The 576,716-nt window shown below is 43.3% G+C and overlaps 2 protein-coding genes across 9 annotated transcripts; both read right to left on the bottom strand.

The window, feature by feature from the left end:
- Nucleotides 1-16,457: 16,457 nt before the first annotated feature.
- FKTN (fukutin) lies at nt 16,458-138,090 on the bottom strand. 2 transcript variants are annotated; one of them, XM_069239832.1, is made up of 10 exons: nt 137,591-138,090; nt 124,704-124,888; nt 107,814-107,873; nt 95,363-95,566; nt 88,827-89,104; nt 86,269-86,401; nt 63,220-63,349; nt 34,907-35,040; nt 23,227-23,354; nt 16,458-17,307 (listed from the first exon to the last, which is right to left on the bottom strand). In XM_069239832.1, exons 2-10 carry the CDS (start codon nt 124,806-124,808, stop codon nt 17,094-17,096), a joined length of 1,386 nt encoding a protein of 461 aa, XP_069095933.1. In that variant the 5' UTR covers nt 124,809-124,888; nt 137,591-138,090; the 3' UTR covers nt 16,458-17,093. The 2 variants fall into 2 exon arrangements, with proteins under 2 accessions (XP_069095933.1, XP_069095942.1); XM_069239841.1 differs by having other exon boundaries at nt 137,988-138,090.
- A 66,423-nt stretch (nt 138,091-204,513) lies between these two features.
- FSD1L (fibronectin type III and SPRY domain containing 1 like) lies at nt 204,514-459,212 on the bottom strand. Of its 7 annotated transcripts, none has more exons than XM_069239766.1 (14): nt 459,124-459,212; nt 376,113-376,208; nt 373,607-373,738; nt 352,285-352,386; nt 344,980-345,002; nt 336,182-336,303; nt 288,825-289,034; nt 287,731-287,829; nt 262,887-263,016; nt 261,478-261,510; nt 229,316-229,416; nt 215,677-215,928; nt 208,450-208,538; nt 204,514-205,318 (listed from the first exon to the last, which is right to left on the bottom strand). In XM_069239766.1, the coding sequence occupies exons 1-14, from the start codon at nt 459,160-459,162 to the stop codon at nt 205,199-205,201; spliced, it is 1,548 nt and encodes a 515-aa protein (XP_069095867.1). In that variant the 5' UTR covers nt 459,163-459,212; the 3' UTR covers nt 204,514-205,198. The 7 variants fall into 7 exon arrangements, with proteins under 7 accessions (XP_069095867.1, XP_069095875.1, XP_069095881.1 ...); XM_069239774.1 differs by having other exon boundaries at nt 229,316-229,413; XM_069239780.1 differs by lacking the exon at nt 459,124-459,212 and adding an exon at nt 458,658-458,815.
- Nucleotides 459,213-576,716: the final 117,504 nt, after the last annotated feature.

The raw sequence follows: 576,716 nt of genomic DNA, 5'->3' as shown, positions 1-576,716 counted from the left end.
TGCAGGGGGCATCTCTAAGGTGACCCCTGGATATATTTTATAATAAATCCACCACTGGTACCAGTGGGGATTTATCATTCTGAGTTGTTTGATACCAAACAACCCAAGGTTCAGTGTAGCCGTCATGTTGCTGTGAAACTCGTACTGACCAGTGTTCAGCAAATGCATTTTAAAAGGGCTGCTCTGTTCAGTCACTATGTCCCAGGTTTGGCAAAGACACAGTGGAGGCATATTGCTCATGCAGCTATGCCCTCACATACAATATAATGCACCCTGCATTAGGGCTGAAAGGCCTGCCAGAGGGGTGACTTACCTATAGTGCATGTAGTGTGGAGTGGACAGGGCACACAGGCAGTGTGCCATGTCGAGTTTTCACTTTAGGTTTGCATCAGGGCACTCAGCCTGCAATGGCAGTGCTGGGTGTACCTTGATGCAGGGCCATGGAGGGCAGCACAATTAGTGCTGCTGCCCTCAGGGTCCTACCCTTAGTACCTCCTGCTGTGGGCACTTAAGTACCATTTACTAGGGATTTATGGGGGCAGCCCAGGGAACCTGGTTAGCAGGAGTGCTAGGCACTATCAACTTCTAGGCTACATCATACATCAGGCAAAAAATAGGGGCTAAGCATGTCAGAAAAGCCTCTCCTCATGAGACGCCAGTAGTACCAGGAATATGCCCATTGTATATGCTATAATCTCCCGCCTTATCTCTTGGGTTAAAGGATGTCGGAGCAATAAATGTCGCAGTGAGGGTGTTAAGACTGGGAGGCAACTCAAGTTCTTTGACAGTATGCACACCCGCGCTAAGAGGCACATCCGGGAGGGTGTAATCAAGAAACATTAAAAAGCTATCGCTCTGGTAATCACTTTTTAAAGGACTACCATCTCCCCTGTATCCGCTTGGCACTACAGGATCTAGGTTTCCATAGCCCCGAGATAGGCACTGCGGTTCCAGGAAGGAGGGGGCATCAACTGCTTGCTTTTCTGGGATTGTCCTGGCACATCCTGATTGCTGCCAGTGGACTTTGTTGGCTTTTAGGCGTGGTATATAATCTTGGTCGGACTTGCTCTAAGTCTTGTACTAGGACTATATGTTCAAATGGAACAGCTGTAGTATCTTTGTTCGCTCCCATTTTGGCAGGCACCGCTGGACTCTCTTCAGCTATGCCCAAACTATGCTGGGCAAGGCCATTTTTTGGGAGATGCTGCGTTTCTACCTGGCCTCCAGGTGCTGGTCCGGTAGTAGATGGCATGGGGGCTCCTTGTCAATCTTCTGGTAGAAGTTACTAACCTTGGAGTGGATCTAGAGACTACCTTACTCTCAGCACCTTCATTTCTAGTGGTCAGTAGGGTGGCAGGAGGAGGGAGCAGGGGCCTTATGAGCCCATGTTCGGGCCAGGCATCCCCGCCATAACGATTTTGGTTTCCTTCAGCCCAGACCCCCTTGCCTTGGGATATGTCATGAACAGTTTGTTGAACACTCTCAATGAACGCCCGGGACCACCTGCTTCCCATTGCTGATACACCTTCTCTTCACAGTCATGATATTGTAGTGTAATGCACAGGACCACTGTTGGTGGACAACTGTTCGAATATCCTGATGCTGTAGATGGGCTGGTGCTCCTGGACTTTCAAGGCGCTAATGAACAGAGCACTTGCAGCTAAAAGAGGGGGGAAGTAGCACAAGCACACTGCAGCGGCGTCTAGCCTTGTTCTCAGTCCCAGTCACACTTGCACTCACAACATGCATTCCACATGCCAATAGCACACAATTACCTGTGGAGGAAAAGGTGGCGGGGGAGAGCTCATGGAGTGAAGCAAGCTGCACTGAAACCTAGCCCGCCAGCTTCCGCGCCACTCCGGCTCTACCCTCGAGTTGCGGTTCTAGCACCATGACCACGCTCGCCTTTAATCGCGCAGTACAATGGTTTGGCTGGCTTAAGCTAGAGTCTCTTTTATACCTCTCTTATGTCCTGGCTCACTATGGTGTCAAATGTAGACCGCTGGCCGAACAACCTACTGGTGGGAGCTCCAAGAGACAGGATTAGGCACAGATAATTAGGTGCAGAAACGTAGGTGCAGTGAGGTCACCCAGAGTTTCTGAAGACCTCCAGGCGAGGCTTCTCAAACTAGCGGGGTACAGGGAGTGTGGGCTTCTACTACTGCTTACCGGTGGTGTCAGTCCTGCTGGGCCTCGGGGCTGGGGTCTTGCACCCAACAACGATCTGATAGTCGCACACTGCATGATGCGGTTCAGCAGGATGGATCCCCTGGCCTGCACCCAAGTGACGCCTGTCTCTCCAGACTACTCCCCGCTGAATCAGAACTGGAAAACTGCAGCGTTCCACTGCTATGTCTGCTGCATCCTGAAACTTCCTCTGCGTCCTGACTTGGTAGCCCCTTTAAATAAGTATATTACACATTTAATTTTAGTAAAATCTAATGGTCTTGGCTAACACCAGAACAAAAAAAAAAATTTAATTGTATTCTACTTCTACATGGCTTCCATTACTTTGTTGTCCATGTATTTGTCATCGTAATATCCCGTAATAAATACATCAAAATATTTTCAGCATTGATGGATTACATTATCTATAAAAAAAATAAAGGCAGCTAGAAAAAACGATGCAACTGCATGCAAATACACAAATACATTTGTCTGCAACTCCATTTGCAGTGTTCCCGTAAAAAAAAAAAAATACTATATGAATTTGTTTCTACCAACCAAATTACCTTTGCCATGGATGCCACGAATGCTGACAAAATGCGTGTTTTGTTTACATCAAAAAATAATGTATTGTGGTTTTGTGGAAAAACGATCTCGAGAAATTCTTATAACTTGATGGCACATGAGTAAACCTTTGTCACTGTATAAGGTTGATTTTACGGCAGCTATGCCCTTGCTTCCATTGTAACTTAAAGCACTTGTCTTTGGCTCAACATACCTAACTGGTGAAAAGGATTCATTTATTGCGGAGTTGGCACCATTGACATTATAGTGCATAAGCTCATTAAAACCCGCAGACCCATCCTTCATGAGCTACCCACGTTCACGCTGAGGTTTAAATCCACTTTACTGCAGACTTGAATGTCTCTTAAGGAATTGAATGTTTATAGCCTATTGGTTTGGACAACATTCTTTCTCACCAGTGGCGGTCTCAGGAACAACACACAAAGGTGCAAGAGGGCTGTGCTGTATAAGATAGTGTGCGAGCTGCAAACAGCATGGTTGCTGCTAATTCTGAACTGCACTCTTAAGCTCATGTCCTCGGAGATTACTTGTGGGTTGGAGACAGCATGCTGACGGTCAGATTTGAGTAAAGCTTTGTTCTGGCACCACGCCGTACCCGTGTTGAAATTAATATCAGTGGCTCACTTTTGGTCAGACTACCCCCAGGGAACAGTTCCATGCTTCTCCTGAGAAGAGCCCTGTGCCACAGGCTGGAGACCGTCCCTAGGCCCAGGTTCGTACAGCATGAAATCTGTGATACCTTTCCCATGCCATGCCTGTGTCACCCACTCCCATCTCCCATCTCCCCTCCCTCAACCCTGAAGAAAGGCTCTGACAGACACTGACCTGAGACAGATATGTTTGCATGTTGAGAAACAATTCTTAGGCCATATTTATTACACCACAATATTGAATCAATCATCATTGAGAAAATTATAAAGTAAATGTTTTCATAAAACTAGGCTAAACTTAAGTCAACTAACAGCAGATTCTAGGTCAAGTTTGGCCACACCCTGGTCCTTAGAGCACTGAAAGACTAGTGAGCCTGAGTGCTAGCCACTGGTCGTTCTCATCAATTTATACAGACACTGACCAATGCAAACTCCCCCAACACCTCACAGAGAAAGGACCCAAAGGCCAGCAAGCCAGCTGAGCCCAAAATCAGCCATGTCAGACCAACCCCCTGGCACCTTTTGGGAGATGGGCCTGGGCAATCAGCCATGATACTGCTCCCCTGGCGCAAGGTCTCACTCCCCACTATGTCAGGGCAGAGTCCTAAAGTACCCGTAGAACCAAGGACAATCGCTGTAGCGGGCGTCCTGGGTGTTGCCTTAAAATCCGTAGTACTTCTGCCCGTAGTTGAAAACCAAATGCCTTAGGAATTTGCCTGCCTTCTTGTCCCCTGCTACCAAGGAGCCTACCAGATATGTGGCCAAAACCGACCCTTCACCACGAAAGCCTCGGTTGGTTAACTCTCCCCAACCGCTGGACTGACCTGGGATTTGGACAAAATGTGCACTGCAAAGGCCAACAAGGTTTCGATGAACAGTTTGTTGTCCTGAGCGGAAAGGTGAACTCCATCTTTGTGAAAAAAAGGCCTCCCCCTAAGGCAGCCATGGGGAATTGTCTTCAAATTGGCTGTGTTGAGGAGCCTCCTCAACCTACTATTGAGGCACCTTACTGACTCATTCAGACCCTTGGAAGGCAAACCTATAACCCACACCCAGGTGGGGTAATAGGAGACCAAGCAATGACAGTCTCTAGAAATCTCCTAGCTATCCATGAGATCTCCACCAATAACTTCTCGAAAACACTTTGCCTCCCGACCATTGCGAGGTCATAACCACCTATGTGAAGAATGATGAGTGCTGGTGGCTGTAGCCTCCTGCCATCCATCTCCTCCACTAGCTAGCGCAGTTCATCCAACCGAAGACCCCCCTTTGCCGACCCAAAGGAATCACCTTCCAGCCCCAGCTGCTTGGCGTAAAAAATGGCTCTGCCTAAATGCTGTGGAGGCCCACCGGACAAAGGAATGTCCAAGAATCCACACACTGGCTGTAGCCATGTGCCCTAAATACACAGAACAAGGGAAGGAAAGAAAAAAACGTTAGCAGGCTGTCTCTGGTTAACAGGCTTTAAAACAGATACAGGTGCACACAGCGTTTGTAGCAGTTAGACTGCCACCTCCCGATCCTCTTAACCGTTTCCGCATTAAGATCAGACCCAACCACCGACGTAGCTGTACCTATCCTAAATGAATGGGAGCCATAACTTGTGGGATCCACTCCAAACACCTACAATGCAGCATGCATGATGTAAGTGAACTGATATCTTGAGAGGCAGACCCAAGTCATGCACCAACAAGGAAGTGGACAATGTACATAGCCAAATACATAGGAAGCACTCAACCGTGGCTACCGGGCATCCCCTGGTGCCCTCGGCCCTTGTCAGGATCACCCGCTCCCCCTTCCCCAATAGTTTTTGAGTGAGGAAGTCCGATGAATAGGTCACCCCAAAGCCAGAACAAGTGATTTAGTAACAAACCCTCATGAATGGGTTGCTGGGCTGGAGAGATCCTTCTGCGCATGTGTGTTTGGCAGGCCCAAGACAGCCAGACAAACATACATGCGCAGTGAGGGGGAGTGAGGGAGCGTTGATGCTCCTCCACCCTTATGGTGGAGCCACCCCTGCTCCAATCTTTCCCAACCCAAGAGAGACTTCTTGACTAAGAAGGAGTGCGAATGGTCAGGTGCCCTATACGTTTGACAAGAAGGCCACCACAGAAATGTGCTGCCTGGAAGAGGCGGACGACCAGCACTGCGCGTGCATGTGCTCGATAAACTGCAACCAGTTGCCCAAGGAGAAACGCTGCGCCTGTGCATGCCCTGCAGTGCATGCCAGATAGGTCTGAAAGGCCCTCTCATAGGCCCTCCTTGTTTTAGGCACAAGACTGGCAGTGATTAGCTGTGGTAAGGCCAGCATCAAGACTCCATTGAGATGCTGGGAAAGGAGTGGCCACTGCTTCTGCCTCTGGATGAAGATGCAGAAAATCCTGCAACTTGAAATGAGACAATGCATCGGCGGTGTTATTCTGAATATCAGGGACATGTTTAGTTCTGAACAAAATCTGATTCTTCAAACAAATCAGTACAAATTTCTTAAGCAGCCCCCAGCACCTTCCAACATTTTGCGTGTTGAGAGTTAATGACTCCTCTACTGACATGCTATCTGACCAAAATGTTACTGACTGATTCCGAAACTGATCTTCACACAAATGCAAGGCTACCACTGTGGGGAACAACTCTAAGAAAGTGACATTTCTGACCAAACCTGAATCAAAGCACTGTTGCGGCCATGGCTGCGCACACCACTTGGCACCCAATATAGTACCAAAACCTACGCTCCCAGCTGCGTCAGCATAGAGGCCAAACTCTAAAAAAAACTCTGCTAAAAACCTGCCATGGACCCGACTCTCCAGGACCGACTTTGCAGAAACCTGGGCTAGAGGAACCCCAAATCCCTCTATCAGCCTGACAAAGGGACGCAAAGAGTGGGCACGTTTCAGACTTTTTTGGGCCCAGAAGCAAAAAATCGTCCAGATAATGAATTACCTCATCTGATCTGGTGACCTGGGAAAATACCCATTTTAAGAATGTGCTAAAGGTCTCAAAGTACGCACAAAAGACTGAACAACCCATAGGCATGCTTTTGTCATAGTAGAACCCTCCCTCAAATTGAAAACCAAGTAAATGGAAGTCATCTGGGTGGACAGGCAGGAGCCGGAAGGCTGACTCAATATCCGCTTTTGCCATAAGGTTCGCCAGGGCCCAACTGTCTCAATTTTTGAAGGGCCCCATCAAGAGATGCAGACCTTACTGAGCAAAGCAATGGGTCAATGGCATCATTCACAGACATACCTTTGGGGGCCGATAAATTATGTATGAGTCTAAATCCACCAGATTCGTTTTTGGGGACCAGCCTGTGAGGGGAGCACATGAAATCCTGAAATGGTGGATCTGAAAAAGAACCTGCCACCCTCCCCAGGTGGAATTCCTTTTCAATCTTCTTGTGCGCCACCCCAATACTCAGATTCAATGATTGCTGATTTTTAGAGTATCCAGGGCCCTGGACCCCTGGGGCTGGCTTTCGGAAACCAAAGCGAAAACCACAATAAAGCTGATGAGCTTTTTCATGTCTTGGGTAAACATTCAACCAGGGGTTCAAAGCCAATAAGGAAATCGGAGATGGAAGTTTACCAGCATGTGTGAACCCCACTTCACTTTTGACTACCTTTCTCTTTGCTCTTTGGACTTTGGACTTTTTAAAGCACTTAAACTCTGGGTGGCTTGAGATCCCACAAAAGGAAAAACAGTATTTGAAGTTGCAGGACCCACGAGGTCTGGTGTATACCTTTTTATTAAATGCCCAGCAAGCTCCTTTCTGGTCACCCCATTTCCCCCGCCCCCCCCCCCCCCCCCACCCCCACCGCCACCGCCAAAGGAAAGGGCAACTGGCTATTTCCATCACTTTTCTTGAGCATACACCATAATCACACATTCACATCAGTCTGATCCCAAAACATGTCTGGATTTTTGGCTTTCTTTAAACGAAAGGCTTTGTCATAATCTTTCCAACAAGTACCCCCAAATTCCTCAGAAGCTCCAACAATTTTGCTCAAGTAAAAGGGCATTTAAGAAACCAAATCTGGTGACTTCTCTAACATAACTGATTCATGGATAGCAAACCCTTTTATCAAATTTATAAGAGTTTCTTAAATCTTAGTTCTTTTGTCCTTGAATGAACACTCTCTACGAGATTTTGGCCCATCAGACTCTGAAATCACCACATTCCATTCAAACAGATCTACATATGCCCCCCTCTTGATCTTGTCTTTCACCTCCACTGACAAATGTGCAGCCAAATGATCCCGCTGGGATAGCACTAAACCATGTGTAGTTTTGGGTTGGGGAGCTGCTTCCTCACCTTTGCTTCCCCTGGGTTCCGCCATCGGTAGCTGGCCGGCAGGAGCTGCTATTCTGGAAGAAATGCTGGGCGTCTGTGCTTCCGGGACTGAGGGGGGCTGGGATAAATGACATGATGCTGCTGTGGCACTAAGGGGATTCACAACCGGCCTAGTAGATGCTAGCCCCTCTGCATTGGGCCCTTTCAATTAAGTGTCACCGACCATTACCTGAGGTGATGTTATGCCTCCCAGTCTTGATAACCAGGGCAAGACTTTTGCCAAGCTAGTGGTCAGGCTAGTGGTCCCCAGCCACCCCTGCATTGGAAGTGATGCCCCTTAAATCATCCCCACCTACAGTGACTTTGTCTACAGCTAAGGACTGCCCCATGGCCATCTCTGGGGCTTGCGCTAGGATAGTGCTGTTTTTGTTGGTTTTCCCCTCCCTCCATTAGCTGTACCCTTCCTGGCTCGTTTTGTGAGAGGGGGGGAAATGCCGGCATAGGTGGCACGCCGTACCTCTTGGGACGCTCCCCTTCTCTGCCTGTGTTACATTGCATTGAGACAAACGATTGAGCTACCTGTGGGTTGGAAACTGTTGGGTCGAGGGAGCAAGACTTGGGCGCAATAGGTTCATGAAATTCTCAATAGAGGCAAGGTGTCCCATTACCTCTGACATGTCTGTATCAGCCTTCTTTTTCAGTTGCCTAGGCATTTTTTTATATATCTATATATAAATCTCCCTGCAAAACTACGCTGGTGCTGAAAAATGAGCCAACAATAAAAACTTCCTACCCTGAAATGTAACTCACACCAATAGCTAAACTGTCGTCCAGGAATTCCTAGGAGTTAATCTTACAGGCCAATACAAACTTTCCCCACAAGGTGGCAACAGTGCATCAAATTCAAATGCTCCACACGATGCCAGAAAAAGAACCGGGAGAAAAAGCTGATCGTAAATGCTTTTCTTTACATTCCCAAAAATAGGTGTGGGAAAGTTGTGCCCGAGCCGCCAAAGTTAGTCAATGCAATTTAAAAAATAAAAGCAAAAACCAACTTCAAGCTCCACTCCAGTGCCCCTGTATACTGCCCTCAACTGGAAAAAAACACCTTTAATGGTGTTAAAAAACACGACGACAAAAACTGTCACTGTGCGCTAGTACCAAAGAACGCCCCCTGCCCTACAGCCTCACCACGAGCCCTCAATCCCACCCACTTTACCTCCAGGGACCGACTCCCCAACTCTCCTCCCCTGGACGATGGCACAAGAAAAAAAATGGGAAAAGTTATTTGCGACCTTCTTCACTGCTGGACAAGTGCGCCGCCGTCACCACTGGGTCGCAGGTCAGCAGCCCAGTTTCAAGGGAGCCAGCAGGAAGGGATCTCAGGTGCGGAAACACTCAACGAGAGATAAAGCGATACCACAACAAACAAGCATTTGCAATGCAACGGGTCTCGCATTTCTCTGAGTTAGAGCTATTAGCAGTTGTAAACCCCCAACCGGACTTTTCTTGCCACATTAAATGGGGGGAAAAAAAGAGCGCAATCGCGCTGCTACAGTTCACTCGTAGTGACACCTATCAGCAAAAGTGCAATTATCTACGTAACCGGCAAAAGTGCAATTAACTATGTAACAGAGTCGATGTCATGCAAAGTAGACGACTTCTGCCAAGCAAGATCGCGCTGCGAAAAAAGATAAAAAGCAGTCCCGAAACCGGATGGAAAACAGCGAGCCCGACATTTTTTCAGGACTTCGTCGCTGCGCTCGAGTAGGGCTAACCACCGGAAAAGGCATGACGTATGCATGCCTTCCACTAATGAAAGCAAGCAGATTTTAAAGGGCAAGCCCAAGAACCAATGAAAGACACTGACGTGACAAGGACGGGGCTCTGAGCCCTTTCCTAACCACTAAAGCGTCTCGCAAGCGATACGCATGCGACGCAGGCTCGACCCTAAAAATGGCTCCTCCAAAAAGGAGTAACATCGGCGGTTGGCAGGGGCACAGAACTCACCATGGCAAGGTGAGTTTACCAAACTCGAGGCCATGTTAAAAAGCTCCACCTGTGCCCCTGTCGACCACCCAAGCAACACCGCTGACCCCGACAAGCGAATAAACGCTAAGTGCAGTAGGCTCTAGCACGCAAAATTTAAACACAGGCGCCAATGGCAAAAGTGTGTTGGCAGTAACCCCCCCCCCCCAGCACCCGCCAGGCATTGCCCCCAACTGTAGCCGTAGCCCACCTTTGCAGCTTGCCCCTGTATTTCAGTCTCGTGCATCCTCAGGATACTGAAATCAGTCCTACCTGCTGTTATAGACCATAAAAGCTCACTTTGTTTTCCTATTCGACTTACTGTATTCCTTCTCAATTACTAAATTCACTGGAATATGCCCAAAGCCACCATAAGTGGGCACTCGGTACTGAGGACAACATTCGTACAATCAGTTAGCTAACAATAAATATCGAACATTAAATGTACAGGCTCATTTTCGTTTGTTCTTTTATTGTCCATCATGTTGATTATTCCTTCAGCTTCTGCAAGCCCTTTCTGCCTTCTAATTCCATTTGACAGATAAATCTCCGGTACTTTTGATATTGCTGGCCCTCAAACAGTATTAATCTAGTTCCTACATTCACAGGGAAGAGCTCCACGTAGGCACATTTCAGAATAAGACCAGTGATGTGGTTATTTTAATGAAGAAAAAAAAAATCCTCTACAAATTATGGGGCAGATGAACAAACCATTTTACCGGTCGCAAACAGCCCGACTGGTAAAATAAATTTTTCCATGTACAAACGGCAGAATGTGATTTGGTAACTTGTTACCGAATTGCATTTTGCTTTTGCGATTCGGTATTAGGAAGGGGTGTGTTTTGGGCATCCCTTCCTAAAACCAAAAAGCACTGGCATGCATGAATGTTTTGCGACCATGAATGCGGTCACAAAACATTTGCAGTTACCACCAACTTCAAGTTGGTGCTAACCATTCACAAACAGGCAGGGGTCCCCAAGAGACCTCTTCCTCTTTGTGAATAGGGGTGCAAAACTTTTTTCAGAGTAGGGGAGTAGTGGTCCCCTTCTCTGAAAAAACAAAAAGAAAACGTGTTATTTTCTTTTGTAATGCATCCTGATTTCCTTTAAGGAAAACAGGCTGCATTATTTAAAAAAAACTGTTTTATTTAAAAAGCAGTCACATGGTGGTCTGCAGTCCCCAGCCGGCCACCATCCCTGTGAGTGTGGCCATTCCCAATGGGGGTCGCAAATTGCGACCTACCTCATGAATATTGATGAGGTAGGTCATGTGCAACACCAGTGGTAATCGCGAACAGTGTGCTTTATACTGTTGTACATTTTGTTTTGGGATTCGCTATTTGCGATTCCATTGACAAAATGTCATACATCTTGTGAGAAAGTAGCCTCTTTCTAGCCTTGTTACCCCCACTTTGGGCCTGTTTGTGAGTGTATGTCAGGGTGTTTTCACTGTCTCACTGGTATCCTGCTTGCCAGGGACCAGTGCTCATAGTGAAAACCCTATGTTTTCAGTATGTTTGTTATGTGTCACTGGGACCCTGCTAGTCCGGACCCCAGTGCTCATAAGTTTGTGACCTATAGGTATGTGTTCCCTGTGTGATGCCTAACTGTCTCACTGAGGCTCTGCAAACCAGAACCTCAGTGGTTATGCTCTCTCTTTACAAATTGTCACTAACAGGCTAGTGACCAATTTTACCAATTTACATTGGCTTACTGGAACACCCTTATAATTCCCTAGTATATGGTACTGAGGTACCCAGGGTATTGGGGTTCCAGGAGATCCCTATGGGCTGCAGCATTTCTTTTGCCACCCATAGGGAGCTCTGACAATTCTTACACAGGCCTGCCACTGCAGCCTGAGTGAAATAACGTCCACGTTATTTCACAGCCATTTTACACTGCACTTAAGTAACTTATAAGTCACCTATATGTCTAACCTTTACCTGGTAAAGGTTGGGTGCTAAGTTACTTAGTGTGTGGGCACCCTGGCACTAGCCAAGGTGCCCCCACATTGTTCAGGGCCAATTCCCCGGACTTTGTGAGTGCGGGGACACCATTACACGGGTGCACTACATATAGGTCACTACCTATATGTAGCTTCACAATGGTAACTCCGAATATGGCCATGTAATATGTCTATGATCATGGAATTGCCCCCTCTATACCATCCTGGCATAGTTGGCACAATCCCATGATCCCAGTGGTCTGTAGCACAGACCCTGGTACTGCCAAACTGCCTTTCCCGGGGTTTCACTGCAGCTGCGGCTGCTGCCAACCCCTCAGACAGGCATCTGCCCTCCTGGGGTCCAGCCAGGCCTGGCCCAGGATGGCAGAACAAAGGACTTCCTCTGAGAGAGGGTGTTACACCCTCTCCCTTTGGAAAATGGTGTGAAGGCAGGGGAGGAGTAGCCTCCCCCAGCCTCTGGAAATGCTTTCTTGGGCATAGATGTGCCCAATTCTGCATAAGCCAGTCTACACCGGTTCAGGGGACCCCTTAGCCCTGCTCTGGCACGAAACTGGACAAAGGAAAGGGGAGTGACCACTCCCCTGACCTGCACCTCCCCTGGGAGGTGTCCAGAGCTCCTCCAGTGTGCTCCAGACCTCTGCCATCTTGGAAACAGAGGTGCTGCTGGCACACTGGACTGCTGTGAGTGGCCAGTGCCACCAGGTGACGTCAGAGACTCCTTGTGATAGGCTCCTTCAGGTGTTGCTAGCCTATCCTCTCTCCTAGGTAGCCAAACCCTCTTTTCTGGCTATTTAGGGTCTCTGTCTCTTGGGATTCCTTAGATAACGAATGCAAGAGCTCATCCGAGTTCCTCTGCATCTCTCTCTTCACCTTCTGCCAAGGAATCGACTGCTGACCGCGCTGGAAGCCTGCAAAACTGCAACATAGTAGCTAAGACGACTAGTGCAACTCTGTAACGCTGATCCTGCCGCCTTCTCGACTGTTTTCCTGGTGGTGCATGCTGTGGGGGTAGTCTGCCTCCTCTCTGCACTAGAAGCTCCGAAGAAATCTCCCGTGGGTCGACAGAATCTTCCCCCTGCAACCGCAGGCACCAAAAAGCTGCATTACCGGTCCCTTGGGTCTCCTCTCAGCACGACGAGCGAGGTCCCTCGAATCCAGCAACTCTGTCCAAGTGACTCCCACAGTCCAATGACTCTTCAGTCCAAGTTTGGTGGAGGTAAGTCCTTGCCTCACCTCGCTAGACTGCATTGCTGGTAACCGCGACTTTTGCAGCTACTCCGGCCCCTGTGCACTTCCGGCGGAAATCCTTCGTGCACAGCCAAGCCTGGGTCCACGGCACTCTAACCTGCATTGCACGACTTTCTAAGTTGGTCTCCGGCGACGTGGGACTCCTTTGTGTAACTTCGGGTGAGCACCGTTTCACGCATCCTTGTAGTGCCTGTTTCTGGCACTTCTCCGGGCGCTACCTGCTGCTACCTGCTGCTAAGAGGGCTCCTTGTCTTGCTCGACGTCCCCTCTACCTCCTGGTCCAATTTGCGACCTCCTGGTCCCTCCTGGGCCACAGCAGCGTCCAAAAACGCTAACCGCACGATTTGCAGCTAGCAAGGCTTGTTAGCGTTCTTTCGGCGGGAAAACACTTCTGCACGACTCTACAAGGCGAGAGGGATCCGTCCTCCAAAGGGGAAGTCTCTAGCCCTTTGCGTTCCTGCAGAAACCGCAGCTTCTTCTGTCCAGTAGAAGCTTCTTTGCACCCGCAGCTGGCATTTCCTGGGCATCTGCCCATCTCCGACTTGCTTGTGACTTTTGGACTTGGTCCCCTTGTTCCACAGGTACCCCAGATTGGAAATCCAGCGTTGTTGCATTGTTGGTTTGTGTCTTTCCTGCCTTATTCCCCTATCACGACTTCTTTGTCCTTTGGGGAACTTTAGTGCACTTTGCACTCACTTTTCAGGGTCTTGGGGACGGTTATTTTCCTAACTCTCACTATTTTCTAATAGTCCCAGCGACCCTCTACAAGGTCACATAGGTTTGGGGTCCATTCGTGGTTCGCATTCCACTTTTGGAGTATATGGTTTGTGTTGCCCCTATCCCTATGTGTCCCCATTGCATCCTATTGTAACTATACATTGTTTGCACTGTTTTCTAAGACTATACTGCATATTTTTGCTATTGTGTATATATATATCTTGTGTATATTTCCTATCCTCTCACTGAGGGTACACTCTAAGATACTTTGGCATATTGTCATAAAAAATAAAGTACCTTTATTTTTAGTATAACTGTGTATTGTGTTTTCTTATGATATTGTGCATATGACACTAAGTGGTACTGTAGTAGCTTCACACGTCTCCTAGTTCAGCCTAAGCTGCTCTGCTAAGCTACCATTATCTATCAGCCTAAGCTGCTAGACACCCTATACACTAATAAGGGATAACTGGGCCTGGTGCAAGTACCCCTTGGTACTCACTACAAGCCAGTCCAGCCTCCTACACATCTGGCCCCAAAATACTGGGAAAATAACACTGTAGGCAAAAATAGAAATACAGCTAAGCGCATGCAGAAAGTTGGTGGTTGGAGGTGCATTGGCCAGGGAAGACATTAGTTACAATTCTTCATTAAATACATATTCACCTTCCCGTCTTCAGGAAGTGGGGATCTAATTGCGATGCCAAAAAATAAACTTGCAAGTATCAGAATATATCTTTGATGAATGTGTACATCCGATGATGTTTTGGAAAATAATGTAAACATACACTATTCAACCCAAACATAATTCTTACAAAAACATACAGAAGGACGACCACCCACGTGAAATCACGCAAATACAATAAGTAAGTCTCTTGCTCAAAGTTAAAAACTAGACTTGTACATAATTGACAAACACTGAAAAAACAGCTCCGAAGTAAACGATTACAAACTAGACAAAGTTATTATTAGTAATAAAACATCATCGAGTGTTTGTGAATGTTTAACATTAACTCGAGGGGTCTCAATTCGCATAATGTTTAATCTCTTATTAAACCGTGTCCTTTACATGAATGTGTTTGTGGTTTGTTATTTTCCAGCTTGCTGCTGGTCGCAATTGTTTTATTCTTCTCTCCTGCAGTCTCCAAGTCCAAAGGTCAATACAGCTCTTTGGTCCCAGCAAGTCATCTCTCAAACGTGGTTGTTCAGACTTAACCCAGCACCAGTTGAGTTGGAAACAAATGCTACGGACCTCACAAGCTTGGCTCAGGACTGGCACCACTTTTTGAGAAGCCACCGTTCCTTTTCCTCGTGGATGGGCATGATTTTACATTCTGTTTCTCAATGTGCTCCTTCCCTTAACCTCACTGTTTTAATCACAGGCAGAATGAGGATATGATTTGAGGGGCAAATTCTTCTGCAATTAAAAAAAAAAATCACAAATGCTGTGTATATACACACATTTCTTTGGTGGCAAGGTTCCAGAAAATAAGTCTGTCTCCCAGTGGTAGCACACAATTCCAAGTCAGCAGGCTGGGGACATTTTAGGTACTTTGCTGGGGAACAACGAAATGTAAATCTAATCAATAACACATTAAAGGTACCTTCATAGCAGACGATGCAGTAATCTAAAGGGTGGTTACAAATCTTACAGAATTTGTGGCAGCAGAAATGAGGCACACTCTCTCCAGACGAACATTACCAAATGATATGGGATCAGATTCCAGATGTACACGATAAGTGTCGAATTTTGGACAACACTGACTGTCACAATTTAATAGATGGCAACAAAAAATAAGAACAAATTAAATATCATAACTTGAGACCGCTCAAGAAAGGGTCTGAACAAAGTCTCTCAATGAACAGCAGGAAATTGTCACTAGCTCACTTCTTTCTTCTAGGGAAAAAAGAAGCAAAAGACTAGAGACAAACAGGTTTCTCAAATATTGGTTGAGACGTGGAAAAAACAAGACCTAGAAGAAAAAATGTCTTTCAAAGTCTACTGACGATAATGAAAAATGATCCTTGACAACACTGAGAAGGAAGCGCTACTCTGCTGTGTCACGTCCACGACTGTAGTTTAAAAGCAATGACATGATCACATTTACACTAACATAATGATGCAGGTAGGATGCATCTAACACAAAGGTTTGCACGACAAGAACAATTAAGTTTCTGTATTTAGTTTGTGCATCTCATTTGCGTGATCACTAATACAATGATCATACAGCAAGGAATTTCCTTCTAAAGAAAATTTGGCTGAACATGGTGTTTAGAACAAACCAACATACAAGCTTTCTATGTAAAAAGTAAATGGTGAAAGAACAGTGCCTCTTACCTATATGTGTTTTGTAATCATGGTGCATGGACCAGAAAGCCATAGTTATTGTGTAAGATATGCCACTATCGTAGGCTGCCCAGAAAGTACAATTAAATACTAGGTTTTCTTAAAGAACTAGAAATATTAAGATCACTTCTTGTTCTATCATTAAACTGCTTTTCATAAAAATCTAAAATACATTTAATCACAGTGACATCCTTAGAAATCTATATCACTGTAGTCATGAACCCCTGCATGGAAAATATTTTCACTGATTTGCATCTAAAATTTGGGAGCATGGTGTTGCTGTCTTCTGCATTCAATTCTGCAAATTCATTCAAGCAAAATATACTATGGTCTCTCAGCCTTTGATTTAGGAGGCTGGGGTGGAACATTTCCTAATAGCGACAGCCGGTTATCATGATTATTATACACATAAAAAAGTATTCATTCAAACCTATGACATCAATCTACAGCAAGTACTGATACACTTAAACATTTATTAATGTAAGGCTTCAAGTCGTGTCATAAAATGTGAACTTTGCTGTTATGACTTTACTGTTGACAATCCCAAGTTTGATGAACCTTTTAACAGCCTAGAAAATGTTTGCTTCAGTTTATCGGCTGATGTTACAGAGGACAGAATGAAACAGAAACAAAAACAACCAAACTTTTTGCAACAAAGCACAAGGATTACTTTGCACCTCTCGGTCATCTAAATAAAGTGATAACTATTTTTTGCTGCCTCTAGTACTTCTATACTGATCGGGTCAGATTTCCCTTTGATCATTAGGCGTGTATTTTATTCTAACACTCGGACTCGTTGCTGTGACAGCAATGAACAAAGAAATGCATACTATTTACAATAATGCTCCGAATAATACTGCAATTTTCCAAAGACAAATTGGAATTCATAATTTCTCTTAGCTGCGGTATGAGAAACAAGATAATTTAAGTAGATTTAGTTCTATCATACACAGTATATTTTAAAGACACATGGAAAAATATGAGCACATTGGTTTATGTGCAGTAAATCAACTACAAACATGAAACCGAAGCTTGCTGAAATTCTGAGGAATATTTGTCCGTCTTTGAATCGAAATTAGCTTCATCTGGTTACTTTCAGTACAACTGAATGACATCATCCCATTCATCAACATGCCACATTCCATTGGGTATCACATTCGGAGGAGACCTTTTCCAGTCCCACTCCTTTACAGGTACGTCCCAATTTTTGCCATAGTTGGCTTCAATGTAACCAAGTGTTTCACAGGGTACCCGTACCTTCATTTCAAGGAATTCTGTCCAGCACAATGTAAATTTAGGAAACAGGTACCTAAAGAAAATAATAAAAAAGCGTTACTGAAAACTGAGAAAAATATGAAAAATGTGATTCCCAAAACTACTCAAGCTTTGGAAAAGCACAATGCAAATCATCATACAAATGTGAAATAAAGTCTTCCTCATGTCAACTTATGTGAAATAAAGTCTTCCTCATGTCAACTTAAAAGTCACACAACAGCACCAGTAGACAAAAGTCCACCTTAGCATCACACCCAACAAATTTCGACACTTTCAAGAAAAGAATGACTACTAAACAGGTAATTTTTAATCTTCTTCCTCCACACTCTTCGACTCAATCGCAGAACCTTAGAAACAATACTGCTTTGCAAAAACAATTCTATATGTAGGCACTTGATAGACATTTCAAAGTGATATAATCGAACTGAAATTGAAGCTCCAGACAATTCATCTTGGAATGTTTTTTCCATTATGAAAAAAGTCATTCCAAGTGGCCGCGGGTGCAACACCATGCACGCACAAACACAGAAGGGCCATCATTGAATATTTTTTCTGAAAGAACATAACATTTCAAGATGGCCACCCATGCGTGTGCATTTGTGGTGACACAATAGTGGCTATGTTGGAATTTTAATTTACCATTCTGTGACGGTCAACTGCAATTTTTGAACAGTAAATTAAAGACTATATTTAGGGTATGCAGTAAGCACTAAAAGAGGAAAATAAAGGGCCCGGTAGCAGTGTGCAGCTTCCGGGATCTCACAGAAATAAAAATAAAAACATTAAAGAATTGAAGTGAGTTTGGAAAGGTGCGGGAGCCAGCAATGCAGTATCATGCAACTGCAGGCCCTCACACAAACAACTGGAAAAAAATGTATTACAAAAATGTTCTAATCAAAGTAATGAAGCAGGGGTGGGGTGGGGAGCAGCAGGAGGAGTAACGTCAAGGGTAGGGGCGGCGAGCTGAAATTAACTGGATCCAAGAGAGACAAAAGACATGCATTCCTATAGGGCGATGACAGATAATTAAGAAGAAATTCCCTCAGGTCATCAGTGGAAGTCTACAAGTCATCCAACTAGAAGTGACGTAAAGAAGAAATGCTCCAGAGGCAGGGCAAACACAAGAATAGGGATGAAGGACACTGAATATGGAGGAGGGAACTGCGACAGAAATGAAACCCATCGCATTATGAGTAAAGGCCTAACCCAAAGCTATGTACATTGCTCAGAAGTTACTAGGTCTTCGACAACAAACAACTAAAGCTGTCTGCAGGCAAGACTTAAACAAGCACTGCAAAGCCAACAGCTCAGGCTCGGCAAGCGGATGTAATGGTTATTTCTTTTTATTGCAAGCACATGCCACAAAAAATAAAAATAAAGCTAACTAAACATGGTAGCATATGCTTCCCACAAAAATTTCAAACGGAAAAAAATAACCACCACATACATTTTTTAATAATGCAAAATATAAATGCTTCCTACCATGCAGGCTTACTTAAAAACAGCAATAGAAACCATCTTTCCTTTAATTCGCAAAGAAAAAGAATGGTCTCCATGTCACACAGGAAAGGTACTATTGCCTTTGAATTATTGGTACCTGAAGATATAGTCTAAAGACACAATTATGACCAAAAAAGGATAAATAAAGCAATGGAAAAATAAATTATGGGCTCACCAGCACTTGACAGTGAACTGCACTTCTTTTAAGGCAGAGGGTCACATGTGATCAGGTCAAATGCTGTCACTCAAAGTTTACAAGACTGATTGAATGTGGTGTTCCACTGCCTTGAGCTGAAGCTGGGGTGTGTTATGTGCCTTTCTTGCTTTAAGCCTCTCATGACATTAACTTATTAAGTTCCTCCTATAAATGTTAACATTTATAAATGCATGTTCTATTTAATATTTTCTCATGTATATCCTTTATATCATGTAATGCTCTAAGGTAGGCGGATAGCGCATCAACAGTGTTGGACCTGACCCTTTTCCAGGGTCATTCCCCAGACTTTTTGCATTTTGCCTCCTTATTTTTCTGACCTTTGTTGGCTGACGTTTTGACTCTGAGCACTTTTTCACTGCTAACCAGTGCTAAAGTGCATGTGCTCTCTCTTACAAATTTGGTATGATTGGATTATACCTGATTGGCATATTTAATTTACCTATAAGTCCCTTGTAAAGTGGTATCCCTATACCCAGGGCCTGTAAATTAAATGCTACTAGTGGGCCTGCAGCGCTGTGTGCGCCACCCACTGAAGTAGCCTGTCAAACCTATCTAAGGCCTGTTAGCGCAGGGCCTGTGTGTGCAGTTTCCTGCCACAGGGACCTGGCATCTAAATTTACTTGCCAGGCCAAGAACTCCCCTTTTACTACATGTAAGTCACCCCTAAGGTACGCCCTAGCTAGCCCTTTGGGCAGGGTGCCATGTATGTAGAAGGCAGGACATGTGCCATGTTGCGTGGCCTGTCCTGGTAGTGACAAACAGCCTAACTTGGTGTCTCACTGCTGTGAGTGCTGCCTCCTCATAGGATTTCCTTGGAAATGCCCTGCCTTATGTGTAAGGGGTATTGTCTGATTTACGAGGGGTAGCGTAGGCATGTTTGGTATGGTTGTGATAGTGGTGAGAAATGCTGCTTACTGGTGTAGGTGTATTTTTTATTACTATCACAGAAATGCCACTTCTAGAAAGTGCGCATTTATCTGTGCTTATAACTTTGGGGTTTTGCAGCTTGTCTCCAATCCACGTCTGGGCAGACTGACAGTTGGGGCTTTGTGCATACTTCTCAGACAGCCTGAACACAGGGAGGGTGGAGGTGTCACAGAGGTGCATCTACATATTGTAAAGCCTTCCTGGGCTGAGAGAAAGGAGAGGCGGGGCACACCTGCATTTGTAAAGACTGTGCCCTGGCCTCACACAATAGGGTTGTTAACCCCCACTGATGTTTGGAGCCTGTGGTGAAAGGAGAGAGGGGACACTCCCAGAACCAGTTGTAACTGGCTGGAACCTCCTCTCCCTGCCATTGTAAGACACACTGTAAACCCAGTATAAGTACAGGGTAATTTTCCCCACAATTTGAACACTCTTGGAACTTGAAACTGGACACAGAACGCTGATGCATGGACTCACCAGGAAACCACCTTGGACTGCTGCTGTTGTTGTGCTGACCTGTGCCCTGCCTGGTCACTAGGAGGAACTGCCACCATCTGCACCCCTTGTGCTAGCCTGTAGCTGGGCCCACCAGCCCTGTAATCCTGCTTGTTTTGTTGCCCCTGACCCCTGTAACACTCTCTACCGCGTTTTCTTTAGCGCTGCCAAAGCGCTGCTTTTGGCAAAAATCACCGCCGAAGCCCAGGCTGCAGGTTTGGTCTTAGCGCTGTGAAAAGCACTTTATTTGGAGCCCAAAAATCACCACCGCAGCCGGGCTTTGGGAAGTCTCTTTAGCGCGAGGTCCGCGCTCATCTTAGTGCCCCCGGGGCACACAAACAAAGGAATCGGAGCAAGCGTGCTCTTCTCGGCGCCCCCGAGGCACGTCCCGCTTCTGGGAGTGGCCCCGGCCCACCAGCTGCCTCCAGTTCTTCAAGGAGCCTCCCGGCGGCCTGGGAGCAGCTCCTCATACTTGTGCACCACATCGGGTGCGAGCGAATGTTTCCTCTGGCCCCCGGAGGGGTCCGAGTTTCTTCCCACGTTGAGGCAGGACTCGGGGAAGGCGCAGGGAGCGCCCCCCTTCCCCGGTCGCTGCACTAGGAGCGGGACGCTCCTGTTATTGGGCATTTTTCTTTCCTGTTGGAATCGGGAAGGGAGACCTCGACGGAGGTCCCTTCCCGACTTTGCCCCTATAATTGTTGCTGGGCCCCGCACGGCCCCCACCCCACGGACAGGGTGTGAGGAGGCCGAGGCAGGCCCCCACGAAGAACGCAGGCCCCCAGAGGGGCCCGTTCAAGAGGAGAGGGTGCCAACCGCCCCTCTGTCCTCCAAAAACATTGCGTGGCCCCCGTTTTGCGCACAGGAGCGCCGGGGGCCCCCTATGCTCATATTTAGGCACTAGGAATGCCTCTTCAACTGGAAACAGGTATTTTTTTAGGGAATCTAGGCTCTAGGAGCCTAGTACAGACTTTTGGTTGTTTTAGATTTCCTACCTGTTTACGGTTCCTACATATACGTGCTAATGTTCCTTTTTATGGGCATGTCTAGCTGATATGTATTTGTATGACTTGTGATATATTCTCTAATGTTCCTTTTATGGGTATTTAGGAATTGTTCATGACAAGTGCATATAACTTTTACCTTAATTCCTGACAACTGCTAAGGTAGCAGGGTATTACTTACGTGTAATGTTGGTCTAATTATGTTTTGTGCAATACAGATTATTTTTACATAGCTCAGTGTTGTGTTTATTTTGTGGTGTACATTTGGCGTCACGTGTGTTGTGCCTCGGGGATAGGCCTGACTGCTAGTGCCAAGCTACCAAGGGAGTGAGCAGGGGTTATCTTGGACGTGTAACTCCCTAGCCCTGACTAGAGTGGATAGGTTCTGCCTGGCTGAGGTGCATACCCTAGCCACCCAGAAACCCCATTTCTAACAAACAGCTCATGTTATCTATTCATATAATGTAATTTATAAAGCACAGTAGATTTAGGAAAATGTGTAGGAGAAATTAATATTTCTTTTTACATCACAAATCACGAGGCCTAGTTTTTTTTCATAATAAAATTGACAAAAATATGTAGGTCTGATAAATTGACTTTTTTAGGGAGAAAGGATCTTCAGATTTCCAAGATAGAAGTTGCAATGAAGGTCATGCACCGACGCTGTTGGTGTAATCTGTCTTATTACCAGAAACACGTGCAACAACAAAAAGACAGACACAGCCTAGCTTCCTACAGCAAGACTACAGACTGAAAAACATCAACTAGAAATGAGTGACAAACGTGTTAGAAAGTCATCTAGGAACCTTGTTCTAAGGTACTTCTTGTTGCGTAGTGCCTAGCGATGAAGGAATTCTATGATACCATCAAAAGCTTGATTCAATCATTGATCAAATATTAAGAAGCTCAAATGATATGCTGCCAATTTCAGTTGTATTTTTGTCTGTCGCATTATTCCTTTTCATCGTTATTTATATTTCTACAATAACGCTAATTCATTGAATATGCACTAGACCTGTGCTTTGGCATTTAATGAAGACTTTTAAAACAGTCAACGTTGATTTTTGTGTGACCATCTGTGGGTAAAAGAGGCTCTATAAATCACTCGGAAAGTAATCAGGATAATCGTTGTACAATACGCATTATCGTCAAACAAGGTGAGGGTAGTGCCTGGGTCACAGCCCGTCTTTCATGCTCGTTTCTTGGTGAGCTGGTTTATACCCGTGCTTGCTATTAAGTTATGAAAGCTACCTGGGCCGCATTTGCATACAAACTCGCAAAAAGTATCGTCTAGGCAGAAGAAAAATGTGAATGAAAATTGACGAGGTCAATGGATAAAGAGGGTTGATCAAAAGTCCTCGTACGAGTATACATATGTATTTATAATTTATGATTTTTTGGATGAGCTGAGACAGAGCTGTCTCTAGGCCAGAACTAAAAAGCAAGAGGCTCAGCCACTGGGACGTTCCGTAAGGCCTGCCATGACAGAGGGGTACGGTAGTCAGTGGCCTAATTGTTATAGAAGGCACAAACTGAAAAAGCAATGTCAGGAGACAACCTGAATGCCGAGAGGCCGATACGGTGGATATGAATACACTGGGCCCATCACACATAGGAAGGTGGACAAATTCAAAGTTCAGGTAGCTAAGGCACAGAAAATTGGATAAGCTGCAAAGAAATTAGTGGAAAAGAATACACATTAGCCGCCGACCTAAAACTAGTACAGGACACTACAACAAAACTGTATTGTGAAGGGTAACAGGCTATTAACATGATTATATCTCTTACAAAGTACAATAAAAGTTGCACTCACTTAAATTTTTTACCACTTTTGGCTTGGGTGCCTCCATTCCATATGTGGTCCACTTCTTCATAGAAGAAAAAAATATCCAGTTTCACATCTTCTGCTCCCTGAAACGAGAGTTCCAAGCTGTCCTCTACCTGTACGTGCGACCAATACATTGTTATAAAAATAATAAACATATTTTCTAAGAAAGGAAACTAAATCACAAAGGCACAGGCACTGTATTAATTTATAACAACCAATTATAACTGATAAAGCAACAGTGCGATTGCATTAAAAAACAAGAATTACACTGAAAACCAACTATGAAAATCTACCGTTTCTCACCACTACCAAAGTGAAAAACAGTAATTCAATATGGCACTAGAACACTCAAAGTGGTATGTAAGTGCTCTTCTTAGCAAAAACATATTGCTGACCATGGGACCTCTGTTTCAATGTCTACTTAAACAATACAAGGTGGTAAAATGTACTAATGCCATTTTCCATGGATATCCATATTCATACACCCGCGTGGCGTGAGGGGCTTCAATCAGACTACACACATTTCCAGCTCCGGACCTGCATGCTGAATGTGCCTACAGACCCTCCAACAACTGCAGGGCAGTCACTGAATCATGTCTTGCTACTTACCCCTTTCATCCCATCTGCTAAAGGCAGCTGGCCCAGGAAGAGTTTGGTGTATAACAGAGAAAACCTACTAGAAGAGAACATGCAAATTAAGGTAGGGTTTGGAGATTTTCACGTTAAGTATCTCCTGCCACCTCGAAAAGCATGGTGTCTCTGTGAAATTGTCTATACTGGGACAAGTGCTTTCTCAGACCATCTTTCTTTTTGTTCAATGGTTTGTCCCAAATAAAATAAAGCTTCAGAGAGAACACGGTTTTCTCAACATATGCAATGCAAGGTGCCAAATAAGACAAGCGCACATCCATAACTTCAGCAAGGGCAGCGAGCTAAACCACTGCTCAGTGTTTTAACCAGCTTCCTATACCACTCTAATAGGATCCTAGCTCAGTGCGGGAGAGTTCCTGCCCCCACACAAGCAACAGTAGCAAATATGATGGTCTTAGAAGAAGAACTGCACTGGAAGAGCTCCAGGACATTCGCAGTCTTTCAAAGGAGTAAGACGTTTTCAATAGCACTCTTTTCCCATATCGTCATCATTCAGCCGAATGCACTGCCTCATATTCAGCTTGACTCTATGGGAGGGCACAGATGCTCCGACTGTGCTTTAACCTCTTTATTCACTCACATAACAGTTGTGACAAAATTCCAAGTAGACTAAATTTTGACACAACATGAAAAATGTCTGAAGTTCAACCAATCAGTCTTCTTTATGTAATCCCTAAAGATCAAGCTCTTCCTCTTTCTTTGCTGCTCAGTCATCCAGACGAGCTCGTTTTTCTCACGACATATGATATGGTACGGGCCTAATTTCATATGCTTGACTTTGCAGATGCAAGTGATGTAGTGGCACCTCTTACGTAGGTGTGCATTTCATGCTCAATCTGCAGGTACTTGCCGGCGGACTCTTTAGTAATCTGAAGACACCCGGAGCGGGCCTGCCTCTGTTCGCAGGCTTTCTGCCCTCCGGCAACATGCTTGTGGGCATAGAATAGGGCACACAACTAAGACAGGTGCCGTGGCCTCTGTGCACTGACAGGAAGAATTGCAGTAAAAGCCGTATGCTGCAATGAATGTTGAGAGAGCATCTTTGGAAATAAGACATTTCTGTGCATGCTCCCGCCCATTCCCGGCGTGTTGATCTCTTCCACCAGCAGTGGAATGTTGTATTCTGAGGGCTGTTACTGTTGACCGGGAAGATGAAGGTGCTACGGCCCTAGGTAACACCTTCCAACGCGGATGTTTAGATTCTCTTTTTTTAAGTTCCTAGTGAAAGAGGTGTACACAGCGCGTGCATGGTTTTGGCTTTCATCAGTGTACTGATTCTCGGGTTTTATTTTCTTAGATATATGAGAAATCCATACAGTTCCATCGAGCATTTGCCCCATAAGTGCCAGAAGAGATGAGACCTTTAAATGTTTGCTCTGTTATGTTCACTAGAAATCTTCCTGATTTTAGGTTCCCTTGGCTATCCTATGGGCTTTTTGAGAATACTTACACACCTCCACACTATTAAGTAGTAATCACAGTAGATCTTTCTATACCAGCTTTTAAGAAATAAGTCTGTCCTTAATTACATTTTAAGGGTTGATTTCGTTTATTTTGTATGTTCAGAAATGTAGCATGGTCGCCTTTCGAAGTACCATTATTTAGCTGCCGTATTTGGCTGAGTTACGGACTTGTGCATTTTCAAGTGAAATTACCGACATATTAAACAGGTACTATATTTGAGATCAAGTTCCTATAAAACTTTAAAAAGGCACATTTCATCTATTTTAGGGATACTGAGTAGTCTTTATCTTGTATAGCACCTTCTTTCACAATAAGCACACACGTGGGACAAGTTCTCTCCATTTGGTGTTTTCAATCTTTTACATGAGTTCTGACCGAGGTCCACATTGCTCGTTTATCACTCATGTTAAGGTTTTAGTTAAAGTTAGTGTTCAAGATCATTTCTCACCACATAGGGGGTGCTATGTCTCATTTTGTTAATTCTGGCCATGCCTATTGTTAGTTTATACTGTATATTTTGGCAGCAATTTGTTTGCCCAGCAGTATGCTATGTATGTTTAGTTTAGCAAAGTACCCTACATATCAAACAGATCTACTATATATGATGGCTCTCCTGAAGAAGGCATGTGTTTGCCGAAACGCGCGTAGAGAGCAATATAGAGAGTAACACCAAGGAAAGAAGAGAGCAATGGATACAATAATATAAAGGAAGACAAGAGTAATAAAAAAGAAAGTAAAATGAAAGGTGTATCGACAGAAAAAGGTATAAATATGAAAAAATAACAAAGAGGGAAGAATACATATAAAACTTGTGGATAAATAGTATTCTTGTTGGTAAACCGGAAAAATAAATGTATGTATATCCTGATGTCAAAAGCTTCAGCTGTGAGCTCTCCTCTCCCATATATATTAAATCTTATGATCTGCAATCATATTTGGGATTGTGATATGTGTAACAAAATACTGGATTGAATAATAATTTTGGAGTGTATATTTCAGAAAGCGAAATATTGATTACTAAGTTGTGGTGCATGACAATTCATTTTAATGATGGGAGGATGTGTGATTAATGAGTGGGGAGTTAGCGTTGTGTAAATGGTTAGTATGCAGTAGAATGAGAGTGGATTGACTAACAATTATGTGATACATTTTTCAATGATTATGTTATACATTTTTCAAGGTAGAATTGTATTGTCACGTACTGAATGAACATATAAATGTTACAACACTGCTTGAGCATCAAAAAATAAAATTGCAACAAAATATTAACAAGGTTACAAGGGTGTGAAATTACTAAAACCCGACCTCTACGACATATTGTTTGGGGTCAAGGACAACACGTTTTTATGTTTATCTTTTCTTTGGGACAAGTAGGCCCAAACCCCTGCAGCACAAACCCGTTGGCTGCCAGTTTACAGGGAAGCGAACTGTCTGCAGTCGAGGTAATATTGTGTCCATATATTAATGCTGGGCAAACTTGTATTTATGGTTCATTAATGCAAAGCTTTTATTATTATTAGGGTGAGAGCTCTAAATAAATGTTGTAAGCTCACACTGCATAACTGACAGTGGTATATGTCTTTGCAATAGTGCAGAATTATGGCTTTCATGAATTCACAAGACTATAGAAGAAGACCAGGAAATCATACTCCTAGAAAGTATTTGTGAATTGTATTTTAGCAAGATCAAATATGCATATTGTACGAAAGTAGCCTCCTTCTAGCTTGGTTCCTCCCACTTTTGCTTGTTGTCAGTGGGTTTGATTGTGTCTATTGGGATCCTGCTAATCAGGACACCATTAGTTATGCTCTCTCCCTTAAATTATGGTTATTGTACACTGGTAACCCAGTATTTCACCCACAATTGGCATACTGGTGCCCCCTTATAAGTCCCTAGTATATGGTACCTGGTACCTAGGGCATTGGGGTTCCAGAGGATCCCTATGGGCTGCAGCATATCTTTTGCCACCCCTAGGGAGCCCATGCAAAGGCGTCTACAGGACTGCCATTCACCCTGTGTAAAAAAGGGGCATGAACCCTTTCACTGCACCAGGTCACTTATAAGTCACCCCTATAGCAGGCCCTCTAGCCCTGACTGAAGGATGCAGAGTACCTGTGTGAGAGGGCACCCCTACACTAGCAGAGGTGCCCCCACAACCTCCAGGACCATTTTCCCAGACATCGTGAGTGCGGGGACGCCATTTTACATTTGTACTGGACATAGGTCACTACCTATGTTCAGCTACATAATGGTAACTCCAAACATAGGCATGTTTGTTATCAAACATGTTGGAATCATACCCCAAGGCTTTTGCAAGCACTGATTGTATGATTCCATGCACTCTGAGGGCTCCTTAAGAGGACCCCTAGTATTGCCATTCCAGCCTTCTGAGATTTTCCAGGCAGCCCCAGCTGCTGCCACCTCTCAGACAGGTTTCTGTCCTCATAGCTCAGGAAGGCAGAACAAAGAATTTCCTTTGGGAGAGAGATGTTACACCCTCTGCCTTTGGAAATAGGTGTTACAGGCTTGGGAGGGGTAGCCTCCCCAAGCCACTGGAAATACTTTGAAGGGCACATTTGGTGCCCTCCTAGCATAATCCAGTCTACACCGGAACAGGGACCCCCAGTTGCTGCTCTGGCGCAAAACTGGACAAAGAAAAGGTGAGTGATCACTCCCCTGTTCATCACCACCACAGGGGTGGTGTTCAGAGCTCCTCCAGAGGGTTCCTGGCTTTTGCCATCTTGGATTCCAAGTTGGCAGGGAACTCTGGGAGCATCTGAGTGGCCAGTGCCAGCAGGTGACATCAGAGCCCTCCCCTGATAGGTGCTTACCTGTTTAGCTGACCAATCCCCCTTTTAGGACTATTTAGGGTCTCACTCTTGGGTGGTTCTTCAGATTCGGATTGCGATACTCCTACAGGAATCCTCTGCATCCTTTAACAACACCTACTCACCAAAGAAACTGTATCTGGACCCTCTAGGAACTCTACAAACTGCAACAAAGAAAAAAAGACAACTTCAGCAACATTGGAACTTCAGCTCCTGCCAGCAACTGCAACTGTTTTTCAGTCGTGCATCCTCAGAGGAGAGCCTGTCTTCAGCCTGCACCAGAAGAACGAAGGAATCTCCCTTGGAGTGAAGGAGTCACTCTCCTGCTTCAGCAGGCACTTCTCTGCAACGACGACGGGCTGCATGGGTCCCTTCTCCTGACGAGTTGGGTGGATCCTGCATCACAGGTGGTGGACTGAAGTGATCCAGATGGTCCTGACGTCCTACTGTCCAGCTGTGGTGGAGGTAAGAGCCTATCTTCCTACGCAAGACAGTACCCTGTGCACCCAGTGTTTTGCAGTTGCCAAGGCTTGTTGGCATGCTTCCACGAAGTTCTTCCTGCACTGTGCAGCTCTGGCCCCAGCAGCTTCCTGCGTGGTTCTCTGGCGGCGTGCGATCCTTTGTTGTAGTGCTGCATGGGCCTCCTTTTGCACCTTCTTTGTCCCGTGCTGTGGGACTCCTGTGCGCGCTGCCTGGTCCTCAGAGAGCTCTCTGAGTTGCTAAGAGCCCCCTCTAACTCCCCCTCCTGAGTAGAGTCCACCAGGTCCCTCCTATTTCCGGGGAGCGCTATTTTCTGCTAACCGTGAGCTTTGCGTGTACCAAGACTTGTTGGAGGAATCCAGCGACACAAACCAGACTGCAATCATCCATCTGGCGTGGGACATCATCTGCACCAACCAGGAACCCACACCCATCTTCTTGGGTGCAGTACTGACTGTTGTTCTTCAACCGTGGTTCTTCTTTTGCACCTTCATCTAGGTTAGCAGGGACTCCTGTTCTCCCTGGACTTCTCTGTGCTTCTTGGACTTGGTCCCATTTTTCAGGTCCAGGAATCCACTGTTGGTGTCTTGCAGTCTCTTCTAGTTCTTGTGTTATCTTCTTTCTCGTGTTCTTGTCTGTTCTAGGAAAGTTACTGTGATTTACTCCTGCCTTCCTGGGCTCTGGGGTGGGTTCTATTACTTACCTTTGGTGTTTTCTAATACTCCCAGCGCCCCTCTACACACTACACTTACCTTGGTGGGAAACCGACATTCGCATTTCACTTGCTTAGTATATGGTTTGTGTTCCCCCTAGGCCCTTTTCTAACTATTGTGATTTTCACTAGTTGCACTGTTTTCTAACTGTTTTTATTGCTATTTCTGCATACCAGTGTATATAATTTGTGTATTACTTACCTCCTAAGGGAGTATAGTCTCTATAGTATTTTTGGCATGTGTGTCACTAACATAAAGTACCTTTATTTTTTATAACTCTGAGTATTTTCCTTCATGTGTGTGAGTACTGAGTGACTACAGTGGCATTGCATGAGCTTTGCATGTCTTTTGAATAAGCCTTGGCTGCTCAGCTACAGCTACCCCTAGAGAGCCTGGCTTCTAGACACTGCCTACATTTCACTAATAAGGGATAACTGGACCTGGTATAAGGTGTAAGTACCAAAGGAAACCCACTACAAACCAGGCCAGTCTCCTACACATATGTAGATTTGCTCATGCAAAAATCTATTGAGCGTTTACAACTTCACTTAGCCCTCAACCACTTTTTTTTTCCCAACCCTGGAAGAACTTCCATTTCGGTAATTGCCAGTAGTAAATGTCCAACCTTTCCCAGTATGCTATAAGATTAGAGAAGAGCTGATGAAAATCCTTAAAATATGCAAGTTAGTAGGTTTGCACAGACTGAAAGGCATTCAAATCCTGGAACTATTGCCTACAGCTTCCTCCAACCCCAGTATGTAGATCTGCAGAAAGGTGGAAAAATAAGGAGATTGCCAGTATCCAAGCCCTGTTATGGTATTAGCTCTGGCATATTCAGGGAGTGCAGCCATAACCTGTCGCCACACTACATGAAACAAAGGGACAAGTAGATTTGTTTTTTACAGGACAGGTAGATTTATGAAGTAACCTGTCCCATGGACAAGTAGACATTTTAATACATTCAACACCTATGAAGTTTGCTGGATATTTTTTTAAATTTGCAATGTCTTCCTTGTCCCAGGAACCAATATAGGTGCCAGAGGGTCCCTTTCTGAGAAATTAGTGCATTCTAACCTTTCCTTGCATAAAGACATGACTGCACCCATCCTCCTTCTTAAATGCCTGTAAGGCCTCAATAAGGGGTATGAATTTGTCTAACTGTGCCTTTCCTTCAAGCTTGAGGCCTTCTCTTAGACCTGCACTAGAGAGAGCACAGGTTCTTCTCCAGGAACAGCCAATGCACCCTTTCAAGGGTCTGAACTCTACAGCGTGCATCTGGGCCTATCCCAGTGACCGAAAGGGCCTAGAGAAATGTTTGTCTTACTCTCAGAGAGTAGATGACTGGATGCAATGGGCAGGGGAGGGTTGATGAGGTGTACGGCGAGGACACCCCTTCTCTGGCATGGTCTATGTAATGGTGGACACCTCATTGCAGAAGGCAGTATCCCAAGCACCAAAGCCACTGAGCAAGTAATTACTACAATAAGTGCCCCCTGAAATGTCGCTTTTTACTTTGGTAGGAGCTCCGGATGTGGCAGGGTACTCTAAGAACAGCAGCAAGGGCAAGAAAAAGTAAGACCCTTCCCCCACGTAATGATACTTTCGAGAAGGCACGAGAAAACATTCTTGGGAAAAAAAGATCACATGCGTTGGGTCTAGTACAGTCCGGCGATAGGTGGACTATTCTGGCGGTTCCGGCATCGTACCTGGACGCAACACCACTATACTCACATTTTTTGATGCTGCCAACACAATGCACAAATAGGCCTGTGTGATCCTACTCAACACCGAAAAGGCATCTGATTGAGTCTATTTGGCTTTTTATGGGGTTGTCAAGACTGGAGAAGTTCTGTCTGTTGCGACCAGGACTGTGGAATAAGGGTCTGTCAGCCTCCCATGCTGGGTGAGAGGACATTACCCAGGAGAAGCAAGGACACTTGAATGCAGTATCAGCTTCAGCCTGACCCAAGACCGTGGGCCCTGTGAGGAGAAGGAGGCTACCTGGAGGAAGTGAGGTCCACTGGGGATAATACAGAGAGGATCCAGGAGGCAAAATGTGACATTTTGGTCAGTTGAGAATAGTGTGCTTAATGGGTTGTCTGCCTGTGTGCACTGTGCAAGACCCATATGCCAAGTGGAGGCCGCAGAGAGGACTGGAACACCACACTGATTGGTTCATCTGCTACTGTGCGAACCACCTGATGCCTGGAGGGTGCCGCTGTTGAGAGATAGTCACCACTCTTGTCCCATACTACCACAAAGGGAGGGACGTTGCCATTGGTAGTGCTGAGACTCAAAGAGGGCTGCTGCCTTATTAATGCTGCTAAATGATCCCGGTATGCCAGGAGGGGATCGCAAAGACAACTTCGGCCCATCGGCTTGTGTGTGCTGTGAAGATCCCCTGCACACCAGAAGGGGACTACAGTCCAGGAAGAGGGGCCATCGCTCTAGGACAGTGTGCAGTCAAAATCGCCTAGCAGGTTGTGACCTGCGTAGTTGAAACCACATTTTGCCTGCCTGATTCCAGGAGCACCCAAGACCCACCCCAGAGAAAGAAGAAGACTTATTGCTGGATAGCAGGAGCGCTGTGGTATTCTGTCACTCCAGCTGCAGATGCCAGAGTTCAGCTCACCAATGGGCCAGGAACACACCTGGGGACTCTGGTCCACCATACAAGTCTGTTGGGCTCTGGGGAAACTTGGTCGGACTGACGCATGCAGGAGCAGGAACACATGGAATTTCACTAAGAGCCATCAGGGAGCTTCCAAAACTTTAATTTGCTAGCGGGCTTAGCTTGGATGTTGCCTCACTTACATAGACGAGCAAGTAGGACAGAATTTGACCCGGGTAACACTAGCAGGCCTGCCTTAATATATATATATATTTTGCAGTGTGTTGTATCATACTTTGTGTTAGTAGATGAACATTCCTTTTTACATAAAAACAAGTATTTGACTGGACAACCATTTATTGGGGTCGCTGGAGGTATCTTCAATTGTGAGTCTGTGCTCGCCTTACACTAACTTCCTCCCAGAGAAGCCTTGGTCTACTAGGCCCACGCTACCACCAAATCAGGTGCTGAAGGGGTACTTGCCCAGGTGCTCAAAGTTCCTAGTAGGCCTGGCACTGGAATAACTGGAGTTAAAGGCCTCAGGCACCATGACTAAGCCCAGTAGCTCCAGCTTGCCCCGTGGCCCTCTCAGAGGGGTTCCGACAGGAGGAAAATCATCAAATCAGGAGAAAGGAAGTGAGAACGGCAACAAAGTCACCCAATCTTAAGCAAGGGGATGGCCCAAAAACCACTCGGTGTACATGTAATGTATTGGACAAAATAGGTCTCCAACAGATAGCTAATGTTACCTATAGCAGAGGCAAAAAAAAAGAGGTTGGGCCCTTCATATATTCAAAAGTTACTACTTTGCATTAAAGAGGGAGGTTATCCCAGACATAAGACAGGAGTTCTCTATAGTAATTGTCTCAAATATGGCAGAAGACTTCTCTATTTGGTTTTGCTCAGAAATGTAACAGTCTATCACAACAAAGAAGGGTTCCATTTAAATTCTTCAAGTATTGTGCCACAACTATGACCTGTTGCTCATGAAACTCTACTGTACTGTGGATCTTGGGTTTCCACCACCATGGAGCAACCAGAATTTTTTCAAAAAATCTTACGCACTCACCTTTGGAATGGGAAATTAATACAATAAAAGAAATACTGTATGCCAACTATGGGGGACATGGTAGGTTTAAAATCATTTACAGAAATGGAAGAATTTGGTCTCCTTTTTCGGAGTAATATTTAAAAGTATGGCCAACAGCGAGGCTTGGTGGCAGAAATCATTGAGGGGATGCACTAACCTGTATACATATGAAGTTGCATTTCACACACAAAAGAGATAAGCAAATACGAGCAGCTCAGTAGTGTCATAATATATGACCAATGAAAATAAGTTCTAAATGGACAAACTACCTTGGAGGTGGGTTTATTTAAGCAGAGTGTGAACAAATTAATAGAAAAACTCATTGCAATGAACCCAAATTCCCCAAATTTACCGAAAACCACGAGCTTTGGTAAGCTAGCAGGCTAGAAATACTTAAGGTTATGAGATCCTGGGGATTAGCATACATGAATTGTGTCTGTGGGGACTACCACATATTTCTCGTATGTTTCATTTTGAGATTTCAGCTGCTTTCAGTAGCTGGGATGCCTAGGTGAAACACCACAATTTATAATTCGGAAGGGATTTGGTAATTCCTGCAAACTTCCTCATTGGAATTAACAGCCCTCTCAGAATGAGGGCCCGAGAAAAGAAACCCCAAAGCAGGACCCTACACATTGGACTAAAATCTATTTGATCTACAAGTGTCAGAATCAAGGAATCCATTTGTAACGGTTCAACGTGCCCTGATCAAATACAGCATTAGACGAGTCTCATTCTATTCTGGACAATCACCTCTTTGCATGCAAAAAGTCTGTTCCCTTATTGACTTCCTCTTGCGATCAGTTAAGTGAAACCTTGCCATGAGTCTGAACATAAGTGATGACGGCATTTCTTTTCTTTAAAAGTGTGAAAATAGTTGCCTCTCTCCAGGACTTTCGGAGCTATCATATTGCTAAGGACATGTTGGACAGGGTGCACAGAAAGCAGGCTCATATGTTCTCATGACAAGTGCTCATTAATTAAATGATATAAAAAAATAAAGTATTAGTGAGGGATTATTGCCTTTGGTCGAGGGTACATTAGCGGGTTTACATGACACTTCATTCATTCACCATTCTTAGGCCATGCCTCAAGAGCAAATGCCTTAAGTTAGAATCTGTACTTCCATTTGGCCTTATTAAGCGCACAGATATTTGGATATTATAGCTAGCATCAACATCTGGGTGTCAACGTTTTTTAAGGTGGGGAGGGTTTTGTCAAGCTAACATTTAAATAATCAAAGCCAATACAATAGGTCAAATCTAATACAATATTTTCACCCACAGTCCCGTTTAAAGACATTTTAGCTTCTACAGTACAAGGCAAGTACGAATATGTGCATCCATATTAGAAACATGTAACTATGTTCCAACTGAGCCAATGCATAGTTACTGATCAGTAATTTTCTCTTTTGCAGCATTGCTTCATTATAGGCTCAGGTTCTGTGCAGACTCTAAAGCAGTACTGTTCTTCCTGAAGAGAGCGGACTATGATGAAAAGCAGGGGTAGCAGCAAACATATTTCTTTAATATTATCTGCCTGACCAGCAAATAGCTTAATTTTCCGCATAATGCCATCATGAGATGAGTTACACCAGTGGTTCTGTATTCCCTGGAGTGTGCCCTAATCTTAGTCTACTGGCTTTTTGCAGACCATTCTTATTCTCAACTTCAACTGCTACAGCGTCAATTTTGCTTTTATGATCCCAGATGACAGTGTACAGTAATTTGACTCTCTGTACAAGTATCTTCTCAATCATTTCAATTAGCACTATGGAAAGTATGGGAAACTCAGCTCAAACATACTCAGAAAGTGTTGCAGTACTAACCTTGCCAAACTTGTGTTTGAGAGGAAGGCCTGCCTTCTGGAATGCCGGAATAATATCAGATTTATAGTCCTGGATAAATATCCCCAAATCGACATCTTTACTGTACGGAATAATATTGCACTGCCTGTACCAACCTATAAAAATAGATAAGCAGACACATCAGTAACTTAATATTTTAAACTGTAACTTGTTCCTTTACCATTCCCTTTTAGAGTTCTTCATTTGCTGGACTGCAGGCAGAAATGCAGACACACTTTTCTAATATAATTGCAGGAAACGGTTCATTTTTACGATGCGTTATGCAGGAAAGCCAAATAAATTGCAACATTTTATACATTTCCAAGCCATAAAAGAGTAAAGATTCCAGCCCACAGTTGTTATAACATTCTCCTTTAGCCAACATTTTCAGAAAATAGGAACATCCGATCATGATCATTTGATTAGTTAGAACAACAGTATAATGTCCCACAGTAGGCTCTTGAGATTTCAAAAGAGGTGGTTGAGGCATGCTCGTGTCGCAAGAGGCACCTAAATACAAAAAGAGTATTTTCTTTGATGAGTCAACCTAATGCATAAATGGGACACGGTAGAAATAAATGACAGCTCATCATTAGAGAGCCACAAAATAAGGTAATGTTATTCTCGAAGTGTTTAAGACCAGCACTAGTCAATTTGCACAAACTATTGCTGCTATTCTCGCCTCCATCATTAATACTTCCTTTCCAATTGCAGCTGTTCCTTACTGCTCTAAACAAGCCTTGATATCCCCTCTGCTAAGGAAACCTACTGCAGAGCCCTCTGTCCCCATTAATTTCCGACCCATTTCCCTACTACCTTCCATGGAAAACGAAGACGAAACAACTGTCTGCTTTTACATACACACATTCTCTTCTTGCTGAGGCACATATAGCAGCCATGAATCAGCTGTGGATGGTTCAAGAAGGGGGAGGGGGGGAGAGGGGCGTCTCACTCAGTCTTGCTATATAAACTGGCACAAGCAACAAGGTCCTTAGTTGGATTGGCTCATTTTTATGAGGACGTGTCCAGGCAGTTCCTATCCCCCTTGCTCATCTGCATTTTGCAAGCAAGACACAGGTGTTCCCCAAGGTTCTTAAAATCCAGTGCTATTTAACACTTATGTTGCCCTGCCAGCAAAGTTTATTATATTTTTTTAATCTGGATTTCTTGATTATTCTTAGACTGAATGAGAACCCACCTTCAGCTCTGCTTATGTAAAAATCGAACGGCTAGAATACTTTTGCAAGAAAGCTCCTGTAGAATGGGATAATCACCTTGTGAAGGAGAACAAGGAGCAGAAGATAGCACAGCAATTACCTTCACCACTGTAGAAAATGAGCAGCTCCCACATGTGTATCATTTCCCTATTCAAGGTGCAGAAATAGAGAACTGAAAACATTTCTTTTAGGGCAAAATATCTAAAGGCAGTGAGGAGCCAAAATACCTGCCACAGAAATATCACATTTGTTACCTGTAAATAAAAGCACAACTTATCAGAAGAGCATCAGCCTGACTCCATCCAAATAGAAGCTGCAGGCCAGATATCTTGCAGCTACAGAATCTTTAATAGTACTGTGGCGGAAGTCAGGCAGAGCTCATAAGGCCACCATGACCTCTGCCGGATTTCAGCCCTGATTGTGGTGGAAGTCAGGCATTTCTCATAATATGGCAGATGGATGGTAGCTGTGGTGGCGGTATGTTGGCGGCCGTCACCGCGGCAGTAGGCAGTAAGTACCACCCAGGTCATAATTAGGGCCTTTATGTCCTATACATTATCCATAAACCAGTATAAAGGGTTAAAAATCGAAAATGCTCAAAGTAATGAACACACTACAAAAGCGTATGTATGCAAGGTTTTCAGAATGTCAGTCTTTAAAACCACTAAGCATTCATAGACTACATTGCACCACTTAAACCCTGTATTGAAATGCCTGAACTATGATGAAAAGTGCAACCTGACAGGATTGCATTGAGATTAAAATATGTATTGTTCCTTTAAAGCTCCGGGAGCTTCCACTACCCTTGATGCCTTGTACGGGCAGTTACTTCACAGAGTTTATTCATTTTGAAGGAACTTTGGACGAAATGAATCATGCATTGTTTTCTTGGCCAACATAATTGTCAGACTAGAGTAGCACGCAAAAAACTGATAAGACCAGCGGCTCTTTCGCATGAGAGAGAACTACTTGAAAATACTCTGAAATTCCATCATATTCTACATTTGTAATAGACTAAAAGCATTCTTTAAAGCAGCCGCAAACTACAGTCAGCTTTTGTAGCCCTATCAAGACAACAATGCTTTTTGAAGGCATGTACAGACTTACAGGTGGCTGCTTTGCAAATCTCTGCTAAAGGAATATTTCTCAGCCAAGCCACAGTGGCTGGTAGTGTTCTTTTTGTCTGCCTAGTGGTGGCTTATTTGCTAGCTGATAACACAAGTATAGCCATGCTGCAAGATGGATTGTTTAGACATAGCCATTTGCTGATGTATGTGGCCATTATTCACAGAGATGCTTGGACTTTCTTATTGTCTTGGTTTTGTCTAAATAAAAACAAAGAACTCTTCTAATATTTCAAGGATGTAGGATACAGTCTGTTGCTGAAGGTGGACTGGGAAATTATGTCAGAAGAGTCATGCTCTGATTGATATGAAATTCTGAGACAACTTTTGGGATAAAAGGGGTGAAGCCTCAAACCACCCTGTCAGCGTGGAATACAGAGTAAGGTTCTGCTGATGAAAATGGTTGTATCTCTCTAACTCTATGGGCTGGAGTTATCAGTATGACAAAGACCATCTTTCATGATAGATGTTGCAATGAAGTCTTATGAATAGGCTCAAAGAGAGGGCCCATCTATTTGGTTAATACCTACAACTCCCAAGGAGGAGTAAAAGACCTAAAATGAAAAATGTTATTCAAAACTTCAAGAAAGTCTTTGATGACAGTTCTCCTGAAGAAAGATAATCTGATAAATCACTTTTCTGTGTGCGGTAATAGCAACAAAATGAACCTTTAGCTAAGCAAACTGCAACTTTCATTGAGTCAGATGTAACAAATATTGAAGGATGGCTTCATGACAAGTGACAATGTTGATAAAATATACCAAATCTCTTCCATTTAAAGGAATAAAATGCCAGGTTGATACGGTATTTAGCTTCCCTTATTATGTCCATGCATAATTGAGGAAAATTGACATGCCCCTAATGTCTGCCTTGAGGAGCCATGCTGCCAAATTCAATGATGTCAGATTGAGGTTGAACAGTTGAGACTGAGATCTGGTCTGCAAACTCTGTTTACTTGGCAGTCTCTTATGTGGAAGAGTGACTTTTAAAGAAGACAGATACCAACATTGCCTGGGCCAGTGTGGAAGAATGAGCTTCATTGCTGCTTGACAATTCTAGAGTTTCAGGAGGACTACAGGAATCAACGAAATTTGAGGAAATGTGTAAGGCAATGTCCTTGACCAAGAACTTAAAACATCCATGCCCAAGGACTCTGGCACCAGTAGCCTTGAGGCAAAGTCTAGTCCTTCTTAGTTTTCTGATATGGCGAAGAGATCTACGTTTGGAATGCCCCACTTCACTCTACGAAGAGTGTCGCCCAGGGCCCACTTGTGATTCTTTTAGTAGAATTGACTGAGGTCATCTCCTTGATGGTTTAGATTTCCTGGCAAGTGAACTGCTCCAGAGACAGTCCTCTAGCCAAGGCATATTTTCAGATTTTCTGAGACTCTAGTGGGAGCGTTCTGGTATATAATGGACTGTTATTAGATTATTTATCCAGACGAGGACTATGATCGCTGTCAGTGCAGGCAGGACAGCACTGACAGCCAGGTGGACTGCTCGAAGTAACTGTCAACAGAACGCTTTCTCTGGTATGGGGGTGGGTAACAGAAACAGGCAATGCTCCTAGTGCCCTGGGGGTCTTCTTCTGCACAGAGGTGCGGCCTGTTGCCTGCCATGGAGCAGGAAAAGAGTTTCTCTGATCCCCAGAGTATGCAGAGAGGATGACAAGGATTTCTTCACCTCTAAGGGGAAATTTTATATGGAGCTCGGTGATGCACATTTCCCCTCAAGTGAACTTCAGCTTAAAGGAACATTTTGCAGGTAAGCAAGCACCCACGCTTAATGAAGTGGTCTTCTAGTGGCTTCTGATACTGCTGTTTCTCCTCCATAGCAGCAGCTTAGATGTTGGATGCTGGACTTGCCATCCTACCACCTCTGGTGATCTCCTGACCTAAGGGTCTTTGCAGCAGCTCCGTCCAAAATTCTCAACTGCAGAGCACTCTCCTTGCCTGCATTCCCCAGTCACCCAGGCTTTGTGTCACTTGTATGGTGATGTGGAACAACAAGAATCTTAAGTGCACAGTCCTAGGGAGCCACAGCACGGCCAGTCCAATGCAAGACCAGGAGACTCCACTTTCTGGGTCCCAAGTAAGTCAACCGAGGAGTCCGGAAGCTGATGTGACCAAACCTACAGAAAATCCACATAAGGCCAGAGTACAAGTCTGAAGTAGTTTAGAGTACCTAAGCTCCATAGAGGGGTTCTTCCTCCATGACAGTCATCCCAGACTGTTGGAAAATGGCCTCAACGAAGGGTAACCCAAAACGTTTTGCCTTCCTCCACTTCTTTTTCTGACCTCATTTTTGAGGCTTTAAGACTCTGGACACTTTACCACTGCTAACCAGTGCTTAGGTGGATGTGCTCTCTTCCCAAAAACATGGTAACATTGGCTCATACCCAATTGACATATTTAATTTACTTGTAAGTCCCTAGTAAAGTGCACTACATGTGCCCAGGGCCTGTAAATTAAATACTACTAGTGGGCCTGCAGCACTGATTGTGCCACCTACATAAGTAGCCCCTTAACCATGTCTCAGGCCTGCCATTGCAAGGCCTGTGTGTGCAGGTTCACTGCCACTTCGACTTGGCATTTAGAAGTACTTGCCAGGCCTTAAACTCCCTTTTTTCTACATATCAGACATCCCTAAGGTAGGCCCTAGGTAACCCAATAGGGCAGGGTGCTATGTAGGTAAAAGACAGGATATGTACATATGTATTTTATATGTCCAGGTAGTGAAAAACTCCCATATTCGTTTTCCACTTCTGTGAGGCCTGCTCTTTTCATAGACTAGAATTAGCACTGCCCTCATGTACTTTTTGAGTGGTAGGTTCGGATCCGAAAGGGGTAACCAGGTCATATTTAGTATGGCCAGAATGGTAATAGAAAATCCTGCTTATTGGTGAGGTTGGATTTAATTTTACTATTTTAGAAATTACACTTTTAGAAAGTGAGCATTTCACTGCACTTAAAACCATCTGTACCTTACAGCCTGTCTCCAATCAACGTCTGGTCTGTGCTGGTTGACCGCTCCCTTGTGAATTTCACCCAGACAACCACAAACACAGGACACTCAGCCACATCTGCATTCTTCTGCATACTGAATGGGTCTTCTTGGGCTGGAAGGATGGAGGGCCTGACACTTGCACTTCAAAGGCCAGTGGCCTGCCCTCACACAATGGATTTATAACCGCCCACTGGGACCCTGGCAGACATGACTGGGCTGAAAAGGGAACTTGTGCACTTCAAAACCACTCTTTGAAGTCTCCCCAACTTCAAATACATTTTTGGGTATATAAACTGGGGCTCTGACCCCACCAACTCAGACACTTCTTCTGGACCTACACCTGCACTCTGTCAGAGGAGCTGCCTGGCTGCCAAAGGACTCATCTGGACTGCTTTGTTGCGAAGGACTGCTGCCCTGCTGCTGCCCTGCTGGCCTCTGACTTTGCTGAGAAGGACTCTGCCTTCTCCGAAAGTGCACTCCAAGGGCTTGGATTGAGGTTGCCTCCTGCTTTCTGAAGTCTCAGGGCCAAAAAGACTTAATCTCTTTAGGAAACTCTGAGTGCGTTAAAAACCAGTGTGACACCTGCCAAAAACGATGTGAAGCCTGCCTTGCGACCGGGAAATCGCTGCACTGTCGACCGGAATGATGCTGCCCTACTTCCTGAGTGGAAATTAGAGGCAGCGCCTGCCTTGCAATGGAAAATTTGACGCATCGCCTACTGGATCATCGCAGCGCCCTTGCCTTCTTCCAGCGCATCAAAATACCCCTGCACTGCAGTGAGGAATCAAGACTGCGATCTAAAAAATGGTGCAAACTCCTTGCAGTGTGGAAAGAAATGACGCATTGGAAAATCCGAGGTACACCCCATTTTTCTACGTGTCTCCTCCTCCTCGGTCTCCGTGTGTCCTTTTTTGACGCATACCAGATCGTGTGTGTAACAAAGAGACAACTTTATTTCTAAGGATTAAGACTCTTTTAAACCTTTTAAAAGTGATATTTCAACTTTTTATTGCATCTTTGTCGTTTTGACCTTATGTTATTCAGAAAAATATTACCTATTTATCTAAACCTATTAGGTGTATTTCTGTGGTGTTTTCACTGTGCTACTGTGTGATTTATTGCACAAATACTTTACACATTACCTTCTAAGTTAAGCCTGACTGCTCAGTGCCAAGCTACCAGTGGGTGGGCAAAGGATAATTTGCATTGTGTGTGTGACTTACCCTGACTAAGCTTGTGGTCCCTACTTGGACAAGGGTGTATACCTCTGCCAACTAGAGACCACATTTCTAACACAGACCTATTCTCAATCTGGTGGGCCTTTGAAGGAAGTTAAAAAGGGAGATTAAGTTTTCCTTGATTGGCAGAGCACCCTCGCCCCACCACAGTGGTACCACATTATCTTTCCAACCCTTAGTGTCATTGACAATACCCTGACCATTGAATAGCCCGCTCTATGCTGTCTTCTGCGTAGGAATAAAGAAGGCAGTTCTATCCAAATTTCTTCAGAACCTCCACCTATCCTGGCCTGTCTGTTTCCTTCAATACTCTTCAGAGGGACCCACCACTTGGAGCAGAGACAGAAGTCTAGGTCCTCCTTCGCTCCAGTCCTGGGAACATCCCAGCCCTGGATAAGCAAGGAAGTGCAAGTTTTGGGTATGGAGAGTCACACCCCACCTTCTTCCTCCAGCAAAAAAGCTTAATCCCCCTATAATGCACCTGCTGTTTCTTAGAGCCCCTGATGTGCCAGATGGAGCAGCAGAATAATTAAGTCACCCAACCAGGCAGCTCAAAAGAATAATTTAGATATGGGTAGACCCAAATAATTATGCCAAATTATGAAGCATGTGAAGGAATCCAGGTATATCAAAATTGACTGCTCTTTGGATTCTGGGCCAAACAATCAGTATACAAGGCAGCAACCCTGACCCTTTTAACATAATCCTGACTGTTGCAGAGTACACCCTTTCAGGGTCATGATGTTTTGGGTGCGTTTATAGTACCATAATACAGGAAGCTCCGGGTACAAGTCATCTGAACCACTAGCTAGCAACAACTTTTGTCTGATGGTATAGGCTGGCATGTGCTGAGGTAAAAAGGAGGCTGAGGTAGATCAAAAATGCTGAGTGCAGGTGGGAATTTGTTTGGAAATTCATGACAGCAATAGTGTTAAGAGAATCCTGCAGTTCATAGATTTCTACCCTAGTACAACAGCTCAGTGAGCCCATGTATTTGTTACAGAAATTCTTGTGTAACCTGCAAGTCGCAATTTCCAATCCTGGTAAATTAGCTCAGTCGGTTATACACCAACTGCTCTCAAAACACATTCCCTGTTTAACAACCACTCATTTTACAGCTTATAGAACTCAAACTAACACTTCTGGCAGTACACCAAATGCACAGGACGTGGTTTCAGAATAGGGAAGCCTCACTAAAATAAGGAGTGCTGGAATGTGACCCCTTTTATGCTGGTCACCCCCAGGTTATTCATTTTTTTAGACTCACCTGCTGGTAATCTTGATCTCCAACACGGGGACTCTGTTATACAGTGCTGATATATGTAGGCTTTCAGGTAAAACATGTTGAAACTGGCTTAAAACCGGTTTGGTCCATTTACCTTTCCTATAGGGCCATTGTACAAGGCACAGAAATACACTATTTGCATGTAAAGTTCAATGCCACTTTTGGAGTATACACCTACTGTGTTATCCACTACAGTGGCAGTGAAAACATTGCTTTAGGCCTGTGTCCTGCTATTTGATGGAGTTTTGTTTTGACCAATGACTTTGTGTTTCACCACTGCGCATATTAGTTGCTCAATGTTCACCAGTAGCACATGGTATGTTTTGTTCAGTTTAGCCGCCTATGGGCTTTGACATTGCATTAGTCATTACATTCTGTATTGTGCCTTTTGGCTTTGACATGGCATTAGCCATTACTTTCTGTATTCAGTTGAGCCGTCTATGGGCTTTGACATTGCACTAGCCATTACATTCTGTATTCTGCCTATTGACTTTGACATGCTATTAGATATTCTGCCTATTGGCTTTGACATGATATCATATATTACACTTTGTATTCAGCTTAACTGCCTATTGGCTTACACTTTGTATTCAGCTCCGCTGCCTATTGGCTTTGACATGATATTATACATTGCATTTTATATTCAGCTCAGCTGCCTATGGGCTTTGACATGATATAAGACATTGTATTTTGTATTCAGCTTAGATGCCTATTGGCTTTGACATGACACTAGACATTGCATTTGATATTTAGGTTAGCTGCCTATTGCCTTTAACATGACATTGCATTTGATATTTAGGTTAGCTGCCCATTGCCTTTAACGTGGAGTTCTGTATTTTTCCAAGCTGTGTTTTTGCACCAGAGAACCAAGATGTTTTGCTCTCACTGTAGACTAGACCTGATAAGAGAGAGTACATGGGCGTTGTTTCTCTTCCCTTGAGCTTGGGAACAGGAGTAGTCTTGGAGACCTGGCCAGTCTCCAAAAGGCTTGCTCAGTTTCCCAGGTCTGAGAGGAGGGGGCACACCTTTGTAACGAATGTAACAGGCTGCAGAGAGTCAGATTCGAATCTGCCGGACCTCGTGCTGGAGCTTGGCGCAGGCTGCCAGCAATCCCGTGTGGGTAGATGAATCTCTCTTTCTCGCGGTTGACAGGGATCCTCAGCTTGCAGACCTTAGAAAGATGAAGCTGTGAATAGTTCCCACACGGTGAAGTATTTGTTTTGCTTTGCATTCAATATCTTATAAATATAACCTGCTGTGTATATTGCAAACTGATATATTTTGTTTGATTAACGCGGACTTGAAAGCTACTAATTCGTCATTCATTCATAAACATTGTGGTTGGGGAAGAATAAAATAACAATAAAAGTCTTCTTTGACCTCAGAAGTGCATTTCTGTTGTGTTATGTTAGTGCTTAGAAATTAAATAAGAGGAAAGCACTACAATTGGTACCAGGAGTGGGGTCGGTCATTAAGAGGTGATTAAAGGGGTTTGACGAGTTAGTAGATTTCTAAGTGCACACTTTAAAAGTGTAATTGTTTTTTGTTGTTTGGAGAATTACAGAAATTGTTTTCTGTTTGGAGAATCACAGTAGCACGGCAGACCATGTCTGAGAATACATGTGTTGATGAACTGCCTGATGGTGCTAAGAAAAACTGTGAATTGTTTTCTGTTTGGGGAATTACAGAAGAAAATGCATGTGTAGCTAAAATGCCTGATGTTGTTTTGAGAAATAATTCCTGTTGTATATATGTAGAAAAAGTGTGTTTTGGAAGTAATGATGACAGAAAGGTCTGGATACCTTTATCTGCTTACAGAGAAATGCAGGAGAAATGTAGGAAGTTGGAACATGAAAATAGGAATTTACGTGAGCAAATTAGCCCGACTGAAAGTTATAAAAGGGCTGTTTTTGAAGAATCGTTCTTGTCCCATTCCAGTAATGAGGGGGTTAAGACAGCTCCGAGCTGCACTGAGCTTTCGTGTGAGCCAGGGTTTTTGGCAGCCAAAATGCATTCCTTAACTGATAACACGGACGAGAGTCAGAATGTGATTTACGAGTTACCGTTGCAAAATGCACAAGTAAAACGAAGGATTTTAGAGCAAGACACCCCGAGTTTCATTAGCTTGTTTGATTTTTGGAAAAAGAATAGCCCTCATTTGAGTGAAATCCTAACACTTTTGTATATGGTCACTGTGAAAAATTATATGCAGTTGCGCGCTTGTGATTTGGCAAATGAAATAATGCAGACTTTAGGTTTCTGCGCAGTGCAAGAAGGAAATACTTATGTACATGTAATTCAAGAACAAGGGAAGAAAATACTGCCCCTAGCTAGAATCATACAATGGATCTGGTACTTGCAAGACAGGGCTAGAGTACCACAGATAAAAGAGTTACCAATGAAATTGTGTGCACCATTTGAATTCGTGTCTACTGAAGATAAAAAGCATGTTTGTTTTACTAATGATTCATTGACTGAAATGTTGTTTTCTGGCACCGTAGAAGGAACAGCGTTGTATAATGTGTGTCAGATTTTAAAGCAAGAGCTACGTGAGATGTGTCATTTTTATGCTGATTTTTGGTTCTTTGATAATGTTTTAGCACCTAACTGGTTCAATTACCTTGCAGATGTTAATGAGAAAAATGCAGAGAGAGAAGTGTTCACCCAGAATTCTGCCTTAGTGGGGATAGCTATGTGGGTGCCCCAGAAATGTAAAAAGGCCACTTACAGGTGGGCAGAGATGAGAGAGATGCACATTCCCCTAGATTTGATAAAAACTGTGCAGCACGCACAAAAGCAATCTGTCATGCAAGCAGTCACAGAGCAGTTGGGGAGAGGAAAGTTACCAGAACAGAAATGGCAAATTGATCAGGTTTTAGGGAGAGTGATTGCTGCAAATTACCAAGGAAAAATCGAAATTATGCTGATACCTAGAAAAGAATCTGATTCATTCATACGAATTGGAGACAGAATGGCCCAAATTGGCAAAAGTGCAGTGAATGGAGGTTTGGTAAAGAAGGAGTCTGCCCCAGCCCTTCTGACAGTGCAAGAAAAGGGAAGCTGTGGTGCAGCAGATAAAAACCTCAGTGCTGATGTGTGGGCTGAAGCCCCAAGTGACCCTCCAGAACCTGCAGAGAATATAACAAAGGGCCCCAAAAACGTCCTGCTGATTATAAAACAGGGAAAGAAAGAGGAAGGGTGCAGTTTAAATGAAAAATGTTATTTGCAAGAAAAGTCATACTTGTTTCTTTTGCAGATCCGACCACGTTTCGCCACTGTCCCTGAGTGTGCTGTGTGGTCCCCCTTCCGGTGTGTGCGTGTGGGGTCGGGGAAGGGACCGAATCCCCAACCTGAACCTGGCTGAGTAAAGTGCCAGCACCATGGATCCATTTTGCGCAAACTGCGCCTTCAGTTCAAGTTCAACTTGTTTGCTGTGTTTTTTTTTTTTTCCCTCTCGTATGGAACTCTGACTTTTGCTTACCTTCCAGAAAACCTTTCAGGTGGACCGTGCACCTTTACATGAGCAGAACTCATGCCACATCAAATTGCTAACACTGTTGAATTAGAGACTCATTCAGAAAAAAAAAAGAAAATAATAATTGCCCAGTCTTTTCTGTATAGATGTATCTGATGTGAAAGGTTATGAAATCAATGTGTTAATTCACTTCTATTGCTTTACAGGGATTGCTTTGATCATTGAAATTTGATTTGCTGATAATGTTTTTTTTTTTGTTTGTTTGAAATATGAGATATGTGAAACAAAAATTCATTGGTCAAAGGGCGGAATGTCCTGCTATTTGATGGAGTTTTGTTTTGACCAATGACTTTGTGTTTCACCACTGCGCATATTAGTTGCTCAATGTTCACCAGTAGCACATGGTATGTTTTGTTCAGTTTAGCCGCCTATGGGCTTTGACATTGCATTAGTCATTACATTCTGTATTGTGCCTTTTGGCTTTGACATGGCATTAGCCATTACTTTCTGTATTCAGTTGAGCCGTCTATGGGCTTTGACATTGCACTAGCCATTACATTCTGTATTCTGCCTATTGACTTTGACATGCTATTAGATATTCTGCCTATTGGCTTTGACATGATATCATATATTACACTTTGTATTCAGCTTAACTGCCTATTGGCTTACACTTTGTATTCAGCTCCGCTGCCTATTGGCTTTGACATGATATTATACATTGCATTTTATATTCAGCTCAGCTGCCTATGGGCTTTGACATGATATAAGACATTGTATTTTGTATTCAGCTTAGATGCCTATTGGCTTTGACATGACACTAGACATTGCATTTGATATTTAGGTTAGCTGCCTATTGCCTTTAACATGACATTGCATTTGATATTTAGGTTAGCTGCCCATTGCCTTTAACGTGGAGTTCTGTATTTTTCCAAGCTGTGTTTTTGCACCAGAGAACCAAGATGTTTTGCTCTCACTGTAGACTAGACCTGATAAGAGAGAGTACATGGGCGTTGTTTCTCTTCGCTTGAGCTTGGGAACAGGAGTAGTCTTGGAGACCTGGCCAGTCTCCAAAAGGCTTGCTCAGTTTCCCAGGTCTGAGAGGAGGGGGCACACCTTTGTAACAAATGTAACAGGCTGCAGAGAGTCAGATTCGAATCTGCCGGACCTCGTGCTGGAGCTTGGCGCAGGCTGCCAGCAATCCCGTGTGGGTAGATGAATCTCTCTTTCTCGCGGTTGACAGGGGTCCTCAGCTTGCAGACCTTAGAAAGATGAAGCTGTGAATAGTTCCCACACGGTGAAGTATTTGTTTTGCTTTGCATTCAATATCTTATAAATATAACCTGCTGTGTATATTGCAAACTGATATATTTTGTTTGATTAACGCGGACTTGAAAGCTACTAATTCGTCATTCATTCATAAACATTGTGGTTGGGGAAGAATAAAATAACAATAAAAGTCTTCTTTGACCTCAGAAGTGCATTTCTGTTGTGTTATGTTAGTGCTTAGAAATTAAATAAGAGGAAAGCACTACAGCCTGACACCAGGAGCTTGAATCCTGCTGCATATACCTGACAAAATCATCCTTTTGACAGGCAGAAAACCACCTGGTTTTTAAATATCAAATAAGTCATCCTCAAGTGCATATTGATGCCCACAAGATACAGTGCATAATGTTCAAGAGTGGAATCCCTGTGATTCTAGAAATGGCATGTTCCCCCAGTGACTTGCCCCACCTGAACAGTCACTGAGCAGGCCTTAACTGGTACTTAGGGAAAGTCGAAGTATAGATGATATACTTTAATCTATACCTTCTGACCTGTACCAGCTACAGAGCAATTCAAAGACTTATTTTAATATTTATCAAAAATCCAATTCAATGGTAAAGTATGATTTGTAATAAATGTATTGGAAAGGTAACATTTAAGAAGCTACTCTTGACAAGCCTGAGCTTTCAGAAGCCTAGTTAGCATTAGCCTCTGCCAACTCCCAGCCTGTCACCAGCCCTTAAAGAGGTGTAAAATTCCTCCCAGGAATTAAATAGGTCACTGTAATTGACAGGTCAATCGGAATGGGCACAGATGGCCCCTTTAAGCTCAGCAGTGGCAGCGGCCACCCTTGTGGCACAGTGTAAAACTATGCCTGACCGGTTTCTCCAAGTCAAATGTAAAACAATGGTGCGCTTGAAAAGGAGCATATAGTTGCCAGGAAATTTATAGTAGATCACCTGTCCAGGTGCTGCTGGACCCTGCTTTTGTCCTACCAGACCTGTGTCGCCTGGTTTGTTTGTACATGGCCTGCTTCAAACTGGATTTTAGTGTTAGACTTTGAGGATACTACTGTCCAAGATGTACTCCCCTACACTCCCCACATCCCTCTGAGCACAAGTTTAGTGTGGCTTAAGATAACTGTCATATTGAAACTGCCCTGGGGCAAGGGTTTTTGAGACTGTTCACAGTAAAGCATACAGGAAGTAATGCAAAAGTAGGCAGGTTTGGACCAGTGAAATTTTTCCACAATGGTTAAGCAGTTCCTGAGAATCTCTGCTACCCACTAGCTAGTGCGAAGCCTAAATGTGGAATCCCCAGGAACCCTGCCCAGAACATTTTCTGGACCATCAGAAGATGACTGGACCTGCTGTCAGTATTCTGGGAGCAGCCCTAAACTACTCAATCTCAAGTGTCAGTTGTTTGACATGTGTAGCTACAGGGACACAACAAGCGCATGGAGGCCTTTCCCTAGAAGTACACAGCCTCCAGTGTCAACTGGACCGGATAGTGCTGTGGGCCTCTGCCTGACACCCTGAGAGTGGTGACTGACACTCTAAGTACCTCCTCTTGAGGTCGTGGAGACCTTAGAAATGTACTCCCTGTGGCTGTTTTGGCACCAGAAGGCAAAATGGAATCTTTGAAAAACTTATTTTCCGGAGTGTCAAGGAGAACAGCAAGAGAAGGTATCTGAATGCTAGTTCCAGTGTTGGACTGTATTTCAGCTCTGTCCCAGCCAAGGATCCCAGCAGCAAGTATGAGAAAATGACTAAGGGCCTAATTTAGATGTTAGCAGTAACAGTCCTGCTGGCGGTATTCCGTCTGAAAACCCACCACCACCTTGGCGGTCCACCAGTCCGATTTAGATGCTGGTGGGACCATAGGCAAGAGACCGCCTGAGTCCCACCGACTACGCCAGGAATCTCCAGCTGCATCAACAGCATGATTGGAGATAAGGGCTGGCGGCGGGAATCCAGCCACCTTTTCTGCCAAGCAGATTACAATGTGCCTCCCATCCACCCTCAGCTGTGGCGGTGTTACCGCCACACCCGAGTTGGCAGATTGGAGGGCGAAGGGGCATTAAAAGAATTTAGCTTTTTCCACGCTTCCGCTTCCCGTTTGGACTGGACATCACTTGCCATCGCAGCTGCTACTGGACCATAGAGGACACACGACCCAGCCGGAGTCGAACGTAAGGATTTTGCATGAACTGTGTACGTTGTGTAGTCACAGCACGAGTTTGGGACCCCTGGAGGAATATACATGACTAGGTAAACACCTCTGACATGCATATGTTGGGAACACATTTGTGCCAGAGATTGATGGGGACATACTGGTACACAACATATATCGCACACACACAATTGTTATTGTAGTGTCAGTATTCACTGCTAAATTAAAGCTGACATCACAATAACTATGGCATCATACTTGTTACCATGTCTGTGTGCACATTGTAAGTGAACCTCTACCTGTGATAATGAGAGTCCATTTGTGATGTGAGTCCGTACATGTGTATGTGTGTGAGATTAAATTGGCTGGTGGAGGGAACTGGAGTGGGTGATGTGGTTGTGTCTGTATGTGTGCCACACGCATGTGGGCCTAATGTCTGTTGTGTATTTTGGGTTGTGTATTGTGTTGCTGTTTGCAACATCCAGGTGTGTGTCACTGTGTGGTGGTCGTTATGTTTGCAATTGTGCTTTTGTGTGCATATCTGTGTAGCTGGGTGTGTCACTGTGTTGGTTGCCATGGTTGTGTTGTATAGGTGTGTAGTGGCCATGGTGTGTCTATGTTGTGTCATGGATGTATGGCAATGTGTGTTTTCTGCATGTAGATGTTGTGCTGTGGTGGAATGGCAATGGATAATATTGTGTGTTGTGCAGGTGGACACATATGGCTAAGGAACAGTGTGTGTGTATCACTTACCTCTATACAATAGGCACTGCCACTGTACAATGCCCAGTTGCTCCAGCAAAATTAAAGCACTCCGTCGTAACGGTCTATGACTCAGCCGCAGTACATCTAAATACGGTGGGCGGAACACCATTGACTTAACGGTACTTTTGAGTCCACTGCTGCGGTGGATTAGCGGTAATACCGCCAAGATCTAAGTCAGGTCCTAAGTCCCATCCTGAGCTGGATTTAGAACAAATTCCACGAGAAGCCTTCAAATTTCCAGAGGGACCAACATGCTCAAAGTATCCAGCCTTGGGTTCCACTTCGGTTGCTACAATATCAGTGAAGTCCAGTTTAAGGAGATTTTCTTCCCAAAAAGTGACAAAGTCCCTTTCTGCTTTGGGGCTTAGGTATGTTTTACAACTTTTTGACTTCCAGGCTTCCATCACAATTGGCCACAAATAACGCCCAAGTCCCAGTCTACTGCTGCCACAGACTATCATTGGTGCATTATGGCACTTTTTTCACTTAAATCTTGACAAATCCACATCTCTGACTCCTCTTACAAAATTGTTGTCATTTTGGTCTTATTTTACTCATAACATGTTCATCTCTTTATTTTACAATTGGCTGTGGAGTTGTAATGTGTTGTGTGTGACTTTTTAATACTGTGCATGCACTGCTTAAATACTTTGTGCCTTTTAATACACCTTTTTCTTAAGCCTGACTGCTTTGTGTCACGCACCAAGGACTGAACAAAAGTTTACTTTATTTAATTTGTGTGATACCTAGCAGGTGGTGGTCTTATCCTTTGACATGGTTGTTGTAAAGGGCCCCTATTCGGATAGTCACCCCCCACTTTTTGTTGTTAGATGCTGTTGTTTTTGACCTGTCAGTTTAATGAGGCCTGCTAACCAGGCCCCAGTACCAATGCTCTTTCCCTTAAATTGTATGTCGAATTGCACAGGCCAAATGGCAAGTACCTTACCACCCGTGTAAGTCCCCAGTAACACAACACAATACCCAGTAGTGGACCTCGGATTCACTCTCAGCAAAACCTAGCTCAAACCTGGTAGTGTGCCACCCTGAGTATCCCAAGTAAATGAGAGACTGCAGAGCTGACAAGTCAGCCTGCACAAGCAGCCTGCTGCTCGAGTGAGACTTTGCCCACACCAGGTGAAGGCAGAACCCCCGTTACTGCCCATGGACCGGTCAGTCACCCTCTAGTCCAGGGGACAGGATGCATTATTCCATGAGTGAGGGCATATGTGAAAGAGCACATATGCCCTTGTGCTGGCATCTAAAATGCGATGCCGGCCCAATTTACCGGCGGGCCATTGGAAAACACGGGCTGGCATCTGACCATTGCTCAGATGTCCAGCTCTGCAATGACCCAGCAGAATCCCGTTGTGTTTGGTATCAAACATTGTGCTTTTCTAACCCTGAACATGATGCCCACACGTTTAGGATTGAAAAGCAGATACTGAGTGGCACCCTTAGAGGGTGCCCACCAAGTACCCAAGTCCTGTACTGTTTTGGCAGGCTCTCCTAAGCCGCTATTGCCACAGACAAGTCTGACCTCCTGTCGGTGGTGCTAACACCTTGGCAGGACGTAAGACAAAGGGCCAGGGCAGGAAGGAGGTCTCACCTCCTCCCTCCCAGGCTGGCTGTGAGATAAGCATCAAGGCGGTTTACCTAAAAAGCTTCCCCTGCCTTTGATGTGCCAAAAGCTGTCCCCCACCAGAGGAGGACAAAGACCTTCCCACCCTGGCCAGTCTGGCAGGTGAGAAATTAGCTATGTAGGAGGCGTGCCCCTGCCTCAAACTAGCCACACCTTTGAGGTGGGGTAAGAGGCCTGCACAAGCAAGGAAGGGTTCTGCCATCTTGGCAGACCCTAAGAATAGTGGGTTTGAGGTAGAAAGTGACATACTCTACTCCCCACAGGAAGTCATCATTGCAGGGGCAGACTCACCGCAGGGACAATAGCCCATTGGCTACTGTCCCTCATACCCTTAAATGCCGCGTAAATCAGGATTTAAGGGGCTCACCTGGCACATGAACTTAGAGCGTACCTGGGAAAGAAGAAAGAAGTACAAAGAGATGTTTGCACCAACAATACGACCTGGACCCCAGCACGAAGAAGAGGAAACAAAGTGACCTGGGGGACCAGTACTGTGCCTGAAGTGTGCTGGAGGTGAAAACATGTTGGTCCCAAAAGGAAGGACCCCCATGGACATCGAAACCTGGGTAAGTTGCAGGAGTAAAGAAGGGCTGATATCGAATACCTGCAACCCAACGGACTCTGAGCACCTGAGCCTAAAGAAACTTAGTGTCTAGCATCTAACGAGTGGGAGTGAGCCCTGTGCCAAGTTTCAAGCCTCAACTCCCCGCCAAACTATCTCAGCAGCCAGAAAGCCCGTGGACCATCCTTGCAGCCAGCAAGGATTTCTGTTAAGTCATATCTTACTTATCGTCCATGTTGGTAATGTGAAATGTTTTACACATATTCCTCTGCATAGCCTGACTGCTCTTTGCCACACAACTAGGTCTAAGCTAGGGTTTGCTGAGAGTGAATCCAAGATCCACTGCTGGGTATTGTGTTGGTATTCCATGGTAAGACTACCTAGTCATACCATATAATACCTTCACCTTGCTACAATGGTCACTCAACAACTCCAAACAATCTAGTTTCCTACGAGGAGGATGTTAGAAATAGGGTTTCTGTTTGGCTAGCGTATGCACCTAAGCCAGGTAGAACCCACCCACTGTAGTCAGGGCAAGGGTGTTACACATCCAAGATAACCCCTACTCACCCCCTTGGTAGCTTGGCAAGAGCAGTCAGGCCTATCCAGGAGGCAATGTGTAAAGCGTTTTTTTGCACAACACGCGTGACACACTATCCCCACCACAATGGAAACACAACACCAAGTTATATAAAAATAAACTGTATTGTACACAACAATATTAGACCAAACACAACATGTCAATAATACCCTGCTACTCAAGCAGTTGTCAGAACGTTACACAATACTGTTACTCTGCAGAAATCAGCAGTAGTCAAATATAACACATAAGTTATTTGTTATCCTGCAACATAAGCAGTAGTCAGGAGAACATTACTATAGAAATGCACTTGTCACACACAATGTCATAAATGCCCATACCGGGAACATTAGAAAACATATGGCAAGTCACAAAAATATATTAGCATAAAATACCCATAAAAGGAGAATTAGCAAATATATGGCACATCATAAAGAAAACAAGTTAACCTACCAGTCTACAATGCCCCTTCAAAGGAACATCAGAAAAGTGTGTGTCCCTTTAAAAGTACCTGTTTCCATTGATGAGGGCACCTCCAGTGCCATGAGGTGAATGTAGGGGCCCCCGGAGCTCCTCTGCACAAAATGGGGGTCGTGTGGTGATTTGGGGAGGGGACTGCATGCACCCCTCTGATTTTGATATTGGGGCCCGTCCTGCGATCTCTGGACACCCCCCGCCTCAGTCCAGACCACAACTTGGGTGCAAAACCAAAACCCGAACAAGGGGCAAAAGAAGGGACCTTAGAGAGCGGGGGGCCTTCGGTGAGGCTTCCACCCCGCCCGCAACCTCCCTAGACAAGATAGGGGCTCCAGTGGGGCGGGGAGCATCTGATGAGGCTTCCTACCCCAACCCTCCTCAGGAGCACATTGGGGGCCTAGCAGGACAGGGAGCCTCCGATGAAGCTTCCTCCCCACCCTGGCCCCAACAGGGACTGGCCCGCACATGATCTGGTGCGCGAGTCAAGCAGCCCAGGCCACAGCGGTGAACAGGCACCTAAGTGGATACCTGCCTGTGCCTCGGGGGTGGTCCTTCGAGCATGCTTTGTCCCGGGGGCACACTGGGAGCGCACTCACTCCTGAATTCACTTCTGTGGTGCCCTGGGGGTACCTGATCCAGTGTGCTTTCGACGTGGTCGGGTTTTTAGATGCCCAGGTCACGGCGGTGAACTTTTCAGCACAGCACCGTGCTTACGAAACGCTGGGGGCAAAATAAAGCACTCACAAGGCGCTAGGGACAAAAAAAAAAGCGCTTCACAAGGTACTATGGCCTGTAAAAACAACACCGGCAGCACTCCTCATGTGCTGCTTAACACAGTTGCAGGAGTGTCAGGGGCCATAGCACCCAGCCCCTGGGGGACACACAGATGGAGCATAGGGAGGCAGGGCCAGCAGCAGGCCAGCACAAAGGGTTGCAGTCAGTGGCAGTTCCTCCAGGACCAAGCAGGTCACAGGTGAGCACAGCAGCAACAGTCCAACGTGGTTCCTAACAAGTCCCTCCAGCAGCATTCTGTGTCCAGTTTCAAGTAAATTAAGTACAGAGTGTCTCCCCATTGTGGGAAAAAATCCCCTGTACTCATACTCAGTTTTGCAAAGGGTTTGACTAAGAAAGGGGAAGGAGGTTCCAACCAGTTACATCTGGTTCTGGGAGTGCCCCCTCTCTCCTCCAGCACAGGCTTGAAACATCAGTTGGGGGTAAACGACCCCTTTGTGTGAGGTCAGGGCACAGCCTTTACAGATGCACGTGTGTCCCGCCTCCCCCTTCTCTAAGCCAGGAAGACCTTTCAAAATGCAGACGCACCTCTGTGGCACCTCCACCCTCCATGTGTAAAGGCTGTCTGAAAAGTATGCACAAAGCCCAACTGTCACTCTTTCCAGACGTGGAGTCAAGCTGTAAAACACCAGAGTCGCACAAAGCCCAACTGTCACTCTGCCCAGACGTGGAGTCAAGCTGTGAAACACGAGTCATAAGCACAGAGAAATGCTCACTTTCTAGAAGTGATATTTCTGTAATGATAATAAACAAATCCACCTACACCAGTAAGTAGCATTTGTCAGTACCATAACAACCATACCAAACATGCCCATGCTACCCCCTCATAAATCAGACAATATCTCCTAGACATAAGGCAGGGCATTTCTAATGCAATCCTATAAGAAGGCAGCATTCACAGCAATGAGAAACCAAATAGGCTGTTTGTCAATACCAGGACAGGCCACGCTATTAGGCATATGTCTTGCCTGTTACATACATAGCACCCGGCCCATAGAGCTAGCTAGGGCCTACCTTAAGGATGACTTGCATGTAGTAAAAGGGGAGTTCTGGACCTGGCAAGTAAATTTAGATGCCAAGTCCCTGTGGCAGCAAATTGTGCATGCAGGTCCTGCGCTAGCAGGTCTGAGACAGGTTTGAAAGGCTACTTCAGTGGGTGGCACAAGAAGCACTGCAGGCCCACCAGTAGCATTTAAATACAGGCCCTGGATATAGGGATACCACTGTAAAAGGGACTTACAGGTAAATTAAATGTGCCAATCAGGTAGAAGCCAGTCATATCAAGTTTACAAGGGAGAGCACATGCACTTTAGCACTGTTTAGCAGTATAAAGTGACCAGTCATAACGTCATCCAAAAAGGGTCAGAAAAATTAGGAGGCAAAGGCAAAAAGTTTGGGGAATGACCCTGTAGAAAGGACCAGGTCCAAAAGAGGATAAATGTGCTTCCACTACACTGAATATTGGTTTTCACCATCCATGCACCGCAGGGGAAGCAAATCTTTTCTTTGGTAATGTATGTGATACAACGTAAAGAATTTACCAGCTACTCCCAGCTAAGGAGACAATTTTTCAGAGATACACTACAGTGTTTTTCCTAGCACGCTGAGGTAATACTATGACAAAACATAATGGGTCCCAAAAGTAATTCATTAAACTGGAGAAGGACGATGACTACTTTGGTGCTGTAGCTTACAATGAGCTCACTGTGGTGGTGGGCTGCCCTTTGTACTAGCAAATAGGCGTTTAATTATTTTTTTTTAAAGGTGAGGTGTGTTTCTGAATCTTAAAAAGTAATACACCTCAAGAATAAGAGCATGGCTGCCTGTGGTACGAGAAGAAATGCTCTGCAAGCTGGGACCAGGTGAGTAAATAATTCTGAGGTCATTTTCTTTGGCATCCGTGAAAACGCACTGTTTGTTGTTCATTAAAACGTGCGTAGCTGCAGTACCAGATGGAGACACGAGGTGGCAGTTTTATGCTACTCAAAACAAAACTTTGAATTTTGTGCTCTGGGTTTTTAAGAAAGTAAAGCAGCTGTGATTTCTCAGAAACTGCAAACTTCCAGGCAGCAAAACCTAGGACGGCAAAGCAGAATGCTCAGAACCGATCCCTCTAGGTCTCTCCGGAAAGAATTTACCTGTTAAGCATGTTTGAATGGATATTTTCTCCGTAACTTAGAAAAACAAATATTTTGTGTGTTTGTTGTTTCTGATCTGCCCTGCATCTTCCAGAGAACTCAACGATCTGCGAGTACATCAGAAGTCAGGTGCTTCATGTCTCTGCTGCACTGTTTGGGCTACACCAAGGTGTATGCCAAACCTTATAGATGCTTTCCTTATCCCAAGCTGTAAGCCGACAGGTGGTAGTTATCTGAGTTTAGTACAGGACACAAAGCCTTGTGTTTCCTGTGCTCCCTTAGGGAGTTCCTCCATGGTACTTAGTCCTAGTTAAAACTGGAAAAAAGTAATTAGCAAACTATCACTGACATACCGTGAACCAATAACAATAGGCGACAAGTTAATTATTTTCAATGATATTTCATAAATCCATTTGTCGGGTGTGTCGGGATTATCTTGTTAACACACACGTTCCATACAAATTAGTTTAACTTTATGCGAAAATGAGGGAAACAATCTCTTTAGAGTGTGTAACAGCACAGAAAGCTAACATTCTGAATGGTAAAAACAATGTGCGCAAGATCGCCATTTTATTTTCATATATATTTTTTTTAGAGTTGTAAGTTTACATTATTCATGCTAATAAAAGTACAGAAATGAAAAGTGGCAGGACTATGTGCAATGATTGAAGTTGCAAGGCCACCCGGTTTCACACAAATCAGGCTTGGAAGCATATATAAAAAAACAAAACTATAATAATATATATTGTTTTTAAAAAGCCAATATTTGCCTACTTTCCATGAGCTTCTGTTTCAAAAATAATATAAGCATGTGTTTTCTGTCCCCTCTCCATAGGAAATTATTGAAGAAAATATAAAAAAATATATATATACTGAAGATCTGGAGGGGGGGGGGGGAGGGGAGGGGGGGCGAATGGTGAAGCACTGAAGCACTATCTGACTGCAGACCGGATGGTTTTCTAATGCATGCGAAGATACTTACATGGTTTGGCATATAAATAGCTAGGGTATTCTAATAACCATACAGCCAGTTCGATAAAAACAAGGCTGATAACACGAGTCATCAACTAACGAAAAAAATATCTCATCCACCTCAGCTTCTTAAGGGTAAGTGCTTGGGTGATCCATCAGACGAGGGCAGAGAAAAAGAGGGGCCCAAAACACGTTTTCACAATGCAATTTTCCATAGGAACTTGAGACACTGCAACAGCCAAACCAGCTGAAGGGAATTACACTTCGGGCATGATTTAGATCTCGAATGGAATACTCTGTCACAAAAGTAGCGGATATCCCAACCGCTTATTATGATCTACATAGGATATAATGGGATCGTAACACGGCGGATGGAATACCCCTCACATTTGGGACAGACTATTTCCCTCCACCAAGATCTAAATGAGGCCCTAAGTTTGGTCGAAAGGTAGATCTTGAACCAGAAAAGATGTTTTCAGTGACTTGTAATTCCATTCAGTAGTTTTTGCGAAATGAATGCTCAAAATGCATGTATATTTCACACCGCTGTGGAGCTGCGAGCTCAACGACGTACTGCAACTGGCTGGCTGTAATTTGAATGAAAAGGTAAACCAAATAAGATGTACAAGGTCAAGATATGAGAACACTAACCCGCGTCGGCCTTGTGGGCAGGTCCCCAGAGGCCTCTTTGATCAAACCAGCTTTCTTACTGTTAAAGTGAAATCCACTGTGTATTTCATCATGTTTATCGGGCTAATGCCTACCAACTATGACCTTCTCCAAGATCTCTGTGGCCTCCATTAAAAAAATAATTGTGCTGCACCTCTGTTTTTGGGGCTCTCCATTAAGATGTTAACAAGCCCAGATTCCTTTCCTAAAGCCGCTAATCCTGTGGAAAAAGGAGATGGGCTGCGCTGCGCAGCGAAGAAAGTAGATTCCCACTTGTTGGAACATCATCATTACAAGTCCAGCTGAGAAAAGATCTACACAGCGAATGACTCAAAGCACAATATAGTCCAGGAATCATGCGATTAACGCAGCAGAGCTGGTATGGATTACTACACACAAGAAATGCCGGGGTTGTAATGAAGCAGAAATACTTTCCTGGATTATCAATAGTGAGCTCTGCACCGAATCATTAGGGTGTTTGTATGGCCCACAGCAGCTTCAGTGGGTTCTGGAGGTTCTATGCTTTAGCAACTCTGACATATGTTCCTATGGTCTGGAGCAAGCCATGTTTCTTGACCCATATGAATCATATAGCCCTTAGAGTTCAAGACATAGGACAGCTTGTAGATGTGATTTATCTGTGACCCAAAAATCCAGTTACCTGGGGAACTGGTGAAGCCCTGAAATCCAGTGGTGCCCCATGACAAGACCATTCTGACTACAATCAATATTTTTTTTAACATGTTTTATTATTTTAATAAATTACCACCAACACAATCACAGTAGTACACCAGCATATCGAAACTGAACACCCCATGTCTGGACGTGATGGGGCTGCAGATCTATCTACAAGTCCCAAGCAACAGCTCTATGTTGGGTTTCTCACCATGTCTCTGAAGTCTTTCCATGGACCCCACATCTGGTCAAAATTCAATGGGCAACCCTGCGCTTTGCACACTGTGTTTTAAGCCTGCATGCAAAGGTCTAGGCTGGTCTTACAAAGCGCAGATGTTGAGCCTCTCTGCATCCCCACAGACGTGCAATGTCTCTTGTGGCCACTGACAGTGCCACGTTACAACATAACCCAGCATAATTCGACCCCGCTTGTTCCCCCAAATGCCCAGTATAGTAACCCTTGCCCCCATCTCAACTTTTTCCTTTAGAACCTAGGCTGCACCCACCCATGGAGTGACAGTCGTGTATGCTGGGGCACTCCCTCAAAGTGTGTAATAGGGTGTCTTGCTGTCCACAGCCCCAAGGATGTCTACTGTTCTCAGTCTTCCCCATATGATACAATCTAGTTCATGTGTGGTACACGTGATGCAGTAATTTGAGTGTACCTGTCAAAAACCTGCCTTGATGTCTACCTCTCTCGGGTGGCAACAGGTCTCTCCCCAATCTTTGTCCTCTATGCTTCCCAGATCACATTCTCATTTTGTACTCAGTTTATTAAGTGGTCACTGGCTAGGACTCTGCAGTGTTCTGTAGCTCAGTGAAACTGCATGTTTATTGATGGGGACTGAAAGCACTCTATATCAAAGTGGCGTTTCCTCTGCAATTTCCTGGGATGGCGTGATATACTGGGCTAGAGCATGCTTCATCTGTGCATATCAAAAGTATTAACTATCTGTCAGTTCAAGTTCGGTCTGTAGCTCTTCAGATGATCAAAGGCCATGCGTGCTCCCACATACCTCCCAATGTTAGTTATTCCTATTAAGTTCCATTGCTTCCTACCTTCAAGGGTTTTAGTTCCGCTAGGGTATCTGAGTCCCACAAGGGGGTCTCAAGTGTCAGTCATCCTCCCCACCCCAGACATTTCATTGCTTTTTTCCAGAGGTGAATCATTGTCGCCATCGGAGAGTGGCGATGTAGGGCACAAGTTCCACCGTACAGCTTGCTAAGGTACCCCTCGACTCTATCACCCTTCTGTCAGCCATCAACGAAGGCTCCTGCAGTGACAATAAGACCCAAGCATTCCCTACCCAAGAAGCTGTGCCACCCAGCTGTAAAGTTGGAGGTCAGGTAGGGCCTGATCTCCTTTGTAAGGATTTCTTGTCAGTATTTGCAGAGCAACATGGGGGGTACCTCGCTTCACAGTAGTATTCATGTAACCATGTCCACCGCCCCAAAAAGCCCTTCCGGGACCCCACAGAGTGAGTTCTGGAGCATGTACAAGAATTTGGACAGCACTATCAATTTACATAGGGCTGCACTGCCTATCAGGGACAATGAGATCCTTCTCCAATGCCCCACGTCTCGTTTGCAGTCATCAAGGACCTGACCAAGGTTTTGACTATGGAAATTCTAGTGGTCTAGAGTACTATAAACCCCCCAGCCATTTTAAGTGATCTGTTGTCCACCTAAAGGGGTATTGCCACCACTCCTGTGGGTTCCAACAGCCCAGTGGGAACACCACTGATTTATGCCAGTTGATACATACCCCAAAATGCCTCCCAAATGTTTCCACCATCTCCAGTGCCCTTGGTATGGAATTATAAAATATAATCACAATGTCGTTCCATTCTTGATCCCATTGGAGGCCTCTGGTTTTTGCCTCTGCTGACACTCAGCATGCCAGCAGTTCAAGTGCCAGTGCAAACAACAGGGTGGAGAGTGGGCACCCACGTCTCGCTCTTCTGACTAGTCAGAATTCCTCAGATATCTTCCCATTGACCCTGAAGCGCTGCTGTTGCAGCCAGGTATAACAACCGTACCCAGGCCCAAAACCATTTTGTCCACGATCAGCTGGAAGGATTCCCAGTGGAGCAAGTCCAACACCTTCTTGGTATCCAATGCCAACAAGGCCACCGATTCTGGCATGGGTTGTCTCCGCGCAGGGCACCAAATAATCTTTGGAGGTTATGTCGAGTGGACAGCTGTGGTACAAAAGCCAGATTGGTCTAGTGCGATGAGCCATCATCCTGGCCAATACCTTAATCTCTATTTTGAACAGGGTAATCAGCATGTGGGAAGTGCAGTGCTAGGCAAGATTACCATCTTTATGAATGAGGGCTCTTGCAGCAGCCTTATGTCTCTGGAAAAACTTCTTTGCCGTTTGGCCTTCGAGAACATAAACCGCAGTAGTTCCCCCAATGTGCTGTCCCACACACTTAAAAAATTGTGGGGGCAGACATTTGGTTCGGGAGCATTCCTCCCATTTAAGCTGTTGTAACGCCTTCCCCAAAGACATGCCTCATGCTGCCCAATTGTTACTTTCAGCTCTTTCAAACCATCTGTGTTCTCCACCTTCGCTTGGTGCTGCTCTATCCGTTAGTCATACCTCATGCTGTCCAAATGTCACTTTCAGCTGCTCCAAACTGTCTTTTATAACTGAGACCTTATGGTTGACACGTCCAACTGTGGCAATTAATTCTTTTAACAACTCATAAGATAATTTTTCTCCCGGTGCCTTTTGGTTTAATCATTTCAGAGGCATAATGGCCGAGATTCACCATTTCAATTTGTCTTGGTGCATCATATAGGGACACCTCCTTAAACTCGTCATGGGTTGGCAAGGGTCTCCTGGATTCCATCCTCCCACACGGTGGCCCCCAACTTCACTCCAGAGGCTCACTGCTTTATCATCTCGGGTGAATCAAAACAGGTGCCCTGCCCTCAACACTGCTCTTTCAGGAGCTGTTGTGTGCCTTGTAGGCGATCATCCTTCTGCCAGTTGTCTTGTGCCAAAGAGTTTCCTGGTTACTTGCCACAGCACCAGGTGGCCCTTCGTTTCCTCTAAGAAGAGGGTTGAAGCCCACTCTTGTATCTCCTCTTTGCTGCGGATGGGGCAAAGACTGCCTCTTGTTTGCCTACGAGATAGAATAGGAGGTTGAGGCCAGTGACCGGAGCATTCTGTTCCTCTGCCTCTCTATATCATTACTGGGGACCTCAATTTTGCGTCAATTCTGCCTGAGGTCGTCCAACAGTGAGAGCCATGCAAGAGCTCCACAGAAAGCCATCTGATCAGGAGCCCATTAGTTCTGTCCACCACTTCCAAATGTGAAGATTCTTAATGTTAATGCATGAACACCACATTACTGTAACTTGCAGGCCATCTTCATTAAGTTTGCTGGCATGCATGGGGGAGGTCACAAACTACATCCTGCCTCATTAATATTAATATGACGGGGGCTGCAATCTCTTGCAGATGCACATTTTGTACTGTAACGGAGTCACATCGCAACATGAAGCCGACCTCGCAAACCAGTCTGTGATTGAACTATGTTTGCTGATTTGTGAGACAGCTTTGAAAAATCAGGCCCCTGCTGCTTAGAGTGATATGAGTGCACTTGTTATCTTTTCTACCCCAAGGCAAAAGTGGAAATACAACGTTTTCATTCACAGAAATAAAAAAAACAAATTCATTCTGCTCAGGAAACAGTTCTCCAGAGTATCAGCATATCCTCTTTCAATGACATGACAAATTACAAGCAAGTGAGGAGTGCTAGGTGAGAGAGAATAAGGGAGAAGCCGGAGAGTAATCCGAGCGTTCCAATCTTACAGGTCATCATCCCTGAAAAGGCCTCTGCTCGTATACTGCGCAATGGCTGGAGGAAGCATGCGCAGAAATTAAGCGCCTTTCTACGTTAGCAAGAGAAACATTAAATCCAAGGCAATGCTAAAAGCTAGTTTAATGCTCTAACAATACAATACAGCAAAAGAGCATACAGGCTTGGGAATGACGGCCATTTTCTTTAATGCGGAAACGGTGAAGTGCTTTGACTTACTGAACACATATTTGTATACAGTTATTAATGTTCTGTAAGGCTCACTACAAGGTGGAATTGTGTTCCATTTTTTTCTGAAAAGTAATATGGCTCTATAAAGCACACCACATTTAGGCCTGACTGCATTATCTGCAAGTCTTCCTTATTACCTAAGAAAGCATCAACTACTTGATGCAAGTAGCTGTACTCACCAAGGCACGTTCCGCTGCTCATCCAGAATTTCACTCCTAAACTGTTTAGTGTTACCACTGCAAGGTGCAGCAATGACTTTGCTTTCTTCCTGAACTCCACGCTGTCAAGGGAAATAGCATCAGGGTACAGCTGCAGGAAAATGGCAGATGAAGTTACCTTTAAGGTGTGTGTCAAAAACAAATTTTTAAACCAGCAGAATTGATCTATTTGACACATTTTAGATACTTTGAATTCAACAGTTACTAGGCACTTAGCATGGAAGCTATTACTGTCGCCACTTGTAGTCCAAGCATTAAGACACTATTGCACTCTAATTGGATAACCCAGTACATTCATCTATACGCTTGACTCTTTAAGGGTAGAGAGTTAAACTCCTCTTAGAGTGAGACTTGACTGCTTAATTATTTCATTGCCCATTCATAGCTATTACTTTGACACACAGGTTTTGTTTACAAGTAGAAAGTATTAGAGAAGTAGTTCCTTTGCACCTTCTAGCACGCACTTCTGTTGGAATGTTACAACAAACAATTTTGGGCAGTTTCGTGCTCCAATTCAAAACAACCTGCGGCTCTCTGCATAATGCTATCTCTGCTGATGAAATGCGCCTCCCTGCTATTAGTCTCATCCCAGTGTTGCGTATGATCTTGTTACTATTTGATTCCGACCCTCTTGGCATCCTATACCCTGTTTTTTTTTTTTTTTTAATTCTCTACTACTCTCTCTGCATTCTTCTACTACAACTGCTTGCCTTTATGTTCATCCTCCTATATATTCTTCTTTTCCAGCCACAGGCAGCTTTCTCTTGTCATTTCACAACAGGCCCCAGCGCCACTGCCCAGTCAACCATGAGCACTACTGTGTGGTATAAATGTCAATTTGTGTCCCTCTATACCTGCCAGGCTGAATTAGGATCGCTTGCACTCTTCTGTGATTTGCCTCTGCTGCATCTGCTCCACTCTAGCATGGCTGAACTGTTACCTTTCCTATTCCACTGGGAACATGTACGGGCATAGTCTACACAAACTTTATCTTTACTTTTTTCCACAGATATACTGCCTTGTTTGATGCAGCTGCCATTCACCAATATAAAAAACATACTGTTAATTTCCAGGTTAACTATAGTAGCTGGACAAAAGCAAAAATGATCCAGGTATTCCTCTTGCTGCACCTGGATGTTATTGTGAGCCTATGGTCCTATTGTTCCTTGGCTGCAGTTGGTGCTGCTCTAGCTGGATTTTCAATGAATAACTTCAATCATTTTAGTAGGGTGGTCAGAGATTTTTCTTTCATTTTCACATTCTGAACTCATGTAAAATCAAAATATCAGGGAATCACAGTGACAGAACAAAACCGCTGCTGAGTTCTTCATCACAAGATCCTTTCAAGTTGTCTGGACCTTGACACATTAAGAGATTAAAAAGGCTCTGACTGGACCGAGTACGGACTATGGCAGTGAACACCCTAACTGTCCTGGCGTGAATCAGTACAGAAGAGAATGCTGCTATGCAGTCCTGTGGTTGACTGAAAACTGTTAGTTTGTTCATGTGACTTAGCTGTGATGGCACACCAAATTAGTACTTTTGTTTGTAAACTGGATACAACTCCAGGTGGTAAGTGAACTAATTAACTGCCGTTTGATTTAGTGCTCATATAAACAACTCTAGAATGGTACTTTGTGATTACCCAAGTAACATGTCTAAAGTGTGTTTGCATGCGCAATTCGTGTGGTGGCTTCACACGGACAACTTTTGGACAGTTATAAAAATATTGCCCAAGAACTAGGAACTCTATTTATCTACTAAAGGTAAATGAATGTTGTCCAGGAAGAATTGTTAAGTCCTTTGAATTTGTATTACAGTCTACAGTAGTGCCCTTGTACTGTTTGATACCTGGAATGAGGCTTACGTGGCCAGAACAGACAGCATCAATGACAAACGAGTATTACATGGATTACATTCACTCCCAAAAACGTGTCGGAATCACGTCCCTCACAAATTTCCAGTTTAAAGTTTCTTTTATGACAATGTTTCTCTATAGGTTGGCACAGTAGAATTATATTTCATGAAAATCATAGTGAGATCCCGCCATTAATTAGGTGGTTGCCAGCTTTTAACTTGCATTTAACGTAGGTTAACATTGTGCAAATTCATAGGATCGGCTTCAAACTCATTTCAACTTCTTCAACACAGCAAAACTTGTGGAGAATGGCTGTGTTACAGTCATCTACCATTACAAAGAGGACACACTTTGCTAAAATGAGTTTGATAAACAGGACTCCCAACTGGGCTCAAATTAGTTATGATATACATCCATCATCTGTATCACAAAATGTGATGTTTTAGTGACTGTCAGTCATTGAATATTTCATGATTTGAATCATATGGTATGTTCCAACTCACTTCATCGGGACCCCAGCTACTGCAGATTGTTCCTGTGCAGTAGAGTATTATATAGCATTCATTGGTAATCTGAACACATGCATGGCATGCCTGCTTTTGGCCTCCAAGTGGCTCTAAATTTGGCAGAACACAACTTTAATCCATTTTGACATTAGCATTTCTTCTGGAAATTCATTCTGCTCATGGTGACTCATAAGTGGCTTCCTACTTCTACACTATTTAATGTCCTAATAATGACCCACTAACCTTGAAGAGGGAACTCCTCTGCCTTTGGGCCTCGCAAGTAAAATCAGGGAAAAGGTGGACCACATTGCCCTCCACAGTAGATGGGCCGTGGCGCAGGAATTCTGTAAAATCTGATCTCAGTCCCTAAACATCAACAGTCTGGAGACCATCCGTCGCAATGGGGCCCCCGGACCCCAAGTAAAAGGCGTATGCCACTTCAGTTGCGTGCTTCAGTCTCCATATGCCCACCAGTGCTCCCTTTCCACCGAGTGACCCTCAATTTTCTCTGGAAAGTCCATTATCCAAACGTTATAGCAACACAAATGGCCAGCTGCTCGTTCTTGGAGCCTTTGCCCCATATCGGCTAAGTCCTGAAGTCTGACCATAATGTGGAAAAATAGTTTCTCACCCTTCGTGCAACCACTGTTCATTTGACATCAGGACAACCATATTGAATATGGCATCCATTTTGTGAGTGTTCTAAACACCCTGTCGCAGAGAAAATAGGCAGAAAAAGATGCAGCTTGAAAGCAGCTACATCGTGTAATATGCCTAAGGCCGAATACCAGACCGGCCACATACCTGCGGTTAAGCCAATTTTGAGAAAAACTAATTTCCACGGAATAACTTGCAATTGGAACAAGGTCATACCTGCCATTTACTACACACTATTATACGCTTCAGCTGTTTGCACATTTTTGTTTGTAAGCAATCTTCCACTCCTCTCCCCTGAGGCATACAAATGTTTTTATACCTAACTTGTGGAAAATGATTGAACCTCTGCCATTTGTTTGCATGTAGTAGAAAAATGTATAAAAGCTCTATGCTGCGCGAAGTAAGACAGACTACTCCCTAACCCGCTTGGTGAAGGAGCTCTCCCTTAACTCGAGTTATTGAATAAATCCCGATTATTCTCTACATCTCGGACCCCGTCTCTTTCCTTTTTCATTATTATTTAACTTACAAGGCAAATTCAGAGGTATTTTAAATTATTTACCACAATAATACCCTTCATTTCCAGCATCAAGTGGTCCACAGTGTCTTCCATCTCAGTAACCCTGGCTACCAATTTCCTGTGGTCCACTCCTGGGAGGTAGAGGTCGAGCTCACTGCCGTAACTGGGCATGGCCGGCCATGCTACCCTCTGCCATTTTGGGAGGAGCCACACTCACAGTCCCCACCGCATTTCGGCCATGCCGCTGGGCTGTTATCTTACTGACACTCCTGAAGGCTTCCCCTAACAGATGGAATGCCAACCTGCGTTGGCCACGCCCCTCCCCATTATTTACAAACTTGTATTATCCTTTTCATCCTTTCACTGTATGATTACATGCATATCAAGCACTCTTTAAAGCAGTAAATGTTTGCACTTGCAAAGTTTGTCCATCTTATTTAAAGACATATAATAGATATATCATAACCTTTTACTGTTGTTTACATTGATTTCTCTGGCAAACTGAATCTCTGTCATTAAAACAGGCAACAGCGTGACCGCACAGCAGACGTACTGCTGGTGCGCCAAAGGCAAGTCCATTTGAGCCCATCCGTGCCTGGACCAAGCACAGCACCACAACCCCAGGCCCTCTCCCCACCCCCTGAAGATGCACCATCGCCAAGCTCTACACCCTCCATCCCGGGCACCGCAACAAACACTGCCACCGTGCTGAACCACGCTCCAAGTTAGGACCTTTCACCTGCACCGAATGCCACTTCACCTGCCACAGCACACACACCAGCACACTGCTCAGCCCCACCCAGAACACACCATAGACACCACCTGAACAAAAACACCAACTCTCATGCGCTCTGCTCAACTCACTATGCAAGCATTCCCCCGAATTATGGAACCTCATCGCCACCCTTGCACCCAACATCGTCTTCCTCACAGAGATCTGGCTCAACCACCACATACACCCAAAACATTGCCACAGCAATCCCCTATGGATATAAAATCATTCACCAAGGCTGAACCAACAAGCCGGGAGGACGAACAGCCATCATCCACAAAGAGACCATACAGTACACCACAGACAACACCACCACCCCCAAGCAACATCTCAACTTCAAGCTCCACACGGACGACAAGTCAACCATCAGAGACACTCTCACATAGAGACCTCCCAGGCCCGCACTCCAGCTTCTGTAACACCATTGCAGGCTTCATTGTGCCCCTGGCTTTAAACTCCAAAGACTACATCTTCCTCTGTGACCTAAGTTTCCACATCGACGATCCCAATGACAACACTGCTCACCTCCTAAACAGTATGAGAAGCCTCAGATTGACCCAAATCGTTCATGACCCTATACACATCACAGGACACATGCTGGACCCCATTTTCACCTCCATCAGCCGTGTCAAATACAGCCATGTCACAGAACTCACATGGACCAATCACTCCATCGTCCAATTCAGAATCTCCATCCCCGCACCTCCACCCCCTAGATGACCAGAGCCCCCTGCCAGATGTGGAACAAAATCTCAGAGACCAGATGGGTGGACGTCGACAATACCTCCAACCCTGCTATCCCCACCAACCTCTAACGGGGATTGAAAAACGTCAAAGTCTGGATCACCTATTGTACTAACAGCATGGTTCCCATCAAGAGCAACAGCCAGAGAAAATCCTCCAAAAAGGTCAACTAGTACACCCAAGGACTCAGAACAGTGAAATGAGAGAGCGAACAGCTGGAGAGGAGATGGATCGGCAGCAAGGACACCTCTGACAGAGCGGCCTTCAAGACCTACCTCAACCTCTACCACTGCCTACTGAGGGCAACAAAGAAGACTGCCTTTGCCGCACGCATAAAATATAGCGCCAACACCACCAAGGAACTTTTCAACATCATTATGAATTCTTGAACCGGACGTCCAGTGAAAACAACATCACACCCTCACAGGAGCTGTGCAACAACCTCACCAACTTCTTCCATGACAAAATCACAACCATATACAGAAACTTCAAACCCCAACCCACATCTACTGTACTTCCTCATCAGATACGCTACCACCGTACCCAACACGAACCACACACTGACCCCCTTGGAACACCTTCTCCACCCAGGACATCACCTCCACCATGAAATCCATCCACTCTGGAGCTTCCACAGACCCATGCCTGCACAACATCCTCAACCTTGAAAACCAAAGGATCGGCCAGGAACTCACAGCCATGCTCAAAACCTCTAACACCACCTCCACATTTCCACCAAAGAGTAGAAGCACAGCAAAGTCAGACCACTACTCAAAAATTCCTCCGGCAACCCTAGCGAACCCAAAAACTACCAGCCAATCTCCCTGCTCTTATTCCCAGCAAGGGTAATGGAAAAGATCATCAACAAGCAGCTCATGGCATACCTGGAGCAGAACCAACTACTTAACGCCTCCCAATCCGGCTTCCGCAGCCAGCACAGCACCAAAACTACCCTGACTGCAGCCACAGACAATATCCAAACCCTCCTCGAATGAGGAAAAACAGCAGCTTTGGTCCTCCTTGACTTCTTTTCAGCCTTCGACACTGTATTCCATCACATGCTGATCTTAAGACTCCACCACATTCACATCCAAAGGGAGGGGCTCTGATTTGTATATTGCTGGGTCCAAACTGGGATGGCACTGTCAGTTGGATTAAACCCATATCTGTGACTGGGGATGAGTGGTTGGAAAGTTTCGGCAATCTGTGATTTTGTCAGATGGATCAACTCCTTCCTCATCAGAAGATCCTAGAGGATCCACCTCCCACCTTTCATCTCTAGACCCAAGGAGGTCACCTGCGGTGTCCCCTAGGGCTTGACCAGCAGTGTCATATGCGTTGAAAAGCATGGGGTGATGGATAACATTGTCAGATACCATGTTCTCAACATAATTTCCTATGCAGACGACACCCAACTCATACTCTCACTCACTGACGACCCTCTTCATCACAAGAACCATCTTCCACAAATGCATGGTAAGCGTCACTGACTGGGTGAAGAACAACTGTCTGCAGCTGAACACAGACAAGACGGAAGAACTGATCTTTGGCAACAGCAGCAACACATGGAACAACTCCTGGTGGTCATCAGACCTAGGACCTGCACCCACTCCCTCTGACCATGCCAGAAACCTCAGAATCATCAACAAGTGCATCATGAAATCACAGATCAACGTCATCTCCTCCGCCTGCTTCCTCACTTTGTGCATGCTACATAAGATCTTCAAGTGGATACCCCTACACACAGGACGCACCGTGACACAGACACTCATCATCAGCCGACTGGACTACAGCAACGCCCTGTGTAGGAATCATCACACATCTCCTACAGCGACTTCAGACCAAACGGAACGCCGCAACAGACTCATCCTCGACCTTCCCCAATGAACCAACACCACAACCCACCTCATGCAACTCCACTGGCTCCCTGTACAGAAAAGATGCCAATTCAAGCTGCTGACCCATGCATACAAGTCTCTGCACAACCAAGGACCTGTGTACATTAACCATCGCCTGAACATTCACCAACCGTTGAGATGACTACACTCTGCCTGTTTCACTTGTCCATACTCCCCGCATCTACGGAAGCAGAAGTGGAGGACGCTCCTTCTTCCACATCGCAGCAAAAACCTGGAACAGCATCCCCACGCACCTCTGGACCGTCACCTCACTTCCAGAATTCCAAATGGCCCTCAAGACCTGGCTGCTTGAATAAGCCTCCGGGACATGCCTGCGCCCTGACACCCTAACAAGTGATTAGCAGCACTTTATAAATCCTGATAAGTTGATTGTTTTAGATGTGTTTATCTGCCCCATGGTTCTAGGTGGTCTGTATTAAGGGTAGCCCATTCTTTTTTTTAGTCCTGAATCAGATGAGGACATGAGATCAAGAAGAGCTGCTGCAATCTAAGACATCAGACAGGCCTTTTCTGATTACATTGCAGGGTTGGGAAAAGATGTGTAACCATTCAAAGTCTAGTTCAACATTCATGACTTGTTCAGACCAAATGTACACTAAACATTGCCACTTACTTAGTTAGAAGACCCAGGCCCAGATCATTCATATTCAGAAGCTAAATTGATAAAAAAAAAGTATCCAAGGCATGAGTAGGTTTGGATAACTGGGAGAATTTAATCATCAGTATGGTTAAGAGAAAACCAAGAGATTCATACCCCTGGATGAACCTTTATGTTAGATGCTCAGCAATATACGAGTTCAGTTTCTTTGCTCAGGTTAAGATTAGTGTTGGCTTGTGATAGTGGACAAGGGACAATTAGTAATGCTACCCACACATTATTTAATGCTGTTCTTCAAAAGAACTTCAGAAAGATTGCTGAAGATGAATAAGGAAAAAATATTTGCCTGTAACATTCAGGTGGAAGCTTGCTGTGCTGTCGATCACATGCTGGCATGATCACAAGCTGTGAATACTTCTATCTAGAACAAGGTTCAGTATAATACAACTCGTTTTTCTTCAAAGAAGTGCTTTTAAGGCAACTTACGATACATTCCCCAAACGCCACACTGTACCAGAACACAGATTGCACCTCAGATTTTATTTTCCTCCAAAATAGGCAAGTGACTGAAAAGAGATGTGAATCACTAGAATTCTGCAAACTTAGAACAGCAGTATTAAAGAGCAGAATGCAGGTGGACTAGCTTGTTCAGTCACATCCATGGAGGCAGGAGACAGCGTGTTACTACATAGCACACACAGTGAATAGATTGAAAAGCAGAGCTCCAACCTCAAAAGTGGTGGCCTGTAAGAACAGGAGGGAGGTGAATGCAACAATGTTGTGAGCACTTCCTGTCAGCCTTAAATATCCACACAATAATGTTTAATAACAGCATGAAGCAAGCATCATGTTGCAGCCTTACATGTCTGAGGTTACCAAAGAGAACCATTATGGTTCTATTTTCACAAGCAGAATCTATGTTAGCGGTAGCAATGCAATGTGCATATAGCTTTAGCACAACCTAAATGAATGCACCTCACAATCTATCTTACAATACTCGCTCTGGAGATTGGGTTACAAAGATGTAGTTAGAAGGTAAAGAGTTGCTTTGTTTTCTTGACTGCACAACGCAGTCTACATAAAGCATGATAGCCCTCTTCTAACACCTATGGAATGTAGACATTTTTCAGTAAGGGATTGGGGCTTCTGTAAAAATGAATGGAAGGGGGGCAAGGCCTGCGGTCACACAGGTAGATGTATCCCCAGCGAGCTCTGGACCTAGGCCTTCCAGCAATGCTGGAACTGACTGTGTTTTTGGGCTGGTTCCTAGGGATTTTTGGCATCAGACTCCCTGAGGTGAGGAAAGAGGGTCCAATAGGACCGCTAGGGAGACACCATATTGCAGAGAAATGACTGGAAATTAGCATCTTAACGCAGAGGAAAGTGATAACACCACGTCAGCCATCTTGGGGCCTGCAAAACCTCCAGCAGCTTGAAAACAAGGCTGACCTAAAGTAGATGCTCGCACACGATCAGAGATTAGCTCCTGGGGAGAGTTCCTCAGCATGAGTAGTCATGCTGGACTGCAGGAGGGCCTTCTTCAGGGATGGTGAGCAGGCTGTAAGTGCAACTCTCTGCCTCTAATGCTACAATGCACAGAGTCCCTTTCAAGCCATAACATTAACGCCAGTGGGTTATTTTTGGTTGGTCCTCGTCTTCTCTTCCTGCAAGCACCCTGGTGGTTTTCCAAAACGAGTACAAATGAATGATGTGCTTTGCAATGCAGCAGACAGTGGCACAGCAGGCATTACTCATGGGGTCTGATGTGGCTTGCCTAACTCCAAGCTGGATCCTGTGTCAGAGTAGAAGCTGGAGGGCAATCTTCGAACTCTTTGCATAGTTTCTACAGCCTTTCCACAAGACTTCGACATGGCCCAAGATCCACACCTTTCCCACGGACCACATGAGGCCTTGATGCAAGACTCTCTGCAAGATCAAGGCTCCTACAAACATAAGTGCCCATGCCCAAACACCTGAACGCGCAGGTAGGCCTCAACAAACTTTGGGGACACACAGACACCGGTAGACCCTGGACAACCCAATATGGTTGGAAAAAAGAAGACACTGGGACAACCATTAGGAAGAATGACCTTCACTCGTACCTGGAAGACCTACCCAAAGAAATAGTGAACATGGTCACAACGCAAATGTAAGCTCTAAAAAGCAGACCTGGATTCAGACCTTTCTGACGTAACTAAGGAAATCAAGGCACTGTGGGACAGAGTGTCAGCTAACTAGGAAGATGCTGCAGTGATAAGTTAAGACTGCGAAAACTTGCAAAACTCTTAAGCAAAAAAGGAGAAAGATATCAAAGCTTTTTTGGGAGAAATGTGCAGACCTGGAGGATAGACTGCACAGGGACAAAATTAGAATTCATAATGTTAGAGAAGGTGATGAGTTAGAGAATGTTATTTATTACTGTCTGGCTTTTTTCTGTTACGTTTTGAAAGAGGATCAAACATGTCATATATTCAAACAGTCATCACACATATGGCAGGAGCCCTGAAGGCAGGCCGGAGAGGCAATGTTCCAGGATAGGTCACCTGAACTCTATCAGGACTTGTCGCAAACAACAAGAACAGGAGACAAATGTTTGCATCAGTGTCAGCTGAGTTCCATAGAAGACAGATTGAGTACAGGTGGCCCTTCTCCTTTGCTCTCCAGTGCTAATTAGATTCTAAATCATATACAGCCCGAAAGATCGAAGCTGCTTAGAAAATCTTGGGGCCACCGATTGACAAATCTGTATCCTCAACTAAGAAGAAGCAATATTTGAATGGTAAACTGAAGGAGAAATGGGAAAAAGGAAGACAACCAAGATGACCGGTAAGCAAATGAGGTCTTCACTTAAGGACTTTGCCGGTAGCTGCATTTTCTTGTCAATCCCGGTGGAGACTTACCTAAAATATACTTCCTAGTTTCTAGATTTTGGTTGTCTCCTAAACTGGCTATGCCCTGTCTATGGCACACGTTACAAGACTGCTTCCTTTGAAGGGTATCCGATCTGCCCTGTTGTAGACCAATAATTACGTTTCTGGGCTATGTATTGTGATTATGAAAAGTCAAGCACATTTGCACTTTCAAGTGGGACTTCTATTTGTGTTCCATAGAACTGGAGGCAGACTGGGTACTGAGGAGGTACAGGTCACAGAGTGTCTCACCACTGTGTTGAGATGCATCCAATCCCACTCCCTCACTGGCATTTCTTTGGAGGGGGGTGGGGCTGGAGAGGAGGGATAGGGTAGCAGGAAGTAGGGAGGATTTGAATCCCTCTAGTGGATAGATGGGGGTGTTTATTACCTTTCACATATATGGCACAGTATGTCGAGAATTGTTTCCCTGGCAGATTCAGAGCTTCTAAAAGCAGACAATGATGGAATGTGAGTGGTATGAACTCAACAGTTAAGCATCATAAGATCTGGAGAGAATTTCGAGGAGAGCTCCTCCACATCTTTTCCCTCCAATAAATACATCCGAAAGCAAGAGATGTGCACCTAATGCACATCTATGTTTATGCCATGCAATATCACACTGCGACTGAACGCAAGAAATGCAGGGTCATGATAGGCGTACATAAAGATTTTGAATTTGAGGAGGCTGAAGCAAATAGAGACAATGTTAACAATAGATTTATATACTTTGTGGGGAATCATAAGGGAATCAAATTCACAATTCTGAATACATATGCACCCAACCAAGGACAGGAACATTTCTCAAATCAAATGTTGGTAAAAATAAGAGAATGGGGACCAGATACCCTTATACGGCTTGGAGACTTCAACCTGGTACCTCAGGTTACCACTGACAGACATCCTCACAATTGTTAGGGGGCAATGTCTAATTAATTACATTAAGAAAATAAGGGACCTGGGCTTACTAGGTCTCTTGCTGGATTAACAGCCCTTAGAGTGTGAGTACAAATTCTCCTTCTAAGTCCACAGGTTGTACTCTTGAATTGATCTGTTGTAGGGAATGCAGGACATATTGAAGGTAACATAGTAACACACAGCATCATAGCAATCACAGATCATCCGATGCTGCTACGGGAAGGTTGTGATTATACCGTACCACGCACAGGAAATAAGGCTGGAAATTCGATAAATCACTGTTCACGGCAGGAAGTCCCAACAGTTCTTGAGAGACTCCATCTCTCCTTATATGAAGAATTTTTTTATTATTTAGGTCTCCCAAAATACGCTGTAAGATACCTGGAAGGAAGCGTTTAGGGGTAGCTGCATAACAGAAAGACCCTTTCAAAAATGAAACGGCACTCTCTACCGAGAATCCCTTGAACAGGAGAAAAAAAGCTCTGTGAGAAGGAGTTCAGGACCATGGAGCCCCCAAGGGACTTGCAGAAAATGGCATCTATCAAAGGACAAATTGGTCTTCCGGTATCAGAGAGATCTAAAAACATACTCCTGTGTCTTTAGCAACACGTTTGTGAGCCTACAAATAAAACTAGGTCTCTCCTGAGCAGATGCTTATGATTGTAGACAGTGAAGAGATGTATCCCCAGTCTGATAGATTCAAATGGAGCCCCAACCCCTCAGTAAAGTATTAGAGAGGTAAATACACCTGAACTTACTAATGTTATTAGGGCAAGACCAGAACTCCCCATTTCTCTAAAGGAGGTCACCGGGGTCATTCTCGATCTACACCTTATCAAAACACCTGCACCCAACAACCTGTCCAACTTTTTTTTGGTTAAACATTATGCATCTGTTTTAGCTTCTCGACTCCTGAGTTCATTTCTAACCTCTACTTGCAAGTGGTCTTGCCTTCCATGGAAGAAGCCAATATTTCTCTAATCTACAAACCAGGAGAACCTGATATTAAGTGTGATTGTCATTGACCAACAGCTCTCTTGAATTCAGGCACCAAAATATTTACGAAAACTTGAGGTAACGGATTGAGGCCTCATTTATCCTTTCTAGTGGACCCGAACAAGTAGGGCTTTATCCCTCAGCGACCAGCAGCTGATAACATTAGGCAAGTGCTACACCTTATTGATAAAGCTAACAGGAGAATTTCCATGCTGATTCTATAGCATGATGCTGAGAAAGTGTCTGACAGGGTCAGCTGAATGTTTCTTTCAAAAGTGCTATAGGCAATAGGTCTGGATTCTAACAGAACAACCTGACTGGTGCAAGATATAAACATCCCAAGGCATCAGTGCTAGTTAATGAGAGAGGTCAGGAGAAATGTAACTGGCAAGAGGAACGTGGCATGACTGTTCCCTCTGTCCATTGCAGTTTGCTTTGGCTGTCAAGCCGTTGGCAGCGATGATGAAACGCCAAGATATAATTTGGGGAAAAACAACATAAAATAAAGTATTTGCTGATGACTTCTTATTAACATTAACCGTCCTCTAACCTTCCATAACGTAACGTCATGGAGACCCTAAATCGATTTGCTTGAGCTTCGGGGTTTTACGTCAACTTGGCCAAATCAGAAATGTTGAGTGTGGGCCTTCCACCAGCATTCATTCAAGTATTATCTGGCAATATGCCCTTTCGTTGAACTTCAAATAAAATCCAACACCTGGAAATATATATCATATTGAATCATAGGTTACCGTACTGCAGACAATTACCCTAGGCTGGCCCATGGCATTAGGGAAAGAACTGCATGATGGCATCCCGATATATATCTTGGCTGCGAACAATAGTAGCTATAAAGTTAACTATATTACACAGCCTACTTTACGTCTTTCAAAAACTCCCAGTGAAGGTCAGAGAAAAAGAATTGCCTGCTCATCAGAAAACAACAGATACTTTAATTTGGGCTGGGAAGTGACCACATGTCTCTAGAAGTAGATTAAAAGCCCAAAGGAAATCACAGGAAAACTGCAAGGCTACATAGATTCAGATTTTATTTGAATGGTATCTCTATGAGACAGAGAACATCTGGGTTTATTTGGATGCAGCAGTGAAGTGTCTGGCCCCATGAGCATTCCCCTAATTGCCAAGGTCAGCACGACCAACAGTGTGTTAGCTTTTTCACATACTACACCCTGACTCGAAGTTATGGGACTGCCATAGAAGGGCTCAATGGGCCTGCTTTAGAGAACTCGGATAAGAGAGGATGACAAATGTTATGGGACCTGTTCCAGGGAAATGAAACCAAGTCATTCTAAAAGTACAAAGAGGGGTTTTATCTGAAAGAAAAATAATTCAGGCACAACTTTCAACTGAGAACAGGGCAGCACCTAGACTGCCCACAACATGCGAAAAGCTTTTTCTAACTTAAACTTTCACATGGGGCTTCTAATCTATATAACACTAAGTGAAACAAACCCAAACATTACCCAGCTTTATATGAAGCAGCCACATGTAAGCGCCACCCAAGCATGCTGAGGACAACTGTTTTCTAGTCTGTCCATGCACCCAAACGCAGAACCCAATGCTGATTGGTTTGGTCAGTGTGCAGATGTCTAGATGTATGACCTGCTTAGATGGAAAAAGTCCAGTTTACAGAACAGGGAGGTGGGGGTGTCTGTTAACAACCTGAGGTTAGATAGAATATCCACCTCGAAAGAGGATCACCGAAGTAACTTGTTTTTCTGATGTGTACTTCTAAAAGCCGATTCCTCACCTTTTGAATACATACCAAAGGAGTACCTCCTAGATGTAGGGTTTGTGAAATGGTTCATACCCAACATCCTGTAGGACAGAGCAGGCAAAGTGCCCCTTTCTATGGACCGGGGCAAGTGAGCTTTGCTCTGGTGGATTGTACTTGCAAGCCTTCTGGGGTCTCCTTCGTAGCCAGTGTGTTGCAGACTTTGATGAATAGCAAGGTCCAATGAGAGATGGTCCTTTTCTGCTTCGCTTTCTCTTCTTTGTTCCTGTAAATCCAACAAAGAACTCATCGTTCACATGATGTTTTCTAGTAAGATCGATGTTAAAGCTCAGAGCTCTCTTGGGATCTAACAAATGGAGTCCCTCCTTCGACAGGTGAGGGGATGCGAAGAATGCCCTGAAGACTGATCATTTCCCGGACATGAAAAGTAGTGACCACTTTTGGTAGAAAAGAAGCACAAGTCTATATCACCAGTTTCTACTGAAATAATGTGTACAGCAAAGTCATAGACAGATCTTGCAGCTTGCTCACATGCTGTGCCGATGTTATGGCAACAAGGAAGACACTGTTCAATGTGGAGAGCCGTAAAAGGACAACTCTGTAGTGATTGAAAGGAGTACACATGGAGAATGTGAGGACTAGATTCAAGTCCCACTGGATCATAATGAAAGGCTTAGGTGGGAAGATATGCTGCAAACCTTTCAAAAAGAGCATGACAACAGGTGATTTAAATAAAGTAGGATGGTCCAGCAACCGTATAAAGCCCAAAGAGTCGAAAAGTAACATTTAATATTGCTGGGTGAGGGAAAACAAAAAGCAATACATCAGACAGTTTGCCCTGAAGAGGGTCAATCTGACGAGTGCCACACCAACCACTAATATGTCTAAACAGCAGGTGCACACTGATTTGGAAGAGGGATGACTGGCTGCCAAGATGACATGTAAGACTTCAGAAGGCAGGTCGAAAGTAGTCAACTGTCTCTGCTCAATTGGAGTGGAGATAAACATCTGTCTGGTCTTGGATGCAGGACCCTGTTCTCCTGCTGCAACAAAAGCTCCTCCTGCAGTGGCAGCCTAATTGGAGGATAGATGCTCAAGTCCAGGAGATGTGGGAACCACATTTTTCTTTGCCCAATCCAGTGATACTGGGTTGACATGGGCCCAGTCATACCTCATCTTTAGAAGTCATGGCAGGAGAGGTGGCGGCAGAAAGGTATACATGAGTCCCCTTGCTCTAGGCGCAATGAGTCACTGACAGAGGGCCGCCTTGGAAACTGTAACACTCACAACTGTTGAAACCGAGTGTTCTCGGCTGTGGCAAAAAGATCAAGCCAGGATTCTTCTCACTCGCGGAAGAGACCCTGAGCCACTTTCAGTTGCAACTGCCATTCATGGTCATCTAGGCGTCAGCACTTAAATTAGTCCACCCTGGAATTAAAGGTCCAGTCAGATGTGTGCTACCAAGAACACACTGTGGCTGTCCAGCCACTTGTAGAGGCTTAGAGCTTTCAGGTACACAGTACATTAACCCACCCCACCCTGCTTGTTGCAGTACCACATGGTGGTGTTGTCTGTGCGCACCTATACCAGCCTACCCATGGTGGGCAGGGAGGCCTTCAGCGTCAAGCAGATGGCCTGTAACTCCAACAGTCTGATGTGGCACAAGCCCTAAACTAGGGGACCAGACACCATTGATCCCCTCCTCTAACAGGTGGCTTTCCCAACCCAGAAGTGATGCATCTGTGACCACTGTGAGGTCTGGGTTGGGTAGTTGGGGGTTGCCGCTGACCCAATAGCATCAACCACCACTACAAATCTGCTCCAAAGTCTGGATGCAATCCTGACTTTGGAGGATCCCCTTGAGGTTGAGCCCACCAGGGCTTCAGATTTCACTGCAGAGCCTGGACATACCAAGCGGCGTGCTTCACTAGCAAGATGCAGGAGGTCATCAATCCCAGCAGCCTCAGAGTCAGCCTCACTGAAATTCACGCAGTTGGTTGAAATATCAGGACCATAACCGAAATGTCCTGGACTCTCGGATCAGGAACGGGGATGGGGGCTGGAGGGGCAGGGAGGGAGGGAAGAGGGTTATTGAACTGAACTATGTCCAAGATAACGGAGATGAACAGGACCATCTATGAAGGAGTCAGGGGCTACTTTGGAACGTTGATAGTGAAACCCACCAATGTGAGGATCATCACAGCCTGGACATCCGTCATGACATGCTGGGACGAGCCAACTTTCCAAAGGCAGTCGTCAAGGAAGGAGCAAGACTGACCTCAGAAAATGGGCTGCAACCACTGCCATCACTTTCATGAGCACCTGAGGGGCACTGGTGAGGCCAAAGGGGAGCACAGAAACCTAAAAATGATTGTGTCCCACCATGAACCGCAGATACAAGCTGTGGGCCTGTTAGACAGGGATATGGAAATAATCAACTGCATGTCCTATGTTACCATCCAGTCTCCAGGGTTGAATGCAGAGAAGACATGCACCAGAGTGAGTATCTTGAATTTGGCTTTTCGCGGGAAGGCATTGAGAACGTGAAGATGCAACCACTGAATCATTCAAACTCTGAGCCTGCTTTCTCACCAAAACAGGGAATCTATCAAAGGGCATGCCCATTAGGGAGGATTGGACATCCCGGGGTAAACCTGTAGACATATACCAGGCATGGTGTCTATGCCAACTGCCGAGCCTAGACAGTCGCTAATATCTAGACCACAATAGATAAATTTAGCCACAAAGAGGCCGTCATTAATGGCCTCAGAAAGAGGACAGCAAAGGTATTCAGACAAGGCAGGTAGGATTTGAGCCAATGTGCCCCAAACTGCGTAGGAGTAGTGACCCAAAAGACACTAAGCATTGACAGAGTGCCAGGCAAAACTAGTCAAAGAGGCCATGTGCTTGCCAACATTTTCCATGCACTTTGATTTGCTGTCTGGTGGAGTGGCTGGGAAGGCATTTAGATTCAACTTATTGGTTGACACATGTACCACTAAGCTTTTGGTGTAGGGTCACACAGGGATGGACAATGGCGGCTAGAAATGTGGCAGCTCATTGGTGGCCAGAACATGGCTTCCCTGCACTCCTAATCAGGTGCTTGTTCGGGGCTCACTGAAGGGTATAAGAGGCTCAGTATGCATTGGACCAGTATGGAGAAGCTCTGTCAAGACATTTATTTTGATTTCCATGGTTAGGAGTTGAAAGTCAAGCACCTCAGATGCTTGCTGCACTACTACAGCGAAGGAAGCACTGTCTTCAATTGCAGGACTAGGTGGTGTAATCAAACCAGTGTCTGGAAAAGTGTCAGAAATCCAGACCATTGGAACCCTAATTCCTCATACCAGTAGTCAAAATTATTGTTATCTTTGTCCAAATCGGTTGCAAATAGATTATGGATGACTTGTGTCCTATCATAAGGCAAGTGCAAAGTTTCAGAGTGAGATGGGTTGCTGGAAAGCAGTGGCCAGTTGGGATCAGGGTGCATCCTCAGTCGCAGTCAAGACAAGTTTGGCTCGGCGTCCAAAAGCACGATGGACTGTGCTTCATCCTCCTGCATTGGTGGCAGTGCATGAGGAACCGCCACAGTGGGCGGCACTGGAACCAAAAATTGCACCAATTCAGGTTCAGAGGATTCTACTGGCATTAAGGGAGGACCCACCAGAGGAAGCCAGGTGGGGGTCCTTGCAGTTCCTTGGCCTGGAGGCATGCACAAAGGGAGCTGGTAAAGTAGGAAAGAGGCACAGCAATGGCTTCTCAGAATGTCTCAATTTGCGGTACGGCAACATTGCAGATGGACCCATGAATTCGGTTTGGATTGAAATGAGATTAGGAATGGGCTTCAATGATGTACAAGATCAGTAGTGAGTCCAAGAAGCACATCGACACCCTTGTGCCTTTTCTGGAGTTCGAGAGTGGCAGGACAGGGCCAAGACCTGCTTAGACCTTCCATGCTTCTTTGTGGACTTCTGATGACAGTGCTGAAGATCTGCCATGGGAAAGACTTTGAGCAGGAAAGGAACCTTCCTTTTGATTTTATTTTCCCTTTTGGAGAAACAAAGTTTCTCCTCCTGGTCTTGTTTGGCCTTCCAATTCATCCAGGCGCAGTCACAACAGGTCTTGGAGTCATGACAAGAGCCCAGGCATCAATGACACACCTTGTGGGGATCTGTCAGTGACATCTGCTTCCAACAAGGTTTCAATCCTGTTTATTTTGGAGGTGACATTTTCGTTTTCACACTGGTAGTTTGTAGACTTTAGTGAAAAAAGCAGTCTCATCAAAGATGAAGGAATAGCTCCGGATCAACATCTGGTGGTGTGGAAAGAAAGGAACATGTGTCAGTGTGCTTATATGCAGCTCGGCACAACCCTACCAGAGCAGAACAATGTCAGCACAGAGCCACAACATGGCAACTACCGATGTGCTGCTCAAGAATTTCCAGATTCACTCTAACACCTGGGAAATATTCAGAAAGTGAGGAATCTGTGGCTAGAAGTATCCATCGAAATGTAATAATGTTTGGTTAAGATTTTACTATAGGATAGGTGGATTTCAAGTATCTCCTTCCTTCAGAGGCCTTTGCCAATTTTAATATGATAAGGCATGGGGAAATTGAAAGATGAAAGAGTGCTTAAAATTCAATGAATTCTTTATATAGCCGTAAAATGGGCTAAGATACTTGATACACTGAGTAAGACTGCAGGCTACACACTCACCCTAAATCCTAAACATGCAGTACTGGGCATTGAAGAATCTGGAGTAAAAGGGGTAGGCCCAGGCGCCTACTGGTGGTAAAATGAGACATTGGAAGATGTTGGATAGCACCATACCCCCCAACAGTCATGGAGTGGAGAAGGGGAATGGACATGTGAACAGCAGCTGGTAAATCTGTTTACATAGCCTGTGGCTGCCCACGAAAATGCCATCCAACCTGGGATGTGTGGTGGGATTAAGCAAACTGAATATACAAATGTTTGCATGTGGTCTCTTGTTTTTACTTATGAACTGCTGAGTATACACGGTAATGATGTGTTGCCTTCTAAATGTGGGTAACTCTTCTAGATCACTTATGTAAAAACATTGAATAAAAATAATTTAAAAAAAAACAAAAAAACAGAAGCCACATAATAAAGGGTTGACAGGTTTCCATTTAGTCACTAAAACAGTAGTAGCCTCTTCATCATTATAGCTGGAAATGGCCCTTTCTGCAGGGTTTTGTTTTGGCTTTAGGACACTAGGAATTTTACCACTGCTAAAGTGCATGTGTTCTCGCCCCAAAACTAGGTATAATTGGCTTACACCTGTTTGGCTTATTTAATTTACCTGTAGGTCCCTTGTAAAGTGGTATATCATATACTCAGGACCTGTAAATTAAATGCTTCTAATGAGCCTGCAGCATAGACTGCGCCACCCACAGACGTAGCCTTTCAAACTTGTCTCAGGCCTACCACTGCAGTGCCTGCGTGCATAGCTTACTGCCACATTGACTTGGTAAGTCAAACTACTTGCCAAAGGCTAAACTTCCTTTTTGCTACACCTAAGTCACCCCTAAGGTATGCCAAAAACAGCCCTATGGGCAAGGTGCTGTGTATTTAAAAGGAAGGACATATATTTTATGTGTTATATGTCCTAGTAGTGACAAACAGCCTATTTAGTTTTTTACTACTGCGAGTGCTGCTCCTCTCAAAGGTTTGCATTGGATATTCCCTTATATATGCCTATGTGGTTATTTCTGATCTGGGAGAAGAGAGTAGTGTGGGCATGTTTGGTATGTATGGAATGTTAGTGAGAAATCGTGCTTACTTGTTTAGGTGGATTTTACATTACTAATTTAGAAATGCCACTTTTAGAAAGTGGGCATTTCTCTGTACTTATAACTCTTTGTGCTTTACATCTCCAGAGCATAGTGACAGCTACACTTTGTGCATGCTTTCCAGACAGCCATCACACAGTAGTCTTCCTGGGCTGCGAGAGAGGGAGGCTGGGCAGACTTACATTTGTATGGGCTGTGTCCTGCCCTCAGACAAAGGGCATGTTTACCCGCCTACTGATGTCTGGATTCAGAGTGGGTGAGGAGGGAAACTCCTGGAACTTGACAGACCTTGCTGGAAGCTTCTCCCACCTTCTAGAAGCAGGGCACCAAAGTATAAGTACAGGGGTTCCTGAACCCAGGGAGGAGAGCACTTTTGGACCTGGGACTGAATCTCTGCCAGAAAGACTGCGGCACTGAGGGACTCATTTGGACTCTTCTTCTGTTGTTGCCCTGCTGTCTGAATTATCGGGTGGCCTAAAGGACTCACTGGAGTGCTTTTCTGTTTATTGCCCGAGCGCAAGCTGCACCCCAATTCTGGTCTAGTTCGACACTGCATGGAACTTGTACTCAAACGCTCCTGACTCTACATGCTGCAACAAAGGACTGCTGTGTTGCCAGAAAAGATCACTACTTGGACTAGCATTGCTTTGTTGTGCTGACTTGCTTGCCTGCTTAGCTGTTAGCGACTATGCCACTTTGCGAAACCCAGTGTGCTGGTCTGCTGCCTGCCTGCGCCTCGTGCTCCCCAGTGTTATTAAAGGACTGTGCGCAGCCCCAAACTGGCCGTGGGACGAGGAGTCTGAACGCCGACAACCTTTCTCTTCAGCGCCTGTTGAGTGCTGGATTGGGCTCTGAAGAGAGCAGTTGGCTGCCCTGTGCTTCGCCACTAGGTACTGCTGCTTTGGGCTGAAGCATAAAAGGTCGGCAGGTGCCAGTCACCCCGCTTTCATCACTATTTCGTGGGTGCAGAAGAAAATGGGAATCTCGTGACCTGAGCCCCGTGACGAGGCCCATCTACAGGTGTCCTTTCAATTTGCCTCCACTCCCCATGCCATGGGAAGACACCACCGGCTGTTTCCTTTGGGTGGCAGATGGAGAGCTGAAGAGAGCGGGTCCTCCAGGAAGGTATGCAAAGATACCGTATGGCTCCTCTGGCTGGGCAGCCCCGTGTGGGAAAGAGCAGCGGTCCGGGAGGCCCAGGAGTTCTCCAGATGTGCTCCCTTTCCAAGCGGCATTTTGGAAGGCTGCAGGGGTCAGTATCTACCTTTGGTTATTCCACATCTGGGGGACCTAGCGAAGTCTCCACACCAACGGGGGGGGAGAGAAGAGAGAGAGAAGAGAAAGAGAGAAGAGAAAGAGAGAAGAGAAAGAGAGAAGAGAAAGAGAGAAGAGAAAGAGAGAAGAGAAAGAGAGAAGAGAAAAGAAGAGAGAGAAGAGAAAAGAAGAGAGAGAAGAGAAAAGAAGAGAGAGAAGAGAAAAGAAGAGAGAGAGAAGAGAAAAGAAGAGAAGAGAAGAGAAAAGAAGAGAAAAGAAGAGAAAAGAAGAGAAAAGAAGAGAAAAGAAGAGAAAAGAAGAGAAAAGAAGAGAAAAGAAGAGAAAAGAAGAGAAAAGAAGAGAAGAAGAGAGAAGTGTGTGTGTGTCTGTGTGTCTGTGTGTCTGTGTGTCTGTGTGTCTGTGTGTCTGTGTGTCTGTGTGTGTCTGTGTGTGTCTGTGTGTGTCTGTGTGTGTCTGTGTGTCTGTGTGTCTGTGTGTCTGTGTGTCTGTGTGTCTGTGTGTCTGTGTGTCTGTGTGTCTCCCCACTCTTTTGTGACATACCTCAGCTGGTGGGACAGGAGGGAACAGTTGACGGAGGTCCCATTTCTCCTGAGCCCCTCAGTTACCGCATTCAGTGCTGTAGACAGGCTGTTGGCCTGGTCACCTACATTTGGGGAACAGCTTACCACATATCATGTAATGCGAGTGAAAGTCTAGCAATATTTACATGGTAACTACAGTTGTTGGCGTTATTGAGCGATTCCTGTGCCTGATTTATTACAGCTCTGAGATGGATATACGTCGTGCTTTCTACTGACAGGATCACAAATACTGTTTTAGAGGCTGCATAAGGTGCCCAGAAAAGTTTTCTTTCATGATGTTTTGCACATAACAGTTTTTTTTTTTTACATATTGTGATATTTTTTACGATTGCCCAGTTGGCAATGCGATTACTGATTTATGAGCTTTTGGTCTAGGATGTATATGTGATATATTTTATGTTTTTATACAACATTGTGTGGCATCTCTTTTGTGGTGTATTTATTGTGTCACTGGTGTGCGTGTGTTGCACAAAAGCTTCACACATCGCCTCTAGAGATAAGCCTGACTGCTCTGTACCAAGATACGAGGGAATGAACACAGATTTTCTTTGGTGAGTAACTGACTTGCCCTGTCTAGAGTGGTGGGTTCAGCCTGGCTGAGGTGCATACCCTAGCCAACCAGAAACCCCATTTCTAACATTTATTTTAACTCAAGGTTAGACTCCATAAAAATACACCTTAAAACACAATATATATCAACATGTACAACTCAAAAACAACAGAGCATTAATAGAAACAATGTTGTCAACAAAGAGAGTAAAGTCAAGTGATCATGCTAATAATGAATCACATTAAAGATACAGAGCTATACTTTTCCTTTTTATTCACATACAATAAACAAATTTACTCGAACAACACACTATAAAAGGCAAGGTGTCAGTTCATAATAGTCTTAAGACAGGTATAAAGTTTCTAATATAATAGGAGTGACATATTGAGTGTAGGTATTCTTCGGAATATAATTAGTTACATCTCGTATGTAAGTATACAAAGAAAGGAGGGCAACCCTATCAGAAGAAAAGCTGAGATGATAATTAAAAACAAGATTAAAATATTAAACTAACAGTTTATTTAAAAATACTGTATAGATTAAATAACGTTCACTTCAGGGCACACAGAATCTCAGACATGTTGCTACTGTCAATACCAGATTTTAGCAAAAAATATACTGTGAGTACCACTGACCTGGAAGAAAGACTTGGCTTCTCTGTACCTACATTCAAGCAACCTGGATTCAGACATTTCTTCTAGAAATCTTGACACATATTTTGGAATTTTAACTTTCAACCCATCGACAGAAATAAGCATTAACTCTAGGCTAGGAGGATGAGAAGAAAACACTTTCAATCTGCAATAATATCCATTCAAATAACAATTGCAAAGAAAGCATAGTTTTCATAAATTGCATTATGTTATTATATTAACTAGACAAGGTTCATGGCAAGGACTAGATAGCATTCTTCACACTTTTGTGATTTTTGTTCCTCAAAGACTGGGAGAAAACATGAGCTTGTGCCAGCATAAAATTGGAAAGTCAATAAACTGGGGTTTACCCTTTTTGTATAAAATATATTTCACTTTTTTGAAAGAACATGCAGACTTGTACTGAAACATAAATCATTAAAAGTTCAATTAAATCTGAGATGGCATACCAACATTATCTGAGAGATGTATTGAAGGGAAAGATGCTGATTTGCGCAACCACTATTATCTCTCTGGATTAAATATTGTTTTGTGTTTCACACGTGAGAGCAAGTATGGCTGCAAAATGACTGCACCCTTCACTTCATAATGCCTACATAGTCTCATCCCCTTCTCTCACTAACGGCGTCTCCAACAGACTCCCTGCAACGGTGAACGTCACCCTTCAGAGAGTTCTAACATGATCTCAGAACTATACATTCAAACAGGTATGCTATAAAAGATAAGAACAATTGCTCGCGAGTTTACAAGCCCTAACTTTGAACCTGTTTGGTTTTGCACCGTTTTGTTTGATTCCTAATTCCTTAGTGCAAAAAGTCTAATGTTATCCAAGAGCTTGCCAATCAGTAGCACAAAGTTAAATACCTGCTACCCTCTATTCATTTTTGTGCGCTGTAAATTGACTAAGCCGTTCATCCATACAAGGCAGATCTATTTCTATTTAGTACCATTACATTGGGCTTTGCAAAACTGGGTATTTATTGGGTTACAAAGTGGCAAAACTGTGGCAGCAGGCCCTATACAAAAAGAATAGTTTATTAGTAAAGATAAACTCTGGAGATAAATCCTACAGCAGGGTTTTTCTAAAGACAGGTTAACGTGTTAACTGCAGAGGGAAATATTTTCTGTATGTAGTTACTACTTTCTAAAACGTTAGTGTCCAATAGGAAACTTAAAAAGCATCCTTACAATAATGAATATGGCAGTTTAGCATATTTCGTAATACCAAGTAATTACATTCAAACAATACCACTGTTAATACTAATTAGAAAAATACTATATTTACAGTTCATTCATAGAGCAGATTATAATGATCATATTTCAATCAAAATCAAAACATCATCAGAGTAATGAACATTCAAAATAATAGATGGCTGTTGCTGAGCCATCTCAACTTCAACATCATAGACCAGATTTTTAAATTCATTGTTAACTCTTGTATCTTTTCATAGAAGGATTATTATAACCACAGCCAACACATGTTTTGTGGCGTGAGAGCCACTTCTACTGGGCATAAACTCTTAACAATGCAGCTCATAAATAGCCTCAACCAAACACAATGATGTTTTGAAGTAGTAAAGTAGTTATATCGGTATGTCTCAATGTTGGATCTTGCTAATTACACCTGCAGATAGACTGCCAGATCCATGTAACCGATCCTACTCTAAAGATCCCGACTTCTGTTGGAGTCTTCTTAATTTGAATCCCTGTTTTCTCATGTCTATGTATGTATTTTGTTTATGGAGTTCCTCAATTCACATCGTAACAGGCGTGTTACGGTGTGAATTAGGAACCCCATCCATAGGATACATATTTAGATACGGAAAAACTGAGATTCTTATTAATACGACTCCAACAGAAGTGAGGATCCTTAGAGTGGGATTGGTTACATGGATGTGGCAGTCTATCTGCAGGTGTAATTAACAAGATCCAACATTCTGACATAACAATATAACTACCAATATAACTGCTCTACAACATCAAAGCATCATGGACTGTAAATAATAACTTTTTTCTGATTAATAAAAATTGTATTTTTGAAAGAAATTACTTGGTATTAAAAAAATATGCTAATCTCTCATATTCCTTATTGTGAGAACACTTTTTGGGCTCCCCATTGGACACTAACTTTTTAAAAATTAGGAATGTATTTATTGGTTGGGTTATCAGCTGGTCAGAGCTTACGCAGGGCCTGATATATCTTTAACCTGAGATATCTGAATTAATTATTACTGCTATTTACAGCCACCAGCATAAATCACAAAAGCAAAAGTCTGCTGCAACGCAAGCAAATAAGCAATCTTTGCATACTTTGCTCAGATACTCAAAACTGGATATTTCTTTGTAGTGAAGAAGCTTGGATGCTGTGCTTCCACTCTTGATTTTAACGGGGAAGGCTGGTGTGAAGAGAGTGCTTAAGAAAACTGAATCCATAAATAAGAATGTAGGCATACACACAGAAAATATCAAACCGTTAATATTCCAATGCAAGACCTGATTACTAACACACGTCGTCACATATCTTTGTATTGAAAGCTCACTTGTCAAAGGCGCCAGGGTTTCTCCCATAGTGTAGCTTGCGAAAATGCACAAATTTTCTGTCCACGTGTTTCCTGAGCCGCAATGGGCCGTGCCAGAGGTAGTTACCACTCCTCTCATAGAAGACAACCAGGTGTATTGTGTGAGCTGCCAGCTTGAAGATGTAGTGCAGGGGGATTTCAGTCCCAGAGAGTTCGACCATTCCTTCCAGGCGTGGATCTTTCCCCTGGATCTCCAGCCACTGGAACCCCATTTTCTCAGCAGCCTGGAACAGGCTAAGCTAAGTAAAAAGAAATGTTGAGAATTACTTTACTAACAAATTAGAAACACATCTTAAAGCAAGACATGACAAGTTACTAGGACAGATAGTATGACTTGTAGAATGCTGGAGATTACAAGTGTGTGTTACACTGGTTTTACTGTTATGATACCAGAGGAAAATTATAACAACAAAACCACCCTGCAACCACAAGGAAATTTGCAAAAAATGGGTGCATAACAGGTTCAAAGCCATGAACAGTAAATGATTAACATACATGTATAAAGTTTATGGAGGAGTGTTGGAGCAGGAGGGTAGAAAGGAAGGACCAAAATACTGACACACAAAAAGACAATCAGATAAATGTGCCTGTCATTGTACTCCAACACAAACTCATTTGAAGATTTCTACCAGTCATCCTAGTATGACAATGCTCCATGCCTCCGTCAAATGATAATACAGACTTAAACTACAGTTCGCAAACAAAACATGAATCCCTGGAAGCAAAACACTGCTTCGAATTTAAGCAGCCGTCCACCACATGTTACTACATGGTTCATGTTTTTGCAACAAGAGAGGAGAAATATGACCATGTTTCTAGTCAGGTAATGCTATTATAATATTTTATAATACAAGTATCAGATTATTATATTTAAATCTTGCTAATTCAACATAGCTTTCTGCTCTCTGGATTTAATGGATAGAATTTTTCTCAGCTCTAGCAGAGAGGATATGATTTGTGACGATTCCGAAATGGTGCAGATTCAACAGTGTCTGTGCCTTGACACGGTTAAGATAAAATCATTTATATAGCGCTCATTTGCAAAGGCAAAATCAATAACTTCAATCAGATTGAGGACTTGCTCATTTTTCGAATGATGTCCCCTCACCTCTGCAAGACTGACTGTCAGACAAATACCAACCTAGTTCTTTAAGTAAAATGGAACAAAATGGGAATGGTTTGAGTCCCAACAGACTTCCAACCACCTTGCTCCTGCACCTGGACTCTGTCATCTGTGAGTCTACCCTGCCAATTGGTGCCACCCAAATCCTGGATCCTTGGAAGCAGGCCTAAGGTGCTCTGCCACCTTGTGGATCCAGCAGAACGGACATCTCCTTTTCTGCAAGGCGCAAACCCGAGCACAATCATTGCATTGCCTCTGTTGTGTGGATAGGACCTGTTGCAAAAACCTACATCACTGACGCAGCCTTCATTGGCTTTGGAACCGTCACTGCGTGACACATCCTTAGTGCAGGCCCTCGCATCTCTCGATGACAGCCTCAATGACAATGCTGGACTCCACATTGCAGCCCTTCAGAACCAATGCATCGCCCCGACTGCGCAACTCATCCCTGACTCTGGACTTCGCATTGCAAGCCCTCGATGAGGATCCTCGACGCAACAGGACCTCACATTGCAGAATTGCCACATGTCAAAGCAGACGCATCACTTCAGCTGTGTGACGCATCTTTGACACGGATCCACGCAATGCTACACAAACCAGGATTTAAGGTACTCTGTTTGACAGGCCTAACTGGGTCCCTGAAGCCGGCCCACACTCCGTGACAGTCAGCCTGAACTTGTGGATTTGTTCCAGTCCAGTGCGACAAGATATCCACAGTTGGGGCTTTACGCCTTTTAGCACTATTTTATGTAAAATCTTTAAAATTCAATATCTCTGGTTCAATCTACTAAATTGATTTTTTTTTTTTTTGCTTTGCTCGTTTTATTTATTAAATTCAGCTCTATTTTCCTAACCTGTGAGGAATCCTTTTTGTGTGGTGTTTTCACTATTTTGCTGTGTGAAGTGTTACACAATACTTTTCAGACTGCCTTTGCCAAGCTACCAGAGGACTGAGCACAGGTTAATTTAGGGTTTTGCCTGTGCCTTACTCTGACAAGGTTTGTGGTTGCTGCTTGACCAGAGCTCACACCCCAGTCGACCAACAATCCAATGTCTAATACATCTGTTTAGTAAAATCCTTTAAATCTATTTTGTGAAAATATTTGTCAATGGGTTAGATCAAATCTCCGACAGGATGGAGTTCCATGCTCTCAGGGCAGATTCTGAGATGGTGCAGATTTAGATTTTTTTTCGTGATTCTAGGCGATTCCAGCAAGAGGGAGTTGGTACTTCGTAGGGAGTGGAAGCCCCCAGAGACTGAGCTTCTTTGTAAGGTACCTAGGTGAATCATAGTGCATGGCCAACGTGCATCAAGGTGCAGGGCTTTAAGTGTCATACACGCTATCTTCAGCCGACTGAGCCAGCTGAGGGACCTTAAAGAGAGAGTGAGGTAGACAAAACACTGTTTCTGTTCTTAGGATTGCCTTGAATAGTGCTGTTCTTGATTTCAGTAAACCTGTTAAGGTCACACTCCAGTCTGGATACATCTAAGGACTGGACTGCAATCTTGAAGTCTGGTGATGAGATGGAGGGTTTCACCTTCTTCAAGAGGTTACGCTGGGAAAAGGCACTGCGTGTGGATGCGTTGACAAGTGCTTGCATGTTAACATTTTTATCCAAGGTTATCCCAAGGGATTTGATTGATTCTAGAATGACAGGTAGGTTTGCAATTAAGGACGTCTAGTTGTTTAATCCATTCTTGTATCAGGAGGAACCTATGAGGTCGGGAGAGTGGGAATTCAGTTTTCATGGCATTTAAATTGAGGTGTTTGTGACTGCTAGGTTTGGGTTTTCACTAGAGATTCTGGTGATACCTTCCATGGAGGAAATCTTCAAGTACAGCAGTGTCTTCTGCATACATGTTGTCGCAAGGTTCACTTGTTCGACGATCTCCATCTGCGGTTTTATATATAGGTTGAGTAGTGAGAAAGAGATGGTGGATCCTTGAGGGACTCCCCTTCTGACTGAGGACACTTAAGATAGTGATCCTCCCAGCTTGATTCGTTGTTGGAGTTTTTATAGAGAAGAGGTGAACCATATGAGTACGTTTCCAGAAAGGCACATTCTGCTTTGAAGTAACTCTAAGAGGGAGTTGTGACTGATACTATCGAACAGCGAAGACAAGGCAGGTAGGATGAGGAGGCAGAAGTTGTTCCAGTCATGGATATGAAGAGCATCACCCATGATGTGTAGGATGGCTAATTAAGTACTCTCTCCTGTTCGGAAACTAGATTGGAACTTAACCAGTAGGTTAAACTGTTCAGTGTGTTGACATAATTGGTTGCGTACACGTTTCCAACATTTTCGGGAGGAAGGGGGTGATCAACACCAGATGGAACTTATTCATATCTATTGTAATGGCTCCTGTATTTTTCAGGAGCAGTGCCACTTGCCTCATCTTCTAATAGTCTGGGATAGTTTCTTGGGTTAACTACTGCAATTTCCAGCCAGGGTGGTGAGACCAGCTGTCTGATATCCTTTAGGATTGTTGAGGGGATTGAATCATTGAAACACAAGGTTGGTTTCATAGATGCTATGATCTTAAGGATCTCATCTTCAGTGAGTTTTTTTTTTTTTTTACTCTCTCCATATGGTCTCATTTTCTGAGTCAGCAGACTGAATGTAGGTTTGGGTTTCGCTAGATTGTGGTTTCCCGATAAGTGTGGAGTACACGGACGGTTGGGTCCTGCATCATTTCATTTTCAGAAGCAATTGCTTTTTAAATTTTTGTTATTTTAAGCTCGAAGAAGGTTGTTAATGTCCTCTGCCCTGCATGGGTTCTGTTAGAGTAAGGGAACATTACTTCCCAGACACTCTTCTTGTTTTTAACATTGACCAAGATCCACCATTCACAATAAACTGATTGTAAGGTGGCTCCCGAGCAAATTTGAGTTTTTCTAGCTCCCCGTCTCATCGAGTGTGTCTGAATTTTTTCCTACTCTTTTTGATCTCCGGCATAGAGTCCCTTTCAGGGGCCCATTGGGCATTGCAGTGCTAGCCCAACGAGAAGCAAACCCAAGGATGAAGCATGACATCCAATGGATATGTGAGGGTTTAGCTTCTAAGGATAGAAGTGCCCTTAATCTTCTCTTTACCTGTTAATCAGGAACAGTGTGCTCACGTATTTGCATATCAATTGTTTAGGAAGATTGCACACTGGACCTGTCCTAACCCTCCCTGTCTCTCATATATTGATAAAGTACCCAATGGGATAGTTAGCATTGAGGGAGGGCTTGCAAATAAAAGTCCAGCTGAAGGCCAATGTGGATCCATGGGCATAGAAAGGTGCATCAGAGGAAACTGGTAGCAACTGGACAATCTGCAGCATGACTTTTGTGAAGCTGGCTGTTTGCTGCAGAAAAAATCAGGGTGCGTGACCAGCAGCTGAAATTGATCGGAGTCAGAACAGTTAGAATAGAAGGACATTTTCCGGTTCACCCCTGCACCTTCTCACCAGATTTTGAATGCTTGGATGGGGTCGAGTTTGGCACATTTTCCACTTTCACTTACCTGAAGACTTAGAGTGGGAACGGGACTTCACACTCGGCTGGCCTCCTCACCAGGAACGGCCTAGCAACTTGGAGTGGGAGCATTGTGTCCAACACAACCTCTTTTAATGCTCAGCGACACGGAGCTCACCTTCAGCTCCCTGAAGGCCATCGGGTACATGAGAGCACACTTTTCATGCGACTGACTCATGACCAAAGGTCAGGCATCGCAGGAACACATCATGCGTGTCTGTAACTGACAACTGCTTCCTGCAGTCATAGCACAGCTTAAATCCTGATGTTTTTAGGGGGAGACATTTTCCATAGCACACAGTCTGAATACTGTTTGAGTTATCAGAAGACTAGCAATGTTGAAGCAGAGCTCTGAAGCCATGTTTAAAGTCATGGAATGAAATGAACAGACCTAAGCACACAGGGGTGGAGCCTTTATGCATCTCCACTATTCACCTCCAGGGCAGTGCAAAGTTGCTGCAAAGACACAGCACTACTCATCACTGCGCAGGAGTCACTGCTGGGAGAAATTTCCAGATACACACTGGTGCTTGGGAAATTTTAAAGGTAAAGACTCTACAGCTAGAAGTATGCATCACGAGCACATTTGCGGCATACGAAACCTGCTCCTAAAGCACATTTGTTTAGTGAAACAAATTTCTATGTACGTTAATGAGATCGTCCTATTTCCTGAAGACTCAAATGTCAATAATCCAGTAATCTTTTAGACTTGCTTGCTTGTCCTAGCAGACATCTAGAGATAGTTTAGTCTGGCACTCTAAGTCCTCCCACTGCGTCTCCTTAAAGCAAGAAGAGATCAGAGAGGACTGAAAGGAATTTTGTAATAAACTACACACCATTAAGAGAATGCAAAGGAAATAAACGTTAAGTATTTTTAGCCCCAAAACCATAACACTGTTTGTAACAGCTCATCCTCTAGATATGTTGAGAGCGGTCAAGTCTGGTTTGGACAGTAATACTTAGCGTGTGCCTTTTAAAAGTCACTATAGTGCACTGGATGACTGGGTAAAATAGATGGGAAGAATAGGAGTAAAGCAGCGCAGTCGAGAGCAGGCAGGTTCTGACCACGGACATCAGGCCAACCAGGTACAGGTTGAAGAGGTGAGAGGGACTATTCAGAGCATTGCTTATGTGTAAATCTGTAGCTATTCACCATTTTAGGCAGTTACACAGGAGACATCTCTGGAAAAGGGCTAAGTCCAGAGAGATTATGTAGCAACATGCCATTATGATGCCTGCATCAACAAAGTTATTCTACTTTTCACAATTACCTCCATTGCTGCAAGATAATGCAATCTTAAAAAAGTGAGGGACAGCTTGCACTAAGACGGACCAAAATACAGAGAATGGTTCTAAGCAAAGGAGGCGGCAGTTGGCATGGAGGGCCAGGAGGTGTGGCTCAGTTGCCATGTGAAAAACACAGAAGAGTCGATTCAAAGAACATTTAGTTTTGAGCTATTACTGTGTCATTTGTAGCATTTTAGAAACCCAAAAAGAGTAAGTATGCTGCTTACCCTGAAAGAAAGCATGCAACTGAAGCAATAAAATGTTTACCCCCAAAGCGGCCTCAACACATTTTACACATCTTAACTGTCTTAATGATCAGACAACATAACAGCCAAACCAAATGGCTGTTTCAACCGATAACCTCATGAAAATAAATTAGAACAAATGTGTATATTGAATGAATTTCAATTAAATCTTGAAATCCATATATGAATATTCTGGACCAATTTGTAAACAAAGGAAATTGTGGCTTTGTGGATGATTTTCGTGCACTTCTAAGGCCATATAACACATTGCTTAAAAAAAAACAACCTTCAGACTTTCTAGCTTTAGACTAAGAGTCGTACCTCATGTTTCCACTGCTTGTCAAGCACTGCAAAGGTGGTGAATTCCCTCGGAGAGCAGAAGTACTTGCATCCATAGTTGATGCTTTCAGGGGAACTCCTGATCTGCTCCAAGTCCTTACTAATCAGGCCCAGTACAAGAGGGTCTATGAGATACACTGGTACATTGTGGTTTGAGACCAGAGCAATAAATTTCCGAACCACGCGCTGTTTGTAAAAGAGAAAAATAACAATGACCCCTGTTAGGCTTCTCTAACACGAGGCATCATGATAGCTTTATTTAGATTCTAGTCAGTTCTCTAATGTCAAAGTTAATGTGGTTAATGCTGCCGCAAAATAAATTGGTTGTAGACATAGGACAGTAGAGGGAAATACTCTACACATGAACATTTAACACAAATGTTATCACTAAACACAACAAAAAGATTATAGTCCAAGGACACAGCATATGGAATCCAGGATTTTGGACAGAAACACACAAGACTACATGTGCTTTTACACTTGTCTAACAGCAGGTCCACCTTGCTGCTGTTATTTCTGGAAGCAAGCAATACATAAACCGGATGGTGACCAGATTTGGAAAATCAAAAACCGGGACATGCCAGACATAAAAGTAGGACTAAAGCCTTTAATCTTACTTCCTTGTCTGGCCTGTCCCAGTTTATGCCTTGTAAATGTGTGCCTACATAAATATATAGTGAGAGTATGTGTGTGTATACACACACACACACTCTCTCGCTCTCTCTTACACACACACACACACACACACACACACACACAAAGCTATGTTGTTTACTATCTTTAGCAAGGGCAGGACCTCCACCCTGAGCCCCCATGCCCTCCTCCCCACTGTCTCCCGCATGCTGGGATCATGCTGCCGACCTGCGCTGCTGTAAAGAAACAGGTAAATTAGTTCAGACATTAGAGGGGGCCGATGGAAAGAGAGTATACGTTTCTTTTCTACTTTGCAGAATTACTTGACCTTTGTCCCAAAAAACGGGACACGTATCTAAAATTAAGAAAAGTGTTGGGACGCTGGGACAGTCCTCTGAAAACCGAGGGTGACAGGGGAATCCAGGATGTCTGGTCACCCTACTGAAACTGGAAAAGCACATTGAATACTACATTCAAGCAAGAATCTATATTGTAGGCTTGTCATAGAATTAAGATGGGATGCAAACACCTAATGTTTGAGACTTTGCTGCTTTTGGAATCGTAAACACAAAATCAAAAACTCGGACATGGGACAAACATATCCATATTAAACACTTCTTGCAGATATGAGAGCGTGTGTACCAGTGGGTAGTAGCCCAATTCAGTGTCTATTACCAAACAGATATGCGCACTATGGAAATGTTACGATTAGATGCACTACACAAGAAACTTTCATTTGGTATCTACAGCAGTTAATATGGATTGAGATCGTTAAGAATAAAATGTGGATAATTCTACATCAGATCCCTGTTTTTGGCACGCAATATTCTCTAATCAGTTACTTTATTTTTTTCATTCTACTTTCACAATTTATTTTCTTTTTTAATTGAATGGAACTAAAATAGCATTGTATATTACTTAGTAAAATCAGGTACATCCTATTATTTTGTTTAAAAGGCACGGACGGGCAGCAATTGTAATGAACTAAACTAATAAAGCGTAGAATTTGAGGAAATGAAAGTATGAAATAAAATATGCTTTTTATGAAGACAAAAGGCCTCACTTTAGTTAGGTAGATTCGGAACAGCAGTGATAAAATGGCAAATGTTCCATCCTCCAAACTGGTGGTTCCTCCAATCTATTTAGAGCCAGAAGAACCTCATTATTTCCTATGGCAGAGCACGTGTGGGCTCTGCTGGGCGAAACCACTGACCAGCGGCCCACCCACCTCTAGGCCATGACAATAGCTCCACACTTTTAGGAACAGTCGTTCTGTTGTACATTTTTTCCTGTTGGGGTTGCCAGGGAAAGCCTGTCTATCCAAAACAGGAAACCAAAGAAAGGAAACCCAAACACTGGTAGAAAATATCCAGGATAACAGGGACATTTCTTTGTTTTTCCCAATTTGGGAAATTGTTAAAAAAAAAAAAAAGAAAAGAAAAAAAACTCTTTGCTGAGTGAGCAATTAGAAATGGCACCTGCTCAGCAAAACTTCAGTATCTTCAGCAGAGCCACCGTGGCAGATTTGATTAAGGTAGAGAGTTCTTTGCTTGGATGGTGCAGAACTCCAAGTATGGTATGCAGTCTTCCACCTGTTCAGCAATCCCACAGCCCCTCAGTCACCCATGCTCTAACACCCTGATTACAAGATTACCCCACAAACCCTGAAATATTAGGTATTTTTCAGTGTGGTTTCCTCAATACCAGGGACAGAACCGGTGACATTTTCCACCTGCTTCGTCCTGCCATGGATACCCACCAGGAGAAACAGGGCCTGGAGAAACTAGGCTACCCTCAATGGCCCAAGGCAATATGCCACCCGGGATTTATTCTGGAAATGACCATGTTAATGGAGGCAACAATCATAGACTGTTGCAGCCAAGAGCCAATTCTCCCTGCTAACTGTGACTATTCATGATCCACCTCAAAGAGATAGCTTGGAGCACACGGGTCTTGCAGACACCTGTATGGAGGCTTGAAAGCGAAACGAGGAGGTCAATTCAACAAGGTCTTGCACCACCTCCATAGGGAAATCTTTTGAGGCCCAGCTTTTCCCATTAGATATCACAACAGCGACTAAAGCTACATCTGGAACACCACCAACTAAAAGAAAGGGTAAGGGGTTAAATTCTTCTCTGGTGGCAAAAGCAAATGAGAATTAAAAGCAGAACAAAACCCTAGATCAGCCACAGGTGGTCTGCACAAACAGCCATAAGGAGAAGCCTTATAATAACAGTTCCTGCGCCATAAATCCTTAGAATGGTTAGAAATGGAAGCTAGGTTGAAAGATCATGTCATATAATTTCACCAAGCGGGAAAATGTGTTTAAAGATTTAAGTGCCTTAGTGTTGGAGAGATTTAAAGATCTGGAGGCTAAAATGTATCTTATTCCCACACTAGCAACAAATGGAAACATTAATTTGCAAGTCAGCATTTACAATCTCAAGTGGGCCGAGCCCTGCATGAACCGCAACACGCAACAAGGTACAGGAACCCGGAATGCTCCTACTGTAGGGAGAAATCCTGATAATATTAATATTTTGGTGGCAGATCAGCAAAAGACAAGATCAATGTCAGCCAGGTCCAGTGCATATATACCCACAGCTACCTCCTGAATGCACACCTTATTTTATAGCCTTGTCAGACATGCCGCTGCTGTCATCTTCACAGAAGGAAGACCATTATGCCCTTAAAAATAAAACGGCATTCTGGCTAACAATAACTTGGGCTGGGACCGTGATCTAACTGTATCACTAAACATTTTAGAAGACCCTTTGTTATTAATGCTCTCCTTGAACGTTTGCAAACTAGGTATCTGTTACCTTGTTCCATTAACGTTCTGCCTTTTGGGTATTTTTGTTGACCACATCATTATGTCTCTGAGTCCCCTTTGGAGATAAACGATGGTCAGGCCAGTTCAGGACAACATGTGCAAGTCTTTGAGATTATGAATTGATTTTAAGTTTTTTTGTCACTCAAGCAATTGGACTCTCTTTCAAGGTTTCACAAGAGAAAATCAATCACAGCTCCAGGAGGTCAAGCTGGATGCTTCTACATCACATGGATGCTTCTATATCACCTATCTCCCCAGATAAGACCAGTCCCAGAGAGAGATTTAAGCTGCTCTCTTGGAACGTGGCAGGAATAGGTGTCTGGTCGAAGCTGATCAACTCAGACTGCAATTCCTGTGTTCATAACTATGATATTGCTTGTCTTCAAGAAGCATGGACCACTGCTTCTTTCTATGTAAACGGCTATTATTCTTTGCGTTTTCCAGCTATCCCTTTGAAGGCAGGCAGGGCATGAGGAGGGCTGACTATATTTCTATCTGTCAACTTAATCAAGTTGGTAGTCAAGGAAATACACTCCACTCCTCTTTATCAAATGTTATTATTCACCATGATATTTTTGACACTAGTGTGACTGTGATAGAAAATCTAGATGAAGAAATTGACAAGGCCTGGAACAATAACAAAAAAATGAGTTTTTACTCTTATGGTCTGGGGATTTTAATAGAGGTCTGTGTAATCATGATTTGTATAAGACATGTGGCCTTGTAGACTTTAAGGGGAGAACTTAAACACACTATAAGCATGTGCCTTATGGAGAGGCCTTAAACAACATCATAATGGCTAGGGATTTGGTTTTTGGCAGGGACTTTGGATCTTCTGTTTTGTAATTTCTTCCTACTTTTAAGGGTATTGGTAGATGCAATATTATAGACCATGTGATTTTGTCTTCTGATTTAGCTCCTCTTTTAGCAGGATTTCATGTTTTGGCTAGCTGTAATAGCAATTATAACCCACATAAAACTGCTTTTGACATTAATTTAAGAGGATTGAGTTTTCAGGGTGAAAGTCAAGAGACTAAGTATTCACTGAACAAAGGTGTTAAGGTTAATTGTTTACTTTCTCCCAACAAACATTTCTTACAAGAACTTACTTATCAGGGAGAATCAGAACCTTTCACTGCTCTGACCAAATATATGGAAGAACCAGCCACTATATTAACTGCCTTTAATCGGTTGTGGGTGCCCCCATCTCTTCAAAACTGAAAATAAAAAAAAAGAGGTCAAAGGTGACCTCCTTAGGGTCGCTTCACCATGCAGGAACGACTGCTCATCATTTTCTAAAAGCAGCACTGAGGAAAAGTCCTCATGATAAGGATGAGATTCTTGGGGCCAGGAAAGAATATAAGCAGACACTAAAGACAAGGAAGTTCTGAAATCAGAGCTAAGGCATGGGCAGATCGTAAAATGGCAGCGTTTCACAAAGACAGACAACTGTGCCTTCTGGAAGGTGGTTAATAATCTGTTATTTACTGACCATCATACTTCAAAGGTTGAGTGACTTATCCTTGTACAAATGTGGGTTGAGAATTTATTACAATTTATGACCCTGATATCCTGAGTTTCCCACCATAAATGTGAATTAAGCAACTAGTGTGTGTATATAAATATATATATATATATATATATATATATATATATTATTATATAGTGATGTTGCATTTGCAATCAGGAGAAGGCCAGGTGGGAAAGCCTCAGGCACAGATTGAGTTCCTATGGATCTATATAAGGAGAACTTACCACTCTGGGGGGCCGTAATTGCAAGTGTGAGAAGAGCAGCTATAGTCGCCCCCCTAGCTTTATGCTGGAGAAGGATAATGATGGTCCCTATTTATAACAATAATAAAAAAACAATTAAAAAGGTGATACAAACAAGCCATGATGCTATCGCCCTACATTTTTACTAGACAGCATCTTTGACATACTGGGAAGGATTTTAGTTTAAAAACTGGTAGACTGGGCAATTGAGAATCAGGCGCTGTCTAATGTACAGTTTGGCTTTCGGACAGGTGTAGGCACAGTCGAGCAGTGCCTTAACCTACATGTTATAATCGGAAAGTTTATCAACCTAAGGAGATGAGATATCAATGCTTCTGACACAGTACTTTGATTACAATTGTGGGAGATTATGGCAGGGATGGCAACTGACAAGACCTTGATGACTATCTTGTGCTGTATCTACTGGGATACTTCAGCTAAAATTCACTATGGCACACACACAAACTTTCCCTGAGTATTAGATTAACTCAGGGCATCCATCAGGTTTCCAAGATGGCCCCTTTTTGTTTTTACTCTATATAAATTGGTTAAACAAGTATTTATGTCAGGAGGGTAAGAATGCGCCCAAACTAGCGAATCCTGCTGTTCCAGCCAGAACCACAAAATAAGTTGCAAATTTTACTGGACACTTTTAGGTCTTTTATGAATGTTTTAGGATTAAAAACAAATCTAAATAAAAACTTTGTTATGAGCTGCGGACCCAAGAACACTAAAACTAAGACCATTTTAAATAAATGGAACAAAGGTGACCAAGGTTACGTAAGTATACCTACCTTGGTATCCTGTTCAATTCTGCTTTAAGTTGGGACCCCTTACTCAAATTTAGAGTACATTATATGCAAGGAGCAATTAAATCTGTTTTGCCTCTAGATTGGACTAACAACCGATAATGAAAATTCTGCATATTTATAAGAGCAAATGTGTGCCAATTGGCTGTTATGGGGCGGGGCTTTGAGGGACATCAAAGATAATAGGTTGCAAAAGGTGGAAAACACATTTTTGTGCATAGTTATGGTTGTGCCCCAATCAACCGCCTCCTCTATGGGTCATGAAGAGGGTGGGCTGGAGTATGTAGAAGATGTTATTAAGCTTAGCCTGCTGTTGATCTGGCTGAGGGTTTGGACAACACTAGAAGAAAAGTCTCAAGGGTGATTATCACTGAGTGTCTGTCTCTAAATAACACTGCTGCTATAACTTGGTTGCCTTTTGTTAAAGGTAGATTTCACTCGTTGGGGGCTTGCTGAGCTTTTTGCTAAGCTCTAGAGCATATCGAGTGAGTGTATATTTTTAGTCAAAAATGCTTGTTTAACCTCCAAAAAGAGACTTAATTGATAGTGTTGATTGCATGAGAGGCTAACGTACGACAGCATAAAGTTTTTTTTTTTAAACAAAAATTAGGATCAGACAGGATTTGCCTGGTTATAATGAATATTAGATATCGTTTGTCTGTGAGGAAGAGATATGTAGCCCATGTCAGTGTACAAACTGCCTTGGGTGTGTGCAAAACTGCTGGAGTGCACAACTGATTAATTTATTCACTATGATTTTTAAGTGTATGCTGTATTTTATTAAGTTTGTTTTTATTATTGTGTGCTTTTAATATTTTGTTTTTAAATCGAATAAAGCTGTTTTGACTGAATATGTACATGATACAAAGAGGGTTATTTAAATTTTGGAAGGACGAGTATCATGCCAGAACTGGCTATATTAACATGACAGGATTCCAGTTGTGTTAACCACTGCCGCATAAACAGCTGCCAGGGTGCACACACACACTCTTGGACATAGGGTCTAATTTGCGATCCTCTTCATCATGAGATACCATACAGGAGAAAGACATAGTAACAAGAATAAGACTGAGCAGTGATGAATACAACCAACTCACTCTCAACTTAATTTAAATAGCATGCAAGAGAGGTGTCAAAAGTTTATATTGCTTCTCGAGTCCTGCTACCTACTTCTCTAGTCCTGCTATAATCAAAGACGGTGAGGCTAGATTCTTCAGGAGACGTAGCCCCTCTTCCCATAGGTAATCAAAATTGAGATCGTCCGAAGGCCTTGCAAGGCTTTTCTTTACAGTGAAAAAAACTGGTATTTTCTAGGGAAGATGCTTGAAGGCTGATTTTGTCCAATGCCTTTCCAATAAGGTACTAAAAATGCACCTAGATGCACTAGTGGACTATTGGCTCGATCATCATCCTGGCTCGATCATCATCCTGACCACTGTTCCATTCATAAATTGGCCATCCTCATTCCCCCTGCATTCTGGTCTTCCAGCTCTTCCTCCTTCTCTGGGTGCAAATAGTGCAGAACTGGCAGCGGCTGCACCAGAGACGTGGTCTGCGTTTGAGGCTCAAAAGGAGGTTAAGCCTGCAGAAGGGCAAAAGGCGGCACTGACTGAAAAGTCAGATGTTGTGGCACTGGTTTAGGAAGAGGTAAGCTGTAATCCTGTCAACAGTGAACATGCATAAGAAGGGCTAAGTGCCAGGAACGCTCCTTCATGTCCTTCAAAGAATTGAGGAAGTTTGCGTAGGTGAAGAATATACTGGCATGTCTTCATACCAATGTTCACTCAAGGGCTTAAAAGGGTTAGCCATTTCAAAGTGGCTCATTCACGTGTCTATGGAATCTGGGATGCATTTTTTCTTACTTTTTTCCCTTACACTAGCACTGAAGCAAGGAGTGTCAGTGACTAAAGGCCCAATGGTATTTCGGGGTGTTCTTAGACCAAGAGGTCATTTGACCATCTTATGCACAGCTGTCAACGAGGCACTTTTGATGTGAAAGCATTCCCTCTGGAAACGTGTAGGAATGCTACTTTGGTGTAGCTGGAGAAATGGGCAGTAAAACAAGAGATCTCACATTAGGAGCAGGTGGCAAGGGTTTCTCCGCTAGTTTAGTCATTGCATGAAAGGCAGAGAGATTGTAAAGTCAGCAATAGGTTTCCACGTTATCGAGTGAGATTAGAAACTATAAACAGATAGGTCACTCAAGAATATCTACAAGACATACATCAAACTCCATTCATGGTCCACAGAGTCTTGTCAGAAAACATGCAAAATATGTCAAAGTTTTTCAGATTATAACCCAAACAGAAACTGTAAGTGTACTGCTTGTGTGGATCACCAGCAAAGATCTTATTCCTACACACGTCACAAGCCATGAACAGAGATCTCATGGAGGAAAAAGCAGTCTCAAGACATTCCAACAGAATCCAATGTAATTCTTGATTTCCAATCTTAAATCTTAAAAGACAGACAAGAAGTTCAGGCTCTCCCATCTGACAGTGAGCAAAAATTACAATCCACAAAGATAACTTGCTAAAACTAGGAACAGAGCTCAATAGGATTCACGGTAACTTGAGGTGCGGTAGAAAATCTTACTTCTGAAACTAAACATCTGAATGTGTAGTCAAAAAAAGTGGGCTAATTATCACAAAACTGTGCTACTCTGCTACCATAGTAACAGTAAGAAAATATTATAGGAACTACCGGTCTCCACCTTTGATAGCTTTCTGTACAAGAATCCACATCGGTCCACTCTGAACAGTAAACCTGGTTCACATCCACAATGTACTACGTTCTTACAATACTATTCACCCTTCGCAGCCAAGCATACATGCCAATCTAACATGACTCAGGTAACAACCCTCTTTTATTGTAGGTGACCTTGGGGGTTAGAACCTAATATTCCAAGATCCTAAAACAGCTCCCCAGGTCAAGACAAATTAACTCCAAGCAATAAGCAAAGAACTTATGTGCCTGGGTGTTACATTTCATTATTGATTCCAACTTTATGGAAAGTAACCTTTGGGGGCCAGTGCTACATTTTTTAACAAACTGAGGGGATGCAAAACTATCTAAGAAACCCTGAAAAGGACATAAAAGGTAAGGTGAACTTTGTGTGGGAGTTACACTGGTAATGTTGATTATTTTGACTAGTGATTCCGCTCCTCACCTTCTGGTATGTCCTCATAACTCAAGAGGTGACTGTTATAATTTATAATAGTTTTTTTTTTTTTTAGCTATTTCTGATCTCTTTCTGTTTCTACTTCCCCGTATCACCCTTCCCAATCCTTACCCTGTTTCACAAAAAAAAATTCCTATCCCTTTCATAATTCCCTTACGGCGATGTAGTACTTTTGCTCAGCTTTTGAGCTATAATAAATATCAAAAAACGGTTTGCAGTAATAGTTCAGCAACTGCCAGTACCAGCAATGAGCCAACTATGATCAAATGTGTTGCACACCATACTCCTCTGTTATGTAGCTTGATTCGGTTCTGGACCGGTTCTGTTTTATTATTAATTTAAAAAATATATATAACGCTGCAAATGTTTAGACTTTGGTAGTCTCTCCTAGGTACTGTCCATACCAATATTGGACAAGTCACTACCCATTGAAGATAAAGGCCTAAAATAACTGCTTGGTTGCTTCATGACCTTTATCAATAGAATCTTTAAATTTTCCTTCCTCATCCTTAGAAGAAAAGTAAGAACCTTCACTGCATGCCACATTTCCCTTAGCAGCTTGAAAGTACTGTCAATGATGTAAGATCTCACACCGCTAAGGAAGCAGAAATATTACTTTTCTTCCATACAGCATCCAGCTTCATTTAATCTTTAATTGAAGTGTTAGAAGAAATAAGAATTTTGGGGCTTCCTGTTTCTGCTTAATTTGGCCTGAATCCTGGGTGTGTATTTACCGTTTGATATATTTTCTGATGTTGCTATTAAAACGTGCTTCTACTTATGTTCCAGTCTAGGGAAATTTTATGTTTTTCTGTCATTCTTGCAGGAGAGCATACCAGACTGCTCACCCTCTTTTATGCACACTCTCCAGGCCCCTCTCCATCTATACTGTCCTGAGGAAAAAGGTACTTAAACTCTTAATCTTCTAGTTTCCGTGCCTTGCCAATCACATCACAATACAAGTCAAAAGTAGGAATCTTCAGAGCTCAAAGACACAATAGAAGCAGGGAGAGGAGTACATCTCAAGCATATTGGCTGGACAATAAAGAACGAAGAATATACCTTCTTGTGGACTTGAACCATCTTAAAGCACCCAAGAGTTTCTTGGTCATAAATTGAAGGCAGATTTCTTCTTAACTCCTATTCATATAGCCTAACCTCTGATATATATGAACATCTTCATCAAAAAAATTGTTAAGGACTGAGTGTGAATTAATCAATGTAGAAAGGTGATCTTTTACACGCTGCCCATCAACAGTCATCACTGAAAATGATCTTGTCAATTAGGTAATCGTAAACAAACAAGGTAAGTGTCATCATTAAAGGAGGGTTGAAGTACGCCAATGAGGTATCAGTCAATGAAGAAGCAAGGAAGACAGATCAATGCTGTTGTGTTCATCAATTAGAAGGTCAATGTTAATGCTTGGGTCAAGATCAAAGAAAACGTAGCTCCTCATGAGAGAGGAAATCAACAATGATGGTCTCTTCTGAGGAATGACAAGGGGGTGAAATCAAAAATGAAGTATCCCATTTAGTAGAAAAAGGCTGGCAGCCCCTGATTGAACCAGAGTTCAATTAAGCAGACAATAAAGACTTACTTTTCTGGGGTAGAAGGTAAGGTTGTTCTCATCAGAGACACAATAAGACCAAGCACTTGACCATTGTGCCTCATTAAAAAACTGAATCCTTTTGAAGAGACTGCTTTCTTTTAAATAATAAACCAAACAAAAAGGTAATGAGTGAAGTGCCTGGATTAATCTCAGCTACTGGTAATTACTAGGGGTCGCACTCTAGTCCATCATTGTTTTTCATATCATGCCATCTCAGTTTGTACCCAGCCAATTAGTCATCAACCTGCTCCAATACGAACATTTCAGCCTTAACTGACAAGCAGCTCAAGACCGGCCTTGCATCAAAGGTGTAGCTTGGTTACAGTGAGCAAGGGACCCACGTTTGGGCGTACCCACCACACTGAAGCTTTCCAAAAAGTGATGGGTGGAAAGTTTGAATTAATCTCAACCACTGGTAATTACCACATGTGAACGCATGACAGAGTGTCTTAATCTTGAAGATGGTGAAGACATGTCTTGTGCTTCATGACAAACAAAACAGTTCTTTCTCAGTAATCAAGGGTTTTGAAGCTCTTCATTTCTTTAATCTACCTGAAACGTTCTATCTAAAAATACCTTTCCAATCATGTGTTGCATGATGGAGAATATTTCAAATTGTGTTGGTCTATGGAAGAATCAGAGCCCAACAATGGCAATTAACACACCTGCCTACCATTGCTAGAGACCCTCCTATAGTTACCCCATCCATGCTCAAACGTCACTCCCACTTCAAGTGAGAGATCTAGATAAGAAATTACAAGACATTCTTGTGAACATAGTACCAACACTATAACAAAAGGTCCACCGCTAGAAGGAAACAAAGTGGAACATCCAACTGGACTGAAAACACATGAAGCCATACTGGCTTCTACGAGTGGACATTTAAATAGATCATAAACCAACCACTCTGGAAAAATGAAAACATGTCAGAACTGTATTAGGGCCATTCACATTTTAGATCCATGAGCCCTGCTACCTGGACAATGTCATATGTTAACTGTAAGACAGTCTGCTCTAAGTTCATGATTACATCCAGTAAGGGGCCAAAGAGAACCTGCCCAAACAAAGTATGTCATATTTTCACTTTGTTATTCCGAGTCACTGTAGATCAAAAAGTTATTCTTAAATAGATATGCATCTATTAATACCCAACAGACTCCCACTTTTTTTTACTGCCATAAGGTATTCCACAGCTGTTTTTGATTTAGACAATTAGTAAACTGGGGACTTCCCGGACATGAAAGGAACACAGTTTAATGGCTAATTTGAGGGGGGTAGATCATGGCTCTTTAGCTGGATCAAACTGAATGGGAAACCACAGAAAATGTTAACTAATTTGGACTCACTGACAGTCTTTTGTAATCTCAAGTAAAACAACTGATTGGAAGAAATGTGAGCTGCTGCTTTAAAATCACAATACCATACTAAACAACTAACTCAAGATCATAGACATTGTGGAAAGGCAGACACAGGGTTTTTCCACATATTGTCTACAATGTCTATTGTCCTTGGGTAGATTAAGGACATAGGCTAAAGAACACCAGTTAAGTATAGAGATGGCTAAATATAACAATGTACATCATGCCGATCTTACCCATTGTGGGCTCTCTTGTGCAGTTAGAGTTCCTTTCAACTTGGAAAACGCCGATCCATTCTGACAAAAGTCAAATGAAAGAACATGTTACAATGTGGAAAATGATTTGGAGCCATACACGTTGCAGTCAACTTGTTTCAATCACTGAGGAAGTGCTTCAAGCAACACATCTGCTTTGTACTCTACTCATACAGAACTGAGAGGTGATCAAAGCTTCACTGGTGTACGAGTGGCATTAACCAAATAGAGTGTTACACATTATTTTACAGAAGTGATGTTTCCTAATTTAACACTTACCTAATGTAATGTGTGTGCAAATCTAAAATTTAAAAAAAAAAAAAAAAACATTTTTTCAAAAACTTTGAACATTATTGGTAGGCGTGTTCTTTCTTTCTTGGGATAGAGCAAATAATTACTTAAAGGACTTCCAGCAAGTGGCGTTAGTTAGGCCATAACAACTGACAAGAGGACAAGTCATCTATTCAACTAGAAGCAAACAGTGTGATGACTGAATTAAACACAGCCACTAGCAACCGGTCTAGGCTGTGTTATGGTTGACTTTTTTTTTTTTTATCCACAGTGCAACAATAGATGGACAGCAGCAATTTGCAAATGTAAGCCAGTCACATTAACAAAAAAATTTAGTTAATTAGCATCCAAATCTTATTTAGAAAGACCACAACGAGTTTAATGTTAATGAGGGACTTATTTTTGAAAATAAATGAAGCTGTGTTAAAGCGCTCATAAATGGTGCCAACTCTGGTCTATTGCTAAATACAACTATCTCCTCCCCAGGAGCCAATTAGTGCTCAGTGCTGCTCAACTTTGATTCCTTGGGAAGAACAACGCCTGAGCATGGACAGAAATTACATCTGATGATAGAATATGTGTGTAGCGCAATTACATTAAGAAAGCTAATTGTAGGGATCAACGTTTATTGGCCACATTAATCTTCCCATGTTTTATTAGTTCCTCTCTGCTAATTTGTAAACATATATTGGATAAGTTAAATACTGAGGTGATGCTTCTAGATTTTTGTCAGCAATGCTTCATGGTTTAAATACAGAGTTTTGGTGTAGATTTAGATACTTTATTTTGCTCTTAGTCAGCTAAAATGTATATTAAAGGGAACTTGTTATAATTGGTGCTGGATTTAAACTTTAAAGAATACTCATGTAGCTGAGATAAGTGACTTTTAAAATTAATATATCAACTATATCTGTTTGATATCAAATTATGAATCAGAATATTCTAGCCTATGATTACATTGATACAGAGATGGAATGATTGCTGGGTTGCTAGTAGTTAACATTGCCAAAGAAAAATATGAATGTAAGAGGGATGCATAAGAGATAAAGAATGGTAAGAATGTGAAGCAAATCGCCAAGGGGTGAGGTGGTCAAAGAAGTCCCCTAATGTGTCTTTAAGTGTGTGTATGTATGTTATGTATAACTTAGGAGGTCAAAGATTCAGAAGACAGAAGATTTTAGATCTAATAATTGCATCTTGTAAGAAATTGGGTTACTATTTGAGAGGGTTGACTACCCAGCTCAACTAATAACCGCAATCCATGTCAGGGTAAACCACTGAAGTCACTAAGTAAACTTGAGCTCAAATCCCTGCTGTTAAGCAGACAGACCTAACTTAGAGGCAATGTATAAAGTATTTATGCAGTACTAACACAGTATTAAACCTGCAATGTAAAACAGTAAAAATCCCAAAACGAATAAGAAAAATAGAGTAACATTTAATAAACAAAAGGACACCAAAATGGAAACAATCCAATCCAATCAAGCTTTAAGAAAAATAACATCAAGAACCAAAGTGCCAATGATAGTCACTTGTCATGGTATAACAGGACCAAGGAACAATCTGACGCTGACTGCAATAGGGTGCAGGTTGAATACACTAACCAGGTTTATCCTGGTAAAAGATTTTAGTCCTTTAAGCACCAATCCACCACAGCAGTACACCCCTAAACAAAAAAAAACAAAAAACAGGGCATCAGGGGAGGCATTTAGAGGCTCTGTGTGACAGGCAGACTCCAGTCCAGGTCCAGGATAGTTGTTGAAAAGGCCTCTGGGAGCTTATTGTATTTCTGTAGCTTGAACAATAGGTCAGCCTTAAAATCCTTGGAGTTCACTTCTTTGTCATGAGTAGGAGAGGGAGAGCAAGTCCAGCCTTCAAGGCTCTTCTCAGGTCTCAGACAGTAGGTTCTGGCCTCTTCTGATCTTCCACAGTTCCACAGGTGATCTGAAGTGGTTGCCTAGAGATGCCACATTTATGTCTGGCACAGGTTAGTGGGTGAGAATGACCCCTGGGAGCCCTAACAAATGGGGTAAAGATTCCCAGGGCTACCCATACTAACTTCTAGGCATTTTTAATATAGTGGAAGACTTCAGTCACACTAAACTTGGTCTCTGAAGGCTGGGTGTATGTGGGTGGGCGGGTTGGGGGAGGGGAGCCAATTGTGCTATGGTAATCCTGGTGTCCTTGCACATCCAAAGCTAAAAATCAGTTTTAGGCAGTTTTTGTACCCTCAAGAAACTCAGAGGCAGATATCTGGTAGAACAAAGATGAGCAATCAGCAACCAGACAGTGGACATACACAATGTGTTTGGCATTCTGTTTCCTTCCTTTGAACTATGCTTCAAATTGTATAGGAAAAACCCCAACTCAGTGATACTCATAGTACGGCCCGGGGGCCGCATGCGGCCCTCCTGACCTTTACATGCGGCCCAGCGGCACTGGGCTGCTCTTAACTAGACAGCACCAACATTAAAAAAATGTAAATAAACAGGTTAGCATTTATTTAAGGTGAGTTGAAGGTAGAGAAAAGAGATAACAGTGGGGGTCTGTACAATGTACATCGGAAACACCTTTATTTTTAAAGACATATTTGAAGCAAAAATGTAAAAGCACAATCAAGTCTGCTCAGAATTCAAAAAGTGTATTTCATTAACACGTAGAAACGTCACCTTCGTACACCAGATTATATCAGTGCATTGAAGAAATATATTTTTTCAAAGTGATAATTTTCTAACCAGAATTTACAAACATTTACTCCCCCAAACCCCACACAACAACAGTGACTTTGGTGAGCTAAAAGGCAAGTCAGCTATGTGCACTCTTTGGGTGGCCTAGGTTTCAATTATACAAAAACATTATAGTTTATTAAATCAAACACAAAAAGGTTTTGTGTAGCACACATCCTGAAGTCATGCGAGGTCCTCATATGTGATCATGAATAAAAAGCAGGGAAAATTAAATAAAACATTTGCTTAGGATCACACAGTTTGGTTAAGTGGAGAAGCCGTGATTATTCCCACGTTTATGGTTTCACGTTGTGCTATTCAGACACTAGAAGTATATGCTTTGTGTCCCTTACACCCACTTTACTGCCAACCCCAGACTGCCACCCTGGTGCCATCAGTGCGGCCCTCGGTCACATCAAAGACCAAACTCTGCGGCCCCCGTGAAAATGTTTGCGAGTACCCGTGCCCCAACTGATCAGCCAAGCGGGTTTTGCCACTCCAGCAATATCTAACACTGTGATGTCATTAAAACATATCTCTTCTTCAATCTCTTTACGTGGCACAGCAGCTGTATATAACATCTATGTGTACCCATTAAATGATCTGCAGCACTCATGGGAGAAAACAAAATTGGATGGAATGCCTTGGTCTAAGACACTTTACTAATTACTCAGTCGCATTCCAGTCCATCATTCTTTTCCACTTTAGGCACATCCAAATCAAACCTTGTCCGCCACAATAACAATAGTCACTTTCAAACTCTCAGGCCAGTTACTGTCCAATTGGGAATAAAAGCAACTCCTGATGAATTCTACCCTTTCTGACTTCCTCACTGATGTGCAGCTTCAGTCCTATGATATAGTGAGTACAGGACACAATTATGAACCAATCTTTCACATTTAGGGTACCTAAACACGAAAAACACAAAAGTCATGTGTGAAATGCTTGAAGTGGTATCAGTCAAAGGTAATTATTTGGTGCTGCATTCCAGTTCACTTTTCAAATTCTCACTGAGTAACTCCAGGCGGATCAAACAAGTATAAACTAGCCTTGTCCTGCCCAATAGGAACAGTTCATCCCAAACTATCTGGCTATTCCTCCTCTGAATGGCAACACATGCAATACCAGAGTGTATGCAGACAATATACTCTCTGAAGGCAATACAAGCAATCTCAGTCCTATATAAGGATTGCTGGACCTAATCAGTAAGAAAGCAGCTGAAGCTGAATTCAAGTGAAAAGGAGAATATGTCAGCGAGTGCCACTCCCACCCAATGGTAAATAGAGATCTAAAACCTTAAGTAGAAAGAATCACTGTTATTACTGGGAAAGGTGAAGAATAGGAAATAAAATAAGGTGTTTATGAAGCAAACGGTCACGCAAACAAGAGCCACCGGACACTTTTCTAGATATCCGACTAGTTGCTAAACATACCGGGAAAAGGAATGTTAGGATTCAAAGCCCAAGATCAAAACCAACCATGAGGTAATTGGTCAGCCATTTGCAAACATCATCAGGTAAAGACAATAGCCAGGTTTTCAAACATTTCATAAACACTGATTTGTTCTGAATAAAATCTCAAAGATCTCAGAAGCTGGCTCCCGGCTTTAGACCCCAATACAGTGAAGGATTTGCCTCCTCGTGTTTTAAGTTTGTAAGAAAGAATAGTTAATAAATTAGAATTAAAGGATTTCAAGGTCTTTTGGGACCTGTAATGAGTTAATCTATCAGATAGGCACTTGGAACCTTTAAGAAAAAACACTCTAAAAACCAATGTGGAAGTTTAAAACAAATTTGCTTATGAACATGCAGCCTGTGCAATTTGTTGAGTCCCTGCAAAGCCAAACAGTTCTCAGGAAGCTTAAGAACAGGCCTGAGTGGAGCATTTTGGACCATTTAGAATTTATGAAGAAGATCTTTAGTAATCCAGAGACAGAGGCTGTTAAAATGATCAAGCACTGAAGTAATGAGAGCCAAAGCCATGGTTTTCCTTGCTGTCAAAGGGAGAAAATCAACAAACAATTTTATGACTAGAGAGGAACAAGCACCCAATGGAGATAAACCTTGAGAATAGAAAGAAAGAGAGCAATCAAATTTGAAACCAAGGATCCGAGTCATTTTAACAGGAGGAGGGATAAAATTGTCAGGCTACTTTGTATGAGGGGAAAACAAATGGTTGGGGACTAACATAAGTGTATCTGTCTTATCTCTGTTGCACTTTAGGGTATTATGCTACATCCAAATGATGATACTTGAAAGGCAGTTCTTAAAATTAAGTTCAGAGCCAAATTAATTATTGTTGAGAATATATGGGTTTGAACTATCTCACGACTTAAGATGATAAACAAGAGGTGAACAGGCATTTCTAACATACATGTCATGTAAATAAAATGTACAAATTTCCCTCAGAGAGCACAGACCATTGCGGCAACAGCCCTTTCTAGAATGAACTGTCTGTTATCTAAAAATACCTGGTAAAAAAAAAAATCTCATCCATCCAAAATGCTACAGCTTGCATCTTGATAACGTTAAAATGATGGGCCAGGTCTCCCTAGCTAGCCGGTCAAGGAATTATCATTTGTGTGCCAGTGGTGCCACCTTTTCAATTAAGGACACTGTGAATGTTCCAAAAAGCCATAGATCAAGTACCTAGTTTTCAAAGGTATCAATTACAAGGAGACGGAGGCCTCTCTGCCTTTGATGCTTGTTACATGACTTAAAATTACAAATGGAGTGTATGATCATTTGCAGCCTGCGATGCACAATCGTGGAATTCACAGACTGCACAAATATGAAGGACCATGTCACCTGAAGAAATAAATGTAAAACTTCCCTCATTTAGAAAGGGTAAATCACCACCAGCATCAGGGCATTGCTTTAGAGTTCCTTATGTTCTATTTTGCCAAGACCGTACTTGAGTGGCAGGCACAGTGTTTTGTAAGAAGCTCATAACTTAACATATGTATGCTTATGCTTCCTTGAAATTTTCCCCAATTTGTGTTTGTCCCTCCGTGAAATATCTGCAAACTGACAACAACACCGACACACACTAGGTGTAGGTATTTGCTCTGCTGTTATTCTGCCTCCCCAAAAGCATCTTAACCTGCACTTTTCTTTATGTGGAGAGCTCCTGCCCAACTACTTCTTTTTTCTACATTGGCGTGCCCAAGTTCCCCTGCTTTCCCTCGGCCTCCTAGTGGCATTTTGTGACCTGCATCTGCCATGCTGATAATTATGTAGTGCAGTGTAGTTGGCAAAATGTCCAGGAATGTGGTATAAAGGTGCATACCATCAATGCCTCAACGTTTAATGCGTGAGCATTTTTTTCTACTTAACTTAACATCTGAGGCAATACATATAACAAGTACATATTTTATGCTAAAAATATTGAAAATGCTAAACTAAAATATAATGCATAGGTCTCCATTCTGCTCCAAGATAATTCTTGGTGGAATCACCTTCAGTAATAATTAGAGAGCTAGGCGAATTCGAATTTTCAGTTTTTTTTTTTTTTTTTTACAAAAAAAATAATATATATATATATATATATATATATATATATATATATATATATATATATATATATATATATATAATGCAGTAAATTCTCAACTGATTAAAAATACAAGGAAAACATATGGAAGGAGGAAGAAAACCGAAATGATTGTGCAAGTCATTGTGCTGTTTTCTCTTTCCTGCGTCCTACATTATTTAACCACATTTAAGTCAAACAGAGGCCAGGTTCAGTAGACTATACGGTTTGTATCTTTATCATATGGGAATGACACAAAATTGATTATTCAGCTTTATCATGCACCTAGTACCACCAACAACTTAAGCAACTGTCTGATTACCATTGAATAACGGAAGGCTATGTATTTTATGAAAACATCAATCTGCTCTTTAGGAACCTAAGTTCCCTTAGATTGCGATATTTATCGCCAAATTTCCCTCCCCAACAAGGATGCTAAAATAATAGCTAAAATCCTAGCACCCTGTTTGGGAAGGGTGATTCCCCAGCTTATCCACAAGTCACAGGTGGGATTTGTCCCGGGAAGGAGCTCCTCGATTGGACTGGTGTGCAATAAGAAAACGCATACTGAAAACTGTTAAGCTTGTATATACGATCAAGTGTTGTTTGGTTCTATGTGTTTTTCACTATTGTATACAGTGCACAATCGCCATTTTGTTTAGAGTCTATAATGTTTATTTAATTATTTGTATTCAATTGATGCAGGCTACATGTAACTCACTTAGAGGGCAAAGAATGGTGTAAGATCGTTCTGCTTGAGCTTTTCTTTAGGGATGCCACTAAAATCTTGCTTCTTCTTCCTTATGTTTCTGCCAGTTTTGTGTGCTTGGATTAACGGTGCGGGGTTTAGAAACATGTTTTAGGTCTGATCAAAATATATATATGGTCAAGAATCTGGAAATATTAAAATCACATTTGATCTTTTGACAGTGTTTAATTCACTGAAGGGTGAAATGGTTGGCTCATAAGAATCTTGGCCAATACGCCGTATCACACTTACCCAAAGTCACAGAATGGATAAACATTTTTGATGCATCTGTCCCATTGTCTAATTAGTCAGTATTAAAGCCAGACACTTCAGGCTTTACATATTCAACGCAAAGTACAGTGACTGATACCTGTGAAAAAAGTGCTGTCACCATGACATGGGATAGTGGTGATAACATTGTTATGTGTGATACCTTCAGCTAATCTTGGCTTTTTATCCAATTACTCTTTACTGCTTACACTTCTAAGCTCATAGTTTAAATTTTAACAGCTGCAATTTGCTGCTGGTTGAAGTGTGGAGGCCCCTGTTCAAGCAACAGCCACAACCCCCATCAGGGTGAACCACAAAATTCACTAAATGAATGTGTGCTTAACCCTCTGGTAGCTTGGCACAAAAGCAATCAGACTTAACTTAGAGGCAGTGTGTAAAGTATTTATGCAGCATACGAACACTAATAAAATTAAAATACAAATCAAGAAAAATCCCACACCAATTAAGAAAAAGAGTACATATTAATAAACTATTTAATACCAAAGCAACACATATTGAACCACCAGAAGTGGAGTTATGAATTTTTAAAGTTTTATGTAAAATCTAGTGCCTAAAAAAAGCACCAACCATGGACTTCTGGTTGAGCAAAGACTGAATCAAGGTCAAGAAATATGGCTGAGCGCGAGTCAGATACAAGGAGTAGATTGGGCCGGGACCGCACTTATCTTTGGACTTAGAAGACATTGTAAGAAAAATGTTCAGAGTAGGTAAGGTTAAAAGAGGCAAGGCAGCACGCAGTGTCAGAGGAGAGAGCGGCATAGTCAGGAAGCCCATGGATGAAGTCCCAATGAAGATTTTTATGTTCCTACTTAGTCACTTTTCTGGAAGTCAAAAATCTCTAGCAGGACGAGGGAGGAGGCTGTAGTCGTCAAGAGGTACACAAGGCCAGATAATCCTTTTGAAAAGGACAGCTGAATAGTTTTTGCTGCTGCGGAGAAAAGGGTAGTGGGAGCTGCCGCAAAGTCAGGCCGACTGGCTATGCACCTTGGGCGGATAGACTAGCAGGTTGGTTCTAGTCTTCCCTCGGTTCTTAAAGCTGTTTTTAACCAAACATTTTCCAAGTCCCAAGTTTTGGATTATGGCTATCTGGGTACAGTTAACACCACCACCAAGGGTCTAGGATTGGAGAGGCCCTACTAATAGCACTCAGGCTGGGTCCAGGTGTGGGTTCAAGATGGTGGGAGCCTTTTCTGTCCCTGAGGCTCTGAAGAGGAGGCCAGCAAACTAGCCCTTGGAGTCACTCTAGTAGTCCTTGGTGGGGTGATAAAGCAGGGCTCGAGACAGGCTCCCGACAGCAAAGCAGTCCTTCCAGGTGCAGCAAAGCAATCTTGGGGAGTGCACAGCAGGCAGCCCTCCGAAGAGTCCTTCCGCAGGTCCAGAAAGTGAACTGAAGTGTCGGTCTGAGGGTCCCCTTTTTAGGTCAAGCCTAGGCAGAATGCAACCGTTGTCTCTGGGCATATTGTAATCTACATCTGTGGGCTTGCAACACAGCAATCTCACACCCATCACTTTCATTCGTTCCTTGGCCTGCCTTTCAAAATTTCCTTGATTTTGTAGGTAAATGCTTTACGTATTTCACGCCTTAAGGCTGCTTTGTTACTGCCTTGGAGACTGACCCTGTTACATGGATCATTGCACAATCGGCCACATTGCTTTTTGTGGCGCACTATTTTTTTTTTTTTTTTGCCTCATCGCTGCGGAAGGCTAGGCAATCCAAGCAATAAAGCTATGGCAATATTCTGTTAAACTAATAAATGCTGTTCTCACAAAGCAGTTCGAGTTTAGTCGCCTTTTTTTAAAAACAATTTAGAAGCTAGCAACCGAGCGTAACTAGTCTGACCCACCCCCATCGTCCTCATCAAAGGAGGCTAAAGGTGAAACTTGAATCTCACAAATTCAAAAAGGGCACCAGATACATAACAAGTGGACGTGCATGTGGGTGCAGGAGGCCTCACCCCGGCACAGGCCTTTGTAAGGCTTCCCCGACCTCTTTATCACAAGCGGGAGAGAAGGGATTGTTGCTCGGCCACAAAGTTTTGCTATCCCATCATGAGAGCTGCTGAGTCTCCTCCCCTGACTCCACCCTTCCTTCCTGCATATGTCAGCCTAGGTCCGCTCACCCATTCATCCCTGCAGGGCCCTCTGACGTGGGCAGAGGCGGGCCTGGCTGCTTGCCCACATTCCTTGGCTTCTCTGGGGCTTTGGTCTTTCTGCAGGTGGGTGGGAGGGGGCAGGTGCGCTGCCTCCAGTCGAGGAGGGATGGGGTACCCCATAAGAGGAGCTGCTGGAGGGCTCTTCTTCCTTTCCACAGATTCTGGATGTCACTCTGCAACATCACTGCCTGCTGGGTGTCTTGTAGACCCCGAGGTGACACTGCCCTGGATCTTCTGCTCTTTCTTGTTTCATCAGTAGGGTTTTTGTTTCTTTATTGGTGGTTGGAGCAGACACATCAACCGCCATGCCAGTCACAGAAAATCAGGAAGTGTGTTTGATTGGAAAAGCGTGCTCCCGTGTTTTGTTTTTATTGTGTGTTTTTTTTTCGATTTCAGGTGCTTTACATTGTGTTTTCATGATGCTCATGCTTGGTACCTAGAATTTTAAGCTTGCTCACTCTGGAGATGTTTGGTGCTTATCAGTGTGGCAGCAACTTGCATTCCTTCCCTACTCCCAAGTGTCCCAAGAATCCCCCTAGTAGTGTCATGAAACTGCCAATGTAGGTATTTTTAAATGACTGTCTGCATTAAAATGACCTACATTTATGTGTTAAACTATTTAGAGGGAATGTTCCCCTTTCTGATCTAAAACAGCTCTACAATTTTTTTCCACTGGAGTAGTGGTGGCATATCCTTCTTTGGTCAGCACTGTAGCAGAAAGGTGGGATTATTTCCTCTCATCCCTGTCAGCCCCAGTCACATTGCCCGGTTTTCGTCACCAGTTGAGCACCTTCTCAAGAAGCATCCATTCCAATAGTATCCTTACAGTGCTTTAGTCAATTGACTTTATCTCTTGCCCGTTCAGCCCACAAAGAGTAACTGATGCCAAGTGAACCCACAAGAGGCTGAAATGTTTCCCAAGAACGTGACAGCCATATAGTGCCAATACAATCGGAGGCGCAGACGCCAAGGTGATGAAAGTCTGAAGAGTCACTGTGGACAATAGTCGTCCACAGGGGAGAAGGGTTATCTTATCATACATCACAATGCACAGAAGGTGCATTCATGGTTCTTAAAATCAAAACTCCAGCCCACCCAAGTGAGGTTTCACGTTTTTTGGACCACAAACCCTCAGACATAAATGTTCCTTCCAAGATGTAAGACTGAATCAGTCAGCGGGGACAGTGAGGCTACCTAAAATCAAGAGGGCTCTGGGTCCGAGACTCACACCTTTTGAGATGTAAAGTGCAAGCGCTGGAGTACTGTACATTTTGTTTTTTTCTTATACACCGATGGGACATCACTTATTAAGTCAAGCCTAGGCAGCGTGCAAGCACGGACTCTCGACATATTGTATTCTTCTTCTGTGTGCTTGCAGCACGCCCATCTCACGCCCATCAATTTCATTAATTCCTTAGCCTGCCTTTCAAAATTACCTTGATTTTGCAGGAAAATGCTTTACGTTTGTCCCACCTTGAGGCTGCTTTGTTATCGCCTTGGAGACTGCCCTTGTTACAAGGATTATTGCACGATTGGCCACATGGCTTAGTGTTGTGCAATATTTTTCCGTTTTGCCTCACCGCTTCACGGTCCGTGGCCGTATTTTGTTTCTTCCTCTTCCTTGTTTTGGGCCTGCCGCTGTTTCTTCATGGTGTCTGCACACAAAAGCTGTAAGCGGGTTCTTTTTAGTTTATTTAATTTTTTTTTGTTTTTTTTTGTGAAAGGTTCACATAGTGCAAACTCGATCGGAGGAGCGCTTTACATACAAGATACAGAAATCCTCAAAGCTGCTCTCCTGGCACAGCGGGAGAGCAGGTACTACAATATTCACTGCACTCCGGAAACTCACCCCATAAAGCTTTGTGGGGCATTTCTTTTTTAAAACATTTTTGCCCTTAACTCAGCTTGTGGTCCTATGACAATAGGCTTATTCAATTGTAAGTGGGGCTCTGCCCAGCTCTTCCCCCACTCCAGGTTCCTGCCAGTTGATAGGCCATTCAGGCACACCTAATCATTCTATTGTGTGGCTGTCTGGAAGGACTAAACTAAGTCCAACTGCCAACTACAGCTAGTCATGTGATCCAGGATAGGCTGCGAGGACTACATAGTTTAGGACAGGAAAATGCCAACTTTCCAAAAAGTGGAAATGTCAACATTTTAACTTAAAATTCAACTTTAACATTAAAAAGGATGTTCAATTACAATTTCTCAGACACCAAACAAGAAATGTTCACTTGTTCCTAAGCAAAGTTTAGCACTTATTAAATGTAGTAAGACAACCTAATGTTATCCTATTTGAGAGGTAGGCCTCACACTAGTAAAAATAGATGTAAGGGTTTTTCCACTACTGGAACACCTAAAGTTTGAATGTACATGTGCAATCTTTTAATTACAATGCAACCTGCACTACTGGCTACCTAAGGCCTACATTGGGGGTGTCCTATAGACAATAAAAGGGATGTTTAAGGCTTGGCAAGGGAGTTATATTACTAAGTCAAATTGACAGTTTAAAACTGCAAACAGGCTGAAATGGCAGGACTAGGCCATCTTGTAAGGGCATACTTTAGTGGGTGGCACAATAGGTGCTGCAGGCCCATTACTAGCATTTCATTTAAAGGCCCTGGGCACATGGTATACCACTCCACGAGGGAAATAAAAGTAAATTAAGCATGTCAATCAGGTGTGTGCCAATTTACCATGTATAATGGAGAGCACACAAGCACTTTAACACTGGTTAGCAGTAGTTAAGTGCACGGAGCCCACAGCCCTAAGGCCAACAAAAAGTAATTCAACAAAATAAAATGATGAAGGCAAAATGTTTGGGGGTGACCCTGCAGAAAGGGCCAAGTCCAACAACAGCAAAATGTAGGTCATGGCTGACTTAAACTAAGACATGCTATGACTGTCCACGCAACAGCAGCACGACCTTAATGTTGTCAGGAAAACAGTGCTGGAAAGCAGCGGTGAGCATGCTTAAAGCATCACGTTTCAGGTGCCTTTGGATGCATGGCTATAAATTAATCTGGTGTAATTCAAAGTTTTAAAGGTTCCACAAGTTACAAGGATGTTGACAGGGTTAACCACTCCTACAATGTCACAATATTGAGTGAGGAGTAGGTAAATGTCCCCTGACTCTGTCCAGGAACTTGTTTATTAAAACATTTTAATATAGCACTACTAAAGTTTCAAATCCAATAATAGCCCTGTAAACCTGAGAAAGTCCTCACAGAATCAGTGTGAGAGAAAATTGAGACGGTGTGCGTGTGAGTGCAATACTGACTTTCTATGCTTGAAACAATCTAACACAAGTCCACTGCATGCACTGCCAATGGGAAGACACTACATATTTTGTATTATTTCTCATTTAAATTACATTTGTGCTTTATAATAGTCACTGGAAAAAAACATGTTTTGAGAACACTAGAATATTTTTTTTTGCTATTTTGGGGTTTAGGCAGCAGAATAAACACCAATAAGCATTATTTCAAAGGGTTTGGGAAAAACACCACTAGCATCCACAAAATATAAACACTGAAAACAGGACAGTTTTGTCGTGAATTAAAGGTGCTCAGCTTACTGATTTAGGAATACAACCTTATCAGTTTTTGGAATTGGAAGCAAGACACTTTTAATACCATGGTTCCAAATGGAAGCTATTTTATGGAATATTGTGAAGCTCTAGAAATACTTATGTGGAGCAGATGTGGCGTGGTGGCGTGAGCACCCCAACTGACCATTCTGTGTGATTCCTGGCAACGCATTTTATTCTGCTGTAACACAAAAATCTGGGCAAGGTTATAACTTGTGATGTGCCCCCAGTGCTGTTAATCTTAGCTAGTCAAGAGATATATAAAAACTTATGGAGAGAGCTAATGTAATAATAGCCCCCGAGGGCAATGTCCTGCTGGCCACTCTGGAAAAGCAATTTAAAAGCTACTGAAGGCATAACATAAGGTAGAAAACCATAAAAGGCATTATGAACCAAGTGGTTAACAAATCCCTCAAAGACCTGGTTACTATGTGCCTAAAGCAGGCTTAGCACAGGAAAAGCAACGGTTTACTGAAAAATTGTTTAATTTATAAATACAGCAGTACATGGATGTATATTTCAACCAACAAAGAAAATCAATCTTTAGAACATAATATCCAACCAACCAGAATGAAATAGGGTGAGGTATATTTATTAGCATATTTATATGCTGTGTGATCAGCAATTAGGTGTTCTGAAAAGTGATTGCACTGTGCTTCAAATGTCAGAGTGAGATGGGTCTATAGAGAGAAGAACAAATTACTCTCAACTCAAGAAAGCATTCAACACAGGTGGTCAATGAGTCTATGTGCTGTCTAGTTAATGGCGTTTTGTGAATAGAAGGTTATCACAAGACAGGGGAACAGTGAAGTGCACTAAGATCTGTAAGATTAATCAATGGAAGAATCAGTAAACAGCAAGGGTGGCCAGCCAGTTATTAATCAGAGAACTGAAGAAACTTACAAAGGCCCAGGTGGGCCCGGGCTGAATGGCTAAAGCTGTTGGGCTAGCGCTTAAAAATGGAAACAGCAAGGAAGAAACCGTAGGAGGTTGGTGGGGAGGTGGTACTGAATACCCCGAGGCATGGTGTTTTGTTGGTGCGGGGGCAGGAGTCTTAGAAGAGTCAAAGGTACTCTTTCCATGACAGATGACTCATTCATGTTGGCTAGGGCAATGATTATAAGTAATGAACATGTGGAAAAAGTATCATCAAAAACACGTGGAAGAATTCCATTAGTGAACACACATGGTAGCAGGTTTTTTCCATCTAGGCACCCAAGACCTGCAACAAAATCCCTGTATCCACCAAGACTGCAGCAGTACTGACTCAATTTAGGAAAGCGTTGCAAACGCACTTCTTTGAAGAACCCTAAATCACAATACATTTACAGTGCCCAAATAAGCTACTTCTCCAGTCACTCGTTAACTTTATGCTTGTCTTTAACCCTGTACAGCGCTCCTCTGCCTTTTGGGTAGGTTTGTACTATAGAAATACCACATGCATACAAACATGTATTGTACCTAGGTGGCTGGGATGTGTTAAATGATGTACTCTTGACAACTGTAGTCTTGCACCATAATGTAAATAGATACAATGTTGTATATATGCTGTCACTAAAGCTGTGCAGTGCTCCCATACCCACAAGTCCATAGGTCACGCTACACAAAACTATGTAAATATATTAAAATACATAAGAAAGCATTGCTTGGGCGTCTGCTGCGGATTTTCTATACAAGGGGAAACATGATCTACTTTATGTACGTGTTTATTCTGCGTATTAAAGAGAACCTCTTAGTGCTACTGTCTGTGCTGTTAGTGAGGGATGGTTACAATATTGTGGTCTGCTAAGATTGTTTTGTGGGAGGTAAGCTTGCAGGGTCACTGCCTGCATGGTATCTTGTCTCCTGGCAATGAGGTGAGCTTTGCATCCATTTTACTCAGGGTCAAGGAGCAGCCAAGGATAAATGTCTATATTGGCCGTGGATACTATTAACAGTAATAATGCACTCCAGTTGGATAACCAAATAGTCCCAGACTATCATCAAGTCTTGCCAGGAAGCTGGAGCTAGTATTCAAGGCTTACTTGAGGAGGAGACAGAAATGTTGTGAACTCAGGTACCATACGAAGTAGATTTCATAAACAACAAACTCAGTGCAGAGGCACTGCAAGTAGGGGCGGGGAGGTCTTGCAGCACCCTCAAAATGATTTTTCAGGAAGTCAAAAGGAGTATGAGCGATAAATAAGCCTTTAATTTTTTGTGTTTACCTTGTCACATTTGCTGCAAGTTTCAAGACAGAGGTCAAGTGTTATGCAATGTCTTATGGCAATCAGATGTTTATTTAACTAGGAGATTGACTTTTCCTGCTGTTGACTGTTCCTTTATTTGTATGCAAAGTTAGGAAATTGAGTAATTGGAAACAAATCACAATCGTGCTGGGGTACAATGTGAAAGGAAAGGATGTATTAAACGTTTTCTAACACACAACAAAATTGAAAAACTTTGATAAGAACTTTACAAGTATTTCCAAAAAATATCAGCAAAGAAAGTACAAGTGAGGGAATGTACTTTTTGTAATTCTAAAGTGTAACAGAAACAAATATGCTTTACTTGTGTCTTGAGCAAATGATAAATAAGCATATAAATCCAATTTCCACATAATAATGTTTCTGTGCCGTACAGGTTTACCAAGAAACATGTCTGATTCAAATTTAGTGGCCATTTTAAGAGGCCAATTAATTGGAAACTCTGCACTTTGGAACTGACTGTACCCTTCCTCACCATTCTTTAGTCATAAATTTGGTTCAGTGTGCTACAAAACGCACCACTAGGCACGCACTACTCCCCCACAAGTCTCCTGCTAAGTGTTGAATGATGTAACACTGATGGCAGCATCCCCAACACCCCATCTGCAACTGCAAAAGCAAAACTGGAGGTCGCTCATTCTCCTACATTCCACCCAAGACATGGACCTGCTTTAACACATCAGAGTCTCCTCTTCACTTGTCGAGTTCTGCAAGAAGCTGAAGACAAGGCTCTTCCAGTAAGGACCTTGGGCACCTCACACCTGCCCAAACACCTGAATACCTTCTTGGGTGATTAGAGCGCTATACAAATAAATATAGCATAACATGCTATGCTCACAGATAGGAGAGTAGAGCAGAGGTTATGGGTGAGAATATATGCAGAAAGGTTAGCATTAAATACAGCAACAGAAGGAATCATGTCAGAATTAGTAGAAGGTTCCTTCCCTCTGATGTGGGCATAATTGAGGGTGGAGAGGGGATTTCATGGAAGGGTCCCTGCGGTTAGAGTGTCAATAGTGTCCCATAAGGGGTGAAGGCAGAGGAGTGAAGTGAATTAAGATGTACCTAACCAGTGGCAGAAACATTGCCCCCTAGGGTGTAAATGAGGTAGAATAGATTGTTGAGTTAAAAGGTCTACAATGACTAAAACTCAAGGGTTTCTCCTAGTCCATCACAATGGCATCCAGGACATTAGCACTGCAAAGGCACCCAAGACAATGAGCGGATTCCACAACAAATTAACAAAATAAGTAATCAGAATATGAGGGTAGTCAAAAAGATTTTTAAAAAGCCTTACCTTTGGTGACAAATAAAGTTTGTAGTAGTACAACTGAAACAGTAGGAACAGTGAGCTTGCCAAGGACAGGAGAGCCAAAACCACGTTCTGGTTGATTCTAAGCATTAGCTCGTAGGGTTCATTGGTGTAAGAGTAAACAGTAGTGCCATCACATATTTTCAGGTTTCTGGACAATAGCGCAGATTCTACAAAGTAACAAATAAACATTTATTGATAAATCACAAGGGAGAAAAACAGCACAGGTTGTCTAAGTTCTTATCCCACATAGCATGGACCTCTGTAGAAAGAAATGAAAACATAAATCTTAGACTTCTCCATTAACTATGTAACTAAATGTCTTTCCTCAGAACACTGAAATCGATAATTACAGAAATAAGATTCTGCTTTGACATGAAAGTCTGTGTTTCCACCTAATCCAGGAGAAATAGAACTAGAAACTAACATTTCATAGACATTTCAAGATACCCAAAGGCTGCGGTTGATTTCAAATAAACAATTTACTAGGAACATGACACTCCAATGTCAAAGAGCCTATCAAGCACCCGACACTATATAATCTAGATACCAAGGACTCAGCACAAAGCTTTCCCCTCATCAAAGTTGTGAATTCACTCAAGCAGCCTTTTAGCTGAACCAACCCCGATCTAACGTTCACCTTCTGGCAACAGCATGCTGCATGATTTCTGTCAGTGTCACTTTTTCCATGTCTTACTTCACTTAACGGGTGACTAAAGAAACAACTTTTTTCTAGCCTACTCTAATGGACATCCAATAACTTAGGTAAGCTTTCATTTCCCAATCAACGTCCCTCAAACCTCAACCCTCCTTGCCTCTCTTATGTTTTCCCTTGCTTCTTCTCTTGTCACTTTCTGCTTCCCTTTTGAATCCGCAACCCACACTTTCTTATCTAACTACACACTATGTTCTGCATCTTTCTCCCTTTCCTATCTGGCACTTGCTTGCTCTACTTCCCATTCCTGCCCTGCTACATGATGTCATGTGTTATACTGTATTCCACTTCCTTGGCCTGTGCATGGGCATGAGAGAGAACACAATGACAGACTGCCTCACCAGAGGGTGCTCTAATAACTATGGGCCCAAAATTGTTACGTCTGGATGTCTAGCAGCTGTCAGAGTCAACAGATTGGCAGAGCTTGGCAAGCACTCCTCCAAAGCCAACACGTGCTCTACAAAGAGTGATAGATAAACCAGTGGTGAGGGTTGCTGTGCAAGTGCAGAGAAATGGTGAAAGAGGTTTCAAAACAGACTGGCACAAGGGTATGAGGGAGTAATGAAGGGAGAAGCAAAGGAACGGACAGCAATGGAAAATAACCAATGCCTGGCAAACAAAAAATGACGAAGAGAGTAAGCAAGAGAGTGAAGACACTGAAACCAGAAGGGAAAGGAGTAAGGATGACAAAACAGCACAGGAAATGGGATACTTGCAAGAGTAGTAATACTGAAAAGTAAAAAGGAATCTGGAGAGAAGGGAACAGCATGGAAAGGATGGTGGCTGGGAAAGGAAGAAAGGAGTTGGTCAATGTTGGAGAACAAAACAGGATTGGATAGTGTGGTCTCCCAAACAAAAGGGGTTTACAGGTGTCTCCTTGCAAAAAGGGTAGGCAACTTGCTTTGGACACAAATATGGATTTGATAATCACTGCTTTATTTGATGCAATTACATCTGGATTGATTTGTATTCGTTAAATGACATTTTAACCACATTTCTGCATTGTGTATTTAACACGTAAATGGGAAGCACAGTTAATTTCTTAGTTTGTGTACTGCTGTCTGTCTTGGGGTTTTATTGCTTCTGGTACCGGCTTACCTCGCATCATATGGATCTCTATGAGATGCAAAGAGCTGGATCAGATTACCATGGCTGGATCAGGTTATCAGGGCTCCCACGTCTTCCGGTGCACACAACCCAGTTCCCCGTGGTGTCCAGCTAAAGGCCAGCAGCTTAAGGCATCCCTTCTATTTGAGGCTTTTAGGGACTGGAAATAGCTTTGGGCCAGTAACCCTGCCTCCTCCACCAAACTGCCAAGTGAGCCTTCAGCCCTTCCGTAACTACGAACCTCCTAAAGCAAGAATATACAGATAACTCTACCAGAGGTATCCCCAAAAGGCTGTTTAGTGCCGCCCTAAAGACAGGATGGAGATAGCCAATCCTGAGTACACCCCTTCCTCTGCCGCTTAGCAAGGGCCAACCACTCCAGTGTTTCAGGGAAATCACTCTTACATATAAAGCTTGACTTACACGGAGTGGGAATAGCCCCTCTTCGAACTCAAGACAACATCCCCTCTGGTTGAGATGGGATAGCAACCCTGGGTCCAAAGGACAGTCACGGTTAGATATTACTCATCTCCACTTCTATAGGATGAGACTGCCACTCCTAGGTTTAAGGGGGAAGCTATGTACACCTGAGGATCATGCACTTAGATTTCCACAAGACAGAGATAACGAACTCACAGACATTTAATCTCCACCATGTCAGAATCCTAAGGTCCACTTAAGGATAAATTTAATATATCTGAACCTACCTATGCTGGGAACTTAATTCGCACAAAATTAAATTTCACCTTTACACAAGGACAACACATTTACAAGTTATCACAGTCCAAGCCACTAAACCACCTACAATGTGTCTGACCAGAAAGAAGCTAAGGACCAGGACACATGACCTTCCCACTGACCTGCTCAAATCCACCCAAACAGGAACGGACCCCTTCACTCAGCCCAGCCTTTTTAACATGCCTCATTCTCTGCCTTGAATGCTGGGCACCTCCCTACTCAAACCACCAGCTTAGCGTTGGAAGTCACGGTCAGCATTTTCCTTCCACCTCCCACTTCCATTTTCTCTTGCCCTCTCCTCTCTCTTAGCACCACGCCCCACAAACATAACAGGGAAATGTACATTGAGACACTGAACTGCCAGCCCTACAATGCATAGTTCATTAGCAAGAACTGCATGGACATCTTTGATCTCCTCTTGAAAACAGCACCAGCACTCTCTCAAGGAAACCTGGCTCAGTGACAACAACCCCACGTCTTGAAAATATTCCTGCCAAATCTGACCCCATCAACAGAAAACACACAGACAAGACAGGAGGCAGCTTAGCTGTCATCTTTAAGAAATATTTGAAAATCACATGCATGAAAAACATTTCTGATGACAAACTCCAAATCCATGCTACTCTACTACAACCATTGCCTACTCCTTCCTCCTAATCTACAGACTAATACAAAGCAACCACCAGTCTAGATGCAGTGACAAAACCACTGTTAATCCACTCTTTTCAACCTTGAGGCCTTCAGCACATTGCATCAGAATTTTCTCAGTCTGCCACACACATACGAGTGGGCCTAATTGGAAAAGTAAATGTACATGTTAAATGTAAACTTAATACTGCACCTAGTAGTAAATTTACACGTTTTGGTTATTCACTATTTCGAAGTGTAAATGCACTACTAGTTGCAGATTAATGTATCCACCTCTTCTGGGGGGTGATGCCTACTAGAACAATATTTTTTAATGTAGGGGTACTAGTAAGGAGACATTCTTGCTAAGATTACGGACCCACCCAGCAAAAGACCACTTCGAACAGGTATGGAGGTGTTTTTGAGCTGATGAGGGAATGACGCTACATGCTGAAAATGGGGTGGGATTGAGAAAAGGGACTGGCACAAAAACAAACTGCTTATGTACCTGTAATATACTGCATGTGGTTTGGGAAATGGCAGATCACGTGCCTCTAGTTAACCCATTTGGACATGTTCGAAAAAGTTAATACAAACAAGTTTCAAAAAACGTTACTAGAAACCTTTTACGCAGATGTCTCTGCCACCTGGCTGGGATTCTCATTATGGGAATACATAGGGAAAATAATAATGTTTAAAAATTAAAAAAAAAATATTAAAAACATTCTAATGTAAAGTAAAAAGTAAATTAATGTAAAAAAATGTTACGCTAAAAACATTTTACAGCACATTAACTCATAAAATTAAATGTTTAATAATAAAAGAAATTAAATACTTTAATATAATTGATCATAATTACTAAAAATATTTTATTAGACCACCCTAACTATAATTTTTATATTTAGTCAATATATTACAAAAATATTTAATTACAATTTGTATGTACTCTTCAAACAAAATATAAATGTACATAATTAAGAAAACTACATATGCATATGTGTAATTTAAAATTCAAAATAATGTATTTTATTTTGAATTATTTCATATGTGGTATTATGTTAAGTCCCTGCCTCCATTATTTTCAACAGGAGTGTGTTGCAAGACCTGCAACTGGCCTTGTGTGGTGCTTGACTTACTCCAAGGCTGGGCTTGAGCACATTTATGACTGTTCAGAGTCATTTTTAGCTGTAGTATCGGTAGAAATGCAGTTTGTGAATAGCAATCGGCTTACTCTTTGCAGATGGATGTTTGCATTTGCATGCCCCTCCCTAACCCTCTCCATACCCCTCTCTAAACTCTTTCTTAGCCCTCCCTCATCCCCTCCCATTTAGAAGAAGAATTCCACTTTTTACAGTCACGCCCCTAGGTTCCTCCCAAATGTACTACTAAAACATATGTATGCATACCGAAACCTACACAACTTGGTTAGAGACATCCTCAAAGATATGATTGGAAAAGTAGTACTCCACAGGTAGTTTTATGTATAGCATTTTGTAGTATGAGTAGTACTATTGCTGTACTACTAAATGTACTAGGCAGTGCAGTTTGTGAATAGGCTTCAGGGTGCCATTTTCTTCACTCCTGGAAATACCTTGGTAACTAGGAACTCCCCAGTAATTTAGATTGGCCATCATGACATTGCCATAAAGATCAACCTTCCAGCTGGCAAAATAAACATAAAGGCAATGCACATCAGCAAAGGAAAGAATGGAGAGGGGAAATCTTGCCCTTTCTACAATGAATGTCCACCACACAAAACTCCAGCCAACAAGCAACTTCTGGCTATATCTGCCTATTACAACCGGCTTTTAGCTAGTCCGATGAAGACCTCAAACAAGAAACTTCAAAGATGGGCAACACCATACAATGACTAGATAAAGAAAATGAGAACAGAACTCTGGATCCTACATCGTAAATGGAGGAAACAACAGGGATAAAAAGAACAGAAATCTGTTATGTTAGAATAAAAGAGACTAAAAGGCGACAATCAGAACTACAAGAAGAGAGCAACAATCTTCATACAAAATGGACGTGAAATGACCATCTAGGGTAATACATAAATTTGGACAGAATTCTACAACTCAGTGTGCTATAACTTGGAGACCTCAGAATGTCCAAAGAGTTAATCTCAAAGACTGAAAAGCTAGAGAAACACATTGAGAAAAGAAAAACTAACACTCCTCTTTAAAATAAGACCTCAACACAAATTCACACAGTTAATCAACCATCTCTTGTACATTCAATGCCCTTTCTGAGGAAGGATTCCTCCAACTTTGTCAAGGCAAGTAGGCCATTGTGCTCACCTTCAAAAGTACCCCGTTGCTTAAAAATACATTTTGAAGATATCTTCCTGTCAGGGAATCAGACAGAAGTGTGATAAATCCTTACAACAAGAATTATTTCTATCCAGGTTGAAGACCTCCTACATGAGACCATTTAAAAAAAAAAATGCTAACCCATTCACACAAGCAACCCAGAGGCCAGCCTCCAATGTACCATTCCTGAAAAAAATGGTTTGAAAGAGTGATCTTTACCCAACACTCCAACTTCACCAAAGCAAAAAACCTTTTGTCAGATCATTAATCTGGATTCAGACCAGAGGGAAACACAACAATTGGCTATCAAATTAATATAGGACGGCCGAAAACCAGATATTATCGAGAACGGTGTGGCTACAATACTACTGGACTTGTCATGAGCTTTCGATACAGTGTACCATCACATTCTGCTACTCAGACTACAATGCTGTGGTGTACATGACAACACTCAATGGAATGCTTCCTAGAGACAAAGCCTAGTTTTCTTACCATCTTTTACATCATCTTTTCACACCCTTTGCTGGCTCTTGGACTCAGATATGACCCTGATGACAAATGTCACCAGCGTATGTCCCTAGTCCTGGATACCAGCAGAAGCTACAAGCGAGCCTCATCATTGGGGCCTCTTGTATACAAGTTTCAATAACTTAGAACACCAAAGCAAGACTTCTCCACTCACACAACAGGGAACACATGACACCAGTCTTATAGGCCCTTGCTTGGCAACCTGTAGCTAAGCAATCAATGTTCAAGGCTCTCTACATCATTCAAAGAGTCTCTCTTAGAAAAGGATTATTGTACCTACAGCTTATGTTAAACCAAAATTCACAAAACAGGTCACTGCTATCGAAATTAGTACCACAGATCATCATACCCACTTACAGAAAGAAAACAATAGAAGGTTCTGTAATTTTGGTTCAAGGGGCAAAATTCTTAAATTTCTTGTTAAGCAAACAAGCCAAATATGATGTGTCCAGAAGCAAAGGAAAATAATATGAGGGGTGAAAATTTGTCAATACAACCCTAGCCAACAAAAACAACGTACTACCACCAGCATAAGCACAGCTGTGCAAACAACAATGTCCAACAATGTGATGACGGCTACAGGTAATACATATGGAAGAAATGCACCTTTTCATCCCTACAGCTCTGCAGCTACAACAATCCACCTCTTACAATTATGCAATTGTGATGTTACCCATTTGCATGAGATAGAGTACTAGCCACTCAACACATATTGAACAAACATATAATGTCTTTAAAGAACTATTACATATCCTGGCTACTGTGGGACTCTAACATAGTTCACACCTGCTGCTGTGCACTCCCCCTGAGAGCACATGTGTGTTTCGCTGGCCGTCTCGGGCCGGTCAAACACACATGTGCAGTAGGCTCTCTCCAGGCCAGCAACACAGATGCCAGGCTGGAGAGAGCATGTACAGGCTCCCAGTCTGTCTTGGAGTGCCCTGGCTGGGGGTCCCCAGCCAATCCTGACCTGCTCTGAGAAGCATCAGGATTGGCCGTAGGGCAGGCTGGGAGCCTATGCCTGCAGCCTGTGACAGAGAAGCGGAGTGGTGGGCTGCAAGTGAGGGGAAGTGTGTTTTTTTTTTAATTAAATTAATGTTCATTCCCCACACCCCCACCACACCACTGCGTGCTGCCCTGTCCCTACTACCCCGGCAAAAAATACTGAATACAATACAAACTGTTCTCTGTGTGTTCCTACAGTTAATCATATAGCACTGTTGAATCAAGAGTGTTTTACTCCTATATTCCTTGTGTTCGCTTGCTCCCTTGATTGTGTTTTCTCAAGACTATGTACTTTTTGTCCACCTATTAATCCCCACAGATATTTCCTTAAGATAAGGTCCAGCTACAGAAAACCTTGGAGAAAAATACTGAACGCCTGAAAAATGTGAAGAACAAGCAGAACCTACAGATTCAGGGGTGTTGGGTGAATCATAGAATCGATCAAGGCTGCAGTGAAATTGAAGACAAACTTGATTGAGAGGGCTCAGGACGTGCAGGGAGAGCAATAAAGTACTTCCTTGCAACATATTTATAATTAGCTAATGGTTAGCACGATGTATTTGCATTATTTCATAGACAAATCTGACTGGCATATTTCTTGTAAACGTGTTCTTTAACTGGTATTTTACATTCATAAAAGGCCGATGGCTACAAAGTGTTAAATATTCCGAACCAATCCAACGATCTACTCTCATTTACACATTCACTCTTCCACCTGATAAATAATTCTCTCATTAATAAACCCACAAACTCATGAAACATCCTATTCATGCATTCACTCTCAATATTTCACCCAAAAGCCCATCCAATTACTCCTACCTACTCATCGAATTAACGTTAACTACCTACTCACCTCTCCTACATGCCCTTCATTCATCCACAGGTCTATCAACTCACATATTTGACAACCTACTCACCCATCCACTGGATGATCCATACATCTATCATTTCAACTATCTAAGCCCATTTCTACATCTACACTCACCAAAACATAAACAAAAGCGTTTACATATAAAGTAAGCTGGGTCTACTGCTTTTGTTCAAGCCAATTTTAAATATGTGTCTGAATCCTCCCCATAAGATAGCTCAGTGTGTGTTTATTAGGATTATTTGGTTAAAACCCCATACAACTATTATACCAATCCAACACAGTTGCTAAGAATGATAAACGCTCATTTAAAATAAGCACAATAGTAAACAAGCATTGGCAAAGCCAACAGTTCTCACCTATGGTAGAGCTTTAAGATTTGTCAATGTTTTTAGCCAGCTGTACAGCAGCACGGCTAAAACTTAGGAAAAAAGCACTATGATACGGCAGACACAGGCCATTCAACAGTGCTTGTTTTCTAGCAGGAGGTGCAGAGCAAGCAACAAAGCAGGTAGAGAATGGGTTCAGGGTAAGCAACACAACGTGGAGGGATAGGGCAAGCAGCAACAACTGAGCAAGCAATAATGCACATCAGGAAGGTGGGAGGGAAAGAATCTGCAAACACATGCACTCTTATGGGGTGCTGTAAAATGAAAATAAAAGAAAAAAAAGGTACCTCAGAGTCCAAAAGTACAAGCAGTGGAAGGGCACACACTGGTCAAGGAAACAGTATTTGTGCCATGTGTGAGGGGAGGAACAAACACACTAAAAGTAAGTGAAGCCAGCATGCGCTGACCAAAGAGAAGCAAGGACATGTGTTACTATGAAGCCCACTAAGAATAAGCAATAGGTAGGCTGCAAGCCTTCTGTAAGTAACAAAATGTCATGCAAGTGACAGCACACGCGGGCTCACGTGGGACCTAATGACACTCCATATGATTCAGAGAATATCAGCCTTAGTAACAGTACTGAGTTAAACAAATAATGGCAGCTAGGGGACCGTTTACCTGCAGTATTTATCCAATTCAATGCAAATGCTGCCCACCTTTAAAGACCAGCTACCAAATGGTCAGACATTATAGACATTTCTTCATAATACAGAGGTAACAAAGAAAGAAAGGGCCGTATTTACAAGGCCCGTTGCACCGCCGGAATGTCACTTTTAGTGGTGGTCCAGCGCAGACACTGCAGGGCCATATTTACAAGGCCACGTAAAGCCATCCTGCATGGCTTTTCATGGCCATGCAAATATGGACTGAGGCAACACAGCACAAGTCACTGCATTATCTCACCCTGTGATAGGAAGGCGTGCCATGGGTGTTACGGTGGGTGTCCCATGTAACACCCATGGCATTTCAAAAGTTTCAAGATTTATAAGGTTTTGTAAATGTGGGAATGCATCAAAGCCCAAACCTTCCCAGGGAAGGCATAAGGGAGGTGTAATGAAGAGAAATAATGTTATGCAGCTCACACAGAAAGAGTAAAACGTCTCCATTGATTTTGTGCAGGAAGGTAACCCTTCCTGCACAAAAACAATCATCCCCGCAACGTAGACACCCTTGCACCATGTTGCAAGGGTGTCTGCGTTGGCACATGGCAGCCAATTGTGCGCCAGCACAGGGGAGAAGAACAGGAATGCTCCATATCTTATAGATACGGCCAATCCCTACCCTTTTGTTTTGACGCAGAGCAGCAAGAAGGCTTGTGGCCTGCCCTTCATCAAAACTTTGCAAATATAGTCCAAAGTACACAAAAAGAAGGGTCATCCAAGAAGCAATGCAAGAAGAGTAGGTCATTTATGTTTGTCTTTTTAATCATGTGCTTCAAAGTATGCAAGCACAGCCAATGTGTTTTGCCTTTTCACAGGCTTCCTCAGGGCTGCAATATGCAAAGAATACAAATATAAACCGTATGAAAATATTTCTTACAATAGTATACCAAATTGCAAAACAATTTACACATATCAAGTGAGCACAACTAATAATAATAAAAACACACCATTTTCCTGTCAATCAAGTCTAGACAAGTTGGTATAGAGAATTGTGGATGATAAATAAATAATATATATATATATACCCATTATAGGCATAAAACACAAGCAATAAAGTCCACATATATATGCAACCATACTGTCATGAACAATTACAGTTACCAATATATACAGAGAGATTTACTGTGGATACCTCAGTGACACAAACATGCTATTTTCTAGTCAAACAAGGGTGTCTGTTAAAAGACTCACAAAAATGCCTAAAATACCTATACAAATCAACTTATACCAATTAAACTAGAAATAACAAATGGAACATAAACTCATATCTAAATCTGGATAAATGTATACAGTTAAAAACAATGTATAAAAAAATACACTATGAATGTGTACATTAAGAGTTGAAAACAAGGGATATAGGGTAATTTGTTACATCAAAAAGAAAAAGAAAAGCATAAAAAGCAACAATAAAAGAATGAAAGAGCATTCAAACAAAATAGGAAAAGAAACAACATGTATGCATGATCCTTAAAACCCCTTAGGAAGCGGACCCAAATAAATTAAAGTGAAGAACATGGGAGCAATGGTTGCAAGCAAGCGCAGTATGTCCAAGGTCTGACCAAGATTCATTGAAGATGACGTAAAACACCAATCATGCCAATCAGTATCGGCAAGATTAGCACGGTAACCAGAGTACTCTATAAATGTGAGGTGAATGCCCATAAATAACTCAAAACATTCACATGCAAAGGAAAAAAGGAAAACTCAAAGGAAAATAATAAAAATAGAAAGGAAAGCAAAGTCCAGTTGTATAAGGTATGTACGATTCACCAAAATAAGAAAACAAAAAAGTCTCAAAGTCCACAAATTGTGCATGAAGTGAATACCAATAACCAAAAGAAAAAAAAAAAAAAAAAAAAAAAAGCGAAAACATTTTTAAACTAAAAACATTTTTGAGTGCTTACATAAACATGCCTAGTGAGCAAAGTTGCTCTTCAGCAAAAATAAAACAAGAAGTGAGGCAACACGGTTATCAGAGTGCTCATTAAATCCTAACATAAAACATGCAATGCTTCAAAATATGTAGTGACACTCATGTGGAATAGCACAAGGCTCAGACTAGAGTCAAAAAGACTATACCTCCAAAAGATGTAGATAACCTCAAGTTGTTATAAATGCCAGTAATCTGCCTTAGGTCAGCGCCAGGTTTTTAAAAAAAATCATTAATTCAATCTTCCATGCTAGATTAGGCAAAAAAAGAGCTATGCAACACCAAATCATAATACTAACCATCCTCCAGTAGTTTAGACAAAAACATCATGAAGACCAACATGACTCTTCATTAGTGTGACTAATTTACAAGCATGTTCATAAATGTAGATTGTGTTCTCAACTAAACAAACGCATATGTGCACTCCCGCTAGCCAATACACAAGCCTAGGCATTCCACACACAATGTAAACTATGCATGCGACTTGAGTACCATGCGTGTGGCCACAGGTGTGCAACATCATCATAAAGATAGAAAACCCAAGGATGCAGTACCATCCTAGGACAAAGGTGAGAGGGTAAAGAGTCTGCAAACATGCACTGTTACGGAGTTCCTTAAAACGGCAATAAAAGAAAAAAAGTACATCAAGGTCCAAAAGTGCAAGCAGTGGACAGAATCACACTGGTCAAGGAAACAGTATTTGTGCCATGTTTAAGGGGAGGAACAAACACACTAAAACGAAGTGAAGCCAACACACGCTGAACAAAAAGAAGCAAGGAAATTAGTTACTATGAAGCCCACTAAGAGTAAGCAATAGGCGGGCTCTAAGTCCCCTGTAAGTAAACAGAATGTCTTACAATCGTCAGCACAAGCACTGTACCAGGTGAGACCTAATGACATTCCAACGATACATAGAAGTCCAGCCTCAGTAGCATTACTGAGCACAGAGAATTTACTGCCTGCCAGAAAGTGGAAGAGTGGTGAAGACAAGAAGACTGGCAGCCACAAGGGGAAAAGCTGCCTCACGAAAAAATAGTGTGAGCCACAAGGGAGCAAGGGGTGGGTGAGAATATGAAGAGGACATCTGCCAGAAGAATGTATGTGATGCACGAATGTGAGCAAAAAGGTAGCTGAAGACTAAACACAAGTGAGGTCAACCTACGGATGGAACAGAGGCAAAGGAACCATCAATAGTGGAGGCACAAAGGGATGTGAGACAAAGGGGACCATACAAACTTATTGCAGACAGAGGGAGGCACAGAAGGTTACATGACCATGTTTCTTCCAAATACTATTTTAATGGGCGAGCACAAAGTGCTCCGTCCATTCTGTAATCTCTCTTTGGGCTTAAACCACACCCATGCCACGTCAGTCACTTACATTGGTTCGTGGGCTTGCCTTTTAAAATCCGCTTGCTTTAATTTGTGAAAGGCATGCATACGTCATGCCTTTTCCGGTGTTTAGCCCACCTACACAGCACCGGTAAAGTACCAAAAACATATGAGGCTCAATGTTTTCAGCTTGGAGTCCAGACTACTTTATCTGTTTATTTTCCACGCAGAGCGATCGCGCTGCATTTTACATAGCGCGATCGCGCTGCTTTTTTTTTTTTGCTTTACAACGCTAATGGCTCTAACACGAACAAATGCGAGACCCGTTGCATTGAAAATGCTTGTTATTGTGGTGTCCTTTAGGGCATGTTCTGACCATTACAGTCTAACGCCAAGTGTATGAAGGAATGCACAAACACACGTTATTTCTGATAAAGGTTTAGAGTGCTGCATGGTTAAATACTTATAAGGTCCCCATGTCAATGCTTGTTTCGGACTTGTGCCTTGAGGCTGTTAGTGATAGAGATGAATGAGCCTGCAAGGACGAGGGAGGAAAGGCGGGGAAGACACAAAGGGATGTCAGGTAAAAGGAACTTGATGCTATGTTAGAAACTACAAGTAGAGGTTGCAAGGTATTCGGACAGCGCCGAGTCTCACCAGCGGGGTTTGAGCCTGCTGTCCACCAATCTCTCCATCTCCTCTAGCCGCAAGGATCGAGCCGGTTCCGGAGACAGCTACGTTCCTGGCAGAGCAGTCTCCTGTATAGGGGCTGCTCTTCCTGGGAGGATGGCAAGGAACGGATGAACCCTGTACTGTGCCCCGCTGAGCTTGTGACACAGTACTTGGCTCTTCAACCCAAGCGGGTGGCGCTTCAAGCTACCTCTATCCCTTGCTCAGCTGACCCGGTACAACTTCCAGCACCCAGACGGAATTACGGTAGCCTGGAAGGGCCGGACCGCGCCAGAGTAAAAGACAGGATAAAACCCCGGAAAAAAGGGTCAGGGCATAAGAACAAGGCCATCTCGCTACAGAGTGGGGGGAACCCAAACTATACCTGTTACCGGTTAGGAGCAACACCCATTGTATTCGACAAAATCACAGTTTTAAAACCGCTGCGCCGCATGTTATGGCAGTCAGTAACAAGCAGCAATTAACATAAAAAAGGGACTTCAGCAGTAAGATCTGTCCCTAGCTCCTAACCGCGGCGGCCATAATAGACTAGTCATATTTCCCGAAGCTTGGTGGTACACTAGGATGGGGGCCGAACAACAGCAGGCTTTAAGTGGTCGGTTCCCTTCAGATGTAAAGCCTGGTAGTAATTTAAAACGGACATTGAAACAGGTCCTTTTTGGGCCCTGTATTTACGTCTTTAACTTTTCAAGCAAATGTTGACTAATTTCCTAACAATAAGTGAAAAAAGTTAAGGTAATCCACGTCGTTCCTGTTTATATTTCACATGGTTTACTTAATTTTGCATTCACTTATGAGTGTTTGCTTTTTCCCGGATGTTGTGTTACTTTTTATTTCAGGCAGTATATTACTCTTGTCTAGTGCATGACTGGAACTGAGTGGCATCTAAGTGTTTATAACAGAGGACAATTGAGTTCTGGCTGAAGGCAGTGCGAGTTTCTCTCAGTGCCAAAAAGGTGTTGAGAATACATGGTCATCCAATACATGGCCTCTCTAACGCTCACAGAGCAAGGTTCACGTATGCCAGTTGTAGTTGAGATTCTATGCAAATGTGTGGGTAGGGTAGTGTAATATTCAAATTCAATTCAAGGGGTGTTACACAGACCCTACCCGGGCCTAAGCTCACCCATTGGTTTCGCCCGCAGTCATGTGACCACAGGCATAAATAAACAGGCAGGGCTGAGCATAGGTAGTCCTGCACCAGAACATATTCATGCGCACTGTTTTAATTTCACACTAGGTGCAGCCCATGCAGAGGACCTGAGGCCCCCGCACTATCACAGGATCCTCGGACATAACAACTGGCGACGTGGGCGAGATCACGCCATCCTCACAGCGACTCTCAGCCCGCCTTGACTTGCAACATTTGCTGGCAGCAACTGTGGCGATCAGGCATCATCTTGTCCCTCTGACCCAGCTTTTTGCCTTCTGGCCACGACCCCACCGGTAAGCCACGCGGACAGCAGCCAATTCCTCACAGCCCACGCTGTGCTCCTTGACAAGGATATCATGCCACATACTCAGCGAGCAGGATACATCTACATTCCACCACAGCAGTATCTCACAGCACCCACTGTTTCGGGGGCATGGTTGAAGCATCACCCTCCTGGGAGCAAACTCCCACACCACCTTGCCAAGATCAGGATCGCCAAGAACAGAACCGCAAAGCCTCCAAACGCAGACATACCAAAACACCTTGGATCTCCACAAGGGACTGGGTGTTGGTGAAAGACCAACACCCAGAAGCAAGTTCCATCTTCCTTTTGAAAGAAGGCTGTGGAAAGTCATCAGTATCCGGGGGACTATAAAGAGACTGCATCAACAGGCAGAGAGACCTTCAAACGAAATGTTTCACATTTTAAATTGTTCCAGGGACCTTCTGATTACTCCTCAGAGCCTACAGATGGACTCCCGCCAGAGGTTTTAAGTGGGCAGAGGAAAGTTTCCCGCCACTGGCTACACAAGGAGAGGTGTCACTAGCCCCAACGCCCCAAATGATGCACCGAGACACCAAAGCATCTGACTCAGAGAGAGGGAAGAGGACGCGAGGAAACCCTGCACTGAGAAACCTAAACCTAACAGGGGTCACCCTAGCTACAACCTCCGGAGGAACCCGATGCAGTTCGAGGACTATGTGATGGACTAGAATGTTAAGGGCAGCAGTCCACTGCGCTCAGAAATTAATGTTTGGAATCACCTGGTTTTTATTCCAAGAACAAGGCTTCCCTGTGGAAGGGTATTTTTTAGCACAAATTGGTGATGATGACAGGTAATTATACGTGTTCTCTCTTTTTTCTTTTTCAATGTATCAGTTTGTTTTACCGCGTATCAAAGTTATAATAAAGGAGGAATGTAAAGTCATGGGCAAATTCGATGGGTGCAACACAGACCTCACCCTGGCCTAAGTTCACCCATTGGTTTTACCCACAGTCATGTGACCGCGGGCATAAATAAATGGGTAGGCCACTCTTTGGCAGTCCCGTGCCAAAACGTGCTGGATTTTCCTTCCACACTAGGTGGGGCCCATGTTCAGAACCCAAGGCCCTGCCCACCATCACAGGGGCCTCGGACAAAACAGTGGGCACTCTACACATATTTTAGTGTATATCATACATGCCAGAAGACCTGATTCAGGTGGGAGACTGAGTTTTTAAGCCAAAAATTGCTTCATTTTGTCTGTCTCCTGCCTGAAATTGCCTCTACTCCAATAGAAGGTAAGGGGGAAATACATTCTCCCAGTTATGGTTTATGCTTAGGCCACACCCTTAATTATATAGACCCTGCCCCTTTCCCAGACCACCCTCTCCCTCAGATTTTTCATCCCACTCAAATCCCTGTATACCAGCATGGCTCTTAGTCATGCCTACCTCTGAGCCATCTGCCTGCCTTACTCAGTGGGAGTTGTCTGTTCCCAGGGATTTAAGTGGGTCGGGCCTTTCCTGGTCTCAGACTTTAATGTCAGAAGCACTGATAGATTTCTGAACAAAAAATGTCATTAATTTATTTCCTGCTTATATTTCACTCTTTCCTTAAACTTTCATTCCCTAAGAGTGTTAACTGGTTCCAGGATGTTGTCTCTGTATTTTTTCATAGAGCATATTATTCTTGTAAAGTGAATAATTGGAGCTGAGTCTCCTCCAGGTGTTTATAATGGGCATGATTGAGCGCAAAGGGGTTGAGGCTGAAGGCAGTGAGCTTCTCACAGCAATCCCACCAAGTGCAACGCATCGGGTGTTCCATAGTCAAACAGGATGACTTTAGAAGCTATGCCAGAGTCATTGGATGATCATCCAACTACTGCAGAAGTCATTCTCACATCATCAAACTTTTAAGGTCTTCACCAGAGTTTAGAAACCTATGTCTGATGATTTCAGGAATATTTGAAAATGATTACTTCACAAGATGAGACTATTCAGGATGACTTGGGGATGAACTGAAAATAATTGCTCGAAGACCTCACAGGGTGAGATTGTTCCCAATGACTTAAGGATGCTTTAAGATAAATATTCAATTAGTTTACAAACGTCACCATTTTATATGCATTGAATTGGCTCACGATGATTTGAGAAGGCTTATTTCATGAGTATGTCCTCAATTTTAGTTTGGGTTTTGTTAGCCAAAATGCATGGGCTAGGTGATATAATCATATATAAGTCTATATGGCAGCTATATAAAATATGCCAACATTTGGAAACATTTTGGAAACAGGAAAGAGAAAAATTAGGGGGACCTATGTTCCTTGCAAATTTAGATGAAAGGAGGCTAAAATAAAAATCAGGACACTCCCACTAGAATAGGTCTTTTGGCATGTATGCTATTGGAATATATTTGGGTACTAATAGCAGTAAAGTAAATCAATACCAAGCAGGGATTCCCCTTCCGAATTAAGTAGAACAGAAGAGCCCGTTAAAGATGTGTTTAAAAAAACATCATTAGGTCGAAGGACCTGCTGCAGAGATGAGGGTGTACCCTGCTGGTTACATGTTTTCTGTACAATGGGAATGTCATATCACTCAATATTAGGAAGGTGCTTTGATTTATGAGATTTCTTTTCTCAAATCATGGTAACTTCATTTGCTTGAAGCAATCTAATATTAGCAGTCCTAGAACACTGTAATCACATAGACCTTGATATATGATGTATTTTTAATACCCAGAGATGACAGTTATGTGCTTAACATTATTTTAATTTGCTTTTATTGCAGCATGGGCAATAAATTGGGTACAAATAGCGATTAAAAAAAAAAGACAAGATTGTACTACCCTTTCCCTAACTTTAATTAGGTTTATTTTAAGATTAAGTAAATAGGAGAAATGAAAATCACTACATTTTAAGTAAAACTGGTTTATATGTGAATTTGTAACTTTAATTTGCTTACAATTTACTTTGGCACTTTTAGTTTTGCTTTCATAAACATAGTTGCTAGGTTTCCCAGGTCCAGGTGCGACAGGTTAGGTCAGTCCGGGTTGTTTCCTTAGGATTCAGGGACTTGTAGCTTGTATTTAACCTAGTAAAAAACCAGGACTACAAGTCCCAGAATTCTAAGAAAAAAAAAAAAACAGAGTTGGCCTAACTAGAGCTGCATGGACCCGGGTAACCTTTTTTGGGAGTTTTTATGTACGACAAACTCAACCCAAAGGTATTACATGAGCAGCGGCTATGTTACACAACACATTTATTTTTTAGGCACTGGGAGATTAACTTGGCAGCTCTGTACAAAATATGTGACTACATTTGTTTCCCATACATGTGAGTTGCAAATTAGTTAAGAGGCACATTAAAGCACTTCATCCTAGAGTGCTTTATGCTTTCCAAATCCTAGCACCTACACAAATGCACAAGGGCAAAGTTTTTGGTGCGATGAGCTTTTTGTCCACTGGGCGAAACCAATTGGGAATAGAGAAAATGGTTCCCATGTGTTGCCTTGTTCCTTCAAATACAAACTACAATTAGGGGTGTGTTACATGAGAGCATTTCTGTATTATTTAATCCAACACACTGGTTAGCAGTTTGCAGTTTTGCTTTTTAGGAGTTAACCATGAGCAGAAAACATTGCTAGCTCCCCCCCTTATACTGTGGATCATTTGGTGAGTCCCATAACAGTTCATTCACAAGTGCCGCCATTAATTAGAGAGGGTGTAGAGTTAGAGACACTCTCTTCTCCAAGTACATATTTTATTTATTCATGGACAATGTGACCCACGACTGAACAGCAGCTAGCTAGCCTTTGATTCTCCCGGCAACTGCCACTTGTAGAATCCCTGATCCCAACTGTTCCACAATCCAGAAATTAGAACTCAGTGAAGCTATGAATTACATCACAGAGTAGACTCTTCAATAGCTTGCTAACAAATCCTGTCAAACTACAAATACCACTATTAACAAAAACACCATACTGCATCTTCTACTCCTTTACCAATTTATTTTTATTCATTTTGTACAGATAATATCCTTGATATTTTTTAGGTAACTTGAAAACTTTTACAACAAAATCTCTACCATTATTTGCCACTAATTGTGCAGTGCTGGATATCCCATCAAACGCTGAGCTTGTTGAAGATTTACTTCCAACATTCAAACTCAATGAAGAACATGGAGACAGTTGTGGACTACTCTGCACCTGGAAAGAATAATTCGTGTCACACAAATTTGCTTCTTCTGGCAACAAAACTGTTCGCTGTGGAGATAACATATGCAAATTGCCATTCACCATTCTCTGACCACTAACATTTTTGCCTGAACTCTCCAACCACATTGACCAATCACATCCACCACTTGCACGTTTCTTTTTCTCTATAATGATTCTTGCTTGGTTCTCTGCCCAAAGAACAAGATCTGTTCTACTCATCACCCTTTGCCAGAAAGCAAAATAGAACCTCTACCAACATTTTACACCACAACCGGTGAAGAAACCTTTGACCTTTCATTGTTTTATAAGGATTCCTAATCAAAACCCAGTCTCCAACGTTATAGTCAACATTCTTACACTTGTTTTTTTTCCATCAAAGGAGCTCTTAAATCTGATCTGCTCAGCACAAACATTCTGACAAACATTTTTTCTTAGCTCCTTATTATTACTCAAATACATACATTTGTTTCTTCTTCTACCACTCTGGAAAAAGGTTTGTGCACATCCACTCTGTAAACAGGTTTGTGCAAAGTTCTCTTCCTCTTAATAACCTAAAAGGTGAACCACCTGTAGTTGCATGTGGTGAAATACAGTAACAGCAACCACACGCTCAGAATCTTCAAGTGACTCCACAACCCCTTTATCAGTAAGTGGCAGGTGTGACAAGCAGCCCGCTGTGTAATTACTACCACCTGGAAACTATTTTATCTGGAAATTATACTCTTGATGTTTCAAGAATAATCTCAAAAGTCTTGCTAATGCCTTATTGACTCCTAGCCCATTTCAAATATGCACTAACGATTCATGGTCCATATACAATTCAAAACTAGATCCCCACACATAAGTTTTGAAATTTTCAACTGCCCAAGTACATGCCAGACCTCCTCGCTCTATGCTGCTATAGTATGTTTCAGTGAACTTCAATGTTCCATATGCAAAATCTATTGTTTGCTCCCTACTTGACACCCACTGACTCAATACAGCCTCTAGTCCAACTAAACTTGCATCCACTGTGATCATATATTGACTTCCTGAGACAAAGAGTTTCAATGTTGTAACTGGTTCAATTAGAAGCTTAACATTGTTAAAAAAAACTTCATCTGTATCTGAAGACCATGGAAATTCTGTTTCATTTTTCAACAAAGATCTCAAAAGTTGTACAATTTGAGCATAACCCTGTACAAATTAAGTATAGTACTCACTGAAACCAAGAAATGAGTGCAATGAGTCATTATCTTTTTAGGTGGATTAGCAAGTTTAATAGCTTCAATTAAGCTAAACTTTGGCCTGATTCCCAAGAAGTGAAGTAGAAGTGATGGTGTGTCCCAAATAATCTAATTCTTGGAACGAAAAGTTATATTTTCTACGTTGGGCAGTTATTCCTCTCTGTGATAATATAGTTCGAACAAGTTCCAGAATGTCATTATTATTTTCAACTCTATCAGTAAAAATCAAGATGTCTTCCTGATAGGACTGCACCCCACGGAGGTCTCCAAACAAATTATCCAAGTCTTTTTGAAATACGCTTGCAGCAGAAGCAGGACTAAATGGTAGCAGCATATATTTAAAAGCACTAAATGGTGTTACAAAGGTGGTGAATTCTTGTGAATGAGGTGCTAATGTAATCTGATGATATGCAGTCCACAAATCATTGAGTGAGAAAAATTTGGAACCCCCTCAACTGGCTAAAAGATCACGTATTTTAAGGAGGGCATGCCAATCCACTTTAATGATCATATTTAAGGTTCGAAGATCTGCACAAAGCCTAATCTCACATGATTTCTTACACAAGATTACAACTGGAGACACCAACTGTGATAAGTCACTGGCTGTAATAATTTTTTCAGAACATAATTTATTAAGCAACTGTTTAGGTTCCTCCCTCACACTTAGAGTAATTGCCTGTACTTTATGTACCATTGGCTCAGCACAGGTGTCAGAAAAAGCCTCTTTTTGACACGGTTAACTCCTACTTTTTTCCTGGTATATGATGTAGCCTAGAAGTTGTTAGTGCCCCCAGCCCCTTCTAACCAGGTTCCCTGGGTCAGAGCTCTTTCCCTAACCTGTTGTAATGCACTGGCACAATTGGAGACACCCTTAGCTGCCCCCATAAGTCCCTAGTAAATGTTATTTAGATACACTGGGCAGGAAGCACTAAGGGTAGGCCCCGGAGGGCAGCAGCACTTATTGTGCCATCCTCTAGGACCACTCATCAAGATGCACCCATCACTGCCATTGTAGGCTTAGGATCCTGAGTGCCCTGTCCACTACACACTGCATACAATATAGATACCCCCCTGGCAGGCTTTCCAGCGCTAAGGCAGGGCACACTATACTGTATGTGAGGGCATAGCTGCATGAGCAATATGCCACCACTGTGTCTTTGCCAAACCTGGGGCACAGTCAGTGAACAGAGCAGCCATTTTAATACATGTGCTGGACACTGGTCAAAATGCGTTTCACAGCTACATGATGGCTACTCTGAACCCTGGGCTGTTTGTTATGTTATCAAACAACTCAGAATGATAAATCCAAACTGGTACCAGTGTTGGGTTTACTATAAAATGTACCCAGGGATCAGCTTAGAGGTGCCCCCTGCAAAAGCTAACTATACTGGCATGGCTGCTGGCCAGTCACATCCAGCCGGCCACTACCAGACACAAATTTTCACCCCTTGGCTGAGGGCCTCTGACCTCTGGGATGCAGAACAAAGCCCTTCATGGGTTGGAGGTGCTAACATCCCCTCCCTCAGGAATGTACACTGCCCTGTCGGCAAGCTTCAAAGGGCTTACTGCCTTTAAAACTCGACCTCCAGGCCTGCTACTATCAGCAGATGGCCGCCCCTGTTGCAAAACCCTCACTTTTGGCAGGAGGAGGAATGGCCCTCCCTGGCATGCACCACCCCTAAGGTGTTGCATGCGAGGTGGACTCTCCATTTCATTTTCCTCCATCTTGGATGGAAGGAAACTAGCCAATCAGGTGTAGAAAAGTGACCCCTGACCACAGGAAGTGGTCACTTAGTGGGTGTAGCCACCCTAAACTAGATGATCCATTGGTTACCCCTAAAACACCCACTAAATACAGTATTTAGTGGGCATCCCTATACCAAGAAATCAGATTCGATGAACAGAAGAAGACCAGCACCAAGAAGATCCAAGGCTAGAGAACTGGGGACCTGCTACACCAAAGAAAATGTGCCAAACCCTGCCTGCTGCACCCAGGACCCAACAATTGCTGCTGAGGAGCTGCTGGATAGCTGGGAAAACTCTAAAGAACCCCAGAGTTCCTCCAGGCTTCACAAATTGGCAACAAACTCCATCCACAGTGGAGGTACCACTCTAAATCCACAAGGAACCAACAAGCCAGTGAGATCCACTTCGCTGACCGGACCCTAACTCTGGAACCGGATGTTGCAGCTGTACCAAACTTCAAACTGATAACCACGAGGTCAAACTCTGCCAGTGTGCCAAGTTTGATGCCACTGCACCCTATAGCGACTAAATCATACCAATACCCTGGGTATTGGTCACCTAACTTTGGACACCAAGAAAAACAGTCCACCCAAGACTGAAAAAGGACCAGGAGGACGCCCCAGTCGAGGGACTTCAGAAACAACGCAGACCTCCCAGCAGAATGCCCCCGTTGTCCGGCAAACGACCCTTGAACCAACCTACCGCCTGCTTCCAAGGGCATCCTTGAGCACAGCTCCTGGCTCACCGATTCGCTCTGCACCCGGCAGCCCTGTGACCTGCACTGCACTGAAGAACAGGCTGTGCTCTAAGGGTCCCACTGCTCTTGCACCCTCGACATTCCAAGGGGAACCCGGTTCACCTTTAAACTTACCTGTGCACTGCTTTTCCCAAGAGGTTCCTCGCAGAGGCCCTGCACCATCTCCAGAGAAGTTTTCCTGCTGTACTTCTCCACCTGACACAGTGTGCCCATCAGTGACCTCGACCAACCTGCAAAAGAAAAACTTGGTAAACCTACTCTGTGATTTTATATGTATTTTAAAGGTTATCCTCCACTGATTCCTATGGTGTGTAGTTACGCTTAAAAAGATTATTTTTATTAAACTTCAAAAATCCATATCTCAGAAACTACTTGAGCAATTCTGATGATCTTGGTCTTAACATTTATATAAAAATCTGAAGTATTTTTATAAATTGACCTCAAGTTATTCTTTTGAGTGTGAGTTGCAGGATTGAGGCTGTGAGCACAACAAATGCTTTGCACTTTTCCAAAATTGGCCTAACTGCTCTACGAAGCTACCAGAAAAATTAGAGCACTAGGTGGTCTAGTTTTTACCTCTGTAAACCAACGTGTGGTTGCTTGGACTCCCTGCACAGTGTGCCTAGTTTTGCACACTACATAGAGAGCGAGCATCCAACAATAGGGTTTTAGCCTAATAAATGCTCAAATCCCTTGACTGACCCACCATGATCGTTGAAGACATCTTGACATTTTGTTTTTAGAACTTCATCCACACTACTGTCTAAATTTACATAATTTATGCAACAAATCAGCTAGTCACCCAACACCACAGGATTATCAAGTCCTGGTTTCAAGTACAGACCCATTTTCGCCAAATCCTGCCATCCAATTATGTTTTTAACTTTAACATCAGCATATATCTCAGTGGTTGCACTCCTACCAAGACATTCCACAACACCAACAAAATAACCCAACATATCAATCGCCTTTTCTTCAAAAACATTTGGATTAACATCACTTTCAGACAGAACAACTCCTGCCCAATTCTCATTAAATGTAAGACCCGACAAAATATTAATAAGGGATCCACAAACTGCCATCATCTGCAAAACTATGTTATTCACATGTGCTTCACATAAAGGTCCTTTGGCTAACTTCGCATCACCTGTAATATTACTCAGTATGGTCAACACTATATTTTTAATTGCTTCAAAGCACTCATTCACATAAACATCAGCACTACTTGTACTGGCCCCACATTGCAAATGGTCCTTGAGGAGGATCTTCCTCAGGAAGATTGTCAAAGACATTTTGGGGAGCATGCTGGATATCCCATCAAATGGATTGCAAATAATAATTTTTCTTGAAGGATCATACTTTATAGCATCTATTGCCAGAAGATAAATCTCAATAATCCTTAACCAGTGCCTCCATTTGATCTGAGACGTGCCTGGATGTTGTGAAAATGGAGGTGGCTGTGCAAAATGTTGTGTAGAAGAAGCCATTACCAGGAGCAAGTCTTTGAACAAAGCATCACACTTTAAACTTCTACAGAATACTATGAATATGGTGTTAACAATATGTCAAGAAATAAAACAAAAGTCACATGTTAGTGCATATAGTTATTATGCTTGTAATGTTGCAGCACTTCCAGAAATGCTGTGACAATTTCTCTGTATAGAGGCTCCTATAAAGTAATAAATATGGCCACCAGAGTGTGACATTAAACACACCTCTACAATGAATTCTGGGGCGTACATGCATGCCAAGACTTCCTGTTTAGCCATTCAGGGCCAGGCACTCAGCCAAGTTCTAGGATCAGACTATAAACCCAGGCATGCAGGCCTAGTCACAGTTCTTAATTCTCAGCAGTGGCACAACAAAGGCCCCGGCAGCCCCAGTGGTGTGATTCTGCCTCCCCCCACTCCTAGCTTCAGAGGGCCTCCTCAGCTCAGTACCCTGGCAGCAGAGCTCCTGATTGAGTTTGGAGGCTTCTCCCCCCGAGTTATGTTACGCCACTGTTTCTCAGTTTGCGAACTATGCCAGTAAATGAAGCAGAAAGGGTTCAGCCAATAAAACCAATACTGGCAACCCTTTCTGCCAAAATTATGTCTGGGACTGATGAATTGGCTATCACCAGGCAGGTGTTTCTATTGGTAATTGACCAATCTTTCGCTGCCAACAAACCAATGACAGACATCTTGAGAACACATAGAATATGTACAGTGTTGGTGGATAGCTGACAGTATTACAGCTCCATCTTCCAGTAATACAAGGCATGGGTGTCCATTTATGGCAAATATTTATCACCCATATGCCGTGGGTGACCCTTATCTCAAAATTACTTTTAACTTGTCAGAGAAAGCATTTTCTTATGGCTGTTCTCTCTTATAGCAAGGATTACCTCTAATGTGTCAGTGGCCGCATTGTGCCATGAATGTCTGATATGGCAAAAATGTATTTCAGTTTGTCAGCACCACCATTTTTCCATAGGTGCCTGTTATATCTCGAATTATCCATAGTTTGCCACAGTTAGGTTTTTGCCATAGGTGTACCATACTTCATGTATTACCTCTAATATGCAGGAACCAGGATCAGATCACAAGTGCACCTTATGCTAAGAACTGGAACCGTTATGCCACTATCAGCATTTTGCTATGGGTGCCTTTAGGCCAACATCTGAACTGAAATTATAACACCCCATTTTTGTTCTCACATACATTCACTCATGTTCAATTTAGTCTCACTTTTTTCTCACTTCTTCATTCACAACCACTCACACTTGAGCCCACTTCTCGGCCTGATCATTCAAAATGCACTTGAAACTATATGGGTTTTTTACTTACCTCAGTTGGCTGTATCTTTCCTGTTTCTGCTTCTGGTGTTCCATTGACCCATGGGGCAGACATACAGTAGAAACAGAAAGCTGAAACCTCAAATCTGTGCATTCGCAGGTTTCAGCCTCTTGCATTTTCACCCCATACTTTCCTAACTTTGATGAGTTGGGAAGGGCATTATGACAGGCTGACTGGTGTGTAACCCCGAGTACTGCAGAGTTTTAGCTGAAAGCCCCAGTGCTACCGTTGAACCTGCAACACTTCATAAATGGGATGGCCCTGAGCTAGGCAGGACCTTGAGTCCAGGGCTTAGACTCCACCAGCCTTGGTAAATCGGTTTGATGGCTTGCACAGGTAGCTGTATGTGCCTGCACCAGCCATCAGACAGATGTTGCCAAGGATGTTGCTGCCTGCCTTAGGCTGATGGACCCTCGCTAAGAGTGAGGGTCTACATTATTTCTTATACTAATACTGCAGGAGCAGAGATTTTACTGATAAAATTCAGAATTGAATATGTTCTGATCTTGATGAACTAATGTGTGATTTTCTAATAAATATTAACAAAACGGGTGACTTTTGTAAATGGCCACCATAATCCATTTTGTTTTCTACTTAGGCCAACTTTAGCTTATAATGGAATTGTTTTTCATTATTCAATGCTTACTCCAAAAGAGTGTGTTTAATAGTTTATAGAAGTGTAAATAGCTACCCCTAGTGGAATTGTATGTTATACCTAACAAGGTAAGATTTATTAGGTCGTTGCTAGAGTTTGAATGTCTTATTGTTTAAAAAAATGTTACAAACGTGTTTTTCCCTCGAGAATGGAAGTAGATGCCACATTGTAAGAAGTCTCTTCCTGAGCATGAAGTTTTGTCGTGATGGAACAATGGATCCACAGACGAGACGGAAGAGAAGAAGAAATTGATATAAATTGTGTTTAGTTAATAATTTCGTCAATGAGATGTTAGCAAATCAAAACAGTGTACTCTGAATGTGTAACTTTTAGTTTACAAACAGTAGTTTTATTGGTGGAGCATATAACTCCTCATGTCCTGACCATTCATGGGCTTTGGGAGAATTAATTTAATGCTCTGTCACTTATTCTTTGGCCAGATTTAGATTTTCCTCGGCACTCTCGTGATGCATTCTTAATGCGATCTTTTCTGAGACAATCCTTGATATATGTTATTGAGTTTATGCACTTTCTATGCAAATGGTTTAGTGTATCTTCTAGTCTGAAGCCTAAACCATTACCCTTACTTTGTATCCTGTTACCAGTGGCTGATGGTGTCCCCCTGCTGAAGTGTTTCCTGTTGTTATTCATTGATCTTATGGGTAATGTATAGAATGTAAATTGTTATGTGTCCTTTGTTTTACAGGTACCAGCTGCAACTTGTTAACTAATTGCTGCATAATATTATTTTTGATATAACCCGAGTTAGTATGTTTTCTAAATTTGTGTTTCTAAAACATTTACATGAAGCCCAACATGTTAATGCTAATTAGTGGTTAGAGAGGGAGTCTGTCTTCACATGCTCATGATTCGTGTTGATGCTCTTTGATCCATTGCTTCAATGTATACTATCTCACTGGCGCAGATATTGGTGCTAGTAAGATGTGTCATAACTCTGGAGTTAATTTGTTTACTTGCTTTGATTAAACTCGACATACAAGGTGTTCTAACCAGCCATTGATGACTCTTTATATGTATCATTTGTGTTTGAGAATTATTTTTGTGACTTTAGCATTGTTAATAAAGGGAAATAAATTTACAAATCTTCTTAATAAAACTGGTGTAGACATTGCAGTGTAATCACATTGCCAATTTCTTGTTTATTATTGTTTATTGTGATGATTATGACATATGCTATTTGTCATCCCTTCAAAACAATGTCGGATCGGCCCAAGTTGTGAATTCCACTATTTGGTGTGAGATAATAGCTAGGATTTCTCCGCGCTACAGCAATACCAGATAACAAGCTATGCTATTAAACTGCTAGTGAAAAAAAGTTATTTTTAGACCTGGCCCTTTTTGCAGGTCATCCCCAAACTTTTTGCCTTCCTCCTCCTATTTGTCTGAACTCTCTTTGTTGGCTCTAGGACTCAGGGCACTTTATCACTGCTGACCAGTGCTAAAGTGCATGTGCTCTCCCTTCTAAACTTGGTATGATTGCTTACACCTGATTGGCACATTTAATTTATCAGTAAGTCCCTTGTCCAGTTGTATCCCCTAAAACCAGGGCCTGTAAATTAAATGCAACTAGTGGGTCTGTAGCGCAGCTTGCACCACCCACAGAAGTAGCCGATGAAAACTGTCTCAGGCCTGCCACTGCAGAGCCTGCGTGCATAGTTTACTGCCACCTTGACTTGGCAAGTCAAACTACTTGGCAAGGCCTAAACTCCCTTTTGCTACACCTAAGTCACCCCTAAGGTAAGCCGTATATAGCCCTATGGCCAGGGTGCTGTGTATGTAGAAGGTGAAGGACATGCATCAGTGGTTGAGGGAATATGAGAAGACTCTGGTAGCGTGCAGGATCCCGGAGAAGGATTTGGGGGCTGGCCGGGGGTGCTATATTTCTGAGGAGGGCAGGGGTGCCCTACTGGCCCTGGAAGGGAGTGGTAGGCAGGAGTATCCCTTTATAAAGGAGGCACTGATAAGGAAGTATGGCTTCACCTCTGAGGAATACAGGTTGCGGTTCAGGGGCAGAAGGAAACTGTCCCACCGGTCTTGGGAGAGTTTGTGGAGGATTGCTGCATGTCACTGGATGGATGGGTGAAGGGTAGCACATCAAACAATTTTGAAGGGTTGTTCAATATGATTGTCAGAGAGCACATGTTCCGTTGTTGTTGTCCAGGGCTACACCAACATCTGTTGGAGTGTAAGTTCTCTGACCCCAGGGAGCTTGCAAAGGAGGCAGACCTCTGGGTGAGTACAAGACAGTCTGGTAAGGCACTTGGGTGTGACTCAGGTTACCCCAAACCAAGGGCGGGGAGGTTCAGAGTAGCCTAGACGGGTCCCCTTGTAGTTGGGGGGGGGGGGGGGTGCAGGTCCTAGATTGCCCTATGCTCAGCCCCAGAGCCTGGAGAGTACCCCGAGAGGGCCCAGGAAGGGAACTTAGTCTGTCCCGGAAGACCATCCACTGAGGGGGACCCCCATAGAATCAGGAGAACTTGGGGGGTGACTGAAACAAGTGTCCAACAAGATCTGGTGTCTGTCAGTACTACTACACAGAGAGGTGTGCAGAAGCCTAGATTGATTGGTTTGAGGGAGAGAGAGAACTCTACCCTAACTCCTGTCCAGCCTAAGGGTACAGACTCTAGCTTGGGAAACCAGGTCCAGAGCAACCCCCTTGACCTGGGGGGTGAAGACAGCTGTCACCAGCGTCCCTACCATTTTGTCTTCAAGGTGTACCACTCCTGGTGGGAGGGTGCGGAAACCTTGAAGGAAGGGCAGGGGGAGGAAGGACTCTTCCCCTGACCCCAGTTCAGCCCATGAGTGCAGATCCTGGATTGGGGACCAGTTGCAGAGTAGCTCCCCTGAGCTGGTAGGAGAGCTGAGCAGGACGACTGACACCAGTGCCCTGACAGTTCTGGATTCTGGGAGGGTACCACCCCCAAAAGGAGGGTGTGGAACCCTAGCAGAAGGGGCAGGGGGCAAAAGGACCCCCCCCCCCGGGCCAGTCTATGGGTGCAGACCCTAGACTGGTGGAGCAGTGGCAGAGTAGAACCTCTGAACTGGTGGGAAGTGGAGTGGAGAGAGGATGCTATGTACCAGGGGCTACTGCCTCCCACTCTTAGAGATTTCAGAGACCAGAGGCCCCTGGATGGCCTGCGGCCTGGCTCTGGCCACAAACAGTTAGGGAACCCCCATGGGTTAGCTTAGATTGTCTGAGAAGCATAGACAAAGTGATCCAACTGGGTTCAGATTCACATAGAAATGGAATGTGCCTCTGCAGCTGCGGGCCAGGGTCCATGTTCTATTGCCCCAAACAGGGAAGCCCATCGAGTTATTGATTGGTCTCCCCTGCCTTTAGGCTGGTAGGGGTTGTGTTGGACCCTGCCCTTTTGCAGGGTCATCCCCAAATTGTATGCCTTCCTCCTCCTATTTTTCTGACCTCTTTTTGTTGGCTCTAGGACTCAGGGCACTTTATCACTGCTGATCAGTGCTAAAGTGCATGTCCTCTTCCTTCTAAACTTGGTATGATTGGTTTACACCTGATTGGCACATTTAATTTACCAGTAAGTCCCTTGTCCAGTGGTATTCCCTATACCCAGGGCCTGTAAATGAAATGCTACAAGTGGGCCTGCAACAGAAATAGATGGTCAAACCTGTCTCAGGCCTGGCACTGCAGAGCTTGTGTGGGCAGTTTACTGCCACCCTGACTTGGCAAGTCAAACTACTTGCCAATGCCTAAACTCCCTTTTTGCTACACCTAAGTCCCCCCTACGGTAGGCTCTGGATAGCCTTACAGGCAGGGTGCTGTGGATGTAAAATTTAGGACATGTGTCTTAATGTGTTACATGCCCTAATAGTGACAAACAGCCTATTTAGTTTCTCACTACTGTGAGTGCTGCTCCTCACATAGGACTGCATTGGGAATGCCCTGACATCTATGTAGTGGGTATCTTCTGATCTATGAGGAATAGCGTGTGCATGTTTAGTATGTTTGGAATGGCAGTGAGAAATCCTGCTTATTGGTATAGGTGGATTTTTTTTTATTACCATTGTAGAAAGGCCACTTTTAGAAAGTGGGCATTTCTCTGTGCCTATATAAAATCTACTGATTTTGCAGCCTGGCTCCAATCCACATCTGGGGCAGAGTGACAGCTCCACTTGGTGAATACTTTCCAGAGAGCCATCACACAAGAGGTGCTGGGCACGGCAGAAGAGGCATCTGCATACTCATGGTCTTCTTGGGCTAGGGAGAGGGAGGGCTGTTCACACCTTACATGTGAATAGGGTGTGTCCAGCCCTCGCAGAATGGGCTGATTACCTCCTACTGATGTCTGGAGACAGGGTTGGGTGTGAAAGGGTGTTGTGCTTCACTTAAAGAACTCCTTTGAAGTAACCACCTTGAACAAAGGCATTTTTGAGTATAAGTAGAGGACGTTTGCTCCTGCGAGAGCACTTTTGATATCAGGACTAACCCTCTGCCAGAGGGACTGCTGACCTATACAGGGACACATCTGGACTGCTTCTCTTGTTTGCCCTACTGCCTGGTGTCTGCTGGGTGGCACTAAGGACTTCTCTGGATTGCTTTTCTGTATGCTATCCTGCTACCAGCCTGTTCTCTGACTCTGGACTGCCAAGGTTCTGTTGGGCTGCTAGGAGGAACCGCCACTAGAACCTCATGTTGTGTGCTGGCCTGCCTTCTCTTTTTGTGTCCCCTCCCTTTAGTGCTCCTAGGAAGCCAGCGTGAAGAGGACACTGTTTTTCTGCTTCCTGGCCACTATTGGTTGGGAAGTGCTTTATATTGTCCCTAAGCACATGAGGAGCACCCCCCTTTGTAAACTTCTTGCACACAAGGAACACTGTACACTCCCCTGAAGTCAGCGCATGCTGGAGTGCTTTGTATTGTCGGAGTGCCAGCTGACCTTAGCTTCATCTTCCAACGTGTGTGGGGTGAGCAGCCCCTGGAGAAGTCAGCTCAGCCAAAGGGCCCCTTTGTTTTTCTCAACTGAGTGTGTGTTGAGAGCTGCCCGCCGCCCCCAGACTCCTAAAGCAATGCGGAGGTGCTTCCTCCCATTCCCGGCACAGCTACATGGGGGTTTCACCGATAAGCCCTGGATCAGCATGTGCATCTGTTGCTGTGGAGTCTCACTCCAACTGACACCTTGGGGGCCATGGCAGTGGTCACAGGTGGCCCGGCCTCGATGGAGACCACCATGTGCTAAAGCTCTGGTCTGCTCAGGGTCTGACAGCCTATGCGGCCCTCCCGACTCCAGGAATACCACGCAAGGTAGGGAGGGTGAGTCTCTCTCCTAAAGTTGGTGCCCCGCCTAGTACGGAGTGCCTGCAGTTGTCGCAGCCGCCCATATCTTCGGAAGAAAACAAACACAAATGATGGACAGAATGTGGAACCAATCAAACATTCACCCCCAGTCACAGATCAGGATTTAATCTATCAATTCTTTTGCTCACCATGCCACCCCAGTTTAGACCCAGCCATATGCAAATCAGTCTTGACCCTGTTCCCCATGGGAACCGTCCAGCCCGAACTGCCAGGCCAGGTCGTCCCTGGACCGGAAACAAGCATCCTTGGACCGGTATCAGGGTATCACACTTCATCAACCAGGCAAGCTTGAATCCAGTGGCATAGGGAGCCCGGGACCCACGTCTGGGCATACCTGGTGCAATTATGGCGCCAAAACCAAACACACAAATTTTTGATGGAATGCAGAACCAATCAAACATTCACCCCAGTCAAGAGATCTGGGTTTAAATCATCAATTCTTTTTCTCACCATGCCACCCCAGTTTAGACCCAGCCATATGCAAACCAGTCTTGGCCCTGTTCCCCATGGGAACAGTCCAGCCCGAACTGCCAGACGAGGTCCTCCCTGAATTAGAAACGAACATCCTGGGACCGGTTTCAGGGTATCACCTTTCATCAGCCAGGCTAGCTTGAATCCAGTGGCATAGTGAGCCCAGGACCCACATCTGGGCATACCCGGCGCACTTATGGCGACAAAACCAAACAAACACAAATGATGGACAGAATGCGGAACCAATCAAACATTCACCCCCAGTCACAGATCTGGGTTTAATCCATCAATTCTTTTGCTCACCATGCCACCCCAGTTTAGACCCAGCCATACGCAAATCAGTCTTGGCCCTGTTCCCCTTGGGAACAGTCCAGCCCGAACTGCCATGCCAGGTCCTCCCTGGACTGGAAAAAAGAATCCTGGGACTGGTTTCAGGGTATCACCTTTCATCAGCCAGGCTAGCTTGAATCCAGTGGCATAGTGAACTCGGGACCCACCCCATGCACTTTCATCTGCCCCACTGAAAGCTAGCCATGCAACCAGTGAAGTACCAGGCTCTCGGGCCCCTGTAGAAGCAATCCTGTGCACAGGAGAGAACCAGTGGATGCCTCCCCGCTATATTCTTACTGTGAAGGGACCCCTGCCTACCCCTGTCTTTTGTTGATTCACCTTGGGGCACTTGCTCAGTTCTCGGCTCTGCGGTGTAGCCCATGGAAGGGCCCCCACGAGGGTTGAGGGATTGCCACTCGGATCAATGGTAAAGCGCCACATTTCGCCCAATAGGAGCGCCAGTGTTCGGGCGTTCCATGCAGCTGGTTCATTGCTAAAGTAACCAACCAACAATTACCGTATATGGCCTAATAGAAGTGGAAGCGCACTACACCCTAGGTTTTAGGTGGAGATGTTGGGTGATTTACATGCTGTTTTTCATGACCTATGGATTTTATTGATACTGGGGACAGGGGAAGCTTCCTCTAATGTGATTCATACCTAAGGAGTGTATTCATGTCGGGTGGTGTTTCATGATGATCCTTACCTTGTCAGGGTAGCGAGTACTCTGGCAGGGATTGTGTGGGATGTACAGTATTGCTGACTCGCTATTTGTGCTTTACATAGGTCACGGTACCCTGCATATTCAGGATAATGAGTATTATCTCCAGAATTGCATTTCCAGTCCATGTCAGTTGGTCTATGTTTTTTATGACAGCACAATAGTTGTTATTTAATTGTGATGTGTTGGGACCATTGCCTAGTTGGCAAAGTGATCACTGATTTATGTTGTTTTGGTCTATGATTTATGTATAATACACTGCCTATTTTTATATGGTATTGTGTAGAGTCTCTTTTGTGGTGTATTTATTGTGTCACTGGTGTCAGTGTGTTGTGCAAATGCTTTACACATGACCTCTGGGATAAGCCTGACTGCTCGTGCCAAACTACCAAGGGGGTGACAGGGGTTATCTTGGGTGTGTAACTCCCTTGCCCTGACTAGAGTGGTGGGTTCTGCCTCACGGAGGTGCATAACCTAATCAACCAGAAACTCAATTTCTAACAGTTATATTATTATTAAGAATGATAGTGAATATTAAGCTATTAGTGTAATAAAAATGGGCCAGGAAACATGGAGGGCGGAACCCCAATCTATTAATGGGATGGTGTCTCAGATTCAGGTCCTCACCCTTGCCCCAAACACAAGCGCCTACACTGCAACCCAGGGCTAATCTAGACTTAAGGTGAAACTGATGTCCTATTGTCCAGATTTGACACCATTACCCTACATAAATCAAGTCTAGGCCTCCAGAGTCACCTAGGCAGACTACTCAGCTCATCTACCAATGGGAGAAATTAGGTTGCTGGTTGAGGTGGGGGTGAAACCTCTACTCGAGCAACAGCTACAATCCTTGTCAAGGGTGAACCACAAAAAGTCACTAATTTAACCTGTGCTTAACCCTGTGACAGCTTGGCACAAAAGCAGTCAGGCTTAACTTAGAGGCAATATGTAAAGGATTTATTCAGCCAAAACAACAAAAATAGCTCCTAAAAGATAAAAAAGCCAACCGCAGACAGTTATTCGTGTGAGACTGAGGCAAAGTTAAAATTTATGTAAGACTGTGATAGAATGCGGTTGAATACAAGAAGTGGATTGGACCTGGTCTTCACTTACCCTCAGACTTACAATAAAAATATCTGAGAAGGTAAAGTGCAAGGTAGCCAGCGATGTCTGAGGAGGAGCATCATCGTCAGGGAATTGCTGGATGAAGTAGAGGTGAAGATTGCTACGTTCACACTTAATCTCTTTTAAGGAAGCTGAAAATCTCCAGGCGGATGAAGCTGTAGGATGTAGCTAAGAAGGGCTCCATGAAGCTAAATACCCCATCTGCAGGAGCCGTTTAACCAGTTTTGCTACTGTGGAGAACATAGCAGGAGCTACCATGAAGTCAGGCCGACAGGTGATGCACCTTGGGTGGATCGGTGAGCAGGTAGGTCCTTGTCTTCTCTCGGTTCTCAGAGCACTTGGGTCTGAAAATTTCATAAGTCCCAAGTTTTGTATTTTAGCTATCTGGGCACCCTTAGCACCACTTCCAAGGACCCAGGACTATACATACATCACTCAGAGGGTCAAGACACGCTCAAGATGGATCCAGGTGCATGTTCAAAATGGTTGAAGCCTTTTCTGTTCCTCGTGCTCTCATCAGGAGGCCAGCCAACTAGTATGTAAAGTCACTCTGGAAGTCCTGGGTTCAAGAAGAAAAGCAGGTCTTAAGCAGCAAGGCAGTCTTCTGAGGGCACAAGGCAGGGTTCTGGCAGCAAGGCAGTCCTCTGGCATCCTTGTAATATGTCCAGAAGTAAACTGAAGAGTGGATCTGCAGGTTCTAATTTTAGACCTGGTGGAAAAACTTCTGCAGCTTCCCCCCCACAGAGGTGTCTGGAATTTTCTGTTTCCTTGTCTGAGGCTGTCTGCAGTCATCAGAGGGTGGTGTGAAGTTCTTTGTGTGTGAGTTGAGGCAGTTCCTTTGAAGTACAAGTGGGGCTGTGTATATCTTTGCCCCCTCCTGCCCAACCTGCCAACAGTCAGTCTCCTTATTTGGTGGCTGTCTGGGAGGAATACACAAAAGCCAACTGCCATCTACACCTAGTCATGGGACCCAGGAACAGGCACCATATGTTTAGGACAAGAAATTAACAATTTCCTAAAAGTGGCATTTTCAAAACTGTGACTAAAAATCTAACTTTAACATTAAAGAGGATACTAAACTATAATACAGAGAACACATGACATTTCTACCTACTCCCAAACAAACGTTATTACTTATTAAATGTAATAGTATAACCCAATGCTATCCTATGGGAGGGGTAGGCCTCACATGAATGAAAAACTAATTTGTGAGTTTTTAACTACCAGGACATGTCCGACATATTAAATTCACTGCACCCTGCTGTTTAAGGGCTAGCCTAGGGGTGATGTACATGTATTATAGAGGGAATTTTAGGCCTAGTAAAGTGTTAATTTGGCCAGGTCAAATTGGCAGTTTCAAACTGCACACAGGCTGCAACGGCAAGCCTGGGTCATGTTTTAAGGGGCTACTTAAGTGGGTGGTACAATACGTGCTGCAGTCCCACTAGTAGCATTTAATTTAACAGCCCTGGGTATATGGTATACCACTTGATTAGGGACTTATTAGTAAATTATATATGCCAATCAGGTATAAGCCAATTTTATTATGTTTTAGGGAGTGAGCACAAGCGCTTAGCTGCTTAGCAGCGGTAGAGTGCACAAAGTCCTACGGCTAACAAAACCAAATTTTGCAAAACAGGAGGGGGGAAGGCAAAACGTTTTAAAGAAGACCACCCTTAGGCTGACAGATCTAGCATGTGTCTACCCCAGCTGAAAGTGGGAGAACTAGCCAATCTCCTGGGAGTTCTCATCACTAAGGCAGACAAAGTGAGACAAACCATTATCATAGGAGTGATCTGACCCAGGGCGGTATTCCACCATAAGGTCCATTCCCTTTAAGGAGATGGACCACCTCAACAGTTTGGGATTCTCACCCCTTATCTGCATGAGCCATCTGAGGGACCTGTGGTCCGTCAGAACTCTGAAGTGAGCCCAATCAGGTATGATCTCAGCTTCTTCAGTGCCCAGACCACAGCAATGGCTTCTGTCTTCCTAGCACCCAACCTCTGTTCCCTGGGAAGTACCCTCCTACTGATGAAGCCTACAGGTTGGTCTAGTCCCTCCTCATTCAGCTGTGCCAGTACAGCCACTGTGCCATTCTCTGAAGCATCAGTCTGCACTATACATTCTTTAGAGAATACATGGCCTCCTTGAGGGTGTCAAAGATTTTCTGGCAGGTCTCTGTCCAGATCACCTTCTTGGGCTGCTTCTTAGAAGTCAGCTAATTTAACAGGGCTACAACAAGTGCCATAGCCCTTAACAAACCTCCTATATTAACAAGTGTGGCCCAGGAAGGCCCTCATCTCAGTTTGGGTTTTGGGTGGTTCCCTGGCCAGGAAAGTCTCTATCTTAGCTTGGAAGAGCTGTACCTTGTCTCCACCCACGAGGTATCTCATGTGAACCATCTGGCACTTGCTGGCCTTGATAGTCAGTCCTGCCTCTTGCAGTGCCTGAAGTACCTCCTGGAGGTGATACAGGCAGTCCTCCAAGCTACCACTGCGGACAGCTATGTCATCCAAGCAAGGAGCACCAAAGGCCCCCATCCCAGCTGGGACCTTGTTTACCGACCTGTGGAAGGTGACAGGGACTTTCGTTAACCCAAAGACATCCAGCTGGAATTGGAGTTGGCCCTCTGGGGTCAAGAATACTGTCCTTCTTGCCCCCCCGTCAGGGCAAAGTGCTAGTATCCTTACGTGAGGTCAAAAATGCTCAAGAATTGGCAGCCCCAAGCCTGTCAATGAGTTAATCAGCTCAGAGAATGGGTTGTGCATTAGTTTTGTTTACTGGGTTGAGCGGCCTGTAATTCACACAGAACCTGAGTTATGGGGTGTGGCTGGTGGACCAGCTTTGGGAACCAACACTACTGGGCAGGACTGGACTGGACCAGGGACTACTGAAGTGTTCAATCACTTCCACCTCAAGCACTTAGATGTTATCTTCACAGGAATACTATCCCCAGTATCAATGTCATGAGTACACAATTGTGTAAGTCCGGGAGTGAGGGAGAACACGAAAGCAAACTGTCCCAGCAACTGGTGACAGTACTTCTATTGCTCTGGGGTCAGGGCAGGGGAGAGGTTCCCATATCCTGACACACTCCACCTACCCATCTTGCTCCTTGGAAGATGGGAGGTCAGGGAGAAATTCACTCCCCTCTTCCACCCCATCATCTGTCACCAGGAGCATGGTGACATCAGACCTCTCAAAGTGTGGTTTGAGGTGATTTACATGCAAGACCCTTAGGTGGCTCCAGGGGGTCTTAAGGTCCGCCAGGTAGGTAACCTCACCTTCGACTCATAAAGCCCTAACCAATGATCTTGAATGGCCATTGGCCCAACTAGCTCTATTATCTACAGCTTCTGGACAAGCTGAAACTATACCAGAGTGGCCTTCTGGTCATACCACAGTTTCATGAATTCCTGTCTGGGTTCTCAGTTTTCAAAAGACTATTTCTAGAACTTCTGCATCTGGTTTGTAAGGGCCAGTATTGTAGTTAACTACACCTAGGGAGGACTTCTTGTGAGCTTGCTCCCACCCTCCTCCGGACTGAGGTTCCCTAACAGACTGACCATGGAGGAGCTCAAAAGAGCTAAACACCACTCCTTTCTGTGGTACCTCCCTGTAGGCAAAAAGCAGACATGGTAAGAGGACATCCCACTTCTGCCTCATTGGCTCAGAATGGCCCATAACCATGCATTTCAGGGTCCTGTTGAATATTTCAACAAGCCTATTTGTCTGAGGGTGATAGGGTGTAAAACAACTTGTAGGTTACCCCCACACTCATCCACATAGACTTCATATATACAGACATGACGTTGGTGCCCCTGTCAGACACCACTTCCTTGGTGAACCTCACTCGGCTAAAATTCCCCACCATGGCCCTAGCCACTACAGATGCAGTTGCAGATGTCAAAGGGATTGCCTCCAGGATAACAACACCAGGATAAAGCTGTTGCCTAAGGCGGTTTTGGGGTACAAAGGTCCAGCAATGTTGGCCACCCATTCAAAGTGGGCAGGGGAGGGGCAAAACAGAAAGGAGAACGAGGGTAGCATTGAGCATCTGTCAGTCACCAGATCCTCGGGGTCTGTGCATGTTCCCAACACTTCCTCCACAAGACAGCTCCAATACTCTGATTAGAATTGTCACAGTGTCTAAGAGAGTCCAAGTGGGGAAAAGGGGATTAGGAAGGGAACAGCTGGAAAGGAGACCTGTAGGAAGCAAAAAGGTTAAAACACACAATATCAAATTATATTATATTAATCAGTACTAGGCTATGACTCTAAGCATTGTCATTCTGAAAAAAACATGGACAAACTAAGCATAGACTTAAATAAGCAGACTTCAAGATGACTGGATACCTGTGAGGGAATCAAGAAAGGTTAAATGCAACTTTCAAATTCAAGTATTATCTTTTGCATGAGGATCAGGAAATAATCTAAATGATTTCTAAAACCATCATATGAATCGTGTCTGAGAAACTAATTATGTACATACAACATTACATCTAGAAACTCTAGCATTTTTTGCTTTCACTAAATTGCCGGAACATGAATTGTGCACATTGCAGATGTTCACAAAGGTTGTAAATACCATGGAATGATTGTGCACCATGAATAACATAAAATAGACTCAAGAAATAAATCCCGCGTCTTGCCAACTCGAGAGCCACCAAGTAAATGCCATGAAGTGGTAGCGCATAATAAACACCGTGATTTTAAACACAAGAAATGAATCGCGCGTTCTGCCGATTCGATTGTCAGCCAGTAAATGTCATGAAATGGTAACACGCAATGAATATCATGAATTAGACACAAGAAAAAGAATTGCGCGTCTTGCCGATTCAAATGCCACCATGTAACTGCCAAGAAATGGTAGCGCACAATGAATATCAAGGGTTAAAGCACGAGAAACGAATCGCGCGTCTTGCCGATTTGAATGCCACCGTGAAACTGCCAAGAAATGGTAGCGCACAATGAATATCAAGGGTTAAATCACGAGAAACGAATCACGCATCTTGACGATTCGAATGCCACCATGAAACTGCCAAGAAATGGTAGCGCACAATGAATAGCAAGGTTAAAGCAGGAGAAACGAATTGCGCGTTTTTTGCCGATTCGAATGCCACCATGAAACTGCCAAGAAATGGTAGCGCACAATGAAAATCAAGAGTAAAATCACAAGAAACGAATCGTGCCTCTTGCCGATTCGAATGCCACCATGAAACTGCCAAGAAATGGTAGCGCACAATGAATATCAAGGGTTAAATCACGAGAAAGAAATTGCGCGTCTGCCGATTCGAATGCCACCATGAAACTGCCAAGAAATGGTAGCGCACAATGAATATCAAAGGTTGAATCACGAGAAACGAATCACGCGTCTTGCCGATTCGAATGTTAACATGTAAATGCCAGAAAAACCCAGAGCACATTCACACACACAAGGTAAAATCTCTCAAAAGGAAAATTAGGCCCAAGAACTCGGATGTCTTTGAAAACGGGATCGGGGGTCCAGCCCGACCTCCGTCTTACCGCCCTGATCAAGGATCACCAATGTAAATGAAGGGCAGAGGCCTGGAAGATCAAAGTAGGCCACCGGAACAGGAGCTCAGGAAGTTGCTGCTGCTTTGCACCGGGACCTCTGAATAGTGAGCACGTGGAGCTGAGCTGGCTCCCTTTTATAGAGTCTTAGCCCCGCCCACCAACCACACCCAGGCATGCTGCAGGTAAAGCTTCTAGAAGGCCCTGGAAAGGGACCACACCCTGACACAGTCTGAAAGCCTGCAGCAGTACATTACATGTGAACAGTATTTATATGCATGTTGAACATAAGTCTTCAAGATTAAACTCTGCAATGCAAAAGGTTAAACAACATCATATCAGCACAATGCATAAATTATGTTAGCTTGAAATTGTTAGGTTTTTGCATTCTAGTCGCCTGTAGAGCGCGCACTGCCCTGATGTTGACAGCATCTTCCATGTCCCACTTGCCTGGCAGGTGGGGCATGACGTGCAGAATGTATCTGAGGCTGTCGTTACCCAGAGACAAAAGAAGTGGGTCACAGGCGTGGCAAAGGTCTTGTCTTACACCAGATGTCTTGCTAGGGGTATGTCATGAGCAAGTCCCAATGCAAGGGCCTCTAACACTGGGGAACCACCAACACATGTTGCCCCAGGCTCAGCAACCTTAGGCTCACAGTCTAGGAGGTCATTCTTCCAATAGAACAGGTAATTTCATGAGGTGTCACCAGTTGCATAGGACTCAGTTTTCTGCATCAAGCCCTCCAGGGTTGGGCACTCCGAGTGTGCTTAACATAACTCCTCCTGGTGGGCCCACCCTCAACTTACCATGCAGCAAACTCAGGCAGGTCTCCCAGGGCATCAATGTCCTCCATGGTAGGCTCCAGGATGGCCTCCTCAGGATTTAGGGGCCGGTTCCCATGCACCTTGCCCTTCCTCTTCCTCTTCTTGGCAACTGCCTAGGAATTTTTTCAGGCTCCAGGCCTCCTTGTCTTCCCTCTTGGGCGGCCATGGACCTTGTGGTCATGCACACCCAGTCAGGCAACCCTATCATCTTCAGGTATGACTTCGCCATTGCCTAACAGACAATTCACAGGCTTGGCAGGGCTCACAGCTGCCTTAAGAGAACTTGAGAGCCCCCACTACTCATATGGAAGGAAAGCAACTGGGTAGTGACTCTCCTAGTTGTCTGCTCCTATAACCTGGTCGAATGTATGGGGGTCGCCTTCTCTGAAGACAACAGATGATAGCTTACAGCAGTCATGCTGGCTCATGTGTCCCTCAGACCTTTCACCTTCTACCCACTGATGATGATCCACTACCTCTACATAGAAGTATTGAAAGGTATGTGAACTTTGGGCACGATCTTGTTGTCGGCCAGGCACACTAGTATAACCACTACTGACCCCACATGCTAACTGGGGCAAACTTCTCCCAAAACACTGCACTGGCCAACCCTTGGGTCTGACCATCAGTGGGGGCCTGTGCCTCCTATTGGAATTCCTATTGGAGTGCCTATATTTGAAACACTCATACCACTTGGGAACAAACTTTCCAGTTTTCTTGTCATCAAACCCATTTTTCTTCTGCTCAGATTGGGGATGGGTCTTCTTACCATGTGTGCAATTTTGGGTCTTAAGAGAACTCCTTCTTGTTTTTACTTCCCCATCTTCTTCTGGTGAGAAGCCTGACCACCCTTTAGGAGTCTTCTTGGAAACTTGTGCTGACCCAGAGATCTGCCTCTTTAGCAAGCTTCCTGATGTCAATAAGCTTACTGTCAATCATGTGTTGGCACAGCTCTATAAAACAGATCCCGAGCATGTGCTCCCTCAGAATTAGATTACACAGCCCAGTAAAAACATTCACATGGGTGCTCCTCATCCAACCACTCTGTGCCTTGCTAGAATAGTCCAGTAAATCTATCCATGACTGGTTTGGATGTTTCTGGCTGTCCATTAACATGATGCAATACTGTGCAGGGGTCAGCTCAAATGTGAGCAAAATGACTTTCACGGGGGTATACTTCATCTGATTCCCCACCCCTAAAGAAGGGTATCTCTCCCCACTGGGGGCATGGTTTTCCACAGGTCCGCTCCCCCATCCTCCTCTGGGACCTTATATATCCGCAGAGATATCTCATGTGAGGAAAACCCTTTATCTGTATCATGCCGCACCATCTTGGGGAATGCAGACCCTCACCTCTCTATAGGGCACTGGATTGCTGCTACCACTCCTGCTGGATCCTGTTGCCTGCTTGTCTTTCAGTTCCAACTCCTTCAGGCTCCTCTCATTAGCCAGCTTAGTTTCCTCCAGAGCCAGCTTCCTCTGCTCCATTTTAAGAATGGCCATTGACAGCCTGAATGCTCTTTCAGTCTTCCTTTCCACCATCTCCTTAGAGGACAGACTGTGGGAGGACACATTTCTCCCTGGTTTTGCAGGGGACTGTATTTCTGTGATCAAATGGTCCTCCTCCTCCTCCACAGGCCGCTGCAGCTGAGGGTCTATGGCCCTCCTCCTCCTCTATGTCCTTTTTCTCCTCATCAGGGTTATCATCCTCTTGACCTCATAAGCATGGAGAGCTATCTGGAGATCCACCTTTGTGGCTTTCTTTCATTCATTCATTCAGCCCCCCTCCTTGCAGAGCTTCTGTTGCTCAGCCTTGCGGAGGTCATCACTTTTACACAGCTCCATCTTAATTGTAGCAAAGAGGAGGTGGGGCACACCTAGATTTGGAAAAGGGAGAAAAACAGGCAAACAAAAAACAAAGAGAATTTTAAAAAGACGTCAATTCTGGTGACAAATTATTTATCTGGGATTTTAGTGTTACACTATTTGCTGTATGGTACTGCACACACACAAGTACTGGATCCCACCACTCAGCCGGCAATGTGGGAAACTGGGTTGTTGGTTGGGGAGAGTGGAACCCTACCTAAGCATCAGCCACAGTCCTGGTCAAAGTGAACCAAAAAAAGTACTAAATTAACCTGTGCTTAACCCTGTGGTAGCTCGGCACAAAAGCAGGAAGGCTTAACTTGAACACAATGTGTAAAGTACTTATGCAGCACTTAAACAGTGATAAAGTGAAAACACAGCACAGGAAAAATCCCAGACCAATACAGAAAAACAGACTAAATTGTAATAAATCATTTGATACCAAAACAAGAAAAATGCAATGCACAAAAACAATCTTGGGAGGCTTTTTCCTCTTTCTGTTTGTGCTGCAGAACATATTTCTCCTCGTTGTGCCTCCCCTGGTGAGGTGTAATGTTTTGATGCATACCTAGGTTTACAAGCCCTTGTTACTCCAGTAATGAGTCAAAATCCATGGGTGTTTTGTGGGAACACCCACCACAACGCCCATGAAATGCCTCCCTTGTGCAGAGTAAGGCAACGTAGCAATTTGAGCTGCCTTGCCTTACTCCATATCTATGAGGCCATTAAAAACCAGACAAAGTGACTTTGCGTGGCCTCTTAGATAGGAGTTCAAGGCTTGTGACACTGTTGCGCCACAAAAAGTGTTGCAAGGGGCTTACAAATATGCCCCTTAGTTTATTTTATGGAAATAGAAAATCTCCACCTGGATGAAGCTATAGCCAACAAGGCTTATGAGAGGAGCCGCTGAACAGGATTTGCTGCTAAGGAGAATAACATAGAGGAAGCTACCGTCAAGTCAGGCCGCCCCACAATGCACCTTCGGTGAATCAGCAAGCAGGGAGGTCTAAGTCGCCTCTCGGTTCTCAGAGCACTTTTTGGCAGAAAATTTCTTAAGTCCCAAGTTTGGGATTGTGGTTGTCTGGGCACCTCTAGTACCACTTTCAAAGGTCCAAGACTGGAGGGGCACCACTTGGAGAGTAAGGACTCACTCATGCTGTGTTCATGTGCAGGATCAAGAAGTTTTGTCTTAGGGTCTGATGAGGCCAACCAACTACTCCTTGGAGTCGCTCTAAAAGTCTGGTGTTCATGTAGAAAAGCAGGTCTCATGTAGCAAAACAGTCCACAAGACAGGCATCTGGTAGCAGGGAAGTATTATTAGTACAGTAGGTAAGCCCTCTCAAGTGCACTGCAGGCCACAGGCAGCAAGGCAGCCCTCGGAATCCTTCCACAGGTCCAGAAGTGAACTGAAGAGAGGGTCTGTGGGTCGTAATGTATTTTATACCTGGTTACTAGAGAAAAACATTTTCTATTCTTTGAAAATAACAAGTTGTTACTCCTTTCTATAACCTTTCAAATAACTTAGATTAACCTCAGAGAAATCTTTCTTCCAAGTGTTCTAGTTTTCATATCTTTCAATTCAGAGTTGTACCATTTTCTAGATTTCGTTGGGGCCCTGATTGTCCCTTTTTTATCTGGATACAGATATCCAGATGTCCCTTTTTTATCTGGATACAATTTGTTTACAAATGATGGTAAATATAATCATCTGGAAACAACATCAACACCAGATGCATCTATCAGTATTTTGAAATGTACTGTCTTATGACCCGCCCAGCCCAGAGACTGAGTATAACTGCTATTCTAATGTGAAAGAATAGAAGACAGTTCAATATGTTTCCCTATTGATGTGCTGAAGAGGATAATAATTGGTGGAAGTTAATTCCTGCAGTGTGTTCCACATCATGGTTATTATATGCTCCCCTTTTAAATCCGAAAAATAAATTTGGCCGACACTATCTTCTGAGCATGTGCCACCATAAATGGCACACCTGTTTTCAAGTAACACACTGTTAAACAGGCCCCATAACATATCAGAGCTGCAACCATCCCTCTTTCAGTACGTTTCATGTTTATGTGAATTATAATGCTACCACACGATCACCAAAGCTTTTAATCCTTTCTGCTTTTATGAGTCCACAGTTTTGAAGTGGAAAATAGTGCTGGAGCTGAGCACACGCCACACCCATCCACCCAGAGGTGACCTGAATTTTATGCTTCCTTGTCCTAGTCGTAGGCTGTCTGTAGTCACAATAGACTAGTGTGAAGTTATTTGTGTATGAGCTGAGTCAGTATCTTTGAAGTGTGAGTACAGCTCTGCACATCTTCTCCTCCCCTTATACTACAAGGATGGCCCATCCCACCAGCACCTTGTCCCCATAATGTGTGGCTCTCTGGGAGGAATAAACAAAGGCCAGTTATACCTAGTCATGTGACTCAGTAGCAGGCTGCAGGCACCAAATGGTTAGGACAAGAAAGTTGCAACTTTCCAAAAGTGGCATTTTGGGAATTGTGACTTAAAATCCAATTTTACCATTAAAGAGGATTTTAAATTACAATTCCTTAGAGACCAAACATGATATTTCCACCTACTCCCAAACAAAAGTTATCACTTATTAAACATAATAACGTAACCCATGTTATCCTATGGGAAGAGACAGGCCTCACAGAGGTGAGAAACAAATTCATAGGTTTTCCACTACCAAGATATGGTAAACTTAAAGGTACCTGTCTGACCTTTTACATATATTGTATCCCTCTCTATAGCCTGTGTAATGCCTACTCTAAGGGTAACCTATATGTATTCAAAAGGGAGTTTTAGTCCGTGCAAAGATGTTTATATTGCCAGGCCTGAGACATGTATTAAGGGGCTACTGAAGTTGGTGGCAGAAGAAGTGCTGAAGGCCCACCAGTAAAAATGTACTTACTGGCCATAGACATATAGTATACCAGTGGACTAGGGACGCATAAGTAAATTAAATATGCCGATCAGATGCAAAACCAATTTTACCATGCTTTGGAGAGTGAGCCCAAGCAATCTAGCACTTGTTAGCAGTGGTAAAGTGCAGACAGCCCAAAGGCAAACTAAAATAGTTCAGCAAAACAGTGAGAAGGCAAACAGAGTTTGGAGAAAGACCACCCTAAGGCTGAGAGGTCTAACAACCTAGTACATACATTGAGACATATATAGCTTCCCCTCTTCTCGGAAGCAAAGCTTAGATATCTCATATGAGGTGCAAGTAGCTCATTTAGACCATATTTCTTTTCCATTGTTTTTGCAGCCATGAATTTTATGATGGATAGAACTATAGTAGCTAGAACCCACATGAAAAAACATTTTTTTTAGCACCTAACCACAGGAAGTTTCTCTTAACTTGCACCTCACAAGGGGTGCTTGGTGATTCACTAAGACTTTTCCTAATCTTCTGTCACACAAACTTAGCTGCAAGCACATAACGTATTGTGCCCTTAATCATTCACCTGGACCCTGACACCTAAAACTTTCCTTATTTACAAATGTTAACTTGCTTCACTGCCTCAGTTTTCCAGCCACCTATGGCTTCTCCTACCATAGAGACTGCCACTTATACAATTCCTTTTGTAAGCCTGTTGACTTATAAACACTCATCTTACCATACCAGTTTGCCAACAGACTGTGACTCGCATCTTCCAATGCCCTCTTTCACGATCTTACCAATACTGAAGAATACACTCAGGGATTTTCTTTTAAATAATCACCTTTAAAAGTTTATCCTTTATCTCTACACTTGCTCAACTTTAAAGTTTGGATTACTGTCACTCAAACACACACTGTGTCTCTTCTTCAATCATTCATTGACATGATCACAGCCACACTCTGTTTCTATGGCGTCCTTAAGTCGACCATCTACATAGACCCAGCACCTCACAGTACTCCTTGGCCTCAATCATTTAACTCTAGCCACTTGCTACAGTATCCCTTAATCTTAGTGTCTCATATTTTACTTCTTAGCCCACCTTATTCTTGTATCGCCTCACAAAAAACACCAACCAAAACTCACCAACTGGGCTTCTCCTTATCCATGCCCCTCAACATTTAAATTTATTGCCACTTGCTCTTCTCACCACGGACTAACATTCACACTATACTGTGTGATGAAGAGGTAATGCCCAAATGATAACACTACTTGTTAGGACACAAATCAGAGACTTCACATGGGTAAGATAACAGGGAGGATGGCAGCCCATGGTAGTGGTTCGCCTTCAAGGCCTAACATAGAGGTGATGCAGTGATCATCATTGATGGAGTAGTTTAACTCTGTACTGAAGTTGTATGTAATAGGATCATCTACTTATCAGCGTTTCTGAAGTTGTTGCAAAATCAGCCTGGAGTAATTTGCATGCCTTCGGAAGTTGATACTGAATCATGCTACAGTTCATATGGAAGTTGTCAGAGATTTATCCACAAATAATCCACACTAATACTGAAGTTCTCAATCAGCATTCCTTGATTAATAAAAGATCATCACACGTTTTCAATTCAAGTCATCAGAATCCCATTGTTGAGTGGATTTTATATTGATTCTAGAGTGATCTCATTTAAGCATTGTGCCCGATACACACACTTCAGGATGGGTTGGGATGGCCTCACTAGATAATTACAGGAATAGCCCAGCTAGATTAATCTGATGAATTCAGAATGAATCCTGGATGATCTTGCTTTTTTAACTTGGGTTAAACTAACGTTACAGTGTTTGACCCTGCATCACTGCACTGAAATGCATCAGTCACAAAAATGAGCTGCACTCTATACACTCTGCTACATTTTTACTTTGAATGATGCTCCAGGTACTCTCCACACAAGCTCTCTTCTGAGGCTGTTAGTCTGCTGTGTGGCCTAGTTAGTCAGAGACAGATTGGAGAGCGGTGAGGTTGACATGGGACAGAACATCTTGGGCCTCATTCTGAGGCTGGAGGGCAGCCGTAGCCGCCCGCCTGGTGGGAACCGCCAAATGGCCGCTCCGCAGTCGAAAGACCGTGGAGGCCATTGTGGTATTCCCGCTGGGCTGGCGGGCGACCGCCAGAATGCCGCCCGCCAGCCCAGCGGGAAACCCCTTCCCACGAGGAAGGCGGCTCCGAATGCAACGGAAGGTGCGACGGGTGCAGTTGCACCCGTCGCGGATTTCAGTGTCTGCACAGCAGACACTGAAATCCTTTGTGGGGCCCTCTTACGGGGGCCCCTGCAGTGCCCATGCCAGTATTGGTAAGATCGTGGGGGGGCCCCACGACACCCCTCACCGCCATCCTGTTCCTGGCGGTCGGAACCGCCAGGAACAGGATGGCGGTGAGGGGGTCGGAATCCCCCATGGCGGCGCAGCAAGCTGCGCCACCATGGGGGATTCCCAGGGCAGCGGAAAACCGGCGGGAGACCGCCGGTTTTCCTGGTCTGACCGCGGCCAAACCGCCGCGGTCAGAATGCCCTGCGGGGCACCGCCAGCCTGTTGGTGGTGCTCCCGCATCCCCGGCCCCGGCGGTCCTTGACCGCCGGGGTCGGAATGACCCCCCTTGTCTCTTGTTGCTGCATCTTCCTGGGCAAGCCCTCTCAGCTGTGATTGGGTTGCAAGTCATTTTAATAACTGGGCCCTGGATCACAGTGCAATCACAAGGCTCAGTCTGCATTTTCAAAGCAAAGGAAATTGAAATTTGCCCAATCGTTACTCTGAAAGTTTGAGAGCTAGAAGCTCGGACACTGTCTATTGTTGATCCAGGTGTCTTGAGCTCACTCTAGGAGCTTCTCAGCCCAGCCCAGAAGGTGAAGAAGAATAGAAGGACCACTGTAGGTGCGGTGCCACTGACTAAATTTGAGAAGGCAAGCCAGTCAAATGAGCGGAATATTTGTAATATAGAAATCTCCATTTTTAAATGCTCGCATAATTGTAACTTGCTGCTGGCAAACTGCCATAAGAGTGTTGAATGACTCGCAGTACACAAAGAGTGAAGTACAGCTTTTGGTTGGTGTAGATTTTGTATCAGCAGTGCAGCTGTTCTGAAGCTTTTTATAGTCTACTCATTTCAACAGAAGGGGGTACTTTTCAGAAACCTGTCTCACTACCTGAAATAACTGTTTTGTTCAACTCACAGGAGTCACTCAGCAACTCACACATAGTGAAAAAATGTCACACATAAGCAAAATGACAACATAGGGTCCTCACCATGGGGTTTTCTTTTTGAAAATAAAATAAAGAACAGTTTTGTGCAAGGTTCCATCAAGTTGACTCAGCCCTGGAACAAAGTGTAAAAAGCAATGACAGAAACTGCCATTACACCAGTTCCTGGCGGTGCTTTAGAAATGACTGCCGGCTTCGGGGGCATTTCCTAAACCTGGCTGGAGGCATCTCTGTCAGGGCGACAGAGTCATTTACTCCAACGCCTGGTGGAGAAACAGGCTTCCCGCCAGTATATTATATATATCTGGCCCACAGAAATGTCATGCATGGGGGAGACTGAAAACTTGGCATATAAGTCACAGCTTCTGTCAGTGGGTAAAAAAGGTATTCAGAATACATAGTCATGCAATCCTTGGCATTGCTGCAAAAGGCGTCAGTCATATTTAATTCAATCTCACAATTACTGAATTTAAACATTTTCAATATTAACAACAAAATCATTGTTGTTACTCATTACTCTTAAACAGCTAACCATTGACAAAGCCAATAGCCCTGGCTGGTTTTATTTGTATGTCAGTTATTGTGTTTATTATTGCATCCAAATATGTGAGAGCTCAGAGGCACCAAAATAACAGTCTGGTGGCACACTACAAAAATTGCAGACATTTTGTTTGCTTGTTTAATCCACCCTCTTAATCACATGGAACAGACCCTACCAGTGTATCTCAATTTTTGGGTCCAGAGAAGGAATCTGGCACTCAACCTTGAGACCCAGACAACACGCATCCCTCCCACTGTGGGCTCATTGGAGCACCCTGTGGGTATCCAGCATGTTTCCAACTCAGGTCAACAACTCTCATACTACTCCACATTCACTCCTTCACTAATATTACCCATTTCGAGGGTTACAAGCAGCTCCTTTTCCCATTTCTTTTTATTTAGGCCATTCCTGCCCACCCTGTTCATGAGGCTTGTCACCAGGTACCCCCTCCTTTAGCAACTGCATTACCTTTCATAATGTATGTACGGTCTCATGAGTGGACCTTGTACTGGCTCACTTTTCTTTTTCCTAACCTCACTCTGATCACCCTTTCTCTATTATTGTTTCAGCTCTCTTTCAGGCTTGTTGTATTCCTGCCCCCCACCAAAGTCCTGATGATTAACCTGACATTTTTATTGGTATCACAACACTGTTGACTTTAAAAACATGGACCTTAAATGATTGTTGAGAGCTTGCTGTATGTGGCTGTGCTGTTCATGTGTTTGTTGATATACTTGATCACAATTTATTACTTGAGAGTATCAGCTGAACATGTTTATTTTGCACCACTGGTCACTGCGTTGCTATGTCTTGCAATTGGTTTTCATCACCTCCTTTGAATACAGTTTATTCGCCATTTGGTACTTTGAATCTAAAGTATTGTTACTAGGGAGCAGTATGTTTATTGTTGTTGGCTCATTTTAGGTTGTATTCCCCGTCCTGGTAGAGTTCATTATGGTGCAGATTTGCAGCCACTCTTTTTTAAATGGGCTGCCGGGCATGCAGAGCAATCTCCCTTTGTGAAGTAGCTGGATTTTGCTTAAAGTCATATACATGTTAAAAGGTAGCGGAGAGAAAGCCCTAAGGCCAGCGCCTTCAGGCTTTGCTCAAGTCCGTCATGGGGATGCGGAAAATGATCTTGTTTAGCTGAGAGGTATTGTTTTGTTGAATGAAATGAAAAGGGACAATAGATGCTTAAAGGGATTGTGGACTTGTTCAAAGGTTGTCTGGATGTAGTTGATTACACATGTGTAGCATGAGATAATCCAGCCAGCTGCTATTTGGATAGGTCAAAGTGTATAGAGTTCTGATTGTTAGTAAAGATGAAGTGCATCTGTTTCTGATAGGGACAAAGTTGTGGATGCAGACATCCAGGGAGAGACTAGCTTTGAGTTTAGGGGAATAGGATAGGTGTTGGACAGTCAGGTTCTTCTTAGATAGTGGGGCAGAAAACCTTCTTGTCTGAGGACTTTTCACAGTAGGGTTTTTTTGGCGATCACTAGAGTGAATTGGTTGGTCTTGCTGAGGACGTTATAAACCAGCTCAAATGGGGTGGGATGTGGGAAGCAAGAAACCTGAGGAACTTGAGATGCAAAGAATAAGAATTGGTATGAATGAAATGTAGTAAACAAGGTAGAGACTGGGTGCTGGGATAGTACCTCTTACTGAGGGGGCAGTTTGGAGATAATAGGGTTCAAGTTAAGAGTTGTCAAAATAAAAGGCTCACGGGACGTTTAAGGACAAGAGTTGTATTCTCTGTTTACTGTGGTGTTGTGTAGTCTGTAAATCTTTTGCCAAAGTTTTGTGCTTTCTTAAGCATGTGTCTAATTAAAGCAGACTTTTCCACATGCCAGGTGTTCATTGGGTTTGCCCACACTTGCCCAATGAAGGCTGAGGGAAAGTTTGATTGGGTGCTCTTTCCACATGCTGGTTGTGCAAGTAGTGTGGACCGGGAAATAGCAGGTGGGGATTGCAAGAGCTAGAATGCAGCGGGCCAAAGGGGTTTTGTGTGACCTGCTTACATGCCAGAGTGCTCTTTCTAGCAAGCATGTGGGTCAATTTAGTGAGGGGGATTTATTAACACTCCTATCATTCCTTGGTTTCTGTTAATTGGGTGACATTTTCTTGTTTTCAGGGGTTTGATGTTTGTAGGTATACGCCTTTGCTGGTTTTGTTTGCACTGAGAAGTACAGCATGTTAGGGTGTTGGTTTAGTGCAACAGGGTTGGGGGTGCTGTATTACTTTGTCAATAATGAGCAGGTGTTCTGTTATTCCTGTTTTCTATTGGCGCTCACTAAGCTGGAGTGACAGCTAATTGCTACTGATCGGGCAGATCACTTGGAAGAGGGGTGGAAGATTGAGGAATTTGAGGTAGCAAGATTGGTTAAAAATGGAGGTTGATAAAAGAGCAGCAATTTGGAAAGGAGGCACAAGATAGAAAAAGAAAAAAACTGGAACTGTCATATCTGAGATATGTAATAGAGATGTGCATCCAGTAACTATTTCCTTTCCATCCTCCCAACCTTTTCTGAAGGCCCCTCCCTTCTGAAAGCACTGTCCATGATGAATTACTGCAGCATCAGTCAGCCTCCCTCAAATGCAAAGGGTCCTGTGAGGGATGTCGTTATTTGGCCTAAGGAGACTGAGCTAGGGTAAAGGAAAGGGGAGACCCAGCAACTTATGGCCATGGCGATCTGCCTCACAGTTCTATAAATGTGCAGGCTGACACATGCCCTTAGGCACAGATGCTATTGCATAGCACCCATCACCAACCCAAAACGTCTGTATGCGATTGCATCCTCACATGCAAGGCAAGTGAGGCTCAAATCACGTTCTCTATCAGATCTGAAGACTTGCTTATGGCAAGGAGGTCCTGGCCATACTGAATCCAGGTTGATTTACAGTGATGTTTGCATTGATGTCAGTGGGGTCTGAAGGCATGACTGAGAAGTGGTCACCTAATCAAACCAAAGTATAAGTCTATATTTGTATATTTGGGTTACTTGTCTTCAGTCTCATCTCGCTTGTGGTATTGAGGAAAGTATATTTCAGAGAAAGACCAGGATTTATACTGTAACCATTAGAGGAACCTACTAGACTCTTTATGTAGTGAATTAATGAAAAAACAAGAACTGAGAAACCACATTAAAGGAAACCAAATTATGGAAAATCAATTTGAAGGAAAGGCACTTTTAAGGAAATTCAAATACACTGACAATGGATTAAAGGAAACATTTTAAAGGAAAGATAAGTCTAAGGAAAAATATTAAATTAATTTAACCTTGTGTGTAATTTAAGACTTTTGAGGGTTTTTTGTGTTAAGGGATCAGTAATGTTTAGAGGTGATGAGAGGTTTTTAGGGGTCAGGAATGAGTGAATTCTGCTATAAAAAGGGGTTCTTAGGGGTCAGGGATGGGTCGAGTTTAGGTGTAGTGAGGGATTTTTTTAGGTATCAGCAACAGGTGGAGTTTAGGGGTGGTAGGGGTTTTTACACTTCATGGACGAGTTCAGTTTCGGGGGTGGTGAGGTGTTTTTTAGGGATCAGAGAAGGGTAGATTGTAGGGATGTTGAGGGTTTTTATGGTTTATGAATAGGCAGTGTTTAGGGCTGGTGAATGTTCTTAAGATTTAATGACGAGTAAAGGTGGTGAATAGTTTTTAGGGTTCAGGATAGGGTGAAGGTTAGGGTGATGAACTTTGTTTTTTTAAGGATTCCGGGATTGGTTGAGTTTATCAATATAAAGCTGTTTTAAGGGTTTGGGGATATGAGAGATTAGGGGTGGTGAGACGTTTTTAGGGGTCACAGATGTGTGGTGTTTAAGGGTGGTGAGTTTGTTTAGGGTTTATGAATGAGTGGAGTTTGAGAGTCGTGAGGGGCCTTAAGGGGGTCAGGAATGAGTGATGTTTAGGGGTTAAAGGGGGTTTTTAGGATTCAGAAGTTGGTGAAGTTTAGAGGTAGTGAGGGGTTTTGGGGCTCAGGGATGGGTAAATTGTAGGAGTAGAAAGGGCTTTAAGGGTTCAGGAATGAGTACTTGAGGTGTAGTGAGGGTTTTTTTAGATTTCTAGGATGGCTGGAGTTTAGGGGTAGATAGAGCTTTTAGGGTTCAAGGGTAGATGCAGTTTAGGCATGGTGAGGAGCGTTTAAGGGGCGAGAGATTAATGGTGTTCAGGGGCACTGTGCTTTGCTCTGATGCTGACTTGGAGGTTCCCTCAGTTACCTATGTAGGAAATTTTGTTAACTTTTTAAAACGTCCAGTCGGATTTAGGAAGAACTAAAATATGAAGAATAACAGGTAGTTTAATCGAACAAATTAATAAATATGTATAGTGCAAAGAATCCACTGTAAAGGAGTTTTGTAATAATAGGAAGAGCGTCCCTCTTGATAACATGGCAAGAGTTAAGGGGTTTCGGCATGGCTGAAGGAAGTGCCAAAAAACAGGGTTCTCAAAAGTAGAACATTTCAGGTTTTGCTGTCCCCATGCTTGAAATACAAGTGAATGCCTCTCCTACTACTTCTGCAACACCATCAGCTACATCTCAAATGCTAGACAGCTAATGTCCTAATTTTACATAAATAAGGGGATCATGCGTGGGAGATAACTGAAGATGTGTTTAAGTTTCTATTTGCAAGATCATAAACATTTCAGACAGATTTGTAAACAACGAAAGGAAACAATATGACAAGATTGCTTTTCATGATTTGCAGGGGGAACACCACTGGTGGATCTATTTTTTCTAAAACCCTTTAATCTCATTTAAAACAATTTCCACATCTTCCTTTTTTTCTTTCAAAGTCAAGAGTACAGGCCTGCCTGATTCTAATAGCCTCAATATGGGATAGGCAAATATAGCTCTCTGCCATAATCAGCATGCCCGCTAAGCAGCTCATCAAGTTTTAAAGAAAGGAAGGTCAAAGCAGGGCTCTCACAGCCCAACATCTTTGAATTTGCTAGCATTAATCCTATAGCTTTAAATTGAGCATTTAGGTTTATCAGATATTATACAGAGGTGGCAGCTACGACCAATCTCTTTTTTTATTGGCCTGTTCATTTGAACCGGTGATGGTTGCACGTGCAAGTCTCAGAAAGCTAGCGCTATAGACGATGGGGCTGTTTTGACCACATGACATCGTAGGCATAATATTATTCCCAAAAAAAGATGAGGGGCAAAATAGTTTGCTAAGTGAAAACTAGGACGCTTCTATAAGTCTGCCATTGTCTCAATGTCAATCAGAAAAATTGTGGTGGACACTAGATGCACGGTGCCTGATGCAATACTACTTCACTTGAGTTTAGGATTTAACCTTCCTCATGAGAAAGTTCAACAGAACTACTTGAGGAGGTGATTGGGGTGTTGACGATGCAGATATTGTAGGATGTTGGCTCTTTATATAGTGGAACAAAAAGAGGTACACTGTGCAAAGGGTCCAAGCAAACTCCAGAGGAATTACAGAGGCTCTTTTGTGCAAGTGTGCTAAGCATGTTTTGCGCACACAAAGGCAGTAAGCGAGACTCACTCAATATAGAAATCCAACAACAATTTATAAAAACAACACATACTCTTATATAGGTTTTGAAACCAAGATCATCAGAATCAGGTAAGTACTTACAGTTTTCAAAAGCTGGCAGTGCAATATTTGGAGCGGTAATATTATCCTATGGAGGTAAAACAAATACTGAGTACAGCTATAGTACAGCAACTTACGGGACCAATCTCCTGGACTTAATGTAAGTATGGGGCGAGGTCCAAGGCAGCACCAACATGTCACCTCGGATGGCACTGCGGCAGCTGGGTTGCAGAGGTGCTTTTCATCGTCAGGTGCCAATGTTAACCTATGGGGGAAAAACATGTACTGCATTCGGAAACTTCACAACGATATATGGCACCAGTCTCCTGGACATAAGGTAAGTATGGGATGAGGTCCCAGGCAGCACCTACAGGTCACCCTGAGCGACACTGGGGAAGCTGGGTGCAGAAGGTCTTTTCAGCGTCAGGTGTCATGTTAGTCAATGGGTATCTAGCAGGTTAAAAAGAGGCTGCAGGTCTGGACAGGGAGGCCACTCAGACTGAACCAGCAAGTGGGCTCAGCTCTCATGATGCTGGGGGACACCTTAGGTCCTCTCCATGGGCCAGGGGTGACGGATTTTCTTTGTGAGGAGCTCTCACATTCGAGGGAGCCCTGCAAACAGAGGCTGCAGGTGGTGTCAGTGAGTCCACATGGGCAAGTTCAAGGTGGGCTTTGTCTCTGGAGGGCCAGGGGACCACACTGGCACCATTGGCCCATTGCAGCTTGGGCTAGATGGCACAGTGCAGTGGTGCTTTCTGGTGTCTGGTTTTGCCGGTCCCAAGACCTCTCAGGTCTCTTGGGGTGCCTAGAGGATACAGGAAAGCAGCTGCACTGCTCCACAGGCGTTCCTGGGTTTTTGTTGAAAGCAGGCAGTCCTCCCAGGCGTGTGGAGGCATGGCAGCTTTCAGGATAAGACAACTTTAGTGCAATTTGGCTAGAACAGCAGACAGGCCAACAGGGCTCGTGTCAAGTCAGTTGCTTCTTCCTCAGTCTTTGCATTCCTGGCTCTTGAGTGTCCTTCTTCATGGGTCAGCAGGAATCTTAATTCCTGGTGCCGGAGCATCCCTAGATATTGAATTTAATGGTGTTAGTGGAGTGTAGGGTAGGAGCCAATGGACTACTGATTCCTGGGGTCACTACAGCCCCTACAACTACATCCTGAGGGATGTGGGCATAACCCTGTCTCAAACTTCCTAGTTCTGCCACCACTAATATGGCAAACTTTGAAATGTTTAAATCTACATCAGGCAGCTCACCTTAAGGGTGGAACTGACCTTACAGTGGACATGTCTTCGTGACTACTAAATTCCCCACCTCTCCAGGTGCCAAATGGGCCCTGGGGCAGGAAAGGGATCTGCATCTCCCTTCTGAGGAAAGCCAGATCTGCATCCCAAGTGAGGGGGGCCTCTTTTAAGCCCCCTGCCTTGGAATGCAGATTTGCAGGTCATCCTGTCGGGAGGGATGTGTTAACACATCTGTCAGAGCAGGCTTGGTTCCTGACTGCCCGAGAACATAGGCTCTCACCATTGGGGATCAGAAACATGTCGGTCAGTGGCAGGCTAGTTAAAACTACTCAGTAAGCCAACCACCAGTTGGTAGGTTTTCAGAGGGCACCTCTGAGGTGCCCTCTGGGAGCATGTATTAATAAATCCATCACTAGAATCAGTAAGGGTTTATTAACACAAGATGTTTGATATCAAAAATCCCTATTTTCAGTGAAGGCATCATGTAGCTAGAGAACTCGTATTGACCAGTGTCCAGCACATGCATTTAAAATGGCTTCCCTGTACACTTACTACATCTAAGAATCAACAATGACACAGTAGGGGCATATTTGCTCATGCAGGTATGCCCTCACCTGTAATATAATGCCCTGTGTCCTGGGGCTGTATGGCCTACTGTAGGGGTGACTTACAAGTATTACAGGCATCGTTAGGGGACATGGCACACACGTGTGTGCCATGTAATGTTTTCACTTTTTGGAGCACCTTGTCACTCAGCCTGCCGTGGCAGTCTGTATGAGTTTGGTGATGGGTCCCTTAGAGTGGCACAAGCTGTGATGCAGCTCTTGGGGGATCGATTCTCTATAGTACCCCTGCCCTTGTTACTACAGACACTATTTACCTACGACTAACAGAGATGCTAAAGGGCCTGGCCACTTGGGGACTAAGGGCCAGATGTAGCAAAGTTTTTTACCCATTCTGTGTCTATGGGAAAAAGTGTTCGTACATATGGCCCTAAGTGATTAGGTGTCTTGTTTTGGGGAACAAACACTGGCACTGGGGACCTGCTTAGCAGGAACCCAGTGCACTTCAGTCAAAGTTGCATAAAAACAGGCAAAACATGGGGGTCTTCTGCAACTAGAACTGTTTTCTACAGATCTGATGCATAAAGAGGACACCTGTTACAGTTCATGGTTACTGCCCATAAGCTCAAACTTTACAGCGTAGAATGAGGGATGCTGGTAGTAGTCATAGTTGCCATGTGTGACTTTCAAAGGCTGCATTTGAGGGACCTGGAATTGTACTGATCTGGATATTTGCTTCTGGGCTATCTCTAAATTAGGTATTTTTCCATGAAGCAGCACCAGCTCGATCTCTCAGATGAGGATGAACCCAGGTGGTTGTTCGATCACCACAAAACTGCCACTCAGAAATTCTCTGGGCAAGTGGAGCATGGTTACAGTATGATGAACAACTGCCTCAGCAAACCAGTGAGGCAAATGGGTAGATTATTGATGGCGTGGCTGTTGCTTTGCAGTGCAACTATGCCAGGGCTGTACCTGGAACAAGTGTGGTGTTGATGCTCTATTTGAGTCCAAATGTAGTAGTAGCAATGCACTTCTGGGATGTCTGGATCTGTAGTTGGATGTCAGCAGGGCAGTTCGTTGTGAGACATTCAGCAGGGCTAACCTGAAGGTGAGCTGTAATGGCTGTAACTTTTCTAGTGGTTGTATATCTTTCAGCTTTTGTAATGGCTAGCGGCTTGTACACAGACTTTGGTGTTCTTTCTGTGGTGCACCAGATCTTCTGAGTCGGAAGAATTTACTGCCACTTTTGGATGACTTTACTGGCTGGCTGGTAATTACCAGAGGATAAAAATATGGACTTATTGTCCTGGTGGGAATGTGAGTAGCAGGACAGTGTTGAATCGACCAAAGAATCTATATCTGGCACAGACAAGGCATCAGTGGTTATTCTGAGCTTAATTGCCAAGGCATCCATCAATGAGTCTCAGACCAGTTCTGGGAGGCTAGGATTACAGACTTAAGAGCAGAGCAGCCTTAATTTTCCCACTAGACCTTTATCAAATGGCTAAATCCATTGTTCTCCCTCTCGAGTACTGGGGTACTTGGCGAGCAGTGCCCTCAATACAAGAAGCATGTCTTCAACTCTGTTGACTTGTTTTCAATGACAATTATGGTGGACATATGTGTAAATATATTTTTGTCTAAATGTCACACCACTGAGGGGAAAAATAAAAATGACTATAAATAGCATTTTAAACCTAACAATTAAAGGGTTAGTTGCAATCAGCTATTTCAAGGTCTCATCTATGCCTAATGGAGGTAGTAGTTTGTAATATGGAAAGAATAAGCATCTTTACATGACCGATATTGCAGCCATGTTGTTGATAAGTCACACGTTTTTTTGAAAGGTAACTTATGGTTTCCAGATTCTTTTTTTGAAGGTGGAAGAAAAGATGAACAAGAAGAAGGTACACAGAACAAAGTACTCCTCACTAGATTCAGATACCTCTGCATAGCAGTAAAAATACTGGGAAAATGCCAAATAACTACAAGTCATAACAACTTGAGGCCGTATTGAAGTCAGAAGTGCAATGTCTGCACATGGCCTGTGAAGGGTAGGCGTGCTGCTATTAATCATCCACAATGATACCTGCATGCAATGGTGCTCATAGTCCCTAAACCTCTTGGTCCTCACGGACTATGCCTGCCTCAGCTTGCTGATGTGAACGTTCTCTTCTGTGTTTTTTTTGACTGGCCCCTTACCACCCTAATCTCCATTTCAGCTGTAGCTTTTTAAACTGTTTAACCTGATTTGCATTTCAAGTTGACTCTGTTTAGCCTGAATCTCCTTGTCAGCTCTGATGAATATATTCTATCATCAGAGCAAATTGTTTGCATCATTTTCTTGCCACAATTTCATGCTTCCTTCTCTTCATGGTATTAAAAAAAGTACAAAATACTTCTCCCACACACCTGGAACCATCAACTGTCTCTTGTTCTTTCCTCATTCTACCTTCCAGGTTGCCTCCTTCATTAATCCTGTAAATAAGGTTAATGCTGTCCCAAGCCCAGCTCAACCTGTGCTGCTGCATCAGTCTTGCTCCTATCTTCTCCTTACTTTTACCCCTGTTTTGTGAGTGCCTTCTCCTTGCTTTTCCATCTTTGTCACTGTTTTCGCCTTGCTTTTTACCCTGTTTTTTGTGTGTCTTCTCCATGCTTTTCCTTCAGTTTTACTGGTTTCTCCTTGCTTTGTCCCTCATTTGTGTGGTTTGTCCTTGCTTTTGCCTCGTTTTCACTGCTTTCTCCTTGCTTTTTCCCCCGTGTTGTGTGCCTTCTCTTTGTTTTTCCCTCATTTTCACTTTCTCCTTGCTTTTCCCGTTTTTTGTGTCTTCTCCTTGCTTTTCCCTCATTTTCACTTTCTCCTTGCTTTTCCCGTTTTTTTGTGCCTTCTCCTTGCTTTTCCTTCATTTTCACTGATTTCTCCTTGCTTTCCCCCCATTTTTTGCGTGTCTTCTGTTTCCTTTTCCCTTGTTTTCACTTAGTCTTTGCTTTTTCCCACATTTCCACTCCTCCATGCCACCCATTTTTTGCCACCTAGCCCCTCCCTCCTCCCAGGTCCTACTTAATGGAGGCACAATCCCATTTAGCAGGTCCCTGCCCCAGCTCTCCACATAATGCTGCATTGCCCTTGTTTCTGTCTTCTTCTTGCTTCCCTCCCCTTTTTGTGAGTGCCTTCTTGCTTTTCCCTCGTTGTCACTGCCTTCTCCTTGCTTTTTCCTATTTTTCCTGCCTTCTCTTTGTTTTTCTCGTTTTCACTGCTTTATGCTTACTTTTTCCTCGTTTACTGTGAGCCTTCTCCTTGCTTTTCCCTCATTTTCAGTTTTCTTCTTGCTTTTTCCCGTTTTTTGTGTGCTAGCGCTTGAGACCTTCACAAGTAAATTGCCGTGTTTTATAAATCCTTAATTGATTGATTGAAAGTTGTGCCAATACAGTTCTATTTTTTTTCGTGATATTCCTAACAGTAACCTGTCTTTTCTTCTGCAGTCTCTGATTGGGCTCTATTCTGTTCCCACTCTCTTTTCTACTAAGGTGTTTCCTAGCTCCACCCTGACAACTTTTACTTTGCTACAAGCCTAGTGTCTTAGAGCCTACATTTTATAGTCATCAAGATAGGATTTGCGGACTTGGTGAGCGTGTTAAACAAAACCACACAGATCTCCAAACAAGAGGATGTGTAATCATTTATTGATTTAGTAGGAAAGATCTAACAGCTAAGGGCTCAACTTAATATTTTACCCCTGGAATAACATTTGAGATTTGTTAGTCTCATTACCTCTCCTACCATCTGCTAGTCCCTTGGTATCTTTCTACTGTTTTATGTGTCTCGTTCTCTCTGGTTCCTTGCAAAGGTTTTATCTGTTGTATCCAGATGCTCCTTTGTAAGCCAGCTTTCTCTTTTCTTATTTAATGTAGGATGTATTGTCAAATCTGGAAACTCATTCTTGTAAAACATTAGTCCTTTAGTATATACTTCTGAGACTGTGTCTGCAGAATTAACCCAGATCTTTGCTACCCATCACAGTAGTCAGGCAGCTGTTGTGAAATTCTCTACATCATGGCATTAAAGATCTGTTAACTTATCTTGCCGTTTTCAGTCACCTGGTAGCTGAAAGTGATTGTACTTGGATGAAGAAATCTTGTTTTTATCATAGGCTAAAATATAAACATAACTTTCATCATCTGAGAATCTAATTTACAGCATCTACCAACAAGTGGGCATTCAAGTATATTGTCAACGCCCAGCCTACTGAATCAGAATGGTTTAAAAGTGGATCATCACTATTTGTAACCTGAAGACTAGCGGACACCCAATCTGATAAAAAGGATAAGGAAGAGTATTCCATATGGCTTTTTCTGGTCGAGGCAAAAGAATGCCTTTTGCCATCACTCTACTAATCAACTGCTATTTAATTAGTTGTTTTCCTCCAGACTGGAGAGCAAGTGTAGGGTTATGTATCTGCATTGTGTGTCCTAGGTTGTTGTAAGGGTGATGGTAGGCACTTTTAATTTCACTCTAGCCAGAACATGAAGCTAGAGCATCTACTATATGATTGCCGAGGTATGCTTCCTGTTAGCAATTGACTACGGAGAGAATTGCTGAGGTTGACAGAGCCTTGGATGAAAAGAAACTCTTGCTAGCTCATGAAGTGAGCCTCAACGAGCTGGGCCTGAAAGCCAAAACACTCAGGGTCCAGGACTAATGGTGGCTGCAGCACAAGTGCCCAATGGAGAAAGGAAGGTCCACAGTCCCCAGGACTTTGTGCCTTGCCATGTGGTGGGGGATGACATTGATAAGTGGTTTCCAGCCTATGAAGTAGCTCTAAGAATGCACAAGGTCCCAGAAGAGGACTGGGGGCAAGCTTCTCGAAACACATGCCTATGGTGGGGAGAGATACTCTGCTGACATTAGAGGTAAAGGACCAGATGAGGTATGCCCCCATTAAAGCAATTCTTACAGGGTTTGGGCTCACCCCAGACAAATACCCCATCCGATTTAGGGATAGCCAGAAACTGACATAGCAGCATTGGGTGGAGTTCACTGATTACTCCTGTAAGGCGCCAAGTGGTTGGGTGAGGTGCAGTTAATGAGTGGCGTTAACGGGCTGAATAGCCCAATTTTGAGGGAGAACATGGACAGTACTCACTTTACAGAGTTGAACCAACACCTGACTGATAGCAAGCTCACTTCGTCAAGGGAGCTTGCCAAGGAAACAGACCTGTGGGTCAGCACTGAAGAGTTCAAAAAGGTGTTGGCGTGACCACAATGGTAGGCAGGGCCCCCACCAGAAAAATGGGTGGGGTAGGGGAGGAAAAAAAATAACAAGGAGCTCTCCAGATGCCCTCAAAACAGTTATCAGGGGAAAGAATCCCATTCCCAACCTGACCAAATGAGTATTTTTCCTGAAAAAGAATCCTCAGGCAATCTTCACCCAAATGCTAAGAGTGCTACATGTATGGGCACATCAAGGGAGGCACCAAATGACTTGAGAGTGCTGTCCCCCACGGATGGGGTGACACTGGTGATGGCTGGAGTAGTGCTTGGGGAGGAAGTTGTCTCAGCACGGGTGTAGTGCAGATTTTACGCTACTGTCCCTGGGTGACAAAGAGATGTGCTAAAGTCCCACATGCCTAACACTCACTATCAATGGGCAGCAAGCTCTGAGAGACACAGGAGCCAGCATGACTATAGTGAGGTGCCATCTGCTATGTTCAGAGCAGGTATTTTCTAATGTAGTCCACTAGGCTGAAGTAGCAAACATCAGTGAGAGAGGCACTATCCCGTGGCTCTTGTTTCCTTTTAATAAAGGTGTTGGGGGGTGACTCCTTCCTTAAGGTAGTTGTGAGTACAATCATGACTGTGGATTGTCTGCTCGGTAACAACACAGAGCACACCGTCTGGAAGGAGATGGAGCTCTGGTCCCACCTGGAGATGATAGGGTTGCCCGAGTAGGTGTGCCTGACAACACAGTCCATGGCAGCCCGAGAGGGAAGTCAAAAAGTCCTGGAGCCTAGAAGAATGGGCCAGGTATCTGCCAAAAAGAGGAAGGGCAAGGGGCATTGGAAACCCGCTCCTAAGTCTCCTCACGGTCCGGAAGTAGGTGGAGTCTGAGGGCAATGCCCTCGAACCTACAGGGGAGGATATCGCTGCTTTGGGTGACCTACCTGTGCTGGCCAGCTTAAGGGGGGCCATCTAGGGAGGAGTTGTGCAAAGCCCAGAAAGAGCAAACTACTTTTGCGGGCCTACGGCAGCAGCCGAGCCCTAGAAAGCTGGTGACACCTCTAGTAATCTGGCAGAATGAGCTCCCGTATAATGAACCTATGGTTCCTGTGCCTGGTGCAACACACGTGTTGGTGGACCTCTACAGGGCCTTCCCTACTGGGTCTTCCTCATGACTTATCCCTGCAGGACACCGGGGGCAAGGCAAAACCTTTGCCAGGCTTGTCCCCACTTTTACTGGCCCTGGATGAGAGTGACCTCAGATGCATTCTGCAAATCCTGTCCTACCTGGCAGGCCAGTGGGAGGTCAAGATGAAAGTGGAAGGCTCCCCTGATTCCCCTTCCTGTAATTGGCACCTCCTCTGAAAAGGGGGGGGCATTGACATTATAGGGTCCCTGGACCCCAAGACTGCCTTATGTAACATGCTCATCCTGGTCTTGAGGGGACCATGTCACTCGGTACCCAGAGACCAGACATCCGTGGACAGTGACGGCACCTGCAGTGGCTAGGGTCCTGATGGAAATCTGTACTCTGGTAGGGGTTCCCCAAAGAAGCAGTGTCCGACAGGGGCACCAATTTTATGACTGCATACATGAAAACGATAATGGGATGAGTGTAAGGCGACCTATAAGTTCTCAACATCCTATCATTCCAAGACCAATGGGTTTATTGAAATAATTAACTCATCCCTTAAATGCATGATCATGGGCATGTCTGAGCCCTTGAGGTGGAGGTGGGACATCCTCTTTCTCCTGACATGCCTGTTGTTTGCATACAGGAAAGAGCCACAGAAGTGAGTTTGTTCAGTCCCTCTGAGCTCCTATACAGCCACCCTGTCAGAGGACCTGTCAGCCTTGTAAAGGAGGGGTTGGGAGCAAGCTCCCTAGAAAACGCCCCCAGGATGTAGTCAGCTACATGTTGGCTCTCTGGACTCAGATGAATCGCTTCTGGAAGAAGGCTAGAGAATCTGAAATCCAGCCAGGCGGTTATGAAACTCTGGCATAACCAGAAGGCTACTTTGGTTGAGTTTCACCCTGGTCAGAAAGTGTGTGTCATGGATCCAGTGGAGACCTGGGCCTTGCAGGACCGATTGTCCAAGTGCTATGAGGTGAAGGAGTGCCAGGGGGAGGTCATCTACCTGGTAGACCTCAGGACCCCAGGAACCCTTTAAGGGTTCTGCATGTCAATAGCTCAAGCCCCATTTTGAGAGGTCCGAGGTCACCATGCTCCTGCTGGCAAATGATGGGATGGAAGACCCCCGACTGCCTATCTTCCAAGGAGTCAGTGGAAGGGGTTGCCCTCTACAATACCGTGACCCCAGAACAACAGAGGCATGGTCTCTACTTGCTGGGGTAGTTTGCCTCCCTGTTCGCACTGACCCCTGGACTCACCTATCTGTGTATCCAAGACACTGATACAGGGTTCAGTATGCCGCTGAAGAATAAGATCTAGCACCTATCTGACAAAGTGAGTGCTAGTATTAAGCAGGAAGTGTCCAAGATGCTGGAACTAAGGGTGATTGAGCACTCCAACAGATTTTGGTCCAGACCAGTGGGGATGGTACCCAAGTCCACCCAACAGAGTGCCACACCAGAACCCTGGTTCTATGTGTAATATAAGGGGACTGACTGATTGTCACCCCATCCCCAGAGTTGATGAGCTCATAGATTGGGTGGAGGCTACCAAGTTCCTGAGCACTTCTGACTTAATGTCTGGGTCCCAGCAGATTGCCTTGACTGAGGGGACTAAGGAGAGGTCTGCATTTTCCACCCCAGAGGGCTGCTTTCAGTTTAAGGTAATGACCTCTGGGTTAATGAATGCTCCTACCACTTTCCAGAGATGAGTCAACAGAGTCCTGTCTGGGGTGGAGGCTTTCAGTGTCGTCTATTTAGACCACACTGCAGTCTTCGACTTCAGCAGGGAGGACCATCTGCTCCACCTACAAGAAGTGCTTCATGGCTTTGTAGCAGGCAGGCCGGCCTGACTATCAAGGTCAGTAAGGGTCAGATGGGGCAGGGATCGGTGATCTACCTGGGACTCCAAGCTGGTGGGGGCAAGGTGCAATCCTTCCAGGCTGAAATTCAGACCACCCCCCCAACACACATCCAAAACTGAGGTGAGAGCCTTCTTAGGCCTCACTGGTTATTACAGGATTGTTAAGGACTACGGCATCCTTGTTGTCCTCTTGACTGGGCTGACCTCTAAAAAGCAGCCTAAGAAGGAGGTCTGGATATAGGCACACCAGAATGAATTTGACACCGTAAAGGAAACCATGTGTACAGCACCAGTACTCGAGGCCCCTGACTTCTCCAGGGAATTCATTGTCCAGAACGATGCCGCAGAGCGTGGCGTAGGAGCTGTGCTCTCAAAGCTAAATGAAGAGGGTCTAAACCAACCTGTAACCTTCATTCCCAGAGAACAGATGATGAGTGTGATTGATAGAGAAGCTTTTGCAGAAGTCTGGGCACTGAAAAAAAAAGTTGAGACCATACTTGTTTGGGACTCACTTTCAGGTTCAGACAGACCATAGACTCCTCAAATGGCTAATGCAGATGAGAGGTGAGAATCGCAAAGTGTTCAGGTGGTCACCTGCCTATGGGGAATGGACTTCACTGTGGAACATTGCCCTGGAGCTGACCACACCAGTGCTGATAGTTCTTCCACCTTAGCAATGAGAACTCTCATAAGGGTGGATAGTTCTCTCTGCTTTCAGCTGGGGCAGACGCCTTAGACCGGACATGCTTGGCATGGTGTTCCTGCAAACGTTTTGCCTTCACCCCTTCTGTTTTTCTTAATTAGTTTTTGTTGGCATTAGGACTTTATAACTGCTAACCAGTGCTAAAGTGCTTGTGCTCTCTCCCTAAAACATGGTAAAATTGGCCTACACCCAATTGGCACATTCAATTTACTCATATGTCCCTAGTATATGGTACTTCAAGGACCTGTAAGTTATATGTTACTAGTGGGCCTACAGCACTCGTGCAACACAGTAAAGCAGAACATTATAACATCTCAGGCCTGCCATTGCAGCTTAAAGTGTAGTTTTAAAATGCAATTTCGACCTAGCAAAATAAACCTTTTGCCATGCCTAGACTTTCATTTTTTTTTATTTCAGGAAGATTTTATTGAGTTTGAGTTTTCATGAAACAATAAAACAGAAAAAACAGTCTGGAGTAGTAGGGTAAATGGAAAGGTTAAGGTCTGAGTGAAAGAGTTACAGTATGAATGCAAAAAGAATTTTGGACATTCAGCTGTGTATGTCAAATGTAAGCCCCACGTAGATGGAATACTATCTAGAAGGAAGGGAGAGAGTTTGAGTTAAGGGACATAGACGAGAAAGAGTGGCAGGGGGAATAGGCAAGGGCTTCACAATTCAAGCAGACTCAGCAATCTGTGCTATAATTTCTACAATTAACAACTACACTAAGGTCTCTGGCTATACCCTTAATAAAGAAAAAACAGAAATCCTCCCACTCAACATTCATTGTGACAGCTCTATAATAGAGAACACGGGTCTCACGTGGGTACAAAAAAGCATAAAATACTTAGGACTATGGTTTAGTCGAGACTTAAATGAATCATTTGAACAAAAGAAGAAAGTTACCTTAGCAAAGATTAAAGATCTCCTAGAACAATGGACGATTAGAGTCATCACATGGTGGGGTCGTATTGAAACCATCAAAAGGATCATGTCGCCATCTATCAACTTTTCAATAAGCATGTTGCCGATCCCCTTAAAGGACTTATTCTTCACCAACATTGAGCACTTATGTAACAACTTTCGTTGGAAGTAAAAAAATTTTTTAAAAAGCACGAATCACTCTCAAGAAACTGAGGCTGAGGTCTTTAGAAGGATTATAAAAGATACCAAACAGCATACTTAGCTAGACAAGGACACCTCTAGCTTAACCTAATCCCCAATTTCTCCCCAACATGGCTCACAATAAGAGTCTTGTTTTACCATTCTCACTTACACCTCTACTTACAATTAATCAAATCAACAGCAAACTTACAAATAAAATGAAGTACTCTAATTTAGCTTCATTGTGGCACAGTGACAATATTGAACACGATGGGAAATCGCTATACTTGGAGAACTGGGCTCAGAAAGGATATCTTTACATCAAAAACATAGGGAACCCCTACTGTCCTCTACCCACATTAAACATGTTTTTCACATAGAACACAGACTTCTATAAATTTCTGAAAATTAAGGATATCCTATCTAGGCACAAACCTCCAGAAATCCCTGACCTTTCATCCATACTAAATAAAAAAGCTATTGGTGAAAATATAGCCTCCAAACTCTACGCCCTTTTATCACCTAAACCATTATCCTTAACAAAACCAATCCAAGAAAAATGGATGTCTCTACTAAATTCTACTCATACACCTCACTACCTGGTTTGGGTGAGTTTGTGGCTTTTTCATTTTCTGATTGAGAAATGGGTTAATCAAGGCTGCCCTTTACTTTCACATCTATTTTTGGTATGGGGAGGCTGTTAATGCATTGTAGGCACTCTTCATACAAAGTGTAATTATTTTTAGAATAGAGATTTTGTTGGAATTGTTCGAATGCGGCAGGCATATCCTTTTCTTTAGTAGAGGAAATGCCTTTTCTATTGGTGATCAAAGTTATTTTTAGACGTCATTTTGGCCAGCGAATGTGATACCTTTGTTTCTGTTGATAATGAGGTGTACTTTGTTACCAAGAGTTTTGTTTGTATTTTAGTTTTGTCAAGAGAGTTCATTGTGTTCTGTCAGGGTTTTGTTTTAGTCTCCCTTCAAGATTTTTGATCTTGGCTTCTAAAGAGTCTAAGTGTAGCTTATCCTGTTTATTTTTTCTGGCCATGAGATTAATCATGTGAACCCAGAGGGTCACTTCGAGGGTGTCCCAAATTAGGTAGGTAGTGTATTATCTCTTGTTTAATTGCTTACCTAAAGAGAAGGTTTTCTAGGTTGTTCATTTTTCTGGCCCTTGTTTTGGGGACCAATTGGGTAACGTTGTAGGGGACTGAAGTGCAAGAATGGTCAGAGATAAGTTTAGGATCAATTGCTGGATCAAAGGTGTTTGACACGTGATTCATCACTAAGATGTAATTGATGCAAAAGAAGGAGTTGTGACCATGGAAAAGAAAAGGTGAAGTGCTTTCTAGTGGTGTTAGTTAGCCTCCAGATGTCATTCAATCTATGGATGTTACACAGATTGAGCATTTGTTTGTGGAACTTATTAGGTCTAAAGGGGTTACAGGAAACTCTATCAAGGACGCCATACCAAGGGAGGCTAAAGTCACTGCCTACAATTAGCCTAGAGCCAAAAGGGCTGGAGGAGATTTTACTATTCAGTTGGCTCTAGACATCAGGGTGGTCATTTTTGGGGACATATATGTTTACAGTGTAAACTTCTGTACTATCTTTCTGCAATCTTGTTATGAGCCACCTGCCTTCTGGGTCCATATCCGAGGAGATAACATGTAGTGCAGAGTATTTCAAAACAACATTGATGGCTCAACGTTTCTTTTTTAAGGCTGGGGCACAAGTCACTCACCCAGTTTTTGCTTAATAGTATAGCTTCCCTTAAATTGATTTTGGTTTCCAGTAGCAGTAGAATGTCTCATTTCAATTTCTGGGGGTAGTATAGCGTTTTGTTTTGATGCTTAGTGGGGTGGTTTCGCCACTTCGCATTGAGAGAGAGGATCTCCAAGTTGGGTATTTATGGAGGGAATTAATGGTGTGTGTAACTAAACCTGTGGGTAAGGCTGTCAAGAGGGACAAATGAGTGACCATCCTGTGAGGGAGGGCAGTGATAGGAGGTAGCCACAGTGGGAACAATGGATGCAGGGGAGGTAGAAGAAGTGAGATGGATGAGGTAGAGAGGAAGGGACAAGGTGGGGGGGGGGGAGTAGAGTAAAGTAAAACTAAGAAATAAAAAAGGTATAAAGTATAGAGTAAAAAGTAGAACTAAAAGTAACACCTACCCTAACCCACCCCACCCACAAGAACACATACAGAAGTGGTGGAGGCCATGAGGAACCAAGCCTAAGAACAACAATGCAGTGGAACTACTCAATGATGTCTGATATTGATATATATTATTTGAGATTCACCCTCATATAGGTATATGATACAAGTTAGGTAATAACCTTAACTATCTTAGAACAACTGGTGGTGTGCTACAAAATTTATCTGGCCTAAAATGCACAACTAAGAGTATTAGTCCATGGGATTCAAAAGGATCATCTGAGAGGTGCATAGGACAAGTTACAAAATGTGTCTAGGATAAGTTACAAAATGTGTCTAGGATAACTGTGGTTACTGCAACCCGAATGGGTTGGTATAAGACTCACAGATTAGATGTGAGTCTGCTGGGTAAGACCCATGTAGGCTAGCAGAAGAGAGAGAAAACAAAGGGAGAGGAAAACTCCAAACAGTCGTAGGAAGCAACAATACATCTCAATATTACTGGTGGGACTGTCATCCTGTGAAAAGGTTGGGTTAGAGAGTTATGGGGAATGTGTATTGGTTGTGAAGACAGAGTCTAGGGAAAGGCATCAGAGGTTATCCGTTGTTGATTAATAATTAAACTTGTTGGTATCTTACCCGGTTAAAAGAGCATGCCATTATTCTAGTAGAAAAGAGTTAATGAACAATACAGGGCCCATCAGGTTATATTTGAGCCCTGGATCTTGGAGATGAAGGAGTCCAAGTCTTTGGGATCGTCAAATATTGGTTGTTTGCCATTGAAGGATGTCTTCAGTCTTCCAGGCCCAATGAAGTAAAATTGTAGAGCAAGATCTTTGAGTGTCTTTCTCTTGAATAAAAATGTTTTCCTAATTTGTTTTTTTTTACAGTGTCCTTGAGCGATGCCTATTGAAGTACCTTGACATTTTATTTTCTGTACTTTCTTCATGTGTGATATCATCTGCTCTGTATGAGATTAGTGGAGATGTCTGAAGATTAGTACCCTGGGATAGGAGGTAGTATTAGGCTTGTATGTAGGAACTCTATGGGCGCAAGTTATTTCATAGTCTTTATCAAAGTGAAGACCAAGAGCAAGAGGAATCAGTTTTTCCACAAAGACAGAAGAGGATGATGCAGCATCTTTGGTGCCTTCGGGGAGGCCAAAGATGGGGAGGTTTCCTCTCTCATGGCCATCTTGTAGGTCAGTGATGCACTTTTTCAGATGTGTAATCCTTTGTGAACTCATTTTAGTGAACTAGTCAAATTCAGTTTATGGTCTTTAAGAATGCTTCTGTGCGATTCAGATTCAGAAATCCTTCCTTCCAGATTCTGAATGTCCTGTTTGATGCAGGTGAGGTCGCTTTGCATCACGTCTCTGTGCTGGACTTTGTGGACTAAGTCAGGATGTGGAGGGTATTGAGTTTCTGCATAATGAGGTCTAACACAGGGTCCGGGATCTGTTTAGGTTTTATTGGTGAGTCTGGGGGAGAAGGGGGTCATGTTTTGATTTCTTCTGTTCAGGTTTCAAGCCTTTGTGGGTGTCTTTGAAGTCTTCAGGATCTTGTGTTGTAGTTCAAAGGTCAGAGGCTAATTTGATAAGGAAGAAACGTGGGGTAGCTTAACCCATTCTTGAGGTCAAGCCCTGTATGTTTGACCCGTGTTGATCTGGGTGAGTTGAACTGGTGCATTCGCTCAAAACAAAGAGCAAAGGGTGTGCAGAAATAGACTCTTCAGGTGCAAGGTGAGGATCTCTATAAAGGTGTGGAGGTCCAAACGGCAAAATCACCCTGAGGGTAGCACCACCTGCCCCAACCTCTAAATTTGCCTCCTGGGCTTAAGTACAGCGCATGGAGTCAGAGGGAAAAGCCATTAATGATGTCAGTGTAGTGGAGCTCGTCACCTAGGAGGCCATCTTCTCAGAAGGTAGCCAGGCCCACCACAAACTTTCCTTTAGAATACATATTAGTCACCCCTAAGACAGCCCCTAAAAGCCTGATGGGCAGGGTACATGGTGTTTAAAAAGGACATGTGGGATTAGGTTTTACATGCCGGGCAGTGAAAATCTTCTAAATTCATTTTTAGTGCTGTTACACCTAGCTCTCCCATTAGCTAACTCTGGGTTATCTTAATACATTTAATAAGTGCTAACTTTGGAATGGGAGCAGATAGAGAAAACATCTTTAGACTCAACTGAATTGTAATTTAAAATCCTTTTTAATGGGAAAGTCAAATTTTAAGTCACAATTCTGAAAATTGCACTTTTAGAAAGTTGTCATTTTCTTGCCCAAACAAGTTTGTGCCATCTGCCAGTGTCCTGGGTCACATTATTGTGAATGGCTCGGCTTCGTGTATTCTACCCAGTGAAACAAAAGGGATTAGGAACGGGCAGAATGGGTAATCCTGCTAGGGTGGCTGGGGAGGAGCGGTTTCCTGCCCCACCTACGCTTCAAAGGGCTTGCCTTTAGCACACACAAAGGAAGATAATACTAGTTTTGTCACCCCAGACTTCTTGGAGCCTTGGCAGGGGAAGGGAAGAACTTTACAGTACCAGATGTAGGGGGAGCCCATGGTGTTACCCACACACAAAAGCTGGCACCAGGTATACATACTGGATCCTCAGAACACTTTCAGTACACTCCTGGACCTGCGGAAGACTTCTGAAGGACTGCCCTGCCACCAGAGGACTGTCCTGCTTCTACCAGAGGACTGCCATGTTGCTTGAAGGACTGCCTGGCTGTCTAAAGTTGAACTGGGCCATCTTCTTGAACCCAGGACCACAAGAAGTGGATCCAAGCCTAGTTTGCTTTCCTCCTGTGTGAGCTACAGGGACATAAGCTCCTGAAGCCATGTACCCTGCTGTTCGTCTCTGCTGGAGTGAGTCTTAAGCTTCCCTAGGTGGAGCCCGCCAAGGTCCTGGACCCTTGGTAGTATTATTTGTGGTACTTCTCCAAAAGGTGTGACTCAGAAAATGTTTCAACAAAAACTTCCTAGAGAACCAACAGAAGACTGAGACATACCTGAGCAGCCAGTCCACCCGAAGTCCATCATCAATCGGACTGACTTTGCAGTAGCTCCTACTATGTTCTTCTCTGCAGCAGCAAATCCCTTTCCATGGGACCTCTCACTGAGGGTATCAGGTCCTATAAAGCCCCCTTCGTCTACAGCTTGCAGCTTTGCACCGCTGGAGACTTTTGACTTCCAGAATGTTATCTAAGTTTGAAGGTAAAGATCTCCACTTGGCTCGATGACAACCAGCTCCCTGTTGAAAAAAACAACCTCCTCGGCCTGGAGACCCAGCTTCTCCTGCTGGGAGCTTTTCGTGTTATTATCAACTGCATCATCAAGACTTTGTCCAGCAGCACCCCAGTGTCAACTTCTCCTAATTAGACACAGCCTTCTACCTCCCCCCGCTGATCTCTACCTTCTTAAGAACTTTTCTGCTGAATTTTACGGAGGTAAGTCGAGACCAAGCCCAGTCCACCCCTTGAGCCGATCCACACTCAATCTCAGTCTTCTTTAATTCGGACCCAGTCCGTATCGACCATATACCTGTGGTTGGTGCTTTGATCTCTTAAGTGCTCGATTTCACTAAAAGCTTTAAAAAAATCATGAATCCTGTTCTACTAATTAGATTTCATTCATTTTGTGTCATTTTATTTATTACAATTGTCTCTATTCTTCTAAATTGGTGTAGGCTTTTTGTGTGTTGTCTGTGCGCTGCATATATACTTTACACAGTGCCTCTAAGGTAAGACTGACTTCTTTTGTACCAGGCTACTAAAGGGTTACACAGGTTAATTTAGCGCATGTTGTGGTCTGCCCCAACAAGGACTGTGGTTGTTGGCTGGGTGGGGTTTTCACCCCCATCAACCAATAACACCAATTTCTTAAACTGCCTTTTTGAAAGCTCCACTTAATTCAAGTTAACTTTGCCACTTATCCTTATCGAGATCTGTTAGATCGAGTCTTTCCATAGAGAAAGGCGACTGGGGAAGAGAAATAAGATTTTTGATCCTACCTGCAATGAAGTTAGAGAAATCTTCCTGATCAACGCCCTTAATCCATGCAGATTAGAGGCATTACAGGTTGTATCTCTAAAGAACAAGAGAAAAGATGGCCTGCATCTCTATTGAGGAACACTTGGTCAATACACTGAAGATTGTGCCTGCTCTAGGGAAACAAGAACGCTTGATCTCAGGTGGGACTAATGTGTCGATCTTTATTATTTCCTGCCCTAAATTCTTAGCTGACACCACTTCAGGTATGACTGACAAAATGACATTGAATGCAGATTTAAAATCTCAGGGTTCCTTTATTAGTGGAGAAACTTAGAGGCTCTTTTATTCATTTAACCCTTTGGCAGACAACTAAAATTATACATGGGTAACAGTGAATAATACTGATGGTTTATGAGTGACATCAACTGTACAACAAAAGCAAAGCTTGAGTTATCTATAATGTAACTCAAAACCCTGAGGTGAAAGCATCCCCTGTATTCACAGTTACCCATCTTTCATTGTATATCATGTATGGCCGCTCTGTTTCTTCTCCCCCGCTCTCTTAAGATAAGCAGAGGAGTCATGATGGAGTCATACTTAATATGTGCTCACCTGCTTTAGCTCCTTGCCGTTTGCATCGGTTTTTCTGCCTTGCACCCCACCACCATCATGCCGTACCTTCTCTCTACATCAAATAAGAAACAGTTTCCTGGGATCATACCACCCTCCCAAACCACACTAAGTATCACTCTCAAATACTGGTGCCAAATGTTTCAAACACACATACCTGTTTTTTAAAACCCGCCCACCTCTGCTATCCTCTGCCAGCCTTCTCTCTCACCAATTAAAAACATGGTGTGCTGCCAGCGACCCACACTGGCCTACCCAAATCCTCCCTACCCACTAATAAAAAGAGAATAATTGGCTTCCTGCCTCCCACTGCCACAAGTCTTCACTTCTATTACTCGCATAGCCCAGACACCAATACTAAAATATATATACCTGGCATTTTACCACCCACCCGCTGTACATTCCCTACCCCAGGCCTCCACTTCCCCCACCTAAGCATTGCTCTATACCTTGCATGGAGGGAGTAAGCCATTGATGTGCTGACAGGCTCTCGGAGAGCCAGTTCAGTGCAGGATTGGAGAGATCAGTGGCTGACATGGACTGTGGACTTTGGTGGAGAAAGAGAAGCACTTGCATTCTCTCACCTCCATTAGGTCTGTAGTGATCAGAGGAAGGTGGGAGAAGGTGGGTGAGGGCGCCAACTCCAATTCAGCCACTATACTTGGTTCACTGGAGATCCAGACATGGTAAAACACAGGGAAGTGATCTCTTCCCTTAATGATGCAGCAACAGTAGGAAACTCCTTTTCTTTCTCAATACTGCAATGTCATGTCATTGAATAATCGGTTCCAGAATTCGGAATTCATGCCAATAGCTTGTAGAGTTACTCATAGCATGGTCATATTTCCTTAACTCTCTTTTTAGACATCAGTGCTTGTGCCAACCAATGAAAAAGCCAATTATTTGGAAAAACTAAGAACCTGATTAAATTGCAAAGTATAGGTGGTACTCCGCCAGAGTGATGGAGTAAAATACTTCCAGGTCTTGACAAAGTACCATGTTCTCCACATGTAGAGATGTCTGCTCCCACTGCAGACATCTCTAGTCACTGGCTAGAAGTTTGACGGGTGGCTCAGTCAAACTGTATGATTTTTTTAAAAGTAAAAACGATTGACCCCGTATACCATATCCGGTGGACAGTGTGTTTTATGTAAACCGCTGATGGCCAATACTCCGTTGAAAGAGTATGTCAGTGATAGAGCCTAAGTAGGGTCTGTATCCGACATACTTTAGGCCTCTAGTCATCAATAAATCCAGCACGTGGACTGAGACTTTGACAGAGAGGGTACTCTGCTGCAGCTGTGATGGAGTACCATCTCTGCCAAACTCTAAATTAGGCCCATAGATAGGGAAAGGAAGAAAGTAAATTATAATTTAATAATTGAGAAAGATAAAGCCCTTAAGAATGTAGGTGATGACGTATCAATAGAAACATTCATCTGACTAAGGGCAAATGTTATGGTATGAAACAGAGACACCTAAATGAAAGAGACTATGTTTCACCTTGTGTTGATTGGCAGTCCCATTTATGAGCTTCAATGGATAATAAAGACAAATTGATGGGTATGTTAAATAATTCACTGATCAACTATGAAGAAATCAATAATCTAAAGGTAGACTATCCCTAAGTCTCAATCATTTCTTTTATTTATTTCCCCCCCCCCCAAAACCAAGCCAGTCCCTGACCAACCTCCCTGAGGAGGCCAACAGTAAGCGAGCAATGCACTCTTGTGGAACACAGCTCAAAATATGTGGACTATTTTATTTCTCCAATTACACTTACATTGAAGTATAATATCCGGGACACTGTGTTACCTTATGGCACTCTCCGATGTTCCATCTCTTTATACTTTTACAGAAGCTGGAGTAGGTGTTCAAGGGAAGAGAGATTTTCTAAGAAAAGGGGGCATCCAATTTCTCAGTCAAACAGAGATACTTTTAGAGATTATTCCATGTCTTCAGTACCACATTAATTGCCTTTGAAAATATATTTTACCAAAAAAGAACGGGTGCAGAAATGGGGGCCATGTTTGGTCACTGCTGTGCTAGTCGATTTATGAGGTGGCAAAAGAGAGACAATGCCGGGTCCCACTATTGCACAAATGCATATATAACACTGTGCTCTGTATTAGATCTAGTGAAGATTTGTTTGTGACGTAGAAAGAATGTGTCCAGCAACCAACCTTTGAGATTGGCGAAGAGTACTCCTTACTGAGAAATTGTCAAAATTACAAGAAACCGCATGTCGGGCACTGAGTTCGAAAATATGTCCAGAATGCTTTTATCAGCTTCATACGGAGGGGATACCCTAAATATGTTTTGGACTCTACGCTCCACACAGCATGCATGGCACAAAGTTCGTCTGAACAAAGATGACCAGTGTTTCCCAAACTGTGGTCTGCGGACCCCCAGGGGTCTGACACATTCCCAGGGGGTCCGCAAGCCTGGACCGGCATGAAGGCACTTCTCCAGCCGGGCCCTCTACAGAAACATGTGCGTGCTCTTTTATCTGTTTATTAATTTGTGCGGCAGCTTTAAAAGCACTGCAAAGTTCAGTGTAAGCTTTCCAACAAAAATAAAAGTGTCAAGATAACTCTGGTGATTAATGTACCTGCTGGAGAGATGGGAGTTTGTCTAGTGGCAGTTTTGACTCAGAAGTAGTACAGGTGGTTAATATGCCAGATGGAAAGAACATGTATCATGCAAAGAACCACATTTTATGTGTATAGCACAGTGGGTTACCACTTTTGTCACAGAGATTCTTTTGTTATTGTGCAGTTCATAAGTTACAATCATAATCTTGCACAGTGAGTTATGAACTGCCAAAAAAGAACTACATGGAACAAATTAGAAAATTATATTTTTACCAATTCTTTCATTACTACTATAAAAAAGGTTTGCTTGCATAGGAGTGTGCTATTATTGAAGTCAAGGCTAGCCACTGTGTTATGTTCTGAATCCTGAGTTTGTGTTTCTCCACACCAAGTACTCTTAGAAAATGCCTAGCAGTATGGATGAGGTGAATCCTACACCCTGTAGTCCCCTGTAAAGTTTTGGCACCCTTCACTGGTATGAGAGGTGCTATAAATTAAATTAAAGACATGTGACAGAGAGGCTACGGAGAGATGAGAGGCTTTTATGGTTTTACTTCCTTTGCCCACCACACATTAAAATAAAAAGTTTATGTATCTAAAAAATAAAAACAAAGAAGCGCTTGGGAATGTAGAATGTGACTTAAGGATTCAGCTTTCCTAAATAAAACCAAACATTGAAAAGTTAGTCACCGAGATGCAGCACCAAATTTCCCATTAAAGTTTTCCAATTTTTGCAATTTTTTCCAGTATAAAATAATGATATCTTTACTAATTTGAGTATTTGTTTGCAATGCGAATTACTGTTTTAATGTTTGAAATTTAAATTGTACATATTTCTTGGGGGCCCCGGCTTCTGGGAGTGATTCAGTGGGGGTCCTCAGGAGTCAGAAGGCTGGGAAACACTGAAGATGACAAATGTCTTTAAGCCTGCGAACAAGGTCAGAAATTGTATCCTATCTGGAGTAGTTTATATCCCAAAAACATTTTGATAGTTGTAGGCTATGGTATGTAATGATGTGAATAGGCAACTTGTAGTGCAACTGAAAACCATTACTGAGGAATGGAAATGTATCAAAGTAGTTAAATATGAAGAGTATGGATCTCTAAAGGAAGACAACCGCACTTCATCTACAATTTATTTCTAGCTTAAAATGCATGCTAATAGACCACAAGGTACCCCAGCTGTTTCTTTAAATCAAAGCATTTTGGGAAAACACTCTACCGTTTTGAAATACATGATTCAATGGCTCACAGAGATCTATAAACAGTCATATAGTACTATCTTAAACAAAACTATGCTTTCCCAAACTCCAGGTAACTTAATTATGTATATTTCCATCAAGATGTCTGTCAAAGAAGAAGTCATTTGATGGACTTCCAAGCAGAGTCTGCAGTGTCTTTGCTGCTCGCCCTAGATGGCTAATGCCAATATCTTACTTTAAGAAGCATGCAGGCAGAGCCTGTTGTGGCTGACTGTGTAAAATGTATACATGACAGGATGAAAATGTTTCCTAAATAAAGAGCAGAAGCCTGTTGTCAAGGTGTTGACCGCACAATGATAGCTCAGATTACCCATCTTCAAATTCCTATGTGCATGAGAATACTGATTTTGGAAGCTATGGGAGCTTGATTTTCTTTTGACTACTCTGGACGTTGCCCTCTATGTACACCATATTCAAACACGAGGATGGTATCAATACATGTGACTGTTACTTATATATAAGATTATTTCATCTCAATCAACAGACTTGGAAGATTCTCTCAATACTCATTACCTTCTTGATTGAAAATCATTTAATTTGATTTTCACATAAGAAATCAGCAGGCGTTCAACGGACTTTTTGATCTGAAAATCTATATCATTGATAATAAACTGCAGATGAAACTATCTCGAAAGGCAAGAGAAGGCAACACGTTCTTCCTCTCAAGTGGAGTATTCCCATGTGGGAAATCATCACAGACAGAAGCAAATGCAGCACTGATAATTAATATCAGATGGTAAAGCAAGAAATTCTAAAATCGAAAAGGTGTTTAACAAAGCACTGGAATATTTTACTTTCTGATCATCATAATAAATATCGCTACGCACACACACATAACATATGGGAACTCAAGACCTTCGAGGGAACATTCGAAAACACAGTTGCAAGATAAAATCCAAACGCCTGACTACAGTTCAACATTAATTTTTAAAGAGTATGCATTGCAACAGATACCAGGGGTGCACGAATAGAGCAACATATGACATTTCTGATGGTAGAAGAACCAGAAGTACCAACATCTATTAAATGTATTTTGTTGTTTATATTATCATGTCTGTGTAAAACACAATCTGTGGGCAGCACAACTTTGTTTAAAGAAACATCTATTCAAACATGTTTTGCCATCAAAATGCTGGTGTCACCTAGCCAACATTATGACACTTCATTGAAGGACATTTAAAAGACTGTAGACTACTTACATTTCTTCAGTAATTGACAGAATTACTAAAATTATAAATGTTAAAGGACTTTTGCAATTCATGGCATCAGGATCGTGCTATAATACTGGAAAGTAAACATTTGAAAGGACTTAACCAAGATGAGTAATTATAAGTGCATTTATGGTCACCACTGACTGTTTCATCCTGGTTCGAATAACCTACTAATGTACTTAATGAATATGCTACACTTATTTTGCATAGTTATTTAACTTCTTTGAAATCAGAGGTCACTGATTTTAATGTGTTCGTTTATTTCAAGCTGACATGGCAACCTTGTTAACTGAGAGGTTTCTCATAAAGTAGCCTACTTGGGCAACAGCTGTTTTTAAAGCATATTTTATAAAAGCCATGTTCTATGTGTTTTTCAATGTGCGTATTATTCTGTGCATACTTAGAAGCAGTGTTAAATGTTACTATGGATTTTTAACCGTTTAAATTAAACTACAAGATAAAAAATGCAGAAAACATTGCCCCAACAAGACATTTATTTCTGATTACAGTTATTACTCGCTGCATGTATCCCAGATATGTGTGATTATGATTATTAATGAGCCTTTCTTTATGAAAAAATACAAAGATTGTGAACAGTATGCGAGCTGTGTCTGCGTGGTATTAGCTCTCACACATGGGTAGTATTTTTTATTTAAAAAAAAAAAAAAAAAAACACATCACCGAAGTCTGTTCAGAGATGGCTGCTTCATAGTTCTGCAGTTTCTCAGTCAAATATTACATAAGAGTGAAGGGGACACTCGAGCATTATATGCTGCCCCCGTAAAACCAAAAAACAGCAGAATGAGACTAGGCTCTGCTGCATCCAAAGCCTCGTGCAATCCATTCTAGCCAGAATTACCAGTCGAAAAAACTGTTCCGTTCTTCTACACCTGGTAAAACTGGGTCTGGTCAACCTAACCACTCATAATTAGGACATACGTTACTTTTACACTGCTTACATTTGTAATCAAGGCTTTTGATGGTAATATGTTTAACAAGCAATACTTTGTTAAACAAACAGAAGAGATATTTTACAGAGTTTTGATAGAACGGCTGTACTCCTCCAAAGTCATTAAAAAATTAACTAAAAAAGAGGGGAGACAAAGGTTTTCCCTACCACTATGCCCATAGAGCTTATTGGAAAAGGTGAAATTACTGAGCTTCACAATGACCAAGGGTTCATCAACTGAGGTGAATAAAAGGCAAAATAAAATGTGTTCGTTTTCATTCATTTTTATTAGAACATTGTAAAGAAAGCTGTGTTTTTGCACGCTTGAAATTATTTCTATTAGGTTTCAAGCGCTAACATTACTTCGGCTTCTAGAACAAAGAGGGGAGTCAGAGAAGCCGGAGGCTCAAAATACAGATTTATGAAGCTGGCCTTCCAAGACTGGTGCACTAAAGCATGTATTGGGACAATGTTAAAATGCAAAATGCATTGTTACCGCATCAAGCAGACCGGTGCACGGCAGAACGCTACACCTCTTGTGACCACAGTCGTCCAGTGCCTGGTGACCCAGTCAAATATAGTGAGTGCTCTTACAACAAACAGTATTCACATGACAATTCCGCCACGTTCGTTATAAAGTGCAGAAATGCTCCTGAAATACCACTCCCTGGGTTGAGTGTGGTTGCCAAGTATTACCACTGTCATAAAATCATGTAGTAACCCAGATGGAAGCTTGAATTCCAACACTGAAGGAAGTGTTGAGGAGGGAATGCTCAATATTGTGGGTTAGACTGATGGGTTGGTTGGTTTGTGCATGAGAAATTAATCGGACATAACACAGGACGTACAACAGTGTTCCGTGGCATATATTTAAAAGTGGACCCTTACAAAAGGCACATCGTGACAGTGGGAAATGCAACAGAATGACGACAAATAGACAATTTTTCCGTTTATTTAACTCCAAAGCAGACTGAAGGAGTCACGCTACAGCATACTGTTTGAGGTTAGTGCAAGTCTACTCCAGCTTTGGCTTGTTGTGTCTCATCTGTCTTCCTTTGCAGCAGACGGTTACAGACATCTGTGTCCTCACCATTGTCAAGCCAACATTGGGCATTTCCCCAAATACCATCACTTCAATGAATGAGTCTTTAAAAATACTCGATGTGAAATGTATTTGCATTTGAGAGCTTTTTTGTTAACAAATGTTTCAAAGAATGTTTTTTCGGACACAGACCCAGACTGCCAGCGCTGGGGATGTTGTGTCCTTAAACCGATAAGAAAAAAAATACCAGAATATCCAGGACAAAAAAAAATCCCAAAAACCAAGGCCAAAATGAAAGCACGCAGCCTAACTCTCATTCCTGTCACCTAGTCTTCACAACCGCAGCCTCTACAGGAGTTCTCTATCACGTGCGTGGAAACAGTTCAGCCAACACTCCAGATGTGGGCTCCCGGGCCAGGATCCCGTAGCAGCAGCAGAGACGCCGGTTAGGAAATCCTTTGGATCCATTTGCTCACAAACTCCTGTGTCAGGTGACCGTACAGAAGGTAAACAACAAACAAACCCACTCACGCTGGAGCAAAGCCCCGCCCACTTTTCTGAAAACTGCAGAACATGACACTAAGCAGCGTTGTTGAGGCTGTTTGCTGAACCGCTCATTCCGTTTTCGCTTTTCTGCAGAGTTTTCACCGCACTTGGTACCTGCAGTCCTGTGTGTAATGTTAGTCCACCACACCAAACCTAGGGACGAGAGACAAAATATTTACATATATTCATCCTCTGTACTCTGAACCCACTAATACAAAATTTCACGGTATGTAAAAATTGCATACTAAATAAACAACACAACCTAAGATTCCTAGATAGCAAAATGGCCACATTAAACGTCAAGCCTTGTTGAAATCTAATTTAAACGCACCAGTTGGTGTTCGATTTGTAATTAAAGGATAATGGATGGTCCAATGACAGTGCATTGGTCTATTGATCTAACAAGCACTGGCAAAGCCAACAGGTCTGGCCTTGTTGACCTATTGGCTTTGTCAATAATGTTTGCCGATGCTGTGCAGCATCTGCAAAAATAAACAAGGCAGTAATAAAACTGCCCTAAGAAGGGACAAACGTAAAGCATTTACTAATGGTAACAAAGGATTTTTGAAAGGCAAGCGCACAAATGAGTAATAGTGATGGGCGTGCGGTGGACATGGTTAAGTGCCCACAGATAGATCACAACACATTAGAGCACTTGTGCACCCGACCTAAAAAGCCTTTGGCCGAAAAAGAGAGAAACGGTAGAAGGACGTGGCCGCAGCTGCAGAACACTTCATTCTGTAGGCGTGTGCGTGCGTGATGACGAATTTGGTGCACATAAATAAATATATGACCACATGGGTTTGAGAACAGGAACGGGGTAGTGTGTAGGGGAAAGGGAGAAACTGAGGCACACAAAACCACTTCATAGAATGTGGAGCGTCCCAACAGAAAATGGAAGCTGTTGGACCTTCCCAATAATATTACAAGTACTGCAAGGGGTGGGCTTTTCGGTGAAGCGGGTTGGGGGAGGCGAAGTAATATGTATGGGCATATATTTGAGAGGAGGAAGAAGCACAAAACGACAGACAGCAAGAAAACACAAAATTATAGACAACTTAATGAAAAAAACAAAAGTAGTTCCCTAAATCTGAGCAGCTGAAGGGTACAACTTCATCTAGTAAAAAAAACAGCAAAGAGGATTTGCTCCAGGGAGGGACAAACACAACAGGAAGGTAAGCCAACAAATACAAATCTAGCAAGCGAGAGAAGTCGACCAGTAAGCAGTGGGCAGGCTCTAAGCCCACTCTAAGTTGTGATATGGTCCACAAGAAGCTTTTGGTTTTAAAATGAGACATAAAAACTGCACAGGGATTGCGTAGAGAGGCATTTTTAGATTAGTCTTCATGTATGGAATCCAAAAGGGATTCGGCCCAACAAACGTGATTATCTAATATTCTATCTCTTGGCATACCTATTTAAAACTAAGCAAAAGTTAGAGAGGGGCCCTTTTATTTACATGTTGGCCCCGGGTGATGGGGTCTCTCAGAGGCTCGGGGGGGTCCTCTCCCTAAAAATAAATAGCATTGCCATGGCCTCCCTACATGCCCCCCTCCAAGGTCCCCAGCTGGTCAGGGGACGTTTCTTCAAAAGATGCAGGGGAGCCTAAGCTTTTTTGCCATAGATTTGCAGATCCTCTCCTAATTTTGCAGGAAAAAAAACAGCTTTTGGCCAAGACGGAGTTTCTCTGCGACCATACCACTAGGCCAAGGGGTCCTATTTCTTTTGTTGCATTTTATTAATTTTTCTTGGACTCAGGGCTGAGCCCTAAGTCCGAAGTCCTGTTGGATCAGCAAAAGCTCTGTGTTGTGTCCCTAGATATACTATTTTGTTTGGCATTCATTTCTCAAAAAATACTAAATGGATTTACACCAAAACACACTCTTTCTAGATCAATATCTAGCTTTCTGCCTAATTTGGTGTAAATCTGCTCAGTGGTTTGGACTGTAGCTATGTCCAAAGTTCCTATGGAAAAATGGATGTGGAAAATGGGTTTTGGGACCTCCTATGTTTTCTCAGCCCCCACTTGACAGATCGCCACAACACTTTCCATGGGCAAACTAGTCAAGAAGTATCACTTTTGTGGAAAGTTTCATGGAGGTTCATCAAACTGCACCAAAGTTATTAGAAACACAAAAAATGCATTTCCTATACAACCATGATCCTAACTATGGTTACGAAGTGATGAATGCCACTGGGTTGGGGATGTATAACCAATAAGCACACGTTCAATGAAGAAAAAAAAGTTTAAGTGACGTTATAGTTAGGTGAACATGTCAGTTAAAACGTAATCTAAACATTTTTTAAAAACACACACACGGAAAACTCACCAGTTATAGTTTACTGAGTCAACTACAACTTGTGCCCACAATTCCGAGTGTTGTCATCAATGATGCCGTTTGAGATGTTATCAGTGATGTCATCAATGATGGCATTGAACATGTCATTTTTAATGCAATACGTGAGGTCATTAGTAGAGCATGCTGGTGGCACAAGTTCTAGTTAGATCAGTAAAATATAAGTGGTCAATTTCCTTGGTTTTTTTATTTTAAAAGGTTATGTTTTAACTGACATTTTCATCTAACTATAACGTCATATTAACCTTAGATTTTTCACTGAATTGCTGAGCTTTTTAAAAAATGTAAACTACGATAATACTACTATAGCTAACGAAAATGTTATTTTAATGTTTGTTTTGCGTAAATTTATACTTAAAAAAAAAAAAAGGTAAAGTAAAATCTTATTACCATCCCTAAACTACCCCCTCTCTAAATTCTCCCTCCCCCACTCTCACCCTCCCTCCCCAACCCATGGGCAGCCAAAAGATAAATATCTATCAAAATCTATCAACAGAATGTCCAGGTCTCCACAAACAATAACTATTGTTAATAATTAGTGCCTGTTCTTAACCTCCATATGTATGCTTGTGATTTCCATCTAAGCCCATTTTTGCATATCTGCCTCTCACTTTTCTGATGTGGGAACCAACAGATATCCATGACTTAGCTATTAAGTATTCATATGTATTAATGCTAGATGTATAAACCTGTTGGCACCTTGAACTTTTGGAGGTGTAAGAACAAACCCAGCAGACAGAACTCTGCTTTCTTCAGGTACAGATGCACGTGCAATGTGTTTTTTTTTTCCACAAAAAATTACTACAATCCTAACGAGTCACAGGACCTTTTTTATGGATTTCTTATCTGAAGCACGCCAACCTTTAAAGTCAAAACATTAGACAATGTGCACTGCTTCACAATTATAACTCATCCCCAAACACTAACCATGAAACTGGGTATTAACGGCTGGGTAAATTTTGCTTTGAAGGTATGCAGTAACTGTTTCGTGCTTGCATTGTAAAATGAGAGTTGACCTAAAAGAAAAAAGAAAACATTTATTTACTAAAAGCAAATCATTTCTAAACAAACTTCAAAAAGGTCAGCCATCAAGAATCAAGCTCTCCCTTTAGTGTATAGTACAAGGGTCTCCAACCTTTTCTGTAGTTAAAGCTACTGCTGATCAATGAAAACTATTGTGAGCTACTGAAAGCTAAACAACTCACGTATTGTTACCAGACACACTCACGCCCAGCTTCATTAATGTTAAGCCTAATGTCCATAGAGCCAGATATTATGGCTTAAACAAGATACTTTGACTAGGGGCACTATCATGGGGCTGTCATGTGTTTCATTGAGAACGTGGCCTTTGGGAATGTATGAAAATGTGTGCGTATTAATGTGATATGAGTGCATGGGTGACTGAGAGCCGATGTCATACGGACTTGAGGCACAGGATGCCTTTCGTCATATGTGGCACAGTTACATACATAACAGACATAAAACCATTTTTTTTTTTTTTTAATGGGAAAAATATTAAAGTGCAGAAAAATGTTCTGTTAAAACGTTCATAATATGGAACATTTTTCTTCACTTAAATTTGGATGTATTTTTCAGTTATACATATAGCACAGTGTTAACCGGCCACTGGGAGCAATAGGCCTGCCGGTTGTAAATGTGACACTTTGAAATGGGGAACAATTAAAATGAAGATTTAACTTAATCATTAGGGTAACTTTTCATTTTAATGTTCAACTGAAAAGCAATCAGAAACATAATTTTGTTCTCAGGCTCCAATATTGTGTTGACAAGGACTTTTATTTAAGAGTTAAATACCTCAGTGCTTCTGTTCTTCACCTCTGTGACCCAGTCCAAGACTCTGTCATAAATCTGACTGAGCACTGCTAATTTCCAGGCCCTGCTATCTGCAGCTTGATGATAATAATGTAAAATAAACAAAGCCTATGCTCAACTTTAAAAGGAAATTGTGACCTTGTGCTTACTTAAAAATGAACTCCAGACTGTGAGCTACTCTGAAGGCTGGGAGATACTAGTAGCTCGTAATCGACTAGTTGGAGACATCTGGTCTAATACAAGACTTAGTAGACCCATGTGCTCACTGCAGAGATCAATGCAACTTGAAGGTCAGAGTTTTGAAACCTAAAGGGGAGCATATTCAGCAGAAGACTCAATGACAGGAGTGCTTGTGTGGAACCAATTCAGTTTGCAGTATACACTATACCAACTGTTATTATAACATCTCACCCGAGTTGATACAATTTTACTATTTTCCTCCTGGATGAGGCATAGAGCGCAGCTCTTTACCCGTATTTCTGGCCTACAAAATTTCTTTTGCGAGAAAGAATTAGATTCTTTGCAACCTTTCATTTTCAAAAGACAACATATTTGGACGATGAAAGACCTTGTTCTGGTGGCAAAATAACTGATGTTTCCCATATCAGTTTTTCCCAATGATCTCAAAGTAAGAGTTTCTAGTGTCCACTGGCACCTTCGTCTCAGTAGTTCTAACAAATTTCCTCAACACTGAGTTCTCAGTTGACCCTGTTAAAGAATGTCTATCAGACCCTTCATAGGTTAGCTCCTTTCTACTAGTATTCCTAAAGGCAGTTTATTATCTATGTGCTATGCACCCCAATTAGCAAATCATTATATATATGAGTTACAGTGCTTTGGAATACCTGTAGCCCCTTTGCCAAACAACCCTATAAACACACTGGTTTCTGCATAGAACAAATGAAGCGTCCTAATGCTCGCATCTGTCTTTCAATACTTTGTTCCCAGATGGACAACTATATGTCTATTTTGCTAGGGCTGCCCACAGCATGTTTAGGACAAAATAAGAACAGATCGCAGTGAGCCAGAATAACAGTGTTGTGGCCTATCAAGCAAAAAACTGCTACTACTTTCCTAGGTTACCTTGGGTTCACGAAACTGAACGTCTAGCCTACTAAGATACTACATATAAATAAACCTCCATAACAGGCCAATTTACTCAATATCTTGCACAGACAAAAAGAGAACTAAAAAGCAGGAACTCCATCTGCTCCATTCAGATCTCTCCAGTCTCAAAACACATCTGTCTCCAGAGCAGTGACTGCTTTCAGAAACTCTCTTCTAGTTTATTCACAAACCAAAGTTTCTCTTGGTTCATCCAGAAGACATTTAAACTTCCACTTTCTGATTATATTTGAAACCAGAATGATTTTCTATTCTTATATAATCCTTCTCTAGTCTTGGATACCTGTGAGAGAGAATTATTTATGTGTTCTAATGTGAAGGCCCCTAATATTTGTAATATTGCGTAGGAGTGATGTGTAAAACGGTCACTTAATCTGGGTGAGATGACTCAAAAGAGGTCATGTCCCTCCCCTGGTAGATGGCGGCAACAAAACAGGACGTAATGTGTGGTCAAGCAAGAAAATATCTGAAGCAGTCCAAAATGAACCATCTGTAGGCACAGTATTATCTGTAGCAGAATCTTGATTTTTCTAGATACTCCCAATTCCTACCATGTAAGGGATATACTTGATATAAGCAATTTCCTTGATAAAAGTTACCGATTGCACCTCAGTCTCACACCGGTTAGACAAGCTCCTTTCTGTCCCAGAAAAGGGGCTGTTTATAAAGAAAAAGGCTCCTCTCACTGAATCGTCACTAGTTATCAAATACTTACTATTGCACAGCATTGTTAAGATTTTTTTTGATCCCAAGGCCTATCTGATAACACTAAATATACTTGTAAAAGGGCCGAGGACTGAGATAACAGTGTGTCCACAAACGTGAAGTTCACCAACCATGAAGGCAAAATGTTTTTTTTTTTTAATATAAAGCAGTTTAGTTTATTTTCATGATAATGGCATGTCACAACATCATCCATCTTATGATTGGTTTTAAAAATGTGTTTTATTAAGAATTACAACTCCGAATAAGAAGGGCGATAAACCAAACAATCAGAAAGCAGAATAACAAGAAGAAAATCATAAAAGTGAAGGGCAGCCAAAATGACAAAATAATAATTATAATGACTATTCTAATAATATTGTACATATCCTAGTGACCAATCTCGGATACTGTTGACTTGTAATGTATTTTGACCCACTCAAGCATTTACACAGTCACTTTCTGTATCCTTTACTACCGAGTCAATGCATGCTGGTAACAGTGTATGTAAATGGTCCCACAACCAGGTTCTAGGTATTCCATAGTTGAACGCTCCAAACAATCCTGCTCATTTGGGAATTTACTTTGGGATGGAAGGGTGGGTTTACTGACAGTCTGCTCTTGATTGTCATCAGTACTGCATCTACAGAAACGAGACATAACCCACGGGCTATGTAACCAGAATTAACTTTTGCCAAGACTGAAAGTGTTGAATATAGCCTAAACATATACATTTAATATCAGTGCTTCACATAATGTGGTGGACAATGTGCATATTGTGTTCCTGGATTATGATATCCGTCAATGTGGATTATCGTGGACGAGGGAGTCAGGATGCATGTGATTACTGGTTGGCGTCAGTAGGTGGCCACCAATATGTGAAGCATTACTTGTTGTGCAATTCTATAAGGTGTGAAGATGGCTTTTTGTAAATCATTTGCTATAATGCATAACATTTTAAGAGATTGCTACTACATTTAGGCAGCGTACAAAAAGGACAGCAGTATCTCATCCCATTTAATCTCAATGAGTTTTTAAATACAGAGCTGGTTTTCCTCTCTATGGGGCATCCGTCTTCATGTTATCATTATTAGGCGAGTCGTCACTTCTGGAACTTGTGTATTGGGACCATACCAATATTTTTATATGTTAGATTCTGGAGCCTCATATTTTATTTTTATAGATGTTGGATAGAAAGAAGTTATGTGGTCTGAAAACTAATGTACAAACCAAGTTTTTAGGCAAGTGAGTTTTACAGCAAACGGAACGTGTTGCTGGCTAAATTGATTATATCACAAAGAGCATTGGTAATTCAAAGATAAGGCAGCATTTAAGGGTGTAGTATGTATGTTTTCACATGCACAGAATCAAATATGCTGTTTATTACCACTGTTGAGTGTGAGGAAGGGACATAATTCATAAGAGGGGAAGTCCCCTATCTCTACACAAACATGATAGTAGCATATTATATTCTGTGCATATGCATAGATGGTTTATCTCAAGACATTTTTCATGTGTATGTGTTTAGTAAAACGTCTTTAACCAAAACCAGGATTCAAGATGTTAAATGTGTGCAGTAAACTAAAATCTCATTCAAGAAACCTCAAAACAATTAACAGAGTTCAGTCACTCCTATACCCTGATTATGCTGCCATGAGTGAGCATGAAATGTCAGTTTGTCATGACCACTGTATATAAGGCCTGGACTACAAATGTACGTGAAGCATATTTCAGTTAAACCAAATAAGAGTTTTTTTTTTGTTTTGTTTTTTAATAGCATGCATCCTGAACAAACCTAATTAGTGGCTCTTTCAAATTAGTTGTCCAAGGAAAATGAGTGTGTGAAGCGAAGCCCCTTGCCTCGTTTTTCCTCTGTCCTGTTAATAGCAGGAGATCCCAGAGAGGCAGTGCTCAGATTACAGCCCTTGACCTTGACAAATTGAGTGTTCAATACACGTTTTTCATTCAAATTCCGTTTTCCACTTAGCTGTCCTGTATTCAGTTTCTTTGTCTTTTAAGAACTACATTAGGGAGGAGTAGAAGCACTGCCGGGGGTGCTGGGTCCAACTCCAATTAAGGTCACTAGTTCCATGGGGCAATGGCAGGGCCACTGTGGATATTCGGCTGGAGCCAGTTTCCGGTCTTGCCTGGTTTGCCCATCTCTATTGGAAGGAAGTTCACACTGCTGGTTTCCTACAGCACTATCAGGTCACTAATGGAAGGAAGATAACACTGCAAGAGTTCTTCAGCAATGGCGGCAAGACAGGGGAGTCACAGTGCTATGGTAACAGCACTGAGAGGGTGCTGCTGGTACAAAGCTCATACTGCAGAGTCATGTATCAAAGACATGCTGCTCGAGGAAGCTAACATGCCTGGGATCCTATGGAGTGCACCACAGAGAGAGAGGCCACTGCTACAGTCCATGCTGGGTAAAGGTCATATTACTTGAAAGTGTTCTCTGCTCCAGGCATTCTACACCACAAGCAATAACTGCCCCTCCATTCAGAGCAGGATGTTAAGCACCGATCTGAAGTTCAGCCACACAAGGGGTTACTATTTGCCAAGAAAAACAAGCAATGGCTAGTCCAAACCTGTCAGCGGCATCAACCAAGACCAGTTCAGACCTCAACGTTCATACATCACCAAGTTGCTTGGATTCACCCTGGACACCTACCTCAGTCTCAAGTCTCTCAGTCTCAGCCTCAGTCCCAAAGATCACACCGCCAAGAAAAAAGGACAGCCTGGTACCATCAGAGTGAAGGCAGTAATGTGCAAAAATGAAAACTCTAAACCCAGGGAGCAACATTTCTGTATCTAGTAGGGCTTCAGAAATCCTGCTCCAGAATGAGCTAAGGGCGTACCTCTTTAAAGAGCACATCACAATGCAGTAACAGTCCCTCCAGTCAGTCGTTGACAATGCATGGGGTTCCACAGTGGATATGCTAACATTACATTGATGATTATAATACCTTCATCGGCTTCATCCCAATTATTTTCAGGGGGGAAAATTGAAGTATTCCCAAGGTCAGACTTATATCTCCATATCTCCCACCTACCAAAATAAAGTAAAAGAATGGGGAGCCGCGGCCAACAGGTCAAGGGAGATGTTGGTCGAAAAAAATGTGGGAACCACTGGCTTAGGTCATTAACAGTATGCTCATTTTGGGATACAAGGGAACTTGCATACTGGGGCTCTACCTGAGATCAGAGAGTACCTGCACTGAGGCACGTTTCGTGGACATGGCACTACTGGCAGCTAAGTGGCAGATAACAAGCTTTAAGAGGCCTTTTCTTGGAAGTACCTAGGTGACCAGTAGCAACTGGACCTGGTATGGACCCTGCTGTTGGCCTCTGCCTGACACCCTGTGAGTCTGTAAGTGCCTCCCTTAAGGGTCCTGGGGCCTTAGAAGTGCACTCCTGTGGTTGGCTGGGACTTAAAAGACTACGTGCCTGATTTAGAGTTTGGTGGACAGGTTACTCAGTCACAAAAGCGACTGAAATCCTGTTCGCCCTATTACAATTCCCATTGGCTATAATGGGATCGTAATACAGCGGATGGGACATCCGTCATACTCTAATTCAGGCCCTAAGTCATAAGGTAAAAACTTTGACCAGGACGAACATGGTTATTGTCTCCGACCTATGCTCCATTGTGGTCTACATCAAACTGCAGCTAGGTCCTGGTCTACCATGACCATTAACTATCAGTGGTGTTTTGTGCTTCTTGGTGCTCTTTTTATTTAAAACTTTAAAAAAATCATATGTCTGGTTCTCATAATTGGACTTTATCATTTGAGTTATTTGTTTTAATTTAATTTAGCTCTATTTTTCTAATTCAGTTTTGGATTTTTATTTTTTTGCACTTTGACTTCATAACTGTTTGGTACTGCATAAATAATTTATCCATTGTCCTAAGTTAAGCCTTTCTGTACTGTCCCATAGCTACAGAGTGCTGGGCTCAGGTTAATTTAGTGTAATTTAGTTACTGAGGGTTCAATTATTCATATAGGTTGGTAATTAACCACCCAAAATAATAATCTAGTTTCTTACATCTTCTAGTTCATATGGTCTGCTTATCTGAAGATTCCTCTTCCACGTTAAAAGTGCTGCTTTCAATGAAAGCCCCCAAGTTGTGGTGATGTCTCCTCCTATGGACATGGTTTCTGTCCAATGTCCTTTATTATTATCATTATTATTATTTTTTTTTTTTAAAGGAATCACGAATTACTTTTCTTAACAGATGAGCTGCCATTATAATTTCTACCTTCTGTTGTCCTTACACCTAAAGGTGTGTATGTGTAAGTAGTGTGAACGAGACAGAAATAATATAGTTTTATTTTTAAAGCAGGTTATAGCTTTAGAACAAGAAATCACTTAGCATCTTTCATATTTCAACAAATATTCCTAGGTCTGTGCTGCCCTTAACTTTAATGAAAATGCAAAGATGCACACAAAAAGTGCAAGAATAAATGGGTGAGAGAAGGAAATACATACCTCCATCTACGTCACAATACACCCCTATCCTTTCTGGAGCTGGCATCTCCAACCCTCTGGACTTGTTGTTGTGTTTTGCAGCAAAGCTAGCCTGCAGCCAGTTGTTGACATGAATGCACCAACTTGTATTCGTCCTTCCCAGCTGATCAAACTTTCCCAGGCTTTTGTATGCCACTCCGATGCTGTATGACTTGCAGTCCTTTTGGGCTCTCACTTCCCAGTAGTGCTGTCCACTTTCTATTATTGTGTCTCCTTAAATACACGAGAAACAAAACAACTTCAGTGCTCCAACAGCCATGGCCTCAAACAAGAACTATCATTCATGCCAATCATGATTAGCCATAGGAGTGACTAGATGTTACTTATGAAATAAATAAAAGCAAATACGTTACTTAAATATGTTCCACTTCAATAACATGAACAAATGGTCCCCTATTCACAAAGTTGAATTGACACGCAAGCCTACACAAAATTTCTTCTTACTCTTTGTAGCAAATTAACTACTTTTGGCTATTCATCATTTCAAAGTGAAACTTTATTTACAGTTCTCTATCAACTAAAACAGGAGTGGAGCCCAATCTGCAAATGTAAATTTGCTAATGGTAGCTTTTTACACATAGACGGAAGGCTCGATTGGAGGCGGGGATCTCCCGATGGCAAAGTATAGGGAATTTTTTAAACGTTTGTTGAACTTTAAAGAAAAATAGTCAAATGTTTTTATGCTAAACATTAATGTAAATTAATTTAAGATATTTAATTTAAATGTAGAACAACATTAAAATATTCTACAGCATTAACTTAATATTAATTACATGTTTATGTAAGCATATTAAATACAATTGAAACTATTTTTATAGGTAAAATTTGTATTTATGTATTGAATTATTAAACGTTATTTATGCAATAGTGTTTTTAAATAATGATACATTTATTTATGAAATGTTTAAATAATTTAAAATAAATCAATAATGATTTTTAATTTATTGATAATTTCTTAAGCATTTTGTTAAATGTATATAAATATTTTTAAGATGTCTAAATAACGTATTTATTTTTAACACTAGTTCTTATGGTGTTCTATCTTAAGTTGCATTCTCCATTACTGGAGTTTGAGGTCAAGTGGTTAGCCACGTATTGTGCTTGGCTTATTTACAGGTCTTAGCTCAAGTACATTTACTAGGGTTTTGGGTCTATTTTGGCTGTAGTAACTTTAGAAGTGCCATTTGTGATTAGGAACAGGCTTGGTCTTTTGGGAGGGGTGCATGTTCTTCCCTGAATCCCTTCCTAGCCCTCCTTCACCCCTTTATTACTCCTCTCAATCCCCCTTCCATTTAGTAGTAAGCATTCTTCATTTTCCAGTCACTCCCCCTGTCCTTCCCACCTTTACTACTAAAATGTATTTGAGCATGTGTAGACATCTCTGCAGTCAGGTCAGAGGTATTTAGACAGAAAAGACAGGAAGAGCTGAGACCTCCACATATGTATTTGTTAACACCATTTCGTAGTATGTAAGTAGTACTACTGTAGTACTCTAAACGTTCTACAAAATGCAGTTTGTGAATAGTGCTTAAATAACGTACATACCTGAGCATCTGAAAGGAAGTTCTTTATCAGGCCTCAAAAAAAAATCACAAAAATGTTACTAGACCTGCAGGTCAAGTAGCTTGAATAATCTACTTGACCTAACTGCAATGTACTTGGACCCAGAAACGGGTTTCAAATTGTGTGATCATAGGCAAATATTGTATTTTACAGTCGCCTTTTTCTTCATTCTCACATGAGTGCACCTGCAAATAGGAGTTCAGCATTTCTGCTGCTGCTGCAAAAAAATATATATCTTTTGCTTGATTAAATACACGGAACGTTCGCCCCATGTATAATAAATCTAGTCCACGTATAGGGTATGATCCATGCATGACTTGCCTCTTAGTTTACTAATAGCTTTGCCATCAGGGAAGGAGTGTTTCTCAGTTTATGTTTAAACACTCACTATTAATAAATATATTACTAAAGCATGATGTGGTAGCGCACTGTCATTTACAGACAGTGAATTTCCAGGAAATGTCCAAAAATCTTCCCACTATCTTGCAGCTTTACTTATAAAACTATATAGTATATTAACAATAATCTCTGCAAATTAGGTTTCAGAAAACATTTATCATAAGCACATCACCAAGTAAAGTGCTCTGACTTTTTTGCATTCTATTAAAATATTTTTTTCATCACACAGAAGTAGAAAAAATGGTCTTTCACAGCTACTGAAATATATTTTGAAATGTGTGTAAAGTTGACTTAGTTATATAAATGTAGTGTGTTAGGAAACACCTGATACCAAAAGCCTTTCATTTCACATAAGTGAGACAGTTCACCTTACCAAATCCTGTAACTCTGCAGTCACAAAGGAAAGTATTTGCATTGCAAGAAGACAAACTGACGTTTGGCCTCTGTCTCTAAACACAGAGCAAATGTGACGAGAATAAGATTTAAACGCATCTTAATTGTTAATTGTTTCTGACTGAACAGAACACCTGTTCTTTGTCCACTCACCAGAAGGGTAGAGTGGAAACTAAAAATAGCTCGACCTCATTAAATAAAACTCGCCATAGCGAGTGGTCGAGTACATTTTTCTAGCCCTGTTTATTGCCTGCTTCAAGGTAATGCCACACAATAGTTATGCCCCCACCTCTTTCCACTACAAAGGACTTCCCAGTGGCACCACAACATAGTTACAGAAGGAAGACCATCTATTTGCCGGACAAATTATTCTGCTGCCAATGTGCACATGACGAAATTCAGCCCCGTATTAGTGTCACATAAACAAAATGATGTGTTATGGAACTCTAGATGCAAATCCTTTCATTTCCACAAAAGACGTGGGTTCTCATGTTCTCAAAAATATTTCTGTAGCAGCATTGAGGTGAACTATATGCGTTCTTGTACATTCAACATGGGAAACTAGATACAACCAGACTAACGTTTAAAGACCAAAATTAATCAACCAATGGATTTTGTAACAATGGGAATATTTGTGTCTCCATCCTAACCATCAAAGTGAATAAACTAATCAAGTTCTTCTAGCAGTGTGAATATACTAAAAGTACATTTTAAAATCCCTCACACCATAAAGTATTACTTTTCTATATGGGCACTTTTGGCCTAAAACATACCGGATTGAATGCGCTGATTCAGTCGGACCGCAATGAATTTAGGACTGTAGATATTTGGGAACCTGTAACTTGAAGCAGTTTATTTTTGGATTGCGCCCAGATTACTTCCAGATTTAAATGTTGGACCTATCTGACTTGTCTGGTCATTGACCTTACGCTGCGTTTTCCTGCAGCGTTCCATACATAACGCCTTGAAAAATCCCCAGGCTTCCATGCTAGGTGGGGGCGAAACACATGTTGGCTTATTATCACTGGGAGTTTTTTTTTTTTTTTTTGCTTGTCTGCTTTGAGGATCCACTTGCATTGAAATAATTATAAATTCAATCTAGCGCTTCACTGTGTCATAACTTTCACAATGACTGGAATTGTCCTCAGAATCATCAACCACATGAATCAGTTTTGTCCTGAATAATTTCAAACATACTACACACACCTCCCCACCCCCCAACCCCCCCCACCCCATTGCGGAGGAACAACAAAAAGATCTCTGAAAAAGAGCCCTCTCGTGGGGCCTGTCGGGCAATGCAGCGGCGGCCTGACAAAGAGCTAGCCCTATGATGAAGCATAACACCCACTTGGGTGTGTGAGGGCACCAGTTCTTGATCAAAATGATTCCCTCTTGACCTTTAGGTTCCAACCACTCCTTACTTTCTATAGGAACAGCATTCTTCTGGTTTATTGATTGATTATTTATTAATAAACTTCACATTCACATAAGCACTAGCTCAGTGAGGTCTATGGTTAACACATAGAACAAAATGCCTGCCCCAGCCAAGTGATGATTCCTTCACATCCTAATTTAAGATGGCTACATAAATATTCAATTTCTTGCAGTCTATGTCTCCAGAGAGGGAGGCCACATGATATCCTGCTACTAAACCTAACAGGCAGTCTGATGGGTTTATTTGAGAATTCAGAGGTAATACATCGCCCATCATACAGAAAAATCAAGACAGGCCTTCATAATGGCATCAAATGAAGTGTCTTTTCCATTTCGTTTTGTACGAATGTCCAGGGCTAAAAGCTTTTTGATCAGAACTGAAGATAGGTTGACATGTTATCTCAATACCTCTGGAATTAAGTTACTGACTAAGCTGAGCAATTTTACGCTCAGTTGATCATTAAATCGCTAGAGTATCAAAGGAGATGGTGTCTCCAAAAATACTAAAAGTATCTTCCAAAGTAAGGTTTGGTGTAGAGCCATAATCAAAGTCCTTCACAAGTGTGGGGGATAAAGGATGAAACAGAGCGCTTGACCAAAACAGTCAAGCAGAATTGCCTCTATTATGGTAGCCTTTTTTAAAGTAGCAATACAATGTTTTTCCAGAGGACAAGTAATTACAGGTCTGAAAATTTTAGCAGCCCCCAAGACGTCAGTGCCCATTCAAGCATTTACACAGCTTACCAGCTCAAGTGCTCTTCTTAGGACATCACGTTGAACCATGAGAGGAAGAGTCACTATTAGTTCCCATTCCAAGAGGTGAACCATGTCTTTGCGCACTAGGAGATCGTTTATACACAACGAAACAATGGTGTTTTTCCTAGTGTGATACTTTTGCTCTGAAGTCACATTTACCTTTAGAAAATGTTCCATGATAGTCAACATACAGACTGTTTCCGGTTTGAGTTTTGGGCTAATAATAAGAGGAATGCTGTAGGTGCACTGTGAAAACAGAGCTTGGTATGTGGAAGATGAAAAAGTTTCTCACCTACAGTTTTGTAGTGGTGGTATCATTCCTAGATTAAAGTGCTTCAAATTATTCTCCACCGAGCTGGGGAACCGCGGAACATGTAACTTAACAGTAGAAATGGCATACATTTAAGGTAGCAATCGGTGTTGCTCACACACTTCATTATTTAGATCCATCATGCAGCCAACGTGGTGGACGGGTCTAAATTCCCTGAGGGGGCTTTTTTCCGATTATCATGGCAAACATTGCAAAGGTGTAACTCTTGTTCGGAGTGGATGTGGAAAGGCTGCAAATAAATGCATTAATTTTGTCTCTGGAGAACTGTTGCCAAGCCACAGAAAAGTAATTATTTTCCTCACCGGCATTTGATCTTTCATAGATTCACATACTTTTTATTCAAGTTATTATCAGTGCACAAAACGTAATTCGGGACACAGTGCCTACTTCAATGAATCTTATCCTGTAGCACCACATGTCAAACTGTGGACTCCTGTGTGCACTGCATATTCAGAGTAGCGCTTTGTAAAGATGCCCCGTTCACTACACTGCTGCCATGGAAATGTCCAGGAGAGATGTTACTGAGAAGATTGCTGCTCTAGATGCCATGATAAGAACCCCTTACTGAAGGCCTGTGGGTATTTATGAGGAAAAGCATGAAGAAGGTTGTACTGCAATTTGTTGCTTTGAGATTGCTTGTTAATTGTTGCCATAGTTGAAATACATAAGTAATTGCTCAGGTTCACGAAAACATGTCCAAGTAGAATTCGAGACATCATTTGACATTCAATTAATGCAGGACTCTCCACCACAGAAGATGGACTCTGGAACAAAGTAGTAAGAAGCAAGGTTTCGTTTAGTGAGAATCTTTTGGGATACTGAGATTTGATATGTCCTCTTTAGCCTGCCTCCTTATAGAATGTGGTGTTTAGCATCTTAGAAGCAAGCATCCGAGTTTCTCCTACTCACTCTGCTCAGGTGATGATGGGCAACAAGAAAGCTGGCCTTCCGGCTCTGCTGAGTATAATAGTCATTATCAACCAGCTGTAGGAAGTGAGGAAGTTATTGATGCAGTTGTGGCAAAACTGTATCCCCTCCCCCCCCCCCCCCCCCCAAGAGCATTTACACAGTCCTTTCCATTTTACTGCATGTGCTGTCCTAGTAGAAGGAGCCCTAAGCAGTTTATTGGATTCCCCTGCAAACCTATGATTTAACTTGATAACTTCTAAAATCCAACTTACACCACAATTGCTGCTGGAGAACAACCGGCATCACAAATTAACTCGCCACAGACCAAACTAACATAATAGATGAGTCTCAAGAGCACTTTTGTGGTGGGTGTTCTGATTAAACAGTCTCAGATAAAAGACAGCTGGTTAAACAATTTAGAAGAAGGGGGAGCATCAACGCACACACTCCTGCTTATATGTGAATACCTATTATAGCAACAAGGCTTCTGAGCATACCATAGTGATCCTGAGGAGCATCAGGACACACCAGATGAGATTAAGAGGATTCTGGGTGATGGTTTGTAGTTTAAGCAAATACATAAAAAATCAACTCTTTGCTTTACAGCCAAATAATGTAGCCTTCTGCGAGCGTCAGGGACATGGATATATTTTTTGAGGGTTAGTGTGACAGATAAATCTTACAAAGGCAGTCTGGACTCCTTAAAGCTTTAGCAAAGCATGAGCTGTTACACTCAAGTATAAACTGTTACACTAAACCAGTTTAAACATAATGCAAGAAGTGACAACAGTTGCATGTAGGTCTACAGGAATAAAAAGGATTTAAAGCCTACCGACATTTAGTTGCCCTGGAACCATGATAGGAGGTTCGACAACCCGGAGCGTGGTACATATTCGGCCCCTCTGCTTCCATGAAGCAGATCGAGGTGTGTTCTGAGCCAACCTTTCCCATCAATGGGCAGTGTTTCTATGACTGTGTGCCAAAACAGTGTTGCTCTGGATAAGGCTATGCCAACCAGTGTGCCTCTTTTTTATCTTTGTTTTTAAGATTGTTTTGGGGATTAGGGTAAAAAGCTAAGCTTCCTGACCAACGCATCCCAGAGTCTCATTCTAAGTCACTCCTGGTTAGCAGCTGCAGGGGAGGAACATTTCTTCTCTCACTACGACAAGAAGGCTGAAGGGTGATTACCCCATTTTCCAAAGACGTCAACCTCTAACTCTCCTCTAATGACAAGTAAGACAGTCTGCTGAGTGTACGCTAAATTACTCGATACTCTGGGGACTGAGTTACAGACATTCATTGTGATGAATCATCCAGTGTCATACTTTCTGGGCCTCCATTAAGGCCTTAGACAGTCTTGTCTTTTTTATGTAAAACGTGGATATTATGTAGATGCTTTAGAGTAAATGCTTTCCGGGAAGCAAAAAGGTCTCAGAGCCAGCAGCATACTTCTAAGTTGCAACAAATTGGAAACAGGAGTTAACGTAGCTTTCTGGCTTGCGGAAATGTGCCCCCGTCACCTAGTGACGTTTACTCTACTTAGCTTGCTCTGTTTTAGCGCAATTATTTAATTATATGTTTCCAAGATGGCTGCATATTTCTAGTTAGGCCAATGTTTTAGTTTCACGTTATCAGTGCCACCACACTAAGGCGTCAATATCAAGCGAGAAAGATAAACAAACTTTAGGTATTCACATAAGGTACTTTCCCTATTCACGCTTACGAGAGAATTGTTTTTATAAATTACTGTCCCAAGCAAGTTTTGTTATCTATTGTTTGGGAACAGACCTATGTCAGGAGTCCAAGCAGATCTGTATAAATGCACTTAGACAGTCAGAGGGATTCCGCCCAGATGCCATTGCTACTGCACGTCGCCTTGACGCTGACCCAGTCTTCTTGTCCCTACGGAGTCGGAGTTAGAGACCTCATTCCAAGGTAAAAAGGGTTTGGGGGCTCTTCTCATGGACGTGGCATTGGCAGACTAGGTTTAACACACCTAGCTCTCTTTAGGTTAGAGATTAGGTTCATCATCCTAAGGTATTAAGACATATTTCATATCTCATGTCATTTTATGTCACTGCAAGATGGTGGGGGTCTTTGTACTAATGACTCATTTTCACAATTCTGTTTCTTGCACTGTTCATTATCTTAATCATTGCAGCCCATGCAACTTATCGCAGATTGCAGTATTATTAATAAAAATCTATTAAAACTTTACTGCATCTCCTTCATTGCCTGTTTTGATTGAGACCTGTTGTTCATATGAGAAAGGGGTAATCTCCGTTTAACCACCACATTCCATGAGATGTCACACTCTTCAGTCCATGCGTAAAGGCTGCCACAAATCACCTTTTACTGTTTGGGTTTTTTGTGAGGTGCTGCTTGTGAGCCGAGACGGTTAGGACGACAGCTGCGATTTGCTGTAGGACTGGCATAGTCACCTACAAACATAAGTACTGTCATCCCTAAACCAGCAGTCTTGCCTAGAGCAAGAGTCAAACTACGACAGATCAGTCATTCCATAAACGCTAATCTTGTCTGCTCTAGTTGGTAAGCACATAAGATGCATTTACCTCTATACACCACTTTTACAGGGAAATGGGCATCAAGCATGGTGTCACCAGCTTTTTAGACTTCTTCAGGGCAGCAAAGGTAATGACGTAATTAGCATCAGTATCTCTGTTCAAGTTTTTCATGAACAAATGTCACAATTCCTTCCAATAATGGTGTGGCTGAAAAGGGAGATTTTTTTAAGCAACCATTCTCTTTTCTCAGACACGGTCTATAACGGAATTATGATGAATGTTATACGTGGCTCATACTTGAAGGGATATAGGAATCATTTATTTTGTATGGACTTTGACAGGTCGGACATCTCTGCTGTCATCTTCAATAAACCTTCCAATGTCATTTGGTGGAGATTAACATGGAATCTAAAGGGAGGGGGCTTCCTAATTCACAATGTTCCCATTCATAAACATCTTGATATGTATTGCCAATTAAATAATTGTCCCACTCGTCCTAATGACCTTTTACTTTATGTTACAAATGTTGCCTGTCCTCGTGGTGGACATTTTGACATCTTTTCTGCAATGCAATAGTATTGGAGGAAACATAACAGCGTATAGGTACAAGGCAACTGCAAGGACAAGCCGTGAGTTCAGGTTGTGGACAGGCAGTGAATAGGCGGCAGTTGATGCCAGCAGAACTCAGACCATCAAAGGCGCAAACGTTGATGGAGCCTCGGAAAATAAAAGGGGTCTGGAAGCCTTGGAATACTTACCAATGCTGCATTTTTACTGAAAATCAGTATATGAGACATTCCAGGAAGCTAGCGATATCAACGTGCAAACTAAATTAGAATCTAACACTAACTGCTGGTATATTTCCCCTGAACGTATTTTTCAGAATGGAAGGCTAGTGTTATTGGCTTTGTCAATAATGCAACAAGATCCTACTGAAATTGAACAAACACAACATTAACTTGTGATCTTGTTCTCGTTCCCATAACTCTATAATTTATGATGTTCTAAAATTAGGGATATTATGTTATACGTTTGGCTAACATAGCACTAACGAGGTTTTTATAACAATGATATTTTACCGAAAACGTTCTGCTCTTCTTTAACCAGAGGCTAATAAAGAGAAGATGCAATTTATAAATAGGGCCCAGTAAAATAGTGAGTGGAAGGTGACCTAACCTAAAACCAGCGAAAGGACTGTGGTACTCTCTGACACAGTCCTCCATGCAACTAATCATACACGTAGTGCAAATGCTATTGTTTGGAATGAAGGATGCTTTGTCCTAGTCCTGAATCTACAGGAGTCAACCTCCACTCACACGAAGGGTAGGTGTGCTTGGTCTGCAGAGAGCTTTCCTGTAGCGCAAGGAGGAGGAAGACAAAAGCCTTTTATCACTATGTGTTACAGATCCATTTACATACTGGACCACCTTTTAGGAAAATGATGCAAAGCTCTTCTCACTTCTAAAAAGGTACCACACAAGCAGAAATTGTCACTGCTTGAGAAGTGGGAAGCATTTGCTTTCTTCATTGCCTCTGTACTGGCATGTCTCTGAAGCCTTTGCTTTTGCCCCCGTTTCAGATTGAGAAATGTAGAAGGGATATGCAAGAACATTAAAACTTACGTTTAGAGCATTAAACTAACAGCACCATATCAGAAGCTGAGGTGGGAGAATGTTACCTTACTTCCAATGGGAAGGGTCGCAACTTTACCTTGCATTTTGGTCTATTCAAGTAAACTTGAGCCAGTTAAGTCCTCTCTGGGACTACAAAAGACAAGAGCTGGGCTTAAACAAAATTTGATTCAATGTAAGCAGTCGCCTTGGCCACAGAGGCCTTCTTTCTGAAGACATGGCAACAATCTTAAATGACTTTAGCAGAAACGTTTTCTAGCGAAAAGCCACAACTCTCTGCAGAGATAAATAGACTGCTCCAGAAACCTGGTTAGTCCTTCATGCCTTGCATATTTAATACCTTGCGGTTTTTATGTCACAAAGAACAAACCAAAGCAGCAAAGATTCAACATAAGTAGCTGTTCAGCCAGTGTATGAAAGGGTTAGGATCTCTATGGGGGTTTTGTACCGCAATAAATAGCTGGATTTAACCCTGTGCTTCCAATCATTTTGTGTCATGGATATATGAAAAATAGGCCCTGGGAATATTCGGCTTCTTAAGATGCCCCTGTACTGTATTGAAAAAGACACGTCTGATCCAGGAAATGTTTGGAAGGTGCAACATTTTCAGAGTTGCAGCCTTCATTTCATACTATTTGCAGCATTTTCAAGCATTCTCTAGCTCATTGAGACCAATGATCATCAGAAGAATAGCCTGGATAAGGTGCACTTTTTGATGGAGTTCAGCTCAGGAGTTTGTCTGGGTTTTGAAAGGAGAGATTTGATTAACTCTGCTTGGTCGAGAAGGAGGGAGAGCACTATGTTAAGAGACCCAGTGAACCTATTATGATCACAAAATAATGCAATATGATTGAGCACCGAGGGGCTCAAATCACTGGCAATGGTAGTGTAAATGGTATGAACAGCTTCATCTATCCGATCTCTTTTACCCAAGCCCACCTTACCCATTCTAAACCTGAAAGTGAATTAACAGGGCTATGTTGGAAATTGGACCAGAAGCTTACAAAGGAGCCTGCAGTTACAGCACAACAGGGGCCAGAAGTATGAAAATGCAATTTTGCATTTCTTAAATAGCGACTTCATAGAACTCGCTATTTAAGCAATGCAAAATGTTATGTACAAAGAAAACCGATTTCATAATAGCGATTTCTACAATGTAAGAATCGGTATTAAGAAATCGGTATTAAGAAATCTCATTGCATTTGAGTCAATGGTCCGGTTTTGCATTCCCTAAATAGCGATTTCTTATTAAGAAATTGCTGTTTAGGAAATGCAAAATTGGGGATAGCAATGGGAAAAAGGCCTGTTCCCCCGGTGCACTCCCAAAACAGGGGTGCACCTTTAGGGCACACACATGCCTTTTTTAAATTGCACCTGGTTACCACTGACTTCAAGTCGGTGGTAACTGCATCACCCAAATGACCAAATTACATTTTGGAAATGCATGGTACATCAGAATAGGAAACCAGGGTAGAAATTGCAATTTACGATTCCTTAAAGGGCTTTGTACATTAGAAAAGCCCAATTGCATTTCTTAACAGCCCGAAATACCAATTCGGACCGTTAAGAAATGTATATAGGCTACGTACATCTGGCCCTAGATGTCAGAGGACCTCCAACTAGTAGGAGCACTGGATGAAGATAGCCATGTATCTTAACTTTTTATTTAAGAAACAGCGTCATATCTTCATTAGCTGTTTAAGCACGTTAGGTCGACACAGCAGCTAGTAACCAATGTAATTGGTACTGATTTTAGCGGCCTTCAAAGGATGAAGGACTACACAAATGTCATTCGGAGATCTAACTCTGCTTTCAGGAGAAGGACTCAGGATACTTCAGGATGGTTTGTTCCTGATTGTACAGAATGTTCTAAACTCAAGTGACAGCAAACTAATAAGTGCAACTGAGTGAAACAAACCACATATATGGTGATGGTGGGCCTAAAAGAGGAATGTGGAAAGCGTACCTTTTGTGAAGCCTTGCGCTCACACCTAAACCTTACACAGGTTACCAAATGAACAAAATACAACTTTGGGCATAGGAACGTTGCTCCGTAATGAGACATTACACCTGGTACCACCAGACACCAAAGCTGCAGCCCAAAAGCCAGAGCGATGAGAAGAGCCAGCGACTGATAAGGCACATGCAGAGTTTTGATGCCCTTTGGCAATGGAAGACAAGCTAAGGTGTGCAACTGCCTTCTATGCACGATACAACAGCTGCACTAGAAAGCCCTATGAGCGGCAGAACATATTGTGTCGATCGATCCAATGTTCAACTTATTACATTCCGGGGGATAAAAAAAAACAGGATCCATGGCAATGCTTGTAATTTTCTCCCTATGGAGTCAAGAATGGGCATTTGGTCTTCAGAAGACCATTAAAAATGTTTCCCTTACAAACATATCCAAAGCAGTTAACAAGATCTTCACGTAACTAACCGCTTCTCTTGTAATCCTTCACTTTCTGCACTGCCTGGTGGTCCTCTTGGAGTCAAATAATGCACTTGATGAACAAAAATAACACAAGATTCCAAGGAAAAGGAGGACACACTCCACTCTTAGAATCCTAGTGCTTCCAAAGATATTTTTTTCTCTGTACAGATTTCAACTAACCGAATGACATTCAGTGTGAAAGAGAAGGCAAAAATCTATGCACAGGCTGCATAAAAAAATGTTCACTAAGGAGAACGCCCACACGGAGTAAAGAAATGACTTGGATACAAATCATTTCCTTTATCAATGTTTAAACACCGTGTCAAACACGTTTCATCTGCTCTGTGGTACAAAGTAAAAATAAATTATGCTTGAAATGACTACGAAGCATTTGCTACCTATTTCAAAGTGATACTTTTAATCTACGGAAGTAATGCTAGGAAGACAAGTATGATTTGATTGCAAGCTTGAACCGGCTGAAAAGGGACAATTATGGGCGATTTCAGTAGTTGTTGTATTTTATTATCTATTTTCACATACATGGTTTTTAAAGTATGTAATTTCTAAATAATTTTTGAACCCGACAAGAAAAAAATATTAATCACGAAAGACTGATAAAAGGAAGAAAAGCAGGGTCAATTCAAGTCAAGCTCTCGTTAAACACTTGAATGTAGTGAGAAAAACCACAAGAGCCAATCAAACATGCTTTGTGCATTTACAAAAAAACATAAAAGATGCTGGTGTTTGGAACTGGACTGAAACGAGCAATCTAGTGTGTTTGATAGCATTTGCAGACAGCACCCGTCTTCAAAGGATACAGTTGCACAATCCGGTGTTGTACATGTTAATGGTTTATCAGTTTTACATGTGTCTGCGTGTCTAACAACAAAGCAGACATTGTTCGAAATAATGGCTTCAGGGTGCTCGTTCACATATTGATTCCACTTATGCACCCAGGCTACAGTAGCTGCTAAGGTATTTTTTTAATCTATTTACAGTAATGCACAGGGAAATGGAGTCTGCCAAAAAACACTCACTGCTAGTGAAGACTTCCTGCTGTACTAGATTACTCCAATGGTAAGGGGTCACAGCTAACATAGGTGGGCAATTACATCTGGAAGATACTGCATATTAAGCAAACAGACTGAAATGAATTGTGATATGCCACAGGAGAAAAGTGAACTAGACACTTGTTTGGGAAAGCTCGACAAGTGGCATTCCCTACCCAGCACTGTGTAGGATTCTCCTGTAAAGCGGTCTCTGCTGCCCCTCACCAGCGATGGTCGAGTGGTGACTGATGTCCTTTTGGGTGAAGGTGTTCCACTTCTATAAGAGAGGAAACAGAATATTTACACATACATCCAAAGGCAGAAAAGGATTAATCAGTATCGCTATACTTACACAAGAACAAATGGTAAAGGTTATCTCCTCTTCAACACAACTTACAACATCCCCACACAGTTTACCACTTGCCCAAAAAGCTTACCAACCACCCTTACAGCTTACCACGCACCCACAGTTTATCTCACAGCTTAACACATGCACACACAGCTACTTTTTAATAGGGGTCAGGATGTGAACATAGAGAATGGCTCTAAATTGAGTATCTGATCTATCAAAACTTTCCTTGCCCGGTTTGAAACAGGGCAGATAAACAAAATGTATCTGTAACTTGAGATATATATATATATATATATATATATATATATATGTGTGTGTGTGTATACACACACACACACACATTACCTACTGGCAGTTTGACGAATCTTCACAAAATTTTCCCAATAAGTGTGCCAGAGAATCTTGTTGTGCATGGGAAGTTTCGGGGTGATACGTGAAGTGGGGGCCAAGAAAAAGGGGGTTCCAAAATAGTGAATTTTCCTTTTTAATTCCCACAGGGACTTTAAAAACTATTACAGCTTGGACTGCTGGGCAGAATTACACCAAATTTGGCAGAAAGGTAGCTCTTGGACCAGAAGGAGTGCTTTTTGTTATTTGGTGTAAATCCGTTCAGTAGTTTTTGAAATATTAAAATAAAACCAAATTTGTATATCTGGAGGCACGAAGGCTTTGCAAATACTCCCAATCTCGTGCAGAAATCGGATTGGCTGCCACCACTTAAACCAGCCATTTGGAGACTCTGTGTCAGCTGAACTACCCCCTCCATCCCCCCCACAAAAAACTAAACTATCTATATATTTTTTAATCACTGTTAAAATTGTGGCAAATCTGCAACTTTTGCCTTAATTTAAAGGGGGGGGGTTCTACCAAGCTTGCTTTTAATATTGCCCCCAGGTGGCCATTGTGGAAAAACAGGAGGAGATGCACGCCCCCCCCCTGCCCCCAGGGCTTATAGAAGCCCCGGGGACCACCAACTTCCCAGGCCACTGTATATTATCAATGCGGGGGACACTCGCATGGTACACCCGGAGACCGCCACCTCGCCAAGCCAAAATCCATTAATGTGTGCGGGGGTGCAGCCCCACCAACCAGTGCCCCAGGGACCACCACCTCCCCAGGGTTCAAGTACATTAAAGTAGGGGGTCTGTTGCGGACTCCCAGTCCCGGGCCACGCCACCCTCCCAGAGCAAATGTATTTAAATTTATGAAGGGTGGCCCCCACGCCCCAGGAACCACCACCTCCTCGGTGCACTGTATATTATCTATGCGGGGGTGCCCCAGGGACCGCCACCTCCTGGGAGTAAAGTGTAATATAGTGTGTGAAGGGTTCCACGCAGTCCCTCGGGACTGCCACCTCCCTGGAGCAAAGGCCAATAATGTGTGTGCCGTGGGGACCAACACCTCCCTGGGGATCAAGTAACTTAAAGGAGAGGGTCTGTCGTGGACACCCAGTCCCGGGGACTACTACCTCTCCAGGGCTAAATTCTAACAATGGAGGCAGGCTGCAAGGCTTCCCTTGCGGAGCCAAAGATGGCCCTAGGGACTGCCAGCCCCTAAAGCCGGCTCCTGCTACCTCCTGAGGTAGATGTTTGCTTTTGCTGGGTGGGAGCTATCAACATAACTCTGTTTCTGCAAGTGGGAGCTGTCAAACAGAAAGTGGATTTCATTTGTTTCCCTGCATGCAAATATGCGTGCAGGGGAACAGAGGAAAACATTGCTCCTGCAAGCAGGCAGCTCCCTGCTTGTGGGAGCAATGCTGGCTCCCGCATAGTCATTCTTTGGAGAGACCACTGAAATAACAATACCTCTCCATAGAATTACTTCAAAGCGGAACACAAGCAAGATGTTTTGTTCAAATGGTATAGCTATGTTTTGATGCACAGTTCAGCAGAGTCACTTGTGGCCTACTGATAAAGCTCTTGGACTGAGTCTCAGTAGGTTGGGTACTCAAATTCTCCTATCTCATGGTGGTGTGTCTGTTTATTTACTACTGTTTTGAATATTAAACATTCCTCGTGATGGAACATTAAAGTCTTTTCCCAGCAAAATCTTTGGGTTGTGGCATACCCCCTATAACCACCCAACCCCATTGCAGGCCATGTGGCCAACCCCCACCGCAGGTTGGGTGGTTACAGGGGGCCAGGCCCTGCAGCCAACCCCGCCATGGATGGCCAAATGCCGTGCGCAACGGTGGTTGAATTAACCTATAGTAATTCAAATTACCTTACATTAAAATAAACATAGAAATTCACTGAAAAAACTAAAGGTTAAAGGGACTTTATAGTTAAGAAATAGAATTTAAAAAAATGAAATTCACTTAAAACAAAAAAAGGTTACAGGGACGTTATAGTTAGGTTCACATTTTATACATACAAAACCATAGAAATTCACCTGTCAGAGTTCTCTTAAGTAACTATAACTCCTAGCCTAAGGGAACTAACTCGCACCCTCGCCATACACTAATAATTACCCCACATATTACAGCACTCATGATATCTTAGATAACATCATTGATAATAATGTAATATTTGTAGTAGTTTTTTTGATGAAAAAACTGTGGATTGTGGGGGCATGAGTTATAGTTACCATAGGGCATGAGTTACAGTTACTTGAAATAACTAATTATAACAGGTGAATTTCTATGGTTTTATATGGTTAAAATGTGTGCCTAACTAAAACGTCCCTGTAACCTTTGCTTTTTTAAGTGAATTTATATATATATTTATTTTTATGTATATCATACTTAGGGAAGTCACCGAAAGGATCATAAGTGATCTTCAACATGAAAATAAATCAAATTACAACTACAGTCACTATTGTTGACCCTGCAATGTATTTATGTATGAAGATTACATGGAATATGTATGTAGGCACCAACAGTCAGTAAGGCTAAACCAGGCATAGGTATCTGACCTACTGCACCTCTAGTCGCCATACAACTATCTCTAATCCTACCCCTCCTTCTCTATCATGCACTTCCCAAAAATGTCTAGCCTACTTAGAGAACCTCATTACCCATCGTTGCCCATCATCACATTACCTCATTAATACCCAGCCATGTTTCGCTTCCACATACAATGCCAACTCCTCAGATCAACCAAGTCACCTTTCTGCTGCCGAGAGACAGAATACGAAATACAAACCTCTGAGCTTTCGCATCATACGCTTATTCTTGGTCTCCCTCAGTTTATGGCATGACCCCTCTGTTTGTAACTAGACATTCTTTAATCACTGACTTATTTGGCACTCACATCCCTGTACGGTACTTACAAGATATAAATGAAAACAGGATTCCCCCTTAAGACTTAGGCACACAGTGGCACTACGCACTGATTCTGCCACCTTTTCTTCATATGCCCTATCAGAACAGTAAACAAGGGGGGATTGGGCATTCAGCTCAATAAGTCGATTACAAATAACCCACTATTACATTAACTGCCTCCTCTTTATCTTTCGAACACTACTGTGCATCTCCATCGATGCTCTCTTCAAAGCAAAATGATACTGGGCTACCTCCCACCCACTAGGCAGAACAAATTACTTATTTGACTAACTTGAAACAATTTTTGAAGTACTTGTAACTACAACTTCAATCATCGTCTATGGCAGTGGTCTCCAAACTTTTTAATGCTGCGCCCCCCACCAGTTGAAAAATAAAAATCCTTGGCCCCCCTCAGAATTCATCGCAATTATCTTATAAAGATTGCAATGTTTAAATATTGCTGGACCTATTTAAACATTGCAGTTAAGTACTGTTACCTTTTTAACAATTCAATAACATGCTTCTGCTTAAAACAAAGCCCTGTTATCTGTAAAATGTTTCTTTCGGCAAGAGCCTGGTGCCCCCCCGGGGTCACTTGATGTCCCCCTAGGGGGGCCCATCCCCAAGTTTGAAGACCTCTGGTCTATTGTGATCTAAATTCGATCCTCAATAATCAACGCATTCTATTGTCATACGTTCTCTCTCATCACTCGCTGAACAACCTACTCCACATAAGCATTATTTGGTAAAACACCTATATATTATACTAATATCAAAAAACATTAAGCCCCTAGACTGTTAAATTTTGCATAAACTATGTGGACAGTCTATAGGGTGTGAACAGTAACCATGGATGTAATAGTGTGACACTGTTTTTTAATCAATAACAAATGTCATATAAAAAACACATTAAGCCACTCGACACCTACAATAAACCACTCTCCTACTGCTGTATTCCAACGTGTTTTTTTTTTTTACAAAGTACTGGAACAACTGACTTTCAACCATTTCACACACTGACTTGGCCTCCAACAACCTACTCAATCCCTTTCAGTGAGTTTCATGTTTATTACTCTACAGATGCACCACTGTCACACAACCAACTGCGTCACCATTTCGAACCACAATCACTTTTTCTACAACCCATATTTATCTATCTGCCGCCCCTTGACAAAAAAACTGTCAATCATCTTATGCCAATACATTCTTTCCATTCACTACTACGCATGCATCTAGTAAACAATGTGTTTGCCATTGCTCTCTCTCAGTTCCTGGGACTTAAGTTGCCAACGCCCACTTCAGTTCAAGTGGGCATCCCACAGGACTCTCTGCATGTCAATCCATACTTTTCTCACTCTACTCTAGCTCCCAGAGTGATATTTACTCCTTATTTGGGCTCTCATAAACGCTCCACACTGACGTTAGCCAAATGTTTTTCTGATTTCCTACTTTTTACCTATCCTTCAATAATCTCTATCAGTGTGGCACTGGCTACTTTAACGGCCTCTTGTGTTAAACTCCACCAAAATGTGGATCTTGTACTGTCCATGTTAAAAAAAATACACCCATCAATTTAACTGGCTGAACTTACTTTCATCCCTCTCGTTTGCCTCCTCTGCTAGAAATCTTGGGGATATCTTCAGCCCATTTCCGAAAATGGGATCATTTGTAATCACTAAAGCCGCTGTAGTACAATAACAAATAATGTACATATGCAGGATCTGCTAGACATTTTATTCAATACAGCTAAGACCATCATCAACTCACTAGACCAACTGCAACAGACAACTAAGTAGATCTTCCTTAAAGATTATGTTGGACAAGGCCCATGGAACTTGCTAAAATCTACCCATGTGTACTCTCTTCCTCCTCACAACACTGGCACCAAGCTGGCTAGCTCTCTGGAAAAATAGACCCTTATGCAACCTAATGAGACTTTCGTTCAATAGCGGGAAAGGCACTGCCCTCCCCAACTCCCCCGCCTTTGCCCATGACAGCCTTTCTCACTAAACTCCCATCTAAAATAGCCTAATTATAATCTCCTAGTCTCCCCAATGCCACCAAGAACCAGATCCATTTCAGTTCCTTTTAACTTCTAGACCGTATTTAATAGAACTCTCTATCAACAGACATATATGCAAGCCTGCCCACTGGGACTTCAAGAAAGCAGGAAATGCTACTGTTCACAACAAGACTTATAACTTGTGCCTATTAGTGGCCTCATGCCCTAATGCCCTATACCACTCTAATAATATTTTCACCTGTCTTCTCTTTGGATATAGATGTATATCCGTCTTCGAATTCGTCAACGGCCCAATTATCTCACACCACAACTCATCACTTTGGGCTAATGCCAGCCATTTTACTCCTTTGATCTATGTACCTAATAGTGTCTCTTTTGTACAGCATGATGGAGGGAAGAAGGCAAATTTATAAGAATATCAACAAATTGTTATGTCAATTATGTCACATTTATTTCACGTTTTTTCGACAGTTGCACACCCTGTAAATCATGAACATGACCTCTGTTCTTCAATTTACAGGTTTTTGACCATTGGAAATAACTTGAAATAAAAAAATTAAAAAAATCACGTAATAAAAAAAATAATTAAAATACAATTTTTTTTTATTGTGCTCTGGTACCAACTCCAAAAAAATGCCAATACAATGTATATGGTTGTGACATCACAACTGTCCATTTATTTTATAATCTGAGTTGTGTCATCAATTCTCTTATTGTCAGTAGGCAAATCTCAGAGATGGCTGTCGCGCTTGGAGGTTGTAACCCCACCATTATGATAATAATCAATATTAACTTCCAAAGTGTGTCTTCTTTTTAGCACACCATTTTCTAAGTACTACAACATATTTACTAATTTAAAGACACAAAGTAACTGCTCCAAACGGAGAACAACTTTCACTGAAAAATCATATAAAAAGAAAACATGAAGTCTAAAAGCTCTGAGTCGGACTACAATGCTCGGAGTGTGGCCTCAAGCTTTCTACGCTTGGTACAGAAGTACTCAACGTCAGGAGTTGTGTACCCTGAGTTAAAGAACGCAGACTTAAAACCACTCCAAAATAGAACCAAATGAATTCCTCTACATGTCGCTACCCTGGAAAGCAAGTGTTCCATACATGTGCGGATTCATACATATGGAAGTCGGAGCTGAATTCATCTAAAGCAGGTATGCTTTCATAAGCGGTTTGTATAATTACGAGCCAGATCTCACTTGTATTAGTAGCACTATGCAATTCAAAAAAATCAGGAAGAATTCACAACGGTTCATCAAAACTGCCCTCACATCATGTGCCAATGTACAGCTTAAAACCAGGATCTCGCTAGCATAGCCATGGACCTGGGAATACTTCAAAAGGGGGACCAAGGTGAAGGTTCCCTTCCAAGCCTTGGATGCGAGGTCCCTGTGTCCCCCCTGCTGTCACTGAATGACAGTCCTTTTACGTATTGCATAGTTGCCTTCCCCAATGCTAACATACCCTTCAAGCAAACAGCACTTATCCCAGAACAAATGCATCAATGAATAACAGACGAACAGAGACATGGTAAAAGACTGTTGGTTTGTCTCCTTAAGAGCTTGCCATATATGACCTGGACAGAGTGACAGGTATTAGCAGAGATAGTAGCAGGAAAGAAGGTGCCAGAGGGGGTAGCAGAAATTATCATTATTGAGATTTTAATTTTGTTTTTCAGTGATGATAATTGGAAAGAAAATGATGTTCCCTTAAGTCCAGAAATGACTTTCCCAGACCCCGGATCCTGCAAATGGGCGTTTGAGGATGTTCCCGGGGTTCTAGTGATAGTGTGAGTGAAATAGGTTGCGCTTGCACAGCTTATGCAAATCACAGGTGAATTGTGAGGGTTTTAGGGAGTTTGCGTACTCCAAATGAAGTTGTAGTAGGAGTGTGCGTACTCCGCAGTGTGTGAATAGGGAAGTCGTCGAACTTCATATGTGTGGCGCTTTGTGCTCAAAAATTGTCCATGTGGTTGTTGATGTACAGACCCTGCGTGGTTTAAGACTCCGGAGTATAGTGAAAAGTGTATGAGACACTTGGTTATATGTTGTAATTTGTCTGGTTTGACTTGTTGACCACGCCCGATCAACCTACTAGAGTGTGAGCTCAAGTGAGTGAAAGAAAATTTCGACTGAGATTTTGCAAATTCTGTGTGCACCAGGACAGACCCATTGATCAGTTGAGAGTAAAATTTGGGGGGCGAATTTTGCTTGCGAATCTGAAAGACCGAGAAAGAAGGAGTAGCTGTAAGTGCGGAAAGAGCCATCAGTGAAAAATCCATAACGTTTCTGAAGTGATTGGGTTACCTTTTCTGTAGTAAACCAGCAGATTTGTTTTTGGTTTTTGATTAGTGCTCGCAATATTTTGCATTAGTTTTGTGTGAGTTGGAGTATAGGAGGACAAGCTGCAAGACTTTGTCAGCCGAGGAACGTGTGAGTATGAAGTCATTGGAGCCGCATTGGGATAGGTCGGTTAGTAAGAAGGGTCGCGCACGGATTGGCAGCCGTCCGTGAGAGGCAATTGGCTGAGATCGTAGGTGAAAGGAATCTTGGGATTAAAAGTCACTTCCTGATTTGAACAACAAAAAGGTAGAAAAAATGAAATTTTTCAAAAGCATTAAAAAGTGCCCTAAGAGGAAATACGTATATTACGAGCGTAGGCTAGGCTACACTGCTAGAAGGTAAAACAGCTTACATTGTAAAGGAAGAGAAGGGTGTTGTGCCATGTCTTTGGCTAAAGCGATGGTGCAAATTGACAGCAAAAGATGGGAACTTAGCATTTCGTACAAATGGAACGTTTAATTTGAGAGTTTTGGAGCATTTACGGATGGTGCTATATGAATCGAAGCCCCTTCCAAGACTAGCACAGTTTGAGGCATTAGCGATTTGGGAGTTAGCAGCCAGACAGCAACAGCAATTGAAATTTTAGAGGAGGATCAGAAAGGCAGAAAAGACTCTAGCGGAGGCTAGATGGGACTGTGTTCAAAAAGCATGGAGAATGGAGACCTTGCAAGGAATCAAGTTGTTTCCGGCAATTACACAGGAGAATGAGAAGGAAGGAAAGAAAGCTACTAGGAAAACTAATAAAAGTCTATACGAGAGTAAGGAGGCTAGAAAGTCTTCAACCGTAGAGGAGGAATCGGACGATGATGGGTTTATTACACAGTTACTGAGAGATCGACCACCACCATATACAGTACAAATGAGTGCTCTAAGTACCTGTGTTGATCAGACAGCTCCAAAACAGGTTAATGGGACAGCAAGTCCAGTGCAGGTTAATGCTAACCTGACACAGAATGCAGTGCAAAGTGGTCTTAATGTGCTTACCACCCCTGTAGTGCAGACACAGATGCAATTACCATTTATCCTGATGTGCCCATTATGGAACAACTTCGAATTTAGTGGTGCCAACAGAGCAGGACTTCCCAAAACCAATATTGGTTCACACTGGGCAGGCTCCGATTTTACTGCCCCAAGTACAGCCGCAGGGAATGCCAAGAATTACACCGGTGGCAGGGGCACAGTCAGATATGACTCCGATGATGAATCAGAATATGGGAGTTACTCTCTCATAGAGTGTAGGTGATAGAACAGCCCCGGATGCTATATCGCTACCTAGGACTGTTGGTCCAGCAGTACCATTATTTGCGCAGAAAAAGCTGACTGAAGGTCAACAGGGAAGAGTGCCCCACAACCTAATGAGGGGAGGCCATTGTGAACATGTCCAGGTGGTCTCTTCTGAGAGACAGACTTCTGACAGATCAAGATCATTGTTAGACCTTAGTCCACTTGTTGCACTTCCAGATACAGTGACACGGCCAAACGTTAGCCAGAGTTTGAAATTATTGACACCGCAGACTCCGAATGCAGTTGCACAGCAGGTGCCACCAGTCTAAACAAGTAACATTTCATTACAAGGACTGACAGCTCAGCAATTAACTGAATGGTTAGACAAGCTGAATAACCCACAGAGTGCCCCTAAAGGAGCGGAGTATTTGAATTGTGCTAGGCTAAGCATGGAAGTGGGTGAACTCATTGAAGGAACAATGGGGGTGAATAGGTTAGAATCCTACATAGAGGCACAGTTGAGATACTTGTGCCCAAAGATTACGAGAGAAGTGAGCAAGGTGCATCAGAGATTAGCAGACTTGGCAGAGAAGTACGGCATAGAAATAGAGAAAACTAAGCATTTGAAAACGAGTTACAGATTAGCTTTTGAGGCTAAAGATTTTGAACACATGAGCTCTGCCGGAATGAAGGCACACCTTTGAGAATTGCTTCAAAGTGCTCAGACCTGGGGAGCATTAGACAAATGGGAAGGCAGGTGGGAAAAGAATAGAGACCAGAGAAAAGGTGATTCTTTGGAGCTGGCTGAAAACGTGCAGGAGGATAAAGATCCGGTAAAGATTTTACCAATGAGAGAGATTCCAGGGGGAAATTTTGTTCATATTCCTTGGAGCATAAGTGACAGTCTGTCATTTACAAATGATTACCCAAAATTGAGAGAAAAGCCAGCAGACAGACAGATTTGTGAAACTTGCGAAGTGTTAGTGGGAAGACACATTACTAGAGATAGTAGCTCCAGCTGATTTGTGGATCGAGTGCAAGAGGAGTGTAGATTGGCCAACAAGTGAACCAGAGAGAGATAAGAATAAAGGTGCACCGTCTCCTTAAGTACTGAAATATTACTATAAGATGATTGAGTTTCTGAAATCAAGAATTTCGCCCAAAAATATTGATTGGCAGAGAATTGACAGGACAGTTCAGGAAGAAAAGGAGTTGATTCATGCGTATTATGAGAGACTGTTGAAGGCATTCGAGCATTACAGTGGTACAGAAACAATTGAGGCGAAAGACATGCTTCATTTTGTGTTCAGATTTGTGGAAGAATTGAGACCTGAGATTAGCCAGATGATTAAGAGTCATTTGATTTGCTGGCAAGTAAAGCCGAATTGATGAGATGTTGCAGTATGCGAAATACTGTAGTGATGAGTGAGTTGAAGCAGAAAAAGTTGAAAGAGAAGGCGATGGTGATGCAGATTAAGGCCACTCAAACAGGAGTGCAAGGAAATTTTTTGCAGCCGTTACCACAGCAGCAGCAGAGCAAACATGATGTTTCAGTCTCAGATGAGACAGCGGTTGCGGAGGCAATATGAATCGCGGTCCAGGCTTGAATACTGTAGTAGTTCAGAATGATGTGCAAAGAATGAAGAAGCTATTGCCATGTCACATTTGCGGAGCCGCTGGACATTGGAAACGGGAGTGTCCGATGATGGTGCAGGAAGGTGTTGTTCAGCAGAGTAATGACATCAATTCATTCCAGAATGTGAGAGGACAGAGTGAGAGGTCTCAATCAAAATTTTCAGAATAATGTGAATCAAATGAGGAATTTTCAGCCCATGCAGCAGGTGCAAATGCCCCGTGCACAAATGTCACAGCTGCAGTCGATGCAACAGCAGTTTCCCATGGTACCTAGACAGCAAATTCAAATACTTCAAGCCCCGATGGAGCAGCAACAGATGATGCTTTCTCAACAGGTCACAGGTCAAAGGCAGAACTGAAATACTAACACAGTGCACCAATTCCCGTTACACAGTGAGAATGGAATAAATGATGAATGGACGAGTGACAGTTCGGATAAGGACCCGTGTGGCTTGCAACTTCTCTAGAAGTAGATCAAAGAGGACCCTATGTAAAGGGAAAGGGTATGGGTCACAGAGTTTCATTCTTGGTTGACACAGGAGCTACACGCTCTACAGTGAGAATTGCAAAAGTTCCAAACGTGCTCCTTGCAGGTAGAACAGTCCAAGTTGTGGGAGTAGCGAACCAGTACTTGACAAACCTGATTACAGATCCAGTTAATGTGGAGATCGGCAACTTTCAGCGATTGCATAAATTTGTGTCCTGTGATTCAAGTCTGGTATCCCTACTGGGAAGAGACTTGTTGTGTAAAACAAAGTGTTTAATTACTTGTTCAAATGATGGAATTGAGATTCAGACAAATAGTGATGATGAAGAAGAACAAGCCCCAGAGATAGAATGTGAACTACAAATAAGGAGTACCCTTTGATTTAATTTTGCCCGATGTTCACAGTGAAAGAACTCCATTCTGATTTGCAGGGAACAGTATAGAAGAAGGTGTGGGATTTGACAGGAAAAGAAGTAGGTTTGATAATGGGGGTGGAGACAGTCAAAGTTACTGTGAACCCGCATACAGTTTTCCCCCAACTTCCGCAGTACCATTTGCCGCAAGATGTCCTTATGAAAGTGGCTCAGATAATTGCAGACTTTGTAATGCAAGGGGTTCTGAAAGAAGTATTGAGCAGCCTATGTAATTCACCAATAATGGGTTTGAAAAAGCCCTGTGGGAAAGTTCGGATTGTTCAGGATTTGAGAAAAATAAATGAGATTTGTGGTCAAATGTTGTCCTGTGGTGCCAAATCCAGCGGTGATAATATTCCAGATTCCATGTGATGCTGAGTGGTTCACTGTCATCCATTTGTCACAAGCATTCTTTTCTATGCCTCTTCATGAGAATAGCCAATTTCTCATTTGTTTCAAATTCCAGGATCTATTACTGGTGCAGAATTCCTCAAGGGTATTCAGAGTCACCTTCCATATTCAATCAGATATTGAAAAATAATTTGGAGTCGTTGGAATTGCCTTTCCAGTCGACTTTGGTGCAGTATATTGATGACTTACTGATTATGTCCAAAACGAGGGACGAGTGCAAGTATGATACGATTGCCCTGTTGAACCGTTTGGGAGAGAATGGTCAAAAAGTGTCTCTGCTGAAATTACAGTACTGTCAGAAATTAGTGAAATATTTGGGTTATCAGATTGAGAAGGGTTCAAGAAAGATATCCACAGAAAGGATTACAACCATATTGCAGATAAATCCCCTGACTACACAGAGACATGTCAGGATGTTTTTGGGGATGGTGGCTTATTGTCACCAATGGATTCCAAATTTCTCAGTCATTTCAAGACCATTGCAGAAGCCGACTCATAAGGAAGTCACTGATCCCATAGTATTAGACCAGGATGAAATTAAAGCATTCACTGAATTGAGAGAGAGTTTGTGCAGGGCTCCAGCATTGGGTATGCCTGATTACACGAAACCTTTCACATTGTTTTGTCATGAGCGTAATGCTTGTTCTTTGTCCAGCTTGACACAAGTCCATGGAGGTGTAAACCGCCCAGCAGCATATTTTTCAGCTACTCTGGACCTAGTCGCAGCACCCTTACCGGGTTGTTTGCATGCAGTTGGTCAAAGCCTTACACAGTGTGAGGGCATTGTGATGGGACATCCCCTTACTGTAATGGTCCCTCACTATATTGAGGTTCTACTGACAAGGACGAAAAGCCAATATTTGACTGGTGCAAGGTTAACTAGATATGAAACTAGTATTTTGGGGGTCACTAAATGTATCATTGAAAAGATGCACAGTGCTGAACCCTGCAACCTTACTTCCGAGTGAAAATGCTGAAATTGAGAAAGAAGAAGATGTTGAGCATGATTGTCTTGAAGTTACTGACTTGTGCACAAAACCGAGACCTGACATTAGAGATACCCGATTGGAAGAAAATGACCAAATTATCTTTGTCAATGGTTCTTGTCTGAGAGACAATACAGGGACAGTGAGAGCAGGATATGCTGTGTGCACAATTACAGGCACCCCTTGGAGGCTTCTTGGCTTCGAGGAGTGTATTCTGCCCAAGTAGCGGAACTGGTAGCCCTTACTAGAGCATGACATGTTTCTGCTCAGCTGAAAGTTACAATTTAATCGGATAGCCAGTATGGATTTGGAATAGTCCATGATTTTGATCAGTTGTGGTCACAGAGAGGTTTCCTGACCTCTTCTGGTTCACCAGTGAGAAATGGTGAGAGAATTGAAGAATTGTTACATGCTCTTCAAATGCCTGAAAAGATTGTTGTGGTGAAATGCAGTGCACATCTGAAGTTGCAGGTCTATGTGTCATTGGGAAATGGTTATGCAGATAAAGTCGCTAGGTTTTGCGCAATGAACTGTATATCGTTCAAAGACGAGTGGGAACTGTTACCTGAAGAAGATGAAACTTGTACAAGCTATGCAGTGAAAATAATTGACACTTTGGAACAATTAAAAGCATTGCAGAATAATATTAACAGGGAGGAGAAACGTTCATGGAGCAAAATGAAATGTGTACAAAGACAAGATGAATTGTTGGTTTCTGAGGAGGGTCAATTGGTTTTGCCAAATAGCATGTTGTCTCAAATGGCAAGGTACTATCATGGTCAAGCACATATTGGGAGGGATGCAATGATGTGTTTATTCAAATATGATTGGTTCAACCCAAAGTTTAGACAAGTTGCTGAAGAAGTTTGTCATCGATGTGTCATTTGCCAACAACTAAATGCAGACAAAGGGACAGTGGTTAATTTGAGCCACACTGGAAGAGCGGGAGGTCCATTCGGCAGAATGCAAATGGATTTTATTGAGATGCCTGTGTGTGGAGGTTTGAGATATGTGTTGGTGATTGTTTGCATCTTTAGTCATTGGATTGAAGCGTACCCTGCACTAAGAAATGATAGTCACGCAGTAGCCAAACTAGTGCTTAGGGAACTGATACCGCATTTCGGATTTCCGATCTCTTTAGAATCAGATAGGGGAAGTCACTTCAACAATGAAGTAATTAAATTACTGTATGCAGCGCTGAACATAGAGCAAAAGTAGCATTGTAGTTACTGCCCTGAAGCATCAGACTAGTGGAAAAGATGAATGGTACATTGAAGTCAAGAGTTGCAAAGATGTGTGTGGCTACGAATTTGAAATGGCCTGACGCATTGCCTTTAGTGTTGATGTCAATGAGAAACACACCTCACAGGAAGACAGGATTGTTGCCACATGAGATCCTCACGGGCAGAGCAATGAGGTTACCAGCGGTGCGAGCAAATGTACTTGTCAACATTACAGATAATATGGTGTTGGATTAGTGCAAAGGTCTGGCTGGTGTGGTCCGCTCCTTTTCTCAGCAGGTAGAGTCCACCATGCTGCCACTGATCCATGACCCAGGACACAACCTGAGAGCTGGGGACTGGGTTGTCATCCAAAAGCACGTGAGAAAGACGATTTTTAGAACCTCGTTGGAAGGGACCATACCAGGTGGATTTGACAACTACCACAGCTGTGAAGTGTGCAGGAATTCTGAACTGGATTCATTCACATAACACAAAGAAAGTAGCATGTCCACTGGATCATGAAGAAGCGTTGTTGAGTGCCAACAACAGTGAGACAAGTCTCAGGGCTGGAAGGAGAGCTAAGGGGAACTGAGACCGGATCTGAGCTCATTGAAGACGGTTCAGTCACTCCTGTGAGAGACGAAGGAGAAGACCTTCAGGAGGGTGACGGGGAACCTATCTCAACTGAAGCAGCAAGAAAGCGTAGTCAAAGGAGGGCTTTCCCAGAAGCAGACGATCTTGAGAGACAAACAGAGAAATTGCCAGACCCAGAAGGGGAAGGAGTTGAGGTGGATCAAAGTCAAAGAGATCTGACTCCTCCTGAACTGGTTGCAGTTCCGTCAAGGGAAAACACCACAGAACAAGGAGAAGATTCATGTTCGACTCTGAAGAGAACACTGACAAAGGGTCCACTGAAAGGAGATAAGTTGCCAGAGTCACATATAGAAATTGGGAAAGAAGTGGTTGTTGAACCAACAATCGAGGAAGAAGTAGATACAACAAGGAGAGAAGAGCTAAGTGAAGGAGAGCTGAATGGTGATCGAAAATTGAAAAGAAAGAAAATAGCAAGTCGAAGATACGCAGGTCCTGAATGGGCGTATGCAACTACAAAGGAATGGCAGAAAGAATTTATGTCTTTTTGTTTTGATAAGAGAAGTTACGGGTCAGTAGTTTAACAAGTGAAGGAAACTAATGAACTGAACTGAACTGTTGAGGCAATCTGAGAGGGAACTTTTTGAAAAGACTGTTGAAAGATAACCTGATTTGACTTCTGAAACCTGATTTTGACAAAGCTGCTAACCAATTTTGAAAAAGGGATCCTGGAAGTGAAACTGAACTGCTAAAAGAAAAGTTGTCTATTTTTGATTTTTGCCTCAAGTTTTTCTAAATTTCATTCTGCTTTCCGATTCTTTACAGATCATGAGTAACGTTAGTAATCAGGATAAAGGTGCAGGGCGCTGTAAATATATGAGCATTGGTTTGGCGATTATGTGTGGGATACTGGTTGTGCTGTTGATTGTGGGTATGTCTGTTCTTGATAAAAGGGAAGCCAACCATACTTCTGCTTTTGATACAACTACTACACTAGCAGCATTAGAGAAGTTTATGTTAGATGAGAAATATTTGCATGAGGATACTAATGCGCAGGGAGAACTTTCTTCTAATGTTTTTCTACCGTTTATCGAGCGAGTATGTTGAGACAATGGATGCAAAGAATTGTTTTGTGTGTACGCAAATTTCTACATCAGTTGAGGAAGGAGTCACCTAACATAGCTTGCCGTTAACTTACGCGATAAGTTGTAGTTTGTTACTACACGGTTTTATAACCAGGAGTACATTAAATACTTTTATTCTAACTATGATGTAGTGTTTTTGTTTGTTCCTATAATTAAGTATTGGAGTAGAGTAGCTAAGGATTATGACATAGTAATAGAGGTTTGTTTTTTTTACCTACATTGACGTTTGGCACAAATTATGCGCACAGAAATAATTTGACATGCTTGATTACACCTTTAAAGAAAAATTTCTTGGATCACACAGATGATAGGAGAAAGGCATTAAAAGAGGAATTAGAAAAAGGTTTAGAGAAAAGGACTTACAAGAATGATTATGCTTATAGTGCAATTAAAACGCAAGGGAAATTAGCTTTTGATGCACAACACATAGGGAAACTTTGTATATATAGGCCTAAATCGCGCACTGAAACTTTATTTGTGGGAACAAGTGAATGTAGGCATGTGTTTTTGTTTCAGAATAAATGGACGTTAATGTTGAATGGACAGGACCCCGCCATTCCAGAGATTTACTACCTCTGTGGACTTAATGCTTATTAGAACATTGGAAGTTGGCAGAGTGCTGCGGGCTTTTACTAGCCGGTAAAAGCCCGCAGCGCCAACATTCCAATGGGCTTTGTTCACAGCAGCAGCTGTGAACAAAGCCTCACGGAGCCCGAGGGGATTCTAATCCCCTCGGGCTCCGTGAACAATTTGTTTTTTTTAAGAGAACATTCTGCCCTGAGTGGCAGAATGTTCTAATAGCCTTAGAACCCGCCATAGCGGGCTCTACCGGCTATTAAAGGCCCTTTCCCTTGTTAAATGCCCTCGCCTTCGGCTCGGGCATTTAACTCTGGAGCGGGCCTTTAATAGCCGGTAGAGCCCGCTACGGCGGGTTCTAAGGCTATATTACCGTCTTCCAAGAGGATAGTATGGGACATGTTATTTGGAAATAGTTTTCCCAAAGAGTTATCAAATGCAGGATTTGAAAAAGTTTACGAAAGTGACTGAATTACATCATAAGAGACGGAGGAGGGAGTCCTCTTCTGCTACAAAGGGAGATATATTTGAGAAGTGATTCCTTCAGTGGGAGTCATTCTGAATTCGATTAATGTTCAAAATGTGTCTACTATTGTGGATAACATGCTGACAATTTTTTCAGGAGCCATACTCCTGATAGAAACTGAATTAGCTGAAGATAGAGCTATGACTCTTCAAATTCGACTTGCTTTAGACATGTTTTTAGAATGGATGGTGGAGTCTCGGGGTTTGCTTCACTGGGAAATTGGCTCAGCAACATTTGGAATGGGATTCTGTTGAAAATGTTACAGGGAATATTAATTGTTGTGGTTTGTCTATTGAGGATATGGGGATTATGCAAATTATGTAAAAGGATTAAATTGAAACGGTCAAAGAATAATCAGAGGAGGGAAGAAAAGAAAAGGGAAACATTTTACAGGGAAAAATCAAGGGGGAAATGAAAGTATGAAAAAATGGAATTGTAAATTTTTTTAGCTGGTTTGAAATTTGTGGGTAATAGTATGATGACAGTTACTCATCAGAGGAGGGATTGCTAGCGCAGGTGCCCTAATAAGAATTATTAATGAGAGTTTATGTATTTTTAATAATACGTTTATGTAGAAAAAGTAATAACGTAGAAATAATTAATGCACGTGTTTAAAAATGTGACTACGAAGAATGGTCACCAATGTTAACGAAATGCACAAATCAATTATTAAACAGTATGAAATGCTGAATATATGTTAGGCTAATGTAGTAATATATCATATTAAGGGTTATGAATTAAGATTTAGCTTTATTAATTGTAGGCCTTAACTTAGCGAGTGTCTTGGCCTACTTGCCAGACCTCATGTAAAGGCTGTATTTCTTAACGTTTAATGAAATAGCTGACCAAGTGAATTAAACTGTGAATTTCTATTGTATTGCTTAAATGTGCTCATAACTGAAGCTTTTCGTGAGAGACTACTGCTAGAAGATGATGTTCTTGCTAATGCAACATTTTATGTGCAATGTGTGTGGGACTGACTTTCCCAGGATAAGAACAATGAAGACACTGACTAGAGTAGAAGCTGCAATAATATTGTTACCTGACAAGCCAGATGATAAGGACATCGCAAGACGAACCAATCAACAATATTAGAATGGAGTAATATTAGAATTCATAGATTTGGGATACTAGTTTTAATGGACTGAGTGTGAACATAAGATTAACTGACCAATGGGGATTTGGGAGGTAATTTAGGTGACTTTACCTTAACGACACTGCACAGAGGGAAGAGAGTTCATTCATTCGCTCACTCAGAGAAGACAGATTAATTGCCCATTTGCTTGCTGACCGAAAGGTCAATATTTCTTGTGTGTCTTGACAAGAGATGAGCTTAACTTTAATGCTTAAAGACTTTGCCCTTTAATTCTGATGCTGAAGCCTGATGCCTTGCTGATCGACTGATGTCCTGAGGACGAAGACTGATTCTGCTTTGCTAATCCACCCTGAGGATAGGTGTATCCAGATTGTGATTATTATGCATATTTGCTTTTTCTTTCTAGGTACCAACTGTGCTGTTTTGATAGAACCATAGTTAGATGTTTTTCCAAATTTGTGTTACGAAATTGTTTTGCATGAAGCCCAAAATGCTGATGCTAATCTGATGTTAGTTAAGGATTATCACTAATGATTTACGATATCAGGGACTAATGCTTGATGAATTTCCCAGCTGAATTCCATGTATGTTATAATGTTGACAGTTGATTTTGCTTTTGATTTGCACCATAACCTTAGAATGTGTTGTAGTTCAAGCTTTGATTAGATTGCGTTTCTTCCACCGCTTGGGACAACGAGTGTTGTTTCTGTATGTGTTTCATTTGATTTTGAGATTCATCTACATGACCTTAGCATTGTTAATATAGGGAAATAAACATTCTAATCTTTTACTAAAGGTGTGTTTATTCATGACTGAAAGGTCATGGTGCGTGACAATTACTGACTATTGATTATTGATTGCTAATGATTATTGTGTATTGATTATCAATTATGTACTGATCTATGGTAAGAAAATCTTAATTGCGAGTCAAAAGGTTCATCAATCTATTGGCATTCCCTTGTAAGTTTCAGACGCGCTAACACCTTAACTCATTAGGTCACAGCTGCTATTACACCTGAATGTTTGCCTAGTGGGAAGCGCTTTTTTTATTCACCTCGAGCTAGGTTGTTTGGAAACATTTTGACAACAGAACAAAATGGTCACAGTTTGAAGTCGCTGATGGCAGAGTTCAGGGGAAATGTGCTCCACCTTACTTATGTTTTAATTGCACTAAGTTAGTAAGTTTATTTGTTATTTCGGGGGGGGAGGGGGGGGGACTTTAAACGCAGAACGGCGATACATCTGTTGAAAATGAGGTAACAAAAAGAACAGACTTTAACTACTAAAAATGTCCATTAGGTGGCACCAGTGCCTCACGTACAAGAACGTTACCAACGGTATTCTTCCACGTCATTTTGAAACACAGTACAAGCTGAGCTGCGATTTCCGTGCCCCCATATCAAAAAATACCGCTGTTCAAGTTCACGGTTAATATTTTCGCTTAGTGGTATATTACCGCCACCCGGACATTCTCGGCTTCCAGTGACGACAATGTCTAAGGCTCTCGGGTTTCCCAAAGACATTCACGCCCCTTGGCTTTCCGAGTTCTAGCGAGACCCGTGTACTGCACGTGAGAACTCAGGCCCCTGCTCCCCAGGGTCGGCTAAAAAGGCGTGCAGATTAGGTGATCCCACGTTTGCACATTCGGTAATATCATCGTGTTATTTTATTTTATCTGCTTTTCAGGTTTAACCGCCCGTCTTCCCCCTCCTCCACCACTCCGTCCACACTTGCACCTATAAATAGAAGCTGCTGAAGTGTATTCTATTTACAGCTGCTTTTAACCTTAGGATGCACCCGGAGCGGAGTAGCGCAGGGAGAGTAAACTTCGCCTGTCTTCGACTCAGTAAAGTGCCTTGGATGCCATGAGCCCTCTTGCAAGCAAGGAGATGAGTCTTTTGACTGCTTTCGGGTTAGTGAAATACCGCAATTAGCAAGGTCAACGGGCACCTCAGTGCTCCGGTGCCGCTGCGCCTGCTGTACCATTTGAAGCTACGCCCCCCCTCGACTAAGACTAGAAAAATAAGTAAATAATAACAGCACAATCACAACAAAACAATACTCTGCCAAAACGCATTCCAACACATTTACAAATAATGCGCTTTAATGTGAAGCGCTATAAAAACGCTAAAATAACCATGCAGTATATAGCCGATTCTTTCTTGCCGTGACGCACAGACTAGTTGCTCGCCAAATTCAAACTGTAGCTAAGCGCCTTCAGGATGCTTTAACTATGCGATTTAATGGTGCTGAATAGACCTAGAGGACGACCTTTAGCGCCAGGCCTTAAGAGACCAAGTGCACAGATAACGTAGCGGCTTGTGGGAAAACGCGTGTGCATTACTGCCGAAACCACTGGAATACTCAGAGCACCGAACTTTGGCATTACCAGTGCATCTTTATTAAACTCTCGCTTTAAAGGGGTGTTTATTATGCCAAGGTGTGTATGCCCAATGTCAACTGAACGGAGCGGCTGCACTATTCAATGTAACAGAAAACCGCATATGTCAGCTAATCTTGCCAAAGCGGGATTTTTTGCAGGGCACGCCACATCGATGCGTTGTTTGAGTAAGTGAAATCGGCCGTTGGACCCACAAATTCAAACTCACAAAGACGTCAGATCAGAACCTCCTCACGAAAGGCTCAGTGTCGCCGCATGGCTGCGCACTCTCTGTGACCGGGTTTCGGACAGGAAGAACAGCTGTCACTGGCGCAGAGCGAGAGACTTGTTCACTGGCATATCTTGCGGGTGATTTTTTTCCGAATACTACACTAGGCTGCCTTGTCCATTTGTTACAGACCAAGGATCATAACAGTTATTGCCCTCTGCAGTCGGCTTGAATGGCTGTTTATCGCTCACTTCAGAAATACATATCAAAATGTTATCGAGCCGAAGGAGCAAGCGCATAATGTACTTATCAAGTACCATCAAGGGACCCAAGGAGCTAACTAGGCAGGTGAGCATAATCTAACTTGGGTTGAGAAATAACTGGTAGGTGTTAATCCTATAAAATGTGAATTGATCATAGTCCAGGGATTTTGACATCCAATTCTCTTTTGAGGAACAGATGACTCCCCTCAAACACTGCAGATATTACTTTCATCCGCCTGGCGAACCTTGCCCAACAAAAGCGAGCTTCAACTGCCTTTGTTCTTATGCCATGTTCCTAAATGATTTGTTCCCAAATTGGTTACTATGTCAATCTGTTGTCAGTAATCCAAGAAAAACTTAAGAACCACCTTCTCTTGTACTCCACAAAAAGCTGAAGACCTGGCTTTTTCAATTAACCAACCTAACACAGGCTGGGCTAGGCACACACAGATGCTCAGCGCCAGGATACCCTCGTAGGCGAGGATGCACTTTACAGATACATGTAACACAACATTGACAGCCTGCAAAAGATGCACAATTATGCAGCCTAAGTAGTATCTGGTCACATAAATTCCTAGACATCTCCTTGCCCTCTGGGTCCAATATTGCCTTTCCATCATGGCTACACATTAGTTTCAGGCCTAGTGATCATGCATATATTTCTTCGCATTGAAAGATCAAATCACTAGGGTTTGGTCCACAAGCACAGGCCACAGAGATCCGATACGAATTGCAGCAAGGCTTGCCAACTTTAAGTACTGCGACAGACAACAGATGGGAAGTACGGCCATGTTGTCCTTAGGACCTAGACTGAATTTTCCATCCTTTAATGATGTGGCACATTGTTGGACCAAAACAGTTGAAGGCACAACTAAGTGCTGGTCACCGAGTTCTGCTTCAAGCAACACACGCTCTCTGAAATATCAAATACCAGCATGTGACGTGGCACAGGTAGTGGTGCTGCCAACAGTAGAGCAGACATTTAAAGGTTGCAGGGTGTGATTCATTCTGTAATTGCAGTGCCAGTACAATCATTCATTCCCTATTTAGCAATTCTAATCACTATTTTTTCCTCTTTTGAAACAAAATAACCTACAGAACATTATCATGAACACGAAAAGGTAGTCTTATCCTATAGCTTACCAATTTAAAGAAGTTTGCACAGCCAGAACATTCATTCTCAGCAGCAGATGCTTTGTACATAATGTTCTTTTAATCGCAAACAAACCACATCTCTGAAACTTAACTACTCAGAAAAAATCCTAAAAATTTGCATGCCAATATAAAAAATAATTCAGTGACACAGGCCTGTTTCTACAACTCTGAAAGAAACACTCAACAATGGTAACTGTTAGAACAACTTCACATGCTCTCTCTCCAACAAATCACAACCTCAATAAAACTCTCCACATACTGAGACGGCCCCATCCCGGCATACTGAAAAAAAAGCTAAGTCTAGGACATTGCCTCTATGATCCTCAGTGTGATTAATGAGGTGGCCGTCCTTTCTCTACTTGTTCCCCATCTCTCTGGCACAATCTCAGTTTTGATTTCTGCTCCATTTCTTCGCATTCCTTTTTCAGGAAACTAGTGAAATCCTTCCTTTTTAACCTACACTGTAGGTAAGTGTATAGCTTTTTATGCGCAATTTCTTCTGTTGATCTCTTCAACCTCAGAGAACTTTTGTGTGTCACAGCACTCGTTAAGAACTCTATAACATAACATTAATTCCTCACCAGTAGAAGACATATTTCCTCCTCTCTCAAGAAGAGACAGATTACACCTCTGCTGACAAAACCAAACACAGACCCAAACGACTTACAAATTCTGAGACCAATCTCCAAAGTACCCCTCTTTAGGGAAAAAATAGGCAAAGCTGTCTCCAACCAACATATTTCAAACATTGTACAGAGAATCCTATCAATTCAGGTCCTGTCCTAAATACAGGACGAAACAACCAAATTATCAGTCCTCAATGATGCCCTATGAACGCTGGATGGAAGAGATATTTGCCTTTTGGCATTTTAGCATCTGACAACATCAATCATGTCCCCACACTTAACATACTATCCACAAGAAAAGGTTTAGTCTAAAATGGTTCCAATCCGTTGTCACATCCAGATCTCAATTTGTGAAAATTTAGATTACATTCCTGCCCACTCTACTGTGGTGTACCTCAAGGCACACCATTATTATTATTTGTTAAGAGCAACAAATCACCCTCGAGAAGGTCTCTCATCGCTGGTGCACCCCACACAAGTCGAAAATAAGAGGAACAGAAATGAAAAATAAAAACATTAAAAAAGGCAGGTTTTAAGGGATTTTTAAATAGAGCTAGATCAGAGCAAGAGTGTATATGTAAGGGTAGCTGGTTCCAATGTTGGGGGGCCAAAAATGAAAAAGAATAACCCCCCTGGCTGGCCGTACATATACGCCGAAGGCACAGTATTAGTTGCTCAGCAGACCTAAGACTTCATGTTGGAAAGTAAAGCTGGAGCTTTTTTTGCAGACAGCGTGGACCACTGTTGTGTAGAGACTTGTGTACCAGACAAAGAAATTTAAAGAGGGCATGATTTTTCATGGATAGCCAATGCAAAGATTTGAGCATAGGTTCCAAAGAGGATCAGGGTGGCAGGTTACAGACCAGGCAGGCATGTTCTGTACAACCTGGAGTTTGGCTAATAGGCTCTCATACATTGCTACCATTAAGGCATTACAATAATCCAGGTCACTTACAATAGCTGCCTGGGAGAGTGATTTCCTGGTCTGCAGAGGTCGCTATTGGAAGGTTTTCCTAAGAAGGCGCAAAGCCAAAGCAGGGTCCGGAGATCAGATTTATATGTACTTTCAGAGAAAAATTCTCGTCGATCAAGACGCCCAAATTTCTAGCTACCTTTTTTTGGGGTAGGGATTGATTCCGGTTCAAGAGGCCATCAGTCACTGGACCAAAAGGAATGAGCTTTCCCAAAAAAGCAGAACCTCTGTCTTGTCGGAATCTAGTTGGAGATAGTTAGCTGACATATAGAAAGCAATCTTTTTCATAAATTCCCTGAACCTTATTTTGGTAGATTCTGTGTTGGGCCCCACAGTGATGATAAACTGTGTGTCCTCCGTATACAAAAAGACATCAAAACCACATGATCTTATCACTTTAGCAGGTAGCCACATACATATTAAAAAGGAGGGGGCTCAAAAATGAGCCCTGAGGCACCCCTCTGTCTAGGGACATAGTTGTGGAGTTGAAAAGATCAAGCTGCCTAGAGCTTTTCACAACACCAATCTGCCCTAGTCTTTGGATTGGGATTGCAAGTGAGATGGTGTCAAATGCCCCAGACAGATCTAGTAGAACCTGCATAGCTGGGACCTCCTCATCCAGAGCAAGTCTGATTTAATCTAGAACCTCCACAAGTGCAATTTCCGTGTTATAACAAGCCCAGAAACCTGGCTGGGAGGGTTCAAACAAAGAGTGGATTTCCAGAAAATATATACGAGTTGTTGGTTGACTAAGGTCTCATAACTTTTCCAAGAAAAGGGAGCAGTGAAATTGGTCTGTAATTTGCCAACTCGAGGGGGATCTGCCATGGTTGGGGAAAGAAAAAAAAAATATATATATATATATATATCGGTCTGACGCGCTGCTTTCCAATCTACTGGAAAGATTTCAGCCTCAGGGAAAGGTTAAACAGGTCTGTGATAGTGGAGAGAAAGGTTGGGACCAAAGTAGCCATTATATAATGTGGGTCAGAATCCTCTGGTGATCCACATTTGATCCCGTTAAAAAAAAACAACACTTGATCAGGGGTAAAAGGATCAAAAGCTTCCGACAGTGGCGGGTAAGTGATGACAGTCTTTTACATGGAGCCTTGTGAACCAATGCTACACATTAAAGGAACACTACACCACAAGGCCATTGACATGGAACTTTACACCTTAAACTATCAAACCCATCTGACGTAACTACCCTAAAATTATTTATGGAAAAATCAATCAAAATAGATAAACACATTTTCTCTCAGATGCCACCCTGCAAACATTGAATACCTCCTCCTCCACTCACAGATCTTCATACTTTGTTCACAACTGGCTATTAAATCTCAGAAACCAGGGCATTACTCCCACCCTGGTTCCTGCTGCAAAATCTCTGTGGAACACCATCAACCAATATTTATCTAGGACATCACACACGCTTCATGCCAGCTCCACCTTTTGAAAAACCCAAACCCTATATCTCACCAAAAGGCCTCAGGACCACTTTTCACGCAGCAATGGCAGCAATGCATTACTTGAAGGCCTTTCCAAAACAAATTTAGCAGATTTTGCCTTCCTCCTAGCCACAGGCTTTCTACTTTGTCAAATCTAAAAAAATCGGACCACATTAACTCCACCATAAAATAATTCCACTGACTCACCTTTAAGCAGAATCCATTTCAAACCACATTTACAATACAAAAAAAAAAAAATACCTTACCCTCCTATTTGAAAGAAACTTATGTTTGGTGATAAGTGAGGCACCAGAAAGAAATCACAACTGATCAATGAAATCCTTAAAGAATGAAAACCAAAGCACTAAACAAATCTTTATCATGTCTGGCTCCAGCACTCTGGAGCCACTCGCCTAAAGATCTCAAATTTGGAAAAATATGAAGACCCACTTTCTCCAAAAGTAAGTCTACATTTTTACCATAGGTTTATGACAATATCCTAGAGCCTAGTGCCAATAATGCTACTATTGTTCTTACTGCCATGTCTCTTTAATATTCTGAGAATAATCCTTGTGACTTTAGAAGGGTTCTGATGCCTACCTGGCTAGAGCCACGCTACATAAATAAGGATAAAAATAAATGAAAAAACAAATCGTATGCATTTAGTGCGTGCTTGTTGGATGGCCGAAATTGATTTGTGCCGGTATCCATATACCCATGGGCCTGGCGAATAAAGTATACAGACAACATTCCCTGTGATGTTCTTCTAGAGGCAAAATCACGCTCCAATCCAGACATAAAAACTTTTTACCAAGAATGGCAGAAACAACCCGCAGCTTTTCTTAACTATCCAATACTTTTAGTTACTAATCCATTCTCAGTTTCATAAGTTTGGAATTGATTCCAAAGTAATCTAAGTGAATGCAAGAAATAAAAGGTGAAGCGTTAGACAGTCCTGTGGTGAGGTAAGTACTGTGTTCACTGACATTCATTCTGATATCTGAAGGTCAGGGAACCACAGATTGCATTAGGACTCAACAGGCTTGTATACAAAGGAAGTGCCTGCCACAGCCAAGAAGAAAAGTCCTTTCTGTTGTGCGAGTTTGACATAATGAGGGATTGCGTTTCCAGTGAAGGTGGCGACAGGTAAAGGGGCAGGACGTTATTGGGATCACAGAATGACAAATAAGAAGCTGTGCAACTCAACCCCAGAGAAAAGTGGTAAGGGCAGGATACAATAGGAGACAGAGAGAGACAACATACCCAGGACGAATTCTGGAGACCAGAGAAGGACCACACCAACCTCTACTTTCAAGCTCAGAGACACTCTTAGGTACTGAGTCCCGTAAGAGCTCTTACAGGGTCAGACTGTGGCTTGAGGTAAGTGCAGTATGCTTAGTTGTGTGGGTCAACAAGACAGAGGTGAAAATCGGAGAGTCTCAGAAAGCACATGGTTTAGAGGAAGTGTACTTGATAACCACTCACAGAAAGCAAGTAATGCAGGATGATGACCCTCAGTTCCATCACAAACTGCTACCCTTGCTCTGTACACACACATCCACCCACTTTAGGACCGGCCACGTCTGCTTTATAGGCCACCCTGATGCCTTTCCTTTCTGTAGTTTTGGATGCCAACACCCAACTATAACAATTCTCCTTGATTTCTTTTGCAAGGTGTACAATCTACCTGAACCTTAGACTCCATCAGGAAGGAGGAGGATTCATGTGGAGAAGCATGCCTTGAGATAAATGTTTGTTTTATTTATTTCCTTTCTACTTATCCTGTACTTAAGCAACGAAACATACATTAAAATCATAACTACCTCTTTGCACCCCCAACCTGACCCCCGTGGCTTCTTTACCATTACAGTGCAACTAATAACTTTATTTAAAATACTGGTGACATGGCCATTGCAACCTAGTAAAAAAATAGGTCGATCTAAATAAGTGTAAATAAAAATACCGTTATGATTCAATACACACTTCTCACAGAATTATTTTCTTAAAGACAGCATACAAGCAAAGCCTTCACGCCACACCTCTCCTGCTAACTCATTGCCAAATAAGGTAACACAAATCACCAATAAATCACTGCTCTTCTACATTATATCACCCAGCACTACCCACTGATAAACCATCTATCTCCATACATGGCAACATTTTAGATGAAAAAAGAGGGAGATAAAAAATAATAATAATCGGGAGAATGTATTTCTCCTATTGAATTCTCCTGAAGCAGAGGCAATTTCAGGCCGGATACTGTCAAACCCATTTTTGGCTTAAAAAAGCGAGTCTCCCGCCTGAATCGGGTCTATTGGCATCTATGCATGTCTGACCGAATCACTCACTGAGTCCCCTCACAATGCTCTTGCAACCAATTACCCCGTCTCTCTGAATTCATTCAGTGACAGACTCCCAAAGTAATTTTCAGAATCCCATATTTCAGGGCTAGTTCTCCCCTCTTCCTTCACATAAAAATTCTGCCGCCTTGCTCACATTACCAACCTGTGTCCTGCACAGAATTCGACCCTCCCAAACAAATGGAATATGCTCATTCTTATTCGGCAGGCTTCAAACAAATGAGTACCCATATCAAATGTTTCATCCAAAGAGCCTTATATTCAGTATGCACAATACAAGGTCTATCAAAAACACGACCACATTTTTAATGATCACTGACTCACATTTGCCCAAAATTGGATCATTTCAAGCACGTATGGCCGTAACTGAAATCTATACCCCACAGATGTGGACTGTCGACTGAGCAGTTCTCCAAACTGACACTCTACGAACAAAGTAAGTGGAACTGGGTGTAAACTCAGTAAGATGTTCCCCACCATCCCTGTGTAATCAAAGACTTCACCTCTTTTTTGGAAAACCTAACTCTACTTTCGGTTCCTTATCACCACATCATGAGCACTGTGTTTCTGCACACACCCTAGGACCAGCCAATCTGCTCTTGTAGCAGCTCTATTTCAACTTGGTCAGCCTCTACTACAAACGCCTCATTTCTGCCTGAAAACTTCAACCTGGATACCTACAAACGGTAGCTTGAACATATCCTTCTCCACATCCTCTGCCACAATAGATCACTAATACACTCCATGCAAACTTGCTGCCACAGAATCCCCGCCCCCACAATATTCCCCCTCCTGTTTACTGTTCAACAGTACTTGTCATCATAGATCAGTCTGGCATACCTTTGTTCTCAGGGGTCTGGCTAATTCTTCAAGCAACCAGTAGTAACATGTGTCAATCTACAGCTTTTTATACTCCATACAATCTTAACACTTCTCCAAACTGGCCATCCTGTGGACCCAACTAGAGTCCTGGTAAGAGTACGCTTGGAGTATGGCAACATTATGTGTATCATGGATAGCCAAAGGGTACAGAGAAGCTGGAAGATCAGACACATTTTTCAAGTGCTCTACTGGATCTGGATCGATGCAAGAGTCATTTTCATTATCTACACTCTAATTGCTCTAAGCACTACATGCCCTGCACAATGCTGAATCGGAGACATCATCTGTTTGACAGGAAAACACTAATATATAGAGACATACAGACTGAAAAATGGGAGTACACTGACTACATGCCAGTGATAAACACATCAGGTCAGGAGTGACATGTACGCAGGTAGGGGCAACACAATGCAACTGACACACGTATTGGGAAGCGAATAAGATGTATGAGTCACGATGTTTACGGAGAATGGGGTAGGAATGCTTCTACTGATAGACAATACCCACTTATGTGCTCACATAGGTTAAATGGAAGATCAGAATACCAGACCTCCCTGGAGGAAACTCCACTAGGATTACCCACAATCTCATGTTGACCTTTGCAAATCAAGACTTCCAACAGTAACGAGAAATTGCGTGTACGCTGTAAATAAAATAGAAGACACAGCAATTGGACCCTCGCAGGGCTGGTAAACGAGCGTAAGAACTTGTCCTGCAGTCCTCCCTCCCCCGCGACCTTCCCTCAAACAACCAACAATCAAGAAAATAAAGTTTGCATATTGAGGACTTAAAGTCTTTGACATGAACTCAGGAACCACTGATACCTTTTTCTCTCTCTCACACACACACACATTCATATAAAGGCAGAGCGCCACAAACCCACTTCCATCTTATCCCACAGATTACTCTCCAACTGGAACACCCACCATATTTCATCCGCATACTACGATTCACGAAAGAGCCAACAGTCCAAAGTACTGGTGAATAACAATCTATAACATTTTCCCATAACAAGACCCGCATTTGGACAACTACCATATCATATATTATGAAATAGTTATTCTTTCAAAATTCAGGCAAAAGGAGCAAGTGGACATGCAGGAAATCACAGCCATTGTGCATAAGGGTTGATAAAAATCCTAGAATGTCTTGCTGGCAAAGACCAAGGTGTTTGGTATAAGGAGGAGGGAGATTTAAAAGGTAAACAATTTACTCACACCCAACCTTCCTAACAAATACATTCATGAACACACATACTTAATATCTGAGAACCTCCGATTTTGGTAATTGCCCAAAATCAGTGGTTATCAAACTGGAAAAGCAGGTGTTTCACAAAGCAGCACATGAGAAAGGAAAACGTTAAAGAAGAAAGTATTTACTTACCAAAAGAAAAGCAAAGAGGGAGCGAAAGCATGGAAAGGAAACAGATAAAAGCAAACTAAGACTTTAAGCTCAAGCATAGAACCAGAAAGATGGCGAGGGCTCCTAGCCACTTTGTCTTTGCTGGGCTGCTAAATTTCTACTTCCCAGACACAAAGTTGGAGCAGTGTTATGGCTCAGCCAGGAACTCAACCATCCTTTAAGCGAAGACTGTTAAGTTGGAGAAGCAAAAATGTAAGCAGAATTTAATAAACTAGAAATGGCATTGCCAACTTCAGTCCAAGAAACGGGTCTAAAACTGTATTCCGGAATTATCAAAAAGAACAGCATTTCCAAACAAACCGTGCAGTTAATCACTCTGGCAATGGCCATCTCAAAGGACTGTACCAGAATTGTAAATCTAACAGCCTTCGTCAGGTAATGAAAAAGTACTTTCTCTGCCACCACTTTAACAGATTTGCAGTTACTTGTTTTAAAAAGTATCTTTTGTTCAGTATGGGTCTATTTTGTTTTGCAAATGTGCTTGAATGTTGACTTTATCTTCCCACCTCGCCAATTGAACCAGTCAGATACCCGAAGGGGAAACTTAGATGCACAGAATCACTTAAAGTACCATAGACTGCAACACTGCTACTCCATTTGAAAGTGGCTCGCCTTCTCACACGCAGGGGCCACAATAAACGTCCACCACTTTTTCTGATGCCTTTAAAATACCTAGACCCTCCCCAATGATTCATCAGCACATTCAGTCTTTGGCTGAGACCTCTGTAAAACATTTACAACATGTGTGAAGAAAAGAAAATCCTGTGCAAAACATTCCAGGCATTCAATATGCCTGTAAAATTGTGTACAAAGCCTACATCGCATTCAGTTATATTTACATGCAGGCAGTACCAGAGAGAGGTTACCTCATAAAATTACATCCAGGGTGCTGGTGCATCGTCACAAGCTGTCTTTGGGCCCCCTAGTGATATACATTGGGGGACAAAAGTCTGATGCACCCATATTGGGACTACTTTGAAAACACAGATCAAAAGCTGGAGCTAGTCAGTAAAAGGGTGTCATGTAGGAAACCTACCTAAAATTCATCAAAACAAATACTGAATTCCTCCTATACACCAACATAACAAAACAATCTTCGCTGCAAACCTGGCTATCCACCAAGAGCCAGGAGGGCTTCACATCCCGGCTAATAGCAAAGTCAAAATCACCGGTACTCACCAATCTCTATAAAAGACTATATCAACAAGACAAGCTAGACAGCATGGTACTACGTCTTCCTCTTTAAAGTGAAACCTTTCCTTCCAGAACTCAACTTCGGAAGAACTGTGGATCCCGGAGTCCTCTCCCATCTGGAAGGAGCTAATGCTTTTATCAATGACTTCTCAGACACCACACTGGCATGCCTGAAAGTCACCCTAACTGCTACATTATATTTCATCAGGGGCTTGAAGAAGTTTGACCACTAACTGAACACTAACAAAACTGGCCCCTCTTCCATACCAACATCATCTTTATGACCAGTTACTTCCTCATATAAGGTCATCAGGAATGAAACCTCTATATAGCTGGTCAAACAACTATCAACCTCATGTGGACAGTGCCTTGCCTTAAGCAAGAAAATCACCAGACTAAATAGGAAGAAATGCAAGAAAGAAAAGACCAGTAGACATGCATACGACATTTTAAACATCCTCACCATAAACCTCTTAACGGCTCCTACTACTTGTAATTCAGAAAATAATTAAAGACATCTCTTCAAGGAGCGATACATTCGTACATAACAGAAATCTATATGATACCCATCTCACTTTAAATTATCTTGGGCATTATTGTTAGAATTCCGCCCTTTTTCAAAGTTCTGCTTCTCCTAGGCAACCTGGGCCAAGTATGTGCTATATACAGTGCCATGTAAACACCAATGCCATATTAGTATGCATGTAGCAGAGCAGGTTTAAAAGCGGTTATGACATCTCACAAGACTGGTAGAAAGTATCAACCTGAAGCACCCTAAACATTCATTGGAATAGCAGCATGAAACTGGGTTTAAATAAGGGATAGTCAACCAGACCTAGGGAAAACATTGGTGAAATGTGACAAAAAAACGGAAATCTGTTCCTTAGAACTAATTTAAAAATTTGAAATTGTGCAATACCTGAGCCATGTGAACTTTACCTGAGGCAACAAAGGTATTTTCTCACACCATAATAAAGGCTGTTAGATCGATTAACAGGCATTAATAATCTAGAGAAAGGTCTATTGTTAGAAAGAAGAAATTGTTCAGTGAAGCTACAACAGATGCTAGGTCCTAGAGCTAGATATAGACACATTTTCTTCACCTTGAATTGTTCCTCATGGAATGGAACTGGCCACTGTCGGACAACAGAAACAGGTAACATGTTAACAGACTGTAAATCACAACCCAGTAGGACCGTTACACCCATTTTAGGGGTACTGCTATCTTCAAAAACGATCATCCCTTAGCTTAAACTGGTACATCTTTTTCCATCATAATAAAATGTCCCAAACATAAGCGTAAATAAAGCAAATAAAAGCAAATGAATCAGCATAAGGTGAAAGGGGTAGCTGCTATGGGGTGATGCCAATGTCTATCCCTTTCAACCAAGGTATCACAATACCTTGAAACTAATTCTTGAGGTTAGCAATAGAGCATGTCGCAACAGCAGCAACTTTTCCTTCCAGCAGATGATCAGGGGTGCTACACAATCAATTAATTTACCGGTGCAATAATTTACAATTAAATAAAGATTGTTAATGATTTCAAGCTAGCAGCATTTTTAATTGGGGTTGACACTGCCCTGAATAATGCACAAAAGGGTCAGTCTAGCAATTGGGCATGCTGTGTCTGCCTGTACTGAAGCACATCTTTTTCTGGGTGTTTCCAGAGCGGACTAGGAGAGAGGGACAAGTTCGGAAAAAACATATTGTCTCCCAAGCACAGTCACAAACTCACTGTGACAGTTTGTGCCTTCGATGGGGAGACAACATTAGTTAAAATCAGAGCCGTGGTTTGAAGTCACGTCTCCATCTTTCACTGTCTGAGGAACTGGCCTCATTTTCAAGATGGGAGGCATCCTCCCGCAGGCTGGTGTGATGTGTCACTTCACCTACTGGTGGGGAGATGCTTTAGAAGTTCCTGTGCTCCCTCACTAAGGAGCATCTTCAGGAGTGCACGGACTGTAGGTCAGCTCATGTTTGGTGCAAAATAAGTGCACAGTCTGAAAACCTGTCTGCATCTCCATCTGAATCTGTAAAGTGACTATACACAGGGGCAAAGGTATTCCCTAGATTGTATGAGATCTCACTTCCATGCAATAGAGAGCATGTCCCCTACTCCCAGCTGGAATGGCATGATCACAAAATATGCACCCACGCAGGCCGTATTACAGAAAGGGACACATGTGCATCTGCCCCAACATGCTAAATGTGGGTGCAAATGCCCGCTGTCCCCAAGGGAATACGAAATAAAGCTTAAGGTTTATAGAGTATCAAGTAGACTCCTCAGAGCCATGACACTAACGCTTTCTTTACTTTTTTAGTCGGGCACCCAATTCAACACCAAAAAAAGCAATGGTGTGACGTTTCAGGGGCCAAAGTCTATATAGGGCAGTTTATTTATCTACACTTACCAAACTGTACCCAGCAAATACATATAGATTTCTCTAGTTGATCAAAATAATCAGACAACTGTTAGAAAATGAATATAACAAGAGACAAGCATCCTTACCTGCCCCTGTTTTCCTTCCCCTTTACTTTGTTCTCTTGACTTTTTCCTGCCAGCGAATCCCACTCAACAATGGAATCTTCTACTTTCAAGTTTAGATGTGATGACGTACCATCAAAGGTGAAATTCAAAGCTAAAATAGATAACATTAAAAATAAAACTTGTGTTGTGATTCATTTATCAGTAAAATCTCGACCCCTTTCATCTGGAGGTAAAAGTGCACAATACTTGCATCTTTATTCAACCGGCATGTTAAAGGTTCTTGGACGATTCAATAACTCTGACATACTGTATCATCTCTAGGCCGATTACATCATGCTGTATCTAAATACCTCTCGAGATCAGAAAGTAAAGATTAGCTTGCTCTGCTGGAAAAGCTAACACGTTTGCTATAATCTGAAAGGTGTTTTTGTCAATTCTCACGATCTCAGACTAAGACTCCGGATTACTCCCCGTTGTTTAGAGCAGTCATGTGTTTCTCATTCTGAACTCTGTTTGTAAAACTCTATACACTTGTAGTTTATATTTGCCTGGGGAGCTGGATTACCTACAGTTTACTGAGGAGCCCCGGCTTGACATAACTGTTACTCACAGATGTTGATTTTCCTTTTGTTAATAAACCCTTTCAGATTTCGTCTAGCATGTGCACAATTTTTCTTTAACCGTCTTGGCGCACTGATGGAAGGAAGTGCCTTTGCTTGATCAGAGGCCATGAATACAACAGCAGGCTTAATAAGAGCGCAGAGAAGGGAAGGAAATGGCGATTCAATAATCCTTAAAACAGTTCCTAGAGGATGAATGTGTGAATGAAAGAAAGGTGCTGATCTGGCCAGAACACGAGAACCTCTGCAAGCTTCAATGGTCCATGACTGGGAGTCTCCAAACAAAAGAGGGTCTGACATGTTTAACAGAATTCTGACTTCCTGCCATGAGAACAGATGAGCAGACCCACCCCTGCCTTTCTTACCAATCTACCCACACCCCCTTCAATGGATTAGCTACATGACTAGGCTGGCAGACAACTAAATACCTAGCTATAAGTGTTGGAGCAGGGGGCGGGTTACCTGCTGTAGATGGCGGCCGCATAGTTGTTGAGCTCCCAGACCCAGCCGATTATCTACACTACCCTACGCACCTCCGAGGCATCCTGTTACCCTAATGAGCCCCGAGTGGCCCCCAGACGATGAGGAAACCGGACCCTTTACCCAGCCAACTCCACTACACCCGTTGCGGCCCTACACGACGTTAGGCCTAACTTCGCAGCCTAACACGCAGTCGCTGATGCAGGAGCATTGGGAGCAAGTGCCTGCTGTGCCTACTGCGCTCCTGATTGATACCCATCCTGGACATTGGAGCAGTGACCCGGGACTGGAGGCGTGGCTCTGTGGTGCTGAGCGGAGCCTACACAGGACGATCCCTCCTTGATCGAGGGCCCAGCGATTTGTGGAGAGCGATGAGGTTGTAGCCCAGGGTGCTGAAGGCGGCCTGGACACCATCAAGGAGACAGCTGCAGACTGTACAACAGTCGCCACGACCAAAACAAAGATAATCGGGCTATAATGAGCGGAGGCCGAAAGGATCCGACAACATGCTGCTCTGGGCAAGAACTTTCAGCACCACCCAATTACTTATGGAGACTGGTGGCCCAAATGCCACACCATACTTATAATTTATTTCTCCTCTGCACCTTTGGTGAGGGCTGGTGAAAGACGACGATGCTGTGAGGGGGAGATGCCTCATTCCTGAGCCTCTCGGCTGGTGTGGGCCCTGTTGGGTATAACTCTGGAGTGCCTGGAGTCTGACTCACGCTTGGACCTGGCTGGACGTCGTGGGGTATAGCGCTGCTACCCCTAGCCCCCTAGGGTTTGTGCAACTGGAGTTTACAACAATAAAATGCATGCAACATAATAAAATGCCCGGGAAACCATTTGTGGGTATAATATGTCGCAAGTTTATTGATTACACAGGCTGGGTTAGCTTACGGGCGATCCCGGTGTCTGAGATTAGTTCGTTAACATTGGCCGACATCCATCCTGAGAAAGATAGAGCTGTTCCGTCTGGTGTTCTCTGCGCCAACGTACTTAGATTCTTACAGCTCGTTCCTTTACCGTGGTTTTACCACTCTCCTCCTTTATGACCCAGGCCAGTCTCCACAGTTGCTCAGGATTCCAACTGTCCCTTGCGGGATTAAGGAGCACTGTCGCGTCATCCCAGGCCCCGCCGTAAAGACTCCCAGTGGCCTGAGGAATTGCTTTTAGGTCCAAAGAGGCCCCAGCCCTGAGAGGTCACCCCTTAGGAGACCTCCTGGCCTCACTCCTCTCTCCTGACACCTAGGGCCCATAAAGCAAGGGGGTGGACCAACCTCTCTAAGTATGGTGGCCCCTTTTGTCCATCTGCATACCTAGCAGGGGAGCGACGCTAAGGAGCTGTCCCCTTTATTGTCGCCCTGCGTGCGACGTGGCCAGCTGCATTCCCTTTGCTGTCATAAGACTCACACCAACTAAAGCTCAAAATATTACACATGGAGAGTATTAGAACAGTTAATTACACTGCCGGTGACCTTCTCCTATGCATGCACTGAAGCAGATTCAGTACAAAGGAGTTATTTGATTCCCTGCACACTGAGTTTGAGCTGACCTTTCATGCTATTCACCCCATCAAGAAGCAGGGTCTGTTCCACTTACTATTGTCAAAGTGGGCACACTTCCTGCTTGCGACACAGCACTCCTCAGACCCGCGCAGCGGATAAAACAAGGCACAGTCCTCCAAAAGATGGCAGCACTTCACTGAATAAAGATAGCTCGCACTTAGTTGGCATACCACAACAGGGGCGAGACTTGCGCCCCAGCAGTAGGCAATACATCCCTGGCACTACCACACTTACTCTTTACATAACATGCAAAGGGCCGTACAGAGACAAAAAGGGTCGGGCCTGCCAACGTACTCCCGTGTGCAAACTGCAACATCTGATTGTTTTACTCTGACGACAATGGAGGAGTGTATATCTCCAACAATACAGGTCACATCGTTGGATAAACTAGATATCAAACTACAAGAAATTAGAGACGATCGACAGACCATCAAACAATGCCTATGAGCTCTTACCTGGGACCTCAGCCTGCTCAAAGATGATCATTAAAAGTTAAGTGACGGGCCTGGCTTCGGGCGTCAAGATGGCGGTCGCACTCTAAGAGTGCTCCAGGCCCCTCCGTCATCCGCCCATCGAATCCTTCGCCATCCTGCCCTATTATCCACCCCGGCTGTCTTTATGGGATCCCCGACCACCTGGGAACCCGGTGGCTTTGCTGAACGGGCAGCAGGGGGGCCCACGTACTCGCAGGAGACTAGGACCGGAGTAGTGGCAACAACATGGCGGCCGGGAGATGTGGCCGGCCGCGGCGCCAGTGACCAGCACGGCGCTGCCGCCCGAACGGATTGCATCGGCCGGAGTGGAAGGTGAGCGATCCGGAGAGGGCTGCTGGACGGGCCCGGCGGACGACAGCCCTGGTGGACCCCTGCCCCCCTCTCCCCCAGAGCAGCCTCTCCTTGGGTCATTAAACAAAACAGCCACAACGATCCCCTGGACAGGAGGCCCCTGGTGAGACCGTGCGGAATTGAGCTGGTCCGGCGACCCCTCTGGCCGCGTGGGGGCCTGCGAAGGGGCCCGCCTTTTCACCTTTTCACTTGGGGGTACTGCCCTGGAGCACCCTTGTGTGCGGAGCCCTACTGCGGGTTCCTATGACCCGGGGGTCCTGGACAGAGTCCGTCCAACTGAACAAGAGGCTCCCCCCGGAAGATTCAGCTGCTGAGAAGTAGTGAGCACTAAAGAGTCATCGGAGGATCAAGGCCCAGTGAGAGGTCCAAACACGACGCCGGTCGTATGAGCATGTCAAACAAAAACTTAGAGCTATGCAAAACTCTCATACATGCTCCTCTTCCCAGCGCGCCTGAAGGTCTTTATGAGTGGGAAGACCTACTTTTTTGAATCCCCAGAGGAGGCATGGGACTGGTTGACAGAGGAGGGCGTCGGGGCTCAGAGAGGCCCTCCCGGACCAGTGGGGCTCCCCGGGTCGCAGCCTTGCACTTCAGGTGGACACAAGAAGAGGACGAAGACGCACCAGGTCTCGCCGTGGGGGACAGGGGGGTCCAGAAAGCCATCAAGGCAAAGACAATACAATGGATCCCGGCCCTCGGGCTGATGAGGTCCTTGCAGACATCTTGAAGACCCGGACGGCGTGATGGAAGGAGAGCACTTGAGCCAAACCCCCACACTTGGCTGACGGTGGGGTCACGGCTCCCTCTGGGGCATCTCAGAGACAACCGATACAGTAAGGCGCAGATGCACACGGCCCTGGACGGGGCCTCCCCCATCGCACAGGGCTCTCGGCCTAGCGTTCGCCACCTACGGATCCGGGCTGACACTTATCTACTGATTGCAGACGATCCGCCTGAATGGAGGGGTCCACCACTCCACACCAATAGCAGTCTACCTGGCTGTGTTGTTTAGTTTAGGTTATTGGGCGACAGATGCTTCTGGGGTAGAAGTATGGGGCAGGGGCTGTTGGGGCGTGAGAAGTTTATCAAGGGGTTACGTTATAATGTTTCTGTAGGGTTTGTTCACGGTTTCTTCAATTCCTTCTCTTGTTTGACACGGTTGCCCCTACACCCACAGACGGGCTTTCAACACTCTACTACACCTTGGTGCTCCACACGTGCGCCTCACTGACAAGTCCTTTCATGGAACGTGAACGGACTTCTTGACATGATCAAGAGGTCCGCGGTTTTTAACACACTCCGCAGATATGCCCCCTCAGTAGCACTATTACAAGAGACCCATTTGCTTGGCAACAAATGCCCCATGTTGGCACGTGGGGGGTACGACAGGGTCTACCACTCCGGGTTCTCTAGGGGCTCTAGGGGAACGGCCATCTTACTCCATCATATGCTACCAATGGTGGTCACTGCCACCCAGACTGATCCTCAAGGACGATTTGTTGTCGTGACCTGTTCGCTCCACGGGAGGTAGATTAACATAGTGAGCGCGTACACCCCCCCCCTTCCCACCCAGCAGCCTTTGACAACTTCTTACTTTCACTCGTGGGATACTGTCGGGACTCCCCCAGGGGACAACCCTAATCGGTGGGGACTTCAACTCCGTCCTAGACCCCAGACTAGACGTATTGGGCACCCTATCTACCAACCACTCATGTCGGGCAGCGAGCCTGAATAACTGGGCTGAAAGTCTTGGCCTGTGTGAGGTCTGGCACCCCAGGACGTGACAATACACGCACACCTCAGCAGCGTACCAAACACACGCTAGAATTTACCTGGTGTTCATGCCGGCATTAGACATAGCCGGGGTCACTGTGGCTGAAATACTTCCACAAGGGGTCTCCAACCACGCTCCATTACAAATTCGACTGGGAGGTACAGACCCCGCACAGCGCCCGACCTGGCGTTTGAACGCATGGCACTTACAGGATGGTGAATACACCCTGGCGGTCCGGGACCATCTTAACCAATATTTCGAGCAAAACTTAGGGTCAGTACGATCGCCGGGCACGGTCTGGGCTGCGTGCAAGGCTACCCTACGGGGATACGCCAAGCATCTCCTCCGTGTGCGAGAACGCGCACGCAACATGCAGGTGTCGGAACTCGAGGCCAAGGCGTTGCGACTCGAGCGTCAACATGCGATCTCCGCTCAACCTCTACTCTGAGGCAGCTCACTATGGTCAAAGATGAGATTAGGCACTTACTGCTAGAAACTGCGAAACATCTCTGGCAGGCATCAGCGGCCCGAGTGTACGGTTAGGGAAGCTCCTACATTGGCTGGCCACTCGACCACTAGCAAACAGAATTATCCCTGAAGTAACCGACGAGTCAGGAACTTTGTCCTAGACACCGAGTGACATTGCACAATGTTTTGCCTCTTACTATGCTCGACTCTATCCAGAGCGCCCCCGGCCAACGGCCGAGAGAGAATCCCCCCCTCCTGAACGAAATCACCCTCCCAAAGATTTTGCAAATGACCAGGGAAATCCTCAATGAGGCCTTAAGCCTCAAAGAGATTAATAAGCTGAGTAAAACGCCCGGCCCTAATGGGTTCCCGGTGGAGCTGTATGGTAGATGTGGAGATATCCTAGGTCCTCACTTGCTAAGCATGTATGAAGAAGCAGAAAAAAATGGCTGCTTCCCGCCGGGAATTGATCAGGCAACAATCGTGGTGATCCCAAAGACCCAACCACTGTCACAGCATTGCTCGTCGTACCGTCCCATTTCTCTTTTAAACACCGAGATTAAGGTGTTGTCCACAATCCTTGCCGCCAGACTGAAGGAAGTGCTTCCCTTGCTGGTACACCGTGACCAGTGCGGGTTTATGCCCACGCGTAGTACAAGACATTGCATTAGGTGCCTGCATGTGGCCCTGACCCACCGGAAACCCTAACCCAGTCCTCCCTAGCTCTCCTCTTGCTGGACTTCGAGAAGGCCTTTGATACCGTGGACTGGTCCTACCTGGAACACGTCCTGCTAAGTAACGGATTTGGGCCAATGTTCCGCGGCCTGGTGAGGCTCCTTTAAACTAACCCGACTGCCCGTGTCCTGGTGAATGAGGTGATCTCAGACCAGTTTCCTGTATGTTGGGGTACCCACCAGGGGTGCCCGCTGTCCCCATTGCTTTTTGCGCTTGCGATAGAGCCCCTAGCGAAACTACTGAGAGAGGACCCGTTGGTTGAGGGCTGGTCCTGGCCTGCTGGACCTGAGGACCACGTAGCACTCTATGCAGATGACGTGCTCATATATCTTTCCAACCCCGTCAAGAGTGATCCCCGTATTCTGCAGCTCTTGGGTCTCTTCTCCAAGGCCTCAGGCTTGACGCTGAACCCCAGCAAATCCCTGTTGGTCCCCCTGCATCCCTCTAGAGACTGTATTGAATGGCAGCAAAACATCCCGATCAGGCGCAATTGTTTTAAGTACCTAGGAGTACAGGTGTCCTTACTTCCGGAACTGGCATGGGCGCTAAATGTCACTCCGCTCACCCGACGTATTAAAGATGATCTCCACCGTTGGCGGACCCTGCCCCTCAACCTGCTTGGTAGAATAGCACTCTATAAAATGATGATCCTTCCCAGAACCAATTCCTCGGAGATGGTTCAAAGAAATAGACACAATGGCACGTCACTTCCTGTGGGGCGATGCCCGTCCCAAGCTGGCCCTAGCTACCTGTCAAAGAGATATCTTTGATGGAGGTCTGGGAATGTCCAACATTTACTATTACCACCTGGCAATGCACCTGCTAGTGATAAACGACTGGTTGGGGGGTGGTTGGTCAGACCCAGCGTATTGACTGGAGCTCCAAACATTGGGCTACCCTGAGATCCTCAATGCTTTATATGGCCGCCCAATCCCCTGATCAATACCCGAGGTGACCAGAGTGGTCTTGTTGTGCTGGCACGAGGCCCAGAAGGTGTCTGGTTGGTCGGGCCGCCTCACTCAGCATACCTCATTGTGGAAGGGGAGATGGTTGGCGGAGTCCTCGGCGTTGGAGGGATTCCAGAGTTGGGACAACATGGGAATTTCCACACTGGGAGATGTCTGGGGAGGGTCACATCTACGATCCTTTGAAGAGCTCCAGCGACTCTTCTCTCTGAACAAAACCCAATTCCACAGATATCTACAACTCCGTCATGCATTACTGACACTGTCCAAGCAGGAGAGTCCATACCTGAATACAGCCCCATGGAGGCGAAGGTGCTGATGGGGAGCCTGGGTAGGGGTGGAATTTCACAGATCTACCGCTCTTTGACTGCTAACACGACCCGTCCACTTGATGGGCCTCGCCAGAGGTGGGAAGATTGGTTGGGCCCCATGGAGGAGGAAGACTGGAGAGAAGCATTAATGGCCCCTCGTACCCTGACTATGGCCACCCGAGTTTGACTAATGCAGTCCCTATATCTCTCACAGTATACCTCACGCCCGTTAGATTACATAGAGCTGGCCTCCAGTCCCGGGCTGATTTTCCTCGATGTTCGGGTCCGGACGCCGACTTTTATCATATGGTGTGGTCTTGTCCATCCATAGCGACTTACTGGAGGGCGGTTCTGAGGGAGATATCCGGAGTCCTGGGGTGCGAGGTGGAGGTGGCACCGATGTCGTTTTTGTTGGGAGTTATGGGGGAAACGGGTCTAAGAAGATCAGAGCTAATCTTCCTGGGAATGGCGTGCCTGGTGGCTAAGAGAGACAAGGGCGAACTGGAAGGCTAGAGCAGCGCCGGTTTTAACCATGTGGAGATGAGGTATGGACTGGTGTGCCCGGCGTGAAAAACTGGTGTATGAAGCCAGGGGCTGCCAAAACAAGTACTATAAAGTGTGGGGGAAATGGGAGGCTGTGTGGTGCGCCTGAATTGACTACGAATTCCAAGTTCTACTTTGGGATCCTCCCACCAATACCAAGTCCGGGGGAGGGGTTCGTTCCTCCAGCCCCCCCTTGACTGGTCTGGTCATTTCTTTCCCGTAATGTAGACTGCCTGTTAAATTTGTCTATGGAGATTTGTCTTAGGGTTGGGGTAGTAACCGTCTCTAAGCACCGCTTGGTGCCATATAGTAACCCTTTTATGTTTGTTTCATTTTATCACCCTTTTATTTTTCTCCTTTTATGTAAAATCAATAAAATTCTTTATTAAAAAAAAAAAAAAATGTTAAGTGACAGTCAAATCAAACGAAATGGCCCTTACCTCGCACACCCCATGGCAAAAGGAACAATCAGTGGCCATGGTGCTCCTTCAATGTCAAGTTACAACTCAACAAGAACATGCAGAGGATGCGGAGAGATGAGTGTGCCATAACAATGTTAGGACTATCGGCATGCCAGAAGGAGTTAAGGGCCTGAATGCCATGCAGTACATTGAGAATTGGCTTCGTACCCAGGTGGCTCAGACAGGCCTGTCCAAACTATTCACAGTGAAAAGAGCTCACTGTGTACCTGTTAAGAGACCAACATCCGGGGCACCCCTGCACCCATTCATGGATAATACTCGGATTTCCATCTTTCCGGATTACAACGCTGGCTGCCCAACACAAAAGATCCTCCTTCCAAGCCATCAAGCAACAACTTACACAGTGGGCCTTAAATCTGCATTACTATTCCCAGCCAGGTTCAGAGTGAGTCATTGGGCAAAAGACTCACTTCTTCGATAACCCTGAACTGGCATGGTACTGTGTGGAGCATCAATTTCCGGATGCCCGGAGTCCTGTCGCTACAAAATCCAGGACCCCTAAACCACAGCGGCCACCGGCAATCTATGGTAGAAGAGAAGTGCGGTTCTGTCTCCACAACAAGCTCAGGAAAGTCAAAAGGCTGCTCTTCCTATCTGCCTCCTTTATTGGTTTGGGCCGATCTCGGGCCAGTCTCAGTCAGTCATCAGACAGTCTATCAGACTCTGAATACAGGGGCAGCTCTGCGCTGCTCTCTTCATTTACACCGGAGTTGGCTAATGACCTGTTTGGCTTGGAGTTTCGTAAGTAGGCTTTTCACTGGGAACTACCCTGTCTAATGTGCGGGGGACCTAGGGCCTCAAACCCCCTAATGGACCTCATCGTTCCCCTTTTCGCTTGGGAAAGACGCTTCTCCATTCTTCTTAATGCAAGTTATTTTACCTATATATAACCTACTTACACTGCCTTATTGGTTTCAGGTTAGCTACAGTTTCCCTCATTTATGCTTGCATCGTTCTCTCCCCTCATTTAGCCAGTTAGTTATCACTACACATTAGGTTGTGATCCCAACTCGTTTCTTTCCTTTGTACTCTATTATTTTATCTACCACTATGGGGCACGCTCCACGGGGCTCCTTGATTCCATGACGTCCTTCTCCACCATGGTGCCACATGATTTTATATATTACTGGGGGGGGGGATAAGGGGAGGGGCTGGGCCCAGAATGCTAGCAATCCCAAATTGAATTTTTCATCCAAGAGTCCTCCATAGGCCACAATTCATGTACCCCAAGGGCAATTGAAGGAGATGTTTTGTTGTTTATTGTGTTCCTTAATAGTTTCCTTCGCTGGACCTTGTATTGGGGTTTATTGTTGTTTATGTTCCTCTTTACAACTTTATGGCATTGTCACGCATACACACCTGAGTGTCAATGAATGGATAGTTCCTAATAGTCTTTACTTGTTGTTGAATGGCTGTTCCACACAAATATGTGATTACCTGGAATGTCAGCGGTATGGGGTTGATTGAAAAACACTTTAGGATACTGGCCCAACTACATTGGCACCAGGCACATTTAGTGTGCTTACAAGAGACCCATCTGACTACCAACGAGGCCCTTAAGTTAAGCAAAAATGGAGGGGCCAGTTATTCCATACCTCCTACTCGGTCTATGCCGTGGTGCAGCAATATGGGTCTGTGCCGGGATCCCATTTGTGGCTTTAGACACAAGGGTGGATGTGCACAGATGGTATGTTGTGGTGTGGGGTACGCTGGCTGGCGCACCTATAGTACTGGAAAGCAAATACTCTGCCAATTCGGAACAAGACACCTGGCTCATGGGGGGGAATTTAACATAGTCCTGGATATCGAGCTGAACAGATCACACCCCACCTTTGCCAAATACCGGCTCGATATGACAGGCTAAAGCCATACAACAGCAGGCGACCAGATGGTTCATCTCAGATGTTTGGCACAAACATAATGTAGGAACGCATGAGTACTCATTCTATTCGCCACCTCACATGCTGCATACATGCCTAGATAGAATTCTGTGCTCAACTTCACTCTTAACCACCATCACTCAAGCAATATACCCGGGGAAAACCTGATGAGATCATAATCCCTTAGAAATTACATTCACCTGGGCTAGGATCCCATTTCCCAGCCACACATGGCGATTACAACCGCAATTACTGGATGATTGGGTATTCAGAAACACATTAGTAATAATAAGGGGGAGGTCAATCAACACTGTGGTGGGGGGCCGTAGAACAGTCCTCCAAGAGCTTCTCAGAGTAGATCATAGCCCAGGACCCCTGGAAACAGGAGCAGCAGTAGATAATGAGATACACCCCCTAAATTAAAAGAGGCAAGAATCAAATACACTGAACTGCTGGAATGCCTACGCATAATTGACCTTAGAGCCTACATGTAAAAAATCCACACTGAAGCTGATAAGCAAGGGTGCGAATGGGCCAACATATTTCTGACGCTTATTGAGTTCACCACAGCACCAGGCAATGGTGTCCACTATCACCACTTCTTTTTGTGCTGGCCTTGTAAACATTAGCCCAACACCTGAGGTAGGAAGTCCACAACTGGGGAATCCCAACTGGACCTACCACTCATGCAATATCATTGTATGCAGATGATATGGTAATTTACATAAAGGATCTCCGTATAGATATGTCTGATATGGCCAGCCTACTTAATACTTTCGTGGCACTCTCTGGACTACATATCAACATCAACAAATCCTAAGCTTTCTCATTTAGCGATGTCTAGAACTGACCATCTCTCCCATTCGGAGATATGAATATTCAAATGGCACTCACTTCTTTCGCTATCTGGAAATCAAGGTGTATCGAAACTTAGCTGAATACCTGCAAGGCAATCTCAAGAAAACTATAATGACCCTCAACTCACAGAAAAGTTTTTTTGAGTACTCTACCAATCTCGGTGGCGGGCCGTTTGGCCATCACCAAGATGGTGGTACTGCCACGCCTGCTCTACCATTTTGTTAACATATCGGTGTAGTCCCTGCTCTTGGTGTAGTCCCTGCTCCGATATTCAAACTGCTTAATACCCTTTTTGTTGTTCTGATATGGGGTTCTGGTCGTCGCAGGGCTGGTCTGTCCAAGCTCCAATTACCACCCAATGAAGAAGGGATGGGCGCCCCTAATTTCAAATCATATTGTTTGGCCAGACATTTGCAATGGCTCGCCTATTGGCTAGCCTGTTGCAATTTGACAGCAATTGCCTATACTACTGCTATGTTAAATCGGGGGGAAATCCATAATATCTTCTGCCCGGGCTCCGCCTTGACAGTAAACAGTCCAATGCTATTATAGATCGCATTTTCCTACTGGAAAATGGCATTGCACTATACCATCCCTCAGAAACCCTACCCCCCAAACAGACCACTGCTAAGCCTTCCCACGGATTCCAGTAACCTGACAGCCAACAGACTACAACCCTGGACGCAAGGTGGGGTCAACACTATAGGTGATCTTTTTGCTGATAGGTTACTCTTGACCCACACAGATTTCACACATACTCATGGCCTTCCAGAGACACTTATCCTAACCCATGGTAGTGTCACCAGTTATGTGTACCTTCACTGGGCTCCGGATGGCACCGAACCCCCCATACATGAACTAGTTTAGGCACTACATACAATGGGAAACAGGAGACATCTAAGTTTGCTTGATTTATTACGGTCCTCACAAACACCTACTGGTCTCCCTGGCTCCATTGCGAAATAGATGGGAAGAGGATTTGGACCCCGACCTTAGAGACAAGTAATGGGCTTCCATCCTGCATTGAGCTTATCTCACACCACATAAGCTCCACACCATGTTCCCCACGGTTCCGTTTACGTGTCCATGATGTCACACCTCAGACGCCAAGGCGCTATACATTATAAGACTGCCCACTACTATCCTCTTACTGGGCTCTTTCTGCATCAACCCTGGTAGAACTTACTGAGTAGCACCACTGCCAGTCACTAGAACACTGTATTCTGTGCCTGTTTCCTAGACCCAAAAGCCAGAAGGTGATGACATGATTCTTGGATTTGGTGCTATTGCTTGCGAAGCGCCTCATGAGGCACTGGAAATCCTCAACGTCACTTTTGGTCTCCCAAAGGTGGGTGGAAGTGGAGAAATGGGGACTGGCAGAGAGCAGAGCGCTTCACAGGGAGGAATACGGGGGATTAAGGAAAAAAACACATACCACTAGAATGGTGTGCGCTGTTGGAATCCTTTAAAGCTATGGAACCCACAGACAATTAAATTGACCAACATATACGACATTGCACAACATCTACATTTGAGATATAACATCATCAATGCTCCTTTAGAGAGTATACACAAGTATTGCCCAATTTAGGACATATTGGCAAGTTGCTTCATATATACCAATAGACATCAAACCAGATTATTTCTTATAGACGCTGGGCTATATTTCAAAGCAGAACCCAGCTAAAACTGTTGACATTGACATGGTTACTGCTCATAATGACAATGCATAGTTCAGGGTTGGGGCGTATGGGGTTTTATGTGAAATTAACTATTTTTTAAAAATTATTTTGAAAGATCAACGAAATAGTTTATTACCTACTAGTTCATAAATGTACTAATGTAATATGTGCTACTAAATTAGATCACTTCTATTGTAACATGGTACACTGCTTTAGCTCTGGTGGATTATCATCTTGTCAGCTGTGGCTACTGAAAAATGCAATAAAGTTTGCGTTAAAAAATGAATTTTGGAGCAGTAAGGAAATAGGGGCAGAAAAAAACCTGTAATTAGAGAAAGCCCTGGCAAAACAGACTCCCATACATGTGATGTACCAGTAGTATGGAAAAAGCACTTGTAAGCATATAGAGATCTGGGTAAAGTTCACTAGTGAAGACGGGGGAAAACGTGTTTTCTGGAGAAAGTACCATGACATTGAGCAAATAAATTAACCACGGAAAAGATTAATGGAGCCTAAAAGCAAAGCTGTCGCTGATCAATGGGAAGCATTATTTAATTGTTATGAGGAAGTTAACAAATGTATGTAAGAATCTCCGATAACAGAAGTGACAGACACCCATGAGAAGTAATTATTGTGCATCATCATACCACGGAAGGTAAACGACAGGTTGTTATAAAACGCCAATTGGCTGCAACATGCCCCCACAGATGACCTTGCTCTTAATATTGATTAGGCAGATGCTTTATTATGAAAATGTTGTTGCTGAAGTGTACCCTGTTAAAAATGAATTCACTAAAACGAATAATTGCAAACAAAACAAAAGGGAAGCCCTGGTAATTACCTTGCTTGTCTGAAAGTTGTTTTTTTCCCGTTACTCTACAATTGCTAATGCTACTGAAAATGCCTAAAAAGCTGTAAGCTGTACCAACAACTGGGGTACCTCGTATTATCAGGAACAAAAGTACTAAAAGACGAATGAAAAAATGCTCTGCTGGGAATTTAACAAGTAATAGGTCAAACTTAACATAAAAGAAGCCACACGCTAATCTCAACAAAGGAAGGCAACAAAGAGATCTCATTTACACTGCGCTGTCACTTGGAGCATCTAGTGCTGATTTGTGAAGATCAGTCTTTTTGATTCGTTATTTTAAAGACAAAACTCAACATTCTGACTTTTGTGGCTTTCTCTTTGTTTACTTTCTTTGCCGAGATTGACTTATTGCTTCTTTTTTATGTTACGTTTGACACATAACCTTTTAAATTGTATCATTAAATTCGTGCAGAACAGTTTTCATTTATAAGAAGCTGTAAGAGCAGCATTCGTGTACAGGCTGCTGCCCAAGTTAATAGAACAAACATGCACTAACTGAACTATATGTGGCAAACAGTACTTCTGAATTGGTTTCTGTTCCTAATAATTGTGTCAATATAGAAATATTCTAATGAATCTCAACTAATGTCTTTGCAAATGAAGTCTTTCCAAAAATAAAGTCAGAGGGAGGGGCTGTGGAATAACTGGAAGGATGTATGAAGGATGGTTCAGGAAGGCAGGTCCCAGAGAGAGATGGGCGGTCTGGACGGAGCCATGGGCAGAGACGGGAAGCTGCTGCTCCACATGGCTTTTTCTCATGTTTCAACTGTGAACCGTTGGGGCACTAGAAATGCTATTGCCCAAATTTCAAATTAAAAAATTCAGTATTCTACCCTTTGGGGCACCCTGAGGGGAGCGGACTGCTCTGGAAATGCTTTGGTTCCTGCAGGTCAAAACGATTTGTACGTGCAATAAGTTAAATTAAGTTTGCCTAACATCTTAGCAATAGTTGTGTGACTATCTGCTCTGATGACTTCTGAATGTCCTTATCCACCTCTCTCAGGAAAAAAAATGTATGCACTTGGCATTTTTAACATGTTTTACTACTTATGTTACAGAACCTGTCTGTTCTCTTGAGCCCTATCACTGATCAACATGATTTTATTCTCAGCCCTAACTCTCTTGCAAACATGGGGTGGATCTATTATGCAAACTAATTAATTGCACTATTTTTTTACAAGTAATGCTTTATATATCCACATGTTCCATGTGAAAACGAGAAAGCTGATCAAATTGTTTTGTATGAAAATAATTATATTTGAGAACCTGATCACTGCACTACATCTTTACAACGATGTCTGGTATATTGGACTAAGCCCTTTCTGCCTTGTGGTTTAAACATGCTAATGATGTATTGTGTGTTTTGACTTCTACACCTCTATGAATGGAGGCAAATCCTATGAAAGAGTGTCTGCATATACCCCAGTAGCAGCTATCCCCTAAGGTGGAGGCAAAATTAGGACCGGGCTCTTAAATTAAATAAGAGGTTCTGGTTGCTACCATGTGTGCAATGCTCCCAATTCTGCAGATTAAAAAGCTTAGTAAACACAACTACCTTTTTTGCAAGACCGATGTTGTATTAATGCTGTTTTACTATTGTATCAAACCCAGACATTTTTGGTATGCATGCAGACAACTGCCACATGGTTTACAGTTATGTTCTGTTTTCTTCGCTATACCTATACATTCTGATAGCTAGTATCTCTTTGCATTCTCATATTTGGACGGACAATTAAAACGTTCTTGCCTCCCCTAAGGGCCAATTAACACGTACTTTCCTCCCTCAAGGCACAATACATATTGTCAAAGGCACACAAAGATCTGGAGGCCCCCACTTTCTTGGGAAAATCTACGTTAATCCAATTTATTGATTTGTTGGTAGCTTCTGACACATTGGACCAATTCATGGCAGAACCCCTCTGTCAGCTGCTTATGTCACTGGCTAAAAAGGGGTACAAAGCGTCTAAGGGAAAAAAAAAATCACTATTTTGTCTATTCAGAGTGCGATATTTAGTTCACATTTCAGCGGGAGTGTGACACTTGCTTGTAGAATTCACGGAAGGAAGCATTCCGAAAGCTATCCAGACCAATTACCGTCTCTTAGGAGCTTCATCTTTTGGAGATGGCCAGGTATTATCTGTGGATTCTGGGGTATGGCGTTGCAAGATTGTGTCAATAAAAACAAAAATGTTTCCCTGATCCAAAGTGGCAGAACACGCCTTTGCAACCACGAAACAAGCAGTGCACGCCACACTTGCTTTGGGAGAACATATCATAAGCCTTTCATGTTTCCCTGCCACGAGAAGGAGGGCTTTTCGTTGGGAGTGTTGATTTCCTTTTGTCCCCTTTATCTAATACCAATTGCTTACTATTCTTTTGAACACGATGCTGTCACTGCAGGGCTTCCCTCAAGCCTGTGCATGTTGGCTGCTGCGGTCTGCCTTGTGGAAGCTTCTGAAAATACCGTCTAGAAATACTGTCTTAAGGATCACTCTTATCGTTGCTGTACCACATGCTGTAGCAGTTCTGTTATTGGCTACTTAACTACAACACCATGTGCAGACTGACATAGTATCAACAATTATAGTTATCTGTCTTATACCTTACAATCTACCACCCTCCAAGGCGAGCCACACAATGGTCTTGCTGTTAATACCTACCTAACTAAACCCAGTACTGATGTCACTGATCTACCTTTACCAAATTGTGACCCTATATATTGAGTTGATCATGTTCAGTTCATATCTCAGAAATTATACAGGTATCCTAGTTGCTGTCTGTACAATACATGAAGTCAATGAGAGTCGATTTCCTAAATTCAGTATTCTCAACTAATTTAACCAATTGCTCTTACTCGCACTCATATTAAATCCTCTAAGAAAACTGCCACTATATTCATAGGTTCAAAGCACAGATTTAGTGAAGCTCACAACTTTGGACTCCTCTGGATGCAACATGGGTTCCTCAGCTGGAGCACCAATTAAGAAAGGGTTCAAAGGTACTTTTCAAAGGTTTACTTCATGTTCTTCGATTGTCTCAAAGTTGCTAAAGTGAAATGTGCTACACACCAGTTAACACAAGATGAAGTGTCTAAGGGTAATTCCTTTGGTGAAAAGAGTACCAAAAAGATGGCCTAGTCTCCCACCTCTGAAGTCACTTTGCACGTAGCCCAGGTTGCTGAGTACCTTTCTTGCTCAGCATTGTATGGATCTTGATGAATTGCAAGAATTTGTACCCACTGTTGAAGAGTACTTTATTAAAGCAGGGCGCTCAAATGGACTTGAATGGAGTGTGGAAGGAGAAGCTAGGCACAGTGGTTGCCCCAAAAGTATTACACCGGAATGTTTTCTGACTCGCCGCATTTCATTTAGCTTCTTTTGCAATTTATCTGCACTCTCCTCATCTAGGTCCTTCTTTGCAGGAAATATAGGGACTCTCAGACCCCACTGTAAAGAAAAGGGAGAGTCAAGATCTGAGAAGCAGACCAGGCGAGGTAAAAGCGGTGGACAGAACCGCAACACCAGAAAGAAATGTATAAAAGGATGGGGTAAAGACCAGAGTATAAAGCGCCTAAACCAGGAAGTAGGAGAGCAAGTGAACCATATAGCAGCAAATCTATCACATAGGCCCCTGAGTGAGATTGAGTTGAGCGTTCTTAACAGGGTTTGAACTTTGTACCTTCTAGACATGCAGATGTTTTAGAAGTAAGGGCCGATTTACTTAGATTTACAAGAATGTTTAAACTGAAAATCAATTTTAACAAAATGCCAAAACAGAGACATCTCCAATTGTAACACTTACATCCTATATATGGAACAATAAAGATCTTTTGAACCAAGTTTCTGAGATACTAGTGGGAAGAAAGTTATTATCTTGTCACTATGGATGTCTCCAGTCCATATTAGTGTATTGTCAATAGCAAAGGGTTGGAAGCAATGAGATTTGTTCGTTTTATGAAATCAACCAGTTATTTTTTGCACTTGAAGATAGTATTGGTTTTAACACTGTACCAGATTTTTTTTATGTATAGTGACCGACTGTTCCAGCAGAAGCACAGAACCACAATGGGCTCCAGGTTACCTCCCTCTTATGTAAATCTCTTCATGGGGGTGTATAACAGGGGCAACACATGACATTGTCCATTGTACAATGCTGACAGAGTGGCGTACTGGGGGAGCTTAGAAGTTATCAGGAATGTCTAAACAATAATCTGTTTAACACAACTGAGTATGGAATTTAAATAAAAATTAAATTGCATTTCTAGACGTAACACTGTGGAGAATAATAGTCTAGCAACAAGAATCTACAGAAAACCGGTTTCTGTTAACGCTACATTACACTTGCAATCAACTCATACAAGGAAACAAAAGGGAAACATCCTGTTGGAGAGTTTCTTCCTTAGAGCCAAAAGGAACCGCTTGTAAGACTATGATAGGGTGGAGGATATCCTGGTGAAGGTGGTTTTGGAATGAGGTTACAGGAAGGGAGCCAAACTATCTTTTAAGAAACAGGTCAGTGGGGTCAATCGGTCTGAAAATGATTTCTAAATCTAATAGGAAAGAAAATGAAATGGTGAGATTTAATACAATGTAGATAATGATCTCTTTTTTAAATTATTAGCAAAACACTGGTTAGTATTGATCATCGATGAAGACTTTGACAAATATCTTACAAAGAAACCCAGAATAACATACACTAAATCCTTACTTAAATCTATTTTGAGTCCCAGTGACACCAAAAGATAGACTACAAATAAGACAGTGATACAGGGAACACAGTGACTTCCATCTTTACTAAATGTTTTTTTTTATATTTGTGGGGGTTGTAACTCTTGTAAATCTGTTTTGAATGAGACCAATGATTTACAGATTGGGATAAGACGCAAACCTACTAAATTCGATCATTCATTAACTGCAATTCAAAATGCTGTATCTATGCGATTGTCTGTTTGTGTGTCTTACAATAGGTGGGATCTACAATGAGGAAACTCAAGGAGAAATGAAGGGAACATTTGAGAGCCATTAGGAACAGTGACATGAATTATCCTATAGTCACACGTTTATATGAAGAACAGAAGACATTCAGAACTACACTGATAACATTCTTGGGAATTAAACAGGTCACGACTGGGAGACTACGAGGTAACTTGGATCAACGTTTAAGAATGTGGGAAACAATTTGGACAGAGATTACAGACTGTGAAGGAAAGTTTAAATGCTTACAGAGAATTACATACTTTACTGTGAGAATTGGTAAGAATGCACGTGCTAGTAGAGAATTAACATGTTGACTACCTTGCTTATTTGCCCTTTATTGAATTGATGTGTGAATAAATCGCTTTACTTTGATATATAACCCGCAAAGACATTGACTGTGGCATAACAGAGGTAACTCTTCCCTTTAATGTGTATATATATATATATTAGGGTTCAAGATGATTGCCTTGTTCGCTGCCTCTCTTGTTAGTTCTGCATGGAATTCAGGTGTGGATTAATTGGATGCTTTGGTAAGCAACACTCCTAGATATGGACTGAAGGAAACATTACCTTTTGGGAATGATAACAGTGGAAATTCGGTTTCTTTTAATGAATCTGCGGGAAAGTGTGAGAGATATTCCCTCTCCCAGTCACTGGATATTGTTTCTTTTTAGGTGGACTATTGAAAGTCATGAGTCAGCTCCTCTTTTTGACACTGTTGAAGTACATAAGAAAGGACGCAGATTACTGTATTTGTAATTAGCACAACGTAGTTGAGCCTTCTGTATGATGGGATACTAGTAGGTGTCGAGTATTGAATGTGGGCAGTATAACCATCTGAAAGATTTAAGTCTTTTTCAGGATGTTTTCAATTGTTTGTATGGAGTCCAAATAAAGTTGTAAGCTCTTCTGATGATGTGTGGAGCTGTCCAATCAACAATTGTCGAAAGCCAGGCTCACAGGAGGTTCGGGATGGCTGCATTGGGACACATGTAAAATTACTGCTGGGTTTCCTTCTAACAACTGGTAGCGGTAAGAGTTCTGTGTAGGTAACAGTTACCAGGTCAGACCATGTGGGGGATTTTGGTGGTTCTTTTGAAGAAAGAAAAAAAAAAACAAAGAGTATATATAAGAGTTCGCCAATGGCAGCGGATTCTTTTTCCAGTTTGCATTCTCTTTGCCTTATGCTTGGGAAATATGTTTGTCTCTGTAAGCCTTGAGATATGGGTCTTTTTGCCATTACTCACTATTGCTGCTGTAGTTTGTTTCTGATTGTAGTGATCTGTGAATAAATTTGTAGATACCATGACAAGTGTGGAACTACACCTCCAGTGTCTACGAGGGGTTCTTTCTTGAAAGGAGTGAACCATTGACTAAATTGTGACAAGGTATTTTATCTGGAGAGTTGTTAACAGGCAACACCTTTTTTTTTTATGTAGATAGATTTGGATGTAAAAACTTTGCTCTGATTGGTCTGTATTTGTATGTTATGAACATTATAGGCATCAAATGTGTGGAGGTAATTTTATCTGAGTTCCTTGGAAAGGAGATTTTAAATGAACAAGAATTTGGCAGCCACTTATAAACACTGGATGTATGTGAAATTTAGGGTGACTCTTGATTCAACAAAACATACTATACCTGAGAAATTGATGTTACCATGTCAACTAGACTGAATAGAGATGTTAAAAATGGGGAACATAATTATGTTTGGAAATGGGTTTTGAGATAAGAGGTAGCTTGTATAGGCCATGTAGTGAGTTGTGATTCTGTTATTTTGATTTTGGATGAGAAGGAATGATGTAGAACTACATTGAAGGAATAGATGGAAAAGCTTACAAATGTGAATTTATAAGTATATTTAGGACTCTGTGGCGCAGAGACATATACCATCTCCTTATTGGGAGAATTTGATCATGTGAAAAGGATGGGGTTGGTGACATAGGGTACACTACCCACAATAGCCAGTGAATATTGAAAAGTAATCAATTAGAACGCAAAGTGGATTGAGAATCTCTCTGTGGTTGCTCTCCATTTCAGAGGAGTTCAGATTGTTCTAAACTGTATTGGGTTTTAGAAAACTGTTGTCAAGTGTAATGTTTATATAATGTACGTTTTTACTTGTTTACAGCCTTGAGAAAGGAGAGGTCCCTGAAACACGAGTTGGTTGGCTGTAAAACTGGAGATGCGATGGTGAATAATTTGAATATGTGGAGCAGACCAACAATAAAAGACTGCGCATCTTGAAATATTAACAGAGTGCATTTGGATTTATGAACTTCAACAGCAAAATACATTGGACCTACTGTAGATTATACAGATCTACAATTACATATATTTATTTACTTTTGTGAATCGGGTTCAAAGACAGGAGCATGAACTTTTACCCATTTTCTGAAATACCCACTGGGGGTGGTACTATTTCAATACTACGCTAACTTCTTCTGGACAGTGAGTAAGGCACTCACGGCCATTCGCTTTCATTACAAAATATTTTAAAATCCATGAACACCAAAAGAGAACCACAATCCTGTGGACAAACTTAAAAAGATGCTGGGATTATCCGTGCACAAGCACGTCTCGACTTTTCAGCACTTCTGCAATAATTTTTAATCAGAGCCCCGTATCAGTAGCAAACAGGAACTCTGCAAAAGTGGGTCCCTGCACTGCTATATTTCCAGTTCAAGCACTTTGTAGTTAACCAGAGAAACGGAAAAATAAGCCGTGAAATCCCCCCAAAAAGTACCTTAAATACGTAATATTGTTTTGCTGACTAAGCTGTCTGCAATTATTTTCCAACACTGCTGTTTGAAATAGCGTACATCGCACCTGGACAGTGTCACTTAAGTGAAATAACGGGTTTAGGATTCCCCTTTCAGGGACAGGCACTTTAGAACTTTACACCGATAAATTGTGTACGAGGCTCTTTATCAGAAGAGGGGTTTACTCAGGTGACGCTAGTACTAGGCTATCAATGGCAGGACAGGGGCAGGTGAAGTATTATTTTCCATGCCACCACAATGAAGACCCTCGATAAATAAAACATTCTATACATTGTGTTCAAGCATCAAATGACGCACCTTCTCAGATTCGCATGGTAAAGAATGAAGCCTTATCCTCAAATGAACAGACAAGGCAGAGGCCGCACTGCGTCAAGAGCCCTGAACCCTCCTTGCATGCTGATGGGTATAAAAGTCGAAAGGTGGAGTAAAAGGCACCTTCAGCTGAGCCACACAAAATGTTGTCTTTTCTTTGCTTTCGAGGATTAAGCTAGTAAAGTTTCAACTCCGCTGCACTCGTTCCTACCAGCGCTCCCGGCAATCAATGCCAAGTGCTGCATTTTTTGCTGTCAGCTGCTATTGCGGTGATGTGCGGCAAGAATGCGCAGGCGTCGGCGCGTGAGGTCTGTTCTAGATTCTTCTCTCCAGGCACCACCTCTAGGGCGAACAGGTCGTGCGTTTGCGGACAGTCCTATCACGGCGAGCCAGCGTTTTTATTGTATTTAATTTTAAAATGACATTAACAAGTGTAATGAACAATGTTTGGTGGGCTTTACTATGCTATCAGATAGAGATAGAAATGTCAGTGATATATATATATATATATATATATATATATATATATATATATATAAATATGGCACTTCATATCGCCATGTGGGGTCCCGGAGCTAACGGACAGGTAGCACGCTACATTAGGGGGAAGGCGGGGGCGGGCTTCTCCGTGCTTGCCAAAGTGCTGCAATTGTTGTGATGTTCTATATGGGGGAGCATTTTAGTGTCACGCATGAGTGGCTAGAGAGGTCCTCTTACTTTGTCTTGGGGTGCAACTGCTAGGAGGAGGAGGAGATGTGAGGGATAGCTGTGCAAAATATAATTATAGTTTGGACTAAAACATATATCCTAGCCAGGGGGCAGCGTGCTGTGCACACCACAGAAAGAGGATAATCTGAGAAGGCCCAGCAATCCATACAGCAACATGGGAAGCCGAAGAAGGTATCAAATGAATATGATGTTGGTAAATGGGTGAAATTTGGCGATGATGACAAAGAGGTAGCCTTCAACCTTTTTTAAAGCATAGATGCTACCAGCTGCTACGGAAATGCACATAATGAATGGGGAAAGCAGTGGAATCAAGCTTGGCAACCAGAGCGGAAGCTACACAGTCTTTAAAAGGCCCAGGCTTCACCTACTCCTGCTAGGTCAAACGAAGCCAAAGTGTTAAGCAGGGGTTTTCATGATCTCAAAGGCAGACAAGCACTTGTCAGGTACGTCTTGTGGAGTCTTGGCTCAGACCCTAAACAGATCTGCACCCTCCGCAAGGGAGGGTGAGATATGAAGAGCTTGGTAGGTTCCTGGCCAAACAGAACAAAAGCAAATTAGTCGCCTTTTGTTACCAGTCTACTTGTGTAGCACTTCGCTCCCACTTTTCAATTAGGCTGAAGTCAGGAGAGACAAAAACATTCTCTCAGCAACTCCACCAGCTAAAGAAAGGCCCACTCCCAGGGTGATCAGGGCAGGGAGGAGCAGCGCTGGATTGGAGTATTGTCAGTGCTTGAAATGGAAAAATCGAAGTGCAGGTACTGTGTATCAGAGTACCTGCTTGTTTCTGAGACGTGCCAGTACTCTCCAACTAAAAGTATTTTGTTTTTCTTGAGAAGTGCAGGTACTCTCCTTCTCAAAATAAAAAAGTGCCAATACTCAGTACCGGACAGTACCGGCCCATTTAAATCACTAAATATTGTGAAGGACAGGAAGAGAGGATTGTGGAGTGTAACCAGTGTAAGAAAACGGGAAAGAGCCCACCTGGCAGAGGAAAAACCATACACATACAGGAAGAAAAAAGACAGACCGGTCAAGCTGGAGCCCCTAAAAACAGGCTTGTAACAGCTTTCACAAAATAGCACAGTTAAATCTAAGCTGAGAAACCCACTGCTGCTTTTCCAGATGGCCTTGAGTTCAACAGAGGTACAAAGACAAGTTCTCTCAGTGCAGCCAGGTGCAAAAGAAAGGCAAGCTCTGCAGGTAAGAAGGGGTGGCCAGGACAGGTAGGAACAGAAAAGGGTACAATGGAGCCTGGGACGAGTGAGGGTTAGGGGCCTTTACTATATACTAGATAGTGTTCTTGGGGCGCAGTTAAACAACCAGTGGAGAAGCAGGAGGTCCTACTTTACTATGATCAATAAGTAGCAGTAGCAATCTGCCCATTGATATTTTTGGTTTAATTCATGCAATTCTTAAGTTCTGGTGCAAGCCACGACCTTTTCATTTTACTAAAAATCATATGCATAATATACTTAAAAGGGGGTTGGGGCAGCCGTTTTCATGCATTGGTATGTCACTGTAATTCACGTTTCTACCAACCACTATGTACAGGATGGGGCAGTTGGTCAGCCCACTCTAAACCACTGGCTATCTTCACGGAGTTAAAGCAGTCTGCTCTTTCACAAGAAGTGCAGCCACACAGAAAGAAGTTCCCTGCAGTGCCAGGGACTGCTATGTCAATGAAAGTTAAAAAATGGTTTTGCTCGTAGCAAAAACATTTTTCTTTTAAAGAAATGATGCCCATTAGCTTTCCCAACAATAATATTGTCCTAGTCCCTGTGCTGTGGGTTGTTTCTTCTTTTGCAAGGAGTTCATTTGCAGCCTAATGCCAGTTATGTTACAATGAATGCATACTCTATGGTCTCTATTATACCTAACATAAGTATATACTTCACAATGAAGGGTTGTCTACGTCTGTAGAAATCCTGCTCCAGATTTAATATGTCAGTCCATAGCTATCTCCCACAGCTCGCAGTAAGTTACCTTTGGTCTCCAGCGTCACTGGATCAGAACAATCCCCAGCCACCGCCTTGTTACAGGCACGAACTCGGAAGTTCATGTACTTTGAGTCAAACCGAAGACCTGCAATACAAATGTCATTTTAAAACAATAATACTAAACATGTTAATATGCTATCACTGTACAAACAAGGACATTTGCTTGGCAAGAATGCAACAGGAAAGAGGAAGAACAGCTCCCATAGGTAGGGTAAGTGTGTTGAACTGTACACACCTGTCAGAAAACAGTGCAGGTGGAAGAGGTATTAAGAAGCCTTCCATTATCACGTTGGCTTGTTCCAACAGGACAGGCGGCATAGAAGAATGGTGGTGCAATACACAGAACATTGTTTAGGACTGCTGCTTTTAAGACAGACTGAGGTAAGACGTACTTGCACTGGCGATCCACTTTAAAGTAATTACCTTTAAAATCTTATTAACTACTGTGCAAGCAACTTCAAGACCTAACGAAATATATATATATATATCCATCCAAACACACTGTTAAGTATTGACCACTACCAAGAATGCCACGAACTCAACTCCAAAACAGTACAACCTAATGCTGATGGGAGAAGAGCCACATGCTGCCCAGCAAAGGCAATTTTCTATACTTGTTGCCTCCAGCACATGCAATGCAGTCAGTGTTTTAAGTTAATCCCAGGAGAGGTGGCCTAGCGGCTAGAGCTGCAGACTTTGAAACGGAAACAGGGGCCTCAAGTCAACATCATGTGGTTATGGGCAAATCACCCACCCTCTCCGTGCCTAAATACACGGTCGGGTTCTCTTGTGGAGCACTCTAAAGCCCTCGGCCAACTTTGCGAGATATACAACTGCAAAAACATACATGGATGTATATTAAGCAACCACTGAGCATGGAACCCAGTAGGCATTAAACTACCTGGAGCATCACAGTGTGGTTACAGCCGTTCTCTTCTCAGGTCACATGTTCCGTCACACATTAAGTACCTGACCTACAGAAATATAGCCCCACACCTACAGGGGAGACGTCAACATGCAGTGTTCTAACCGGCTGCAGAAACAGATGAGCACTTTTATTATTTTTTATAAAAAAGTTACCAGAGAGCGTGTATTCGGTTTCTTTGATGTAATCAATAACATCCCAGCATCTTTCGTCTTTTATTCTCGGCAGTCCGTCAAAATTTGTTTTCCTGTATTCAAGCACATAGTGATCAATTTTGTTATCTTCCTCTGGCATTCTCCATGCCACGGTGATGCAGTTGTCTGCCACCAGGCAGTCTGCTGGATCGATTTCTGGGGCTTTGGGGACTATGACACAGGGAAAGAAAAGATACAAAACCGAAGCTTTAGCTTATACATTTTAAAATATTTTTTATACTTTTGAAATTTGTCAACCTGACAACATTTTGCTTTTCTAAGCATTCAGCATTCTTTTTTTCCCCACAGACAAGGGCTTCAATACCCATTACAAAATGAGTTTACACAGTATGACTGGACAAGTGAAGAAAAGTGTGTGAAGAAGTTTATCTTTCACCTTGTACAAATTGAGCGAACAATTACTACACTGAAGAGTTCTAGTTGCAAGGACGCATTATACTGAAAGATAGAGACATCTACTTCAGTGCCATACCTTGCTCTGTGTAAGCATTGCTACCCCCGACAAACAGCCCGAATATGGATCTGAAAAACCTAGCATTACGTTTCATAAGCCAATAGTACTAACTAGGGTACAGCAACCTCAATCAACTCAACATCTGCTTAGCCCTCCTTAAAACTGATATCAAATGCCAGCATAAAATCTAAATTTCTCCAAACTTAGTTTCCGCTCATTACTAAAAATACTAGACAAACTAGATCAACAAATGGCTGATGTTGGGCTAGAAGGATTTATGTCTCAGCTCAGTGGCGAGCAAAATAATTATGGTGTTCCTTTTCAGACTTGGATTCATGGTGTATTATGTGATTGGAATGAGTGGGTAGGAGCGATGGAGGCAAAGGATTTTTAGTCCCTTAACCAGTTGATGGTGACAGAGTGACTCAGGGAGGAGTGTTCTACCCCACTTAGCCAATACCGGTGTGAGCTACCAAACAGGGATCCAACAACCTTGCAGTGTTGGCTGATATGTGGTTGGCTAACATGGTTCACAGAGGGCTGGAACAGCACTGTTCTAAGCCTAAGGGGAGAAGAACTCTCCACAGACAGGTTTTAAACCAGAGTGTAAGAGCCAGGATACTACTCATGGGCCTCAAGGAGGGGCCAGGAAACATGAAAATGGTAATGGAGTGTCCGGTAGGGAGCATCATGAAAAGGGAAGGCAAGAAAGCCCTTCTAAATCCAAGGTGGTGATTTGTTTTGATTTCCACAAGGTGGAGCATTACGAGAGAGACTGTCAAGAGAAGGGGCTTGACACCAGTGATTGCAAGCATGTTACACATGGGTGAAGGTACCCAAATGGGACAAGCTGCACTCAGCCTTGTAGTACTGGACATTTGGCAGAGGGACCCAGATGCTTTGAAGCACATCCACCTAATACAATGAGATTTATGTAGGGAGTTAGTGTGAATAGGAGGAATACTAGAGCATTCCGTACAAGGGTTGACAAGAAGTACCTTAAGGGTGAGGAGATATTCCCTGCAGCCAAGGATGCAGGACTGGCAGTCGGTGTAGAGGGCATGGAGTATCCACTTGCCAGGGTTGGGTTTGCGCTCAATGGCAAGGAGGGCCATGATTGACATCAGGGTAAGGGAAAAGCAAGGAGCTGGATGTCTTTTAAGCAATTATTTGATTGCCCTTGGTTTGATGTCAGGACCAGAAGCCTTAATGGCTTGGACAAGGTCTGCTGTGTTGACCAGAGCACAGGCTGCACATCAGTCTTAGAGTGAGGCTGGGATCATCTCTGATTTGCAGGGACTAGGACAATGTTGTCTGCAGAAATGGGCGGCTCCAGGAAGGCACTGGGTATGGAGGAAATCACTTCTGCTCCAGAAGGAAAGAAGAATGAGGCTCCCGAAGCAGACCATTTGTTGAAGTCTAGGTTGCTTCCATAGCTGCATGATGTGTTAGCTGCTGGAAGGCCTACCTGGGAAGATTTCCGTAAGGTACAGGAGGACATTCCCTACGCTTGTGGAACTTGAGAAGGAAACCCAGGATCTGGTCAGTAAAGGAGTAGCTGGGAAACACTATGTTGGCTGGGAGGATGGTCTTCTATATAGTGAACAGGTAACTCCTGAGCCACATACTAGCAAGAGGCTAGGGGGTCCCATTAGTGCACAGGAACTTCCTATTCTCACTGGCCCGTGAAGTGCCCTCGGCAGGACACTAGAAGATTAGAAAAACCCCAGGATAGGTTAAAACCTTTGTTCTACTGGTCAGGGATGCGCACAGACCGAAGTTCTAAAGAAACTATCCAGTTTGGCAGATAAGTAATAAGACAGGAGAGAAGTCAAAGGCACTGCTAGTGCCGAGTCCAGTTTCAGGTGTTCCATTTGAGTGGGGTGGAACAGACAACGTTGGTCTATTTGAACCAACCAAACCCCGCCCCCCGCGCAGTGAAGCAACAAGTACATTTTTGATTTACTGTTCATGCTGAGTTGAGTCGTGGGCATTGACCCGTCTACGTTCAACCCCACTTCAAGGGAGCCTTGACTACCCAACCACACCTACCACTGAGAGTCAAGCGCAGAAGGGGTACTTGGTCCAGCTGAGTGGGATTCATAATAGGTCAAGCCCAGGGACAACAGGAGCAAAAGGCCTCAACCACCACAGGTGGGCCCAGTAGCCCCTGCGTGCTCCGTGGCCCTCTTTTTGTGAACCTTTCATAATTTAATGTTAATAAAAGAGTCTTCAGATACGATTCTAATATTAGTCAAGGCTATTAGTCCAATAAAAAAGCACCAATAACATTACCACTATTTGACATATCTTCATATAAGCTTTCAGAATTTTGGTAAAACTAAGCAGGATCTTAGAATATTTTGTGCAGGTTGGTCAGGGAGGAGCATTATAGAGGTGTTCAAAGTCATGCAACTTCCATTCAAAGATCTGCGGGAGTTTTTGCTCAAGTGTTCGATCAAAACTAGAGACAGAATAAAAACACATTAGGAAGAAAGTGATAGGTAACGGCTGCTACTTTTTAGAGGTCTCATGTAGAGCTGTACATTAGAATGCTATCATTCTAATTCCCAGAAGCGCTTTCCTTCCTGGAGTGTAAACCAGAACAGTTGGGTCACAAACATGAAGGAATCAGATGAGCTGAAAAAATCTGATTCCATAGACATTGTGCTCCACAGGCCATCACTAGGAGTGTGAACTGGCTCTCAATACGTGAGTATCATTCTAAGAGAAACTGTGCAATGTGGAGGCAAGGCTATAACACGCACACCCGAGGGGAGGTTGTAGAACATCAAGACTGGTGCAATATGCCTTAAAAAAAAAAAAAAATACTTTGCAATGTTTGTGTCCAAACCGGGAAAGCTGATGATTCTAGCTCATGTGTCTTTTACTAGGTTTACAAACCAGATCTCGCACCTTGACCTGAAGGATTTTGTTGGGCAGTCCATGCTCAGTGAGAACCTGCCACGCTCAGTTGAAGGGGAACTCTAGGTAGGGACGCAAAAACGGTGTGTGTCCACAGCCAGTTGTGTACAGTCAAATGTTGTGCTCTGAGGGCAAGGGCGTCATGGATACTAGGCAAAGTAGCCTAATGGGCAGGGTAGAAGGTTTCATCCAGCAAGCTTGCGGCCAAAGGGACTGGGAACACGGTGTGCTGCCGAAGGCCACGCTTTCTTAAGTGCACAACAACAAAGCAAATTAATATGGAGAGTTGGTAGAATATGGGTACAGGGGGGGATGGGATAACGTAATGCAATTGAATGCCAACCTTAGGCTTATAGGAAAATCTAGTTATAAATATCCCCTTAATATTTTTTCCAGCCTGAACTCGAGGTGAAAGGGAAACTGAGCAGGGGGCAGTTTATGACCATCGGGGTTTGTGACAGTGCACCGAGAAAACAGTCTTGCACAACTATGCCTGCCATTAATTCATCCGAAAAAATGAGTGGAGGTCGGACTGGAACGGTCTGCAGCCCAGGTAGAGTGAAGGAATGTACTAAACAACATGTTAAGCTTCAGTTGCTCTCTGTTTTCAGGTAGGAGACCAGTAAATTCCACAACAGCCTCATCAGTCACTTTGAAAAACTTGCATTTCAACGTGCATGATCTTCACTCAAAGACGGTTGCTTGTCTTCCTAGTAAGTAGAAGGGATGGGGGGGGGGGGGGGAGAGAAGGCACTATGCGCTAGTTTCGCTTGGAACAATTATAATAGCGTCTTGCGCTGTAAACGGGTACACTCTTTAGAAATGACGTTCTAATGCCCATTATTAATTTGTAAATCCACTTTAACGGAAATGCTGCCATGCTAAACTTAAAGACAACGCAATGTGAGCAATATGATGGCACTTGCAATCTTATTTTATGCGAGAATGTTTTCACTCTAGGCTTCTGACACCACCTGATATCCACACCCATGCGCCTGGAAGTCTTTAAGCAGTTCCCGCTTCCTGAAGCCCACCAGGGCACCCCCTCAACCCCACCACCCCCCTCCCCCGCCTCCCGCCTCCAGTGAAAACCGCATAATGTGGCTCACTCTTCTCTTACTCGCAAACAATAAGTGAGCGGCCAGGGATGCTTGGGGGTGGGGAAGCTTCCAGCAAAATGCCCTAGAGAGGGATTACTCTAGCGGAATGACATTCAGTGATCTCTTTACAAATGATGATTAGCATAGGCCATTGTCTTTGGTGTATGTTAAACCGCTGCTGGACGAAGGCCCACAGACCCGGCCGCACCCCCGGCAGATGGCGGCCCTCCCCCCGAATGACAGACGCCTTGTTTGCATTACAGCGGGAGGTGAAGCTGGGGCACAGGACTGGCAGCAAGGAGCTGCCATGGACGGAGAGCATGCACCAAGCCCTAGTTACTTTACGTCTCATTTGTACTGCCAAACGCTGTTAACTTTCACCTGTTACCAGAGTATCAGCACGACGTCGCAGATGCTTAGTACCTATACTCAATTTGCACTCACTGAAACCCGCTCTCCTAGCCCGTTCCCGTCAAAGCTGGAGTAGAGAAGCTCTGAGTTTGGCGTAATTAGTCGCGTAAACACGACAAATGGTGGGTGATGGGGCCCTGATAGCTACAAGGAGAGACAGGCCAGCTTTGGCTACAGATGACATTCTTCTCTCGCCTTATCTAGCTTGGCTCAGTACTGTTGCCTAACTCTGTACGTTACCCTTTTCAGGTCTAGTATAAGCAGCGGTCCAAGTGCTTTAAAAACAAGCATGGGAACTGTGATGATGAATGCAATGAGTGTGGGGGCGGCGTCAAAGGTGTGGCTAAAAAAAACAAAATATTCTCCTTCAGGTAGCTACATATCTAACACAACTTAAATGAAAAAAACTCAAAAAGTTAAGTTAATCAGTGGTATGTGCACTATTATAATTATGAAACCTCAGCTAGTTAATGCACTGAAAGGTCAGTTTGTAACCAGAAAGCCAAAGAGTGAAATCGTGTTGGTGCAATGGAGAATTGGCTACGAGGGCCCATCGAGTGACAGGAAGCACTGACAAAACGTGTCCTGATGTTAAACTTGCATTACACCCAGTAGAAGACATACTGCTACCAAATGTGCAAAAAGGTTTCAGATTAAACGGTGCTTTCAAAATATAGGTTTCAGTAATATCCAGACTGTAGACAACGCTTTATTTTTATCTAACTGCCCTGAAAAGCACACTGCAGAGCTCAGCTGGTAACTCTTGCACTACCAGTGGAGAAGAATGTGATTTGATCAATTCAAACAGTACCTTCTCCCAAGGCCCTTTTACATTTGCAGATTAAACAGGTGTGCGCCTTTGCATTTCGTTAGGCGAGGAGGCACCCTGGAAAGAAGGCCTGTTTATTGTTAAGCTACCTGCCCCCCCTCTGTCTAAAAGTACAGGAGACTTCCTGAATGAAACTTAAGCTGAAGCATTTGCACGATCGGAGTTGACGGTGTCCTGGGACGGTTGTCTTTAAATAAGAAATAGGGGAACGTTTTTTCCATTAATTTAAAAAGGAGGGGCATGTCTCTCCCCTCCCCCACTGAGTATAAGGAAAGCAAGACCTTTTGATCGGAGTTAAATTATATATGTTTCTTTCTCTCTCTCTTATGGGGGCTTCCAGCCAGCCGCCTTCATCCACTGGACTGGTATGTCATTCATATCTTTCTTTTACACACAACAGCATACAGGGGGCGTACGCCCACTTAAGCCATTAGTTAACTTCACTGTAAGGGAGCATGTCCACACACAGGGAGGTTCCCTTCAATGTCATCACTGACTGCTAGGCCAATGTGAGCTCTGAGATCAAATTATATTTTTGCTTTTTTTCAATTTGCTTTTTTAATTTTTTTTAAATTCGCAAGTGCCCGCAGCTTCAGAACAACCTTATATAAAAACCAAGGCAAAACAAAACAAGCACTAACAAAGCAAAAGGGCTGGCAGCCAACGGGAGACTTACTGTCTTTTTCAATGTTTGCTATTTACTATTACTGCACCGGCCACGTGACAGACAGCTTCACATGGTCTGAGTCGCTCTTCTTCTACTCGGTCCTTTTCCAATGTTCACCTTACTCTATCCACTTCCATACCCTGCTTATGCGTGCTGCAGCCCTCATCCAATGTAAAATGCTTGGCTCTTTGACTGCATTAATCCTCGCTGGCTCATTGAGCTTGAATCCCATGCACTATATAAAAAAAACCGTTATTAATACTGCTGTCTCTATCATATGCCCAGCACCCTCCTTATCTCCTTTGCATCCTCAGATGATTTTTGGGTTAGGCCAGCAGTTTCAAACTGACACTCAAGGAGGGCCATTTCCATACCATATTTCCAGGATATTCCTTCGAGTGAGGTAAATGTACATAGAGTGATTCTCCAGGTGCTCATTTACAGAGTTAGTGGTTACCCTTTCAACATAGTATGTACCAGACTTAACTGGACCACGTCTGACACTCTTGGTCTAAACCACACACCACTTTGGGAAGCTTTCTGTGGTCTTTTTGTGATGCAATGTGAACTGGACCCATCATCCAGGGTTTGTTTTTAACCCAAACAGTGTAAACCAACACATACAGGGGAACTCAGATCGTATCCACCTTGATTATACTGAATCACGGAACATTACAGTCTATTACTCTGTCTTGAAAATTAAACACTAAAATCATAACTGCCTAATCAGACCTATAAAATGTCTAGAGCATATGTCAACATATTTGCAGAAGTGGGGTGCTCTCGTGAGTAAAGCCCCACCTCCTGGGGGAATGGAGGAGTGAGAGTGGAAGTATGGGGGGATCTCTCGTTCAAACAATTTACTAAAATGGTTTCATTTGGGACACTTTATGGCACTATATTCCGAATGTACCAGCTAAAAAGAGTAAGTCTCACAGAATGTTATGAAAGGGAACATGTAAGCAGCACAAGAAAATGAAAAAATGGCTTGCACACATTTAGCCTATGAGGAAAACAAAAAAATGATGAGTGGAATGCCTGAATTCATCTCAGTCACTGGTAATTACCCATGTACACTTCAGATCATCAATTTCTGCCCACCAAGGGACCTCAGACACGAATCGAACATATGTAAATCAGTCTTGGCCCTTCACCAATAAGGATAGTCAGACGAAATTACCAGGGCAGGCCCCCACTGAACAAACCTACTTGGACCTCATCCGTATGGTGCTGCCTGAGTCCTGTGGCAGAAAACCAAACAGTGGTGGGTGGAATGCTTAAACAAATCTCAGCCAAAGGTAATTACTTTGGCGCATGCTGATCCATTGCTGTTTTGTCCACCATGCCACTTCAGATATGCACATAGCACACCTTGCTCTTGCTCCAATAGGAACAGTACAACCCGAACCGCCTGACCAGGTCTCCTGAATGGCATTTACTCTTTGAATTGTTTGAAGCAATTTTATAGATTTTACACAAACACAACAATCTCCTTAATAATCAGTATGGTAGGGAGAGTTTAAGAAGGCACCGCAGCATGTGCCATCCAGTGGTTCTGTGGCACCCCTTGAAATCAGGGAGAAGACAATCAATAAAGAGGGACATGACATCATTATGAAGTGTATGTTTTGCACTATCTCCTTACAAAATAATAAACTAGACAGTCAGTTGGCAGGACTAGTGAACAAAAACAAGACAGAACATTTACAAACTACTGAAATTTGTTTATATTATGCAGAACTATGTTTGCGACGGTCTAACAACAAAATATAATGATCCTGAATCAGACTCTAATGACAGGCTTAAAAGTTATGTAAAAAAGCAGCTGCTTCTTCCTTTCAGAGGTTTACAAATATTCTGAAAAGTGTGACCCTCATACTAAGGGTAAATAAAACAGTTTTGCAATGGCACACATTTATTTTCTCCGAGATGAATATATCAGAACCCTTCCCCAGCACCCTTGCCAAGATTGGGGTGGTGCTCAGTTCCTCTTTCCATTCAGGAACTGGGTTTACAGAATCCCTTGACAAGAAACCTGCAACCATTTCCTTGGCAGGGTAGAGTTTCAAAGTTATTAATCCATCCATTTGAGCCTGTTAAGTCTGATTTACATATGTAAGTGACTCTGTGAATAGGGTCCACTAAGTTTTGACCAGTCGTTTTAGGTTTGGTCTTTAAAAGAGATCACAATATTGTAACTGGTTAAGCCTATGAGCAGGATTCCCAATGGTAATTTCTACTGATTTCTCAGCTTCATGAGGATGCCATTTAAAAGTGGACGCGCTTTTTATGAATGAACACTCAATATCATATTGTATTCACGATTATGGGAAAACGTGCTTTAAATACATCACAGTATCTTGTTCATTCACAACTATTTGAGGGTGTCAGAGTTCTCCAAAATAAAGATATGGCTAGTAACTGGATTACTCATTCACAATCACAATTGTTTGATAGTTACTGCTACACTGAAAACGGTCCAGCACCAATGGCACCACAGTTGTTTTAGTACCCAGTCCTGCACATCAGAATTGAATACATAAGTATCTGACTTTCTGCTCTAAAGGCAAAAAAATGCATAACTAGACAAAGGAATAGGACATTTGAGAGCAAATTCATGCATCACATCCACATTACTTGGCCCAAAGAACAGGAGAAATATCATTTAAAAGTGCTCTGGTCCAACATTCAATTTCAATGTTATTTTGTCAGGCATATTCACGATGCTTGAATTGAGCAGTCCTTGTGTGTGTCTGTATATATGTGCTTTGATAAATATATTAATAGTGGCAGTGCTGAATATATGGCAAGAGTGGAGCATCAACAGCAATGAAAGAACTGTGCCCACGGTGAGCAAATGCTCAGTGCTTGCCAACCGAGCGAATAGTCAAGTTCTTCAGCCAACCACTAAAGCACAGTTAAAATGTCCCCCAAACGCAGAGTGCAGCTGCTCCTGCACCTTCGAGTGCATAACACTGGGACACTCCTGGGAGTAGCTGTGCACTTTATAAAACCCACGCATTCATTCATCGACCATCGGCTTCATGAAGCTGTAGCACTGTTGTGAGGCCACTGACAGTTATGGGGCTTACCAAGGCTATTTGGTGTAACTCTGTGTGGTGGTAAAATGTTATGATGTCTGTGGTATGCCTCAGTACTGAAGATCTTTCTGGACTTAGGCTTAATTCAGTACATTCCACTTCTCATGTTCAAGGAGACTATCAGTCTTGTGCTGTAGAGGTATTATAGTCTTGGGCACTGGAACCCAAAAGTGAAAAGCACTAAAGCAAAATATTTTAATAAGTAATTTACAAGCAACCAACACAAACTAAAGTGTGCATACATATAAGATACTCAATCAACTCCATTATTATATGCCTTATAGAAGGCAGAGCGATGTGTTAATTAATTCAGGTGTTATCCTCAGCAAATCAGAGCATGTTTTGTGTAAAGTTATTGTAGGAAAGTACCATCTTGCCTGGCATGTTACCCCCATTTTCACTGTATGTATGTTTGTCTTAGCCCTTGTGTCACTGGGATCCTGCTAGGCAGGACCCCATGCTCATAGTATGTGCCCTGTATGTGTTCCCTGTGTGGTGCCTAACTGTATCCCTGAGGCTCTGCTAACCAGAACCTCAGTGTTTATGCTCTCTCTGCTTTCTAAATTTGTCACTGCAGGCTAGTGACTAAATTTACCAATTCTCATTGGCACACTGGTACACCCATATAATTCCCTTGTATATGGTACTTAGGTACCCAGGGTATTGGGGTTCCAGGAGATCCCTATGGGCTGCAGCATTTCTTTTGCCACCCATAGGGAGCTCAGTCAATTCTTACACAGGCCTGCCACTGCAGCCTGAGTGAAATAACATCCACGTTATTTCACAGCCATTTTTCACTGCACATAAGTAACTTAAAAGTCACCTATATGTCTAACCCTCACTTGGTGAAGGTTGGGTGCCAAGTTACTTAGTGTGTGGGCACCCTGGCACTAGCCAAGGTGCCCCCACATAGTTCAGGGCAATTTCCCCGGACTTTGTGAGTGCGGGGACACCATTACACGCGTGCACTATACATAGGTCACTACCTATGTATAGCATCACAATGGTAACTCAGAACATGGCCATTTAACATGTCTAAGATCATGGAATTGTCATGATCCCCGGGTCTCTAGCACAGAACCCGGGTACTGCCAAACTGCCTTTCCGGGGTTTCCACTGCAGCTGCTGCCAACCCCTCAGACAGAATTCTGCCCTCCTGGGGTCTAGGCAGCCCCAGCCCAGGAAGGCAGAACAAAGGATTTCCTCTGAGAGAGGGTGTTACACCCTCTCCCTTTGGAAATAGGTGTGAAGGGCTGGGGAGGAGTAGCCTCTCCCAGCCACTGCAAATGCTTTGATGGGCACAGATGGTGCCCATCTCTGCATAAGCCAGTCTACACCGGTTCAGGGATCCCCCAGCCTTGCTCTGGAGCGAAACTGGACAAAGGAAAGGGGAGTGACCACTCCCCTGACCAGTACCTCCCAGGGGAGGTGCCCAGAGCTCCTTCAGTGTGTCCCAGACCTCTGCCATCTTGGATTCAGAGGTGTTGGGGGCACACTGGACTGCTCTGAGGGGCCAGTGCCAGCAGGTAACGTCAGAGACCCGCTCTGATAAGCTCTTACCTCTCTTGGTAGCCAATCCTCCTTTCTTGGTAGCCAAACCTCCTTTTCTGGCTATTTAGGGTCTCTCCTCTGGGGTATTCTTCAGATAACGAATGCAAGAGCTCACCAGAGTTCCTCTGCACTTCCCTCTTCGACTTCTGCCAAGGATCGACCGCTGACTGCTCCAGGACACCTGCAAAACCGCAACAAAGTCGCAAGACGACTACCAGCAACCTTGTAGCGCCTTATTCTGCCGGCTTTCTCAACTGCTACCTGGTGGTGCATGCTCTGAGGGCTGTCTGCCTTCACCCTGCACTGGAAATTCCGAAGAAATCTCCCGTGGGTTGACAGTCTTCCCCCTGCTAATGCAGGCACCAAACGTCTGCATTACCAGTCCTCTGGGTCCCCTCTCATCTCGACGAGCGTGGTCCCTGGAACACAGGAGCTATATCCAAGTGACTCCCACAGTCCAGTGATCCTTCAGTCCAAGTTTGGTGGAGGTAAGTCCTTGCCTCCCCACGCTAGACTGCAAACCTGTGTACTGCGTGATTTGCAGCTACTCCGGCTTCTGTGCACTTCTCTAAGGATTCCTTTGTGCACAGCCTAGCCTGGGTCCCCAGCACTCTGTCCTGCAGTGCTCAACCCTCTGAGTTGGACTCTGACGTCGTGGGACCCTCCTTTGTGACTCTGCGTGGACTCCGGTTCACAAATCTTCTAAGTGCCTGCTCTGGTACTTCTGCGGGTGCTGCCTGCTTCTGTGGGGGCTCTCTGAGTTGCTGAGCGCCCCGGCCTCTGTCTCCTCCTCCAAGGGGCGACATCCTGGTCCTTCCTGGTCCCCTGCAGCACCCAAAAACCTCTACCGTGACCCTTGCAGCTAGTAAGGCTTGTTTGCGGTATTTCTGCGTGGAAACACTTCTGCAACCTCCAGCACGCCGTGGGACATCTTCCATCCAAAGGAGAAGTTCCTAGCCCTTTTCGTTGTTGCAGAATCCTTGGCTTCTTCCACCCAGAGGCAGCCTTCTTGTACCTTCATCCGGGGTTTCCTGGGCTCCTGCCTCCCCTGGACACTATCGTGACTCTTGGACTTGGTCCCCTTGCCTTGCAGGTCGTCAGGTCCAGGAATCCGTCTTCAGTGCTTTGCTGGTGTTTGTGGTTCTTGCAGAATCCCCCTATCATGACTATTGTGTCCTATTGGGGTAGTAGGGGTACTTTTCTCCTACTTTTCAGGGTCTTGGGGTGGGGTATCTTGGACACGCTGACTGTTTTCTTACAGTCCCAGCGACCCTCTACAAGCTCCCATAGGTCTGGGGTCCATTCGTGATTCGCATTCCACTTTTGGAGTATATGGTTTGTGTTGCCCCTAGACCTATGTTCACCTATTGCATCCTATTGTGATTCTACATTGTTTGCACTACTTTTCTTACTGTTACTTACCTGTTTTGGGTTTGTGTACATATAACTTGTGTATATTACTTACCTTCTAACTGAAGGTACTCACTGAGATACTTGTGGCATATTGTCATAAAAATAAAGTACCTTTATTTTTAGTAACTTGAGTATTGTGTTTTCTTATGATATTGTGCTATATGATATACGTGGTATAGTAGGAACTATTCATGTCTCCTAGTTCAGCCTAAGCTGCTTTGCCATAGCTACCTTCTATCAGCCTAAGCTGCTAGAAAAACCTCTATTCTACTAATAAGGGTTAACTGGACCTGGCACAGGGTGTAAGTACCACAAGGTACCCACTATAAGCCAGGCCAGCCTCCTACAGTTATAAATAACACATTCGTTGTAATATCAAAAGCTTACCATGCGTCTTTTTAGCATTATCTGGAGCATATTTTGAGTGTTATCAAGGGCTCAGCTTTGATGGAGCCTGGGTTTTGTCAGGAGCGCAGCTCTGAACGAGCCTTGGGACAGATTTATTATTTTTCACTGCCATGCAGCCGAGGAACCTGTATTGCTGCGCTCACTGCGCAATTCATTTAATTACAATTAAAACCATTAAAAATATAATCAGACACAAGAGCTCTAACCTTATACACATTCTCAATGGCATTACTACCACAGAAACTGAAATAAGGTCACTATATCAGATTGTAGCTTTTACAATCACATGTTACGATAAGTATAAGAAAATAATGTCTTGGAAAAGCTCAAACAGATCCAAGTAATCCGAGCTGCTAAAAACACACATGCACCAGCAGTTCATGGACCAACATGCCCTGGCCAATACCCAGTTCTTTTGCTTCCTCCAGCTGCGCCACGCTCTACAGGCCCACCTGACGCCGGACTAGTCCCTTCCAAATCATAGTCCTCTTGAGGCTAAACTCTTTATGGGCCACCTAGAGAAGGGAGCCGTTATTCAAACTAATTGTTCGTTGCTCACTAATGCCCCTGATGGCCTTGCCAGGCTGCGAGACAGGTAGATGGCCTGGGTGGGAGAGCTGAATGAAGACGACTGGAGGGAAGCATACCTTGCACATGGAGAACTGGCTATATCCCCATGCCTACGGATGGTACAGATCAATTACTACCCTATGACATATTTGTCCCCATTGCGCCGACAACACATATGTCCGACGAGGCCTCCTGGCTGTCTGAGATGTGGTCATCTGGAGGCACACCTTCTGCACATAGCCTGGGAATGTCTGTGGGTGTGTCCCTATTGGGAGGCGGTGAAGCTGGAGATTTCCGGGGTTCTGGGGGGTCCGATTGAGTTGACTGTTAAAGTGGCACTGCTGGGACTTCTGGAAGAGTTGGGCAGGCCAAGAGCAGATTGAACCTTTGTGATGGTTGCATGCCTGGTGGCTAAGAGAGACATTGCACAACTATGGAGAAGCCTCGCGGCACCATCGATGTATAAATGGTGAGCTGGGGTTGAATGGTTCTCTCAACTAGAAAATCTGGTATATGAAGCACGTAGTTGCCCTGGGAAATGTGAGAAAATCTGGGGGAAAAATTCTTCTTGTGCCTCCTACCTGAATGTTTGGATGACCTCGAATGCGAGGAAGAGGACTTGGGGCTCTGGGAGCGGTGCCGCAACCTCCTCCTACTGCGGGAACGTAACCTCCACGGAGTCGCGCAGACTGAAGACAGCTGTCGGGCAGCCAGAAGTTTGAGGGATCTCTCTCTCAAGGCCTTTGGAGCCATGGCCCGACAGTCGGAACACTATGTTGAATCGTGGTCCTTTTTGAGACACCAGAGAGACACTCTGTGCAGATCCGTAACCGACATGGTGCAATGACATGCACCACACGGCTTGCATCCTGTCTTTCTGGAACACATGTTTAAACAATCAAGGAAAAAATCTCGACAATCGTTGAAGAAAAAAAAGGAGCTCTTTCCGGATCTGCGCTTAACCGGCGCGGACGGAAAAGAACTGACGTATGCGCGCCAAGGTGGCGCTTATATGGAAGACTGACGTTACAGAAGACTCCAACGACGCTGACGACACCACGCCCGAGCCAGACGACGCACATGGATCCGAACATCGCCACATGACGGTGCGAGCAAGGTACTGCTCAGCAGAAAAATTCCGCATTCGAAGCGGACGCCAGGGAATTCTAAGGTAAGGAATCTACAGCTAGAAGTCTCTAGCAGATATTTCAGTTCTCGCTGCCAACCTCACCTTGCAAGGGCCCAGGAACTGGATAGGGCACCACTCGGCAGAGGAGGAGCCTCAGCAGAGTCCAGGTGCTGCCAGGGGAAGTCTTTGATGGCCCTGAGACTTCAACAACAGGAGGCAAGCTCAGTTCAAGCCCTTGGAGATTCTTCTCAAGCAGGAATGCACAACAAAGTCAAGTCTTTGTCCCCTTTCACAAGCAGAAGCAACAACTGCAGGATAGCCCAACAAAGCACAGTCACAGGCAGGGGCATCACTTCTCCTCAGCTTTTCTCCTCTGCAGAGGTTCCTCTTGATTCCAGAAGTGATCTGACTTTCAGGGGTTTTGAGGACTCTTCTCATACCCCTTTCTGCCTTTGAAGTAGGCAAACTTCAAAGGAAAGTCTCTCTTGTTTGTAAGATCCTGCCTTGCCCAGGCCAGGCCGCAGACACACACCAGGGGGTTGGAGACTGCATTGTTTCAGGGCAGGCACACCCCTCCACTCTAGCACAGATGGCTCATCAGGATATGCAGGCTACACACCAGCTCCATTTATCTCACTGTATTTGAGGGAATTCACAAACAGCCCAACTGTCAAACTGACCCAGACAGGCAATCCACAAACAGACAGTCACAGAATGGTTTAAGCAAGAAAATCCCTACTTTCTAAAAGTGTCATTTTCAAACACACAATCTAAAAACCAACTTCACTAAAAGAAGTATTTTTAAATTGTGAGCTCAGAGACCCTAAACTCTAAAATTTGTATCTGCTCCCAAAGGGAACCTGCGCTTTAATGATATTTAAAGGCAGCCCCCATGTTAACCTATGAGAGAGACAGGCCTTGCAACAGTGAAAACCGTATTTCACTGTTAGGACATGTAAAGCACATAAGTACAGGCCCCACCTTTAACATACACTGCACCCTGCCCATGGGGCTACCTAGGCAAAAAGGGCAGGTTTAGGCCTGGCAAGTGTGTACACTTGCCAAGTCGAATTGGTAGTTTAAAACTGCACACAGACACTGCAGTGGCAGCTCTGAGCCATGTTTACAGGGCTACTACTGTGGGTGGCACAACCAGTGCTGCAGGCCCACTAGTAGCATTTGATTTACAGGCCCTGGGCACCTCTAGTGCACTGTACTAGGGACGTACTAGTAAATCAACTATGCCAATCACAGAAAGCCAATTACATAGACATTTTACATAGAAGCCTTTGCACTTTAGCACTGGATAGCAGTGGTAAAGTCCCCAGAGTATCAAAAACAGCAAAAACAGAGTCCAGCACACATCAGCAACCTGGAAAACAGAGGCAAAAAGTTAGGGGAGCTCATGCCAACGATGCCAACTTTAACAGCCAGCATCACCAAGAAACTACAATCAAGACTACAAAGAATCCAGAATGCAGCAGCCAGCCTCATCCTGGACATCCCCCCACACAGCCACATCTCCTCCCACCTCAGAGACCTACACTGGCTCCCAGTCAACAAGCGCATCACATACAAACTTCTGATCCACAACAACAAGGCACTAAACAACATAGGACAGGCATACCTCAACCACCGCCTCGCCTTCTACGTACTAAACAGACAACTCTGTTCTTCCCAGCTCGCCCTCATAGCCGTTCCTAAGATCCGGAAAAGCATAGCAGCAAGAAGATCCTTCTCCTACCTCACAGCCCGGACATGGAACAAGCTACCTCTTAAACCCAGGCACACTGCATCACTAAAGCAGTACAGAAAGGATCTCAAGACCTGGCTCTTCAATTGAGTAGCACGCCCGCAAACAGAGCCTTGAGACCATACAGGTTTTTAGCTGCGCTTTAGAAATCACTGATTGTTTGACTAATATTTGCACAGCAACTATGAAGCATGCACTCACTGCCAGCAACTGCGATAGGACAGCGCCTTTATTGAACTGCTCCAATGGCGATTTTGATTATTACATTTCTAAGCAGCCTGCAAGAAACAACTCTAGGTGCTGATTAATCCACCGGTTGCAGCATTGCAAAGGAAAGCAGGAGTTTGAAATGAGTCTTAAGGGCTCATTCGAAGCTGAAGGCAGAGGGATCGTGCTAGAGACTCTGGGGGAGTGAGTTTCAAACTCATACATTCATAATAAAAGAACCATCTACCCATCACAACTGAGTAAGTCTTTATGTGATAAAGGAACAGCTCAATGACACGTCATGTTGTTATTTTATGGCTCTCTGATGTTGTAGCTGGCTGTCACAAGTAGTCCTGAAATGCAAGGCCCAAAACAACATCAATGAATTATGCTGGACACAAAACAAAGATCGGCACTGCTTCTACTTATTCGTATCAGCGGGCCACTGAGTCAGGTAGTCTGCTGCATGGGGATTTGTTGGGGAAAAGGTCATGTTTGGGCAACAGAGAGCAAAGGTAAGCCAATATGAAGAAAATGGGTAGACATCTCACGGTGCACAGTGGCTCCCCCTCATCGACATTAGTCTAGTCAAGAACTGCCCCTGGCTTGCACACACTTAAGGGGTCAAGAGATGGGCTGCATAAGATATTGTTGGCTATGAGGAAATACAGTGGAACGGCACACAAAAAAACCCTAATGGATTGGAAGGCGTTTGGAGACAGAAAGCAGTACAATTCTTTAAGTCATGAGCACAGTGTATGTCACGGAGACCTCCCCAGGTGTATTAATACAAATCAAACAAGACACCCATTCCCGGTATGAAAATATAATACAATTCATGTATACCTGGAATGACAAGTAACCCATAAAGTGCTGTTCAGTATCTGCTCATTAATTCATGTTAAGTGAAGCAGCCAAGGATTCATAAGAGAAAAACTGCTAAACAAATGCCTTTGTGAGGAAAAAACCGGGGCAATTGAGAGGCTTGTACTGGGTGCTTTAACCCATCAATTTACACTTATTTAGATGTACTGTTGATGCACAAGCCATTTGACGTTGAGAAATGCTATGGCTAATACCAACCGATTTTGCATATAGAACAGGTTCTGTAGATGCCAATTTAGGTTCATTATCGAAATCCTGTTATTTAACTCAATCGCCCAGAAAAATGTTCTTCCTTTGGTCTGTGTTAAGAAGCTTGTCAAGCTGTCTGCCACAATCAAGGAATGGAGTCTACTTTGCTGGTACAAGCGTGTGTGACCGAGACATTTAGTGCAGCTCTCAGCCCCGCAAGGCCAAGGACTGTGGGTGTGCAGCACGCACGTCAGAAGGAGTTAAACCTCAGGCTGACAGCCTGAAGTACTCACATTAATCGCTTTAACGTGTGATCTGCTCGCCTAATTTAGCATAATACTAAACAAAAGACAAGAACATTCGAAGTGAAAAACACAATTTGTCGATGCTTACACCACTGCCAATTCTGTGGTGCAAATGCCTCCCTACGCGCCCTCCTAATATACTTCCTCGACAAAGCCATAATGCAAACAGCATAAACAAGAGCTTGGAGGGTGGACGGGTCACACAGTTAACTAACCTCAGTACAAAGAAAATACCGTGCATTGCCTCCCATGCGCATCTCCCGCGCAAACAAGAAGGCTCTGCTACTCTCAAAACAGGAGTTGCAGATCAATCCTCCTCATAGTCAGCCCACTTATCAAGTTCCTTCTGCCATTTTCTCTACCAGAGGGCATCTCTGACCCTTTCAATTATGAGCAATCTCTTGTTTTGCTAACAGGAATGCCAGGTCTTGAAATCTGCTTGTGGCTTTATGTTTAGCTGTATGTGGAAACAAACCAAGGATGCAGTGCTCTGAGGTACATGGGATCTCTCTCTCTAAATAATACGAGCAATGAGTGTAGTGGTTATATTCGCCCAGTAGAGTGTGAGTGTTGTGCAAGACCAGAACATATGTATAAAGTCAGCACATTCCTCCCCACATGGTGGGCAGCCGGCAGTCCAGGTGTCAAAGTATCAGTTAGTACCTCCCGGTGTCGGGTATGCGCTGTGGAATACACAAAAGTTTCTCAACTTAAAACAGGCGTTTCTTGGTGCCTTAGGACTCGGAAGCTGCCAGCAGGCCCTTACCCCACACCGGTCATACACCAACCAACAAGACAATAATTTAGTTGGAAGAAGTATTTATTTTATATACTTTCATTAAAATCAAATACATTAATCATTTTATGCCAATCATCTTATGCAAAACACTATAGTAAACGTTTCACTGCAAATCCAAAATTAATATCTACTGATATACGTACTTTTTACATTTGTAACCATATATCATTTTTTACAGGATCCCTTCCTGTCCTGAACCTCCTTTGGACCACACAGGGACTGATCGTCACCTGTATCCCTAGGGGGGGCGGTACCCCTGCTTCCTCTGTTCCTTGCCCACATGCTCAGGGTTCCGCCCCCTCTCCAAACATCAATCAGCCAAGGGGTGTACCGGGGCGGCCCAGGGCATGAGCCCCGTGACCACCCCAGTGATCTGGGCTCCCTACCCCCAATCTGGTGTGTCCATCCGCAGGTTGGTCCAGGACTTCAGGATCCTATCTCTGTTGTTATACCGGGACCCCACCCTTGGGGACCCCTCTGTTGCTTCAGGCCGCCGTGCCCAGAGAAAGAAGGCCAAGCCTTCTGGGGGTGGGGTGGGGGTGGGGCACTTATAAGCCCCCCCCCCCCCCCCCCATTGGCTCGTGGCAGCCTAAACCGGTCCGGCTCCCACGTCGGACCAACGTACTCCGAGGCGCTACTTCCGCCCCCACGCCTCGCGAGGCGTGTAGGCGGCAGCAGCTGGCCAGCCTGCGCACAACTAGTGCGAGGGTCCGGCCCACGGCGTCCCCAACCCCTAAGGTGCTGTGCTCGCCCCATGTTGGGGGGGCACTTTTCCATAGGACCCCTATCTAGGATTTCTGTCCAGTCTTCGTCTGGTATGGGACGCCCTAAATCCGTTGTCCACTTATCTCAGAGAGCAGTCAGTGGAAGCCGCATTTCCCCCTGCATGGCTCTGTATAAGCAAGTGATAGCTTTAAAGGTGCCCGACGATGAAACAAGGTATTGCGTTGTTTTGGCTTTATGAGTCCTGCCTCCCCAGTGGTTTCTCACAGCCTTCATCACTGCCCTAGGCAATAAAAAGTGTCCTCTGAGCAACTTATACGTCGTTCAGAATTCTTCGAAGAGGAGTGTTCCATTTTCAAAATAGGTCGTCTTGCCTGGTTGCACCCGCCTCTACCCATTCCTCCGAGCCCCACCAACTGCCAACATGAAGCAACACATCCAAGTAATTCATAGGGATATTTGCAGCATAAGGAGTTTCTGTCTTAGTCTTTTGTAACCAAGCCCAACATTCAGTACGCGAAACTAATTTGAACCATCAACATTCAAGCGCTTAATTGTTATAAGCTCCTTGAGTAGTGTGCGGGCGTCTGGTATGTTAGGTCCTGTGGTACATCCAGGTGCTAATTTGCTCGCCATCCACTGCGTCAGCCACTGGAGCTGTGCTGCCAAATAGTAATACTTTAAGAATGGTGCTGCTAGACCTCCTTGAGTCACTGGCCTCTATGTAAAGTGTGTAATGCCACACAGCAGCGGCTCGCCAATGATAGGAAAGCCACTGAGATGGAATTCATGTCCTGGGCATCCATATTGGCATCACCACGAAGAAATAGAGAAACTGCAGAAGCACTATCATTTACCCACTACCGAAAGGAGGAGTGTTCCCAGAACTCAATGCTTTAAACCCCTAATTGTTTTACCTATATTGCTACCAACAGACCTACGCAGTAATGGTTTATTCTGACACATAGATGGTGTAAGCACCTCGATTCCCACTATAGTCCTAGCACATCCAGCTGTGGGCCATGGTCCGCTATGGTCGGAAACAACTGTGATTTGTGCCAGTTAACCAAGTGCTGTCCAAACGAGGCCAGGAGCTCGCTGCCACCTGTCAGTGCCGTTAATGTATCACATAAGAACCTCATGAAGTCATCAGTATATAAGGCAATATACATTCCTAGCATGGGCGGCCAGCGGTTCCGTTGCCAAAGTGAACAGCAACGGCGAGAGAGTGCAACCCTGTGTGGTTCCCCTACTCACTCGATAACTCTCTGAGAAGTGCGCACCCTAGCCATAGGGTCCATTTACAGGAGTCTGGTCCAGGCTATGAGGTTATTGCCTAGTTGGAAGCTTCGCATGACTGCAGTGATTGACCCACTCCAGATCGTCTAAGGCCTTTTCTATGTTTACAGCGAATATCATTATCTGTGCGCGATCACAGGTGTCTTCAACCAGTGTTGTGAGCAGTTGCCGCATGTTAGTTGCAGTGCTTTGCCCTGGAATGAATCCTGTCTGATCTGCGTGTATGAGTGTGGGCATGTTGTGGAGGAGTCTAACAGAAAGTATTCTGCTAAGTATCTGATCAGCGACATTCAGGATAGAACGGGGCGATAGGCTCCCTTTTCATGCACAGGTTTCCTAGGTTTCAGTAAAGGGCTTATTAGAGCTTCATGGGTGGATGGCAACAGCAAGCCTCCATTCTTGGCCATGTTAGAAAAGGTTTACCAGTGTAGAAGCCAGGTCCTCCATGTAGGGGGCATACAGATCAAAGGCCATAAGTGTCCGGTGTTTCCCCTCTGGCCAAAGCCTTAATCGCAGCTCGGATCTATGGCAGAGTTATCTCACCTCGCAGAGTTTCTGCCTCATCGAGGGGCAGTGTTGGTAGAGTCAGGGGCATTAAGAAATGTTCTTTGTCTGCTAAAGAGCAAGTTAATGGGCTACAGTAGAGTGTGGAGTAGTAATGTGTTGTTTGTGGCCAGCATCGGATTCAATTTCTAATATGACTGAGCACCTTCTGGAAGGATTCGTCAACAGCAACATGTCAGTGCGATCATTCTTTTCTCACACCAGTACCAGTAGGACTGGGTTATGATCAGATACTGTGCAGGACAGGTATTCCGCTGTCTTCTCAGATCTTTGAACATCAGGGGTGCAGAGAAATGTGTAAATCAACAACCAGGATAGATAAACCAGTGAAGCACCTGTCATCAATGGTTCCTCAAGGGGGTACCCAGTGGCTCTTTAGGTGAAACTGCTGAATTGGGGCTGCTCACTCCACATGTCACAGCAACCACTGAAGAAAAATCACCTTAGGCAGGTCTCTCGCTGGTTGCTCCAGTTAGGGACCTTAAAGATCACATCCTTCCTCTCCGGCAGAACTCAGAGAGTCCGCCTCGCTCCGTTTCGTTCCTGTCAAAAGCCGTCAAGACCATCTGTGGAGTTCCCCAGGGATCCTCTCTCAGCCCCACCCTTTTCAATGTCTACATGGCGCCGCTCGCCAACATCATCCGATCCCACGGCCTTAATAGTCTCCTACGTGGACGACACACAACTGATCCTCTCACTCACGAAGGACCCGCCACTACCAAGACCAACCTCCACACCGGACTTCACACTATCGCCAACTGGATGGAGGCAAGCCGCCTCAAACTGAACTCGATTAAGACCAAGATCATCATCTTCAGCTCTAACAAACCAGCCTGCCACTCTAGGTGCCGCCCCAACACCCACTACCCACGCACGCAACCTCAGCTTCATACTGGAGTCATCGCTCTCTATGACCCAGCAAGTCAACACCATCTCATCCTCATGCTTTAACACCCTCTGCATGCTTCGCAAGACCTTCAGATGGATCCCCATTGAATCCAGAAGAACGATCACCCACGCCCTTGTTAGCAGTAGACTGGACTATGGCAACGCACTCTACGAGGGAACAACAGCCAAGCTCCAGAGAAAACTTCAACACATTCAGAACGCCTCAGCACGACTCATCCTTAACCTCCCTCGCCACGAACACCTCTCAGCCCACCTCAGAAACCTCCACTGGCTCCCTGTCAACAAAAGGATAATCTTCAAACTCCTGATCCACGCTCACAAGGCTCTCCACGACGCCGGACCTGCCTACTTCAACGAGCATCTCAACTTCCACGTCCCGACACGCCAGCTCTGCTCGGCCAACCTCGCCCTCACCACCGTTCCCTGCATCCACCGTACCACAGCCAGTGGCAGATCCTTCTCCCACCTCGCCACCAAGACCTGAAACTCCCTCCCGGTCAACCTAAGTCTGACCAAGGACCTTCTGACCTTCAGGAAGCATCTCAAGACCTGGCTTTTCGAGCAGTAGCATCCTCCCCACGCCGGAAGACCCTACCAGGTGAGTAGCGCACTTAACAAATAACTGATTGATTAACTGATTAAAATTAACAGTAACCCAGCAGTACAGGCCAAGAAAAGTCAACATCAGCCCGTGAGTGCATCTCTTCACAGGTCCAAACAGTAGGAGGGGCTCAGGCAGTGCTTCTGCAAGGTTCTAAATTAAGGATTAAGCCAGGGCACACCCATCAGCCAAGAGAAGGTGCCTCCCCTGATGGGGCCACAGCGATAACAGACTATGGTTAGAGGAATTCCCAAGGCCCCCACCCATTCAGGAGTTAGCTCTTTTGAAGATATCACAACAAAAATGGTGCTGTGTGGGCAACAGCCCCTGGTACGTACAACTGCACCCTTATTCTAGTCGTGGTATATGCCCCTCCAGGACCGAAGGAGCAGGGCCCAGAGGCCAAGATCGAGGCAGATGCACAACGCAAGAGGTACTGTGGTGGGTGTTATGTAGCAGCTCTCATGCAGTCCACAACACTCCTACCTTCTCAGGATAGGGGCCGGAGGCTGGGTAATGTTCGCCTCTAAGCTGTGATCCTTCCCACGGACCCCACCGTGTTGCCCAGATTCGGGCAGAAGCACTGCAGCACCAACTGCACCAGACCTTTTCCCTTACCTCCCTGAGGTCACCACCAGAGAGTTTGAGCAGCGTACGCTGGAACAGAGACTCCGATCTCTGTCTGATTGTCCCTCGGGGGAAATCCCCAGGTGTTAGTGTTCTCAGGGGGTCGTCGGCAATGGTGAACCAAGTCACCAGAGACAAAGGTGCCACACCCGCAGGCTTAATGGTCCTCTGGAAGCAGCCACACCAATCAGCATACAGACCTACGGGCGCCACTCATGTTTCTCACCACTAAGGTGCTTCTCACCCATGGGTCCAGCAGAATGCACCATGGTCAGTAGAGAGGCAGTCCCACCAAGCCTCCCCGTGCCCCTCTGCACCTTTCCTTCACTGATAATGCCGCGCTCAGAGGTAGTCTGTGGCCACCATCTTAGGCACCTCGCAGCCCGGGAAACTCAGCTCATAAGCTGTCACAGTCGTCGTTCAGGGGGCCCATCACGTCAAGGTTGATGTCGGAAGGGGTAGAGCAATGGCTGGTGCCCCTGAGGCCATTTATGTTAAGCAGGATGGGCACGGATAAGAAGGGAGCAACGGAAGCCTCATAGGAGCGCTCCTCACTCTATCGCTGCATGGCCACACCCCCTTCCCTTTTGAAGGTCTATTTTCTAATCCCAATGCATGTAGAGAACCTTTATGCCACAACCCCAGTAAATGACTGATCCTTAAAGGTCTCAGGACAGACTGTGTTGTTTGAGTGGAGGAATACAGACTGGAAGCCTCTAGATGACAGAGCCAAGTTGTACTAATAAAAAAGTGTGCCTTATTTACTTTTAAAATGCCAAGTTCTTTATTCTCATCCATCATCTGGTAAATATCATCTAAGATATTGAGCACTGCGGGTTAACTGTAAGACATAGGATGGATGGGGCCACAACTGGAGTTGTGTGTCTCACCTTGGCAGTACAGGAGAGCAATTGCTGAGGAGAAAAAAAGTTTCAGGATCCAGTCTGGCACCTGGAGGATATTCAAGGTGAGGAATATGTGGGAATAGGCACAGAAACTAGAAACTATCTTTTTTTAAAGGTGACACAGTATTTTTTTTTATGGAGGAAAAAAAGGAGCCAATATATTTTACTAAATTGGATGCTTTAGAGGAAGAAATTGAAGCAGGTGGGAGAGGTCCAGTAGGAGCAAAGTGGGGAGTGAGTATTGAGAAAGCAAGGAAACATTTGTGTTAGCTTGCTGGTTGCATTTTTACCTACCATTTCTATGCCACCCTCCAAATGAAATGAATGCAGAGCGTGAGAGTCTTGTTAAATGTAGACTGAGAAAGCTGTGCATCACGAGGACACACATACAATGAGCCTAACCTTGCATCCTGGCATGGTGCTGTTGGGTCATGGGTAATGCATTCTTTATTTGAACATATGGTAGCAAATATTATTAAACTGTTTAGCATGTTAAGATCAACAGCACCATGTCAATCTAAAGTAGATATTAGAACTCATACTCAATAGTGAAATATGTGGGAGCCTAGTTAAATGTTGGTCAAGATGTTCTGCATTACAATGGACTTTCATAAGACCTGGGCTAGGGAGGTCAAGGAAAATATAGACAATATCTATACATATTGGCCAGAATGCTGCATTTGTATAGTGGTAAGCATACAAGATCACTAGGTAGCATACAAGTCATAACTGGAAGGTTGTGCTCTATAAACAGACTGTCAAATGGACAAATAAAATGGAATTTCCCTGCTAGCCACTTCAGATCATGAAAGTGGACTGTCGATGAGTCTAACTCACTGTGCCACAAAGAGACATGCTGCATACAACCTCCCTAGGAAGCAACTGTGTGAACAGCGGAATGAAAATCCAGCTGTTCACTGCCCTTAACGCGGTGCCAGAGATTCATAAAAGTTGATTTTTTTACTGCACTGCTATCACTTGGATAAGTGCATGTTTCTCTGGTCTTTGCCCGCTTGTCGTGTTTCACCACAGATCAGAGTGCATCAGTTGACCCAGGGGAGGTGAGAGAATTCGGGTGATACTCTTGTGCCACAAACTCCTTTCTTCCCTGAAAGCTGGGGTCTCTGCAGATTCTCTACTGACAAGGGACTGCAGTCTGTGCTGGCAGTGGCTATCCTGGTACCACTCTCAGCATGCTTCCATCTCTTCACTCACAATATGAGCAAGACGTCAGGTTGCAAAGAACAACCCAGAGGGAGGAAGCAGCTACCATATAACCAGATCATCAAGTCATTGTCTTGTAGGTTTTTAATATTTTACTATACAGGGAACAACAGATGACAATGGCTCAGTTACATCCCCTGGTGTGGTAGTCTCGGTAGGAACAAAAAGTGTCGCAATATGTGTATTTGCAAAGAGCACTATCACTTGTGAGGGTACCCTAGTGCTAAACAAGCATGTGTGCCTTGCCCTGCCTATGGTAGGTTGGTTAACTGAAAAGCCAGGTCCACAGCTTCTTGCACGACTGAAGAAGAGAAGGCTTTTATGTGGAGTGGGAGGCAGTTTCAGGCTTCAGGAGCAATGTAAGAGAACACCTGTCCTCATGATCCGGTTCTGTGTATGAGTGGCATGTGTGCAAGCAGGAGAGGTGTCTGGGTAGAATATGTTCTCGCCCGTCCACTACTAGCAGAGAGGCTGCATACACATTATGGACTTGCACACTTGACCATTATACTCGGTATTATACCTTTGGGACATGACCGCTACAACTCAAAATGCATTTAACAGCCTTGGAATGTAAGGGGTTAAAACAACTCGCGTAAGGGAAAACAGGTACTAGCTTATTTAAATAGACACAAGGCTAAAATTGCCTTTCTCCAGGAGACTCATCTTTTCCCAAGGGTCTCTCTGGCATTCGCCAAGTACTGGGGGCAGTACAGATACTTTTCCAGCTATAGCTCCTATTCCAGAGGGGTATGTATACTCATCCATAAAACGATTGCCTTTACCCTCATCACTAGCTTTTTTTAGACAAAGAAGGTAGATATGTCATACTTCATGGTCGCCTCCTAGAGTGTGAGGTCCTATTGGTGAATGTTTATGTGCCAAATACAGACTTCCCTGATTTTATTACACTATCTCCTCCATTAGAGATAGGTTTGATGTTGCTATCATATTGATTGGGGGGAATTCAGTAAGATACAGGATCTATCGTCCGACTCTACTGGCTTACACCCTACTAGCAAACCACAGGCTGCTAAAAGTGCTTGGCAACATTAAAGATACCTTTCATGTACAGGATGCATGGTGCCACTTACAGCCCACCACCCCTGCATTCAGTCTATTCTGCCCCACATGGTTCATGTACCTGCACTGATTACTGGCTGCTGTCCGTTCGTGCCCTTCCTTGGCTGTACACAATATGCCCCTTACACTTTCAGATCATGCACCAGTCCAGATAAACCTCTGTATCCCGCTTCAAAGTAATTTGGAGAAGCGGTGGATGATTCCCAGTTCTGCCCTGCTAGACACAGTGTTCGATGCTGAGCTCCAGGAAGCAATTTGAGAACATTTTAGGTTAAATTCTGGATCAGTGGCCCGCCAAGCCATTCTCTTGGAGGCCTTCAAGGCCTACATCCGGGGAATATCCATTTCCAAACATGCAGTAGTTCTCACAGACATCTGTCGCAGCAACAGGCGGGTAGAGGAGCAGCTCGCAGAATTGGACAGGCCTGAAGTGTCAGACGTGGGGAAGGGAGGTTGCGGGGGGGTGGACTGTGGTATAGGTAGAGGAGCAGCTCGCAGAATTGGGCAGGCCTGAAGTGACAGACTGGGGGGCTACTACTCACCAAATGTTCAAAACTGATGGAGGAGTTCCACTCATTGGCAGAGCAGGAGTTTGCTTACTGGGGGAAATATGTAAGGGCCCACAGTTACGGTGCGAGAGAGCAGCCCAGGCGAACATTAGCTCACCTTGTGTGCCCAACTCAACATCCCACTTACATAAGAGTGTTTACACTCATGAAGGCCCAAGGGCCACTGATACCGTGAACATACTCACAAGGCCTCTGCAGTATTATGGTAGGCTCTACTCCACCACCCTCTCTGGGGATGGAGCGGCCAGGGTAGCGTATCTACAGGAGGTGGCGATGGTGTGAGTGGATGATGCACAGCGCCAATTTCCCAGTGAGCACATTTCGGCTAAAGAGATTGGGCAGGCCACTGATGCATTAGATGGGAACAAGGCCCTGGGCCTGGATGGCCTCACATGTGCCTTTTATAAAGCATATAAGCCTATACTAACTCTGTACCTTTTAGATATGTATGCTGAGGCCCTTGAACACGGAAAACCTCCGCCTACCCCACGTGCAGCGGTACATACACTTCTTTTAAAGCCACATAAAGACCCTAACCTGTGCTCTTCATATCAGCACCTCTCCTTATTAAATTTTGATAGTAAGATTTTAGGCAAAGTCATCTCTGTAGGGCTTGCATTGCTTATTGATACGGCATATCAAAGGCTTGGATAAACAGTTTGATTTACTTTGACACCACTAGCGAAATCTACGCTGCAACGACCCTCACATCGAGACCTAAAGATATATGGCAACCTCTGCAAGATTACTTTTTAACAAACCCACCCGATTCACAAAACATGCCAATGGGTCTACCTCCGACTATTAACCATATGTTTTCTGTGCCTTCCCCATTTCTTCATAGGCAAATGTGTGAACTCATGTACCCCTAACGCAATACCGCTGATGAACATTGCTGTGATGCCTCTACGTACTCTTGCTGCAACAATGTTATAGAATGTGCGAGTGTTAAATGTCACTGTTGCATTTTCCTTGACTACTTTTCTTTTTTATTTTTGGTATTAAAAAAATCAATAAACAGTTTGAAGAAAAAAAAAAGAATTTGGTAACGAGTGTTGTGAATGAATGAGTGTGAATCTGTGTATGTGCGTCCCGTCCGCCCCCCTCCCTCCTAGAATTACCACCTGCCATTGCTTGAATGTGCATATGAGAAATTTTAAATTAGCATGTTTGTGTATCTGGAGCCTGTGAAGCTCCCTGAGATCTGGCGAGATAGGAGTTCTGTTTGAGTGTTTGTGGACAAGTCTAGCAGCTGAATTCTGGATGATTTGTAGCCTTTTGAGTTCCTTGGCGATCCAGGCGCTTCAGTACTCCAACTTGCTGGCGACTGTGGTGTGAGTGAAAGCCTTTCAAGATTTGCTTGAGAGTCACTGATGATCTTCCTCAGCATCTTTTGGGTGTCGAAGCAGGGTGCTGTTACGTCGTTGACTGGTGCTGTCATGTCCAGTTTGCTTTTGATGATTATTCCGTGGTTCCTGGCATGGGTGCCGGTCCGAGTTTGGCCGGCCACCAGTTGGAGTCTCATGGTGATGTGTTCTTGCCGAGGATCAGAACTTCTTTTTTGTCAGTGTTGAGCCTGAGACAGTTGGCTTTCATCCAGTTAGCGACTCTGGGCTTTTTTTTTTTTTTTTTTTCCATTTGCTCTATTTGTTCTATTTCTTTATTTATTTTCTAATATAGAATATATTCTTCATAAGTTTCTTTTCATAAACTCTATTATTAGTTATTGAATGAAAATTCTAATTTTATACAATCCTGAATGAACATGCTTTATTGTTCACTAGATCCTTTACATTGATCGAACAAGTATCCTGACTGCTGATATCACAGTAAACACGTTTCACAGCTTTCTCCGCTGCTTTCTTAAGGCTACAAAAATAAAGAAATAAATAGTAATGGCAAAGCCAATAGGTCACACCTTTCTGATACATTATCTTTGCCAATTCTGATGTCATTCTGTATGAGCATACGCGCAAGGCGGCGCAGGTGCTGTTGTACTTTTTTATTTTTTTATTTACTGATGCAAGATGGATGACAACAATCGGATTGGTGAATAAAAAAATATTACATTGTACTTGCGCAAAAGCAGTTAGTGGAGTACAGAGTGACCTGCGTGTAAATAGCAGCAGCTAATGCCCTAAAACTTTTTTATTCAAATATTTTATTTAACAGACCAGAGGGCATGGAAAGAAATGGAGGAATAGACTGAGGGGTCAGGTGGTGGAAGAAACAAGGTAGAGGTAGCAAGAGACGAGGTTTGGATTAGACAGAGAAACAACCTAAAAAAAAGCCTGCTGGCCGTGGAGGGGAAAGCAAGCCAAAGCACATGGGCTCGGGGACTGTTACTGAATGACAAAAGCTGCACACAAAGGACAGCGCAAGTAGGGTAGAAGGGACCACATGAGACTGGTATTTGGGAGGGTGGGGGTATCATCACATGGAGTGCTCCAATTAAAAAACAAACAAGCATTTGCAATGTAATAGGTCTCGCATTTGCTTGTGTTAAGCTATTGGTATTGTAAATTCACTGAGCTTTTCTTGCCACATAAATTGGTCAACCCTATCTCATAATATCGTCTTTTCCTGCCGTATAATTCCAGTGACCCTGCATGTAACTAAAGCACGTTCATTTAGCTTCTTCCTCTATCTGCAGAATTTTTTTTTAAATGTTGCCAGTTAGCATCTTAATTTAAATCTGCAATGGTATTTACAAGAGAATACCACTTCCACCACCCGTCCATCAGAGTTGCTGGCTGGCTAACTCATTTCCCTAAAAAAAGACACAAGACAGCCTGAGAGAAGAAATAAACTAGAAGGGTCACCCAAACATATCATGAGTGTTCAAACAGTCATAGGGTAATAAGGATGTTAAATTTGCCTGAATTATGGGCATAATTGTAATAAGGAGGGATTATTAAAACATACAATTATCATATAAACCTTTATCAGAAATAAACGTTTGGCATTAGACTAATGCTCAAAACAGCCCCTAGAGGGCACCATAACAAACACACAAAAAACAGGAGAAAGTAATGCGGAGTAACCCGATACGTAGGACCTTGAGGGTGTTTTTAGTGCTAGCAGGCCTACTACAATGACAAGACCTTTAAAACAGAACTTCTCCCAGCTGTACAACAAAAGTTGTAGCCAAGAGAAAGCTTAAAAGGCACTGAATGGTGGGAAGAGTTATTATTTTGGGGTCCCCACTAACCTATTGTGGGGCCAGAGATGATGTAGACAGAAAGAGTGTTTTGAAGGTGGTCCCATTGTCCTAGGACCACCACAGGCTGAGTTTTGACCAAAAACTTTTGTAAACGTAATAATCTGCAAAGCATTATGGGACAAGTTTCAGTGCTACGAATATTTTAATATGTTGATATGACTGTAATGCTTAGAACAGCCCGTAGAAGACACCACAATGAAAATACCATTTGTAAGAAACATGGTCATGTAACTATATAGTTAGCCCCTAGAGGGAATAACCACACAAAAAGAAATGGCAATAAATAATGCAGGGTAACCATATATTTAGCCCCTAGAGGGCATAGTACATTACATATATCCAGGGATAGCAGGCCTATAACAATGACATTACAAATAAGGCCCTTAAAACACAAGCAACTCCCAGCTGAAAAACAAAAGTTCCAGCCATGAGAGCGCTTAAACAGGTGGGAGAGGGTTATTATTTTGGGGTCTCCACTAACCTAGTGTGGGGACCCAATATGATCTAGACAGAGTAAGTTGCCATGACCGTTTTGATGGTGGTCCCATTGTCCTAGGACCATCAATGGGTGAGCTATGAGCAAAAAAGGTTTGTAATGGTAATGCCCTACAAAGCATTATGGGTCGTGTTTTCATGAGTACAGTGAATATTGTAGTATCGGCTCTCCCGCTGTGCCGGGATAGGTGCTTTCACTTTGAGGATTTCAATTTTATGTAAATCATTCACCAATTTCAAGTGTTTTAAGGGGAGAGCCATAAAAAATGACTCTGATTAGGTATGCAAACAATGTGACCAGCGCTCCAATACTGCCGATCGAGTTCACGCTGTTGTGTCTGTTCATCCTGTGAGCGCCATGGCCGCCATGCAGTACAAGGGGGAGAGACAAAAGAAATAGTTCACCCATGTTGAAATATATCGGAAATTGTGCAATAATCCATGTTACAGGGGCAGTCTGCAAGGTGCAACAAAAACAGCCTCAAGATGGGACAAATGTAAAGCATTAACAACGACATCCAGTGATTTTTTAAAGGCAAGCCACGTTGATTGAAGGTGATGGGCATGACATGGGCATGGTTAAAAGCCAACAATACTTACAACAACAGGTCAAAGCACTTGCGCACTCAACCTAAAAAGTGGTTCCCTAAGTGTGAGCCTCAGAAGGATACAAGTCAATCAAGAGGTGGTAAAGAAGCTGTGTTCCAGAGGAGGGACAAGCACAAGCAAAAGGAAGAAAAAAGAAGAACAAATGAGTGCCAAGAAAGCCAAACAAGGGTAAGCAGTTGGTCTGTAAGGCCCCCCACCTAAATTCTTGGTGTGTTTCACAAAAGGTCTTTAGAAAAAAGCTAAAAGTGGTCTGTAGGAGAGATCGAAAATAATTTATTAAATTCCAAATATAAGCAAACCATGAAAAAAATAATGTACGTTCTAAGCTTTTAACAAAAAAGTAAGTATAAACTTACAACATCCAAATTCGAGAAAATTATAGCTTCTATTTTAGTGTCCGTTAGTGTCCCAAGAACCCACTTTCCATATTTTTGCTTTTTAAATCTGATGAGAACCTCCTGGTGCCAACAAGCATATCCCTCCAGTGGTTCAGTTATCAAGTTAACGGCGGGCAATAAACCTTGTAAACGTATTTACAAGTAAACACATCAAGTGCTGTATAGGACATGATGCATGAGACATATTTTAAATGGATTTATGTTAAATCAACGCGAAAGATCTAATTAACAGACATGAAGCATATTAATTCAAGATTATTAAACAACTAAATACATTCTCATTGACTAACTCAAAACATAATTTTATATGAAGGAAGAAATGCTCATTAATGAAAAATCATTTGGGAGAGGGTGGGGCTGTGGGGGCGGGGGGTCGTGATGAAAGCAGTCAGGGGTAGGAGGGTGCCTCCTCATGAGACTAGAGTTCGATAGACAGTAGTTAACAGATGACCTAAGAATAGGAAGCAGAGAGTTTGAGGACACAGCAGGGGCAGACATCATTCCCCCCCCCACCCCCAACAACCATAATCGCCAGGTTTTGGGAGCACCCAAAGCTAATCAAAAAGGATCTCAAATACAGCCCACTATTGCTGCTAGACTCCAACAAAAAACAGCCAAAATACAGCCCGGTAGTGCTACTCCAGGAAAAGAGGAACTGGGCGACTGCAATGCAAATAGGTATGAACAACTGTGTTCTCTGGACAGGTATAAAGAGATGGTGCACATTGCCTCCTCCGACTCACTGCTTCTTGTCTCGAGTGAGTCCCTGAAGATGGGCCAGATAATTAAATAGGTCTCATCTGCTTGGCCTCATCATGGGTAAGCAGCATCTCGCCAGTTTTCACACAGTCCATTTAATTGCACTTCACCTTTAGTTTAAAGATGACAAAAGGTGAAATGACAGTAGCATTTGCGACAACTGTGGCACTGGCCATGGCACATATGTGCCATATTAACTTCTTGGGACATGCTTCACTATCAACCATAGGCTGGTAACTAGGAGTAGACACTTTGATTATGTTAACATGTTAAGCCCAGCTTCAACTCCATCTGACTGGAACCATAGGAGATTCTTTCAAAAAGAAACCTTGCCCGTACTTTTTATGGGGAGCACAAAGTGCTCCGTCCATTCTGTAATCTCTCTTTGGGCTTGAAACCACGCCCAGGCCACGTTAGTCACTTACATTGGTTCGTGGGCTTGCCTTTTAAAATCCGCTTGCTTTTTCCGGTGTTTAGCCCACCTACACAGCACTGGTAAAGTACCTAAAACATACGAGGGTCGATGTTTTCAGCCTGGAGTCCGGACTACTTTATCTGTTTATTTTCCACGCAGCACGATTGCACTGCATTTTGCATAGCGTGATCGCGCTGCATTGTTTTTTTGCTGTACAACGCTAATAGCTCTAACTCGGACAAATTCGAGACCCATTGCATTGAAAATGCTTGTTTCCCCATGCAACTTTGAGAATCTGGAACTCCCTCCCAGAGAAGATCTGAATCATCTCATCTTTCTCGTTCAAGAATGAGGCCATAAAGTTCTTTATAAACGGATTCCTCCCACACTGAAGTGACCATGGGATCTCCTGACACCCCATGATCTAGAAATGAAGCACGAGTCCCCTATCATCCTACTCCCTTCTGGGAAGTTACATGTCAGAAGCTTACACGAGGCCCCATCCAAAACAAAGATCTCATGGCAAGGTACACAGTGATGAATGGTCCGCACATACCCTGATACAGATAGAGGACTGTTTTCATATGTCACAATGTATGCTCTCTATTGTGTATAGCATCACTGTTTAGTTTTTTCTTTTTTACTTTGTCTCACTTCTATCTTCTATTGACCTTTGGTGTAAAAAGAATATTGTGTAAGTTGTAACTCAATGTCTTGTGCAGTGCGCTCATCCCTTTAGGTCACATGTTCATGCTCTAGAAAACACTTTAAATAAAAATTATTGACCGTTATTTACACAGTTAATTTGTACACGATCGGGAAAAAATAATAATATATGTGGTTGACAAAATATTGCATTTTCACATCTAGGCTATTATGCAGCCGTGAACTTCAATGGACACTCATTTGTAAGAGGAAGATTATTTATTGCTCATGCACTGTGGTGCAGAAAGTTGAATGTCCCAGAATCTTCCATCAGAGAGGAATGCTGTTCCTCTCCTCATGACTGTCACCAAATCAAATGCACAGTTTCAGATGGTATTTCAGATGGCGATCAAACAAGCAAATTAAAAAGCAAACAAAAAATATTTTCACCTTTCTGCACTTGTTTTTACTAAACCATAGAGAGCCCATCACATTTCATTACTTTCTTTAATTAAATGCACTTGAATTAAAAATAAAAATAGAGAAATTCTATGCATTTGCAGGTCTGAGAAGTGAATTTCAGTTGACAGCTTAAACTTCTATAATCACAGTAGGACAAGTACAACAAAAAAGTACTGGCAAAGCCAGCAGGTCAGGGTTTAATGTGCTAACACAGCCAATGTTAGCACATTAGAGTGAGGCAAAGGGAAGGGAGCACACACAAGCAACCACAGAAGGTCACAGTTGTTAAGCAGTCCCTCCTAAAATGGAAGCATTTCAGTGGAGGTGTAAAAGGAAAGCCAAACAAACAAACAAAAGCATTAGATGACAGATGAATACTCCGCTGGGAATGTGCCTAGATGGGACTGACAAAGCCTGAAGCCAACAGCTGGAAGAAAACGAGTGCTTGAAAGGGGAGGGAATGGAGGCCCAAACCCCACTCTATGGATATGATAAGCAATAGATGATTCTGTAAGCTGTGCTGTCAATACTCAGACCTAAAAATGGGTCTACTATTACCATCTACTGAAAAGAAGACCACAAAAGAAAGTCCACGTTACAAAATGGATGCACCAGATTGCATCTCTGGTTCCCAAATAATCATGACTCAAACTTTGGCACAACTTTATAACCTTTGAGGGGGTGAGACTTTTGCATTTTTGGCAAACCCACTCCTAACCAATCTTCGGTTGTTACTGTATTTGCAAAGCATGTCATTCGGTTGGAAGCTACCCCACAGCGCTTGGGTAGAGTCACAAGACAGGAAGTGGCCCAACTCCCAAGCGATCAGCTACATTAACAAAAACAGTGAGGAAAGACTGAAGAGCCTTGAGAAAGAAAAGAAAGGTCATTCATCGTCCGCATAATGACAAAAATAATAATGTGCACTGTATAGAGAGTCCGAGCAACCCCACTTTGGTTTACAGAGATAAAAACTAGACCACAAAATGCTCTAATTTTTGTGTCAGCTTGGTTGAGCAGTTAGGCCAATCTTGGAGACATGCTAAGCATTTGTTGGACTCACAGTATCAATGTATGTGGACACACACTCAAAAGAATAACAAGACCAATTTACAAATATACTTCAGATTTTTATAAAATTTTTAAGACCAAGATCATCAAAATAAGGTAAGTACTTTTTAAGTTATTATTTCTAACAATTTGGCAAAATAAAGTCTTTTTGTGCATAATCACGCACCACAGGAATCAATGGGAGAAAACTTTAAAAAAGCATTAAAAAAAATAATCAGCCAAACCAATGTCTCCTTCTGTATTTAGGTCCAGGTCATCGAGGGTTTCTGTGGTCGGGCAGCTCTTGGTTCAAGTGAAAGAGCTGCTGAAAGTGTTGGAGCTGGTGCAGGACAGGCGAGGGGGACCACTAGGAAATGCACTGCACAGGCAGACTTCAAGGGGAGTCTGGTGGATCCCCTTGGAGTGAAGAGGTCACAAGGGGTAGGGGACCCTTACAGCCCAGCTGGTTATCTGATGCAGAGGCCAGGGAGGCTTGGGTGCAGAGCAGATATTTCAGCCAAGAGCTGTGCGCAATGGTGCCCTTAGAACCAGGAAGCAGGTCACTTGAAGGGTGGTTTCAGGGTAGCAGGGCCACACTGTGGTGTGGTTCTTGGGTGCCCTGGAGTCCCTCGACAGGTGCTTGCTTCTGGTCCTCAGAGAGTCTGGGGTTGACTTTTCTTCTGGGTGTCTGACGTTGGGGGTCCAGTACCGCTGGCTATTGCATGGTGCAGCCACTGGAGGTCACAGTGCCACCAAACTTAGCACACTTGCAGGGTTCATCCTCCGGTTCTGTTCGGTGGAATTTGGTCTGGCTGCTGTGTCAGGTTCCTTGGTCAGCGGCCGATCAGTGAACTGGGCTTCAATGGTTTCTGCTTCTTGCTTGCAGGGAGTGATGCCTTCTCTCTGGAGGGAGCACCTTGCATTTTTTTTTTTTAGAAGGTTGGAGGTCCTCTGGGGTTTCTTAGAGTTCGTCCAATGTCAAGTCAACCCCTCAGCGGCGACTGTTGAGTCCGGGGTGCAGCAGTCAGGGTTTGGCGTCTTTTTCTTTGTGCAGCAGGACTTTAGTTCTCGAGCCTTGGGCCTTCTTTGTTTCTGGCCTTCTTGTGTCCATCGAGTCTGATCTTCAGGTCTGGGAATGCCCACTAAATACTGCAATTAGGAGGTGTTTAGGAGAGTACCTGGTAGGGGCCAATAGGCCATCTACCTTAGTCACTAGGGTGGATACAACCACTATGTGAGCACTGTGCGCAGAGGTCACATCCCTATCCCTCATTGGTTATTTTCCTACCATGCAAAATGGAGGAAAATTAAAATGAGAGGTCACTTCGCCTGCAACGCCTTGGGGTTGGTTCTGGTTGGAGATGTCCACTACTCCTGGTCTTTGTGAATTTTCCCGCTGTTGTTCCCGCCAAAAGTGGGGGATTGCAACGGGGGCAGTCATCTACTGCTAGGGGTCGAGTTTCAAGGGCGGTAAGCCCTTTGAAGCTCGCAGGCAGGGCTGTGCACATTCTTGGGGGAGTAGGTGTAACATCTCTGCCCAGGAAGGGCTTTGTTTTTTGGTCCCAGAGAGCAAAGGCCATCAACCCAGGGATCCAAAACCTTGTCTGGTGGTGGCAGACTGGATGGGACTGGCCAGCAACCATGCTGGGGTTAGTTAACTTTTGTAGGGGGTCACTTCTAAGGTGACCCCTGGGTACATTTTGCAATAAATCCAATACTGGTATCAGTTTGGATTTATCATTCTGAGTTGTTTGATACCAAACAACCCAGGGTTCAGAGTGGCCATCATGTAGCTGTGAAACTCGTACGGACCAGTGTCGAACACATCCACTTAAAAAGGCACCTCTGTACACTTACTATGTCCCAGGTTTGGCAAGGGCAGAGTAGGGGCATATTGGTCATGCACCTATGCCCACACATGCATGACAGTGCACCCTGCCTTAGGGTTGTAAGGCTTACCAAAGGGGTGGTTTACAGCTATTACATGCCGTTTGTATTGGAGAGGTCACAAAAGTTGCGTGCCATGTCGAGTTTGCATTTTAGGTTTGCACCAGGACACTTAGCCTACGGTGGCAGTTCTGGGTTCACTTGGATGCATGGTCCCAGGTGGTGGCACAATCTGTGCTACTGCCCTCAGGTGCCTACCCTTAGTACCCCATGCACTGGGTACCTAATTACAATTTACTAGGGAATTATAGTGGCACCTCAAGGTGTTGCCAACTATGCCACTGCATCACAACAGTGTTGGGAAAGAGATCTGGCCCAGGGATCCTGTTTAGCAGGGCACTACACTTTGAAACCACTTCTAATACCAGGCAAAAAGTGGGAAGCTAACCATGTCAAGAGAGGCACTTTTTCACAAGCAGATAAGCACCCACTTAACGAAACACGCACAGGTTGGTTATAGGAGGAAAATTTATTCAAAACAAAGACATCGGTCTTGACTGTGCTTTTAGTCTCCCCTTACCAAAAGTCTAAGCCCAGAACTAGGGCTCAAACAAACTCTGGAAATTGTTCGCCAAGGAGACAAGAACATAAAAGATACAAACACCAATGAATGTTGCATCCCCCTCCTCCTCTCCCCTACCCTCCCCTCCCATGGGAGGCTCAAATATAGCTACAACTCGTCCTGGCAAGAGGAAATTTGCGCCAGCTTGAGTGCCGGATGTACACTTCGCTCAGAGAGAGGGCGAGAGACTGAGAAACAGGTTCATTGTTTCCACTAGACAACCTAAGATTACAGGCTGTTTTCACTGTGACTGAATGAAATAGTAGCTCAAGGTTAAATTATACATAGAGAGGATGGGGTTAAAAAGGAGGTCATGGCGGATAAATAACTTCACAGAGAAGAAATTCAACCTGCGAAGAGAAAGAAATGCACGAATCAGGTTCCCAGGATGTAACTCTAGCAAAGCTGCTAAACTAACGTTGGCTTCCTCTGAAAGCACTGTGCAAGCATTTAGAAATGCTACACCCAGCGGACACTGCCTGTGAAAGACGGCTCTTGGCAGACGCTGTAGTTTACTATTACTGCCACCAAGCACCCCCATTGTCTTCCGAGACAAAACGATGGAGAACAACCGGGGCTTTAGGTGAAAAGCGCTGAAAGGAACAAGACACTTATCACAAAACACCCAGTTATGAACCGAGAACGCCAATATGCGTTATTTGTTGTGAGGGCGTCCTGAACTCAGTCTTGAAGACGGCACCTTTTAGCGCGCCAAGAATCATAACCCGATAGCCTCGGATTTTTTTTTTGTATTAAAAGCCGGCCAACCCTTTCTCTTGTTTGATGAGCAGACACGCATTGAGTAGGATTTTCAAAAACCTATGTGACGACGAGTAGGAAGATGGCGGTTGGATGAGTTGCATGGCTGAAAGAATGCTAAAGGAAACATTGGTTTTGCTGCGAATAAACCAACAGGATTTACAGAGTCCATCTTAAAACTTTTTTGCAGATGATGAAACACACCATGTGTGTGCTGCCACCTCTATATGTTACGGAAGACTGTGCCATGCAAATTCTAATTAATAACAGAAATATGTGCATGGAGGATGCTTGCTTGATCTCTTGGACAGTCGTATAGTTCAGTTAAAAATCCACTCCTCATCCACAGTAGTGCATTAGGCTTGGCTGCAGTGTTTTCGGTTCCAACTGAGAGAGGAACCAATATATCATTCTAGGGTGGCGGTTGCCAGTGTGGTAATCTGGTGAGCCCTGGACCCCGGCCAAGAGGGGAGGTGTGACATCTGACAGTTTCCCCATTTCAGCAAGAAGACTTCTACTCAGGTAATCTTTTCCGGTCAACAACTCAGCTCCGGGGAGCAGTCTTTGGTATGGTTGTTTTTGTAGGGGAGGAGGTAGGGTGAGAATTTAGAAGTGCTGGTATAAAGTGGTCTTGGCAACCAACTGACAGCCCTTGGAGGTCACAGTCAATCCCTCCGAGTGCAGATGAGTCTGTACCTTACCAACAGATACAATTTTTCAGCATCTAGTGTTGTGTGTTCTACAGACATTAAGCTAAATGCAAGTAGTGGCTGTTCAGAGAAATAACAAAACAAACTGGTATATCTTGCTGTGGATGCAGAACCGGTGTTTATGTATTCATTCTATCAGCATTTTTATGCAACACTATCTTTTGTAGATTCTCAAACTAGAAAGGGAGATTTTCTTGATCTTTCACAAAATGGAGATTTGAAGTAGAAGACTGATGTCTCATTTTGGGTCAGATGCATGCAACAACTCAGAAACTTCCACCAGTCAGCACACTACATCAGCTGTAAATCTGGAGAATACAATTCTGGACTTGTTTTACAACAGACTTAGCTGTTAGACTCAAAGACAAGCCACAGCAGGGAGCCATCTCGGGTTGCTTGTTACCAAATGGGAGCAATATTGTCTTAGTGTCACCGCCTTGCAACTCCTTCCTCCACAACCACTTCTGAAAGATAGACAGACCCACAGCAATCAGGTAACAAATTCATAAGTGATTACCTGATACTTGAATGTTGGACATGGAATCAGAAGCAGCAGTTCATTTTTTTAAATAAAAAGTAAAAAAAAAAAAAAAAAGTTAAAATGCACAAATTTAAAATTGTGTTGCTTGATTTGTACATTAACCTTGTAAAAATACAGTAATAAAAGAAACATATTTAACTCTTGAGGTGGCATCGCAGCTTTACAAATGTGTAATTTTTCCAGTACCTTACTTTCTATGAAATACAACATTATTTGACGTTTATGATTATCATTTCAACACAGGGATGGTCCTTTAGAAACTACTTAATAAACTTCCATGTGATGAATACACAGATGTATAATCGGAACCAATTCTGAATATATTCTTTAAAGGCCTACTAGAAAAGGGACTGTCAATATGAACACACTCATCTTAGCAGTTGACGTAGATCTCTCTTCAAGCACGGTCCGACAGACTACACACATGGGGTACATACTGCCCAACCTGGACCTACTAACATGATTTCAATTGACACCCAAAGTGAAAATACACCATGTCGTGATGTAAGCAGATGTTTTGACTAGTGCTCACCTAAATTCTGGCATCACTAACAAAGTAAAGCAATGTGACAGAGGCCTGATTGAAGGACAGCATGCAATATTACTGAGATTCAGGATGCCATGAAACAGAATATCCTTTGGAACCACTAAGCATTTGTTATGGTCCCCCACCGGAAGTGATCAACTATTATGCAAGGGTAGTGAAAGGCGATCGAGCCCTTCTGCTATAAAGAGGCGTAATCACTGCTGTCCTGTGGCCATATCACACACAGGCAATGGTGATGCTGAAGTCTGAATATGGACGATAAACCCCCAACAGACAGGCCTCATCAAATGCCAGGGACTACCTAGGACCTCAGTCCTTATAAAGCAACATATTCATGTATTGTAGGTTCACTTGGATTACTGTAACTTGCTTATATGTGATGTTTGGCACATGTTTACAGATTCTTTTTCACATAACATATTCATGTATAAAAGTTTTTCCTGGTATGATCGTACCTTATAAGTGGCAATTCCCACTACCCTTTCTCATGTATGCCGTCTCATTCAGGTCATAAGAACACAGAAAACGCTCTTCAAATTTTTTTTCTAACTGATGTGAGCAACTACAAAAGGCAATATTATTCTGCTAAGGAGCAGAAAGGGACATCTTCATCTGGGGAGCCAATGTGAAAGATAATTTCCTGATATCAGAAGACAGCTAATGGACACTGGTGGACTGCTCAAGAGAAGGATCCTGTCAGCCTAACACAGGTATGCTGGACTGATGCTACATTTCTCATTAAGGTGGACGCTAAAGCAGATTCCATATTAGGCTGTGTGCAAAACATATGACCTGTTCATATTATTCTCTTTTTAATGCTTGCTTATGTCAATGTCATAAATATTACTGCAGCAGTTATGTCCAGTATATTCTGAACGAAGGTAATGATATGGGATATCCTCACTGACTTAACATCTGTTTAGGTACTAAGGAACACACATAGAACAGATCAATATATGTGACCACGAAATATAAGACCTGGAATCTTCATGGGAAGGGTGGGGGGAAATCAGTGTTAGTTGTTATAGTTCGACGCTGGGTTTTGCAAGATTAAAAGTATGACTAGAAATTATGTTACAAACAAACTTAATGGAGACGGGTATATTGATATTCCCCGACTCTGGGTGCTCCACTGTAATTCTGTAACTGTGATTACTGAGGGGCTACTCTAGTACCGTCATACTTGTAGTTACTAGTGTAATGATACGTATGTTTGCATATGACATACACCCGACATGGGGAATAGTGATCAGTCAAATGCCAATAAAGAAATACAGAAATAAAAAGGTTGTGAATAATACAGTTCTTCAGATACAAGACACTATGATTTCTGGTCTGATGAAAAGAACCCCCCTACAAATAACCGTGCAGGGTCTCTGGCAAATCTTATTCCACCTCCTCCTGCTGGCTCTACCTGTGAGACAGCCTGTGAGGCGGAGGGGCTGGGAGGGGGTTGTTACGAGATCCCTTTCTGGCCCCCACAATGTCTTCTCTCTGCTATACAGGGTGCATAGGCTATAGCCGTAAACCAGGGGGCCAAGAAAGATCTACCGGGTATAACGAAAGCCTTGGTAAGAAACAAAAAAAACAGACATGAGACTATTCCAGTCTCATCATTTGGAGTAAGTTTCTGCAATCCAGCTTCTCAGACTAGAAACTGTAGGGCCTTCCAGAAAGGAGATGGATGATATATGCAAAAATGCACTATAACAGCACATGCATATATATATATTTTACATACACACCAATATACATAAATATGTTTTGTTAACGTTTGCACAGTTTAATATGTTTGTGCATAACCGTCCAAAACTAAGTATTATCGACCTTTGTTTGATCCCTGAGATATCTGCACAGATACCTCAAAGAGATAAAAAAAATATATATTCTGAAGGATTCCGGTCACAACTGGCTGGTGGCGCTCCAGCTCCCACTTTTGGTTTCCTGCTTCTGTGGGATGCCAGTACCAATAGCTAATGTGAGCCTAATAACTGTGGCACCTTTGGGTCCCCTGTACCTACATGAGCTCTTAAAAGTAGGAGCCCCGATGCACCCTTGGCATGTCACCCTCAGCTCAAATGTGATCTAAGCACCACCATCCCTATCGGTGTCTGGTTACAATGGGCCTCTGGTGATACTGGCACCTTTCTTCCCTGGATCCTATGGTTCTGTGGTCCACTGTTTACCCCAGCCCCTCTTTATAACTTAGTATATCGGCCACACCATTCTTGTGAGCCACCGGATGGATTTAGCACTATTAGCTGCATTACGCAGTAATAGATTTGGCCCCAGGAATGGTTGTTATCACTTTCTATGATAAAATGAGAGTCGCTACAAACTACTTCTGATCTGGTCGCATCAGAGACCTGCACAGAGATGGGGAAGAAAAGTCAAAACAAGAGGGCAAGCTGCGCAGTGTAGTCTGTGCCTTGCTTTACTGACTCTAGTGTGATCTACTTTACCTATTCTCTTCTTTCACGAGACAAAGTCTCAAGTTCCCCAGACAAATGGGAACAGAATAAAATAGTCTCTTGGCCAACTACACCACCATCTCCCAGCCAGTTTAATTCAAGTCCAACGCCACCCCTTTATGTATACTTGTAGTCTTTCATTCATAACAGTTTGGACTCTGCTGTACGTTCATAGTAACACGGGCAAATACATAAACAAATGGAATGCACTTAATGTTAGAAAAAAGTCCCTCTCTCTGTCATTGTTTGGAGAATAAGAACACGAGCAAATACAATACAAGCTTCTTTGTAAGCACAACGTTCTGCTAGCAACTTTAATGTTATCAGTGTTGTGTTGCCTTTGTCGTAACTTCAGTGAGTAGAGGACTGGGAGGGTCTGTTAGACCACTCTCGGAAATCCATGCAAAATAAGCCAGTCAACAGGACGGTTACCAGGAGATCACTAAGAGGGTTCCCACTGCAATAGAAAGCCTGGAGGGGTTCACAATAAGCACAGAGAAACTATTTAATGACTATAGAAATAAAATGATATAATTCAAGAAAGATAAGAAAAACATTTTAAGCTTAAGAATATAAAAAGCAAATCTAAACCAATCGGCATCACATAATATTACTAAAGTGGACAATTTTTTCAGTGACTGGTGGGAGACGGGAATGGATGGTAAGGGTAAGAAAAATGGCTTAAACCACATAAGAGAATGTGAAACATTGTCCAAGACAAATCTATGCCATTGAAATGGCTGAAACAGTACTTTTTAGGGTAATGTGGGTGAAATTCACAAGATGAACCTAGCTACAATCTGACTATACTTCGAGAGGCAAGTGATTATAAAACTTAGGCAGTGAAGCCAGCCACATTGTGGGTGTTCCCCTCTTGATCAAATCTACGCTGGGACTAGGCTTCAGAAGAGGTGTGGCATAGGCCAAAAGCTCTATACCGGACATGAAATGGCTGTTATAGAAATTTGGAGTGTTTCCTTCTTTTGAACTTCAGCATATGCGACTGAGCTGGGAAGCAACCTGACCCAAGGAGGACAGTAATCAAACTGTGATTGCTCAATGAATGCCCATGGATCATAAATAAGTAAATAACCAAATATGTCTCAAACAAACACAATGCTGATTTTATTGTTCCCAATTGTTTTCCGCATAGTGCTGCTAGCTACATCATACAGAAGAGGCCTTAGGAATTTCATGAACATCATATGGCCTACACCTCATGTGAAGCAAAACAGGCTTCAAACTTTTCTTCACTCATCAGGAGCGCTACAATCAGAATGTTCAAATCAGGATGATGCCCACACATTTCCTAATTCGGGGCAGCCCAAAGGTAGGCAAACAAATGGTCCTTCAATACGAACAAGCTACAAGTGACCCTACAAAAAGCACGAGTCAGCCTGGATAAAGGTCTTGACTCTTCCATAAAGAGTTTGAGTAGAGGTGTCTTGAAATCTTCAGACAACCCAAAAAACACATTTTATCTCCTCATTCATTCGCTTACTCTATCTATTATTTCTTTCAGCTGCTATTTACCTTCCCAACTTTTAATTTCATAACACAAAGTAGATTTAAGTAATCAAAGATATGACTGCTTCAATGCCAGCAAGCGTGCAGCCGTCTTGGGGAATCATTAGACAAATGAAACTGTTGCCTGCGGCCCTTGCTAAAAAGGACTGGTGCCTCACTTTTTAGTAAAAAAACCACATAAAAACACTTTTGGAAGTGTGATACACAAGTCCTCCAACTTACATTTATGCATTTAATAAATACATTGCAACTGACGTATTGAAGCTATATTTTCTTGAACCTCAGCACACAGTCCTTTAATCACGTTGGGAATTATGATTAAAAATATAATTTACCTTTACAACATGTGTTCGTTTCAAGGAAAACGAAGGTGAGCAGAAATTCAGAATATTGAACACTGGGCAACATATCTAAGATTTTCCATCTTAGAAACCCAGAGTTCAATTATAAGGGAGATGGCAATACCTGTTATGTCAGATCTGCACTATAATAAACAATGCAGTGGACTGCCTCACTGAGGGCTACCGACATCAGTACTGTTACACTGCTTCTTGGGACATCAAGGCTACTAAGGTACATTGAGTAGCATGCACGACCGTAACTGAGTGCAGCCTAAGGAATATGAGGGAAGTTAAGAAAAATCAAAAAGATGTGCAACGTGATCTCTCAAGACATGGAATGGCAGGAAACCTGTCACCACACTATGAGGGAGTCCGGGAAGCTTGGTTTAAGATACACTTCAAGGATTATATCGATAAATTATGCATCCCTTCAATAATAAAAATATTTCGCACGGAAAGGCCTTCATTATGCCCTAGGCTCGCAATAAGCTCTGCTGACTTTCTCCATTTCATGTAGTTTTGCCCAAAAGCACAATACCTTTGGGATAATGTAGGATGAAGATAGAGTTTTCATGACCCGACGTTTTGACCAATAGGTATACATTCTTCGTACTAAAAGAGCTATGAGCAAGGAAAAATGTTGTGCACTGGTTTTTGTAAATATATAAGAGGCCTAATTTCAAGCAATGGATGAAGGTAAGGGCCCAGAAGTACAATATCCAATGCGGGATATAATCCAGGCTCTGCAATCCAAAAAGCACTGTTGGAGAAAACATCATCAGATAGTTAACCGGAATATAGTACAATGTGGAGTGAATTGTTAGACTCCATCCTGGTACAGGTCAGGTTTTTGGAGATGCCCAACTGGTTGGTGATATTAGAGACTTGCACAACGCAAACTTTATGTAGACCTAAACATGTTCAGTACGAGTCAATGAAATATATACAATACTGTAGAGAAGTGCAGCCAGGAGGTGTGCACGCACCTTCAAGTCTAAAGTAAACACATGCAAATATCAAGCACTTTGTAAGAGGCTTTCAAGTACGAGACCATATGCCGAAAAAAGTAACAAAGGTTCTAAAAACGCCTTGAAATAGGTGTCAATGTTTGTAATCTTTCTAAAGGTGGCTAAAAAATTGCAAGTTGGTTAGAATTAAGGCATAATGGATCGGTGAATCATGCTATAGGATGTCTCCAAACCGTTGACCAGTCTATTTTAGGAGACACATAATAATTTCTTCAGGGTCAGCTCTTGATGACATCATGCCCTTCTACACATGAGCTAACATTCTAAAACGTACACCTGTAAAATCTAACTAGTAAAACAAATGAAGAATATATCCGGATATAATTATAAACATTGACCTATATGCAAAGTCTAACAGAAACGGAAATGAAGCCACATTCGAATTGCTGCAAAGTAGAGTGTGGTGAAACCCAAGGAGTAGAAATATCTTGACCTTCCAGGGCTTTGATGATATAGGTAGAAGTCCTTAACACAGAAATTCAGTGGCAACCATTCGCTTGAACATAGTACATATCAACTGGAAAGAAGTCGGTATTCTCAGAAAATAAAAGCACACCCAGGCAACATGTCGCACTCCTTAGGTTTTTTTTCTCAAAAGTCTCCAGAGGCAAAATACATGTCCAAAAGAAAGAAATAATGGCGCATCTGAGATGACAAGCCTCAACAGCAGTTATTGACAAGTCATGGTGTACATAACAGTCGAACAAGATGACAAGGGCTCAACATTATCCTTAAACTGTTTTACCATCTGATGTTTCTTCCACAACATACAAAAAATAAAATAGAAGTAAAAAAAAAAAAAAAAAGAAAAAAAGGAAGAAAGAAAAGAATTTACACAAGGGACTGGGGAAAAACTCTCAATAACCAATGAGGCGCAATGCAGTCAGGTACTAATATTTATTACACACGTTCAGCTTCAGTTATTTCCAAATGAAAAGCCTACGTGACCAACCTATTCCTTTAGCATAAGAAACATTTCAGCAAAAGAAAATACTCAGATTAACCCAACATATATCAACTAACTGCATTTTATTTTCATGTAAACTAAGAAGCTTACTCAATATCATCTTTTTTTTTCTTCTTGTTTTCTTGGCTCATATGTCAATTCAAATTAACTTAATTAAGATTTATCTTTACTGCGCGATTGGGAATAATCTGCCTTTGGTAGATCCAGTCAGCTTTGTGGGCAAATCACTGGCTACTGAACTGCCACAAAGAGCAGCCATCTAAGATTTAAAAACTGAGATGTGAAGGCATAATTGTGCAATGATTCAAGATCTAGAAATGGCAACCCTAATGAGCCTTTTTTTTTTTACCCACACCAGATCAAGGTGGTGGCACTAAAACAGTTGCTATACAATATTGTTTTGAACATTATTCCAGGAGTATAATCCTCTGTGCAATGCATAGCCATAAGCCCTTGGTCAAAGGCAACTCAGGTTCAAAGGTCATTAATGGAGTATGAAGGAGTAAAGCGGGATGTAGTATGTACACCGATTATAAACACAACCTTCAAGTGGAACACATAGGATCAGTAGATCTGAAAATAAACTTGTTTATTATCAAAACAGAATGCATGCACGCTGGCTGCGTTGTTTGGTACAATACCTGGCAAGAACTTCAAGCTTTGGATCATCTGTCTTTCCTGAGAGAAATCCACCATTAGGTGGGTCATGCTGTCGCTGGCCTTTGGTTTCAAAGAAAGGCGGAAGGCAGCCGCCATTGTAACCCTGGAGTCAGGAATCAATATGCAAACAATTAGAGACCATCAAAAGGTAGCAGTTTCATAATTTTAGTATTTAAGTGGTAAAATGCAGGAGTGACAAAACCGCTTGAGGCTAATGGTGAGCTACAAAGCTGAAGCAAGACGATAATCTTACAACAAACTCACACCAAACATCCACTTCTCTCGAAGGTCCACTGAGAAGGCTTAATTTAGAAAACAATAAGTGTATCATTTACCTTCAACATTTTAATATTATTTTTATATTTCTTTCGAGTTTGTGACGTGTGCCACAGTTCATGATTATTATTGTACAAGACCACTAATGGTCTTTAAATAGTTCATGTTCTAGTCTACACATGACTGGACAAGGGTTTGGTGCCATTGGGGTTTAAGTGGGACAGGGGTGGGGGTGGGGGTGGATTAAGTGATTGGGGTGAGGGGAGGGCTATTTTTTTAAGGGGTGGGGTAGGAGGTTTGGTTATTTTTTTTAGGTTTAGGGTGGGTCTGAAGTTTCAGACCCTGTGGAAGTGAGCATTAGGTATAGTGCGGGAGTGTCGCTTTGAGAAAAGTGTGACTACAAGCACACACCCCTCCCAAAGGAGCTAGGATATGAGACTCCAAATACTACAGAGTATCAATGAGGGACACCATAAATGATAGGTATCATCTTATGACACCACATTAGTAAGGTAAATTGCACCATATCACAGAGCATGTATTATTTATGCTTTCATTAGATGTAGTCAAACAAGGAGTGGCACCAGGGAGTCCACCTTGGTCCTGAAGAGGAGCCTAGGGGTAAGGCTCCGAAACATGTAGACTAGGAAGTCAGGTACATTACATCCCCCACTTCTGCAGCCCCTTTTTAATCATACCACCTCCAAGAGATCTAATAATCATTGGAATTACTAAGAGACAGGTATTTTTAACTCGCCCAAGGCCCCACCACTCCTATCCCTCCTTTGATTCACATTGCCGAGACTACATCAGTGCTCCCACATATCCCGTAGGTCGTAGCACGCCCTGCGCTGTATCGGAACGGGAAGAAACCCAATGATGAAGCATGCCACCAAGGGGTAACCCTGGTGGGTGAGGGTTGTTCTAAAAGGAAAATCCCTTTTCCTGTCCATCCTGTGGTAGTCCTTTTAGCTGGGCCTCTTTTGTAATATTATATGGGAGTGAGGTACGCCATGTTTGCTGAAGAGGTTTGCAATGCAACAGTTCTTTTGCAATTCATTTTAACTATTTTGCACTCCGGAGCTCAGTGTGCCAATTACATTTTCAAACATCTTTAGAGGTATTGTAAGGATGGGCACCAATAATCAGCTCGCAGGGAGGTTAACAACCACTGCTGCCTCTAAGATAATCAATATATTAGCACTATCAACAGCATGCAATTTTGTTTTGGTTCACCTTTGTTTAATAATTGAGATGGTTGTTCAAATATTCATAACATAATGCTAATTCAATTGATACAAGTGCCTGGAAAAGACTGGTTTATTTACAGTAACATCAGACTAAAGGAATACACAGACAGAAGGCACGGAGAATTCTATGTGAAAAAGGTATCACCCCACACATGTGCCCCTGAACTAGTAGTCGGGATATTTACAACATGCTAAAGAAAATTTTAAAAAACAATTAGCTGTTACACAGATTTGATAGTTTATAAAAATTATAAGACAACTCTTATCTAAACAAGAGTATTCAGCCTCTCTCCTTTCACTGCTTCATCAGTTCACTGGCAGAGATTCATTAATTTCAAATGACTGAGGATTTGGCTTTTTGTGAAGGACTGCTTCAACGAGAACTCTGGTGTATGCCGTGAATCCAGTGTTAATACACTTGAAACAAAAACATGCAAAGCAGTAAAAGTTACTTACCTTTGGTAACGATGTATCTGGTATAGACATATTCTAGTTGCAGATTTCCTACCTTAGAGTGTCCCCCAGGCGTCAGACTGGAGACAGTGATTTTTCTTCAAGCAGTACCCCTGCGTGACGTCAGGTGGTGTAGGTTGACACCATGGGAGTCATGGGTGCCGTGATGACATTGAGGTTGTATATAGGCGCCACCCCGGCGTGCTGACGTCAGTTTTCACGACTTTCCACACCAGTATCGCGGAGCCATGAAGAACACTGAGAATAGTACGCCAAAACTAGGGCCCTTAAAAGGAAGTTCCTGACCCTAGAAATCAATTCGCAGAGCAGGGAGGATGGGCGGATCGGTAAGGAATCTGCAACTAGAATTGGTCTCTACCAGATATATTGTTACCGAAAGTAAGTAACTTGTACATCTGATAGAGACTTCTAGTTGTAGATTCCTTACATTAGAATAGATACCGGAGCAATACCATCCTCGGTGGTGGGCTGCAAACTAAGATCACACCAAAAGGTCCTGCAGGACCAAATGGCCAAAGTAGCCGTCTCTACGGACCGGACTGTCCAGGAAGTGATGTTTGGTGAACGTGTGCAGGGATTCCCACGTCGCCGCCTGCCAGATATCCAGGACTGTAATTCAGCATGCTAACACTGTGGAAGCAGCAGTTGCTCTGGTAGAATGAGCATGCAAACCCTCAGGGGGTTGCTTTTTCTCCAAAGCGTAGCACATTTTTTTGCAGAGGACTACCCATCGCAAGATGGTCCTCTTCTGCACTGTCCTTCCTTTCTTCGCACCCACATAACCCACTAAGAGTTGATCGTCCACCCAGAAATCTTTGGCACGTTTTAGGTAGAACGCCAACACTCTTTTTGGATCCAAGTGGTGGGGTCTCTCCTCCTCATGAAAGGGATGTGGGGGTGCATAGAAAGTAGGCGAGGTGATTGATTGGACTACATGAAAAAGTGTCACCACTTTGGGAAAGGAAGGAAGCCCTGGTATCCTTAAAGTGCTTGAGCGCTGAGTCCGCTTTGTCTCTGAAGAGACTGGTGCCATCAAAGGGCATGTCCATTAAAAATTGCTGGACATTCCCTGAAAAGCCAGACTTCCTCAACCAGGTGTGGCACCTCAAGGCCACTGTCGATGCAACCAATCTACTTAGTGAGTCGGTTGTGTCCAGTCCACAGCGAATCATGAACTTTGCTGTATCTCTCCCATCCGCAACGGCTACGGAGAGAACCGTCCAGGCCTCCTCCGGGACTCAAGGCGGCACTTGCGTGACCGTATCCCAGAGAATATGAGAGTATCGTCCCAAAAGACATGCAATGTTCACAAACTGCAGCGCTAGACTGGTGGGAGAAAACATTTTCTTTCCAAAATTATCCAGTCTTTTGGAATCCCTATCTAGGGGAGCAGTAGGGAATGCACCAGATGATGAAGAAGTCTGGATCACAAGGCTCTCAGGCATAGGATGTTCGGTCAGGAATTTTGGGTCGTTTGAGGCAGGCCGATGGCGGCAGGCAACTGTCCTATTCACAGGAGCCCCTATGATAGGTTTGAACCATGTACCCAGTATGATGTCCGTAAGGGCTTCATTTAAGGGAAGAAGGGGTTCGGAACTGGAAGCCACAGGCTGAAGCACCTCAGTCAGGTGGTTAGTCCTGACCTTCCCAGAAGGAAGGTTGAGGCCCAAAACCTTAGAAGCTCTTCTCACCACCACCGAGTATGAAGCTCCCTCCTCCGTAGCCAGGTTGGGGGGGGGAGAAAGCATGCCAACATCAGGAGAGGTATCTAGTCCACTGGTGTCACCCAAATCCTGAACCCAGTCCATGTCCGGGTCAAGCTGGTATTCTAAAGGGTCCAGCTACCCCTCTACACAATCTCCATATCCATATCCATACCCATTGAAAGAAAGGTCTGGATCTGCCCTGGGCCCAGGTGAGCCCATGGAAAATGGAATTGGTGTTGAGCGATGCCATTCCGGCTTTGGGTCATCGGGGAAAAGTATAGGATCTACAGCGTTTGTGGGCCCAACTGAAGTCAGGAGCGTTGACGTCTGTCCTGATGCCGGGGAAGGTCGCATTGGCACAATCGGCATCAGGACAGATACAAAACGGATCCGGAGGTGCCCCCCAGAGCCAGGGCTGAGGGCACCGATGTGAAACCTGAGGGGGCCCTCACTGACTCTCCTGGGCCCGAAGGCACAGAGGGTGGGTCGGTCTGCCCGAGGCTGAGACGAATGGCCTCATAGTATTATTTAAGGTGGGCACAGGTGGCACCGGCTCCTGGGCTGCACGGAGTTGACCCAGATGCAGGCTTCGAAGGGGGAGGCCCAGAGCGTTGACGCTCTTCCCCGTTGCGTCATCTGAGCGACGGGGTGAAGTCGAAGAATGTTTGGCGTTCAACTTCTTCTTCTTATGACCCTGTATCCAGATGACTTGGACGAAGATGAGTGGTGATAGCTCCACGACCGGTCCCCCGACCTTTCTCTCAAATGAGACTGGGAGTGATGCAGAGAAAAGTGCCGGGCTGCCATGAGCTTCAGGGACCGCTTCCTCAAAGCCTTCGGGTTCATGGCCCAACACTCTGAGCACAACTTCAGGTTGTGGTCGCCCTCCAGACACCAAAGGAAGACGAGTTGGGGATCCGTCACTCACATCATTAGGTGACAGGAGTCGCAGGGTTTAAAAACGGTCTTCCGGGACATCCCTCAACGCATCCAAAACTAGTATAAAAGTACTCGACAAAAGTGTTGCAGTTAGTCAAAAAATTACTATGGGTAGCTCTTCTCCGGATCTGCTCGTAGACTGGCACAGAAAGAAAAGAACTGATGTCAGCGCGCCAGGGTGGCATATATATACATCCGTGATGTCATCACGGTGACCAGGACACCAACGATAGCTGTGGAGTCGACCGACGTCACCTGACGGCGCGCAGTGGTACTGCTGAAGAAAAATCTATGGATCCAGTCTGAGGCCTGTAGGAAATTTTAAGGTAAGGAATCTGCAACTAGAAGTCTCTATCAGATAATTGGTTTATTGTGAATGCAGGCCTCATTATTTGTACATAACATGGCTTATGCGACGTGGTTCTATATTTCATGCGCTTAGTTACCTGTATCCATCAGATGCTCCCCTTGATGAATAGAGTGATACAAATAGAAGGTGGCAGGACAGATTGACTGCCTTTATGAATATCACTTTGCAGGTCTGCATAGCTACGTTGTAATGCTATATAGGGTTCCTCTGTTCGGAACTGAATATCTCCCTCTGCAGTACAATAGAGGATGGACAGGGTGCACTATGCTAACCTCTTGGATCTCTTTCGTCACTCTTTCCTCACTTCCTCTGTGTAAGATGGTCCGAATCCAAACTAAAAAAAGTGAAACCAGAAGAGGCTGATAGCACCATACCTCCTCCTTTCAACCCTTGCAGTTTCTGTACAGTATACGTCCCCCAATGGTTCTCTGAATGTAGTAATGTAATAATCTTCTTAAGGCAGTTTACATATATTCTTACTCTAACTGACTAGCTGAGGGGTTTAATAAAAAATGCACCCTGAATCATAGTGGAGGGAGACAGCTGCCTTCAAACAAATCAACACTGATGGTTGGTGAGCACTGGGAGTTAGTCAAGGGCATAGGAAATGTAGAGGTTTCTAACAAAAAGGAGCACACTGCTCCATGACTCTATGGTAGACGAGGAGGGTGGCTTGAAGGAGGTCACAAAATTCTCCCATCTCATAATGTGAGTTTGGTACTGCTGACAGGTGAAGCCAATATGAAAATCTGGATTTTTTTCTTTTAAACCTAGGATCCGCTCACTAGGAATGGTTACACTGAACTAAGACTAGAAGGAAACCATCATCCCACAACACAAGGTCTGTCAACACCCCAACCCTAAAACTGGGGACCCCAACAGTTGTGACAGAGATATATAACTCTTATGTCGGCAACACTCTTGGGTGCAAGGTGGTATTTAATTTCCCAACACCCTTTTGCATTTTGACCACAAGGCCCAGTTCAGAGTCTCTAATGGTTGCTTGAATGGTATCTGATAACCGAACATCCAACAACTGCATTGGAGCTTGGAGGCCATTTAAAGTGGAGATCCCACCAGCTAAAGGAATTGCCCAGTTTTTCTTTTGGGAACCAACAGCGACCCTTCCCAGAAGTTGGGGGTACCAGATTAAATTCTGTGAGGTGTTTTATTGAATTTGGGTCCAGGCACAGAAGCACAAGCTAAAACCTACTGAGCTATCTTTTTGAGCCCCCTGGCTTTACAGAGAATAAGAAAAGAGACATAGCCTTCGAACATATAGTCCCGATTTCTTGGCCGAAATGTAATCCAACCCCCTCGTAATAAACTGAAGTCTCCTCAAGGTCATCTCAGAAAGTGAGCTGAAGTGTGACAGTGGTGTTTGCAATCAGTGTAACTACAGCATGACTGTTTCACTACAGAGATGTCGACACCCGCAATACACATTTCCAAACACTATAATGAAGTCTACAGTAACACCACTACCACAAAATATGTTAGCACCTGTGCAGACCAAACCTAAAGGATTAGATCAGGCAGCAAACATATCTTAAAAACACATTTACTCAAAGCAAGGAAACAAAACCGACAACGTAGAAATGAAGATTAAAAAAAATACACATCGTATGATAATTAAAAATCTAACTGCAAAAAAGTACTTAATGCAGACTCAGTGCAAACACCCCGAAACACATACAAGCTGTCCTTAAAATTTGCGCTAATTGAAAAAAGCTGAATTCGAAAAACTAATCGTCCTCCAGCAGAACCATCATGCAGTAGGGGCAACAGGAGAGGAAATATTTTTTTAAATAACTTCAGACCAGTGTCAAACTATTCTAATGAATTAACATGTTTTAGTCTGGCTTGACTACACTGCTATCTGCACATCCTATTGTTACCAATTACTTAACATGTACGTAGTAAGGGTTTTGGCTCTGCTCAGAGAAGCAGTCTCTCTCACTTCATGCTTCTCACCTTCTAGGTACACTTTTACATCTCAAAAGTACACAGAATCATTATTTTTATGGTTCACCTTACAGGCACCCTTTGACGCGCTGAAGTTTCAGAAAAAGGCCCAGAAGATCCTTTCTGAGAAATTGAGTTGAAAGGCAGACAGTGAACTTGGCTTACACGGTATTACAAAGAAAGGGGGCATCGTGGGGGAAGGTGCTGGAAAAGGGAAATGGCAACTACCTATGACTAACCTGATCAAGTACCCTAAAATTAAGGAGGGGTGTTCATACATCCATAGGGTACTTCCAACATACTTGCATGAATTTGCAACAAACTAGGTGAGGATAGTGGCAGGTTATTACCTATGACATGGACGTATTAGGAAGAGACAGGTGGCAAGCCCCACTGTGAGGTTCAGGGACAAAGATCTCACTACTAGAATCATCTCCCACCAACTGCAATTGGTTTCGTAGCCTGGGCACTGCACGTTAGCTTCAGTGGTACTCAAAAGCCTTAACATAGTCCAGCACTCTGTCAGTGAACAACATACCACAATCACATAGAGAACTGTTCAGGAGGCTTGTGAAATTGGTCTCTTGGCCCGAAATTTTTCTAAGTACACGAGAACGGTTACAATTTAGAGAAGGTTGTCACATAACACTGCATCAGAGTTTCAACATTAAACTTTAAGGGATCAATCCTTTAACAAAAATATCCAGAAAAAACAAAATACTGAATTAAAAGTATCTTTGTTATTAAACAAAAATATTGCCAGTGCCACTAGAATGATGCACTGAAGGAGGAGCAAATTATGAGGCAGGAGGGATCAAATTAGGAGGCAAAAAATGGCAAGCTATGTGGCGTATTACATCACATGTTGTTATATCATTACTTCATTATTTTGTCATTTTTATACCTGGTAAAACAGTGTAGGCAAAGATTTTACCTGATTAGTACCAGTTTAACACCGAAATACAGCAATAAGCGATTGAAAGCTGGCGAGTCATCTTCTGCAAAAGGCCTCCCACTGTGCGGGCACATCTATTGCCTTGTTTTCAGTAACTTTTGATCCGTCTGAGCTAGAAACAATTTTTTGTTAAAATTCTCAGATGATGCAACAGATAATGGATTATGTGGAAAATCCATAACTGTGCAGAACATTCAGCCGAATTGTATACTCCCAGTGGCCCTGAATATAGCCATCTAAAACCGGACGCTGGCAATGGCATGGTGTCCACTGGGCGACAAAATCCAAGCATAATATTTAGAGACAATGTGTTATCACAATGTGCAGCTAAATCAAATGTTGACGAAATAATAGCTTTAGTAGCAAATATTCTTCTGAAAAGCTGCTTTTGAGTTAGTAAAATGGAACTTGGAAAAAATAAGTTAGTGATCACAGCTCCTAAGGGTGGACACACAAGACATCTGCAATTTAGTGAAGTTTGCTGAGGACCTGCTAAATGCAGGAGGGTGAGCTGTATCGTAAGAGGGCGTTTTACAATACGACGTGCTAAGAGTGTTCAAAAACATTTCAACTCCCCAATAAAGTAACTTAAAGCAACATTAATTTCACATACAACTTCAAAGTTCCCAGTCATTATTGATCGAGCTTGAAGAGTCTTCATATGTATTGGCACTCAGCAAAGGAAAGTTTTCTGGCCAGCATCAAACTGGTTAATAACACCTTCAGAATTGTAAGACACAGAACTAACTGACATTTTTTTTTTTAAAAGACGGCACAACATGACTTCACAGACATTTAGAAAATAAAATGAATAAGAATGAAAAAAGATGTTTTTGTACCATACCTATCCTTGATCTGTCGGGCGGCCTGGGTGCAAGTCAAGAAGAGAGAAGGCGATTAGTGCTTTCATGCAAGTCTGGACACCAGGATTTCCATGCTAGAAAAAGTTAAGAGTACAAGATTTCCCCGCCGTTTACCCCGGTTTCCCCAACTCCCCACCACACACACCTCTGATCATAGGTTTAAAAAATGTGTTTACATTCTTTATTGATAAGGGTTACGTGGACGCAACAAACCAGATGTTAATGCAAAGGGTTAGAAATGCAGATAGTCAGGAGGATACAGAACACAAGTTTCATCAAACCAATTTGCAAGCAAGAGTACAGCAAACACCGCAGACTGGCAAAAGCTGTAATGCAGTCATGTTAAACCATCCATGTTAGACACATCAACAGATTGGGTTATTCAGGAGGCAAAATGCATTTGGGAAATCAAAGAAAAGCTCTTCATTTAACTAGAAACGGACAGGTGCTTGAGTCTGCAAGTACAAGTGAACCCCATCTGTCAAAATTAATTAGGTTGTTTAGATGAATAGGGCGCGACTCTCATTCACTGGCATAAACCAAGCCTGGTTTCCACCCATGGAGTTCATAAAAGCCTGGCAGAGGAAGACAATGTTCAGTTTGTGCTGTGTCCACTCCAAAAAGGCACACCAGTCTCCAGCTGTCTACAGAGGCTGACATGGCCGCTCTGTGGCACTGTGCAGATTTATTCAGCAACACAATGATCTTTCTATTTGATGTTCTAAACCTGCAGCGATTTTCTGTAGTACTGCTTGTTATTTGCAGGGCTCAATCAGTAAAAACCAGAAACAATTCTCCATACCCTGGCCAGCATCCCTGAGACAACAGCATTCCAAATTGTATCTTTGTTTGACGGGGTCTTCTTTGGTTTTGAGACCTATTGTGACATTTTTCACCAGAAGGCCCTTTTGCAGTTGTGCATTTCTGTATATAATAGAATACATGATTTTAAAGCACTGACAGCTACAAAGGAAAACTAAGTGCACACTGATTTCAGTATTTTTACGACCAGATTTAGAGTTTGGCGGACAGGGCAACACATCACAAACGTGACAGAAAAAAGAAACTCAAATAACCCTCACATCCTTTGGAAAAGAAAAAAAAAACTCTGGATGTGGAGGTTATTCGTTTTTCAATAACAAAATCCCACTTTGGGAGCTTTTTTTACCCCTCACAAAACACTTTTTATGGGCGAGCGCAAAGCACTTCGTCCATTCTGTTATCTTTCTTTGGACTTGAAACCACGCCCATGCCATGTCAGTCACTTATATTGGTTTGTGGGCTTGCCTTTTAAAATCCGCTTGCTTTTGTGAAGGCATGCACACGTCATGCCTTTTCTGGTGTTTAGCCCACCTACACAGCACCGGTAAAGTACTAAAAACAAACGAGGCTCGATGTTTTCAGCCTGGAGTCCAGTCTACTTTATCTGTTTATTCTCCACGCAGCGCCATCGCGCTGCATTTTACATAGAGCGATCGCGCTGCGTGTTTTTTTTGCTTTACAACGCTAATAGTTCTAGAACAAATGTGAGACACGTTGTATTGAAAATGCTTGTTTAAGTTTAGTGAACTGCAGTCAAAACCAATGGGGTCTTCCACCAAACTTTCTGCACCTTGCCAGGAATCGCCATCTTGTAGGTTCTTTTGAAGTTACAAAGATCTCTCTAAGCCTGCGATGAACTATAAATTTGGCAGATGGCAGTCCGTCAGGGTGGCTAACGTAATATCCTTCTTCTCCTTGAGAGACAGCACTCAGTCTGCCAAACTTTAAATCTGGCACTTAGTATTTGCTCTACGTCCGCTACAAATGATTTGTCATTGCCGGTGCTGCAGCATGATGGGAAAACTTCTTTAAAAGAACAGTGTCACTTTACATTTTTTTCTGGCACTCCACTTGATCAAACATCAATATCACCTTGAAGGTATTTTCTCTTTACTCAGTTGTTTGGCTGCACCACCTATTTAACCGATTGGGAATCAGATTTTAGTTACAAAAAATGCTAGGAGAGGGAGGGTAGTATGGGTCAAAACTGGCTTCAGGTAAATAAGTCTTGCAGAGTTTGCTGGTTGGTTTTTTTCAAGGATGAAGTGCAGGGGCAGCTCATCCGCTAAGGCTACAAGCAAGAGGACACCACTGCAGAATACCTGCTGGACAGTCAAACACAGACTTATTACAATAAGCTAATCACCTACTGAGGTCAGGAAATTGGGGCAGTGGGGGAAGGGGATAGAGGACCAGATATATACAGAGAGAAAGAGAGCGAGAGAGAGAGAGAGTGTGTTCGTTTGTAGGTGGATAATGACTACAATTTTCAATTGTAGCTTGTGAAAATATTGCTCCATTTCTGGATACAAAGCCCAAGACAATCCTCATGGGGGTGATGGTGCTACCAAGTTAACACTATTGAAACTGCACTATAACCTGGATCTCAGACTATGCCATCATGAAGGTGCAACAGGTGCATAACTTGAGTAGTCTTATATCACAAGTGGAAGAACTCATTACTCTGAAATTGGCCTAATTGCCCTGGGCTACCAGTGCAATCTGATTTAACTTTAGGGTGTTAAACAAAGGCACCGAGATCAGGCCATCCAGAGGGACATAGATAATTAAGTAACTGTAGTGAGATGGCTCCTTAAATCCAGGTTCTTCTTTATCCCTAGTGAGGACAGACATTGGAGAGCCAGCTGCGGCCAGGGGAGCCCCCCACTGTGGAATAGGTTTCTGATGTCTATCCACAGTTCAGTCTTTCGACTATTCGATTTGTGAGGAGCATGATGAAAGCGTCTAACATATTCTTATTCTTTGAAGATCTGAAGCTGTCAGAAGGATATTGTTCTGAACGACTGGCTTCATACCTGGGTTACAGAATCAATCAATCAATTTGTAAAGCATGCTACATACCCGTGAGGGTTTCAAGGCGCTGGGAGAGGGGGGGAGGGTGCTGCTACTGCTCGAAGAGCCAAGTCATGAGGAGTTTTCTGAAGGAAAGGAGGTCCTGGGTCTGTCGTAGATCCGGCGGGTGGGTGTTCCAGGTCTTGGCGGCAAGGTACGAGAATGACCTGCCGCCAGAAGATTTGCGTCGGATGCAGGGGATGGAGGCGAGGGCGAGGGCGAGGTTAGCGGAGCGGAGATGTCGGGTGGGGGTGTAGAAGCTGAGCCTGTTGTTCAGGTATGATGGTCCGGTGTTGTGGAGTGCCTTGTGTGCGTAGGTGAGGAGCTTGATGGTGATCCTCTTGTTGATGGGGAGCCAGTGAAGGTCTCTTAGGTGGGGGTGATGTGGCAGTGCCCCGTCTCCTAGTGACTTTTAACCTACTTAGCTTGCTCTGTTTTATTCCATTTATTTTACTATTTCTCCTAAGATGGCTGCCATTGTTTACATTTTATAAAGATGTTTTGATTTGCATTATCAGTGCCACTCTGAGAAGGTGTCACTATCAGCGTCATGATCAGTGATGTACATAGGAATTATCACTTACGTGCGATAGAAACATAATGTGCACTTGTTCGGGATTGTTTATGTAATTACTGCCACAAGTCTGCCACCTTATCAGTTGTTTAGGAACATACCTGCGTCAGGGATCCTACACGATCTGTCTCAATATATCTCACACCCACAAGGTCAGTAGAGGGGTTCCTTCCAAATGCCATCTATGCTGCATGTCACCTTGCTGCAGAACTCAGCCTTTGTGTCACCACGGAGTCTGACCTAGAGACCTCATTCCAGGATAACAAGGGTTAGAGAGCGCTTCTCATGGACGATTGGGTTTATCTTACCAAGCTCTCAATAGGGTAGAGATTAGGCTTTCTATGCAAAGAATTGTATATCTTATGTTTACTGTAAGATGGTGGGAGGTTTTATATTCACATCTCTCCTCTTCACAATCCCGCTTCTTTTACTGTGCATTATCCTAATCATTGCAGCTCATGCATTTTATTGCAGATTGCCGCCTTTTCAACAGATTGAAAACCCTCCTGCATCCCCTTCATTGCCTGTGTGTGACTGAGACTTGCTGCTCACAAAAGAAAAGGGTACCTTCCATTCCACCATGACTTCCCTGAGAGGTCTTATCTAGAGTCTAAGCATAAGGCTGCCAGAAATCACTTTTGCTTCTGACAGTTGTAGGAGTGACTCAGTCGCCTACAAACAAAAATGGTGTCATCACTAAACCAGTAGTCTCGTTTAGGAGTGAGAGTCCAACTACACAACCATAAGCTTACAGTAAAACAAACTGACATTTAATTACAGGCTAAACCTAAGCATGATCCACATACTAATCTCAACATTAGCCACAACCCTAAAATGACCCTCATTCATTCCCACACTAACCTGAACTCTAAAACGATCTAACCAGAACACTGTAAACCTGATCCTATGCCTGAAACTCATTCAAAAACAGACCTAAATCGGACTTTAGCGTACTGCAAACACTCACATAAACCTCAAATATAACCTCAACACCAGCTCTTTACTACACCCTAATACTGCGCCCTAACCTTCCAATTACTTTCAAATTAAAACTTGACCTTACAAACCATTATTTTCAAACGTTTCACAAACTAACAAATTAATATCAGATGAACGGATGACAGAATTTACCAAGTGGTCTAGTGGTCTAGTGTAAAAGGACACTGCACGGCTTGGCAACAGCAAATTAGTATCAGTAAGTGTTGAAGCTTACCACACTACACTACGCAAAAGTACAGTGGAGCCTGGGACTTTGGAGCACTCACAAACTATACTCGACAATCTAGCACACGATAATATCTGCACCACAGCAGGCATGGCCAGACGTACCAGTCGAAACTAGAACATCTCTCTAATGCACCTTTGGTAAACACAGGGGATTGGGTATTTAACAGAGAAGTAAGGTAGGTGTCAAAGCAAAAACAAAAGTCCAAAGAGGAAGAGAAGTGTTAAGAGCTCTCTTAATCATAAAATCTAAAAGGTTGATGTCTCAACCAGCGACAATTTTCTGTCTACCTGTAGAAGTGACTGTCAGGAAGACCTCCCATGTATGCATATTCTTACCACGCTGACATGCACTAGCCCCCAAGATCAGCAAAGAACAACAGACTGATGTCCAGGAAGAAATATTAATTGTTATTATCTAAAGTAACATGTTTGCCTTTCCCCTTCTGGTAAACCGACCCTCATCTGTGCAAAAGAAGAATTTCCACATTATCCGGCACCAAAGCTCCTGAACAGAAGTAAAGACGTGGTCACAAGAATATGGCTAAATAAAGTAGCTTAAAATAGATGAGAAATGGGTGCAACAATACTTCTTAAAGCAGATTTTTTTTTTTATCCGTCTGTGGGTGTATGTGTATTCCGGCTCGATTCGCAAAGCTATTGTTTACAGTCTAAAAATCGTGTGATCGGAGCACATCAGTTAATTTATTTATCGGTACTAACGGTGGATCATAAAATATTCGAAAACGTTTCAGAGGAGAGTACACGTTGCAATGAATTAATAAGGGAGACATGTTTTCTACAATACGGTATGCCCGATTAACAAGGAGGAAGGCAAAATAACGTTGTAGGTTACTGCACAAAAACTGGATCAAAACTGCGGCCCAGTAATTCCATCAGAGGATTACAGGGAGCTCCATTGCCCATAAACAAAGAAAACATGCGCAAATTAAGCTCATGCTCACCACTAAATGAAAGTTCCAAAATACACCCCTCTAAAGAAGTATTGCAAACGCTGGCCTATAAGTAGGCCACATGTTAGCTTCTCCCACAGTGGAAGGCAGAATATGGAGCAGTTTACTGTAGTACCAGGGGTGCTCATTTGAGCCGGTGGGGCCCACTGGCACTTATTTTTGTGGACCGGTGCTGCTTTTTCCGCATCAAACATTTCCTGAGAGCAAAAGTGAAAAAAATAAATGGAAAGACGGAGGAAGACAATGACGGAAAAACCATCACGAAGAGAGCAAGAAGGAACCTGTAGGAATGAGATTAGGGGACATGGAGTTTCTAGTAGTGGATTAAAGTGGTGAATAGTGTATTTAAGATTACCAGCCTTGCTGTTCGAAGCCAAACCTTCCACATTGCCGGGATGCTAGCCGAGCTTTGGCCACAGGCACTCTTTCTTTCACAAATTAAGCACCGTGCACCAGGTCGAGGCATGTATTTGGTTCACAGTCGTTTATTATGATTTTATTAGCTATGGGTTACTGGGTTTAATCTGATGATTGTGATTACTACTGGTTTAATTTAGATGTTGTGAGTACCTATAACCAGTGCTTAATTTATAATGGTAGTTGGTACCGTATTTTTGTTTTGGCAACCTCTTCATCAATAGACTGTGACCTGCAGCACTTCATTTAATAACTTAACAGTCTCTGAAGCACCATAGTTGGCTCAATATTGAAAGCAATTTCCAGTCACCAAGGTTTTGGATCTCATTTCAATCTATTTGTTAAACACAACTCAAGACCAAAGTAGCATGGCTGAAATAATACGTATTCACTGGACAGTGCACTGTATTGTATTGCAACATTTATATAGACCTTACTGCTTCTACGTGGAGCTCTGACAAGCTTGCCTACAAGGGCAGCGTGCCACACTGTGCAGGGTGTATTCAAAGGAAGTTGCGTCTTACAGGCTTAGGTAACACTGCAGCAGTGGAGTGCTTGTAAATGCAAAAGGTTTGGATAATGACTTCAATATGAAGAAAGGTTTACGAACATCATTCCAGACCTGAACCGCAAACAGGCATCCCATCTTTGGAAATGGTCATAGGGAAAATGTTTCTGCTAGTTTCCAAGCACAGAAACCCATATTTTTGGCTAAAGTCTGAAATGATGTCCTCCGATGATTTTTTGTAATCGTTTACAGCTCATGAAGATGAGACAGAAATATCATTTACTAGCTTGAATGTAACTAAAAAAAAAAAAAAAAAAAGTAAGAATTCCCCAAGATAACGCCCTTTCTGTCTTTCTGGCAACAGAAACCTGCAAATCTCACACTTCTGATGTTACCTCACTGCCATTTTCTCTCACATTTTACGGCTTCTAGTTTTCATGATCATTTTAACATTATTTTACATGGATCTGTAGACTTGAAAAGTGCCGTCATTTATAATCATTTGATTTAACAGTCATTGTGCTTGCACCCCTCCAAAGTAACAGGAAGCACTAGAATGTCACATCACAAAATCTCAGCTTTTACAAATAACAACAACAAACAACACAATCTTGTGAAGAAGTTAAAAAACACAAACAAGAATAGGTGACACTCTACCACAGATTCCTCCTTCTCATAAAATGCATTGCTCTACCTTCGAGAACTCTTCGGGTTCTTTAATGTCAAGGGACCGGGAAGCAAATTCTAGTAGTTCTTCAGAGCTCTCGAGGGCATTTGTGCATTGACTCAGCTGATTCTAGGAGAAAGAGAAGTATTGCTTAGTTTATGAGGCAAATCTTCCACTAGAAAAAAAAAAAGAGTTAATAGAAGACTCCACAATTTTTTTTAAAATCCTTTTACAAATCTATGCCTGATTTCTGATGGCTGTATGCATTCACGTTTAAAACCCCAATAACAATTCTTGCATGACGCTTTTCCAAGATACAGTGGTTTAGTAGTTGGTTTCCTGTTGACCCACTCCGTATGAGAGAAAATGTACGAATTCTTACATAACTGCAAGGACAAGAGTAAGTTTGATTCTTTTTATTACAAATTGCACAAGCTTCAGGCTTACGGTTTTTTGCTTCTCAAACAGTTTTGCTCAACACAATATACAGACGTGAATCACTTTAAATAACAGTTGTTTAGTTATATTAACGTCATCAGCATTTGCTCAGCAGACTTACTACTTGCGTGGGGTCAGATTACCCTTTTCATATGGTTCTGGGATTTCACCTACCAGTTTTGTTTAGCTGTGATTGTTGAGGGAAGTTAGATTTGCCCAGTGTGTAGTTTAGTAATGGTTCATAATGATTGAAGTGAAAAAATGAAACTTCTCCGTGCTTGTCAGGTATTTTTTGTAGAGTACTATGGGCCTGGATGAGTGATCGAAGCTCTCTACTGTTCAGTTTGATCCACTGGGATGAGCAGTTCACCATGCTCATGTCTGAGCAGACTTTTCTTTAGACTGACATTACTAGCCAATTACACACCTTTGGTGCAATGCTGAATCGATATACCTAAGCTAGTTTGTCCTGCATGGTCCTTAAAAGTGTATGGAGGATATGCTGTTAAGATGGAAAACCTTTGTCAGGTTTATCGTTTTCTTGTGGTATCGTACGCTTCGGAGCACCAGAAAATCTGCCGAACATGTCTGTTGACCTGTGTCCAATATTTTCGCTGCTCTGGACAAGCTTAAAGGTGTAGAAAAATCAAAAGAATAATTATGCATTTCTAAAAACTACACCATGAGGCTATAGCTTTTCTTCCACCAAAACTCTCTCAAACACAGCTAAACAAATATGTATTTTAAGCAGCAGCAGTTTTTATAAAATTGTTGTGAAACATTCAAACAATGACTGTCACAACGGGAAAGGGCTGAGCGTTTCACCTGGAAATAAATCCAATATTCACTTAAGTTTCTAAATTATTAAATTTATATTTTCCCTCAAAAATTAAGTGGCCAATAATGTGAATACATTTGAGCAAGGGTTTCTCTCTCTGTAACCAAGTATATTTAAACTCATTTTCAAAACATTTATTCATAGCGGAAGGAATTCATGTGTACAGAGTTCAGATGATGATTTTTTTCTGAGACTTAACCATTAAAAAAACCAAAGGAATTTAAAAAAAAACAGCCAAAGATTTAGCAGATAGTTATTAAATAATAACACTAAATGCCAAGATATAAATCCAGCAACACAAATTGAGAAAAAATACCTTTATTAATGTGCGTCGCTCTCAATTTCAGAGACACGTAATATAGAAGAAAGTTAATTATTCAATAGTGAGACAAGATACTGTTAATGCAATGAAAGGAGGCTCCAAATGCATCCAGTGAAATAGAAGGTATGATCTACTTTCGTATATGCATGGTATCAGAGCACCAGGTCTGACTCTGGTAATTTCCCTACAATATTTTATGTGAACCTGGAAACCAACTGCAGTGCACTGCTAGAAATGCCTGCTGTTTCCATATTCAACACTTTACACAGTGAAAAATATACTCATAGTGAACCCTCAAAGGAGTTAACTGAATTACTGCAAACCTTGAATGCCACAAAGCATGTGTGCCAGGTTTCAGACATTGCTTCCTTAGACAAGTAAGAATGTATTTGCTACTGGCAACCATTACAGCAAGTATTTCATGTTTGACCTGGCTACAAATATCACCTTTCAGAAGCATATAAATACCTACCAACATGTCTTTGATCAGGAAATTCCAGAGAAAATGTTAAAATATCAGAATGTATTGGAACCTATCTACTTGTAAAACGACTGATTCTAAGACACTGTTGAACTTGAATCACCGCACACCTGAAAGACCTCCACTGTTGACCGGTCAACAAAAGAATCACCTTCAAGCTTCTCACAAAACACATAAGAGCTCCTACACAACATCGGACCCGCCTACCTCAACCACTGCCTCTCCTTCTACACTCCCAGCAGACAGCTCAGCTCCAGCCAGCGGGCCCTTGCCTCCATCCCAAGGATCCGTAAGAACTCAGCTGGAGGAAGATCCTTTTCCTATCTCGCGGCACAGACCTGGAACAAACTGCCTCCCCACCTCAGACAATCCCCCCTTACTGATCCAGTTCTGAAAGGACATCAAGACCTGACTCTTCGACTGATCTGCATTCTTCCCCATACCGCCTTGAGACCCTCTGCGTGATAAGCTGCGATTTATAAATACATGACTGATTGAATGTAGGAACAAAATTAGTTACATACACCATGGTCTCCATAATTAGTATTCAGAAGATATAGGATTTTCTACAACGGCTTGATATTTAGAGTTCCCACGATGAGCAGGGCAATCATGCTTGGAGGCTCAAAAATGAATAGAAGGTCTGGTAACAAGCAGTGACTTATTTGATGAAGGTGACAGTATCCTCTCAGTCAGATCTTACAAGCGCTTTGGGAGAGTGAAGCTGTGGTCTACATAAGTGGCAGCTTGAGAACTGTGAAAAAGACTGAAGGCAAATATCTTTCTCTAACTGGACAGAGCAAGTAGAGCCATCTTCAGAAAGAGGGAAAAAAGCCGTGGTTTAAGTTTATAGGACATAAATTGGCCAGAAATTCACAAGTTCCAAAAAACCGCAGGCTCATCATCTGCAAGAAACCTTTGACAAAATGGGAACAAAATATTGTATTTTCAGCCCATTATTAACTTTTAAAAAGTAGCTTTTTTGTTTTTTTACAATGTCATACTCGTTCGTTTTTCAAAGCGTGCAGATCATACTTTTTCACCTCAATTTTCCATTTTGCCCCTTCCGATTGGATTCTCTGTCACGTGTTACAACTTCCAAGTAGGTTCTCAGTCATTTTATGGCTGAGAGTCTAAGTGAAAGGGTGGAATAATGTAAAGATATACAATTATGGAATCAAAGGCAATGGGCAGCAAAGCTAGACGAATATTGCCGCACATACAGCAATACGTTTGCTCAATTACATAAAGCTTACAGGATCGGACAGCAAAAAGTTTACACTAATTTTAATTACTCAGACCTCAGACTGAAGCAGAGACACTATACATAAAAAGCATAATCAGTATAGATGATGAGATGCTTCATCAAAGACATAGCAGATTTTTGTTGGTGCTAAGGAATCAAAACCAATATTATGCTCGTCGACATCGGCCTTAATTATTCCTCAAATATTCCTCAAATATCAGCTTTAAGTGTATATCAGAAATGCGATTATTTTGTCCAAAACATTGGCTTGCCATTTTACTAAGAATAAAAAAAAATTGATTAATGTATTTTTGGTGCTCTAAACATCAACTTGTTAACTATACTACGTTCATGCCCATTTATCATCAGATTCCAGGAATGCCCATCAAATGGCAGGGATTTTTACCAGCACGAGACCATGCTTAGCAGCAATTATTTCAAATATGGCCACATAAGTCAAGCATCTGCATTACTGTGAGTGGTCATAATTATGGCACTGACAGCTATTAAGCTGCTATGAATGCTAAGGTTACGTCAAATATGTCACTTTGACAAGGATAGCCAGAAAACTGACATATTGGGGTATGCCAGAATGTCACCAAGATTTCCCATAAAACGCAAAGGAGAATCCTATCACGTCAAGTTGTGCCAATAAGTTGCGTTAGGTGCTCTGACTGAAGCAGCTGGTGTGGTGTACCCCTCACATCACTGAGCTTCGGTGCCTCTGCTACACAAATCATTGCTAGGTGCTATGATTCCTTGCAAAGAGGGGAGCTCCCTGTCAGACACTAGAGGTCAGTTCGAAAGGGGGCAGTTTCATTTCCCATCACTATACGGAGTTCAGGGCAGTCTCCTTGGCAAAGGGCTTCATCGAAGATGTGGCATCAGAGAGATGAGACTAGATCCAGCAGCCACGGTTTATCAAATAAGCGATACTAACAGCAAAAGCGAGCATTTTCGAAGATAAAGAGTGAAGCTTGGACACAGTGCACTGCCAGGACAGGCATTACAACAACAACAAAAAACGCAACGAGGATTTTACACTGTCTAGCAGTGAAAAGAACCAATGGAATAAAAAGCGCTGCAACAGAATCTGAACTTTTTTGAACTGCAAAGTTTGATGGGACATTTGAACTACCACTATACTTCACAAAAACAAGTCTAAAATCTGGGCGCAGTTTGACTAAAGTTTAGGGAAAACAGATCTATGCTAGGGAGTCTAAGGACTATAAATGCCAAGGTACTCGCAGAGGTCATGCATGACAAACAGAAGAAACCTTTTTCAGATATGTAAATGAGGCACTTTGGGATGAGGCTGATAAAAGTGGGAAAGCACAGTCTAAGTAAAACTGTGAAGCAAACCCTGGCCGTGCTCGTGAATAGCTTGTCTGGATAAGCTGCAAAGCCTTCACAACACGCTCCAGTGCGCAGGAGAGGGGCGGGGATTCAGTCTGGGGACAATGTCTTAAAGAACGATGACTCAGTACTCCTTTCCCTCAATCCATTCACCACACAAGAAGCAAAAACTGGACAAAGCCAAGCTTACCCTGTGTGTCTGTGCTTGTGTGTGTGCGCATTTGTGTTTGGGAACCTAGTGGTGGGACAAATTGGCAACTTTTGGAAAAGGATAACTTAAAGGATAACTTTTATAAAAAGCTGGTTATTTCCCCAAAAAGATGAAATGGTAAATATGTGCACATTGACACCTGCTGTTACCTCTCATGCGCACAGACACATACTTCTTTACTAGGGTACTTATAACAGGGACTTAACAACATGCGGCCATCACTACGCACATGGCGAATGCTACAGAAAATGATTGAGCTTTAAGGGGCAGAATTTACTTCACTCATGAGTATATGTAACCTTACACCACTAGCCTTTAGCATCGTCACCCCGACTAATGCATATTCAAAACTCAAGACACCGCCACACGAAATGCTCTATTTTCAGCACATATGTTGTCGGGAGTGCAAAGCTTCCAGGGTTTTTAAACGTCAAGTTGTCTGACCAGTTTAATAATGAAATAAGAAGCCGTGGCAATGTTTGAGAAATTACAAATAAAGTTTGAAGAACAGTGCTGCTTTTTTTTAGCAATCTATTTATAATCTTAACATAGCATTATCCGATTGCCGAGTTAACACCAAAAACATAACGCCCGAAAAAAAGGCTGAAGAAACTTGTCACTTGTGGACGTCACACGTTTCCGAATTTAGTGAGACTACACGTGAAACATCATCCAGGATTCACTTCTCGTTTCCCGCTGGTTTCATACCCATAGTCCTAACCACGAGCTATACTCTTCAACTGGCGCCGGCTAGAAAAGTGATTAATAAAACCGAAAAAGTTCAAACATGCTAACAGCAGCCCAGTTTCATTAATTTACTTGAAAATCTCATTCTAATGCTTCAAAAACTCCTTCAACAGCTGTGAAAGTATTAGATTGGTACATTGTAACAACATTAAAACTGCTATCAGCTAAACACTAAAGTATGCTAAATGCACTACTTTCAAAGTTAAAACTGTTAGTGCTTGAAAAGTTCAATTAAAGGACAACACTCGCCATGTAAATAATATGGGGTTCAAATTTTGGGGTAAGTATGTGAATTTCAGCTACATTTTAACGATATTTGGTCAGTATGTGAAATGCAACTATCACATGCCTGTAAACATATGCTTGGTATATGTGTGAGAACTGTAGAAAGTATTATGTGAAATCAGGATAAAGAATTATAAAAAATATCGTATCTTAACCCTCCTCTGTATTGCTAATAGCATCTCCACAATTAGTAGGTGAAGTCACAAATGACAGCACCAGCAATAGCAGAGATGCACACCATGAGCTTAACGCATCACAATACAGATGTTGGGGATTCTAAAAGGTACTGAAGTTTGTAGATTATCCTGGAGGGATCAAAGAAAGTAGCCTAGATGTAGCAAAGTTTTATTCTTGTTGGAAAAATGGGAAAAAACAGCTGCACGTGTAAGCATAAATCTTTTTTTCCCTAAACAAAAGGTTTACTGTAAGAAGATTCCCATCTTTCTAACGTTCAGGTAAAAAAAGAGATGCAAAGGAAAACCATTTTTGTTTTACCATATTAGCATTTTTCTAATTGACAGTCCATTGCTCCTATTTTTGTGGTTTCAAATTATGTGCAGTTTGTGGTGGAAACAGTTGTGAAACCTATGGGTGAACCTGGCAAGCTGTAAGATGAAAACCAGGCAAAACTGCAAATTCCGCAGAGGGTCATTTGTAACCACTGGTTAAGGTTTTTCCAAAGAAAATAATCGTTGAAATAAGAAATAATGAAAATCGGGAGGGATAAAATAGCATTCAGTGACAATGTTTTCATCAGTAATTGTTTACCCCTATGACTGATTTACAAAAGTAACATTCCGTTGCACGTGCGAGATTCCTCTGGTCTCAGGGATTTATTGTGTTTGATGTTTGTCAAAAACACGATAGCCAGAGCAAACAACTTAGCTGCAGCTTGTAATGATGTGTGGATTGTGTACCATTTATATGCTAAAATCGAATTAATAAAATATGAGGGAAAGGTGTGATTTTTAAGGGTGCACAAGATTCTGGGTTTAAGAATAGTAGGTATTTACACACCTCTGAACTTATGGTTACCCAAACCATTGTGATTTAGAGAGCAATTTGCAAAATTTGATCTTTCTCACACATTGGCTTACATTTGTAAGCAATAATTGAGAGAAACCCGATTTGTAATACAAATTATACTATTCTATGTTTCCACACTATTCCAGATAAAAATGCTGCCCTGCTTGTGTGGCCAAACCTAGCGTACATGACACAAAAGGCCCCACACACAAAAGTTTGAGCCATCAGCATTTCCTGTTAAATAATGACCTATTGTGGTAATGAGGATATCTTCGGTGTTTCGGCACAGGTTTGATGGCCACCCGGGAAAACCTACCAAACCCTGACATTTTTTAACCCTACACACAGGAAAGTCCGGGATGGTGTGACTTAAATGGATTTTCTTTCCCACAATGTCCTCAAATCTCAAAGTTTGCCTAAACCCATGTTTCTTCCTCTCGTTTCAGTGCAGAAACTTCAGGAATGAAAGGGGATACCACCAAGAATTCCACAATTCTCCCAATAAAAAACACTACCAGGTGAGGCACTGCCGAAAAATGTCCTTTTACGAAATGGAGGCATCACACATGTTTTTGAAAAATAGAAACCCAGGGGAATCCAGGATGGTGTTTACTTACCCCTAATGACTGGTAAACCAAAAACTACATAAAATCACTAAGTTTTCTAACATGTCTGTGACAGAAACTTCTGGAAGCTTCGAGGAGCTACTAAATATTTACTACCCAGTGTTCGCACACTTCTCCCAATAAGAACAAACCCGCTTGTCTAGCTGGGTCTAGTACCTACAAAAGGAAGAGAAGTAGGTGTCTTGTGGATCCCTGCAACTTCAAAAACCTTTCTGCTCAGAAATGTGAGGAAAATGTGTGATTTTAGCCAAACCTTCAGGTTTGCAGCACATTGTGGGCAGGAACACGTCATTTAAGCTACATAAGTCACATAACCATGGACTCCCATGGGTGTTTACTTTTTACACATGTCTGGGTTTAGTATATTTACATTGTTTCCGGCTGAGCCAGTGTTTGAATAGTGCAGCCATGCCCAAAGTACTCAAACTTTGTTCTTGCTTGCAATGGGGATACTTTAGTCCCCTGGGGGAGGGGGAGATGAGATGGAGGGTTGTGTGAGCAAAAAGACTCTTAGGGCCTTAGGGATCAGGTTTTGGCCTAATGATTGCTTTAAAAAAGTCTGGGCATCAGTCAGCTTTCTGCATCCCCCCCCAACCCCCCAAACCACCAAACCACCACCACCATGGGGCCCATGGGTGGGGGAGGGGGGTCTAAACTGGAGGTAATTCTCCCACAATGAATCCTTGTAGGAGCAGAAAGACTGTTGTGCTTGTTCTGAGGTGGGGACACAACAGAATGCCTGAGTGGGCCACCTCCACCCCTTATATTTTTTTGGTCTTTTTGTCCCTGGTGTTTAGTGGGATTTCTACCTCCCAGGTGAGCCGATTAGGGGGTAAACATTGAGAGGGTTCCATCTTGTTTTCTCACATTAAAGAGTGCCATGATGTGGTCTATGTGTGTTACAACCATATAAGAAAGGTGTTCATTGGTTGAAAGAGTGCCTTCTCCTTCAACCGATATATGCAGGAGGGAGAGGGAATCTGATGAGGTCTGTGTGTGTTATGGCCACATTCGATCTTACTTAGGTGTTCAGTGGGTGAAAGAGTGCCTTCATCAACAGTCTATTTATGTGTTTGGGGGGGGGGGGATAAACGGGGGGACTATACCATATCCTGAAAACTTCTCTACAGGGAGTTCCCCACCCGCACTTTGAAGAGTCCCCTGTGACCAAAAGGTATGGACAGGCAGGCTGCATAGGCACTATATCAAGTGATGTGTATTGTGCAACCACCACTGCAAGATTAGGAACAAAAATAGATGGATATGAACGAGTAGGAATGAAAATGTCACTTACCCAGTGTACATCTGTTCGTGGCATCAGTCGCTGAGATTCACATGGAATGCATGAGCTCGCCATCTGGTGTTGGGTCGGAGTGTTACAAGTTGTTTTTCTTCGAAGAAGTGTTTTCGAGTCACGGGACCGAGTGACTCCACCTTCTGTGCTCATTGCGCATGGGCGTCGACTCCATCTTCGATTGTTTTCCCCGCAGAGGGTGAGGTAGGAGTTGTACTATAGTAATAGTGCCCGCGCAATGAAAAATGTAAGTATGTACCTATTAAAGGATTAAGTAATATATATACAAATGTACAAAATTGAAGGTAACTTCTGAACTGCTACAGGCTTCCGGGGAGGTGGGTGGGTCCATGTGAATCTCAGCGACTGATGCCACGAACAGATGTACACTGGGTAAGTGACATTTTCAGTTCGATGGCATCTGTCGCTGTAGATACACATGGTATGCATAGACTAGTAAGCAGTTAGTTCCCCATAAGCGGTGGTTTAGCCTGTAGGAGTAGAAGTTGTCTGAAATAGAGTTCTTAATACAGCTTGACCTACTGTAGCTTGTTGTGCGGATAGCACATCTATACAGTAGTGTTTGGTGAATGTGTGAGGCGTAGACCAAGTGGCTGCCTTACATATTTCTTGCATTGGGATGTTTCCTAAAAAGGCCATTGAAGCACCTTTTTTCCTTGTTGAATGTGCCCTGGGAGTAATGGGCAGTTGTCTTTTTGCTTTAAGGTAGCAGATTTGGATGCATTTAACTATCCATCTGGCTATACCTTGTTTTGATATTGGGTTACCTGCATGAGGTTTTTGGAATGCAATAAATAGCTGTTTAGTTTTTCTGATGTTCTTCGTTCTGTCAATGTAGTACATTAATGCTCTTTTGACATCTAATGTATGTAGTGCTCTTTCAGCCACAGAATCTGGCTGTGGGAAGAATACTGGTAATTCTACCGTTTGATTTAGATGGAATGGAGAAATAACTTTTGGTAAAAATTTTGGATTAGGTCGTAGGACGACCTTATTTTTATGTATTTGTATAAAAGGCTCTTGTGTTGTGAACGCTTGAATTTCACTTACTCTTCTTAGAGATGTAATGGCGATGAGAAAGGCAACTTTCCAGGTGAGGAATTGTATTCCGCAAGAGTGCATGGGTTCGAAGGGTGGGCCCATGAGTCTTGTTAGAACCACGTTTAGGTTCCATGAAGGAACAGGTGGTGTTCTTGGTGGTATAATTCTTTTAAGCCCTTCTATGAATGCTTTGATAACTGGTATCCTATACAAGGAAGTTGAATATGTAGTTTGCAGGTATGCAGATATTGCTGCAAGGTGTGTTTTAATAGAAGAGAAGGCTAGCTTTGCTTTTTGTAAATGGAGCAAGTAATTTACTATATGTTTTGGAGTTGCCTCTAGTGGTTGTATCTGATTATGATGGCAGTACCAAACAAATCTTTTCCACTTACTTGCGTAGCAGTGTCTAGTGGATGGCCTTCTGGCCTGCTTTATGACTTCCATACACTCTTGGCTAAGTTGTAAGTGTCCGAATTCTAGGATTTCAGGAGCCAGATTGCTAGATTCAGCGATGCTGGGTCCGGGTGTCTGATCTGTTGGTTGTGTTGCGTTAACAGATCTGGTTTGTTGGGCAGTTTGATGTGTGGTACTACAGACAGATCTAGCAGTGTTGTGTACCAGGGTTGTCTTGCCCACGTTGGTGCTATTAAAATGAGTTTGAGTTTGTTTTGACTCAATTTGTTTACTAGGTAAGGAAGGAGAGGGAGAGGAGGAAAAGCGTAAGCAAATATTCCTGACCAGTTCATCCATAGGGCATTGCCTTGGGATTGCTTGTGTGGGTATCTGGACGCGAAGTTTTGGCATTTTGCGTTCTCTTTTGTTGCAAATAAGTCTATTTGTGGTGTTCCCCAGAGTGTGAAGTAGGTGTTCAGAATTTGTGGGTGGATTTCCCATTCGTGGACTTGCTGGTGATCTCGAGAGAGATTGTCTGCCAGCTGATTCTGGATCCCCGGAATAAACTGTGCTATTAGACCAATTTGATGGTGGATTGCCCACTTCCATATTTTTTGAGCTAACAAGCTTAACTGCGTTGAATGTGTTCCTCCTTGTTTGTTTAGATAATACATCGTTGTCATGTTGTCTGTTTTGACAAGGATGTATTTGTGGGTTATGATTGGTTGGAAAGCTTTTAGTGCTTGAAAAACTGCTAATAATTCTAGATGATTTATATGCAGTTTTGTTTGATGTATGTTCCATTGTCCTCTTATGTTGTGTTGATTGAGATGTGCTCCCCACCCTGTCATGGAAGCATCTGTTGTTATTACGTACTGTGGCACTGGGTCTTGGAAAGGCCGCCCTATGTTTAAATTTATACTGTTCCACCATAGAAGCGATAGGTAAGTTTGGCGGTCTAGCAACACCAGATCTAGAAGGTGACCCTGTGCTTGAGACCACTGTGAGGCTAGGCACTGTTGTAAGGGCCTCATGTGCAGTCTTGCGTTTGGGACAATGGCTATGCATGAGGACATCATGCCTAGGAGCTGTAGTATTGTTCTTGCTTGTATTGTTTGGTTTGGAGACATGTGTTGAATGACCCTGTTGAAATTGTGGATCCTTTGTGGAGTTGGCGTTGCTACTCCTTTTGTCGTGTCTATTATGGCTCCTAGATATTGCTGTACTTTGCTTGGCAGAATGTTTGATTTTGCAAAGTTGACGGTGAACCCTAAATTGTAGAGGGTTTGTATGACTTGATTTGTGTGGTTTGAGCATTGTGTGAGCGAACTGGTTTTGATTAGCCAGTCGTCTAGATACGGGAACACATGTATTTGCTGCCTTCTGATGTGTGCAGCGACTACTGCTAGGCACTTTGTGAATACTCTTGGAGCGGTTGTTAAACCAAAAGGCAATACTTTGAATTGGTAATGTATTCCTTTGAATACAAACCTTAGATATTTCCTGTGTGATTGATGGATTGGTATATGGAAATATGCGTCCTTGAGGTCTAGGGTTGTCATGTAGTCGTGTTTTCTGAGCAAAGGTAACACTTCTTGTAGTGTGACCATGTGAAAGTGGTCTGATTTGATGAATGTGTTTACTACCCTGAGGTCTAGAATTGGTCTCAGTGTTTCGTCCTTTTTTGGTATCAAGAAGTACAGTGAATAAACTCCTGTGTTTATTTGTGTGCTTGGTACTAATTCTATTGCATTTTTTTGCAGTAGTGCTTGAACTTCTATCTCTAGAAGTTGTGAATGGTATTTTGATAAATTTTGTGATTTTGGTGGTATGTCTGGAGGGAATTGCATGAATTCTATGCAATAACCATGTTGGATAATTGCTAGGACCCATGTATCTGTAGTTATTTTGTCCCATGCTTCGTAATATTGATGTATCCTCCCCCCCACTGGTGTTGTGTGGGAGGGGTGAGTGACGTGTGAGTCACTGCTTGTTGGTAGTGGTTTTGGGGCTTTGAAATCTTCCTCTATTCCTAGGAAATTGCCCCCCTCTATACTGGCCCCGAAAACCTCCCCTGTACTGTCCCTGGTAGGTGGGCGGTGCGGACTGTGAGGTGCTAGCTTGTGTGGCCTGACCCCGAAACCCTCCTCTAAAAGGTGTTTTGCGGAAGGTGTTATAAGATCCTCTGCTCTGCGGGGAGTAGAGTGCGCCCATGGCCTTGGCAGTGTCAGTGTCCTTCTTGAGCTTTTCTATAGCTGTGTCGACCTCCGGACCGAACAGAAGTTTCTCGTTTACTGGCATGTTAAGCACTGCCTGCTGAATTTCTGGCTTGAATCCAGACGTTCTGAGCCATGCGTGCCTACGGATGGTAACCGACGTATTAATGGTTCTTGCGGCCGTGTCTGCTGCATCCATGGAGGAGCGTATTTGATTGTTGGAAATGTTTTGACCCTCCTCAACAACCTGTTTTGCTCTTTTTTGCAGATCTTTTGGGAGATGTTCAATGAGATGCTGCATCTCATCCCAGTGGGCTCTGTCGTATCGCGCTAGCAGCGCTTGTGAATTTGCGATGCGCCACTGGTTTGCTGCTTGGACAGCAACCCTCTTCCCGGCTGCATCGAACTTCCTACTTTCTTTATCTGGGGGAGGTGCATCCCCAGAAGTGTGTGAGTTTGCCCGTTTTCTGGCAGCCCCTACCACCACAGAGTCTGGTGGCAGCTGAGAGGTGATGAAGACAGGGTCCGTAGGAGGCGCCTTATACTTTTTGTCCACCCTAGGCGTCACTGCCCTACTTTTAACTGGCTCCTTGAAAATGTCCTTTGCATGGCGTAGCATGCCTGGGAGCATCGGCAGGCTTTGGTAGGAGCTGTGGGTTGAGGAGAGGGTGTTAAATAAAAAATCATCCTCCACTTGTTCCGAGTGTAGTTCCACATTATGGAATAGAGCTGCTCTAGCCACCACTTGTGAGTAGGCTGTGCTGTCTTCCGGTGGTGATGGCCTAGTTGGGTATGTGTCTGGGCTGTTATCAGACACTGGTGCGTCGTACAAGTCCCACGCATCCTGATCTTGGTCGTCGTGGCTCATGGCGGTGTGAGCTGGCGAATGTGACGGGGTGTAAGTTGGCGAAGCCGGAGTTACAGGTGGAGGCGAGGGAGGAGGTGTTACCTTTTGTGTTGTTTCTTGCTGAGGAGTAAACTGAAGCGTTCTCTTTCGTTTGACAGGTGGAAGGGTACTGATCTTCCCAGTCCCCTGCTGAATAAAGATACGCTTTTGCGTGTGATCCACGTCAGTGGATTGCAGTTCTTGTTCAAATCTATGTTTCTTCATTTGAGAAGACATAGAATGCTCTTCGGTATAGGAGCCAGAAACAGGGTCTGATGTCGCTTTTTTCGGCTCCGAAAGCCCTGTCGATTGTTTTTTCGGCTCCGAGGTAACCTTCCTCTTTTTCTGTGCCGAAAATTCTTGGCCTCTATGGTCTTCGGCGCCACTGTCTCGGCGTCGATCGGTGTCGACACCGAACTCTCGGTGTCGATGCTTCTGTTTAGCACTCTCTCGGTCCCGAGGAGGCTGCGTGCCGGTGTCTCGACCGAAGTCGGACGATCTCGACACTGAATGGGCCTTTTTCGGTGCCGATTGTTGGTCACCGAGAATTTGGGTGGAGCCATGGCCGGTTGGCAGTGGCGTCCCCTGGGCCTTCTTTCCTTTTTTAAGGTTTGATCTCGACGTCTTACTCACAGTTCTTGTAGAGTGTAGCTCGTCGGAGTCTGAATCCTGGATGGAAAAGGATTCCTCCTGTTCTTCTTCTGTCTCGAACTGTCGACGCTCTTTTGGCGTGGACGCCATCTGCAGTCTTCTCGCTCGACGGTCGCGCAGAGTTTTTCGGGACCGGAACGCCCGACAGGCCTCGCAGGATTCTTCACTGTGCTCGGGTGACAGGCACAGATTACAGACCGAGTGCAGGTCCGTATAAGGATATTTGTTGTGGCATTCGGGGCAGAATCGAAACGGAGTCCGATCCATCGGCGTTGTCCTCCACGCGGTCGGGCCGACTAGGCCCCGACGGGGTGCCGAAATCTACCCCGAAGGGCACCGAAGCGCTTCGATGTTCAACGCGTCGTCGTATGTGTCTATCTCTAACCGGATCGCAACGATACCGTCGAAAATCTTCCGTCTTCAGCTATCTTTCCGTTCCGAAACTCGGAGCGACATGAACACGTCCGAACCCGATGGCGGAAAGAAAACAATCGAAGATGGAGTCGACGCCCATGCGCAATGAGCACAGAAGGTGGAGTCACTCGGTCCCGTGACTCGAAAACACTTCTTCGAAGAAAAACAACTTGTAACACTCCGACCCAACACCAGATGGCGAGCTCATGCATTCCATGTGAATCTCAGCGACAGATGCCATCGAACCTGATAATTCTGCAAATAACCTCAATAATTCGTCAGTTGAAGCTGCAACAAGTGCACCTGAAACATGGCCTCCCTTATGCCGCATAATTGTAGTTGCAAAAGCCTCTCCAAAACACCCATCTTTCCATGACGTGGCCCACTACCATTCTAGCTTCCATTCTTGACTGTACCCTGATGCGATAGTGGTCCAGGAAGGGACAACAGAGGACCTTCTACAGCCACATAAAGGAGCCACCAAAGTGAGTACCATTGTAGAGAACAGGAGGCCACAATGTGCCTTAAGGGCAGCTTTCTATAATGGATACTTTTTTTTTTTTTAAACCAAGCATTCAGATCCTTTCCTGCATTCCTGCAGGAGGATTAAAGTGGGTTAAAGTGGAAATTGCATGAAGGGCAACAGAAAACAGCCAGGTATTGTTGTGGATCGTTAGCAGAAACCCTGATGCAAATTTAGCATGCTGTACTGCTCATTAACATTTTGTATTGAAGTTTATTGTCAAAGAAAGTGACTTCCACTGGGCCAATAGCTTGTGATCATGAGACCTAATTCAGGCATGCAAACTAATGGACATCTGGAGTTCTTGTTCCTGGGAGTGTTGTTCATGAGGTTATAGGACATTAGCTGTTTCAGCTCATCTGCCTAGTACTCAACGCTAAGCAAAAGCGCATGTGCATCCTGTGCAAAGATTAGTGGCATGGAGGTTTACTGTTCAAACTTATAACAACGTGCAGCCTGTGGCTCTTCCAAATGATGCTGGCATTGGATTGTCTGAGGGACATAGCACAAAACTGGTATATCGTTTTACCACAAGTTTGACATTTGGCCTCTTTGTCCATATGAGGAGACTATGCCTTCTCCTTAACTGAAGTGAGAAAGAAGGCTCTGAGAGGAAGACTGGGCTGTTTTGAGAGCACAATATTTACAAGTCACAGTGTTTGAGAATGGCAATTCTGAGAATGGCTTCTTCCAGGTCTACTGAACTTGACTAAGGACCTATTGTCTAGAAAGAGTTCTGCAATGGAGACAAGCACAAATACCTGAATTTTCCATTCCATAGGTGCTCATGGGCTTCAATGGACAGTGGCACATAAGCCTTCGTCAAGACCAAATGGGAGGGCCAGGCAGGATTCAAGGCTTTGTGGTCTCTTGTACAGTATCCAGAATACGCAGTCTACTATTACAGGAAGCCAGTAGGACAGCTTAAAGGAACCAAGCCCATCCTTAAAGGCCATGTAGGAACATCCAACATGGTTGGATGGAGAGGTTCTGGGACCTGCATTGAGTAAAGACCAGTGATGTTGCTAGAGGCAGAAGGCATGACGCATGAGGCTTGCTCTCATGAGCTGTAATCTAATGTGGCAGAAGCAGCAGTAAATGCACGGGTAGCTGAAAAGGAAGAACTGAAGCAGCCTCTCTGGCTTTCACTTTCCCCTTAGAAGACTAACATTAAAGTCTTAGCTAAAAATGGAGGAAAGCATATAGACAACATATGCTCAAATGCTACTTGGGAGTGGATGGGTAACTCTTGGTTTAACTGCTGACTGTATGTTAGTTCAGGTAAGTCAGACTAATTGTACCCTGAGAGGGAAAACGACTAGGAGAGATTCAACAAGAAACTAGGTACTGAGGGACCGGACCACACTCCTGAGACCCCCCCACATAAAGTCTCTGGTGCCCTTTGATGATCCACTCTGTCCCTCCACGAACTGAGCCAGCAGAGATGGTGGCATACTGCTGAGTCTGCTACACTTCAGGCTTAATGGCAACTTCAAAGAGAGAGCTGCACCTCGATGGCGATGGGAACCACTTGAGATAGGTTGCTGGTAAAAGGGGAGACATGGCTGCATGACCAGATTCTTCTTCTGAATGACAAAATCTTCTGTCTCCTGCAGAAATATACACAGTTACATTGTATGCCAGCCACACCGTTACTAAACAGACTCATGGTGATGGTATCACACATGTTGAACGTGTAGGACTGTTCCTCATTAATGAGACAAAGAGCTTACAGCAATAAACTGCTGAAAAGAGTTGGTGATTGAGTACTATGGCGTAAAACCTGTGCGCTGCAGCATACGCAAATGAAGACAAAAAGGGAAGGAAAAATCTGCAAAAAAGGATTTTAAAAACAAATGTACAAATATATAAGAGCCAGAGTTGGACAGGAAATTGTTGTGGTTGAGGAGCCACATCATTCAGGCAGAAAAAACAGCATGGGCAAGCACATCAGCAGGAAAGTAAGGCCTGATGATAGCTAAGCACACAATCGTGCACATGGTACCAGCATGCAAAGCTCTGATTCAATATCTTTTCAAGCACTTCTGATCCAAACATTAGATGACAGTAATATCCACACTTTGGAAAAGGCATTGGAGACAAAACAAATCTTAACTCAGTTGAGAGAAGTGTCTGGGTACGTAGTCTAACTGACACATTATGATAGGAATATGTTTTTTAAATCTTTGCATACATAAAAAAATAAATATATATATATATATATATATATATGTATATATATATATATATATATATATATATATATATATATATCAGATGGTACTTTAAGCAATGTTTATGATTGAAATGAGCCCTCTAGATGTCAAAGGTATTATGACTTTGTTTCTCCTTTAAGGATTTTGTCTATTTCTATTGCATGCCATGGTTTAATCAAAGCCATTTTGAATACCCATGTTATGCTTAGGTCACAATGTACTTGCACTTGACGCATTCAGCCTTTTTGGTATCGGCACCTGTACGCGAGGATTCACAAATGTCTAGCTAAGCATCTCAGAAATGTATATCATACATATTTTTATTAGGTATTCTCATTCTTCTGAAGAGAAAGTCCGACGCCTGTCGAAACCCCCACTGTCTGGCTTTTAGTTTCAGTCATGTGCATCTCTTCCATTGCTGTCAATGGCAGAAAGGGACACGAAGGCATGCAAATTGTTGAATTATGGGAGGCACTGCACTGCTACTTGTCTCAGGAGTTGAAACACTGTTTCGCTGAATGCTTATCTTTGATAGTTTTGCATTACTATACATGTTTTAGATTTCAAGTAGGAGTGACGACATGGTTCTTATTCACAACATCAAGAAACTGCACCCGTTTTAACAGTAATAACACACTAAAACTGGTTGGGACTAGCAAATAGCAATCAGGCTTTGATTATATAGATCAAAGAATCTGAACAAGGACCTTATTTACCTCAAAATAGTCAATAAGGACCAGGAGCATCTAAAAACCAGTTCTTTAATAGGAGTCTTCCAATAGCATCAGGGACTTATCAAGGTGTGCTCCTAATATAGGATTTAAAAGATGCAGTTCTAACTGCAACAAATAGCATTTGACCTCTTGAGATCAATCAGGGATTGCTTACAGGATGGTCTACTACAGAGTGTTTGCATTTCTATATTAATGCATATTTACTCAGACAGAATAAAATCATTATTTACTTCCTTCATCTGTTGACAAACTGCACCAGAGATCTTTCAATCTCATTGTATATTATACTATCATAATCCTATATTCTGCCACAGTAAAACTGTAGGTCAGTAGGTATGGGGTCATGGTTATTCTCAAAACCTGGCTGTTCATCCTTAAATTTGAGCCCTAATTTGGCAAGGTCTTTTGTGTACCACGTTCCTTGGAGAAACAGATCCCCTACATATCCAGCATCACAGAGTCCCATCGAGCAGCACACATTATAAATGAGCCCAAATTCATGTGAAAATACTAAGCAAATTCCTGCCTATCTTCAATTGGTGAAAGACGTCCATTTTAAAAATTCCACTTATTCTCATTTCAAAATAGAGTTAAACGATACTGTGGGCACAATATTATTGTAGGTCAATATTCGTCAAGACTCTATGCCACCTCTGGAAAAGACAACACACAGCCACAAAGGTGCGACCACTGCACGCTGATAACAGTTTATTTATTATTTCTTTATGCACCAATAGGAGTGGGGTAACTGACAGATTTCATTTCAAATGGTAGTGTGCATATCTAACTTAGGATATTATAAATTTCCAAAAGACCACTTCACAGAATGCAGGGGAGGGTGGCCAGTAAGGAATCTGGCTTTAGACAAAGTATACACCAGAAAAAGCATTGCAGAAGGCAAGTAATTTAAGCATCTCATGTATACTTTTAACCATACATTCCTCACCTTCTGAATCATTACCACATCACTGCCACCTCATTGTTCTGAGGGGCGGACATATACATAGGGAAGTACTAGTATAGGTATCAAGTGAGCAAAATGACCCCCTCTACAGACTTGTGCATCAAACAGTAGTGCCTGGTGAAAGTACAGATATATGCCCATTTAGCTGTCCGATAGATGTCCAAAACTGAATGCCCCAAGCCAGAGCTGTGGCCACGGTATTGCCCAGGTGGGACGAGTTTTAAGGCCCTTAGGAGGGTCCTTTGTGGCCCAGGAACAGCACTGCTTGATGCAAAAGACTTTCATGGATCACCACTGGTGTTTTTGATAACGAGGGGTGATCTTCAACAACTGGAGGCATAAAAACTCCCGTTTGCTGCAACATATAATCATTGTGACTGCACTTACAATCTGGAAATTCATCCCCTCCACCCCAAATTATCCAGAAGCCAGCAGCCTAAACAACTATTTTGTTGGCTTCTTCCAACTCCACACAGAAAGGTCCTTAATAATAATTCTAAAGGTTTGTAGAGGCCAGCTGTTGTGACAACTACTAGCTCTCTAAACAAGTATTTACACTGAGGATGATGATCATTTTAATGGTATTCACCGTTTCCCAAAGTCCGACAGATTAAATTCCTTTCCACTGTTTGCAAATAAAGGATGAACATTGAGCTTGAGTACTGTAAACATGGTTCTTGGAATATCATCCCAGAGACCTCTCACATTCATTTACCATTTAAAACTGCCACTCTCCAAAATCACTCTTAAAGATACCCCTAGAGACTAGCGCAAGACAGAGCATTTTTCTCTAGTCTATTCCACTATGATATTGATCCAAAATGTACATTGTTAAAACATCATGGGTAATGCTACAACAGTATTTGATACCACAACACAACATCTTCAGCAAACACTGAGAATTTGTATTTAAATCACCGGAAATTTTATCCAACCATAGCACACTGGAGTTAAAAAAACATATTCGTTGCAGGTAGATAAGTCATGCACAAAGGAATAAAAGGAGTACACCTCCCGAGTGTCCATAAAAATACTTGCCTTTGGATAATGCTTAATACTCTGTCAGTTGTGACAAACTTGTAGCATACTAGCAAAGTGACCAGCATGTGCAATACCCTATGGTCAGATAACACCCAGTGTCTTCCATCAATAGCCTCACTGCCTCTATGTTATCTATGGAGCTGTGTTTAAAATTAGAATGCATCAACACTGGTCTAATAACATTAAGCACACTGACTGAGTTTACGGTTTTCCACAATACTGCAATAAAGTCGGATGAAAAGCTGGTCATTTGTATCCTTTTCTGCCAGGTCCCTCTTCACATTTACATGTGAGCGTCCATAGTTTGTTGTCTTAAATTCCTTGTGAATGATTATTTCCTTGAAAGGGCAGCGTGCACCCCTAACTCAACCACCTTGTCCCTTGCATTCTGCTGATTACTCTCTCATCTATAAGGTCTTGCATCTAAAGCTGCTGCATTCAAATAGGTGGATTTAACACCTTATCGCCCCAATGACCTGGTTCCTCTTCTAGCCCCGATCTGACGCTACATATCCTCCATCACCTTACTGACTGCCTCAACCTCTGTGCTCTTGCTGTATCTACTCACTATGTGATTGTATTTCCAGAATCTCAGTGCTCCACATCCCTTATCGCTCCACCCGTACAGTCATCCAGCCTTGTACCACCATTCACCACTCACTGCTGGCCCTGCTGACTCTGCCACTTCTTCCTCCTGAACTTCATATGTGACTAGAAACAAGAGATGACCTTCTGATGAATCCTTGCTACCAAGTGTAGAATGAGAACGAACTTACCAGCGGAGGTCTTCTTGCAGGAATATTTTTACTCACAGAGTATAACAGCTGACCAACTCCCAGAGGTCCATTAGAACGAACACATTCGCTGAAGCAGCCACAGTGCCAATGAGGGTAGAGGCTATATGGTCCTTAAAGCACAGATTTTGTCCCTTACATGCACTCGTTAAGTGAATTGGATCCACTTCCTCACAAGTAACCCTGTCTGAACAAATCTTCATAAGTGCTATTTACTATCTGTGAAAAAATAACCCATGGCCCCTGGTGTGCTGGAAGCATTGATAACATGGTTGCACCACAGATATTTAGCATTCACAACTGGTATCAAAATGTCCAGGTAATCTAGACTGCAGCGAAAATGCGGTAATGCCTGTGAGCATAATACTATGAAGCAAAAGTTACTGCTCATCACCTAAGTTACTAGACACCTCTGCGTATATTAAACAGCAAATGATTTTCTGTGTGAGGAACAGTACATTAAAGTTAAACAAAGATATCAACAAACTTTACACTGAAAAAATGAAAGATGTGTGTGTGAGATTTATGCAGAGGCGGGTACTGAACTGCAATGGGCTGATTGTAATGATAGATGCTGATAGTTACCTGGAGCTCCTGAGATTTGTGAGCCTGCTCCTGTTTGATCTTGTTCGTCATACTCTCCTTCATTTCATCCAGGATAGCATACAGGGCATCAAATTCTTCATCCATGTCGGAAAGTACTTTGGTGGAATTTGTCTAGAAATCCCAAAAAATAAAAGTCCATCTCAAAATTCACTAATATCTACAGAAAAAGAAACTAAGCCACACAGAGCATATTTTTCCACACTTATGTCAACAGCTTAGGCAAATATCAATGACAATTATGACATTAGAGCAACTACTACACACAGGAGTCATATTTTCCTGTCATATGATCAATTATGTATTTAAAGCCACAATGCTTAAAGGTACCTTTTGACTGCCAAATACGTATCACTAATTCAAGGTCAATTACACAACGAGTGAACTGCACAAAGGATTCCTGATTGGAAACAGACATCGGATGCTTTTTCATTTATTCAAAGCAATCAAAATTATGTTTTTGAGGAAACTTTGGCAAGACTGTGAAAGACCATCTCAAAATACTGACTCTGACGACTGGGGTTCCTTAAAGAGAAAAGACGAAATGCATATCAACTTCTGCATCCTGTGGTTTCAATTATAAAAGCATAATGTAGCAATGAAGCATCGACTGCCTATGAACACTTGCAGACATAGGCCAGACAAAATCGTGGCAGACAGGAGCGCCATCTCCAGTAAAGTCATTAATATGTTTTGAATAATTTTGAGAGGAAATTCAAAGCTTGTTTGCTGAGGTCAAGTGGAGTTACAGCAAAGGCGCAAAATGCAGCTTTGATTACTTCACACTGTGTGAGAACACCAATCCCAGAATTCTTGTCTCTTCTAAAGAGTGCAACCTGGGTAAGGATTTGGCTATACCAAGCGCGGCTGACTCTACAAATCACATAAGCACATTTGTAAATGCAATCTGTTAAAGAGGTACTATATAAAAATGGCAAAAAAGGAACAAGTCTACAGCATGACACGCTGTACTGCCACAGAAAGAGGCTCTAATATAGCTGCAATAGCAACTACTTATAGCCAATTGGAATGCGACCATCAGCAAAGGGAATATTAATGAGGTTAATAATGGAGACTATTAGGTCATCCAAGAAGACCTTCTCCAGCTGTCAGAAGAGGGACTGACATACTCCTGGCAACTGTAGGAAGGAGTGTCTATTGTCAGTGGTAACTAAGGAAACAGTAAACACTGGGCCTGGAAGCTGTCGCCCCTTTAGTGGTTCGGCACTTGGGACATCAGCTGGTGAATTCAGTAGCTATATACCTCATATAGTGTCACAAGTGCTTCCCATTATAGCCTCTAGACATTGAATAGCAGCACTGTTCACATGCTGAATAAGGAGATGCAGAGAGTGTGAATAACTATTGCACCACTCCTAAAATGTAATTTCATAGAGGAAGCTAAACACCACAGGTATTCTAATGTTCTTCAATATTTCTGTACTGTTTCTAAGGGTTCTTGAAATGTTTGCTTTCAGTCCGTAACCTTAATGAATTACTGATTTTGTTTAAAATACATGCGTAAGAGTACAACAGGCCCCTTTGTAATTCTTTCATCGTTATTACAAGTTGTGTGTTTAAAATGCAGTGCCAGTTTTATTTATTTCTCGGGTACTTTTTAGAAAATAAATCCATATGAAATGTGTGCGGCACATAAAGGCCATGAATGGGTGAAAAACAACGTTTTATTGATGGCCATAATTTATAATCCATGGTGAATTGCACATTGGGGTGAAAAAAACTCCCTGAAGGTAAGCTGCCCTCAGTGGAGGTTTCAGAACCTCTGTTGTCAACCAAGCGGCATTGTCATCTGCTCAAGAAGTTAACCACTGTTAACTGCCTACCCTGCAATTATGGGACTCAGGCTAAAATTAATGACATGGGAACGGGCAATTAACAACCATTAGAACACTGGAATGCTGGGCGCTCCATTGAAGACAATGGAATGCTCCGGGCATCTAATGGCTGGTAAAAGCCTGGGGCGCCAACATTCCAATGTTTGTCTCACAGCAACAGCTGTGAACAAAGTCCTCAAGGAGCCGAAAGGGATTTCAATGCCCTTGCACCCCATGAGGTCTTTGTTTCATTTATTAGAATATTCTGCCCTCTACAGGCGGAATGTTTTACTAGCCTTATAGCCAGCCGTAGCTGGACTATACCGGCAATTAAAGGGCAGCTCCCTCGATAAAGGCCTTCACAGACGCTGGAACATCTTTAATAGCCGGTATAGCCCACTACATAGGGCTATAAGGCTATACTGGCACTCAACATCAGGTGGACAATAAGGCTATAAATGGGCCTCAACTAAGAAAGAGATCAACTTACACAGGCTGTCAGAGGGGAGTCAAGGGTAAGTGACAGACAAAAACGACTGGATTAGAGAAACATGGCCAGAAGGCAACAAAATAGGAGGCAAGGAGAACGTGAGAGAATACAAAAGATAATTACGGGAACCAAAGGAAAAATACTAAGAAAGAAAGCCACCAACCTGTACGCCTTTTAATGTGTGGTTCAGGGTGTCAATGAAGTTTTGGATTTCATCATTTTTATTTGCGAGTGTTGAGATTATCCTCTGTAAGGCTTCCTAAAAGTACAAAAACGTAGTACATATTGAATATTTAACAAATCTCTTATTTACATTTTACCAGATCACAAAACACTTTACATGACCATTTCCACACAAAACATACTATTCCAGTTGTTTGATCGCCACCCCTCGAAGTGAAAGCACAAATCACTCGACATGAATTTCCAAAGTTTCAATGAAGATTTGAGATTTTAGCTTTGATATTCTCTTTCCGGCAGTTTATTCTTTGGAGCAGTACTATACCCACTGCTAACCAATTACCACCAGTCATGCTACATTGCAAAAGTACACAGCCTGAAAGTGTTCGTTTTACAAAGAAGCAATTGACATTAGGTCTACAAAAACATTGCACAGTGTAAGTAAAAACGATATGGCACTACACAAACATAAGTGACTGGGAACATATGTACAAGCCCTTAGATTCTTGTAATTTGCCTTTTTATATAAAATGGTTAGTCTTTATTTGATATTGCAATATCAATTGATCCGCGTACTGAACTTTACCGAAAAACAACTCTCCAAAAGCCACAAGCAGTTCATGGGAAACAGATGGCAGAACTCAAGACCACAATCCTAGTCTGGTAGGGTGCTCCACGTCGATTAAGTAGTTGGTGCCAAGTTACCCCATGAACTTACCCCATACCAGCTGTTTTCTCTCCTGAAAAGAAGAAAACCCATGCCTGAGGCCATCTTCCGCACAACAGCAAGGGAAACCGCCAGCCATGAGGGATAAGGGTCAAGTCCAAGCGGCCATGATTGGGATGGGTCCAGTGACCCTGCGCTCGTGCTAACCACTAGAACAAAAACTTCACCTGCTTCGCCTCAAGGCCTACCAACACGTCCAAAATAGGATAAATTCCACAATGAAGATTTGTACCTCGTTTTTCAAACATGTAACTTTGTTCATTTCTTATCTCAAACTAAGAGTTAGGGAACTCATCTGTAAAAAGAAAACTAACAATCCATGGGCCCAACATGAACATGGCTGGTGATGATTTAACAAATAGATATTCAAGTACACTTCAAACACACAATTGCCTGTTACCCTTTATTTGTATCAGGTGAGGAAGTTTGCAGGTAAACTGTTATTTCTTGTTATCGCCCTATAATTTCTAAACTAGCAGTGGCAAAGCCAACAGGTCTTGATTATGAGCGCTGTTGACTTAGTTAATGTTTTGTAGCCACGCTGCACAGCAGAGCGGCTGCTGTACAACACGGCTAAAACTACCTTACAAAAAGTCATATTATGGCAAATGCAGTTTAAAACAACACATTTTTAGCCAGCCCGGTTACCTTGCTTGTTTTCAAACAAACTGGGGAGTGGACTGGTTGACCAGGCAACACTGAGGAAGGTAGTGCGCGAGAGAAGGATGGGCACAGGTGAAGGGAGAGGACAGTCGAGAGGGGCTGGCAGCAGGCACACTGACAATGGAGGATGGGTGGGAGAGGCAGAGGACAAGCACATAGACAATGGAGAGTGGGTGGCTGGGGCAAGCAACAGACAATAGAGAGAGTGACAATCCACGGACAATGAAGGGTGGGCGAGAGGGGCTAGGAGGTGGAAGAGGTACACGAGAGAAACAGCTGAAAAATAAATGTGCTGTTGTAAAGTGTTGAAGAAAAAGAAAAAAGTAGCTCTTGAAAAAAGCAAGCAGCGCAAGGACACAGAAATGCGTCCATGCTCCAGGGGAGGAAAAAAACAACAACAGATTAACAGGAAAGAAGCTTATAGTAGTTGATGAATAAGTAGCAAGCAAATTAGACCAACAATGAAGGAAGCCAAGCAATGCGCAGCCTCTAAGCCCCCTTCAAGTTAACAAAAGGTGTTGAAAGAACCAGCACATGCACAGTCTTAGGTGAGACTCAAGGAAGCGTAAGTCAACACACCCATTTCTCAGATTCTGGCTTTCAGTTTTACATGTTCATGTACAATGACTAAGGCTTCAGCAGTTCAAAGCATGCAGCGTACCAACAAGGTGCCTGTTTAAAGTCGGCCCTCCAAACTGCCCCCAGCCTGGTGAAAAGCGCTGCTCTTTTACTAGCAGCAGGAAGAGTTTATTCAGTAGGACACATGACCAAAACTAGAGAACACTTCAAATGTGGAAAGATGTAAGCAGTTATATAGAACCGAACAAGAGCTTGGCAGCACTTCCGGCAAGCGGGATTGTGAGAGCCCCTTATTTAAAGGCAGCGTATCTTGGAGGAATGAGCATTCCTGGCACGCTTATGTTGAAAGCTAGGCATACAGCATTTGAACGTCGTCTATCATGCAATAGGTATGAACTCAACCGAAACCTTGAAAAAATACAACTTGCTTGTATATGACTTCCTACCACAGACTTCCTTTACATGGTGCACCGGATAACAAGTGTTAGAATTGCTCAACTTAACGGTGCTCATTTGATAGACCACAGAAAGACTGAATCATACTGAGACAGGGACATGTGGCTTGAGTTTTGCAAAATTAAACACTCAGCTTGGCTAGCAAATGTGCTCGTTATTTCAAGAGGATTATCTTGCAGATTTTGAGTTAGATCTGCATCCCATGTTTCACTTCCAATAACAAGTTCTTCACGTCAAATGTCTTTTCTAGAAGACTTCCTTCTGGATCAGAGTTCAATTTTATGACCATCTTCTACTAAATTTCCATGCCATCTTCTGAACTGTTCATTGCCTTCAGTATTGAAGTGCTGTTCTGATCGAACCCAAGATGCAGTGTGCTGATTTTAGGCAGCCGGGGTCACCAGTAATGTGTCTAGGACGCCCACAAACAGGAGAATCCATATACAAATTCCATACACTATGCCATACTGTCGTTGCACATTCTTACTTCAATGGGAATAATGCTACCCCCAGACCAACTGCCGTCTGACAAGGATGCAAGGAATACATGTACTTCATGTAAGTTTATTTTCCCAAATATTTGTGGAAAGGTTATATTAGTGGCCATATACTTCTAGGCTGTTAAGCTGCAACATCAACTCGAACAAATACTGAAGTTTCCTTCAGGGCTATTGTCTTTCTAGACCTTATTAGCAAATGCAGCTCCCAATGGGACTACAATTGCTCTCTGTAAAAAGAAACAATTCCCTTATTTAACTGGTGTCGCCAAGGGATGGTAAACAGCACAACATAAAAACATGCCCCACTTATCCGATTCCTTGCAGTTATCCCCGCAGCGAGATCAATGAATGGACGGACTCTGCTTGTGATTACAGTAATTGGTTTGGTAATTAGTAACCTTGAAATAAATAATGAATATTGTAGCTGTCACAGGTACGTTATTCGCCGAGCACTAATGTGTGCAACACAGCTTCGCTGAAGCTCACTGAAGAGAGATGTACTGCTGTTGGACATGGTGTCTAAGTTACAGTAACCTGACTGAGCAAGAGATGAATTCACAATGTACAGTTCCGGGTCCTTAAACAGACTCGTACATTTTCTAGGGGAGAAATCACAATTCTTAAGCCATGAATGAAGCAGACACATTGGTGCATAACATCAGAGTGCAAAAAAATTCAAGCAATTTGAAGCGTGGTCCTTCCCCCACTCCCATACACCTGGTGTACTTTAGATCCCCAGGTTGCTTGACCAGTCACCGATGTTACATCTTTTGGCAGTCCTCCATTGGCAACCCTGCTCTCCAACCTGTAAACCCACACAATGTGGTAGGTGAAAAAGGGAAAATCTGCACACCACTAAGTAACTACTGTCTAAACGTCTTAGATGGGGGCTACTTATAGGCCAACATAGAATTATGCAATTACCATTTTGAAGGAAAAGACACCAGACCGCCTTGGAGTAATGATGTTCATATGCGAATATTTTTTTAAATGCAGACTTCCTAGGAAGCCTACGCTTCAGCTACACTGCAAGCAGTGTACTGTTTAAAGCAAACAGTTTATTGGTTGGAAGAGCATTTGCAGGTTGTAGCTTGGGAGCAGGCTGTTATCCTGAGATACCACAACGTTAAGTACAACAAGAGTACATTTTAGTTTGTTATTAGTATTTGCTTTGAAGGTCCTTCCTTAACTTAGGTGTTGCACAAATCAGCCATTGGCGTGAATATAAGAGCTACACCCGTGGAGGGAGGCAGACGAGTACCAGAAAACATAAGCCTTGGCACCAAAAACAAAAAAGTGGCCCATACGTATGTATTGTGATATTTCATCTAATATTGTCTGGGCAGACTAGAATGAATAGAATTAAGGGTGGTAAACAGCATGGCCCAAGAGGGAGATGACATGAATAAAGGGAATCTACAGCTTGAACAAGAATGAGTAGAGCATAGTTGAGAATGTGCAATGTTCGAATGGGGGAACGGAGATTAAATGTGGTTCAGGGTGTGGATTAATTTTCAGAACTATATGGAGTGTTATACGCATATTTTAATGTAACATAAAACAGTACAGATTAAAAGAGCAAAGGTACACGTTATTTCCTTCATATGTTTCATCTTTAATGAGGACCTTTTGCAAATTACCAGTAATACATTTGACAAGGTACATAGTGAACTTTGCTATTTACAAGTACAGCTAACAATAGAAAGGACAAGCACCCGTGGGCCAGGCCATCCTCCAGCACCATACTACTCACCATCACCACTCCCATCCTTCTTTCATTTGTCGCCCACTCCTGCAGTGGTCCCAAGCATTGATTTTTAATGAGTCCTCTCCGATGACATGAAGCTGCTGCTGTGAACTTTTCAATGAAATGCTTTAGACTTAGAAGATACTCTGAAGGGTTCAAAGGAGAATCCTACTTTTATTTAAAGTAAAATGAAAGAAAAATTCTGGTCAAAATTATCTTTTCCGAGCTATAAACTTCCAAATTGTCTCTTCTGTGACCTCCAAGAGATTTTTCAGGCCAGGATTTCACACACATTGCTATCTAGAAAGTGTGTATTGTTCCTGCCTTTTGAGTCAATCACAAACTGTTCACTGCATTCCTATCGAATAGATAAGAAGCAGGAGGAAGACCATCGACTGAGCAGGGTTCTATCACCTCGTCTTTCACAATGCAGGATTCTTGTCCTTCATCCCATTTGTTTTTATCCAAATGCAGAGTTGGGGCGTGGGGGAATGGACCAGGCTGTCTCAAGGACACCATCTTTAAGTACAACGAATCCACTATTCTAAGCCCCACCTGTGAAAAAAGTAACAGATCATTTAATAAAGCAGTGCATTTAAGTTGCACTGTAAATAATGTGTTAATACCGAACGCAGTGGTTATCATGTTATTAGCATCAGAAGTTGCAAAGCTAAGCTGGACACAAAGAGATTTGAGCGTTGTGTTTTCCTGATGGCCACAACCCAAATTAAACCGCCATTCTCAACGGTTATGTCTGCTAGCCCTGACTACCAGGTGGTAAAAGAGCTTATCAAGTTTTGACACCCTATACAAAGATTTGTGGAACTCTACCAGGTCTCAGTTTTGTTTTTAATACTGTTAAAATAGTTCAGGTGGTCTGTTGCACCACACCCAATGCAATACGCAGGTCAAATGTCTGAATTTTCACCAGACATCTTAGTGGATTTATGCTTTTGCTGCCGAGATCCAGATGGAACCTACAAATCACAGCTCCAATCCTAGTAATATAGGAGAGTATGTTTAGATTTGAAATTCATTATTTAGGGAGCTATTCAATTCGTATTCCATATGTCTATTTTCTCCTAAAGACGACTACGTTGTGAGGTCTCAGTTATGCCCTCTGGTATATTTGCTAACATATTACAGTTATGATTGGTTTGTGACAATCCACACTCCAGGTGAGGTAACAAAGTGGACACAAATATACCTTTCTCGGTGCAAAAAGGGAGGGGAAAGTTGCTGCATACCATTTGGTGATGCTTTGGGGATTGTGTGCTTCGAATTGGGGATTGTGTGCTTCAATTTTAGACCTGCAAATGGGCATACGTAAAAAAAAAACTAAATCCCATTTTCACTAGATCCTGTGCTAATGATTGATACACCAGCCGAAGTCTAAATGCATTACCCTTTCAGTGTGAGATAAAACCCTTTAAGGGTTCTCCGTTTTTTCAGGGCTTCAAAATCATTCCCTAATTAAAAAGTACCCAGAGGTTTCCACTATCCAAGGTGCCAGCTTATTTGCTAGAACCTCTGGTCTTCCATCTGTTCAGCTCGGAGCAAATGTGTGACCTCTAAATACATTCTAATCAAAACGGTTGATTAATTGCAAGTCTTTTGTGAAGCTCTTCTTATTGTGTCTAGAAGCCAAAGTGCTATTGTCATTCCATCTCCAATCATCACATTTATGATTATGTAATCTGTTCGCATGCTAAGGATAAGGGAAAGAGTGAGTGTGTGTGAGAGAGAGAGAGAGAGAGAAAGAGAGAGAGAGGGAGAGAGAGAGGGAGAGAGAGAGAGAATGAATCCTTATATTTAAATATCTTTGTGTAAGGGTGTATACGCAAGATCACTTGCTCTGCCCCGCCACACTCCTCCTATGTAGAACTCTTCCTTGTTCGAGTTTGCCTTGGCATATTAGGTGCACTTTTTCCAAATGTCCAGCTGAGGAAATAATTAAGAGATTTTGGGATGTTGCTTGACATGTATTTTTACAGAATTATTAAGAGGTATGCTGGTACCCTGAAAGTGACTATCCCAACCATTTGCCATATGTATTTCGATGTAAAAATGTTGCCAAATCCTACAACAATTTCCAGTTTAGCTGCTTCGAGCTTAGTCCTCACTGTAGTTAGGTCTCACCCCATGCACTGCATGTGCTTTTGCTTGCAAGAGACACTGTATACAACAAGGGGATTGCAGTCTGCCCATTCCTTCACATTTTTTGGCTGCTTTGTCACTCTTATTTGCTGCTTTCTAACTGGTTAGCATACAGTACTGTTAGACCTGGCAGCTTTTGGGCGTGTCTCCCCTGTCTTTTTGCCTTCTGACCTCCTGTTTTTATGGTATACTGTCTCTGTTTTTGCTGATTTATTGTCTTTCACACTTTACCACTGCTGATCAGTGCTAAAGTGCAAGTGCTCCCTATGTAAATTGTATTGGCGATTGGGTTATCCATGATTGGCATATCTGACTTACTTGTAAGTCCCTAGTACAGTGCACTAGAGGTGCCCAGAGCCTGTAAATCAAATGCTACTAGTGGGTCTGCAACACTGGTTGTGCCACCCACCTTAGTAGCCCTGTAAACGTGGCTCAGACCTGCCACTGCAGTGTCTGTGTGTGCAGTTTTAAACTGCTAATTCGGCCTGGCAAGTGTACCCACTTGCCAGGCCCAAACTTTCCCTTTTGGTACATGCAAGGCACTCCGAAGGTAGGCCCTAGGTAGCCCCATCGGCAGGGTGCAGTGTATTTAAAAGGTAGGACATGTAATGGTGTGGTTTACATGTCCTAACAGTGAAATACTGCCAAATTTGTTTTTCACTGTTGCAAGGCCTATCTCCCTCATAGATAAACATGGGGGCTGCCTTTAAATAACTTTAAATCACAGATTCCCTTTGAGGGCAGATAGAAATATGGAGTTTAAGTATTTTCTTGCTTAAACCATTCTGTGACTCTGCCTGTTTGTGGATTCCTGGCTTCCTTGGTCTTGTTTTACACAGAAAAATAATGCTATTTTTATAAAACTGGTGTGGTGTCCTTTTGTAGAGTTTTCACTGTATGACTGTGTGTTATGTGCAAATGCTTTACACATTGCTTCTGAGATAAGCCTGACTGCTCGTGCCAAGCTACCAAGGAGATGAGCAGTGGTTATCTCAGTGGGTATCGCTCTTATCCTGAATAGAGTGAGGGTCCCTACTTGGACAGGGTGCAAACCGCATTTCTAACATTGGTTGTCAGCGGTGAGGATAGGACTTGCGTTTGCACTTAACCCACAGTGATTGGTGTACACTACTACCATATCGCAGACCACTACGTGCCACATACAGATTTTTGTTTTTGATCTTTCCTCTTGACCTATTTTTGATCTCAAGTTCAAGGCGAACTTCCAACAACATCATGTCTCAGTCAAGAGCATTAGTTGCATCCCAGGATTTGGTCCAGGTCAGAGGCCTCACCAAAAAGGAGGAGCTACAAAAGGCACTTAGGGCCTGGGTAGCCGCCAGAACATCCAGAGGGCAGTCTGAGGATCCAAACGGAGAATCTGCAGACCCAAATCCTAGGGGAGATGTGCTGAGGGTCAAGGAGCTGCTAGGTGGGAGGTACCCCCTGGGCCAATCAGCAGTGGTGGATCAAAAGGCCTGACTCCAGAGGAGCTGGAGGGCAGGAGAGAAGCCAGGAGGCACCAGAATGAGCTGGAGAAATTGTGGACACCGCTCGTGAGGAGCACAAAGCACCGTCCTGTACCGCAGTCCACCGATGCAACCACCATCGACTCCAGTTTCATCACCAGACATCCGTGCCTGCACCGTGGCCCGTGGACACTGCTCGCAAGGGTCACAATGCACCGTCCTGTACCACTGGCTTGGGCCTACCGAGGACAGCCCTTCAGCAACAACGCTGCTGCCTTCACCGTGACCTGGTGACACCACACGTCGCACCGCTTTGCTTCACACCGCGGCCCTGGTCTCACTGACACCGCTGGACGCTGTCACCGAGCCGCTGCCTGCACCGTGACCTGTGGGCACCGCATATCCAATCATCCTGCTTCACAACGCCATCCACGCCAGCGCTCCTGACTTCATCAGCCCGGAGTTCCATCCGCAACGCCGGTGACTTCAAGGGCCAGACGACTCTCGCACCAACTCCAGAACCAACGCCAGCGACGCCGCTTTCCAGAGCTCACTGCGAAGATCACGATGCCCTGCAATTCCAAAAGGTACTGTTTGCGGGTCTTCCCAAAGCAGTAGCTGGCCCGCGATGCCAGGGCCGGCCTGAACTGTTGATTTTGTGCTCAGAATCACAGAGGTACTGTGCAAGTCCTTACAACATTGGGAACCCCAATAGGTCTCACCTTCGAGGCCACTGGTTCTCCCATTGCCTTTTTTTTGTTCATGTTGTACAGCATGGGCATATGTGACTTTGGCAATGATTTGTAGCTATGCTTTACAGAGTGTGGCTCCTGTGCACATAGCTAAACATAATAATAAAAAAGGATTATGACGCATCCAGCGCTAATGCATTTTTTTTGTATATAAAATCTAAAGTCTTCTAAACAGATGTTATATGGCCATGATGTATGAATATGTGTGTGTCCCTGTAGATTAGACTTCAAATTAAAATTGATAAAAGAAAACAAAATGCTTTTAAACCTATCACCACAAAAGGCAGAAATACAGGAAATAGAGCCTGAAGCTAAAACAACAAGCAAAGACTAGAAGGGTGCTTTTCAACCATATATATCATGAATAGAAAAGCTGAAAACTTGGAGAAAACAAGACAAAATAAATCCTTAGAAAAATATCAGCGATCAGAAACCAGTGCTAAGAAAGCAAATTAGTTTAATTTAGTCTTTTTTTAGGTTGAGCGCCCAAGTGCTTTGACCTGTTGTAAGTATTGTGGGTTTTTAACCGTGCCCACCTCACGCTCATCACTTTCACTTGCTCGTGGGATTGCCTTTCAAAAGTCCCTTGATGTCATTGGTAATTTCTTTACGTTTGTCCCGCCTTGGGGCAGTTTTGTTATCGCCTTCTAGGCTGACAATGTTACATGGAAAATTGCACGACTGCCGATATACTTCAGCATGGGTGAACTCTTTTTTTCTTTTGTCTCTCCCCTTCGTGCTACATGGAAGCCATGGCTCTCACAGCGACAACTCTATCAGCGGTATTGGCACGCTGAGCAAATTGTTCACACTGTTACCTAATCAAAGTAATTTCTTTTGCCTCTCCCCTTCACACTCCATAGCTTTCCAAAAACACTTTTAATTGATAAATGCTTTACTAATAATCCAGAAATCGGCAAGGCCTCTCCCGGCACAGCAGGAAAGCCAATACTACAATATTCACTGCACTCGGGAAAAGTCGTCCCATAATGCTTTGTAAGCATTCTTTTTCAAATTACTTTTGCCCATTACTCAGCCTTTGGTGGTCCTAGGACAATGGGACCACCACTAACACAATCAGCATGATGCACTCTTTCTGTTTAGGTCATCTATGGGTCCACACACTAGGTCAGTGGGGAACCCACAGTAATAACCCTCCCACCAGTTAGTCCATTTTAAAACTCTCTCATGGCTGGAACTTTTGTTTTACAGCATGGAGTAGTATGTGTTCTAAGACCCTTGCAGCAGGCCTCTAGGGGCTAAATATATGGTTGCACTACATTACTTTGTGCCATCGTATTTTCATATGGTTATGCCCTCTAAGGGCTCATTATATGGTTACATGACCCAGTTTCTTACAAATTATATTTTTATTGTTGTGTCCTCTAGGGGCTGTTCTAAGCATTACAGTCAATACATTACAGTATTTGCTGCACTTGGTCATCCCATAATGCTCTGCAAGGCATTCTTTTACAAAACATTTTTGCTCATAACTCAGCCTGCGATGGTCCTAGGAAAATAGGACCACCTTTAAAATGTTCGCCACAACCTGCTCTTTCTGTCTAGATCATCTCTGGGTCCCCAAATTAGGCTAGTGGGCACCCCAAAATAATAACCCATCCCTCCATTTAGTGTCTTTTTAACCACTCTCATGGCTGGAACTGTTGTTTTACAGCTGAGAGTAATTTGGGTTTTAAGGGTCTTCTTTGTAACATCATTACAGTAGGCCTGCTAGCCCTGAAAATGTGTAATGCACTACATCCTCTAGAGGCTAAATATATGGTTGACTGCAATACTTTCAGTCATTTTCTTTTCATGTGGTTATGCCCCCTAGGAGCTAACTATAAGGTAACATGACCATGTTTCATACAAATGCTATTTTCATTGTGGTCTCCTCTAGGGGCTATTCGGAGCATTACAGTCTAATGCCAAACATTTATTTCTGATAAAGGTTTTTATTGGGTTTATATGATAACTGTATATGTTTTGTTAACCTCTCCTTATTGCAATTCTGACCATTATTCAGGCAAACTAAACATCCTTTGGGTGAATCTTCAAGTTTATTTCTCCCTTTACTCCTCCATAGCAGTCTTGTTTTGGGAATTGTGTTGGACAGCCAGCAACACTGACGGTGGGGTGTTGAAAGTGGTATTCTATTGGAATTAGCATGGCGGATTTAAATTAGGATACTAAATGGCAAGAGTTTCATTTTTGGCTGCAGATAGAGAAAGAAAGTAAATGGAAGTGCTTTAGTTATATGCAGGGCCACTGGAATTATGTATCAGAAAAAGACCAAATTATGAGGCAGGGTTAACCCAATTATTTGGCAAGAAAAGTCGAGTTATGAATTTACATTGCCAATAGCTCTAACTCAAGCAAATGTGAGAGCCATTGCATTGTAAATGCTTGTCTGTTTTGTTCTGAGCAACAACGTAGATTAGACTAGCCTGTATCATTTAGGGAAAACAGTGTATGTACTTCTGGGCCTTATTATCAATATGGCACAGTAAGCAGCAGCACAGTATGGAGCAGCACAATAAGGCCAACAACGAGTTACAGAATATACCATTGGTAGCACGCAATATACTAGTCATTCTGAAACAGAAACTTTTTACATGACACTCTAGTTTGTGCTACAGATCATGTCCTGTAGTATGAAGGCTTTGAACATTGCTGTTAAGCAGAATGAGGGCAAGTTTCAGAATATATATATAACCGTTTTACACGGTCATTCACTGCTACAAGCCTTATTATGTGGTTAAAAATCTGGGTTTCTCTCACCAGAATCAAAACACGAGCCTCAAGGAATTGGCAAAAGAGCAGAGAAAACAAGACTATTTCTCATCTCGTACAACAGCCTCCCCCCCCCCCACCCCCAGTCCATTGGCTCCTAAACTTCAGGAAGGGACCTGACCCCATCCTGTCCACCCACTTCACTCTTTTACTTTTCCCACTAGACTGGCTGATATATACATGCAAACAAATGTGTTCCTGAACAACAGAGGTCCCACAATACCCATGTAATTGCACTGAGAATAACTCTATTAATGCAGCTGTAAAGCCTGTTAAAAGCAGAGATTAGCTTGTGCTACCGTACAGAAGACATGCCCTGGCAATTCTAGATTATGATTTGATACGCTAATGCCTATATCCACTCCTTTAAAATCCTTTACAATCTCAAGAGCAAGTCCACCAAAATAAATTCTATGTCACAGCTAGAGGTTCATACTATGCATTTCTCTTGACTTAATTTTAGCTCAGCAGGCAACGCAACTACAACAAATACCAAAAGACTACATGTCCCATGAGTCTCTTCAAACTTGAACACCCAAAGTCCACCACCAATATTGCTCTACCTTGTATGTATATGTTCCTAAAAAAAAAAAAAAAAAGGCACTTCCTCTTTCTTCGCTGCTCAGCAGCCGGATAAAACACTCTTTTCTAATTGACTATATACTCATGACGGTTACTGAATAACAGCATTTACCTCATGTTACAAATTGGGCTGCTAGTGACTGGGGTGTGAGCCCGTTGTCAAGCAGAAACCACAATCCTGGTCAGGGTAAGGCACAAGCAACCCCAAATTAAAATGTGTGCTCAACCCCCGGGTAGCTTGGCACAGAGCAGTCAGGCTTAACTTAGAGACAATCTGTAAAGTATTTGTGCAACACTTCAGAGAAACAGTGGAAACACCACATAAAATATATCCCACACCAAGAAAGAAAAATAGAGCAAATTTAATAAATAAAAGAAGGCCTAATGACAAAATCCAATCAGAAGAACCAGAGATATGCAATTTTAAATATTTCAGTGAAAATAACTCATAAAAGCAGAAGGCGCAAACTGTAGTTGTCTGGGCTCAACCGACCAGGACAAAGTTACAACTTTAGTCTATCCACGATGGAGCACCTCCCGGCTGCATGGACCCACTTGGGACCGCTGGACACAGTACCTTAAATCCTCGTGCACAGTCTGTGCAGCATTGCTTTGCGAGGCTTTGGGTCATCTGGCGTTGATTAAGAGAAGTTGTGCGGCGAGGCTTTCCGAGGCTTGGCGTCCCTTTCCGCCAGTCCTAGGGAGCTGTGTGGCAAGGCTTTACGGGCCTTGGTGTTGCTTTGCGTCAGTCCCGTTGGGTTGGCAGCAGAAGGGTGAGGCCTGCACCACTTAGCACTGATTCCATTGAGGGTGCGAGCTGTAGAGCGAGGCTTTGTGTCACTATGCATATGTTCTGATAGGGGGCCAGAGCAGGGCTTGACAGAAGCACCTTCAGGCCCACTTCCAAGTGTCCATGAGGGGTGGCACCACTTAGGAGGGCAGGACTCACAGATGGTGGGGTCCAGGTGCTGGGTTCCAGGTTGTTGAAAGCCTGTTATGTCCCTGAGGCTTTGGATCAGGCGGCCTGCAAACTCATCCTTGGTGTCACCCTGGATTCAAGAGACGCAGGTCTAGTCCTTCTCATCCAGGCAAGAGGGCAGCAGGCCACCACAGCAGGAAAGCAGTTCCTTCAGACCAGCAGTAGGCACAGTGGCAGCCCTTGTAGCAGAACAGTTGTCCTTTTTGGCAGAGTAGCCACAGGTCCAGAAGCGTACTGAAGTGTTGGTGTCTGAGGTCCTCCTGTATACATTGGTGCCCTGGTTCTTGAAAGTGGGAGAAGCTTGTAGACAGCGGTATTGAAGAGCAAATAATTCCATACATCCCCTACCCAGGCTCCAAGCAGGTTGCTGTGACAATGCAGTGTTGTTAGGCCTTTTGTTTGTGAACAGGACACAGCCTATTCAGGTGTAAGTGAGGCCGTGTCCAGCTTCTCCCACCCATCCTACCCAGGATGGCCCATCAAGTCACACCTAAGAACTCAGTGTGTGGCTGTCTAGGAGGAATAGACAAAGCCCAACTGCCAACTACACCTAGTGATGTGACCAGAGACAAGCTGCAGGCACCAAATGGCTCAGGCAGGAAACTGTCAACTTTCTAAAAGTGGTATTTTCAGGACTTCAATTTAAAATCTGACTTCACCATAAGTTATAATTGTGATTCCAGGGACTCCAAACTTGAAGGTGTATCTCTTCCCATCAGGAAATGACGCATATAAAGTGTAATAAGGTAAGCCTCATGTTATCCTCAGGGAGAGATAGGCCTTGCAGTAGTGCAAAACAAATTCAAGGGTTTTCACTATCAGGACACATATACCTTAAAAGTACATGTCTGACTTTTCAAATACATTGCAACCTGCCCTCTGGGTTGTCCAAGGCCTACCCTACAGGTGACATCTATGTGCTAAAAAGTAAGGTCTGGGTCTGACAAAAGGTTTTTTTGCCAGGTCGACACAGCAGTTTAAGCTTCACACACAGGCTCTACAATGGCACACCTGAGACATGTTTAAAGAGCTACTTAAGTGGGTGGCACAATCAGTGCTCCAGATCCACTAGTACCATTTAATTTACAGGGCCTGAGTACATATCTTACTACTTTATTGGAGACTTACAAGTAAATGAAATATGGCATTTTGGGATAAGCTAATACTACCAAGTTTAAAAGAGAGAGCACAAGCACTTTAGCACTGGTTAGCAGCAGTAAAGTGCAGAGAGTACTAAGGCCAACAAAACTAATTTGGCAAATATAGGAAGCGGAAAGTAAAAGGTTTTGGGGATGACTCTGCAGAGAGGTCCAGGTCAAACACCTCGCAAATTGCTGCTTAGCACTTTAATGGCATGTGTGGCTGTTTTGATGCTTTGCATGTGACGCTTCCGACCAGAAGCGTTTGATTGGTGAGGGGCTGAGCTCCCTTTGATGTAAGGCCTTCTGGCGCCTCTCCCTAGCTGCTGTGCAGGAAGCAGCTATCTACGGCAGGATGTGATATTCGCTGTATTTGCCTGTGGAAGCTGGAACAAGGCAGTGATGAAGAGGTGACGCTAGAGCGAGTTTACTTCTTGGACACCCCAAACAGAGTGCATGTGTCATTAGCCTTTCTTTCCGCTTCTGAAAGGAAGGGTTGGATCATTATAACAAACGTACAGCGGCCGACCTTCTCCATCTGCAACTAATTCCAGATGAGCAGTTTAGAGACCGCAGAGTTCCTTTTAATTTCAAATGCCCATATTTTATATACAGGGCAAAGGATTCCATGAAAGCATTGATCATACAAATGACCCCAGGCAGAACTTATAAGTATAATAATCTACAGGCCTATAACTGCGATGCCAGACTACAATGAATACACCATGGAGATGGTGGGTGAGGAGCAGTTGTTCCTGCCTATTAAGGAGGTGCTTGTAGATGCCACAATGCATCCTTACAATGAGCCATATCCTCAGTCTTAGACCCCCATAGTAGGCAGATCATAAGGGTGACTGCCAGAAGCAGCATCCAGTCCAATGGAAGGAGGAGCGGGAGCCCATCCCCCGGGTCCCGGGTCCACGGGGAATCTGGGGCAGTAGCTTGAGCTCACACAGCATTAAAACCATCTCCAAGATAAGACCTAGTTTGCCACCCTCAGATGCGTTTGAAAGGCTGTATAAAGCCTTCTCAAACGATGGGCAGACTCTAAAGGTAGTCAGGAAGACAACATCCTGGGAATATCCCCAATGAATATACTTGTTCTACTTTGAGAAATGATACCGATACTGGAAACTATTCTAGTGCTCACGAGTCTGGGCATGAACCAGGCCCCAGTAGACCACAGAGGTCGGAAGGCAGCTCCAAACATCCCAGGATGGATGAGAAGAGTTATGCCACCCCAACTGGGATGGGTGGATCCTCCAATATAATAAACCCAGACAACATTTATCACCTGCGTTCTTTCAACTGGGTCCCAGTGGTAAACTTTGCTTAGTGTGTGAGCAGCTGCATAAGAAGGCCTATGGACATGGAGGTTCAAGTAGACTAAAGACAGAATGCCCTCAATCCTCTCTAGCCGATAAAGTGGCTTAAACCCCCAAAATCTATACTAAAATGGCCACCTTTGAGACAAAATTAATCAAGGAGCCAAAGAAAGGATTTGATCACTCCTGTAAATCCCGCAGGACAAAATATTGCATGTGCTGGGGCCACTTACGAAGATCTTAGATATAACTGAAGGGCAACCTCATCAACCCAGATATCCTTTCATGATGGGTCCAAAGAGCATCATGCTTCATTGGTAACACAAAGTGCACTTTATCCACAGATTGCAGAAGGTTGCTCTTGATAAAAATAGTCCCAAAACTGTTGGAACTGACCACTACAGAAGCAGGTCTGGTGACAGAGAGAAGGCTCTTCGGAGAGCCCTTCTCTAAAGAACTCTGAAAGTTCATGATGACCTTTTCTCCTCTGGACAAGACGCAACAATCTATGCACAAAGTCTTCGTCCAAAAGATTTGTTGAGGGGCCAGCAGGAGGGTCGTCCGGCCGTTCCTATAATACGGCTCCCCAAAAACTCCAAACATGGCGCTCCATGCAATGGCAAAATTAGCAAAAAATTGCAGTTTTTTTCCCTACTGTTGCAATGGCAGAGGCATCTTTAGGGGTGCTAACAAATCATCAGGAGAAACAAATGGCAAGTAATACCCTTCTCTCCCTTTTGAAAGTGGGAGGACCTTACAGCTCTTCCTTCACAACAGGTGAGGCATAAAGAGGGACATGTGGGTACTCCAAACTATCACAGGTCTCCATATAGAGTCCTACCGAACTCCTTAGAAATCCTGTCTAAGACCTCTTTCCTTTCTTTTCCCAGTAGGTGTCTCTAATTGTGGATCGAGAGTTATGTGCTCCTTTAGAGAAGAAGGCAGTAGTATCTTCAATCCACCCCAGGGTTTTCTCAGCAGTTTATTCCTGGTGGAGATGAAGGACAAAGGTAAGTGACCAGGAATGGCTTTGAGCGAGAGAGGCAAGACTCATCATATAACGCAATAGCATTCTGCTGATGCATCAGGACCCAGATTAAAAGGCACAAAGAACTTCAACTAGCAATTTCCCTTCTACAAAACCTCTGGTATCTCATAAACGACCTGACATCCGAGGTGAATCTCACTCAAAAGATAATATTCTTAGGCTCACCACAGACTCAGTCCAACAATCCTTGCAATTACCTCAGAAGATCTCACTGGTACACAGAGAGCTTGGGAAAACATTGGAAAGGTATCCCTCAGACACTAAGCCAAGACTATAGAGCTATTAATATCCACCACCCAAGCTATCTTCCCCAGCCCCTTAGACTACCAGGCAATTCAGAGACTGAGACAATACACCTCAGAAAGGGCTTGACGTATGCTGAAGAGATTTCCGTGAACTAGAAGGCCGGCAAGGAAATTCAGTGGTGGAAGGTCCACATGCATGCCTGAAACAGCAGAGTTATATCTGGTACAGTTCCAGACTTCGTCACTGAATCTGATGCGAGCTGGCTAGAATGGGGCGCTTGTTTTGGGGTTGCTATACAGGACGTCCATGGTCAGAACATGAAGAAACCCTGCATACCAATTGCCAAGGGCTCTTGGCGGGATCCTTCACGGTAAAGAGTCATAAACTGATTAGGTAGGGCACAATCAAAGCACTGGCAAATATGGCAAATATTTTTGGCATTACTGTCTGCAGCACAAAACATCCGTGATGGCGGAATACCTGCCGGTAAGACTGAATAGAACAGAGGACTGGCATTCCATGCATCTGAGGGAATCAAGTGCCTGGCAGCTGCACCGAAACGTTTTCTTTTGAGGGATGCTCACAGCAACTTGCACCACAAGGTACAGGAAGAAACTCCATCTCATGGCATGGAGGATTACAGGTCGTTCTCGGTGATCCTGGGATAATCAAAATTAGATGTCAGTTTCATTAACAAAGTGTGGGCCGATTCTACTATAAAATTATACAGGTCAGCATGCACAGATGGTCACGCTGGGGTAAGCGAAGGGGCTTTGATCCTGTGGGGTCACATGTATTATGCGTAGTCAACTTCTTATTGGACCTGGCGGAGGCAGGCTTCACCTACAGGACAATTAACACATGCTGGTGAGCCCTCTTAGCCAGTCACTTTCCTTTCAGGACATTCCAGCAGGGGGGACACCCTTTGGTGTCCAGACTATTGCAAGGGATCAAATTATCACGTCCCCCAGAAACTAGATACTCTGCACTTTAGGACGTACATGTAGTCCTTAGACTGTTAGACTCATGGCAAGATAATAACTTCCTATCTCATAAAGAACTGACAGGTAAGTTGGCAATATTACTACGTCTTATATCATGTACGCGGGCTCCCAACGTGAGAGCTTTGGATATCACTGCCAGAATGTTTAACCCAGAAGGTTTGTCTTTTACCATCTCCAGAAGAACTAAATCTAATGCAGGGATGGTGCAGTATCCAGCTTTCCCCCAAAACTCTAATCTGTGTGTGGTGAGATGCCTCAGGGCATTCAAATTAATCCATGACAGAGGACTTGCACCTCCCAGGCACGACTCACTTACTTATTGCCCTAAAGAAGCCTTTTAAGGCAGCTTCCTCTTCGACCATTGCACGTTTGGAGGAGTGGGCCATGCAAGAAGCAGTAATAGACACACACATTTTTGGGGCATGTTCCACCAAGGGGTGGCTTCAAAAGCCTTTCTGCTATTAGGTGGCCTATAGGACATTCTATATGCAGCTGACTGGTCCTCGAGCTACCTTCAAGACCTTCTGTTTTAAACCAGTGCTGAGATCGCCTCAGCAGTGGTCAGCCAACTTTGAACTTGCATAAACTGAGCCTGTGGTCCTGACAGAGTGTAAGGTTTCCTAGCTGACGTGAAGAAAGTTTGAATTCTATTAAGGACACAGAGATGAAGATTATCCCACCCACTGTTATTCAATATTCCACATACTCGTACAAGTTATACAGATAGATCAGTACTGTTGGGATGAATGTTCTTAATATTTGAACTGATTGGATCACTGGCTTGAAACATACCTTTTATGCATATGTTGCATGTGGAGAATTTACAATTCATTTCGTCTTCCCAGGATCTGATCAGAAGCAAGAATTTTGACAAGCAAATGTCAGCGAAACAGTGTGCACAAAGAAAAAGGAAGTGTCTTTCCTTGATGATTACTATATAAATGGCAGGACAATATTATTGGGGGGACTTTGGCTGTTCAAGTTTGAAAAGACTCATGGGATATGTAGCCTTTTGTTATTGGATATTGTTGGGTGTTGGCTGCTGAGCTTAAATAAAGGAAAAATAAATGTTAATCCTCACCTCCATGTCCTTCATTGAACTGAAACTTACCTTCACGTTAGCTCGGAAATTTTACATTCTCACTCCATTTCCCCACAGAACATAGTATATTCGAGAGTATTATCATGGAACACTGCTGGACCCATCTGAAACCTCATGAAATCTCCTTCTGTGTTGCTCAGTACTGTAAGGGTGCAAACTCTGCACACGTAATTACTGTTACCTCGCAGTGACAGACTGAAAGTTAAATCCCTTGGAATGGTATTACCGCGCAGTAATCTGCACATATTTACTACGAGCTTAGGGCAAAGGGGGGCTTCTGTTTGAGTCAAGGGTGTGGGGGAGAGTTAGGAAGTCTAGGGGAGAAGAGGAAGGTACTTCTGGCAGGAAGACAACATTTACGGCTCCCCATTGCCACAGAAAAAGGTAGGGGTGGGGCTACGTTTCGAGGTATGGCTGTTGCTGCAGCCGAAGCTTCAAGAGATTTTACCAAGTGGAATTCCGAGCTGGATTATTCAGGTTAAATGTGCCCACACCAGGGAAAACCAGGTGTGGAAAAAAAACGTTCTGCTCCAGTCATGATCAGGCAACGCAGATTTCCGCACTGGAATTCCACTCTAACTGACTCCTAATCAGGACCTTAAAAGACGTTGTAATATTCCATCAGTACAACCAAATTCCCCAAGGGATGGAAAAATGATGGGCTATTAACACAGATCTCTTAATTAGATGTTTTGGGGTTGTATATCGCCCATCACACAGCAACATAATGCAATAAGTAAATATATGAGATAATAATGGTCCATTTTGAACTACTGAATATTTATATTTATCACAAATCTCCTGCAAGACCTACTTTGAAACTGAAGACTAATATTGTAAAACGTTAAAGTGTTCAAAACTTGTAAAATCATGACTTTATACTTGGGGCAAATGTAATGCTAAGGCAGCCACACAGAATATCTGCTTGGGCGAGACAGATGTTTCCTTTGACAGTCCAGCTATATATTATATATGTTTTTGAGTTAACTTTTATACAAAAGGTTTACAACTTTTGACATTCTGAATGGTTTCGGATAGGACTTGTTCTATTGCCTGTGCTCAAATTACTTTCAATGCTAAAAATTGTAATAGCACTATTTACTGTTTTGCATGTATGAGGATGTCCACGTAGTACTGGGAATGACTGCTATGCCAAGGCAATCACCAATAAGAAGCCTGTAACTTTAGTAATGAATTTATTTCTTCTTGAGGCAGTTGCCCTCAACCAGCATCAGAGGAATACCAGTATGTTTTGGAAACATGTTGCTAGGGCAGGTACAAGCATGACAAGATGATATTTTTAATACCCCTTAATCAGTCGGTGATACTTCGATTTACCACTTTTGAGGTCTTTGCTACTGGCAGCTTTAGCTGTCTCATGCTGAAGATCTATTGTCTCTAATATAATACACAAAGTGGGCTACGAGTCAGTGTTTTACTCAGGATTGCATGGCTTAAATGTCTATATCAGTACCATACTCTTGGTGGGAAGGCAAGCAGTAGAGTGCTTTCTACCCCAGCCCATCTTCTCAATGCTTTTTTTCTACTCTGCCTCTACCTGCTTTTTAAAAATGTATTCTCTTATTATTCTTTTAATTTACACAGGAGTGGCAGTTGGATACTGCTGCCCGGCCACTCACTCCTTGCCAAATAGTAGGACGTAGCAGTAACTCTGTTAATGGGCCGCTCACTTTTATTTTAGCACTATTTTTTAAAGAATTTAATTTACCGTTTGAAAATGTTCGCCCATCACTTTCTAACGATAAATTAAATTTAAGGTAAATTGCAAAAGGCACAGTGGTGTGTCATGAAACGAGCACCAGGTGACATCTTAAAATGCATTTTCTTTTAAAAACATAATTCTAAGATGGTCACTGTAGCATGTGCAAGCCACAGCAGCCGTCTTGGAATGGTGTTTTCTCACTGTCATCTGTAGAAGCAAAAACCTGGTGATGTCGAGCCACATGGCACACGGAGCAACATCTCAGAACAGCGTTTTTCCCAAGAAAACACATTCCTTGATGGCTAACCTGGCGTGTACATGCACTGTGCCGTCAATACACATACGCACTTATCAGTGGTGAATTTTAAATCAAATAAGCATTGGTAAAGGCAACAACATAGCCCAAATTTCAAATACAAAGTCAACTTGCTTTGTCAATGCTTGTTTTTATTGGAGCTGGGAGTTAAATTAGATCACCAAGAAGAAACTTATAAAAGCTTGTCCTATTTCTCCCACCTTGAACATGAAATGCAATTACTACTATGGAAAAATTGCACCTCTAACCGTATCATCTAACAAAAACGTCTTTTCGAGAATTTGACTACAAAACATAGGTTTTTCAGTAAGACATGTTTTATAGGATTTTCTACCTGCTATGTTGTTTTACACTTCTCCAAGTCCCCGAAGTTGAAAAACATCTATAAAAGATCTCTGGCAAGATTCATAGGTCTGGCAGCAAACATGATGGATGCTTTTTGTTGAGCTCTGGCGCAGGATCGCCTATCCAGCCATAGTGAGAATGAGCATCGGAGGGCTGGATTGCAGTTTGGTCAAGCCGACAATGAATCTAGGAGCACCACACTGAACTTATCTGAGCAAGATGGACGAAATGGTTCTATAAAAAAGGCTCCCCTGATCTAAAGCAGCAATGATGGCCCAGTAGATATGCCGCAAGACTGGACAGTCCATCCATCTTCATGAGGCCCATGAAGCAATATACAGGAGGAGCGGTGTGCAGAGAGACAAGGCACCCACAGAGGGAGCAGAAGGTCTTGAATACTCAGCAACCTGGACAGCATCAGACCATACAGGTGGTGGGGGTTGGAGGTTGGGGCAGCACATACAAGCAGATGCTTGTGGGCCTGCCCCACATAGTGAGTGCGGCCTGGCCGCCACTATCTAATATTAGGAGGCCCAGTGTGAAGAAGGGTGTTATGGCGAGCAAACAGTCATGGAGATCTATGCATCAGATTGGCCCCGCAGTACTTGAACACCCAAAATATGTCTGGGTACCACAGGATGTATAGAGTGGGGAGGGCACTGTGCACTGGTCTAGCCTGAGAGGCCAAAAATGTCCCGTTTGTGATGACAATCGGCCATCTTGAATTAAACACTTCTGCGTGGCCTAAAGGACCCCCAACAACTCCTGCTCACACCATTTGACTATGAGTAGGCCAGGTGGAGCAGCCTGGCTAGCTTTACATCGGTAAAACACAAACTACGAGAGATTGGCCTTTAATATTGCAACTCTTCCCTTCCAGGCTTAAGTTTATGTCCAATGAGAAGGCACTTTTCTTTACCACTGCGGAGGACGCATGGAATTGGATTGAAAATTATGAGGAAACTGACCCTGGGGGGAGTCACCAGATTTCACAGCGATCATCGACCCGAACTAAGGTACAGAGATCAAGGAAGGGCCACAGGAGGCATCGGTGTACAAAACTTCCGTCACCCCAGCAGGCACGCTATCAGCAGACGGAGATCCTGGCAGCAGTGCTGTCCTTCAGATGATCATACTCCTCAGACAACATTGGCAGCACAGGGCCACATACACAATAATCTGATTGCGATACCAGCAATACCTCAACGATTATATTTATCATTAAGCTACAAACATAAGATGAATTGATTTGAGCCCCTCATCCTCCAAAGCAGATTGTCTTAGGAAGCGAGCTGAATAGCAGGCATTAGGTTTGTTATTGGGCATGTATTATCCTTTCCAACTACCTATAGATGTGCTGTCAGAAAGCACCAATGAGCAGCAAGGCCCCTGTAGCACACTTAAAACATTTGGGTCTGGGGTGGCTAGAGTTGAGAACAGCTTAGCATCCCTGGGCACTAATAATAGCTATATGACCACACTGTCCGCCCCACACCTCCTTGATCTCAGCAGGGATTCATCCACTTGGATCACTCTTGTGCAGAATTTGCACTATTAACAATACTGTTTTAAGTTGGCAGGGGGAGTTTGGGTCCCAGCCACTAGGAAGGGGTGGTGGGTTTGAAGGGGAGGGAATGACATTGCCAAAGGAGAGATTTTGCTACCGCCAGTATACAAAAGACACAAACCCTGGTCTACAGAGTCAGACAGTAACATACGACAGACATTACACAATAAGATAGGAATCATCACATATAGGTCCCTGATGTTGAACGTCAGGGGAATGTCCACCGCCATCAAGCGATACAAGGTGCAGTCCTATTTGTGTTGAAGGGGGACCCACGTCACCATGTTGCAAGAGAGACATTTGACACACATGAAGGGGAAAACACTGCAGGCTAAATGGAGAGGCAAACCGATAGCCATGGGATACTCTTCCTAAGCTAAAGTTGCCTGGATTTGGATTAGTCTGGGTGTCCCATTTGACATTGCTATTACAATATTAGATGACAAAGGGCAATATGTCTTTATACAGGGCAAACTTGATGGTAGTATATATGGACAAATACAGCTCAATCAGCTTTCTATGCTTCCTTGTCCCCAATTTCGGTGGCATAGCCAGACCTACCCTTCTTACTTGGAGTCGACTTCAATGGGAGCCTGGACACACATTTAGACTACTGTTACCCCCACCTAACCTTCCACACCAACCTATACTATGACAAAAACCCTAAAGGATTGGCTACACCATTATACACCTATTGATGTGTGGCAACATAAATGGCCTCACAAACGAAAATACTCTTATTATTCAGCACTGTATCTACTCTTAAACTGTGTAGTAACCAATGCTAGCCTACTCCCTGATGTCTGCATAACTAAATACTTACGGCGCATAATATCAAATCACAATCCTCTTTTACTTCACATTAAGTGGGAGCAGAACACCCCACAAATCCCTATGCAGGAAAACTACAGAGTGTTGTGCTTGAGGACTCAGCCTTTAGGAAGAAAGAAGCATATGGAAGCAATAGATTATTTTTTCATGGTGATCACTGTCAATTTTATTTCTCACTCTACCACTTGGGAAGCATTCAAAGTTACTATATATGGACACTGCATACAGTCCATGGTAGAGGTCAAGAAGTATCTAGCACAACAACTTGACACTTTGAATGCTCGCATTAGACTCTTGTAGAACAAGGTAGTCACGGACGATGCTACCCACAACTCTTTACACGAAGCCAGGGAAGAAAATGTCAGGCTGGTGGAAAGACAGCACTGCATAGATGAATAGCAGATACAATGCCTGACAACATGCTGAAGGGGATAAGTCAGGAACACACCTTGCTGGTTGGTTAACTGGGTAAGGAGGAGCACCACAATCACTCACATTTTCGACACAGAAGTGCAGCACGGCTCAGAACATTAGCAGATTCCTACTAATGACAGAAGCTGCCTCATCAGCACCGACGATCAGCTGTGGTGGCTCTAGACATGGAAAAGGCCTTTGACTCCCTGAGCTGGCAATATCTTGGAAAGGTCTTGGACTGCTTCGGCCTAGGAAGGGCCTCACAAAAGTGGATCGCAATTCTTTAATCACTACCCACTGCACAAGTCCGGACTGGACGAGTGGTTTCAGGGGGTCTACCACATATATAGGGGAGTCCCACAGGGCTTTTGCATCTCCCCTCTATTATTCGTACTTGCAATAAGAGTGACGGATCCCTATCAGCAGAAAAACAGATATCTTGTATACCAATGACCTGAATTTCTATTTTAGAAATGCGGAGGACAATATGGCTGAAGTCAACCAAGAGCAGGGCAAGTTTGGTAACACATGAAGACTGTGGGTGAATTGGAACAAATCCAGCATTTTTTCACAGTGGCTGAGAGTCCCAGTTGCGTGGGAATCTACCACAGCTATCTTTCTGCAATGAAAACAAAACACCTTTACATACTTGGGGGTGGGGGGTATAGATATATCATGTGCAATTCAATATCAACTATAAAAACATTGGGCAGGTGGTGGGAGGCCCTCCAGTCGCAGGTCACCGCTCTTTTCCATTATCAGCAATGGGCAGGATAGCAGTGTCTAAAAAGGGCATGCTACCTAGCCTTCTCCAGTATTAAACATCACTACCGTATATCCTTCCTCAATAGCATTTTTGAGAAATGAACATTCAATTCACAGATCTAATTTGGAACAGAAGCTGCCCCTGGGTGGCCCTAACAACACTGAGATGGCATGTGGACTGGTGGGGGAGGGGGAGAGGGGCTTAACTGATTTTAAACTTTACTCGTCACAGACCCATTGGCTCTCTCAGTGGTTAGCAGAATTAAAACTACAAGAAGTGGGGGGTAGGATACAGTCACTTCATGTGTGACTAGGTGGGTCCTACACCCCTCTCAAGACGACTCAATGCACAACCTAGGATATTCAGAGTGGCACAGCAGTGCCACTAGCAGATCCTCGAACAGATAACCACCATAGTGCCCTGTGACTCAACATCCGTCTCTCTTTGCTATTCGCCCTCATACCCACCCTGAGCAGGATGACAACAGCCCAAAGGTCCCAAAATGGCTTAACGATAGATGGACGCCTCTTTGAAAATGGGGTAGTCTCGACCTTTGACCCTCTATGGAACAGCTCTGAGCTCCAATCCCTCCCCACCCTGCCCCTGGCAAGTTTCTGACCCACAAGGTGCTCCTGGCCCAGATGAATCAGCTCTGGCACGTCACAGCTACTGAGCACAAATGCACACATATGTGCAAACATGGGCACAGGTTGCAGAAAAATCACACACTTCTACAGATCATTTACGTCCCTGCATGTCTCCCACCTGACTAAACTTAAAACTATGTTGGGAAAAAGACCTAAGAAACCCACTGGACATTAAAACAGGGGACAAAATACTGGAATGCCTTGTGAATGTATTTTGAAATGCCAGATTGCAACAAATTCAGTACTTTTAACTCCACAGAGCGTACTTGTCCACTTACATTATTAATAACCCAACACCACAGACATTTGTCCCCACTGGTGAGCGACCGCCACAGATTTTTTCCATATGTTGTTGAGCTGCCCCATAATAGCACAGTTTTGGAAGAGGGCCTAGGCAATCATGAGGAAGATCATAGGAAGGGACGGATACACCAACCCAGAATACACCTCGAGCCTCATCTCACACCACTACCTGAGTGGGTGAAATCAGCCACTAAGCTTGTGGACCTCTTGCTGATTCTAGCAAAATGCACCATCACGATGCAGTGGAAATCGTACACGGCCCCCTCATGACACTATGGTTAACAGTTGCTTGCCGATTCGTGACCAACTAAAGTACAGTCTTGCACAGAGAAGAGCCAAAAGGCCTCCACAAGTTACCAAACGAGAACGGGATGAGCTCTGTGCGCCGATGGAGAAAGGCAAGAGAGATGACCTGATGCCTCCCTGAGCACTAAACGGAAATCAAACAAACTGTTCCTAAAAATCTTATTCAGCCACTAAGCATAACAGCCCACGCTGATCACATATAACCCGGGGCACCAGAAATGACCCCCAGGTAAATATTAAGGTTTGCACCACATTAAACTACAAGATCCCCAGACGAGAGTACACAGCCTTCTAACCATCCTACACTAGATATGTAAAATCCACTACTCTGGGGTGAATAAGGTTTATTAGATGAACAAGAGGGCTGTGTCACGCCGCAAAAGTTAGCCATGAGGTTGTGTGGATTCTTTTGTTTATATATTTCACAGGTCATTATTATGCTTTAGGGCACGAATTTCGAGCACAGGGATGCCCTCCAGTTAAGAGTTCAAATGGGCACATACAAGGATAGCTGAGTCTGGCTATCAGGTAATTCACCCAGAGGTGTCAAACACGCGTAATAGCAACATTTGTCTGAACAGGACATATACCTGTGTTTGACTTTTTGCAACTACATGCGTATTACGGCCGTGGGTATAAATCACGGGACGAACTTGGAGGGACATATAAGATCAAAGAAGAAAATATTATTATGTACCTACTGAATTCAGTTGAAAAAGCAACAAAAAAATAATAATAATAATAATAATATATATATATACATATATACACACACACACACAATTTTTTTTTTTAAATTAAGATCCAGACGTCTGGCGCATAATGGGAAATGCCTCTAAAAATCACTGGTGAGTTTAGGCACAAAGGAGTCACTACACATGAAGCGTCACTCATCTGTGCAGTCACCTACTGACTCATTCTTAGAATCACACACTTTCTCATCAATAATAAAACACACACACAAACTCAACAAACATATGAAAGCTAAATTAAAAGAAGAAAAGTAATTTGTCCCATGCAAGTATACAGTCATGAGCAGAAGAAGAATGTGAATGACATTTGATCAGACGATTTGCAGTAGGAGTATGACCCAAAGAACGTCATCCTCCTTTAGAGAAGGTTTGTATAGCTATATGTATATACATAATTATGTATTGTAATACAAGAGTATGATGACAACTAAACCCATCAGGGCCTCCTTGGAGACTAGCAAGGGTTATCAGAGTACAAATATTCAACCTCAAGAACCTATCAGAGGGGTGACCAACACCAACTCCCTTGCCCAGGAGGAAATCTGCGATATTCAATGTAACAAAATACATGTGTACAAGAGTCCTACTGCTTTTGAGTGTAAACAGATTATATCTATAGCATCTGACTCAACGTTTCCCAAAGCACCAAAGAGGCCTACAGCCTTTATCACTGGCTTTTCGCCATAATGAACTCAGGCCATCTGTGTTGATCATAAACTCTGTTACAATGCAACCAGTAGATATGAAATCATAAAACCACAAATATGTCCAAAACTGCAGGAGACAAAATAACATACAATCCCTCCTGAAATGGGTCAGCATGGATTAATACCAGGGATTATAATAGGTAACCAACACCAAACGCCTTGCCTAATACAGTGATCTTTGAGATTATATATAACAAAATGGCAATTTACAGTCTTTAACACAGTGTAATGTAACAACAATTCACAGTAAGTAAGTCAGGGCTACTGAATTTGTAATACCTTTTCAGAATAAGCAGATCAAACACAGGGCATCTGAAATCATTTATCTATGAACCATTGAAGACTATAACCTTTATAACTGGCTTGTCACCATAATCAACTTTAGACCTATTGTACTGCACATCTAGTCGGAAACTCAGTCAAATTATAAATATGTACACAAATAAAGTTTTTTTTTTTTGTTTTTTTTTTTTTTTTAATATATTTTTATTGCTTATCAGCCAAGTGGCAACATTTAACTGAGATACATGATGTTACAATATGTTCCAACATACATTATATTTGTGAGTTTACGGGTACACATTTTGCGAGTCCAGTGCAAGTGCACTGTTGCCCGATTCGGGCCTAGAGGCCATGCTTCCAAACATGAAGTACATTCTACGTGTGCAAAGGTTATTCAGAAAACTAAAGATATAGAGAAAAAGAGTTAGATAGGAGCTAAGGCGGCAGCGAAGGACCCAGTCCGAGGGGGGTGGGGGGGGGCCGGCGAGAGGAGCGGTCGACCCCAGAGAGAGGGCGAGAGCCAATCACCAGCGAGGCCACATCTGCCATCCATGAGCCGCGCACAACAGTTGAGCGTACATCCCTTCAATTACGTCGCCTCAGCGCTCAATCTTGTTGTCCCCGGCCCACAGGGGGCCAGCCAGCCATTCGCCATGTGTTGCCGGGCATGGGCAGCTGGCCGCAATAAGAGGAATCGGCAAGTTTCAAGTTCACCCGGCCCCCATGTCCTCTAGCGCACCACGGGGCTCCCACGTAGCACCCAGGGGCATACACCAAGAGCACCTTAGTTTATATTAGTACAAACATTTTTTTTTTTTTTTTTTTTTTACCTTTTCCTCTTCCCTCCCATGTGCCCCTCTATCAAGTGATATGATTCTGTTTTATTATGGTCCTTAATGTGTCAATTATCTCATTCTCGTCTGTTTAGGGAGGGCGTTCATCGTTTTTGTTTTCTATGGCTAACAAAAATGATTGCCATACCTCTAGGCCTTTAACTAGTATACCCTTCTCCAGTAAATTCTGTAATGTCTGTATTTCTGCTTTGGTCCATCGTGTTACCTCTTCACGCCACTGGGTAACACCTGGGGCGCCAGGGGCCTTCCATTTCATGGCAATGAGGCGTCTGTACAGCACCAACACCAAGGCAATGCATTTATATGTGCGTTTGCGTTTCTTGGGGCGGGGAGTTATACCCAACAGGCATACCTCAGGAGTGGGAGTTAGTGACGTATTTGTCCACTCAGCTAGCAACGTTATTATCTCTATCCATGTATTCCGAATCGGGAGGCATTCCCATGTCATGTGATAGAAAGTGGCCTCTACTGTGTCGCATCTGTGGCATGTTTGCGGCGAACGGGGGAACATGCGTGTTAAGCGGTGCGGAGACAGGTAAGTCTGATGCACGTAATTAAGCTGTGTGTACCGAAAGCGGGGATTACGTGAAACCTCTCGTGTCATTTCCAGCGCCTGCTCCCATGCAGTTATGGACAGTGGTTCCGGTAGCACATGGTCCCACTTATTTTTTGCTTGCTCCTGTTTGTGTTCCGTCTGGGTTGTCAGAATGTTGTATATATTCTTGATAGGGCGTTTGTACACTCCAGCAACTCATGTAGGAGAGGTGAGACATCTGGTTCGGAGTTGCCATTTCTCCAATATTCACGCATTACCTGCCGAACTGCTCCGTAGGCTATGAATCCTCCCCTACCCAACGCGTGCTTGTCGGCTAGTGCCTCATAGGTTAGGATTTGTCCGTCCTGGAAAATATCTCCTAGTGTGTGTATGCCCCTGTTGCCCCACGCATTCAGGCCCACTTTGGCTGCTATTTTTGCTAATTTCGAGAGAGCCAACAGTGGTATCCTTGGTGAGTACTGCTGACCTTTTGCGCTTTGCATCGCATATCGGCCCCAGGCCCAGTGTGCCGTGTGCAGCAGCACATTACCAGTGTGTGCTGGGTCGGTTCGGTTCATGAGGTATTGTATTATTTCTGTACCGCCAAGCTCCAACAGCACCTTCTGAGCTTCAGCCCCAGGTGGGTTACCGCCCCATGTGGATATCCAATGTATCTGAGCAGCCGCGTAGTACGCTTCAAAATTGGGGGCCCCCATTCCCCCCGCCCGGAGCGGTTGGAGCACTTTTGTCAATGCAACGCGTCTTCGGCCATTTCCCCATATTAAATCCGTTAATAAACTATTCAATAGTCTAAAGAATGAGCTCGGGAGTACCAAAGGCAATGACATGAAATAATAAAGTAGGCGAGGCAGCACTATCATCTTTGCTATAGCCACTCTACCCATAGGGGAGAGTGGGAGTGAGCACCAAAAGGGTAGGGAGCCCCTCATTGATCTGATCACGTGGCCAAGGTTGCCGTCTCTGAGATCCTGACTGTCGTGGTATATATTTACACCAAGATATTTAAATGTTGTGTGGCACCATTTCAAGCCGCCTAGACCCGCTGGTGTTCTAGTCGCCTCGGGGACTGGGCGCATCGGAAAAATGCAGGATTTCGTCCAGTTTACTGTTAACCCGGCCACTGAGCTAAATTCCTCTAGGAGATCTAACAATCCCGGTAGGGCTACAGTATGATCCCGTAGGAAGATCAGCGCATCATCCGCATATAAGGATACTATCTGATGTGTCTGGCCATCCAGGACACCCCATGCGGGGGCCATCATGCGAAGGCGGGCGGCCAAAGGTTCAATCGCTAATGCGAATAACAATGGAGACAGCGGACATCCCTGTCTAGTGCCTCTACCAATGCTAAATTTCTCGGATATCGTATCGCCTGTCTTAACCCTAGCCTTGGGGTCAGTATATAATGTTCTCACCCATCTAATATATGTTTGCCCGAAGCCAATCCGTTTGAGTGTCTCCATTATAAAAGGCCATCCCAGCGTGTCAAACGCCTTTTCTATGTCCAGTGAGACTACAACCTGCAACTCATCTTCCACCGGGGGATTTCTCATTAGGCGTATTAAATTCCTGATGTTGCTATATGTGTTGCGACCGGGTATGAAACCTGCTTGGTCTTGATGTACTAACTCTGCCATGCATGGGAGCAAGCGATTGGCCAGTATTTTGCCGAGTAATTTGCAGTCTGTGTTCAGTAATGATAGTGGTCTGTATGACCGGACATCCAAAGGGTCGCGGCCTGCCTTCGGTAACACTGCTATCAATGCTTCACGACATGCATCAGGAAGTTACACAAATAAAGTTGATTAAACAATATAAACTTGTCTCACAAAAAGCACACAAAAATGATCATATTGGATACATTCAACCCCCAAGGGTTGTGTGAAGGGGATACTAACACCAAACAACTGTCCGTTTACTATATTGACCCGTCACATTCAATGTAACAAAATACCCCTCCTACAGACATTAACTCAGTGTCCTAACATTCCACCATTAATGTCTACAGCATTAATGTATGCTTGTCACAACTGTGTCAGGCCTACGTCATTTGTTGTACATCTTCACAACAAAGAAAACAGCCTTATAGTACAGGGTGTGGAATTTAATAAAATATCTACTTGTCAATGGGAGACTTGCTGTTTAAATCTACTTGTCCAGTAAAATAGTCTACTTGCCCCTTTGGTGCAATGTAGTGTGGCGGCAAATTATGTAAAAGCTCTGATAATAGCCTCTCTGATTATGCTAGGGGTACTACTATAGTAGGGCTTGAATACTTGCAATTTCAATCCCTACTATAGCAATTTCCTTAGTTTGACACCTTTCCGCAGATCTACATACTGGAGCTGAAGTAAGCAGTATGCAATTGTTCCAGGGATGGAATGACTGAGTCTGCATGTTTTAGAGATTTTCACCAGCTCTCCTCTTATTGTTTCTCATAATGAGAAAGGATGGAAATTTACTTCTGACAATGGCAGAAGTAAAAGTTCTTCCAGCATTGGGAAAAAAGTGGTTGGAGGGAAAGTGAACTTGTAAACGTTCAATAGATTTTCATATGAGCAAATCTACACATGCTTATTTGCTCGTGCTAAAATACAGTTCACAAATGTTTTCTAGGATTTCCTCGTCAACTTCTGTAAATTCTTGGGAATTCATGTAATCTAATAATTCAAAGACATATACCATGGGTGCACGGTTGCTACTTTCTTTAAGAATTGGGTCCTTAATTAGGTCTGGTGTTAACAAAGACATTTTGTTTTTATTAAACTTCTATTTCTCTCTGTACTGTGAGTGATCGCATTCCTCTCTTCCACAAGGAGTATATTGACACACAAAGTAGTTGTGTTCAATGCCAGGAACTAGTGTGGCAATCAGTGGCACAACGAAACTGGAGGGGGGTTCACCTGCAAAGAAAGAACATGGAGGGCCCCCTCTTTGCTGAGGGGCCCCCCTGGAGGGGGCTGCTGCAGGGCATTTCTTACGCCACTGGTGGCAATGTGTGGTGTTTGAGACCAAAACCTTTTTTTTTCAATTTTGTCAGTGTTTGTTACAATGGTGAGGGCCTGGCAGCTCCCACAACAATAGTGTCACAAAAGCCATGTCAAAACAAGACATGCATTGATGAAACCATAAGACTCACAAAAAATGTTGGATCTGTTGGCTTTGCCAGAGCTTGTTTATTTTCATGCTTCCCATAATCTTGTTGAAAATGGTTACACTGATTTTCCATTAGGAATATTTCCTGGAACTACTAGCATGTATCAACACATTTTACTAAATGATGCTTCAAAGAAATAGCACCTAAAATTTCATAGTAGCGAAAAAAAGAAAAAAAAAATTCCTACTTGCATTTTTTTCTGAACATTTTATTTTGAAAGCAGAGAATCATCACTCTTGCTTCCAAGCTTCTGCAAACATTTGCATCTAATCAGAAAGCATTCTGGGAGCATTATACATAGCCTCATATTTTGTTAAACATTTCAACATGTGTGTACACTTCTTTTTTTTTTTTAATTGGAACCACTATCAGTAGTGTAGTGTGACCCTTAAACATTTATTTACAGCGCTCACCCTAATAATGAAGGCTTTTTATTAATGAACCATAAATACAAGTTCGAACAGCATTAACATATGGACATACATATTCGCTCAACTATAGACAGTTCCCTTCTCCGTAAACTGGCAGCCAAAGGGTTTGTCCTGCAGGGGTTTGGGCCTGCTTGTCCCAAGGACAAAATAAACAAGACATTTTGTTGCCCTTGAACCCCAAACAATATGTCCCGGGCATCGGACAATAGGAATTCCATATCCCTGTGGTATCTGAAATAACTTTTCCCACTGAACCAATCTTGCTGTCTTCATCATTGGCTTGTCACTATAACCAACTCAGGCCCACAGCATTCAGTATAAAATTACAAATGTTAAAAAAGCACTTTGCAACACAATATAAACCCACCATCCCCAAGAGAAGCTAACAAGGATTATCAGCTCCTCTTCCCTCAGAATTGCCATAGGGGGTACCCAACACCAAGACCCTTGTCTACTATAGTAACCTTTGAGATTCCATGCAACAAACTACTTGTCAACAAGTTTTAACACAGTGTAATAGCAATGTACCCTTACATATCTATTGCTTTTAATATTTGCTTCTTACAATAAAAACATCTGGCAAACTGCATTAGTTACACGTTTTCATAACAAATAGATCAGGTCTATATCCCTGATCACTGGCTTATCATCACAACCAACTCAGTCCTGCTGTACTGCGATTAAGCTTTCCCGCAAGGCAAAAAGTGTAATACAAGCACACAACTTCTGCCCAATCAATGGGTGCAATCAAGGTAATCAGCACGTGGGTTAACATATCTTTTTTTTGCTGCTCATGTAAGGATACTGAGGTCCAGCTGTGAACAGCATGTTTCATGCAATAGGCCGTTTTGTTCCAATACCTTTACTCCTACATAAAAAAAAGGTGTCTGGGTGCCAGGCACTAGATTAAGGAGCTGGAAAAATGCTCTCACTCACCAGTACTACATACTAACTTCAATCTTACAAAGGTAGGCATTGCAACACTGCAAGGACAATAACAAATATTTATCCCAGGCTCCAACTGAAGCAATCAAGGTTAACATGGTTGTATGTGAAGACTCCGATACCAGTCAACGACAATATGGCATGGAAACACAGGCAAAATGTTGCATGTGCAATTGTACTCTGTTAACAACTAAACCTGGGCGTAACGTGATTCAACCCTTCAGTAAGAAGGTAAGGAGCTATATAAAAGCAATTACAATACAATCTAAAATATTTGCTTCACCTTAAAGGAAACGTGTGTGCTTAATTATCCCAAAACAAGGCAAATGTACAGGTAAAGGAAACCAGAGCAGATGAGATTCGTCGATCAGTCACTCTTATTTATTTCATAAATGCACTTAGAGACCTAAATATTTTCACTTTAAGGGGAAAGGTTCCTGTAAATGGAGCCTAAAAATTAAAAGAAAGCAAAGCAAACACCTGCAGCCCCGCACCCTCATTGTAACCACCCTTCTATTTGCTCTCTCCTCTATTCCACCTCAATTATTGAAACAGTTCCTCCACTGAAGCATGGCTAGTGTACATTGAAAATACTGTGGCAGTTGCCTAGGCCTGATACCAATTATTCTCTTCTCTCCATAGAAAAGGGATTGAAAAGAAATCTGAACGCGGGTCCAGTATGGTGGGACATTTTGTTGATGCTGGGGAAATATAACTGAATCCACTTTTATAAATTCCACCAGTGTCAGTTAAAAAATTATTTCTTCACATCAAAATGTAATACACTCATAGCATTTGGACACTCACTCCAAGATAGTGTTTGGATAATCACAGAGAGGCCATTAAATTAAATTCAGTTTATTTCTGGTAATGAAGGGACAAGAGTGGTCACTCTACATAAGTGAAGTAAATAATATTAGCTTTAGTAGTCCGCACTTGACACAAGAAGCAACCAGAGGGCTACACGTCAATCAATCGAGTATTTTAGAGCGTGCTACTCACCCATAGGGTCTCAAATAGCTCTGGGGTATGTTCTCAAGGTTCAGTCAAAGAACCAGGTCTTGAGGTCCTTCTTGAATTGAGGTCGCAATGGTGACTGCCTGAGGTACATGGGTAGGGTTAGCTGCTAGGTAGGTGAAAGATCTTCCTCAAGCCGAGGACTTCTTTATGTGGGATACGTTGGCAAGCGACTGCTGGGAGGAGCGGAGAGGTCTGGAAGGGGAGCACCAGTTAAGGCGGTGGTTGAAGTAGTCGGTTCTGATGTTGTGGAGGGCTCTGTAGACATGTACGAGGAGTTTGAAGTTTATTCTCTTCTCGATGGTGAGCCAGTGGAGGTCTCTCAGATGTCTTGTGATGTGTTCTCGACATGGGATGCTCAGGACGAGTCTGGCAGCAGCATTCTGGATTTGCTGCAGTTTTCTCTGGTTCTTCTTGGAGGTTCTGGCGTAGAGGGTGTTGCAGTACTCAGGTCTGCTTGTGATCAGGGCATGTGTCACAGTCTTTCGGCAGTCGGTTAGTATCCATCTGAAGATCTTCCGAAGGAGTCGGAGGGTGTGGAGGCAGGTAGATAACTCAGAGGATTTTGTGCGTGGTCTGTGGGGTTGGGTGGGCTTTCAAGTGTTGAGGGCCACTAGGATTCATCCCAGGCTGAAGTGGAAGGTGCTAGGATGAGAATCTTGGTCTTGTCGGAGTTCAGCTCAGCTTGAGGCAGCTCTCCATCTAGGTGGCGAAAGCTTCCATTCTGTCTTTGAAATTCTTCTTGGGGGTTTTCAGTCAGGGAGATGATCACCTGGGTGTCATCTGCATAGGAGACTATGCTCATACCATAGTTCCGGACGACTGGGGTGAGTGGGGTCATGTAGATGTTGAACATGTGGCTCAACGAGGATCCTTGGGGTACTCCACAGCTGATTTCTGTAGGTTCTGACAGGTGTCGGGGAGCCTGACTTTCTGTTTTCTGCCTGTCAGGAAGGAATGTATTGATCGAAGGGCCTGGCCGCGTATGCCTGCTGTGAGGAGTCTGGCGCTTAGGGTGCAGTGCGACACTGTGTCGAAGGCGGCTGAAAGATTTAGTAGGATGAGGGCTGCTGTTTGTCTGTGGTCTAGGAGGGAGCGGATGTCATCTGCGGCGGAGAGCAGGGTGGTCTTGGTGCTATGGTTAGTTATGAATCCTGACTAGGAGATGTCAAGAGTGATGTTGTCCTTGATGTTTTGGCAGAGCTGAGTGTTGATAGCTTTCTCAGTGGCCTTGGCTGGCAAGGGCAGCAGCGAGATGGTGCAGTAGTTCTTGAAATCCGTTGGGTCGGCTGAGGGTTTCTTCAACAGTGGGTGGATCTCGGCGCACTTCCAGTATTCGGGGAAGGTTTCTGACTCAAGGGAGCAGTTGATGGTCTTGCAGAGCTCGGGTGCATTTGAGGCACTGGCCTTGCTGAAGACGTGGTGGGGACAAGGGTCGGTAGGGGCTCCGGAGTGGATGCTGCTCATGATGGAGCAAGTCTCTTACGTCGTGAGGGGGGTCCAGGCATGCAGGAGCCGCGGGGGTTCGTGGATCCTAGTTTGAGCGTTGTCAGTGAATTTGGAGAGGCTTGGGGTCTGAAGCGGTCATAGATGTCCTTGATTTTCGGACGGAAGAAAGTGGCTAGTCTCTCACAGAGGTCCTGAGATGGAGGGGTGTTGGTGGTCTCTGCTTGTGGTTTGGCGAATTCTTTGATTACGTTGAAGAGTTATTTTGTGTTGTGGTGTTGATGCAGTCCTGCAGGGCTGTTTTTCTGGTGGATCTAATGAGACCAAGGTGGGATCTTGTGACAGATTTGAAGGCTGCGAGGTCTTCTGGGGATTTGCTGTTCCTCCACTTCTTCTCCAACCTCCTGCAGGTGCACTTTGAATCCTGCAGTGTGCGGGTGAACCAACTGGCTTTCTTGGTGGTGTGTTACCCCTTGGTCGAGAGGAGTCAGGGTGTTGGCGCAGCCAGTGATCCATTTGTGGAGTTTGCGTGCTGAGGTGTTGGTGTCTGTTGTGTTGGGTGGGGGGCAGCGAATTGCTGAGGGCGCTGACAAGTTGATCCTCTGTGGTCTAGTTCCATCTCCTGTGGTGGGGCGAGTCGTGTAAATGTATGCTGTAGGTGTGGAGATGACAAAGTGGATGCCGTGGTGGTCGGTCCAGTGTAGTGGGTTGAGTCAATGGTGGCGTTGCTGCTGGCGGAGAAAATGGGACCAAGAGTGTGTCCGGTGACATGCGTTGGTGAGGTAACCAGCTGCTTGAACCAGATTGTGTCAAGGTTCTCAAGTAGCGATGAGTTGTTGCGGTTGCTGAGGTCACTGAAGTGGAAGTTGAGGTCTCCGAGGACTATGTACTTGCTGGAGGTGAGTGCTTGGGGGGGGATATGATGTTGACGATGGAGTCGCTGAAGGCTGTGCGTGGTCCTGGTGACTGTAGATGAGTGATTCGGGGTGGTGTGCTCTTGGAAGTGGAGGTGCTCTATTTGGGGGAGAATTCCTGTGTGTTGATCATTAGTCAGAGGGTGGTCTTGTGGGTGATGGCTATGCCGCCTCCTGGTCTGAAGGGTCGGTCTTTGCGGAACAGCTTGTAGTCCCCGGGGATGGCGATGGGGGTGGGAGGTTGAGTTTGCCTATGTCTCGGTGAGGAAGGCGATGTCTGGGCAGGTGGCGTCAATCAGGTTCCAAAGCTCCAAGGTGTGCTTGAGTAGAAAGCAGATGTTGAGGAGAATCCACTTGAGGTGGTCTGGAGGTGGATTTGGCAGGTCTTCCGCAGGGCGGTCTGGCGTGCGGAGAAGGTGAGGTGGCAGGAGATAGGCCCGTGGGTGAAGCATGGTAGCAGGTGACTCTACGTCCAGGGTTCAGTGTGTGGAGGGTTCTGGCGTCGTATTTGTGGATGGTGCGAGATCCAGGGTCTGTGGCGCTGAGAGTGGTCCGGGCTTGTCTTTGGCATGCACCCTTAAGAAGAAGAGGGAGGTGGGGAAGTCTGTCCATCAAATCACACCAGCGTTGAGGAATTAATCCATGTTACCAGAAACCTAAATTTTATATCAGTTTCATAATGATTGTGACTCAGTACAGTGGTGCTTCCAACGGATTCTATAACACAATGCATGCTGCAAAATAAATTATATCTAAAATAAGAACTCTAAACCTCTCTGTAACATCACCTTCACATTCTTGGAATGTATAACCTGCATTGGTGATGTGTTAGGATTAAACGCCCTTTAGTTCACTGAGCTCCTATATGTTTTTTAAGACATTGTCTAGACGAAGCTTAGCTGTCACTCAAGCCTCTTGCAATTAAAAAACCCATGAATAAACAAAATACCTGGAACTATATACATGCAATACAAAAATTGATAACAAGTACAAAGTTTATATGGCCCTATATTGCCATCTCATGCTTCAGGGGATATTTAGAAACCAAGTGGCCTTCAGCCTCAGTGTAGGCAGAGAGCTGCTCTTTTATATGGAGCATATTACAACACTAGTGAAACTCCAAATCTGCTCACTTAAAATGTCTGTTTCTCTAGCAAAATTGTTAAGCATAGGATCAGCACAGTGCCATCCAAGCCAAGCTCAAGATTTACAAAGCCTTTTGCCATTTTAACAGTGAAGTCTTTAAGTGTCGGATGACCACAGTACCGTCCACACGGAGCTGAAAAAAATGACAAAAGTATTTCACCACTCCAGGCACTGTAATTTATCTACCCAAAGCTGTAATGCTGTGCCTGGAGAGGTGAAAGGCTTTTGAATTTTTCAGCTCAGCATAGATGGCACTGTGCTAATACTATGTTAAAAAACTCTTCTAGAGAAAAAGATATTTGAGGTGAGCAGATTCAATGTTGGTGTAGGGTGCTCCATATAAAGGAGCTGCTCTCTGCATAAACCCAGCAACTACCCAGAGTTCCCTGCTTGCTTTTTTTTTTCCATAATTTATGCAGCACTCTAAGCCTAAAAGGATATTGTGTGGCTGTATATATATATATATATATATATATATATATATATATATATATATATATATATATATATATATATATATATATATATATATATATACACACACACACACACACACAATTCAGTGCTTTACCATTTTTATATTTTTACTGTCCTTCCGAGTTTAAAATGTTTTCAAGTTACATTAATCCACAGTCAGTATTAACTTTTTTTTCACCCAAAAGAAGTATATTTTCCTGTGATGCCCAACAAAAACTAAAAAGATTTCTGTACCTATACAGATTTCCGCTAGAGACACAAGTTACTCCTCTTGGCATAAACTTTCTGGTTCAAATTTAAATGTCTGTTTCCAGGTAACCAAAAAGCAAAGTTCAAGCTCCCAGCATGCAACACAAGGCATTCAGTATCAGACTGTAATGCACGCTAAGAAGCAATGTTCCAAACCGCGCCAATCTCAACCTGTATGAAGAAAAAACAGGTTTAGGGTGCTAACATTCTCGAAATCTTCAGCTACTCACACACTGAATTTCAATTTCTTCACACCATAAATAAGATGGACACTAACAGTTCAGCACTTCCCTTTTCATCGGTTTCCATGGCACGATCATGCCCCGCAGAAGCAATGCTTCTCAATAAAGAAAGAACTCTTCAAAGTTCGCTTCTGAGTAAGCAGGGAATGTGGCTCTCGCCCCATGAAATCGGTGGGAAACTTAAATTTTTAAGAAAAATGCTCAAATAAGTGCTTGACTGAAGACCTGCGTTTATCAAGAATTCAAGTAGAGGACGTTTCTCGGAAGAGCATGCATTACAGAAATTTCCCAACTAATGCTAAGCATGTGAAAACTTCAAGGGTTGGTCGTATATACAAAGAAAGAAATACTTAGAAACTGTATGCAGAGTGAGACCACACGCTTATTTATCCGTCCAAAGACTCATTTTATTTCGACTTGTGCAATTTTCTTTAAAACAAAAATGCACCCTAATCCTACAGCCACAACATCACACACAAGACACACTTGAAGCATGAACTACCATCACTATGGGGTCAGACTTTTTTGTGTTGTTCGAGAACATCTCGAAATGTCTTCTACTGATGTTTTGTTAGAGATCCACACAACTGCTTAGGCCCATAATATCTGACATCTATTCCACACTATGTGTAATTAATAAATTGGAATGCTTCCTCGCAGCCACCGCAGAGCAGGGCAGCAAAGCACTTGGAAAATAGAGGCAAGACCTTATGTTTCATGGAATGTTGTGGAAACCAGAGTTGTTACAAGTGTCTAACGAGCATTCGAAACAAGGTTGCCGCAAGTCCACAGAATATAACTTTATTTTTTTCATACAAGACAGGTATGTCTGCTAACACATTTAGTTTAGAGCTTTTAATTGATCTGCAACAGCAGTTCTTTCTTAGCAAAGCGGTTTAATGCTCCTCAGCAGTCTAAGGTTATAGTGCACATTTCGGATCACCTTGTGAATTTGAGCCTCCGGGGAGTCTTTTAGGATACCCAGTTTACGTTCTCAACAACATACAGCTGAACCGACTAACAACTAGAAAATAATTGAAAAAAAGCCTCAGATATCTTTTATTGTCCTAGGATGTCACCATTAGGAACTTATTACCTGAATGTTTACACTTATTTCGTTAGTGTTCATCCATGTCTGGAGATAGATATTGATGGTTTATGGGGGCTATCATTTGTATTTATCATGTCAAACAAGTCGTTGACCATCACCATAGTCGGCTGCATGTCGTACATGGGAAACAAAGAGGGTTATAGAGTGTTAAAACATTGAACCTCAAAAGTGGCCAAGATTGTAATTATTATTATACTTACATAGTGTTTACTACCCCTGACAAGGTGTTGAAGTGCTTTTCAGTGGGTAGCATGCTACTCCGGAGTCCAAAGTCGATTAGTGGTGGGTTAGTATAGGGAAATCTAAGTTGTTATTTCCAGCAGTGAACATATGAGTAGGTTAGTTGGATTGAATGAGATAATGGAAGGATAGGGGAGTCTAGAAAGTGTTAGCTGAGTGATCATAGTAATAAAATGAGGTTTTGGGATGAGTCAAAGGAAGGCTAGAGGAGGGAAGAGTCTAGAAAGGATTATTACGGAGATCAGGGTAGTAAAATGAGGTTTGGTATAGTCAAAGGAAGGAAGAGTCTAGAAAGTGTTAATTGAGAGATCATAGCAGTGCAATGAGGTTGAGGTAAATTAGAGAGGGGCGGTAGAAGATATATTGAAAAAGGTATAGGATGAGAGAGTAGTGAATTGGAAAGAGTTGAAGTTTTTTTTTTCTACAGTAGGAGTAAAGAAATAAATATATAGTTATATAAGTACATAGGAAGGTATATGGAAAATAATAGAGAGATATAAAGTTGCATCATGTAAAGTCCCATATGTATATGTATATGTATGAATAGGTAGAAACTCCAACTTTTAAGTATTGCTGTAAAGCTAATGTATTTATGTATACTTAATTGTTTTTTAATTTGTTAATTTATGTTCATTTTTATTTTAGATTTTCACCAATATTTCAAAGCAATAGGATACAATTGTTATAATCATATTTACACATCGTGAAAGATAAGATAACATAAAACAGAGACTAATAGGCAAATAATCAAATAACTTATAAGTAAACCATGCAGTGACATATACATGTTAAGCATGAACTAATATAAATTTAAATATATACAATTGTTAAGCAGGTCTATAGGAATATCTCGGAACGGTATTTATCAGGGTATGAGGAGAACATGCATATCTTAGCAGTGCTTAATTGGTACAGGCTGTTGCAGGTAGTGAGAACAGGTGCTCATTTTTGGGGAGCGGGATTCATGTTCATTTTTAGACTTTGAACCGGAGCGAGAGAGGGAGAGAAAGGCAGAGAAGGAAGAAAGAATCTGGAGAAAGATAGGAACAAAAGGACAATTGAAGAAAGCCTGGATGAAAAAGAAGTGACCAGAGTAAATTAAAGAGACAGGAAGTGTAGGCTGCTATAAGAAAAGTTTTTCATATGGATTTTTAAATTATGCGGGTTTGCAGTACTGTCTTGAACTCCTAAAACAACATGGGCCCATGCACATATTTTTAATTATATATTAATTTATTCTATAATTTCATCACTCTATGAAAGAATCATAAAAGAAGCAGTTCCAGTCACGGGATGAATCGCAAGGGAAACAAAAACAAAAGCACTGGCAAAGCCAAAAGCTCTGGTGTTGGCTGATGACCTTTCCGCAATGCTAATGCTTATTTTGTTTGCCAACTTTTTTTGTACGAAGGCACGCCTTGTATGAAAACCTTGTCTTAAAGGCAAAAGCACACACTGCACCAATAGTTGCTGTGGGTGGAGTACTTACTGTGCAGATATGCACATTGTGCAACAGCACAATGCTGTCCCTCAGTTAGGTAACTTAACAGCGCAAATGGGCTGACCCTATGCCCGATGCGGTTTTCTGTGTGTGGCAAAGGCAAAATATGAATGACACTAGAGCAGACTAGTGATTGGAAAGGGCAGACTGAAAGCCACAAAAATGTACGTACAGTATATATTTATTTGGATTATAAACATTAGGTATTGGCTAATGCCAAAACCTAACAAGCATTTGCAATGCAACAGGCCTTGCATTTGTGAAAGTTGGAGCTATTGACGTTGTAAAGTACAATGCCTTTTACCTATGTGTTTTGGTTTGGAGTGTAGTAGGATGTATGCCAGGTGCCACAGCAACCCTACCAAGCCTGTGGCTGCAGGAGAGAGGACACAACAAGGCTGCCATCTTGGGAGTGTTTTTGCCTCACTCCTACAGACTGGCTGTGATATTATACACAGGAGCCCAGAGGGAAGCTCTCTGCGCCTGTAACAGCAACTGTGGGTGTATTCAAGGTGGGGCCTCTTCAAACAGGAAGCAGTGCTATTAGAGTGCTGTTTTAGACAGCGCTTAGGAAGTGACATCTGCAAGGTCGCAGTAGCTGTAAGAGGACTTTCAAAGCCATGACACCAGTGAATTCTAAGAGGAAGTGATCGAGTTTGCTCCACTTTTGTGCCCTATGACACGCTGCTCCTCTCACTGTGGAACCCTTGTGTTAGCTTCTTTGGACTACAGGGTTAGGAAAATGGCTGCCCTATTAACTGAACTCTACTGGAAGAGGCCCAATTTGCATCCAAAGGATGGATATTTTTTGCTATCAAGCTTGAGGCCGTGAAGTGCTTGGGTTTGGAGTCACAACTCCTTTTCCACCATTTGGAGACAACACCTTTTGCCATCTTCGTGCCTAGAACTAACCTATGTGCTTGACTGGTGACCCTCCGGAGCATGTGGTGTCGCCTAGTGTTAAGCTCTTCTCAGGTCAGTTGGTTAATGCACCCATTGCAGAGGTCTTGACAGAATAAGAATGTCTCAGATTATAATCCATATACAGCTTTTTTTAATCTCTTCATCTATTCAAGGTCGATGCAAATTAATTAAGCAATTTTGTTAAGAACGGCACCAGCTTTGCAGCGCCATGAAATGTTAGAACTTGTATCACCAAACACTTTCTAAATAAAGGAGTTATTATCAGACTACCCCAATATGCACCAGACAAAGCACCCTAGGGGAAAGGATGTGGCGTTAGGACCAAAGTTACTAACTTTGAAGCTGGGGGATCACGGTTCGAATCTCGGTGTCGGCTCAACAACCTGTGATACTGAGTAAATGACTTAATCTCCCCTTGCTACCAAAAATAAATGTGTTCTCTTGTACTGTAACTGGTGCTCATGTAAAGGGTTGTAATACTTTTGTATCCAGTTTGTGCTATATAAAACTGCAAAAAAGAAAGCGCTCCAATACCTTTGTGTTGAGTTTGTGCTACATAACGCTGCAAAAAATAAATAAAAAAAGACCTCGCAGGATGAGGAAGAAACAACATATGGCCACGCAGCATGAAGAGGCAAGGTAAAAGAGAAAAATAGTGCGCCACACTAAGTTACATGGCCGATGATGCAATAATGCATGTAATAGGGTCAGCCTCCAAGGAGGTAACAAACCAGTCTCAAGCTGGGACAAATGTAAAGCATTTACCAATGACATCAAGGGATTTTTGAAAGGCAGGTACAGGAACCAATGAAAGTGAAGGGCATTAAATGAGCGTGGTTAAAGCCCACAGAATAGATTACAACATGTTGAGAAGAACAGTGCTTGTGCGCTGCTATGCTCGACCTAAAAATGAAAGAATTAATTAAGATCCATAGCATGGCTTTCCCTGAAAAGCAGACATGGGCAGCACCCTGCAGCATAACAAACAGCCTGATGCGTGAAAAAGCACAAAACTGTTGTTTACAATACATCCTTTTACAGGGGTCGAGAGAGAGCAAATAAAAGGACATTAATGAATAAGCCTTATAATTTGTCACACCACGATAATCCATTAATTATAACGTTTTTGTAGAGTTTCTCCAAGTAGTTAGAAACAATTGCAAATTTTAATTAAATTTGTAATGTTTTGCCAATAATTTCTCAAAATTTACGAAACCTAACTTTTTAGTTGGCACATCACTAATGTGCTTCACAGACACATTCATGTTTTACTAAACAGTTTTAAAAACTCCCAATTTCTCCCAAAAAAGTCTTGGCCTGTTCAACCAGGCTCAGCATTTTTTTTTATCAGACACTCATCTTAAATAAATGTCTAATCCGGAGCAACAAAGCAACGCTTACTTTTGTTCCATGCTTTTTGCTCCGTATGGAGAGTTCCTGAAAGCAGCCTCAGAGATCTCACTGAAGACTGAAATAACCTTAAAGGAAGAGTTTTACAATGAAGGTCCCCACCAGTGCAAACTTCCCACAGCACAAAGCTAATGGGCCAAGCCTGGAGGGATCACTACCACAGCAAACAAACGCATCAGCGCCTAAAGCAGTACATTACCCAACGTTGTTAAGGTAGGAAACGCCTGAAAAACAGTGTGACAAATCGGTGTCAAAACAGACAGAGAACTCAAATCAGCCAGGCAAAAGGAATGCCAAAAGTTTCAAAATCCAAACTTGTTTGCCTGTTCACTTTTCGTAGTGCTCCTCTTAGGCTTCTCTTATTCCACCTGCAATTGTCCTTGAATAACTTGCGTAAATGCACATTTTCTCTCTAACCTGAACAGTAACAATGTGTAGCGAAATAATGCAGCTTCACCATACACCCTAACCAAATCCTCTAACCCAGTGTTTCCCAACCTTTTGATTTCTGTGGACCCCCACCTCAACATTAATGCAACACGGGGACCCCCACTGAATCATCATTGGAATCCGGCGACCCCCTCCTGACTCATTACCGGAAACTGGGGACCTAATTTCTCAACATTTGTTAATATTCTTTAGTTTTCTAAGCTCTCGCGGACCCCCTGAAAGGGCTTCGCGGACCCCCAGGGGTCCCCGGACCACAGGTTGGGAACCACTGCTCTAACCCAGAGGTCTTCAATCTGGGGGGTCACGACCCCCAGGGGGGCCACAGAGGCTTGGGCAGCGGGTCCTGCATTCCCCAAGCCTCACTTCTCCTATCATTAAATGCCTCAGCCGAACTTTGATTTACTGAGTCTCCTGTGCTGGGAAATAAAGCCACACAGACAGCTAAAAAACACTTTCATGCCAGGGTCCCTGCTTCCTGAATGAAATGGAAATGTGCGCTACGAGTGGCTCTGCAAAGTAAAGGGTAATCTGCAACTATAAAGGATGTTTGGGAGCTGGTTCTTGGCTTTAAATGATCGAGTCACTCAAAGCTTTATTATAACAAACATTTATTCTTTATGAGTAGTAGTGCAGAGTTAACCACTGTACTGTGAAGTGTGATTTTAATTGTAATTTTATTTACATAGCGCTTACTTCACCTGGAGGTGTTGAAGGGACAGCTATTAAATATGGCATTACACGTGCTCTGATATTACTTAAATCTACATTTTGAAAGCACCGTTTTATCTTAAACCTTTTTGTAGTGACCTATAAAATAATGCCTCACATATTCACAGTGCTTTCTGTCACAGGATGTGACCTTGTGGCACTAAAAATACTCAACTCACTCTTCTCCACTGCACCAACCAAGATTTAATTATTTTGCTTTTCCTTTACACACAGACCTCTGCAGTGCACGAATAGAGGTTTCATAATGCACTACAATGCATCGCCCAATGAGTAACATCTTTCATTTTTTTCATGTAAGCTCACTGTTATTTTATATGTAGCTACCTGATCGTGAAAGACTTAAAAATATGTACAGAATATTTTGGGACTTATTTATGAGAGGCTTGCACTGCAAAAGCATTACATATTTGATGCTCCTGTGGCACAAGCCTCTCATTCATACCTATGAGGCGACGCAAAGCAACTCTGCATGGCGTGATAGATATTGAGTAAGGCAAAGCAGCGCAAGCCACTGTGTTACCATACTTTGGCCCAAGGAGGCAATCCATGGGCATTGTGGTGGGTGTTCCCACACAACACCCATGGATTTTGAGGCTGCCCTAGATTTACAAAACCACTTAAACTGGAGCAGTGCCAAAATCCATATGCCTTCCTAGAGCAGGCGTAATGAGGAAAAATGTTTTAATTTCTCCTTGTTTATTCCTCTTTCCATGTGTGGTGCTATCTGCCACACATATAGAAAGAGGAAAATGCCTCTCAGGATTGTTTTTGTGCAGGGAGGTATTCCTTCCTGAACAAAAACATCCCGCCTTCGTTGGTGGTAGGCAGCAATTTGTGCACCAGCACAGGCTGAAAGAACAGGAATGCACTGTATTTCATAAATACGGTCCATTCCTGCCCTTTTATACTGCTGTAGGGTAGTGTAGCAAGAATACTTGCACAACTGCCCTTCGCCAATTCCTCATGAATTAGGACCTTGTTTTTAGCCACACCTTTGACCACACCCCCACACTCACTGACCTCTGGCTTGCTAAATACTGTTTAATAGTGTTTCCTCACCATAAAAATGATTTGCTGTGGGAATTGGGGACGTTTATGATTGTCAATGAGGAGGAGCACCAGGTTCTAGAAATTTTTGTCAGAGGGGGTCCTTACACCTGAAACATTTTGAGAGGGGATCCCAGCATCAAAAAGTTTGAAGACCTCTGCTCTAACCTAACCATCTGTGGCTCAACGTATCCCTATCACTCACTAACAACCGTAGACTTAACACACGAATAGGCAATGCAAAACAAAACAAATCTGTATTTTTTAAAAATAGTTTCAAGCACAGAATCATAGAATGTTGCGTGCTACACTTCCTCAACTGTACGGCACAATCTGTGATGTAACTATATTACGGGAAATAACTATATGTACTTTAAAAAGGGGTTCGGATGTAGGGTGCTACTTCCAGAAAAGCGCTTTAACCCCTTGTCAGTGGCAGTAGGTGCTACATAAGAGCAACTCTCTGCAAACTCACGTCACCTTCGTAGCAGCTACGCATCTTTTTGCTAGAAAACGCTCACAGCCCCAAAATAAATAAGCTGTCACAGACCAGCTCCAGAGAAGCCTGTGCGAATTAAAACGTTTGGGATTGTACATTTAAAGAAAGTGTGTATTGTTATTCAATACATTCAAACCAGAACAACAACTGCAAATACTATCATTCTACGTGTAAGCTAAGCAAATAACAGAAATCCCACTCTGATCACAATCAATTGAGGTTTTTTTTTTTACAAACATATTACTCCTAAATGAGTCACTTGGAAATTAAAGCAGCACCCCGATGGCTGCCACTTGAAAACACAGATTTGAAAGTACCTGAAAAAGGAAATAGTCCCTCAAATTAACCATCTCAAATGATAACGAAATAGTATTTGCATGCCATTCTGAAAATCCAGCTGACGAAAACTTGTGGTAGCATAAGCACACCGCAAAAAATCCAAACGCATATACAATCAATCTTATGCATAATTATGAACTTACTGTTGCCACATAATTCAGCCTAAGCTGCAGATCTCAACAAAAATATATAGTTTATTAATCAAGCTGATCAAAAATGATCAAGAAGAGTCTGACACTTATATTTTAATATATTTGCAGCGGGTGAAAAAACGGAACTTCTTGAAAGGCCAATGACAATTTCAGCTTATATGTTTATGGCATCAAATCAGCAGTAATTTCAAAATGGCAATCAGAACTTAGAAAAAATCCCTCCAACGTGCTGCCTTTTTAAAAGTCAGATGTTTTTGGGGGGGTGGGGGGGTTTAAAGGTTTTTTTACCTTTTCCTGATGCGGACTAGTTTGATAGGAGTGCAATAGTTATTGCTTGCTAAAGATTGGGTCTCTGGTTATGCACTGGTCTGTGCAATTAGATGTCAAATATTTGTGTAAAGTAGGATTTGTTTCACTGAAAAGGGGCGCAAATTACATAACTTTCTCCTTCCATGGTACTTTCTGGAGACTCAAGTACTATGACAAAATCAGCTAGAGAAAAGCCAAAGTGAGCTGAATGCAGGGAAGCAAAAAACCCTGCAGGTCTGCATATTTCTGGAGTTAGGTTGGAGACTAAATTCAAGAACTGTAGCAGCGAAAGAGTTTTTCTTCTCATAGAATTACAACTAATACAAAACAAAGATTTCTATGTTCTCTGAATGTTAATTTTAACAGGGTATATGACTGTTTTTGGGGGCGTACACATAGACAGCATCAAAACGTACTTATTGAAGGCCTTAGTCCAGCTTTTATACAACTTTGACAATAAATATCATCCACATGGAACCCCCACAATTTGAGCCATGCCTGCTGACAGTTTCAAATGGGTACCTAAATTGTAACTGTATTTATACATTGCCTACAATCCCTGACAAGGTGTTGAATTGCTTTTCGGCGAGTAGCACAATTCTCCAGAACCCAAAGGTGAATTAGTGGTGGTCAGTTTCTCTCCAAAGCAACCCAGTGAATGTCCTCGGAGGCATTTGGTTAGACAAAAGTCTACACAGGCTTATTATGATTTTATTATGATCCAATTGTCCTATGTTGCGGTAGGTGCTTAATGAACTGGAAGTCCATAATAGCCTGGGATGTCAATTTACTGGCTGCAGGCCCCAGCCCATTCCTGGAACAAAACTATAACATGCTTTGTGCAATCTCCAAAGTGAAACACACCTCTCCAAACAAATTGTTGTACTATGTACGTATTTAACAAACTGCTTCTCTGAATAGGTAACAGCAACCAAGCAATGTTTACTGTAGCACATTGTAGGTGCTTTCTACTAGTTTCTCCGTAATGAAGCGTGAAATAAAAAAAAGCACTTATAACAAGAATCGGTTGGGGGTTTGTAACCAATTTTCTGGCAGATGTTAGTATATATACTATAAACAATACATACAAAATACCGTAAATGAAAGCAAATGGAGGTCAGATGCAGTACGGAGATCCTCAAAAACCCAGAATTCAAAAGCTGGCACTTGAGGGACACACATTTAGTGTTTCATGTGGGGAGTAAGGAACGAAAAAAAGTGATCAGCTAAAGCTCTTTCCCAATTCACGCAGCTTCTCCAGAATTTTTTGGGGGGGACGGGATTACTGCTTTAAAAGGCATGCACTCCTATAAAAGAAGTCAATCATTCCACCCAGGACAGCTCTGATAAGTCGGTTAAGGGAACACAAACCTCAAGATCAACTATACAACATCTTCAAAAGACTGATGTTGATTCAAATAATTACCCTAAAGTTGGTTCAAGGTGGTATATAATAATCAGCTCATTTTGAGTACGATTGGGCGTAACAGGAAATAAGCCTTGAAAAAGGATAAGTCTATGCCTGCATCACTCCCTTCCCTGGGAATTCATGAAGTAGCTACTCGCTGCTCAAGAACCATCAGTTTACTGTGGATAATAGAGAATTACCTTTTTCCTGAGAAATTGTGGGGGAAAGTAATTAGACACAAATATGTTAGAGAGTGGGTAAACACATTCTATAACATTGCCCTGAAATATTGTTTTCAGTTCATTATAACCACTTAAGAAAACATCTAAGCTGAGTTTTGATTTGATTAACCAAGTTACAAGGGTTATCTATCTCAGCTCAACTTATGTGCATATATGTTGTTGTTTGGGGGAAACTGAGCAATTAAAAATATTTAAAAAAAAGAAATAGGCTAGTCCATACACAAACATTAACAAACCAGAACGTGTGTTAAACTAAGTGCCCATGGCCAACGGGTGTGTGTCCATTTTCTTTGTTCCCAGGCCACTTTGGTATAACAGCAGTGGCTACAAGACATTTGCACAACTCCTCCCTAAATAAAAAACATTGTGCTGGTTCTCTGTGTGACAACATGATTTCACAGGGTCATTCTATCATTGGCATGCAGGACTTCGCCTTAGGGCTGTGCCATATTGCAGACATGGGTGGAGCGGGGAAGGAGCCATCAAGGAGTGCCCTAGAAAGGTGGACAGTGGCCCCATGGACCCCTCCATCCAGCTACCCTCCTGCAGGCGAGTGCTGGCACTCACTGCACCCATCAACAAGGGACCCTCTGCCCTCTCAAATGCAGGCCACATTACTGCCTACAGTGTAAGGCAGAAAGGCGACTTTAAACAGTTGTCCATCTTTGGCTGATGCACTGCACATGGTGGGGGCAAGTTCACAGAAGAGCGGCAGACAGCACATTTACTGTAATATGGCACACTGCTCCAGATCTGCACCTTGTGCACCCACTTAAAAGTGTACCGTGGTATGGACCTGGTAAGTGCACCTTAACTTTAATAGAGTCCTCAGAGTTTAAATGAAAAAGCATCCACAATAGAAGGGTAGGTGACCAAGACCCCAACCTGTTTTCAAAGTAACAAAACATGACAAAGCAGTACATTATCATTGTTATTTCCTCACAATATGTCCTGACATTAATCAGATGCATTAGAAGCTTAGTGATGCATTGGCCGCTAAATGTTAAGCCACCTTTCTCGTGGCTAGAATGAAGATCTAAGACTCCTCATTCTTTTGTGGTCTCACTCCAGCTATCACGTTAGGATGTACAGGGGGAAGCTAATCTTTTATATACTGTCACCTACAACTGGATCTGGTTCAGATACGCTGATCAAGACATCTTCCAATATATTTGTTTAAGCCTTCAGAAAAGCAAAACATTCCTCATATCTTTTGGCGTGTGCGGAGGATGCCTAAGGATTGGCTATTGTGTACAGTTTTGGTACAGGGAACCTATACATTCGGAAATGTTAGAATATTCTCTGCCATTTGAGATGTACCCAACAAATACTGTGATTCACAATAGTAACAGGTATGACCTAGAGATTACAGTGATAACATATGTATTTGTTTTAAACCTCACAAAATCGAGGCAGCTCGGAGAACAGTGCCAAATGTGGGCATCTGTAGGTCCTTCCGTTATAGAACGAAGATGGAGTTATTTCTTTGGATGTAGGAAATTTGGCTTTGCTTCTGCCCAAAATAAGGATCCTGAAAAATCAGGACACTGACGCAACTGCTGTGAGGATTGTCCTAAGATTACAATTGAAAGTGACTGCAAGCATGCTTTGCTTGGATATTAAAAATACTTCTTACTAAAGCACTTTAGAAAACATATTTTACGTGTTGTTCCTGGTTGCCATCCTAGGTGGTCTTCATCAAGTTCCCCTTTCAAAGTCTGCAAAATCTTGTAATTCTCGAATATTTTGTCACTGCTCAATGTCAATACGCTCTCATGCCCCTCTGTAGAGGTAATTTAGGATTCTGGAACGTGTTCATGCTTTGGCTACATCAAGCCATGTTTTTATCTGGCTCTTTATTGGTAGCAATGAGATAATATTCGGGGGAGTGGATGCTCAATGGACCTGAAAACTTTTTTCAATTCCTAATTCTCTATGAATTTAAAAATCATTAAGTCATAGGCAAATTTGATTTGTAAATTTAGCTACAGACCAATCATTCGAGAAAAAGCTTAAAACAGTTCCCGTGTTCCTATGGCAATGTAAAACGCGACCTTGCATTTTGTTGCCAGGATGTTTTATGATCCTCTGTATGCTTTTCACTGCAGTCAAACAAAATGAATACACAATACAAGAAAAGCAAACAACCCGAATGAAGCAGGCTCCTCCATCGGTCAATACATAAAACTTAGATGCAACCTCTCCTTTGATCTACAAATGCTTAATGCACGGGACATGACTGAGACATTTCCACATTTCTGAAGACCAGGTGCACTGGAATGGGAAAAAACACAAGTATTATGTTTTGATGTAGAAGAGCACAATACAGCTACAAATATGTCATTTGAAAACGTATTTGTTTAGTGGGGGTTTTGTTAAGTGTTAACTGTCATTTTACAATAAATGATGCACTGACCAGGACAAAAGAAAAAAAGAAGCAAAAATAACGGAATCAACAGTAGGCCATTAGCCCAGACGGAAGAATGGGATACCACCGCTGGCATTCTTTGTAGACCATAAAACTTGCATCACATATGGTTATGCAGATAAATGGTCTTTGTAGGCAATCCAGGGGATGTTGTATTTGTATCTGGCTGTCTGGGTTTGCTTTCTGCATCGAGGAAGCGACGTGTAGACCATGCAAGAAGGCTGCTTATGACTGGTAATCACAAAAGGATCCCATGTACTAACAAGCTCTGCCATTTCAATCTTTGTTGCATTTGTAAATTAGAATTTCAGAGTTATCTTTTGGGCTTAGTGGTGACAGAACTGTACTGTGGAGACTATTTAGACCCAATGTACCTCCCCCTTGAAAGAGCCTATCTTTCAAAGTCCTTTCTTTAGAGGTTGTGTCAATGCACTGCTTTGAGCCACCAGAACGATTTAGAGTCAGAACAACTTTATAGGCCCTTTTAGTGGTTAGGGGAGGGAAAGGACAGGACAGCAGTCAGTGGAATGGTTACCAGTATGCCGAGGACTGGCAGACTTGTACTCGAAAACAGGGGACAGGGTATGCATATTGACCCGGAGGCCAACGCAGAAGACAAGGTAAAAACCCAGGAGGTGTGTTTACACTGCCTCCCCGAGTTACACTGGATGTGCAGCCAGATTTCCCAGGAGCGACTGCTACACTACTGACACTATGCCAGAGACTATTTAATTAGGTCCCTCCCACAAGAAGGAGGAATTTAAATACTAATCAAGAGGATTGCCGATGAGGAACTGTTCTAACAAGTGCAGGTTCTATATCACGGGGCTGCTTACTCCACGTGTGTTGCATTGTGATGAGGCTCAAAAGAGCATTGTAAAAGCAATTCAGTGCACCACTATTTCACATCCAAAACGATGCTGCATTTCTCTTAACTCAAATTTCACAAGTTCTGTATCTACCCTGTTCTGGTGATAAAGTAAATAAAAAGGTTTATGCCTGGATTAAACAAAATAAGACATGAATTTCAAGGCATGCAATGAAGAATGCCGTGGCCGCTGAGGAACAATTACAAAGCGCATAGTCAACATCTAAAGCACATAAAAAAAAGCCCCACTGCGCTTGTTCAAGAAGGAACGCCCTCTTAAACTCAAGGAAACACTTTCGAATTATAATTTTGTAATATTCCTCACTCTCGCCCAAAAGTGTTTTTGGCTACCCAGATCAGCATTCTGTGGCCCACAAAACTTCACAAAAGTGTCACTTTTGGACACCTACTTTTGGCGGGCCTCCATATCTAGGGATAACACATTAAAAAAGGGATGTGCCTTATCAACTTCCTGAGACTTTATAGACAGACGTGCATCGAATCAACTCCAAGGGAATGCTACGGGTAAGTAATGGGGAGAACAACTGAGAAGCTGAGTAACAGCACTCCAGTAAGTAATGACGAAGATGAGAAAGAGGCGGGATGGATGAGGAAATAATGTTATTATATCCCCGAGGTCATCAACTTACGTAGTTAGTTGGGTTTTAAGGCTACTGACCTACTTTTAGAAGACTACTGTCTCTCAATATATGTGCTATGACGGCCTGCAGTCCTTACTGCCAGAACCACAACTTCGATGTGTGAATTGAAGATCACTTGAACAGCGCTAACAAACCCGAGTGTTACTTGAGAAAATCGGAACAGAAGACTGAAGGTTAAATCTCCCGAGCCAGGGAACAAAAGTCCTTGGCAGCAGGAGAGTGAAAAGCTACACTGTTGCTGCCCTCAGACTGGTCCTCTGCCGAAGTGTGCGCAGCGACGAAACCTAACATGATCACCCCGCCACCATCACAGAAGGTGACGAGGGTACCCGAGCCTCCCATATCTTCATTTACCTTCTGGGGGCTCATCTGAACGATTGCCTGCCCCCACTCAAACAGTGTGCATGGAAGGATATGTAAGAGCTATAAGGCAGCGCCTACGTTTCTCGCTAATGGGACTTATCATATATGCTGATCGCCTTACGTCAGGGCTTAAAGGTGGTTGGATCATGAGAAGGACAGCGATAACTGCAACACAGCCCACAGCTTACTCCTTCCCCTGTTGTTCCGCCGAAAAGGAGGAAGAGTCCTTATGCAGCCTTCATTCGCTCGAAAGCAGCTGCCCTACCTTTTGCAAACACACATTAAAACATCCTGCCTCCCAAAGCCTGTTGTCGGACAACCAAGCAACTTGTGACGACGAAAACGGTTCCTACAGTTCATGTATCACATTAGGAAACCTTACAAAAAATTAGAATCTCTAGAAAAGTAGGTTAAAGAAATACTTCAATTAAACAATCGCTAAATCTTTTAGCAACGTGACCCCAATGGCCGTCTCTCAGGAAATGTCATAATAGCTATTCTGGGGAAAAGTCGCAAAGCTCTCAAGACTTCGCGTTGCAGTGTGCCTTTTAAAATGTAAGCTGGACATTTAGTCATTTGCAGTGGTTGCAGAAGCCCTAAATGGACGCTGTGTAAACAAATATTTCATTAAAAGGACTGCTGAAAACGACCGTGAGTTATTTTATCATCCTGCCGTGAGAGACTATCAGTCCTTACACCTTAAACGGTCAGATCAAGAAAAAAACATGTTACGCCTGTCTGCGAGAAAACGATTGACATGTTCTCCCTGCACTGTAGAAGAAAACGCACTCACTCTTATGTCAGTGCGAAATACTAGGGCTCGAGGCCAACTGCGGCGGACAACTAATCTGACCAAATACCGTTGTTCTCTCTCCTGATGTCCGGCTGTCACGTCTCTGAGCCAAGCTGTCCGTCAGTCGCACTCACTAAATTAAGCTCTGAATTGGATGCGTCAGAGGATCTTCAATCCACTTTTGGCTGTGTACCTCCCCCCCCATCCACGTCCCCCTCGTTAACAAGATTCAAAAGAACCAAAGAAAACACAGTGCCAAACAGATAATAGCCAACTTTTTTCCGAATTAAATATCCGATTTGTCATAAAGTTCAACGTTCTTTTTGGTATTAAGGCACGAATTGCCCTGCATGTAACAAGTGACTATAATTTATAAGAATAAAGACTCTAAAAGACCATTAAAAAGTAAAATAAAAAGGGGGATCAAATAGTAAATATATAATGGTAAATATGGCTGCCTACGCTTTATGGGATTGCCTTCTTCATTCTAAAGTTTATTGTATGCGCCGTTCAGTAGTTTGCAAATTGCGCTGGAGTTTCATATTGAGTGATTTCGGGCCAGATGTAGGAAAGGATTTGCAAGTCGCAAACGGCAAAAACTGCCGTTTGCGAGTTGCAAATCGCTTTTTCCTATGCAGAAATGCATTCTGCGAGTCGGACCCGACTCGCAAAATGCATTTCCGACTCGCTAATAGGAAGGGGTGTACCCTTCCTATTAGCGACTCGCAATGCTATGTATATTCATTTGCGACCGCGATTGCGGTCGCAAATGAAGGCGCAGTTACCATCCACTTGAAGTGGATGGTAACCCAGGCGCAAACGGGAAGGGGTCCACATGGGACCCCTTCCCCTTTGTGTCTGGCCATTAAAATAATTTGTCAGGGCAGGCAGTCGTCCAATGGACCACTACCTGCCCTGAAAAATACTGAAACTAAAGGTTTCGTTTTTTTTTTCACTGTGCAGCTCGTTTTCCTTTAAGGAAAACGGGTTGCACTTTGAGAAAAAAAAACTGCTTTATTTGAAAGCAGTCACGGACATGGTGGTCTGCTGTCTCCAGCAGGCCATCATCCCCGTGAGTGCCCAAACTCACAATGGGGTCGCAAATTGCGACCCACCTCATTAATATTAATGAGGTGGGTCTTTGCGACCCCATTGCGAGTAGCAGAAGGTGTCTGAGACACCTTTCTGCATCCCAAATTGCAACTTGCAATTTGCGAGTCGCAGGGACTCGCAAATTGCAAGTTGCAATTTGGGACTTTGCTACATCTGGCCCTTCATGCCTGGGGTCATTTAATGTATAATGGTTATAAACAACTTGATTATAGGTAATGATTGATTGCAACAGAAAATAGGTGATCGAGACACAGTTAGCTACCAATACTAAGATCACTTGCTGTTTATGATTTTTTGGATTGTTGATGAAAAAAAATCCTTTTTTACAATCATAACATTTCTAAGAAACAATAAATGAGGCCGACGGTCATAAAAAAATCAATTATGATGAGTGAAAGAAATAAAGTTGGTCACTACCACTTAAATGGCTACCTCAGCAAAGTATGGGGATTCCTGACGAACAGCGGCTCAAAGTAACGAACGGTCTTTAAAACACATTTGCTTGGAACAAGTTGTTTTATGCGGCCTGTATTTTTAACCGCTTTTGCAACACACAAGTGGCTACACCTGGACTGTGAAAGTCGAATCTTTGCGTTAGAAGTGCTCCTATCTACACTATGGACTTGGCCTGCACAGTCAGGGAAAAAAACAAACAAAAAAAAAAAGACCTGTGCAAGCAGCGCAAAGGTCAGGAAAGTTCCCGGGCCACACCCAGAAACAAAGCTCTACCAAATATTCAGCCATGCAGGTAAAAGGTTGATCTGCTTCAAAATTACCTAGCTGAATATCGACATTTAAAAAAGGAAGAACCAGAAAAATATAAAATGCCAATTACACTTTTATATTGCTTTTCAACGGTTTTCACGACAACAAATAAATATTCTGCAAGTTAGTTTTCCAATTGTTTAAATTTGGTTTACGGTGGAGGATGGGAGGATGACTGTACAGTTTTTCCTTTCCTACCACTACTTCCCAAATATCTCCTTTGACACACACCTGTGGGGGACACATGTACCACGCTTTTGCAGCTGCTAACCCTCCAATTCTGTAAAATACAGGGGTTGCAACCACAAATACCATTTTAAGCCTGTACGATAGATACCCATCTTGTATTTCAGAAACGTTTTTCCGAATCGCAAAATGGGCTCAGAAATCATTACCAAATCGTGATTTAAAAAGTGGAGCGTTAGGGATATTCCTTCCAAATTGCAATTTGATAATGGTATATCTCGGTGGTTTGCGACCATAAAACATGCCACAAACTAATGATCAATTGCTGACTCCCAAGTTAGGGTGGTAAATGTTTCGCAAATGGGAATTCAATCTGGGTAGCAGCTTCAGGGTAGAAGACAATGGACCGGTGATCCGTGCCTGCTCCCACCGAAAAATAACAGCCCTGGTTCTTTTAACCTGTAGGTGCGGGGATTGGCCACTGGCCAATGCCAGCACTACCTCCAAGGTGCAAGTCACGACCAGTGGCCGACACCAGGGAGGGGGTTAAAAAAAAAAAAACAGGAGACACGGAAGAGCTTCTGTGTCTCCCCCTGAAATCCCACCCGGCCCTTTGTGACGTCAGTGTGCCTGTTTTACCCACTGGAGCAGGAAGCCCGCTTCCTGCTTCGGCAGGGAAAACAGGCCCAAACGTGCCTCCCCACCGTTCGGGAAGGCCTCGTTTGAACGGGGAGATTCACCCTTTCAAACAAGGCCCTCCTGAAACAGCTTCCTGGCTAGAGGGCCAGGAAACCCCACTAGACACCAGGGATTTCAAGTTTGCCCCCTCAGAAAATAAGTAAGGTAACCCTGGAGGGGGGGGGGGGGAATCTAAAAAAAAATCTTTTTTAAGCAGGGCGCTCCCGTGTGGGGTCAATTTTTAATAGTTGTATGGTTTGCCCGGGGGCCACTATATATGTCTATATAGAGAATGATAGAGAGATCACTTTTCTCAATGCATGTGTGGTTTCTCTGGGGGCTGCAATCAGCCCCCAGGAAAACCACACCCACTTGTAAAAGTGATTATATATATATATATATATATATATATATATATATATATATTCCCCACCAGTTCTCTTGCAGTTGCAGCTTGCGTCTTCAAAGCAGTGCACATACTTTGACATCTTTCAACTGTAGCTTTTAAGCAGCAATAAAAAAGTCAAGTAACTCTTGTGATTATGTTTCTGCTACAAAAGGATCTGACTTTTGTCTAGTGGCAGTTCTGATGCCATAAAGTAGCACAGAAGGTTTATATGCCTACTGCAAAGATCAAATCTGCATTTTATGTAAATACCTGAGTGAATTAGTAAAGCCAGCCATTACCTGCGCTATAATACAAATGAAATGTATGTGCGAGGGGGGCTATGGAGAGATGAAGGGCACTTTTGCTTGGTGGTAGTGAAGGAATCCAATGAGGATGTCATGGGGGAGGGAGCAACAATAATGATTGTTGGACTGGGCGCCAGAGGAGCTAAAAACAGTGAAGACTGGTATGTGACAATAGTGTGTCTTTTTTGGATTTTTTTGAGTGTCTTGAGAGAACATGCTGATTGAGGGAAGAAGCAAAGGTAAGGTGACTGACCTTTACTGTTGCACGCATCACACCCACACCCACCCACCAGCAATTTCGGTACTGTCTACATATGCAAGTGTTTTAGAGTGAGAGTTTAGCCAGTTAGCAGAGATGGCGTCTCGGATGACTGCTGCTCAGGCCCTAATTCGGGGTATAGAAGTCAGCTCTGAAGTAGGATCAGAGACTGAGACAGCAGATAATGAGACAGCATCTGAGTGATAGGACAATGGCGCAGACTCTGGGAGTGATTTTTCCGACAACTCATCTTCCAGTGATTCTGAGGGAGGTGATGAGGATAGTCCTGCTGTCCCTTCACAAACAGAGTCTGTGCAGAGGGACAATAGCGGATTAGCCCAACCCAGAGAGCAGGTGCATGTGGTGGCAAGCACAGAAAGAGTGCTCTCTTGGGAGCTCCCCAATTTAGTTTAGCCCCAAATTCCACTGCCCAAATCGTATTGTGGAGACATCAAAATTATTTATCACAAAACAACCTGGTTTTGTAATGCAGGAACCTGCGTTTTTGGTCCGGGCTCGGCGGCCATATATGGAAACCTACCAAACCCAGACATTTCTGGAAACCAGACACCCGGGGGAGTCCACTGAGGTGTGACTTGTATGGATTCCCCAAAGATTTCTTACCCAGAATACCCTGCAAAGGTGAAATGTTGAATAAAAACTCTATTTTTCTTGAATTTCTGTCACACAAACTACAGGAATATGCTGTGATCCACAAATTTCCTTCCTCGCCAGTGTTTCCCCACCTGTCCTAATAAAAACGCTCCCCCACTTGAGTGCCTGTACCTACTGCCTGCTTCACGAATGGATCACCCCAGGGTCAATAGATGCGCTCATGTAAGGACCAACATTGACTGTTGTATGATCCATTCCTGACACAGGCACTAGGCCTACCCACAGAAGTGAGGTACCATTTTTAATCGGGAGACTTTGGGGAATGCTGAGCGGAGGGACATTTTTGGCTCCTCTCAGATTCCAGAACTTTGCACCACCGAAATCTGAGGGAAAAGTGTTTATTTCTTTTGCCAAATTTTGAGGCTTGCAAAGGATTCTGGGTAATAAAACCTGGTGAGAGCCCCACAAGTCACCCCATTCTGAATTTCCATAGGTGTCCAGTTTCCAAAAATGTATAGGCTTGCTAGGTTTCCCTAAGTGCCAGCTGAGCTAGAGGCCAAAATCCACATCTAAGCACTTTGCAAAAAAAAAAAAGGTCAGTTTTCTTTGGGGAAAAAAGCGATGTGTCCAAGTTGAGTTTTGGGGCATTTCATGTCGCGGACACTAGACCTACCCACACAAGTGAGGTACTATTTTTATCAAGAGATTTGGGGGTATGCTGGGTAGAAGGAAGTTTGTGGCTCCTCTCAGATTCCAGAATTTTGCAGCACCGAAATCTGAGGGAAAAGTGTTTTTTGGATCAAATTTTGAGGTTTGCAAAGGATTCTGGGTAACAGAACCTGGTGAGAGCCCCACAAGTCACCCCATCCTGGAGTCCCCTAGGTGTCTAGTTTTCAAAAAATGCACAGGTTTGGTAGGTTTCCCTAGGTGCCGGCTGAGATAGAAGCCAAAATCCACAGCTATAACCTTGTCGAAAAACACGTCAGATTTCAATGTAAAAATGTGATGTGCCCATGTTGCACTTCCTGCCGCGGGCAGAGGGCCTACCCACACAAGTCACCACTTTTATCGGGAGACTTGGGGGAACACAGAATAGGAAAACAAGTGATATTGTCCCTTGTCTTTATCTACACTTTTTCCTTCCATATGTAAGACAGTGTGTAAAAAAGACGACCATTTGAGAAATGCCCTGTAATTCCCATGCCAGTATGGGGACCCCGGAATTCAGAGATTGTGCAAATAACCACTCCTTCTCAACATCTTATCTTGTGCCCATTTTGGAAATATAAAGGTTCCCTCAATACCTATTTGTGACTCTTTATATTTCACTGAATGAATAGCTGTATACCCGGGATACAATGAAAACCCATTGTACAGTGCAGTTCATTTATTGGCTCTGGGTACTTCGGGTTTTGGATGAACGTACAAGCCCTATATATACACCCGCAACCAGAAGTGTCCAGCAGACGTAACAATATATTGCTTAAAAAAAATCTGCCATATCTGGAAAAAGTTATTTAAGAAAACATGGACAGAATGGCTCATTTTTTCACCTCAATTTCCTTTTTTTTTTTTTAAGCTGTTACTTTCTGTAGGAAAACCTTGAAGGATCTACACAAATGATCCCTTTCTGAATTTTGTCTACTTTTCAGAAATGTTTAGCTGTCCAGGATCCAGCATTGGTTTCACACCCATACCTGTCACTAACTAGAAGGAGGCTAAAAGCACACAAAAATAGTAAAAATGGGGTATGTCCCAGTAAAATGCCAAAATTGTGTTGAAAAATGTGTTTTTCTGATTAAAGTGTGCCTGTTCCTGAAAGCTGGTAAGATGGTGATTTTAGTACTGCAAACCCTTTGTTGATGCCATTTTCAGGGGAAAAAAAACACATTCTTTCTTCTGCAGTCCTTTTTCCCCATTTTTCTGAAAAGAATAATAATTGTTTTTGCTGTATTTTGACTAATTTGTTTGTCTCCTCCAGGGGGACCTACAAACTCTGGGTACCTTTAGAATCTCTAGGATACTGGAAAAAAAGGACACAAATTTGGCACGGATAGCTTATGTGGACAAAAAGTTATGAAGGCCTATACTCAAATTGAGATTCAAACATCACTTCAGGAACTAGGTAATCAACCTAATGACCATATTTCTATAAATGTATCATTTTCATATTTCTTTAGAGGTACAAAACAGATTTACACAAAAGCAGACAAAAGGAAACTGTGGTATTATCTTGCCAGGTTGAAGAGAGTGGGACATGCTTTGCAACATGGGCCAAACGAGATACAGCCACTTCCAGTTTTGCCTGGACACCCGCATTATATGGACTTTATAAGTCACAGCAGTGACCATCTGCATGAACTGCAAGGGGGAAAATAATAACTTCAATGCAGGAAGGCATACAGGTCTGAAACATTGTAAAACATACACTAAGAAGAAAGCCGCTTCATCAGTCCTGGGCCCTGCCTGAAAAGATAGAAGCCGCAAGACAATGACAATAGGGGCCATGTCGGGATAAATGCACAATAAGTAAGATTGGGCTGCCGACAGAGGGTGAGGGTCAGGAAGACGAAAACACCTCCTGGACTCAGCAGCAAGTTAACAGGTGAAGAATCCACGCCAGGACAACACCACGATTGGAGAGGAGGCCCAGGCACTGAGATAGGAGTCAGTGTGCAGCAGGGACTTGCCAAGATAGAGGCATGGCTTAACCCCCAGGGGCCTGTGGGCATGTCACAGGCTCTCATCTGTGATGTAGCTGAAACTGCAAGACGGGCCAATGTGAAGTGAGCAGAAGGTGCATGTGGTGGAGCAAGAACCCATTTGGACCTGAAAAGATCGTGAAGAGTGCTGCTGGCACACTTGGGCGAGCACTAGAGCATGTAAGAAGTTAAAAGGACTATGCAGAGATAGAGGCTGTGAGCATTCTGGTCTAAAAATGGTGATCCTTAGGGCATCACTGGATGTAGCACCAGTGGGAAGCGCTGATGTGGGTGGCCCCACATAATTTACCATTATCTAAGTCAAAGATTCTGCTTGGCCTGCATCAAAGGGTGGAATCAACCTGATGTGGGGGTGATCCAAGAAGCTGGGCTCAGCTGGAGAGTGGAGAGCAGCTTGTGGGACTGAAACCCTGGGAGGCAGGATGGATGAATGCCACTGCAGAAGCGCAGTCAAGAAAGCTACAAGCGCTGTTCGAGCTAGCAGTAGTCAATGACACAGAACAGCATGAGAAAAACCAGAGGAACCAAGCCATACCCACCCAGCGTCCCACTGGATAAAATAAATGTGACTCGGATGGAAGATAGGAGTCAAGAGAGAGAATGACTGACAGGCTTGACCGTATACCAGTGCCATCCAGGGGACTTCAACTTCAAGGCCAAAATGGGTGCAATTGCAATCTATTCCTGTTGAGGGCAGACTAACAGAAAATGGGAGCAGGGGTGTGGAATTTATTAAAATATCTATTTGTCCAGGGGACAGGTTGCTTCTCAAATCTACTTGTCCTGTAAAAAGATCTACTTGTCCCTTTGGTGCCATGTAGTGTGGCGACAAATTATGGCAGCAATCTCATTATGTAAGAGCTCTGATAATAGCCTCTCCGATTATGCCAGGGCTACTACCCTAGTAGGGCTTGAATACTTGCAGTTTCAATCCCTACTGTAGCAATTTCCTTATTTTGCCACCTTTCTGCAGATCTGCATACTGGGGCTGGAGGAAGCAGTAAGCAATAGTTCCAGGGCTGGAATGCCTTTGAGTCTGCAAACCTACTAACCTGCATGTTTTAAAGATTTTCACCAGCTTCTCTCTAATATTTTCCCATAATAAGAAAGGTTGGACATTTACTCTTGACAATGGCAGAATTAGAACTTCTTCCAGGTTTGGGAAGAAAGTGGCTGGAGGGAAAATGAACTTGCAAATGCTCAATAGATTTTCACATGAGCAAATCTACACATGCGTATTTACCCATTCTAAAATACAGTTCACAAATATTTGATAGGGGTACGACATATACCATGGGTGCACTTTTGTGACTTTCTTTAAGAATTTGGGACCACATGTAGGTAGGTTCAGATTTGCGACCCACAAATTGCGAGTCAGAGCGACTCGCAATTTGAGAGTTGCAAATCCGAATGTAGGATGGTGTCCCTGACACCATCTGTCATTCGCAAGGGCTTCGCAAATGCCCACCTAATGAATAATCATGAGGTTGGGTTGCATTTTTTGACCCCCTTGTGAATGGCGGCCCTCACAGGGATGGTGGCCTGCTGGAGACAGCAGACCACCATGTCTGTGACTGCTTTTCAATAAAGCAGTTTTTTGTTTTTTTTGTAATGCAGCCCGTTTTCCTTAAAAGAAAACGAGATGCATTACAAAAACGAAAAATGAAACATTTTCGTTTCATTTTTTTAGAGCAGGCAGTGGTCCGCAGGACCACTGCCTGCTCTGAATTTTTTTTTACAGTGACATTCACAATGAGGAAGGGGTCCCCCATTGGGACTCCTTCCCTTTTGCGAAAGTGTTAGCACCCATTTGAAATAGGTGCGAACTGCGATTGGTTTGCGCCCGCGGTCACAAAACAATCCTACATTGCACTGCGAGTCGCAATTAGGAAGGGAACAACCCTTCCTAATTGTGAGTTGCAAGCCCGTTTTGCGATTCGGTAACTAGGTTATCGAACCACAAAACTGGGTTTGTGCATCGCAATGTGCTTTTTGCACATCGCAAACAGCGAAAGTCGCTGTTTGCGACATGCAAAAAGCTACCTACATGTGGGACTTGGTCCCTAATTAGGTCTAGTGTTAACAAAGACATTTTGTTTTTATTAAACTTCTATTTCTCTCTCCTTCGGCTGGCTTTACTATGAGTGATCGCATTCTGCTCTTCCACAAGGAGCATATTGGCACACAAAGTAGTTTTGTTCAGTGTCAGGAACTACAGTGGCAATCAGTGACGTAACGAAACTGGAGGGTGCCCCTTTGCAAAGAACATGGAGGAGCCCCCTCTCCAGACTCACTCAGGGCAGGTGCTGTGCTGAAGGAGCCCCCTGGAGGGCGGCTGCGGGGCCGTTGTTTTGCCACTGGTGGCAACGTGTGCTTTTAGATTTCAAAAACTTTTTGGCTTTTTTTTGCCAGTGTTTGTTAGAATGTTGAGGGCCTGGTAGCTCCCACAACAATAAAGTGTTACAAAAGCCATGTCAAAACAAGACACGCATTGATGAAACTAAAAGACTTATAAAAATATGTCAGATCAGTTGGCTTTGTCAGTGTTTGTTTATTTTCATGCTTCCCATAATCGTGTTGAAAATGGTTACACTGGTTTTCCATTAGAAATATTTTTGGGAAATACTAGCATGCATCAACACATTTTACTAAATGACACTTCATTTGCATCTAATCAGAGAGCATTCTGGGAGCATTATACTTAGCCTCATAGCCTAAACTTTTCAAACATGTGTATACACGTTTTTATTTTTAGTACTGGAACCAACGTCAGTAGTGAAGTGTGACCTTAAAACATTTACTTACAGCACTCACCCTAATAATGAAGGCTTTCAAATAATGAACCATAAATACAAGTTCGAACAGCATTATCTTTTGGAAACACATCACCTCAACTGCAGAGAGTTCCACTCTCTGTAAACAGGCAGCCAAAGGGTTTGTGCTGCAGAGGGTTGGGCCTACTTGTCCCAAGGACAAAGTAAACATAAAAACTTGTTGCCCTTGACCCCAAACAAGATGTCTCGGGCGTCGGGCGATAGGAACTCCACATCCCTGGGGAGACAGAGTAACCAAGGCTGATCTGGACCTCACCAGTATAGAAGTGAGGTCTTTGTACTTAGGAAACAGTATAAAAAAAATAAAAATGCAAGAGAGAATCCGCTTCCTAGAACATTATGCCGAACATTAAGAATGGAGGGTCAGAGAGAAATGAAGGGGTTAATTTGAGACGTTCCTTGACAGGCTGAGAAACACAGTAGCGCAAATAAAGTTACTACATTTTCTCAGAAGAGTGAGCCCCCAGAATGTTTGTGCTGCTAATCTAAGAGGCTCCCGCTGGAGCAACACCCTGACCTATTCTATCAAAACTCACATTACTGTAAGAGGGACTTATCTTGAGGAGCACCAAACAGAACGAATCATTCTCTTTCAGAATTTATTTCTTTATTAGCATTTTCAAGTTACAAAAAAGCAAGCCTACTGTGTTCATCATCAAACTATAGTTCACGTCAGGGCCACTTTTAATCCCAAACAATCACAGGGAAACTGTACATTGCTAAAATATCCGTAACTCTATCCTCCCTTTTGTTGTAGAGCTGATGGTCAGCTCACATTAAACAATCCTTATTTTCAACACAAATAAACATGTTTCATCACAAATCCAGTATGTTTAGGGAGAGCAGCTGATTAATAAATTATACTATCGCCTCACCTTGCTAAATGCAAGCTAAAAAAAAGTCAAAAGCAAACATCAACGTGCCCAACAATCTCTCCTCCCACTCCTCCCCACCCCCTTGCTTCCAGTTGTCTACCAGACCCCATCTAATAAAAGGGGTATCAACCCACATCTCAGGCTGTCAGCCACTCTCATGAGCCCCATCTGTCACTCAGGCCATAACAGGGAGTATCACTACCCGCCTGTCTCATCCACCCCCCAATTCTCTCGATCCATCTTCACCCGTGGAGTCCCATCTGATGGCTCTAGTAATGCTTGTGTTATAACTCAGGACAGTAAATCATCCATAACCTTGTCACCTCTGTGGTTTTTCTGCAAATGTGCCTCCTCCCTCCCAGGCCATTCAATTAAAACTCGGTGCCAGTCCTGCTATTTAAAAACGGTGGGGGGGGGGGGGGGGGCCTTGAACTGATCCAACTAATCTCTATGCGCCTCTTTACAACAATTAACCCACACATTGTGAAGTGGCGACATATTTTTTTCTTTGGCTATCAGGGAGGAGGCCTAGCACACACTGCTTAATTGTACAAGTCACCGCCCATCCTGTCACTGCTAGTAAGTGGTGTAATATCTCGGCCCATTATAACATAATAACCAGGCATCCCCACACCACGTGCAGAAAGCGCACATTCACTTAAGTAAATAAAAATCGAGAGACCCGAGGCTTAGGTACACACTTCTGTTCGTGACAAAGCTTAAAGTACCCAGGGAGGGAAATCGCAATTCTTCAAGGATGCAGGAGGGCCTGGAACTGAGTGGTAACAAAGACAAACACAGACATCTGGCCAAAACAATCAATCTAGCAGTACTGCAGGTGGGCCCACACCATGGAGGAATAAAAAGAGCTTGGGGACTCAAGAGACACAAAGCCACACAGGCCGTGGGGGACAAAAAAAGAGGCTGTGGTGCTAGTAGAAGTACTTAAGGAGATTGGTCACTCCACAGTAGGTAGTGACTTGACGGACAGCATGTCCACTTCACAGCACAACAGGGACAGTATGGAAGTGGACATTAGAATGGGCTGGTGGTCATGCCCATGACAGAAGACACACTAATACAATGGGACTGAGATAACCTGTGGTGTATGAAATACCAAGAACACAAAGTACGTTTACAGCTTTATTCAGTCCTGGCCATTATAGTGCAGTGTTGTTTCTACAACTCGCTCCTTCCCAATCCAACCGTCAACCGCCCCACCTTTCTTAACATTCTATATAACCTAACATGCTCTAAGTTGACATCTTGCATATACTTTTCAAGAGCAACACCACACATCCCTTCCCTTAAGTAATACAACACAGTTCCCGTATTAGTAAACAAAACACTTAAGCACTAGAATTTATAAAACATTAAATAACTCTAAAAATGCATAAAGGAACACTATTCTATAATTGGTAGGAAACTTGATTCCATTTATAAATACATATTAATTGACTCGTGTGACAACAACATACTGAAACCTTTACACTGATAAAAACGAATTGATTGCAGAAACAATCTTTCAAATAAGGAGGCCAGTTGATCTGGCATCCCGATATGCTTTTTCTGTAGGACTTTATTGTAGGATTCCATTCTATTCCTATTTCCATCCACAACACTCTCTTCGCATCTTTCTTCACACACTCTCTTCTGCAACATTTCTACTAAACCGAAAATAACTATGCCCACTGTCAACATGTTCCTTCTCTGTTTTATCCTTTGCAATTCTACTCGTATGCCAAATCCTTCCATCACTTAGTTTCACTGTAATGAAAAACACTTACAAAACTTCTAAAGATTCCGTAAATATACTTTCCCTAACTTCCCAGGTTTTTTTTGTTTTTTTTTACCAGAACCTGTTAACCACTTTTTAACTGAACACTTTTCAATTGTTTCTTGTATACTCCTTGTGCCTTATTCAATATTTTCCCCTTATAATATCAGCTGATCATTTAACCTGTTTAAATTCATTCATCCAACTCAGAGTGTCCTTCAAGAATTGAACTCTTCCTCTCATAATAGTAAATGGACTAAACCCAGTTCGTGTTGGAGTAGTCCAATTTCTTTCTTTCTTTTTTTTTTTAATACCTTTTGCCATTTGCAAAACACCCTTAATCACTCTTTTAAAGCTTTCAACTTCTCCATTACCTTCTGGATGATAAAATGGCATGTATTTGTGTTCAATTACATTCTTCTCTAAAAAATGTTTCTTCTTCTTGAGATTTAAACTGAACTTTATTATCAGTAATAAGCTTTTTATGGAATCCTTCTCTTTGGAAAATCTAATCTAAAAAGCTCACAATACAACCCACATTTGCATTATCCACCACGCTTACCTCTTGCCACTTTGAAAAATAATCCACAGCCACCAAAATATCACATTTCTCCCCATCCTATTTTTTTTTTTTTTTTTTTTAATGGGACCCATAATGTCCACACCAACTTTCTCCCATGCCAAAGCGGGAACCACCCGCCCCCCGCCATTCACCCCACATCATGGAAGATACCTCTCGTGGCGTGGGGGTAATTTTTAGTTTTTACTGCTCCTTCCTACCACGGTTTTCCCAGCAGTGATGGGAAGTGAAAACTGAAGTCTATGTGCACCCATCTAAAGTAGGTGGGCGGACATCTAAGTCAAGCTCCAATAGCCGTACTCTGTTGGGCTATTGGAGGGGTGTACCCACAGTGGAGAGGGAGTAGTTTCCGCAGTTTTTGGTATTTTGTGCACCAAAGATCTGCCCACATTTAAAAAAAAAAAAAATAATAATTGGGCAGACGGCCATTATGTTGCCGGAAAGGGGATGTCATAGGGGGTGCAAAAGAGTACCCATTCCACCACATATAAATTGGGCCCAGAGTTCTTTTCTTCTGTAAAGTCACTGTAACATGCAAATTGTGACATGGGGTGTTCTCATATTAGTTTCGCTAAACTTGGTAATCAACTGAAATTTGACATTTGCACAACAATAATAAATGGATGGTTTATGTTTTTATTACGTTTAGTCTCAATACATTTTGCAGGACCACGTTTGTTTTTCCTGGCATAACAAACAACGCTAGAAACGTAATAGAATATGCAAAGAAATTCCTAGCAAAATAATCAAAAAAAAATAAAATGTGGCCTAATACTCTGTACACAATGGTCTACTCTAATGGAAGGTGCTAGCATATAAAAATGGATTAGAAATAGGAACTAAATGTCAGCTAAACCCGTGGCTCTTATGACCTGCAGAAACCAGTTATGTGTTGTAAAGGGCGTAGTTAAGTGCAGCGGAGCCCGAAATAAAAAACATGTCCAAAACAGTAATAAAAAATAAAGTCAGCACAAGAGTGCATAAACTACTTCCTTAATGATGGAGTTGATTGTGGCAATCCTTAAAGTTTATATGTCACTGGCACTCTGACACAGTTCTAAGAGTCAGAAACTAAAAGCGTAATCAAAATAGCCATGATTGAAAAAAAAAAATAACCACACACACACACACACAACACGAAACACATGATTTTTTATAACGCAAAACGTCCAATATTGTTGACAAAAGTCAGTGTTTGACTTTAATACAAGAGATCACAAAACTGCAAGAAATGGCACTTATAAACATTTCAAAATATGATCTTTACAAAGATTTTGGGAGAACACCTGACACAGGGTCAAGCGCTCCACTGCCAAACAACTTCTAGGAGAAGGGCAAACACTTCCACTCTAATCCGCAGTGCGAATCAGGCCAACTTCTGCACTGCCACACTACAGACTTCCGGTAGGCTTGGAATGGGGTGAGGAGGGATAGGTCATGAATTCCTGTATACCCTTGGAAATCATTTTTTCTTTTAAACATTTGCCGCAAGTCTCTTCTGAAGGTCAGATCTACCTGCAGGAAACGTGTTTCAAATGTGTGTAAAAAAGGTCTCAATCTGGATGGATAAGAGAAAACTCAAGTTTAATAGTTCCAAGACCAAAGTCCTCTCCATTCTGTTGTCCTTCAACTCATCCACCCCTCCTATAAACAGTCAGTGGCAGAGAAGTCTTAAGAATTTAGGGCCTTATTTACAGTCTGGCAGACGGGATACTCCGTCAAAACATTTCTGACAACCCATAGGCCATATTACAAGTGCCATAGGCTACAAAGCACTTGTAATGTGGCAGAAGGGCCATCCGCCACTTTTGTGACGAATACAGAACGTCTCCCATACTCTAAATAAGGCCCTTGGATGTGCATGGGTAAAATTCCACAACAAACCATTGGCACTTGTCCACGTACAAGACTCCGCAAGTGCTTCAGCTTGAATTTCAGTAGCAGTACGTAGATTTTCACTTGCAAATTCAAATCGTGAAAAGTTAACAACTCCTTTCAGGAGATGAAACTTCTGAAACACGTAGCTCCTGGAATGTGATAATGACCCTATTATCACATACAGTGCAGGAAATAAGGGGGGGGGGGAATACAGAATGCATTCAGCAGCACTGTACTTTGCTCAGAGCAGCAACTAGCAAGCGGGGGCGGGACCTTATTTACGCTTCGAGGTAGGTCCACCAAAAATTTCTCATTTAAAAGACCGTCAGCACTCATTTTGTTCATCCAGACTGGGAGCTAACTAGAGCCCAACAGTTTGATACCAAAGCACCTGGAGGGAATCAAAGACAATCACGTCACAGGTTCTTAAGAGCCAAAGTGCAGATGCAGGTATCTGACGTTTCCAACCAATATATGTAAGACATATGAAAGTACTTTAAGAAAGTCTGATTTGTCTGCTTGTATGAGCAATTACACGAATAACTCATAATATAACACTTGCAAAATTATGTTTTTAAATTATATGTTTTTCTAGCACTAATCAACCCAATGGGTATCCATGCTTTATGTCACACAGAAACACTGATGCAAATGTTGCATACAACAATGAGGGTTAAAAGGTGTATAAGTCACAAATTAGTCATAGTGATAGGTACTACATGTTTAGAGCGCTTGTTCCAGAAAAACACAAAGTCAGGATTTAAACTATGTGTGGTCCTACACAATGCAGTAGATGGGGTTCTCTGTACTAAAGCTTTTAACAATGAACTAACCCTTTGTAGTGAAAGTAGAATAACTAAAGACTCAATTAGAACCGATAAGGTTCTTGCAGTTAGCATACAGCTCCTTGGTGCTGGTTCATAACTCACAGTGCTATATTACGATGTGTGTGACTAATGACCTGCAGGTAACACAAGGATCTCTGCAAACAGAGCAGTAACCAAGAGAGTTGTCTATATAAAATACAAATCAGTGACCTACATGTTACACACTGTGCTTTGCAATAGGCACATTAACCATCTCTGATACTTTATGATAAGTCAAACATGTGACTAGATCGCATGTAGATTTCTCCAGTAAATTAATTAACGATCAGAGTTATCTTGCTGCTATCATGACCCGATAACTGTTGCATACGCAAAGGCCTCTGAAGCAGGTGCCTTAACCCTTTGAGATAGTTGTAAAATGCAGCCTTTTCACTATCAAGTAAGCCACAACAGATTTACTGTCTCAATAGTCCTTATTGCCAATACCTTTGGAGAAGTGTTTTTGGAAGAAGAAAAAATAATCTAGAAGCAGACTGTCAGATTCTGCTCCTCGTTGACTCCACCTCCTTTGTGCTCCACACGTTGAACCCCATTTTACGGAATGCTGGAGTAGTTTTGTTTCCTTTTCCAGCACCAAAGACGTACATTTGAGATGACTAACATAGTAAGGGCCTACTGGTGCTTGGGAGACTGACAATGGCTTATTACTGTGTGAACTTCAGAGCATAGTTCACTAACGTTTTTAACCTGACCTGTAAGACTGAACTGCCACAATCCTGGAGATCAGCAATCATTGCCCCCATTTTAAAAAGAGTAATCAAGATGACCTTTGCTGTTATCGACCTATTTAGTTGTTAGATTCCTCAGTGAAAATTACAGATAGGGTTGTGCTCAGTAGGCCGACTGATTGGACCTAAGAACGGTCCATACTGTCAGAGGTTCGGAAAGTGTGTTGGGACAGTTGCCTAAATTTTCATTTCATAATTAGAAAATACACTATAGCCAAATCCTACCCAATTTATCTGTCCTTTATGGACGTGTCTTGCGCCTACTACAGCATAAACAGGTCACATTTCTGGTCCATTCTACTTGCTATAGGCTTAGACAAAGTCTGGTTGATTTTCATAGAGCTCTACATTATGACCAATCAGTCAGATTTGGAGAGAATGGCAAGTATGGTCAAGATATGCTTTTAGCTAAGAAAAATTCCCTGTCAGTTCTTCTTACATTTACGATGAAGTTCTGTATCACTAGCACCATCAATTGCCTGAAAAAACTAGTTGTAAATTTCATGGAAGAAATTAACTTGGGAACCAATTTGTCCAATACTTGCTTTATGGCTTGTGGTCACAAAAACCTGAAAACTAGGGTCTTCACGAGTAAGAGGCATCAGTTAGGAAGGCTGTACCAGATTCCTTATTTGGGAGCAACCTTTGAGGGAGCCAATACCTGGAACCCCCTGCCTGTTGATCATGAAACGATGTTTTGACCAATCTCTAGGCTTTTATTCAGTCTGGCAGTGAGTATAGTCAGTAAGCTTATAAGTGCACTGTTAGAAATGTATAACTGCAAGCGTTTGCCCTTGTTACGCTACGAGTCGGGGTACTCGGGTTTTAAGGATGTGAAAAATCCCCAAGCTGAGGAAAAACATGTTTTGCAAGGCCTCTTGGGAGTCTCTTGCAGCACCGCAAATAATGCAGTACATTAGGAATTAGGCACAGGTCATGTGGAGGATCATGTCAGACTAGCCTCCTTTCTGTTATGGTGTTGTGCGTGGAGTAATCTGCAAGCCACTTTGAACAAAGCCATAATACAGGGCTCTCTTTCCAGTGAATTGGGTACGAGGATCCCTTGATATATGGGAATGACGGGCCTTTTTGGCGTTTCGGAGTAGGGAAGGTAGTGCACGGGTGCTTAGCAAGCCCACCAATAGGGAATAAGAAAAAAATTACAAAAGGCTAGCAAACATACTTAGAAATGGTGATTAATTGATGGTAATGTACTCTACTGACCAGGTTTAGAATGGTCTCTATTTGTTGGTAACTAAGCTTCCCTTTAAATCAAGTTGACAATACATTGCCACAGTCTGCTTCATTTTATCTTTTTTTGTAAGTTTTATAGAGTTTTCCATAACGAGTTATTAATACTGCCTATAAAGAACATGGAAATTAGGCAATGTAAAATGGCCTTAGTCTTTCTGCAAAGGCTTTCATCACTGGTTGTGTGTGACAGGGCTTGCCGATTTTTAAAGTCCTCAATTAATTATCATGAGTCTTTGTGTTCTAATAGGGTGACATTTTATAATCAATTTATTATTTATATTACTTCAGCATTTTATTATATACTTATGTAATATATTTTTTCTTTTGGCTTGTCTTGGTTAGACTTTGTGCTTTTATGATTGTTCTAATAATTGAATAATAATAATGCATGAATAGTAAAGTAATTATTAAAAACACTACTCATACTAATGTTTAGCTATACAAATCCCCAATGTCACATCATTCACATGTGAGGGACTTGCTCCCATGCTGCGAAGTTTTCCTGTCTCTAACGCACTTTGAGGGTGTAGGAAGGCTACCATTCATACAGAAAAAAACACAACACTTCAATGCCCAACAACATTCCCCGCTTCCCCTATAAAGTTTGAAGTACAGTAAAACTTCAATACGAGTTGTTTGAAGAGATTTAACACAAACAGTGGCTAAACGAAACCTCACAGTGCAAAAAGGTACAGGGTGCTGAAAGTACCAAGACACTTTGGAGGTGCAGTGCCTGCGCTACAAAATAAATTGCAGATTTACAATCGCTAAGTATTTAATGACCAGCGCCTGACCAAATTTCCACAACATTGCATGGTCCAGAGAAGACTACATCCTGATTGTTGGTAGCCAGCACAGTCACAAGGTAAGTTAAATAGGATAACGTACATACTGCAAAATCGGGTCAGTACATTTTGGGACACTGATCCCATTAGGGGGCGTAGTTTGCATGTGGTTATGGCTTGGTCCACAAAAAGTAACCTAGTGGGGCATAATGTTTCATCTTTGCACATAGTTTACTGCTTAAATGTGATGCAATGCAGAAACTGGCTCATAAATATTAATGATCCAAGCAACTATGCGTGGTCCAGCAACAAACATCCTGAGGTTAGGTCCACAGCACAGCTCTCCCAATTGCAAACCAACACATTTTTATTTCAGTACTCTCTGATGAAGTGTTGCTAACCCCACAAGTGAGACATAGTGGCATACAAAAGAAGGTCAACGGACACAAAAACACTGTTCAGGAGCAGAATAGGCAGTGCTGTTTATAAAATAGGGGTACAAATGGATTGTGAGTCATGCAACCGATCAGCAGGTAAATGGAAATAACAGTCCCGGCTCATGAGAGGGAAAGGGGACGTGCTGGCGAGTGGGACACACACAAAAAAAAAAAAAAAAAAAAAAACACATCTTTTTCCTGTACTGCTCCTTTGTCTCCTCAGCAGGAAGGCAAAGGTTCCCAGCCTGCCCTGCGGCCAATCCTGATGCTGCTCATAGCAGCGTCAGGATTGGCTGAAAGTGCCCAGACTGGGAGCCTGCTCACTCTAGCCCCACATCACAGTGCCGGGCTGGAGAGACCACAGGGCGCGTGCATGTTTGGCCAGTCCGAGACGGTTGGCCAAACATACTTGTGCAATGAGGGGGGAGTTTGCATTACCCCTCCGTCCACGTCATACCCGTGGCCCCACCCTCTTTTACAGTGAAAACATAATAAACTGAGTTTATTATCTTTTTGCTATAAAAGTTTTGCAGCTCCTGCTGCTGGCGGGTGTCGACGCTTCTCTGCCCTAGCAGAGGAACCACCCCGGGGAATAAAAATGTCAAAGATCTTGCACTGCGAACAGGATAAGGAGACTTAGTTTAAAAACTGAACATACTGGTCTTCTTAAGATTTGCAGGGGTTGGTACATTCAACAAAGACTGGTAAATTATTAATCCAGATGTGAACCATACAAAGTATATGCAGTAAGCTGCTGCACTACAGTGGAATGGAAAGAGAAAACCATCAACAGCATTCTAGACTCAGATCTCTAACAAGATAAGGGTCTGAAGTGTTTAGGGTCGCTTCTATATATTATCTTTTAAACTGTATTTAAAGATTCTGAGCATTCATATTCTGTTGTCATTCCCTGACAAGGTATGGTGGAAGGTGGATGGAGAACTTCTAAAAATAATTTATTTTGTGATGGGGTATGTTTTTGCTTCTTACAGTCTTACTTTTTACTCGACAAGTCCAGTTCTGCAGTGAGGTAAGGAGTGAATTAGGTGGGTCGCCTTACTAGTGAGAAATGCAATCTTCAAAGTACAGTGAGATTCAAGCATAGACAATTAGAGTATTGAGGGCAGTTGTGACTCTGGCAAATGTTCTCGCTCTAGTGATCAACATGAAAGAGTGGGGGCAGTTTTGAGAGTGCTTTAAGGTGGAGTTTCTGTAATGCTGTTATTAGGGAATTTCTGAACTCAACGCAGGATATCTTCAATGCCTGTAAAGGTGATTTACAAATTGTTTTTTTTTTAACTAAAGTACAATTTTTGCGGGGAAACTTCAGTTTCTACATCCTTCCTTCTCCTCATGACTTTTCTGTCTCAGGATGTCAATATTTCTATTTAGTTAGAAGTGAAACTGGAAGTTACCTGTAGTCCTCCAGAGTTAGTTTGCTCAAAAGGCACTGGATTATAGGGCATTGCATATGTTTACTCTCACAGAAAACGTACAGCGCACTGCTCAATCTATCAAGCCTGTCCAGTGCAGACACAGTTTAGCAAATACCAGAACCTCCACGGGAATAAATCATAATTCTTTTTATTATATATTTCCTCAAAGGGGACAAAGACAAGACAACTTAAAAGGCTTTGTCAATTTACACCACTTACCAATAGACGTAAGACATTGGTATATAATAACACATCATCCAATTAATTAACGCAGCTGTACATTTTTATAAATGTATCTTCATAGTAACATATTTACTGTTTTCATACAGCGAGAATAGTCTAATTAATTTAAGATGTACTGCATAATTTATACCAAAATACAAGTACCTACAATGAGAGAAATGAATTAACTGTTTTAACCGTTTAAATATAATTAAAATGTGATACAACAAACTCAAGGACACTTCTCTAACCAGAAGGCACTGGATATCCAAACAAAATGGTCCATCTAAACACAGTTTTATAGTCCCTCATATTCAAATACATAACATGAACAACTGAAACAAGTACCAAAGTAAAGCTCTGCAAGCCAGATGGCATAAACACTAATCAACAACATTACTTTAAAGAAATTAAACCTAAGCCTGAAGATAAATGATGCCATCAAAGCATCGGCTACATTTCCAATACTGGTGCAGGAAAGAGTTCCGTTATTTCCAAAAAACATTCAAATGTGAAATGACAAACACATATTTACTTTGGAAAAACAATTTCCCTATTAGACCCGTCCTATCAGTTTTTGACTGTGCAGTTCGCCCTGAACGCGATTAAATCTGTGCAGAAACACCAACCACTTTTTAATAAACCACATTAAACTGTTCACGTTGCCCTCCTCTTAAACAATTGGGTAGCAGTGAGGGCAGCTTGTAGTTTGCCTAGTGGACACGCCTGCATTACTCAGTAAACACTGCGTGCCATGTAAGAGTGGTAAATGAACTGCACGTTCTGTTGAGTGACATGATCCTTTTAACTCCTAATTATCCTAATGGCATGTGTCTCAAGAAGCCGCACTGCTGCTGGAAGCAGCTGTCAGATGCCTGTGATGAGGCGGAACGGAGGATGAATTCAATTTTTAAAGAGATACTGTATAAAGATATAAGGAAATGGTTAACAGAGACCAAAACTTAAACTCACATCAGCTTCTTCTACTGTGGGCTATTACTTTAAAACATGTATAATAACCCTTCAGGTTTTCATTTGATTTTTCAGCTTTTCACTGGTATTTCCAACGCATTTTAGTTATGAGACGAATTTACCAGCTGATGCTCCAAAAGACATTGTAAATGTATGAAGTAATGGCAGATTATTGCTAGAAGCATATCTAGCCTACCCACAGTGCAAGCAAATGACCTTCCCACAATACTCTGCTTCACGGGCCCACCAATAAGGATCCATATAACATCCCTGGCGGGACCAGATCAAACAATCTAGCTTCCAATGGCTTGCCAGTACTCGTGCCTCTTCCTACACACTGACAACCCTTGGCACTGTCCAAAATTGAAAGGTGAATGAGGGCTAGCTCAAAATCTCCCAAACTACAGGTCACACGTTATTTTTAATCACTTGATCCCCACTAAAGAGTCTAAATTATATCAGACGCATTAAACATCAATACAGTGGACAGATAACCCTTCCTTAAAAAGTGATGGATGGGGGTTCCTTGTCTACTGGTGCCAAAAGTGGAATAAATTCCTCTCTTCACATACTATTTTAAAGATGCCTGTCCTTTTACAACTGGGAAACTATGACTGGAGTCTGTTTCAAGCATTCACCTCACATTCGTAAGGGAAAAAATAAAAGGTGTTTATCGTTGTGAGCCTCATCCGTTTCCCACAAACTTTTCCACATAAAAATTGTTAGTCCTTAGGGTGGTCTTCCCCAGACTTTCTTGCCTCTACCTCCTGTTTCTTTGCTGTATCTTTTTGTTGACCTTGGGACTCTGAGAACTTTGGCACTGTTAACCAGTACTAAAGTGCATGTACTGCTCCACTAAACATGGTAACATTGGTGTATCCACAATTGGCATATTCCATTTACATATAAGTCCTTTGTATAGTGGTGTACCATCTACTCAGGGCCTGTAAATTGAATGTTACAACTGATTGTGCCACCCACTTAAGTAGCCCTGTAAACCTGTCTAAGGCCTGCCACTGCAGAGCCTGTCTGTGCAGTTTCACTGCCACCCTGACTTGGCATTTCAAACATTTTGCCAACTAGTACAACTCCGCTTCTCTTACATATAAGTCACCCCTAAGGTAGGCTCTAGCTAGCCCTTAGGACAGGTTGCCATGTAAGCATAAGGCAGGACTTGTATCTTTAAGCTTTTCATGTCCTAGTAATGAAAAACTGCTAAAGTCCTTTTTCATTACTGTGAGGCCTGCCCCTCTCACAGGCCAACATTGGGAATTCCTCATATCTTTAAGCTGTATTTCCTGGTCTGAGAGGAGTAGCTACATCATGTTTAGTACCATTAGAATGGTGATAATAAATCCTCTTTACTGGTAAAATCGGATCTATTATTATTTTAGAAATGCCACTTTTAGAAAGTTGACATTTCTCTGAACACTCTGCCCTGTGTGTCTACGGCCTATCTCCAATACACCTCTGGCTTTGGCTAGTTGACAGCTACACTTGTGCATTCCCTTCAGACACCCACAACAAAGGATGCTCAGCTACATCTGTATACTGATGGGTCTTCCTGGGGAGGAGGTTGAGAAGGACTCCCACTTACATTTCAAAGAGCAGTGTCTAGAGTCTACACAAAGGGCCTGATTACTTCCCACTGGAAGTCTGGAGCCCAGGCTAGAATTATTTTGTAGTCACCCCACAACACCAAAGGCACTTTCTTTTTCAAGTACTGGATCCCTTGACCCACTCGAGTAGTACACTTCTGGACTCAAGGAAACTCTACTAGAGTAAATACTGCTGTGTGCCAGGATCACCACTCTGCCAGACCTGACTGTTCTCAGGAACTGCTGCTCTGCCCTCCTGATATCTGCCCGGTACCTCAAGGGTTCACCATCACTCCCAGAGTGTCTCCAAGGGCTTGCTGGCTTGTCCTTCGTTTCCCCCAGGCCTCAGGGACACCAAAAACCGTGTACACATCACCCTGCACCTCTGCAACCAAGACTAGCACTCTAAGCTGTGGAAGCGAGGCGGGCACATTTTCATGGTGAGCGTGGTGCCCCACCTCTGCACCCTACACTGTGGAATTCAAGCAAGTCACTCACCAGTGTCCGCCGCACACCAGCAGTATTAGCACTTTCATTCCTCAAGCATCAGAGAAGGAGCATTCCTTGCTGGGGGGTGAGCATCAGAAAAAAAGCTCTTTCTGGCATGGCCAAAGTGGGCGCCACTCTCGGTCGTCCTGACAACCCCAGTGCTCTGAAAGCACAACCACCAGTGTCTCCAAGACCGCCAAAAGCACCTGCAGCTTGCTCTGCTCCATCTGCATTGCAGAGGCGTGCAACGGCACTTCTCACCCACTGCGACGTCCCAAGAGCAGTGAATATACTCCACTTTACCACCAGTCCCAAGCAGTCAAAGGATTTTGCTGGGCCCCTCAAAGCCGCCCCCAACTCAACTTCAATTAACCTAATTATTCTGGCACAGAGTTGTACGAAATTCAATTTTCACTCCGCTCCTCACAGCTGACTAACACGTTCCCTAATTACCGTAAAGAATCGGAGGCAAGCCCCATCTTAAGCACAGTCTTTATTTTTGATTATCCTTCAAAATGAACATCTTGATAAGTACTCATTGGATTCTTGTCGTTTTTGATCCTATTTTAATCAGATAAACACTATAAATTGTTAGAAAACTGTATTGAGTCTTTTTGTGGTACTCTGCCTATGATTACTGCCTTCTAAGTTAACCACTGCCTGCTCTGCACCAGCTACCAGAGGTTGAGCACAGGTTAATTTAGGCTGTGGATCTGACTTGCCCTGACTAGAGTGGTGGGTTCTGCCTGGCTTAGGTGCAAACCCTAGCCAACCAGAAACCCCATTTCCAACAAAAGTACTTTCATCTTGCCAAAGTTGGCTGACAAAGGCCTGTGATGTCTTTAAAGCAATAAGGCCCATATTTATACTTTTTGACGCTAAACTGCGCTAACGCAGTTTAGCGTCAAAAAATTTTGCGCCGTCTAACGCCATTCTGAAGCGCCATGCGGGCGCCGTATTTATGGAATGGCGTTAGCCGGCGCAAGCAGACCGGCGCTGCCTGGTGTGCGTGGAAAAAAACCACGTAGACCAGGCAGCGCCGGCGTTGGGCAAAAATGACGTTAGGGCGTCTTAAAATGGGGCAAGTCAGGTTGAGGCAAAAAAATCGTCTTAACCCGACTTGCGCCATTTTTTAACGACGCCCATCCCCCATCAACATGACTCCTATCATTGTAAAGATAGGAGTCATGCCCCCTTGCCCAATGGCCATGCCCAGGGGACTTCTGTCCCCTGGGCATGGTCATTGGGCATAGTGGCATGTAGGGGGGCACAAATCAGGCCCCCCTATGCCAAAAAAAATTATTTAAAAAAAAAAAAAATACTTACCTGAACTTACCTGAATGTCCCTGGGGTGGGTCCCTCCAGCCTTGGGTGTCCTCCTGGGGTGGGCAAGGGTGGCAGGGGGGGTCCCTGGGGGCAGGGGAGGGCACTCTGGGCTCATTTTGAGCCCACTTGTCCCTTAACGCCATGCCTGACCCAGGCGTTAAAAAGCGGCGCAAATGCGCCGTTTTTAGCCACGCCCACTCCCGGGCGTCTCTTTTGCCCGGGAGTATAAATACCACGTAAAGGCCTGGGAGTCATTTTTTAGACGGGAACGCCTCCCTTGCATATCATTAACGCAAGGAAGGGGTTCACGCTAAAAAATGACGCACATTCCGGGAACTTTGGCGCTATACGCCTCTAACGCCATAGTATAAATATGGCGTTAGTTGGCGTTAGTTTAGCGTCGAATTTGCGTCGAAAAAAACGACGCAAATTCGGCGCAAACGGAGTATAAATACGGCCCTAAGTGCCAAACTATTCAGAAGACATCATCTGCAGCAAGTTAAGTATTGTATAGACTGTGTTTATGGGATTTTTCTGTTCTACCATTATCTTACATAAAAACTACAGAGACCCTGTTAGTTTCAATGTACAAATATGTATGTACTTATTACCTGTACTCTTATTCTACTTCGTAACCTTTCATAAACATCAGCCTGCACTTTTGTGATCAGTAGATAACACTATGCAACCTTTCAAAAGTATAAATGTGGTAGTCTCAAATCTGGCCTAAATCACCACGTTTATCCACCTAAGGTGTAAGTATTTCACTTGTTGCTGGTATTTTTGTATGCATTTGATACTTTGAGGTTTTCTTCTAGTTCTACTTGTATTATAGTTTTTAAATCAACAGCGGAGATGTATCATACCAATTTGCAGCCTGTGAAGGGTGTGAAATGATAGGATTCCACTGCTATTGCTCTATAGGGTACTGTATTTTGCTTCTTATGAAAAAAACAGAGTTAGCCTAAGAAAATGAATGGAAAAAATAAAGAACATTCCCACAAGCGTAACTATTCAGACTTGATTTCTTCGATTGGTGGTCTTATTCGAAAAATACTTGATATGGGCTCCACTGCTCCAACAGGAGCCCAATCCCGCTTTGCCTGCCTCTTCATTTAAGAGTTTATTACAAATTCTTAATCATTCTTAAGTAACCCAAAGGTAACACACAAAGATACACTAAACTCGCTATAAATCAATAAATGCATAAGAAATACCAAGATTCAACAGATTTATCAGGACAGAAGCTTTTCGCACCAAGCACGAGCCAACCAACAATAGTAGACACCACTTTTACAGCATTAAATTACCGATTTACCTTTTAACCCCAATTAATCCAGCGACTATGTTGTAAAGCTTGTCAGTGCTACCACTCCCGCTCATCCCCAGAACCCCAACCACTATAAGAACAAAATAATAAAGTCGATTGCCTCTCCCGGTCTTGGATCGGCGAGTGTCAGAGTCTCCGATGAGGTTAGGTGTGGCTTACAGAGAAGCACAATAGGAGTTAATGCAAAGCCATTCCACATTAGCGCACTCTGAGCATCCATGTGTGCCTTGCACAACTGTGCACCTGCTCTCAAGACAGACTTTTCAGCAAGGAAGGACTGGATGCACCATTATAAGGCGCACAGGGGATATCCTCAGAGTTCAGCGCCAGATGTAGGACAAAAGGGAGCCGCTACCTCAATTTACTCTCTACCAGCTGCCCCGATACAACAGGGGGCGTGGGAACAGGGGGCAGGGCGTCTAAGGGGACCAGACAGGATCCAATGGAAAGCCCATGTGCAAGCTTTTCAGCCAGACTCTTAAATCGAGCATACCAGAATTAAAATGTACTAGGGGTGATCTCAGCCAGAGGCACAGGTGAGTAAAGGAGCTGGTACATGGACGAGTCCAAAGCAATTCATTATAGTAACCTAGGAGATACTGAAAAAATGCGCAGACCGACCCGCTCACTTTCTGTCGCTTGTGAATCACGTGCATTTTATTTTTAAGTCCTGCACAGAATACAACTGGGTTGTACGGGTGTCTGTTAGTGAAACCGTTAGGTTTTGCATTATTTGACAGTGGTTCACGGTGGATGAGCAATAACAGGCTGCTGGCGGTGGAGTGCAGGTGACTCTTAACTCTCTGGCTGCCCAAAGGGAGGAGCGGGACTGGGGCAAAGAATATCAGCAGCTGTCAAATACCGGGGACCACTTAAGACAGGAACACCGGACACACCCTTCGGCCGCACACAGTGGCGACAACTCTGGTGTGGGGCTGTTGTGAATCCTCACCTTCTGTGAGTCCATAGCGGCGGACACCGAGCTCCGCGGGATCCTCCAGCGGCTTCGGCAAGTGACTTGAGCTGGGTCTGGGTGAGGACTGAGGAGCGGCGGCCGAGCGCCTGTCACCCCACCCCGCCCCCTGCTACTGTCACACAGTCCCTCCGCCCTCGAGGACCAGCAGCCAGCAACAGAAAGGAGGGACTATACAAACGGGGGCTGGCCACATGGTTCAGGTAAGGAAGGTGGCCATTTCGAAAATGTTTTTTCTTAAACTATCTGGCCAAGTCGTGGTATACAATCGGTGGAATATTAAGTTAACCCTATATAGTTACTAATTATATTTATTTCACTCGCCAAGTACTAATATAGGTGACCATAACATCCACACTTTACTGACACTACTTTATTTTTATTAAGCTAACCTCACGTTTTCCAGTCTAATAATAAATAATATCCACACGCTATACTCTTTTACCTTGTTATCAGGGCTCAGCTCCTGTTGCATTGCACACATGGCATATCCAAGCTGGGTTCAGTCTTCAGGTTCTGCTCTACCACTGAAGATCTAAATATTGCCACAGAGTAGAAACTAAGAGAGGACTCACTGACTGACTGCAGTTTCTTCGCCGACATAGGCAACGGCGGCCGCCATGTTTCAGGTAGTTTATAAATTAGAGTTTATTACCGGTGACAGTCATTTTCTTTTCTTTTCCAACAGGAAAAACATCCATGAAAATTAAAAGACTCACCATTTGGGCTAAACCTCATGAAATATTTTTAAACGTACAGTTGTTTCCGCGAGATCGAGCATCTTTTTTGTTTAGCAGTTGGGGGAATTGCGTTTAGCTTCTGGGAATTTCCATTCGCTGTACTTGAAATCTATCCATTTTGAAATCAAACTGGCAGTTGCTCTCCTGGTCCTTCCAAACCCAGCTGTATAGAGATGGACTAGAGACATCTCTCTAGTTCTGAGAATGTATTGATTAGTGCGCCCCCAAGTGACATTGAGAGAAACGGGCAGCCGTTCAGGGCGTGGCACAATGATGCATAGGATCAAGCAGTTCTTGTTAGGTTTCGAGTTAGACGTTATGGTCGGGTACACGTTCCTTCTTTTACATAAGCAGTTTAATTGAATACATCTCTATTGGGTTTGTCTACATCCACAAAGAAAATCCGTATAGAGATACAAGAATAACTAACTGCATACAAGCCAATAGCGGCTCGAACTTGAGCTCTAGTCCTAGTAAATGGGTAATTTTGATTACTCTAAGCTTTGCACCCAAATCTCCCTGCTAGGTGCATATGTTGGCTTGTATAAATAAGGACTACCATTGTAAGAGAAAGTGATGACTTTATCATTGGTTAAATGTCCGCATCATGCTTAAAGAACAGAGCTTAACTTCCGCAGATGCTCCTGTCTGTTTTGATATTTCCTCAGGTGCGCCATCAATCAATATGGATTTTTAAACTGTGGCTAATCACCCAATACGGTATCCAGGCAGTTGCAGGTCCTCTGGAGATGTGTCGAGTCCATCCAATGTCCAAGCAGCCCCCCCGCGGCGATTGTCGAGTCCTGGGTGCAGCGGGCAGGGTTTGGCACCTTTTCTTGGTGCAGCAGGACTTCAGTTCTCGAGCCTTGGTTCTTCTTTGTTGCTGTCCTTGCAACCTGATTTCTTGGTCCAGGGATGCCCACAAAATACAGTATTTAGTGGGCGTTTAGTAGAGTGCCTAGTAGTGACCAATGGGTCATCTACCTTAGGGTGGCCCACTTATTGCGGGCAGAGGTCACTTCCCTACACCTTATTAGCTATTTTTCTTCCATGCAAGATGGAGGAAAATCAAAATCAAATGGAGAGGTCACCTCGCATGCAACCCCTTAGGGGTCGTGCAAGCTGGGGATGACCACTCCTCCTATCCTTTGTGTGTTTTCATGCTGCTGCTCCCACCAAAAGTGGAGGTTTGCAATGGAGGCGGCCATCTGCTGCTAGAAGCAGGCTTGGGGGCTGAGTTACAAAGGCGGTAAGCCCCTTGAAACTCACTAGCAGGTCAGCGCACATTTCTCTAAGGTGTCCCCTTGGTACTTTTTGGGATAAATCCAATGTTGGTACCAACTGGAATTTATCATTCTGAGTTGTCTGATACCAAACAACCCATGATTCAAAGTAGCCATCATATAGCAGTGAAACTCATACTGACCAGTGTCCAGCACATGTATTAAATGGCTGCTCTGTTCACTTACTTTGTCCCAGGTTTGGCAGGGACACAGTAGGGGCATATTGCTCATGCATCTATATCCACACATACAGTATAGTGCATCCTGGCTAAGGGCTGGATGGCCTGCCAGAGGGGCGATTTAACTATATTGCATGCAGTGTGTAGTGGACAGGGCACACAGGCTGTTTGCCATGTCGAGTTTGCATTTTAGGATTGCATCAGAACACTCAGCCTGCAATTGCAGAGCTGTGTGCTTCTGGACGCATGGCCCTAGAGGGTGGCACAATCTGTGCTGCTGCCCTCAGGGGCCTATCCTCAGTACCCCATGCCCTGGGTACCTAAGTAGCATTTACCAGGAACTTATAGTGGCAGCTAAAGGTGTTGCCAATTGCATCAATACCTTTGTAATTTTCCTTTGTAACCTCCTGTGAGGGTGTTATGTTATTTTCGCTGACAGCCAGCTTACCAATTTCTTACCAATATTGAAAAGTTCCTTGGTGTTGTTGGCACCATTAGAAGTAATCTTGCTTTTTAGTCTGGCAGTTTATTGAAAGAGCTATAATCAGAAAGTTCTTTCCTATCATATCTAGGGCTGCCACTGTCCCGGGCTGTATTTTTAAAAAATCCAGGCTAGTAAAATATTGAGAAAAGCAGTGAAATCTTGTATTTTTCCTATTCTGAAGCATAAACCTAACTCATAAAATAAATCAATTAAAAAGTATGTGAGTGCGGTCTAAATTGTTAGAGCAATCATTTTGTAGTATTTCAAAGACTGGAAGAATGAAGCGAAGGCTGAAACAATAGTTTTAATGATATTCCAGCATACAGATAAATAGCCTGCGACGCAGCTAATTTTACAAATAAATAGCCTGTGATGCAGATAACTCACAGAGGTCCAAGGCAAACTGCCACTCAACAAGTCCTTCACAGCCAACGTATCTCACAGGGAAAAAAGTAGAACCTGCAAGCTAATAAACTGCAATGACAAAGAATTATTAAAGAAGCATGTTAGAAATGGGGTCTCTAGTTGGCAGTCGGTTTGCACCCTGTCCAATTAGGGACCCTCACTCTAGTCAGGATAAGGGAGACACCCGCTCAGATAACCCCTGCTCACCCCCTTGGTAGCTTGGCATGAGCAGACAGGCTTATCTTAGAAGCAATGTGTAAAGCATTTGCACATAACACACAGTAATAAGTGAACACACTACAAAAGTACACCATACCAGTTTTAGAAAAATAGCCAATATTTAGCTGTATAAAACAAGACCAAAACGATAAAAATCCTACATACAGTGTTAAAGATATGAATTTTGCAAGACCTACTTAAAAATATAGTTCTTCAACAAAACCAAGAGTTCAGGCCAGCCGCGGGGTTGCGGGTCAGCGACGGTATCGGAGAGACCCGCAAACAATACCTTTGAAATTGCAGGGAGTCGTGATCCTCGCTGTTAACTCCGATGGGTGGCGTCACGGTGTCGGCTCCGGAGTTGGTGCGGGCGTCGTCGGGCCCTTGAAGTCACACTTGTTGCAGATCAAACTCCGGGCTGATGAAGTCAGGCGTGCTGGCGTGGCTGGCGTTGGGGCTGCGCTGCGAAGCGAGACAATGTGACGTGTAGTGCCCACAGGTCACGGTGCAGGCAGCGGCTCGGTGACGGCATCCAGCGGCATGGGTGAGACCAGGGATGCGGTGTGAAGCGGGGCTGTGCCACGTGCGGTATCACCAGGTCACCATGCAGGCAGGTGTGGTGTTGTTGCTGAAGTGCTGTCGTCGGTAGGCCCAAGCCAGCGGTGAAGGCGGTGCTTCGTGACCCACACGAGCAGTGTCCACAGGCCACAGTGTGGGCAGGGATGCCTGGTGACAACACTGGAGTCGATGATGCTGGCGTTGGTGGACCGGGGCTGCGGTGCGGAACGGGACGGTGCTTCGTGTACCTCACGAGAGGTGTCCACAGGCCATGGTGCAGGCAGCACCGCCGGTGTCAGCAGGAATGGCATAGTCGGGATGCCCAAGCTGTGGTGTGAGCAGGCGATGCCAGAGTGCAGGGCCCACAGGTCGTGGTGCAAGCAGCAGCTCGGTGAAGTCGTCCGATGACGGCATCAGTGAGACCAGGGTCAAGGTGCGAGGCGGGGCAGTGCGGCTCCATGCGGCGTCGGCAGGTCACAGTGCAGGCCAGCGGCATTGTTGGCGGTGTCACAGTGGTTTCTCCTCTTCAACAGCACAAAATACACACTTTCCAGTGCTGCAGGTCAAGGAAACTGAAGTCTTTGGTGTCCCTGAGACTTCCAACAGGAGGCAAGCTCTCCTCCAAACCCTTGGAGAACTCTCTCAAGCAGGATACACAGCACAGTTCACCCTTTGCACTCTTTTCAGGCAGAAGCAGCAACTGCAGGCCAGTCCAGCAAAGCAACACAGCAAAGGGACAGTACTTCTCCTTCATCTCTTCTCCTGGGCAGAGGCTCCTCTTGATTCCAGAAAGATTCTTAAACTCTGGGGTTCTTCTTGTTATTCCCCTGTCTGCCATTGAAGTTGACAAACTTCAAAGCAAAGTCTCAAGTGTTTGTGAGATCCTTCCTTGTCCAGGTCAGGCCCTAGACACACACCAGGGGGTTGGAGACTGCATTGTGTGAGGGCAGGCACAGTCCTTTCAGGTGTAAGTGACCACTCCTCCCTCAGCTCCAGCCCAGATGGCTCATCAGGCTATAGAGGCTACACCCCAGCTCCATTTGTGGCACTGTCTAGAGGAGAGGTGTGAACAGCCCAATTGTCAAACTGACCTAGATGGGGAATCCACAAACAGACAGTCACAGAATGGTTTAAGCAAGAAAATGCCTACTTTCTAAAAGTGGCATTTTCAAACACACAATCTAAAAAACAATTTCACTAAAAGATGTATTTTTATATTGTGAGTTCAGAGACCCCAAACTCCATATTTCTATCTGCCCTCAAAGGGAATCTGTGCTTTAAGGTTATTTAAAGGCAGTCTCCATGTTAACCTATGAGGGAGATAGGCCTTGCAACAGTGAAACCCGGATTTGTCAGTATTTCATTGTTAGGACATGTAAAACACACCAGTACGTGTCCTACCTTTTAAATACATTGCACCATGCCCATGGTGCTACCTAGGGCCTACCTTAGGGGAGCCTTACATGTACCATAAGGGAGGGTTTGGGCTTGGCAAGTGGGTACACTTGCCAGGTCGAATTGGCAGTTTAAAACTGCACACACAGACACTGCAGTGGCAGGTCTGAGCCAGGTTTACAGGGCTACTTATGTGGGTGGCACAATCAGTGCTGCAGGCCCACTAGTAGCATTTGATTTACAGGCCCTTGGCACCTCTGGTGCACTTTACTAGGGACTTACCAGTAAATCAAATATGCCAATTATGGATAAACCAATCAACAGGTTAATTTACCTAGGGGGCCTTGCACTTCAGTACTGATCAGCAGTGGTAAAGTGCACAGAGACATTAAACCAGCAAAAACAGAGTCCAGTAAACCATAAAAACAAGAGGTCAGCAAGCAAAAAGACAGGGGAGACACACCAAAAAGCTGCCAGGTCTAACAAAGCACAACCTAATTAAAGGAGAAACACGCAATTAGATAGTCGCCATGTTGGGAAATAATCCCTTTTGGCTTTTTTCAGACTAGCAAAATGTAAATGGATGGGTAGTATGTTTTTTCCAAGAAAGGTGGCAACCCTAATCACATCTCACGTTTCAACTATTTATTACAGAAGACACTTCATGTTGTAGTAATTGCATTTATGTAACATGTCAACCAAAAACTCATTCAATATAGGTTAGTGGTGCCAATCCTGGACTGCATACCCAGGAGGAAAATGAAATACATTAACACACTATGCAAGCTCTGCCAATCTTACAGCAAAACAATCGCGCACATAGTCTGCATTTTGTTGAAAGAAAGGCAAGCACTTTTAAAAACTCAATTCCAGTTACTAGGCATATACTCTTGCAGACCCGCTATAATCACTTCTCTTGAAGCAGAGCACCCAATTTGGGCATTTGTGAAATTCATGCAGGCATTCGAGAAGTTATTGAGCACCGAGGCCTCCTGTGAATAATATGCTAAGACCTACTATCTTCAGTGGAACTTTTATACACTAGCTGCGAACCTTAGAGACATGTTTACAAATTTTGTCTGCAGCGATGAGCTGAAGCAGATAATTTTTGTCTTGACCTATAAAGTGTGAAATGTAGTTGTATAAGTTTGATGTTACAAAGTCGCAAGTGTGAGATTAAGCTTTTCCGATGAGTAATAGAATACCACAGGGCAGTCCCAAACTCAGCAATTTAGATTTGTAACGTAAGCACCTGAAGCCCTGTAATGTATTTAATGTGAAGAACGACTGCATTGTGATGTATTTGCTTCTTAACAAGACAGGGCCTTTCGCTGGGTTTTATCTTCAACTCGAAAGTATGTGATAGTGAAATGCGGCTGTGAACTGGGATGTAGCAACTTTAATTGCAACTATCACACTCTCTGCACTTTCGGGGAATCACCATTTTTTATGAGGTCTGAGTCCTGTTATATATTAAAATAGATTGAAAACTGTTTTTATTTTAGACCCACGTGTGTAAGAGTAAGTGATGTAGTATTTTGTATTAATTTTGATACTTCTGCACTTTCGGGGAATTAACATTTTTTTTTAGAAGCGTGCATCTTGATATTCATGTTTTAAATGGATTAAGACCAATTTTAATATAGATCTATGACCTGAAGGGTTTTTTGTGTATTTTATGTGTACTCAATGAATCTTTTGGAAATGGCACACTACTATGTCATGACAATTTCATGTTTTTAACTGATAGATATGATATACATTGCACCACTTTATTTTTATTGCATACATTTCTTTCAAGAATTTTTGTAACAGTTTTTATTAATCATACAAATAAAGTTAATTGAGCAACACAGATGATGGTAACCATGTTACAAAATAATCTCTCTTGGCTGCTTCCAGAATAGCAAAATGTAAATGGATGGCTGCTATTTTTTTCTAAGTAAGGTGACAAGCCTAATCACATCTCACGTCGCAACTATTTGTTACTATTTATTACGTAAGACGCTTCATGTAGTAGTAGATGCACTTCCTAACTCTGACTAGATAAAAAAGCTTATTTCAGGCGGGTATCATGCATATCTTTTTCTTGTTTTTTGATAGGTGTGTCAATAGTCTGCGTGATGCCAAAATTGTGCTCTTATTGTGTTATATGTTGCTGTGCCTTTGCATGTAGAGAAGAGGAAAATAAGTGAGTGATAGGATGCGTAAACTTATAACCCGTTGTTTTTAGTTGGATGGGTTTGGGAGTGTAGTGTAGCTGCCCACTAGTGAAGAGCTTGGAAGGCTGTGTGATGTGGTCCATTAGGCGAAGCTGTAGGAGTTGTCCTGATGCTGCATTTTGTATTATTTTCAGTCTCTGGATTAGGGAGATTGAGCCTCTATGGAAAGTCAGTTTTTTCCTTAATAGACAAGAAAATGGCAAAGAAACCCTGGCAATTTTGTGGGAAACCTTGATAAGGAAATAAATAGAGTCCGCATGGTGTAGAAAACACTTTTTATGACTTAGTTTACATGGTGGACTGGGGAAAGGCTAGTTTGTGATCACTCCCAGATTTCTTACTTCAGACTATATTGCTGGCATTGGGCCTAGTTTTTAGGCCACTTGGTTGTAGACTGGTAGCTGTCTGCAGAATAGGATCTCTGTGTTTGATCTGTCAGAGAGGTAACAAGGTATCTGCAAGGAAATAGCTCCCTGTTGCAATTACCCCCCAGTTTTTGCCTGATACTGATGCTGACTGGACTGAGAAGTGTGCTGGGACCCTGCTAACCAGGCCCCAACACCAGTGTTCTTTCACCTAAAATGTACCATTGATTCCACAATTGGCACACCCCTGGCACACAGATAAGTCCCTTGCAAAAGGTACCAGTGGTACCAAGGGCCCTGTGACCAGGGAAGGTCCCTAAGGGCTGCAGCATATGTTGTGCCACCCTAAGGGACCCCTCACCTAACACAGCCACACTGCCATTGCAGATTGTGTGTGTTGGTGGGGAGAAAAAAGGCAAAGTCGACATGGCATCCCCTTCAGGATGTCATGCGCACAAAATGCTGCCTGGGGCATAGGTAAGTCACCCCTCTAGCAGGCCTTACAGCCCTAAGGCAGGGTGCACTATACCGCAGGTGAGGGCATAGCTGCATGAGCAATATGCCCCTACAGTGTATAAGTCAATTCTTAGACATTGTAAGTACAGTGTGGCCATATTAAGTATATGGTCTGGGAGTTTGTCAAAAACGAACTCCACAGCTCCATAATGGCTACACTGAATACCAGGAAGTTTGGTATCAAACGTCTCAGAATAATAAACCCACACTGATGCCAGTGTTAGGTTTATTAGAAAATGCACACAGAAGGCATCTTAGAGATGTCCCCTGTATTATACCCAATTGCTCAGTGCAGGACTGACTGGTCTGTGCCAGCCTGCTGCTGAGAGACGAGTTTCTGACCCCATGTGGTGAGGGCCTTTGTGCTCTCTGAGGACAGAAACAAAAGCCTGCTCTGGGTGGAGGTGCTTCACACCTCTCCCCTGCAGGAACTGTAACACCTAGCAGTGAGCCTCAAAGGCTCAGGCTTCGTGTTACAATGCCCCAGGGCACTCCAGCTAGTGGAGATGCCCGCCCCCTGGACACAGCCCCCACTTTTGGCGGCAAGTCCAGGGGAGATAATGAGAAAAACAAGGAGGAGTCACCCACCAGTCAGGACAGCCCCTAAGGTGTCCTGAGCTGAGGTGACCCCTGCCTTTAGAAATCCTCCATCTGGATTTTGGAGGATTCCCCCAATAGGAATAGGGATGTGCACCCCTCCCCTCAGGGAGGAGGCACAAAGAGGGTGTAGCCACCCTCAAGGACAGTAGCCATTGGATACTGCCCTCCCAGACCTAAACACACCCCTAAATTCAGTATTTAGGGACTCCCAAGAACCTAGGAAACTAGATTCCTGCAACCCGAAGACGAAGAAGGACTTCGTAGCCATTGGATACTGCCCTCCCAGACCTAAACACACCCCTAAATTCAGTATTTAGGGGCTCACAAGAACCTAGGAAACTAGATTCCTGCAACTTGAAGACGAAGAAGGACTGCTGACCTGAAGCCCTGCAGAGAAGACAGAGACTACAACTGCTTTGCCCCCAGCCCTACCGGCCTGTCTCCCCACTTCAAGAAAAACTTCAGTAGCGACGGATCCCAAAGGGTCCAGCGACCTCTGAAGCCTCGGAGGACTACCCTGCATCTAAAAGGACCAAGAAACTCCAGAGGACAGAGGCCCTGTTCAACAAACCTGCAACTTTGCAACAAAGAAGCAACTTTTAAAGACCACACGTTTCACGCCAGAAGCGTGAGACTTTCCACTCTGCTCGACCTGCGGGAAACTAACTCTACAGGGAGGGCTCCCTGGCGACTGCGAGCCCGTGAGTAGCCAGAGTTGACCCCCCTGAGGCTCCACAGCGACGCCTGCAGAGGGAATCCAGAGGCTCCCCCTGACCGCGACTGCCTGTTTCAAGGAACCCGACGCCTGGAAAACACCCTGCACCCGCAGCCCCCAGGACCTGAAGGGACCGAATTCCAGTGCAGGAGCGACCCCCAGGAGGCCCTCTTCTTAGCCCAGGTGGTGGCTACCCCAAGGAGCCCCCCCCTTTGCCTGCCTGCATCGTTGAAGAGACCCCCGGGTCTCCCTATTGAATCCTATTGAAAACCTGATGCCTGTTTGCACTCTGCACCTGGCCGCCCGTGCCGCTGAGGGATTACTTTCTGTGCCTGCTTGTGTCCCCCCCGGTGCCCTACAAAACCCCCCTGGTCTGCCCTCCGAAGTTGCGGGTACTTACCTGCTGGCAGACTGGGAACGTGGCACCACTATTTCCATTGAAGCCTATGTGTTTTGGGCACCACTTTGACCACTGCACCTGACCGGCCCTGAGCTGAGGGTGTGGTAACTTTGGGGTTGCCTTGAACCCCCAACGGTGGGCTACCTTGGACCCAACTTTAAACCCTGTTAGTGTTTTACTTACCTGTGAACTTAACATTTACTTACCTCCCCCAGGAACTGTTGATTTTTGCAGTGTCCACTTTTAAAATAGCTTATTGCCATTGTTGCCAAAACTGTACATGCTATTGTGATAATTCAAAGTTCCTAAGATACCTGAGTGAAATACCTTTCATTTAAAGTACTGTTTGTAAATCTTGAACCTGTGGTTCTTAAAATAAACTAAGAAAATATATTTTTCTATATAAAAACCTATTGGCCTGGAATTGTCTTTGAGTGTGTGTTCCTCATTTATTGCTTGTCTGTGTACAACAAATGCTTAACACTACCCTCTGATAAGCCTACTGCTCGACCACACTACCACAAAATAGAGCATTAGAATTATCTCTTTTTGCCACTATCTTACCTCTAAGGGAACCCTTGGACTCTGTGTACACTATTTCTTACTTTGAAATAGTATATACAGAGCCAACTTCCTACAGTATTCAGTCTAGGATGGTTCCTTTGATACAGAGTTCCTCTGGTCGAAGCAGCTGGGCATGGTGTTGCACTGTGTCAAAGGTGACAGAGGTTAAAGAGTAGAGGAGCAGCAATTTTATTCTATTATATTCACTGTAGTCACAAATAAACACCACAACAGATTCAGAGCCAGAGTTCCACAGTATGATAGTCTGAAAGTAGGATCTTTTCTTATGTGAAGTCACACATCTTTTTGAAGGCAGTTCTTTCAGTCAGTTTTCCAAAGGCTTCACCACTAGCGAGTGGTTGATAACCGTCAGCATCGCTTGGATCAAGATATTTTTTAGATGAGTATTCTTATGTAGGGCTTCTTAAGGACAGAGGGATAGGTACCTGATGATAGAGAATTTTAGAAAATGGTTCTTGCTGAGTCGCTGAACATTGTTGAAAGTGGGATGCTTTTGAAACGTTTAGCAAGATAAGAATCTGATGATGAAATGTCTGGGACAATTGCCTTGAGCAGTACCTTGAACTGGGAGAGTTGATTGAAAGTGGACAGGGTGCGATGTTTGTCAGAGGGTGAAATCATCTTGAATTGATCTGAGAGGCCCTAATGACAGAAGTGTTGCTCCTCAAGTGATGTGTCAGCATCTCTGCTTTTGAAGCAAGGTGATCTGTAATTGTGATTGCTTGTGAGTCATTACTGATGGTGCACTTCTTCTGTGGAATTCTGTGAGACTCCTGTGAAGCGCTGCTGTTGCGCATTTGGCATTCTATTTCCACTGGGAGGAATGATGTCTTTATGTCTTGTAGATGCAAGAATCGTAGGCACTGTTGAGTGGTTGAAGGCATAATCAACTGTATTAGTTAATAGGTTTCTTCCAGCGGATTTGAAGTGCAATGATTTCTTTCTCTTTAGGCCTTATCTTTTGATTGTGCTCAACATCTTAGATTGAGAGCTAGGACACACAGATGTTTTGAAGGGATGAATTAGTCAAATCCTTTGGAAATCCATTTGCAGAGCTGTCCACTTCTGCTACTTGGTCAGGAGGTAACCAGGCTGGGTAGTGAGCATTGAGGCCCATATTTATACTTTTTTAGTGGGGCATTTGCGGCACTTTTTGATGCAAAAGCGACACAAACTTACAAAACACAATTGTATTTTGTAAGTTTGCGCCGCTTTTGCGTAAAAAAATTACGCAAATGCAGCGCTAAAAAAGTATAAATATGGGCCTGAGTGTCATGACGTTCTGTTTGTTCCATTATCTGTAGGTGGTCTTGTTGGTTAGTTTTACTGCCTCCGATCTTCTTGTAGGAAGGTTGGTCATGAAGGGAATGATGTATTGGTCATTAAAAATGATATGGAGATTTCCTGTCACTGTGATGAATCTAGGAGAAGTGAAGATTTCATTGAATGTGTGTCCTGCTGCATCCATATGTCCAGCAACAAGCTGGGTGATGTTGAGAGGCTCGGCGTTTGTTGTGAATGCCTTACCTGAGGGACGTTTGGTCAGTTGAACAAGATGTTCAGATCACACAGCAAGCAGAGGTTTTCTGGTGTTAGGTGATGTTGTAGATGACATCCAAGAGGGTGTCTGGGAAACATTTGTTGTTTGGCAAGGATCAGAATATATTTAGGAGTAAGCATGAGAAAATAAGTGAGATTAGTAAAAAATAAGCCTATTCTTGACTTTCAAAGGTGGTTCTCATATCTGGTTTAGGACAACAGAGTCTGCTGTTCTGTTTAAAATAGCAAGCTTGCCATTCCTTTCACAAGAGCAAGGACAGTCTGTTTGAGAACAAACACAGCACAGCCTTGGGACCAGCCAGTGAATGTTGAATGCTTCACAGGAGCCTTCATTTAAAGTGGATGCTGAGGTCGTGTCCAGCCTGTTGCGATCGCCTGGAAGACATCCTTCCAAATCTCTGGTTCGATATGGGTTTTTATAAGGTATAGCCAGAGAGCTTGTTGAACATTGTTAGATTAACCATTAAAGATGGTTGAGCCTGAGGGACTTTTGAACAGTGTTAGAAAAACTATTAAACATGGCTGAGCCACAGAACTTGTTGAATTCTACAAATAAACAATAAATATCAGGCTGTAAAGAGTTCTTACAATCACATACTTTCCAGAAGCTCTATATTTTAGTAGCACGTAATAATTGTATTTTCAAATAGAAATGTTTAACTATCATGAATGTATTTGCATAAGCTTGGTTATCATAGTTTCATAACATTTGAAGAACAGAAGAACATGGAATCACAGTTATTCACTTGCCACTTACTTGAAAAATACACATTTCATAATGGAATGAAGGATCGCTGCAATAAAAACTTAATTTACAACGAAGGAGTGCACTAGGCATATTGGGGGGAGTTAGGAGAGCAGGTAGAAAAAGATGGGAGAAGGGAAAATACTTTTGCAGGGATGCAGAAGAGAAGGGTTAGGACATCAATAGCTAGAGGTGGCGAGTGGGGAAGGTAAAAGCGACAGAGAAATTAGAGTAGTTAGAAAGGTTATAGGAGCATGTAAAGTATGGAAGGGGGGGGGCAGGTGACCTGGTGAGTGGAAGTGGGAAGCCATGGGGTTAAAGTGCAGAAGAAGAATAGAGATGGGGATTGCAGAAGGAGGGGGTAGGGAGAGCAAAAAGGCGGCTGAGAGGTTACAGTGGGAATGAAGATGACAGGAGCATGTGACATTTAAGAGAAGAACCATGGGGTTGAAGAGGAGGAGAAGGTTAAGCGAGGAGGAGTGGGGAGGGAAGTTACAGGAGCACGAGGAGGTAAGATGAAGCATGGCAGAAGAGGGTGAGCAGAGTAACGGGGAATTAGTGTTATATGAGGACATTCAATAGGTAGGCAAGTATGTGTTTTAAAAGATAAACACTTGCTATGGAAAAGTTTGAGATGAATGGAGTGAAGGAAAATAAGTGAAATTGTTGCTAAATACACTTTTTTTTTGCTCAGAATGCAGGACCTCGAAGACAGAGAGAACACTTTAAAATTGGCGGATGAATACCAAAGGAAATATTCAACATCAGAAACTGAACATGTGTGGTTTTATTTGCCACTTTGAATCCACGTGCATAGCTGCCGAGCGCTCCATATAATATGTGAACTTTTCAGACAGTTCTATATTTTATTGTACTTTAAGCATAAAATCCCTCAGTGTCTAATACTGCTGGCCAAACCCAGGACTGGCTGACATATGACACGTTGCCTCTTGCAATATTGATGGTGTGTGTTTTCAATGTGAGGGAACCAGGAAAACAGACCCTAGAAGGCAATGATTTTTTAGGTCAGGACTGGAACAAAAGAGCCTTGGTGAAGTACAGTCACCCAGTAACCCTATCATATTCTCTCTAAGCATGCCACTCAAATGGACCGAGGCCTCTTTCAGACTTGCACACACTGGAAGTCACTCTTGGCTTCCTGACACCAGAGACCTCAATCTCAGTCTCTCCGCTCGCTTCCCATTGTTTAAACTCCCTATGGCCTTTTATTATTTTACTTTTTCAGAATAACCAAGTGTGGTCGTTAAAAGGCAGGCACGATGTATATAGCAAGAAACCAGGCTTACAGGAAACAAGAGACAACTATCTGGTTGCATTACGAATATTGGCAACTACGTATGAATTTGAAAAATGCAAGGATAAAATCCGATGGATCAGATGGTAACTAAATATTATAACACAACATTCATGAGAGATTAGAATGTAGCAGTAACCCACTTAAGAGAAGACAAGTATTGCTGAAGGGATTGAAAGGCCTCTGGAGTCTACCAGGCCCTTAGCGGGGGACCATGCTGTGCATGCTAATGTGAGTGCAGCACATATGGAACAGGAAGGGCTACAAAATTAGGGAGAGCAGTGGCACACAAGCAGGATGTTCTAGTGTAGTTCAAGGTCACATATAGGTAGCAATCCTACATGTCCATCTATAAGCAAAACATATTAAATGTAAGAAAATCTGTCTTTTTAGAGTGTGTAGAACTCTTGAAAATCCTGTTAAAATTAGTAGCATTAGGGATGAGGATACGAAGGCTTGTGAAGATATGGCTAAATTGGTTCTTACTGAGGATTTGTCGGAGAGTGCTGTTGCATATTATGAATTAATCGCTGGTAAGAATGGACCATTTTGTGAGGTACATATTGAAAAAGTAGCACTTACTTTCATGGCATATTTGGGTACACTTGTGACAATTGTGTCTGACTGCACTTTAAAGAATTTTTGGAATTAGAATGACAAAATCTTAAAACCTTCTGCATTAAAGAAGTGGCTTTTGGTTATCATGTAATTATTATGTGCGGATACTTTGAAGATACTTTGAAGATTGCCTATAGCTGAAGACAAATGTATACTGTCAAAGATATGTGGCAGAGAATTGAATGGACATCATTGGGGTGGGTTGATCAAGGAAAGCTGGCACCATCTTAAGACCTGGAACTCATAACCCTGTTTATGATATTGATTTAGCAACTATACACGTGTGTGTAAAATTTTGAACAAGGATGGGGACATTTTGGAGGACAGAGTAGTAAGCGTAAGTAGTTTTGTTCACAAACGTGCTGAAAAAAGGAGCTACCCTTGCACACAAAGCGAGGAGCATGCTGATAAGCATTGAGAATGTTTTTCGGAAATCATTAGCAACAGAAGATAATTGAGCTAGTTGTAGCAGCGGGATGGATTTCAGCAGTTGGGATTGTGCAAAAAAAGGGAGAGCAAATAATATTGTATGCTTATTTGCACTTACTGAACAATAATATTGTGATAAAGAGTCACCCACTTCCTAATATTCACGAAATATTAACTATGGTTGGGGTGTACTATTCTTTACAACAACAATTATATAAAAGGTGGCATGCCATTTGGTTGTTGTGACACCTGAGTCACGGGCTTCAACTTACATTAGTGTAAGATTTGGAGCATTGATATCAAGGATGCTATTCTGATTAGCCTTGGCTGCTAACATTCTGCAAAAGGTGATGCACATCCTGTTTAAAGATGTTCACATGATACTAGCTTTTGAGGTGACATTTTAAGTAATGCTGAGTGTGAACCACAAAACAGGAATTTGGAAAAAGTTGTAAGAGTGGTAAAAGAAAGGGGCATAACTGTCTGAAACATAAATATACATTTCTGACTGCATCACTTTAATGGATAGGTCAATACATTACACATAGTGGTATAAAAACAAAAGAGAATTTAGTAAAAATAAACTTGGGAATGCCGGGGCTGACAAACTAGTACCAACTAAGATCATTGGTGGGTCTCAGTGATTACTATTCCAGATCCTTCAAAGGGTGTGCCTTGTTGATGGCCCCTTTGAAGAAAATGATTAAAAAGGCAGAAAGATTTGTGTGGAATGACAAAGAACATTAAGGGCCTGATTTAGAGTTTGGCGGAAGGAGTTGCTCCTTCATAAATGTAACAGATATGCCGCCTGCCATATTACGATCCCATTATAGCCTAAGGAGATTGTAATACAGTGGATGGGATATTTGTCACGTTTGTGACAGAGTAACTCATCCCTCAATCTCTGAATCAGGCCCTAAGTTTTTGAGCAAGTATGAAGTATGATTGTAACCACTTCAGCAAGGAAGCCTTCGAATATACAGTGGAATGCACTGTAACTGTGGATGCCACTACTGTAGTAACTGGCGCTGTTCTTAGTGTGTAAATGGATGTGAAAACACCAATCAATATTCTACTAGATTACTGAGTATGTCCGAAAGCAATTATAGTACTATTGAAGGCAACGCTGCAACTTGCAGTTGTTGCATGGATACATTTAAAATATACTTGTGTGGCACACATTTTGTCCTTTGAAGTTAATGATTTTTGTGCATGTATATTTTCGTCTATCATTAACAATGTGTGGAATGAAATTTCATACTAGATGATACATACTTACATTCGTAAAGTACTACTGCTTTTTAAATTATTTTTCTATTGTATGCAAAAGTGTGTTTTGCTGACCTTTGCCAAATAGGCCTTAATTTAGGCCTAGCAGTCATGTTTTCCAAATGGATGCCCTCCCATTGCACATCTCACTGTCTCTCTTTTCTGCAACACGTAGTCAAGAGGAATATACTTTGTTTATTTGAATTATCATTGTTTGTGCTGTTCTTGATTAACTTTCCCTGGCTCAGTCACAAAACTGCAACTATTACTTCAAGGTCTTTCCACTAGATCACTGTGCTCTATCCATTCATATAACACACTGCTGTTCATGTAGCTAGTTTGTTCCACCATCTCTAGGTGGCATTAGCTCAGAGGGGGCAGAATTATTATTCATGTAGTGTGGTAGTGCATAGATGCTAAGGTGATATGACATTGCTGACTGCTGTGCTCTGACTTGTTATGAATGTAACGTTTTTGACCATATCACAATAATTCTGCAGTTCTGTTAATTTCCTATACAAAAATAATGTAGAAAAACACTTGATTTTGGGGGTAAGGTAGAGACTTTCCTGTTCTGCTAGGGATGCTCTCTGTTTATCTCTTGATTTTGCTTCTCACTTAGGATTTAGAATATTTTTGATTTTGCATTTCTTTGTAATGCTGTATTTGCTGAGAGTCTTTATGGCAATTAACCTGTACTGTATTTTTTATTTTGCAATACATCTTTAAACTATTCAGCTGATTCAGAACTTAGCTGTTGAGTGGGCCCTTTTTACTTAATTGACTGTATTTCTGATATTTTGATGTGTTAGTACTTGCCTTACCTCGGGGACACTACCTCATGATTTGAGGATTAATGTAATCTCTGATTCATCGAAAGTGTGGGCATTTGGTGGAGATAAATGTTTGGGTGTCAAACTGTGGGGTCCGCCACACCCACACTCAGACTTGAAGTCATTGGTGCATATGGCACAGGCATTGCAGAATCACCCCTCATGCGTCTGATTTCAAAATTACAGGAATATAATTTTGAAATAAGGCCTATACCTGAAGGAATTAACATACAGGCTGCGTTCCTTTCAAGATTACCAATTTCTTGTGATGAAAGCATTGAGTGTGAGGGAAAGGATGAAGGTGTGGTGGCAGTCATGGATATTGTATATCATTGTGAATTAAGTATAACTGAGGAGGAATGAAGCAACAGTTATTTGAAGGACCAATTGCTAGAATGAGTAAGTGGCTATGTTGTAAATGGTTGGCCAAAGAAGAGATGGTTATGAAGACAATTTTAGTTTTGTACAGGTAACTGACAAGTCATTACTGGAGGCTGGAATGTTTTTGTGAGTACACGTTTGTTTCACCAGCATGCCTACAGAAACATTTGACTTTGCAAGTGCATGTAGGATATCACAGCAGCACATCTACACAAAACAATGTTGAGGATGCCACTGACAGACTATAGGTATTTTGGAGAAGCTATTGACTTTGCAGGAACCATTAACACTTTATGCCTGATAATGCTCTTGTTGGATGGGGTTACTCCGTTACAAATGTCATATCATAAGGAAATCATAATACGGCTGATGGAATATCCATCCCGTTTTTGACAGAGTATTCCATCCGCCAAGACTGTAATCAGGCCCTTCATCTTTAGCTAAAACATATTTAATAGGATTTGTTGACTATTTCTCTATTTTTCACGATGGATGCACTATGCATTTGTAGAGACAGTTGCCATTGAATTTGTAATAGATCTATTTGAGGAAAGTTTTATTGAAGAGGCACCTTGGAACAATAAGGGTGTTAAACTGGTTTCTGAAAGAATGGAGGAATTCTTAAAAGAATGTGATGTGAAACATTTTACTGTTTCACTACAAAGTCCCCAGTACAATGGCCGTTGGTCGGTAGAGCATGCATTATTCAGTTAGCCTTGGTAGGAGGAAGTGAAGTTGATTCATTTGTTCCGAAAAATATATGGAGCTACCATGATACTCAACTGATGGAGAGACTCCTTATGGACGTTTGAAAAGGACAGTGGCAAAAACAAAACTTGCTTCAAGATGGTTGTTTGAAGCAACTGGTGTTGTACATGCCTTGAAACGTAATGAGGAAGTAAGGGAGAATGTAGTTCACAAACAAAATTTAAACTAATGAGTACTACGACAGTAGAAGCTGTGACAAGGTTGTTGGTTTAAGGAATGCGATTGTGTGTAATAAGCAAAGTGACATAAAGACAGAAAAAGCTCCCATACATTTGAGGGTCTAATGTTTGTTAAACATGTAAAGAAGTGTTCAGTACAGTTGAGTGATGCAAGATGGTGGTTAATGCAGAATTTTTAGTGATGGTCCAGTAAGAGTTTTTGAATGCGGATGTTGGGTTTTGATCCTGCTGGAGGCAGTCTTCATGGTCATGACAGAGTGGTTCAATGTGGTGAAGTGAACAGAGAAGTATGTGTTGAAGAAACGTGAAAGAATTCACCAGCTGTGCAGAAATGTGGTGTAACTGAGCGTGTGAGTAAAGAGCTTGGAGGCATATTGATAATAAAGGCACGCAGCCGTCAAGTCACCTTGCTGCACAGCCTGACAGAGAAAGGGCAGGAATGCACCATATTTAAAAGAATACAGCACATTCCTGCCTTGCCCCTGCGCTGGCACCATTTTGGCTGCCGAGAGCCAACACATGCATAGAATGTAGCACACACAGAAAGATGAAGTAAGAAGGATATTTCTCCTAACGCCTTATCTGGGAAGGTGTAGCATTTTGGTGCATTCCCAGGTATACCACTTTTAGTAACTCTGGGAATGCATCAAAACCCATGGGTGTTGATGGGAAAACCACACAACTCATATAGAAAGCCTCCACGGGGCAGAGTAACGCAATGAGCGATTTGCGCTGTGTTGTGTTCCGTCCAGATATATCTAGCCACTCAGGGCAATGCAAGGTGGCCTTGCATGGCTTGATAAATTGCATTTCGGACTTGTGTTGTGCATGCACCATGTTGCATGGTGCAAGAGAGATGCAACCCCTCTCATAAATATGCCCCTTACTGAAGTGGCAAATACAATTCCTGTACGTGACTGTGATTTAGTTGCTGAGTCAAGTGATGCATCTGTTGTTTCTAATGTGAAATAAGAATAAAGAAGCCCAGACATTATCAAGGTTATGAGTTATATGTAGTTGCTTCGTTAAAAGGAGAAGATGTATTGTATCTTTAGCTCATATATTTGTTTTTTACTGTTTAGTTAGATTTGTTATTTATTCCTCATTTATGAAACTGCTGGTGGGCATTTCTTCCTTGGTGTGTTTTATTATTTTTTGTTTCCCATACATTACACACAATACTATCGCAACAGTTGATGGTCCATGCCTGGATGTTGGTTGATAAAGAAGAGCCTAGCAGGGTCTTCATTGTCAAAAACTTTACTTGGCTTTTCACTTACATTTGAGCTGGAGTTTGTGTAATCCTGCAATTTACAGGATACCTAGGACATAACAGAAAACTCCCCTAAGGAGGGAGAAAGGATTCCACCTTAACCATATTTCTCTTAGTTATATGAAAGCCCCTAAGGACGAAAGCTTTCCCACCAGATCAGCATCAGAGGGTGGACTGTTTGGACTGTAAAGAGAACATTTTAATTCTGTTCAATGAGGAGTCTAGGTAATATGGGATGTTGCCTTCATGCCACCCTTTCTTGTCCCACTCTTTACTATGAGGAATACAAACTAATTTAGAACTTTAGACTGACGAAGAAACACATAGTCAGCCCAAAATGCCACACTGAAAGTGAATTTATTATGGACAATGCACAATTCTTTTGGAACAAGTATGAGCCCCATTGTGCCTGAACTGTTTGACAACTTATAGTGCTTTACCGATGGATAGGAGTAGCTCAAGCTAGATTCCTTGGCCCTGAAGCAGCAATACCTTTTGTGAAGGGTTTCAAGTTGCAATGACGCACAATTTTCCAGACGTATTATCAGTGCAGTATATGATGTTTGTTACTTCATAACTTCATAAACAAATAGCCAAACACAATACAGGCAGGTAATTCTGTCATTACTGATCTGCATATAGGTATTTAAGTGTCTTGTATTGTCCTAGGGAGGTTCATAGTGATATAGGAGTACGATGGAGTTTAGGTAATGGTACTCTTTTCCTGGAATGTACTCGTAGTCCTGTTTAGGATTGCATTCAGCATGGAAGAAAGAGGTATCATCAGTCCACCTTCTATGAGTTCAAATCTTCTCCATCCTCCACCCAGGCCATCTCTCTCCACGTTTACTTCCTTTCCTTGCCCGGAGAAAAGAATGACAAGCAATCCATGCACCTTTTTACAGACTCTGAGTCTTCAGATCTAAAAGGAAGAAGACTTTTATAAAGTCAATTAGGCAAGGGCAGTATTACCTTTCCCTCACCTTTGTTTTTCTCAGGAACAGTGCTCTCAGTAGTCTGTGGTTCAATACAACCACAAATGTTTGTACATGGAAATCCACTCTATCACAGAGGTAGGGTGCTTGTTTTGTCAATCAAGGGATCCAGTGTGCTGGAATCTATGACAACTCTGATTGACCTCCTTTCAGTTGTCACAGCAAGATGAATCCCTACTTCACTATGAATAGGCCAGGAAAATTGTAAAACAAATCCACCTTCTGATGAATATTATCGAATCTTTACACCTGGCAACCCAAAAGACAGAAAAAGAATGCCTAATTTATAGAAGATGTCTGACCTCTACATGCTAATATCGCTGTCCTCACATCTAACCGGTGCAGTGGATAGTCCTGTAAAAATGTGTTCATGGGAAAAAACAGCAAAGAACCATCTCATAAGAACAATAAATGGCTGAAAACGCCATCAGTGTGAATGCAAGATTTGATTTCCAGGACAAAAAATGGCAAACTAAGGAAAGATACCAGGCTGAAAATGTGTTTCAAAATGAACCTGTCCAAGAGAAGCTCTTCAACAGAATGGTCACCAACCAACTGTCAGGTTGCATTAACCTGGTGTGCAAGATCCAACTAAAGTGATGCTCTTTTCCATTTCTCAGAACCCACTCCAGTAACACGTAAACAGGGATATGAGGCCAAGTGGTAGAAGGAGAGAACAGGGGAATGGGAGAATAGAGTAAGGAGAGACACAGGATTCCACTGCACTCTCTTGTCACTTCGGCTGGTCAATGATTTCTACTGGATGTAGTTGATCTTTACAAGAAAATTAGATATCTTAAGTTACTTCTCATTTAGCCTAGCCTAGTAAGCCTAACTGTGATTGTGAATGGCTATACCCGATCACTATATCTGTGTAATGAACTCCCTGTACTCCAGCATAAGGTTGGTAGTTCCTGCAAACTAAACGTGCAATAAATATTTCAAATAAACGTGTGCACCTACTATTTCTCCCTATATTTTGGATAATTAACACAAACTTCATAATTGCACACTCTTTTTTGGAAGATGAATTATAGTTTCTACTTCACATCTGTGAACTGGAAAATTACCAATACTGTGAACATCCTTTTGTTCCCTAATCCAAGCAGTAGTGTCTGAGTACTAAAACTTTAATACCATGTACATGACATTCATATATACATATGTAATAATCCACTCTAAGAATACTTCCTGCTGCTTCACAGTGTAACCGTAGTAGTATATATAACCCCAATTTTAACAATACAGGTACATGTTCAATAGAATAGTTCAAACTTCATTAACAACATGACTTTCAGGATACTTCTCTGTAATCCAGTTGTCCAATCAGAACATTCCTTTACAAAACAATGAGTCTTTGCAAGGTATTTTTAGCATGGTCCTGGCTAAATCAACATTGCGGCATTATCGCTTAGGGCATTGTAGTATTATTTACGTGTTGACCACTGATGTCATGTAACACTACTTTGCACCTGGCTTAGCTGCCTATTGTTACTTTAGTGGTCACTGGTTATAGACTCCATTTTGTATTCAGCCTAGACTCCATTAGGTGTTCAGCTTAGCTTCACCGCCACGTTAAAGTATTTTTCCGTGCAAAAATGTTATGCAATGTGTTTTTCTACTTCTGCGTGTTTTCCTTCTCACCAAAGAGCTAGGACTGGTACACGATATGCAGGGATGTAAGCAGTCAGTACGATAAGACCGTACCAAGCTGTTATTTATCATAGGCAAGAGAACTGTTTGACTTTGGGAGGAGTGCCTTGGGAAGGTGGCCAGCTCCGAACGCATTCCTTTCAAGGTTTACCTAAACTAGCCAGCATTTTTGAATATTTCCTTCTGAGAGGAGGGGTTCTTCAAGAAGGCCCTTTTCATGGTTGTTTAAGATATAAAAAGGCGGCCCTGCTCAGTAGCGATTAATTCTGAGACTTCGGTCAGGATTGGACGTCAAATGCCTGACATTTGTCCTGTGAGGGTGAGGATCTCTTTCTCGCATTTGAACAGGGTCCTCTTCTTGCTGGCATGAGAAAGATGAAGCATTTGACAGGCCCTATGGTGATGAATGTTTATTAATTATTTGCTTTGCATTACATATGAATATATATATATATATATCAATCAATATAAGAGTTTGTATCGCTGCATGTATATATTTGCTGTTTATAGATTGAAGATTCTTTTTACATGGCCTTACGTTGTTGTTGCACAATTTGAAAGTACACTATTTACTATTCAAACCTTCCTTCACGAACCTTGCAAAAAGCTATAATGAATGTCTTCTTCAGATTAAGAAGTGCATTCCAGAGAATCTTTTCGACTCCTTTCAGTGTATATATATCTTGGCTCAGTCAAAAGTAAAACAAAACAGGCATATGAAACATGAGGAGAATTATACCCTGTAATCCAAGTTGGCCTCTGTCTGTCTAGAGTGCACAAGAGTTCATGGCCACTTGGAATTGTAGTCTATTGCCTAAGTGCTGTTGCATAGCATTGCATAATGACACCAATCCCCTTCTTCATCATACACCTAAGAATCTCTTAAGCATCCCTAAAGATACTCTATGGATTCTGAGGGCTGCCCAGTGGGACACAAGAGAGGACACCGCAAATCCCTAGGGAAAACAATCCAAAGACAACTGAGAGTGGAGAATGGAAGGATGCTTGGAATATTTAACTTGAATCAGTAGTTGTCTACAGAGTTTCTGCCTTTAAAGGCCACCCACTAATTTGCTACAGTACTAAACCGAAGATCCTGCCCTGCGATGATCCTGGAGCTCTAGAGAATGAAGGGACTGAAGCTTCAAGACTGGATAAAGCACCATCTGTACCAGAAATAGAAACCACACCCCTTTTGTCCAGGCAAGGCGCAGGGGCATCAATTCCACTTGCTTTCCCCTAATCTTTACTGCCTCTTGGGGGACAAGAGAAATTGGAGTAAGTGTGTAAAGCAAAGGCATTGACTACGTCAACTAGTCAAGGCATCCACTCTCCATGTCCTTTGATGCAGGAATAATACTGCAAGGTCTCTGAAGCTGAACATTGCGTAGTATGACAAACTGGTCCAACCCTGAAACCCTATATCTGAGGGAAAGGTCCTACAAAATAGCCATGTTCAAGTGCAGGTTCAGTGATGTCAGAAATAGTTTGTTTAGTATGTCCACTTGAACGTTTGTTTGTACTCTGAATGTCCATCATATTCAAAGAAACTAGGGCCCATATTTATACTTTTTTAGCGCCGCATTTGCATCGTTTTTTGATGCAAAATCGGTGCAAACTTACAAAATACAATTGTATTTTGTAAGTTTGCGCCAATTTTGCGTAAAAAAACGTCGCAAATGCGGCGCTAAAAAAGTATAAATACGGGCCTAGGTGTTCCTCTGCCAGAATCCCCACCTAGAACCTTAGGTCCACTAACACCATGTTTGGACTGTGTCCTCAGCTATGGTGTATTCCTGGAGAATCGCCGATATTGCATTAACTGGGAGTCATACATCTGTAAGGCTTGTAAAAGCCCTGCCCAGTCCTTCTAATTAGATTATTTTCTCTTCTCATTCAATGATGATAAGTCCTGCACTCTCCAAATCCCCAGTGCTACACGCCATTGTATACCACTGTCATCCCTAGTGAAGGTACTTGGTGAGGACAGCAATAATAAGACTTCCATCAGAAGGTTGTTGAAAATCACCACCACTTCATAGTGTTCGACACTTCTGGCTGTGTTTGGATCAATTTCATTTAGTTCTGTGAACTGTGGAACCAGTGCACTTGGACTTTCTTGCAGAGTTGCAAGAAAAAACGTGTCCTTGTCACAACAAAATGGACATCAAACCAAAGGTACTTCTGTTGACAAATGCGGATAGCACTTAGACATACACGTCAAAATATAGAAACTAGTTTCTTAGGAATCTGGGCTTCAGAACACTGATCATTGATGGTACTGCAAATTAGTTCACTGCCTATGCACCACATGTGGAATGTCCCCAGTGGAGTTACGCCTGCTACATATCCTCCAATATTTAAATGTATTGGGCAATATCAGGGTGTGGTCTCTGGTTTATATGGGGTCCTCATTAAAACAATACATTCAAGCCCTTCTCTAAAGTGGAACACACTCACATGGCAGACACTCCTACTTAATGAAGACTCAGCAGAGCATTGAGCAGATGTGCTCTTGGATCATGCCAGGGTCTTCGAGAGTAAAAGCTGAAACTCCTATACTTCAAAATTCCAAATGAATGGTACTGGACTCCTTGGAAACTCAAAAGGGCCAAACTCTTGCCCCATGACCATTGCTGCAAGTGTGCCACTGACCAATGCAACATCTATTGTATTCTATGGTCCTGGCCAACTGCTGGGTGAACGTTTGAAGGCACCTTTATCAGGACAGTTCCTTCCTGATCCCCTCATCCCCCCAGCTCGCCATCCTTCATGACATATGCAACCTTCTTGAGCTGACAAACCATATGACCCGATGGCTAGCAACCCCACTTGATGTAGCCAAACTATACATAGTCCAGCATTGGTGACAACCCACTACCCTGACTAGAACTTAATGACTGGTCGAGCTCCACAGGGTGCTAGCATGAGTGGACTTCCTACAAACTCAACAACAAAATACATGTGTTAGAGGCAGTACGGGGACCCTTTGTTGCACATGACACAGGACTCCACCAGTGAGCCAATCCAATCAAACATCCTTTGTCCTGGGTATCATGATGTACCCCATGGCCAGCATGCCCGTACAATAGCTCACCCCAAATACCCCATGAGAGATTTCAATTACTACTCTCATGACCCCTGACACTGTCCTCTCTTTGTCCTCCCCATCCTCTGTTTTTCCCTTATGTTTTGTTGTTCCAGTGTTTCATACATTTTGTCATTACTATTGCATGCCTGGTGTATTCATTGAGTATCCCAGAAACAAGTATGTTCCACACTGTTTCTTCTTTTATGAATACTATAGCTGTACTCGCTGCAAGGGACCTGGTGAAAACAACTGTCTTTCTTTTTCTCTTATGTATAATCATTCCGATATACTGATCGGTGACTCTTTGCTCCTTTCTACTTTGATAATCAATAAAATGAAATAAATGTTGCAAAAAAACTTCACATCTTGAAATCTAGGGTATAATTTTCAGCAAAGTCTACATCTTGACGAATATTTTCTGAACATGGTGGTTGTCATGACCTAGTACATTGCCTCTCCTTTTGCATCTGTATCAGTGCCCGAAGGAGACTCTCACTCCCCTAGCTGTACAACTTCTACAATGTCACTCAGTTGTTCTTTGTCAGCATGGGCAAACTGTTTGTAGGGTTGCAAACTGTCAAGCACTATCACAGGGTAAGTGATGGGGACGATCACCCAGGCTTTTGTGCATTGGATAACTTTGTCAGAGTATGGGAACTTCAAGTCGCCCAGGCCTTTGTGCATTGGATAGCTTTGTCAGAGTATGAGGACTTCAAGTCGCCCAGGCCTTTGTGCATTGGATAGCTTTGTCAGAGTATGAGGACTTCAAGTCGCCCAGGCCTTTGTGCATTGGATAGCTTTGTCAGAGTATGAGAACTTGAAGTCCAAATTCCCTGGCAAAGCTATCCAATGCACAAAGGCCTGGGCGACTTGAAGTGCCAAGAACTCTGGCACAGCAGCTAGACCACGCCCAGGTTCTCTGTTTCTACCGCAGACCCTAACAGAACGAGACCTTCTCTGTGCTCCCATTTTTACTTATGGATATCTCTTGTTCCAGTGTGCAGTAGGAGTGTGCAGTGCACTTCGGATTTATTAATACTAAAATAATGTAGACATTTGATTTTTGAAAATACCTGTCATTTAATCTTTCTGACAACTGTTTCCTTAAACAAAGAACTACTTTCAAGACAGTTAACAACTCCCCAGATAATGTCGGCGAGGAAGCGCGGAGGTTGCAGCCAAATTGTTAATGAAAAGGATTTTTACTTTAGTGGGTATAAAGCAATGAAATCTTCGATCACAATTTTAAGATTTTATGTCAGCCTTTTAAAGCGGTTCAGGAACCCCAGTGGTGGTTTTGTTTTTATGAGGATGACTAAAATGCATAATTCAGAAAATGCTGTCAATTAATGGGCTCGAGTATTCTGATTTCTGAAGAATCTTTGCCCAGCGTGAGCGAAATTCTGGTATGCATCGCTTATTCTGATATCAGTGTACACATAATAGGTTAAGTAAATTCAATAGCTGCATTTCACAATGGTGTCACTTTCATCACAGCAGTTGTAAAGGGCGAAAACGTTACACTTGTACGTAGTGCATTGGCAGAAATAAGGAGCTTCATTGCTTAACAGGTTTTGCTTTTCTCAAGAATAGGATGGTCATTTCAGGTGAAGAGCTTGTACTAAACATATTCAGCTATTCCCTTTCCACTGCCCCGTCCCTTCTTCTGACCACACCGATAGTCTGTTCTCTTCTGTGGTTGGAGTTAGTGGTGCCTGGAGGTGGACCTAGCCTAGCTTCGCACCACTCCTGAGGACAGAGCTGGATCTTCTTGACAGTGGCCTACCTTCAGGTTTAACACAAATTGAAACCTTCCTGTCATCTTTGATATCAAGAATATAATTGAAAAAGTTCTCCAGAAGGTTTTGAATTCCCTCCAAGGCAGCTTTTCTCTTCATCTGATCTCGCGGCCAAGAAGTAAGCTACACCCTTACCTCTGGGGACAGCAAGGCAAAGTTGACGAGATCATCCTGGCTAAAAACCTTTATCACCCATTTGTGAAAAATTCGTTATTATCATATGACATTGAAGACCTAATAATGACCTCCAAATGGTAAATGCGTTCCTTCCTCTAATCGTTGGCATAGGACCACGAGAGTTTCTTAAGAGAAGGAGGCGAGTGCGACTTCTGAAGACTCTGAAAGGGATTTGTCCTAGTTTATAGAAGTTCCTCTAGGGTTCTTGCCCACTTGGTGTGCTGTCAGTAAAAATACTTCATCCTTCAGAACCTGTAGAAGACAATAAGACTGATCTTCGCAGTGAAAGCCCATGCATAATTGAGCTGTTTGAAGACATTCTGAGTTATCTTTTCTCGTTGCTCTCCAATGAGCTTCAGGACCTGCAGTGATATCTCCTGGGCAGTACTTTTCAGGCTTTCATTTGGGTTACAGACACATATATGAACGTGCCATTTAGCTGCCACAGTAGCTCAGTTTGCAATTGAACATACTGTGAGAGCCTATCAAATACCATATCTGACAGGATCTGCACCTACCACTACCTTCGAATGGAGTCGAGCTCTCTGTTCCATTGTATACTTTTCTAAACAGATCCTTGCACTGTGTCAAGCCTGACAGTATTCAAGCAAAGTGACAAACAGGATTCTGCACAGTCCCTGTGCAACATCAAATTCACCCTTTTATCTCAAACATTTCTGGAGTTGGCTTCCTTCATAGCCATAGAGGGTCCATCCAATAGGGTGTCACAGCAATGACACCACATGCACTAACTCCATCATGGAACCTTTCATGTAACTCAGCAGTTGGTATAACCTGGACATCAACTGTGGCTTCTAGATATGAACATATTTCTTCTATTTCATTAGAATGGTGTTTGCTACTGAAATGTTCATGGAATGAAAGGCTATTCTGGGTCTGGATTTTGAAATTGAGCACTGGGACAGAAGAAGAACATGGCAAATCTGGCCCCAGAAAGCCCATATTACTTTTCACTGTAGGCACTTTGATTTTTATTTGACAACAGTAGATTATTAAAGTTACAGTGTGAGACAAGCATTTATCTATTCATTGTATTTCAAACAGGTAGCACAATCTACATATAACTCATATTCAGTCAAACATAGTATTTCTCCTAAATAAAAATAAGGGTGACAGAAGAATGAAAAAATACAAATATGTTTAAGCTTAAAGTTCATCAGAAATGTACACTGAAAATGTTATAAACCTTAAACATATAACTTAAAACACGTAGATCTTTTTAAGGTCCAGCATTGCATATTTCATGTCATCTACATAAGTGATAAAAAAGTGATGACAACATTACATATATTTAGATATTCAAATTCTGCAGCCATTTAATAAAGCCCTATAATTATAAGTCCCTAGTAAATGGTACTTAGGTATCTAGGACATGGAGTACTAAGGGTAGGGCCCGGAGGGCAGCAGCAGAGATTGTGCCACCCTCAGGGACCATGCATCCAAGTGCACCCAGCACTGTCATTGCAGGCTGAGTATCCTGGTGCAATCGTAAAATGCCCAACTGACATGGCACACAGCCTGTGTGACCTGTCCCCTACACACTGCATGCAATATAGGTAAGTCACCCCGCTGGCAGGCCTTTCAGCCCTAAGGCAGGGTGCAATATACTATATGTGTGGGCACAGATGCATGAGCAATATGCCCCTACGATGTCCTTGCCAAACTTGGGACATAGTAAGTGTACAGAGCAGCTATTTTAAATGCATGCGCTGGACACTTGTCAGTACGAGTTTCCCGGCTACATAATAGCCACTCTGAACCCTCGGTTGTTTGGTATCAAACAACTCAGGACAATAAATTCAAACTGGTACCAGCATTGGATTTATTGCAAAATGTACCCAGGGGCCACCTTAGAGGTGACCCTTGCAAAAGTTAACTAGCCCCGGCATTATTTCTGGTCGGTCCTAACCAGCCTGTCACCACCAGACAAGATTCTGGATCCCTGGGGTGAGGTCCTTTGCTCTCTGGGACCAGAAAATAAAGCCCTTCCTGGGCAAAGGTGTTACACCTCCTCCCCAGGAATGTACTCTGCCACCCTTGAAACTTGACCACCAGCCCTGCTGCTAGCAGCAGATGGCCGCCCCCATTGCAAACCTCCACTTTGCGGGAGCAACAGCAGGAAAATGCACAAAGAACAGGAGATGTGGCCGGCCCCAGCTTGCACCACGCCTTAGATGTTGCATGCAAGGTGACCTCTCCATCATGCATAGTAGAAAAATAGCCAGTCAGGGATAGGTAAGTTACCTTTGCCCACAGGAAGTGGTCACATAGTGGGCGTAGCCACCCTAAGGTAGATGGGCCCATTGGCCACTGCTGGGAACCCCTCTAAACGCCCACTAAAATCTTATTTAGTGGGCACCCCTAGACCTGCAGATCAGATTTGATGGACACAAGAAGGCCAGCAACAAAGAAGACCCAAGGCTCGAGAACAGAAGTCCTACTGCACAAAGAAAAACAGAGCCAAACTGTGCCTGCTGCACCCAGGACTCAACAATCGGGGGGTTGACTGGACATCGGATGGTCTCTACCAAATCCCAAAGGACCTCCAACCTTCTGAAAATTGCCACAGACTTCCCTCCAGAGTGAAAGCATCACTCCCTGCAACCAAGAAGCAGAAACCAGTGAAGTCCAGTTCACTGACCGGCTGCTGACCAAGGAACCAGACAGAGCAGCCAGACAAAAATTCCAGTCAACAGATGAGGAGGACAAACCCTGCAAGTGAGGCAAGTTTGGTGGCACTGCAACCTCCAGTGGCTGAACTGTGCAATAGCCAGGGGTACTGGACCCCCAACGTCAGACACCCAGAAGAAAAGTCCACTCCGGAATCTCCGAGGACCAGAAGAAAGTATCAGTCAAGGGACTTAGGACATGTAGGAACCACTCCCCAGAGTGGCCCTGCTGACTGCAATCCACCCTCCATCTGACCTGTCTGCTGGTTCCAAGGGCACCTTTGCACACAGCTCTTGGCTGACCTATCTGTTCTGCACTTGGCCTCCCTGGCTCCTGCATCAGAGAACTAGCTGTGTTCTAAGGGTCCCCCACCCCTTGCGACCACAACACCCCAAGGGGACCCACCGGACTCACATTGAAGTCCCCCGGTGCAGTGCATTTCCAAGTGGTCCCCCTCACCTGTCCTGCACCAGCTGAAAGACATTCAGCAGCTGCTCTGTATTGAACCAAGAGCCACGCCAACTTCTTTAGCTGGCTCACAGGACTCCTCGATGACCTTGACCTAAAAACAGAAGGAGACATTGGTAAATGCATTCCTTGATTTTATATACACTTTAAAAGTTTTTTACCCATTGATTCCTATGGTGCATAACTACACACAAAAGACTATGGGGGTCATTACAACCTCAGCGGTCTTTTAACAAGACCGCTGAGGTACCGCCGTGTGGAAGACCGCCATTAGTGGCGGTTTGCCGCACGGCGTATGTATTATGACTGTTGGCTGCTCTCCGTCCTTTTTAGGACGGAGAGCCGCCAACAGCCATACTGGCTGGCGGCGGGGAAGTGGAGGTTGCTCCACCGCCACATCAACAGAACACTGGCCCCCAAATCACGTCCTGTGATTCGGCGCGGAGGTGATCTGTTGGCGGTGTGGTGTCGGTGGAGCAGCCCCTATGGCTCCCGTCCCCTCCAGGAGGATCGACGGAACAGGTAAGTCGATCGTCCGTTAGGGGAGGGGGGTGAGGGGGTGTTGTGTGGGTGCATGGGGGTGTGCGTCTGTGTATGTAGAGGGGGTGTGTGAGTGCGTGTATGCTTGCGGGGGTGTTGCGTGTTTTGGGAATGAGTGCGTGTATGTCTGTATGTATGTCTGTATGGATGTGTGCGTGTATGTCTGTACATGGGTGTGCGTGTCTAACTGTATGTGGATGTAGGCATGTATGTCAGTGTGTGTGCGTGTGTGTGTTGGTGGTGCCTGCATGCGTGTCGTGTGTGTGAGTTATGTGATGTTGGGGGTCGGGTGGGGATGGGGGCCCTGCCACCTTTGGGGGGTGGCAGGGGCGGTGGGGGGTGGGGGAGACCCCTATCAGTGCCAGGGAAGGAATTCCCTGGCACTGATAGTGCTTACCGCCATGGATTTCATGGCAGTTCCTACCGCTGGTAATCCACGGTGGTAAGCTGGGTCAAAATACCGGCGGCGGTATTGTGACGGCCGCCAGGCTGGAGACCCAGGTCTCCAGCCCAGCGGGCGGAACGGAGAAGCGGCGGATGACCATGGCGGTAACGGCCATGGTCATAATACTGAAAAAAAGACCGCCAGCCTGTTGGCGGTCTTACCGCCATTTTAACACCGGCCACCAGGGTTGTAATGACCCCCTATTTTTGCTAAACTTTGAAAAATCATTACTCAAAAAGTACATACCCAATTTTGATGATCTTGGTCTTAAATGTTTCATAAAAATCAGAAGTAGTTTTGTAAATTCCTCTAAGTGTGTGTCCTCATTTACTGATACTGTGAGTACAACAAATGCTTAGCACCTCTCCAATACTGGCCTAACTGCTCAACCAAGCTACCACAAAAATTAGAGCATTAGGTGGTATAGTTCTTACCTCTGTAAACCAACGTGCGGTTGCCCGGACTCTCTGCATAGTGTACATCATTTTTGCACACCAGATAGAGGGCCAGCCTCCTACATAGTCGTTTTGGCCCTTTTCTTCCATTCCCACCGCGCATTCTCAAACAGGTATCCTTTAGATAGACATACCTGAGATGAAAGACAACTCCGTGTAGAGAGCTCCCCCTTTTAAGTCCTGGTTAGAATTGGGCTAGAACTCTTACTCTTTAAAAGATCCAACACACTTTGTCCATTAAGTTTACCAGAGGAACAACAATCTTCAAGATCTGCAGGAGCATCCATTATCTACCCCTTCTTGAGAAAGGATTGGTGTTGTTGTTCAGTCTCCTTCATGTTATGTGTATTTGATAAGCATACTACTGCCCAAGAGGGTGCCCTGGTGCTGGGCAGATGTATGTGTCCAACCCTGCCTAGAATAGATTGGTTAATTGAAAAGCCAAGTCTTCAGCTTCTTGTGGAACTCAAGAAGATAGGCTTATGCATTGAAGTGAGTGGGGCTGAGTGATAAACCAAGAGGTACCCTGCAGACGAGTATGCAGACTTTAGAGGCATAAGCTGCCAGGCTGACAGTCTGTGTTCTATCCATTAGAAAGGAGCAGATCCAGTGAAAAGCAGGTCCTTCACTGCTAATCTCATGCAGGTGTGATGTAGCAGAAACTTTAGTGCTGTCCCTCATGTCACAGAATACATGTGACAGTTTATGCATTATGTTAATCCAAGAGCTAATAGTTTGATTGTAAAAAGATGCAATGAGAAGTCATTTTAGATGAGCATTCATTTAGACTAATGTTGGAAACCCTGGTGGTATTGAGGGTAAATTACATGTTTGATGGATTAGACTGATATTATGATGACATTTTGACTTAGATTTATAGTATGTGTTGAAACAATATTGAATTTCTAATGATTAATGACTTAAATAAGTGTGCAAAAATATAGAAATGCAGTTCCAAGTTTTACTGACTGAAATGTATCAACAGAATTATTTTGTATTGGACTTTTTTGCCTATGCAGGGTCATCCCCAATCGTTTAGCCTCCTGCCTCCTATTTATTTCTGACCTGTTGCTGTTGGCTTTTGAACTCTAGCACTGGTTAGCAGTGGTAAAGTGCTCAAAGTGCATATGCTCTCTGTGTAAATTGTATGTGATTCGTTTATCCATGATTGACATATTTGATTTACTAGTAAGTCCCTAGTAAAGTGCACTAGAGGTGCCAGGGCCTGTAAATCAAATGCTACTAGTGGGCCTGCAGCACTGGTTGTGCCACCAACATGAGTAGCTCTGTAATCATGTCTCAGATCTGCCACTGCAGTGTCTTTGTGTGCAGTTTTAACTGTAAATTTGACTTGGCAAGTGTACCCACTTGCCAGGCCTAAACCTTCCCTTTTCTTACATGTAAGGCACCCCTAAGATAGGCCCTAGGTAGCCCAAAGGGCAGAGTGCAGTGTATGGTTAAGGCAGGACATATAGGGGGTCATTCTGACCCGCCGGGGCCAGGGTCGGCGGGAGCACCGCCAACAGGCTGGCGGTGCCCCGCAGGGCATTCTGACTGCGGCAGTTTGGCCGCGGTCAGAACAGGAAAACCGGCGGTCTCCCGCCGGTTTTCCGCTGCCCTGCTGAATCCTCCATGGCGGCGCAGCTTGCTGCGCCGCCATGGGGATTCAGACACCCCATACCGCCATCCTGTTCCTGGCGGTTCGCCCGGCAGGAACAGGATGGCGGTATGGGGTGTCGTGGGGCCCCTGGGGGCCCCTGCAGTGCCCATGCCAGTGGCATGGGCACTGCAGGGGCCCCGTAAGAGGGCCCCACAAAGAATTTCAGTGTCTGCTCAGCAGACACTGAAATTCGCGACGGGTGCAACTGCACCCGTCGCACCTTCCCACTCCGCCGGCTCCATTCGGAGCCGGCTTCCTCGTGGGAAGGGGTTTCCCGCTGGGCTGGCGGGCGGCCTCCTGGCGGTCGCCCGCCAGCCCAGCGGGAAACACAGAATAACCGCAGCGGTCTTCTGACCGCGGTGCGGTATTCTGGAGGGAGGAACTCTGGCGGGCGGCCTCCGTCGCCCGCCAGAGTTAGAATGACCCCCATAGTAATGTGTTTTATATGTCCTGACAGTGAAATATTGCTAAATTATTTTTTCACTGTTGCAAGGCCTGTGCCTCTCATAGGTTAACAAGGGGGCTACCTTTAAATCTGATTAAAGTGTAGATTCCCTTTGGGAGCGGATGGACATGTGGAGTTTGGGGTCTCTGAGCTCACAATTTAAAAATACATCTTTTAGTAAAGTTGATTTTAAGATTGTGTGTTTGAAAATGCCACTTTTAGAAAGTGAGCATTTTCTTGCTTATATCATTTCTGTGACTCTGTCTGTTTGTGGATTCCCTGTCTGGGTCAGATTGACAGTTGGGCTGGTTGCACCTCACACTAGACAGTGACACAAAAGGAGCTGGGGTGTAGTCTGCATTTCCTGATGAGCTATCTGTGCTAGGGGGGAGGAGTGGTCACTTACACCTGAAAGGGCTGTGCTGTCCTCACACAATGCAGTGTCCGGCACCCTGGTGAGTGTCTGGAGCCTGGCCTGGGCAAGGCAGGATTTCACATCCAAAAGAGACTTTACTTTGAAGTAGGCCTACTTCAAAGGAGAAATTGGGTATAAGAAGGGCACCCAAAACCACAGACGTTAGAACACTTCTGGAAACAAGAGGAACCTCTACCTGGAGAAGAGCTGAAGAGCTGAGGAAGAAGAGCTGCCCTGCCTGTGACTGTGCTTTTTGGAGCTATCCTGCAGTTGTTGCTTCTGCCAGAGTAAGAGGGCAAAGACTGGACTTTGTGTGCCCTCCATCTTGTGACAAAACCTTCGAGGGCTTGATTTAGAGCTTGCCTCCTGTTGTTTGAAGTCTCAGGGACAGCAAAGACTTCTCTCTGCCATAACCTGGAGTCTCTAGAGAGACTCCTGCTCTGACAAGTGGTGTCCTATCCAGTCGAAGGGCCCTTGAAAGGAAAGCTGGTGGAAATTCAAGGAAATCGACTCCAGACGACTTCGGTCCAACGCCGCTGCTGAAACTGGTGATGCCGCCTGCAACCGACTCTGTGATCTTCGCTGGAAAGTGACGACCTTCGCAGGCCCGACATCGCTGCAGCCCCACCAAAGTCCACGACTCCGTGGAAGTCACCGCACTACGTTGTGACCGACGCAGCTCCAAGTGTGCAGATTCAATGTTTCGCACAGACGCCAAAATCACCCGACATCGCGCATCGGCTTGTTTTCACTCTTCACCAAAGGTACTGTACTTGGGGGTCTACGCGACTCCGTGTCCTGCGCCGCTGGTGTCGGATTGTTGGGAACAACTCCATCACGACGCCGGGTTAAAACCTCATTGAAGCATTTTGTGTTTCTAAGCGCTATTTTTGAGTTTAATCTTTATAAATTCATAACTTGATTTGTGTATGTCGAATTTTTGTCGTTTTGGTCTTGTTTTGTTTAGATAAATATTTCCTATTGTTCTAAACTGGTGTTGTGTCATTTTGTAGTGTTTTCATGAAGTTATTGTGTGTGTTGGTACAAATACTTTACACCTCGCACTCTGAAGTTAAGCCTACTGCTCTGCCAAGCTACCAAGGGGGTAAGCAGGGGTTGGCTGAGGGTGATTCTCTTTTACCCTGACTAGAGTGAAGGTCCTTGCTTGAACAGGGGGTAACCTGACTGTCAACCACAGACCCCATTTCTAACATTTTGTTTTAAGTTACTTAAATGTGAATGCTAATGAAGACTTATGAATGAGGAATTAACAATCTGCATATTAAAATGTGTTTAATTTGATGTATTAATGTGCTGTATTAATTCACTTGCATTAGCCTAAGTAAGGTCTGCTAGGCCCTGTTTTCCGTGACTGTGCAGAAAATGCTACGTCATTTCCTTAACGCAAACTTTCTTGCAGACTTCCTTCCCATGAGAAAACTAGCTTTAATAGGCCTCTGTTGTCTTACACATACAATTAGACAATTTGACCTTGGATGAGGAACATCCTGGACTGTGGGCTAGCAATTAAAAAAAATTCTTCACACTTGGGTGGAGCTACATGGATGGATGATATTCCCATGACAGATCTGGGAAGAAGTGCTAATGTTTCAACTTGGAGTCATCTTATCGATTGTTATTGGATGATGCCTCCCTTCAACGTAAAATGAACTGTTGCCCACAGTGAATCAGATTGACATATGAACTTTGAAATGTCTTTGACCAGTACGACTTTGGTGAGTCTGTCTGAACCTTTCTTTGGAGAGATCCTGCTCTGATGCAGATAAAGATCCCCACATGCTGAACTCCTTGGGTAGATATCTTCCTCTCTACCGCTGAGCCTTTCCGATGCCTTGATGAAACTTAAAGATTTCTTCCTATTCTGTGCAGAAGATTCATGATCAAGCTTCTGAGATGCTGACGCTTTCCCTTTTTACCTATCTTTTGCTCACCTTAGTTACTAGTCTGTTGTCCGAGATTCAATTTTTCCAAATTCTTTTTGCCCCTTTTGGTCTTTTGCTCGCAGGTGTTCTGCCCCACACATGTATTTCCCTGCTTTGGTAATTGTAGGGTTTTCCCTGTGCCCAGCTAATTTGAACTCTGCTGCTTATCAAACCAGATCAACACTTGATTTCTGTATATCAGATAATCTTGCTGTTGTTTTTACATTATTCTTGAATGTTTAGTTTTATTAATGTTAGTATGTCTGAATTTATTGAATTGCCATGGGCAACCCATAGTGATTCTGTATCTTTATAATTTTGTCTTGCGAATTGTCTACATGATTTTGACCTTGAGTTTGTAATAAACCCCTTAACTTTATTCCTGACTAGAGTTTCCTTAGTGTGGCCACATTGGTCATAATGTGTGACTTAAATGGTTTGTACTGAAATTGTGTTATTGATTCACCAGCATGCTATGCAGGGTCCAAAGATCCGTTCACCTCAATGAGCATTGATTCCTGCAAAGGATAAAAATGCTCGCCTGATGAGGACTGGCGTGAGACCATGTCAAATGCTGCAGGGAGGTCCAGGATAATGAGGGCTACCATGGCTCCTCTGTCAAGGATCATGCAGATTTTGTGTGTGGAAAGATGAGTGATGTGTCTGTACTGTGGTTGTGCCTGAATCTGGACTGCGTGGCATTGAGGAGTTGGTGGTTACTGAGGTGGTTGGTGGTGTGTTATTTGATTAGTTTCACTATGACCTTGGCCAGGTATGGTAGGAGGGAAATGGGTTTGAAGTTCGAGACTAGATGGTTTCTTTGGCAGAGGGTGATGGTGGGGTGTTTCCAGGTGTTCAGAAATGTGGCAGAGGTGAAGGAGGTATTGAGCATAAGTGATATTGCTTTACTGATTAATAAAAGTGCTATAATGAAGTCATGGTGGGGGCCGGTGTCAGATGGGGCACTCGAGTGAATGGTCTTCATAGTGGCAGCAGTGTCAATGATGGTGACAGCAGGCCACAAATTCAGGGTTTGTTGAGCTGCAAATGTGACTGGCCCGGTTGAGGGTTGAATTTGCCATATATGGCGGTGTTTTTGTTACAGAAGAATTCCAAAAGTTTGTTGCACCGAGGGTGACATTGCTGGAGGTGGCAGGAGAAATGGTGAAATGTTTGATCATGGTGAAGATTTCCTTGGTAGTGTTTGTGCTGGCGTTGATGCAGTCTGGAAGAGCTTAGTGCTTGGTGTTCCGTAACTGCTGGTGGCAGCGTCTTAGGGTGGCTTGAAGATGTATTTTCCATGGTGTCTTTACATGTTGTCTATTTGTGCTCCAGTTGAGTTCAATGGTGTTTTGTCAGCCTGAGTTCCTTTGTGTACCAGCTGGCCTGTGGATGAGCTTTTGCCGTTGGGCTGTACTTGAGGACAGCCAGGGTGTCGGTGCATGCCATAATCCAGCTATTGAGGGTTTTGATTGCCTTTGGTAAGATGCTGGTGTGCTCAGGCTGGTGCACGTAGATGGTGGCGTTCCAGTCCTCTTCTGTGGTGCTTTTTCCAGCTGCACCAGGTGGGTCCATTGGTGGTAGATCTATGGCGGTACGGGAAGAGTATGCTGAAACTGATGAGGGCCTGGTCTGCTCATGTTATAGTTGCTTTCTTGTTGACTGTGATGTTGCTGATCGAGGATAAAATTGCGTCCATTAGGTGTCCGGCAGTGTAGGTGGGTTCGATCACATGCTGGGTGAGTCAGAGGATTCATTGAAGGGGCACAGAGGTTGGGTTGTGCGGTCTTCGAGGTGAAAGTTAAGGTTTCCAAGGAGGATGAAGGTGCTGATGTTGATAATGAGGGGTGTGCCAAAGTCTGTGATGTTTATGTGAAATTATTCTAAATCTGTTACAAAACATACTGTGTAAAATGTAATTACATTAAAGTAACTACTCACTGGACATAGGTCTGCCACACTACAATGCTCACAAACATCAGGTGATGCAAAACCATGCAACAAATATGATCACTACATCCCCTTATTCCTGTCATGCACATGCTCTCTTAATTTCCATTCAATGGTTGCCAATGAAGGACTGGATCACCATAGAGGTATTGGATTTAGTTCACTGACTATTCATGGTTCTGGTCAAGCTTTCTTTCAGAAGTGTCTTGAGCCCTATAATGGTAAGACCTTAGATGTGTTTCATCTCCTGTGCTCAATTTCCTTAGATTTTAGAGAACACGGAATGAGGGTCATTGTCTTTTTCTTTTCTCTTGGTCTTGACCCTATGGAACATTCTCTTCTTTTGTCTCTCAGAGCAATTCCTTCCCCTATTGCTTTCTGTTGTGCTCTCAAAACCCATTGTGTTTTTCCAGTGCTGTGCTTTGCCCGAGTGCCAGGGGACAATTACGTGTTTCAGGACTCTAGAAGTAAGACATAATGCAACATCCATTCAGACCAGCGATCACACAGTTCCTAATATCTATCTCTAAGCTATCTACAATTTGCTTGTATTCTTGCTACAGATTTGATAAGGCCAGATAGACCTACATTTATCCATTATCCCATTACCAGAGACACTCTGAAACGGACTGATCCATCTCAGACAGAAATAGTTACCTTTCTCACCCACAAACACTAAAGACCTTATGCTAACAACTGAGAGTATCCACTAAATCTTAACTTTAAATCCTTTTTGCAAACAAACTTACATTAGTGGTTTCCTTCTCACATTAAATCTTGGTCAATCTAAAAAATACAGGTACACAAGCCATTCACAGTGGTCATGGGTCTGCGCTCAACAGCACACTAGATGGAGGCTACTAGGTACTGAGAATGTTGTAGTTGAGGGCCCCATGCAGATATTAACACAGTGTGGCAGAGTGTTCACCAGGCATAGTTACCATTCACCTGCACCTGCAATGGACATTCTCTGGTGAGGGATAAGGAGTGCTTCTTCATGCCTTTTTGGAGTTATGTGGGGGTGATGTTAACAGCAGTAGCAAGGGAGAGCCACAAAGCTTTAGCAGGGAATCAGACATAGTCCTGGTCTTGAGGAAATGGGCAGCATGCAGGTCTGTGCTCAAGAAACACAGCTGCTTGGTTCACGCAGATTTGAGTCAATTTGGATCTTCATTTTGCTGCAGATGGGATCCAGCATATATACTGTTAGTCCTGTGCAAGCAGGTGAATCCTTCTATCAATCAGCTACAGAACATTCCTTTACTTTCAAATCCCAGCCAATTAGGCTGTAGATTTTTCCTGCTCATTGAGGGTGCTGTGTAAAAAAGGCTTATTCTTCTTCCAGATTGTTTTGTGAGGGCTAAAGCATACCTGACAGCAGGCAAGTATATTCTTATGGGTCACCTCTGGAGGAATACATTTTGAATTCCCTTTAAGCAGATGCTAGGGCCTAAGGAGTAAGAGATTGGAAAAAATGCGGGGATGGCCATTTACAGTCGGGGAGCCATTATGATTAGGGGACTCTGAAATTGATTCCAAAAAGTAAAATGCATGGAAAAAGGTAAATGGCTGAGATTAGACAGAAGGAGAAGGCTTGCATTAGCATTAGGGGCCTCTCAATTTGACTCCCAAAACAAAAATGAAATAAGGAAGGAAAAATGGCTAACATGAAATATAAGGCTTATGGCGTAATTATGAGGTCCTCAGACCGCCACACTCGCGGTGGCTGTTGAACTGCTGTGGTTGTGGTGATCTGACCACCACATTACAGGGAAGCCCCGCCAACCCGTTGGGCAGACGGCGGTGCAGGTTGGCAGCCAGGGTGGCACTGATGTCAGCGCTGCCCAGCTGATTACAACCTGGTTTCACTGCCTGAAAAGGCTGGTGGAGAACAGGCACAGGGGGCCGCAGGGGTCCCCTTGCAAAGCATCCTCATAAGGCACACTGCTGTGCAGACAGTGCGCATTACGAGAGTGCTGATGTCCCCTGCATTACGAGGGTGCTGGTGCCCCCTGCAATTACAAGCCAGCAATAATGCTGCCGCCACTTTCTCGCTGGGCTGACTGGTGGAAACCTTGGTTTCCGACAGTCAGCCCAGTGGGAAAGTCTTAATGAGGCCGGCAGGGAGGTAGCCAGCACTGTGGCAACCACCTTGTCGGGAGTTTGGCTGATGGGTGTTCCCTTCCACCAAACTCATAATCGGTTCCTTAGTCTGTTGGAGAGCTTTGTTCTTTAAACCAGATGTCTAACTCTAAATTCCTCTGCAGGGATAAAATATGTTCCTTTCCTCTATGTTGCTTCCATTTTGTACTGTATTCTGAACATCGCCATGCCGACCTTGAGAAGTAAGGTGGTGGTGACCCCTCAGTTTGACCCAAAGATGCAATTTGTTCTAAATAAGTCAATTCATGACACAAAAAGTGGTCTGAGTTAGGATCTCAAAGGTTGCCAGGAAAGGCTTATTGTTGTGTGGGGACCTTTGACAAACATGTTTCATGTGGCAGAGGATGCTTTTTCGGAGAAGACAAGTATTAATGTGGGAAAACAGCACTAGTTGGTGAAGAGAATGGTGTGTGTTTTAGGTAACACCAATGCAGCTTTGTGTTTGGAAAGGCACAGGAGCATCCTAATGAAAATTGATCCTACCCTGGGTGGTGTAGATATTCTGGACCAGAAATGACTGAGAAAACAATTTTGGAGCACTTCTACTGGTCTGGGATGTTAGCACACACACAATAATTCTGTAGGAAATGTTCCATCTACAAGTTAGTTAACCCTTATTAACTGCAGAGCCCCCATTATCCCTTCAGCGGGTACCCTTTATTGAAAATCAATTACAAAGAGTTAGAATGGATTTAGTGGGACCATTGATTCCTTCTACTAACTTTCTTACGGTTTGATGGGTATTGTAGGTGGTTCATTCCCCAATTCCCTCAGATAGCCGAGCCTTCGTAAAACAAACATTAGCAAAGCCAATAGATCTTGCCTATACAAGCACTATTGGCTTGGCAATGTGTTTTTGCCATGTTGTACACTACTGTGGCTGCTGTTCAGCATGGGTAAAAGTAAAGTTCTTTCCTTAATTTGAAAAATCCAGGTCGGTCTGTAACCACAAATCCTAGCCCCTTACACAACACAATGTTTTTGTGTGCTCTGATTGTGTACTTAGAAATATTCACAAAAGAAGATTTTTTTGCATCGAGGGAATTCACCAACAGTAATACTGGTTTCTTGTCTGTCTCCTGCCTGGTTGGTAATTGTTGCCTCGCCAAACCCTGACCCCTGCCTCCTGTCTCTCAGCCTCCCTCATTGTTGCTATCCGTACTCTAAAACACAAAGTGTGGTTAGTGCTGGTACTTAGGGTCTTCCGCTCTCTGTTCCCTTTGTATACAGGGGTGGTAGTTGGATGACTGCGTCCTGAAGAGACCCTGCAAATACTTTGGGGGTTAAAACGTTGACAAACCCCTCCAATGGGTTGATATCTACAAATAAGAATGGATTGTAAATTCATTACAACTTCCTTATGTTTACTTGAACTTAGAAGATTACACAACCATTGGTGATTGAATAGTGTCTTTGTGCATTAAGGGCCATATGTACCAACAAATTTTCCCATAGACACAGAATGGGTAAAACCCTTTGCTGCATCTGGCCCTAAATGTTGGAAATATAATCCCCAAGTGAGCAATGTGTTGTTTGCACTACATATTCACATTTGTACACCTTGTTTGTATATGCATGAATACAAGACATGTATGACAGAAATTATTACTTCGTCCAGCACAGTACTTTCTATAGTAATGTCCTGACACAATCAAGTTGAAATTGAATGAGGTTAAGTAAATTAGCGCGCCCCATACCTGCGAGTGAGCTCTCTAGGGCTGAATGAGTCCCAGATGACATTTTGTGCAGATTGTTTCAGATTTAGGGAGAGCTGCTGTCTTGTCTCAAATAACAAATGAAGGAAATGAAAAAAACTTTATTTTTATTTGTAGGAAACTCTTTAATGGTGAGCATAACTATCCTAACATTGGGAAATAGTGTCTTGCCATCAAATGTGCCATAGAAAAACTGAATTAGCATCTCAAAAGGAGAGAATTTAATCAGTTTACAAATCATGCCCCACCCTGACATGGCTATCCTGTAATAAAGGTCATAGCCATGGGGTACTTGAGTGTTTCCTTTCCTAACAACAGTATCATGTTCCAAGTAAAACATAGATAGGGGAAGGACCAAGTCAATGTTTTTTTTTCTCATAGTTCCCTTTTAATCTTAGGGGAGAGGTATGTAACAAAAACGTACCTCAAGCTGGTGTGAAGATTACATAAAATGCTCTATCACCTATTAAGAAAATGAAGCAAATAGGTTTAGACATAGAAGAAAGACTAGAAACAAGGAAAAGTAAGGAGAGCACAAAGAAACAGGCAGGGGGACGAAGAACAAAAAAGGACTAAAAAAGGCTGATGGAAGAAGTCCTGTTATTGCACAACCAGAGAGGAAACAGACCGTCAAATTCAGGGTTGGATGCCAAGAAAGACCCGGAAAGAGACCTGAACAAGGAGCCTTAAAGGAGCCGAGGAGGGAGGATCCCTGCAGAAGTAAAGGGAGATCCTGCGAAAACCACACCTTTTGGAGAGAGGAACACCACCCAAACTCAATAAAGACGTGTAGGGAGAGTCAAGCACTGAGGCCCGTCCTCTCCATAGCCTGGACCCAAAAACGCCCGCAGGAGTGTGCGACCTGAGGTGGGAGAGTAAAATGTTTCTCATGTTTTCATACTTTGCTTGGGGGTTCCCTACAGGGCAGGTTTTTTTTCTTTGTTGCTACACCAGCTAATCCTGTTTACACAACAGAAAGAAAGAAAAAAACAAGGATAGGGAAAGCTGAGGAAAGATTAAACAGCGCAGACTCTGTAAGAAACAGGAACCTAAGCAGAAAGAACGAAAAACGTTTAAAAGGTGACGAATGAATAAAATATAGGAGTGTGAATGTGAGACCTGAAAAGAGTGAAGAAAGCTTAAAAGGATTACATAATTAGGAGACACAATGAAAAACTAAGGGCAGTTGTTGCAATTTTATTTGCTGGATAGAATATTTCTTTCCCTTTTCCTGTATTCTAATACATACCTTGTTTATGCCAAGGGTCCTGACAAGAGGCAGGCATCAGACTGAGAGGATACATCTGACCGGAAACCAATGAGAGGAAGAGAAAAAGAAACCTGGTTCATACAATCCATTTAGTGAAAAAGAACCCCTCTCTTTCAACAGGCACTGCAGGCTGTCTTAGTGACATTTATGACTAACTGTTCCAACAAATTCATTTTTTATTGGTGGACACTATAGAGAAAATAAGGCTGGTGTCATGCCATAATTTTCTGATGAACCTATCCCCCATTTGCTACACACCATTTCAGTGCTGGCTTGCAAAGAAGGAAGGGCCTCTTGTGAAGGCATTTTGTTAAGCGATCACTTTGTGGAGGATATGTACAGATATGGTGGGACATTTAGTTCTATTCAGAAAGATTTTTGATGAAAGGATTTTGGCGAGGTGGGAAGAATGCAGTATCTGGCCGCTTGTGCTTCCTTTGGACGAGGCTATAGGCCCTTTAAGGGATAACATTGTTCGGTTGGATTTGTACCGCAACAACAGAGATTGTGGGGGTTAGAAGACTACAGGAATTGCAGAAATGTTCAAGCAGCAACCATATATTGGCCTAGTTTGCCGCAAATGGAAAGAGACATCACAGGATGTTTGTTTGTTATGGATGGTGCAGGGTTATCAAATAGAGTTCATGGAGTCTCTAGTACAGGTCAGGAACCAAGACAACTGATATTTTTGGCAGAAGAGAGATGGTTGGTGGAGCAAGAGGTATTGGCTGTATTTTAAAAGAAAGACAAGGGCATGAAACCTGTGATAAACCTTCTGGAGTTGAACAACTATAAGACCCATCAACATTTCAAGATATAGGGAGCCTATCTGTTATGGGATGTATTGAGGAAAGGGGATTAGTTGACTCGACTGGACTTGAAGGTTGCTTATTTATTAGTGGCAGTCTGTCCGGAGCATCGAGAATTCCAGAGTGTATTAAAGGTTAAGTCTCCCCTGGGTGAAACAGACTCAGAGTAGAGTTGAATGTCTCCTTTATTCTAAACGTTTAAACTATTCATCTCTTTACATGTGAAATCCAAAAGTAAACAAATACTATTTTTTTGTTTATCTTCTGTCCTAATTTCCAATTGCTTGGTATTCTCCCTTCCAACTTTTAGGAAAGGCTGGCTTTGTAGTCTGATATGCAGGTATGAGCTTTTATCTTTCTGAATCATAAGCACTTTATGATAGCAAATTTACATAAACTATACTTCACTTTTCGTAATTGAAACTATAGATTAGACTACAGAGGAGAAATGTGGGAAAGGGAAAAAAACAAAAGACCTAAGGTTATTTCATGGCAATCCTAATCACTCTGAGTAGTACTTTGTCTCTTTCCTAACTACCTAATTCATGTACAATACAAAGTTAAGCGTGACATCCCTCTGTAACACTGCTAACCCATTTATCCATTGGGCTGGCTACCATTTGCTCCACTTCCATCTCCTCCCCACAACTTAAATTCCTGAAGCCAAGCACTAACCTGAGATAGCCATGCCCCTCCAGGAGCATGGCAGGCCCAAGGGCCTCTTCGGTCAGAGGACTTTGGGAAAAGTGCTTCAGCATTCGTGAAAGCCTCGCCAGGGAATGCTGAGGCATCTGCTGTCTTCTCTGGTGTTTTAGTGCATACCTCTGTTGGCATCTAGGTCCATCTCCTGCAGTCCTCCTCTCCATCTGAGTTTTCTCTTCTGGGCCTCGCCACTTCCTTGTGTCCTTTTTCCAGCTCAGTGCTCGCATCTCCTTCCTTGTAGGAGACAAGAGTCTTTTTTCTGTTTCTGTTTTTTTCTAGGTTTCCTGTTGTTCATCCATTCTCTCTTTCTTTTATTTTCCCTACAAGTCGCATTGGGAGATGATCTATGTTGGGAAGCTCAGGTAAGTTCCTTTTATTTACTAATCCTTTGTTACACTGAGGTGTTGGTGGCAGTGAAGGATTTGGAGGCTCAGATATCTTCCATTCTGTTTGACCTGAACACTTGGGCCCATATTTATACTTTTTGACGCAAAACTGCGCTAACGCAGTTTTGCGCCAAAACAATTAGCGCCGGCTAACGCCATTCTGAAGCACCATGCGGGCGCCGTATTTATTGAATGGCGTTAGCCGGCGTTAGCCGACCGGCGCTGCCTGGTGTGCGTGAAAAAAACCCACGTACACCAGGCAGCGCCGGCGTAGGGAAAAATGGCGTTTGGGCGTCCAAAAATGGGGCAAGTCAGGCTGAGGCAAAAAAATCGTCTTAACCCGATCTGCGCCATTTTTTTTGTGCGCCCAGACGTCATTAACATGACTCCTGTCTTAGCAAAGACAGGAGTCATGCCCCCTTGCCCAATGGCCATGCCCAGGGGACTTCTGTCCCCTGGGCATGGTCATTGGGCATAGTGGCATGTAGGGGGGCACAAATCAGGCCCCCCTATGCCAAAAAATAAATAAAAAAAAATACTTACCACAACTTACCTTTTCTTCCCTGGGATGGGTCCCTCCATCCTTGGGTGTCCTCCTGGGGTGGGCAAGGGTGGCAGGGGGTGTCCCTGGGGGCTTGGGAGGGCACCTCTGGGCTCATTCTGAGCCCACAGGTCCCTTAACGCCTGCCCTGACCCAGGCGCTAAAATCCGGCGCAAATGCGGGTTTTTTAGTCCCGCCCACTCCCGGGCGTCATTTTTGCCCGGGAGTATAAATACGACGCATATGCATCTCAGTCATTTTTTAAGACGGGAACGCCTACCTTGCATATCATTAACGCAAGGAAGGTGTTCACGCAAAAAAATGACGCTAACTCCATGAACTTTGGCGCTAGACGCGTCTAACGCCAAAGTATAAATATGGAGTTAGTTTTGTGTCGAATTTGCGTCGAAAAAAACGACGCAAATCCGGCGCAAACGGAGTATAAATATGCCCCTTGGCGTTTCATGAACGTGACGAGACCAGTTGTGACGATGCACCACTTTCACAAGAGGCAGTGTGATAAACCTTCATGAGTGATTTGGTGACGTATCAACACTTCAAGATGGCGGGAGTCCTTCTGTTACAGGACATATTTAAGAAAAGGGATTGGTTAATCTAACAGGATTAGAAGGCTGTTTTTTTTATCAGTGCCAATCTGTCAGGAGCATCTAGATTGTCGGAGGTTCCGTTGGCAGGGAAGGATTTGCAGGCTCACCTAAGTTCCATTTGATCTGATCTCAGCGCCTTAGACTTTTCAGGAATGTGATGAGACTGGTCGTAACTTAGTAGGCAATAAGGGGTGTTTGTCTAATAGGCAGGGCTACTGGAATTATGCATCAGTGAAGGGTCAAATTATGTGGCAGAGTAGAGTAAATTATGCAGCAAGAATAGGCAAATTATGCAGAACAATGCAGCACATTATGTGATAGTATTATGAGGTAACGAAGCACACAATTCCTTTCTGTGTTTCAATAAGTTTATTGAAGAATGGGTTCAGAGTAAAGAAGCCTCATCCTGTCAGCAAGACGTTCAAAGTCAACTGCCTACCAAGAAACTAACTACGACCCCTCCATTCTATATTCTAAGTTCTTAGAACTGTCTTGCTCACAAGAATGAGTGTTTCGAGTAACAACAAGAGAAAACATATATATAGTGCTAAACACGAATTATCTAATATAACAATAAGTATATAATAAAAATAAGTATACAATACTACATCACCTCCCTTACATTACAGACTCAAAACTTACAAGAAACAAGGTGATGAACATAATTACACATAGTCTCGTAGTCTCACCGGTCTCCTAATTAATCTCAAAGGTCTGGAACTCATCTTCTTTGCAGAATCAAAAACAATATGAGAGCCACTATCAAGTGTATCGGATACACTAGACTTTGAAGTGACAGACTCATTAAACTCATCTGTCTTATGGATACCACATTTTGCCACCCTGTTTAGGTTCCATATTTTATGATCATTGTCTTTATTGCATTTTTAAAGAGTTTCACAACTTTAAACGGACCTAAAAATTTACTAGTTGTTTTTCCACCTCTCGGAGACTTTATTTTTATCCAATCACCTACTTTTATACTGGTTTCTTTTACACTTTTGCGTGAATCATACCATTTTTTCCTTTGAATTTTTTTTTCCCGTTCTTTATTCCTCCATCCTTTCACATCACCAATCAGGGGATCAACACACAAACGTTTCTCTTGTACCCATCCAGGAGCTACCTTATGACAAGGTAACCTTCCCTTAAACAGACGAAAAGGAGTTACCCCTGTGGAGGAATGTGGAGTCAAACGATATTCACGCACCTTTTTTTTAAATTTCACTCTCCCACTTATTACCTTGTCTTTGTGCCAATTGAATACTTTCTTTAAGAACCTTGATAAATCGTTCTACCACCCCATTGGATTCAGGATGATATAAAGCAGCTTTTTTGTAATTAATCCCTCTATCTTTCAAAAAGGATTCTGTAGCTTTCGAAGTAAATTGAACTCCATTATCAGTAAGGACAGAAGAAGGAAACCCTTCCCTCTCAAAAAGTTCCTCGAGAAAGGCAATTATTTCTTTAGATTCTACTGAACTCACAATCTTTATTTCTGGCCATCTTGAAAACATATCAATAGAGACCAACACATACCTGTCCATTGAACCTAACCTCACTGGTCCTAGAATATCTAAAGCTACATCCATCCAAGGTCCTAAGGAGTCCTCCCTTAACACCATAGGTTGTATCCTGCATCTTAAGACTTTATCTGATTGAGCATACAAAAAACAATCCCTTACTTCTCTCTCCACCATAGTATCCATGGCAGGCCACCAATAAGTACACCTTAATCTCTCTTTAGTTTTGGAGATACCCATATGGCTAGAGTGAGCATGTGCAACTAACTTCTTCCTCAAAGAAAGGGGAGGAATCAACTTACTCCCTCTAAGTAACAGATCATCTATAATCGTTAACTCATCTCTTACTTGCCAAAAAGGCACAAAACTTTCTTCACAATGTTTTTTAACACCCCATCCATTTTTTGTTTGTTCAATTACTTTTTGTAAAGTGACGTCTTTTAGTAATTCATCTCTCCATCCGATTCTTGGATAATTGAGTTCGTAACCAGACAAACTTTAATATCCTGGTCAAACTCATCACTCGTAAAGTAATCATCATCACCACTGTCACACTCCCTGTCTGTTTCGTCCAAAGAATAGGATTTACAAAGCCTAGAGAGACAATCAGCTTGTAAATTGAGAGTGCCAGGCATATAGACCACTGTATAATCAAACTCCTGCAAGGCTACTACCCATTTGCGAATACGGTGTGATACCAAGTCAATACCTTTGTTCTTGAAAACTTCTTTCAGTGGCTTATGATCTGTGATAACTTCAAAGTTACAACTCCATAAAAATGTTCTTAATTTTCTTATTGCCCAATAAACACTTAGTGCTTCTTTTTCGATCACAGAATAATTGTATTCAGCCCCTTTCAAGCTCCTAGACAAAAATAAAATTGTCCTATTGACACCATCTGCTCTCTGTATTAGTACTGCTCCAATGCCTTTCGAGCTGGCATCACACATTAATTTGATCTCATCATTAGGGTCATAACTTCCTAAATTACCTGCTTTGCGTAGGGAACATTTAATATCTTGAAATTCATTATCACATTGAACACACCAGGAAAAATCACACCCTTTCCTCAAAAGATTTCTCATGTTCCTTGTTCTCTCAGCAAACGTAGGTACAAATTTATTATAAAATTCAGCCATCCCAAGACATTTTAACAGTTCCTCCTTGTTTTCTGGAGCAGGAATATTTATGATTGTGTCAACCAAAGCAGATTGAGGACGGATGCCTTTTCCTGAGATTTCATGACCTAAATATTCAATGGAGGACATGTTAAACTTGCATTTTTCAGATTTCAGAGTTAGACCTGAGTTTCTCAATCTGTGCAAGACTATACTCAAACACTCGTTATGTTTAATTAAATCAGTTCCATATTTTAAGATATCATCTTGATAAATCTTAACACCTTCCACACCTTTTAATACCTTTTCAAGTGCTCTCTGAAATACAGAAGCTGCTGAGATTAAGCCAAAAGGCATCCTGAGAAACTTGAAGGTACCAAAAGGGGTAATGAAGGTTGTAAGATCTTGTGAAGATGGATGCAGTTTTATCTGATGATATGCAGAGGAAAGATCGAGAGTTGAAAAGTGTTTTGCACCGTTAAAAGAGCATAACATTTCATTAATGTTAGGAAGGGGATGATGGTCTACTACTACAGCTTTGTTTAACTCTCTGAGATCTACACACAGTCTAACTTCACCATTGGCTTTCTTAATCATGACAACAGGAGCTACCCACTCAGATGCCTCTACTTCTTGAATTATACCACTATTCAATAATCTGTCTATTTCCTCTTTCATTTTAAGTTTGACAGTGAAAGGAACTGACCTCAACTTTGCTATTTTGGGTTGAGCTCCTGGCTTTAAACTAACCACAAGTTGATAATTATTGAGACAGCCAATTTTTTTTTTTAAAACATCCGGGAATTTGTTAATCCATGTTTGTCCTTGTTCCTCTACTTGAACAACAGAAGAAACATCCTTAAGGAGTACCGATGGTATCTCATTAGGGTCAAGGTAGACACGCAAATCACGTTGGTGAAACCAGCTTATCAAAGAATCACCTTTTAGTGGCACATACACTTTTGCTGGTATTATACGCTCTTTGAACTCAATAGTACCCCAAAAGTATCCCAGAAGTTTAATAGGTACACCACCATAACCTTTGGGAGAGATATCAGGCTTCTTTAAGCTAAGTTTACCTTTCAAGTGTAGATCATAAAAACCTTTAGGAACTAAAGTTATTTTGGCTCCAGAATCAAATAAAACTTTCACACTTGCACCATTCACCAAAATTGTTTCTAGGGGACCATCCAAGTGTCCACAAGTATTCTGCAAGATGTCAATTTCATTTATAACATCAACCTCATCATTCATGTCTTCATAAACTACTTCACTAACTTTCCTAGAACCTGTTTTCGTCCTGCAACATTTTGCTAAGTGACCTCTCTTTCCACAATTTTTACACAATACTTTCCAAGCAGGACAATCCTTATTATTAGCCATGTGACCTACATTGCCACATGTAAAGCATTTCCCCATAAAAGACTTTAAGCCCTTCATATCATTCTTCTCTCTGAAATGTTTGACTTCAATTTTACTACTTTGAACAGTTTTAACAGAACCCCCTTCTTCTATATCATATTCACAAGTTGCAGCTTTTTGGTTTTTCAAAATCTGAACATAGTTCTTAGAATGTTCACAGGCTTTAGCCATAGAGACTACTTCATCTAACGATGGATTGTCTTTTTGCCACATGTTTTCTCTAGCCTTTTCTAACGAGCATCCCAACATGAATTGGTCTCTTAAGCGCTCTTCATAAGAAGCCCCAAAAACACAGTTAGTGGCTAGACCACGCAGTGCTGTAATATATTGTTCAATTGATTCATCTTGTCGTTGTACCCTCTTTCCAAACTGGTAACGTTCCAAAACTGTACAGACTTTAGGTAAATAATGTAAATCAAGTTTTTTGATACAAATCTCATATTCGTTGAGACCAGCAGACTCATTATCCGATAAATCAGGCAGATTTTCAAAAATTTCCTGTCCCTCAGTGCCTAGACAGTGCATTAACAAGGAAGTCTTTCTCTCCGCACTCAGAGACGTGCCGCAGACTTTTGCATAATTTGTAAACACTTTTTTCCACTTTTGCCATTTAATAGGAGGTTCTCCTGGAGATACCAAGAAGAAGGGTGCTGCTGGTACATTTTGCATGTTGTCGGTATTATTTAAATACACTACAGATGGTACATAACTATACACCAGATTAAATTGTTATTATTATAGTGCAGAATTATGATGAATCAACTAAATTTGAATTAGTTATTATGAAAATATTATCTTAATTAAAACAAAGTATCAGGAAACTAATACACAGTACACACAGTCTTATTAATAGACACTTATCAAATATCACAATGTTGTTGTCATATGTATTCCACGTTGTTAAACCAAGATGCAGCTCAAGATCATCTTCACGTTGTTGTTAAGTGTGTCACTGTCCCTTTAATAAAACACCGAAACATCGGAGTGCACGTCTCTCGTTGCTTGGGAGACGCGTATTGACGCTGTGTGAACGCACCTTAATTCACGTGCTGTATAATTGAAGAAAGCGTCTCTGTGTTGCTTGGGAGACGTGTAATGACGTTGCGTGAACGCGCCTTAATTGAAGAAAGCGTCTCCACGTTACCTAGGCAACATGCGTTGGTGTTGCACACGTCAGGTAGCCGGGACACAGAGATACTGTGCGCGCGCAGTAGTTTAAAGCGATATACCTCGCGTAAAGTATAAAACAAACAAGGCCGAAAAGTCATGGTATTCTTGCTCCCTGACCCATAATCCTGACTTCAGACTCACTTGTCGGTGGAGGAAGCTCTGAGCTGTAGTTGTCCTCGGACTCGTTGCGTAGCTGACCTTATTTTGAAGTGTAGAGCGTCCAGTTGAGGCTTCAAGGTCTCACCACGATCGTCGCCAAAATGAGGTAACGAAGCACACAATTCCTTTCTGTGTTTCAATAAGTTTATTGAAGAATGGGTTCAGAGTAAAGAAGCCTCATCCTGTCAGCAAGACGTTCAAGGTCAACTGCCTACCAAGAACCTAACTACGACCCCTCCATTCTATATTCTAAGTTCTTAGAACTGTCTTGCTCACAAGAATGAGTGTTTCCAGTAACAACAAGAGAAAACATATATATTGTGCATAACACAAATTATCTAATATAACCATAAGTATATAATAACAATAAGTATACAATACTACATATTACTTCCTTATTGTGTCAATGTTACACTTGGTAACACTGCCTGGGCATTGGTTGCACCTTATTAGTAGCAGTAAAACACTCAGATACTGCAATTAGCAACCTTTGCAAAGGGCCTTTCACTGCGTGGCAACACGTGCCGCTGCCTTTTTAGTAACTTTTGAACCGTTTGAGCTAGAATTATTTTTTTGTTGAAATCTGCAGATTATGCAGCAGATGATGGATTATGTGTCAAATGCGGCAAATCTATAACTATGTGAGCAATGCAGTAGACACACAATTGCATAATTCCAGTATCCTTGCTAATAGGGTATTTGGATGAGGTTTTGATTGTGGCCCATATCAGGAAGCAGTCAGAACAGTATACAGAGCAGGCATTTTGCACAATAGAAAGGACAGGGCAGTTTAGTGTCTGGTTCTGTTGCAGGAGACCAAATTGTTAGGTTTTCAGAAACAGATCTCGTATTGCATTATGAAATTACTGATGGAGAAGATATAGAAGGTTTGCAGGCAATTCAGGAGGTATTTGAATATAGGCTTAGTTTATTTGCATTATTTGGCACAATGTCTGGAGCTGTTGTCAGCTTCAGTTCAAGCAATATTCCCAGCTCCACTTCATTTTCAGGCATTGGAGAGAATAAAGGCTTACCAACAGAGAATGGGTTTAAAATAATCACAGAAGTTAGTGTTAAGTCATAAGACACTGGAGGAGCTGGGATGGTGAATGGACAATATGGAGGCATGAAATGGCCAGGCGATATTTGGGGAAATTCCAGATGTCATTAGAGAGTCAGATGTCAGCCTTGAAGTCTGTGGCGCGACGTGTGGAGAAGTGACCCCTGAGAGGAAGTGGTCAAGGATGCAGAATGAAATGAATATAAATTGTCTCAAGCTGTTGGCAAGGTCATTCAGGTCCTCATTACAAGCCTGGCAGTCCTAGGGCCGCCAGGCTCACAGTGGTGGTCAGACCACCGCCAAAGCAGTGGATCGACAGCCACATTACGACTGTGGTGAAAGTGCCACGGTCCGACCACCAGCACTGCCACTTTTTCGCTGGCCAATGGCCTGGCGGTGCCGGTGTTCTTAATTAGCCAGGGCAGCGCTGCAAGCAGCACTACCCTGGGGATTGCAACCCCGTGTTTGCCAGCTTTTGCATGGGAGCCCCTTGCACTATCCATGCCCCCATGGACAGCCCCTTCGTGCTTTTCACTGCCTAAATTACAGGCAGGGAAAAGCGCGGACAGGTGCTGTCGCACCCGACACACTGCAACATTGCACCGGCTCGATTATGAGCCAGTGTCAATGTTGTGGGTAGTTTCCCACTGGCCCAGCGGGAAACTCATAATAGGGCCAGCGGGCGGAAGACCGGAGTGGCAGTCTTCCGACCCAAAGACTCCGCCGCCCGCCAAACTCATAATTAGGTCCTCAGTGTCTACAGTTTGATGAGGGACCAATTGAGTTGCTGTATTTTGTAAGGGATGAACAGTAGCTAACATGCATAATACTGGCCTCTGTGCCTTGGCGTAGATTGCAAATTTTCCATAGGACTGGCGGGAGGAAAAGTATGATTTTATTGAAGACATGGGTGCTAATAATATCTCTATTGTCTGATTTCCTCTCTTTAATTTGTATATTTCTCTTGTGCCTATGCAGATCAAACTTAAGGACAGGAGAAGATTAATTTCAGAGCAAAGTTTTGATAACGTAGGGAGAGGGTGGTTTTGAGCAAGTAGCATCAGTGTGAAGACTGTGTAATCATAACAAGAAAAGAATGAAGATGTTCTGTGTCTTCTGTGCTTTCACACGTTCTAGAATGTTAAGGCTTTTTTTTTTACATATGAGTTCTCTCTGTTGTTGTTGCTGTGTATGAGAGCAATAAAGGCGGTCTGCAAAATATTAGCCTGTGTGTCTTTAATAAAACCATGATTTTCTTCTGATAAGTGCTGTGGAAAATCTGCATTATATTCTCCTGGTTAATATTGTAACTTTTAATGCCTTAAATCTCATGTATTGTGAAATCCGGTACGGTGCATTTTCATGCTGTATCTGCTTTATCTTGTAAAGCACTTTGTGGCCTTCATAGGTTTACTTCGTACAAAGCCACAAATAAATAAACTAATACATAAATATATTATGAGGTATTTAACTTACGTGTATGAAGAGGCCATTTGTGAGTGCAAATTCCAATATTCTGATAACCAGCTTTAGAATCTAACACCAATTTATTAGAATGAAAACTCTGCGGAGAAGAAGTATTTGGTCGGTAGAAGTAGGGGGCAGAACATGGCTATTTGTAGGGGAAGGGCAGAAATGAGACAATCAGAGAGGCAGTTAACATCCACAAAGTTCAAACTTTGTGTATCAGACCCCAGGGGTTCTCACTTATGCTACCCGTGTAGATCTCACTATTAACCACTAGATGTCCCCAGCCCCAAAAAACTCTTTTATAAAGCAAGACTAAGGGATGGAAAGAATTTGTGCAACCTCTCAGCATACAAGTAACCCTTTTCTCTTTTTCTCATTCATTAAATTGTCACGGTGGTCGAGGTGACTACTACTATTAATATTATTGTTTTTGAAGGGGTGAGGGTGCAGAACCATATTGCAAAAGGTCCATGATTTTGGAAATGTAGATATTATTGGAAACAAGTCATCACAACAAGATGCTGCATACAAACGCTTTTTTGGACAACCACATTCCTATCGCCTTCCTAACAAGGGTATTTGTAAGTGTGTGGTAATTGTTTTGGGAGTGCTTAGGGAAAAGGTGGGGTCATGGCTGTGGGGATGGAATTTCCCCTAGAATGTATTTTTAAAAATGGGTTAAATTTGTATCTTACTGAATTTTAAAATGAGTTATCATTAAGCCAATCACAGACAGTATTTCATGAGGAATTTCTAAAATATTCCAGCACTTTTGTGGTGTACCAGATACACCCGATCCTCTTCCGATTCATAGGGCTGCCTCAACCCCAGGAAAACTTTATAAACATAAATGTGCTAAAAGAGTGAATATTTCAGTTTAATTTCACAAAACAATGGCTGCAAAAAGCCACATGCATTACAGGGACTTCGGAGAATCTGTGTATGCCAACTGCCAACACATTTTATGTATTTCTTATGTTTTTCTAGACGTACGTACACTTTTGCCTTCCACCTCTGCTCATTTTCCCACCGTCACCTTCCTCATAGTTTTTTACTCATAAACGAAGACTCGGAATCTCCTATAAGCGAATGAGATGAGGAAATTAAAATTCAAACAGATTTCATAATCTGTCAGTAGTACAGGGCTATTCCTCTGGTTTCAGCAGGACTGCGACTGATCTGAAAATGGCTGGTCTCTGTCCGAAGCGGTATAGTGGAAGAAAAATGATGAATTGTAATGTGACCCGAGCAACTGCCAGTAGCTAAGGCTTTTGCAAAATTACACTCATTACCTTCGGGATTTCCGGAATGCGGAGCCCTAAATGTAACAGGTTTGTCCAAACGTGGTTCCCGTACATTCTGTGCCATAGGACTCAAACTATAATAAGGCTCTCAGTCTTTATATTGTTTGTCATCTAGGCCTTTCATTTGAATGTATGTGTTCTCTCTTCCTCCTTCTTCTTTTCATTCGTGCCTGAAACCCGCTATTGTAAGACTGAATAATGAAGTTTGTGGCTATATAATGGAAAATATATGATCTTTAACTTATGCATATGATACATTTAATAACGTGGCTTTAACATAAAACATTGCTATAATAATTGCTACAATGAAATCACTATTACTAGGATTTATATTTGTGTACCCTAATTTGAGCTGCAGTTCTGGTTTGAGAGCCTTATCTGCTTCCCTGGTCTCTCTGTTGGCTACGAATTTCTGGTTGCACTGCTTTCAGTGCTCATTGTGTATACTATTGGCTCCAGTCTATTGAGTTTTGTAGCTCTCGTCACCTTGGTCCATGTCAGGTCCCAAAACATGACTCTAGTGCTTGGTTGCAGCATCAAGTTTAGATGCATAGCAGACAGGATCACCTAGGTGAGAAAAAGCCAATAGGATAGATAATCAAAGGCCAAATGTATTTTTGCAGTTCTCAACGGTGTGCGCATTGTAGAAGCAACCAATGAAGTATCAGTGCTTGCGCTGATTTCTTACCCAGTAAGGTGGCATCCTTTCTCTGAACTTTCCTTTTGCTCACACTTACCAAAGACTAATTTAAGAGAGGACACACTCATCCCTGGGTTATGCTGCAAAATGAAAATATTTACTGTAGAGTGACACCGGGCCTATACATTGTAACTGCCCTGGATCCGGAGGGCCGGACTAAGCCTGAATATATAAATAAATGCTGGAGTGACCACTTGTTGCACTCCCAGAGAGACCATTCAGCAAGAGTCCATGTCGTTTATTGCAGCAACAATACTGCATAGCTGTTTCTTTGCCTTCCTGCTTGTAGATGCCACAAGGGCTCTACATTAGGCGATGAGGAGTGGTCCTCCCCAGGCTAGTGCTATTGCGGCAACCCCGCTTGAGGGTGGAGGAGAGTCGGAAATGAGGTGTGGACTGCTGCATGGGCCCTTGAGGTCGCCCTGAGACCTGTGGCCTGTACAGGAGTTCAATTGTGAGCAATCCCTGATCCCCGGAACCTCCCTGAGTCTGCAAGGGCTGGCTGAAGTGTGCAGACAGTGTCCCAACGTCCTGCTTGCGTGCCCCACCCACAGGTGCATGTGGTGTACCGCACCCTCCACAGTGTGAGCTGCTGGACCTACCTGAGGTTGCATGCAGATGCGGTGAAGCACCTATTGTGTTGGAGGAGGATCCTTCGACTGGTTTTGTGCCTGAGGGGCCCGTGGGGTTCTGAATGGCCCATTTGTAGGCTGACTGCAAAAAATACAACTAATAAATGAAAACAAGAGAAAGCAAATAAAAAAAAAGAAGAAGAGGGCAAAGACATATACTGATGGTGCTGAATATGGTTGGAGGCCAGTCATAATTGAAGAGCCACACCGGCATGGGGAATGAGTGCTGGGGAGTGAGTGCTTCATCGGACTGTGTGCGTCTGCAGACTCATCAGACCTGGACACGGCACGTGAGACTTCACCAGCACAACTGACACAAGGCTGTAACACTGAGGTGCCCAAGAGGTGAGAGGTGAAAGCCTGGCAACCATCATACCCACAAAGCAGCTGACCACATGTTCGCCCAGACGGTAAATGGAGACCAGAGGGCTGTAGAAAGACTTGCTCAATGTCGCACCAACAACAGGCTCCACCCACACTACCCCCTGCTCCGCACACACACTGATCTGTCACAGCATTGCCACCATTCATTGAGCTTGCAGACCTAGAGACAGCTGTGCCACAATGGCAATCATGTGTTGGGAGACTGAAGCACTATTTTTGCACCACACGAGAAATGTATTGGGTGGTGGGGAGATCACTGCTACTTCACTTTCAAGGGGTGGAACTTTCAAAAATCTGCGTGATGATGCAGACTTTGGTGTGGTGGTGGTGGTCTTGGATAGGCATTTTGACCCCGAGCTAAACCCAGACTATGAATGGTTTAAGCTGCGACAGGCCAAACAACCTGAGGAGGAACCTGTTGATGTCTTCTATTTACGCCTCAGGTGTGTGCGTCAACATTGACCAACCCGAGGAGATCAAGGCACAACTGATGCAAGGCTGCAGGTCGGCAGTCTTAAGGAGGCTAATCCTGTGACAACTATGTATCACGTTAGATGTGATTCTAGTTTTGGCTGAGCTGGCAAACAGCTGCGCAGAAGACATGGAGGTGGCCCTATCAAAGGGTAAGGCTGCCCCCAATGTAGCTCGCACAGCAAAGGTGAAGGAGGCACAAGTGGACACTATCCAGAGGTGACCCGCTCCCATGCAGATTCCCGACACTCAGCGACGACTGCAGAGCAGCTGTGGGAACTGTGGCCTCGATCACTGGATACCCTATGAATGCTCAGTCCAAGGGCATGCATGCTCTTGCTGTGGACAGTTCAATCACTTTGCAGAAATGTGCCGCAGTGAAGGGAGAAGAGTAAGGACAGAAAACTAGGGAAAGCTGAGAGAACCCTGTGGTAGCTGTCCATCGATAAATTTTGAGAAGGAAGACAAGCCCCCAAGGAGCAGTCAGAGAGCCCGTCCTGTGATGGAGAAGGATGATCACTATGAGGTCTTTACCATCTCCTTTGCGGGGAATGAAGGAAATTGAAAGCACCCACCATCCATGTGCACAGTGTAGATCAGAAACATTTGTAAGAGTCCTGAAGCATCAGTCAACATCATGAACACAACCCAGTTTGGCAAGATAGTACAGTGCCCCAAGCTAGCTCCCACCAGGGCGAGAATCTACCCATATGAGGGTACCAAGCCGTTACGGCTGGGAAGAGTGATGGAAATCGTGGTGATGAGCAAATTAAGGTTAACAAAGGCTTGTTTCCATGTAACCACTGGCAACACCAGTGTCTCCTGGATTGCCACACAGTGGAAGACCTGGGGCTGGTGTTCTTCACTAGGCAGCTCTATGAGGTGCATGCTGTGGCCCTCTTGCAGGTGTTTCCCCAGCTATTTTAAGGGCTTGGGTGCCTCTAAAACACCAAGATGTGGCTACACATCAATGAAATAGAGCCCTGACACTGGAGGGTGCCCTTCCACTTGAGGCCCCTAGTGGAGGAGGAACTACGGTGCTTGGAACAGCAAAGGGTTATCGAAAAAGTCATCAGACCAACACCTTGGGTTTCACCCTTTGTAACAGTGCCCAAACCCAGGCAACCTAGGGTGATTAGGCTTTGTGTGACCATGCAGCTCCCTAACAAGGCCATGCGCTGAGAACAATACATCACTCCAACCATGGACGACATTGTGGCAGATCTCAACGATGCACAGTGGTTCTTCAAACTGGACCTCAAGGCTGGCTACCACCAGCTGGAGCTGATTCGGGCAGTTGTTACATAACATTCTCAATGCACTTGGGCTTCAGGAGATATCGGAGGCTGAATTTCAGCACATTATCGGCAGCAGCAGTGTTCCAGAACACCATGCACAAGACCCTCTCTGGTCTCATGGACGTCATAAACATCAGTGACGACATCCTGATTTTTTTTTAGACCCTGGAGGAGCACGATTTGCAGCTCAGAGTGACACTGGAGAGGCTAGCCAGCTGTGGTCTCGTGTTCCAAAGGTAGAAATGTTTCTTCTACGAGAAGTCCATTGACTTTTTCGGATATGTATTCTCAAGAGAGGGGCTAAGGGTGAACTGCTGAAAGGTGGAGGTGATAAGGAAAGCAGCGATTCCCGGGAATATCACAGAGGTGAGGAGCTTTCTTGGGATGGTGACCTATTGTGGCCATTGCATTCCAAACCTAATCACTCTGTCTGAACCATTGAGAGCCCTAACAAAGTCAGAGACCTCATGTGAATGGGCAGACAACACAAACAGAGCATTTCACCAGGTGAAAGACGCACTTGTGGTTGAAGCCACCATAGCATACTTGGACATGCAGCACAAGAATGAACTTGTTGTGGATGTTAGCCACACTAGGCTAGGAGCCATCCTAGCAGGAGAAAAGCATACGGTCATGGGTCACCATCGTTTATGCCAGCAGAGTGCTGTCGGACACAGAAACTGGATATGCTCATGTCAAGCGAGAGGTGCTGGTGATCAGATGGACATGTCGTCACTTCCACCTGTACTTATGTGACCTGCAGTTTCATGTCATTGAGTAACATAAGCTGCTAGTCCCGCTACTTTGCGGTGACCTCTCGACATGCCCCCCCTACATTGAGCAATGGGCCGTACAGCTACAGCCCTGTTCATTTACCACAGTGGACCACGCAGGAGTCAACAGCCCAGCTGACTATTTATCTCATCACACCCAGGAGCAGCTGGGCAACAGCTGGTGTGAGGGAGATGAGGGGACGGAAGGATTTCTGCAAAGTGTCATGCACAATGCATGCCTCTGAGCACTGTCAAGCGAGGAAGTCATGGAGGCGACCATGTTGGACACATGCATATCCAAGGCTAAGGAAGCACTCTCCTGGAAACAATGGAAGAACATTCTGGAGGGAGCCGGATCTTCGACGTGCTGAACAGATGACAATGACTCAACTCTGGAGAGTCAGAGATGAATTGAGCACCAGGTGCAAAGGGCTGCTATAGCGGGGGAGGTGCACTGTGATGCCCCACGGCCTGTGAACGAGGGTGGTTGACTTAGTACACTAAAGTCATCAATGGGTAGTGAAAATAAAGGCACGACTGTGCAACAAAGTTTGTTTCCCCAGAATGGATGGTAGATGAGAAGGTACGGGGTTGTTACTCCTGCAAGATCACTATGGCCTGCCCCATCATAACTGAGGAGCCCTGACTGAGACCCTGGTCTTGTCTCAGTGTGGACTTTGGGAGTTTCCCCGACGAGTGTCTCAGAGCATTGCTAGTGGACAGCCACACGAAGTACCAGGTGGAACTGGTGCAGTCCACACCATCCTTGAGAATGTCTTTGCCATGTTTGAAATGCCTGATGAGATCCAAACTGACAATGGGCCTTCACTCCAGGGGCAAGACTTCCAGCAGTATTTGAGGGTACCTAACATCAAGCATCATAAGTTGTCCTCACAGTGGCTTCAGGCTAATGGGGAGGTGGAGGGTTTTATGCGCACTTTAAATCAAGTGCTCTACACAGGAGTGGAACAAGGTGAGGACAGAGAGTGCTGCCTCCGTCCATTTCTGTGAGCATACCAGCAGACTCCTAAACACCACAAACTGTGTGCCAATGAGCCTGCTGATCCAGAGGTCTACCAGGGACAGCATCCCACCAGACCCAGCTGGCCGCCAGTGGTCCTGGATGTGCAAGTGGTGCAAGAGTAAAAAAGGAAAACCAACAGCCAGGCCACGCAGTCAGTGGGCAACCAAGTGATCATGAGGGACTGTCCCCCAGGGTGGAAGTTCAATACATCTCTTGAGATGGAAGTGTGGACAGTCAGATGCATAGTGGGGGCAATCTACAGTGGCCCAGAACATGTCCTGGTTCAAGCGAGTGTAACCCCCACTTGAAGGGCGGAGTGAAGCTTAGATGAGCTGAGATATGGGGTTGGCCGAGGGAGAGGTGGTAGCTGACCCTGGGATGGCTGATGCTGGATGGAGGTCCCCCAACCAGCCGGGCCTGACAAATGGCGGACTGCCTGGACCCATCAGTGCCTGGGTGCCACTATGCCGCTCTAAGTTGTGGACACACCCCAGATTGACCATGGATATGAATTGGGCCAGAGCCAGAAGTATGGTCTCTGCCCCTACCCAGCACCAAGCCAGTTGCTCGGAGACTATGCACACATGATATGATTACAGTTTGATTTTGTTTAAAAATGAAGGTTGGATGAAATGTAGAGTGCCACCCGGCCTCTACTGTACATTGTAGCAGCACTGCATCCTGATGGCTTGGCTCAGCCTGAAGGTATAAATAAATGCACGGTGACTGCCACTGGCAGTTCCAGAGAGACCGTCCAGCAAGTGTCCATATAGTTTATTTGCAGCAACAATACTTCATAGTTTTAACTAGGTCTTCCTGCTTGTAGATGCCACAAGAGCTCTACACTTTCTTTCTCCAGTAGTCCCACCTTTGTTTTACTAGACATAGCAGTTCACAGGTACACTAGAACTTGGGTTTTACCTTTTTTTGTCCCTCAGTTTTGCACCCAGGTTACTCTTGTTGTCAAACCTTGCTCTTTTCAATATTTCATGTCACAAAACATGACCTTTTATTCCTTTTTCTTTTTGAAACTTTCACTTCTCACTCTTGTCCTATCTCATCGCAGTTATTGCTCATCTCAGCATGTGGGGTTGCCTTAATATCCCTATGAAAAGGGTCCAAACTCTCCCCTCGACTTCCCTCAATGGTGAACACGGCTACCTTTGGAAATCTGTGTCCCACACTGACAGCATCTAAAACAAAAGAGGAAGCATAACATTAGAGAGGGAAATTGGCTTACGTCATCCACCCACCCACGGAAAGAAAGAGGCGGGCCAGGCATACCAGGAAGGCCCTGAAGTTAGAGGAGAGAGTGTGAAGAGAAGGACTGAAGGAACCAGCAACAGGATAACAGCAGACCCCGAACGTGAGAAGACTGAACGGAAGCGGGTGAGACAAAACCAGATGAGGAGGGAAACAAAACAAGGAGCCGGAGGAGTGGAGTGAGGATTGGAGGACACCGCCTGCTTTCACACCTGAACCCGCCACATCTGAGGAGAGTTGTGGTCACCCGGGTGAGTGACTCGAGAGTGTGTCTTAGCGCCATTATTTAACGGCTGGATCAGGGCAGGCGTTAGGGGACCTGTGGACTTATTTCCATGTTCAAACACCATGGAAAGAGCACACAGGTGCCCTCCCCAAGCCACAGGAACACCCCCACCAGAAGGACACCGGAGGATGGGGACCCCATCCCAGGTAAGTAGGGTAAGTAGAGGTAAGTATTTTAATGTTATTTTTCAAAGTGCCACCGGGGGCCCTGAAATGGGCCTCCCTACATGCACCGAGTGCAATGGCCATGTCCAGGGGACCCTTGTCCCATGTGCTGGCCATTGGGGTGGTGCGCATGACTCCTGTCTTTTATAAGACAGGAGTCATGTGGTATGGAGGGTTTTGCATCAAGAAATTACGCTAGGCTGGTTAGAGTCATTTTTTTTTACCCTAACCAGCATAATGTCATTTTTTGGTGCAAAACATTCTTCTCCCATACTGCCACCCCCACCGGCTATTGTCATTTTCCATGATGTTAGCCCACCCTTTGCGCCAGATTGCGCCATGCCATAAATTTGGAGCCCGGCTGGCGGCCTGGAATGGTGCAAGCCGGCGCTATACTTTTTGACACAAAACTGCAGAAACGCAGTTTTGCATCAAAAAGTATAAATATGGGCCTTAGTGTTATGTATGAGAGGGAGGCATGGTTAGAACTGGTAAGTGAAAGGGATATCGTTCCTAATGAAACTGTCCACTGGGACCTGATAAAAGGAAAAAACATTCTATGCATTGTTCCAGTGTTTTTGCTGGTAAAGGTCAGTTGTTTACTGGGCGGAAGTTGTTTGGGGTCTGCACCTGTTTTTGGATGAGTGGGGTGACTTGTCAACTATGCCAGTGAAACACCTGGAAAAGTAGGACAGATACAAGACTAGGGGAAAAAAAACCTACTAACCTTTTTACTCACCACTAAGTTTTTCTGCTTTCCTTCAGGGTGCTAGCAGTGACCATCGAGAGGGACCTAGTGAAAGAAGGAAGGAAAAAAACCGGGTTAAAGAAAGTCACAAACATCTCTACCCATCAGAAGAACTGGATACAAGAAGATAGACTGATACTTTTTTTCATATGAAAGTATAAAAAAAAAAATTCTCCCTCTTTTCCTTGCCTAATTTGTATTTAATAAAAATAATCATTCGGAAAAACCCAAAAGCCACTGATGACATATTTCCGCCCATCCCTCTGACAATGTCACAACTCATCTTCAGTCTATACAGAACACTTGTTTTCACCTCTTGTTTTCTGTTCCTTCACACACTTCTGCTTCCTCAGTTACAATGGTTTCCTTTTCCCCTTTCAATGTAAATTTCCCTTGCTATGTATTTTCTTTAAATATTAACACTTTGTTACCGTCTCCCTATCTGTCCTCTCTATGTTCCTTATGTTATCACCGATCCTGCACGTTCTACTTCTGCTTCATTACTATCCACCTCCCAATCCTCTTGGTTGCTTTTCGTTTCCCCTCTTTTGAACTACTGACTCTCTTGCTGTACAACTAAGGTGCTCATTCCGAGTTTGGTGGTCATACCCAAAGACTGCCTGTAGTGAAATATGTGTTTTTGACCACTGACTTTGTGTTGCACCACTTTGCACCTGGATTAGTTGTCTAGTGTTCACCAGTTGCAGGCTACATTTTGTATTTAGTTTAGCTGCCTATTAACTTAACGTAGCGTTAGACACTGCCATGCTAAATGTGTTAGTATTTTTCCACATTGTAAACTGTGCTTGTTTTAATTTTCTTCCTCACCGAAGAGCTAGGACATATTATCATCGAACAGCTAGTACATAATATGGAGGAGGTAGGCAGTCAGCATGATAAGAATGTACCAGACTGATTTTTATAGTGCAAGCAGGGAATGGCATAGGCTTGGGAGAGACAATTTAGGAAACTGGCCAGTTCAAACCTGTTTCTTTCAACTCTGACCTAAATTAGCCAGCATGTTTGAATATTTCTTTTTTATGAGAGGGGTTTTTCTAAAAAGCCCCTTCTCCGGGTTTTTTAAGATATAAAAAGATGGCTCTGCTCAGTAGCAGTGAATTCCGAGATCTCAGTCAGGATTATACATCAAATGCCTGACATCTGTCCAGTGAGGGTGGACATCTCTCTCTGGCAGTTGAACGGGGTCATCTTCTTGCTGGCATGAGAAAGATGAAGAGTTTGGCAGGCCCTACGGTGATGAATTTTGATTTCATTATTTGCTTTGCATAATGTAATTATAAATACATATATTTGCTGTGTATATTGCAGTTGAGAATCATTTTGGTATATTTTCCTTTCATTGCTGTGATTATTTTTAAACATGTGCTTTCAGCCTGTTAACCTCCTTTTTAGGAACCTCGTAGTGAAATAATAATACATGTCTTCTTTGAACTGAGAAGTGCATTCCAGAGATTTTTGTCAGCTCAGTCATTAGAGAAAGCAAAACATTTTGGCGTAGGTCGGACAGTCTAAAAAAGAGAGGTTGGAAGTGCACGATTTAAAAGTGTAAATATGTTTTTAATCAGAGAGTTAAAGGAAGCACTGCAAACCATGTTTGAAAATGCATGTGGAATTAAAATGCCTTATGATGTCATGGCAAATGTGTTTTCTTGTGCATCAGGATTTTCTAAAATTTGGGATGGATGCTTGGATAAAACAAAAGTATTAAATGTGTTTTCTTGTTTAGAAAAGGTGCTTTTTTAACAGAATGATGTCCCTTTTGTTCTTGACAGGAGGGTTTGGATACTGTTGTCTGTTTACAGAAAAATGCATGAGATGTAAACCGTTAGAATATGAAAATAAGAAATTAAAAGAGCAAGTTAGACAGAACAAGTTGTTACAAAATAAAACTGAAATCTACCAAGCTGTTACAAGGGAATCTAGCTTTTCACATTCCAGTAATGAGGAGGTTAAAAAAGGTAGGGGCCAGTGTGAGCTGCATGAGCAGAACGTAGTTCATGTGCAGAGTAGCCCACAGTTTTTGGCAGGAGTTGAAATGCATTCTTTAAAAGATTACACTGAGCAAGAAGTTGAGGATGTTACCGGTATATTCAAACAACTTTTGCAGAGTACTATGTGTACAATTAATTCAGACAAGACACAGGTACTGTCGTAAAATGTGCAGTTTCTGGGAATTCAGTGGAATCCAGAACATAGAGAGATGTTGTTACAGGTAAAACAAAAGATTTTGGAGTTTTTTTACTATTCACGCTAAGCAAGAGACACAGAGTTTCATGCGATTGTTTGATTTTTATAAACAGTATGACACTCATTTGAGTAAAATCTTAACCCTTTAGTACAAAGTAACCAGGAAAAATCATGAGTTTGAATGGAGTGAAGAGCAGGTGTGTGCTTTTGATGTGTCAAATGAAATAATTCAACAGACTTTAAACTTGTGTTCAGTGCAAGAGGGAGACATTGAGTTACATGCAACTGTTCAGGGACAATATGCAAACTGAAGCATGTGGCAGAAACAGGGGAGGACGAGGGTGTCCCTAGGATTTTGGACTAGAAAACTACCTGCCTTTGGGGAGCGCTACACTCCTTTTGAAAAACACCTTTTGGCTTGTTATTGGGCTCCAGTGAATACTGAGCAAATAACACTAGATCATAATGTAATTTTGAGACCTGAAATACCAACCATGCAGTGGGTGATAAGTTCACCTAAATCTCACCATATAGGACATGCACAAGAGGCTAATATCATACACTGGATCTGGTACATACAAGACAGGGCTCGAGTAGGACCGATAGGCACTGTAGCCCTACATGAACAGGTGTCACAAGCCCATGTACATGATGAGGAGAGGGTGTAGGGAGTACCACAGGTAAAAGAGTCACCAGTGAAATGGAGTGCACCATTTGAATTCTTGTCCCCTGAGGATAGAAAGCATGTTTGGTTCACTAATGATTCATTCAAATACGTGGGTACTAAAAGACATTGGAGAGCATTGTCATACAATCCAGTTACTGACAAGTTGTTGACCACCACAGGAGAAGGAAAAAGTAGCCAATATGCAGAGTTGTACGCTGTATGTCAGGCTCTAAAGCAAGAGCTGCCTGGGACCTGTCATTTTTACACTGATTCTTGGTCCACTGCCCATGGATTAGCTATTTGGCTTCCCAGATGGCATGCATATAAATGGTTTATTCACTCAAAGGAGGTGTGTGGCAAAGAGTTGTTGCAGGATATTTAGGAAATGTTAGAACAGAGGAAAGTCATAGATGCTCATTGTCCCATTGACTCAGAACACTGGTTCAATTCCCTTGCAGATGACAAAGACACAAGTTCAGAGGCTGAAATGTCAACCCAGAATTCTGACTTGGTGGGGATGGCTAAGTGGGGGCACCAGAAATGTGGAGATTAGAGGGATTCACATTCCCCTAGATCTGATAAAAACTGTGATTTTGCAATGTCCTATTTGTCAGCACACACAACAGAGATCTGTCCCACAAACTGTCAAAGATCAATTGGGGAAAGGACAGTTACCAGGACAGATGGAAATCAAAACGATTCTGTTAAATAGTGGAATGGATGATTTATTCATACAGGTTGAAGACAGAATTGTCCAACCTGTCATAAGTGCAGTATATGGAGGATTGGTGAGGAAGGGGACTGCCCCAACCCTTCTGACAGTACAAGGAAAGGGAAGCTGTGATTCAGCAGATAAAAACCTCAGTGTTAAGGTGTGGGCTGCAGAAATTATAGTAAAGGGCCCCATTAATGTCCTGCTGATTATAAAACAAGGAAAGGAAAAAGGAGAGCACATTTCAGATGACAAATGTTATATGCAAGAAAAATCATACTTGTTTCTTTTACAGATCTTACTACGACTTGCCGTTGACCATGAATGTGCTGTGTGGTCTCCCTTCCAGCGTTTGCGTGTGGGGTTGGGGGTGGGACCGCACAACCAACTTGAACCTGATTGATAATCTTTGTGCAATGATCCTGCTGCTTTTAAAGTACAAAATCTATGGATCAATTTAGCGCTACTTGTGCTTCACAGAATCAAGTTCTACATGGGTACAGCGCAAAGTTCCATGGATGTTCGGTCAACCTGTTTGATTACATTTTTCACTCGAACTAACCCATGGCTTGTTATCATCTGATGACTGCTGCCAGTCTCATTAAGCAAAATTGCCAGTTGGCTGACTATTCTGGCATGGGAACACTTATATTCCAGCAAACCTTTCAGGTGGACTGCGTGCCTTTACATGATTGGAACTCATGATGTTTCCATCTAATTCTATACCAACTTGCCATCCTAGAGACACTATTCAATTAGTTATTATCCCAAATCAGAATATATAAGCTTCAGTCTTTTCATTGTAGGTGTGTCTGGTTTAACTGTTTATACGATCAATAATTTAATCCACTTCCATTGCTTTATAGAGATTGCTTTTATCATTTCATTATGTTGCTGTGCACAATGCAAACCTGATCTGCTTATATTTTTTTTTCAAGAAAAATAAAAGAGAGAAGTACACAAAGTCATTGATCAAAGGGTGAAATGCAGTGAAATATGCATTTTTGACAACTGACTTTGTTTTGCACCACTTTGCACCTGGATTAGTTGTCTAGTGTTCACCAGTTGCAGGCTACATTTTATATTCAGTTTAGCTGCCTATTGACTTAATCGTAGCGTTAGACACTGCCATGTTAAATGTGTTAGTATTTTTTCACATTGTAAACTGTGCTTGTTTTTGTATTCTTTCTCACCGAAGAGCTAGGACATATTATCACCGAACAGCTAGTACATAATATGGAGGAGGTAGGCAGTCAGCACAATAAGAATGTACCAGACCGATGTTTATAGTGCAAGCAGGGAACGGTTTGGGCTTGGGAGAGACAATTTGGGAAACTGGCCAGTTCAAACCTGTTTCTTTCAACTCTGACCTAAATTAGCCAGCATTTTTGAATATTTCTTTTTTATGGGAGGGTTTTTTTCTCCAGAAACCCCCTTCTCTGGATCCTTAGGATATAAAAAGATGGCCCTGCTCAGTAGCAGTGAATTCCGAGACCTCAGTCAGGATTAGACGTTAAATGCCTGACACCTGTCCCGTGAGGGTGGAGATCTTTCTTGCAGTTGAACGGGGTCATCTCCTTGCTGGCATGAGAAAGATGAAGAGCTTGGCAGGCCCTGCTGTGATTAATTTTTACTTCATTATTTGCTTTGCATAATATAATTATAAACGCATGTATTCGCTGTATACATTGCAGTTGAGAATCATTTTGGTATATTTTCCTTTTGTTGCAGTGATTATTTTTAAACTTGTGCTTTCAACCTGTTAACCTCCTTGTTACGAACCTTGTGATGAAATAATAATAAATGTCTTCTTTGAACTGAGAAGTGCATTCCAGAGATTTTTGTCAGCTCGGTCATTAGTGAAAGCAAAACACTGCCGTGCAAAAGGCCGCCGAAACACTGCCAGTGATGGCGGAGTGAAGCCCGCCGTATCACGAGTGACCAACACAACACCGCCAAATTTGGAATGGAAGAACAACACAGTCAGCCCAAACAACGGAAAGAAGGAGGCGGTTGCCCCAACACCACCACCATGCGAGAAAATGCTGCCGCCAAATTCTGCACAGCGGAAATCAGCACAGCAGAAACCAACACGGGGGTAATCCATTGGTGGTCCAAACCGCCTACACGAAAATAAGTAGCCACCACCACAGCAACACCTGCACCAGATAGGACAACACCAATAGCAACACCTGAAACACATACACACACCTGTCCACATCACTACAAAACACCCCCCCACACATACCCAGAACCCTTTGCAAATTGAAACCCAGATAGAGCGAGAGACAGACACACTGAAAGGAGGCACTGCACCTAGATACCTCAGGAACCATCTCACAAAGCACGCTGCACATAACACACCACTGCACACAAACACCACAGAGCACACGCACATATCATTACACATACCCACAACTACAAACAGCACACCCACAATCCCTGCACACCATACACCCCTATTCACAACACAACCACCATGGCACCACAAAAAAAAACAAGATTCACTGAAGAGGAGTTCATGGTAATGGTCGAGGAAAATGTCAAAGTGGAACCAAGACTGTTTGGAGCTCTGGTCCAGCAGACATCCATAGCCCGGAAGAACAACCTATGGCAGAGGATAGTCAACAGGATGAATGCAGTGGAGAACCATTCACGCACAAGGGAGGACATTAGGAATAGGTGGAGTGACCAGAGGGGGAAGGTACGGGCCATGGCCTCCAGGCACCAAGTGGCCGTCATGAGGACTGGTGGCAGACCCCCAACACCTCCCTCAGAAATGGCACCGTAGGAGGAGATGGTCCTGGCCATACTACATCCAGAAGGGCTGATGGGAATTGCTACTGGACTGGACACTGGTAAGTCCACTGTACTCACTGGCCACCATGTCCCTGTGCACAGCATGTACCCCCACCACCTTCTTACCCACTCAAACCACCTGAACATGCACAATCTAATCATTGGCCCCATACCCACACTTGCATGTCACATCTCCTGACTGCCGCAATTCCCTCACAACCCAACCAAGGGCATGTATGCCTCACACAGCAGAAAGTACCACAACTACCACAATGCAATACTCCTTCCCTTTGCCTGACTGCTACGTCCATATCACATCTCTGCCATTGCACGTTAAACCATGTCACTCCCCATCACCAATATGTTGTAGGAATGCACATGAGTACATGTCAATGAAAGTAGCAAGACAATTGTAAACTACTGCAAATTAAGACTGTCGCGTAGGCTCTCATTATCCTAATGAGACTACTGGATTTTGAGCGGCAAGATCGTTCACAGTGTAGGGGACTAAGTCTGACCCACGGTGAAGGACCCTTGTCACTCTAAATCTGGGCTTTGCTCCGGCTAACTAGCAGTGCCTCATCTCTCCCAAAGGGAAGAGACAATTGGGCAGCCGAGCGCATGACATCTTAGTACTTCCCAGGGAAGTCGTGGTCACTCAGGTCACAACCGGTTCTCTCATACACAGTGCGGTCTCATATATAAATGACAAAGGCAGTTTAAGTTTTAAACATTGGTTTAATAAAACGACTGCATTTTAGATAGCAAAGCATGAGCTGCTATAACCAGAACTACACAACACAGTAGGATAAAAATAGTAACGATGAGAGTGAAGCACAAGAATAAGGCTATCATAGTGCAACTAGATTAGGTTCTCTCTAAGTTATATTCTGAGCACAGCATGTAAAGCTCTAAGCCTGCCTTTCAGGTTCCCCCGGGAGGAAATCAACCCTCATACCTGAGCAAAGGCCTGTAATCTGCATCAGCATCTGCAACGAGCAGTCAGCATCTAGTTGTAGGTTCCTGGTCGGAATCTCCCTCTGACCTGTACTAGGACTAGAAAGTGTTTTTATAACTAACACGCAGATGTTCTAAGAAAATGTCCCTACGTAAGGATGCATATTTTCTACGAACACTAGAGACTAAACTTCTACCACGTTCCCCGGCAATGTACCAGACTGTAGCCTTGACTGAAGCACAGGGTGAGGAAGAATGCATTGTTTGAGAACACAGTGCTGAACTAAGCTAAACAGTGTGATATAAATAAATAAAAACAAGACTGTAAAACTGGTTATTGTAAAATAACAGTGCGAGGCTGAATAAAAGGTATCTAGGACAAAGTGCACAGAGGCCTAATATGTTAACCTAACGTGCATGAAGCTATATTAAAAATGGCTACTCTACACCCTCCCCTTGTCGGTAGAAAGTGGTTTAAGCCAAAGCTAAAAATGCCCTAAGCTAAAATATAAGTAAAACCCTATCCAATTTCAACAAGTTAAGAGGACACACAAGCATAGTGATTTTCAATTTAAAAAATTGAGCATGCGGCCAAATGCCGAATTCAAAGTAATGTCAATTTAGAAGAAGGCCAAATCAAGCATTGGTCATGGAAAGCAGGAGATTCTACACCTCGGCAGATGACAAAACCGGAAAATCCACGCCAAAGACTAGCAAGGAGCAGGTGTGTTCCAAAGCCCCAGTGTCAACCAAGGCGGCATCCTGTGCAGTGCCTAGGAACGAGTTAATATCAACTTCCTACAGGAAGGGTATCTCGTAATCAGCTTCTCGAAGCAAACGCAACCGCAGCGCGCATGTCTGGTAATGAGCCCTCATCGAGAACATCAACAGATCAGCATCAACCACTGGGGGGTGTTGCTGTGAGAGACAAACGTCCAGTGCATGTTCAAAAGAGCACCAATGGCAACCGAAACACGGGCTGCACACAATCCAAAACCGGTCTGAATGACAGAGACCAGTTACACTCCAAATATTCCAGGAGTGTTGCTCCAAAGTGCTGCATCATGCGTTCACGACACAGCTGCGCTGATGGGAGCGCCCACATTCATCCTTGTTGCGGCGGGACAGCCATTGTGGAAAAACAACAGCAACAGCAAAATGCCGGCTTCTAAAGCCAAAGTTATCGGAAATCCCCCAAAAATGCTTCCGAAAACTGAATGAATAGCCAAAGGTATTAAACCGAATATGGAAGAGAAGGTGTGAACGAAACCAACACCAACGGCTTTGAAAAAATGTGCCAATCCAGCCGTGCTGGAAGCATTAAGGGCCATATTTATACTTTTTGACGCAAAACTGCGCTAACGCAGTTTTGCGCCAAAAAAATTTGCGCCGGCTAACGCCATTCTGAAGCACCATGCGGGCGCCGTATTTATTGAATGGCGTTAGCCGGCGTTAGCCGACCGGCGCAGCCTGGTGTGCGTGAAAAAAAACCACGTACACCAGGCAGCGCCGGCGTAGGGAAAAATGGCGTTTGGGCGTCTAAGAATGGGGCAAGTCAGGCTGAGGCAAAAAAAACGTCTTAACCCGATTTGCGCCATTTTTTAACGATGCCCATCCCCCATTGAAATGACTCCTGTCTTAGCAAAGACAGGAGTCATGCCCCCTTGCCCAATGGCCATGCCCAGGGGACTTCTGTCCCCTGGGCATGGTCATTGGGCATAGTGGCATGTAGGGGGGCACAAATCAGGCCCCCCTATGCCACAAAATAAAATAAACAAAATACTTACCTGGACTTACCTTAATGTCCCTGGGGTGGGTCCCTCCATCCTTGGGTGTCCTCCTGGGGTGGGCAAGGGTGACAGGGGGTGTCCCTGGGGCCAGGGGAGGGCACCTCTGGGCTCATTCTGAGCCCACAGGTCCCTTAACGCCTGCCCTGACCCAGGCGCTAAAATCCGGCGCAATGTGGGTTTTTTAGACCCGCCCAATCCCGGGCGTCATTTTTGCCCGGGAGTATAAATCCGACGCAATAGCATTGCAGTCATTTTTTAAGACGGGAACGCCTACCTTGCATATCATTAACGCAAGGAAGGTGTTCACGCAAAAAAAAGACGCTAATTCCAGGAACTTTGGCGCTAGACGCATCTAACGCCAAAGTATAAATATGGAGTTCGTTTTGCGTCGAATTTGCGTCGAAAAAAACGACGCAAATTCGGCACAAACAGAGTATAAATATGCCCCTAAATATACATCCCACGAGTTCACCAAAGTGGCTCGGAAGTGCGAAGGTCTTGTGTGCAGATGTAAGGGGCACATGCTTCTGAAACAATAAAGCCTTCAGCATGCTTAACTTGTCAAAATTCACCTTGGAAGTAGCAATGTGAAGACAAATATCTGCTACCTCCCTAATTTTAGTGGGGGGAAACAACACGTTCCCGCAGCAAGTAACGACCTTAGTGACCGAAACAACGTAAACTTTGCCTGCCTGCATGCCACAACAGTCTTCACTATTGAGGAGGACGTAGTTGCCGTTTGAAAGCACCTGGAATGTTCATTTAATCTAGGGGACTGGAACTCCCTTCAGATAGCAAGCCAAGTTCGCAACCGAAGGATTACACGCCCCATGCAAGGACAGCTGCTTACAAATTATCGAATGGCTGACTGAAGTCTCACATTCACTGCCGCTAAGAAAGACCTCTTTCATGCCATTGAGGCATTTGTACAAGAAGGGAAGCTCCCACACCTCATGGATGTAACTATCTCCCAACTTTTCATATCTGCCTACTGGAACATGTTTTAAACAAGAAGTGAATTGTAATGTAGAAATAGGCAGATTAATAACCCCGTGTATCAACCACTCTGCTGAGGGAATCTCGGCCACGGTAAAAGGCAATCTTTCTTACGTTTCAATGTTGAGCATGACAAGTAGCCTCCTTCTTGGCCATTAGTTGTTGTTGTCACGTCAAATTAGAGGAAAAAAATATTTCCCTGGCACTGATGTGCTGCCACGGAACGCGACCCGCCTTCAATGTCTGAAGCGTCCAACCCAACTACATAATGGACCTGGTCTGACTCTGTCCATGATATAAAGAAGACATATCAGATCTTATGATGTCTATAGCAGAAGAAACAATGTTGTTAATTGTATATATCCGGTCGGACAAGGTGTGAATTCCATTATCCACAACAGCTAATGCATTTTTCATATTTTCCTGATCTATCTGCCTTAACCGGGCTGCAGCCTCTTGTTGGGAAAGTTTCCATATTTCATTGTATACTTCATACAAGAAACGCTTCCTATGTGGTGTCTTAGGGCCTGACAAAAAATCTTGTAAGTCAGTGTCATTAGACAGGAGAGTGAAATGTGTCTTAACTGCATCTAGCGAGGATGATTTTAGCCATCGCTGGCACAATTTTCCCACACTATATGTCGTAATTATTTCAGCATGTTCTGGTGATATATAGCGAGGGTCTGACCTACTCGTCCGGAAACCCCCTGAGGAGGTGTCAAAAGGTTGATGACACCCATTAGTTATCCTTTTTCCATCTTTCGATGACCTTAGTCCTGATTTACTTAAAGAGTGGGAACAACTACTGATCACTTCATCATATGGCATGATGGATATACTTATCCGTGATGCCAAGAATAAGCGGGAGAAACTCTTACAGGACATTGCACAACTTGAGAAGGAAATTAATGACATAGACTCTCCCGATACCAAAATAAGAAACTTTAATATTCTTAAGGATGTCCTAGAAAAACATCAATTATATATCAAGGACAAGAAAGTACGTAAACTTAGGAGGGATGACAATGATTATAAGAAGGGGAGAGTTTTTACTTTCGCACGCAAGTTTGACAATTCCAAACTAGACTTGGATAGGGAATCCTCCAGTATGGATAAGAACCCCCCCTTACCAAATCTTACAACGAGCGACACAGACATTTCCAGCATCTCTAGTGGAACTAGTGAAGACACTAGGGAAAAACTACCATTGCCTTCCACCTCATATAGATCCCCTTTTTTATTGGAACTGGAACGATTCCGGAAGGGCCAAAAACAAATTCAAAGAAGGGAAGAAGCAACTACAAGGCCACTAGACGGGGGAAGCACAAGTGCAAACCCAAACAGGCGCCAAGAGGGAGTAGCCACACGCTCAATTACTCGCAGTGCCCAACAGTGATAGATACCCCGGACCCCAAGAAGGATACCTCAAATGCCATCTCTATTGTCAATTTATCCTCTAAAATCCTGACCTCCAACCAAACCAACATGCTCAAAAAAGGCTTAGGATTTGTACCCACCACACTTCCAGACTTCACAGAACTTCACATAGGTCTTTTTAAGTTTATTCGCAAATGTAAACTTTACAAATACTTCTATGATGTAAACACTACGACTAGGGTAACTACTACCCCACTCCACACTCCTAGCACTATGACCATCAAGGACGTTAAAGACATCCAAACGCTACTCTCAATCCAACATCAGGAGGGACACGTACCTACACTCACAGAGATTCTTACTGACCTGAGCATAGATACCAATCCCAGGACCTATAGTGATCTTAAGACAAGCTCCAAATTCACACCCACAATTCCCAGGGACTTTGCGATTGACTCTTTCTGTAATAAGGTTACCAGTGAGTTATACCATATGGAGGAACAATATCTGTCGGGACATAAATCCATCCCCTGGCACAATATTACCTTGGCCGAAAGGCAAGCTATAATCTCACTTGGTACCTGTAATGACATAATAATCAAAGAAGCTGACAAGGGTGGGAATATCGTGATCATGGACAGGGCGGACTATATATCAGAAGTAGATCGACAAGTATCAGATCACTCTGCATATCTTAAACTCACTTCCAATCCCATGCCAGAAGTTAATAGATGCATCTTACGCAAACTTCAAACATACCTGGACCAGGATCTGATATCTGACATGGAGTTTAAATATCTGTATAATAACACACCTACCTTGCCGTGCATCTATATCCTACCAAAAATACATAAACCGGGCATCTTTCCCCCGGGCAGACCTATCATTTCCGGGATTGGCTCTCCCACGGAGAAACTATCGGAATACATAGACTGTTTCCTACAGCCCTTTGTGCGGAATTTACCCTCTTACATTAGGGACACCAAGGACCTACTATGTAAAATCACCGACTACGACTGGACAGACGGTCATTATTTAGTGACTTTGGATGTCACCTCTTTGTACACGAGTATCCCAAGAACAGAAGGACTATCTGCTATCTTACACTACTTAGATACCAGAGATGCTGCCTTACTAGACCATACAAACATGCTCATGGACCTGATTGGTGTAGTCTTAGACAACAATGTTTTTTTACATAATGGATGCTGGTATCGCCAGATACAGGGGGTGGCAATGGGAGCAAAATTCTCCCCATCATATGCCAACCTCTATATGGGCTACCTGGAAAAAATTCATGTGTGGCGTTCCTGTCCTCCACCCCTTACACAACACATTTTATATTGGGGCAGGTACATTGATGATATTTTGGTATTTTGGTCAGGTGATGCACATTCACTCCTACTGTTCACAGAACATCTCAATAATAACATTTTCAACATCAGATTTACACATGAGGCCAGCCAATCTTGCATTAATTTCCTTGATCTCACTATCTACATAAAGAACGGTAAATTATGTACCAGACTTTTCAGTAAACCCACAGCATGCAACGCATTACTGCATGCTACTAGTTCACATCCTAAATCCCAAATTGATGCCATTCCATATGGGGAAGTAACCAGGATTCGACGTAACTGCAGTGAGGAAACGACATTCCGTAAAGAATTACTCAACATGGAACATCGTTTTAGGCACAGAGGTTATCATCCTCAGACCCTTACCAAAGCTGTTAATAAGATCATGAAGGTGAAACGTCCCAATTTACTTACTGACACAAAAAAGAAGGGGTCACAGGAATACATATCCTTGGTTATAAAACACAGTGCACTAAGCTCCCAAATCTACAAGACTGTACGTAAACATTGGTCTACATTGCTAACAGACAACATTCTAAAAAATGGACTTACCACCAACCCTAGCATTATTTACAGGAGAGGTACCACCCTACGGGACAAGCTATGTCATAGCTTCTTGCCACCAGAGAATAGGGACACCTGGATGCCCAAACCACCACCTGGTACATACAGGTGTGGACACTGCAACATCTGTGGATACATTAAAGATAAGACAGTGAACTTCCGATACAACACACAGGTCACGCACAAACTCAAGCACTTTATTAATTGCAACACAAGTTTTGTGGTGTACTGCATTGTTTGTACGTGTGGACTCATTTATGTGGGTAGCACCATCCGACCTTTAAAAGAGAGAATCCAAGAGCACTTGAGGGCTATTCGCTCTTCAAATACTAATTATCCCTTTGCTACCCATTACAATGAGACACATGGACATAGAGAAGTCCTGGACATTTCTGTCCACGGAGTTGACTCTGTAAAAAACCTGCCTCGAGGAGGTAACCGTACTTTGGCCCTTAGACGCCTTGAAAGTAGGTGGATCATTAAGTTAAGAGCAGTAGAACAGGGCCTTAACATTAATAAGGACCTACATGTTTTTCTCTAAAAAAGGTGTAATGTCCCACCTTATTACTGATGTCATCCACTCAGTATTCATCTATTCACCAGTAGTATCTAGTTTCTGGCCTCTACACAGCTTTTTCTAGCCGGTTGATTTTAGGCTATAATTAAAAGATTAAGAAAATCTAATATAGTATACGTGCCCCCGGATCATTTCATATGTATTGTAATATTGTAATGTCTATGAGTAACTCTCGCAGCGTATTTGGTGTTCATCCCCTTTGCATTATAGACATCTGGCACAACTATGAACAATCTGCACCATTGGTTGTTTGTAACAATCTTCTTAACATTTCCGATTTCTGTCTTGTTTTATTAACTTTTGAGTGTTTTTGTTTCTGTTTATGTTTGTGCCATTCAGTATATACTTAGTTTTGAAAGGCAGTACGGAATTATTGGTAAAACACCATTGGAAATCCTTCACTAATCGCAAAATATATTTTTTTAGCTCTCCAAATGAAACGCATGTACTTTATTGACCGTTCTGTTGTCCACTTCTCCTCATGTAAAATGCCAATACGGTAATCCTGTCAATTTACCATGTTAAATTCTCTACATTATGTACTAGTATATGTATATAATTTCCCGACTGTATCTCATGTATTTACCGTCCTTTCTGTTGTTTACTTCCCTCCCCTTCCTTTTCTTCACTGAATTCACTATACATGCACCCTGTCTTTGCTCTTCCCACCCTCGCATGGAACAGCACTCGTGGACCAACCATATTGGAGTAAGGGTGCATTTAATTTGGGGGAATTTGGTCTCCATTTTATCACCACTTTATTTTTCGCGTGTGTTATCAATTTGTTACCCACTCGCCTGCTTTCTAACTTATTTGTGACCATGGTCGCTTTACTTTACCACTGCGGCACATTTTACTTCATTTTCCGCTTTATTTCCCTCTAACATGGCGTCGATAGAGTGCTCCAACCATGGAGCCTGCATCCCCATCTGCCAAAGCGGACTAGACGTTAGTCCCTTTTTCTGTTTTTACTTTTGGAGCACGCGCATACATACGCCGTCACTCCTCTAACGCTCTGCTGTCGGACAGGACACGGCAGCGTTAACACGCGCTGCCTGCTACGCGCACACGTACCGGTTGTGCTGTTTTCCCGGATCTGGGGAAACACTGGTAAGCGCTTCTACATTTTTTCTCCCTAGTGGGTATAGATTAGATTTTTTAACCGCTCTAGAACTATGGGATCCACTCCCCCCTTACAACATGCCCCGGCACACTATACTAGAATTAGTTTGTACTTTGGTTGGTCAGCAGGGATAGAACCCTGTCTATGTCCAGGGAGTGGCGTGTCACAGCTGTACCAATTTAAAGCGAGTATCACTGATAGAATTTTGTTCATATTATCTGTTATACGCTCCCGCTTACGTTATAGTTTACTAGTATCTTATGTACTAGATTTTAAAGCTGGCGCTCCCGGTTTTTGGCAACGTTTCTAGTTGATATGATTTCTCCCTTATGTCCCTTGCTCTATTTTTTACAGACTGCTCTCACCAAAACCATAATCAGAGTGTTCCTCTTACCACAGACACACTCTATCTGCATACGCACTATTCGCGTATTACTAATATCCGTCTCGGGATTATAAATGGACTTTGTTACTGAGATGGAGAACCCTTCGGTCTCCCTGGTAGGTCTTATTTTTGACTCCAACATTCCTCTTTTCTCACTGGACCTACATGAGCCCTGCACATTAGTAATGTATCTTTTCTCTGGGCCTTTTCTACCTTTCCAGAATTTCCACTTGGAACTCCAACATTAAATATCGTGATTCCCATTTACATTTTAGTTCATGAGGTAAACTTATATGCTTTATATGCCGTCTGGCGCGATGTTACATCACGCATGTGCATGGAATATCAATCTTATCACAATCCCCTTTCCTTCTGGAAAGAAAGGGGATAAAAAACCTACACCCCCCCCAGCACACCTCTTGGTTCTATTGATGGGTGTTACTATCTCCATTATTCACAATTTGTCAAGTCTGGGTTTTCTCACTGTTATGCACTACCTGTATTACCTAATAGATTACTTCTTTAGACTCAACACATCAAGAATTAATGGGTTTTCTCTATTCTGATTGCGCATTACTCGCAATGGGTCTCTACACTTGACCTATACCTAATGCTCACCTCTCACTATTTTCTAATTAAAACAAATGGTTTTACCCATAAATGTTACCTACCGATTGGTAGAGATTTTATTTTGTTTAAGAGCTCCAATCTGTTCTTTGTTTCCAGCCTTGAAGAAGTCCATTGAGGACGAAACACGTGTTAAGTGCATGGAAGGTTTTATCATGAAGGTTTACCAATAAATCTTTTTGTTATTCTACGTATCTCGGTTCTATGAAGTTTGGAGTGCCCTGGTCGCTTTCTACCTTTTCACTTTGTCTAGTACAGCGCAGGACATAGGTGGCCCTTTTAGGACCACTTGTGTTTTTGTGCACTCTGAAACCCGTGGTGGTTGGGTTCACGTACCAGGCCGGCACCCTCCACATGACTATTTTTCTTTGTATTTGATACTCAGTCTTACCTATATCGGATGTGCGACGCCTTAACATCAACCACCGGATGGAATAGTTTGTTTGTTTACAAATAGATGTTGTCTGCACTCTGTTTCATTATTACTATGTATACATAAGTCCAATTACATTTCAGTTTGTTTGGTTTCTTTTGCTTCTGTTTTACTCATCTGTTTTCACATTGCCTTCTGTTCATATTAAACTATGGAAAATTTCGATGATAATAGAGATACCCTGCTCAGAGAACTATTCCAAAACAATGCCCAGACCAATGTTCCTAGTACGTCTCGCCCAATACAGGAGGGCCTTAGAAATAAATTTATCAAACTAGAACGCCTAAAAAAACAAGAACTCTCACGATGGTGGGACTATACGATCTTAGAAAAATACATGGAAAACAACCAAATCCCGAGGGGTTTGAGGGTTATCCTTTTTCCATCTTTCGATGACCTTAGTCCTGATTTACTTAAAGAGTGGGAACAACTACTGATCACTTCATCATATGGCATGATGGATATACTTATCCGTGATGCCAAGAATAAGCGGGAGAAACTCTTACAGGACATTGCACAACTTGAGAAGGAAATTAATGACATAGACTCTCCCGATACCAAAATAAGAAACTTTAATATTCTTAAGGATATCCTAGAAAAACATCAATTATATATCAAGGACAAGAAAGTACGTAAACTTAGGAGGGATGACAATGATTATAAGAAGGGGAGAGTTTTTACTTTCGCACGCAAGTTTGACAATTCCAAACTAGACTTGGATAGGGAATCCTCCAGTATGGATAAGAACCCCCCCTTACCAAATCTTACAACGAGCGACACAGACATTTCCAGCATCTCTAGTGGAACTAGTGAAGACACTAGGGAAAAACTACCATTGCCTTCCACCTCATATAGATCCCCTTTTTTATTGGAACTGGAACGATTCCGGAAGGGCCAAAAACAAATTCAAAGAAGGGAAGAAGCAACTACAAGGCCACTAGACGGGGGAAGCACAAGTGCAAACCCAAACAGGCGCCAAGAGGGAGTAGCCACACGCTCAATTACTCGCAGTGCCCAACAGTGATAGATACCCCGGACCCCAAGAAGGATACCTCAAATGCCATCTCTATTGTCAATTTATCCTCTAAAATCCTGACCTCCAACCAAACCAACATGCTCAAAAAAGGCTTAGGATTTGTACCCACCACACTTCCAGACTTCACAGAACTTCACATAGGTCTTTTTAAGTTTATTCGCAAATGTAAACTTTACAAATACTTCTATGATGTAAACACTACGACTAGGGTAACTACTACCCCACTCCACACTCCTAGCACTATGACCATCAAGGACGTTAAAGACATCCAAACGCTACTCTCAATCCAACATCAGGAGGGACACGTACCTACACTCACAGAGATTCTTACTGACCTGAGCATAGATACCAATCCCAGGACCTATAGTGATCTTAAGACAAGCTCCAAATTCACACCCACAATTCCCAGGGACTTTGCGATTGACTCTTTCTGTAATAAGGTTACCAGTGAGTTATACCATATGGAGGAACAATATCTGTCGGGACATAAATCCATCCCCTGGCACAATATTACCTTGGCCGAAAGGCAAGCTATAATCTCACTTGGTACCTGTAATGACATAATAATCAAAGAAGCTGACAAGGGTGGGAATATCGTGATCATGGACAGGGCGGACTATATATCAGAAGTAGATCGACAAGTATCAGATCACTCTGCATATCTTAAACTCACTTCCAATCCCATGCCAGAAGTTAATAGATGCATCTTACGCAAACTTCAAACATACCTGGACCAGGATCTGATATCTGACATGGAGTTTAAATATCTGTATAATAACACACCTACCTTGCCGTGCATCTATATCCTACCAAAAATACATAAACCGGGCATCTTTCCCCCGGGCAGACCTATCATTTCCGGGATTGGCTCTCCCACGGAGAAACTATCGGAATACATAGACTGTTTCCTACAGCCCTTTGTGCGGAATTTACCCTCTTACATTAGGGACACCAAGGACCTACTATGTAAAATCACCGACTACGACTGGACAGACGGTCATTATTTAGTGACTTTGGATGTCACCTCTTTGTACACGAGTATCCCAAGAACAGAAGGACTATCTGCTATCTTACACTACTTAGATACCAGAGATGCTGCCTTACTAGACCATACAAACATGCTCATGGACCTGATTGGTGTAGTCTTAGACAACAATGTTTTTTTACATAATGGATGCTGGTATCGCCAGATACAGGGGGTGGCAATGGGAGCAAAATTCTCCCCATCATATGCCAACCTCTATATGGGCTACCTGGAAAAAATTCATGTGTGGCGTTCCTGTCCTCCACCCCTTACACAACACATTTTATATTGGGGCAGGTACATTGATGATATTTTGGTATTTTGGTCAGGTGATGCACATTCACTCCTACTGTTCACAGAACATCTCAATAATAACATTTTCAACATCAGATTTACACATGAGGCCAGCCAATCTTGCATTAATTTCCTTGATCTCACTATCTACATAAAGAACGGTAAATTATGTACCAGACTTTTCAGTAAACCCACAGCATGCAACGCATTACTGCATGCTACTAGTTCACATCCTAAATCCCAAATTGATGCCATTCCATATGGGGAAGTAACCAGGATTCGACGTAACTGCAGTGAGGAAACGACATTCCGTAAAGAATTACTCAACATGGAACATCGTTTTAGGCACAGAGGTTATCATCCTCAGACCCTTACCAAAGCTGTTAATAAGATCATGAAGGTGAAACGTCCCAATTTACTTACTGACACAAAAAAGAAGGGGTCACAGGAATACATATCCTTGGTTATAAAACACAGTGCACTAAGCTCCCAAATCTACAAGACTGTACGTAAACATTGGTCTACATTGCTAACAGACAACATTCTAAAAAATGGACTTACCACCAACCCTAGCATTATTTACAGGAGAGGTACCACCCTACGGGACAAGCTATGTCATAGCTTCTTGCCACCAGAGAATAGGGACACCTGGATGCCCAAACCACCACCTGGTACATACAGGTGTGGACACTGCAACATCTGTGGATACATTAAAGATAAGACAGTGAACTTCCGATACAACACACAGGTCACGCACAAACTCAAGCACTTTATTAATTGCAACACAAGTTTTGTGGTGTACTGCATTGTTTGTACGTGTGGACTCATTTATGTGGGTAGCACCATCCGACCTTTAAAAGAGAGAATCCAAGAGCACTTGAGGGCTATTCGCTCTTCAAATACTAATTATCCCTTTGCTACCCATTACAATGAGACACATGGACATAGAGAAGTCCTGGACATTTCTGTCCACGGAGTTGACTCTGTAAAAAACCTGCCTCGAGGAGGTAACCGTACTTTGGCCCTTAGACGCCTTGAAAGTAGGTGGATCATTAAGTTAAGAGCAGTAGAACAGGGCCTTAACATTAATAAGGACCTACATGTTTTTCTCTAAAAAAGGTGTAATGTCCCACCTTATTACTGATGTCATCCACTCAGTATTCATCTATTCACCAGTAGTATCTAGTTTCTGGCCTCTACACAGCTTTTTCTAGCCGGTTGATTTTAGGCTATAATTAAAAGATTAAGAAAATCTAATATAGTATACGTGCCCCCGGATCATTTCATATGTATTGTAATATTGTAATGTCTATGAGTAACTCTCGCAGCGTATTTGGTGTTCATCCCCTTTGCATTATAGACATCTGGCACAACTATGAACAATCTGCACCATTGGTTGTTTGTAACAATCTTCTTAACATTTCCGATTTCTGTCTTGTTTTATTAACTTTTGAGTGTTTTTGTTTCTGTTTATGTTTGTGCCATTCAGTATATACTTAGTTTTGAAAGGCAGTACGGAATTATTGGTAAAACACCATTGGAAATCCTTCACTAATCGCAAAATATATTTTTTTAGCTCTCCAAATGAAACGCATGTACTTTATTGACCGTTCTGTTGTCCACTTCTCCTCATGTAAAATGCCAATACGGTAATCCTGTCAATTTACCATGTTAAATTCTCTACATTATGTACTAGTATATGTATATAATTTCCCGACTGTATCTCATGTATTTACCGTCCTTTCTGTTGTTTACTTCCCTCCCCTTCCTTTTCTTCACTGAATTCACTATACATGCACCCTGTCTTTGCTCTTCCCACCCTCGCATGGAACAGCACTCGTGGACCAACCATATTGGAGTAAGGGTGCATTTAATTTGGGGGAATTTGGTCTCCATTTTATCACCACTTTATTTTTCGCGTGTGTTATCAATTTGTTACCCACTCGCCTGCTTTCTAACTTATTTGTGACCATGGTCGCTTTACTTTACCACTGCGGCACATTTTACTTCATTTTCCGCTTTATTTCCCTCTAACATGGCGTCGATAGAGTGCTCCAACCATGGAGCCTGCATCCCCATCTGCCAAAGCGGACTAGACGTTAGTCCCTTTTTCTGTTTTTACTTTTGGAGCACGCGCATACATACGCCGTCACTCCTCTAACGCTCTGCTGTCGGACAGGACACGGCAGCGTTAACACGCGCTGCCTGCTACGCGCACACGTACCGGTTGTGCTGTTTTCCCGGATCTGGGGAAACACTGGTAAGCGCTTCTACATTTTTTCTCCCTAGTGGGTATAGATTAGATTTTTTAACCGCTCTAGAACTATGGGATCCACTCCCCCCTTACAACATGCCCCGGCACACTATACTAGAATTAGTTTGTACTTTGGTTGGTCAGCAGGGATAGAACCCTGTCTATGTCCAGGGAGTGGCGTGTCACAGCTGTACCAATTTAAAGCGAGTATCACTGATAGAATTTTGTTCATATTATCTGTTATACGCTCCCGCTTACGTTATAGTTTACTAGTATCTTATGTACTAGATTTTAAAGCTGGCGCTCCCGGTTTTTGGCAACGTTTCTAGTTGATATGATTTCTCCCTTATGTCCCTTGCTCTATTTTTTACAGACTGCTCTCACCAAAACCATAATCAGAGTGTTCCTCTTACCACAGACACACTCTATCTGCATACGCACTATTCGCGTATTACTAATATCCGTCTCGGGATTATAAATGGACTTTGTTACTGAGATGGAGAACCCTTCGGTCTCCCTGGTAGGTCTTATTTTTGACTCCAACATTCCTCTTTTCTCACTGGACCTACATGAGCCCTGCACATTAGTAATGTATCTTTTCTCTGGGCCTTTTCTACCTTTCCAGAATTTCCACTTGGAACTCCAACATTAAATATCGTGATTCCCATTTACATTTTAGTTCATGAGGTAAACTTATATGCTTTATATGCCGTCTGGCGCGATGTTATATCACGCATGTGCATGGAATATCAATCTTATCACAATCCCCTTTCCTTCTGGAAAGAAAGGGGATAAAAAACCTACACCCCCCCCAGCACACCTCTTGGTTCTATTGATGGGTGTTACTATCTCCATTATTCACAATTTGTCAAGTCTGGGTTTTCTCACTGTTATGCACTACCTGTATTACCTAATAGATTACTTCTTTAGACTCAACACATCATGAATTAATGGGTTTTCTCTATTCTGATTGCGCATTACTCGCAATGGGTCTCTACACTTGACCTATACCTAATGCTCACCTCTCACTATTTTCTAATTAAAACAAATGGTTTTACCCATAAATGTTACCTACCGATTGGTAGAGATTTTATTTTGTTTAAGAGCTCCAATCTGTTCTTTGTTTCCAGCCTTGAAGAAGTCCATTGAGGACGAAACACGTGTTAAGTGCATGGAAGGTTTTATCATGAAGGTTTACCAATAAATCTTTTTGTTATTCTACGTATCTCGGTTCTATGAAGTTTGGAGTGCCCTGGTCGCTTTCTACCTTTTCACTTTGTCTAGTACAGCGCAGGACATAGGTGGCCCTTTTAGGACCACTTGTGTTTTTGTGCACTCTGAAACCCGTGGTGGTTGGGTTCACGTACCAGGCCGGCACCCTCCACATGACTATTTTTCTTTGTATTTGATACTCAGTCTTACCTATATCGGATGTGCGACGCCTTAACATCAACCACCGGATTGAATAGTTTGTTTGTTTACCCATTAGTATCTATTGGCCACAATAACCACCCGCCCAGACGTGTCAGTGAAGCATTAAATGTACCATTCCGGACCCATTCAGTAAGCTCACTAAAAGTTGCATTTGTGTACTTTTGCCAGTTATCAAATTGAGCAGGGATGCTAGGCATGTTTAATTCTCTGATTGTAGCCAAGCTTAAGCAGCTAGTTTGCTGTATTGTTTCATTAAAAAAAATAATTTGAACGGGAATGAGACATGCTCTAAATAATGTTTCTCTACCCTTAGTTTGCCAATTTTTTGTTCCCCAAACACTTTTCAAATCAACATTTTTTGACCAATATTTATAACCTTCAATTGACAACCGGGAAACAAAGGCGTCCGAATATATAAATTTTGTGTTGGTCAGCAACATTTGTTTATCTTTAGTCGGAGTTAACTTAAAATAATATGACTCAGCATTCTTTTGATGATGCCCAGAAAAATACGTAAATTTATCAAAATACGTTTTGGAACTCCCTTGCGGGGGAGTTGGGCAATGTTCCCATTGCGTATAGTCAAATATTGTTTTTGGACTACTTGCTTTATGTATGAAGTGGTGTATGACTATATCATTCATAGACAACTTTAGTAGCACATACGGTATTTGAATTATTTCAGTGGGACCGTATATATCAAACATTATTTTATCCCACACAATCCCATCTGGAATTGGCACTGCAGAAATGTTCACAAAGGACAAGTCTCTTTGAACCTTATGTGATGAAAAATGTGGTTTCAACACCTCCTCCACCTGTTCAACCGCTGATCTCTCGGGTAGAAAATGACTATGTATCAACAGAAAAAAGGTAATGACAAACCCAATCCAAAGAAAAAATGCTAGCATAGCCAATAAAAGCCACAGATAGTTCCATGGAAAAACAAAATACGTATCTTTGAGCCAACGCATCAGCTTATGTGGACCTGACAGGTCAGCAGTCGAAGAGGCGAATGAGTCCGATAGACCATCGTTGTTGTCGGGAACGTAACCAGAGGCAGTTTGTGCAAAAGGGGTTGCCGTAGTCAATGGAGGAGTTAGTGTTTCCCGTGGTGGTATACTGTAGACAGCACCATCCGTCACATTAGTAGTCATGGTGACTTGATCAAATGTTTCTAAGTTGGTTGTTGTTAGTGGAACTAATGCGAGATCATCATCCACCCTCCCCAAGCTCGGAGAGTCAACAGTGTTGGTATAGACAACTTGAAGCGGAACTTCTTCTCCAGTAGTGAGAGGGATTCGAGAACTACTGGACGTTCCTCTTGGTCGGCTATGTAGAATCGGCCACATGTTGTAACTTGACATTGTCAATAGAAACAAAGCGATTTTCTTTGGCACCAGGCAACGGGGGTAGAATATCAGTTCTGGTACCGTTGTTCCCCAACACAGGGACTGGTGCACGATAAGAAGGGCCAAATTCTTTTTTCACTGCGACCTTTTCACGCACAAGATCCCCAACCCTGGGAATCCAGCCGGTAGGTGTTACTGGCACATCCTTAATTCCTGTGGAGCAGCACTTTTAGAAGAGTTATCTTCACGGAACTGCTGTAATTCCTGTAAAACAGTGACACAATCATTTATGTCAAAAGGTGTTTCCGCCGCCTCCACACCAGGACCATCAAGATCCGGAACAAACATTTGTGTTCCGAACAGGCATTCATATGAAGTACGACCCCCAGGGACCTTCTAGGCAAGTTATTTAGTGCTCTCTGAACTCCATACAGGTGGGTTAGCCAACTACGACCCGTACCTAAGACTCTGGCTGTTAAGGATTGCTTTAAATCGCAGTTTAATCGCTCCACGACAGAATTTCCTTGGGATGAAATGGAGACGAGTACTGGAGCTGGACCCCCAACAAAGCCATGGTGTCCCTGAATGCCCTTGAGGCAAAAGCAGGGCCCTGGTCCGAATGGAATGCCGCAACTGCATATGTTCCGACAAAGACTCGCAAATCTTTAATAACAGTCCGAGCATCAGCCAAGCATTGTGGCCACACCCACACAAATCTGGAGCAAGAATCAACATCGACTAGTATATATTTGTATGCACTATCCGGTGTTAATGGACCACAATGATCCAGGTACACACATTGTAATGGTCTGTTTGAGATTAAGAGGGGTGTCTGCGGCGGGCGCTTAGCTGTTGAAACTTTAATTTGTTGACAGATGTCACAACAAAGGACATACTGCTTGGTCTCTTTATAGAGACCAGGCCACCAATAGCGGGCCTGTAATAGCGAAATTGTAGATGCCACGCCAGCATGTGCAGATGCCACTCCCTCGTGTGCTGCTTTAATCAATTGTGGTCTTACATCTTTATTAGGGATGTCGCGTATGCCTACGCCTGCAATTTTAACTTTAGCGTTCAGCATACTTCCCATCAAGTATTGGTATTTATTAGGAAATCCTTTAGGATAAGGCATGCCATCAACCGTAGCTTTAATGGCAGCGATAATGTCTATGTCTGGTTTGGAACTCGAAAGAGTCACTGCAGCTACAGTGGCAACTGCCACTGCCGACTTTGCGGCTTCATCAGCCAAAGTATTTCCAGCAATGTGGATTCCAACGCGCTGGTGTCCAAGTGTATGCACAACATGGACCTTGGGTAGCGTCTCTTTGAGGTCTGCTACCTTCCCCCACAGTAGTCTGTGTTTTATGGTGTTGCCTATCGAATCTCTGAACCCATTTAAGCGCCAGTAAAGCAGGTATTCATTAAAAGACTGTACGCAATAATAGGAATCACAAACAACCAGTGTGAACTGTGTCGGATCGGTATTTTCTAGTGCCAGTAGTAGAGCTTTTAGCTCAGCCAATTGTGCTGTACAATCCCCTAAGGTCTGTGTATAGGTATGTTGGGGGCAGAATTTCTCCCCCTCCATATAGCCGCTCACAACCGCACATGCAGCAGAATATTGATGTTTTGTTCCAACCGCTGGTTGCGTAGAGCCATCGGTGTACACGACTACCTGATATTGATCAATAGGCAATGTGTCAGCGGGAATTGGATATTCAACTTCATATTGTAGAAATTCCTGAGCCTGACCAAACGTTGGCGGCCATGTCGCGTAGGCTCTCATTATTCTAATGAGACTACTGGATTTTTAGCGGCAAGATTGTTCACAGTCTGGGGGACTAAGTCTTACCCACGGTGAAGGACCCTTGTCACTCTAAATCCGGGTTGCTCCGGCTAACTAGCAGTGCCTCATCTCTCCCAAAGGGAAGAGACAATTGGGCAGCCGAGCGCATGACATCTTAGTACTTCCCAGGGAAGTCGTGGTCACTCAGGTCACAACCGGTTCTCTCATACACAGTACGGTCTCATATATAAATGACAAAGGAAATTTAAGTTTTAAAGATTGGTTTAATAAAATGACTGCATTTTAGATAGCAAAGCATGAGCTGCTATAACCAGAACTACACAACACAGTAGGATAAAAATAGTAACGATGAGAGTGAAGCACAAGAATAAGGCTATCATAGTGCAACTAGATTACATTCTCTCTAAGTTATATTCTGAGCACAGCATGTAATGCTCTAAGCCTGCCTTTCAGGTTCCCCCAGGAGGACATCAACCCTCATACCTGAGCAAAGGCCTGTAATCTACATCAGCATCTGCAACGGGGCAGTCAGCATCTAGTTGTAGGTTCCTGGTCGGAATCTCCCTCTGACCTGTACTAGGACTAGAAAGTGATTTTATAACTAACATGCAGATGTTCTAAGAAAATGTCCCTACGTAAGGATGCGTATTTTCTACGAACACTAGAGACTAAACTTCTACCACGTTTACCGGCAATGTACCAGACTGTAGCCTTGACTGAAGCACAGGGTGAGCAGAATGCATTGTTTGAGAACACAGTGCTGAACTAAGCTAAACAGTGTGATAGAAATAAATAAAAAACAAGACCGTAAAACTGGTTATTGTAAAATAACAGTGCAAGGCTGAATAAAAGGTATCTAGGACAAAGTGCACAGAGGCCTAATATGTTAACCTAACGTGCATGAAGCTATATTAAAAATGGCTACACTACAGGACCATTGCAACCTTCCACTGATGGGAACACGAGCAGTGGACTGCAACCTGTCAATGCCAGTACTGCCCTGCAAATACGGTGAAAGAGGGAATACAACCATGTGTGTCACCACATAAATAACATAATCTGACACAATACCTCTCATCTCACAGGTCTCCGAAGTACTGACACACAACAGAGAAGCCCAGTGACAGTAAGCCCAGGCCTGGATGCAGCACCAATAGGGGAGGATCCACATGCAAGTTTGGATTCAAACAATGAACCTGGCCTACCAGGCATGAGTGGTCAGTCCACAACTACAAGCCTTACCCTGCCCACAACCCAAACCACCTCCCCTGTGGAAGCCAGTGCTCAGCAGAGCCCACCTTCCCATACCTGTGTCCCAAGGTCACATCAATAATCAGTGTGCCCCACAGGACAGGGACAGGAGTCAACAGTGTATTCCCAAGACAATGCCTGTCCTGGTGTCAGTCGGAGGGGGCACACTGCACCAGGAGGGGGCAAGGGCCAGTGGGAGGACAGTCCTGGGACAAGGGACGAGGCAGGGCCAGGACACCACTGGCCAGGAGGCTGTCTCCAAGGTCCTAGGAGCCTACCAGCAAACCCAGGACCATTTGGGCCAGATACTCACCACCTTGCAAGACACACAGAGGCTGCAAGAGGAACACCACCAGGAGGCCAGGCAGCAGTGGCAGGCACACAATGCCACCATGGTCTCCATATTAGGGGAGTTCAAGGAACTCAACTGCATCCTCGGACATTCTCCAACCAACAGCAGGCCCACCCAGTAGTCCAGGGTTCTGCAAAGATTTCTGAAACATCTTTTTTCTAAATGTGGATATGCTAAAAATCTGGCATGGACCCGGCTCCCCAGGACCGACTTTGCAGAACCCTGCAGTTGTCAGTCAACACCACAGCCCTCAACATCAGCACCTGCTACTGGGATGGAGGCACAGCAGGAGGACCCACAGGACAACAGCACCCCTGCCCCTGCACCTGAGGACCCCCCGTAAAAGAGGTCGTCCATCCAGGCATCCTGCAGGACCCCAAGCCAAGACCAATCCCCTTACCAGGAAGTTATCCCTCTTCAGATATGTCACCTTTGTGTGCCACTGTACCACCCTGTTGGCTGTCGAAAACCAAGGTCACATCCTTCCGAGGCTAATGGTCACAGGATCTATGAACCTAACAGCTGGACCACCCACTCTGATCATCACCTAGACCACTACCACACTCCTCTGGAATGTGAAATTCAACACTAAAGAAACACCTATAATCACAAGTCATGGTGCATGTCTCTTTATTGTTAGTATTGGCAAATATGTTGAAGAACAAAAACGTAATACACAGGCCTACAAAACACAGAATCTGAAGTTACATATGTATTGTGATACTCCAGGAGGTGTGTAAGTACATCCATTTTGTTTTCACATCCAGTGCCAACTACACCAACAGGCAAATACAGCAAGCAGACTGCAGAGATGTCACCTGAAGAGGGATAAATAAATGGAATGAGGTACAAGGTGGTAGGAATGTAAACCACAGTCATACTTCAACAGAAGTTGAGCACAAACACAGGATGAGTGTCCCAGCAGCTATGTTGCACCATAAATGAGGGACTGCATTGCCAGTCACACATGTGTGGGACAGGAAAGATGATACATAGGTAACATCCCCAAATGCACAACTCCCTGAGTAGTCACAAACAGGTACCTGACACCCAGCAGATGTCCAAGCATGATATGCCCACGCAGTAGGACAAGAGTGAGAAGTCCCCCAAACATAACCCCAAATGGGCAATCTGAGGAATCTAAACCTTCACAACAACTCTAAGGCTGTACCGCAATAGCACCAGCATACCACAAATGAAGTCAGAAGCTTTGCATTTCCACTACCCCTCATGTTGCGTCACCTACCCTTCAAGGTTGTCAACCAATAAGTAAGGCTTCAGTCCCCACACACACATTGATGCATGCAAATACTGCCTACAGACTGCCTTCAACAAAACAGCTACCATGCGCAGATGATATGTAATGCAAATATACCTGTACATCAAGGAAAGTAGTGACAAATCATGTCAGTCCTGTTGTCATGCGACTCATCCATGTCTGCCTCCCCCTCAGTATCAGAGTCACCGGCCACAAAAACAGCTACAGCAATAATGTCCCCCTCCTCCAACAGTGGGATGTGCCTTCTGAGGGCCAGATTATGGAGCGTGCAGCATGCAACTATGATCTTTCAGACTTTCCCTGGATTGTACTGTAGTGCACCATCAGACACATGGAGACACTGAAATCTGGATTTCAAGTGACTGAAAGTAAATTCAATCAAACATGCTACATCCGGCCATGTGCCTCATTGTACCTGTTCTCCCCTAAGGTAGTTGGATGTCTCACAGGTGTCAGGAGCCAGGGCAGGTTGGGGTATCCGGAGTCACCTGTGTGGAAAAGGAAACATGGCCATGGGTAACATTGTTAGGCGGAGTACTGACTGGGTCATGAGGGGTATAGACGTCCGACATGGAGAGCAGTACACATACCTGTAGCTGGGATATTATTGTAGGGACATTGCTGTTCCTCAGGATGTAGAAATCATGTACAGATCCAGGGAATTTAGCATTCACATGTGTAATGTATTGGTCTGCTAGACACACCACTTGTACATTGAGTGAATATGTACTTTTCCTGTTTCTGCAGACATGTTCATTGATCCTCTGAGGTACCAGGGCAGTGTGAGTCCCATCAATGGCCTCAATGGCATGTGGGACATTTGAGATGTTGTAAAAGGCTGCTTTCACAGTGGGAACATCTGGAGGTAGTGGGAACCTAATGTGCCTGTGCACATGCTTGAGTAGGGCATCCAACACATCCTGCAACACCTTACAGAACTGGGGCTCCAAAAAGCCTGCACCAGTCCCACTGTGCTCTGAAATGAGGCACTCTCCAGGAAATGCAGGACTGACAACACCTGGACAGTTGGAGGGATGGCATGGAGATTCCTCAAACCTGGCAGGAGGTCTGCCTTCAACTCGGCGACCAGTTCCCTGATGCACAAATGGTTCAGTCGATAAGTCAGGATGATGGTGCACTCTTCCATGGTTTCCAGATCAATGAGTGGCCGGAAAACTGGTGCATTCCTCCTCAGTCCATTCTGGCCAAATATGTGCAGGGATACAAACAGCAATCAGGATATCTGTCACAATGTAGGCTATACAGTATGATACACGACAGTCATTATGCACTGCTCATGGAAGTTGCATTTAATGTGTCAGTACACATTACTCTACCATCCATACCTAACCAGATGATGGCACATGATTACTGTGTGGATGGACGTACACAGGATATGTACACCTACACCTTTCCTGTGTTTTACCTTATTGGTCAAATATGCTGACATTTGTTGTGCCAAATCTGTACATTTCACTAAACACGTACTACATGTGTCCATATTCACCATGTCAGACCTGAAGTATGTTTATGTGTTGACAGGCAGGTAGTGAAGCTGTGTTAACTCAGGACAGTAATGTCACTAACTAAAATGGCATCCGTGTGGCCGGCATGCATTGGACTTCTCCGCCGGAAGAAGTCATCATGGTGGAGTGCGGTCAGAACCGCTGTGCAACTCCTCATTGGTTAACATTGATGGCAATCGGAGACTGGGACCAATGACGATCACCGCCGGTGGTGACGGTCATGACCACTGCAGTCGTAACCGCCATTTTGTGTGAGACAGTTCACTTGACTCCTGGCATTCTGGCGATACAGACTTCCACTTTGTGTGCTGCTGTGTCCTGTCTCTTGGAGCAATGATTGCATGCACTGCAGGGGAAAGGGCCCCAGCCTTCTCAACTGAGGAGCTGGAAAAACTGATAGAAGGGGTCCTACCCCTGTATGAGCGATTGTATGGAGCTCCAGGACAACAGGTCAATACAACGTCCATGGTTCTACAAGTTGTGTGTTGTTTGACGATGTATGTGTGTGCTCATTCACATGTCTTGACTGACCAGGTGTGTAGCATGCACATTATATGTGTGGGACATTGCCAGTGTGCATGAGCAGTGTTCATTGTGTGTGGCCTACGCTCACTGCTGGATTGTTATCATTGACATCATGTCCCCCCTTTTCTCATTGTTTCCCAATCAGGTCAGCGCCCACCAGAAGAAAGGGTTAGGGCGAGTCATCGCCAAGGAAGTGCGGACCCTGGGGGTCCATTGCCAGCGGAGCACCCACTGCAGGAAGCGGTGGGAGGACCTGCGTCACTGGGCCTGGAAGACTGCAGAGGCCCAGCTGGGGACGGCCTCCCAACGTGGGAGGGGTGCACGTCGGACCCTGACCCCCCCCTAATGGCCCGCATGCTGGCGGTGGCATAACCTGAGTTGGATGGGCGCTTGAAGGCAGTACAGCTGCCACAAGGGGGTAAATGTTGACTGTCAGGTCACTACTGCATGGTTGTGCACTGTCACCCTCCTTGGACTTGGAATGAATGTAGCCAGATGTGATATAGGGAATGTAAAGTCCTGGTTGCCACATCCATCGGGTAGGAGTGTGTGCTGGATGCTATGTTGAGCCATGTAGGATGAGTAGTGGTGGTACAGTGACACATGTTCTGCTGTAGGTATGGGTCTCTCTAGTCTGCTATCATGTAAATGGCTGCACCCTCCATCTTAACGTGCACTGCAGTAGTTTGATGGTACTGTATATGGGTATTGATAGGCATGTTACGTGAGGGTTGCAGTTCCATCACTTCCTACATCAAAGGATCCTCTGTACCACATGTACTCCTCACATTCCTGTCCTTTAGTCAGTGTCCGAGTCCCTCTCTGCTTAGATCAGTATCATCCTGAAGTGGATGACATGTGATTGGTTATAGTCCAGGGCATGATTCTAGGAGTGGTCATTTTGGCAATGATGGGCATGTAGGTGTCTCCATGCAAGGGTTTGGTCTGCAGGGTTGGGATGGGTTTGGACATAGCTTGCATGACTCCTTTTGGTAATAACTGCTAAATTGGCCAATGTTTGGCAGGCACGGACTGTTATCTGCATTGTTAGTATGTGAAGTGGATGTGTGTTCTAATATTTTCCTCCCTTTCTGTTTCTGCCACCCTTCTCTTCTCTGTCCTCCTCTATTTATGAGTGCATTAGCATCATCTGGTGAGGGAGGAAGGGCACCAGCGAGTGGGGATGCTGCAGCCCACGGGACCCAGGAGGCAACCAGCAGTGAAGCAGAGGGGACCAGTGGGACGGAGGGCGAGGGGAGCCCCATGGCAGAGACTGGAGCTACAACAACATCTGACTCAGAATCCTCCTCCTATGATGGCTCCCCGGCATGGCGGACCATTCTGGTACCACACCAAGACCATTGTTGTCCACCACCCCCCTTTCCAGCACTGCCCTCCCTGTAGCACCCCACCCAGTTGCCAGTGCCTGCTCACCCAGGAGGGTGGGCGTCTCCTTCACCACAGGCACCTCTGCCCCTGCCCTGCCAGCCCTGCTGCCATCAATGAGGAGGATATTGACCTCCTGAGGTCTATCTCTGTGGGGCAGACAACAATTGTGAATGCTATCCAGGGACTGGCATCCCAGATGCAGCAGACCAATGCGTTCCTGGAAGGCATTCAGTGTGCCTTGTCTGGCCTCCAGAGATCGTTTCAGGCTCTAGCCACCTCGTTGACAGCAGCCAGTGTCTCCTCATCTTCCATCCCCCCTCCAGCTACCTGTTCCCAATCCACATGCCCTCTCCCTACGCCCGTCCAAAGCACACCAACACACATGCATACACCCAGTACAACAGACAAGGTGCGCAAAGACAGACATGGGCATCACAGACGTTCATACAGGCATGCACACACACAACACACATTTGCAGACACAACAGACACTTCTCCCACCACCTCCTCCCGTACAGTCACATCTACACTCATACCTGCCAACACAGCGTCCTGCTGTAATTCCTGTCATCTCCACAATCACCACAACAGCAGACTCAGTCACACATCCCACACACCACATCCGCACTCACCATGACTACCGTCTCTGTCACCTGCAGCACATCCACCTTACTTGCACACACCACCTCAACATTCACTCACACATCACCCATTCCCACTCCCTGCTTCTCTGCCCCCTCCCAAGAGAGGCATACATACCCACTCACCCACCCGACATTCAGCCACCACACACATGCAGACACTGCACACACCAGCATCCAGGTACAGGACACAGACACGTCAGATGAGCACTCCCTCTACCTCCATTCCCAACCCTCAATAATGTAACCGCCTGTGTACCTAAGAGAGTTTTCCTTGCCGCCCTTGACCTCTTCCCTACTCTTCTCCCACCCAGTCTTCCCCATAAAAAAGCGTGTCCCCCTGCCCCTCTCAGGCCCTTCCACCTCCCAGTCCTTGTGTCCCCCCTCTGGTGTTTCCCTTGCTCCCCCACCCAGCAAAACATCCACCCCTCCCAGTGCTAAAGTCACCCCTCCCAAGCCCAAGGCAAAACGTGCCCCTTCCACTTTCAAGCCTCCGCCACCACCCCCACACCCCTGAGGTGCCTGCCTGTCCCATTGCTGTCCCTATGTAGTGGAGGCCTAGCTTCAGTCAGGAGTCAGGTTGGGCCATTCTTCATGGACAATGTGTACTGCAAAATAGGACATTTGAACTTGCCATTGGCACCTTTGTATATAGTTTTTTGTTCAAATACAACTGCCCACATAGCTGTGGTTGGCAAGTTGAGATACTTGTCCTGATTTCCTTCAACAATGTGGTGTGACATCTGTGTACAAGGCTGTGTGGTGTCTGTGTGTGGAATGTGTCTGTGTTGATCCATTCGCTTGGTAGATGGTTTGGGCCATGGGGATGTTGTGATGTGTGTGTCTGCCTGCTTGTGTGTTTGTATGGGGTGTTGTGTGCATCCGTGTGTCTAGTGCTGGATGTGTGTATTTCCTTCATTGTTGGTTGTACGTGTTGTGTCAGCTGTATGATTGTATGGATGTGTGTTCACAGCTATTGTTTGTGGTTCATTGCTACATGAAGTTAATGGTGTGTGTGTGTATGTGTGGTGTCGCACAATGTGCCCGTCTATGCATGGTTGAGGTGTTTGTGTGGTAGTTGTTGTGTGGTTGTGGAGTGTGTTGGTGGTGTTGTGCGTTGTGCTGTATGTTTGGCACATATCTGCATGGCTTTGTGTGTGTATTGGGTATTTTGCATTGAGGTATGTTGTGTGTGTGGGGTATGTGTGTTGTGTGTGGGTGTGAATCACTGCCATTTCCCTCCCCTCTGTCCTAAGTATACTTCCCTTTGTTGTCTTCGGTGGAGGTCCTGAAGGTGTATGGTGAGATACAATGCTGGGAAGACTAGCAGTTCATTTGCCATGGCGGCCACTGCAGCGTTTCTGTGCCTGGAGGTGGGTGGTTCTATTTATACTTTCTGTTTCTGCCAGGTTTTTCATGGCGGGATGGCCCCTCCAGATATCCTGGCGGAGTGGTTACTCGGAATATGGAGGGCGGGATGTTGTCTGCCTCCTGCCTGATGTTGTCGTCTGCTGGTGGTTGCGGCTTGTCGGCGGTGGCCGGGCTGGCGGTGAGTTGTCTGTATTGAGTTGGATTCACCACGTTACTCGTTATTTGGCCGTCTCTACTGCCACCTTGCCGGTGGTCACAAGACCACCCTTGGCGTGGCGGTTCGGTTACCGCCAAACTCGGAATGAGCACCTAAGTGTCTCTAGGCATTAGATTGGCTCCTAATTTATCCCTGTTTAAATCTATGTTGAAAGATTATTTACTGTTAACCTGTTCTGAAACAACCTTTACCACACAGGCTTTACCACACATTACACTTTCCACGCAGTCTTTACCACACATGCCTTTATTAAGTATGACTTCACCACGCATTGTTGGGTAAGTAAATAGGTAAGTATATGTAAGTATGGGCAGGTTTTTGTTGTACAATTTTGGTAAGTATTATTACATTTTAAATATATACAACATATATATTATATATTTTATATGTATAGGTTTACATATATAACAGACACACACACACACATATATATATATACATATATATATATTTATATTTATATATACTCACATTTCTCCAACAAACCTCTGGGATCCTGTGGCTGCTATTGCAGCAGTCCGAGTTAGGCTCCAGTAGCCTCCAACATCTCATATCAATATCCTCCAACTTTTTGAAGAAAGTCAGTTGTAACTAAAGTGAAGTTTATTTGCAATAGGTGATAGGCATGAGATCGGCTCCTAATTTGTCCCTGTTTAAATCTATGTTGAAAAGACATTTACTGTTTACCTGTTCTACCTCCTGAAGGGAAACAATCTTTACCACACTGTCTTTACCACGCATTACACTTACCACACAGTCTTTACAATGCATATGTCTTTACCACACATGAATTTTCCACGTATTGCCTTTACCACGAATGCCTTTACCACACATGCCTTTACTAAGTATGCCTTTACCATTCATTGTTGGGTGGTGTGTAAATATGAGCAGGTTTTTGTTTTACAATATTTGTAAGTATTGTCAAATTTTAAATATATACATATGTGTTTTTTATATTATTTATATAGATAATACACACATAAACACACACACATATATATATATATATATATATATATATATATATATATATATAATACCCTTCTCCAACTTCCAGGATCCTGTGGCTGCTATTGCGGCACCTCAAGTTAGGCTCCATTTCAATTTCCTCCAACTTGATGAAGAAAAACTTGGACACTCCTTTGCAGTGTAACTAAAGTTTATCTGTGATAGCCGCTCCCCGGCGCATTTCGGCCATAGCCTTGGTCACGGGTTATGGGTCACAAGGCAATATCAAATACTAATAGTTTATGATAAAGAGACATAAGTAAAGAAGGACTTCCTACTAAGTTCGCCAGCTATCAACATCATGACAGTGCAATGTTTTAGTGGAGTAGTACTTGTGCTGATAAATGCACAACAATATGTTTTTACAATTTCACATGAAGCTTCAGCTAACATTATTAAGGCAAAAATATGTTTTTACAATTTCACATACATTTTTGTCTGGCATTATTAATGATACATACCCATAAACTATAATGTTGCATGAACATATTTTTAACCATTTTTTAACATCTTTTAAACTGCAGGATTATCGATTGATGCGGGATACTATATGCATGCCCAAAGATGTCAGGTGTCATTTTATATCAAATTTGTCCAGTAAATGTATAGTACCAAAACATTAATGGATGAATCATACCTTATAGTCAACCATTATGATTCCGCAATTGCCATCGTATTTTGTTTGACATTAAATTCATAACTTGCAAAGAAGGGAAAAGTGTGCACCTAGCATCTTGTTGTATACTAAAAAAATCTACCTGCCCATGTGGGCTGATTATCTTCAAATGTCTTCTATCATCTAAGGCAATTCAAGTTACTACAACTCAATAATACATAGTACAACATTATAACACTTATGACAATGCACAGGTAATATCCTTAATCCCATAACACCTTACAGTTTAAATCATACCAGCCCATGTGGGCAAACATCATACCACATCTAGCAGGCAGTTTGCAGTGATGGGAGGCACAACAGTTGTGTCTCCCATTCTTTATGCCGGTGCAATACCTAAGTGTGAAAAATAAGTGTGTGTCATAACCTTTAAACCTATACTGCTTAATTACGCAGGACTCTATCCAGGAAAGGAAGACATGCAAGAAATATATAAATTTTGTAAAATATTTTTTAATTAACAAAAGAAAGTTTTAGGGGCTAGATGCAAGGGATATAGGAGTAGTGGGCGTGGAACTGTATTACTACTCAGGTATAAATTTGAATGTCTGCGTATTAATTTTTAATTTAGGTAATTATAGTGTTTATAATAGTAAAATAATGTTATAAAAATATTTTTTAAACTACAAAATAAAGTTATAGAGGTGTGGGTGGGGAGGTGTATTAATACTCAGGTATTACTGTAATAAACAAGCATTAACTTATCATTCATTTAAATATTGATTTTTTAACTATTTCAAAACTACAACAAAGTTTTAGGGATGGGATACAAGGTATATAGGGGTGTTGCATGGGGATGTTCATTAATACTCAGGCATTAATTTTCGTACTTGAGTATTAATATTTAAGACATGTAATTATAGGGTTTATAATAGTAAAATATATTTTTTTAAATAATTTAAAAACTACAAAATAAAGTTTTAAGGATGGGATGCAAGGGATATGGGGTATTGGGTGAGAAGTGTAGTAATACTTAGGTATTAATTTTGATACCTGATTATTAATTTTAAACAAACATTATTACACATTTTCCCTCACATATAGATCATGTTAAACATGTTTAGATAATAGTACACTGTTAATCGTTTTTAAAAATAGAAAAACAAATTGAATAATTTTATTGTACATAAAAAATAGACCAATTGTATAAATACAAATATTTATTAAACTATATTTGAAAAATCTGAGGAAACTGATACAAATAGTAATAAACATTACTTCTTTAAAAAAAATATAATACACATTTTAAGTAGATCATGCCATATTATTTTTAAAACATTTCTAATGGGTTCCCATTGTGTTGAATGGGAGAAATTGTCCTTTTTTTTGTTTTTACATTCCGGCTTGACGTAAATGGTTTTGCATCTGTTTCTACAGTCAGTGGGAGTTGCGGATCGAATGAAAGGAGGAGCTATGATCAGGTAAGAAAAATTTAATTCACTTTTTTAAACATATTAGTAGCTAAACTTATGATAAGGAGAGACAGAGTTGGTAGATAGATGTTGTATTTTCATAAAATGTATGCTATTGTTATTTTAACCATTTTTACATCCACATGCTGGTTGCGTTTCTATACGCATACTGGGATGGTTGTTTTTTTTTTCAACTTAGGTTCACAAAAGTTGGGGAAAATCATGGATACAACTTTTTTAAACCTATTGAAATAAAAGCATTTTAAATTTGTATGCTTCTTTTTTATCGTTTAACCACTTGAGTGGAAAAAGACCATCCTCTTGAAGGAACAACATCTTGATGGACGGCTGGATGGACTGCTGTTGGATTCCTGGATGGACTTCTGTTGGATTTTTTGGGGAATATTGTTTTGGGAATTCAATTTTTTTACGATTGGACAGGAATTAGATTTTTTTGGAATAGCTTTTGCTTCCTGTGGATTGCCAAAAAAGGAATATAGGAGAAATTAAAATATTTATATATATATATATATATTATATATATATATATCAAGAGAAGGGCTTTATGTTGTGTTGGTTTAACTCTTTGGATTGTTGGTTTACTCTGGACTCTTGGAGACAGGTTTTATGAAATATCACCAAGAGTCGAAGAAAGAAGACAACTACAGGTCAGAACGCAAACTATTCTTTCATTTCATAAAAATCATTTAAAAAATGCCAATTTAATTTTATTATGTTGTCAAAATAGAAGAGTAATTTTAGAGGTTATTAGTTGATGTTAGTTATGAGAGGACGGTTCTGACTATCTGGTCCGCCCTGATTTTCTCTTTTTGATCACCTGGTTTTTGACCTTTTACTGTGAGGGAGCCTCATAGTTGGGGACTCACCCACATGGTAAAATGGACTGCGCGTGTTTACCGCCGGTGCCGCCTTGTTATGGAAAGGCTGTTGTGGCGCAGCAAGAGTAAAATGCCCTGGGCTGGTTACATTTGATCAGTGTGTACACGCGTGTGCACATGTTTGAGGGCTGCAGGGTGGAGGATTTCTGGCGTGCAGAGCCCAAAAACTGCCCTTAGGTATCCTGGAGACGAAGGAACTATGTACAGTGGGTGGTGACCTGGAGTTGGCCTCATGAGATGGGTGTACCCATGCGAGGGATAGTCAGTGTGGCTACTGTCTTTTCACTGTAGGGGCACCCAATTAAATGGCACTGGTAAAGGATGGCCTGGGGCACAACTCAGGTCCCCTAGGGCCCACACAGACATCAATGTACACTGTAAACTGTATGAAAAATATAATGCAGTAGGTTAAAAAAGGCATAGTTGCACAACTTATGGGTCATCCAGGAATGTCATCTTTCTCTGACTCAGCTCAGGATTAGGGCCAATTGCTGCTCTGTCCAGCTGCCTGAGCAGGGCCTTGCATCAATCAGCCAACTGTCAGTCCGTGTCAGGAAATAGACGGAGAGGCCCTAGAAGGAATGTCAGGGAGGAGGGGCTGAGAATTTCAGAGCACATATGGCACGAGCTCCTGGATGACGCCATTTTGAGCTATCCCAGAAGACTGTGCAGGAAGGAGGGGGCAGGGGCAATGGAGTGGTGTGGCACACCTGGATTGGCCAGCGGTGCCAGCCTGCTAGACACTTCTGCCCCCACTTAAAAGGTCTTGCACAGGAGAGAGCTATCTCTCTAGGCTGTGCTTCACTGCAGAACACTGGCACTGGGACTGCAGATGGGGGTCACGGATGACTGGAAAGAAGAACCCCGTGACTGCCCACTGGGGCAGGTACTCTGCCCCTGAATGACTTCAGACCCAGTGAGGCGCTGCCAGGGCCAGGTAGGGTGGCCCCTTTACTCCCCGAGAACCAGGTGAGGGAAAGACTGGGCTGGCGTAAGGAGAGTGCACAGCCCTGAAGAAAGGAAGGCCCACAGATGAAAGGCTGGCGCAGGGAGTCAGTGGGACTGGCTCCCTTCTATCTGGGGCCCTTCTAGGCCAGGAGGCCTAACAAAAGTTTCCTTGTTGGCAAGGGCTTGTCACCAGGAGTGAAAAAACTCCTAGATTGTTGAAAACAGCCCTTTGGGGGCCTGACATATGAGGAGAAGCAGGTCCATGACCTTTTCCTGAGCGGGAGACAAAGAACATGGGGCTCCGCCGCTGCTTGAAACTGTGCCCTCATGGTGGGCCAATGTCCGGGGGCTTCCTCCAAGAAGAAGAGTAGCTGGGTGAGTGCCGTCGCACTCCCCCTGTGGCAGAAAAGGAGGCACCGGACCCCATCATGTGGCCCGTCAAAAGTGGCCCATTCATGGAGACAAGAGGGTGCCGCCACGCCCCCCCCCCTTGCTACAATAGTGAAGGAGCCCTGGACCCCATCCCGGGGCTTCATGTGGGCGAAGCAAATCTGGGGAGCGTGAAAAAAGGAAGGAAGGGGCCCCGGACCCCATCCCACAATCCTGCAAGGAAGGGAAGCCATTGGGCATGACGGCGCCCCCGTTAAGATGGCCACCGTCTGTGGGAGGGGCTGACAACCGAAGATTAAGTCAGGGGATGCCGTCGCGCCCCCGTTAAGAGTGGCCAGTGGGACCTTAGCCCCCATCCTGGGACCCGCACAGAAATGAAGTTGGGGGGTGCCTTCACGACCCCCATGAAGACTGCCAAAGTAGGGCCCCCAGGCCCCGCACTGAAGAGAAGCCGGGTAGTGCTGTTGTGCTCCCGGTGAAGATTGTGGCGGGGACCCAAGAACCACCAAAGGGCCCGCAGCAGCAGGTAGGCTGGGAGAGTGCTGCCACACACACCCAAAAAGCCACCGTCCCCACTCCCAGTGCCATGTCACTGGTGGGAGCGGGGAGGACTAGGCCACAGTGTGTGTCTGTCCGCATGAGTGGGCAGACCCAAGTGAGGCTGCTGGCTCCCGCGGCAGGCAGGGGAGCTGGCAAGGGCAGCCCGGGTGGGCTCCCTCAAACTGCCCTCCTACGAACAGGCAGTATTACGGGGGCGACAGGATGGGACCGGACTCAAACCGCACACGAGTGCAGCTGGGTGTGGGCTCCCCGCGCTGCCCTCCAACGAAGCAGCAATTTATAGGGGTATCTGGGTGGGACCCGACCCCCCTGGACAAGGAAGAGCATGGTGTGAGGCCGCCAGTAGAGACACCAAAGAGAAACCAAAGCCAAGGAGCTCTCACTGGCACAGCGGTAGAGCCGCTCATCAAATATGCATAACCCCCCACAATGCCTTGTGAGGCATGTTTTTCTTGGCTCCTTTCCTAGACTGTGGTGGCCCCAGGGAGATGGGGGTCACCACCAAGAAAAGGGCCACGGGTAGGAGGAGCTGCAGGAGCAGTGCAGCCTCCCCGCAATACCAAATTTTGTGTCCTCGCCACCCTAGGTTGGTTGGGACAGAAGGATAATAACCCCCCAGGGTTCCAATGCCTTTTTAAACACTCCTGTGCTAGAACTTTTGTTTCTAGCTGGTAGAATCCACACCCTCTTGGAGTGAAAAGCTGTAATTGCAAGTGTTTACAGCAGTGGTTGAAATAGTAGCATGTTTTGCTAAATGTATTTTGAAAATATGCGGTCTTAGTATTGAGACCAATGTAATGGCTTGTGAAAGGTAATTTGACAAAGCAATCTCTAGGGGGTTAAGGTGGTATTACACCATGTTAATCAAGAATAATCTGAAAGTATTCTAGAAGTACTCCTAACAGCCAAATCATTCCAACATGCCTCAACATGTTCTTGTTTATGCTTATTTGAGTAATGAGATTGACAACCACCACTGATCAAAGTAGATGTACTTTATTGCAAGATTTAGGTACTCTCACTCAAACTTACAGTCACATATTGCATTGGGATACAAGTAAATGTTTTGCCATGTGAGTTGTTGGATTATTTTTCCCCTCAGGGGAGAGAAGAATGATTACCCAATGTTATCCAAAAGTAATTCCATCAATTTGTGTATATTTGTAAATTGTTGCATAGTATTGAGTAGTGTGTGTAATAAATCTACTTTTACGTTATCAAGAGAAAAAGCACAGACTGTACAATCATTTATTGAGTGTCATTCTTGTGTGCTTGTGAATGGGGATTACTAGCCCACAACACCACATAAGGCTTGGACTGCTCTGCAGCGCTACCCTATGAGAGTCAAGCGCTACAACAGGGTGTTTGGTTCCCAGTGGTGGTCACGTGTGGACACATTACTTGTGCAGGGAACACAACTGATGACCCACCTTCCAACATTAGTACTGTAGGATGTATATAATATTGTCTAGGTAGTCTAAACTCCCATCAGTGGAAATTGATGGATCTTTGCCAATAGTATTTCAAATATTTCTTTGCTTTTTTTGGATATACAAGGATTCAGATTACCTGCCAATGACTGTGACATTCTCAGTTCCTGGAAACTTTTCTGTTTCTACAAAATTCCCAGGAAATTATTTAGGTTAGGGTGAGTTTTCCTCTGGAACTGTTGAACGAATTATGTCAATCCTCTATTGAATTGTTAGTTTTGGCACCTTGCTCTAAGCAGGTCGAGTAACAGTTGCAATAGTCAATGGGAAACCTGTGCTTTTTTCAGTAACCTGACCTCCTTAGATGGCCAGTTTACTATTTGATATGTAATCCTCAGGAAAGGATGTTCTTTGAATCTTTCACCAATATCCCTGGGACAGTGAAAAAAAATCCTTGAACTTGTGTATCAGGATAAATTTTAGTTTGTATTAATCACCAGTAATTCAAAGTCAATTATCATTTTCCTAAGAATTTTATTCACTGTTTTGGATTGTATTACTGACACTAATTCAGTGTAAGTTGAGGATTGCTTGTTAGGGAGTAAACTGTGCACTAGTGGGATGGTAGTGTTGTTAACGTTGGCATGAAAAGTGAACATTTAGGTGAATGGATGGGGAGTTGACTTAAAAGTGCCATCCATCCTCCAAATTCCAGCACTCTCCAGGGTTATTAAGTTATGGACTGTACTAAAGATTAGGAATTGCTTGAGAGGGGTCTCATTGTTACAAAGCAGGAAAGGTTAATTAGTAAAAGAAACAGCATGTTCAGGGAAGATGTTAATGCCAGAATAGGATTGTGGTGTTATTCTTTGGGGATTGCTTGCCTATTTTTGTCTATAAACCATTCTCCTTATATTAGGCACTGGGAGCATACTACTAGCAACCCTGTGGCTCACAACTGAGTCGCAGGGTTCATTGCATGTGGCTGCAAGTATTTTTATTTGCTGGGTGTTTTTTCTAGTTGCATTCCCAATTGCATAGGCAGAGTGGTTATGCTCTGTGGTCCATTCCACAGTGTCACCCAGACTAACCACTCTGCCTTTGCAATGGGATGAAAAGTAGGCAACACATCTCCAATGACTCCTGGGCTCAGTTAATCTCGGCTTACAATAAATGTAGCCACCAATCTTTAATAGCCTGTTCACATCCTGGATTGAATGTAGCTTGCTTGTTGTGAATTGTTCATCCTCCAGTGATCTGTTGTAAAAAAAAAAAGAGAAATAAAATATATGAGTGCAATGTAATAAAACTGTGATATATTTTCGTTAAGGAAATTCTGTCTGCTAAGGAAAAAAGCAGTCTGTTGAAAGGGAAAGATGCTTAGTTATCCTGTGGAAGAAGAGAGAAAATTAAGGGCCTGAATACAAGTTTGGCGCTCCAACCTCTAGACCGCTATGTTGGTGGTCCTGAAAAGACCACATGCTGGTGGTCTTTCAGACTGCTCAATTATGAGCTACACAGGCAGGACTGCTGGTTTCAAGCAAAAATGGCAGACCACCAGCAGACTGGAAACAGGTGGTCCAACCTCCAGTGCTGACAGCATTGTGGTCAACCAACAAGCATATTAGAGGCACACAGTCACAGTGGCAGACCCTTCATGGTAGTCCGAACCACAGCAGGTTGTGGTCAGCAAATTAAAAGACAACTGCACATTTGATGAATTTAAAAACAACACAGCTGACACACAGTGCCAGAGTGGACACACCTGCAAGGGACACTATAAAACACACCGCTTCACAGACCACAATCCTTTACATTTTCAATGCAAAACACAGAAGCCAGAGCTCTTTATTTCCAAAACACTGCATAGATTAGGCACCCTTTTTTCACCATCCCATAGAACACCCCCCATACACACTATTGTCCATTCACACCCTTTTGCACTTCCTTTGTTTAGTTTTGTTACATCATGTTACAGTCAAAAAATCCACATTCTTCTGAAGATGAGTTAAGAGTCATGGTGGATGAAATCATAAGAGTAGAGCCACAGTTGTTTGTAGCACAATCCAGCACACTCTTCTCAGTAGGAAAATGGTAATGTGGGACAATATGGTTGACAGAGTCAATGCTGTAGGCATCACCCTGTGCACAAAGGAGGGCATTAGGAAGAGGTAGAATGACCTCAGGCACAAGGTCCATTCCCTGGTATCCAGGCACCAGCTGCAGGCCAAGAAGACTGGCGGTGGCCCTCCCAGTACATGAATAATAGTATTTTCCTGGGAGGAGGTGGTCTTGGCCATCCTACATCCTGAGGGCTTGATAGGAATACCTGGGGAAGTGCAGTCCAGTAAGTTACAACACTAAACATGTTACCAAAAGTGACAGGAATACCTGGGGGAGTGCAATCTGGTAAGTTACAACACTAAAAATGTCACCAAAATGCAATGTCATGCATGCTCACAGCTTACCCTTTGCCACTGTCTTGTTCTTGTATCCCACCCACATTCTATACCCAGAGTATCTTAGTCTAAATACTGTCAATCTGTATTGGTGGACCCAACAGGAAAGCTACCAAGGCCCATCACATGCCATAAGTCGAAATGGGGCCTGTAAGTCTTTCAATATCAAAAGATCATCCCAGGACTCATGGTATGTCTTAACATGTAAATGTATGTCCAAACCCAAATGCAGTCTGCATACTGTATAGATATTTAATACACAGCATTTGTACTGTGTCTGTTGTATAGAGAGTTACTTGACTGCAACTCCAAACACCAGACCAGCTTTCACTTGACCACATACCCCTGTTTTGCAAATCACAAATGAATTTCACTCACCTGGGAGGATACCATTTGGCAAGTGTGGGAAGTAGAGAATGTGACCTGACTACAACTCCCAGGAGGCCTTGTGTCAGTAACTCCAAGCACCATCCCAGTGGTCACTTGCCCCAATAAATCTGTTAGTGAACTCCCAGGAGGCACTGTTTCTCTGACTCCAAAATCCAGACGAGTGTGTGTTCACTTGTCCACATGCCCCTGTTTGGCAAGTCTCAATTGAAGTGTATTCACCTAGGAGGATACCACTCGCTAACTGTTGAGAAGTAGAGGGAGTGACATGACTACAAAGCCCAAAAGGCCCTGTTTCTCTAACTCCAACCACCAGCCCAGTGGTCACTTACCCCAATATAGATGTTAGTGAACTCTCAAATGAGGTTTACTCACCTAGAAGTATACCATTTGACAAGTGTTGGGAAGTAGAGGGAGTGACATGACTGCAAAGCCCAGTAGGCCTCGTAACTCTATCTCCAAACACCATCACAGTGGCCACTTGTCCAAATACCCTTGTTTGTCAACTATCAAATTAAGTATGCTCACCTGGGACTGATCAAGCACAGATCATGCCCACATCACAGACATGTCTGTCATCATAGCTCCATCTTGACTATGAAATAATGGAGTACAGGAATGAGAACTTAACCACTGTGTATAACAAGTATTCATAAGGCCTCAAGATGCCTCTACAGATTGGTATTGGCAGCAGACACATTCACACTGCACTGTGCGCATGATGAGTCCACTCACATATACAAGAAAGTCCTCGGTCTGCCTGCATCACACTCAAATAGGCATCCTAATGGGCAAAGCCATAACTTGCCTAGCCACTGTCTTGCCTGCAATTGTGGCAAGATTGCATTTTCAGGCCATCCTCCCAAGTGCTAATGATCTGCACATTTCAAAAGCAGCGTGAGTCAGAATGAATTGCCATGCTTCACACAAGGCATGTCAATACACACAATACCATGGTTACTTACTGTACAAAGCCTCTGCTTATTGTAACACAAACCCTTTGGAGGTAGATGTCACAATACAGCCAGTAACATTGTACATTTTAAATCAACAGGTAGAGCTGTTGCTGGGCAAACAGAGACCACAGAACAGACTGCCACTATCCCCACCCCAGATGAAGACCTCAGTGGAGAAGACACTCCTGGACATCTGGATGTGGAGGACTGTTCTGACCCATTTGGGAAACCTGGTCAGATGGCAACAGTGAGTCTCACTGTGCCCACATCAACACCTCCCAGCCCTGTTGCCTCAACATCACAGGAAGCCATTCGGCCCCCAACCTATGTCCCAAGCACAGGGTCTCCCCTCTTGTATACCCCAGTCCTGGATCCTGAGTTGCAGGGTCCAGGAAAAAGTTGGAGAGGGCACCCTGTGGTAAGGGTACAGGGCTGTGGGGGTAGGGTGCATGGGGGGGGCAGTAGGGTGAGGCCACTGGGGTCTGATCTTGGCCAGGACACCATCAACCACATTTTGGGGGTCTATCAGGAGTTCCAAGGTGTGATGGGCCAGGTCTTGACTGAACTCCAGGAAATCAAGCAGCTACTGAGGGACATGCACAGAGACATGTGAGAACAGCTGGAGGCTTACAATATCACCATGGCCTCCCTAACAGGAGTGCTGAGGGACATTCACACCACCCTGAGCAGGGCTTTTCAACAACAATCTACCCCTTAATTTGGCTCATCAACACCAGGCACATCCATATTGGTGCCACCCACTGGAAGGGAGGCCCTGCCAGAGGAAGAACCAGTACTAGACACCCATGCGAGCAGCAGAATACCCTCCCCCCCACGCAAGTGGGGACATCCAGCAGAGAATCCAGGAGCTGAAGATGGCAAGATGGGAAGACTCCCACCACTGCCAGCAAGTGACCTCTTCCTAAAGGACCTCCTTTGTGTCCCACACGTTCACTCTGTTGACTGATCCTGAACCACCTACCAGTTCCAATGGGAAGAGTACTCAGGACTTTGGACTCCCAGTGGTGTGACATCTACTCCAGTGATTTCACTTACCATGACTGACCTCTTCACTTTATATTTTTGTATTATTTCTGTACATATCTTATTTCCAGAATTAGCATTGTAATAATTTCACCCATCACAAACTCATTGTCTGCTTGCTTAATTTAGACATTTCGCTATATAGAGAAGACCATGTGAACCATACGATACACAGTGCCCAGCTCAGGATTACATACATTACACATCAACACATTAGTACAAGTGTTTGGTTAAACCAAAAATATTATTCCAGTGTACAGCACATAGGCTGTCAATATGTATAGACTCTGAGGAAGAAGAATGTGTGACTCATACTGAGTCAAAGTACATATTTCTAGATATGGAGCCTCAGACTGCAGAAGGAAGGGCTTTGACAAACATTCTTCTGTAGAATAACCAGACATTAAAGTGGTTTATGTCAGCAGCTTGAGCTTTATCACATACCACACCAAAGTAATCCAACATCACATAACGCAAGATACAGACAGATGGCAGTACAACAGTCCGCGATCACAGGACCATCATAATCCAATGCCCATGCATTTGGTGTTATAACACAAACATATGTCAGGTTTGTTGCGCAGGCACTGTGGCCTGCAATGAAGAAACACATCTACAAGTTTAGACAGGTCATACAAAAAGAGTGTTTAGCCAATGTGAATGGAAAATTACTTGGTTTTAACCTAGGACTACATATTTTATGACCACATGATGACACAAATGATGCATCAGGCCCACCTCAAGACACTAAACAAGTGCAATGTGCACTTCTGTACTGCCTCCCAAATACTGTGCAAACTGTCTTGGAACAGGTCTCATACATCCAAACTTTGTGACCTACATGACCTGGAACAGCCCATGCCCACTATGTATGTCAGAACAGCATCAGATACCTGCAAATGTCACAACTCTGAAATACCCACATGAAGATGCCCTGGTGAAGGTACCTGTACAAAGAACAAAACAAGGAGTATAGGCTTGAAACCATACCTATGACAGGAGCAAGCAACTGGCAAACAAAGTACATTGCAAGGTAACTGACAGACAAAGCAATATCAGAAAGGTGAGTATGTGTCAAAAGCTATTGTATCAAGCAATATTGGCTGAATATTGCAGAGTATCAGCTCCAACTCCACACATTCTCACAACTACAGTTCATCATACAGTCACAGTCATTACATCACATGAAATACTTACATTCATGAAAAATAGCTGTTGATGAAATCTTCTCGCAAGTCAGCTGCTTCCTCTGCACCACTGCCATTCTCACTTGGCATTTCAGGATTCTCACCTGGTGACACTGCAGGCTCCCTCTCCTTTGGGATGTATAGGATATTCCTCTGCAGGGTAATGTTGTGGAACATGCTGCATGCCACAGAGATCTAACACACTTTCCCGGGTGAGTAGACAAGGGCTCCGCCAGTTTGGTCCAGACAGCTGAAACTGGCTTTCAGGAGACCAAAAGACCTCGCCACTGGCTGCTGTGTTATTCCATGTGCCTCAATGAAGAGGACTTCCCCTGGCATAGTTGGATTCCTCAGCGGCATCAACAACCAAGGACAGTTTGGATATGCTGAGTTTCCTGTCAAGGAATGGGACATAAGGGCAACAATGAGTCCCTCACTTCATAATAATAGCACCTGACATTGCACACACACAATCAGGACAGACTTGACTTACCAACTAGCCAGTCCGTCTCTGGGTAAAGTTGCGACATCAGCTGGGGTATGGTGCAGTTCCGCATTATGAAGGAATCATGGGGTAAACCCGGATAACGGGCACATGCGTGAGATGTAGAGATCCGCCAAACAGACAACTTGCACATTGATGGAATGGAAGTTCTTTCCTTTGCAATATACTTGTTCAGTGGCCTGCGGTGGCACCAAGCCAACATGTGTGCCATCAATGGCCCCCCGCCACAGGTGGGAGGTGTCCAGAACCATGAAAGTTAGCCTCCACATTGGCTAAACACTCAGGTTGGGGGAACCAGATATAGCTATCAATGTGTTTCACCATAGCTAAGATAAAATCCTTCAACACCAGACTGATCATAAGTAGTGACTGTGAGAAACGGTCTCTTTTGTCATGGTAAGCCCCCACTTTTTGCCTAGTATTTCATGTAGTCTCAATGTTGTTAGTGCCTAGGGCCCCTGCTAACCAGGTTCCCTGGGCCAGATCCTGTTCCCTAAAACTGCTGTGATGCATTGGCATAGTTGGCAACACCTTTAGCTACCAATATAAGTCCCAAGTAAATAGTAATTAGGTACCCAGGGCATGGGGTACTAATGGTAGGCCCCTGAGGGGAGCAGCACAGATTGTGCCACCCTCCGGGACCATGCATCCAAGTGCACCCAGAACTGCTACTGCAGGCTAAGTGTCCTGGTGCAAACCTAAAATGCAAACTCGACATGGCACACAACCTTTGTGATCTCTCCACTACACACAGCAAGCAGTGTCTGAAAACTACCCCTTTGGCAAGCCTTACAGCCCTTACAACCCTAAGGCAGGGTGCACTGTCATGTATGTGTGGGCATAGGTGCATGAGCAATATGCCCCTACTCTTTCCTTGCCAAACCTGGGACATAGTAAGTGTACAGAGCAGCCATTTTAAATGCATGTGCTCGACACTGGTCAGTACGTGTTTCATAGCTACATGATGGCCACTCTGAACCCTGGGTTGTTTGGTATCAAACAACTCAGAATTATAAATCCAAACTGGTACCAGTATTGGATTTATTGCAAAATGTACTTAGGGGGCACCTTAGAGGTGCCCCCTGCAAATGATAACTACCCTGGTATGCTTGCTTGGCTGGTCACAACTAGTTTACCACCACCAGGCAAACTTCTGAGCTCTCTGGGACTCAGAACAAAGCCCTATTTGGGTGGAGGTGCTAACACCCCTCCCTCAGGAATGTGCACTGCCCTGCTAGCGAGCTTCAAAGTACTTACACCCCTTGAAACTTGACCCCTCAGGCCTGCTACTAGCAGCATATGGCTGCCCCTGTTGAAAACCCCCACTTTTGGCAGGAGCAATGGTGGATAAACAGACAAAGGAAAGAAGGAGTGGTCATCCCCAGCTTGTACCGCCCCTAAGGTGTTGCACACGAGGTGACTTCTCCATTTCATTTTCCTCAATCTTGCATGGTAGGAAAATAGCCAATCAGGTGTAGGGAAATTACCTCTGCCCACAGGAAATGGTCACTTAGTGGGTGTAGCCACCCTAAGCTAGATGACCCATTGGTCACTACTAGGTACCCCCTAAAACTCCCACTAAATACAGTATTTAGTGGGCATCCCTAGACCAATAAATCAGATTCCAAGGACAAAAGAAGACCAGCAACAAAGAAGACCCAAGGCTCGAGAACTGAAGTCCTGCTGCACCACGAAAAGGTGCCAAACCAACCCTGCTGCACCCAGGACTCGACAATCACCACTGAGGGGTTGCTTGGACATTGGACAGACTCTAAAAATTCTCAGAGGATCTCTGCTCTTCACAAATTATCAAAGATCTCCCTGAGAGTGAAGGCATCACTCTACAACCTGAAGGAACCAGAGACGGCCACTTCACTGACTGGCTGCTGACCAAGGAACCGGATGCCACAGTCAGACCACACTTTGCCTGTCCAACCAAAAGGACAAACCCTGCCAGTGTGGCAAGTTTGGTAGCACTGCGCCCTCCAGTGGCAGGACCGTGCAGTAGCCCCTCCCGCTTCCAAGGGCACCTTTGCACACAGATCCTGGCTTACCGATTCGCTCTGCACCAGGATGCCTATGCCCTGCACCAAAGATCCATCTGTGCCCTAAGTGCCCCCACCCTTTGTGACCTAGGCACTCCAAGGGGACCCACCGGACATACCTATAAGTCCCCTTGTGCAGCGCTTTTCCAAGTGGTCTCCTGCAGTGACCTTGCACCAGCTCCAATGACTTTCTGCAGCTGCTCCCTCCAAAACCAGGAGCCGTGCAAACTTCTCAGGCTGGTCCATAGTGCCCTCCAACGCTCTTGACATACCTGCAAAAGGAGACATTGATGAATGCACTGTCTGATTTTAAATGCATTTTCAAAGTATTTTCTCCATTGATTTCTATGGTGTGTTATTACGTACAAAAATACTAACTTTATTAAAACTTCAAAAATGCATTACTTGACAAGTTCTTAACCGATTTTGAAGATCTTGGTCTTAAAATTTAGATTAAAATCTGAAGTATTTTTGTAAATTGGTCTTGAGTTATTCTTTTGCGTGTGTGCCTTCATTTATGGATACTGTGAGTACCACAAATGCTTTGCACTTCTCCAAGATTAGTCTAACTGCTCAACCAAGCTACCATAAAAATTAGAGCATTAGGTGGTCTTGTCACGACTCACGTGCTGCTTGCGCCTGGAATTTGCAGATCTGGTGGCGTGAATCTTCAATGTTCGGCTTTGGCCCAAAAAGGGGCGACTCTTTCTGGTAGCCACGGTGCTGTAGGCAATGGAGACACCAAGAACAGACCGTGCCCTTCAGAAAGTAGCGCCAGAGGGAAAAACCCCTTCCAAAGGGGAAAAACCTCCAAACAGGAAAAGTCCTGGAGAAAAACAAGAACAAACAAACAGGAATCCAAAAGGAGCAAAAATCAGAAAACACAGAATGCTGAGTCCAAAACCAAAAGGCAAGGAAATCAGGAGCGAAGACACCAACTGAGCAGAAAGTGTTGCAGCGCAAAGAAAGAGGAAAAACACAGCCCTTATATACCAAAAAACAGGAAGTGACCCACAGGAAGTAAAAGGACACCATCTTAGATAGGGAAACAATATATAGAACAGAATAGTAGAGGAACCATAGAGAATAGGGAACAATGAATGCTGGGAAAGCACAGGAATCTGGGAAGGAGGAAAAGACATAAAGAAAGGCACACAACAGACTGCGAAACGAAGAAAAACAGGTAAGAGGGTTCAGAGACCCCTGGGACAGTGAAAGGCAGAAGGAAGAACGAGGCCCCAAGCAATTCTGGGGCCTCGAAACGCGCAGGAGAGGCTGGGGGCGCGCCGCGTCTTAATAACGCGGTGCGCGGCCCGAGCCGAACGCCCGGCAGAAGTCGAGCTCTCGGCTCGCTCCGCACCGCGCGGCGCGACAGTAGGTCCCCCTCCCGAAGGCCCAGGTTTAAGAGGGAATAAACCGTGAAAGCGTTGAGTCAGGAGAGGAGCGTGAACGGAAGAGGCATCTTCCCATGAACATTCACTGAGAGGATAACCCTTCCAATGAATCAGATACTGAAGTCGTTTATGAAAAAGACGAGAGTCACAGATTTCCTGCACTTCATATTCAGGAGCATCATTCACAAGGACAGGAGGTGGACAAGGAAACTGACGTGAGTAAGGATCAGGCACATAAGGTTTAAGCTGAGAAACATGAAAAACCGGATGGATCTTCCATGTATGGGGTAAGTGAAGACGGACAGTGACAGGATTGACCAACTGGAGAATACGGAAAGGCCCATAGTAACGAGGTGTGAACTTGTTTTGAGAGAGACGTGAGGGCAAGAATTTGGAGGAGAGCCAGACTTTATCTTGCAGATGATAATTTGGATTGGTTGTACGTCTCTTGTCTGCAGCCTTCTTCATATACCTCTTGGTATGTAACAAATTAGATCGAATTAGTTTATGGAGTTGGAGAAGGCGTTTGGAGAAATAGTTAATAGCAGGTAGAGGAGAGTTGGATTGTGGAGAAGTAGGGAAAGAGGTAGGATGAAAACCATAGGAACAGAAAAAGGGAGTGACCTTGGAGGCACTATGGACTGAGTTATTGTAGGAAAATTCAGCTAAAGAGAGGTAAGTGCTCCAGTTACTTTGGGTAGAATTGCAAAAGCATCGAAGATATTGCTCTAGTCCTTGGTTCAGACGCTCAGTCTGTCCGTTGGTCTGAGGATGGAACCCTGAAGACAGGGCTCTATCCATATTCAGTGTTTTACAAAAATGCTTCCAAAATCGGGAGATGTACTGAGGTCCTCTATCAGAGATTATGGTATGTGGAAGTCCATGGAGACGGAAGACATGATCTATGAATATTTGACCTAGTTCTTGGGAAGTAGGCAGCTTTTTTAGGCCAGTGAAATGAGCCATCTTTGTGAAAGAATCCACTGTGACCATGATAACCCGGTTTCCTGCTGATGGTGGGAGCGAACACATAAAATCAGTAGAGATAGTATGCCATGGGGCCGATGGAACAGGCAAAGGTTGTAGTAATCCTGCCGGTCTGGTGTGAGGTATTTTGACTTGGGCACATATGGGACAGGCCTGAACGTATCTTTCCACATCCAGTTTCCAGGTAGGCCACCAAAAAAATCGTGAAAGTAGTTCTTGTGTGGCTTTGATGCCTCTGTGACCAGCTACAGGGGAATCATGGCACATTTGTAATGCTTTCTTTTGCACCTTGTTTGTAGGGAGGAATATCAGGTCTTGGTAATAAAAATATCCTTGTTTCTTGTACAATAATGGTCTTAGTTCTTCTATGTCATGGTCCGATAGGTTGGCGTATTCTTGTTGTACTTCTTCCAGGAAAGACTGAGCCACTCCAATGATCTTACTGGGTTCTAGAAGATACTGGGATGAGGAAGGAGAACACTCTGGATATCGGCGAGACAGAGCATCAGCCAGAATGTTTTGAGACCCTGGAATATATGTAATATAAAAATCGTACTGACTGAAGAAAAAGGCCCAGCGGGCCTGACGACTATTCTGGCATACAAAATTTCTTAAACATTGTAAATTACGGTGGTCTGTCCTCACCTCAAATGGTTCCTTGGAACCCATCAGAAACTGCCTCCACTCAAGGCAGGCTGTTTTCAGAGCCAATAATTCCCTTTCAAGTACGGAATAATGTTGTTCAGCTGTGGAAAGGATATGAGACAAATAGAAAACAGGATGTTCAAGGCCATCATCCTCTTGTCGTTGGAGTAAGACAGCTCCGATGGCTCTCTCAGAAGCATCAGTTACTACTATAAATTGCTTGGTGGTATCTGGATGTCTTAAGATGGGGGCTTGGGTGAAGGCTCTCTTTAAGCTTTGAAAGGCTGCTTCAGCAGCCTCAGTCCAGACAAACCCCTTCTTTAAATTGTCCTTCTTTAAGGTGTGAGTTATGTGGCTAGTCTGACTGGCAAAGTCTAGAATGAATTGTCGATAGAAGTTTGCTAAACCTAGGAAACATTGTGTTTCTTTTATGGTAGAAGGAGAAGGCCACTCTAGGATAGCTTGTACCTTTTCTTGATCCATAGCTATGCCGGTGGGACTTAAATGATAGCCCAGATATTTGACTTCCGTTATGTCGAACTCACATTTCTCTGGTTTGCAAAATAGTTGATGATCACGAAGTCTTTGAAGAACTTGTTTCACATGGGAAGTATGGAGTTCAGGATTTCTAGAATAAATAAGAATGTCATCTAGGTAGATCACGACTGTCTGATTAAGTAGGTCTGAAAACACTGAGTCCATAAATCTCTGGAAGATTGCGGGGGCGTTAGTAAGACCAAACGGCATAACCCTATATTCAAAATGGCCAAATGGGGTCCTGAATGCTGTCTTCCATTCGTCGCCTTCTCTTATGCGTAAAAGGTGGTAGGCTCCTCGTAAATCCAATTTAGTAA

This window comes from Pleurodeles waltl, chromosome 1_2 (genome assembly GCF_031143425.1).
Source record: "Pleurodeles waltl isolate 20211129_DDA chromosome 1_2, aPleWal1.hap1.20221129, whole genome shotgun sequence".
Classification (NCBI taxonomy): domain Eukaryota; kingdom Metazoa; phylum Chordata; class Amphibia; order Caudata; family Salamandridae; genus Pleurodeles; species Pleurodeles waltl.
The sequence above is the reverse complement of the archived record's forward strand: the minus strand, read 5'-3'. Positions and strand labels throughout refer to the sequence as shown.

What these genes read in the sequence shown, in the direction of transcription:
- FKTN (XM_069239832.1), bottom strand. Translation starts at nt 124,808, where the DNA reads ATGCTTAGAATCAACCAGAACGTGGTTTTGGCTCTCCTGTCCTTGGCA. An exon ending in TCAAACACAAGTTTGGCAAG is followed by an intron (nt 23,355 to 34,906) that starts GTTAGTACTGCA and finishes TCGCACGTACAG; the next exon opens with GTAGAGGACAGCTTGGAACT. An exon ending in AAAAGTGGTAAAAAATTTAA is followed by an intron (nt 17,308 to 23,226) that starts GTGAGTGCAACT and finishes TATTTTCTTTAG; the next exon opens with GTACCTGTTTCCTAAATTTA.
- FSD1L (XM_069239766.1), bottom strand. Translation starts at nt 459,162, where the DNA reads ATGTGTGCAATGCAACAGGAGCTGAGCCCTGATAACAAG. An exon ending in ACACATTAAAAGGCGTACAG is followed by an intron (nt 373,739 to 376,112) that starts GTTGGTGGCTTT and finishes TGGGATTTCTAG; the next exon opens with ACAAATTCCACCAAAGTACT. An exon ending in TCCATGAGGAACAATTCAAG is followed by an intron (nt 229,417 to 261,477) that starts GTGAAGAAAATG and finishes CCTCTCTTATAG; the next exon opens with AAGTGGAACACCTTCACCCA.